At 39.9% G+C, this 515,213-nt stretch overlaps 2 protein-coding genes and 1 pseudogene across 2 annotated transcripts; all 3 read left to right on the forward strand.

The window, feature by feature from the left end:
- Positions 1 to 31,226: 31,226 nt before the first annotated feature.
- Positions 31,227 to 293,757, forward strand: LOC124622174 (MAP7 domain-containing protein 1-like). The gene is made up of 12 exons (XM_047147822.1): positions 31,227 to 31,395; positions 102,735 to 102,917; positions 103,230 to 103,412; positions 104,916 to 105,041; positions 120,341 to 120,457; positions 120,579 to 120,633; positions 137,888 to 138,068; positions 182,859 to 183,068; positions 230,013 to 230,151; positions 254,146 to 254,261; positions 268,489 to 268,653; positions 293,457 to 293,757. Exons 1-12 carry the CDS (start codon positions 31,375 to 31,377, stop codon positions 293,668 to 293,670), a joined length of 1,710 nt encoding a protein of 569 aa, XP_047003778.1. The 5' UTR covers positions 31,227 to 31,374; the 3' UTR covers positions 293,671 to 293,757.
- A 57,232-nt stretch (positions 293,758 to 350,989) lies between these two features.
- Positions 350,990 to 376,253, forward strand: LOC124596064 (programmed cell death protein 4). The gene is made up of 9 exons (XM_047135046.1): positions 350,990 to 351,441; positions 371,578 to 371,735; positions 371,823 to 371,924; positions 372,055 to 372,172; positions 372,284 to 372,443; positions 372,537 to 372,759; positions 374,499 to 374,609; positions 374,691 to 374,830; positions 374,915 to 376,253. Exons 1-9 carry the CDS (start codon positions 351,171 to 351,173, stop codon positions 374,976 to 374,978), a joined length of 1,347 nt encoding a protein of 448 aa, XP_046991002.1. The 5' UTR covers positions 350,990 to 351,170; the 3' UTR covers positions 374,979 to 376,253.
- Positions 376,254 to 503,382: 127,129 nt separating this feature from the next.
- On the forward strand, positions 503,383 to 503,500 carry LOC124555725 (annotated as a pseudogene).
- The last annotated feature ends 11,713 nt before the right edge of the window (positions 503,501 to 515,213 follow it).

Consider the following 515,213-nt stretch of genomic DNA (forward strand, 5'->3'; position numbering starts at 1 on the left):
ACGAAACCTGATTATTTCCCTGTCATCGCTAGTGCACCGTCTGTAGACACTGAAACTAAAGAATTCCACGACAATCCTATATTTTCAACACTTTCTTCAATACTACTTAAAATATCACCTCCGGTTGTAGTGTTCTTCATGGCTACTACATCGAGGAGCTCCTCCCTCACCTGAAGATCTCTTTTAACACCTCTAATAAATATGGCAAGCTGCGCTGTTCCAGTGATATTAACACTTTCGTCCAGAGCTATAGAATAAGCCATAAAATCTTTACAGATATTTGCAAGCTTGCTCTAGACGTCGTCTGCCATGTTCTGTATGCGATGCGTAATGGTCATGTTAGATAATGGCACAATCCGAAACTGTTCAACTTGAGATGGACACAAATGTTCTGCTGCAACTACCAAACATTCTTTTATTAAATCGCCATCAGTGAAGGGGCACAGGATTTTGCTAAGAGCAAAGCAATTTTGTAACTCACTCTGAGAGCTGCCTCAGTTTATTTTTCTTCGTCGGCCAGATCTTCTTCGGATAGCTTTCTTTTAAGTTTAATAACCTCCTGTGCACGATCTGGTCCATCACATTTTCCACTTCCGTAGTCTTTCGCGTGGTACGACATATAATGTCGCTGCAAATTAAATTTCCTAAAAGAATTCAGCGTTTTGTGACATACTAAACATTTTGCAACACCATCTTTTTCTGTAAACAGATACAATTCCTCCCAAATGCGAAAACATGGTTGGGGTTACACAACGGCGGCTTGACATGATTCTTAACCAACGAAGTGACTGTTAGTGCTGATCGTAGTACTTTAAACGTTACACAGTCGTCGCGATTTCAATAGGCAAGCTGCGGCCCTATTCAAACGTACGCGCTCATTTCCCCTCCCACCCCTCCCCCCCTACTTCGCGACCTTGCACCTGCTCGCGAGCACGTGCCTGAGCAGACGCGAGTACTCGCGCTCAAAACCAGCCAGTTGTTAAGCTCTGCTCAAGATGGAGCTGCCATAGGTGTTTTTTTACAATAGGAACACCCATTTCTTATTACATATTCGTGTAGTGCGTAAAGAAATACGAATGTTTTAGTTGAACCACTTTTTTTGCTTTGTGATAGATGGCGCTGTAATAGTCACAAACGTATAAGTACGTGGTATCACGTAACATTCCGCCAGTGCGGACGGTATTTGCATCGTGATACATTACCCGTGTTAAAATGGACCATTTACCAATTGCGGGAAAGATCGATATCGTGTTGATGTATGGCTATTGTGATCAAAATGCCCAACATGCGTGTGCTAGGTATGCTACTCGGTATCCTGGACGACATTTCCAAGTGTCCAGACCGTTCGCCGGATAGTTATGTTATTTAAGGAAACAGGAATTGTTCAGCCACCTGTGAAACGTCAACCACGACCTGCAACAAATGATGATGCTCAAGTAGGTGTTTTAGCTGCTGTTGCGGCTAATCCGCACATCAGTAGCAGACAAAATGCGCGAGAATCGGGAATCTCAAAAACGTCGGTGTTGAGAATGCTACATCAACATCGATTGCAACTGTACCGTATTTCTATGCACCAGGAATTGCATGGCGACGACTTTGAACATCGTGTACGGTTCTGCCACTGGGCACAAGAGAAATTACGGGACGATGACAGGTTTTTTGCAGGCATTCTATTTAGCAACGAAGAGTCATTCACCAACAGCGGTAACGTAAACACAATATGCATTATTGGGCAACGGAAAATCCACGATGGCTGCAAGAAGTGGAACATCAGCGACCTTGGCGGGTTAATGTATGGTGTGGCATTATGGGAGGAAGGATAATTGGCCTCCATTTTATCGATGGCAACCTAAATGGTGCAATGTATGCTGATTTCCTAAATAATGTTCTACACATGTTACTACAAGATGTTTCACTGCATGACAGAATGGCGATGTACTTCCAACATGATGGATGTCCAGCACATAGCTCACGTGCAGTTGAAGCAGTGTTGAATAGCATATTTCATGATAGGTGGATTGGTCATAGAACCACCATACCATGGCCCGCACATTCAACGGATCTGACGTCCCCGGATTTCTTTCTGTGGGGAAAGTTGAAGGATATTTGCTACCGTGATCCACCGACAACACCTGACAACATGCGTCAGCGCATTGTCAATACATGTGCGAACATTACGGAAGGCGAACTACTCGCTGTTGAGAGAAGTGTCGTTACACGTATTGCCAAATGCACTGAGGTTGACGGACATCATTTTGAGCATTTATTGCATTAATGTGGTATTTACAGGTAATCACGCTGTAACAGCATGCGCTCTCAGAAACGATAAGCTCACAAAGGTACATGTATCACATTGGAGCAACCGAAATAAAATGTTCAAACGTACCTACGCTCTGTATTTCAATTTAAAAAACCTACCTGTTACCAACTGTTCGTCCAAAATTGTGAGCCATATGTTTGTGACTATTACAGCGCCATCTATCACAAAGCAAAAAAAGTGGTCCAACTAAAACATTCACATTTCTTTGCGTACTACAGGAATATGTTATAAAAATGTGGGTTCCTATTTTTAAAAAAAGCAGTTGAAATCCCTTTGACCTATGACAGCGCCATCTGGTTTCCTCCTTCAAGCTAGACAAGTTTTATTCTTTATAGTTTTTTTCGTTTGACGCATATTTCGTGAGATATTTGGCCCAGTCACTATGAATGGACCACTATATATATATATATATATATATATATATATATATATATATATATATATATATATATACACAAATTCTATGTCCATTTGTTCAAAATCTTATATCACCAAAAGTCCTTCACTGATTGCGTAGAAGTTTTGATTGGTTGTTGGTCAGTTGATTTGGGGGAGCACAACAAACAGCAAGGTCATTGGTATCATTGGATTAGGGAAGTATGGGGAAGGAAGTTGGCCATCCCCTTTCAAAGCAACCATCCACACATTTGCCTGAAATTATTTAGGAAAAACACGTAAAATCTGAATCAGGATGGCCAGATACTCATTTGAACCGTCATACCGTCGAATCTGAGTCCAGCGTGCTAACCACTGTGCCTGCACTTGTTTTATATGTTTTTAATACAGGGTGATTCAAAAAGAATACCACAACTTTAGGAATTTAAAACTCTGCAACGACAAAAGGCAGAGCTAAGCACTATCTGTCGGCGAATTAAGGGAGCTATAAAGTTTCATTTAGTTGTACATTTGTTCGCTTGAGGCGCTGTTGACTAGGCGTCAGCGTCAGTTGATGCTAAGATGGCGACCGCTCAACAGAAAGCTTTTTGTGTTATTGAGTACGGCAGAAGTGAATCGACGACAGTTGTTCAGCGTGCATTTCGAACGAAGTATGGTGTTAAACCTCCTGATAGGTGGTGTATTAAACGTTGGTATAAACAGTTTACAGAGAATGGGTGTTTGTGCAAAGGGAAAAGTTCTGGACGGCCGAGAACGAGTGATGAAAATGTAGCACGCATCCAGCAAGCATTTGTTCGCAGCCCAGGAAAATCGACTCGCAGAGCTAGCAGAGAGCGGAGTGCCACCACATTGGCACCTATCTGTCCGTAACTACCTGAACGCCAACTACCCGAGGCGATGGATCGGCCGCCAGGCAGCCCGTGACAGAGCACTTCATCACTGGCCTCCAAGAAGCCCTGATCTTACCCGCTGCGATTTTTTCTTATGGGGGTATGTTAACGATATGGTGTTTCAGCCACCTCTCCCAGCCACCATTGAGGATTTGAAACGAGAAATAACAGCAGCTATCCAAACTGTTACGCCTGATATGCTACAGAGAGTGTGGAACGAGTTGGAGTATCGGGTTGATATTGCTCGTGTGTCTGGAGGGGGCCATATTGAACATCTCTGAACTTGTTTTTGAGCGAAAAAAAACCTTTTTAAATACTCTTTGTAATGATGTATAACAGAAGGTTATATTATGTTTCTTTCATTAAATACACGTTTTTAAAGTTGTGGTATTCTTTTTGAATCACCCTGTATATGTAATATATGGATAAATATGTAATATGTATTGAAGCAAACGTAGGCACCTAAAATCGCGAAAAATCCTTGATTGATTTATTTAAATTTCTTACACGATACTCCAATGAACATTTGGATGGAAAGTAATGATATATTTTCAGTATGTCTAACATATAAGTATATATTAAATATGTAAGGGCACGTATTGGTACCAAAAATCCAAAAACATTCGTGACAGAATGATTTGAAATTTTATATGATACTCTAATGAACTGTCAGACAGACAGTGGGATATGTATTTCTTTTATTAAAATGGTGACATTGTTGATGTAAACATACTTGACCACTTTACTTCAAATTTTTACACATTACTCCAATAAACGTTTGGACAAGTGAGGGATATATATTTTTTATATGTATAATTTATAAATGTATACATAAGATACATAATAGTGCACAATTGTTAGCAAAAGTCTCGTAAATTTCTCGACCAGTTTACTTCTAATTGTAAATGATACTTCACTAAACATTAGATGCAGATAGACTATATATTTTTAGGCAACACTGTACAAGTTTATTTTGTTAAGATTGACTGCAAACATGAAAATATGAATTACATTGAAATGATGCTGTATTGTTGTATTGTTGATTGTGTTTACTTAATCTTATGGCTTGACTTTTTTTGGGTTCAGTAACATTTTGTTTTTATCTGTTATTACTTTTGTGTTGTAATTTCATGTACTGACAAGTTTCATGACCTTGGAGAGTTGCTCCTGAATTTGGTCCTACAGAACTTGATGCGTAAATCAATAAAAATAAAAATTCTTGAAGTTATCAATTTAAATATCAGAATTAGTAGAAACTGAAGTGTTGGGCGAACTCTTTGATCAAATACTTAACTTCAGTAAATTGTGTCAAATTGATGATCTGCTTCTGTTGCTGTAGAAAAGCATGTTCAAATCCGTGTATAACACAGACTGGCCAGAGTGAAAAATGTATTCACGTTAGTTTGTGTCACACATGTTTTATAAATACTGGAGTAATTTATTTTCTTCTTGAAGTTATCCAGATAATGAGCAAGCAATAGTACAAATGAGCTAAACTAGCCCAGCGTGTGTCCTTGAAGAATCGTTACGTATTTACAAATCAGACTGACAAACAACAGTGGTTCCACATGGGTCTTATAAATTTAGCTACAGACTCACTGATTGTTACAACTAGAAAATTGATGAAATACAGTAAAATTTGACATATATCCTAACAGAAAATGACATACTATAGAATTGTAAAATAAAATGTAATTAGGCGGTAAGTGAATCCTGTTATAGAGCAATCTCATTCACAATGAAAATACAGTAAATTACCGCAATTTACGTTTTCCCGTTTTTTATGTACATTTTTGTTGTTCCCAACAGAATTCTATTCTCTCACTACAATACCTTCCCAACATTAAGGACTCTGCTTTACATTTCCTGCATTTTAAGTTTACTTTGACGTCATCACGACCTCTGACATCGATTTTCATCCAGCTGTCTGCATAAAATGCATCGTATTCCTGCTCAAAGTCAGACAAGAAACAAAGGAGAAAACACAGACTATAAGCAAAGTTATGATCATGTAATGTAGAGCATTAGCGCGGTAAGCAAGATTTTCACTGTTGGAGTGCAGGTCACGGCCAAACGTATTACAGATTCGCAGTGTTCGGATGGGTGGGAAAGTATGCTGAATCACTGCCTTAGTAATAATCGCGATCTACCTATAATGACTTTAGTAGCAACCTTTTTTCTACTCTTTGTGTTGTATTACAACAGCTGTAATTTGATTTCACCGTCATTTATAGACACAAACACCGTTTTTTAAAGATCGCTGTCTCTATAATAGGCTTTCACAAATTGTTGGTATTTCTGCGTGTAACATGCTAACGCATACTAGGCGCACAGTCTTACATTAGAGCAATCTGATTTAGACATAAACACTCCTCCTCAAGATGCATTATGCACATGATGTCTCTTATCACGTGCGCAATTATAGATGCATGTATTTAAAAGAGCATGCATAAAAATCAGTGGAAAGAATGCATGCATGCATTGGCGTTCTCGCATCCACACATTGCTTCAGTGCGCAGGTAGTCTGCTATGGATTCCCTTCTTGGCTTAGGAGCTTGCGTTTCGCTTATTGTGATGGAAAGGCGACAGAAAAAGAAAACCCAGCAGTGACTGGAGGTAAAGAAATATGTCAATGACAGAGGTACAAGTGACACGAAGTGACAACGTTTTGTTTGCAACTTCCTGAAGGTCACAGCGAGATCTCAGATTTCCTGTTTGGCAAACTGTAGCGATGAGGCTGACAGTAGTAGTGCAATAGCTGGGAGCCGGCGACATCCATGCCAGTATGAACTATTTATTTCGCATTTCAAAAGAAAACATTTCAGTGGTTATTACTGAAACTGAGAAACACACTGATGGTTCTTAGTCGTTATGTGAAGGTTAATTAATTTTCAAAGTGTAATTTATATTAACACAGCTTTAATCATGAAAGATTACAATTATATTAGCATCTAGGACTCGACAAATTGGGGCATTTCATAGATGCCAGAACCCACTAGACTGGAGGTTATATTTTTCAATTTTGTGGTTTTTGCATGATCAGCGTCCTTCATTTCTATTTCTAGTAGTCTGTTGAGGAGTTTTTGTGTTACAAGGTCGCCCTTGCATGGATATTTGTCCACAGTTTTCTAATACTCATATCCAATACATCACACTGAGGGCATCACATACCAAGTTTTTGTTCAAATAATCTGTAGATGTGGCATTACATTCAACTTGTGTTTGTCTGTAATCATTTACAAACTTATGTGTGCTTCCTTTGGAGTCATGAGACATTACTGCCGATATATCGCCTCACAGCCTAGCCTGAACACAGCACACAATGAAACACACATGAGCCCCAGCTGCCTGTTGTTCTCTGTTTTGAAGACTGCCAAATTCAGTGTTTTAACCAGTAGTGTGTTACATGTTTTATTGACTGGAAATTTATACCAATTACCAATATTAAGTCTCACAATATAATATGAATGCCTTTTTAATGTGGTTTCATGTGAGAGTAGAGCTATTTGCTGTCAGAAAGAAATATAAACAATTAATGGTTTCAGATTTTCTTAAATAGCCACAGATTAAATTATTTTAATTTCATATTTTGAACGACATAAAGAGGTTGACCGTAAAAGTAATTTATTCATTTTTGATTGTTGTGTTTCCTATGCAGTCCTTTATTTTTCCTGCATTTTACATTTTCTTGGCTGTAAAGTGTAAAAAGTTCGTTTTACTGTATAAAAGAAGATACTGCATTTTAGTGGATTACATGAAACTATCGAATATAATCTGTCCCTGACGTATTTCCTACTTTCACTAAAAATGTACTTCATGTCAGTAATAGTAGTCTTTCAATAAATAGTCTGGAAGTTCCTTAAAGTAGTTTTTGTATTGTAATTAGCTTTTTTGTTGATAACACAGTAATTACATCATACACAGACAGGAACGTGCTTTGCAATTATGTAGCAAGACTCATATTCCAATTTAATTAGTTTCTTAGATACAGACAACATCGGAATTAGAATATGTGTCACAGACAAAGATCGTAACCGTATTTTAGTAATTTTAAGTAAATTACTAACTTAAGTCAAACATTCCTATCGACTATCGTATTTACTTGAGGCATAAGGAATACATTGTAAAGGCATTTTGTCATAACAGCTCCCAAAGTGTGGAATTCTCTACATTGTCCACATTTATCTATGCTTAGGATTACTGTTGACATACTATTAGCTTTTCAGTTAATCAAATGTGACCGAGAATCTGACGGTAATAAACTTTAAAGGAATGGAAAAGGTTATAACCAAAGGATTGACAAAACTTTATATGTTTAGTCATGGAACAGTTTTACATTGTTATAAGTTACAAGTGCAAATGACAGTATAAATCTTCCGTTTTGTGTGTATTATACAAATTTCCATAATCAGAATACCAGTGGAATAAACATTTCTACAAAAATTTCCTGTTGGACGAAATGTGAATGGAAAGCTTCTAACCTGGCACAAAACTACAGGAGACTGATAATATTTAACACAAAGTTAGTACTTAAGTATGGTCTCCGGTATTGTTTTGTGTATACAAGTTTACAAGCAATAATGCAGTTCATTTAGAAATAGTAAGTAATGGATTTCACAAAATAATATTGCATATGCAGTTTCTTGATTGTTCATTAGATTTCAGGTAGCATATGCCACTGTATTCAGGTGACAAGACATTTCAATGTGGAAACAATTACAAACGTTAAGTATGTAATAAGATATTCATATAATAAGTTTAGATAATATAACACAGGTAATAAATCTTGACATACAAACGATAATGGCAGTTTAATTGCTGTAGCTGAAATTACAAACTATTTTACTACAAAATTAATCAGTGCAATCACTGTAAAGTTAATGCTTTCAGTTAACGCAGTTCTATTCAGCACTAGTTAAGTGATTAGCTTTTTATACACTACTTACAATTCCCTGACTCTACTTATATCTTTCATTTTTCAGTCTTTGGGGTCTGAGCAGGCAGAAGCAAAACTTCTAATTTTTGTTTTAACCACTGCTCGTTTGATACACATTTTATTATACACACACACACACACACACACACACACACACACACACACACACACACACACACACACACACACATACACACACAATTACACACACACACACACACACACACACACACACACACACTTACAAGTGTTTGACTCTCAACCTACATTTTCCCAATATTTACAACACAGACCATAGTAACTACAATCTTTTGATATCCCATATAAGACCCAACTTCAAAATCATTAACATATTTGTATCAGGAATAATCAATGTTCCTGGCTAATAATGTGTCTAAATCATTAGTCTACATATTTATATGGTGTATCTTACATTTACAAAATATAGATCATAAACAACAATTATTCATATATATATGGTATGAATCGCTATATCCTCAACTCCAATCACTAAACTACATATATACATATTTTCACCGGTAGATTTTCACATTACATTCTAATTTTTCTGTACTCGAAAGAGATGCCATTGCACAGTTTATTATTTTTAAATTCAAGAAAACTCTTCCTATCATGTGCAACATTCGAATCTCTCTTTACTTCTACTATTATAATCCTTACTTTTGATCAGACACAGCTGAAGTCCGCTGAAACTTTACTTCTTTGTTTCAGTACTTTGCTTTCATCATAGTCATAAACTCAATCAGTGTAGACAAAAACAAACAAAAATTTTTACCGTTTTCCTCTTGGCGTTTATACCCTCTCCTAGTAAAATGAGAAATGCAGTGACATGTTTTAGTCAAATCTGTATTATGCAAGGAAACATCATCAATAAACATTATGAATCAGCGTATACATGCAGTCCAGACAAGAAATGTTAACCTTAAGGCAATCCAACGACCACAAGTAAATGTAAAATCAAATGACCCTTTTATTCAATGCACATATGCAAATCATGTTGCATTTCTTCAATGCAACATTTCATTTCTTCCTTTACCATAGTCACCATCATAGTGTGACAGAATGAAATGTGTTATCAGTGTAAAGGTCAAAGTAATGTTCAAAGTAAGTACAAAATTCTTCTTTTGTCAAACAATTATGTCTTCGTAGATACAGAGTACGTGGCACAGTGTAAGGAAAATCTCATTACTCCAGGATACTGTTGCTCTTAACCTCACTATTATGAAAGTACTGAAGGTGTATAAAAAAGAAAACAAGCAAACTGTCGCAATTCATATTCCATCTATTGACTGCTGTTTGATGTCAGGTCATCACAGTGTGTAAAGCATAGTAATTGAGTGGCTATGCTGATGTGATAAGATGAGAGACTGGCTCAACACATTGCGCAATAACATATAAAGATTTCTCAAAATTGCAAATATATAATGCATATAAGATTTTCTGTAAATGATTACGTATTGTTTGGACTAGTTACAAAGTCAAGCATACAATTGTTTTAATGGATTTTATTTATGTTATACTTTGTTATGCACTATGATTGGATGAGGTTGTGACTGGAAAGGTTCGAAAACATGTAGTTTATTAACTTCAATGGAGTGTAAATTCAAACATCTGAGTGTATATAAAAATCATTATTGTGTGTAATATGTAAAGCAAAATGTAGATGTTGATAAATTCTTGTATGTAGTGAAGGAGGCAAAAGTTCATTTGTATGTTCATATAGGTAATCGTCATTTCATATATGTATGTAATTCAAGTAACATCTAACCTTAGTGACAAACGTAGCTTTATGCAACCAAAAATGTAAACTAAGCGACGAGAGTAAGTTCTCAGGATCATGTGAATAATAATGAAATTGCTACGGAATTTGTACAACTATATGTGTAATAAATTGAATCACAACCAACAAAACGTCAAATGTAAATTTATATAAGCATGTCAGCAATAGATGTACGAAATACTTGGCCAGACATGTGGATATGTGAGTATGGACGATTTATTATAAATTTTGTCTTGTCGAAAGAGATGTACATCAGGAATTGTTTTAATTATCAACATAAGCAGTATACTTTCAGTTTGCATCCAAAAAGGGATACATAGTTTAGTATAATACGCAGCTTGATAGCATATGTACAAAATGAATGTTAGAATTTTAAAACAAGTATGTGCACGACGAAATTGTAAGCGTATGCAAATGAAGTGGACAATTTGAGGAAGCCCAACTGCAAACTAGCTTAGGATCCAGTGCCACATAAACAATTCTGTGTTCCTCCAAATTGCCCCATAACACACTAAATCTTCCTCCTTGTAATAACTGCTGTATTTTACTCTTATACTTAAATGTCAGGCCCCTAAAATATAAGACTGATAAACTTTGTATTCTTTTGAAAGATAATGAAGAACGATATTAAAATGAGCATTGGCTAAAAGCAGGAATCATAAAACTGTATATTACACCAGGTTTTCATGTAATTGCAAATTATTGTAGACCCAGTGATGGTTACGGGAATTCCTCCATATGTATATGTATATGTAATGCTTTAGACCATAAATAACTGTTCTGGACTTATCAACCTATGTATTAAAAGTGTTTTTGAAGCTCCTGCCATCAGTAAGGCTTTTAACTGTTTCTCTTTATTACTCCTCTGAAAATGATGCAGAGAAATATACTGAATGCTTAGAACAGATTATTGTCCTTTTATGGAAATATACCAAATGCAATATACTACTTATTGGAGACTTAAACACTGATGCTAGAAAAAATACATCTGAAATATTAACTTAGCAGATATGTTAAGACCATATAATCTAAAGATCATATAATCTTTTCTTTATAAATAAAAATCCGACAAGACTTCACTCTTGCCTTGATAACTTCATAACAAATGTACATATAAGTGAATTTGAAATAGGATTGTTTAGTGTTGATCACCTATCAGACCACAAAGGTATCTGGGTGAAATTAATTACTGAAAAAATTAATTGGATATTAACACATATAGGGAGGATCTTAAAGTAGTAGACTGAAATACTGTCTTACTTTTTTCCAACAGTGTTGAGAAAGCCTTCAACAGCTTTGTGAACATTATCTCTAAATATTTTAATATCTGTTGCCCCAAGATCAAAAAACAATATAGTAATAAAGTCAGAAGACCCAGGCACCCAACACGAAAATGAAAAATTAAAAAGTGGTGTTGTGGATGAAACCATGTATAAAACCTCAAAGAACATTGTAGATCACAAATCCGAACTAAATGTGTGGCAGATGAATATCACATTGAAAACTCAGATAACAGATTTAAGGTAGCGTGGAGGATAATGAAAATAGAGTTGGGTACATATATAAATTGCAAGGAAACCACAAGTGATGTCAGTATCATAGCAACTGAATTTAATCAATTTTTTTTCAAGGCTGTAAATCCCACTATCAACCCAACTTCTGGTGAACATATTTCCAATACAACATATTCTCCTAATCTAGACCCCCATTTCTGTCAATCAGTTTCTTCAAAATTGTGCAAGCACTGTGCCAGTTTTCAAGTGCACACAAATACAAATATGTGATGTGGTTAAATCAATAACAATGCTAGGAAATGCAAAATGTGAGCTATTACCAAATTTTTTTATAGTTGATCTGATACCAAGGACTCTTTATACACTAATAAAATGGATGTATGACAAAGACAATTTTCTAGAGTATCTAAAAAGATTAATTGTTGTCTCTGACCAGAGATCGGTAACAAGATATCCACAAATAATTACTGTCCATTTTCACTAGTAATTATTCTCTCCAAAATAATAGAATACTGCAGAGAACAGGATATTTGTAGGCATTCATCTGAAAACAATATTCTGACTCAATCTCAATTTAGGTTAAAATTATCAATAGTGAAAGCAGTCGAGGACATCATTTCTTTAATACAAACATGATTTAAATCAAAGTTATCTGCTGAAGCCATTCTACTCAACATAAGCAAGGCATCTGATTCAGTGAACCACACAATACTACTGGCCAAACCCTTCTGTTATGGAGTCAGAGACTTATAACTCTCCCTCAAAAGTTCCTACCGCAGTGACTGGAAACAAATTGAGGTTTACACTAAAAATTAGTCCCAATACTGAAATGTACTTGAGGTGTTCCTCAGGGATCAATGCTTGAACATTTATAATATTTGTGAATGATCTTCTCAGTAACTTGCCCTATAAATTTATACTTTATGCTGATGATGCAACATTCATTAACTTGAGGAAAGATACAAAAAGTCTAAACTGGGTAGCGAAGAATACTTTAACCTGTCTACTACATGGTTTAAATCCATTGAGCTATCCATCAACTATGAAAAGATGGTGAACATCATTTTCAGTTCTTCAAGCAGTGAAACTGCTTGATTCCAAATTATCTTGGGACAAACACACAGACCATGCATGCAGGAAGCTCTACACGTTACCTTGTTAGTGACCAAACTACAGATACATGTAACAACACATCTGTTACTTAACTCCTACTATGCCTTCTTTCGCTGCCATTTTCAGTATGGTATCCTTTTATGGGGTAATTCTGCAGGGACCAAAAAATTTTCATCTAGCAAAATAAGGCTGTCAGGTCTATTTCTGGAGTTGCAAAGTCTAAAACCTCCTGCAGACCACTTTTGAAAGACTTAAGAGTATTGATAGTCCCATCACTTTTTATATACTGTTGCCTACTAAAGATTAGAGAACACTCAAACATCTAAATCCTAAGGGAAGCTAATATAAAACTATCAGAATGAAACAGATAAATATGCCAAAAGCTAGATCAAAGACACACAGACTAGTTATGAATACCTTGACCTAAAATTATTTAATTCTTTACCTTTGCAGGCTCATCAAGTCTTACTTAATTGCTTTAAAACAAAAACTGAAAATGGTTGAAATAAAAGGCTTTCTGCAATGATTCAGAATTACAGCAGAGTTTTAATTTGACCTGAGATACCAAATTGTTTCTAACTGTAAACTATTTTGTATTTATATTAGTATGTCAATTGTTTATTTGATAGTGCTGAATATTATACTGTGAAATTAAGTAATTGTTCTCTAGTACCTACTATCATTAGAGCGCTATTACAAATGATTGAAGCGATTTCATAAATTCACTGTAGCTCCATTCATTGACATATGGTCACGACACACTACAGATGCGTAGAAAAACACATAAAGTTTTGTTCGGCTGAAGCCGCACTTCAGGTTTCTGCCGCCAGAGCGCTCGAGTGCGCAGTGAGACAAAATGGCGACAGGAGCCGAGAAAGCGTAAGTCGTGCTTGAAATGCACTCACGTCAGTCAGTCATAACAGTGCAACGACACTTCAGGAGGAAGTTCAACAAAGATTCACCAACTGCTAACTCCATTCGGCGATGGTATGCGCAGTTTAAAGCTTCTGGATGCCTCTGTAAGGGGAAATCAACGGGTCGGCCTGCAGTGAGCGAAGAAACGGTTGAACGCGTGTGGGCAAGTTTCACGCATAGCCCGAGGAAGTCGACGAATAAAGCAAGCAGGGAGCTAAACGTACCAAAGCTGACGGTTTGGAAAATCTTACGGAAAAGGCTAAAGCGGAAGCCTTACCGTTTACAATTGCTGCAAGCCCTGACACCCGATGACAAAGTCAAACGCTTTTAATTTCCGGCGCGGTTGCAACAGCTCATGGAAGAGGATGCGTTCAGTGCGAAACTTGTTTTCAGTGATGAAGCAAGATTTTTTCTTAATGGTGAAGTGAACAGACACAATGTGCGAATCTGGGCGGTAGAGAATCCTCACGCATTCGTGCAGAAAATTCGCAATTCACCAAAAGTGTTTTGTGCAATCTCACGGTTTAAAGTTTACGGCCCCTTTTTCTTCTGCGAAAAAAACGTTACAGGACACGTGTATCTGGACATGCTGGAAAATTGGCTCATGCCACAACTGGAGACCGACAGCGCCGACTTCATCTTTCAACAGGATGGTGCTCCACCGCACTTCCATCATGATGTTCGGCATTTCTTAAACAGGAGATTCGAAAAACGATGGATCGGTCGTGGTGGAGATCATGATCAGCAATTCATGTCATGGCCTCCACGCTCTCTCGACTTAACCCCATGCGATTTCTTTCTGTGGGGTTATGTGAAAGATTCAGTGTTTAAACCTCCTCTACCAAGAAACGTGCCAGAACTGCGAGCTTGCATCAATGATGCTTTCGAACTCATTGATGGGGACATGCTGCGCCGAGTGTGGGAGGAACTTGATAATTGGCTTGATGTCTGCCGAATCACTAAAGAGGCACATATCGAACATTTGTGAATTCCTAAAAAAACCTTTTGTGTTTTTGTATGTGTGTGCAAAGCATTGTGAAAATATCTCAAATAATAAAGTTATTGTAGATCTGTGAAATCACTTCAATCATTTGTAATAAACCTGTTTTAGTGTGTGTAGTGTAACTATGTCAACATATTGTATTTGTGACAATGTATGTAAACTTCCTATGACTACACTGACTGCATAAAAAATGCTTAAAGATGGATCGAAATAAATAGGTAAATAAATATATTCCTAGCTTTGTATGAGTGTGTGTGGTGTTGTGTTGTATAAAAATGCCTATAAGGAACAGGGGAAGAGAGGTCTGTGACGGTAAATCCTGGCTTATGTTGAAGAAAATGTCACATGCCTAAGACACTGCACTTGCCATTTACAGAAAGCATAAAAAGTAGGCATCCCCTTGAAGGTAAGTTTTATTTCCGTATAGAGAATATGTAATGGTCAAATACGTCTGAAGGAAATTCCTAATTTGTATAAAAATTTCTTAATAAAGAAATTGGTGCATAAAAGGTAGCAACTTAGTCTGAATTCGTGTATGTTTCATTTGTGTTACATTTCTGACAAGGGAAACTCCCCACCACCCCTCTCCCACTCAGATTTAATGGTAAGAGAGCCCAGTGGATAGCCTGTCAATAACTGAACACAGATAAAGCATGAAAACAGGAAGAAGGTGTACTGTACTGAAAAAAAGTAGCAAAATAGAAACAACAAGTTGAAGATGTGCAACATCACGCGGATTTGAGTAGCCACACCGTGGTGGTTCTGTGGTCACGGTGTTGGATAATGGAGGACGAGATCTGTGTTTCTTTTTTCATAAAAATTATGAACTGTCTGTCCTGTCATTAATGTGTCTGTTCATTGTATTCAAATTCGTGTCTGTGTCATGGTGTAATGTCCATTTGCAACAGCGAGGTGTAACAAAGAAACCTGCAGATGTATGTACATCCTATTTGTTCTACATGAGTACCACATGTTATGACCCTGTGTATTCCATTTTGGAAGTTGTGATTCTTGAATTCCTTTGTTGTAACAAAGTTCACTCACATCTATTTTTGCTTTCATTTCTGTGAGAGGTCTATGTGGCATCTCACCTGCTCTCACTATTCATCACATTTACTTGTGATGGTAATTTATTCTTACCATATGACTCATTTCTGTAACCAATGTATAGTATGAGAATTGCCAAGGCTACAGAGAGAGAATAGAGATGTCAATGACTGGGCAGACAGTTGTGAAAAAAATACAGCAGAGAGCTTTGAACATAGATTTCCAGTGTTGTAGTACAACACCATGACCAAACAACCATGATGCAATGGTTCTCACAATTCGCTCGATGTTGCACATCTTAAGCTTCGACTGTTCACCATTTTTGCTTCTTTTTTCACAGTTCAGTAAAGGTTCATCCTGTTTTGATCGTTGTTCAGTTGTTGATGGACTATTCACTGGGCAGTTTTACCTCTAAATAGGAGGGTAGTGCGATGGGAAGTTTCCTTTGTGACTCAATAAATCTTCCCAAATGAGATTTTCACTCTGGAGTGGAGTGTGCACTGATATGAATCTTCCTCGCAGATTAAAACTATGTGCCGGGCCAAGACTCGAACTTGGGAACTTTGCCTTTCGCAGTCAAGTGCTCTACCGAATCTTCTTTTTTTTTCGTCATCTCGTAATTGGTAGGGGTTGTAATAGTGGAGCTAGGCCGGCGTTAGCACATTTTGTTAGTGCGGGTATGCACTCAAGGGCAAACCTATTGTTCTCCTTTGATTGATAGGTACTTAACCTATTCTTCTGTTAAAAGGAACCTTCATTTTGATTGACAGGCACTTAACCTATTGTTCCTCCACCTCCTCCCACTCTCCCTCCCCATCAGGAAACATCCCCGTCGCTGCTAGAGGTACACTTTCAGGTTGAAGTCATTGGAATAGCTTCTCTCATCACTTTAATTAAATTGATCAATTAATTAACCTCTCACCCTCTGGTAAATCCCGTCTCCACCCACCCTCCCTCCATCCTGGAAATTGGCGGGGAAAAGACTCAGTTGATCGGTAATTTGGAGGGATATCGAATAATATGTGTGGAAAATCGTTTATTTCAACAATTTATAGGATTCAATGCAGTGTATCGAATAAATGGAAATTTGTGGAGAGGAAGGTTCTCGTAACAGGAAATTCAAGCATATATTGTTACACAAGTATCCATGTTAAAAGCTATACTAGCTTTATAAGTCCATGTATGGCATTACTTAGAAACGTGGTTTTTCCAGACACAATGGTGTTCGCCAGTGTGGTTATTATCACACCAGCTGGGCTGTTACACGTCGCCAACAGTGCACCCTCGCAATAAAATTATCGAATGTTATGTAATTTGTTGGTTGCATTTGTCAACTGTGTGTTTAGTAGGTACCCAGATTTTCAAAGTCGTTCAAAAATGTCATGCCTTTTTGGTCTAAGGGACCGAGATTTTGATCTAAATTGCCGAGACCAGTGTACTTGTTTGTGATTTTTATACTCAGCTCTGTAGGTAACTCAGTATTTATTTATGTTAATTTCTGTAACTATTGTTCTATGTTGATATCAGCAAATTATTATTATTTAAAAATAATGAAGTTTTAGAGTTATTTCTGAATGCTGTTGACTACACAGATAAGGTAAGCGAGGTATGTGATGATGTAAGTGAGAGTCATGGGATACCAGTCCATTCAAAGCAGGTTTCCCTTAATGTCATGCAGAGTAATGATCCAAACAGTAAAGATGAGTTTCCTGTAAGCCTAGAGAATAAAGTTGAAAACTTTTTGGAGTTTTTTAGGGCCAGATTGATGATGACATAGATAAATGTGAATTCTGGAATAAGTTAGCTGTGGCTAGTCAAACTTTGTATCCAAATTGGTGGAATGAAGTGAAAAAAGATCTAAGCAGGAATTGAAATTTTGACAGTAATATATTTTGTGTTCCTCCCATAGTAAATAATGTTAGTTGTGCTATGGAATCCATTCATTGTGTTCAATATTTACCCGACGACATGAGTAACCAAAGTAATCTATGATACCTGTAAAGTTGGTAAAATCCTGTAAAGACAGTGTGGATGTAGCATTTGATGAAATCGAAAGTGATCTTTTACATGAAGTTTCTGATAACAGAGATGATGATTCAGCTTTTGGGTGTTCTTACATTAAGATTGATCAGTGAGAAGGGAACTGTTTGACTGATGCATGTAGCCCGATTTGTGGTATATCTAAACACTATAGAGGCAAGCTTATGTGTAGTAATAATTTTGTAGAATTGTCCACTGTAGGTGTAAAGATAAGAGGAGCTACAGCTAAGCAAAGCAAGTATGTAAAATATTGAGTACTGTTAATGTTTTGTGTAGAAGACATGATCTTTGAACATGGATGTATAATGATCCCTAGTCTAGAAGAAAATATACACTAAGTTTGCACATTCATCAGACTGTGTAATTGTGTTTTGTCTCTCAGGAATTTGTGATTTCTAAAGCTCTGTCTTATCTATTGAGTGAGTTAAAATCTATGATAGACTATATAATTATATTTTGTAATAGATTTGTGCTTTATAATTTGATACATATATGCCACTAGACTAAGTGAGTAGATCCTTTTACAATTTTGAAATAGAACAATGTTCATAATTTGTGCTGTAAAAGTTAGAAATAGTATCTTAGTATATCTGTGTGTATCACTTCGTTAGTTCACTTATTTCATTGAAGTTAACACTGTTTATTAATGTTTCATATGTGGACACCTTTTGATTTTTTCTGACGCAAATGCTACATAATCGCTTTTGCAACGTAAATAGGGAGATTATATGCTGTGTGATGTGACAAAGGTATTGAACCACAAATTTAGTACACAAAACAATGTTTTCAGATTTGATGTGAATGTCAGACAGGAAGTTACCTATCTGTAGGAGCGTGTTATGAGAACTCTATGGGAGATGTGGGCGGTTCCACTCCCCACACTGGTGTATGGCTCTATCCTGCTGGCCAAACGACTTACAAGAGAGCATAGGTGCTGGGTAATGTACTCAAGCATCTGTCAACTACATCAGTGTTGTGACTGAGATTTGTAAATTGTTAGACAAAACGGCCAAAGACAGTATTATTCCTCACAAATGTATGTTTTTTTGAAGTAGAGTGATTGACTTCCCAATACATTATATAACTTTAAATCAGTATGTTTTTTTTATCATTTGTAAATGAATCTTCTAGGTCTTTGTATATGTAGGTTAGTTTATATGGACAATTAGCAAATACTATGGAAGACATTTACTGATATAGACAACTTAATAATATGTCTACAAGTCTGCTTTCAAACACTGATTTTGGTCCTCAAGCTACCCACAAAATGTCGTGTGTTGGGTACCCCTGGTCATTGCGACTGTTTGTGTGTACTGAAGGAGAGGGTACAACTATTGATTGAAACTAGATGGTTCTTATAATTATTCTTTACATATGATTGAACTTATTGATATGTGTATGATCTTTATTAGTTTTGCTGGTTTGTACGCATTGTGGTTTCATTAATGGGCCGGTCCACAGATTTAAGCTTAGGCCCTAAAATTTTTTCATTATTTTGTCCTTTCATGAGTCAACATATCCTTAAATACACTGGTTTATGTGGCTGATTGATTATGTACTATATTCCTACTCATGATTGAGTATATTCTCTTGGTCTGCTACCATCTTTGTCAGTTTTTCAGTCAGCTCACTCGTCGTAAACTTAGGCTCCGATTTTTTTTCTCTTCTCTTTTGAAGATTTTAGATGTAATTTTATGGTTGTAAATTTGCAATTTGTAATTCTAGTAACTTACATAGGGTTTGTACTTATTACTATAGTTTAATGTTCCAGTATTAGTTTTGACTTTGTATTATTTGTCTTGACGCTATGTTCCACAAAACTGAAAATTTGTATGCCATGTCCTGATACATGTATAGATTATGACTTGTATATATTTCTTATGTTTCCTGTAATATGTTATGTACCAGATACTTTCATACATCTTTATTCTATCTTTTGGCATCATTTTGTACACTCATTGGCAACCCTTATGTTCTGTCAAAAAATATTGTAAATGCATTGTCTCCCAATTTTCTGAGGGGGATATTGTAAAGGGACACCCTCCTCTAACATTACCTTTTTTCAACAGAAGTTATCAGTACTAAAAATACTATCTACCTTTTAAACAGGTTACTATTATTTCAGGTGTTTAGCTACCTAATTTAATACGATTTTGTATACAATGTATTATATTTCAGACTAAAATTATAAAAAGAAATTACTATATTTTCGTTGTTGCAATCGATGTGTACTAACTCTGTATGTACAGTTAAAATTACTTTTCTTTTAGAAACATGTGAAATTACAAAATATTTGGCACACATAAAATTCCTATTATTAACTGCAAAATCTGACAGTAATTATTAAATTTATTCCTGGATTCATTTATAAAATAATAATAGAAATTAATAGAAATTCATTTGTCAAGAAAGTTTCTAAGCTCTTTGGAATATTGTTAGTACCGCAAAATGGGGTATTAGTGGGCATGCCTCTGACTTCAGCATTATCATGTCAATTGGAATCACGTGAACCTATAATATCAAAATTTCAGCTTCAAGAATCAGCCCCTAACGTGAATAAATGGAGTGAACTACGAGAAAAGAAGATAAGTAAAAAAGTTTATTGTAAATCTAACTCCTCTCAAAGCTTATTAAAATATTTTATTTTGATGTGAGGGAGGGGAAGATTACATTGTCTAATGTGCATACATCCTGAGTGTGTTTATCTGCTCCATTCGCTCAACATCGAGCTTGGAAAGTTTCCCATTTTGTTGCATTTTTCTATCCAAATTATTATGAAAAAAGATGTTTCCTAATGAGGATTGTGACTTAACCTCATCACTGTTAGCCATGTGATATCATTTGCTCTAACATTCTGTCCTTTCATTGCAGTCTAGTTCATCTGTATACTATTTTCGAGTGTGACATTTCCATCCTGTTGCGATGCATTGTCATTCTTATTATCTGGAACATTAGATTCTGATTCAATATTTTCTTGATCACTGCCATTAATGTTAATTTTCTCATTGACACTTGATTCCATTTTTACTGACAATAAAAGGTACAGACCGTAATTTAATTATTGAAATATAACAGAAAGTCAATAGTAGTGGAAAATTTCACTCATGACATATGTTTGTGACAAGATGGCTTCTCATTATTGTCACTGTTATGTATATAAAATTCGTTTATATCGCAATGAAAAATCAGTTCTACCATAAACGTTGTTGCTTCCAAAGTGTTTTAAGCTGGTTAAGGATCATGATAGTGTGACGAAATTGCTATTGCATGCTATGATCAATGGAATATATTTGATCTTATCTTTGGTTGACATACTTCTCTTCATGTTTCATAAAGTTCAATTACTTGTCTCTGGAGAAAATTTTGTTCAGTTTCCATAATTTTATTCTGTTTTTTACTGGTAATGTTCTCCTTTTCTCAATGTACCCTCACTGTCAAATATACGGAATAAAGAATACAATTAGTATTTCAACAGTCACTGTTACAATTGCATTGCATTTTACTTACAATCCAATGATTTAAGGACTTGTTCTCTGTTTGGTCGCCAGTGTATTCTATTCTTCTTTTATTACCAGTGGGTTAATGAATTAGAGTTTTTGAATCAGAAGTGTTTTCTAACTTCTAACTGTGACATCATAAATGGAAGTTAATCAAATGTTTTTACAGCTGCATGCCAAACAGACACCATCAAAGATATCTCAAATAAATTTTCTAGGAAGTGTAATAGTAAATGTCCTTATGTCTTCTCAGTGGTAAACTTTACCTCTTCATTCTGCTGTGAAGGTCGTCCCAAACACAACCACCATATGTTGCTATTTGTTGACCATTTCGACTAATGAGAGAAACTCGTATTCTGATGCAGTGAGATGAACTGTTTGTCAAATAAATAAACAGACACTGTAATTTACTTCATGTTATTTATATTAAACCAAAATCCAATGTTATTAAAAAATCTGTTACAATAGGAAGAGCTATAAAATGTTTGCATCCTCTCTTCATCAAGACACACTACACTCTCCTCTCTTTCTACCAACTCAAAAAAAAATGGCCGTCATATCTCTCTCATCTAACAGCATCTTTGCTGCAGTGCATTGCTTCTTTTTTATCTTATATATACCTCTTTGGAAACATCTAGCAAGTGTCTTTACAAGCCTGCCATTGTTGTGGTTAAGTAGGAGATCTGTTGATCAGTTACATACCACTTGTAGACATGATACTCTGATGCTTTATGACAGGTGAATAATCCATACAATAATTGCCCTGTCTTTACACTACACATTCACTAATTCTAGTTGAAATGTTCCGTAGAACTGGTACTGCTTTATTCAGAACAAAAGATGGCCACATTCTTAATGCACAATACGATGAGTCTTACAAAAAGTTGCATGACGCATTTCTCAGTTGATGCAGGGTCACCACTAAGGAAATATTTCCTGCCAGATGACAGGGACCTTGAGCAATCGCTTAAAAAACCAACTCGAGAGGGGAACATATTAGAAATGTTGGCGACAAACAGACCTGATCTTTTTGAGGGAGTTAATCTAGAAGATGGTATTAGCAACTACAATATCGTTGTGGCTTCTGTGTCAGTGGAAACTGCAGAAAAATAACAACAAAGAAACAGCGTAGAGTTTTCTTGTTTGGGAAAGTAAATAAAAGCGTCATTAATGAATATCTTCATAGTCAGCTCCAAGCATTCACCACAGGACACAGAGATATTGAGAATCTTTGGGGAATTTAAAGGTATTGTCCACCACGTGCTAGAGAAGTATCTGTCTAGCAAAAATATAGGGTAGGAAAGGATCCCACTTGGTTCAACAAACATAAAGTTGCTGAGAAAGCAGAGAATTTTGCACGGTCGTTTTAAACTTTGTCACTGTCCCGCTGACAAGCAGAAATTATGCAATATGAAAGCAACTGTCAAAAGGTCAATGAGAGATTCTGTTAACGAATTTGAAAGCAATATTTTATCTACAGAATGTAAAAATAACACAAAAAAATTTTGCTCGCACATAAAATCTATGAATGCTACAAATAATTCAATACCTTCTCTTGATGACACTAGGGGCAGTGTAATGGATGATGATAAACAGAAGACCGAAATTCTAAACCTAGCCTTCAAAAACTCGTTTATGATAGAGGACTGCAATTATCGAACAAACGCAAGGATGGCTGACATAGTGTTTAGTGTATCTGGGATTGTAAAACAGTTAAGATCCTTAGACATCAGGAAGGCATCTGGTCCAGATGGTATCCCCGTAAGATTTTATGTTGACTTTGCTATAAATATAGCACCATTCTTGTCCATCATCTATCACAGATCATTGGAACAGCAGATATTTCCACGAGCCTGGAAGATGGCCCAGGTCATAGCAATCTATAAAAAGGGTAGAAAATCGGATGCACATAATTACCAGCCAATTTCACTGCATCGATTTGTTTTCGAATGATAGAACATATTTTGTGTTCAGTCTTAATGACCTTTCTAGACTCTGAGAAGCTCATCTGCAGAAACCAGGTGAAACGTTGTTGTGATGCCTCATGTAAGGAGGAGAAGTGCATACCATCACGTTTCCGACTTTGATAAAGGTAGGATTGTAGCCTATCGCGATTGCGGTTTATCGTATCGCGACATTGCTGCTCGAGTTGGTCAAGATCCATTGACTGTTAGCAGAATATGTTAACGGAAGGTTCAGGGGGGTAATACAGAACGCCGTGCTGGATCCCAATGGCCTCGTATCACTAGCAGTCGAGATTACAGGCATCTTATCTGCATGGCTGTAACGGATCGTGCAGCCACGTCTGGATCCCTGAGTCAACAGATGGGGACGTTTGCAAGACAACAACCATCTGCTCGAACGGTTCGACGACGTTTTCAGCAGCATGGACTATCAGCTCGGAGACCACGGCTGCAGTTACCCTTGATGCTGCATTACAGACAGGAGCGCCTGCGATGGTGTACTCAACGACGAACCTGGGTGCACGAATGGCGAAACTTTTTTTTCGGATGAATCCAGATTCTGTTTACAGCATCATGATGGTCGCATCCATGTTTGGCTACATCGCGGTGAACGTAAATTGGAAGTGTGTATTCGTCGTAGCCATACTGGCGTATCACCCGGCGTGATGGTATGGGGTGCCATTGGTTACATGTCTCGGTCACCTCTTGCTCGCATTGACGGCACTTTGAACAGTGGACGTTACATTTCAGATGTGTTACGACCTGTGGCTCTGCCCTTCATTCGATCCCTGTGAAACCCTACATTTCAGCAGGATAATGCACGACCTCATGTTGCAGATCCTGTACTTGCCTTTCTGGATACAGAAAATGTTCGACTGCTGCCTTGGCCAGCACATTCTCCAGATCTCTCACCAATTGAAAACGTCTGGTCAATGGTGGCCGTGCAACTGACTCGTCACAATACGTCAGTCACTACTCTTGATGAACTGTGGTATCATGTTGAAGCTGCATGGGCATCTGTACCTGTACACACCATCCAAGCTCTGTTTGACTCTATGACCAGGCGTATCAAGTTCAAGGCCGTTATTACGGACAGAGGTGGTTGTTCTGGTTACTGAATTCTCAGGATCTATGCACCCAAACTGCATGAAAATGTAATCACATGTCAGATCTAGTATAATATATTTGTCCAATGAATACCCGTTTATCATCTGCATTTCTTCTTGTTGTAGCAATTTTAATGGCCAGTAGTGTATTTCCAGTCTTCGTACCGCTTGTAGATATAAAACTGCTATTTCCTGACATTTCTGCTATTCCCGATTTGAGAGAGCGTTTCGCACTTTTTTATCAGTGTAAGATATAACGATCACACCTCGTTGTTCTGCGAATATGTAGAGGCATTTCTGATGTTTCCAGGAGAAGGGCGTTGGTGGGAGAAGAATGCATAGCTCCGAGGCAGATGCGTAAGCAGTTTATCCAGTAGTGCTTGGTACTTGCTAGCAGCAGTGTGATAGACTGTGTATCCGTAGTATATATGGGAACGTATCAACGTGTGGTAGAGGGTGAGCAGAGTGTTGGGGTGAGCCCCCCACCATACTTTTGTCACAGATTTGATAAGGTTCAATGCTTTTTCACACATACTCACGATGGTTTGAATATGAGGTATCCAACTCAATCTGGAATCGAAAAGAACACCAAGAAACCTCGCCTGGGATTTTAATGGTATTTTATGATTAGAAACTTTTATACTATTCAAGTAGCCTGTCATAGTTTTGTTCATCAAAGGATCAAGTACCAATTTTTCTGCCGAAATCTGTAACCCACAACTACGTAATGTTTGATCCAGTGTGCCCATCGCCTTTGATTGCTCACACACCGCCTGATCCATTCCTCTGGTCGACACATACAAACAAATATCGTCTGCATATTAGAGGATTTTAACTGGACAAGGGATAATCCTTGCCAGCTCGTTAGTATATAGTGCAAAGAGTAGGGGGCTGAGGATAGCCCCTTGTCGAAGACCTGTTGTAAAAGAACGTGGTCCAATTAATTTATTTTGGAACTGAACCCATATGTGTCTTTCAGCAAGGAAATTGCTGATTCCACAAGTCAGCTGTGGTGGGATTCCAGTGGTTTCCAACTTCTGTAGCAACACAGGTATAAGAACATTACCATACACTCCAACTATATCCAGGAATATAGCTGTTACATTCTCTTTTCTTGTTGTTGGGTCATCGATCTCTGATGTTAAGATATTTATATTATCTATTGTTCCCTTGCCTTTTCTAAACCCATACTGACTCGATGACAGGGTCTGATTTGATTCCAACCATCATTCCAAGTGATTTTTTACCAGGCGCTCGAAAGTTTTACTGATACAGGAAGAAAGAGAAATAGGTCTATATCATTTGGCCTGCTCTTCATCCTTATGTGGTTTCAGTATGGCTACCACTAGTAGAGTTGACCATCTTCTATTAGCGTGTCATTCATTCATATTTGGTTAAATGTCTGTAATAATTTTCTGAGTGCTATGTCTGGGAGATTTATTATCATCTGCTAGTGTATATCGTCCTTACTGGGTGTGGAAGTTACGCTCTTTTTAATGCCATTCATCAGTTCTTCTTACGAAAACGGTACCACGAGCGGCTGATTGTAATCCCGTTCTCTGGGGGGCAATATGGCTTCTCGGCTGTGGAAGCTGGTGAGATTAAATTCACAAAATCTTCAAGCCATGCAGCACTTAATGGCTGACGCATAGTGGAGTTTTTTTTTTTTTAAATCTTAATTTCGTCTAAACATCAGCGCTACTAACATTGTTATTTAAAGATTCACAGAAGTTTGGCAGCTATTATTTTTACAGTCTTTTAACAGCCTTCGAACTTTCGCTGCTACTTTCTGATGTGCAATGAAGTTTTCCACATTTTGTTGTTTACAGAAGTTACTGTGCGCAAGTTTGCACTGGGCTATGGATCTAGAGCACTCTGGTGTCCACCAGACTGGGGGCTGTCGCTTCAGAACGATGACTTCCTTATTTCTTGGAGTGGACATTGTTGCAGCGTCTTCAATAATTGAAATTAGCTGTTGGCAGGCCTCTTTTGGAGCTAACAAATTGTTGAAAGATTGAAACTTCACCTGGACTGTTGCAGAATACTTTGGCCAGTCATCATCCTTTATTTTCCACCTGCTGATTAGGTAGATAATTTCTACTGTATTTATAGGTAGGTCTATTGTGATTTCCAGAAGGAAAAGATCTGAGCCAAGAGGGTCTCATGTGACTGTCCATTCCGTTACATGGTTGAGGTCAACAGACCACAATGTCAAATCGACGGCCGACAGTCGTCTGTTTGGGTTTTGTATCATAGTAGGAGAATCGTCATTTAGAAGAATCTAATTGAACTTTTCAAAAAGTGTAACTAACTCTCTGCCATCTACCTCATCTATCACGCAACTCCATAGTGAGTGTTGTGTGTTGAAGTGTGCACAAAGGAGAAATGGCGTTTGAAGCTGGGCTATAATCTGATTCAGAGAAAGATATTGTATTTTACACTTAGGTGGTTTGAAAATGGTGACGATGGTGAATGTGCCGTTAGGAGTGTAAATTACAGCAGCAACTAGCTGGCATACTGTTGTCCTTATAGTGATATCCAATTTTTTAAACGTAATCGTCTCTCTAATCAACATGGCTACTCCACCTCCTTTTCCATCGTCTCTGTCTTTTCTGAGCACAGCGTATCCTTTGAATTGTATTCGTTGGGTTGGCTGAAACCAAGTTTCACAAATGCAAGCTACCGGTATGTGGTTGCTGCTAAGCTCCCAATAAAGACTTTCTCAGTTCGAGATTGCTGACCTTACATTCCACTGGAGTATTTTAAAAGCCATTGTCAGATTTGCAGAAGTCTTCAACAGCATTACGTATAAGAGCCTGTGTCGTTTCCATGTCTGTTTCACTTTTAAGAGAAAGAAAGATCTGCATTATTAAAGCACAAATGCTGTTAATAGTAGTTTCTCGACCAGTATAAGATGTTGCCAGAGGAGTGGGAGTGTATGGATTGTTTTGTATTGAGTTCTGTGTACCCTGAAATTCGTATACATATCAGAATAACCCTGCTTGTATGGACTGCAAGTAAACGGTTTATTTTTGTAAGACCTGGGAGCTGGAACCGACATAACTGCAGGCTTAGGTCCCTGTTGCAGCCTTTTGTTCGTCATGTTCAAACCTTTTGGTTTCTCGCATATTTTAGGCCAGTCACTAGGAGAGAGCTCTCATATTGTAGAAAAACCAGCAGTAGCCTGCGCAAGTGATGGTCGCGCTGACGAGACGGCAGTTGCGTAAGAAGCGCCATAGGCTTCGCTGTGCTTTGCTTCCATGTGCTGCTGATAAATTGGGCAACAATGATCAGAAGCGATGTGATTTCCGTCGCAGTGCAAACACCTGGGCTCTCCAGCATGTGAGCACTGTGAGGTCTTGTGGGCTCCCATGCATTTGGCACAGCAGGTACTACTACGACATTGCAAACTTAAATGGAAATATCTATGGCAATTATGACATTGAAAAACTGACTTTTACATACAGTGCAACAGGGCATCGCATACCGCATAAATATATGTACTGGAGAATTTGTTGAGATTTAAATGTTACAACACATTTCGGTGTGGGAATTACTTTCAACTCTTCATTTTCTTTTGCTTTCTTTGTGAACTTTCGAAGGCCGGTTACTAAAAATTCCGACTACTGCAATGATGTCTTGGTGGGATAATGCAACATCAACATCGGGGATAACTCCCCTTCTCTTTGTTAGGAAATTTGGAATATAAGCCTCCATATTCTTCAGCTGAAAAACATCAAGCAACCGCAACCTGTTTGCAGACTGCCCTGTTTTGGTTTCAATTTTATACCTGTTTCTACCAATAGCTGAGATATTAACTTTTTCATGTCTTAAGTTACTACTTTCTGTAAACAACATTCTTGCAAGAGCCATTGGATGTACCTTTCCTACATTACCATTTTATCCCTCTACACAGACGACGTAGGGACCCATGTCTGTTGATTCATATGTACAGGGCTATTACAAATGATTGAAGCGATTTCATAAATTCACTGTAGCTCCATTCATTGACATATGGTCACGACACACTACAGATACGTAGAAAAACTCATAAAGTTTTGTTCGGCTGAAGCCGCACTTCAGGTTTCTGCCGCCAGAGCGCTCGAGAGCGCAGTGAGACAAAATGGCGACAGGAGCCGAGAAAGCGTATGTCGTGCTTGAAATGCACTCACATCAGTCAGTCATAACAGTGCAACGACACTTCAGGACGAAGTTCAACAAAGATCCACCAACTGCTAACTCCATTCGGCGATGGTATGCGCAGTTTAAAGCTTCTGGATGCCTCTGTAATGGGAAATCAACGGGTCGGCCTGCAGTGAGCGAAGAAACGGTTGAACGCGTGCGGGCAAGTTTCACGCGTAGCCCGCGGAAGTCGACGAATACAGCAAGCAGGGAGCTAAACGTACCACAGCCGACGGTTTGGAAAATCTTACGGAAAAGGCTAATGCAGAAGCCTTACCATTTACAATTTCTACAAGCCCTGACATCCGATGACAAAGGCAAACGCTTTGAATTTTCGGTGCGGTTGCAACAGCTCATGGAAGAGGATGCGTTCAGTGCGAAACTTGTTTTCAGTGATGAAGCAACATTTTTTCTGAATGGTGAAGTGAACAGACACAATGTGCGAATCTGGGCGGTAGAGAATCCTCACGCATTCGTGCAGAAAATTCGCAATTCACCAAAAGTTAACGTGTTTTGTGCAATCTCACGGTTTAAAGTTTACGGCCCCTTTTTCTTCTGCGAAAAAAACGTTACAGTACACGTGTATCTGGACATGCTGGAAAATTGGCTCATGCCACAACTGGAGACCGACAGCGCCGACTTCATCTTTCAACAGGATGGTGCTCCACCGCACTTCCATCATGATGTTCGGCATTTCTTAAACAGGAGATTGGAAAACCGATGGATCGGTCGTGGTGGAGATCATGATCAGCAATTCATGTCATGGCCTCCACGCTCTCCCGACTTAACCCCATGCGATTTCTTTCTGTGGGGTTATGTGAAAGATTCAATGTTTAAACCTCCTCTACCAAGAAACGTGCCAGAACTGCGAGCTCGCATCAACGATGCTTTCGAACTCATTGATGGGGACATTGGGGACATGCTGCGCCGAGTGTGGGAGGAACTTGATTATCGGCTTGATGTCTGCCGAATCACTAAAGAGGCACATATCGAACATTTGTGAATGCCTAAAAAAACTCTTTGAGTTTTTGTATGTGTGTGCAAAGCATTGTGAAAATATCTCAAATAATGAAGTTATTGTAGAGCTGTGAAATCGCTTCAATCATTTGTAATAACCCTGTATTATCTTTACTAACATATTTGCTGTTACTAGGAAACGTGTTATTTCCTGTAGGAGGTACCGTTTTGGTCACTGAATTGTCCAATTTTTACGACTAACAGAGTTTTGGGAGGCAGGCTGCTCATTGCAGTTCCTGTTTCCTATATTTACACTCAAGTTACTGTCTACCCCTTGAACTTCCAAGTGTGTGCAACATTATCAATATCTACCATATCTACGTCACCTGCAACGTTACTACTGTGCTTTTCACTTGCCTTTGCCTTCTTTGGAACATTTACGTCAGGAGCTGCTGCCTGTTGGGGAGACGGTAATCTGTGTCTTGCCTTTTGTCGCTGGGTGTTGTTTGTCCGACACTGCGACAAGACAGCTGAACTTGATGAATGCTGATCCATCTCCATCTGGTCATTCTGAGGACAGTGATCTTGAGAGCACATTTCGATGGTACCCCATTGATGCTTATTTGTAATTAACACTATTGAAGGAGGGTGCATCATGACAGTCTCGTTGTTGTGACCCCTATGCAAAGCGATAGTCGACTCTTGACCATATCGACTGGGATTTCGTCATTAATTTCCATTTTAAAAATAGCCGCTGAGAGAAATCTCCCAGCGACGATGCTTTGACACTTGTTACTAACTACTTGTAGTTAAAATATTCAGTAGATTACACTAAAGAAAAATCTTGGTAACAGTTCCACAAAACACCTGATGAAATCGGTGCCGGCCGCCGCACGAAGCACAAGCGACTGCTCAGCGCGGCTGCCGCAACTGCAAGTAACAATTTGTCGTTACCGGTACCCGCTCGTCGAAAAGTTTTTCACTGCAGACAAGACAGTTGAGAGTCGAACTGATAATAATTAATCACCCTTCCTCAATATTCTTGAGAGCGATCGGAAAAACAGCGTTGTTTATTTCGTTGCTAACCGGATATCCATCCCAGTCTAACATATGTTAGATTGTTTCTGTACTCGGAGATCAGATTTGTACTTCCACATTGTATAGTGATCAATGGTTCTTATGTGTGCAATAGTTATCCGAAAAATTTGGTCAGGTAGTTGACAGAATTGACGAGTTGAGTCACAAATTAAAAAATGTTGTAATCTGCGCAACATCAGCAAATTTCCCGAAAGTGGTGTATGAGGGGTTTTTTAAATCTGTCGTTCTTCCATGCGGGGGGAAAAGAAAAATTTCCGTACATTATCCATTCCTGGGGAGGGCAGACTAAACATCCCTAAGACTCATCAAAATCTATGGTTAATAGGTCTGAAGAATGGTAACTTGTCCGTTCAAAAATTACGTGAAGATCAAGCAAACATCTTTAAATAGAGCTGTCTGCACCAGAGTATCTATGTTTGGGAAAAGGTTTGAGTGGGTATAAATATCTTTGTGTTTTACCACCTGACGGACTGTCAAATAAATTTCAAGGTGCGAAATGACTGTGATATGCCGTGCAGTTTACGGATATAAGGGTCAATCGCGACACAAAAAGACCGGTTTTTAAAATGATGGCATCAGCACAATAAGTCTTAACATGAGCCGAAAGGATAGTGTGGTATGTAAATTTTGTGTTGACGCTGAATTTACCACTGCATTTATGTGTAAAACCTGTAGACAAACATATTTAATATAATAAGAAAAAGCAAGTTAGGCTCTGCCCACTCATTTTTATATAGGTTTGTAATCGAGTAAAATTTTATCTGTCTTTATTTGTTATCTTAACAGCAAAAAATTTGTGTTGTAGTGCCCATATTCATTTATCGTCACGTGCCACAGTAGTATTGAACATTTCGATTTGTACAAAAAGAGATTTCTGGTACACGCAGAACAATAATTTTTTTTTTGTATTTCTTTAAATTTTCGACTGCCCATGTTAATCACATTGTTTGAAGTATCTGCATGATGTTACATTATTACTCCCACATGATATTTTAAGCATGAGTCTATTTTTGTTGCGTAAGTCAAATAACTGTGAAATAATTGCCGACTTCATGTTTCACAAACTGCATAAATAGTATACAATTTCAGTTCTTTTAATGTGGTATACCAGTAAATTTCTGCATGAGATGTATTGTTATAATGGCATGATGAATGAGTGTAATATTTATGTTACATTTTCAATCTGCACTTACATAAATAAAAATATTTTGAATATTTTATGTTTACTTCTTTATGATTTATTTTCTCACTTCCTCTTCCCATATATATTCACTGATTAAATAACTCACTTTCCAAATCCAGTGTTACAATTAAATATTTGTTTTGTGACAGACCCTGGGGGAAGGACTGTACCTGTAACTCAATCTGCTTCTCAGTACATGATGAGTCCCTTCCCATTGTTGTTAGATTGTTATTTATTAATTTTTTTCTGTGGTGTCATCAAACTGATGCAAATGTCAAATTTTTAGTCACATGTACTAAATATATCATGAATATGATATAATTAATTTTTAGATACAGTAATGAAATGTAAGGAGTTACTTTTGCAAACCGCCCTCCCTCCCCCCTCCCCTAAAATTTCGGTTGTGGCTGATTTGTAGCACAGCCCAAGGAGTAGGTTTGGTTGAAACATGTTAAACTGGTGAAGCCAATGTCAGTGCCAAACAGAGGTTGTAGTAACATATTGACCTGAAGTGTAGTTGAAAGCTTATGTCCGTACCATATTTAAATGCATTTTGTCATATTTATCTACTTTCCGCACTTTGTCATATTTATCTACTTTCCATCATAAAACATTAAAATTGCAGTTTATATTTAGCAAATGTATATGACAGTGTAAGAGACACGTCTCCAGTAGCTATTTTGACGCTTTTTTTTGTGTATTTTGTACATAAACTATGAAAAATGCATGGAGAAGGGGGGGGGGGGGGGTTTACTTTCACCTCCTGAGACAATGAAGTAACAAAGCTTCTGTTTTTTTCCAACTAGGAATATTATTTTATTTTGAATAATTTTGCTTCAGATGTTCTTCATTGACTATGAACATATTGCACCAAATTTGGCAATATGTGGATCATGATCTTTGTAATTTAGTTCTGTGTCTGAAGTAACTGTTCTTACTTCTAGTATTAGTCATGGGCATCACCGAAATTTCCTTCTGACCTAAGATTTTGTATAGAAAAATGGTATTAGTGTATAAAAAATACAAAGAAGTGTTTTTTAGATATTTGTTTTACTAAGGTTTCTTGACGGGGCGTATTCTATCCTAACCCAAGACCCAACCCAACTGCCCCTTTTCTGCAATACTAATATTTTAGTGAGATTTATATCTGCAGCATACCTTCACAGTTCAACACCTAATTAAAGGCAAAATAAACTGTCCCGTAATACACCATTTCTACTACTATATGGTCGTGCGGTAGCATTCTCGCTTCCCGCACCCGGGTTCCCGGGTTTGATTCCCACCGGGGTCAGGGATTTTCTCTGCCTTGTGATGACTGGGTGTTGTGTGATGTCCTTAGGTTAGTTAGGTTTAAGTAGTTCTAAGTTCTACGGGACTGATGACCATAGATTTTAAGTCCCATAGTGCTTAGAACCATTTGAACCATTTAATACTATACAGGGGACTGCTTTTGACAGCTGGGCAGAATGTGTGTAAGCTACTACTAATTTCTCCACATATAGTCCTAACATGAATGTGATTTCGCCAGGGAAAGTATTTCTCGTATGATAACACGGAAGTTGTTTTTGCCCGGAGATATTGCCCACTTCCATCTCATAATTGTGTGAAGTGTTGGTAACTGGCCTTTAATTATACAGGGTGTTACAAAAAGGTACAGCCAAACTTGCAGGAAAAAATTCCTCACACACAAAGAAAGAAAATGTTATGTGGACATGTGTCCGGAAATGCTTACTTTCCATGTTAGAGCTCATTTTATTACTTCTCTTCAAACCACATTAATCATGGAATGGAAACACACAGCAACAGAACGTACCAGCGTGACTTCAAACACTTTGTTACAGGAAATGTTCAAAATGTCCTCCGTTAGCGACGATACATGCATCCACCCTCCGTCGCATGGAATCCCTGACACACTGATGCAGCCCTGGAGAATGGCTGCCATCCACAATACGAGCACGAAGAGTCTCTACATTTGGTACCAGGGTTGCGTAGACAAGAGCTTTCAAATGCTCCCATTAATGGAAGTCAAGAGGGTTGAGGTCAGGAGAGTGTGGAGGCCATGGAATTGGTCCGCCTCTACCAATCCATCGGTCACAGAATCTGTTGTTGAGAAGCGTACAAACACTTTGACTGAAATGTGCAGGAGCTCCATTGTGCATGAACCCCATGTTGTGTTGGGGCACATGTTCTAGCAGCACAGGTAGAGTATCCCATATGAAATCATGACAACGTGCTGCATTGAGCGTAGGTGGAAGAACATGGGGCCCAATCAAGACATCTCCAACAATGCCTGCCCAAATGTTCACAGAAAATCTATATTGATGACGTGATTGCACAATTGCGTGCGGATTGTCGTCAGCCCACACATGTTGATTGTGAAAATTTACAATTTGATCACGTTGAATTAAGCCTCATGCGTAAAGAGAACATTTGCACTGAAATGAGGATTGACACATTGTTGGATGAACCATTCACAGAAGTGTACCCGTGGAGGCCAATCAGCTGCTGATAGTGCCTGCACACGCTGTACATGGTATGGAAACAACTGGTTCTCCCATAGCACTCTCCATACAGTGACATGGTCAACGTTACCTTGTACAGCAGCAACTTCTCTGACGCTGACATTAGGGTTATCGTCAACTGCATCAAGAATTGCCTCGTCCATTGCATGTGTCCTCGTCGTTCTAGGTCTTCCCCAGTCGCAAGTCATAGGCTGGAATGTTCCGTGCTCCCTAAGACGCTGATCAATTGCTTCGAACGTCTTCCTGTCGGGACACCTTCGTTCTGGAAATCTGTACCGCGCCACGGCTATTGCCCCGTGCTAATCCATACATCAAATGGGCATCTGCCAACTCTCCATTTGTAAACATTGCACTGACTGCAAAACCACGTTCATGATGAACACTAACCTGTTGATGCTAAGTACTGATGTGCTTGATGCTAGTACTGTAGAGCAATGAGTCGCATGTCAACACAAGCACAGAAGTCACCATTACCTTCCTTCAATTCGGCCAACTGGCGGTGAATTGAGGAAGTACAGTACATACTGATGAAACTAAAATGAGCTCTAACATGGAAATTAAGTGTTTCCGGACACATGTCCACATAACATCTTTTCTTTATTTGTGTGTGAGGAATGTTTCCTGAAAGTTTGGCCGTACCTTTTTGTAACACCCTGTATTAGTGTATGCAAAAACTGAGATTACACGAGTCGTACTGATTCGAGCGCTTTACATATTTCCCATGAAACAGAAGAGGTGTCATCTGTGTAGCTTAACATGTGGGAATTTGGATGAGGAGGGGTTGGGCAAGCAATATCATTAATGTCTACGAAAAAGAGAAAAGGACAAAATTAAATCTTGAGGAGCACACTTTATTACGGTATCAGTAATAATAGCTAGGAGATGCATAATCTTATTATCTATTTTGTATGAGTGTATTGTGTTGTGTTTAGAAATTTAAAATGGGTAGGTTGAGAGGAGAGGAAGTACCTTCCATCTATTATTTTACATAGGTGTTTTATTTACTTGTTTTGGCAGTAGGAATTGTTAGAGTTGGTGTCTGCTCACAAGTAATGAAACCAAGCAAAGTGGTGCAATACTTAAAGCTCTAGAATTGTATCCAGAATTATGACAATTCAAATCCCCACCGAACCATCCTGGTTTAAGTTTTCATTTGTTTCCCTGAAATGAGGTAGCAACTGCTGGGATGGCCCCTGTGTGAAGGACACAGATGATTTCCTTTCCCATCCTTCCTTAATTGGAGCTTGTGCTCTGTCTCTAATGATCCCATTGTTGATGGGACATACTTTCTAATAAGGTAATCAAGCGTGTGGAACAGTGCTAGGAGAAGTTTTGGATCGTATTTTGGTAGACAGTGGTTCAAATCTCCATTCAACCATATATATTTAAATGATGATGGTGGTGATGATTGGTTTGTGGTGCGCTCAACTGTGCGGTTATCAGTGCCCGTATAAATTCCCAACCTTTGCTGAGTCCAATCTTGCCACTTTCATGAATGATGATGAAAATGATGAGGTCAACACAAACACCCAGTCATCTTGAGGCAGGTGAAAATCCTTGACCCTGCCGGGATTCGAATCTGGGACCCCCTGCTTGCGAAGTGAGAACCTGACCACGAGCTGCAGAAATATATATATTTCGGTTGTCAGGGATTGGATTGGATTGTTTCTTTGAATGGACACCACAGATCCTCCCCCCTTTCTTTTCCTTTCCTTTCCTATTTCGGAACTTGTGCCCAATCTCTAATTACCTCATCATCTTTGGAACATTCCTTCCTCCCTTCAATTCAGATTTGTACGGAGTAGGAAATTTTTGTGCTGCATCCTATTTGTACTAATTTTGAGGCAGTTCACCACCGTGGCAGAGGCTGTTAATTTGTTATGATAGCGTGATGCTTAATTGAGAGTAGTTAGTTGGACCATCATTAGTAACAGTTTTATGTTTGGTGTGTTGGGACATACCACATTGTTCATTTGACAACCTGAAGATTGCACATTATCCAAAACTAAATCACAAATATCTTTTTAGTGCCAAGGGGAAAGAGAAGTCGCATATCTCCTAAAACTACACCATTTGGATTGTGCCAAGGGAAAACTGTCTGCCAGCCACTAGCCACAATTGCTATTTTTTTTCCCCCAAAATAGATGGTTTAGTGTAGAGCTGAGCAATTGTGATATTCCAGACATGGGCACGCGCAGGAGCTCGCATTGCCTGCTCATCGCCTCTTCAATTGGCTGTCTGCATTGAATTCTGGTTCTCCTGGGAATTGGAATATGTTACCTGAAAAGTTTACAGTGAAAGCTCAATTTTTAAATTCTGTTGCCACAGGCTGGAAAGCAAGGAAGAGAAACATGAACGTGGCATGTCTGGTGCAACTTAGCCAAAGGCTAGTGCTTGGCCGCTGTATGTCACACTTGTGGCAAGGAAAGTGGCAAAATATCAAGTTAAAATATAGAGGGTTTTGCAGCTAAATCAAAAGGGATGTTTCTGGATAGGACTACGAACGTGACCATCCCTCCAACTCAACATCCCTGGCAATCCAGTGTATTGCAGTGCAGTACTGTATGCTCTGCACTGAATTGGAGATGAGAATTCACCGAGGATGATTGGGTAGGAAGGGGTGTCTGTTATCTGTTCAGAATTGGGGACTGGAACAGGTGTACATAGTAGGTTCCTATGAGGTAGGCTACAACAGCCTGGTCTTAAATCGCAAACTGGGGAGAGTATTTGCAACAAGTGCTAATGCAGATTAGGAGGAAGGACAACAGACTAGACATATACTCAAGCATCACAGCCAAAATAAAATGAGAGTGTAAGATATTTACTAATCAGTAACAAGGTGTCAGTACTGACTGTGTACCTGGTTATGTACAAAAGGAAACAGATCATACCCAACAGTAAAGCCGCAGGAGAGGAGTGATAACTGGATACCTTGACAAGAAAGGGTGCCATGCCTCAAAATTATGGGTGTAGAGGTAAGATAGCAAAATCATTAACACCAGAAGGGTTCATCTAGAGTTACACTTGTACAGCAGAAGAAGAAAGAAAGGGTAGCCACAATAGCACAGGGACCTGTGAGAATTAAAAAGGTGGGTAGCCACTGACGACAATTGCCCAACAGTTACAGCAGAACGGATGGCTGCAGTCTGGCCCTCCCAGCAGCGTAAGAAACTGTACATGGGTTTGCATCAGTTCGTAATGAGTAAGAAAGCTATGTTAGAGAGGGGCTGGCTGCTGCAAATCCTACAACTTCTGAATCACCATGGGTGTTACTGTATGCTCAGGACTATGTGTATCAGCATTATATGGGCACAAGCAGCAGGGATCATATCTAAGTGATCAGAAGACAGTGAATATGTAACAAGTATACATCCACTTGTGCAGTCGTATGTGGAAGAACACTGCAAATGAGGTAGAGTACTTCAACATATCCCCAAGTGTTTTGAGTGGAAAGTTGGATGCTCTTGTCATAACGGGCAAGATCTGTATGAACGTATGCAATTGTCAGAATCACTTCCTCTTAACACTGAGGTACCTGGTTCAGATAGAAACCATTCCTTTCAACAGGGTATAGAGGATTAATAAAATCTTGAAAACAGTTGGGTTTGCTGCCTAGCAGTACAATGGCACTTGCTGGATGCAGTGGCAGCTACTGGTACAAGATGAGATTAGATGACACCTTACATGAAAATATACTATCTGTATCATAGATGAACAATTCAGGTACATTTAATGCCTTACATGAGAAAGTCAGAATATGCTGGTGAGTAGCTATGTGGCAGCATGTGGAACATCTAAATACAAGTGTTATTCAGAAAGTAGGGTCCAGATTATTATAAAACATAAACCATTATATATTTTTTAAATACCCTTTTCCCTGTACATGTTTCTCTATTTCTCCACATAGTTTCCATATTTGAACATTTGTCATGACATTGTACAAGCTTTCATACCCCTAAGTCATAGAGGTCTACCACCTGTGAGGATATCTAGTCTTCAACTGTTTCTTTCACCTCATTATCTGTTGCGAAGGGCTTGTTGCCAAGACACTCCTTTCTTTAGGCAGTGCTTGGTGCCAAGTCTGGACTGTATTGTGGATGGACAATCTGCTCCCATCCAAAAGATCTGATTAGATTTTTGATGTGAATGGCAGAATGGGGTTTTGCTTTGTCTTGCAGCAACAAAACTCCACATGTCAGAATGCCGTGTCTCTTGGTCTGTATTGCTCGTCGAAGTTTAGTCAGGGTAGCGAGGCAGGGGGCTGTTTTTTTGTTGTCTATTGCTGTGTGAACTCGACTAACAAGATTCCATGTCTATCCCACAACATGGTTGCCATAACCCTGCGTGTTGAGATTGTCTCCTTGGCCTTGACTTTGACTGATGGTGCCATGTGACGCCATTCAATTGACAGACGTTTACGTTGTGGGGTCATGTGAGAAACCCACATATTGTCCCCTCTGACAGTGTTCTCTAAAAATTGGTGGCCTGCATCAATCAAAATAATCAAGTGGGCCATTCTTTCCATTTTGTGTTTCTCTATAAGCAGCCTGGGAACCCAGTGTGCGCACAGTTTGCAAAATAGCAACTTTTTGGAGACAATTTTGTGCAAAATTTTTCTACTCTCATTTAGAAATTCCAATGCTAAAGTTGAGACTGAATCACCAGTCTTCACAAAACCGTTCTTCCATGGCTATGACCAAATTTTCTATCACTGATGGTTGGTCTGATTGTGATTCATCATGGACATTTTCTCATCAGTCCTTGAAAGCTCTCTCCCACTTACGCACACTGCTATTATTCATTGCACTGGGGTAATACACCTCACATCACCGTCGATGAATTTCCACTGCTGCAACTTCCCTTGCTATCAAAAACAGACTCTCTGACTGTATGTCACAGTTGGTGGGCTGATCAGTTGTTTTAAAGATTTTGAACTGATACTGTAAACAGTATACTGTGACAGTTCCAAAGCAAATGGTATCACTTGATGAACAACACATATCGGGAGTTGGTGCACATACACTTTTTAATGTTATTGTGGCATTCGATTAGCTATGGTGGTTTGGACCTTTCTTTCTGAATAATTCTCATATAATATTGAACATAATTGGTCATTATACCGGTCACAAGTAGAATGATGTATTAAATTCAAGAAGTAATTAAAACATGAAGTATCACATTGCAGAATGAGGCATAGGTGGTGCAAACAGAAGGGTTGCTGTCAAATCAACATCTACTAGCTCACTTACACTAGTGTGATTTTATAAGAAATCCAAGTATCTTTGATTACAGAGACAAATTGTATATCACCCATTTGACAAACATTATGTGCTTTTAATGCCTTTAAAATTTAATTTCAGTTGTAAGAAATAACCCATGCTAGTTTATGGGGTACTATTGTATTGTTCCAACTCAGCAATCAAAAACATGCTGCACTGACTTTGGACATGTTGGCTCAATTCAGAGCGCTCAGTGTGATTTATCTAGCAATGTCTGAAGAGAAAGCCTTTGACTGTGGTAACATGAACAGTTAGTGATGAACTAATTAGTCACAGTGTGACTAGGACTGAATAGTTCCTGCTTCTATCTCTTGCCAATGACTATATTTCTTACTAATTAGTGCAGTTGATATGATACCAAAGTATTATGCATACTGTGTACAGTAATTTGACACAAGTCAAAAGGAAATAATTGACAGGCACTATAAAAGTATGCGTTGTTGATGTGTCACTGTATTCTCATAGAAGTTGTATAGCTGGGTAATTGCTTCATGATACAGTTTTATGTATTAACTGCGATGGAAAAAATTATTAATATGGGGGCTCTAATGTTTGATGTAGTCTTTGCAAAAGCTATTCAACAATCTGATGAAGTTTGCCTAATCATGTAATGTGTTGATTAAAATGCATCAAAGCTTTAATGTGCCATACAGAAAAACATCTTTTAGGCTATGTTGTATGAGTAGTGTGTGGCATGACATACTGTAAAAGACCACAAGCGATATAAGTGTGAACTGAAATTGATGTGTAGATATCATGTCATAGAACACACATTAATTTGTGAGAATTTTGAGCGAATATGAAATATGCCCATATGATGAAGTAGAGGATTGATTTGAAAAGTATTCCAATGCTTGTTGGAAGCCACTTTTAGTGCCAAAAATACCTGGTAGTGATGAAGATAGGACTGACCACAGTGTCTGGGTCAAACTCAAGTACTCTCCTGTGGGTCCGGGGGTTAGAATAGGTCTGAGGTATTACTGCCTGTCGTAAGAGGCGTCTAAAAGGAGTCTCACACGTTTTGGCCTTTGTGATGGTCCCTTGTAGGGTTTGACCTCCATTTTTCAAAATTTTCCCGAAGAGCGAGCCAATTGGGGAAGGACGTCTTACATGGTGCATTGTGTCCATCATGCGCTGAGGCCTATCGCATCCTTTGTTGATGTGGATCTGCACTTCTGCTCATTCTCCAACTGTTGGGCGAGGTCACGCTTCTGGGTGCGTATTTTTTCATCAACTGTGCAGTATCGTTTTCTATGCTGACGATGATAATGGACTTCTTTGCTTGGTTGCACCTGATATCCAGCACGGTAGCCAGTCTGTTGTGGTGGGGTCGCCATGTACCCTGTTGGTTGTAGCCCCCTGACCACACAGGGATCGCTCTGCTGATGCCTGTGCCATTAACTCCCCATGTATGTCAAGGGGTAGATGCCCATCCCCTGGGGCATCAGGACCTTCAGCAATGGCCATCTTGCCAGGTGGCCTTTGCTGCGGCTGGGTGGCGCCCATGGGGAAGGCCCCTGGTTGGAGTGGGTGGCATCAGGGTGAATGACACGCGATGAAGTGTAGTACATCAACTCTTGCTGGTGGTCAAACACCAGAAGTCTCTAAGCAGTCACGGGCTCAATTCAATGCACAGAAGTATGACCCCAAATCGTTTCCCTCCCTGGCCACACCATGGGAGGAATGTGAGGCTAAGGATGGCAGCGGCTCTTATTCACCCCGGTACCTTGTACGTTCAAGAGCTGATGGGGAATCTTTCATGACGATGGAGCCTCAGTTTTTTGTTGAGCATTTAGAGGACAAGTTTGGGGAGGTGGAGGGCTTGTCCAAAATGAGATCTGGGTCTGTCTTGATTAAAACAGCATCCTCTGCCCAGTCATGGGCGTTACTCGCTTGTGCCAAGCTGGGGGATGTTTCTGTAACCATCACACCCCATAAGAAATTAAATATGGTCCAGGGTATCATTTTTCACAGGAACCTTCTTTTGCAGTCCGACGATGAGTTGCGCGCCAATTTAGAACATCGAGGTGTACATTTCGTTTGGCTTTTCCACTGGGGTCCGAGGGATAATTTAGAACGGCGAGGTGTACATTTCGTTTGGTTTTTCCACTGGGGTCCAAGGGATAATCAGGTTCCACCAGTGCCTTCATCTTGGCCTTTGAGAGTGATGCATTACCCAAGAAGGTCAAGGTGATGGTCTACCACTGTGAAGTGAAACCCTATATTCCTCCAACAATGCGGTGCTTTAAATGTTGGAAGTTCGGTCATATGTCTTCCCGCTGTACTTCCAGTGTCATATGTTGCCCATCCCATCCCAATACTCCATATGCCCCGCCTCCCATCTGCGTCAACTGTGGAGAGCACCATTCGCCTTGCTTGCCAGACTACAGGATTCTTCAGAAAGAAAGGAAAATGACGGAGTACAAGACCCTGGACCAACTGACCTACACTGAAGCTAAGAGGAAATTTGAACGCCTACATCCTGTACTCATCACATCGTCTTACGCTACCTCTGAGTTCTGCGTCTGCTGATGAGGTGGAGATTCTAGTGTCCGCTGAGGACCTAGATCTCGCCGGACCCTCAGACAAAATGGATATAGACTGCTCCGGCAAAAAGTCGTTGGCAGCAGGTGACCCTGAGACGTAAACTGCCTCATTGAATGTTCCATGCCTTCCCAGTCTCACGATGACATCATCCTCCAGTAGAGTTGCAGCGGTTTTTTCCACCGCCTGGCTGAACTGTGGTAACTGTTAAGCCTTACACCTGCTTTCTGCATTGCCCTCCAGGAAACCTGGCCCCCGGCAGTGCGGATCCCTGCCCTCCACGGCTATAAAGGATACTACAGGATCTGTAGCAACTGTAATTGAGTGTCAGGTGGAGTTTGCGTTTATGTCCTAAACTCAGTCTGTAGAGAACCTGTGCCCCTTCAAACCCCTCTTGAAGCTGTGGCTGTCAGAATAAGGACAACACAGGAAATAACTATCTGCAATGTATATCTTCCTCCGGATGGTGTAGCATCCCTTAAAGTATTAACTGCACTGATTGATCAGCTCCCTAAACCTTTCCTACTTTTGGGAGATTTTAACACCCATAACCCCTTGTGGGGTGGCACTGCGCTTACTGGCCGAAACAGAGAAGTTGAAACTTTACCGTCTCAGTTCGAACTCTGCCTCTTAAATACTGGGGGCGCCACACATTTCAGTGTGGCTCGAGGTAGTTACTCGGCCATTGATTTATCAATTAGCAGCCCATGACTTCTCCCATCTATACACTGGAGAGCACATGACCTGTGTGGTAGTGACCACTTCCCCATCTTCCTGTCACTGCCCCGGCGTCTAGCCCATGGACGCCTGCCCAGATGGGCTTTAAACAATGCAGACTGGGAAACTTTCACCTCTGCAGTCACTGTTGAATCTGCCCCACACGAGAACATCGATGTGATAGTTGAGCAGGTGACTACAACAATCTTTTCTGTGGCAGAAAACACGATCCTTCGATCTTTAGGGTGCCCCCAGCGAAAGACAGTCCCTTGGTGGTCGCCGGAATTCACTGAAGCAGTTAAGGAGCATCGGTGGTCTACAGCAGCATAAGCAGTACCCTTCCCTGGAGCACCTCGTAGCCTTTAAACAGCTCTGTGCTCATGTTTGCCAACTTATAAAACGATGGAAGCAGGGGTGTTAGGAGAGATGTGTCTTGACCATTGGGTACCATACGTCACTTTCCCAAGTCTGGGCAAAGATCAAACACTTTTTCGGGTACCAGACCCCAAAAGGTGTTCCCGGTGTTAATGTAAATGGCGTGTTATCTACTGACACAAACGCGATTGCTGAGCACTATACTCGAGCCTCTGCGTCAGAGAATTACCCCCCAGCCTCTTGCACTCTCAAACGTTGGCTGGAAGGGAAAGTCCTCTCATTTACTACATGCCACAGTGAATCCTATAATGCCCCATTTACAGAGTGGGAGCCTCTCAGTACCCTTGCTCATTGCCCCGACACAGCTCCTGGACCAGATCAGATCCACAATCAGATGATTAAGTATCTCTCATCTGACTACAAGCGACATCTCCTCGACATCTTCAACCGGATCTAGTGTGATGGTGTCTTTCCATTGCAGTGGCGGGAGAGCACCATCATTCTGGTGCTCAAACCTGGTAAAAACCCACTTTATGTGGATAGCTGTCGGCCCATCAGCCTCACCAATGTGCTTTGTAAGCTGCTAGAATGTATGGTGTGTCGGAGGTTGGGTTGGGTCCTGGAGTCAAGTGGCCTACTGCCTCCATGTCAGAGCAACTTCCACCAGGGTGCTCTACAACTGATAATCTTGTGTCCCTACAGTCTGCCATCCAAACAGCCTTTTCCAGACGCCAACACCTGGTTGCCGTCTTTTTTGATTTGTGAAAAGCATTTGACATGACACATCATATCCTTGCCACATTATACGAGTGGGGTCTCCGAGCCCCACTCCCAATTTTTATCCAGAATTTCCTGTCGCTACATACTTTCCGTGTCCAAGTTGGTGCCTCCCATAGTTCCCCCCCACATCCAGGAGAATGGGGTCCCGCAGGGATCTGTATTGAGTGTCTCTCTATTTTTAGTAGCCATTAATGGTCTAGCAGCAGTTGTAGGGCTGTCCGTCTCACCTTCTCTGTATGCAGACGACTTCTGCATTTCAAACTGCTCCTCCAGTACTGGTGTTGCTGAGCGGCGCTTACAGGGAACCATCCACAAGGCGCAGTTATGGGCTCAAGCCCACGGTTTCCAGTTTTCGGCCACAAATTCATGTGTTATGCACTTCTGTTGGCGTCGTACCGTTCATCCAGAACCAGAACTTTACCTTAATGATGATCCACTCACTGTGTTGGAGACATATCGATTCTTAGGACTGATTTTCGACACCTGATTAACTTGGCTTCCTCATCTTCATCAGCTTAAGCAGAAGTGCTGGCATCACTTCAAACCCTCCACTGCCTGAGCATCATCAACGGGGGTGAAGATCACTCTACGCTGTTGCAGCTATACAGAGGCCTTGTTCAATCCCACCTTAACTGTGGGAGTCTGGTTTATGGTTCGGCAGCACCCTCAGCATTGTGTTTACTCGGCACAGTGCACCACTGTGGCATTCACCTAGCGACAGGAGCTTTTAGGACGAGTCCAATGACCAGCGTCCTTGTGGAAGCCGGGGTGCCTTCATTGCAGGTTAGGCGTGCACAACTGCTCGCCAGTTACGTTGCACGCGTTCATAGTTCTCCTGCGTGTCCTTTTCCCACCCACGGCGGTTCATATCCTGCATCGGCAGCTCAGGTCAGTGCTTCCAATTGCAGTTCGTGTCCGATCCCTTACCTTCACATACACCTCCGTGGTGTGCACCTAGGCCACAGCTTCGCCTGGACCTTTCAGATGGCCCTAAGGACTCAGTTAACCCCGCAGCTCTCCGCTGCCACTTCCTCTCGATTCTTGATGAATACCTAGACCACGACGAGGTTTACACTGACGACTTGATGGCTGATGCTCACGTCGGCTTCGCGTATGTCCATGGAGGTCATATTGAACAGCATTCCTTGCCCGATGGCTACAATGTTGTCACTTCCGAGCTGGTGGCTATACCTCGTGCTCTTGAGCACATTCGTTCTTGCCCTTGGGAAGCATTTGTTCTGTGTACTGACTCCTTGAGCAGCCTACAAGCTCTCGACCAGTGCTACCCTCATCCTTTGATAGCGACCACCGAGGAGTCCAGATAGCGACCACCGAGGAGTCCGTCTATGCCCTGGTGGTGTTTGTCTGGACGCCAGGTCACGTCAGAATCCCAGGCAATGAACTAGCTGACAGGCTGGCCAAACAGGCTATGTGGAAACCACTTATGGAGATCAGCTTCTCTGCAACTGACCTGCATTTAGTACTATTCCGTAAGGTTTTGCGGCTTTGGGAGACAAAATGGCATAACCTCAGCATGCACAACAAACTGTGTGCCAGTAAGGAGACTATGAATGTGTGGCAGTCATCCATGCAGGCATCTCGCATGGACTCTGTGGTTCTCTGCCGGCTCCGTCATATTGGCCATGCTTGGGTGACACACGGCTACCTCCTGCACCTCAGTGTCGGTGCGGCACCCGGCTGACAGTGGCCCATATCTTTGTGAGCTGTCCTCCTTTGGCTGCACTGCGACGGACTCTTCAGTTACCAGGCTCGTTGCAATTAATTTTAGCTGACAATGCCTCATCAGCTAATTTAGTTTTACGTTTTATACATGACGGTGGTTTTATCGTTCTATATAAGTTTTAGTGCATGACCTTTGTCCCTTTGTGTTCTCCACTCTAATGCTTTTAGGGTAGTAATGTGTTGCAATGTGGCTGGCTTTTCTCTTTTATTCTCTTCGTTGGCCAGCCACGATCATCTGCTCTCTTGTTTTTTACCCCTTCTACCTGTTTCTTGCCTCTCTCTATGGTTTTCATTTCCTGTTTTTGTCCATAGTAGTGTTGGTCATTCTTCTGGTTCTTCCTTTGTCTTGTTATTGTGCTGTATGTCTCCTTTCTTTTCTTCTTTTTGTTGTGTAATCATTTTACTGGGAACAATGGACCGATGACCTTGCAATTTGGTCCCTCCCCCCCCTCCCCCTTTAAAGCCAACCAACCAAATTCCAGTAATGGAAATACATTGCTGCAGTACAACCAGTTAATGAAATATAGGGTATAAAATAGTTCATCTACTGCTGGCACTGCTGCTTGTAAGGATTCACCCCACATATTCATTTAGTTACTAATCATGAGTGGAAAATATGCCACATAAAACAGAAGCTCTCTGAAGTGTACAGGAGGCAAGCAATGAGGTGATGACTGGATATAAGTGACAAGCCATCACGCATCAGCATGTGCAAGTGAAGCGCTCTCATTGAGCCGGCCACAACGTACAGTGCTGGTCTCTGAGCTCTGCTACTATGTAGTACAGCTTTACTCCTCCAGAATTCTAAACCACACTCAGTCAAATTAATGTGATAAATATGAGTGTAAGAGTAGAGTGTAGATAATGACATGATTGTGTTTTGCCAAATCATATTATTGTGTATTGTGTACCATGTACAAACTTCACCAGCCAGGGTTCTGCGGAAACTTCCTCTCCACTTACAAGCAGGCTGTGCACAAATAAACCCGATTAAGCGGCTAGCACACTGAATGCAGTTTCATTGCCATTACAGTTGTAATGCAGAAACAAGAATTGTCATCAAGTTATAATGCGGAGACATCGAGGGTTGTCGTCAGAACCCAGCTGTGAAAGCATAACTATCAAGTACCAAAATAACCCAGTGAGTATATTCCAACATGTGTAATACTGATCTGAAGTCCAAATAAGTTAGGGGAAACTGCAGATGCTGTACAACGTGTACGGTATTATGCTTTTCATTTATAATAACGGAATTATCTGGTAAAAACATGCAGATCGGAGCAAAATGCATGTGAGGGGCATCCAAACAAGAGAAAGATTCAGACTTTCTTATGTAATACTGTGTTTTAGTTCAACAATCTCATGTTCACTTAAGCACAGATAGTTAGTGTTATTTATCCAATGGCAAAAGCTATTCGTTAGTGAGCTGTAAAAGAATGGGCCGCATTGAAATGCTTGTTGCTTCATGAGAGTGTATTTATAGTTGGTATACATGCTAAGGAATAGGCCCTATTGTTGCCAGTAATGAAATACGTAAAAAGATTTACCTATACAAGGTACAACAAAGAAGCAAAGGAATGTAGAATGTTGCACATGCTACAAGAAATCCTGCTGACGACAACACTATGGGGGTGAGCTCTTACATTAGTAGTCATTGCTTCAGTGGCATTATCTCCCAGGCAAGCTCTGCCCACACACATTGTGCCACGTCACGTCAGACTGCTCAGACCATTTAAACATCTATCAAACCTCCCAGCTACATGTACGGCCAATGGAATGTTCACTAGTGAACTCGCCGGTGTAATGGGGATAATTGAAAAGAAGCCTTTCGGGAGGTAACATGCTCACAAAGAAGTATGCCCACTGAAGTTAGGGAACTGTTGCTGAAACCCCCTGTGTGTGGATCAGCACTTACACCAGTTACAGATGTATTCATGGGGCATAGCAACATATACATGACAAACTATAAAGCGAGTGCATAACTAACTTGATGGTGCAGGGTGTTAGGCAACATAATACTCATTCCCGAAAATAGAGAAGCAGCAGGTGTATAAGACAGCACAGCAGCAAACAGCACGGCATGGGTTGGCTGTGTAGGTCATCTCATGATACATGAGGTGGAGGGGGGGAGAAAGGAAGGGGAAGGCTCTCATGATGTCAGGTGCATCAGGACTTTATGTGGAGTCAGCATCACCAATTGAAAATGTGTGCTAGCTTGGAATTTGAACCTGAGTCCTCCTGCTCACTAGACAGTTGCGTTAATCACTGCACCACCCAGACACAGTGTTTATCACAACTGTGCAGACTATCTTGGTACACCCCTTGGCGAACTCCTATGCCCATTTAGCACTACCTTTCCACAGTCCCTATCCACATTCTCCATGCTCGCTATTTTTGAGATTCCCATAGGAGATTGAATGTAATTGTTCATTTCCACTAAAGGTGACGGATTTGTAGCCCATCGAGGCTACAGAGTTATATGAATGCATGGAATCTGTTCGCTCTCTCAGGCGTGTTTTAAAGATGGAGATGACATCATGTGTTGCTTTCCTTTCCTTTCCTTTCCTTTCCTTTCTCCCCCCACCCCTCCCCCCTCAGTTGCGGATTCCGCGTGGTGTCTGTCTTTTGAACATTTCCGTAAGAACAGGGACCATGCATTCATACAATTGAGTCGTCTTGATGGGCTATGAATCCACCACCAAGAATCTCAAAGTAGCGAGCATGAAGGATGTGAATGGGGACTGCAGATAGGTGGCACTAGGTGATAATGTGGGTCAGCCAAGGGGCATACCAAGATAGTCTGCACAGTCGTGATAAACACTGTGTCTGGGTGGAGCAGTGGTTAATGTCAGTAAGCAGGAGATGCCGGTTTCAAGTCCTGGTCTGGCACACACTTTCACTCAGTGCCACTGACTCCACGTAAAGTCCTGATGCAGCCAACATCATGAGGTCCTTTCCTTCCCTTCCCTTCCTCCCTGCTCCACCTTCAGTTTACACTACAATAACTCACTTACAAAACTCAAACACACAATTCCAATATGAAGCATACAAGTAATATACAAAGTCTGAGAGACATTACTATATCAGTCCAGTCACTCACTTTTTTTTGGTTTCTCTCTCTCTCTCTCCCTCTCTCTCTCGCTCCCTCTCTCTCTCTCTCTCTCTCTCTCTCTCTCTCTCTCTCTCTCTCTCTCTCTTTGGGTGGTGTTATCAGTCTTCTGACTTGTTTGATGCAGCCTGCCACAAATTCCTCTCCTGTGCCAAATTCTTCATCTCAGAGTAGCACTTGCAACCTAAGTCCTCAGTGATTTGCTGGATGTATTCCAATCTCTGCCTTCCTCTACAGTTTTTGCCCTCTGCAACTCCCTCTAGTATCACGGAAGTCATTCCCTGATGTCTTAACAGATGTGCTATCATCCTGTCCCTTCTCCTTTTCTACACATTCCTTTCCTTTCCAATTCCGCATGGAACCTCCTCATTCCTTATCTTTTCAGCCTACCTAATTTTCAGCATTTGTCTGTAGCACCACATCTCAAATGCTTCGATTCTCTTCTCTTCTGGTTTTCCGGCAGTTCATGTTTCACTACCATAAAATGCTGTGCTCCAAAAGTACCTTCTCAGAAATTTCTTTGTCAAATTAAGGCATATGTTTGATAGACTTCCCTTGGCCAGGAAAGCCCATTTTGCAGTGCTTGTCTGTATTTGGTGTCGTCCTTGCTCTGTCCCATCATTGGTTATTTTGCTGCCCAGGTAGCAGAATTCCTTAATTTCATCTACTTCGTGACCATGTTCTGATGTTAACTTTCTCGCTGTTTTCATTTCTGCTACTTCTCATTACATATGTCTTCCGTCGATTTAATCTCAGTCCATATTCTTTACTCATTAGATTGTTCATTCCATTCAGCAGATTATATAATTCTACTTCACTTTCACTCAGGATGGCAATGTCATCAGCTAATTGTATCATTGATATCCTCTCACCTTGAAGTTCAATTGCACTCCTGAACCTTTCTATTATTTCCATCATTGATTCTTCAATGTAGAGACTGAACAGTAGGGGCAAAAGACTACATCCCTGCCTTACACCCTTTTTAATATGAACACTTCGTTCTTGGGCGTCCGCTCTTATTATTCCCTCTTGGCTCTTGCACATATTGTATATTACCACTCTCTCCCTAAAGCTTACCCCTATTTTTCTCAGAATTTCGAACATTTTTCACCATTTTATATTGTCAAATGCTTTTTCCAGGTCGACAAATCCTGTGAATGTGTCATGATTTTTCTTTAGTCGTACTTCCATTATCAACTGCAATATCAGAATTGCCTCTCTGGTGCCTTTACCTTTCCTAAAGCTAAACTGATCATCATGTAGTGCATCCTCAATTTTCTTTTCCATTCTTCTGTATATTATTCTTGTCAGCAACTTGGATGCATGAGCTGTTAAGCTGAGGGTGCGATAATTCTCGCACTTGTCAGCTCTTACTGTCTTCGGAATTGTGTGGGTGATATTTTTCCGAAAAGCAAGTGGTATGTCGCCAGATTCATGCATTCTGTACACCAGTGTGAGTAGACTTTTTATTGCCACTTCCCCCAATAATTTTAGAAATTGTGATGGAATGATATCAATCCCTTCTGCCTTATTTGCTCTTAAGTTCTCCAAAGCTCTTTTAAATTCTGATTCTAATATTGGATACCCTACCACTTCCAAACTGCCTCCTGTTTCTTCTTCTATCACATCAGACGTATCTTTCCCTCATGGAAGCTTTCAGTGTATTCTTTCCACCTATCCGCTCTCTCCTCTGCATTTAACGGTGGAATTCCTGTTATACTGTACTATAGAAGGGAGAACCGATAGAGGTACTCAGGGTACCCTCCGCCACACACCGTCAGGTGGCTTGCGGAGTATGGATGTAGATGTAGATGTAGATACTTGTAATGTTACCACTGTTGCTTTTAATGTCACTGAAGTTGTTTTGACTTTCCTGTATGCTGCGTCTGTCCTTCTGACAATCATTTCTTTTTCGATTTCTTCACATTTTTCATGCAGCCATTTCATCAGCTTCCCTGCACCTCCTATTTATTTCCTTCCTCAGCTACTTGTATTTCTGCATTCCTGAGTTTCCCTGAACATTTTTGTACTTCCTCCTTTCATTGATCAACTGAAGTATATGTTCTGTTGCCCAGGGTTTCTTTGCAGTTGCCTTCTTTGTACCTATGTTTTTATTTCCAACTGCTGTGATGGCCCTTTTCAGAGATGTCCATTCCTATTTAACTGTACTGCCCACTGAGCTAATCCTTATGGCTGTATGTGTAGCATTAGAGTACTTCAAGCAAATCTTGTCATTCCATAGTACTTCCGTATCCCACTTCTTTGTGTATTGTCTCTTCCTGACTAATGTCTTAAACTTCAGCTTACTCTTTATTGCTACTGTGTTGTGATCACTCAATATCGTCTCTCAACAGCAAATTTGAAATATCAAGACCAGAGAGTGCCACAACATACTGCAAAACACTCTCTGCAAACATAATTCATTTTGAATACAGTGGCAATTATGATATCACATAACACAACATAGCTGCACCACAGGTCAAAGCTGATGACCCGTACCACAGGTGTTTGCTGACCTGGAAATGGATGAAGATTTGAACAATAGTGCCACTTACCAGTGTTAATGGTGTAAAGGTGAGAAAGACAAGCTGTCTGTGCATTGGCTGGATTCTCTGTCGTAGATGGGGGATATGGACAGCAGCAGAGGCGAGTCCTGGTGAAGAAGATACAACTCTTTATTAGTCACTTTATTAATTCTTACAGTTCAGACATTCTTCTGATTGTGCTCCATTCTCTGGTGCAGTCTGGAGTTCCCTCATAATATTCTGGCATCATAACTGCAGACAATGTATGGCAGACAGTGCACGTGTGGTGCTTGAGAGACAGAGTGTTGCGCAGGCATCTCTGGTACACCAGGTGAGCTGAGATGACAGGATGCGGCTGTGCTGCAGTCAGGGGTGGCAGACAGACAGGCAGAAATCCTTCCTTTGTGGTCCATTGGTGGCAGAGTTCACTGTGAGGAGTCCCGGTTGACATACAGCAGGTGCCAGGTTTGGCCATGCCGTCCCGAACATGACATACTCGGCTGGGCCAGCCTTTAAATACTTGTTCCCAGCGCTGAATTCGTGGGAGGGCTGTGTTTGTAGCCCACTGTGGACTACTTGGAACAGGACAATGACTGGGGTCTGGCGTAATCATCGATAATGTGGAAGTCACTCGAACTGGAGTGGCTTCTCGAAAGCTGGCCCCAGGGCATTGGCACCCGGGCTGATGTCATGGAAGTCTTGCTGCTGCTGAGGGGGTGCTGACAAAGCAGGAGCAATGGCTGGCTGCAGCCAATGTCCATGGTTTGTGGCCTGATTTTGGTGCTTGTGGTCCAATGACGTGGGAGCTGATAGTGCAGGTCAGTGACCAGAACCTGCTGTCTGGCTGCTGCCTTGTTGCAGTTTTGGGCTCTGACTTCTGCTCCAAGTTCTCCTATAGTTTTGTCCCATTACAATCTCCTCCTCTCTGCGAAGAAAATTCACCCTTGACTTTACTGAATTAAAAACACTGGATAATTTACACTTTTACGCTTTGTATTTATTCCTCCATTCACGGTATCACATGGTACATTATTTGTGTGCCTTCACCAGCAACTACCTACACTTTCTCACAACCACTGATCCATGTGTTGTCATTTGCACATTGGTTACATTAGTTCATTTTCAGTCCTGTTAGCATCTATGTCATTCCTCTCATGGGGATAATGGGAATCAGGAAAGCATTCTAACCTCCTTATTTTCTGCATGCTAAATTTGTGTGTCTCACATTTGCCTATTAGTTACATCACATTCAACTGTAACACAAGGTACACAAACAATATGACCCACTATCTGGTGCTAACATTAAAAAAATGACATACTTCTTGACTTTTACACTTCTCTTTCCATTAAGCTACACTGTTACTTTATCACTTTGACCTAGCAAATAATAAAATCTACTCTATGTGGAACAGAAGTGACCTACGCAAACAGAATGATTTGTGCACTGTCCTGCTGCTTAGCAATACTGGCCTGTGTGAACTCTGTGGTTTGTACACTGTCCTTTTGCTCCACATTCTTGTACCTTAGCAGTTCGGACAAGTTTACTTATAACAGTAGGGGGTCCATGGTAATGTGGGCTTGAAGACATTGTGACTTGGGAATCTATCTAAATTCACTTCCTCAAAATACATCAATAAATGTTTGTAACACTCCACGATACTTAAAGTCTAACTTTTCATTTTTACAATAAATCTCCAACACTTCACAATAAACCTCAATATCTCCACAAACAGATACCTCTCATTCTGAGAGAAAACAAGTAATCCAATGGCCTTGTTTCAAGAGCACTCAAGGTCACTGATCCAGCTACAGGCAGTGTAATAGGTGCACCTGTTGTGCACAAATTTAACATTTTCCCAGCCACAGGCACTGTATCAGCCCCACCTGTGCAGCACAATAATCCTCCAACTTCCCAGCCACAGGCGCTGTAACTGCCTCACTTGTGCTGTCCTTAATTCTTCCTGACCACAGGCACTATATCAGCCCCACCTGTGACATACAATAAAAAAATCCCTTTTGTTCCTTTATTTGCACATCTATTCCAAAATCTGATATATTGTCCCTCTATGTCACTTCTTTTGCGTGGGTGGCTATTGCTGGTGGTTTTACTGCTACCATGAACATTGTGTCTTGAAGGGCCAGGAGCAGTTTAACTCACGAAGTCATGGCCAATGGTGTGTCTTACATCTGTGTGGTATCTCAGCACTTTGGCTGTTTTGAGACAATACTGCATGATGTGAAGACAGTGAAACCTAACCAAACAATAGTGTTGTGACTCTTTAATTTAGTTCTAATACATCAACACTGTACCATGGCTTAAACCTTACTCAGCAAAGTAATACCTGCTAATTGTTTTCCTTGTGCATCATGTTCTCCAGATTACATCTCCTAATATTCATGGCTTAGCGATGATCTTGAATCCTACATCAAGTCTACCTCTAATTACTAGTATACATATTTCCTATTGTCTTTTCTCATCCTAAAACATTTACTCTATACAATTCTTTATTTACAGCAAAAATCTTTGTCTCTTGTGGATTAACCTTTAGAAATCACCTAAGTTTACAGGGTATCCAAGCTTTTCCAAGTCTCAACTAGACACACTCTTTACACTGGCTAGTCTAATACCCTTTTTTATAGCAAACCCAACATACTATGGGATGTGACTCAGTGCACGGGATGGAGTGCCTTGGTAAACTGCACTGGAAGCCTATTACTGGAGTTAATGGTTCAGCCCTCGGTCCCTTACCAAAGACTACAGCAATATCTAACTCTGAAAGTATGTAAAAAAGTAAGGGAAGGTCAAACTAGAGGATGTAGGGAATCCCAGAAGTGAAAGTAAAAGGTTTTATGCTGCTACTTATCTTTCTGTTCCATATTCTTGAGATATTTGTCTTCCATCTATCAATTTCCCTTTCCTCTTTGGAAAGCTGCTGCTATGGAACCATGGTGTTGACTGCTGTCTTCCGGGTTGTTAATCTTCATATCCATCTTCAACAGTCCATCGGGCACCAATGTAAAGGTGAGTTGTCTGGAGTCGAAGCCTGAACTGACAGTTAGGTGCAAAGGTGAGTGGATGGTGCAGTGCCGCCTGCTCAAGCTGTGCAGAATGACAGAGGCTCCCCCTTCATGGTCTGATGGTGGCAGAGTTTAGAGTGAGGATTCCCAGCTGACACACAACCAGCACCAGGTGTGGCTTTGCCGAACCAGAACGTGACATACTTGGCTAGGCCAATCTTTAAATGGTGGTTCCCGGCACTGAATTCGCAGAAGGGCTGCATTTGTGAGTCACTGTGAACCACCTGGAACAGGGCAGTAACCAGGATCTGCCACAATCGTTGATGATGGGTAAATCAGTTGAGCTGGAGTGGCTTCTCCTGGGATGGTGTAATGGAAGTCTTGCTGCTGCTTGAGGGGTGTTGTTCAAGCAGGAGCAATGACCAGCTGTGGCCAATGTATGTGGCTTCTGGCCCGATTTCAGCACATATGGTCCAATGACACTGGAGCTGATCTTGCAGGTCAGTGGCTAGCAACTGCTGTCTGTTTGTGGCCTCATTGCAGTTCTGGGCTCTGACTACTGCTCCTGGTTCAGCTAAATTTTGGCCCGTTACAATAGGTTTACAATATAGGGCAGAGAATAGCAATATAAGATATCAACTAGATTATCAACCAGATGTTTATGTTTGAAGAAAAAAAAAAGATCCAAGAGATGTTCACTGTATCAAGCACAAAGTCCGCAAAGCTGTCTAAAATTGATTCCACAGTCCTCCTGAGGACTACAGACATATCAGGTAGCCTATAAATATAACAGTGGAAACTTGTGCAAGAATGCATTAGTTCCACATGGCACAGTGCACATTGGTGACATCTAGCAGCGTGCAATGATAACTATATTTTGATCGCCTGATAGCACGAATATGTGTGCATGAAATGAAGTATGAGGTGTCTTGGAATTGGCTCTCATACATAAAGTAATGAGCACAAGAAAGCATTTAGTGAATCATAGGTTGGGAATCGTGGCATAAAGGAAATATTTTGGCTGTGGAATAAACAATTTTATTTGTCAGAGAACTGAATGTATGCACTATATCACTACTTATAATTGACATCTTACAAAAGTTAATTCGTCACACATGCACAATTTTCTGTAGTTTGATATTCTTTTTCGATGGCCGAGATGCAGAAGAGTAATTTATTTGATTTACATATGCTTTAATCGGCACTGAAAAGTATTTGTTGGTTAATAAAAGGAAATAATTTTTGCAAACATCCCTGCAGCAGCACACTGACTCGTCAGTCTATGGACCAATTTGTTTCTAACTTCACAAGTGCTTTCCAATAAAAAATTACTAAAATGACTCCTGAAAATGTCAGACATTGTAGAAAACAAGAATTTTGCACACTTATTGGGGGAAAAAAAACATTTTGCTTGTTTCATACTTTTTTACAGATATATGAAAGGTGTCTGGGTCATGATAATTTTGTTCAGTTGATATGAAAGCAATTTTACACTCATTGTGCTCAATTCCGCTTATGGCCCAACAAATAGCAGTATTATCTGCATTTCTTTGCGCAGCATCTACTGCATCTGTAACTTCATCAATGGCTACGTTACAGATAGACCTATTATTGACACAAACTGTGAGGTTCGTTATCTGCAGATCTTACTGTGTTATAAGAAATGCTGCAACATCGAATTCACAGTTACTGCTTGGTGATGGCAATAGCAACTTGTTTATCATAACTGTCCTAAAAACACTGCAAAATTTTGATGCATCAGGGTAACCCTCACTATGGCAAATGCATTTTCAATACAATCCTGTGTCAGTCTTTTGGTAAAAAGAAATGTAAAATTAAACCTTTCATTTAATTCTTGTCACAAGGACTTAAGAGCAATGATACTATCAATCCAACCATGAATCCACTGTGAATTTTTTCATTACTAAGAACAAACAACTGCTTTAAATTTTCCTGAATTTCCAACAGTTTGTGTAAATGTTAGAATCACTGCAAAGTGGTTTTCTGTGCTGTTTGGATTTCTACATTTTGATTAATTAAAAGTGTCAAATAGAGTATCATACATTTCAAGGAAATCAGCTGTAACAGCAGTTGAGGGTGGCAAAGAACCAAATCTCACATGTACTTAAATACTACAAGCAATAGAGTGACTTAGGGTCCTCACTGCTAAATACACCCTCATTAGTGAGAAGGGAGAGAGTGTGATGCATAGTTTTGTGAGCTTGGGGGCAAGTCTAGCTAAAACTACTGAGTCTTTCTTATAAAATTCTTCAATGTGAGTCCATCTGCAGACTTTTCCTTTCCACTGAAAGTCATATTTCTTGAGATTATTTCCCAGTGGCTTGAGTAAGTAAGGAGCAGCATAGAAAGAAAAATACTTTTTCTCCATTCACTTCAATAAAAGGATTTCCTGAGTTTTCTCATTTTTACATTATTTGTATATTGATCACAGACTACAGTTTTAGGTATTAAACCACTATTCTGAATTTGAACCGAAATGTTAATCAACATATCTTTTATTATCTCTGTTGATATGACTTCTTGGGACAAATAATAACTAATTATTTGCTTAAAATTTCAGTGCAGACCTTCGATCATCACTACCATAGCTTGGTTACATAACTAGTGCTCAGTTAACTCTGGATCACTACAAATTTCTACACCAGTGTCCTAAAAACTTTCGAATAAGTCATTTTGTACACTATAGGTCAACAGTGACATTTCATCACATACTACTGACACAATTTTTTCCTGTTTTCATATTTTCAGCTTTTAGCTGTAACAAATCAAGCACTAAGCTATTAATACCTGGCTTAACCACTGCATTTTGCAGCCATCTACTCAATGTTCTTGGATAGGTAAACAAAAATATTTCTGTAAAAACCTGTACAATTTTGGTAAACAGAAATGAAGAGCCAAAGCAAAGCTCCTGTCTTGTTCTATATATCTTCTTCCCTTAGGTTTCCTGTTTTTTGTAATTTCCTGTAGATTGATAAACTTGCCTGCTACATCATGAGTAATATTGCTTTTAGCATTGCTTCACTTCATTACTTTGCATTTTAAAATATACAACTCGGCTCTCGGAGAACAAATCACTCCTTTCTGTCTTGATACTCTGTTCTGTAAAATTCTACACTTTAAAATTAATGGGAAACATTTTTCACACTTTTTTTCCACTTTGAAGATGACGCTGAATGTCAGCAACTGATACTTGTTGCTACTCTTCCTCTTCTTGCTTTCTCTTCTTTGGGCTTGGTCTGAAATTACTTTCCTTTCTATCGGGCAAAACTGAAGGAACAGAGCCAGGCCAAATACTGAAACTAGGAGAAAAACTGTTACGTGTAACAGCAGTAATGTACAAATCATTGACAGGTGTTAAATATAGCCATTTTGTTGCTTAAAAACAATTCTTATCTGCGGCTTAGTAAATTCATGTTCCTGAAGTCCTTCATTACAAAATGATCAGAGCATACTACATGACTCCTATTTAAATGCTCTGGCCCTTCTTTTCTAAATATTTTTTCATGATCTGCCCTCCTACTACGAATAAACTACTGTTTACATCTAAAAATAACAAAAGCCAAGCTAGAAATAATAACTTTCTCAGTTATAAGAAGGACAACTAACTTACTGAAAGACACTATCCACAAATTTACATTAATACTTACATTTAAGTATTAATTTACATTAATACTTACATTAATACTTTATTTCTCGGGAATCTTTTGATCACTTTGTTGCCGGTAATTATTGCAACCATATATGGCACAAATAACACCTCTACCAGCCATTTTCAGCTCATGAACAAACAAAAACTATCTTTCAAGTAAGCTCTCCTGCATTTGTTTACATAAGCCAATCTGTTAGTAGTCATTTCCAACCACAAGGGTATGCTGCAATCACTGTCACACACTCTCAGCCAGAGTTTCCACTATTATCTTTGTAGGCTATTTGGACATATCCTGTTCCATGACTAATATTATTCTACAATCACAGAAAGGTGAATAGCGTAGCAATTGTTTAAGTTCAGGCCGTCTATGTAGAATCTCACAGCAGTTCAGATTATAAAAAGCAAATTAAAAGGAGCCAACTCAAGCCATGGAAGGAGTTCCTGAACTTGATAAACGAATCAACAAATTTCACACAAATGCGGTAGACTGTAGGGAGGATCATGGGAAGCCACACACCAAGCAGTGTGGTTAATATATCAGACTCATATTCAGAAGAATGTTAAGTATAGATCCCCACTGGCCATCCAATTAAGCTTACCTGCAGTTTCTATAAATCACTTCAGACAGTTTCTTGCATGATTCATTTAAAATGGTTGCATCTTGAAATGTAGCTGTCTTAGCCAGATGATAAGTAGTATGTGATATAAAGAATTAGTGTAGCACCTGGTACATGTGTGTTCTTTGATCCTAAAGCTTCTTTTCTCATATTTTTGCCGTGAAAATATAATTTTAAGCAGCTAATTGACAATTTTGGTTACTAAGTTGAGGATTTACTTCATTTTGTGATTAGATACTGCAGTTATAAAAATGAACAGTGTCTAATAAAAATAGACCTGTATTGAGAGTACATTGTTTAGGTCATGTATATTCTAAAATTTATAATAATTTGCGACTTTTAATATGAAAACCAAAATTGATTACAGTTTTAAAACTTTGTTAAATTGCTTTATTCATTGGACGAATGTTGAAGCTTGATATTAATGGAATAATTTGTAACATTCCAGATAATGAAAACCAATGTAAGATGTAAGAAGTTTGAACTCTGGGCAGTATTTCTGCAGTTTTGTAACAGTAAATAAAAATTTTTGCTGAAAAATGGTAAACTATGATGATGATACCCCCCCCCCCCCCCCCCCCCCCCCCCTTCTGCCTCAGGGATTGTAATGTATCAGAACGTCCGAGAGGTATGGTTTGGGAGAGACAGATGCCTCATGCCGAAACATGCAGAGAAATGCAGGCAAGTGTGTCATTGACTTTATTACATTGAAGATACACAGTGCGCCTTCTGCTGATCTCGGCGATTGTGCCGTGCACCATGTGTGCATTAGCCCCAATGCAAATGCTGGAATCTGCAGCTTCGGCATCTGGTTGCCCAATCTAGTGGATGTAGCGATCCTTACTCATGCTATGGCTAAGTTGCTGCTGTATATGTTAATTGTGCCCATGGCCTGGATGCGGCTGACTGCTTCCTCAAGCGCAGCTTGTGGACATCGTGTACAGTGCTGAAGGGAAGCAGCTGACCGCCATCATTGCATTGAGCCTTGACAGTTCTGGCTGTCCACCCAGGGCAGCTTATTCAGTGCCCACTACCAGCTCTGTACCCAGGAGGCTCAGAGTTCGCGCCTTGGCCCCACTTCTCCGGATGGCAGCTTACAGTCCGCTGGACAGGGCCTGCTAAAAAGCGGAGGCTAGTAGCCCTCTCGCTCCTCGTGCCACTGTAGCTCCAAGGTACAGCATGCCCCACCACAGCAATGATGTGTCCATACCGCAGAGGTTGGAGGCAGCTTCAGCAGGCCAGCTAACTGCCGATATCCACCACAAGAAGGTCATCATTGTTGCACTGCACTCCGGTTCCAGACCTGGACAAAATGGTGACATGACTGTCTGCTTTGAGCCTCCAGGTTCGCTGATGTATACACCTTTACTTACACCTCTGATGGAGTTCCTCTGGAGGGGGTCAAGTGGAATATTCTCCGATAGTTACAACATCAGCATTCTTCAGCCCGCTTTGCCCCCTTTATACAGATCACTAGGCACTATTGTAACTGTAGCGTATGGGATGTTCACAACACGTCAGTGCCCTGTTCACTTCACACTTGTATACAGTGTCTGCTGGGCCATACCTTCTAGCCTGCGAGCGCTATCATAAACCTGCCTCGCTAACTCGTTTGCAAAATATCAATATCGCCCTCTCCTTCCATCCAATGTGCCAGTTGGTCACTTAACTACTGCCTTCCAGCCACAGATGTGCAAAATTTACAAAATTCCCCAATAAACCCCTGTACTTATTTGTGGCACAGCATACCTCTGCTCTTCCGAGAAGATTCCTACCGAATCTTTAATGTCGTGCTCCCATTCAATTAAATTAACCCTAATAATTTACACATTGAGGACAGTCTCCTGAATTCAGCATACATGACTTACGGTTACATTTTACTACTACCATGTATCCGTTATCATACCCTTATTCACTAATCAGTACCTTAAAACTAATTGCTTCCCCACCCAATGCCAGTCAACCATTCTACTGGTAACTGGTGTGTTGGTACGTCCACAGCCTGTGTCCTCTTGCATCTTACCCAGAAATACAGTACGCAAAAGCCAACTAGAAACAAGCCATAACTGATGGCCGATATGCTCAAAACTAATATTTCGTGTTCCTATTCTTCTTGGTAGTGGGAAGTTGCCATATTTGTTCCATCGAAATTCCCCCTTGCTGGGACTGTATTAATATATCCGAGGATTGCAGAAGCTCTGGGTTGAGTGTATCATTGAAATATGTTAAATCTGCTTTCCCCCCAAGGCTTGAGTACTTTCAATCCTACCGATCTGCCTCCTTTGTAGCAATTCAAGCATACATTTTCCGACATGATTACAGAGTATAACCAATGTGTACCTACCTTCTGGAAGTACGTGCAGGCTGGCAGAAGCTCCTTCCCACAACTCGTCCCATTTAGTTCCCCCAGAAACAACCTTGCTTCAGTGTCCTAATATCAACTCATACTTGGCCACCCGGACAGATCACAAATTACTCTTTCACTCCCTCCATCCTTCCAAAAACAGTATCGGTAGTAATGACATGAGGAACTAAAAATTCCACAAGAAAAAACAACAAATATCCCTATGGCAATAAAAACGCATACTCACTGATATACTATGCAAAAAAAAAAAAAAAAAAAAAAAAAAATTACAATTACACAAATTGGCACATCGTGCACTCCAGGTTCCTTCATTTTACCCTCTGTAACCTCTGTAACTTTCACCTCCTGATTGGCTGCCAATAACTGTGGTATCTCCTCTACCATTCCTTTAAGAGACTTTAGCGACTGACGTGTATAAAGACATTTTGTGGGAAACTGTATCTTCACGTTGACTGGCGAGGCCATTTCCATGACCTGGTATGGTCCCTGGTATTTTGTTAAAAATTTGTTTGTTTGCCCATTTGACACATAAGGACTAGTGACCACTACATAATGCACCATGGGGTACTGCAGCAATTTGCCCACGCATCTGTTTGCTTGTTCCTGGCATTCTAGTGCCTTCATGCTTCCTTTTTGCACATTCCTCCAAACTTCGTAATTCTTCTGGTAAACTTCCTCACCGACTCACTATCCGGTCCTAATATAGGAATCAAAACTTCAAGTGGAGATGGCATTTTCCTGCTGTGCACCACTTTAAATGGTGAGAAGGCCGTTGCAGTATGAACCTTTAAATTATAGGCACACAGTACATATGGTAAATAGGTGTTGCAATCGTCATGTCTGGAATCTACATAATAGCTCAATATCTTTGCAGTTGTCTTATGCACGCATTCCGTTCTCCCATTACTCTGTGGATGTAATGGACTCATCCGTAACTTCTGTATACGCAACGCATGGCACAGCTGCTTCATTAAATCTGGGACAAAGTTCATACTTTGGTCCAAAATTATGATCTCAGGCACCCCAACCTTTCAGTTGTTTACTAACACCTGCACTAAGTACTAGCCTGTTGGTCTGGCATCGGTGCCATTGCCAAAAATTGAGAAAAATGATTGATGACTTTGAGAACATACCTATTTCCTGCAGGTGTTTTTGTTTTGTTGGCTGAATGAGCCAACACCGTGTTACTAGAGGAGGCCGAAATGCACGGGTTTCGCTCACGCAGGCTGGCGTGAGGAGGGAAGCACTATACTGACGTGAGGTCTGGAACATGACAAGGAATTAGGATTCAGAAAGCGGATGTAATTACTTGGATACTTAACTTTAATCCATTAATGATGAACGTCACTCTTGACGATACATGATTCACAATATTATCTGTTCAGAATAGTAACTGAATATGGCACCTTGCTAGGTCGTAGCAAATGACGTAGCTGAAGGCTGTTGTCTCTGCAAATGAGAGCATATGTCGTCAGTGAACCATTGCTAGCAAAGTCGGCTGTACAACTGGGGCAAGTGCTAAGGAGTCTCTCTAGACTAGACCTGCTGTGTGGCGGCGCTCGGTCTGCAATCACTGATAGTGGCGACATGCGGGTTCGACGTATACTATCGGATCGCGGCCGATTTAAAGGCTACCACCTAGCAAGTGTGGTGTCTGACGGTGACACCACATTCCTCCCCCGCAAATCGGCGTATGGTTGTGGTATAAGGCCTCCGTTTGCCATGGGGAGGACCCCATGTTGGCGTATGCGACGAGGTGGGGAGCCTAACAACAGGCGAGGCTGTGCCACCCGCACCCTGCCATTTGGACCGCAGGGAGCTAGGGAATGCCTGAAAACCTACTCCAGGGTGCACGCCAACATGTGGTGTATGGGCCCATAGAGAGACAGGAGGGGCCGAAGGGTCGACCTCCATCGGGCCGGGGCACCCGACGGGCGAAGACGACGTATGGTCTGGAGCGGGCAAGAGTTCCATGTTAGCGGACAACTGGTCACGGGGAGCGATCGGCAGCGCGTGACCCAGGGGGGCGCCCGGCGGCTGCAGCGACGTGTCCACTGCAGGCATCGCCGGCGGGAGAATAGGCAGCGGCGGCGGTGGCGGCGGCGATACGTCGCCATGGGGCAAAATGGAAGGTAGCGTCGGTAACACCTGGGGCTGAGGCGAGCCAGTAGATGGGTCCCCGGGGCGCTGACCGGACGGCACCGTCGCTGGAAGCAGACGGGAAGACCATTATGGCGTAAGACCTGAAATAATGCTCTGAGATTGGCTAAATATTCGTCTTCCGTCTTTCCGGAGATCACAATATCGTCCAGATAGTTGGCTGCAGTAGGGACCGACGCACAAACAGTTTGTAGATATTGCTGAAACAATGCAGGGGCGGATGCACACCCGAATGGCAGTCATTTGAATCGAAACAAACAAAGATGCGTGTTAACCACCAAAACGCGCTGGGATTCTTCATCCGAAGGTTTTGGCAAAATTATTAAGGTTGATGCCCAGAGAGAAGCCTGCACACGTTCAATTACACCTTGTGATTCCAAATCGTGTAATGTTTTTGCGACCTATTCATGCAATGCGTGGGGAACATAGCGCGCTCTGAAAAATTTTGGTTGCGCATTTACTTTCAGTTCCAAATGTGCTTTATAGTTCTTAGTGCAACCAAGGCCCGGTGCAAAAATGTCTGCAAATTCTTCACATAGACGAGAAACACTGTCTGAAGGCACAGTCTGGTTCACTGATAGGACCTGATTTACAATAGACAAGTTAAACAACTTAAATGAATCTAAACCAATCAAGTTCACTGCAGAAGAAGAACGAAGGACGTAAAATGACACAAGTTTTGTTTGTCCTTTTGTATGTTGCAAGAAGGCTGCACTGTCCTAACACAGGGATCTCTTGGCCTGAATAGCTAGTTAACGTAACATTTGCGGCATGCAACGGAGGTGTGTCCAGCTGTTTGTAAGTGTCTTGATTGATCAGTGAAACTGCAGCTTCGGTATTGAGCTGGAATGGTATCACTTTGCCGTTAATGTCCAAGTCTAAAAAATGTTCATTGTCCTGCTGATGACAAGAGCGACTGTCTCGCGCAATGTGAACTGACACTGGTACAAAATCACTTACGACTTGACCTGAGTTCCGGCGATGTCAACACACACTATTTGTGGGATGAACACAGTCACTGTTAGAGAGAGTGGCACTGCGCGGAGTGGAATGAACGACATGAATTTCTATGGACGAAGTTTCGCGAGCCTGAGTATCCTTGGTTCGATTCCGATTCCGGCGCGAAGCAAAGGGCCTGGAATGGTTTTGAGTTTCCGATCTGAGCTTTGTCTGGCAAACACTTTGAACATGTCCTTTTTTATTACAGTAAAAGCAAATAGCTTGGCGTGACGGGCAATACTCACGCAAATGTTTAGTAGTGCACCGCGGGCATGATTTGAGCCCTGCATATGCTTGCCGGCGCAGCACATGTGGCTGAGAGCCTGGCGGGAGCCTCGTGGCCAGGTGCAAGGATTGTTTACCGCTCCGTGAAGCTCGCCTGGCGGGCCAGTTAACCTGACACACGGCTGGCGAAGTTTCAAATGATTCCTGAGCAAAGTCAAGTTGTGTCCTGCCGATCCAATATGTCCATCACTTGTTGAAGGGAGGGATTGACTAGTTTCAAAATCTGTTCCCTTATATGAACATCAGAAACGTTCTGTGCAATGGCATCACATACCATTGTATCTGAATACGGGAGTCCACATTGACACTCAAAAGCACAATCCCTAGTAAGGCCTTGCAAGGTTGCAATCCACTCCCGATTAGTCTGACCTGCCATACGTTTTGTACGAAAGAAGGTATACCGCTTCGCAACTACATTGACTGATTGTTTGAAATAAGCATCTAATGCAGACAAAATTTCTTCGTAGGACAGAGTTGCTACGTCGTGTCGGGGAAATAATTTGACTATCACACGGTATGTTTGCACACTGACGGACGACAAAAGAAAAGGATGCCGCCTGTTACCTTGAATTCTGTAGGCGGCGAGATGGAATCCAAATTGGCGTGACCACTCCGTCCAGCTTTCCAGTGCAGCATCAAAAGGCTGGAAGGTCGGTGCAACAGCGTGTTGTGGCTGCGTTAGCGGTTGAGTGGTGGCTGTCGCATTGTTTTGCATTGCACGTTGACCCTGGACGAGCTGTCCAAGGGCATCCAATAATGCCTGTGTCTGCTGATTCTGTAAGCGATAAAATTCGGACAGTACATCTGGAGATTGTGGTGAAGCCATTACACAATTAAATCAGGGTAGGCTCAACGACAAATGTCAGTATATTTAAGAACACCGTTTTTACTCATCGCCAGTGTTTTGTTGGCTGAATGAGCCAACACTGTGTTACTAGAGGAGGCCGAAATGCATGTGTTTTAGCTCACGCAGGCTGGCGTGAGGAGGGAAGGACTATACTGACGTGAGGTCTGGAACATGACAAGGAATTAGACTTCAGAAAGTGGACGTAATTACTTGGAAACTTAACTTTAATCCATTCATTATGAATGTCGCTCTTGACGGTACATGATTCACAATATTATCTGTTCGGAATAGTAACTGAATATGGCGCCTTGCTAGGTCGTAGCAAATGACATAACTGAAGGCTGTTGTCTCTGCAAATGAGAGCGTATGTTTTCAGTGAACCATCGCTTGCAAAGTCGGCTGTACAACTGGGGCGAGTGCTGGGGAGTCTCTCTAGACTAGACCTGCCGTATGGCGGCGCTCAGTCTGCAATCACTGATAGTGGCGACATGCGGTTTCGACGTATACTAACGGACCACGGCCGATTTAAAGGCTACCACCTAGCAAGTGTGGTGTCTGGCAGTGACACCACAGTTTTATTAAATGGCCCAAGGACATTCAACCCCAACATAGAAAATGGGCTGCAACGCCACTTTCTGATGCATAATGTCGGCCATCTGTGTGCATGGCACACAGTCCTTAACATACTGCTCCATGTCATGCTTCCTGTTCCTCCACTAAAACTACGCTTCTAAACATCTGCCTGTTGCATGTCGCCCACCATGACCTGACAATATATGGTCGTGAGCTTGCTGCAAAACTTCCTTCCAAAAACCCTCTGCTGTCACCACACATGGTCCACACCTCGTCGTGCTACACAACAAACCTTTGTGCGTAACGCAATGTGGTTGTGACTTAAATGCCTGGCACACCTTATCTCTTGCCAGTGCTTGCTGCCACTCTTCAGCACTCTTCCCTATTGTACTTAACACTGCTGCTCTGTGGCTTAATGAATTTGCATTTGTGAGTGATCTCCCTGACTTATGGATTACCTCGTACTTGAATTCAAATAGGTGAAGTGCCTGCCGAGTTAATCTACTAGATCAATCTTTCAAACCAAGCAACCATTTCAATGACATATGATCTGTCATGACCTTAAATTTCCTATGATACAGATAACACTGCAAATGTGTAATAACATCTCTTTCTTCGTTGTTGATTAGTTACACTCCACCTTGATGAACTGCCTTGAAGTATAAGCTACCAGATGTTCCTGACCATTTCCCATCTGTCTCATAACACAACCGATTGCCTCATTTGAAGCATCACACGAAAGGATAAACTCTTTCTCAAAATCCGGGAAAACCATACTGGATGTGAAGCTAATATTTCTTTCAATTTATCAAATGCTTCCTGACATCCCTGTGACTAACGGAATTTCATCCCTCCTTCAGTAGCTTGTTCAAGGCTCTGGCTATTTTCACAAAGTTTTTCACGAGCCATATATAATAATTACAGAGGCCTGTGAATGATTGTACCTGCTTAGTTGTTTGTGGTATCGGATAATTTTGAACTGCATCTGTAAGATGAGGCTTGATCTGTGTTCCATGCTCACTAATCACATGCCCCAGATAATTAACTTGAGGCTGCACAAAATGGCACTTGTCAACACTTAATGTTAAACATACCAATCATAGTCTATTAAAGACATTCTCCAAATGTTTCAGATGTTCCTGTAAATCCTTCGAATAGACAATTGTGTCATTGAGATAGACTAGACAAGTTTTTGGCTTGAATCCTCTCAGTACCCCATCTAACAATCATTGAAAAGTTGCCAGTGTGTTCTTTAGTCCAAGTGGCATGTGTTTGTAGCAAAAATGTGCTGCTGGGATGGTAAACGCTGTTTTCGGGCTTCAGGTGCCACCTCAAGTTGGTGGTTTCCACTCCTGAGGTCCATAGTTGTAAAGAACCGACACTCACCCAGGTTATCTAAAGTTTCTGTAATGTTTGGAACTGGATGAGCATCTGAAATGGTCCGTGCGTTTAGATATTTGTAGTCACAGCAAAATCTATATTTCTGTCCCCCGTCTGCCGACAATTTTAGCACAATGACAATATTTGCATTCCAGGGACTATCTCTCGGTTCTGTGATCCCATCCCATAGTAGTTGTTCAATAAATTCTTCTACCAATGGTTGCAGCTGCTTTGCTACACAGTATGGCTTCGTATAAATTGGTGCAGTATCCCCTGTCGGTATGTGATGTAACAGCGGGGTTACTGGTAATCTTCCAGTCACATAAAATAAATCACTAGACCTGAGCAACAAGTTCTCCATAGCTATTTGATCACTGCATTTCAAATGATCTACTTTCTGTTGTAACACTTTGACAGTTTGCTTATGGCTTTTCTCTAAGCTTGACCTAGTGAAGTCCTCATCTTCCAAGACTTCCAGAGTGGCTATTATTGCACCCTTTGAATGAGTCACCACCCCTCCGCCAAAATTATCCGCACTTAACAAGAATCATCTGTCCCCCATCAATGTCACTCACATGCACTAAATTCGTGTGGATAAAGCAATGCGAGCTATCCACCTCTTCATTGCTTAAGAACAGTTCAACCACATATACTGTTTCTGTTGGCAGATTAGTATCCACTAAAACCCAAACTATCTTTCCTGTATCTGCTGGTACTTTATCCTGCTGATCAGTCTTTAATGAAAACGTATGCAGTTTAATTGGTCTCATTTCCATGATGTGAACCTTGTGCTATTGTCTCAGTTGCACCTATTTCCCCCACTTGAAACAAAGTCCCACTGAATTCCACTGCCATTGCAAAAGATCAGTCCTAGTGTGATGCTTGTTTAGAAAGTGTGGCCCGAGAATCAATGAGTAACCTTCACCTATGCATGGCAGTACCTTCATGCGTTCGCTGAACTAAGTTTTCCCGACTGAGAACATCAGTACTGTTGTATGCCATGATTCCACCCTATTATCGTCAACCTCACATAACCTATACTGTGGTGGCCAGTCTCCTTTCTCCCACAAGGTCCAGACTGATAATGGACACATTTGCACTGGTGTCAACCAAAATCTCTGTTTTCTGCTGCCCATTAAGCCCACTAAGCTCCATTCCATCCGTGCACTAACTTGTGCCATGTTACGCTCTATTGGCACTGCATCCAATGGATGAAGCAATCCCATTTGCTTCGGTTGGCTCCTTCCCTTACATGTGCTTTCCATCCTTCCTACCTTTACACTAAAATACCCAGTGGCCCACTATGCCACAGGCATAGCACTCCAGTTATTTACACTGCTTCCTTACATGTCCCTCCCAACCACATCTATAACACTTGACTTCAGAGGTGAACATGCGATGGTCCACTCTCTGCTTCGTGGCCATATACACATCCTCTACAAGTGTTGCGATACTAAGAGCGTATGGGTTGTTCGCAGCACATCAGTGACCTGTGCTCCACTGTTTACTTCACACTTGTATACAATGTCCACCAGGCTGTGCCTTCTATCCTGGGAGCAGTGTTATAGACCTGCTTCATAAACTTGTTTGCAAGATATCAACATCGTCCTCTCCTGCCATCTGATGTACCAATTGGTCACTTAACTACTGCCCTGCAGCCATAGCTGTGTGAAATTTACAAGAATTCCCTAAATCCAAGCCTGTACATATTCATGGTGCAGCAATTTGTATAGCATTGAAAACTATGTAAAATTAGAGTTAATAATGAATGATTTATTCAACAATATACAAGGTGATTATGATTAAAGTTAAACTTTCAAAATGTTGTAGAAATAACACCACTGGTCAGAGTGATGTCAAATTGCAAAGGAATTTTATCAAAGAAGGGAGAAAACATGGAAGGAGAAAAAAAAAAATAGTTTGAAAAGTGATCAATAGATGGCACTGTATGTGTCAGAATAGGTAAATGAAAACATCTGTCCTGCGCACGACCCATTGAAGTTGGTATAAACACGCTAAGTACACTGCTTTTCCTCCTTTCCCATCTGTGACGTTCTCCGTGACCACCTCAATGCAGGATCGTGCTCTGCTTGTAAAGCTGTATTACAAGAGTGATGACCATGCACATGTCACTTTGCTGAAGTTCTGGACGGTGAAGGGGTTGGAAAAAGGCGTTGGTCCAATGACTGCTGTGGGTCTGGAGAAAATGATTCAGGAATTCGAAAAGACAGGTTCTTTTTGTGTGCAACGTGGTAGAGGTAGGAAACGAATTGTCAGTGGAAGCAGTGGCCACAGCAATGCAGGAGGAGACAAGTGGTAGTGTGCAAACTTGTAGTGCATGGAGAATCACAAGAACATTGGGCATACCCATAAACACAGTGCATAAAATCCTATGAAACATCCTTCCTTGCTATCCATTCAAAATTACCCATGTGCACAAGTTGCTTCCTGTTGACCTGCCAGCAGGAGAGACCGTTACTTCAGAATTTCTTGCTTGCATGGAAGTGGACAATGGTTGGCCGTGGAAGATTTTGTGGGCAGATGAAGCCCACTTCCATCTGACAGGATATGTCAATACACAGAATTGTTGAATATGGGCAACGGAAAATCCATACGCAAATCAACTAGTACCACTTCATCCTGAAAAGGTCACTGTGTGGTGCAGGTTTATGGCATAATTTATCATAGGGCCATATTTTTTTCGAAGAGGCAAGTGCTTCCGGTCCTGTTACCTGTACCGTCACTGGTAAGTACTATGTGTGTCTTTTGCACAACCGTGTCGTTCTAACTCTTCAATAGTATGGATGGGATCATTTTTATGCAAGATGGCACACCTGCGCACATTGCAAATCCAGTTAAGCAACTGCTGACGCGCTATTTCGGAAATGCTAGAATTATCAGCTGCCATTTTCCTACAGCCTGGCTGTTCTAATCAGCTGATGTTAATGTGTGTGACTTCTGGCTGTTGAGCTATATAAAAAGTGTTGTGTCCTGTATTTCGACTGCAAACTTAGCTGCATTGAAGGCACACATTGCAAAACACATTTTGAACGTGACTCCGGAAACACTTCGATCAGTTGTGGAACATGGTGTTTCTTGATTTCAACTTGTTGCAGAAAATGGTGGACAGCATATTGAACACGTTGTGCACTAATCACATGGGAATTAATAATCCAATTTGATTTTGATTGATGCTTTTTATGCAGTTTTTGGCCTCAGGATAATTAAAAATCAATGTGAGGTATGCTTTTTAATGTGGTTTTTGGCCTCAGGACAATTAAAAACAGATTTTTCCCATCTAGTGTGATGTGACTTTGCCATGGAGGATGAGCTTACGTAACTAACAGTTTAACACCTGTACACACACGCACACTGAGTAGTACAGTTTAACATCATACGTACACCTTAGGCACTGTTGTATGATTCATTTGTTGTTTGTTGTCAACCACTAAGAAATTGTGATGCTTAGAGCACCATCTGTTACTACATTTTGTAAGTATTTATTTTTCTTCTGCCATATATTCCCCCCCTCTGACAATATTCCATTGCAATTTGATTTCATTCTGACCTGTGGTGCTATTTCTACAGCAGTTTGAAAGTTTAACTTTAATTATAATTACCCTGTATATTGAAGTCAATGATACCTCCTAATATTGTGTCAGACCTCCTTTTGCCCTGTGTAGTGCAGCAGCTCGACATGGATGCAGTCAACAAGTCCTCTGCTGAAATATTGAGTCATACTGCTTCTATAGCCATCCATAATTGTGAAAGTGTTGCCAGTGCAGGATTTTGTGTATGTACTGACTTCTTGATTGTGTCCCACAAATGTTTGATGAATGGCCAAATCATTTGCTCAAACTGTCCAGAATGTTCTTCAAACAAATTGCAAACAATTGTGGCCCAGTGACTTGACAGATCGTCATGCCTGAAAATTCCATCATTGTTTTGGGAACATGAAGCCCATGAATGGCTGCAGATGGTCTCCAAGTAGCTAAACATAACCATTTTCAGTCAATGATCAGTTCATTCGGACCAGAGGACCCAGTCCATTCCATGTAAACACAGCCTACACCATTATGGAGCCACCCCCAGTTGAGTCCAGGCTTTGTGAAGTCTTCACCACACTCAAACCGTGCCATCAGCTCTTAACAACTGAAATCAGGACTCATCTGACTAGACCACCATTTTCGAATCATCTAGGGTCCGGCTGATGTGGCCGCGATTCCAGATGAGGCACTGCAGGTGATGTTACGCTGCTAGCAAAGGCAGTCATGTTGGTCATCTGCTGTTGTAGCCCATTAACGTCAAATTTCACCACATTGTCCTAATGAATACATTTGTTGTACATCCCATGTTGATAACTCTATGAAAACGCCACTGCTCTTGGTCATTAAGTGAAGGCCGTTGGCCATTGCGTTGACCGTGGTGAGAGGTAATGCCTGAAATTTGGGATTCTCAGCACACTCTTGACACTTTGGATCTTGGAATATTGAATACCTTAATGGTTTCTGAAATGGAAAGTTCCGTGCCTCTAGCTCCAACTACCATTCTGCGTTCAAAGTCTGTTCATTTTTGTCATGTGGCCATAACCACATTGGAAACATTTTCACGTGAATCACCTGAGTACAAGTGACAACTTGCCATTGCAGTGCCCTTTTATACATTGTGTATGCAATACCACCACCATCTGTGTATATGTAGATCGCTATCCCATGACTTTTGTCACCTCGGTGTATAATGTAATGGTGATTGTTGTACTTTATTATAAACAGAATCTGGTGTAGGTGGTGTGGGTCAGAAAACTATTGTTACTTTGGATTGATGGCAGATTATTATCGCCTGTTACTTGGAAACAATCAGCAAACTGATTGATGGACAATGAAACCAAGTATAAGTGAAAGGTGTTGAATATCCATGCCTCACCACAAAAAGTGAAGGTCAGAGGCATAGCCAATTTCGAAAGTAGGATAGCCAACAATCTGTGACAGATTTGATGACAAAGAACTATACTGTTCAGTGCATATTTCAGCATATGTTGTTAAACGGGGCTCTGCAGCTAATGACAAAGTTACGTCATCAGTTATGCTTACAGAGTGCTGATCGGCCACTACGAAGGCAGTTGTGGTGGGCACTCAACGCAAAGAGAGAGCGAGGGAAAATATGGTGCAACATTGCTAGCTTTTTTCCATCATTTCTTGCATTCTGACAGCTGATGACTCACTACACACACATCATTCCACAGTAAACTGCATTTTTAGAAATACAATTACTCACACACACCATTTTGTCAATAATCGTGATGTAGCTTCTTCCCTTAAATGCTGTCAATCTTTAATGTTCTGTCTTTTCAATTTTGATTGAATACATTGAAAGCATTTTCAAGCTTCAAAAATGTATGCCCATAGGGATATCAGAAACAGATTGTTTATTGGGTTACTAAAAGCTGATTTTCGTTGCACAAACTGGTAGAGCATTAAGATTTATGTATATAATCAAACAAAATATGTTTTATGGAGAAAACTGAGTTATATTGACAACAAAGAAGAATACCTGAGCTACTTACTCTGACCAGCCAAAGAAACAGGTACAGCTGCCTAATATCATGTAGGCCCCCGTGAGCACCCAGAAGTGCTCCAGCATGATGTGGCATGGACTTGATTAGTGTCTGAAGTAGTGCTAGAGGGAATTGACTCCATGAATCCAGCAGGGCTGCCCATAAATCCGTAAGAGTATGAGGGGGTGGAGATCTCTTCTGAACAGCACGTTGCAAGGCATCCCAGATGTGCTCAATAATGTTCATGTTTGGAGAGTTTTGTGGCCAGCGGAAGTGTTCAAACTCAGAAGAGAGTTTCTGAAGCCACGTTGTAGCGATTGTTGACATGTGGTGTGTCACATTGTCCTGCTGGAATTGCCCAAGTCTGTTGGAATGCACAATGGACATGAATGGATGCAGATAATCAGACGGGATGCTTATGTACGTGTCACCTGTCAGAGTCATATCTAGATGATCAAGGGTCACGTATCACTCCACCTGTACACGCCCCACACCATTGCAGAGCCTCCACCATCTTGAACAGTCCCCTGCTGACATGCAGGGTCCATGGATTCATGAGGTTGTCTCCATACCCGTACACATCCATCCACTTGATACAATTTAAAATGAAACTCGTCTGACCATGCAACATGTTTCCACTCATCAACAGTCCAATGTCATTGTTGATGGGCCCAGGCAAGTTGTGAAGCTTTGTGTCGTGCAGTCATCAAGAGTACATGAGTGGGCCTTCGACTCAGAAAACCTGTATTGATGATGTTTCGTTGAATAGTTTGCACACTTACACTTGTTGATGGCCCATTTTTGAAATCTGCAGCAATTTGCAGAAGGGTTTCACTTCTCCCATGTTGAATAATTCTCTTCAGTCATCTTTGGTCCCATTCTTGCAGGATCTTTCTCTGGCCTCAGCAATGTTGGAGATTTGATGTTTTACCTGATTCCTGATATTTACGGTACACTTGTGAAATAGTTGTACGGGGAAACCCCCACTTCATCGCTACCTCAGAGATGCTGTGTCCTACCGCTCATGTGCTGACTGTAACACCACACTCAAACTCACTTAAATTTTGATAACCTGCCACTGTAGCAGCTGTAAATGATCTAACAACTGCACCAGACACTTGTTGTCTTATATAAGCGTCGCTGATCACAGCACAGTTTTCTGCCTGTTTACGTATCTGTGTATTTGACCGTGTATGCCTGGTATTTCTTTGGTGCTTCAGTGTATAATTGTTAATACAGCTGCATTCATAGTCATACAGACAGTCATAAGTACCAGTAATATCACTGTCCAATATAGAACATTCACACTGAGCAAGCTTTATAGTGGAAGTTTCCATAATTGTGTCCCAGCCAATTTCTGTGTCATAATCCTCATCCTGCAGTTTTTCTGCATGTATTCTGCAAACTGCCAATACAGTTGTATAGGTGCTGTCTATTGCCACGTGTGTAAGTCACTGAACATGTACAATTTTAAATGTATTGTTCTTTTCCGCAGTATATGCTTTTACCTGAGCCCATATCAGCTCAGTTGTGTTGTAATGACAGTGGTATGGGTGTAATCGGACAATATGATGCCCAAGTTGCATTGCATTGTCGTCTATCTCATAAACTCTGTATGTGGGCTTGTGGACGTCGACAAGAACCAGAAATTCAGCTCTGGTATGTGGCGAACTATGAGGTATTCCATTAGGTGTTGATCGTGCAATACCCTCTGTCATTTTAGAATTCACAGTTGGAGCTTTGTTTGCTTGCACCAATGGATACTTGCATTATCCAAGACAGTAACCAAACATGCAAGGATATATGGCAACAATTGTTCTTTAAACCACTGTTCAAAGACACTGTATGCCATTTCAGAATGGTAATCTTCAGAATAGTCAATATCCGACACCTTAAAAATTAGCTTACGCTGGGGAATAAAGCCAGTTTCTGCTGATCTCACATGAAGCACTATAATTCTGTAACCCTTATGAAGTGGAATCTTTAATCCAGCATATCCACAATACATTTCCTACCACATAGCCATTACATGGATTTGATGAATGAAAGTTTCATTTACATAATAAATGAGACATGCCAACTTGTCTGATCTCCTGCATTGTTCTCAAACACATATTTCCTGGCAGCTACAGTAATGCAAAGTTCCGTTAGTAGTTCCCTCCTGCATTTGTTTTCTGATATTTGAATTCCATGTCTTTCAGTATCCTCAATATGGTCCATTTACTACTGTTCAAATTTTCAACATCTTTTATATGCAAAACTAATTTTTCTTCTGCTGGATATTCATCTTTAGGATACATTCTGAATACTATGCGCTGCAAAACATTATTCATGAAATTGTCTAGGTCACCCACTTCTTTTTGCGGTTGTTTTCCTTGTCTAGTAACTTGAAAACATTAGAGCCGCAGGTTTGGTTAGACTTTCTAACTTTGCTGGATATCCTCTGAATGGTTTTCAAATGAATATCACAAGCTACAGCTGTCTCCTCCTGGCACCTGGTAATGGTACGACATGCTGCTTGTGCCAGCTCAATGTCAACAGAAGACTGCTTTTCAAAGGACTGATGCACATGGAACACCATTCCTCTGGCTTGTTTGTGCAGCAATTGCCATGATTGCTTACAGTCCCTCATAATGAACACTATGAGGACAAAATAATCAGCCAGTGTGGGACGCATTGACTGAAATAAACAATAAGCTTTACAAACACAATGTGATCCTGTAATATTACCCTCCCACACATCACTATTAAAATTCTCTGTCTTTGCACAAATTTTGAAAGCTTCGAGAGGTGTAAGATATACAAAAGAATAACTTTTTACTTATCTTCATTATCTCATTGTTGTTGTCGATGGAAACTTAGGAAACGCGTACTTCCACCACTACTTACATTCTGCGATATTCACATTATTCCAAAGAGTTTACAAAGCAAAAGAGTTTACAAACTTTCTTTACCAAAGGAGAATTTTCGCTAAAATATATCATTATTTTGTAAATCAATCTAAAAATAAATTTAATGATTACGTGCAGTTAATAATATGAATTCTAAGTATGACGCAAATTTTGTAATTTCAGTTATCTTTAAAAGAAGAGTAATTTTAACTGTTAGTACATATCGATTGTAACTCATTAGTTTCTTTTTTATACATTTTAGTCTGAAATATTGTTGCAGAAGAAGCTGAGTAGTACAGTCACCATGGTGTGGTGGTTATGATTCTAGACTGTTGCATGGAGGGCATGAGTTCAAAACTCACCTGAACTGTAAAACTTTAATTTCTATATTTGGTTTGAGTACATTCTAGAAGTATCCACAAATGTCAAGAATCATTGTACTGGAATGCTCTGTAACTGTATATATACCGTATGTGTTCTGGCCGGAGGCAGTTCGCTCCACACTCTTGTATGTGCAAGTAATGAATAAACCTTCGTTAAGTGAAGTTAGTGTTCGTCATTCATCTAATTACACCTTCTTGTACGTGACATTATTCTGGTGGAGGTGCTGGGTATCGGAAATTGTTATAGCATACATTATCGACGACACAGTAGCACCCATCAGGCCACGACAGAGCTGCCGTTTATGTGGTGAGAAACCCATGTTTGAACCATATTCAACAGATGTTAGCAACTGCGTGCCACCACTTGAGACATCCTTCGGGGTTCTCTGGTGATGATAGCCAACATCCAAACAAGTGGCTGAAGGTATATGACTGTATAGCCAAATTTAACAAATGGGATGACACTGTGTGCTTGGCTAACGTATTTTTCTACTTGGAGGGCACTGCCAAGCAGTGGTATGAGAACAACGAGGAGAAGTTCACAAGCTGGGAAGTATTCCAGGTGGAAGTGCACAAGTATTTTGGCAACACACAATGGCAGAAGTGCAAGGCTGAAGATAAATTAAAGTGCAGGGCACAGCATCCAGTAGAAACCACAGTATCCTACATTCAAGACATCTTGGAGCTGTGTAAAATATTGGTTCCTAGAATGGAGGAGGAAGATAAGGCTGCACATCTCATGAAGGGTGTTGTGCCAGTATATCAAGACAATGCATCAAAAAATTACATGCAAGAATTTTGAAAGGCTTCCAAACATCATACCAATGTCTGTGATGGAGGAAGGAACTGATTTCACAAGTGTTCTTCAGCATACAGTGAGAGAGGAAGTTCAGAAGGCACTTGGATTGCATGGTGAGCAAAAAACCGAGATGCTTCAAGATGTCATAAGGGATGAAGTGGAACAGACATTGAACCCAATCTTTCGTCCTTCATTTCCCTTTAAAATGGTGAAAAAGACAAGACCCAGGTGAAGTTACGTTCCTACAATGCTGCATGAGGAACCTGTTTGGGCACCAAGGCAGGCTAATGTCTGGAGCACCCATGATAACCAACCAGTATGTTTCCACTGCAGACGACTGGAATGTGGTGCGCTACTGTTGAGAAAGTCGGTGGATATTTGTTGACGCCTGTGCCAGAAGACAGCAGACCGATCTTAGCTGACGCCAGCTCCGGGATGACGAAGATGAACAAGAAGATGTGGGTGCAGGATGACGTAGGTCACCATTGCTGCAAGCTAGCCACTGGAGAGCTCTCCATTGTCATTTAGAAGCTCCAGCCAATCACCTAGCCGCCACAACCTGGAAAACTAAAGGGTGCGACCTTTTTTGGAGGTGAGGCCGTCGAAGAGAAAAATCCTCCGCCATTGACCACTACAAAAATGATAAGAAACTACGTCGATATGCTCACAGATGGCCGCCCAGCCCGAGCTCTTGTGGACTCTGGAGCATCATATTCAGTCATTTCGGCGAAGTACCGTCGCCAGTTGCAGAAAACCGTATTCATCAATAACAAAACTTCTCTTACCTACAGTAAGATGTGTCATTGGTGTGGGCATAAGTGGCCACACACAGCCCTGAGAATTCACTGTCTTACAAGAATGTAGTCATGACGTCATTCTCAGATGGGACTTCTTGAAAGCTTCTCAGGCAATTATAGATTGTGGTCACTCGAAGATTATGGTAGACAAGATGAGATACTGTGGACAGGAAGATGTACATCCGAGTGTGTGGAGACAATGTGTGCTGGATGAAGTGATCATTCCTGCAGTCAGCACTAGAAAGGTAACTGTCATGTGCCATGCCGTGCATAAACCCATATATCTTGTAGTGGAATGTAAGAGAAGCATACCACTGAAGAATAACTTGGTCATCCCAGCCTCTGTCGTCTTGTTTAAGCTCAGATTCGGTGAATTGTGGATAGTTAACTGTCGCTGAGAACGGCAGATCCTTCCAAGATGCATGTGCATAGCAAACGCTGAGCCATTAATTGTCGAACAGCTGAATGTCATAGAAACCTCCCATGCAGTGTCTGTGAGCGAAATTGGTGCTACCTCTATGAGACAAGATCTTCTAGCTCGACTATCACCAAATCTCACTAAGGAAAAACGGAAGAAGCTACTTGCCATTCTTCAAGAGTTCTCTGAATGCTTCAATCCACAGGTGAAGAGCAAATTAGACAAATTGGCGGTGAAGCACCGGATTAGCACTGGAGAGCATCAACCAATGAGCCAGAGAGCATACCGTGTGTCAGCAATGGAACATTGAATAATTCACGTCGAAGTAGAGAAAATGATGAAGAATGACATCATTCAGCCTTCACAGAGCCCATGGTCGTCACCAGTGGTTCTCGTCAGGAAGAAGGATGGCAGTTGGCGCTTTTGTGTTGATTACAGGATGCTTAATAAGATAACTAAAAAGGATGTTTACCCCCTTCCACGAATTGACGATACACTAGATTGTCTGAAGGGGGGCTAAGTTTTTCTCAACCATGGACATGTACTAGCGATACTGGCAAATCAAAGTAGATGAGGTTGATCGTGAGAAAACTGCATTCATGACCCCTGAGGGCCTGTATAAGTTTAAGGTAAAGCCATTTGGTTTGTGTAATGCACCAGTAACTTTTGGACAGATGATGGCTAATGTTCTAAGTCACCTGAAGTGGATGATGTGTCTTTGTTATTTAGATGACAATATAGTGTTCTCAGAGACATTTGATGAACACATAAAAGGACTGAGGGCCGATCTTACATGTCTCCAACAAGGCGGACTGAAACTTAATCCAAGAAAATGTCTCTTTGGAGCAAAAGAAATCAAAATACTTGAACACCTTGTGTCAAACGAAGGTGTGCGGCCAGACCCAGAAAAGGTGAGATCTACAACGAAATTTCCTATTCCTAAAAGTATTAGAGATGTGAGAAGCTTCCTTGGATTATGTTCTTATTACCATCGTTTTATCAAAGACTTTTGTATCAAAGCCAGGCCACTCCAAGAGTTGTTAAAAGCTGATGCTAAATGTATCTGGGGTGGTGCTCAACAAGATTCTTTCGATGTGCTGCGAAAAGCTCTGACAACTGACCCTGTATTTGGTCTGTATGATGATAGAGCGCCTACAGAACTACACACAAATGCCAGTGAGTATGGGATCAGTGCTTCGGATGGAAAAGAGAAGGTTATAGCCTATGCTTCTAGGACACTTACTACAGAAAAAGAATGTCTTTCTGTGATCTGGGCCATGTGCAAATTACGACAGTATCTCTATGGAAGGCCATTCACAGTTGTTACAGACCATCATTCACTTCTACATCTACATCTACATTTATACTCCGCAAGCCACCCAACGGTGTGTGGTGGAGGGCACTTTACGTGCCACTGTCATTACCTCCCTTTTCTGTTCCAGTCATGTATGGTTCGCGGGAAGCACGACTGTCTGAAAGCCTCCGTGCGTGCTCGAATCTCTCTGATTTTACATTCGTGATCTCCTCGGGAGGTATAAGGAGGGGGAAGCAATATTTTCGATACCTCATCCAGAAATGCACCCTCTCGAAACCTGGCGAGCAAGCTACACTGCGATGCAGAGCGCCTCTCTTGCAGAGTCTGCCACTTCAGTTTGCTAAACATCTCTGTAACGCTATCACGGTTACCAAATAACCCTGTGACGAAACGCGCCACTCTTCTTTGGATCTTCTCTATCTCCTCCGTCAAACCGATATGGTACGGATCCCACACTGATGAGCAATACTCAGGTATAGGTCGAACGAGTGTTTTGTAAGCCACCTCCTTTGTTGATGGACTACATTTTCTAAGGATTCTCCCAATGAATCTCAACCTGGTACCTGCCTTACCAACAATTAATTTTATACGATCATTCCACTTCAAATCGTTCCGCACTCATACTCCCAGATATTTTACAGAAGTAACTGCTACCAGTGTTTGTTCCACTATTATATAATCATACAATAAAGGATCCTTCTTTTTATGTATTCGCAATACATTACATTAGTCTATGTTAAGGGTCAGTTGCCACTCCCTGCACCAAGTGCCTATCCGTTGCAGATCTTCCTGCATTTCGCTACAATTTTCTAATGCTGCAACTTCTCTGTATACTACAGCATCATCCGTGAAAAGCTGCATGGAACTTCCGACACTATCTACTAGGTCATTTATATATATTGTGAAAAGCAATGGTCCCATAACACTCCCCTATGGCACGCCAGAGGTTACCTTAATGTCTGTAGACGTCTCTCCATTGATAACAACATGCTGTGTTCTAGTCTGATATTCCATTGGCTCTTACTTTGTTTATCAGGCGACAGTGCGGAACTGTATTGAACGCCTTCCAGAAGTCAAGGAAAATAGCATCTACCTGGGAGCCTGTATCTAATATTTTCTGGGTCTCATGAACAAATAAATCGAGTTGGGTCTCACACGATCGCTATTTCTGGAATCCATGTTGATTCCTACAGAGTAAATTCGGGTTTCCAAAAACGACATGATACGCGGGCAAAAAACATGTTCTAATATTCTACAACAGATCGACGTCAGAGATGTAGGTCTATAGTTTTACGCATCTGCTCGATGACCCTTCTTGAAGACTGGGACTACCTGTGCTCTTTTCCAATCATTTGGAACCTTACGTTCCTCTAGAGACTTGAGGTACACGGGTGTTAGAAGGGGGGCAAGTTCTTTCGCGTACTCTGTGTAGAATCAAATTGGTGTCCCGTCAGGTCCAGTGGACTTTCCTCTGTCGAGTGATTTCAGTTGCTTTTCTATTCCTTGGACACTTATTTTGGTGTCAGCCATTTTTTCGTTTGCGCGAGGATTTAGAGAAGGAACTGCAGTGCGGTCTTCCTCTGTGAAACAGCTTTGGAAAAAGGTGTTTAGCATTTCAGCTTTACGCGTGTCATCCTCTGTTTCAATGCCATCATCATCCCGGAGTGTCTGAATATGCTGTTTCGAGCCACTTACTAATTTAACGTAAGACCAGAACTTCCTAGGATTTTCTGTCAAGTCGGTACATAGAATTTTACTTTCGAATTCACTGAACGCTTCACGCATAGCCCTCCTTACGCTAACTTTGACATCGTTTAGCTTCTGTTTGTCTGAGAGGTTTTGGCTGTGTTTAAACTTGGAGTGAAGCTCTCTTTGCTTTCGCAGTAGTTTCCTAACTTTGTTGTTGAACCACGGTGGGTTTTTCCCATCCCTCACAGTTTTACTCGACACGTACCTGTCTAAAACTCATTTTACAATTGCCTTAAACTTTTTTCATAAACACTCAACATTCTCTGTGTCGGAACAGAAATTTTCGTTTTGATCTGTTAGGTAGTCTGAAATCTGCCTTCTATTACTCTTGCTAAACAGATAAACTTTTTTTTATATTCCTATTAACTTCCATATTCAGGGATGCTGCAACGGCCTTATGATCACTGATTCCCTGTTCTGCACTTACAGAGTCAAAAAGTTCGGGTCTGTTTGTTATCAGTAGGTCCAAGATGTTATCTCCATGAGTCAGTTCTCTGTTTAATTGCTTGAGGTAATTTTCGGATAGTGCACTCAGTTTAATGTCACTCGATGCTCTGTCCCTACCACCCGTCCTAAGCATCTGAGTGTCCTAGTCTATATCTGGTAAATTGAAATCTCCACCTAAGGCTATAATATGCTGAGAAAATTTATGTGAAATGTATTCCAAGTTTTCTCTCAGTTGTTCTGCCACTAATGCTGCTGAGTCGGGAGGTCAGTAAAAGGAGCCAATTATTAACCTAGCTCGGTTGTTAAGTTTAACTCCCACCCATAATAATTCACAGGAACTATCCACTTCTACTTCACTACAGGATAAACTACTACTAACAGTGACAAACATGCACCCACCGGTTGCATGCACTCTATCCTTTCTAAACACCGTCTGTGCCTTTGTAAAAATTTCGGCTGAATTTATCTCTGGCTTCAGCCAGCTTTCTGTACCTATAACAATTTCAGCTTTGGTGCTTTCTATCAGCACTTGAAGTTCCGGTACTTTACCAATGCAGCTTCGACAGTTTACAATTACAATTCTGATTGCTGCTTGGTCCCCGCATGTCCTGACTTTGCCCCGCACCCTTTGAGGCTGTTGCCCTTTCTGTACTTGCCCGAGGCCATCTAACCTAAAAAACCGCCCAGTTCATGCCACACAACCCCTGCTACCCGTGTAGCCGATTGCTGCGTGTAGTGGACTCCTGACATATCCAGCAGAACCTGAAACCCCACCACCCTATGGTGCAAGTCGAGGAATCTGCAACCCACACGGTCGCAGAGCCATCTCAGCCTCTGATTCAGACCCTCCACTCGGTTCTGTACCAAAGGTCCGCAGTCAGTCCTGTCAACGATGCTGCAGATGGTGAGCTCTGCTTTCATCTCGCTAGTGAGACTGGCAGTCTTCACCAAATCAGATAGCCGCCGGAAGCCAGAGAGGATTTTCTCCGATCCATAGCGACACACATCATTGGTGCCGACATGAGCAACCACCTGCAGATGGGTGCACCCTGTACCCTTCATGGCATCCAGAAGGACCCTTTCCACATCTGGAATGACTCCCCCCATTATGCACACGGAGTGCACATTGGTTTTCTTCCCCTCTCTTGCTGCCATATCCCTAAGGGGACCCATTACGCGCCTGACGTTGGAGCTCCCAACTACCAGTAAGCCCACCCTCTGCAACTGCCCGGATCTTGCAGACTGAGGGGCAACCTCTGTAACAGGACAAGCAGCCATCTCTGGACGAAGATCAGTATCAGCTGGAGACAGAGCCTGAAACTGGTTCGTCAGACAAACTGGAGAGGCCTTCCGTTCAGCCCTCCGGAATGTCTTTTGCCCCCTGCCACACCTCGAGACGACCTCCCACTCTACCACAGGTGAGGGATCAGCCTCAATGTGGGCAGTATCCCGGGTAGCCACAGTCGTAGTCCGGTCGGGGGATGCATGAGACGAGCTGGCCGTCCCCGACAAACCCCCATCCGAACCCCCACAGTGATGCCCATTGGCAACAGCCTCAAGCTGCGTGACCGAAGCCAACACTGCCTGAAGCTGGGAGCGAACGGATGCCAACTCAGCCTGCATCCGAACACAGCAGTTGCAGTCCCTATCCATGCTAAAAACTGTTGTGCAAAGAACGTCTGAATTAATCTACAGAGAGCACAAACAAATCGACACAAAATTTAAATGGTTATTAAAATACAAGATTGCCTAGTAAATGCAGTAATGCTGCTACTTGCGCACTGCTGACACACTGCTTGGCGGCGGAAGGAGACTACGCAATTTTACACTATTCAGGTACTAAAACGCGATGCTACAACTCTCAAATACTATAATACGCCAGAAATTTATGAATTAAACAATGCAAGTACCAAAAACACGCAAAGAAATTAAGAATTAAACTATGTAACAAATGAGTGAGCTAGGAGTATACGACTTTCTACTGGCAGCTGCTTATCCAACGGCGGCAGGGAGCACACTGGCTGTGACCAACCGACACTGGCTGTTCAAAACAAAAACAGAAGACAGACGACTACGCGAATTTACACTATTCAGGTACTAAAAGCGCGATGCTACAACTCTCAAATGCTATACTATGCCCGAAATTTATGAATTAAACAATGAAAGTACCAAAAACACGCAAAGAAATTAAGAATTAAACTATGTAACAAATGAGTGAGCTAGGAGTATACGACTTTCTGCTGGCAGCTGCTTATCCAACAGCGGCAGGGAGCACACCTGTTGGTTGACACGTCTTAAGGATCCAACAGGATGACTCGCCAGGTGGGCACTACGTTTTCAGGCATATGACAGTATCATAGTGTACAAAAGTGGAAGAAAACACCAAGATGCTGACTGTCTCTCAAGAAACACTGTGCAAGACCATCAAGACTTTGATGAAGATAGTGATTGTCTCGCTGCACTCCAGGATCTCTCTGCTGAGCAGGAGGAGGACACCAAGATATCTCAAATTATGCTTGTCTTAAATCGGCCAGAGGATGTGAAAGGACAATTTAAGGTAGTTAGTGGATTACTTTGAAAGGAAAACTTTGATCTGTTTAGAAAGAGGTGGCTACCAGTGATTTCTAAACACATGCACTTAGATATTCTGCAGAAATTCCATGAGACACCTGAGGCTGGACATTTAGGATTGATTAAGATGTACGATAGGATCCACAAGAGATTTTTCTGGCCAGGTTTATTTAAGAGTGTCCATCATAATGTGTTGCGTTGTCGAGAGTGCCAGAGGAAAAAGGCAGTTCCTCAGAAACCACCTGGCTGACTCATACCAATTCCACCAGCCGAAATGCCTTTCCAAAGTGTTGGGATTGACCTCATCAGGCGATTTCCATCTGCTAGTGGCAGTAGATGGATTATTGTTTGCACTTATTATCTGTCATGCTATGCCATTACAAAAGCCATGAGAGTACAGAGGATCTATACAAGAGCAAGGTTCTTAAGGACAATATTATAGAAATGGAAGAGAATGTAGATGAAGATGAAATGGGAGATATGATACTGCGCGAAGAGTTTGACAGAGCACTGAAAGACCTAAGTCGAAACAAGGCCCCGGGAGTAAACAACATTCCATTAGAACTACTGACAGCCTTGGGAGAGGCAGCCCTGACAAAACTCTACCATCTGGTGAGCAAGATGTATGAGACAGGCGAAATACCCTCAGACTGCAAGAAGAATATAATAATGCCAATCCCAAAGAAATCAGGTGTTGACAGATGTGAAAATTACCGAACTATCAGTTTAATAAGCCACTGCTGCAAAATACTAACACGAATTCTTTACAGACGAATGGAAAAACTGGTAGAAGCCAACCTCCAGGAAGATCAGGTTGGATTCTGTAGAAATGTTGGAACATGTGAGGCTGTACTGAGCCTACGACTTATCTTAGAAAATAGATTAAGGAAAGGCAAACCTACATTTCTAGCATTTGTAGACTTAGAGAACGCTTTTGACAATGTTGACTGGACTACTCTCTTTCAAATTCTGAAGATGGCAGGGGTAAAATACACGGAGCGAAAGTCTATTTACAATTTGTACAGAAACCAGATGGCAGTTGTAAGAGTTGAGGGACATGAAAGGGAAGCAGTGGTTGGGCAGGGAGTGAGTCAGGGTTGTAGCCTCTCCCCGATGTTATTCAATCTGTACATTGAGCAAGCAGTAAAGGAAACAAAAGCAAAATTTGGAGTAGGAATTAAAATCCGCAGAGAAGAAATAAAAACTTTGAGGTTCGCCTATGACATTGTAATTCTGTCAGAGACAGCGAAGGACCTGGAAGAGCAGCTGAACGGAATGGACAGTGTCTTGAAAGGAGGATATAAGTTGAACATCAACAAAAGCAAAACGAGAATAATGGAGTGTAGTCGAATTAAATCAGGTGATGCTGCGGGAATTGGATTAGGAAATGAAATGCTTGAAGTAGTAAATGAGTATTGCTATTTGGGAGCAAAATAACTGATGATGGTCGAAGTAGAGAGGATGTAAAATCTAGACTGGCATTGGCAAGGAAAGCATTTCTGGTGAAGAGAAATTTGTTACCATTGAGTATAGATTTAAGTGTCAGGAAGTCAATTCTGAAAGTATTTGTATGGAGTGTAGCCATGTATGGAAGTGAAACATGGACGATAAATAGTTTAGACAAGAAGAGAATAGAAGCTTTTGAAATGTGGTGCTACAGAAGAATGCTGAAGATTAGATGGGTAGATCACATAACTAATGAGGAGGTATTGAATAGAATTGGGGAGAAGAGGAGTTTGTGGCAAAACTTGACTAGAAGAAGGGATCGGTTGGTAGGACATGTTCTGAGGCATCAAGGGATCACCAATTTAGTATTGGAGGGCAGTGTGGAGGGTAAAAATCGTAGAGGGAGACCAAGAGATGAATACACTAAGTGGATTCAGAAGGACGTAGGCTGCAGTAGGTACTGGGAGATGAAGAAGCTTGTGCAGGGTAGAGTAGCATGGAGAGCTGCATCAAACCAGTCTCAGGACTGAAGACCACAACAACAACAACTGTATATTTCTGGTTCCTAGCCTTCCAATGGTAGATGTCAATACTTCTAAAAGTATTGATTAGCTTAGTCAAAATTAATCATTACTTACTGTAGTAAAATTTTCAAGTATTCATCACTTTAAGTTAATATAATGGAAGGAAACATTCCACGTGGGAAAAATTATATATAAAAACAAAGATGAGGTGACTTACCGAACAAAAGCGCTGGCAGGTCGATAGACACACAAACAAACACAAACATACACACAAAATTCAAGCTTTCGCAACAAACTGTTGCCTCATCAGGAAAGAGGGAAGGAGAGGGGAAGACGAAAGGAAGTGGGTTTTAAGGGAGAGGGTAAGGAGTCATTCCAATCCCGGGAGCGGAAAGACTTACCTTAGGGGGAAAAAAGGACAGGTATACACTCGCACACACGCACATATCCATCCACACATACAGACACAAGCAGACATATTTAAAGACAAAGAGTTTGGACAGAGATGTCAGTCGAGGCAGAAGTGTAGAGGCAAAGAAGTTGTTGAAAGACAGGTGAGGTATGAGTGGCGGCAACTTGAAATTAGCGGAGATTGAGGCCTGGCGGATGACGAGAAGAGAGGATATACTGAAGGGCAAGTTCCCATCTCCGGAGTTCGGATAGGTTGGTGTTGGTGGGAAGTATCCAGATAACCCGGACGGTGTAACACTGTGCCAAGATGTGCTGGCTGTGCACCAAGGCATGTTTAGCCACAGGGTGATCCTCATTACCAACAAACACTGTCTGCCTGTGTCCATTCATGGGAATGGACAGTTTGTTGCTGGTCATTCCCACATAGAATGCATCACAGTGTAGGCAGGTCAGTTGGTAAATCACGTGGGTGCTTTCACACGTGGCTCTGCCTCTGATCGTGTACACCGTCCAGGTTACAGGACTGGAGTAGGTGGTGGTGGGAGGGTGCATGGGACAGGTTTTGCATCGGGGGCGGTTACAAGGATAGGAGCCAGAGGGTAGGGAAGGTGGTTTGGGGATTTCATAGGGATGAACTAACAGGTTACGAAGGTTAGGTGGACGGCGGAAAGACACTCTTGGCAGAGTGGGGAGGATTTCATGAAGGATGGATCTCATTTCAGGGCAGGATTTGAGGAAGTCGTATCCCTGCTGGAGAGCCACATTCAGAGTCTGGTCCAGTCCCGGAATTTCTGACTTCCAGCCTTGCATCTCAATCCTTCTTAAAAAACCTTAATCCTACACCCAACATCACCACTGCTGAAGCCCAGGCTATCCGTGATCTGAAGGCTGACCGATCCATCGTCATTCTTCCGGCGGACAAGGGTTCCACGACCGTGGTACTTGATCGTCGGGAGTATGTGGCTGAGGGACTGCGTCAGCTTTCAGACAACACCACATACAAAGTTTGCCAAGGTAACCCCATTCCCGATGTCCAGGTGGAGCTTCAAGGAATCCTCAGAACCTTAGGCCCCCTGCAAAACCTTTCACCTGACCCCATCAACCTCCTGACCCTACCGACACCCCGCACTCCTACCTTCTACCTTCTTCCTAAAATCCACAAACCCAATCATCCCGGCCGCCCCATTGTAGCTGGTTACCAAGCCCCCACAGAACGTGTCTCTGCCTACGTAGATCAACACCTTCAACCCATTACATGCAGTCTCCCATCCTTCATCAAGGACACCAACCACTTCCTTGAACGCCTGGAATCCTTACCCAATCTGTTACCCCCGGAAACCATCCTTGTAACCATTGATGCCACGTCCTTATACACAAATATTCCGCACGTCCAGGGCCTCGCTGCGATGGAGCATTTCCTTTCACGCCGATCACCTGCCACCCTACCTAAAACCTCTTTCCTCATCACCTTAGCCAGCTTCATCCTGACCCACAACTTCTTCACTTTTGAGGGCCAGACATACCAACAATTAAAGGGAACAGCCATGGGCACCAGGATGGCCCCCTCGTACGCCAACCTATTCATGGGTCGCTTAGAGGAAGCCTTCTTGGTTACCCAAGTCTGCCAACCCAAAGTTTGGTACAGAGTTATTGATGACATCTTCATGATCTGGACTCACAGTGAAGAAGAACTCCAGAATTTCCTCTCCAACCTCAACTCCTTTGGTTCCATCAGTTTCACCTGGTCCTACTCCAAATCCCATGCCACTTTCCTTGACGTTGACCTCCACCTGTCCAATGGCCAACTTCACACGTCCGTCCACATCAAACCCACCAACAAGCAACAGTACCTCCATTATGACAGCTGCCACCCATTCCACATCAAACGGTCCCTTCCCTACAGCCTAGGTCTTCGTGGCAAACGAATCTGCTCCAGTCCGGAATCCCTGAATCATTACACCAACAACCTGAAAACAGCTTTCGCATCCCGCAACTACCCTCCCGACCTGGTACAGAAGCAAATAACCAGAGCCACTTCCTCGTCCCCTCAAACCCAGAATCCCCCACAGAAGAACCACAAAAGTGCCCCACTTGTGACAGGATACTTTCCGGGACTGGACCAGACTCTGAATGTGGCTCTCCAGCAGGGATACGACTTCCTCAAATCCTGCCCTGAAATGAGATCCATCCTTCATGAAATCCTCCCCACTCCGCCAAGAGTGTCTTTCCGCCGTCCACCTAGCCTTCGTAACCTGTTAGTTCATCCCTATGAAATCCCCAAACCACCTTCCCTACCCTCTGGCTCCTATCCTTGTAACCGCCCCCGATGCAAAACCTGTCCCATGCACCCTCCCACCACCACCTACTCCAGTCCTGTAACCTGGACGGTGTACACGATCAGAGGCAGAGCCACGTGTGAAAGCACCCACGTGATTTACCAACTGACCTGCCTACACTGTGATGCATTCTATGTGGGAATGACCAGCAACAAACTGTCCATTCCCATGAATGGACACAGGCAGACAGTGTTTGTTGGTAATGAGGATCACTCTGTGGCTAAACATGCCTTGGTGCACAGCCAGCACATCTTGGCACAGTGTTACACCGTCCGGGTTATCTGGATACTTCCCACCAACACCAACCTATCCGAACTCCGGAGATGGGAACTTGCCCTTCAGTATATCCTCTCTTCTCGTCATCCGCCAGGCCTCAATCTCCGCTAATTTCAAGTTGCCGCCACTCATACCTCACCTGTCTTTCAACAACTTCTTTGCCTCTACACTTCTGCCTCGACTGACATCTCTGCCCAAACTCTTTGTCTTTAAATATGTCTGCTTGTGTCTGTATGTGTGGATGGATATGTGCGTGTGTGCGAGTGTATACCTGTCCTTTTTTTCCCCTAAGGTAAGTCTTTCCGCTCCCGGGATTGGAATGACTCCTTACCCTCTCCCTTAAAACCCACTTCCTTTCGTCTTCCCCTCTCCTTCCCTCTTTCCTGATGAGGCAACAGTTTGTTGCGAAAGCTTGAATTTTGTGTGTATGTTTGTGTTTGTTTGTGTGTCTATCGACCTGCCAGCGCTTTTGTTCGGTAAGTCACCTCATCTTTGTTTTTATATATAATCACTTTAAGTTAACATGGTTTTGAGGAAAACTGAACACATTACTGTAATCAGCTTCTTGAAAATTATCTACTGAATAATACATTTTCATGAAATGTTGTCTGAACAATATTTGGACATGTATTACATTTATATGATTAATTAATGTCGTGTGACTAGGGCCTCCCATTGGGTAGACCGTTTGCCGGGTGCAAGTCTTTCGATTTAACGCCACTTCGGTGACTTGCGTGTCGATGGGGATGAAATGATGATGATCGGGACAACACAACACCCAGTCCCTTTGTGGATAAAATCTCCAACCCAGCCAGGAATCGCACCCAGGCCCTTCGGATTGACATTCTGTTGCGCTGACCACTCAGCTACCGGGGGTGGACATTTATATGATGATGTGGATAACTAGGTCCAATTGACATTTGAGAGAGAGAAAAATATAGTTGTTAGTAGGAGTGCATAAGAGCAGATGCAAAGATTCCAGCACCCCTCCATTGAATTATACACACACACACACACACACACACACACACACACACACACACACATTGAGAAATATCTGACTGCATGATTCAGTGCCAGACAAACAGTTGCATAAACATTTTAAAATAAAATATAGATCAGACACCTAAAATTTTTGTAAATTAAAAATATGTTTTTAGAAACTGATACTTGTCAGCGTCCTTCATTACAAAAATGTTTACAAATTCTTTGCAATTCTTTATATTTGTATATACAAACATTTTTTAAACAAATTAATTTTCTAATTTGAAACATTGGACAATATATGACTATCTGTGCTTCACAGTAATCACTCACAGTATTGTCAAGTTTCTGGGGACACGCTCTTTCATTTTGAGTCCAGCCCCCAACTTCCAGTGGTCCAAGTTGTGGAAACTTGCACTCATATTTTGAGTCTTGCTTCCAGATTCCAATGGTCCAGGCTGTGGGTCTATCTCCCACGCACTTCTATCGGTGACCAGGGTTGCAACACCACTCAGTGTCTGTGCACATGGAAAAAATGTGGAAAATACTCTATATTAGCAACACAATAAAATTTACTCTAACCTGAAATAAATTGTATTAATCCCTTTCTAGGTGAAATGTGGATTATAAGCATTTGTAAAATTTTTTATATAATTATGAATCAATTCGTTTCAGGAGATAGAAGCTATTCCCAGGCATTCAATTCTCTTCAAATAAAAATCAGAATGACTTAAATATCTGAATCTTTACTTAGTTGCTTCCAAAAAATTGTGACTTTTCTGTTGTTTCTATCTGTCAGAATACCAAATATTTATTTCATTCCTTGAAACAGGTTAATTATCAGTATATTTTTTCTCCAGGCATCAGTACTTGAAATCATTTAGAAGGATGCACATGCAAGTAATTTTTAACTGCATGACTCAGTTAAGTATTATATTATTCTGAAAATAGAATATGTAGCATTGTGTATCTGATTACTTGTTAAGCACGTAGGCTTTCATTCGACTTTTACTTATAGTGCTATAAATTTCATATTTATTTTACTGAAATGTTGTCTGTGATCCTCTAGATGTCTTACTGCAACAACAGCAAACTGCAAAGACAGCATTCCTAACCATCACCACTTCACATTATACTTCTCCTAATCCACATTATTAATCTCCTTATTACAAATTCCTCATTACACTTTATGATTTCATATTCATCACTATAGTTTGTCTTTTCATATTTCTCATTATCATTACTTCACATTGTTGCTTCATAACAACATTATTATTTCATTTAACAATAAATCCCTGCTCTGTCTTACACAAAAAAATGACTTTTACTAAATGTCATTCCATAGCAACAAAGCAACATTATAACAAACCTCTCTTTCTCATTACAGACAGACAAAAGCTTTTTAACTGCATTAGATCACTCCAGATAAGGATATTATTTTACTTTAAACTATTTACTTTTACCCACTCTTGTCTGAAGGGCTATCTCTTGGCAAATATACTGAAAGTATTAATGGCAAGATTATATAAATTGTTTAGCCATTTTTAATTTAATCAGAAAGGGAGTATTTGTGATACATTTCTATAAAACTAGCATTTTACTATAGCCATCAGATTTTAATTTTACATTTAATTAAACAAGTAACTTTGAACTTATCCTCAAACATTTATACAAGTGAACCTGGTTTGTTGTATCACAAGACCTTTTTTCTACTGCTACTAAATACATCTCTTATTGTATCTTTAACTTTACAAATCACTTTGATGGTAAAGATTTTGTAATTATTTATGAACATTTTGCCATAGCTGAGTCCAGAAATGAATAAGACTTTTTTTTCAGGTAATTTAGCTGACATAGCATATGCTTCCACCCTCTTATTAATATATGGAAAAATGTTATTACAGAAATGAACGTTTTTATATGTCTTGAATTGAAGATAATAGATTATTACATTTTTCCTTACAATTTATGGATGAGGTAGTTAGAGAAAAGAACGATCTAAGAAAGTAAGAAAAGGATCACCTAGTGCAGGCTGTTCCAGCTCGTGGGCTCCGTTGTGAGCCGCGGAGCGCTCCCTGCTCCAGGGAGCCGTGTCGCTCGCTGTGACCGTTCAAGTGGGCTGGCATGTGGCATGGCTGGCTGAGGCAGGCGGCAAGGCAAGCGTTTTGATGTGCTAGCTGTGTCTTACAAGATCGACAACCTCATAATCTTAGCTGCTAAGACGTGGTGACATGCTACACCAGGAAATACAATCTTCAGGAAATAAATAAGAAACAAATGTTTTACAAGAAACTGCATATTAAATTGATTGGGCCTCTGTAGCTTGAAATTTTCTTTTCATTGCATTTCATTGCAAGATCGGAAATATCAGGCGTCAAAGTGTTCGCAGTGTTAATGCGGAGGATGGCCTTCATTGTTGCATCCTGAAGAAGCGATCGTTCCTTACTTTTACTCTTTTCATTGCTCAGAAAAGCTGCTCACATCAAAACGTAGATCCAAACATGCACATGATCTGAGCGGCATTGTTGTGAAGCTTGGGAAATGTTTTTTTCTGTAATGAACGATACCATCGTGACAAATCCAACGTGTTGTAGTACCTCTCTTTCAACAAAGTTGAATTTTGCAAATCAATAATCTCCAATTGAAGTGACAATGACAAGTCATCAGTGGAAATTTTGCAAATCAATAATCTCCAATTGAAGTGACAATGACAAGTCATCAGTGGAAACTGAAAAAGGAGTGCTGAACACCTTAAGTTCCATTTCCAAACTAGTGAGGTCTCAGAATCGTGTTTCAGACGATGTGATGAGCTGCTTTAAGTTTGCTTGGTAATCACCGAAAGTAGTACCTTCAGGTAATTTTAAGGAAGCAAGACGATTGAAGAATGTTAAATGTCCATTACTCATCTGCCTCTCAAATAAACGTAACTTTTCCAGGAACAGTTTGATCTGGTCATGTGTGTCAACGATTAGCTGCCCTTTGCCCTGCAATAACAGATTTAAATTATTCAGATGCATAGTTATGTCAGCTAGGAACGCCAGGTCTGATATCCATTTTATATCTTTCAGACAACACATTTCTTCCCCTTTCATTTTGAGAAAAAGGGATATTTCCTCACTAATGGCAAAGAAAACAGCAAGAACTTTTCCCCGACTCAGCCAACGAACTGTACTGTGGTAAGATATATCCCCGTACTCCGCTTCCACATCTTTCAGGAATCCTTTGACACCGCACAAAATTCACACACTTCGCGACATCTTTCATTACGCCACCTAGCTCTGCTGTTTCAGCACACAGTGCCTCTTGGTGAATAAAACAAAGAAGAGTCAAAATGTCTTTCCCTAATTTGTCCCGGACTTTATTTTTCAAATGAGAAGCAAAACCTTGGTGACACCTGATCATTTGCGGTGCACCATCTGTCGCTACAGAATGGAGCTTATCCCACGGCAAATTCATATTTCCACTGATTCACAAACAGCTTCAAAAATGTCACATCCTGTTATGGTGTAATCGAGTGGTGCCACATCCAAGAGTTCTTCAGTTACTTGCAGCTCTATGTCGACACCACGCAGAAAGACTGCAAGCTGAGCACAGTCCGATATGTCGGTGCTTTCGTCAAGCGCTAGCGAAAATGCAACAAAGCTCTCCACCTTTTTCCTGAGCTGTTTCTCTAAATCTGCTGCCATGTCCGGGATTCGACGAGACATTGTTTGCACCTCCCTTGGAAACAAACATTCTGCAACAGCTGCCATGCACGATTTTACGAGTGGTCCCACCAAAAACGGCTTGCCACTCATCGCAATGATGTGAGCGACCCTGTAACTTGCTCGAATTCCAGATACAGTAGTGTTTTCTCTGCTCTCATTCACCTGAAAATTATAAACGCATTGCAGAACATGAACTATGTTGCATGTTTTGATACCCTCTGTATTACGAAACCGTTTTTAAATTTACGTCTACTGGTATGTCGTTCTTAAGCCTGGCTACCACTTCTCTGTGTGCAACACCTTCTACCTGACTGTAGTGCTCTGCGTGAAGACGTGTGTAATGTCGTTGTATATTGTACCTCTTCACAGAATTAAATACTTTGTGGCATACAAAACACTGCGGTCGACCATCCCTCACAATGAATAGAAAGGTATCCTCCAATAGAGGTACAGAGCTCCCGCGGCTAGTCACAGCTGTCATTGAACACGGATTATTGTGTCAGTTGTGGCTGCATGCGGCCAGGGGGTAGTGGGTTCGCTTTCCCCCTCCACGCAGGCTCCGAGCTGCTGCAGTGAGTGCTCCGGAGCGCTCCGCCTCCCTGGAGCTCTGTTGGAACAGCCTGATCTAGTGGGTAGTGTAAAACTTGTCACATAATGTGTTCACTACAATTCAGTCAGTCCCCTATCTATAAATGGATTAACATTTACTCTGATGCAGTGGTCCTCCATTTAGTTTTATAACTCTGGGTGAAATTCTGCTTGTATTATTCAAGTCAGCTGCAAATACTGCACTCCACTCAACAGAATCCTTGAACACGTCATATCTTACAATGGCAGTTCCCTTGCATACACATTGAAAACTACTTTAAGCAAATTACATTAAAAATTACTTTCTGCGTATTGTCTACTTCATTAACAGTTTAAAAAATTCAGGGCATATCTACTGTTGGTAATTTAACCACAGTTTTGTTTACTTTAGCAACCTTCATCTCTCCAATACGCACACCTGTCATCACAGCATTGTTTATATTAGTGTTTATTAACCCTTTAACTGCTCTGGACGTGTTAATGTGCGCGCCTTGGAACCTATCCCTGTGTGCTCTGAACGTGTTTACATGCACCACCAGTCCTTCTACTGGTACTCTGAACGTGTTTATGCATAGACACGTTCAGAGTACCAGGTAGAAGGATTGGTGGTGTGCGTAACACGTTCAGAGCACACAGGGACAGGTACAAGGGTGTGTGTGTTAACATGTCCAGAGGAGTTAAAGGGTTAACTGCATTTCATTTACCTTATTCCTAATGACACAAGCTTTACATTCAACAGACTCATCAACAATTTCATTTACTATATACATACATGTAATTTTGGTCTTTCCTTCTATTATATTCAGTTACTTACAAATCATTTTCATGACTGTTATTAAGAAAAGTGTACATTCCTTTCCAAACTGGGACTTATTTGCAATGTCATCAACTTTCTCATGAAAATAATTCACTACCTGTTTCAACATCATAGAAGGTGCCAATATTTACACTAATATTTTCTGCCATGACTCCAAGATTCTTAATTCCAACATTATCTCTGTGCTTTGTATGGGAAACCATTTCATTATCCTTATTATTAGAACAAATCTGATGTACTTCTGTTAACTCAGACTGACCAGAATCAACAGCATCAACTTCTATCTCCTTATTTCTTTGATTTCATCTCTGCTAGACCAAATATGTTGACACCAAGCATCTAATTTTGATCCTAAATTTTTTGCTACCTCTTCTTTTTTTCCATAATTTGCCTACTATTATTATAAGTTTTGTCCATTTTTGCAAACAAATTGTCAATTTCTGACCTTCCTTGTATTATTAGCCTCAATGGTAATTTAATGTTCTCAGCCTTATATTGTTCCTGTAACCTGTCATCAAACACACTTTCTTTTACCACTTTGTCACTTATTGTTCCAAGATAGTGAATAACTCTTGTAACACAAACACTTTACTTTAATCTAGTGTGATGGTTGGTTGATGTCACTGCCTTGTCACTCCCATCAAAGTCGTTCACACTTCTATGACAGGTTGCAGCAGTGACATCTGGATTCAAAGCATGTTCTTTATTGGCTTCTGTGTAACAACTACGGCTGCTTCATTGTTGATCTTCTATTGGCTAGAATCATTCTTAATTTTCTGATTGGTTATCTTTTAATTTAGTGGCTTTCCTGTCACATTCTTCTGTGTTATCTGCACATTTTCCAGTTCACTTTGTCTCTTCTGTTAATATTCTGTGCACTGTTATGTTTGCTGTCCTAAAAACTTTCATCATATTGTGTCAAAATAAATTTTATTTACACTGTCCCCCATCACTGTTTTCAATGTCACTGTGCTTATTAACCTGAATGCCACTGTCTGCAAATAGTTAACTGCTATCTCTCTCTTTACTAAGTTTGTAATTTCTTTTCACTGTGCCAGAACAGGAACATGTCGTCACATGATGCCATGATGTGGGGCGGTACTGACCTGGTCAGTGACTTGATTTGCATAATAAAGTTAGTTAACAACATTAAAAAGTTTGTAGAACTATTTTGTGTGTCTACGTGGAGAATTACCAGTTTACAGGTACAAATGCTACATTTGAAATTATGATAAATCAAGCAAATTCTTAATTAGTGACTTAACTGATTAATACAGAGTGTTATTTGGTCCAGAGAAATTGGGGCAACAGAAGTATAGTGTCAAACTTGAGAATTAAATGGGTGTAATAGCATAAAAGGCAACAATAATTTTAGGTTTGTCCGAGCTTCAATACTAATTACCTAAGGGTGTCATCCAGATGTAGTTCAATGTAGGTTGAAGCAGAATATTAGCTTATTGAAAAAAGACAGGGCAGGCTCAAATCAGAATGGGAAAAGGAGAATTCTGCTTCTAGCAAGCAGTCACAGGAGGGGTGTACACCAGCAGCTTCAGGAGAAATTAAGTGCAGGTGACAGAAAACTTAGGTCAGCTATACAGGGAATTTGAGAAGAAAGATAAGGTAATTATATGTGGGGGAGCAGGAAACAGCCTGGCTATGAATCCAGGATATACTATTAGGAGTGACCTGGACAAAATAGGAGCAGAAACTGGGCATGCAAATGTGGGGTTTGTGGAGGTCTTTCAGTGCGTTGATCAGCCTTTGGTAAATACTGCTGTAAGGGATGTTAACACTGAACTGAACAGAATTCTCCAGACTCTAGCAGAGTCTCACATAAGTATTGTTCCAGTTGATGTTTTTGGTATGTGGAGATACACTACACGTGGCCTGCACCTAAATAGGAAAGGGAAAGATAAGTTAGCTTCTGTATTAGCAGATACTGTAAGGGGGGCCACAGTCACACAAGGTATAATCCCTGTGGTTAATGAAACCAGGCAGACAGAGTTTTTTAGGTTAAAGCTAAAGTCCAGAAAGACAACAGTCAAGAAAAATAGAACAAAAGAAGCTTCATATACAGTAAATAGGGATAAAGCTAACGGTAGTATAGACTTTCTTCATCAAAATATCAGGGGAATAAAAAATAAAGTAGATGAGCTGTTAGTGCGTTTAGATCATCTCAAAAATAAAAATGCGATTGATTTACTTTGTCTGTCTGAACACCATGTAACTGTGGGGATGGAAAGTGTTGGTATAAATGGGTATAATTTAGCATCTTACACTTGCAGGTTTAGCATGGATAAAGGAGTTGCCATTTACACAAAACAAGGGTATAAATACAAAACTACAGAAGTAAGCAAATTTTGTGTCGATCAGCACTTTGAAGTTTCTGGATGTGAACTACAGGTAGACAATGTAGTGTTGATATTAGCAGCAGTGTGGACAGGTCTTCATTAGGAGATTGGGAGCTATTCATGAAAAATTTGACTCCCTATTAAGCTGTCTGTCAGACAAAAAGAAGAAATGGTGTGGTGATTTCAATGTAAATTTTCTAAGCAATTCTGATATGAAAAGTGAACTAGAAATGTTATTAATGATGTATAACTTAGACTCAGTAATCAATTTCCTTACAAGTATAGCTCAAGATAGTAGCACTCTAATAGATAATGTATTTTTACACCAAAAGGATGTAAAACTAACATTTATGCTTTCCCTATGATAACTGGGTTATCAGATCATGATACACCATTGATTAACTTTCAAAACCTAACAGGATATGCTGTTCAGAAACCATGTAAAAGTGTAAGGTTGCTTAACCCAGTATCTATAGAGCACTTCAGAGAAAGTTTAAGAAATATTAATTAGAGAGAGGTATATAATGAGCCAAATACTAATGCCGCGCGGGCTAGCTGCGTGGTCTAGAGCACTTTGCAACGGTTCGTGCGGCTCCTCACGTTGGAGATTCGAGTCCTCCCTAGGGCATAGGTGTGTGTGTTGTCCTTAGCGTAAGTTAGTTTAAGTTAGATTAAGTAGTGTATAAGCTTAGGGACCGATGACCTCAGCAGTTTGGTCCAATAAGACCTTACCACAAATTTCAAAATTTACAAATGCTAACGATAAAAGCAACATATTTCGTGATAAATTTATATCCCTTTTTGAACACTGTTTCCCAAAAAAATTACTGAATGTAACACCAAACAGTTTTCAAGGAAACTTTGGATTACTAGCGGTATAAAAGTGTTTTCAGAAAGAAAAAGAAAACTGTATGAGACAGCAAGAATTTGTGAAGATCCAGAAGTAATTTTACACTATAAAAATTATTGTAACATACTGGCAAAAGTTGTCAGAAAATCAAGAAATGCATTTGTTAGAGGTGAAATTAACAACTCGGGCAATAAAATCAAATCGGTATGGAATGTTGTTAGAAGGGAGAGAGGAAAAGTAACCACTGGGGTAGGTAGTATTACTATTAAAGAGAATGAGACCATCTTAACCAACCGTACTCAAGTAGCTAATGTTTTTAACAACTATTTCTTAAGTGTAGGGGAAAAAATTCGTGGGAATAGTTCAAAAGAAAAAGCCAAGCAGTACATGGAAGAGGCAGTTTTGAGAAATCTTAGTCAGATTATTTTTCACCTAACAACCTCTTGTGAAATAAGGAAAATCATTAAATCTTTGAAAAATAAATGTTCTGTTGGAGTGTATGAAATCTCTAACAAGATATTAAAACAGTGTGGAGAAGTTGCAGCTGATGTTCTGAGTCACATATGTAATGCATCACTAACTCAAGATATTTTCCCAGTCTCTGTATAAAAAGGAGACACCACAGATGTCAATAATTACCAGCCAGTATCCTGCTTACAATAGTTTCAAAAATCATTGAGGAAGTAATGGATTCAAGAGTGGTTAGCTATATCAACAGTAATGGGATACTTAGTAAATCACGGCTCGGATTTCCACTGAGACAGCGGATGATACAAGCATCATTATTAATCCAGTAAAAGAAACTCCAATAGAAAATGATACAAATAATTTCTTTGGAAAAGTTATTAATTGGTTTTCTGTGAATGGCCTTGCTCTGAACTTTGAAAAAACACAGTACATCCAATTTTCTGCTGCAAGAAGTACAGTTCCTTCAATAAATATAACACATCAACAGAAGTCAGTAGACAGGGTAGAGCATGCTAAGTTTTTGGGTGTACATATATATGAATATCTTAAAGTGTTTTCAGAAAGAAAAAGAAAACTGTATGAGACAGCAAGAATTAGTAAAGACCCAGAATTAATTGCACACTGTAAAAATTATTGTAACATACTGGGAAAAGTTGTCAGAAAATCAAGAAATGCATATTTTGGATTCCTAAAGTGACTCGGTTCAGCAACTTTTGCAAGCATAATAATTGCCAATTTTGAGGATATAGAAATTAGTAAGCTAACATATGAGGGTGGTTCAAAAGTTCTCGTAATCACCATGAGAGGTCAGCGCTAGCGCAACGAGTTGTTCACATTATATTCATTGGACTGTTACTTCTAAACACGTGCCATGTCAGTGCTCTTGGAAGAGAGCTGTGGCAGTGATGTGGCTCTGTTGTTGTTTCTATGTAGTGATTTGCAAGGATGGAGCAGTGATTAAGTACTTCGTAAAGAAAGGTACGAAAGCAAAGGACATTCATGCCATTTTCCAGAATGCACCGGGGGCTTTGCTCCTTCGTAGTCAACTGTTGCCAAGTGGACAAATGAATTAAAATTTGACCGGGAGGGCTTAGATGATGATCCACACAGTGGTTGGCCAAGATGTTTCACTAATCCAGAAATCATTGCAAAAGTGCACAAAATGGTCATGGAGGATCACCAATTGAAAGTGCATGAAATTGCTCACGCTTGCTAGATGTCATCTGGAAGGGTGTATCATATTTTAACTGAAGAATTAGAAGTGAAAAAATTATCTGCAAGATGGGTGCCACGAAACTTGATGCTGGATCAAAAATGAATGAGAACAATGTTTGGCCCATTTTAGGAGAAACGAACAAGATTTTTTGCACTGGTTTGTGACCACAGATGAAACTTGGTTGCACTACTATACCCCAGAGACAAAACAACAGTCAAAGCAGTGGAAACATGCTGATTCTCCGTCACCAAAGAAAGCAAAGACAATTCCTTCTCCGGGAAAGGTCATGGCATCAGTGTTCTGAGATGCTAAGGCGATTCTGTTTGTAGGTTATCTCCCCATTGGGCAAACAATTACTGGAGAATACTATGCTAACCTCCTGGACAAATTGCAACAAAAAATACGCAAAAAAGGCCAGGTTTAGCAAGGAAGAATGTAATCTGTCATCAAGATAATGCGCACCCACACACGTGTCATCGTCACGGCAAAATTACATGGACCAAGGTATAAATTGTTGCCACACCCATCTTATTCACTTGATGTGGCGCCATCAGACTTCCACCTCTTCCCAAAACTGAAAATTTTTCTTGGTGGATGAAGATTCACTTCAAATGAAAAATTGATAGCCAGAGTTGACAACTATTTTGCAGGCCTGGAGGAAACTCATTTTTGAGATGTGATCAAGGCACTGGAACATCATTGGACCAAGTGCATTAATCTACAAGGAGACTACATTGAAAAATAAAAAAAGTTTCAGTGATGTAAGTACTTTTTTTTTCTACTCTGTTCTGAGAACTTTTCAAACCACCCTTGTACTTTGCATATTTTCACTCTCTGATGTCATACGGAATTATGTTTTGGGATAACTCAGCACTTAGGCAAGAAGGATTACTGCTCAAAAGAAAGTGGTTAGAATAATATGTGTGGCTCGTAGTTGCACATCTTTTAGGCATCTTTTTAAAAGGTTAGGAATTCTTACAACAGCCTTACAGTACAGCTACTGTAATTAAATTTGTTCTCAACAACATGGGCCAGTTTAAAAACAACAGTGACATTCATGATTATATTACCAGAAGAAAGAAAGACTTACACTGTCCTCTGCTTAACCTATCTTTGACACAGAAAGGGGTAAAATATGCTGCTGTAAACTTCTCGATAAATTACCAGAAGAAATGATATGTCTGACAGCAGTAACAGTAATTTCAAAACTAAATTGAGATCATATCTCCTTGACAACTCCTTCTGTACCATATATGCGTTCTTGAATAGCAATAAATAAATCTATAGGTGTAATATATGTATTTCATGCCAGTTAAGGGAATAGGGTAGGTAATAAAAATTTCAACCTTTTTTTTTTTTTTTTTTTTTTTAAAAAAAAAGACCTTGACTCATGACTCATGCATTTCTTATGCACTTGACATGTTCCACATCATAACGGTTACTGTGAGATTGATCAGTGGAACACTAACTAACTAATGATCATGTTCTACAATGCTCCTGGGTATGTTACATGTCCCCACATCTCACCATATGAGGGTACATAATACACCCAGGAACATTGTCGAACATGATCGTTTTGGTGGTCCAGGTGTTGGGGTGTGAGCAGGCATAATGTTGCATGAGTGTTCTGACCTCCAAATCTGACCTGTCAACATTATTGGGACACTGGTACTCCTTCCCTATGTGTGTCATTACAGATGTACGCTTGGACCTCACTTCCCTTTTATGGATGACAATGGGGGAACTGCATCGAATTATGCTGGTGGAGCACTCTTGGAATGAAAGAACATCCAGTGAATGAAGTGACCTGCCCATTCCCTCAACTTAAATCCCATTGAGCATATTTTGTGATATGTAGCAGAGACGTATTTTAGCATGTCCACATGCACTAACGACAATCCAGCAGTTGTCAATTGCACTTGTGGAGGAATGGAACGCCGTACCATATGAACTACATACCACTTTGTGATCAGCATTAGAGAGTATTGCAGAGCATGCATTGCTGGCCATGATGATTCTGATCACGCACCCAATGTAGAACCATGTCACTTTTTGTAAAGTCCAGGGGAACATCATAAATTGCTGTGACTTCAGTGTGATTAGAATCTTTGAATAAAACTGTAATTTCTGTTTGTCTCATTGCTTTTTTTCTTTCCTTCTGTATTATACAGTAGCAGTTCTTTCTCTGTGTGCTCCACATTTCATCAAGTTATATTACGTGGCAGTAACACATCATACAAAAATTACTTTCATTCCTAAGTTTTGCACACCAGTGTATATTTGAATCTGTCAGCTACTGATCCAGTTAACTACATATTTATATTAGAACTGCCTTTTAGTTGTTGTTAAATTTATCCTCTGTGCAGTGTGAAGATGAATGGTCAGAAATTCAGCAAAGATTTGAGAAAGAAGGTCTTGACTTTGAGAACCTTGTGCCTGAGGAAAGGCTGCTCCATGTATGGCGATGGCTTGTTGATGCAGAGAGCAACCTTCGGAGTACCAGACGACAGCTGGACAAGCTCCGTGACTTACGGAGTGAAGAGATGGAGGTAACAGTTTCATTCACCAGTTTGTTTTGATTTCAAAAAACGCTAGTCAAACCATCTGGGTGTAGGTACCATATTTAAATCATACTGTATGAATGTTTGTTATTTTGGTGTAAAGAATGTTGAAAGTAAATTTTAAATTTTTCAAGTTCATTTATTGTATATGGACTATAATTTTTCCATCACTAACTGTTACATAAAGTGTGTCACATTTTGCTTTTATGTGTATACCAAACTTACCTCTTTTGTAGTAGTTTTATGAAAAATAGATTATTGTTTTGGTTTATAAAATTTCACTTTCAAATATTTGAATAGGAGATGGAAAACTACATTGGCCACATTAGAGATCTGGCAGAAAAACGTGCAGATCATCTGGAGAATGAAACAATAACATTGCGCTCAAAACTGGAATCGTCCCAAGAGCAAGCTGCTACTCTAGCTTCACTTTTGGAAAAAAGTGGCTTGCAGTGCATTGCAGATGACAGTTTAGGAGAACAGGTATCTTTAATGTTACTGTGTATAGGTGGATGGATGTGTGTGTGTGTGTGTGTGTGTGTGTGTGCGCGCGCGCGAATGTATACCTGTCCTTTTTTCCCCCTAAGGTAAGTCTTTCCGCTCCCGGGATTGGAATGACTCCATATATATATATATATATATATATAGGGAAACATTCCACGCGGAAAAAATATATTTAAAAACAAAAATGATGTGACTTACCATACGAAAGCGCTGGCAGGTCGATAGAAACACAAACAGACACATACATACACACAAAATTCAAGCTTTCACAACAAACTGTTGCCTCATCAGGAAAGATTCTGTATATGTGTGGATGGATATGGATATGTGTATGTGTATGTGTGCGAGTGTATACCCGTCCTTTTTTCCCCCTAAGGTAAGTCTTTCCGCTCCCGGGATTGGAATGACTCCTTACCCTCTCCCTTAAAACCCACTTCCTTTCGTCTTTCCCTCTCCTTCCCTCTTTCCTGATGAGGCAACAGTTTGTTGTGAAAGCTTGAATTTTGTGTGTATGTATGTGTCTGTTTGTGTTTCTATCGGCCTGCCAGCGCTTTCGTATGGTGAGTCACATCATCATATATATAAGACAATAATTTTAAGACAATAATGTTAAGACAATAATTTTACACACATTCAAGCAGTCATCTATGTCATAGAAACTTTTGCTTAAAAAGTATTCTTAAGCTCAGTTTTAAATTTTGTCATCTGTTATTTCCTTTATGTACACTGGCTGAGCATTGTAAAGTTTTATTCCAAAATAACTACTTTAACTCATGCATGATGTTTTGGCACTACTCTCTGTCTTGCATATTAGTGTGTCTTCCACCTTTAATTTATCACATTTTCAAATCTCATCTGGTGCAGCTCCCAACGATCAGTCTTTCTTGTTCATCTCTTCCAGTAAGTCTCCTGTAACCATGGGTACCAGGTGACTTTTCCAAACTCCCCATTTCATAAACCTCACTATTTCATAAACCTCACCAGTTCTTTTCCTTCACTCCTCTTCCTTTCCCCTTCAACTCTTCTGCAAGAAGAAGGTGCCACTGGCTCCAAATGCTTGCAGATTATTGTACAATACCTTTATATGATTTTTTTCTGCTGCCAATTGGTGAATAGATTTTTCTCCACCCACTTACATACATTGTGTTTTCTTATTCTGATAGAAGGTTCTAGCACATATGTATTTATATACATATAATAGTAGGGACTTGCCCTGGCTTCACATGGATAGCACTAAGTATCTATGAGTGAATGGCTTGTCTGACTAAGCACTAATAAATTATATACACAATCCTTTCTCATAAATTACTTTGCTTATTAGTAAAAAGTGTATTGAAATGCATAAAGTAGTTCTTAAGATGGTCTTTCAAATGTAGATAAAAGTTGCAGTAGGGGACTTTGGTATATAATACTGTATGATATTATAATTTTCTAGTGTTTTTTTTGTTATATTGCAATAAATCATGCAATTCCATGTTTCAGGTTGCTTTCCTAATAGCTGACCGTGCAAAGCTCATGGAAGAAATAGAAGTTTTAAAAAAACTTGGATTTTCTAATGATGTCAATGGAGTTAGTAAGGATGGAGACCTTTTGTCTGAAATAATAAAAGTTTGTATTCACTTCATTTTTTTGTTTCATTATAATTTACATGTGTACCTGTATTCTGCAGGCAACCTGACAATGTGGCAGAAGACACTTCTGATATCTCTATCCCCCCTCCCCTTGACTGTTCCATTCACAAATGGCACATGGGATAAAGTCACTCCCTCTCCCCCTCTCTCTCTCCTTCTCCCTCTCCCCCCTCTCTCCCCCTCCCCCCTCCCCCTCACCCCCTCTCCCCCTCCCCCTCTCTCCCAATCCCCTCTCTCCCTCCCAATCCCCTCTCTCCCTCCCAATCCCCTCTCTCCCTCCCCCTCTCTCCCACTCCCCCTCCCTCCCACTCCCCTTCTCTCCCACTCCCCTTCTCTCCCACTCCCCCTCTCCCCCACTCCCCCTCTCTCCCACTCCCCCTCTCTCCCACTCCCCCTCTCTCCCACACCCCCTCTCTCCCACTCCCCCTCTCTCCCACTCCCCCTCTCTCCCTCTCCCTCCCCCTCCCGCTCTCTCCACTCCCCCTCCCCCTCTCCCCCTCAACCTCTCCACTCCCCTCTCCCCCTCAACCTCTCCACTCCCCTCTCCCCCTCTCTCCTCCCCCTCTCCCCTCCCCCTCCCCCTCTCCCCTTCTCCTCTCCCCTCCCCCTCTCCCCCTCCCTCTCTGCTAACCCTCCCCATCTCCCTCCCTCTCCACCTTGGCCTCGGCCTCCACCTCATGTGAGGCAGCCCTGCTGCTGGGTGCAGGTATTTTTATGAAATACTATTTAGATGACTTGCATCTCAGTGATAGTGAACAACGATGAAGATGACACAACAAAATGGTCCCTGAACAGAGAAAATCCCTGACCTGGCTGGGAATCAAATTCAGGCACCTTTGGTTAGCTATCTGCTGTGGTGACTGCACAGTTACTGAGTGGACAATTTAACACATAAGCTTCTAATAACAGGAATGCACTGTGGTGAAGCATCATCATACTCAAGAGCAAGAAAATTAATGTAACCATTTGATACCCCTTTAAGATGAGTCCAAAGGGCTTGAAATGCACATTGTTACAAAACATAAATGAGAGTGTTAGTGACTGAAGATGGTGTTTAAGTATATTTCAAATATGGATAAAATTAAATTATAAATATGTTTGTCATTTATAGAATTGGATGATCTTCATTGCGTCATTATGTTGTAAAACATGTAACGAAAGAACTGACTCTCACACTGCTGGTGCATCCAGTCTGTGTATCACCTAGTTGAGTAATTGTTAGCTATAAACCTATAATATACCTCTATAAATGGTGGTGTCGGTTTCTGAGGAACTATTTGTACTTGGGCATTAAAAGTGCCTCTTCCAGAAAATTTCATATTTCTTATAAAACCTCTCAGACTTACACTAGGGTTTATACAATCACTCACTATGGCATAATAAACTATAAAATCTTTACCACATTCATCAACTACATCATATCAGTTTCTTTCCAATAACATTTTTCTCTCTCCATTTCTTTCTCTCAGTATGTGTGATGTTTTGATCACATGTTTAAGATTTTCACTACATCCTGGCAGGTAGATTTTTCTCTCTCTGTTTCTTTCTCTCAGTATGTGTGATGTTTTGATCACATGTTTAACATTTGTCACTACATCCTGGCAGCTAGTGAACCAGTCTTGAATATATTGCTAAATGAAGACAATTAGAACCAAACCATAACAATATTATTTTTGTCTTATGCAAAACTATCATTGAAGATATTCAGAGTGTTGGCATCTTTATTGAATTAGTATCCTATGTAATATTTCAGATAGGAGGGCATACTGTTTATTCACTTCCCTGCAACTGGAAAAAAATCAGTATTCAGTTACTTAAGCCTTTATGTGGACGTTGTGGACCTTTTTCTCCTCATTTTGTCTTTTAACCTTCTTTACCATTTTATAAACACAACTTTTACCATTGTCTTTGTCACTTACGATCCTGATCAGACTAAACCAAGGAGAAAAAGTTCCTTTTTGTGTACCATATTAACTAATATAAATTATAGAGAGTACACTGAAGAAATTGGTACACAGTCCATCAAAATAGGGGAAAAAAACACTGGGATGCTTACCAGTTTACTACATTCTTCTGTAACTGTGCTGCCGCAATACATCTGATTATGTATTGATGTCGAAGTGACAAATGGCCTTCTGCCAAATATCTCTCACTGCCACTGAAAAATCTTGCAGCTCGAAGGCAGCAGCTAACTTTCTTACGCTGACATTGTAAGATTAAATGTGCATTATGAATCTATCGAATACGACCCACCTCGATAGCCGCGTGAGTCAGCAGCTTCTTGTATTCAGGGAGGTATGGTGGCTCCAGACTGAATCCATCCAGTGGATTACTGATGAAGGCTGTTGTGCTGCCCAGCCTGGATGTATTTTTTAGGGGATTTTTCCGTATCTTATTAGGTGAATACTGGGTTGATACCTACATCTTGCCTCAGTTACATGATTCACAAACATTGGTTTACCTGGGATAACATTAGATACAAACAGATGGGGTACACAGATTCCATTCTGGATAGGGGGAGGGTATGGGTGAGGAGTGAGGAATGAGATGAAGGGCATCCAGCCACCCTATACTACTAAACATTGCCAAATCAGATTAACATGCCAAACCCTGTGAAGATGTGGGATAAGACCAGGAAAAAGAAAAAGAAGCATCTATCTGAATCTACTTACAGTGGATGTTACATCATACACAGAAGATATGAACAGTTCTTTATTGTTCCAGTTGTCCAAACCGTTAACTGGATATGCAGAAATTATACTTCTCTTAAACTGGATACCCATTGTCTTCATTCCTGCCAATAATTTCCTCTGACTGTATTTAAAGATCATTATAGCCATAAGCGAAGTTGTATGTGAACAGATAGTATTGATCTTATGTTGTAATTTTTATTATTTGAAGGAAGTAGGTTGAATGCAGTGAATGGTAAACACAAATGTACTTCACCTGTAGTTGATTTATGTTGTAAAAAAGATCAGGAACGATAATTAAGTTATAATATCACCACTTTATCATTCGCATTTATTTTTCTTAGCATTCTGGCACTAAAACAAGACTACTGTGAAATGGATAAAGATGACTGAGATTTATCTATATGCACTTTTGACAAAGAAACATATATGGTACAATACATATTTCGTTTAAAGTTAGCATAGAACTGAGTACTTCATGTTTTTATTACTGATAGCAGTCATTTTCACCTTGAGTAAAATAAGTAGAAATGATGCAATAAATCCAAAGAGATTATACAAAAGTAGAAATGCTGGATTCATGTTTGGAAGGAGCAGGAATCATAACTACAACTGATATTTGCCCTGCAGGTATTTATTAATACCTGAGGTGAGAACCAAAATGAATTGTACAATACTGTTGTGGCCTTCATTTTATATGCTGTGTGCTTTTTCTGTAATCTGCTGCTAGTTTCATCACTCTTTAATGCCACCCACCATTTCTTCTTCTTTCTCTCCTCGCACTCCATCTGATCTTTCCTTCGGTGACTTAATTGCAGGCAATTTCTTTGATGTGCATGTCGCAGCTGAGATGTATTCCATTCTTATCTTTTATACTAGTTCTCTTTTCTCTTATGTTATTGGAACTAGGACCTATTTCTTCATTTATCATTTTGCCAGTCCATTTCTTTTCATCATTTTTCTCCACATCCACATTAAAAAAATTCCAAATATTTTCCATTACCTTTTCAGAAGATATTTTACTCATAGGTATCCTACTACCAAAGACCTTATGTTTTCTGTCACAAAGCTATTTTCATGTCTAAAAGATTTTACTTGCCCCAGAGTCTTTTTTTTCCAATGGTATTTTCACCATCATTTCAGCTGATTCATTGGTCTTTTTTACATTTACCCTAATTCCTTACTCTTTTCCCACTTTTAAGATCCTCTGCATCATAAATAACAGTTCTTCTTTTCATTCAGCCAACACAACTTGATCATCTATATTCTTGATTACCATTGTCCCTTCTTCTCCTCCTATTATACATTTTGTTTTTAATGCTTTGTATGCTCAGCATGAAGCTTGAAAACTGTTGGTGACAAACAACTCCCTTCTATAACACCTCTTCAGATACCTGTCTCATCTGTCTCTTCATTGCCAACTGTCACTACCATTTTCTGTTTTGTGTAGAGTTCCTTTATGCATTTTCTGCTTTTTCCAGTCTACACCAACATCCTTTAAGGTCTTCAGGAGGATATTCTAGTACACTTTGGCGGACTCCTTTTTCCAGTCCAGAAAATATATGCATAACCCAGTTAACTTCTTGCACTTTTTGTCCTGTAATCCTCAAACATCCAGTAGTATATCATATTCCCGTTCTAAACCCAAACTGATGCTGTCCAGTGTTTTCTTCAATTTTGCTTTATAGTCTTCTGAGTAAAAGCCTGCACACAACATTTGAAGTGTGACTTGTGAAATTAATAGTCCTGTAATCTTTACATTCTGTGGCATTGTGTTTCTTTGGTGAAAGGGCAAGTATAGTTCTACCTAGATCCTCTGGCCAAATGCCCTTGTGCATCTTCTTTCTTCACCTCAGAGACATGAATAATATGAAACTGAGTACATTCATAATACATTTTCACAAATAAACTGTTAGAATTATAGAGACGTAGCACATGTGTAAGCTGACTAGCATCCTATGAACACCCATTTAGCAATATAATGGGTGCTTATAATTATACTTTCCCCATTTAACATATTATAACATGGAAAATAATTACCTTGCGAGTACCAGACTTGGTAGCATTCATGTCAAGGACATGGGGAAAAGAAATAATGCAGAATCACTTCAATTGAAACACTTCCAATTTGCTGCTATGGTACATCATACCATTACACACTGGTACCATTACCGCTACAAAATGGGCTCAATATGGCACTCATCAGTGTCCAGAAGAGTCTGAAAGTGCAGGATTGCATTCTGCACAGCAGAATGAAGTATGACCGAAGGTATGCTGGCCACCTCTCTAGATATTCTGTGTGTGCTTCAGATCAGCACATATGTGAATACCCCCTGGTAAACCCTGTTCTTCAGATAGCCACACATCCAGAAATCACAGGATGTGAGATCAAGTGATCATGCTGGCCAAGCATTTGGAAATGATTGGCTGATAATTTGATCATTTCCAAATGTGTTTCAGAGAAGTAGGTGAACTTCACGAGTGATGTGCGATGGGGCCCCATCTTGCATGAAAACTGTTGAGTTCAATGTGTCACTCTCCTGTAGGGTGGGTATGACACGCTGGTGAAGCATTGATGGCCAGTCACACTGCACATCTTTGGTCCTGGGGCACCAACCTGTTCAAAGAAAGGTTGGGCCAATGATGAATGTAGCCATGAAGCCTCACCAAACAGTGACACTGTAACAGTTCTGGCACTAAATGTAACTGGGTTTTCTCTTTTGATGCTAGTCAATTGTTGGGATGAGCATTACTGCAAAGGGCATTTGATTCTAAGGCGTTATGTCAGGGTGAAAATACTAAATAAATTAACTTTTCTCTCTTAACAACATGTGGGCAGGGTGGGTTCTTCCTTGGCTTGGGTATGAGGTAGAATGAAACAGCATTTTTACATAACATAACTTTTATTGAAAGTTTCGTACAACTGTATCTTACTGGATGTTCTGGTTCGGAGAATGGCAGCTGTGTCGTTTGCGTAGCCTTCTGCTGCGGCGGCGTCTGATTACGCGTGGCAGTGTGTATCTCGTATTTTCGTCTCGCCCAGCTGACTGGAGATGCGCCTCATGCTGTGGCCCGTTTAATTATTGAGAGCGTAGTCGTGCATCGGATGGTGGTACCTTGGATGTGGCGTCCCAGTGTTTCTCTTCTCTAAGTGGCCGCGTGTGTTGTGCGTCGGCCAGCGGAGCGGCGTGGCGCGGCGGGGGAAGGCCAGTGTCCCGGACTCGAACAACGGACTCCCGCTTGCCAGTCTTCAGCTGTCAGATCTTCATCCCAGCTCACAGGTGACTGCTGATGTGAGGTCGTCTCCTTCCCGTCCTCACGAGTCACCCGGGTACATAAAAATCAGACTTCAAATACCTTTTAACTTCTGTCTTCTGGCGCCGCGGCTGCTGCTTGCTATTCCATTACAGCGGTGGACTTGGTGCGTCTGTGCATGATGCAGTCTCTTCTTGCATGACGGTCTTCAGCATCGAAACTGACTGAAAACTACTGCTACGCTTCTTCACTTCTTCGTCTCTCGTCTGTCGAGCCCACTGCGTCTCGCGTATGTATTCACTTCAGTTTACTGGAGGTGAACGACTTCACGGTCATTGCCTCTTCTGTCACGTTGAGAAGCTTCTCGAAGAATCTTCTTAATGTCGGTCATTGGCTCTTGGAATGTAGGCGAGGGCCTTTGATCACATGTGACGACTGAGAAACACGTGAGCCGGTCATTGCCTCTTCTGTCACGTTGAAAAGCTTCTTGAAGAATCTTCTTAACATCGGTCATTGGCTCTTGGAATGTAGGCGAGGGCCTTTGCTCACATGCGACAACTGAGAAACACGTGAGCCAGTCGGGCGATGCCCTGACGGCTGAATCGACAGCGTCCACTTATGTGGAACTTGCTGACTTGATGGTCATTGTCTCTTCTGCTCTGCTGTTCTGCCTGCTGTTTGCCAGTGTGTAATTGTTCTAAACTAAACTAAGTTTTTCATTTATTTTATAATTTCTACTTCACTTTGATTTCACTAATTTATTTACTTAAGTACCACTCAACATTGCTCCACCCTTCGGAGAAATTCGCCCTCGAATTTACCATTCAACATTCCTCCACTCTTCACACGGCAAAAGCACTAACACAAGCAATGAAAACTCTCGACTTAGAAGATTACACACGCTTCACATTAAGTATGTTGAAAATACTTTAGCACTTTACTAAAGCACTGTACGCTCATGAATCACATAGTTCACACATAATTCGTTGTAATAAGTGTAACAAATCTTGATGGCAATGAATAAACAAAAAATACATTTTTCACGTAGAAAATTACATAGCAACACCTGTTTAATCTATCCTATACCGATGCAAGAATATCTATTCTACAGTATTGTTTATTTTAACATGAGACTGTTTAATAAAGATTGAAGTACAATAAACAAAATTAATACACTAATTCTCAACAGTAACCACTGAAGTACACCAGTTAAGAGTGTGGTATCCAATGAACAGGTATTTGATGAAGTGGTATATTATAATTAGCTTCTTTTGTCGTCTTAAATAAAAGAAAACTGTACAAAGCAGAAACACCAACACAAAGGTTCCAGATATACCCGTTCCTAGCATTATAATTTTAGTTTTGTGTTCACTTTTTAATTTTAAGACATGTTGCAGCATAACAATGGCATCAATTTTGCCTTGCTGTGCGAGTTTATGAACATATCTAATGACTTCAGAAGGGAACTGTCAAGGGAGTAATTCAGGTAGGATAGGTTTTGTGTAGGAAATGTTTGCATGGCGTCTTCTGAAAAAAGCAAACATCATGGTTATTGATCTACCAACCTAGTAGAAACAAAAATAAAGAATAGAAGGAATACATTGTTAACTACAAGATCTACATCAATCTACGTTCAACCTTTTTTTCTTAAAAAATAAACCATTATCATTTATTAATTATCTACATTTTTATACTATCCACAGTCTACTGAGATTCCACTAGGACATTCGCACTCTTGGTCGAAGATTGTATGGTGCCATGTCTGTATGTTGTGCTGGCGTGGCCACTCTGTTTCCTTTTCGGGTACTACCTCCATCCTTCGGAAAAGCAGACACTGTTGTTGAAGGAATTACATCTGGAGCGCCCTTAAAAGGTTTTAAACGACTTGCATGGACAATAGTAGTTTGGGTGGGCAGTTGCAGTTTAACGTTGACTGGTGACGTGATCTCAATAATTTGATAAGGACCTCTGTAGTTTATTACAAATTTCTTCATTTTTCCTTTCGCAATATATGGGGTTGACAGCATCACCCACTGACCGATTTTGTAATTTGGATATTTAGCTTGGGCATTACCTAATCTTTCCTGTCATTCCAAAGCCTTTGTATTAGATTTTTGAACCTTTTTCCATACATCCTTCATCATTCGACTGAAATCTCTTACTGTTTCTCCGACTTTTCCGTTTTTCTGCCTGATTGCATCAAAAGGGGACGGCATTTTTCTCCCATAGACCACTTCATAAGGTGACATGCCAGTTGCTTCATGCGTTTTGGCGTTGTATACTGACACGATTATTGATAAATACGTATCCCAATTAGAATGTTGTTCGTTAATATAATAACTAAGCATCTTGCCAATTGTCCGTTGAACTCTTTCTGTGCGCCCGTTGCACTGAGGGTGTAACGGAGTTGTGCATAATTTACGTGTTTTTAATAAGTGGCATAGCTGTTTCATTAATGCAGACATAAAATTAGATCCCTGATCTGTGATAATAGCTTCAGGTACGCCAAATTTAAGTATCCAGTTGTTAACTAAAGCTTGGGCAACTGTATTTGCTTGCTGATCTGGGAGACTCACCATAGCTAGGTAGTGTGAAAAGTGATCTATAATTGTAAGAACATACTTGTTACCAGCAGGTGTTTTATGATATGGCCCGTAGAGATCCAGTCCACAGATTTGAAATGGACATGAACCTCGGGGAGCCTCTGTAAGGGTATTTTTAAACGAGAAAGTTCAGCTTGTTGTGCGCACGCAATGCAATTATGAACATACTGCGCAACATCCTGCTTTCTGGTTTGCCACCAAAATTGCTCTGCTACGCGTCTTTCGGTTGTAAGCTGTCCACCGTGTCCTGCAAGGATATGATCGTGGGCCTCTGCCATTATTTCTTGTCTAAGGTGTTGGGGAACAATAATTCGCGGTCCAAGTTTTGTTTTACGGCATAATACACCATCTTCCAAGCAAAATTGTTTTTGAGTTGCGTATTTTTTGCATTCTGTATCCTCATCTTGTGCCTTTGTCCAGTCCACAGTATCTTGGCCTGTTGCTTCCAAAAGTGCTGTTTTCCGACTTAGGCAATCTGCATTCGTGTGTTTTTTGCCTCGTTTGTGGATAACTTCGAAATCCATTTTGGAAAGACATAGGGCCCAACGAGTAAGACGACTAGATGGATCCTTTAACCCAAGCAACCATTTTAAAGCTGCGTGGTCTCTAATAACCTTGAGTTTTCAACCATACAAGTAGCATTTAAAGTATTTGATGCCATAAATAACACTTAACAATTCCTTCTCTGTTGTGGAATAATTTCTTTCTGCCGTTGTTAGTTGTCTTGAAGCGTAGGCTATGGGGTGTTCCGCGCCATTAATATTCTGACTGAAAACAACTCCTACTGAATGACCACTTGCGTCACAGGATAAAATAAATTCTTTATTATAATCTGGGTAGGCTAATACTGGACTGTGTGTTAACTTATCTTTAAGGGTTTGAAATGCTGATTCACAATCTTCAGACCAATGAAATTTTGCACCCTTTTTCAATAATTGGGTTAAGGGTCGGGCAATTTCAGCAAAATTTTGAACATATTTTCGGTAATAAGATGCGAGACCATTGAAACTTTGTACTTCTTTAATGCGTTGTGGTGTTGGGAAGTCCTTAACAGCCGTAATTAATCGAGGATCTGTTTTAATTCCTTTTTCACTAATGACATGCCCTAGGTATGTAACCTCTGTCAATGAAAAACTACATTTTTCCATATTTAATGTTAATTTAGCTTTTCTAAGTCTCTGAAAACATTACGCAGGCACACAGCATGTTCATTAATGTCTTTGGAGAATACAATAATATTGTCTAGATATACACAACATTGCTGAGTTTTGAGTCCTTGCAATACTCCATCGAGTAGTCTTTGAAAAGTTGCTGGTGCATTTTTCAAACCGAAAGGCATTCTTTTAAATTGCCAGTGGCCTCCAGGGGTAGAAAATGCTGTTTTATGCGTATCTTCAGGTGCAACTTCCAATTGATGGTATCCGCTGTGTAAATCGATTGTTGAAAAGTATTTACTGTTACCTAAACTGTCAATGATATCTGTAATGTTTGGAAGAGGATAAACATCTGAGATAGTTTGTTTGTTAAGGTGTCTGTAGTCACAACAAAATCTATATCATTTCGTACCATCGGGAGACTTCTTTGGAATAATTATGATATTTGAATTATAAGGCGAATCAGAATATTCTATAATTCCATCTTTTAGATGCTGTTTTACAAATTCATCCAGTACTGGCTGTAAGTGATGCGGAACTCTATAAGGCTTCCTATAAACTGGGGGGCTATTTCCTGTTGGGATCCTATGCTGTGTGATATCTGTTGCTGGCAATGGATCTTCTGCATTAAATAAATCTTGGAACTCAACTAAAACTGCTTCTATCGTGTCTCTGTCATTTCCTTTCAAATGCTCAATCTTCTGGCATAATGCGGTTTTATAGTCGTCTGGTTTCTGACCATTATCAATATCTGACCAAATGAAATCTTCTTCTTCAAAAGTACTGACTGTAGCTACTAATATTCCCTTATGCAACTCTTTGTCCTCCACTCCGAAATTGTCAATATGTACCGGTACTTTTCTTTCTTCCTCAACGTCTTGAACCCGTACAATACTTCTACGTACAAAACAATGTGATACGTCTAATTCCTCAGTTTCCTCCAATAGCTCTATTAGACACACTGTATCTGTAGGTACCTCGGGGTCAATGGTCATCCAGAGAAGTTTTCCTGAGCCAGATGGTATCTGATCCCGCGAATCAACCTCAAGGACGTTGCACGCAGTATAGTTGATTTTGCCTTCCGGTTAGGGAAATCTTGCGGCAGAGGGCCCTTTGCAGCGGTGTCACCTAGCTGAAACACTATTCCGCTAAGTTCTACAGTTTGCTGTCTGAGGTCGATTTTAGCGTGATGTTTATTCAAGAAATCCAACCCTGGGATCACGTCGTACCCGTCAGTTACCTGTGTTACCACTTTTACATCTTCTTGAAATTGTACACCGTGAATATAGAAAATCAATAATGTACATCCTAATGACTTCACTGTACCTCCTTCTATTCCACTCAATCTATACCCTGGAGGGTCATATTTCTTTTCTCCAATGCATTCATTACACTATTGATACATTTGCGCCTGTATCAACCAGTATCCTTGCCTCTTTATCCTGTATGGTAGCAGATAACCAGCATTCCGCCTTCACTTTCACCTTAATAGCATGAAATTTTATTGGGAACGCCTGGTGGCGGCTCCGACATTCCCGTTTGAGTTTAACTGATTTCTATTTCCAAAAACTTTCTTAGACCTGCATTCCTTGAATGTGTGACCTATTCTTTGACAATTAGTGCATTGAGGTTGTCTGCAATTTTTTGCTATATGGCCCTGTTGATCGCACCTATAACATCGTACTCCTGCTGACAATACATTTCGCTTCTCCTTGTATCTGGTGGCAATGTCTATTTCTTCGAAAGCCGTCGCCACAGATACAGCTTCTGCTAAATTTTTAGGAAACTCTGCTCTGACACGACGGGACGTTTCAGGAGGTAACCCACGTAAAAATGTATCCAGAGCTCTATCTTCTGCCTCTTTTAAAATAACTTTATTTGCTTCATCACTTGTTGTCAACTGATAGGTGTTAATATTAACTTTTGTAATCCTATCTACAAAGCTTTCTAACAACTCGTTTTGGCTCTGAGTGATAGTGTTTAACTGTTCCCTATAAAATCTACAGCTGTTTTGTTTTTGAAAACGTTTACGCAATCCTTTCTTCAATTCCTCAAATGTTGCAGCATTCCGTAATTCTTCATGGTATAATACATGTGCTTTAGCCTCTCCTATCAATCTTAACTTTGTCATTTGTAAGTGCTGCTCATTTGACCATGATCCTAACTTTGCAGCTGCTACTAAATCATCACAAAAGGCTGTTATGTCTTCGCCAGGTTTACCTGAAAAAGGAGTTACCAAGGCTGCTGCTGAGGAATCTAGGGTGGGAGGGATTGAACTGGTTTGCCTAACCTCACTCAACTGTTTAAATAATGCACTATTATCATTTTTAAGCTGTGCTATCTGATTACCTATGCTCTGAATAGCTTCATCAGTAGAAACCGCTTGTGATGCTGACTCTTTGTAGGATTTCGTGTCATCATTTTACAAACTGTTAGTTGCACAATCTTACCACACTGAATGAAAAGGATGTTTAAATATTTTCGACAAACTCTTAAAATTATGAGAGAAAATACACTTCTAAATAAAGAAAATATTACGACTGCTATGCAAACCTATATCCTTTCACACATTAAACAATACTAACTGTGGACCTTCAGTGACTGTCATTCACACCTCATATTGAGCCAAGGGTTTTTTCTCTGACACCAAATGTAACAGTTCTGCCACTAAATGTAACTGGGTTTTCTCTTTTGATTCTAGTCAATTGTCGGGATGAGCATTAATGCAAAGGGCATTTGATTCTAAGGCATTATGTCAGGGTGAAAATACTAAATAAATTAACTTTTCTCTCTTAACAACATGTGGGCAGGGTGGGTTCTTCCTTGGCTTGGGTATGAGGTAGAATGAAACAGCATTTTTACATAACATAACTTTTATTGAAAGTTTCGTACAACTGTATCTTACTGGATGTTCTGGTTCGGAGAATGGCAGCTGTGTCGTTTGCGTAGCCTTCTGCTGCGGCGGCGTCTGATTACGCGTGGCAGTGTGTATCTCGTATTTTCGTCTCGCCCAGCTGACTGGAGATGCGCCTCATGCTGTGGCCCGTTTAATTATTGAGAGCGTAGTCGTGCATCGGATGGTGATACCTTGGATGTGGCGTCCCAGTGTTTCTCTTCTCTAAGCGGCCACGTGTGTTGTGCATCGGCCAGCGGAGCGGCGTGGCGCGGCGGGGGAAGGCCAGTGTCCCGGACTCGAATAACGGACTCCCGCTTGCCAGTCTTCAGCTGTCAGATCTTCATCCCAGCTCACAGGTGACTGCTGATGTGAGGTCGTCTCCTTCCCGTCCTCACGAGTCACCCGGGTACATAAAAATCAGACTTCAAATACCTTTTAACTTCTGTCTTCTGGCGCCGCGGCTGCTGCTTGCTATTCCATTACAGCGGCGGACTTGGTGCGTCTGTGCATGATGCAGTCTCTTCTTGCATGACGATCTTCAGCATCGAAACTGACTGAAAACTACTGCTACGCTTCTTCACTTCTTCGTCTCTCGTCTGTCGGGCCCACTGCGTCTTGCGTATTTATTTACTTCAGTTTACTGGAGGTGAACGACTTCACGGTCATTGCCTCTTCTGTCACATTGAGAAGCTTCTCAAAGAATCTTCTTAACGTCGGTCATTGGCTCTTGGAATGTAGGTGAGGGCCTTTGATCACATGTGACGACTGAGAAATACGTGAGCCGGTCATTGCCTCTTCTGTCATGTTGAAAAGCTTCTCGAAGAATCTTCTTAACGTCGGTCATTGGCTCTTGGAATGTAGGCGAGGGCCCTTGCTCACATGCGACAACTGAGAAACACGTGAGCCGGTCGGGCGATGCCCTGACGGCTGAATCGATAGTGTCCGCTTATGTGGAACCTTCTGACTTGATGGTCATTGTCTCTTCTGCTCTGCTGTTCTGCCCGCTGTTTGCCAGTGTGTAATTCTTCTAAACTAAACTAATTTTTTCATTTATTTTCTAATTTCTACTTCACTTTGATTTCACTAATTTATTTACTTAAGTACCACTCAACAACACATTGACTATACAGAGGAACTTCATGCACAGTGACTGGAGGTGAAGATCCCCACACTCAGCAGTTCAGTGTGTTGAGATCACCCATCAGAGAAAAATGAGCTTTAGATGTCCACTGGATGGTCCAGGGCTAGCCCTCATCAACTCCTCGAGCCCTCAAGAAAGTGGAGAGCAAAGTCAACACATCGTTGTGCTTCCTTAGGGCAAGCTGCAGTACAGTTTGGATCTTGAACGGATACCATTTTCAAATGGTTCGAAGTACCTTCCATACAGTGGACCAAGGAAAGTTCAACTGTCTTGACACAGCATACACAGTGCCTGGCAATCGGGAATTGCACGCAGCATTGTCTACCATAGCCACAGAGATTTCAACCACTTGTGGTGCAACCTATAATCGTCCTCTTCCTGGAGGGATGCCCAGTTTTCCAGTTGATTCAAACTTCTTCATCACACTCTGCACAGCAGGTGGAGAAATAGGATCTTCCTGTAATCCTTTCAGCTGGGGATATTCTCAAAGTGCAGCTGCAGCATTACTGTTGTTTTGATAATAGAACTTCACCAATAATGCCCTGATCCATTTATCCAAGCTCATGTTGGCATTTCAACAAGTGCACTGCAACCATTCAGGTGTGTGACACTATGAATCACAATGACTGATGATGGCACCTGGTGGCCAGAGTTGGAACTGGACAGTGGTGCTGTGACACAGGGAAATCAGGCATCCCATACTCTGGACATTAATGCTACCAAGTTTGGTAGTCACATGGTAATTAGTTTCCATGTTATAACATGTTAAATAGGGAAAGTTTAATTATAACCAACCAGTACATATTTAGAGGACCACAGTTAATAAAATTGAGATAGTCTGGATGATTAATTGGCTTAATTTGGGCAGAGGCTCTTACGGAGCTAACAGAGAGTGGAGTGCAATCATTTTGCAGGAAGGCTCATAGAGCATAAGAGCAAGTGAAACAGAGATGAGAGAACTTGTTGACATTGTGGGCTAATAAGAGCAGTGTGTCTTGGCCCTGGGTTCAGTTCACAAGCATGACATCAGTGAATTTGAACCAAGAAAGGATTTTATCATGTGAGTGGCTGGAAAGAATATAATTCCTATGATATTTTTGTCTACCCCTCCTTTTAGATATATAGACTTACACCTCCTCCAAACTGTTCTCGTAGTGGTATCCACCTGTCCTCCACCAATTTCCTTTTCCAATTCTTTCCATCAAATTTGCTGGTGTGCAATCTACAATTATGTCCATTTGGGAGCCCTCCCTGTCACCTATGCCCCTGTGTTGCAATCCTGTTCCCAAGATGTCCATTACTTAGCATCTTGTCCCTTCATCACACTCTATACTCGTGCTGTCCACCTCAGCCACAGTAAAAGACAGAATAGAATGAATCAAGTTTGTTCATGAATGAAATAGCAGATCTGTGCAATTTAATATCCGACCTTCAGTATTTTCCTTCATGAGTACGAACTTACAGCATAAATGATGAATTTTTGTTTTAATATGTATTTCTTGTGATACATTAAAACATATTACTTTTACATCTGCAGGTATCATCAGAGAAAGAAGTGTTGCGCAGGGAAGTAAATGAGATGTGTGATCGTGTGCAGTTGTTGGAGAAAGCTTCAAGACAACTAGAGCTGGACAATGAAAGACTTGCTTTTAAGGTAATTTCATTCATAAAGTGCTTGTACTGCTTTGTTGTCATTCATAACATGACTAATCTTTCCAGTGTTGTTTCTTTTTTGACTAACATCTTACTCTTGTTTTTCTTTGTATAATGTACAGTTATCTGAAGCATTGGCAGAACTTGAAGAAAGAGAAGCTCAATTGAAACATTTAGGTGTGTGAGTAATAGTTGGTGCCCTTTGCACAATTGGCATCAGATAGTACAGACATTTTCTCCTGCATGTTGTGAAAGTAAATGCACTCTTCACAGAGTGAAGGAATCAACTATTAGCACTGCTTATATAGTTTATGATCACGTACCTTGCATGATGGTTGATTTAGTTAGGTTCTGATTTTATGCACATGGCTTTAATAAAATATCTACAAAAAATCAAGCAACAATCATGGAAACAGATAAATTGAGTTGGTATTTTCACTGACTGTGTGTCACTAGGATGAGCTTTATTTGCAGTTATCTTAGTGTAAACTTTGGTTAACTACGTATTCTACCAATGCAGTATGCATCTTGTAAGAATTCACAAGGAATGTGTTGAACAGTGGTTATGAAGAAAGTACTCCTCTTGCCTTTAGGCTGATACACTCACTGATGAATGATTGGACAAAAGGTTCAGTAGGCTTTTTCTTAGAAAAAAGGTTTCTTTAATCTTTTCACCAAATTGAGACAGTGTGGATAAACAATGCCACGTGCTGGCCTGCCCTGCAGAAGTGTAGCACATGGCCTGATTACATTTTCACTGGGACTAAAAAAGTGTAAGGTGAGGTCGCTTGACAGCAAGGTGATTAGCATGCATAACACTTTGGAAATGAGTAACAAAAACAATAATAAAATCTGTAATTGTGGACACAATTATGTACTCAATCTTTCCTGGTCCCTGGGTTAGTTGGATCTGGATAAAAAAAATGGAACAAATAAATAAAAGTGCTCACCAGTAATTTTGTGGGTCAAGCTCTTTAATTTTTTCAAGCAAAGGCAGAACATTCACCCATCTAAGGAGTCAGATAAGTTGCTGTTACTACTATTGGTGCCAGTAACTAAACACTCTTTGTGAGCTTTCACAATGTTATCCATGTCCTGCATCCATTTTTCAGTTTTTTGAACATGCTGCACTCATTTTTACCATGTAATCCAGCATTACATCAGTGACTGCTTCAACCAGAAGTACTTTCACTTCGTACATTTTGAAGGTGTTTTTTTCCTTGCTGTGACATAATTTGTAGTCTGTGTCTAGTCAATTTCAGTGACTCTCAGTTCACAGTGGTATGGAGACATTCTTCAATTGTTTTGTTTACTGAATTTACCATAGCATCTACAACATTTGAATTAAAAGCTGATTTATAGTTTTCAAATGGAATGTTTTTGAATGACAGCCAGTCTGTAATATTCTTTTTACTGGAGCCTGTGTTTAGAATTTTGTATGGTTTGTGGGAGTAGTATGGTGCATTATCACCTATAATAACACAGTTGTCCTCAGGGTGAGGAAGAAATTTGGAAAACCAAGATTCAAAAGACTTGCTGTTCATTTCTTCATGGTAGTCATGGGGCTTTTTCAACTCGAAAGTCCACAAACACTCATCTACAAAACCTGTCTCTCACCCAATATGCTTTAGTGTTAGTCTTTTTCCTTTCCCAGATGGTTCTTTGTTTCCTGTAGACAACCCAGATAGAAAGGCTTCCGTAGCTGATGGCACTGAATCATCTACCTAGATTTTATTAAATATATGGCCTGCATTTAGCCAGGTCTTATCCAAGTAATAATTTTTTTCTAACTTACTGGCATGCTGACTTTATTGTCCATAGAATGACCTATTCTTTGTCGCTCAGCATGCTTTTACATCCATGATTAATGTATCTGAAATTCATCTCTTTCAATAAAGAGTGACATGTGACTCATCTGAAGTCCAGCAGATCAGAAACTTCATTAACAGAAGCAAAGACTTTATCAATGGTAGGCAGCTCATTGCAAAAGAAAAACTGGTGCACTTTCTTTCTTATGGCATTTCTGTCAAAGTCATCAACATTTTGAATTATCAGACAAGCCGCTGACCCCAGTGGAATGTGCAGTTTTAGCAACAATTTCTGATTTTATTGTTGATGGATGGTGGATGTAAATCACGTTCTGTCATGTATGCATTTGGGATCATTTTCTCCTCTGAACTGCTTAATGCTTATCTTTTTACTTGTTACTTAGTTGGAGAATGCAAACATGTCTTGAGTTTCAGTAGAACTTGACATATAGATGTTTAATGTTGGAGGATACACAAAGGATTGTATCAGAAAAAAAGAAGAAAAAGATAAAAATGCATAAACAATACTTGCTCTAAACATAAATAATAATGTTTACATTTCCTTACTTACAATGTGTAAATTCCACTTACACAACTTTGCTGACTTCTTTAACAGCAGAGTGTAAGGTGACAATAGCCCGTACTGAAAGAATCATGCACCCCTGGCAACTGCTGCTAATGTGCTGCAACTAGCATGTTATTCAGATTGTTTACTTCTGTTGTCCCATCTCCACAAATGAACTTTAGATACCTAACACAAAACACTCACATGTACGTGCATATGAGTAAATATTGTAACATTACTGTTGTTAGAAATGGCAAAGGATGAGAACTGTGACAACAAAGGAATATCCAGCAAACATGCATAAATAAAAAGTGGGAGGGAAGGAGGTTGGGAACAGGGAATGGGATGAAAGGGTAGTGAGGACAGAAGAAATATGACCTACTGACAAATGAAAATTATGCAAGCAGCATAAAAATGAATAAATAACTAAGAAATGAAATGACGAGGATAGTTACATAAACATTAACGATTCACTACAGGTCAGCTACATCCTCTACTAGAATTTGGAATATGTTTCTTTTTATTCATAAGTGGAGAACAAAATCAAACAAAGTAAAATCCAGGTTGGAATAATGATAATATTTTGAAAAGCTAAGATCGGTTATCACACTACTGGCCACAGAGGCCAAACTGAAGACAGCCGTTTGGTAGGGTCTGCAGGGCAGGGAGGGGTGGAAAAGGAGAGAAGTAGAGGAGGAGAAATAGACTAGTGGGTACACTGGTTGAGTAGAAACTGTGTACTTCTGGAGAGGGAACAGGAAAGGAGATGGTGTGGAGGAGGACATGACCTAGTGAAGTTTGAGGTTTGAGATTGGGGAGGGAGGGAGGGGGGGGGGGGGAGGTTACAGTAACTTAGAATGTACTGCAGAGAAAGTTCCCAACTGCACTATTCAGAAACTTTGGTGTTGATAGTATGGATTCAGAGGACAAAGGCTGTAAAGCAGTCTCTGAAGGAAGCAAATTGTGTTGGGAAGCATGTTCAGCAACTGGGTGGTACGGTTGTATGTGATGGTTAAGTATGGAGCTGTTGCATCAGCATACTCTGAAAGGAACCTAATTGGTATACAGTCTGAACCAGAATACTCGCTTTTATTAAGTGATTTAAGTTGTTTCACTACTCTGAGGATATCTACTTCTATGTTACTCTTGTTGGCAGCTGTTCTTGATTCGAATTCTGGAATATTTACTTTGTCTTCTTTTGTGAAGGCATTTTGGAAGGCTATGTTTAGTAACTCTGCTTTGACAGCGCTGTCTTCAATAGTATCTCCATTGCTATCATGCAGAGAAGGCATTGATTGAGTCTTGCTCCTAGCATACTTCACATATTACTAATCTCTTTGGATTTTCTGCCAGGTTTCAAGACAAAGTTTTGTTGAGGAAACTATTACAAGCATCTTGCATTGAAGTTCATTTTAAATTTTGAGCTTCTGTAAAAGGTCGCCAGTCTTGGAGATTTTGCATCTATTTAAATGTTGCATGTTTTTTTTGTTGTTTCTGCAACACTGTTCTGACCCATTTTGTGTACCAGGGAGGGTCAGTTTCATTGTTTGTTAATTTATTTGTTATAAATCTCTCAATTGCTGCTGATACTATTTCTTTGAATTCAAGTCCCATCTGGTCTACACTTATGTTGTTAATTTGAAAGAGTGGAGATTGTATCTCATGAAGGCTTCAAGTGAATTTTTATCTTCTTTTTTGAATAGGTATATTTTTGGAGGATTTGGGGCTACAATACTCAATCTTGCTATGACAACCCTGTGTTCACTAATCCCTGAATCCATTTTGATGCTCATTATTAACTCAGGATTATTTGTTGCTAAGAGGTCAAGGGTGTTTTCACAACCGTTTACTAGTCGCGTGGTCTCATGAAGTAACTGCTTGAAGTAATTTTCAGAGAATGCATTTAGCACAATTTCAGATGATGTTTTATGTGTACCTCCAGAATTAAACATGTATTTTTGCCAACATATCAAGGGTAAATTAAAGTCACCACCAACTATAATTGTATGAGTCAGATACATGTTTGAAATCAAACTCAAGGTTTCTTTGAACCTTTCAGCAGTTGTATCATCTGAATTGGAAGGTTTGTAAAAGGATCAAATTATTATTTTATTACTGTCACCAACAATGACCTCTACCTATATTAATTCACAGGGGCTATGCACTTCAATTTCACGCCAAGATAAACTACTTCTAACAGCAACAAACACGTCACCGCCAACTGTGTTTAAACTATCATTTCAGAACACCATTAGGTTCTTCGCAAAAATTTTGGCTGACCTTATCTTTGGCTTTAGCCAGCTTTCAGTGCCGATAATGATTTGAGCATCAGTTCTTTGTATTAGCGCTTGGAGCTCTGGTACTTTTCCAACACAGCTATGACAATTTATAACCGTTATACCAATGGTTCCTGTATCTACGTTATTCCTGCTTTCAGCATGCACCCTTTGTGACTGAAGCCCTTTTTGTGTTTTCTTGAGACCCTCTAATCTAAAATACTGCCCAGTCCACACCAACACAGCCACTGCTAAGTGGACACCTGATCTATTCACCTGTTAACATTAAAGAATTTTTTATCCTCAAATCTTGCCTCACCATCATTCCCCAAATCCCTTAACACAGAAACTAACCTTATATCTGCGGAAAGAACTGCAATCCACCAACTAAAAACTGATCCTGGCCTTATAATAATATCTCCACAACTATAGTTTTGAACCACAGGCATTATTTTTCAGAGGGAATCCACCAGCTGTTGTCAGATTCATTCACCTGCAAACCCAGCCACAATGACCCCAATATGACAAATCCAACAGGATTTCTAGTCTCTCCTCAAATCCTTAGGCCCATCCCAGAATCTCTCCCTCGAGTCTATATTCCTCTTCACCTCTACCACATTCCGCACGTGCACCTTCTACATGCTTCCTAAAATCCATAAACCTAATGACTCTTCACACCCCATTGTGGCCAGTTCCTGCCCCCCTCCCCCCTCCCCCCTTCCTCCCTGAGGGAACCTCTGCTCTTGTGGATAAACACCTTTAGCCTGTTACCCATAACCTACGCTGCTATTTAAAAGACACCAACCATTTCCTCCACTGACTCTCCACGACTCCTGGTTCTTTACAACTTGGCACTCTGCTAGTCACTGTTGATGCCACCTTCCACTATACTAACGTCCCTAATTCCCATAGCCCTGTTGCCACTGAATGCTGCCTTTACCAGTTCCCGGCTTACTCCTTGCCTACAACATTCTTGTAGTCACCATGACCAACTGTACCATTACCCACAAACAAAACCGTGGTACAGGAATGGACACTCGCATGACACCAACCTATGCCAGTCTACTCATGGACCATCTAGAGGAATCCACCCCAGCCACCCAGAATTTCAAACCCCTGACCCCTGACTTGGTTCAGATTCATTGATGACTTCTATGAAATCTTCATGGGCTATCAGCCAAGTGGTGTCGTCTTCTAGTGGCAACATTTCAATGGATTGTGTATCCATCATCTTCAGGTGAAGTGTCGGGATGCTGTATGTTGTGCGCCTTTGTAGCTGCTGGACCACTATCAGATTCCGGCCGCCGACCGATCACGTGCCAGCTGAATTGCACCGGGTGCTTGGTGCCAATGGTGGTGAAGGGGACACGCATGCGGGCGTCGATTCCCTGTGTCTGTTCATATCAGCATCAGTCGCATTCCCCTTCAGACTGGAACATTCTTGCCAAATTTTCCTAATTGCAGGATCCCAAGCTGTACTGCGGTGGTAAGCACTGTCTCGATTAATTAAATTTTCACGCAGACGAATCTCTACCGCTTCTTTTATCACTGAATCCCAAAATCCACTGGCGCTGCATAACTTGTTTGCTTTTTCAAATTCGAAGGTATGCTTTTCATTGATGCTGTGTTCCGCCACCACGGACTGTCAACCTGTCCAAGACGTACGTTTCTTATATGTTCCATACGGCACTGTGTAATGCAACATTGCATCTGCCCTATGTATTGCATTCCACATTCGCATCCAATTCTATAAACACCCAGTGTCATTAGTCCTAGTGGGTCTTTGGTCGATCCAAGAATATCCTTGAGTTTCTTTGCTGTGTGAAACACGGTCTTCGCTTGGTGCTTCTTAAGGATTCTTGCGATCTTCGCCGTTGGTGGTCCTGCATACGGCAGGAACACACAACCTCTTGTGTCATCCTCTTCTGGTCTCTCTCCTCCTCTCTTCTTATTGTTCCTCAAAGCTGTTCCTATTAGTTTTCGCTGTAGTTGTTTCTTCTGAAGGTTTCCTTTAGATGTTGTAATTCACTCGGTAAGCTCTTGTTGTCGCAAAAGGACCTCGTCCTGTGTACGAAGGTGTTAAGTACAGAGCTGTGTTGCGCTGGATGGTGACAGCTCCTATCTTTGAGGTATAGGTCTGTATGTGTTTCCTTCCTACATACCGAATGTCCCAGCATGTCTCCTGCGTTTCTAGTAACCAGGGTGTCCAGTAAGGTTAGGCTTCCATTTTTCTCCATCGCCATGGTAAACTTGATGTTTTCATGTATACCGTTGAGGTGCTGCAAGAACTCAAATAGTTTCTTTACCATGTGGCCATACACAAAAGTGTCATCCACATATCTGTAAAATGCTTTTGGTTTCAGTGGAGCTGTGTCCAATGCTACCTCCTCGAAGTATTCCAAGTATAAGTTAGCCATGCTTGGTGCTAAGAGGGAACCCATAGCAACTCCATATATTTGCTCATTGCGACTAGAAGATGACACCACTTGACTGATAACCCATGAATAGTTCATAGCTGAAATACACCAGAGAAAGCCTGCAATCATTGATGACATGTTTGTGATCTGGATCGATGGTGAGGACACCCTATCCACATTCCTCCTGAACCTCAACACCTTCTCTGTTCGCTTTATCTCGTTCCCCTCAACCCAACATGCTACCTTCCTCATCGTTGACCTCCACCTCAAAGATAACTGTATCAGTACCTCTATCCATATCAAACCTACCAACCATCAGTAATACCTCCACTTCGACTGCTACCACCCATTCCATACCAAGAAATCTCTTCCATAGAGCTTAACCATCCATGGCTGTTGCACCTGTACTGATGAACATTCCCTCTCCAAATATACTAAGGGTCCCACTGAGGTCTTTACAGACAGAGTCGAGCCTCCCACCCTTGTACAGAATTAGATCTCCCATGGCTTGTCTGTCCAATCACATTCCACCTCAGCTAACCGTCACATTTCTATTGATCCATAGGTTAAACTCATTGATCTCATGTCCAGTCCAGTTGTGATTGATGATGTCATTGCGTCAGCATGGGAACACAAATGGGGTTGTCTGGTGCGAAGCTTCATGTTCAACAATGCACACTGAATGGTGTGCACTGAAAGACTTGTGCCTGCACTAGCACTATAAGCTTTTGTCATATCTACCACAGTTTGCCACTAGTCCTGCTTTACAAACCAGGAAAGCCTCTGACCATGACTTTTAATGAGGCATGAGCGGCCAAGACTTTAGTCATCTCCTTCTGGTTTCACCATCCTTCAACCACTTCTATAAGTTTTCATATCAGCAGCACCCAAAGAGTTGGGCAGTGTTTCCAAGATGTTCATTTCTGGGTGCCTGGCCATAACAATCTACCATTTGCCAGAGTCACTTATGTCAGTGGATATCGCCATTTGCAGCCTGTATAGTTGCTAGACTGATCCCCTGTTTCTCTCTGCTCTGCTTATATATTTTCCTTATTGCGCCACATGCCCACACCACCACCATGTGATATTAAATTTCATGGTGGGCGATGGTCATAATGTTTTCGCTCAGCAGTTTGTTTCTGTTAATTGTGTATATAGGAAGTGAAGCTCTTTCCCCTCCAGCCTTTCCTTCTAAAAATTGACATGTTCTACATCCATGAGGATCTCCTCAGCATGGATCTATGGAACGAAAAACTAATCTAAACTAATCTAATCTAATCTCCAATGGTCTAGTGCCTTGTTTTTGTTGTATTGAGTTCTAAATGCTCAAGTTAAGTTGTGTACTCATTATTTATTTAGTTTCTATTAATTTTGTATCATTTTTGGCTTCATTTATCTTCTTGCTCAGAGTTCTATCAGCTATGTACTTTTCCCCATCCTCTTCCTGTGAACAGATGTGTGCCTGTTTTGTTTAGCCCATGATAGCCATCTCTACATTGCTGTTAATCACCCACACTTTCCAACTCACTTACTCACTCATGCATCCACTGACATCATGCAGCTTTTTGTCATTATCTTGTTTTCCCCCTTAGTGTTGCTGCTATTCTTTATACCCTAGACCATGCTTTATTCCAGTTAGGATTCACCTTTGTACCAGAAAAATGAAATGTTGTGATTTAGTACATTTCACTGTTTCCCCAGTTATTCAGCTTGCAGCTGTGATTGAAAGGCATATTTCAAATTTATTGTCTGATAAACTATGTATGTGTCGTTACTTGGTTTGTTCAGAAGCATAATATTCAGCTTAAAGCTGAAGAAACTTGATTTAACTATAAGGTTGGCTTTCCACAATCAAGTTGATTTTCTGTGTACAAGTATGAATGTTGTTAAAATAATTTGATTTTATGTTGCATATGTGTGTTTGCTATCTTTCATCACACTTTCCATTTTTCACTTTCTTAATGGCCTATGTGTCATATACTTTTGCCAGTAGGGAGCAATATTTTATTGATTAAAGTGCATGCCTTTTTCTAGTTCAGGTAATTACTTCAAAAATTTATGATTTAATTACATGCTTTTAGACCTGTAATTTTGAAACAAAATGAAAATAATGATGTAGCTGGTACATTGTGATGGATCAGATAATATAAGGGCTACACTTTTTTTCAGGTACACCCCAGTAATATCACTCAGCTAAATTTGAAATCAGTTCTGGAATAATTAAATGTTAATTATGATATATACCTGTATGACTGACTAATTTATAAGTAAGGTTTCTGTTTTCATTAATAACGGATATTATCCACATGGATAAAATAAATGTTGTTATGATAACTACTACAGTGAATTGACTTCTATGAGTGCAGAGGTTTTCCTCGGAATAGAAATCTGGAATGAGCGCAGTTTAGCCTTGGGATTTATTTTGATTAAAGGAGCTATTGCATCATGATTCTTGTAGTAGATCATGGGCATTACATGATGAATACCTTGCACATTAATCTTGATGACGACGATCACCCAGTATGAAAGAGCTATGATGTTTTGACTTACAGACAGTATTATGGAAGTGGAATCGTGTCTATTAACTAAACCATTCTGTAGTAACCAAGTAATACACAAAACTGACCCAAGTAACACAAATATGGCTTTATCATAAACCTATAAACAATAACAGAAATAAGCATCTCGTGACTCCTTGCATAACAAGACAAAAGATTCACAAAGAAGGTGCATCATAAGTGATACACATAACAACTGATGTCAGTGGTACAAACTAAGGGAACAAAGTGAGTGTGAGTCAGCCCTGCTCTGCTCCAAGTTATATTTTGAATCTTTCTCCGTTCAGTTGGTAGTTGATGGTTGGAGACACAGAATCGTTGTTACAGTCTACGGAAACAAGTTCACAGATGTTGGCCACTGAAGGGATGGTGTACGTGATTTAAGTTAGACCCTTCAACATCAGTTAATGCCTGAAGATGATGTACTGAATTACTGAAACTGGCAGCTACATCAAAAGAATGGTTCTGAGTGTTCCATTTTATTGCATAACTGAATGGCCAAAGTCCCTCAAACCTTAAATCAGAAGGATGGGCATACAAAAATTTTGCTGTCAATCCCTGGCCAAAAAGCTTGTCTCATAGTCAACAGTTTAGTTCACAGAACTCCCTAACGACCCTGATGGAGAAGGTTCTTCATGTTGTAACATGGTGGGAATGACTACTCTGGGAGAGAGATCTTCTGTGGACAACAGCAAAACACTGTTAATAACAGAGAGGAGATACCATAAGGCAAAATAGTTATGATAGGGGTCGAAAGCCCCACCTGGCAGTTTAGCTGACCAACCATGGCCGAGAACCGGGTTGGCAGCAATGGCAGCTGTTCTGTGCAAGCTGGACCATGACCTGCAGTTCAGTATCTAGATGGAAGAAAAGGAATTCACCACGATCAAAGTCAGGACCCACAGGAAGATGGGACAATGCGTTCACATTGGCATGTTTAGACGTAGGTCAAAAGGGGATTTCGTAATTTTAATGAGACAAGAATGGTGCCCAGCAATGTAGGTGGTGTGCTGCCTTGTCAGGCAAGGAAGTGTGAGGGTTAAACAAGGAAACAGAGTTTGTGGTCCGTAATAAGGTGAAACTTGGACCCATACAAAAACATGGATTGTCTGGAGAGCACAGATTATGGCAAGAGCCTCTTTTTCCACCAGAGAGTAATACTGCTGGACCAGAGTGAGAGATTTAGAGGCAACAATAACAGGTCATTCAGAGCTGTCAGCATATCGGTGTTCTAGGACTACACTGAGGCCATACTACGAGGTATCTGTCACCAAAACTATGTGCTGATGCGGAGAGAACATAGCTAAACAAGGGCCCAAGAATTATTTGAATTTTAACATTTGATAAGCATGTTTACAGTCTTGGCCTCAGCAAAAAGATATTCTTTTTTGTAGTAAGGCTTGCAGCTGGTGGGCCAATGTGATTGCTGTTGGCAGGAATTTATCGTTGTAGGCTATATTCCCCTAGGAAGGCCTGAAGTTCCTTTGTGGATAAGGGATGAGGCATAAACATAACAGCAAATATGTGGTCTGGCAGAGGGAAAACCCTATCCCATGAGACCTTGAACCCCAAATAAACTGTAGAAGATTGAAAAAACTGATATTTCACGAGGTAACGCCGTAAGCCTGCAGACTGTAAGACAGAAAACAGAGTGTGCCAATTTTTCAAGTGGTCGGTGGGGCAGCCCATCACAACAGTATCATCCAGATAATTAATCCAGCCGAGGACAGGCATAGTCAGTTGCTCTAAAAATCTTTGTAAAATAGCAGAGGTGCTAGCCACATCAAAAGGAAGATGCAAGTATTGAGAGACCAAAAGGAGTATTCAAAACCAGAACTCACTGAGGCACTTTGTGTCCACAGGAACATGAAGATACACTTCAGAAAAATCAATGTTAGAAAAGTGCTGACCATTTATTATTTTTGCAAACAGTTCCTTGTGGCATGGGAGCAGTTACATATCCACAACCTGCTGTGCGTTGACAGTGGTACTGAAGTTGCCACGAAGGCAAAGTTTCCCCAGCAGGTTCCAAACTACAGTTGGTGGAGTTGACCACTCACTAACCATAACAGGTTCCACAACCCCTAAAGACTGAAGTGTGTCCAATTGTGCTTTCACTTCATTTTTCGGGGTCACAGGAATAGGATGCAAGGCTGAGCTGTGGATTTCAAAGAAATATGACCAGAAAAACTCATAGCACATCCTTACCTTCAAAAAACAAGTCTGAAAACTCTTCATTCAGTGTTTTTAATTGGGAATACAATAGCTGATCAGGCACAAGGTGAACTGCGTCAGTGATTGAAAATCCAAATGCCTGAAATCATCCATCTTGAACAAGTTCTCAACACTGGCTTCAGAAACCACCAAAAATGGAACAAACCACTGCCTTGTAAGAGGCAGAGGTTGTAAATTGTCCCAACAGTGCTATTTTTTGTTTGTAACAACGAATCAGCTTCCGCATGATTGGTGTCAATGATGGTGAGCCTAAACTCACATAGGTTTGAGAATTCAGTAACATCACTGCAGCACCTGTGTCAACGTGCAGCCAGAGCACATGAAGAAAAACACTTAACTCAGTAAACAACTCGGGAGAAGGCACAAGCCTTGGAGTCACACAGTTTATGTCCATGTCCATATCCTGAGCGTTCTTTGGTGAACAACACACGGAGGTGATGTGGCCTTTCTTCTGGCAAGAATTACAAGCAGCCCAGTGCTTAGGGCACACTGAATGTTAGTTCTGTACAAAACAGAAAGGACACAACAGAAACAGAGAACGTTGACACTGGCGCTGTGGCAGTCGTGACTGCTTGGCCTGGCCTATGTTTACTCAGTGCTGGGCCTGTATGTTTGCCATCTTCACTGCTGCTTCGTAGTGCAAAATATTTTTCCTCCTATTGGGCACATCGCATGCTTCTTTTTGGACACCCGCTGTACGACAAACTTAAAAAAATTGTGCTACTTCCAAAACTTCTGCCAATGGGTGTGGGGGTTTCACAGAGTAAAGCCGTCTGGCACACTTCATTGTCCACAGCTAAACAGATAATTGTGTCATGCACAGTAGAGCCTGTATAAGAGTCGTTATGGGCATCAGTAAGAAACTTGCTAAGGCTAGCTAAGCTAGCATAGCTAAGGCTATGAAGTTCAGCTGCCCAGGCCTTGTATAACTGGTGTGGTTTCTTGCAACATCAGTATAATTCAGTTCATGCCATTATGACATGCGTTTGTTTGTGATGGTAGTTCGACAATAAACTCCACATGTGATTAAAAGTAAGAGCTGTAGTTCTTGTAGAGGGGCAAATTGACACAGTAATTGATACACCTAAGGTGGAATCCTTGAGAGGAATAAGGCTTTGCACAAATTCCAGTCTGTCACACCACAAGCCAAAAAATGCTTTCTGAGTCCTTTTTTGTAAGTGTCCCAGTTCTCTACTGAACCATTTTATGGAGGAGAAGTGGGTAGATAGACCAGTGGAATGGTACTGTGTCTGTTAATTGAAGCCAACAATGTGGTCACTGCTGAAATGTCAGGCTCAGTAGCACAGCATCCATAATGACTAAACCTGATAAACCTGCACTTAAAGACTGCACATGCGGAAACCATTCCAAACTCCTCATCAGTTGTGTAGTAACCTAGTAATACGTGGAACTGATCCAAATAACGCAAATATGGCTTTATTCATAAACCTATGAACAATAACAGAAATAAGTCTCATGCGACTCCACATATAACAAGACAAAAGAATTATGCAGGAGGTGCAACATAAGTGATACATAGAACAACTGATGTGGGTGGTACGAACTTAAAGAACATAGTGAACATGAGTCAGCACTGCTCTGTGCATATATAGCCGTGAGTCACCAATAGACATTGTGGCAGAGACCGTGCCTTGTGGACGCTTCCTACAGGTGACCTCGAATGCCTGGTCCATGCTCACAAAGTTGGTGGTTGATTTAAGTATACACATGCAATGACACTACACTCAGTGCACTCACACTCATGTGCAGTAGCAGCAGGCTACAGCACATACCAACTGTGTTAAATGACTAATAGAAGAAAATGGATTGATACATTCAGAAATGAAAATAAAATGTTATTTGTTTCATATTGCCAGGAATATATTTTCAGGAATAATAAAAAATTATCAACAGGTCACAAACATATCATGAGTAAGTACAGTTAACATTTCATAAATGACAGAAGATCAAACAAAATTAAAACCAGATCATATGTCATTTGTTACTGATGCCCATGACACCTCTTAGCAGACACTATTGTGCACTATGCAATTACCTGTTTAGCTGTGGACAGAGAGAAGTCTGGGGAGGAAATTCAGCTTCATGCTTTATTCCATGGAAATTGTCTATGCACTAATGTGATCACATTCTGTGATACAAAGATAGAAGATCTCAAGACAAAATAAATGGCAGCAAATTCTCTACAGAGTGATAATAGAACATTTTAATGGAAATGTAAGACAAAACCTAAAAGCAAATTTTTTTGTGGGACACACTGCATAAGATACCAGAGATGATATGGGTCATTCTTTAGTAGAATGTACCAAAAGCAATAAAGTGTTTCATCCACATCTGAAAGGAAACAAACAACGGAAAGTTGAGGATGGAATAACTAGTAGAAACTGGACTTGGCAAGAAACAAAGAGCACTAAAACTGAAACAATAATAAAATTAAGCAATATTTACCTGGGTTGCACAATGCAACAGCAAGTGTCAGGCTGTAGAATGTATTTCAGATCACTCAGTCTCACTGGCACAGTAATGTTTATTAAATCACATGGTTTCAAATGTCAAGCATCTACTTTCCAGCTTTGCTGTCAACTGAAGTTTAAAACTGGAATCTTTACATGCAAAACCAGGCATTTAATAAATTGAATTGTACAAGTAAAATTATTAATATGTATCAAGTGATCATAAAAGCTAGAAAGAAAAAAACAAACAAAATCACCAGGCAGGCAATGGAAATTTAGGTTATGAGAATTTACCTAAAGTGAGGAGATTCACTAAACCAAATTAAACAGTGATTTCAACATCTTAGGAAATGAAAACTGTGTACACTTAGAGAAAATGAGCTGTTTTCTCCTTAAAATATGATGTCAAGTTGGTGTCGTTTCCTTGTGGGATAGAAAGTTTACAACTACTATGTAAAACCTGTTTGGTTTATGACAGTGAGACATGGAGCGTCTGTGTGATGAACATTGAAAAACGGAGTGTTGCTCAGTGAGCAGTGGAGAGCATAATATGTCTTGATAAGAGGAACAGTAAAACAAATAAATATATCAGGTTACAGATTGGAGTGGAAATCTGATTAACTATAATTGATACAGGCAGTACATATAGCCAGGAAAATGGATGGTAAATAAACTAAGAAAGTACTTTGCTGGATTCCAAGACATAAGAAAAATGCTAACATGGAGATCTAATGGAAAGTGGGTGTATGACATTATAAAACATGTGCAAACAACACAGCTCAAGACTACACTGTTGTTGTTGTGGTCTTCAGTCCTGAGACTAGTTTGATGTAGCTCTCCATGCTACTCTATCCTGTGCAAGCTTCTTCTCTCCCAGTACTTACTGCAACCTACATCCTTCTGAATCTGCTTAATGTATTCATTTCTTGGTCTCCCTATATGATTTTTACCCTCCACGCTGCCCTCCAATGCTAAATTTGTGATCCCTTGATGCCTCAGAACATGCCATACCAACCGGTCTCTTCTTCTTGTCAAGTTGTGCCACAAACTCCTCTTCTCCCCTATTCTATTCAATACCTCCTTATTAGTTACATGATCTACCCATCTAATCTTCAGCATTCTTCTGTAGCACGACATTTCGAAAGCTTCTATTCTCTTCCTGTCCAAACTATTTATTGTCAATGTTTCACTTCCATACATGGCTACACTCGATACAAATACTTTCAGAAACGACTTCCTGACACTATATGGAAGAATAAGGAGGCAGCCCTTACTGAGCAGTTGATGTCAAAAGGGGGGTGCTGTTGCTGCTGCTGATTATGACAGTGATCAATTTATATTTAAAGTTTCTAAGGAAACATTAACCAGAACTAAACTTAAACTGTAGATTGAACCAGCTTTTTTAATTTTATTTTATGGCCAGTTTTAATCTACATTGTCATCATCATAGATAGAAAATTGTGAACAAAGATTGTTTGGAAATCTACTAATTTTAAACATTTACTGTGATTGTATCACATTTCATTTAACTGATTTCTATCATAAAGGAAGAGGAGGATGAAGACAGGAAATAAACATCATCCTATTGCTTGCTATTCTCTTCATGTCATTACCAACTGTTTTGGTAGTTTCAAAGATTTCTGCAGTACTAGTACCTGATATTGGTTGTGACCAACAGAGAGATGATGCATGGCAGTAAGCATCACAGTTGGGCAGTAGAAAAAAAGTGCAGTACTAATAACTATAGTAAGGGCTGTGTCATACTGTTAATATGCCTTTGCCTTTTTAGCAGTTTTATCAGCCAGTTAAAATATTTTTGTGTGATACTTGCTTTTCCATAAACCTTCACTCATGAGCCAAAACATTGTGACCAACTAATTAATAATGTATTGGTTCACTTTTGGAATAAAATAGAGCTTAGATTTGGCGTGGCATGAATTCAGCAAGTCTTGTAGTTTTCCTGTGTATGTGGCACTGTATGTCTATACACAGCCCATACAATTCCCTTAAATTGTGGGCTGGTGATTTGTGTCCCAGATATTTTCCATTAGGTTCAGATGAGGCAAATTTGGTGGCCAAGACTTCAACATAAGCTCACTATTATCCTCCTCAAACCACTGTAGCATGATTATGACCTTGTGATGTGGTCAGTTATCCTGCTGGAATATGCCAGCGACTTCGTGGAGGACATCAAGCATGAAGGGATAAAGGTGGTCTACAATAATGATCATGTAGTTCACAGCTGTCATGGCACTTTCAGTTACCACCACAGGTCCCTTGGAAGACCAGGTGAATATCCCCCACTGACTCATATTTGTGGTGCGGTTAACATTTCAAGCAGCCAGTTGCCTGGTTGACCATTGCCCTGGTGTAACATGAAATGTGATTCATCTGACACATTTCCATTGATCCATGGACCAATTGTGATGATCTCATCCCCACTGCAATAGTAACTATGTTGTTAGGTCAACATTGGATATACAGCAGTCATCTGCTGTGAAGCCCTATGTTGAACAATGGTCAGTGAACAGTGTGCTTCAAAACATTTGTACCTGCAGCAGCTTTTTAATATATTGTCAGATATGCCATGGAATGCCACCTATCTTGCTTTACAGAACTGGTAAGCCTCAAAGTTCCATGTTCCATGATGAAACACGGATGGCCAACACCTTGTCACCTACTTGTAGTTTCACCATCCATCAGCTACTTTCCACAGATGCTCACAACAGTAGCCAAATAGCCTCACTGTTTTGAAGTTGTTCATTTCCAGGCAGTGGGCTGTAACAATCTGCCCTTTGTAAAGTTGCTTGTGTCAGTGTGTTTTCCCATTTTTGGCCCATGTTGTTGCTAGAATGATCCCCCATTTGTGTATATTCCACTTATATTCTTTCCCTACCACATTATGTACCTGCAACACTACCAGGCAGTATAAAATCTTGTGGTGGGTAGTGGTCATAATGTTTTGGATCAACAGAGTATATTCTCATATTTTCACCTTCATAGTTTTCCATTTACATTGCCTTTACTTGTTTAATTAGAAATTTCTTATTTTTTCTCATACACTTGTCAACAAAATGCACTCATTTTCACAAATTTTACAGTAAATGGTGGTGAACAAACAATGCAATCAGCAATTAACCTGTTATGGCCAGCTTTCAAACCTGGGGACTCACCACACCCACCTCCCAGAAGAAGCTTCTCTCTGCAGCCACAAGGAGATTCACCAAAGGGTAGCTTGAAAAAGGGAAGCTCTCCAAGAAATAGCTTCTCCAAAATGTACAGGTGAAAAATAATTGTAGAGGTATTTAGAAGCCTCTTTGTGTACCTTGTAATATTTTTTCTGTCTGTCATCACATGCCTCCCCCTCCCCCCAAAAAATTCATTGGTAATACTTGATAACATAATTGTTAAAAAGAGGTTAATAAATAGCAGAATACTACAGCACTTATTTTGGGTAAGGTCCAAAAGGACACAAATAATTTATGTTTGATTTCAAAAGACAGAACTCACCATATATTATATTTAAACAATACTTAAACACAAACACACAAAAAGTATTATCCACTCAAAAATTACTCTATGGACTATAAGTATTTGTTAAGCAGATGATCATTAATAACTATCCAGAATTAGAAATCACAAGTCTTTTCCATAATTATAGCACTGTAAATATAAATTGAAGTTATGATTTGCAACTTTACCCAACTTTGATGCAAAAAGGAGCAAAGTATGAAGTCACTTTTATATTTGTGCCATAGACTACAGTGGTATCTTAACACATCATTGTCAGACATGTTGGCGCAAGACTCATTCTCAAAGATGACATTTTATCAGTGACAATGACAGTGATGCCATTCTTGTGCCCATTAGAGTTTAAGATATTAATGGTTTCTAGACTATGTAATCCAGTGCACTGACGTGTGTGCCAGCAATCTGGACCACAGCAAAAAGTACAGCACTGGAAAAGCAGGCAGTTTCATACTGTCTCTAGGGCTCCAACATGAAACCTACACAGTTTAAAAAGTTACTCAGCCATTAGGGACATGCAGGAAATATGGTGGTGATTCCATGGTGTGCTCACATTGCATGACGCAGTGCCAGATTTTTGCTGCATATAACCGTATTCTCCCCACTGACTTCACATTTGTAGTGCTTTAGTAGCAGCATGTTGTGTATGAACCCTGCTGTCACAGTCTGTCCAACTCATTTCCAATGTATCAATCATTCTGTCATGTTAAAACTTTCTTACATACTGATTTTGTAACAGAGAAATCAATCAAAATAATATAATTGGATAGATAAAAAATCTACTCACCAAATGGCAGCAGAACACACACATAAAAGAAGGTTATGATTAGGCAAGCTTTTGGAGCCAGTGGCTCTTCTTCAGGCAGAAGAGTTGAAGGGGAAGGAAGTGAGGCTGAGAAAGGATTGGAGAGGGCTAGGAAAAGGTGCAGATTTCGGGTAAGTATCCAGAACTGTGGGTCAGGAGAGACTTACCAGATGGGATGAGAAGGAAAGAATCTACCCCTTTTCCTAGACCTCTCCAGTCCTCTCTCTTCACCCCTCTTCCTTCCCCTTCAACCCTTCTGCCTGAAGGAGGAGCCACAGCCTCCAAAAACATGCCTAATTATAACCTTCTTTTATGAGTATGTTCCGTCGCCGCTTATTGAGTAGATTTTTTATCCATCCAATTATATTATTATGTACTGATTTTGTATCTTCTGACATCAACTAGCAGAAAGATATTTGCTTTTATGTTTATACTTAGCTTGACAGCTTTTCAGTGATCAATTTTAGTTTAATACTAACCTTTGCATTTACACAAAAGAGAACACTGCTAAGGTTATGAGTACACCATGCATCTGCAATGTTAATCACTTATTCATTTGGGATGTTTGTTCAGTGGGTTGCAATTTGCATAAATGTTGTAGTTTCCCCCAGAGAAGCATTCTTCAGTATTCTCATTAGTAACCATGAGTGGATTTTGTATGCTTTCTATGTGTGACAGTGTACACAGAGCAATCTCTTTGATAATGCACAAAAAGAAAACATATTAGTTCTTGATAACCTAACATATAATAGGACAAACAGACTTAAGTTACATGAAAGGCAATGTTGCTTCCACACAGAAAATGATTATTAACATGTAGTTGCAATCCTAAGTGTAGGGCTGCTGAAATCCTTGGGCCCTTTCCAGAACCTCTCCCTTCTCACCCCAACAGCAACTGACACACCCATATTCTACATGCTCCCCAAAATCCTTAAACCTACCAATCCTGGGTGCCCACTGTGGCCAGTTACAGTGCCACCACCAAAAAAATCTCAGCTCTTGTTGATCAACATCTGCAACCAATTGTCCGAAACCTAGCCTCCCACATTAAAGATACCAACCACTTCCTGCACTGGCTTTCCACTGTCTCCACACCCTAACCTCCTGGTTCCCTTCTCGTGACTGTTGATGCAGCCTCCTTATACACCAATTTCTCTTACTCCTGTGGCCTTACCACAATGGAACACTACCTCTTCCAACACCCTGCAGATTTAAAACCCATCATTTCATTCCTCATAGACCTAACAAACTACATCCTAGCCCATAACTACTTCACCCTTGAAGGGATGGCATACAAACAAATTCTTGGCACAGCCTTGGGCACTTGCATGGCATTCTCCTATGCCAACCTTTTCATTCCTAGCTTCCCAAAATCCCAAACCCTTGGTCTGGTTCAGGTTTATTGATGACATCTTTATATTATCTGGACCCGAGGTCAGGATACCTTGCCCTCATTCCTCCACAACCTCAACAACTTCTCTCCCATCTGCTCCACCTGGGCCTTTTCAACCCATTGTGTCACCTACCTATTTGATCTCCTTCTCTCAGTTTGCTCCATCCGCACCTTGGTCCACATGAAACCCATCAACCACCAAAATTTGCTGCAATTTGATAGCTGCCACCCTTTTTACATAAAAAAATCTGTCCCATACAGCCTGGCCATGTGTGGTAGATGCATCTGCAGTGATAAGAACTCCCTCATCCAGTATGCAGAAGGCCTCACAAAGGCCTTTGCAGGCAGGTGATACCCTCCAGACCTTATTCACAAACAGATCTCCCATACCATATCCTCACACACACACACACACACACACACACACACACACACACACACACCTGATCCTCACATCCATCCCAAGAACGAACGACAAAGAAGGGCCCCCCCCCCCCCCCCCCCTTGTCAACCATCACCACCCCAGACTGGAATGACTACTGAACCACATCCTTCGTCTGAGCTATGATTATCTATCATTATGCTGTTAAATGAGGGACATCCTACCTAACATACTTCCAACCCCTCCCAAAGTGGTGCTCCACCACCCATCCAACCGCCATAACGTCCTAGTCCATCCCTACACCATTCCCACCCTCAATCCCCTGCCACAGGGATCATACACCTGTGAAAGATCCAGATGCAAGACCTTTCCGATCCACCCACCCAGCACCACCTACTAGAGTCCCTCCACAGGCTTATCCTGCCCCATCACTGACCGTGCCACCTGTGAAAGCAGCCATGTTATATACCAGCTATGCTGCAACCACTGCACAGCATTGTACATCAGTATGACAACTGACCATCTGTCTACTAGAATGAATTTCCACCGTCATATTGTTGCAAAAATCAAGGTGGACCGCTCAGTGGCACAACATGTAACATGTAGCAGAGCACAATATGCGAGATTTCAATGGCTGCTTCACAACCCGTGCCATCTGGATCCCCCCCCACCAGCACCAGCTTTTTTGAGCTGTGCAGATGGGAGCTATTCTTAAAGCACATCCTTCACTTCCCTAAACTTCCTGGCTTAGACCTAAGGTAGGGGTGTGTGTGTGTGTGTGTGTGTGTGTGTGTGTGTGTGTGTGTGTGTGTGTGTGTGTACATACATCATCCCTCTGCCCCAGTACCCCTGCCCAATTTGTATCCCCACATCAGCTAGTTGTTTGCTGCTATCTCACACCCTAGTCTATGAAATCATGTCCTCAGCCATTTGCCACCTGTCCTCAAAGATGGCTCCCATATCTCCTCGGAGGGGTGGGGGGGGGGGGGGGGGGTGCCAAATTTATATTCTCGAGAAAAAAAAAACCTTGCTTCCCAAAGTGTCCAGCATCCAGTGCACGTTGGTCTATCGATTATTCATATGATTTTGTAACACATCCCTGTTGGTTATTGAACACATTCTAAGTTGATATCTGAATGAATCATAAGTTCATTTTTGAATGCATGCATAGCGTACATGATGTCTCTGTCAGGTGAATCCCTGTCACATTTACAAATAAACTCTCCTGCAGACAAAAGTGGACGGGGCTATGCGAGTTGAGCGGAATAAAACCGACCGGGTGAATGCCAATCGCTGTTTGTTTATGTGGTTGACTGGGTTTGTGAATGATCAGTGTTGTTATAATTAATAGCAAAGTCTATAGATTCAGACTACCAAATGGAAATAAATGACTAACAGGAATAACAGCTGATAAAGATTATGCATTATCCTCTCGGTGTATCAAAGAAAATGAATTTTTGACAGAAAATATTTGGCCAGGTCACTATACTAGTAAGGGTCAGTTGTACAGTCCCCAGCTAGTAGCCCCTTAAGTTCTGTTCTGGGAATAAAACAGAAAATGCATTGTAAGAACACATAATAATGCCTAACCAGAGAACAAATGCGGGATAACTAAACCGGTGACTGCGGCAGGGTTAGTGAAGTTAACTGGAGAATAAGTTTTGACACTGGCATGAATAGGTACAGAAGTAGTGGTGAGAAGATTGTTTGTGAGAATTAGGAAGGAGAAAAAATGGGAATAACACAGAAATTGTGGAAGAATATGACGATTCCAAATTTATATAAAAATTTCATACTACTACTTTTCAATCTCATGGTTGAGAAACTGGAGCGTATGAATGAAATATGAAACTATTTCCTAACATAAAGCTTTTTGCTTGTAGTAGGCCTAGCAGACATTTGATATTGGTACTTCATGAATTATACTCTGTTGTGTTATAAAAACGTTCATTTGTGCCAAAACAGTCTGGTTTATTTGGTGTGTGTGTTTGTGCATGTTATAATTGCTCCAATATTAGAAAGGCCTATTTCGTTTTTGTAGCAAACAGTGACAAAATAGATGTAATCAGATTGAGAAACCACGCCAGTCTTTGGTACTATTTGTATTAACAGCTTTTTCAGTGTTAGACAATGACATTTTGATTTTTCATGTAGCAAAACGAACTTTGGTGAGGTAATAGATTATTTTGCAGAAAGGATAGCACGCCATGCAAAGCTGTAGCAAGGTAGAGAGAAATTAATGCAAGGACCTAAGGATTGAAGAAATTTCTATTGTCTTGCTTGTCTCTTGTCTTTAGTGTTTTTTTGTATCCTGTATTTAATTTTATGTCTCACAAAACAGCAAGTTATTAGCAAACAGCCAATAGACAGTGCAAATTTTCAGAAGAGTTCTTGTTCTCCTGGTAACAAATAATCCCATCCTGTATTAACAGCGAGGTTTTTTTTTTCTTTCTACTTTTCTGTCTTTTTTTTTATTATTATTATTTTAAAAAAGAATGGCAGGATATCAAACCAGCAACTGCAAGCAGGAGAGGCACCACAGGTCATTTTAATTTCCACTGTCCTGAATGTAGTTTCATGGCACCCATTACAAAATATACACATTTGAATTCCACAGAGCAAAATACAGTGACGAGTAATAGAAGAATACTGTGTGAAGAGGTGTGGCACTGCACTTTGGCACACTTAAGACAAAATAACATGTCTTACATTTCCTCGAACATGTGTGTTTCATGTATCAGGCTCTTCAGAAAGATGTGCACTACAAGATTAAAATATTTTTGAAAAGTCGACCCCTTTTTTTTTTTGTGTGTGTGTGTGTGTGTGTGTGTGTGTGTGTGTGTGTGTGTGTGTGTGTCTGTCTGTCTGTCTGTCTGTCCTGTCTGAAATGCTCAAGGAAGGTATGGAGGAGAGGGCGGCACTATCTAGTACTGCCCCAATTCGGACATATCGTAGATCTGGGGCTGATGCACAAAGCAGTCTGAGTTATAGTGGGGACATGGGTAGTCTCTATGTGACCCCTGTTCACGTTTGATGAGTTTGCTATTTCCTCTTTGTTTACAGCTCTCATGTCAAATGACAACAAAATGGATTTCTGTGTCCCGGAACTATCAAGTGAATTATACATTCACAGTCACATACTTACGGAAGGCTAAAATATGTTATTAGTTTCAGATTTTATTTCGCTATTTTTGACAGCCAGGCATTAATTGCCTTGCCAAACAATGAAGGTTTTTTTTTTGTTGGTTTGCTAAATAAATTTGGCTTTTGTTAATTTTTTCTCTTGAGGCAGTCAATACATTTGAAGTGAAGTGTTCACTATTGGCTAGTTTCAACTGTTTGCTGCATTTCAAGTGCACATTTTCATCACCTAGCACATATGGAATTATGCCATAATAAAGAACCAAACATGAGATAATACAGTACTGGTGCTCCAAGAAAATTTACATCTCGAAAACCACACTTGACCATATCAGATCAAGGCCTACTTCCTTGGGAATCTGCACATGGGAATGTGCACTTTTAAGTCGAGTTATGCATTTTTAGTATGATTCACGAGATTTGGATGCTCTTGGAGTATCCTCTGATGTCTTTTTTTCTTTTACGACATAATGTAGGATCTTTTAATGTTTTATGCGTATGAACATATGGGCTTCCTACGTCATTGTAGCTGCGCAAATGTGGTGACACCTGTTGTCTGTCGCTCTCTGTCAACTGCTGAAACGAACCTTTTTGTAACAGGAAAATATTGTGAATGGTGGTTTGAAAACCTTTACTTTCAAAGTAAATTTCCTTTTACACAAGATGAACTACGTGCAAGAATGTACGATGAATTTCGTAAATCATAGAGCATTTGGCTCTCATTTAAAAATCAACTCTTTGAGGATGAGCCATTTAGAAGAATTTGGAGCCCAGAAAATCAGACATTTATGTCATTAAACATTTTATTGGCACATTTGTTGATGTATCTTAAAGTGTAAATCGCGCAAAAAGATCAACATTAAAAGTGAAAGCTTAGCTTCTCTTGCAACTTATTAGTCTTCAATACCAATATTATATGTAAAAGATTTGATTTTCATGTAGCAACACTATGTATATTAATTTAAACCATTAACTTTTCCTATTTGTGTGTGTGTGCTACTTAACAGTGATGTTGCTATTGTCTGACTACATCACGTGTCCTGAGCTGTGAATGTCTGCTGTCACTGGCTGGTGAGATCACATGACGTGAGCTGTGACTGGCTTACAAAACCACATCACAATCTCCATTTCAATGCTTCGGAAAGTAACATGCGGCAATTGGTGGAATATGAATTTATGCTTTCGTAATATGAAAATATTCAGTGTACATGTTGCTGCACCTCGAAGATTTTTCCAAAATGTGATTTTTGCCCCCTGAGTTTTTTTCCTAAAGTGCCAGAAATTCTACGCCGGTGTATGAAACCATAACCACTTGAAGGATTGATACGTTTTACAGTTCTGAGAGAAAGTAGACTGTCACTTAACATGGAAAAAGTGTATTTTCACCCAGGAGAAGGTGTATTTTGAATGGGGAAATCCAGGAAATTTTTTTCCCTGGAATAGCAAAGATTGATTTTCACCATTCATCCCCATCGACATGCAGGTCGCCGAAGTGGCGTCAAATCGAAAGACCTGCACCAGGCGAACGGTCTACCCGACGGGAGGCCCTAGCCACACGACATTTCCATTTATACCATCACACGTTCAGTTGCATACAGGGGCAACAAGACAATTGTTAGACATTGAGTTTGTGTCCAAAGTCCTCTTCAAAAAAGAAAACTCACACACATTCACGCAATCAAGCACTTCTCACACACACATGACCGGTATCTGTAGCCTCTCCAGCAGTCTATCCTTTTCATAATATTATTGATGTTCCAACCTGGACTTTCTATTATTTGTTTATACCTCATGTTGAGCATTGACAACACTTCTGCACAAAACATGTCAGTATGCCACTGTCCCCTATCTAGACTGTTATGATCTCCTGCAGAAATGTGCACTATTGTTGATTATTTGTCCAGTTTTAAAGTCAGTTCAGTCCGAGCTACGTGTTGATTCAGGAAAGCAGCAGTTTAAACATGATAAATCTAAAAAGCAAATGTATATAGTGTACATGCTTATAGTTGGCAAAACTACAAAATTTTCTGTTTGTTCACGATTTCGCTCCCAATATTCTTCACCCTCTAGCCATTCCAAATTCTTCAAAATTAATCTGAATGTGACATCAGTTGCCAGAGCATCAGTTGCAAAGTATCACACAACATAAAAATGTTGACCTCAGCAGCAATAGTTTAACTTTTTTGAATGATGAATTTGGGGAATGAACCTAATCTTATAACTAGATAAATAAGAGAGATCTGGCAACCAGGATGACTCAATATGGAAAAAAGAGAAAAAGACCAATTACACAGCATCACAAAGATCAGAAAAATTGTAAATGAAGCTGTCTTATCAGTAGAACTTCTCAGTACTGAGGCAATGAGTGATGAGACCCATGTATTCATGTATTGGAGGAGTTACAAAAGTATTTTGGTAATTTGTTGAATTGTAATTTAGATAATACTTTGTTAAAATATAGTGGATATGACACTCTTATGGACAATGAACTATGCAGTTCTGGTACTATAGAGGCAGATATCCTGAGCTGATAAGAGAGGAGAAAGCAATATATAAAATGTAAATAACACGTCTGCTAGATAAGATGAATTCAGCGTTGTTGTTGTTGTTGTGGTCTTCAGTCCTGAGACTGGTTTGATGCAGCTCTCCATGCTACTCTATCCTGTGCAAGCTTCTTCATCTCCCAGTACCTACTGCAACCTACATCCTTCTGAATTTGCTTAGTGTATTCATCTCTTGGTCTCCCTCTACGATTTTTACCCTCCACACTGCCCTCCAATACTAAATTGGTGATCCCTTGATGCCTCAACACATGTCCTACCAACCAATCCCTTCTTCTAGTCAAGTTGTGCCACAAACTTCTCTTCTCCCCAATCCTATTCAATACTTCCTCATTAGTTATGTGATCTACCCATCTAATCTTCAGCATTCTTCTGTAGCACCACATTTCAAAAGCTTCCATTCTCTTCTTGTCCAAACTATTTATCGTCCATGTTTCACTTCCATACATGGCTACACTCCATACAAATACTTTCAGAAATGACTTCCTGACACTTAAATCTATACTCGATGTTAACAAATTTCTCTTCTTCAGAAACGCTTTCCTTGCCATCGCCAGTCTAGATTTTATATCCTCTCTACTTCGACCATCATCAGTTATTTTGCTCCCCAAATAGCAAAATTCCTTTACTACTTTAAGTGTCTCATTTCCTAATCTAATTCCCTCAGCATTACCCAACTTAATTCGACTACATTTCATTATCCTCGTTTTGCTTTTGTTGATATTCATCTTATACCCTCCTTTCAAGACACTATCCATTCCATTCAACTGCTCTTCCAAGTCCTTTGCTGTCTCTGACAGAATTACAATGTCATCGGTGAACCTCAAAGTTTTTATTTCTTCTCCATGGATTTTAATACCTACTCCAAATTTTTCTTTTGTTTCCTTCACTGCTTGCTCAATATACAGATTGAATAACATCGGGGAGAGACTACAACCCTGTCTCACTCCCTTCCCAACCACTGCTTCCCTCTCATATCCCTTGACTCTTATAACTGCCATCTGGTTTCTGTACAAATTGTAAATAGCCTTTCACTCCTTGTATTTTACACCTGCCACCTTCAGAATTTGAAAGAGCGTATTCCAGTCAACATTGTCAAAAGCTGTCTCCAAATCTACGAATGCTAGAAACATAGGTTTGCCTTTTCTTAATCTAGCTTCTGAGATAAGTCGTAGGGTCAGTATTGCCTCACGTGTTCCAACATTTCTACAGAATCCAAACTGATCTTCCCCGAGGTCTTCTTCTACTAGTTTTTCCATTCATCTGTAAAGAATTCGTGTTAGTATTTTGCAGCCGTGACTTATTAAACTGATAGTTTGGTAATTTTCACATCTGTCAACACCTGCTTTCTTTGGGACTGGAATTATTATGTTCTTCTTGAAGTCTGAGGGTATTTCACCTGTTTCATACATCTTGCTCATCAGATGGTAGAGTTTTGTCAGGACTGGCTCTCCCAAGGCTGTCAGTAGTTCTAACGGAATGTTGTCTACTCCCGGGGCCTTGTTTCGACTCAGGTCTTTCAGTGCTCTGTCAAACTCTTCATGCAGTATTATGTCTCCCATTTCATCTTCACCTACATCCTCTTCCACTTCCATAATATTGTCCTCAAGTACATCACCCTTGTATAGACCCTCTATACACTCCTTCCACCTTTCTGCTTTCCCTTCTTTGCTTAGAACTGGGTTTCCATCTGAGCTTTTGATATTCATACAAGTGGTTCTCTTTTCTCCAAAGGTCTCTTTCATTTTCCTGTAGGCAGTATCTATCTTACCCCTAGTGATATGCGCCTCTACATCCTTACATTTGTCTTCTATCCATCCCTGCTTAGCCATTTTGCATTTCCTGTTGATCTCATTTTTGAGACGTTTGTATTCCTTTTTGCCTGCTTCATTTACTGCATTTTTATATTTTCTCCTTTCATCAATTAAATTCAGTATTTCTTCTGTCACCCAAGGATTTCTACTATCCCTTGTCTTTTTACCTACTTGATCCTCTGCTGCCTTCACTACTTCATCCCTCAAAGCTACCCATTCTTTTTCTACTGTATTTCTTTCCCCCATTCCTGTCAATTGTTCCCTTATGCTCTCCCTGAAACTCTGTACAACCTCTGGTTTAGTCAGTTTATCCAGGTCCCATCTCCTTAAATTCCCACCTTTTTGTAGTTTCTTCAGTTTTAATCTACAGTTCATAACCAAGAGATTGTGGTCAGAGTCCCTATCTGCCCCTGGAAATGTCTTACAGTTTAAAACCTGGTTCCTAAATCTCTGTCTTACCATTATATAATCTATCCGAAACCTGTCAGTATCTCCAGGCTTCTTCCATGTATACAACCTTCTTTCATGATTCTTGAACCAAGTGTTAGCTATCATTAAGTTGTGCTCTGTGCAAAATTCTGCCAGACGGCTTCCTCTTTCATTTCTTACCCCCAATCCATATTTACCTACTACGTTTCCTTCTCTCCCTTTTCCTACTGCCGAATTCCAGTCACCCATGACTATTAAATGTTCGTCTCCCTTCACAGCCTGAATAATTTCTTTTATTTCATCATACATTTCTTCAATTTCTTCGTCATCTGCAGAGCTAGTTGGCATATAAACCTGTACTACTGTAGTAGGCATGGGTTTCGTATCTATCTTGGCCACAATAGTGCGTTCACTATGCTGTTTGTAGTAGCTTACCCGCATTCCTATTTTCCTATTCATTATTAAACCTACTCCTGCATTACCCCTATTTGATTTTGTGTTTATAGCTCTGTAGTCACCTGACCAGAAGTCTTGTTCCTCCTTCCACCGAACTTCACTAATTCCCACTATATCTAACTTTAACCTATCCATTTCCCTTTTTAAATTTACTAACCTACCTGCCCGATTAAGGAATCTGACATTCCATGCTCCGATCCGTAGAATGCCAGTTTTCTTTCTGCTGATAACAACATCCTCTTGAGTAATCCCCGCCCGGAGATCGGAATGGGGGACTATTTTACCTCCGGAATATTTTACCCAAGAGGACGCCATCATCATTTAACCATACAGTAAAGCTGCATGCCCTCGGGAAAAATTACGGCCGTAGTTTCCCCTTGCTTTCAGCCGTTCGCAGTACCAGCACAGCAAGGCCATTTTGGTTAGTGTTACAAGACCAGATCACTCAATCATCCAGACAGTTGCCCTTGCAACTACCTCTTCAGGAACCACACGTTTGTCTGGCCTCTCAACAGATACCCGTCCGTTGTGGTTGCACCTATGATACGGCTATCTGTACCGCTGAGGCACACAAGCCTCCCCACCAATGGCAAGGTCCATGGTTCATGGGGGAATTCAGCATATAAACAGACAAAGCATTTGGAGAGATTGGGCACCAGTGGCTCTACAGACCTCTGAATAGAATATGAAAGGAAAATACAATACCCAATCACTCGAACCAAGAAGTCATCATTGCATGAAATAGAATGGATGAAAGGAAGAAGTGCACTAACTACTGAAATATACATCTGTTATCCAGAAGATTAAATATCTATGAATTTATCTTTATGGATAAAATACGAAAAGATTTTTAATCTGCACTGGGAGAAAAACAATGTGGGTTAGATCTCAAAGATCAATTACTGATCTCATTTTTGTCACAAGAGTACTTTATGGAAAACACTTGGAGAAAAATTAAAAAATTGTAGCTGTATTTCTGGAAATCAGGAAAGGATATGACCATGTACCATTCAGGCATATATTTGAATATTTAAAGTGTAAGAGTGTTCCTGATAACATTAATAAGATGCTTATGTAATGAATCGGAAAGCAGTGTATAGTTCCAGACTGGAAGTCTGAAAAATGCCTAAAGAAAGTACCGACAGCTGATGCCTTTGTTTTTCTGATGTTGCAGTGATTTGGGGTGGGATAAAAATGGAGGTACAAACCAAACTAGATCTTTGGGATGCCAAATTTATGAAACTAAGCCTTAAAATCAGCAAGACTAAGACAGTAATATGGTGGTGAATAGAAATACCTCAACACTTCATCAAACAACTGGTGATGAGGAGATAGATACCTCCCACCTATTCTTGCATAGGGACTAAATAGCAAAATTTACTTCACTGAATAGGAACCACCTTCCAACAACAGAAATTAAATTCGTCTGTTCTTGCATACAGAAAACAAATAAATAAAGAATAAGAATGTTTGACAACAGCACGTATTAGAAAGAAGCATGCCAGAGACCCTTGAACAGAAGCAAGTGCAATTTCAGGACCTTTTTGCCTTGCTTTCACAGAAATGTCCCATGGGAGAGAGAACAGGAAGCTCTTATGACAGCTTAGAGAAGTAGATCCTTAAGAATCTCATATCCTGAAGAGTTGACTGGCATCAGATAAATTAAGAGCAGCAGTGGATAGGACAAGAAAAATTGGAGGAGGGTTATATACAACCACACCTAGCTTGTTGGGGTTGAAAAATGATGATGATGATGATGATGATGGCGGTGGTTATGCTAGTTTGCAATGTACAGCTTCTGAGCTTTACACTTGACCAGGCCCGGCCTTACTGCGCATGGGGCCATGTGCACAACTTCCGCGCATGGTGTTTCTGCATCCCATGCCCGCCCCTACTCCAACACATCTTATACATCTTCAACACATTCAAAAGAATTCCAAGTTTCACTGTTGACATACTACCAATGTATCAAAAGACTTTTACTGCAGCAGACCTACTGTTGTGACAGGAAAATAATTGATCAGAAAAGGAATCTTAATAGGAGTGGTAATTACTAAAATGCCAATAATAAAAACTAACTTAGTTCTGGGAATCCTTCCAATTTAATGAAATTCAAAATCAAATAAAGTTCATGAATGTTGTTAAGGATATAAAATTGAATGTTTTGTTCACTTGACTGTGCTCTTTATTTACAAGAAATTAAATGAGTTGTAGGTTACAAGCATTAATGGTTTTCTGCTTTACATACTTTACACAAAACATCTTTTCCTTGCATTTTGGTGAGCAAATTCGTCAATAACGTCTTCAGAATTAAATTTTGAAACCACGGCATGTTCCACTGGCCGCATGGCAAGAGAAGAAAACATTCTTGGTAGATGCTGCTTCTGAAATAATTCTTGATAAGCTTTAAACATGAAAAGCTTATTTCAGCAGAGGCAACAGTCACTGGTGCAGTTAGCAAAATTTTGTAGGTGATATAAATGTTGAGAAATGGGTTTCCAATGTTGTTAAAGTATTTCAATATTAACATAAGTGATTTCACATCCTTGAGCAACATTCTCTGAACACTTTAATTTCTGTGAAAATGTTTGATGCAACAAGGTCTTTTGAACAGTCACCATTTGTGTTTACACATATCTCATTCTAAAGGATTTTACAAACCATTTTCAGTTCTTTGTCCTGTATGTATTTTAAACTTCCTGTCCAAAACAAAATGCTGAATGTTTTGGGGGACTGAGCCAGTCGGCCGAACCTTTCTTTCAAACTTTTTAACACTGTGCCAGTGACAGGGTATAAACAATTGATTTTGTATTTCTCCTCCATGTCATCACCTTCATAATCAAATTGGTTTGCCTTGTTTCCAGTTCTATTTTCTCCAAATTTTGGTTCAATCTGTAAACTTTCAGCTACCTCTCTTTGTTGTCTTTACATTAACAAAACCTCTTTCACAGAAATTCTCGATAAACTTCACTAGACGTTTGAGGGATTTAGTCGCTGTTTTCATGTCTATGTTTTCTTCTTGAAATGCCTCACTTGCTGTGTCAGTGGCAAAGAGAAGATCATACTATATGACAACACCTACAGTAAACTCAATGCTTTTTGATTTGTTCACAGCAAGTAAGTGTGCATTGCTCTTTGTTTTCAATTCAGGAGTGCTCTTATTCACCTCAAGAAGGGCTTCTCTGACTTCTCTTGTCTGGTATTTTATAGCTTTGACACTCTCTACCCTGCTTTCTGATCAAGTATCTGAAAGCTGCTTCACTGTTAAAGTTGGTAAGATTTCCCATCTCTGAGTGGATGCACTGAAAACAATATATATTCTTCGAATTACACTATGAAGTGCGAGTGCTTTTGCTGCAGATTTGCCATATCTGATAACCCAACGTTAAGACTGTCACTGGCACATTGCATATTAAATGCTCTGGGATTGCACTTCAGGGTTCTGGCTTGAACACCTCTTCGATAACCTTTCATATTTGTCCCATTATTGTAACTTTGCTCTCTGCAGTCATGAATATTGAGCCCTAGTTGATCTAGTTTCTACAACAGAGTTTCAGTCAAACTTTCTCCTGCTGTTGAAGTGACATTCAAAGCTGAGGAAGTGTTCTTCTACAGCCACTGTGACTTCTGATAAATTTACAAACCTAACAACCAATGTTATTTGTTCATTGTGGCTTGTATCAAGAGTACAATCAAGTATGACAGAATATATATATATATATATATATATATATATATATATATATATATATATATAAAAACAAAGATGAGGTGACTTACCGAACGAAAGCGCTGGCAGGTCGATAGACACACAAACAAACACAAACATACACACAAAATTCAAGCTTTCGCAACAAACTGTTGCCTCATCAGGAAAGAGGGAAGGAGAGGGGAAGACGAAAGGAAGTGGGTTTTAAGGGAGAGGGTAAGGAGTCATTCCAATCCCGGGAGCGGAAAGACTTACCTTAGGGGGAAAAAAGGACAGGTATACACTCGCACTCACGCACATATCCATCCACACATCCCTAAGCGAAAGCTTGAATTTTGTGTGTATGTTTGTGTTATATATATATATATATATATATATATATATATATATATATATATATATATATATATATATATATATATATATATATAATACTATTATGAGTTCATTTTGAATGTTTTTCCCAAGATAATGATCATGAATTTCTTGAGTTTTTACCCACCTGAAATGCTCCTGCAAAATGGGGTCAAATTATGCTATCATTTTGATCAAACCAAGAAAATTAGCATTATATTCTTGATAGAGCATGTTACTAGTCCCCCTTGAGGCCAGATTGTGTTGAGCTAGGTACCTGATGGTGAGTATAATTCTTTTTAGAAGCTGACGCCAATATTTCTTCTCTTTTCCCAGTAGTTCAAGGTCACTTTGATCAATACAATGTTTTTGTTTCAAACGTAGCCCACATTCTATCAATTTTTTTAGTCTGTGTGGTTAAATGATTGTTCATGCTCTTGAAGCTGGTTTCATAAATAAACCACAGAGTTCATCCTTTGACAGCTTGTTTGGAGGAGATCCAAAAAGTTTACAACAAAAACAAAAAAAACTTTGTTGGTAGATTTCGGATACACAAGCCATTTATGATCCCTTTTTTTTCTCCATTTGGTAAAGTTCTACATAAGAATTAGTAGAAGATTTTCTTCTGTCCTCATGTAATGAATATTCAAAATTTACAATTTTAGTAGGGCCTTTCTGTACAATTCCGTTTATTATGGAGGGTGTTAATGTATTAGACCAAGTGCCTGGGCCCAAATTTGTTATTACTTCACAACTGCTGCTACTAGGCCTTACTGAATGTGGAAGCAGGAGGTCAGCATTTTAGCCAGTGCTTCTTGTTCACTTGTCTGTAAAGCACCACATGACAAGAGGGTACTCTTAATGCCATCGTTCCTTAAGCACACACTAGTATTATTTGTAGGTCAAAGAAATTTTTTGAAAGCGCCTCTTTGTGACTTAAAAACTGTTCATGTTGTAGCTTTTCTTGATCTTTTGAGCACCTGAATTGTATTTTCTAAATCTGTCCTTTTTATGAGACATCTCTCTGTTAGCACTTTGAACTTCACAGGACAGACAAAAACACTGCATCTTCACACAACACATGAAACGGCGTGAACTGGAAAAGTATGGTATTTTTAAACTGACGACAATGAACAAATCATTCTGTGGGAAACACCTGCTGATGGAAGAATGTAATGCTTGATTGTTAAGACAACAATGAGTAGAAAGGACACAGAGAGTTGCTGACAAAATATAAACCACATAGCTCATAATTTATGCGTGAGCAATAGTCATGTGTTGGCAATAGATATTACTAGAGCACATCAGTTCCATAGGCCCTGGTTCCCTTGACTTCAGTGCCGCCGTAACCTTCTGAGATGTACTCCAGTAGTCATAGTCGTGTCACGATAGGTATATAATTGAATTACGTAACATTAAAAGCAGTTTCAGAACACCTTACTTTATTTTTTCAACTCATCTTTAGTAACAAAATTACGGGTGACATTTTTCGAATTGTCTTCTAATCTTTTGCGTGGGGCCCCTAGAAGTGCAAACCCCTTAGAAGCATGGGACCCTGTGCAGTTGCACTGTTTGCACATGCCTAAGGCTGGCCCTGCGTGTGACATTATTTTCTTTGAAAGAGCTCTGTGATTGAAATGATAATCACAGAAAACAACAAAGGTCTTAGAATTCCTTTATGATTACCCTAATTGGCATACAAAATGTTGAATGAAAGACCTTCAGTTTAACCTAGAGCCATAGTGTGTGCTACTAGGTGATATGCAGAAAGCAACTTTTTCTGCATGTAGTGGTTAAAATGAAGACTTTCAGCAATCCGTTTTGCTATCTCATCAAATCAAGATCATCTTGATTTCCAGTCTAGGAATATTAACTGCCCCTGCCCTCAGTCTAACGTGCAACACTTCACTGTCTGCCACCCCAACCATACTATTCCTCACTCCTTCCCGCTCCAGCCTCTTCCTTATCCCACCCAGTCACCACTCCCATCATGCACTGGTGCTGCTGCTTGCAGTGTGGTGTCAGTTGCCTGAGACTGCAGTCATGTGTGTGAGCTGTGTGTGTGTGTGTGTGTGTGTGTGTGTGTGTGTGTGTGTGTGTGTGTGTGTGTGTGTGTGTGTCTGTTGTTGACAAAGGCCTTAACGGCCAAAAGCTATAATTGCGAGAGTCTTTTTGTTGTGCCCATCTGCGACTCAGCATCTCCACTATATGGTGAGTTGCAACTTTCCATCTCATAATATTGTTACATTCCATACTTGATTTTCTATTGTTTCAATAAAGGCATCCTATTGTTCCTGCTCATAGGCAAAATTGAAAGAAATATTTTTTGCTTTTATTTGTATGTTTTGTTTAGTTTATATGTTTTAGAAGCATGTAATTTTTCCAGTGCTGTTCCAAATGTGTGGTGGAAAAGGAGGATAGAAAAATTTACAGAAAAAGTAAAAGATATTCAACCACTTAGAGCTACTGATACTGAAATTTCTCCACAAATATGTTATTGTGCTGAAAATGAAAAACACAAACTTCACAGATTTCAGAAGAAGTAATATCTATTTACATGTGAAGTATAAAAATTGAAAATACGGCTCACATTACATCAATGAAACAAAATTATATGTAATCAAATATTTCTTATGCACAGCTTTTATTCAGACACCAATGTAACATTTTCAGAAATCTTCATTATATGATTTTGAATGTCTCCTAGTAAAATGTTATTGGATTTATGTGCTCAAAATGTAATGGAACACTTCCACCAGAAAGACATACCCTGCTATTGATGGCACAAATGGTAAAAAATTATATTACAACAATATGGAAAGGATACATTGTTTCTTAGCACATAGAGGAGGCATTGAGTCAGACAGATGCAGTGAAGAGAACACTAGAAATGTTTTGCAAACATGTGAAAGTTTTGTAGTGAGTGTGATCATTTAAAATGCCTAGGTCCAATATGTGGAAAAGGAACTTTTTATATCACTTCACAATCTTCTATGCTGGTCTGACTGAGCATGTCAGTGCAGTCAACTGTCCCCATATTCAAGCTGTAATCCTTAACACTTTTTTTTTTACTGCGAATAGGCAATCAGAAGACAGAGTTCTAATTTCAATTCTTCATTCTTTGTTCTTTTCTTTTCTTCCAATATGCTTTTATCTGTTCACTATGTTTCTCCTTTCTGTCTTCAACCATTTTGAACCAGTCTTTTTAGCTACCTTGCCTTGGAATCCTTCCATTTTCAATACTTTCCCCAAAAGGCTTTTCTGTTGTTTATATCTTCTGTTTTTATGTTGTTTATTTCTAAATCTGTTTTTACTTTGTTGACCCAGCTAGTTGTGGACCTCTCACCCCACAAATATTTGAAGACCTTATTAGTTAATCTACTTTCATGCAGTTGAAATAACTGTCCAAAAAAATTAGTCTTCTTTTTCTCATTCTGTTTGAAATATTTTCTATATTTTGGTATATTTCACCATTGCTTTGCAGTTTCCAACCTTCTGCTGTGTTTTCTGGTCCTAATATTTTCCTTATAATTCGCCCTTCTAGTACTTCTAATTTATCTAAATAATAGTTTAATCCCAGGCATTAACTTGTGAATAGGCATTCGGGCACCACTACTGTGCTGTAATGCCTTATTTTTGTGTTTTTGGATAGGCCTTTTGTGATCCGATATGCTCTCCCCGTTTTATGCAACCTTTCCTCTATTGCAGATTTTTCCAAGGCATTTTCTTGAATTATCTCCCCAAGATATTTGAATTTTTTTACCCTCTGTATTTGGTCAATACCTATTTTCAGGAATTTTGGGACATCTTCAACATTTGTTACAATTTTGTTTTTTCTGCAGAAATTCTTACGTCAGATTTGCTGGACATTTCTTCTGGGAGATTCATTTGTGTTATAGCAGATCCCACCTTTCCGGAAAGTATAGCAAAACCATTTGCAAATGCAAGACAGTTTATTTCAGTCTCTTTGCTTCCTCTTCCTAACCTCACAGGAGAATTGTTGAGTTCAGTAAGTTTTTCGTTCAAAATTTTCACTGTTTTCTCTAACACACAATTAGAAAGAATTGTCATACACCTGTTTTTATTTTGGAAGGCTGTGAAATTTCCCCCATAAATTTTACTTTACAGACTATATCTGTATGTGTTTCATGGATTAGTTTTGCCAATTTAGACTTTACGCCAAATTCTCAAACTATTTTGTCTGTAGGTTCTCTGTCAACAGGAACAAAAGCCTTTTTGAAATCCACAAACATAACTACAGTGTCCTTTGAGTTAAGTAATCTGTGGAAAATTGCTGACATGAGAATACATATTTGTTCTGAGCATGACCCTTGTGAGACGTGCAAATGGATAAAACATCTGAACTGTCTTCTCAAGCCCAGGGTGGTAAACAGACATTCTAGATAAATATGAACCTGGCCCTGTAACGCAGCTAATATCGGGTGCAGTTAGAAATGCTGCTGTCACATAACTAGAATGCATAAATTAATAAAAGTGAAAGTTTGGGATCTATTCTAGAAAGACAAAAGAGCTATTCCCTTTTCCATTCTACAAATAATTTATCAACTGTGGTTTCAAGGGTCAACTGATACACAACAATCATGTTCAATTACTTCCAACGCTCAATAACAAAATATTTAACTCTTGGACATATTGAATTGGTGATTATTAAATTTGTTATCTCTACATAATGCCAGTTTCCTACTGAGGCCTTGACTGAATTCACTCAGTCTCAACTTTCCTGCGTTCTGTAGAACGTTAATTTTTCCCTAGTCGAGATAATGGCTATTCCACACTCGCTAATGGTTGGAGTGAGGGGCACAATTTCTTTGCCTGCAAAAATTCCTGCAGGAATAATTAACTACTTCTTTGCTATCTGGTGCCATGATACATGAAGCATATCATCCACACTTCGCAGAAGCTCTCAATGAACTTGCTATTTTCCACAAAGATGAGAGGTCCCCTGCGAGGTGAGAGAGATTCTCGAAATTTTAGTTTTCAAAATGCTTTTATATTATGGTGATCTCCCCAGCGTGTCATGTCTGCATCACCCAGTATGGCTTCAGCCAGTCGCAGTCTCGTTAGAGGTGAATTTTATTTTTCTTGCCGGGTCGCCACCTAGCCCATTAAAGCCATCCAGACATTTGCCCTCGGTCCCGGCTGTATTTACGTTACATGTATGTAACAATGTATTGTTCTGGCCTTTATCCCTTTCTGCACTGAAGCTTGCTGTTCTCTTGTTAAGTGGGTTTTTCCAATACCATCAACCACCTGCTCGGTTCACCTCCAAATTGCGTTTCACTTTAACTTACTTATGCATGCCCTGTCTGTATATAGGTAGGTATTGTTTTGTTAGTTTTTGGTACATGAGATTACTGCAATTGTTTTTTGTTGATATAATTTAATTATTATTTTCTGAGGATATCATACTGTATTGTACTGTCGTCATGAATCAAGCTCATGTAAGGTCCATAAAATACGGATGCCTTACACCTTCCTTTTCTAAAATTGCCTTGATATTCATCTAAATGACTGCATAGTTTTGTTTCTATTCTGATTAATTAAATCTTGGAAAATACTTCATATGCTACTGGCAGTAAAGAGATTTCTTTGTAGTTGTTTACATCCTGATTATTACCTTTTTGTGGAGTGGTTGTATGAAGGCAACTTTCCATTCCCCAAGGATTTTTTTCTGTTTTGCAGATTTTATCAAAGAGTGAATTTAGTTCCTTTGCTATATTTGGCTATAGTTCAATTGTAGTAGAATCTTCTCCACTAGCTTTGTTGTTTTTGAGTGTTTCAATCAGTGCTTCAATTTCTTATATTGTTGTTGATAAATATTCTTCCAAATTTTCATTAATATCTGAGAATTCCAATTTATGACTTGGATTGGGACAGTTCAGAAACTGATGAAAATATGTTGCTAGTATTTCACAATTTTCAGTATTGCTTAACCCAGTTTTGCCATTTTCATTTTTCAGACAAACATTCAGAGTTTGATACCCCTTCAATTTGTTCTTAAAAGTTTGATAAAAGTCACGGGTATTATTTTTGTAAACATTTGTGTATTTCCAAAAGTGTTTACTTTTCAAATACTCATTTAGTATTTTCAATTAACCTGGCTGTTTCCTTTCTTTGTTGTGTAAATTGATCATAATCTTCAATTTTCATTGAGAATTTCTATTTTCCCCATTTAATAGTGTTCTCTGCTGTGGCTTCTTTGCATATTTCATTCCACCATTTTTAATTGCTTTGAATATTTCTTGCCAGTTTTATGTTTAGCCACTTTAATTTTGTCTTGATAGTTTTTAATTGATTCTTTTGTTATAGTAAGTCTGTCTGTAGTATATATTATTAATCTTTGTGACATTCTTTGTTCTTTATTAGATAGGAATTTGACTTTAATTTTAGAGAGGTAGTGATCAGAATCAAATTCACCAGTCCATGTTTTCACATTCATAATTTCCATTGTACATTTTTGTGAAAAAGCCCCATGATTTAATTGAAATTCTCCTGTCATTGGGTTGGGAGATATCCACAGTTTAGCTTTTCTTGGGAGTTTTGTAAAGAGTTTCAGTGAGAGTTCTGACACAAACTAATTAGCCTCATACCATTTGTGTTGATTCTTCTGTGAGCTGGGTGTTATCCTACTACGTTTGTAAATTTCTTTCCTCTGCATGCTTGGGCATTGAAATTGCGTAATAGTAATAGGGTGTTCACCTTTGGAATTTTAGGTATTTCAGTTTCTAAAAGATCCCAGAATTCCTTTTTTCTGTGGATTTTTCCTATTGTTTTCATTTCTTGGTACATGGGAATTAACAAGTGTGTATATCTTGTTTTTGCATTTAACTTATAGGAAAGATATTCTCTCTGGGGTGAATTTAAATTCCTTTAAATTTCTTACTATACTCTTATAATAGAGAGAAACATTCCACGTGGGAAAAATATACCTAAAAACAAAGTTGATGTAAAACTTCCTGGCAGATTAAAACTGTGTGCCCGACCGAGACTCGAACTCGGGACCTTTGCCTTTCGCGGGCAAGTGCTCTACCATCTGAGCTACCGAAGCACGGCTCACGCCCGGTACTCACAGCTTTGCTTCTGCCAGTATCCCGTCTCCTACCTTCCAAACTGTACAGAAGCTCTTCTGTGAACCTTGCAGAACTAGCACTCCTGATAGAAAGGATATAGCGGAGACATGGCTTAGCCACAGCCTGGTGGCTGGTAGAGCACTTGCCCGCGAAAGGCAAAGGTCCCGAGTTCGAGTCTCGGTCGGGCACACAGTTTTAATCTGCCAGGAAGTTTCATATCAGTGCACACTCCGCTGCAGAGTGAAAATCTCATTCTGGAAAGTTGATGTAACTTACCAAACGAAAGCGTTGGTGTGTTGATAGACACAGAAACACACACAAACACACGCAAAATTCGAGCTTTCACAACCTAAGGTTGCTTCATCAGGAAAGAGAGAAGGAGAGGGAAAGACGAAAGGATGTGGGTTTTAAGGGAGAGGGTAAGGAGTCATTCCAATCCCGGGAGCGGAAACACTTGCCTTAGGGGGAGAAAAGGACAGGTATACATTCGCACTCACACACATATCCATCCGCACATATACAGACACAAGCAGACATATGTGAAGGTAAAGAGTTTGGGCAGAGATGTCAATCGAGGCAGAAGTACAGAGGCAAAGATGGTGTTGAATGGCAGGTGAGGTATGAGCGGTGGCAACTTGAAATTAGCGGAGGTTGAGGCCTGGTGGGTAACGGGAAGAGAGGATATACTGAAGGCCAAGTTCCCAACTCCGGAGTTCTGATAGGTGGGTGTTTTTCCCACATCAATGATCATTTTTAGCTGCTTCCCACAGGTTTTAACGTCATTATTTCTTCGTCAGACAATTGTTAGCCCCATTTTCGTAATCTACCACCACAAAACCACTCCTTTTAATACATTTACTCGCAGTTTTTTCGAAATTTTCCCAAATTTCTCCACCCTTTAATGTGTTTTGGTGGGAACACAACCACCTAACCTTTGTGCACATCGTTGTTTACCAACCCAAGTTCACCACAGGATCAACATAACTCAGCTTTAACCAACACTTTTTCGACTTTTGTCACACCAGATCTCCAGTTGCTTTCTAGTTCACCCTCATCTCTCCCCATATATTCTTATTTTTATTTTCATTTTCATTTCAGCCTCATATTACACTTTCCACCTTCTAATACCATGTCACCCTCACAACATCCCCACAACGACCCCATTAAGTTTTATTTACATTCCCTCCGCAAACATGCCTTCGCCCTAGCCAGATTACGCTCCCATATTTTATTTACTCAGGCTTGTCTGACATTTGGCATTACCCCCAAAGGCCTCAAACTTAAAGTTCCCATCTCTGGCTTTCCATCAGTCCCTATACCAGTTCCAAACTGAACAATCCATAGCCCTCGCCCACCTAATCCTTCACCTACACATCAACTCAGCCAATGAACACACCCGCCAACTCCAATCCTTAATAAAAGTCCTCAATCTTTCCTCTCCCACATCCACACCAGCTGTTCAGAGCATCCTCCTACAGGTCAACCGCAAATTAGAGCAGCATGCCACCCTCCACCTCAAAAAACTATCCAATTTCCTGGTTTCCCACCTCCAGAAAGGCAACTCACTCACTCTCCACAACCTTTCCAGCAAACCTCAACCTCCTCTCATTGCACTCAGACCCAGTCTCTCCCATCTACTCAATCTCCACTTCCAGCTCCACTTCCCCCAGAACCTCAAAATTCTAATCAACACAATCTGGAACCACAATGCTCTAATTCAGTAGTTAACCTTTCCTCCAAACCTCTCTCCCAATCCGAAACCTCTGTCGTACCCAAAGGCCTCACCTTCAGCCCTACTCCCAGATTCAACCAAACAGCCCTCGTCAAAGATTTACTGTCCTATACTCATACTCTCTGCTGGAAATATCACTTTGCCACAAAGAAAAATAATCCTAATCCTACTCCTAATGATCCAACTCCCCAAGACACTATCCAAATCAGCGGGACCCACCTCCTCTTCCTCAAAATCACCATCTCCAAACCTTCCAGGAATTTCTCACTTCCAGCCTTGCCTCTCAATCCTCCTTGAAAAACCTTAATCCTACTCCCAACATCACCACTGCTGAAGCCCAGGCTATCCGTGATCTGAAGGCTGACCGATCCATCATCATTCTTCCGGCAGACAAGGGTTCCACGACCATGGTACTCGATCGTCTGGAGTACGTGGCTGAGAGGCTGCGTCAGCTTTCAGACAACACCACATACAAAGTTTACCAAGGTAATCCCATTCCTGATGTCCAGGCGGAGCTTCAAGGAATCCTCAGAACCTTAGGCCCCCTACGAAACCTTTTACCTGACTCCATCAACCTCCTGACCCCACCGACACCCCGCACCCTACCTTCTACCTACATCCTAAAATTCACAAACCAAATCATCCCAGCCACCCCATTGTAGCTGGTTACCAGGCCCCCACAGAATGTATCTCTACCTACGTAAATCAACACCTTCAATCCATTATATGCAGTCTCCCATCCTTCATCAAAGACACCAACCACTTTCTCGAATGCCTGGAATCCTTACCCAATCTGTTACCCCCAGAAACCATCCTTGTAACCATTGATGCCACTTTTTTATACACAAATATTCCGCACGTCCAAGGCCTCGCTGCGATGGAGCACTTACTTTCATGCTGATCACCTGCCACCCCACCTAAAACCTCTTTCCTCATTACCTTAGCCAGCTTCATCCTGACTCACAACTTCTTCACTTTCAAAGGCCAGACATACCAACAATTAAAGGGAACAGCCATGGGTACCAGGATGACCCCCTCGTACGCCAACCTATTTATGGGTCGCATAGAGGAAGCGTTGTTGGTTACCCAGGCCTGCCAACCCAAAGTTTGGTACAGATTTATTGATGACATCTTCATGATCTGGACTCACAGTGATGAAGAACTTCAGAATTTCCTCTCCAACCTCAACTCCTTTGGTTCCATCAGATTCACCTAGTCCGACTCCAAATCCTATACCACTTTCCTTGACGTTGACCTCCATCTGTCCAATGGCCAGCTTCACACATCCGTCCACATCAAACCCACCAACAAGCAACAGTACCTCCATTATGACAGCTGCCACCCATTCCATATCAAACGGTCCCATCCCTACAGCCTAGGTCTTCATGGCAAACGAATCTGCTCCAGTCCTGAATCCCTGAACAATTACACCAAAAACCTGAAAACAGCTTTCGCATCCCGCAACTACCCTCCCGACCTGGTACAGAAGCAAATAACCAGAGCCACTTCCTCATCCCCTCAAACCCAGAACCTCCCACAGAAGAACCCCAAAAGTGCCCCACTTGTGACAGGATACTTTCCGGGACTGGATCGGACTCTGAATGTGGCTCTCCAGCAGGGATACGACTTCCTCAAATCCTACCCTGAAATGAGATCCGTCCTTCATGAAATCCTCCCCACTCCACCAAGAGTGTCTTTCCGCCATCCACCTAACCTTCGTAACCTCTTGGTTCATCCCTATGAAATCCCCAAACCACCTTTCCTACCCTCTGGCTCCTACCCTTGTAACTGCCCCTGGTGTAAAACTTGTCCCATGCACCCTCCCACCACCACCTACTCCAGTCCTGTAACCTGGAAGGTGACCTGCCTACACTGTGAAACTTTCTGTATGGGAATGACCAGCAACAAACTATCCATTTGCATGAATGGACACAGGCAGACAGTGTTTGTTGGTAATGAGGATCACCCTGTGGCTAAACATGCCTTGGTGCACGGCCAACACATCTTGGCACAGTGTTACACCGTCCGGGTTATCTGGATACTTCCCACTAACACCAACCTATCAAACTCCGGAGATGGGAACTTGCCCTTCAATATATCCTCTCTTCCCATTACCCACCAGGCCTCAACCTCCGCTAATTTCAAGTTGCCGCCGCTCATACCTCACCTGTCATTCAACAACATCTTTGCCTCTGTACTTCCACCTCGACTGACATCTCTGCCCAAATTCTTTGCCTTCACATGTGTCTGCTTGTGTCTGTATATGTGCAGATGGATATGTGTGTGAGTGCGAGTGTATACCTCCCTTAAAACCCACATCCTTTTGTCTTTCCCTCTCCTTCTCTCTTTCCTGATGAAGCAACCTTAGGTTGTGAAAGCTCGAATTTTGTGTGTGTGTTTGTTTCTGTGTCTATCAACATACCAACGCTTTCGTTTGGTAAGTTAAATCAACTTTGTTTTTACTATACTCTTATGAACACAGAAATCTGCATCCAATAATGGCATCTGATTCATAATTTTGATTGTTGGTTTGCCTTTGCAGATTCTGTAGTTACAAATATCTACTAAATTTTCATCTAGGAACTTCTTTTCTTGAACTACTAAAATCTGAATTCTGCTTTTCCATAAAAATATTTCTAGTTCTTTTTGTTTACCAGTCTTGTTTAGAGAATTTACATTTAAAGTGCCTGTAAAGAATTTCTTTTTGAATTTTATTTAAGAAGGGTTTTGAGGTTGCTCCAATCCAAGATTCTGATTGCATTTGTTGGGACTCCTCAGAACCATTGGTCCCTATGCATTGCATAACACAATGGTAGATTTCTCTCTTGAGTTACACCCTGCGGTAGTGCATTCATTTTGTGGACCTTCCATACTGCAATAGAAATTGTATTACTATAAAGTAAGGAATTGAATTCCAAGATAGAATCAGATTGTTAGTCTAAAATTTGATTTTTTGTTCATGGTTCACTCTACTAGGCTCTTCCATTCTCTCCCCTGTTGGGAATTAAATCAGACTTCTTCTGCCTTCGAGACCGTTGGCCAGGTTTCACCTGCAACCCTAGGCAGGGGCCCTCACAGGTTATTACCATGCAGAGCCAGATGGACCCAGGTTTTTTAACGAGGTTGTTACTGCTCCTCCTCCTACTTCCTTGTCACTTACTAGACGGGGCCCCAGACTTGGGATCAGTAACAGCAGAGTTATTATGGTTTTATTATTATTTTTATTATTACTATTATTATTACTACCATTATTGTCATCATCATCATCATCATCATCATCATCATCATCATCATCATCATGATTCTTTCACCAGTTTTCCTGTCTCAAAAATTTCTGTGGTGTGACACATGGTCCATAATACTTTTTTCTTTTATCACAACATTTCATGGCAAGCATAAACTACATTTCTCTGCATTTCAGTTTGCCTTGTAGTTTTGACATGTTGTGACTGTTTCTATGAATACTGACACATGTGACTGTTCCATGCTTATGAAGCCAGAGGAGCAAGTCTAGGCTAAAATAGCAATTGTTGGCCTGAAGAGTGTGCCCCTGTTCCAAATATGCCTTCACGAGTGTTGTAACCTTGTTTTTATTTTTCTTCAGACTGTGGAAGTCAACTTCTTTTAGAGCACCTGCATATGCAATAAAATCCAAGACACAACCAATTCTACAGACCCGCAATGCAAATATTTTTATTCTAAACCTACTTGGTTTGAGCTGATTATACTGTTTGAAAGATAATCACCTTTAGAACAACAACAGGCTTCAATTGATGCAGCAATTTTAAAATGGATGAAATGCATTTCAGAATGTTGTAAAAACTTTATAAACAATGTTTCGAATTATGAACAATCTGTTTTCTCAGCAATTTCAAAATTAACAGAAAACTGAAAAGTACAGTGTTCAAGAGAATGTCTATAGTTAATTTTCAGCTTTTCCACATGCATCATGCATCAATAAATAACAATGAAGGTATACAGTTCCTCTTTCTTTCCACCTTGACAGTTGTGGTGTATATGGATTGGTGTATAAGTTAGCTCTATTGGTTCATTTATTTTGTCAGCTATTTTGCAACACATACCAAGGAAAGTGCTCTGATGCACACTTGTGTACTGAAAGTGAATTGTGAAATACAAGTGGATTTGAGGGGACATCAAGGCAAAGAAGATTGGTGACCAACACAGCTGAGTGGAGGTGTGGAGCCTCTGTGCTCTGGACAGGCAGTTCACGGGTAATCTTGAGAGAGAGAGAGAGAGAGAGAGAGAGAGAGAGAGAGACAGAACTTTTCGTATTGTGCAGTGGATAAAAATGCTTAACTTGTCATATTCTCATGTGGTTGTTATTAGTATATTCTCTCCCACAACACCCATGGAAATCTCTATAGATTGAAAGCACTTTCTTTCAGCCAAACGTGTTGCTAATATGAGCTATATTCCCAAACATGTCCTTCAACTTTCAATTGCTTTATATTGTAAAGAATTTGCATCTCTTGTAGAAATAGATGGATGTCTGGAACCAGCTGATGTACATGGCTCAGGACTGTTACTTCGAGATTCTGTTGAAGAGTCACTGCTACATTGCAATTGAACAGTATGTTCTCTCTGTTGCTTCTCCTGGAAACCTCCAACATTTCTTCCTTTGTGAAATCACAATATTGTGACATTTTCTTAGCAAAAATTAATCTTAATTTTTAAAAAAGACAGGAACAGCAACAGAAGTCCACTGTAGCAAACATACTCATAGACTTTCAGCTGAGGAAACTGTACCTTGAAACCTACTATTGCTCAGGGTGTGAATATTGCTCAATGTGTTAACAAGTCCACAATATACAGGTGCCTGAACAGCAGCTTGTCTTAGCACATGTAGAGCACATGGTGGCAAAAGGTATCACACTTAAACATGTCTAGAGCATTTCAAGGAAAGAGCTGTAGCATGCTTAAACACCTCTAAAAGATCTAGGAACAAGAGCAGAGCTACTTATTAACATGTATAAAGCAGTCAAAGAGTTAATTTTAGAATGCTGTATTATTTATTCTTTCGTCAAACCTTGACTGATAAGTGGTTGTGTGAATCAGTTACAACTGTGATGCCGTGAGGGGATGTGAATACTACCAGCATCCTTAGTAAGAATGCAGCAGAGCTAGTCTCACTCGTAGCTACTGTTTGCTTTGCCCTTTTAGAGAATGGGAATCAGACGTACATGTTACAGAACTGGCTACTCCTCAGTCTCCTGTCTGGAGGATGACTGTTTCTACAACTTGCCACAAGCAACCTCTGTATATCCTTACTGCTTCTTTTTTGCGTATGTTCAATTCATTCCACAGTGAGAGACTAGCTCCATCAAATTTATGATCTTATATTTGCAATCTCAGTATCACGTTTGTGCCTCAAGATTATGATCGTAGGAGAGCATGGATATATTGTCAGAAGGAAAATTCACTTGAGAAATCAGTACAACGGTAAGGATATGGAATGGTTAGCCAGTATTTACTTTCAAGTGGTGAAATTTTAAGTACTATCAATAGCCACACATAAAAGCAGGAAAAAATGTTTTACATTTTCGAAATGTTGGCTCCTTTCTTAGGGAGGAAAGAGGGATAAGACTGCAGAGTGTTAAAAAGGAATATGCCACATAGATCCACCTGTGGTTACAAAGAGTGGCAAAATAGATGAAGGCAGAGTCGTAGATCAAAGACAGCACATTAGTAAGTATTTTGTCATTTTAAGTCCAGGGAGATAAAAGGATAGAGTGAGAAGTAGAAATTAAGAGGAAGAGTGCAGTAAAGAACTAGATGAAAGGCATGAAAAGAGACAGGGAAAAACCAAAATGTGTTGGAGGGGGAGGGTATAAAACCCAGAAAGAGGAAAAGTAAGGGAGTAAATAATTGAGTAAGTAAATAAGGAAATACTACTAAAGAGTAAAGGAAAAATGGGTGGATGTTTTTGATGCATGTAAAGTCTGGGAGGGTGGCAGGATGCGAGAGTAAGTTGGAGAGCAAGTTGTCATCAAACAGAGTTCAGGGAAATTAGCGTAGCAAACATTCAAGTCTATTGAGTCATGCTATAGTGCGTGTTCAGGAACTTAGTACGGAGTACCCTCAATGTGGGCAGTTCTTCTTTGTCCATTAATGTGCTCAGACAATTTAGTAATAATTGTTACTTTGTGATAAAAGCTGTGCGGTGAACAAATTTAGTTGGTAAACAACGTGTATGGTTGGGGTCCACATGTTGCTCTGTCTTTGGTATTGCAGGATTTACCATTGGCGGGGTTGGAGTAAGTGAGTGGTGCTGAGTGGGTTCATGGTGTATGTTTTACAGCAGCAATGACTGCAGGAATAGGAATCTTGTGTAGCGACAATGATCTGGGAATGCCATATTGCTGAACAAGGAAGTTCAGAAGTCACAATGGAAATGGAAGGCCATTACTGTGACCTCCTTCATCCCATTTTGTACAGTGTTTTGTAGAAATAAATCAAAAGCCAAGATTGCTTAAACACTGTTTATTAGATGACCGGTTTCAACACTCTAAAGGTGCTATCATCGGATCTGAGTGTAGCTTAACATGTATAAATCATTTTGATATAACAATACATGAGGCAGGCGAGCTGATATAAAATCATAGTTGCAGAAATAAAAATTAAAAAACAAGACATTGGATGAAACTTGGAGTGCTTTTCTCATCTTGGCTCTCTCCGGAATGCTTCCATTGGGATAATTGGGCTTTGGTTCAATGTCATAACCATAAACCCATGTTTCATCCCCAGTTATGACCCTTTTGAGCAAATCAAGATCATCATTTACATCATTCAAGAGCTCCTGACAGTTCTTCTGATCAAAATTGTGAAGTTTTGGAACAAACTTTGCTGACACACGTCTCATGCCCAGAACATCCAAAAAAATTGCATGACAGGAGCCGACCAACATGCCAACATTCTCACCAACTTCTCTTATGGTAATTCAATGATTTTCCAAAACAATTTTCTTTACAACTTCGACATTATCATCTGTTGTTGATGTGCTGGGGCATCCAGAGCGAGGTTCGTCATTGTCATCTTCTCGGCCATCTTGGAAGAGCTTGTACCACTTGTAAACATTTTTTTTTTACTTAGAGCAGACTCACTGTATGCCACTGTCGACATTTCAAGATTTTTAGAGCACTTGATTCCATTTTTCACACAAAATTTGATACAAATTCTTCACTCAATTTTCTTATAATAATCGAAAATCACGACCACACTAAAACACGTCTAAATGTTAAAAACAAAGAAAGTATACTGTACACTTGAAACTGTGAACGTATGTTCGGGACATGTGTACTAGAATACCCAGCTGTGATCTCAATATTAGTCACTTATATAAAGCATTTAAGGTCAAATTTCCACAGACAAAAGTTAATGAAATGCAGCATAGACACATGTTTCTGAAATGCTTTCCAAATCTATCATGCCGAAGACCAAGGTCAGATACTTGTAAGACATGTGATTCGTTGCACCTTGAGGAAAAGTGACACTCACCAAAGAACAGGAAAGCTCAGAAAGCACTAGAACTGCACCATAGGAAGACAGAAAGTGCAATGACTAACATGAAGATTGAAGGCACATCTTCAGCTATGCCTGGAAGTAACATAAGAACACTAGCAATCGATCTGCAGCAAGTATCGTATGTTCCAACAAAACGTGAATATGTTATAATTATACCCGCTTTTGTATTACAACTTCTTTGTAAATGCTCATGACAACAATGAGGCAATAATACGTTTGTGGCATGTGGGTGAAGGTTCTTGTGGAGCTAACAACATAGCATCATGTCTGTTCCATGTCCTGAATTTTACTAAACATACTGTTAATGTAAGTAGTAACAAAAGGAAACTTGTGATTTGGAGTGACAACTGCTGTGGACAAAACAAAAACTGTGTACTTATATATATGTACATATTTGTAGTTGCTTGTGGCCTATTTGACTGTATAGTGAATAAGTATCTGGTTTCAAGTCACAGTTTCCTATCTTGTGATAGAAATTTTGCCTTAATACAAAAGTACAAGAAGGTAATGAAGTGTTACGTATGTGATGATTTACAAAGAGTAATTACCTCAGCATGCCCTGCTTTACCATTCAGGACACTCAAAATGGAAGAAAAGGACTTTCTTGACTTCCAGGCTGCTACTGATAAAGTCATCAACACAACACTACACATCAGTTCTGCCGAACAAATTAAAATCATGTCCCCTAGATAGTGTACATCAGAAAAGACATTCAGTGACATTGAACAGTAGGAAAGTGTAAATGTTCTAAAGAAAGGCAAAACTGTTGACAATTTCATTCATACACAACATTCAATATGGATGCGACTATCATGATGCTGTAAACAGAACCTGGATTCATCCAAAAAAATGACGTTTTGCCATTCGTGCACCCAGGTTCGTCGTTGAGTATACCATCACAGGCGTTCCTGTCTGTGATGAAGGTTAACCGCAGCCATGGTCCCCGAGCTGATACTCCATACTGCTGCAAACATTGTTGAACTGTTCATGCAGATGGTTGTTGTCTTGCAAACATCCCCATCTGTTGACTCAGGGATCGAGACATGGCTGCACGATCCGTTACAGCCATGCAGATAAGATGCCTGTCATCTCGACTGCTACTGATACGAGGCTGTTGTGATCCAGCACGGCGTTCCATATTACCCTCCTGAACCCACTGATTCCATATTCTGCTAACAGTCATTGGATCTTGACCAACGCGAGCAGCAATGTTGCGATACGATAAACCTCAATCACGATAGGCTACAATCCGACCTCTATTAAAGTCGGAAACGTGATTATACACATTTATCCTCCTTACACTAGGCATCACAACAACGTTTCACCAGACAACGGCGGTCAACTGCTGTTTGTGTATGAGAAATCGGTTGGAAACTTTCCTCATGTCAGCACGTTGTAGGTGTCGCCACTGGCGCCAACCTTGTGTGAATGCTCTGAAAAGCTAATCATTTGCATATCACAGCATCTTCTTCCTGTCAGTTAAATTTCGCATCTGTAGCACGTCATCTTCATGGTGTAGCAATTGTAATGGCCAATAGTGTAGTACCAGAGTCAGTAGTAAGAATGCAGCAGTGCTAGTCCCACTCCTATCCCTTGTTTGCTTTAGGCTCTTAGAACAGCAGTGTGTTCCCATAAAACTAGAAGGTAACAAAAGTCATTCCCATTTTAAGAATGTTCATGACACCCAACCACAGAACTCTATGATATCAGGAAGACTATATCCACCATGTGTGTGGATGCTGTTGCTCATTCTGTAAATTGCCACCAGCAAACATGCAACAGCTGCAGCTCAGTAGTGCTCTTCTTCTTACCTTGAAGTATAGTGTTCTATCATGATAGACTAATACCCAGTAATTTGTTATTTTCGGCTTGCAGTGTCATGTTTGTGTCCCAAGATTATAAGTATTCAAGCCTCATAGCTACTTGAATCAACACTAAAAGAAATATAGCCGTAAGAATAACTCTTTATACAGTTAAAGTGCCAGCATCTGACAGCCTTCTGTTGTGTATTCCTCCCATAATGCATCTGAATTGTTGTGCAATAATTTCTAGTGATTATGCTCTTCATGGGTATGCTGACGGATATGATTGTCTTCAATACACGGTATTTTGGTGATCTATCTGGCTGCCACCTTCAGGTGCGATCGCTGAGTACGCAATCATGCCGGAACTGAATGAACATCAGAAATGGCGGCTCAGTTATACCCTGGGTCCAGGCCACTACACCTGCACAAGAAGCCAAAGAGCTGCCCCCTGCGAAACGAAGAATTGCAACGCCGCCAGAAACTGATGAAAATCACAAATTATGATGTAGTGGGTTGAAAACCAGGATGTTATTGTTTTATATCAGATGAAATAGGGTTCATATCTTGCTTAAAGGAAAATCTTTATCTATATTAATAATGTTGTCAGATAATCGTATTTCGATGGATTCAAGTAACTCTTTCTGCTATTTCAGAAAGTGGGAAAGAGTATGTGACATTTTTCAAGGGGACATTTTTAAGTGTGCCTGAACAATATTGGATGGAGTTATGCACACAATCCCAGTAATGAGAAGCCAGAGCAATAATTTGTGTCTCGTTAAACAACATGTTATGCCCTTCATTGAACAAAGTTTGGTGATGGCAGGTTTTTGAGGCTGGAGCAAACGTATGTGATGGTGATGTTCCACACATTGGTCATGTACGTTGCGAGTAGCCTGTCTAATATAAGCCTTTCCGCAATGACAGCGAATTTTATAAACTCCAGGCTTTCTCAATCCCAAATCATCTCTAACAGATCCAAACAGGACTCTAGTCTTGGCTAAAGGCGAAAGAATACTTTTAATACTGTATCGTATTTCCTGAGAATTCTAGAATTTTAAGAAATACTTCCAGCAAAGGGTAGAAAAGCGACTGATGTATTAGTATCCGGTGCTGGTTCACTTGATGGTCCAAACTGAAAAGCATGATTAATTTGATGATCGGTATATCCATTGAGCTTGAAGACAGCCTTAAGATGATCCAGTTCCTGTGTCAAATTTTCGGAATCAGAAATGGCATAAGGTCTCTTGACCAATGTATGTAGAACTCCCATGTGGTGATGTCATGGCTGAAGCTCATAGAATGAAGATAGTGGTCTGTATGTTTATGTTTATAGTATACACCATGTCCCAAGAAACCATTTTCTTGTGTACTAGAACAACTAAAAAAGATAATTTGGCACCTTTTTCAATTTCCATAAAAAATTTAATGTGTGAATGGAGACAGTTAAAACGATCTAAAAACCAATAAGAGCTTTTAGTCCATGTGGCCAAATAATGAAAATATCATCCACGTATCTTCAAAAACATGTAGGTTGAAGAGAAGAAGTCCTGAGTGCAATATCTTCAAAATCTTCCATAAAAAGATAGGCAACAATAGGGGAAAGAGTACTCCCCATAGCCACACCCTCAGTTTGTTCAAAAAATACATCATTAAATAAAAAATGTGGCGATGACAACACATGATGACACAGCTCAGTAGTTTTATCCAGAAGTTGACCAGTTAACAACAAGGACTCTTCCAAAGGTACCTGGGTGAAAAGAGAAACCACATCAGTGAAGGGCATATCGTGTCATTTAAAGAGATGCAAATTATTACTCTGGCATCTCATGACTGGGATTGTGAGCTCAAGGAATCCATCGAAATATGATTATCTGATGATATTATTGATAGAGATAAAATTTTTCCTTTAAGCAAGATATGGAACCCTTTTTTATCTGATATAAAACAACAATGGTCTGATTTTCCACCCGCTACATCGTAATTTGCAATTTATAACTTTTGCCAGTTTCTACCACCAGCGGCGCTGCAATTCTTCACTTAGCAGGGGGCACCTCTTCCGCTTCTCATGCAGGTGCACTGGCCTGGACCCGGGGTGTAAAGGAGAAACTGTTTCTGATGTTCATTCAGTTCCGGTGTGATTGTGTACTCGGCAATTGCACTTGAAGATGGCAGTCAGATGAACTGCCAAAATATCATGTAGTGAAGACAATCATATCCAGCAACATACCTGTGCAGAGCATAAACATATAAGATGCCGGGAAAATCTACAGAATCACATTTCTAGTGATTGTTTGTGTGAATCCAAAACTGCAGTAATAGTCAGCTATAAAGCTTGGATGTTTGTGAGATTCACTACTATTGCTTTATTCCTCACATTGATGAAAATACACATTGGTTGATTAAGACTGCTAACACACAACTCCACTGGAATTGCCTAAACTGCATAACTCCATACGATATTGTTCAGGCACACTTAAAAATGCCTCCTTGAAAAGTGTCGCATACTCTTTCCCACCTTCTGAAATACCAGCAAGAGCTTCTTGGTCCAAAGATTGTAACAGGCCGAGATACATATGCTGTAAAAGTTGCTGAGCATGAAAATTTGCTATGATGCAATTGAAACAAAACAGAATTCTGTTACCAAGGAAGGCAGGAATACATTATAAGTTGACTTGCTCAGGTAAACAGAGCTTTCTTCGGCAAAAGTGCTTTGTCGGTATCAAATGTTGATGTACACCAATATTAGAATCTTCAAAACAGTTTAAAGAAATATTGCACATAGCAGAGATGATAGGATAGTAAGAGATGGAGGATAGTGCAAAACAAGTCAGTCGTCCAATAAAACAAGAGGAGGACTGCATGAATTTTTTTGTATCCACATGTGATAGGGCCATGTGGCATTTTTTTTTTCTTTTTTTGTGTGTATTTTGAGAGAAACAATTCAAGAACTGGTACCTATAGGATGAAACTTGGCACAGGCATATTTCCAAGGTGGCTTTTTAAGGAATCTTAAGGAATGACTGTTATGGAATTAAGTTTTCTAACCACTTTGTGCAGGTTGCTGTACCAAATAACATCAAAACAATACAGCTTGTACTATGCGTTTAGTATTGGACAGTGATTCAGATTTACTACCCAGTCCAAGTATTGATATGGAGGACAGGTCAAAGATACTCAGGTTTTATACTATGGCTGCAGCTTGCTCCTGTGTGAGGTGCCACTGTATCTGCAGACATATCACATGGGCTCATCTACTGATGCAAGTGTGCAAGTAAGTACTGCAGCCCAGCCCTTGCCACTGGTTAGTAGCATGTCTGATCTTGCCTTTGTTATGTTTTTTGGTTCACATTGCTCCTTGAACTGCTTGTGTACACTTACAATTACTTTTTATATCCTATGGACTTACTTTTGGCTCACTGTCCACTTTATGAACTCCATCGTCATCGACCTCAGGAACCACCTGTTTGTTCCACCAGTCTCTGTATTACCGCCGATGCAAGTAATCATAAACTGTGTTCTACCTATGCATCGTGGGGCAGGATAGTGATGATGAGGCCTTTCTCACATGCAGCTGTCCGGTGAAGCTTGGATCTTGAGTTTCTATAATGGTGGCAGCAGTAGTTGCATCTACAACAATAAGAACAAGAAAGTAGTGAGAATTCCAGAAGCAGCAACAGCAAAAGCAACGGTTCCACCAGGAACAGCAGTGGGAGTTCCAACACCAACAGTGGAAATTGCTGTTACAACTGCTACAAAACCAATAACAATCCACAACTATTGCTTCATTGCCTCCCCTTCTGCCAGTTGTTTGCTTCAATGATGTAAATGAGAATTGGGATATCTATCTATATCATTTTGTTCTTCACTGCAAGGCAAGTTAAATAACTGACCCAGAATGCCAGAGTGCACTCTTACTGTCTCCTAGTAATAAACTGTGTGAAGTGGTGCAAGAACTTGGCTCACTCTCGGAGTTCAAGCTTTTCTGATTTTTGTGGTTTGCTGAGTGACTATTATGGTCACCAAACCCATGTAGTTACAACTAGGCTTAAATTTAAACAATGTGTTAAGCAACATAAGCTAGTGAACACAGCTTGGGCAGCTGACTTCAAAGGCTAGCACCCAATTGTGATTTTTTTTTTTTCTGTAAACAGTGTGGTGCATTGTATGCTGACTCAACCCGTGATTTTATCTCCTGATAGAGAATTTAGTACAAAGACTCTACAGTCAACTGACCCAACCCTGAGTGATGTGCATGAAATTATCAAAGTTCATGAACTAACAGCGTCAGCACAAGCTATGTTTCATGACTACTTGAATGCCTGCTGCTTCACACACATAGACTTTAAGGCCTGCAGAGTTTTTTATTTGTTTTTTGTTTTGATTTGATCAAATTTTTATGTTGTTAACAAATTGCCATACCTTATATGCTTTTCATCCTAATTAAGGCCATATAAGCATGGTCTTTTCTGCATATACTGTTGACCAAAAGTGATTCTGGTAGCAGGAGTCCAAAGTTTTTGTTAATCATGGCTTTTGCAATCATGTGGGGATATTTCCATAGTAACTTTCATCCTTTAACAAATATTTTTTTATATCTAAAGAAGAAGTGAAGTAAATACTAACAAAGAGATATAGGGGCTGGCCAGTACTTACCTCAGCTCAGTACAGCCGATAGTTACTCACAACCCAGGTTATGAAGCAACAGGGAAAGGAAAACAGGGAGGGTAGCAATGATGGAGGCATGGTTGTCAGAGGGAAGCCAAAGATATTCTACTGTAAGTACTGTGCGAGCTTCAAACCAAAGAGGATGCGTACAGAAGTAAAGAGGTATATAGTATAAAGATAAACACAACTATGTAGGATGAAAAGATGTGTGAATGGCTAAAGAGGAAAGGGAAAGAGGAGAAGACTGAAGAGTAAATGGGAGTGAGGTTGTTTAACGTAGGTTCAGTCCAGGGGGATGGCAGGATGAAAGGATGTGTTGGAGTGCAAATTCCCATCTCCACAGTTCAGAGGGACTGGTGTTGGGTGGGAGAAGCCAAATGGCACATACGGTGTAGCAGGTTTCTAGGTCCCTAGAATTATGCTGGAGGGCATGCTCCGCTACTGGGTATTGGGCATCTCCTAGGCGGACAGTTCGTCTGTGTCCGTTCATGCGCTCAGCCAGTTTAGTTGTTGTCATGCTGATGTAAAAGGCTGTGCAGTGCAGGCATGTCAGCTGATAAATGACATGTGTAGTTTCACATGTGGCCCTGCCTTGAATTGTGTATGTTTTACCAGTAGTGGGTCTGGAGTAGGTGGTTGTGGGGGGATGCATGGGGCAGGTTTTGCAGCGGGGTCGGTTACAGGGGTAGGAACCGCTGGGTAGAGAAGGTAGTCTGGGAATATTGTAGGGTTTAACAAGGATGTAACAGAGGTTAGGGGGGCGACGAAAGGCAACTCTGGGTGGTGTGGAGAGAATTTTGTCAAGGGATGATCTCATTTCAGGGGTTGACTTGAGAAAGTCATATCCCTGGCGGAGTAATTTGTTGATGTATTTGAGGCCAGGATAATATTGGGTGACAAGGGGGATGCTTCTGTGTGGTCTGGGGGTAGGAACATTGTTGTTGGATTTTGGAGGAATGTATTGCTCGGGAGATCTGTTTGTGGACAATGTCTGCAGGATAGTTGCGGGAGAGGAAAGCACTGGTCAGGTTATTGGTGTAATTGTTGAGGGATTCGTCACTGGAGCAGATATGTTTGCCACGAATACCTAGGCTGTAGGGAAGGGAGCGTTTGATGTGGAATGGATGGCAGCTATCAAAGTGAAGGTATTGTTGTTTGTTTGTGGGTTTGATATGGACAGAGGTGTGGATGTGAGCTTCAACAAGATGAAGGTCAACATCCAGGAAGGTGGCTTGGGTTTTGGAGAAGGACCAGGTGAAATTCAGATTCTAAAAGGAGTTGAGGTTATGGAGGAAATTAAGGAGTGTTTCTTCACCATGAGTCCAGACCACAAAGATGTCATCTATAAACCTATACCAGGCCAGGGGAAGCAGCTGTTGGGTCTTCAGGAAAGCCTCCTCCATGCAGCCCATGAAGAGGTTGGCATAGGACGGAGCCATCCTGGTTCCCATGGCCGTTCCCCTGATTTGTTTGTAGGTCTGGCCTTCAAAAGTGAAGTAATTATGGATGAGGATGAAGTTGGTAAGTGTGATAAGGAACGAGGTCTTTGGAAGATCTTTGGGTGGGCGTTGGGAGAGGTAGTGCTCAAGGGCAGAGAGACCATGGGTATGTGGGATGTTTGTGTAAAGGGATGTAGCATCTATGGTGACAAGAAAGGTTTCAGGTGGGAGAGGAGCCTTTCATCCTCTATTTCAACCCCTTAGGAGTGGAATTTTGGACAATCCCTTGGTAAGCAGTGCCTTCAGTATAAGATCCACACCCTCTCCAAACTTCAAGTTTCTATCCTTGGTGATTTGGGCTGGGCGGTGATGAGTCAGTGAATCAGTCTAACCCTGTTGCACTGCTTAGGGATTGAGTTCCTAAAGACAGTGAAACACATATTTTGTCCTTTCTAACCAAGAAGCCAAACACCATTTTTCAAAGATTTAACTTTAAAACTGCTATCATAAAATGTTTCATTCTCTACTTCATCCCCTTATGAGTTGAATTTCCAAAAACAGTGACATGCATACGTATTATTTCTAATACAGAAGTGAAATACAAATTTTCATAGTTTTAGCTTGAAAAATGCCTGCACAGTGAAATATTTCCACAAAAACTTTCATCCCCAAAGGGGTTGAACTGCCAAAAACAGTGAAACATGTATTTTTTAAATTTCTAACTGAGAAGCCAAATTTAAATTTTCATAGAATTAGCATTGTTTTCATAAAAAAATCTCATCCCCTATTTCACCCTCTTAGGGGTTCATTTTTCAAAAACACTGAAACATGAATTTTTTTATTTGTAACTGAGAAGTCAACCACCAATGTTCGTAAATGTAGCTTTAAAAATACTTTATTAGTTCTTTAATAATGACATATTTCCAAAAAAACACTTTCATTCGCAATTTCAACCATATAGGGCTAAATTTCCAAAAATACTGAAACACATGGTTCTTTTTTTCTGACTGAGAAACCAAATACCAATTTTCGTAGATCTAGCTTCAAAATTGTTGTAATAGTGAAATAAAAAAAAAACCTCTTCATCCCCTGTCTCACTCCCATGGTATTGGAATTTCGAGAAATCTATTCTTAAACAATGCTTCCTGTATAAGATACGCACCTTCTCCAAATTTTAAGTTTCTATCCTTAGTGGTTTGGGCTGGGGAATGATGAGTCAGTCAGGACATTGCCTTTTATGTATAGAGAGATACTTTTGGTGTCAACTTTGATAGTAGTGTTAGTCACTGTCATGCTGTACAATAAACTGGTGACTTCCATTAAGCTTCATTCAATTTACTGAGCACACATTTGTCCAGTAATCAAGTGACATGTGATTCAGCAGTTGGTGCAGTAGTTAGCAGTTCACCGTTCTCATTACTGGTAGACACGCATAAACAGAAGTACTCTGTTCACGGTTGACATGTCACAAAGTGAGTGTGGAGACTCATACACTACTTTTCTCACCATTGTTGTTGAAGGATCCCAGAAATGTTCGTTCCATAAAATTGTGTCCCGATTGCCGACTGTTGTATCAACGGCATTTCTGTGATGTCATCTGTTTTGCAGGCAGCAAACCAGGGCATCTTGCAAGGGTCTGCCTCGGCTAGCATGTGACAAAAACAATTGCCATTGGCACTACATATTAACTTGCCAGTGCCCATAGCAGCAGCAGATGGGATGCAGAAGCTCATGCTGCAGCTGGAAATTAATAAAGCAGTGGCAGATTTCCAGCTAGACACATGTGCAACCATGTCTCTGATCACGATGGGCATGCACTGGCACATCAGTTCCTCACATTTGTGGTACCCTCGCCACAGAGTGGGTTCCACCGCACGACCATATATCAGTCCAAGCAAGTATAAAAATTTAGCTCGACGACTAACCCTGCTAATAGTCAACTCCTGGATGATGACAACTAACATTTTTGGCTTTGATGCTTTAGTACAGTTTGGTTTCCAATCTCAAAATCAAGTGAATCTAGTTGCAACTGTGACACCATTCACAGAACTTGATAACTATGTGTGCAATTTAAACAACTGTTTGAACCCACATTATGTTGCGCAACAGATTTCCAATCCCGTTACCCTTAAAGTGATCAGCAGTACATAAGTTTGTAGAGCACAGTGCCTTTTACTGTTTGTGATCAAGTTAAAACAGATCTAGATTGCAAAGCATGGGAATAACATCCCCAATATCATCAACCCAGTACCCAACACCCAAGGTCATACTGAGTGAGATGGTGCAGTGATTAGCACACTGGACTCACATTCAGGAGGACAACGGTTCAAACCTGTGTTCAGCCATCATGATTTAGGTTTTCTGTGATTTCCCAAAATTGTTTCAGGCAAATGCTGGAATGGTTCCTTTGAAAGGACACAGCCGACTTCCTTTCATAATACAATGGGACTGATGACCTCGCTATTTGTTCCCTCCCCCAAATCAACAAACCAGTGATGGTTGTAGCTAAGAAACTAAATAGATCACTTAGGATTTGTGGTGTTTTTGAGTCTACCATTAATGCACAAGCAAATGTTGATCTGTATCCAATATCCAGGTGAGAGGAATTGATGGCAAAATTGGCTGGGGGCCATTAGTTTTCAAAGATAGAACTCGCTGATGCCTACTTACAGTTGCCTGTAGATGATCAGTTGAAACAGTTTTTAGTTATTAATATGCCATTTGGCATGTATCATTATAACAGAGTGCCATGTGGAGTCATAAGTGCTCCTGTGATATTTCACAGATAGCTTGAGCAGCTCATCCAAGGTTCCCCAACTTGTCAATTATTTACAATACCGTGCACACGTCAGAGCTGCAACTGCACAATGTGCAACTGTTGTCTGAGTGTCTCCAAGCCCATGGCATGCATTGTTGTCTTTACAAATGAAGTTTCTTTGAGCCAAGTGTAAAGTGTCTAGGACATACACTAAGTAGAGATGGGCTCCTGCCCACACAGACTCATGGTGCAATTGCTAACTTACTGTCTCCTTGGAACCTCTAAGAATTACAGTCATCCTTTGGCAAAAGAAATTATTATGCAAAATTTATTACCCAACATATTCAAGATTTCCCTTCCACTTCATCACTTTTGTAATAAGAAGACAGTAAATCAGTGTGGGCAGAGCGATGCTAGAAAGCTTTCTTGCATAAATAGTTCCTTAAGCCAACCTCTTGATTAGCAATGTTAGATCTGGTCACACAATTAATATTTGCTGCTGAAGCATCAGATCATGGCATTAGTGCAGTGCTGTTCCACAAATATGCCGGCAGCACAGAACAAGCCATTGTGCTTGGATCTGAACTTGAAATGCAGCATTATTTGCAAATTGAGAAAGAGGCATTAGTTATCATATATGGTGTTAAAAGTTTCATGTATATATCTATGGTACTAAGTCTCAGATGATTACACATCACAAGTCCTTCAGTTTGCTGTTCATTCCCCATTTGAAACTTCCTGATTAGATGGTGCAGGAGCTGCAACAGTGGACATTGTTCCTTGGTAACTATATCTACGAGATCTATTATCGATGCACCAGGCAGCACGCAAGCACATTTTCCCCCTTATTTTGCAGCCCAGCCAGTGTGTTGTCTGCTGTATGGCAGTGCTGGCCATACAACAAGCCAAATACACCAACCCATAATGGTGCACCTACATTTTATTGTGGCAAAGGTGTAACCTGACAGATGGTGTCATTTTGATGTTAGCTGTGGACAATTTTGAATGCCAGATGCTAGTTCCTACCATGCTTCACTCCCACATGCTGAAGCTTGTCCACACTGCACACTGTACCATGCCGTGATTGCCCCAGACCAAAGGTGCATGTTGATTTCACTGGACCATTCCAGAGAGCAATGAGACTGCTAGCTGTTGACATCCTCTCTGACTTTTCACATGTGGGATGAATGGCTATCGGCACCACAGCAGCTACCATCCGTACCCTCTACATCATATACACAATATATGGGACACCTTTCACCCTGGTTTCTGACAGTAACTGTCAGGTCACATCATCTGTTTTTCAAGATTTTTGTCAGCACAATGTTATTAAGCACCTGACCACACCCCATTTTATCTTGCATCCAACTCGGAAGCCGAGCAGATCGTTAAGACCCTCAAAACACAGATGCCTAAGATCATAACAACAGCCAACTCTGGGAAAGCACTCACCAGCTAAATGTTATCATTGGTATAGGGGAAAATAAAGAATGTAACATGGAATGCTTTCAACTGCTTGGTAGATCTCGGCAGAAAATTGACTAAAATGCAGTTTAATAGATGTTATTTTTTAAATCACAGATTAAACAATCGTTTTCATATATCATTGGATGATGAGAGCTAAATTTGTGAAATACTGAAAGACTGTTGTTAGATGGGTCTGATCTTGGAACTGCACAGAATTTCCATTGTGTGTACACCTCAAGAAGCAGAATGGCTAATGTAGCTCTTGAGGAAGGATATTTAATGTTTATTAATAGTCTTCCACCATATAAGTAATTTACCAAATTTATATATACATTCCTGTACAGATTTTTCTATTCCCATATCCTCTGTTGACTACCTCTATTGAAATCTCATTTTATCTTGATGAGAGACAATTTTTGTCCTATAATATAGGATTCTTGGATACACGATTTATGATACTTTTGTATATGAAACTGTCTACAAAATTTTAAACACCATAAAGTTAAAAATATAAAAAAATTAAAATTATTTTTAAAAAGAGGAATGCTACGGGGTCATAGCATTATGACTTACAAGTCTGGGTAAACCATATTTAAAGTCTATATTTCTAAGCAAAACCCTACACACCATTTTTCTTTGGGATAACATTCCCCTGTTTGCATAAATTGCACATTGTTGAACTAAATTAATCTACAGATTGCTTCAACTGTGTAATTATAATTCACTCATTTAAACTTTACTTCAAGAACCAAAGCAGGAATTTCAATGCGCAAACTTCACTATCATCTAACATATTGTTGCTACTGGTTAGCAACATCTCTTGGCATTTTACCTTCTGCCCCCTTCACCTTTCTTCAGAACATGTGCAAAAAATAAGCTCTTTGTTAATTCATTTCAATTATTTTATGCATTCATCAATTCCTGGAGAAGACTCTAGCTTTTCTGAGTCAAGTCATCCAAAAGCTTTGTTTCTCAATGTGACTTTCTTTCTTTCATTTTAGTGACCCACAGAAGCTGCACCCTCATAGATCTGTGAGTCCAGTTAATGGACCAGAAAACCAAAACCAAGAAAAGGCTTCAAGAGAAGAAGGCCAACGGGAAGAAACAGGAACACAAACTGAGAATGAAGTGCTGGACAACAAGGAGTCAGAAATTCAGAAATCTCTTTCATTAGGTGACAAAGATGTTGAAATGAGGTCACAGAGTTTTGGGTATGTAAGAATGACAGTAAAGGAGATTATTGTAGTGCTTGAGCTTTACTCAGTCTGCTCTTCCAGAATCTTTTATTTGGTATTGTATAAAATGATAGTGTTTTGAATATATAGAGAATTCTTGCACTTTAGTGAACATTTTTACTTTTACATCTCTCTCAGTCTACCTATCTGTCCATCTGAAAGAGTCTTTGGCATGTCCCATTAATAATAGGTTTACAAGAGCAATTTCACTCAGTGAGGTAAAAGTTCGTGAATAATCTGTGAGAGAAGTAGCTAGCCGAATGATATTGAGAAAATTGAGATGTAGAGTCAGGAAAGTAGCTATGCAATATTTTATTCTGAGACACAATTTTTAATGCCACCTAAGTTTTAATGCATTTGAAAGGTCAAAATAGGTTACTAGACAACTTTGACCACAGTCTTGTTTTCATGCTAAAGATAAGTTCTTTGAATGTGATATATGGGCATCTTTAAGTTATTCTCTGCAACAAATTGTCAGCCGATATTGGATCTGACAATTATAATCAAATGAAATACCTCTTCAGCTCCAAAAACTAATGATAGTCATGACATGTACACATAAACTTTGCATAAGAATAACAGAATCACACACTTGAATGTCTACTGCACCCTCTGTGCAGTAAAAATAGTGTTCAAATGAGCACCATTGTGTAGTCGGTGACCACCTTACATCATCATATTTTTTATGTACTTTTTACCTGATAAAAGTAGGCAGCATTCACATAGAAGGTAAGTGTAGGTTCCTCACTCTGTTATTAGAAGAGTGGGGATGCATACCATGTGGTTCAGTTTAACTGTGCACCTATTAAACACTTAGAACTATGGAAAAAGTTCCTCTAATCAGCATCTTTGTAAAGGAACCTCTACCAGTAAGAACATTTCCTTTGAAAGGCAGAAAGGTATGAGAGACTGAGTTCAGGTAAAGCAAAAAACTTGCAGATTGTTTTAATAGAGTGCTCACTCAAGTGTAGAATTTTTTAAAATGCTGCTGGAAATGAAGAACTGCCAAAAGAATAATCAATTTCTAATAAACCTCTCCATCCAAACTGGCCTTAGAAGGCCAAATATTACTGACAGAGTGTCGTATTATCCTCAGCCCAAAGGCAACATCGGGTACAGATATGGAGGGGCATGGGGTCAGCACACCACTCTCATGACTGTTGTCAGTTTTCATGAGTTGGAGCTGCTGTTTCTCAATCAAGTACCGTATTTACTCGAATCTAAGCCGCACCTGAAAAATGAGACTCAAAATCAATAATTTTTCCCGAATCCAAGCCGCACCTGAAATTTGAGACTCGAAATTCAAGGGGAGAGAAAAGTTTTAGACCACACCTCCAAATCGAAACAAAGTTGGTCCATTGTAACATGAGACACAATTTAGGTCGATTAGATGAAGATACAGCTACAGTAGTTTGGTTCGAGTCGTAAGCTTAACAGTTAAGCTTTACCAAGTAGCCATTGCTGTGTGTCAAGTGCTCCGTCCTTATTTGTACGGGTACCCTTCCTTTTTCATGTGCTTTGTTTGGTTTGAATCGATTGCTTATTTTGCTTTGATCTGATAAGTGTCATTCTCTTTGTTGTAGGTGTTTACATCACTCTAAGCTGAAACTGCATTATTTTAATGTGTCGTGCATTGTTTGTCGCATTCTGATAATGAGTGCTTACGACCTGTCGCCGCTCGCAGCATGGCTTGCTTTTGTGTGCGCTACCAAGGCTTACAATAAAAAGAAGAGAGAGGAATTGTCTCATAAGCGAAACAATGGCAAGACTGCTATTTGTTGTTACTTACACTGCTGCTTTCTTTGATAATGATCAACAAAAACCAACTAATTGACTGCATACGATAGATGATGTTCTGAACGAGAGTTTAGCGAAAATTTTTCTTCGTTTGAATCTCTTTGCAGACGCCTCTTTAGTACATTGCATTCAGCACACAAATTAGAGTCATCTTAGATTTAAAAGTCTAGTCAGTTGCCGTGCTTCATTTCTGATTGTATCACTATTCAGCATAAGAATAATACGAATATAAACATGACATGATATGTATATTCTTCCGCGTTTGCTGTTGTCTCACTCTAGTTTCGAAGTTAATTAGGCAGACAGGATTTACATGTGAGAGCAGCAAACACGAAAGAATACATGGCATAATGTTTACATTCTTCTACCTTTTCTTTTAATTTATTTACTGACGCAGAGGTTTTGGCGCCAGTATTTATCTTTGTGCCTGCAAAGCATGCCTGTGTAGCGCTACATATATTCGATGGCAGAAGTTAGTTGTGGCAGCACCTACCAACATTTTTCAGAACTTCCGCTTACTTTACACTCAATTCTAAGCCGCAGGCAGATTTTTGGATTACAAAAACCGGGAAAAAAGTGCGGCTTAGATTCGAGTAAATACGGTAGTTCCTCAATTGACATCACAAGGGCAGAGTACAACCTGTTCATTGACAGTGCACAACTCAGATGGTCAGACATCCAAGTCCTAGCCACACTTGATGGTGCTTAACTTTGGTGATCTGAAGGGAACCAATTTATCCACTGAGGCAAGGCTATTGGCAATATTTAATAATAATAATAATAATAATAATAATAATAATAATTATTATTATTATTATTATTATTATTATTATTGAACATCAAATAATAAATACAGTCCCTAATATAATTCATTTTCAGGATGTCATACAGATTATTCTGCTGAAGGCATCTGGTAAGATATTAAAATTTAGAATTTACACACTAAAGGTTTTCCAAAGTAAATATGCAGGTTCCATGGCTCAAATGGCTCTGAACACTATGGGACTCAACTGCTGAGGTCATTAGTCCCCTAGAACTTAGAACTAGTTAAACCTAACTAACCGAAGGACATCACAAACGTCCATGCCCGAGGCAGGATTCGAACCTGTGACCATAGCGGTCTTGCGGTTCCAGACTGCAGCGCCTTTAACCCCACGGCCACTTCGGCCGGCTGCAGGTTCCATGTTTAGTGATGTATTTTACATTTCTTAATATACAAGGACTTCCTTATTATGGCAGATTTGTTGGAAGTTACTTCATGAAACTAAAATACCAGAAAAAATGAAACTTTCTATTTATTTGACGTGAACACAAGGAACTCTTCTAGACAAAAAATGTATTTTCTGTTAGAATTTGTTTAAAGTGGTAGTAAGAAGGAGCATGTGATTTCAAGAAGAGTCATTGGCCATCTTCAGACCAGCTTGAAGTGCACTTTTTTCGTATATTAGTGCTCTGTTTTTGTTTAAGTGCAGGTCACAATGCAAGTTTGGTTTTGTTGTTTTTGCAAGTGTGTGTGCTTGCGGGCATGTACATGGGTGCATGTGCTCATGCGCATGCAAGCACACTGAATTCAGTAAATAAGCAACTACGTGGCTCGCTGGATTTTTCACCAGAAGTAATTCTGACTGCTTTTTTTTCTGGAGTATTAGTAATGTACTTGAATTTTTTCATGTTGTTGCATCCCATATTTCTACTGCATAGAATGGCATGAATGGTATGCAGTTTTTAGCACAATGTGTGCTTATCAACTTTGTGCACTTACGTTTTGTCTCTTATCAGAGCTATTTTAATTACAGAGATATCCATATAAACTTGTTTTTTCAAATGGAATTATGCTGTAGGGGCTATTCCTAAATTAACATATGATTGTATTTTAAAAAAGGAAAAAAGAGATAATTTTTAAAAATATACGAGCTGTTCTTACGTGTTGATATTACTTCTCCACATGGCCACACCTAAATTCAAACACATCTTGTACTGTGAAACCAACTTCTTTATCCCTTAATCAAAGAATAATACCACCTTGTGCCTCAGCCAGGAAGCTCCTTGAGTTCAGTGTCAGTTGAGAAGTGCTGAGTAGTCAGCTAGGCCTTCCTTCGGTGGAAGCGATGAAGGTTGCTTGGTGCCAAGACTTTAGGAGGGATATAGAAAAATCATCCAGCCCAAAAGCCTGAGTTGTACTTTCTGGGGTCATACATTGTGGTTAGTAGTAGTAGTTGTTGTTGTAGTAGTAGCAGTAGTAGCAGCAGCAGCAGCAGCAGCATCATCAGCAGCAGCATTATTCATCCATAGATCTCTTTTTACAGGGATATAGGACATGTCAAAGTATTTACAAGTTTAGACCTATTTAAAATAAGCCAATTTGTATACACATACATTTACAGACTTCTAGTTAGAGACAATCATTAGATTTACTCCTGATATACAATACTTTTTTATGAATAACTTATTGAATAATGTAATGAAGGAAAGTTATTCATTTGGTAATCATCATGTGCCACGTGTTATAGATTGACCTTCAGAGTTTCACAAGAGTCTCACAATAAACACACCTTACTCTCATTAAATCAGTTGTCAAAATTTCTTTGCAAATACAAGCACCTATAATCATCATTTTGTGTTTTGAAAGCATCTGCTTGAATTTTTTGTGCTTATTGGGGGAATGAGTGTGCATATACAACTTTTCCTTAGATTCAGCATTCAAGTACATGTCTTTTCCAGACTCATGCTTATGTTCAGAAATTCCTGCCATCTTCATGGTAGCACTGGAGGAATGTCAAAGCCAAACTCATTCTTCCGATCTTGTGAGCATCGGCTACAGATTTTAGTATCCATTGTGCACAAAACTTATGGTAATCAAACATCTCTGTGCCTGTGTTCAAGAGAGTTGTCCTTGAAATCTGAGACACATCTTCAGAAGGTTCAGAAATTGTGACCCGATTTCTTCTATGCACAATTTTGTCAACACATTGCACAAATTCATCGGTTTCATCTGAATGTCTTCCTAAACCACTTTCATCATGCACATCTGTGCAACCAGTCTTAAATTTTCTGCCTCACTCTCTCACAACACGATTACTCATAACCTCATAACCTCATCCCCATATACATGACGCAATTAACAACAAATCTTGGTGGCGTTGCCTCCTGCTTCTGATCAAAACACCAGAGAGCTGACTGATGCAATGTGACCTTCAAAGTCTCTTTTTTCCAACTGTGCAAGCACTGTGAAAATGCAAGAATTTGTTTATTTTTAATAGTCAGTTGGAGGTTAATTTATGGATAGCCTTCATAATTTCTCTTGTAAGTGTTATGTAACGCAGAGAGATTAAATCAACCTCATTTTACTCTCCAAATTCTGATAAACAGGTTTATGGATATTAGTAATGTAGGAAAGGATAGATTGCTGTTTACCACAAAAATAACACAGTAAGTTGCTGCCAGACATAGTTAAAAGACACGTACACATAAGCTTTCATCCTTAGTCTTTGTCAGAAAAAAAGAAACACACATAATTCATTCACACAAGCATGCACACCACACGCGGACATGAGCACCAATTCCTGCAGCTCAGGTCAGAATAGGAGTTGGCCGTCCTGTACACGAGGTGTGCTTGCCTGTGTGGTAAGCTTGTGCTAAGTGTCTTTTAATTGTGCCTGTCTGCAATGTTGCATGTTATCTTTACAGTAAGTAGCAATCTATTTTTTTGTACATTGTTGATATTCCTGCCTGGAGTTTCCATTGTTTGTTCCTGGATATTATGGTGGATTTGTTTTGAATAACAAACAGATTGTTATCTTCTGTGGAAGCTTGTGTTTGTGTTTGGCTGATGAGACACTCCACCTTTACATGACTAAGAGAGTCTACTTACAAATTCAGAATAGTTGAGAAATAATTAGTTTAAAAAAATAATAATCACTCTTGGGTGACCATCTTACCAACTGGAAGGTAAAGGACAGGTTGTCAAAGGATGATTCACCAGTTAACACTTCTGCTTTCACAGTTTATAAAATATTCTGGGCTATTATGTTGTGGTCAAATGGATTTCAACCCGACGTTTCGTCCCCATCTACAGGGGACATTTTCAAGGGGGATCATAGCTTTGTTGTCCGCCCCTGGTAGCTGAATGATCAGCGTGATGGATTGTCAGTCTTCTAGGGGCCCAGGTTCGATTCTCAGCTGGGTCGGGGAATTTTCTCTGCCCAGGGACTGGGTGTTGTGCTGCCCTCATCATCATCCTATCATCCTCATCGACTGCAGGTCTGCCCGACGGGGAGCCCTAGCCTTATGATTTTTTAAAAAAAAAAAAAAAAAAAAAAAGCTTTGTTGAATGTCTGTGCCACACCCTGGCTCGCTACTGCCTACAGCAAAATTCAGCTTCTGTGAGCATCCGCATAGTTGCATGACATCACATGTTTTGAATACGCGAGTACAATTGACTGTTGTCGAGTGCCATCATCTGCTGTTACTATCATCCTATGGTGGAAACTGGTACACATCTTCTGCAGCACTAGCATCCAATCATAGCAATGCTCAAGCACCAGTGAAATAGAAAGTTTTCCTACCACTTGTTAAGGGTGTGACAGACTGCATAGCAAAAATCTTGAAAAAGCGGAATCTTGCGGTAATCTACACACCCACACGGGAGATACAAGATTACCTGAAATTGGCCAAGGATGCTCGCCAACTGCTAGAAAAAGCTGGAATTTATAGGATTCCATGTTGTTGTGGGGAGGCATATGTGGATACTACAAAAATAAGTGTCAAAAAACGACTCAAAGAGCACAAAGGCAATTGCAGAAGACGTGAGATTGACAGATCAGCTGTTGCAGAATGTCCTTTACAGCCAGAAGACCACCACATTCATTTTGATAGCACTCAAATACTGGCGGCCACAAGCGGATACCATGAAAGGCTCTACACAGAGGCCTTAGAGATTTTGAAACACCCCAGGAATTTCAATAGGAAGGAGGAATGTGTGAAATTGAATGAAATTTGGATCCAGTGTTGCAGAATGTGTGTACCAGTCTTCCACCATGCGATGATAATAACAGCGGATGATGGCCAATTGCACCCACATATTCAAAACATGTATCACACCACTGCATGGATGCTGTAGTCAGTAGTGAGCCAGGGTGTGAATTGGACATTCAACAAAGCTACAATCCTCCTTGAAAATGTTCTCCACAGATGCGGGCAAAATGTCAGATTTTAAAGTGAAACCCATTTGACTATGTCATAATAGCCCAGAATATTTTATTAATTGTGACAATTTTGGCTGTGAAAGTTTACATTTTACACTTCTGCTTTGTTTCTGTCACGTGGAATAGCTTTGTAAAACAAGAAATTGAGGTATAAATGTTTTTAAATAATACCTTTGTATGAAGATGCAAATTATGTCATTGACAGTAACAGATATTGTCACAAAAGAAAGTGGTCACTGGCACTTCCAAAAACTTCCATTTATGTCGTCAGGTGTTGGAAATGGCTACCATCTATTACTGCAATAAATATATGCAGTTAATGGCACAAGGATTTCTGGATAGTTTAAAGATAACCTTCAAATTCATTACTCTCACTGAAAATCAGCCAAATGTGCAGTACAACTGATAATGCCTTTATGTCCTTCTCAGTGACCACAAAAGAAGTGAGTGAGTGCTTAGCTAGCCACAAGCAAGTAGTGGTCTGAGCACCCATCATGCTGGTACCACATCCCCCTTCATATTTTAAATGATACTTCCTCTAACACAGCTTGTAGATTTCTGTAAGGAGCTGTGCATATCTACTACCCATTAAGGTTTCTTCAATGAAGTCAAGGCCAGGTACATGGTCTCCAAAAATACCACACCTAATGTTCACATCCCACTGCCTCAAACATTCAACCTGCCTCAGTCAGCGCAGATTTTCAGTAGCTCTGTATAGCATATTTTTTACATGCAGTTTTCCATGGTTTGTAAAGGTTGCTTTATCAGTAGGAATGGGATTCTTTGCAGAAAGAACCTATTCTCCTGATGTCATATGAGAACCAAAAAACTAAGTACAATGAGTCTTCTGTAACACGTGATGATAATCAGTTGTTGAAGTGGCATGTAATGTGGATGGAAGCTGTCTGCATGCAAAATGCAAACAATGCTGGACTGACTTATTCAAGTTGCAGCTACAATTTCTCAGGTGCTAACACGCACATTATGAGCAACAGCTGGCTAACGCCTATTACATTCATACTACTCACAGCAAGTATGCCCCTTAACCTCTGCATTGCATTCCAATGCCCTTCCAGTAACAATTTTTTTACACATTCCCTGAATTGCCATTCTGTTTCTTGGACACTGTCCATCAGGACACCTTTGTGCATTTCATTCAGATATTCTGGTTTTGCTCTATTTGTATTTTTCAAACGAAGAAAAAAATCTAATTTCTGTTAGTTTGCGAAAACACTCCCCCACCCCCAACCCCCTCCCCAACCCCCCCCCCCCCCCCCACCCTCCCCCCTCGTAGTTGCCAGCAATCAGTACATGTGAACCGGAGAGACAGAGTAGAAAGCCAATGCCTCTGCACACCTTTTACACCAGTATCGTGGCTGTGCAACACTTTCCCTTCCTCCTCTAATGTAACATATTTCTTTATGTGGGTATGAAACCAGGAGATTCTATGTAAGACAACAATGCTTTTATGTCCAAAACAGACAATCCAAAGTTCTAAATATTCTTTGAGAATATGTATCATGTTTTGGAATGTGGAATGCAGTTGAATTCTTCTCTTTGAGATCTAAATAGTAACACCATAAACTACTGTAGTTCTGTTAAAAGTTAAGCTAATACTAATACCTCCATAGTTAACAAAACTATGACAAGATACTGTATATTATTTAGTGAGGACTTTCAAAAAATTTATCTGGATAACAATATAATTACAATATCTTAAATGGTTCTGGAAGTATTTAAAGAGAACAGCTTAGCTAAATCACCCTGCTTACAGGGTCCATTGAAGCACAAATCAGCTGTTCATTGCAATTTCTTTATTTTCACCGCCAATCAAAAAACTGCTGCACTTGACTGTGCATCCTATAGAAACTCTTTGCAAAATTAAAATTCTTTGGTGAACCCTCTTTCTCACCTTTGCAGGCAATGTTCTTGTCAACTGAGGGTTTTCTGACAAAGACACTGTGGTTAGGGAAATTTTTTCTATGATTTTGAGTGTGCAAAAGGGCCCCAATCTTCTGACTTTATGGGATGGCATCATCACCATGCAGTAATTGCGTATGTTTACATCATTCATTCACAAATTGGATTCAATCAGGTCTGCCGTGCAAGAGTGTCTTCAGGAATGTTGAAAGACTTATTTACAAGCAAAGATACTTATTACAAGCTATACCTGCAATGCATAGTAACAATCCATTATGACTTGTTCTAATGACACAGTTAGCTAGTTAATTATCTGTATGTTTGCTGGATCATATTCTAACCACCCAATATCCCACAGAAATAGTCAGTTTTGAAGTTATAGTATCAGTGAAAAATATGTCAACATGCTGATATTTTCCATTATTTCTTAAGACTTTTACACTCTCACTCTCTCTCTCTCTCTCTCTCTCTCTCTCTCTCTCTCTCTCTCTCTCTCTCTATGCTTTTGTCTGAAATTTTATGATTTTGTTAAATTATTTACCTCACCAGGTACATGGTCAAAGATTTTTTTAGCTGAATATTTCACCCCTTTCTCTACCACATTAAAACTGAGTTATGGATAGTGTAACTCATTTCCCCTTGTAGTACTATTTTTAAGATTATTACTGTTGTTTTTAAGCTGTAATGTTTTTTGCCCTGTTGTTTTTAAGCTGTAATGTTTTGTTGGCAACAAACTTAGTAAAGGTACTTTGAAGCTGTTGTCAGTATGCCCAACTGTTTAAGGAGCTGTGTACAACAGAATCTCAGAACGGACCCTTATATTACCCTTATTACACATTTTTGTGCAACACACACCTTTTCCTCTTTTTCATTGTGTTAAACAGGAATAAGATGCCGTAAGTCATTTGTGAATAAATATAGGAAAAGTAAGACAATTTTGTGACATCTTCATCTCCAAATTCTGGCATTATCCATAGCACAAAGGTTACAGGTTTAATAATAAGAGTAAAGTATGACTTCCAACTCAGGTTCTTATCAGTATGAACACCTAATATTTGGAATATTCTGTTCGTACATTATTTCTAATGATGTGGTCAGATCTTCTGCACTACTGAATTAAATGTGTTGCATCAGATACAGTCCATTCGCAGATAACCAGTTATTAATTTTCATGAAAAGTTTCTCTCTCTTTCTCTCTCTCTCTCTCTCTCTCTCTCTCTCTCTCTCTCTCTCTCTCTTTTCACGTGTGAGTGCCTGAATGCATACATGTATATGCACATGCATGTGCTGTTTCTGTCTCAAAACTGTGGGATAATTTGTAATGTTAGGTCATTGAGATGAATAAGACATATTGTGAAGAACCATTCACTCCATGCTTTTAAAGGTGGTGTGAAAGACTTGCATATATAGTTTGATCACAAGATCCTGAACGAATTATCAGGGGCTGTGGGGAGTGGATGAAAGAAGCTTTACCCACCTACTCCCAGCACACTCGATGCCTAAGCAGAGACCCAGTGCAAGGAGAACAAGCTGTGCTTTTGTCATACATTGTTAGCACTGTACGTGTGCTTACTGGTTTGGCACAAGGTGGCAGTCAGTTCATAACAGCTATGTTCCACATAGACATTAGATGGCCATTGTTTACAGCAGCAACACAAAACAATATTGGAGTGAAGTCAGCCAACTTCTGCCAATCCAGATCTACAGAGCTCTGCTTCAGGAGTTTGTAAACAAATAGCAGTTACACCAAGACCTGTTATCTAGTTGTCAGATTTAAACATTATCGTGTCAATATATTGTGTTAATATACATTTTTGTTCTATAATGACATGTGCTGGTAATAATAGTACATTTAGTCATGAACAAATCGAGAAGCCCAGTGCATGGGCTACACTAACAAATTGTGCATAATGGGATTTCCATACTTGAGAGTGAACTATGAGTTCAGTAAAAAATAATACGATGAAAGAAACAGCCCTGGGAAAAACTGTCATTTGGCATGGATTGTAACGGTAAACAAATGTGCAGTGTGTAAAACTCTTCCTATTTTGATGACATGAAATAACAAATGGTGAGTAGCCATAATATTCAAAACCACATTCTCACTATATGGTACACAAGCCATCACCCAACTCACTGATCTGTGCTCACCATGCATTTGATGCTTGTATTGTACCACAATACAAACAGGCTGACGAATCATTACAAAATGACAGTGGCAGGACATCAGTACGAATAAAATAATACTAAGAAAATGCATTTTACTTGCCAGAAGCATATCTTTCATGTAATTAATGGAGGTATTCTCATAAATTTACATAAGAAGAACTGGGGCACCTGTTATTCCAGCTAACATATCGGAATCTGCTCTTCAATCACATGCATCAGTTTCTTTGTCTGCACCACTAATTTGCTAATCAGTATCTTCAGTAAGGCATTGCAGCTCACCATTACTCTCAAATCAAATTGTCTGAATGGTTTCAAAATCATTTTATGGACATAAAGTGCTTGCTTGGCATCCCCTCTCCACAGTCACCTGATCTCAGTGCTATTGGACATATACGGGGTTCTATAGACTGAGATGTGTAATCTTGGACCCAACTCCAACCAGTTTCCAGTAATTGAGAATGGCAGTTGAGCAGGCATAAATTGGGGTTGATCCCCAACACTTCTGGTGTTTTAAGGACTCCATGCTACCATACGTTACCACTTTCATTGTTATGAAGGAGGCATTAAATATTAAATGGAAGGTGTCTAATTTAGATGCTCATGAATATATTCTCTTCTGTGGACATATTTTACATATATCACTTAACTGAAAGAACAGTGTGATGTGACATATTTTCTAACCTCAAAAGATTAACTATGCACAATCAGTCTTCATCCATTAAGTAAATGAAGTACTGTGCCGCATAATTAAATTATACAATATGGTCATGAGGATACCAGCAGTTAATGGACATAAAGCCAAAATCAGTGAGCTGTCTGTGACTATGAAATTCAAACTGAAGAAAAATTTAACAATCTGTGAAGCATATATTGTGGTGAAATAACCAAATAGAGAGACAAAATTGAATGCATAGTATTTAAGAGAGAGGTTTTCAAAGGTACCCTTGTGATGGCTTTGTAGAGGAACTGTTTTCTATCTGTGAAACTTTACAGAGGGCATTTAACTTTGAATGAGCTGCATTCTCAGCATCATCCCCCATGAGGCAGCCATTTCCTTAATATTCAGATTTCAGGAAAGTATGCAGATGTTCTGTTTTAACAAGATGCATTCAACAGACACTGAACTGTGGAAGAATCTTATGTAACCATTGGCAGTGGTTGAATAGATGTGGGGGAAAAAAGGAGTCATTGAGTTCCCCTCCCCTAATGTTTGCTTAGCCTGGAGAATAAAACATTATGTTTCCTTTCTAATTTTTTGTATGTTGAAAAATGCACTCATACGTATTATGGATTCCGCACCTCAGTCAGTAAAAATTGAACTTGTTTAGGATCGTTTTGCTGTCTGTCTGTTAAGACCTCTTTTTCTCAGGGTTGAGTAAAGGTATTAAGTTGAAATTTATGTAAAATACTAAGGTCAGTGGTCCTCTGAAATGTTAAAAACTTAACCTTTTTAAGTCAATACAGTCAAAGGATACGGCCATTTATGTCACATATCTTGAAACTCGCAAACTCGCTCATCAAAATCTATAGGGTACTTCCCGTTGATCTAGAGTCATGAAATTTCACAGAAATAGAGTTCCACAGTACAAGCCAAAGAAAATATCTGAAAATTGTTGATTTGTAATTATTTATATAAATGTAAATGTTTGTTTTTTTTTCAAAATTGTGCATCTCCAAAAGTTCTTGACTGATTGCTTTGAAATTCTGACACAACATAGTATTGTAATTTGGGAATGTGTTGAGGTGTGTGTGTGTGTGTGTGTGTGTGTGTGTGTGTGTGTGTGTGTGTGTGTGTGTGTGTGTGTGTGTAACTTTTTGAGATTGTTGTGTAACAATGTTTCCATATTATTAAATATATAAGAAAATTATATATTACATACAAAAAAAAGGTGTATAAAAACTCTTGAGTATTTCAATGCAACATTGTGTCAAAATTTCAAAGCCTTGGCTCAAAAACTTTCGGAGACTTTTGATTAGGAACATTTACAATTCCCTTATTAGTACAAACATGGATGTTCATTGTATGAATGCAGAGTCTCGCAGCAATAACATTGAATAAAATGTTCTTGGGTTTCCAAGCGCATCAATTGCTTAAAACTACACGAGCTTTCGGCCAAGCACTCCTTGGCCATTGTCAAGTGTTATGACTGCCAGTGGGCTGTTGGTGCACCCTTATATATGCTAGCTGCCGGCTGTGATGTCACTGGTGCCCGTGACATTGCCATATATGGGCATGTTTTGAGTCGGCATTCGATGTGCCCTCTTCAACCACGCGATTGCTGGATCCCACGCAGCGCTGAGCTGCAAGCCACTTTCTCTATTCAGGGTGTTTGCGGCAATTTTTATTTCAATAGCTTCCTTTATTAAACTATCCCAGAAGCCATTAGTGCGAGCCATGACAGAGGTATTGTCAAATGTTCATTTCTTCAAAATCTCAAGCCTCTGAAAGTTCCTCGGAGATTGCATTCTAGCGATTACAAATTTTTGTAAACCTACTGGAAAGCCGTCTGGTATATATGTAATATATATATTATAAAAGAGGAAACATTATAAAAATGTAAATGTTGATTTGTTCAAAATTGTTAATCTCTGGAAGTTTTTGACCAATTGCTTTGAAATTTTGACACAATGTTGAATTCTAATTAGGGCATATTTTTAGGTACCTAAGTCTTTAATATGTGATATGTAACCTTTTGAAATTTTTTATAAGTTTTCCTTTAAAAAATTAGAAAATAAAAACACACACATGTACCAATGGAACATTGTGTCAAAATGTTAAAGCAATTGGTAAAAACTGTTTGGAAATTTGAAATTAGCAATATCTACATTTTCTATATAAGTACTAATGTAGATGTTCATTTCTTCAATATCTCAAATCTTCAAAAGTTCTTCATTGACTGCTTTGAAATTTTGACGCAGTGTTGCAGTCAAATACTCAAGTGTTTTTATATATCCAATGGAATTCCATCTGGTATATAGGTAATAAAAGAGGAAACATTATAAAAATGTAAATGTTGGTCCGTTCAAAATTGTTAATCGACTGATTGCTTTGAAATTTTTATGCAACTTCCATTGGTATATGGGTGAGCTTTATTTACTTATTTCTTAAATATATGTAATACATAAATTTATTTAAATTTAATAATAGGGAAACATTATGAAGTTTACAATAGCAAAACATTGTTAGCAAACAGGAAAGTTGTATTTATGCTTATTGGTTTACGATTAGGATACTGTTACAGAATTGCTGTAACAATAATCCAAGGTGCAGTGTCAGAGAGGGAGGGGGGTGGGAAGAGGAGATGAATAGAGGGGTGGAAGGGAATGGACATAGAAAACAGGAAGGAGTAGATAGACAGAAAGAGGAGGCAGGAGGAGATGGACATAGAAGGGGTGATGGTGGTGTTGGACAGAGAGAGGGAGAAGAAGGAGGAAATGGATGAAGAGAGGGGGAGCGGGAGATGGAAAGAGACAGGGAAGAGATTGGATATCAGGATGTATATCCAGTCCCCATAGATACTACAATATTATGAGAAGGAAAGTTGACACTCACCAGATAGCAGAGATGCTGAGTCACAGATAGGCACAACAAAAACACTCTAACAATTACAGCTTTCGGACATTAAGACCTTCGTCAACGATAGATGCACATATTCAGACCAGCACACACTCACGCAAACACAACTCACACACGCAACTGCAGTCTAAGGCAACTGAAACCACACTGCCTCTACTCAATCATGAGGCAAAGGGGTCTTAACAGATGGACAACAAATGGAATAAAAAACTATGAGATACTGACTGTACCCAGACAGGCTTTGCTATGGCTCAGTCTGCTTAAATTGAAAAGAAAGAAAAGAGAAAGCAAATGTTTCTATTATCTATTGGAAATCCAAGCTGGAATGGAACAATATTATGAGAAGGAAAGTTGCCACTCACTGTACACCAGAGATGCTGCACTGACACACACACACACACACACACACACACACACGACTGCAGTCTCAGGCAACTGAAACCACACTGCCCATCAGTCTTGTGACTGGTTTAATGTGGCCGACTCTTCATCTCAGAGTTGCACTTGAAACCTATGTCCTCAATTATTTGCAGGATGTATTCCAGTACCTGTCTTCCTCCAAAGTTTTTACCCCCTACAACTCATTCTAGTACCGTGGAAGTTATTCTCTGGTGTCTTAACAGATATCCTACCATCCTATCTCTTCTTCTTGTAAGTATTTTCCATATATTACTCTCCTCACTGATTCCCTAGAGAACCTCCTCATTCCTTTACCTTATCGGTCCACCTAATTATCAACATTCGTCTGTAGACCCAGATCTCAAAAGCTTTGATTCTCTTGTTTTTCTGTTTTCCCACATTCCATGTTTCACTAACATACAATTCTATGCTCCAAACATATGTTCTCAGAAATTTCTTCCTCAGATCAAGGCCTATGTTTGATACTGGTAGATTTCTCTACACCAGGAATGCCCTTTTTGCCAGTGCTGATCTGCTTTTTATGTCCCCCTTGCTCCATACATTCTGGGTTATTTTGCTGCCTCAGTAGCAAAATTCCTGAACTACATCTACTTTGTGATCACCCATAGTGATGTTAAATTTCTCACTGTTCTCATTTCTGCTACTTCTCATTATTTTCACTATTTCTTTGATTTATTCTCAGTCCATATTCTGTACTCATTAAACTGTTCATCCTATTCAGCATGTATTGTAATTCTTCTTCACTTTCACTGAGGATAGCAATGTCATCACTGAATCTTATCACTGATATCCTTTCACCTTGAATTTTAATTCCACTCTTGACCTTTATTTTTTCATCATTGCTTCTTCGATGTATAGATTGAACAGTAGGGGCAAGAGGCTACGTCCATGTCTGACAGCACTTTTTAATCCAAGCACTTTGTCTTGATCTTCCACTCTTACCGTTCCCTCTTGGCTCTTGTGCATATTTGCATTAACCATCTTTCCATATTGCTTGTCCCTATTTTTCTCAGAAATCCAAACATCTTTTACCATTTGACATGGTCAAGTGCTTTCTCCAGGTCGATAAATCCTATGAACATACCTTGATTTTTCTTTATTTTTGCTTCTATTATCAACAGCAACGTCAGGGTTGCCCCTCTGGTGCCTTTACCTTTACTAAAGCCAAACTGATTTTCATCTAACACATCCTCAATTTTCTTTTCCATTCTCCTATATATTATACTTGTCAGCAATCTGAATACATGAGCTCTTGAGCTGATTGTGCAATAATTATTGCACCTGTTGGCTCTTACAATCTTTGGGATTGTGTTGGTGATTTTTTTTACAAAAGTCAAGTAGTATGTTGCCAGACTCATACATTCTGTACTACATGAACAATCATTTTGTTCAACTGAACTGCCTACTGAGCTATTCATTATCGCAGTAACTATAACTTCAGAGAACTTCAAGCATATCTCTTCATTCCTTAGTACTTCCATATCCCACTTCATTGCACAATGATCCTTCGTAACTAGTCTCTGAAACTTCAGCCTATTCTTCATCACTACTAAATTGTGATCTGTGTCTATGTCTGCTGCCGGCTACACCTTACAAACCAGTATCTGATTTTGGACACTCTGCCTGACAATGATGTAACAGAAATCTTCCCATGTCTCCCGGCCTTTTCCAACCATACCACCTCCTTTTGTGGTTCTTGAGCAGAGTATTCAATATTACTAGCTGAAGTTTATTGCAGAACTCAATTAGTCTTTCTCCTCTTTCATTCTTAGTACCAACTCTATTTTCTCCTGTAACCCTTTTTTCTACTCATTTCTTTACAATTGCATTCCAATCCCCCATGACTATTGATTTTCTTCTCCCTTTACATACTGAATGACTAAATACAGTATTACTAAATACAAACCAAAGTGTTTTGTAGGAACGGAAGAAACATAGAATGAAGGAGTGGGATGTGTGGAGTAATATTAATTTCAAAAGTACTTAGCTGGAGGGATAGTGTGAGCAAAAAATTTGAGATTTTTATGTGCAAACCATTAATAAAGTTTAGTAACTGAGTTTGTTCTGCAATGGGCTGGAAAAAGAGTTTTATATACCCAAGATTGTCTGGACTTGATTTTGCCTTTCTTTCATACTCTCATACATATGTTTCCTAGTGTCTGTATTTTCTAAGTGCAGGGAATTTTAGGGGATAGGTAACTACCTATTTCTTACATTTCATATTAAGGTAAGAAGTCAAAAATAGTAGCATCTTTGTAGTAATGTCTTTGATTACATACTTCCACTGATGCCTCTCCCTTCATTCATTCACACATGGTGTCCCATAAATCCCACAGTGAAGAAGAGCCTTCAGGGAAGTGGACTGACAAGGGAATGCTTCAATGAAACATGAAGAACACACCAAAATAAATGCTGCTTCAATGCAACATGAAGAACACACCAAAATAAATGCAATGTCAATCACTTTAGCTGCTAAGGCTCACTGCAAGTATTTTTTACAAAATTGTAAAATTACTCATTTTTATTGCTCGAAGAACCACTTGTACAGCAGTTTGCACAGCCCATCCTGCATAGCATATGATTTGTTGAATAAGCAGACACAGCTGTGACAAGAGGATGTAGCAATCCAAAGTACACACACATGAATTTCAAGAACTTAAAAAATACCAAAAATGTCTCAAATCATTCATTGTTGGAATAGCATGCAGTTCCTGTGCAGGGGTTGACTGAAAAGTAATGCCTCCACCTTTGTAACTCTTCAATAGTTGGCAGCATTGGTATGCGTATTCATTCTCATAACGTGAGAGGAATTCCTGGCAAATTTCAAGTTTGTGCGCTTTCATTTCAGGAGTCAGCATTCAGGAACCCATCGTGCACAGATCTTCCGATAGCCAAGCAAAGCAATAATGTGACCTAAATATTCTTGTGAAATGCCAATTGTGCTTGCAGTTTCTCTCTGAGTGATATGATGATCATCCTGAATCAATATGTCAACTTTTTGCTTGTGAAATTCGGTACTTATTGTCTCAGGACGTCCAACTCTGTGCTTGTCATGCAGGTCAGATGTTCCCACTTCAACATCTTTAAACTTACTTGCCCAATGATGCATGGTACTCACATCAACACAATCACCGTAAACTGCTTTCATTCTTTGATGAATGTCCTTTGGGGTGACACCTTCTGCTGTCAAGAATTCAATGACTGCACATTGCTTAAATCATATTGACCGACCGTCTGCGCAGGGTTCCATACTTTACACTGTAATAACACAACCATTCAATGTTAAGGCTTCCGACCAACTGGAGCTGTAGAGAAGAGGCTACAGAACAAGCCAATACCTCCCACATACCAATGCTGCCTGCAGATGTAATTGTTACACGTGTGACTAGCAGAGGAAATAAAATCAAGGCAGTATATGACGTTACATTACAAATTACTTTCATCAGTTGGGATAATATTTGTTGACATTAAATATTTTGTAACAGTTACTGTTCTACAGTCCTTATGATAATTTTTGAATAATGTATATTTTACTAACAATGAAATGGTTCCTTGTTTATTCCTTGCAGTCATTGCAAAAAATTTGTAGTTTCTATTGGATGATGAAAATAAACATTTTTGCTATGCCAGGCACATCTTAGAAAAGAAAAATTAATGCATTTAGACACTTCACAGTAATTACTAGTTTTATTTAGACGAACTGAAACAGAATAAGAAATGGTTGTGGCCATTATTCTGCGTGTTGTTCTGCATACCAGGCATATTTGATTAGATTCGTGAAATGTGGTGATGCATTACTTATAATGCAGAAATGTCTGAAGTTTAACAATATTATTTCATTGATAAGCCTGGAATGACAATGAACTAGTGACAGTTTTACTGTGCAACAACTTTCTGAAAAATGCTGTACATTGTTCAAAATTTGTTTTATCAAGAGGCTGAATAACACACTTAATCATGGGTGGAATTCAAATAATATTAACAGTCTTTTCATCATTCTTCTAAGGACAGGCATTGTTATGACCAGGCCAAGAGTCCAGCAAAAGCAATGAATTGTTTTCTGTGGATGTATTTCATGTAAATCTTTCTTCCATTTATGACAATACTATGAAAAGAATAGTTGCTACTCACCATATAACAGAGATACTGAGTCACAGACAGGAACAACAAAAAGACTGTCAGAAGGTAAGCTTTCGGCCAACAAGGCCTTCATCAGAAGCAGACTACATACACACACACTCAGTCACACAAGTGCAAAACAAACACACACACACACACACACACACACACACACACACACTGAATGTAACTAAAACACACATGACCACAGTCTCTGCCTGCTGCTTGTCTGTTTTATCTCTTTCTGATGAAGGCCTCGTTGGCCAAAAGAGTACTTTCTGACAGTCATTTTGTTGTGCCTATCTGTGACTCATCATCTCTGCTATATGGTGAGGAGCAGCTATTCTTTTCATTATATTGTCATATTGCAGCTTGGATTTCCTTCCATTTATATAATTCATATACAGATTTTACAAAACTAAACTGGCATTGCACACTGCTCAAGTTTAAGCATTTCCCCCTCCTTCATGTAACCAAAAAATTTACCCTCTTTCCTTAGTCATTGAAAGCTGTTATCACATATGATTTCTTTGGGCTTGACAGGTACTCTGTTTTTGTTCTGGACTATACCAGCATAGCAATCATTGTTCAGACCACAATACATTGGAATCGTCATAGTTATTTTTGTTCCTTATAATGTTTCCACTGTTTCTAATGAAATATCATCATTTGAATGAATGCATGAAATTAACTAATAAATAACACATATGTAAGTCTTCAGGAGAAATAGGTGATTTTGACTGCATAGCACATTCTTCATATTTCTTCTTTGCAAGGTTCAAAACATTAATTGTATTCCACATCATTGGGAAACTCAGGAAACTGCACAAAGACAGATGCTGTTAGCATTGGCATTAGAAATCATAAAGAAAGTTATTTCAGTTTTACCTCCATTGTTAGCACTTGGTAATAATGCAAAGGCAGCTGCTAATTATTATGGTTATTAAATAAGTTGTAAGTTGAAGCAAACAGTATCTGTGAATACTCGTGTCAGAGAAACTACCATTGGAAACTCAAATTTGCTTTAGAAATTATGATTGCTTTGTGCCGTGTTATCTGTTTACTGATGTGCCATCAACCAAGGATAGGTGCCTGCCATGTTGTGCATCCACTGTCTGCTACAGCTGTGCCAGGGGTGTATATTGCTCCAGCCATATGGTGAGCTATGATTTTTTACAATTTTCAATGTTAAAAAAAATACTTGCAGTGTGCAGTAGCAGCTAAAATTTTGACGTTGTCTTTTATCAGTATATTCTTCCCGTATAAAAAATTTCAGGATATGTTTCAACATGGCTTGGGCTGTTCCCTTGTGAGTCAAATTATGTATTAACTAACAGAAGCAGCCGCTGCAGGTCACTTCTGTAGAGTATACTTTCAACAATTTATAACTAGCACTAATCCACTTTTACTGACAAATCACTTACAGATTCCCTTTATATAGGGTGCCCCAGGAGGAATGGTTATTATTCACGGATATAACAAGGACAATCATTCAGAGCAAAGAAGTCCACTAAACATGGGCTCTAAAATGCATGCCTTAAGAACTGTGAGCACTTCTTCATCTTTGATACTATTAAAGAAATCTCTTATAGTGAAGGCTTTTTGCTTTCCACATTTTGGGAGGAGGTAGTATGGACCAGAAAAAATTGTGAGGCAGACATGGGCTCAAAAATCTGTATCTTAAGCGCTATTACCCCCCCCCCCCCCCCCCCCCCCCGCCCCCCTTCCCCAGGGGGCTCGCCACTCTTTGGCACCGAAACAGAGGACGACCGAAGAAAGGCAGAAATACTGAATTCAGTGTTCCGAAACTGTTTCACTGCGGAAAATCGTAACACGGTCCCTGACTTCAGCCGTCGCACGGACGCCAAAATGGAAAATATTGAAATAAACGATATCGGAATTGAAAAACAACTGCTATCACTTAGTAGCGGAAAAGCATCCGGACCAGACGAGATACCCTTAAGATTCTACAGTGATTATGCTAAAGAACTTGCCCCCTTTCTATCAGCAATTTATCGTAGATCGCTGGAAGAACGTAAAGTACCTAGCGACTGGAAGAAAGCGCAGGTCGTTCCCATTTTCAAGAAGGGTCATAAATCAGATGCGAATAATTATAGGCCTATTTCGCTTACGTCAATCTGTTGTAGAATAATGGAACACGTTTTGTGTTCTCGTATTATGACGTTCTTAGATAATACAAATCTCCTTCATCATAACCAACATGGATTCCGCAAACAGAGATCATGTGAAACTCAGCTCGCCCTATTTGCCCAAGAAATTCACAGTGCCGTAGACACTGGCGAGCAGATTGATGCCGTATTCCTGGACTTCAGGAAGGCATTTGATACGGTTCCGCACTTACGTTTAGTGAAAAAAATACGAGCTTACGGAATATCGGACCAGGTTTGTGATTGGATTCAGGATTTCCTAGAAGAAAGAACACAACATGTCATTCTTAACGGTTCAAAATCTGCAGATGTAGAGGTAATTTCGGGAGTACCGCAGGGAAGCGTGATAGGACCTTTATTGTTTACAATATACATAAATGACTTAGTTGACAACATCGGTAGCTCCGTGAGGCTATTTGCAGATGACACGGTTGTCTACAAGAAAGTAGCAACATCAGAAGACTCGTACGTACTCCAGGAGGACCTGCAGAGGATTAATGCATGGTGCGACAGCTGGCAGCTTTCCCTAAACGTAGATAAATGTAATATAATGCGCATACATAGGGGCAGAAATCCATTCCAGTACGATTATGCCATAGGTGGTAAATCATTGGAAGCGGTAACGACCGTAAAATACTTAGGAGTTACTATCCGGAGCGATCTGAAGTGGAATGATCACATAAAACAAATAGTGGGAAAAGCAGGCGCCAGGTTGAGATTCATAGGAAGAATTCTAAGAAAATGTGACTCATCGACGAAAGAAGTAGCTTACAAAACGCTTGTTCGTCCGATTCTTGAGTATTGCTCATCAGTATGGGACCCTTACCAGGTTGGATTAATAGAAGAGATAGACATGATCCAGCGAAAAGCAGCGCGATTTGTCATGGGGACATTTAGTCAGCGCGAGAGCGTTACGGAGATGCTGAACAAGCTCCAGTGGCGGACACTTCAAGAAAGGCGTTACGCAATACGGAGAGGTTTATTATCGAAATTACGAGAGAGCACATTCCGGGAAGAGATGGGCAACATATTACTACCGCCCACATATATCTCGCGTAATGATCACAACGAAAAGATCCGAGAAATTAGAGCAAATACGGAGACTTACAAGCAGTCGTTCTTCCCACGCACAATTCGTGAATGGAACAGGGAAGGGGGGATCAGATAGTGGTACAATAAGTACCCTCCGCCACACACCGTAAGGTGGCTCGCGGAGTATAGATGTAGATGTAGATGGTGGGTTTGTTCTTGGCTACCATGGGGCCCCAGCCTTTGCAGTGTGTTTTCCCTTCCATGCTGCATGTCTATCCTCTTGGTATTCTTTTTCCCTTTCCTTGGGGAACATGTCTAGGAAGTTCTTGGGAATATTCTGCAATGTCTGTCACTGACGTAAGAACAGTCTCACCTTTGTTTTTTGCTTCCTTTCCCTTTCTTCATTTCCCTTTCTTCATTTCCCTTCTCCTCTTGTTCCTCTGCTTTGACATTTGAGGTTCCTCTCTTTCTTCTTCCTCCCTGTGTGCTCCTGAAGGTTGGCCCATGCATCTGACACGTAACAGGTGCCTGGTTAATGCACAATTCCCAGTCCTGGGTCGACAGGTAGGGTTCGCACATACCCCTGGTACAGGCCAGGTCCAGGGAGGGTTGACTTCCTGAGCTGCAACCTTCCAAATTGCCAGTTGGTCCCTCTGACAGATGTTTGGGAGGTGTGAACAATCACCTAAGGTGGGTGCACTCCCTTGTGAAGGGAGTTACCAGTTGGAAGAAGTGCACCATCGGAGATGCTGGCAATCATAGGGGATTTTCTCGCAATGGGTCAATCATCTTCCCAATCAACGTCTACAAAACATAAATGTGATGAGGCTAATGAATTGAAGACCCTTCCTGCTGCACCATGGTTCCTCGTGGTCTCACATACTGAAGACTGTCTGTCCTTCGCCACATTACATCCGTTTATTATTCAGAAAGGTGTTGATGCAATTGCTGGTCCTGCGAAATCCTGCTCTTGTTTACAGAATGGCATTTTGCTTTTTGAGACTGCTTCTATTTCTCAAGCACAACAACTGCTTGCTGCCTTGCTTCTCCATGGCTACCCTGTTCGTGTTGAGGCCCATTGAACTTTGAATTCCTCCCATGGTGTTATTTACATCAGGCTGCTCGACGGTCTAACCAAGGCCAAAATCCAATCTTACCTGTCTGATCAGGGTGTCGTTGCCATCCATCGTGTAATTAAAAAGGTAGATTCCTCCTTAGTGCCCACCTGCACTCTTCTCCTCTCCTTTGATAGAGTGGTGCTGCCATCCAAGATCAAAGCAGGCTATGAAATAATCACAGTCCAGCCGTACATTCCGAACCTGATGCGCTGCTACCAGTGTCATCATTTCAACCACACTTGAACATCTTGTTGGCACCCAGCTAAATGTGTAACATGTGGTAGGGATGCGTGTGAGGGCGATTGTCTGCCTCCTTCTCCCTGCTGTATGAACTGCAATGGCAGCCATGCCACCTCCTCTCCGGACTGTCCCTTGTATCTTGATGAGCAAGCTGTCCAAGAGATTCAGGTAAAGGAAAAAGTGCCGTACCCAGTAGCTCACAAGTTACTGGCTAGCCGAAAACCCTGTCCCCTATAGTTCTGTTCTTGTTACCCCTCCTTCCATGAAGGAAATGCGACCTCAAATTCAGCTCTGAGGTTGTGAATTCGCCCTGTGTCAAGGTAGCATCACCATCCCCTGTCCCACTGTGCAACAAACCACTGAACTCTTGCTTCAAGGGGCAAAGCCACTAGCTACAAAACCAGTAGGCAGGAAAGGATAGATGGAATATCCCCATGAAGACTTCCTCCGTCCGTCCAGCCAAACAACACCTGAGTCTTCCTTTAACATTAAAGGCTCAAACAAGTCCACCAAAGGCTAACATTCTTCTCCTTCACCAACTCGAAGATCCTGTTTGACAGTATCACCACGTGGTACCTTAGCCCGGTCAGCCTCTATATCACCTGTGTGCACCGCCAACCATTTTTCAGCGTTGAACTCCACGGACTAGCCATACAAGCAAGCTGATGCTTCTATGGACCCCATGGAGCAGGATCCTCCTGCTTCTGTGCCCTGTAGTAGTGACTCTACACCAGCTGTCACTCGGCGGGCACCGGGTTGACACCCCTACATCTCTTCCTCATCGTGACTGTCCTCCAATGGAATGTTCACAGCCTTCAGTACCACAAAGAGGATTTGCAGCTGCTTTTAGCATCACAGCATCCCCTAGTACTCTGCCTTCAGGAAATGAAATTGCACTCTCACGACCGCTTTGAGCTTTCACATTTCTTACCGATTCGTTTTGACCTTCCCCCTGATGTCAGCATTCCACATCATTGGGACATCATGCTGTTCATATGGGATGACATTCATAGTCAACCCATCTCCTGTCTTCAAGCTGTTGCAGTTCGCCTTTTCCTTCCCTGCCTGACTTTTTCCCTCTGTACCATTTATGTACCTCCGTCATTCGATGTCACCAGAGCTGACTTACTTCAGCTTATTGGGCAGCTACCTCCCCTATTTTTACTACTCGGTGACTTCAATGCGCATCATCCCCTTTGGGGTTCTCCCAGGACTGTCAGAGAGGTGTCCTCTTGGCTGACCTTCTTAAACAACTTAAGCTCTTGTGCCCTAACACTGGAGCACCCACATTCCTTTCCTACTTCTTGCACACCTGTTCCTATTTGGACCTATCCTTTTGCACTGACCAACTTGCCCATCATCTCGAGTGGTCCATTCTTTCTGACACCTACTCGAGTGACCATTTCCCGTGTGCTCTCCATTTGCTGACGCCTACCCCATCTATGTGCACACCCAAATGGCAGCTTACTACGGCTGACTGGCAGCTTTATTCCTCCCTGGTGACCTTTGAAGAACAAGATTTCCCCAGTTGTGATGACCAGGTGGACTGTCTCACCAACGTTATCCTTACTGCTGCAGAATGTTCCATTCCTCGCACTTCCTCTTTACCACATCATGTCCCAGTCCCTTGGTGGACTGAGGCATGCTGCAATGCCATTTGCACACAGAGATGTGTTCTCCATGTTTTTAATCATCATCAAACTGCATTCATTATAAACAAATGTGTGCAAAGTCTCATCGCATTCTTTGGGATAGCAAAAAAGGTAGCTGTATTTCAGTCACTAAGTCTTTTAACTGTTCCACCCCTTCGTCTGTTGTGTGGGCCAACCTCCAACAGTTTGCTGTAACCAAGATACATTCCCCCATTTCTGGCCTCAAAGTAGTAGACGATGATATCGTGGACCCTATTGCTATCTCCAACACCTTGGGCCACCATTTTGCGGAAATTTTGAACCCTTCCCACTATCACCCTGCCTTCCTCCATCGAAAATGAGTGGAGGAGGCATGGGCGATACCCTTCACTTCTCTGAATCAAGAGTGCTGCAATGCCGCCTTTACTATAAGGGATCTCGATCATGTTCTCAGTTCATCCCGATCCTCCGCTCCAGGGCTGGACGCAATCCACATTCAGATGTTGCAGTATCTTTCTCTTGTTGGCAAACACTTTCTGCTTAACATGTACAAACGCATCTGGGCAGAGGGCACATTTCCCAGACACTGGCATGAAGCCCATACCTTAGCCCGATAAGGACAAAAATCTTCCTTCTAGCTACCGCCCCATCTCTCATACCAGCTGCGTTTGCAAGGTGATGGAATGTATGATTCAGGCCCGGCTGATTTGGTGGCTCGAGTCTTGAAATTTACAGTGTGGATTTTGAGCACGGCGTTCTGCAGTTAACCATCTCATAACTTTGCCCACCCATGCCATGAATGGTTTTCTGTGGAAATCACAGACTGTGGCAGTGTTTTTCGATTTGGAGAAAGCCTACGACACCTGCTGGAGAACTGGTATCCTCCAAACTCCTTACACGTGGGGCTTCCGTGGCCACCTGCCCTGTTTCCTTCAGGTATTTTTACAAGATCGAGTTTTCAAGGTGCATGTGGGTTCTGTCTTGTCGGACACCTTTATCCAGGAAAACGGTGTGCCTCAGGGTTCCATCCTGAGCGTCATACTCTTTGCTATCGCCACTAACCCTATCATGGCGCATCTCCCACTGGGCGTCTCAGTCTCCCTTTTTGTTGACGATTTTGCCATTTGTTGCAGCTCTCCATGGACCTGTCTCACCGAGTGGCATCTTCAGCGGTGTCTTGATCATCTTTACTCCTGGAGCATCGACAATGGCTTTCACTTTTCCACTGACAAAACTGTCTATAAGAATTTCTGACAGTGCAAGGGGTTTCTCCCACCATCTTTACAACTTGGGTCTGTTGCCCTTCCGTTCACCGAAACTACGAAATTCCTGGGGCTCATGCTCGATAGGAAACACATTTGGTCCTCTCTTGTGTCTTACCTGGCAGGCTGCTGTACGAGGTCCCTCAGTGTCCTACATGTCCTCAATGGTACTTCTTCGGGTGCTGATTGAACCACCCTCCTCCTTTTGATCTGGTCCCTTGTCTGTTCAAAATTCGACTATGGGTGCTTTGTTTATGTGTCTGCGCATCCATCCCTCTTATGTTGTCTCAACACTATCCACTATCATGGCATCTGTTTGGCCACTGGTGCCTTTTTGCACTAACCGGGTTGAGAGTCTGTATGCTGAAGATGCTGAACTACCACTGTCCTACTATCATGACTTTGTCCTAAGCAGGTATGCATATCATTTGTCTGCTGCGCATGGCTATCCATCCTATGCCTCCTTCTTTGATGATTCCGTTGATCGCTAGTATGGGGCACATTCCTCTTCTCTCTTACCTCCTGGAGTCCACTTTTGGCACTTGCTTCAGCAGCTTAACTTCACATTACATGCAGCTTTTCCATAGATGTGAACCCTTCACCACCTTGGCTTCGTGAAGTAGCCCATGTTAACCTTGGTTTTCATTAACTTCCTAAGGACGCTACTCCAGCCTCGCTCTATCGCCTTCAGCTTCATGACCTTGGCATGAAATTTCGTGATAGTATCTTTGTGTACACTGATGGCTCTTGAACTGACCATGGTGTCTGGTGTGCCTTTATCATTGGCACCCACGTGTTTATATATCGGCTTCCAGCACACTGCTTAGTATTTACAGCCGAGCTCTTCGCCCTGTATCAAGCCACGGAGTACATCAGGTGACACCGGCTTTCTAATTGTGTCCTCTGCTTAGACTCTCTCAGCACTCTTCAAAGTCTATGTGCGCTGTGCACAGTCCATCCCTTAGTGCAATGGGTGCAGGAAAACTGTCACTTACGCGCTCTTGGTGGAGCCACTGTGAAGTTTATGTGGGTTCCTGGTCAGTCTGTCAGTCAACAAGGCTGCTGAAGCTGCTGCCAAGGCTGCAGTCCTTGTACCTCAGCCCACTAGTTCCTATATTCCCTCCAATGATCTCTGTGTTGCTATCTGTTAGGAGGTGGTGTCCCTTTGACATCACCATTGGTCCTCCCTTCAAGGGAATAAGCTCAGGATTATTAAGCCTCTCGCAGCAGCTTGCATGACCTCCACTTGGCCCTCCCGCCAAGAGGAAGTCATTTTAACTCAGTTGCCTATTGGGCACTGCCTTTTTAGCCATCATCATTTGCTAAATGGTGCTCCTACACCACTTTGTACACACAGCACCCAAGCTTTAACTGTCTGCCACTTCCTGATGGAATGTCCATTTTTTAACTGTTTACATTCCCACTTGGGTTTGCCGTCTGAGTTATCGGCCATTTTAGCAAATGACACATGGGCTTTCAACTGTGTTTTACTTTTTGTCTGTCAAAGCAATATGGCAAAGGCCATTTAATTTTTCATTTTGGACTTCCATTTCTGTATGGTGTGTTTAGTAGCCCTTTCTCCATGTCCCTGTTTTTAGCTACCTTCTCTTATGTCAGTTGGGATTGACATTTAGTCATTTTCTAACTCCTCTCTGTTTTCGTGTTCTATGGTTTTGATGTGGGTACATATGACCCCAGCCATTTTTGCGCCATAGAACAAAACAAAAAACAGAACAAAGAAAATTAAGAGCTATTATCATTAGTTCTCTAGCAGAGACATGTTTCACAGTAGCAAAGATGAGCAAGTGCTCATAACTCTTAAAACGTGAACCTTAGAGTCCATGTTTACTGGAGTTTTTTCCTTGTTTTGGTCTATACTACTATCCCTCACAATATGGAAAACAAAAAGGTTGCAGTAGAAGAGATTTGTTTTACAGTAGCGAAGATGAAGAAGTGTTCATAGCTCTTAAGGTCTGTGTTTTAGAGCCCATGTTCACTAGACTTTTTTGCTTCAAATTATCATTCCTGTTATATCCCTGAATATTGACCATTCATCCTGGGACACCATGTGCATATTTCTGTATATTTGGGCAAAACAAAACTACTTTGAAAAACACCATTGCTTCTCCTATTCTGCTGCACAGCTGCTCTTTGCATCTAATACTTCAGATAAAGCATTTATGGAACTTTACAAAGATCACTATCATCTGTCTGGCAAAATAATACAAATATTAGACTTACATGGGATTTACATTTTGAGCCCAAGTATTCTGACACATTGAGGAAGGAATGGTAAACGAGGTATTCTTTTACTTTGTTTTTATAGTTTTGAGGATTTTCAATTTCCTGCCTTATGTCCTCTGGCAACCTGTTAGACTTCTGTACCAGAATGCAAAACTCCATTTGAAACTCAGGAGAGAAATGCATAGTCTAAATGGAAATAATTTTGGGTTCTATAATTGTGGTCGTGAAACACTTTGTTCATTCTAAGTTCACACTTATTATCAATCATATGTACCATTAGCGAGTGTATGTATTGGCATGTAAGTGTAAAAATCTCTTGTGCACATCTGTAGAACACATATTTCTTTTCTTCTAAGCTACAGTGCCTCGAAAGATTAAGGCTTAGGACAGAACTTAGTGAAAATATGCTAGCAGCACTGTCTGCAGATAACACATTGAGAGAGATTTCTGGGTGCAAAGGAGGCAGAACTGAGCTTTTTGGGCACCTTCATCTAAGCTTCCTCTTGTTCTTGTAACAGGTGCAAAGGAGGCAGAACTGACCTTTTTGGGCACCTTCATCTAAGCCTCCTCTTGTTCTTGTAACAGGTGGATCCCTCTCAGCCCAAGGTTTAAGTGATCTGGCCCTTCGTTCCTGACTTCCCCAACCTGTCCCTCTTTCCTCTGTGAAGAAAGACATAGCAATTCCAAAATCAAGGAATGGAAAGTACTGGATGGAATACTAACAGTATTGTTAAAAGTATGGATTGCTACTCACCACATGGAGGAGGCATTGAGTCACAGACAACCACAATGAAAATACTCCTAAACATTTAAGCTTTCAAACAAAGAAAAAGGTCCTTCCTCAGAAACAGAACACACACACACGGCAGCTGTCCACACACACACACACACACACACACACACACACACACACACACACACATAGTATCTGTCTTTGGTTGCAGCAGCCAGAGACAGTGTTCACGTGTGTGTTAGTTGTGCTTATTTTGAGTGTATATGTTTTCTATTTCGAAGGAGAGATGTTTTAGTCCAAAAGCTTCAAGCAGTCTTGTTGTTGTTGTGGTCTTCAGTCCTGAGACTGGTTTGCTGCAGCTCTCCATGCTACTCTATCCTGTGCAAGCTTCTTCATCTCCCAGTAACTACTGCAACCTACATCCTTCTGAATCTGCTTAGTGTTTTCATCTCTTGGTCTCCCTCTACAATTTTTCCCCTCCACGGTGCCCTCCAATACTAAATTGGTGATCCCTTGATGCCTTAGAACATGTCCTATCAATCGATGCCTTCTTCTAGTCAAGTTGTGCCACAAACTCCTCTTCTCCCCAATTCTATTCAGCACCTCCTCATTAGTTATGTGATCTACCCATCTAATCTTCAGCATTCTTCTGTAGCGCCACATTTCAAAAGCTTCTATTCTCTTCTTGTCCAAACTATTTATTGTCCATGTTTCACTTCCATACATGGCTACACTCCATACAAATACTTTCAGAAACGACTTCCTGACGCTTAAATCTATACTTAATGTTAACAAATTTCTCTTCTTTAGAAACGCCTTCCTTGCCAATGCCAGTCTAGATTTTACATCCTCTTTACTTTGACCATCATCAGTTATTTTACTCCCCAAATAGCAAAACTCCTTTACTACTTTAAGTGTCTCATTTCCTAATCTAATTCCCTCAGCATCACCCGACTTAATTCGACTACATTCCATTATCCTTGTTTTGCTTTTGTTGATGTTCACCTTATATCCTCCTTTCAAGACACTGTTCATTCCGTTCAATTGCTCTTCCAAGTCCTTTGCTGTCTCTGACAGAATTACAATGTCATCGGTGAACCTCAAAGTTTTTATTTCTTCTCCATGGATTTTAATACCTACTCCGAATTTTTCTTTTGTTTCCTTCACTGCTTGCTCAATATACAGATTGAATAACATCAGGGAGAAGCAGTCTCAACGATTCCAAAAGTTAAGGATAGTTTTTTCTAGTTTTAAATGTTTCTCTCAGCAATATTTGGAATTTTGCCTTGTTACAGTTTTGTTGATGAATTAGCTTTCTGACACAGTTATCTGCCTTCTGGCATTCGTGTCAGTATCATTTCTTGCGGATGTTAGAGGCATCACTGCAGAAGTTTCTGTCAGTGAATTTCTAGATTTCTGTTGGTGTTATGACACCTATCACGAGAAGTAATAATGGCAAACTTGCTGTTGCCTCTAGTGTGAGAACTAACTACATATTGTCATTTCTGATTAATGTGTACCATGTAGTACAATGAGGAGCTCTCCAAAAAACATAACTTGCTGTCACCCTCACTTTCAGTGTGCCACAGATATCTAGGTTTTTAATAATAACAATATAATATATAAAATGTTATAATAGATAATATTAAATATTGCCTAATTCCTGTAAAATATTTGAACGTAAGACTAATGATAATGTCTTTACATTTTGGCATAGAATATCCCTTTAATATAATTTCCAAGAAATTGAAACTCAGAGAAATACAACATTTGAAAGCGTTAATCCATGAATTTGAAAAGCGCATTTCATGCACTTGAATTAAGAACCATAATAGCATCAATATCTTACAACTTTGATGTTGTAATAGCCACAATATAAAGTCAAAGTGTTCACTCACTGTGATAAGCATTTCACTTTTCATTAAATTATGGACACAGGCCTGCCGACCCTTTCTGTTATGCCTTACACAACTTCCTATGGCTTGCCTGTTCTAACTGTGTCTCCCTGAACTATGGCAGATTTATTGCTGGCTGCTGGTGTGGTCAGACAGTAATCTGCACCTTTTTCTGACTGGAATTTTCTTTTCAGGCAGTTAAATGGTAAACAGTCCACATGGGAAGGCCATCGGGCAAGCAGTGGAAAAGTATATTTTGTGTGGAAAGGGTTAGATGCAAACCTGTAACCCTTTCCACAGACAGTTGTGACATTATCAGTTGACTTATATATAGAGTGCCAGCAAATATTTTGCAATGTATGTACTGATAATGACTGTGTATTCTGTTTAAAGGAAACATCTTGTGCATTGTTCATATGGATATAGAACACAGTCGGGACATTTTTCCCCATAATATCTCCTCTTCATATTCTCCCTAATACATACAGTTTAGTTGTGACCTGGTGTTGTGCAATAGATTGCATTTTCCCACCATAACTATATTTCTACACACACATTAGATTAAATAATAGCGACACTGATGTTACAAATATTATTATTACTCTCCACCAGTGTCATCACTATTAGCAACTGCTATGTAGGGAAGATGAATCCACAACTTCTTTCTGAAATAAAGGCTCAGTTTATGGCATCTGAATCTCTGAAGAGTACTGATTCATGTTCTGATGGACCATAGGCCATATGTCATGCACCTGCACTGAATCAGAAGGAAAAACAAACAAACAAACAGATGTGTCCTCAAAGAAGAAGGTATTTCAGAAAACACACATAGGTATCCGTGTGTACATGAACGTGGCATATGGGCTGTGGTCCATCAAAACATGGAACAGTACAATTGAGGGGTTCAGATGATTTTTTATTTTGGGAAGAATTTGGAGGAGCATCTTTTGTCCTTGGTGTCACCTCAGTATTCCTTTGAGAGAAAGGAGATCTCACGTATTATTTGTTTTTATTTTTGGAATGCAAACCTGTGAGATTCTGAACATAGCTGCTTTCTTCATTATTTCTATCACTTGGGTATGTACCAAGAATACACAAGTGCTTCACAAATACTGTGCTGAAAGCTCTCTACAACAAGCAAGGTACTACTGACAGTACTCTGTTTACTGCTTGCACTGGCATTAGAGCCTTTGAACCCAGACACTTCTTCAGCAATAGGAGTTTAAATAATCTCAGGGTAAAGATAAATATTTAGGCACAGTTTTTTTCTTTTTATGGATGTGTTAGTGAACCACACTAGTAGTGTTATTGGAAGAGGATCCTTAAACAATATTGGAGAGAGGGGCTGCAGATAAATTTACTCTTTCTCACTACCTCAACATTGACTGGAAAAATGAGATATTACATTTCATTTGTGTCAGTTCTGAACAGGACTTAACATTGTCTGTGAGTTCTACCAACCAGTTTTTGTGCTGTTAAGTCTACAAATGTATTTATCTTACATTGTGTGATGTATTTTTTAGTCTTTTGTTCATTTGATATCACTTTATTTAATATCATAGACAACAAGTCCACTTCAGCATTGAATTTATTTAATTTTATGGTACCAATAAGATGTTCATACAAAAATAGGCTCATTGAGATGGATTCAGTATACACAAAATTACAAATTTTTTAAATAAGCATATCCTCAAATAGTGTGAATTTTCCCAGTGTAGCAGTCACTGAAAGAACTCCCCTCCCCATATTGATCAAAGGGTTTTCTCTCCAACCATCTTCCCATGTTGCTTTTCTTTATTTCATGCATTATGCTTTCTTCAGATACAGGAACATCTGCAGAAAATAATCTGACTTTCTGTTACAGCTGTTTACTGCTGCTTCCTCTTACATGACAGCCATTGGTGGTCAAATGTTCAGCATCATCACATCCACTGTACATGATTTCAAAAGTATCAATAAAATAGTTACTTTTGCTTTTACAATATGCATGGAGATGGCCAGAGATACAATATGCCTTTATAATTTATGTAATTATTGCCCAATTGCTAATTGAGATTCTTGCACATGCACCTGCACCTGCCTGAGGGCTGCCATTTATAGGTAATTACAAGAAATGAGGCAAATACTACAGCAACATGTTGAAAGATTACAGTTTCTGCTGTAAATAAGAGATAAAAGTCAAAATCTGAAAAAATACTGACTTTCTTCATTGTGCAAGGGTCTTCGACTACCATGCATCTTGAGTGGAGCAGACGTCACTGACTCTTGACAGAATCTTTTTTTATTTTGTATCACACTACTCTACTAAAGGAATAGCACCATTCCTCAAATACAGAATAACAATTTATTAATTCTTCATAAACATAGATGAATATGTACAAGCAGGACTGACCAGTCTCATTCTCACGCCTGAAACAATTGTATATCCTGTTGACATTTTTGTCAGCTCTGTACTGCCCTTAGCTCAAAAGGAATATCTCAGACAAGAATACAAGAACCACAGACTACAAAAACAAAATAATACTAAAAACAAAATAAAAATAATTATCTCCTTAACCAGAAAAACTCTAATTCTCAGCTCATTCTGGTTGTAGATTTTATTTTTTATTTATTTATTTATTTATTTATTCATCTGTGGAACAATAAATATTGTATGGATGTCGTCAGTTTACAACACATGAGCACACATTTACATTTACAATGAAACAGGTTTATCATATTTGTGTAGTTTTTATAACTAGTCATACACACATTTATAATTACATAATATTTTGCTGATAATGTCATATGTTGCTAATAATCTACATCCATGTTAAATATTCTTTTACAGTATAACAACTTTTACTTACTAAAAAGGTTTTAAGCTTTTGTCTGAAAGTGAGGGGCTCATTTATTTCTTTAATTTCTTGTGGGACGCCTATATTCACATTTTCTGGGTCAGACAGGTGTTTTATAAGGGAATTGTTTGAAACTTGTGATATCTCAACTCGTTGAACTCTGTTTTCCAAGTATGATTTGAACCACTTCTTTGTCACACCTCTTATTCCTATTTGCCCTAATTTATGAAGTAAGATTTTGTGGTCAACTGTATCAAAGGTCTTGGACAAGTCTAAAAAGATACCACTTACATTTTCACCTTTGTCCAGTGCTTCTAAAATTACTTTAGTGAACTGTGCTATAGCAGATTGTGTGCCTTTTCTGGGCCTAAAACCAAATTGGTCATTGGAAAGAAGATTATATTTATTCAGGTAATTTAGCAGTCTCTTTTTGACTAGTATTTCTATTATTTTATAAATGATAGACAGTATAGAGATCGGCCTGTAGTTCTCTACATTTTCCACATCTCCGTTTTTAAGGATAGGTATAACTTCTGCTTGTTTTAGGTACTCCGGAAAGTATCCAGATTCGAAAGATTCATTAATTATGTCTGTTAATGTTCCCTTTATGGAGTCTATACAATCTTTAATTAAGCAGACTGGGATTTCATCAAGTCCTACTGAAGTTTTATTTTTTAGTTGGTGTACTACTAGTGCCACTTCCCTTTCTGTAGTTGGCAAGAGCACCATTGAGTTTGTTGGCTGGTTCTGAGTAGGTAAATCATACGTATCTGGAAATTTCTGCTGTAATTTTTTTGCAATACTACTGAAATATGAGTTTACAAAATCAGCTAATTTTTTAGGGTTACCTACTGGTACATCTTTGCTTTTAATATGTGAATTGAGGTCCTTTTTAGCAGAGTTAGATGTTTCCTGTTTGGCGATTTTCCAGGCTACTTTGCTCCTGTTTTCAGCTTCAAGTAATATTTTGTTGTTTGAAAGTTTTTTTGCGGCTAGCAACACCTTTCTGTATATTTTCCTGTACTTTTTGTAGAATTGCAGAACTTCTGGGTTAGATTGATTATTTTTTATGGAGTTGAGATATCTAAGAGTTTCTGAGGATTTTTTGATACCTGTAGTCACCCATTGATTTCTCTTTTAGTTTTAATTTGATAAAGAGTTTTGGGAAACATCTCTTCAAATCTGAGTTTAAAAATTGACATGAACTTGATAAATTTCTGATTTGCATTGGTTTCTGCATAGACTTCCCTCCAATCTTCATATTCTAGCTGGGATTTAAACTGATACAGGGCTGATTTGGAAAACATTCTTTTGTATGTACAAAGTTTAGGAGGAGTTTCTACATGAATGTTAGTTTTTAAGATCTGGCAGAGGTGGTCTGATAGGCCCAGGTTTTGGACAACAATATGACATTTTTTACTATCAATATCTGTAGCTACATGATCTGTAGATGAGGAGGATTCTTTCGTTATTCTAGTTGGACAATTAACCAGGGAGGATATTCCATAACAGCTTAGAATATTCACATATATGTTGCTAGCCTTATCAGGCTTCATCATTTTAATGTTTAAGTCACCACAGATAATTACATTTGCTTTTGGTCCAGAAACCTTGTCTAAGCTTTGATTCAGTTTTGAGAAGAATATATCAATGTCTCCACTGGGAGAGCGGTACACACAAAATATGACTAATTTTTTTGCTATGCCAGGTCCTATTATTTCAACAGCGGAAAGTTTGAAATGTTTGTCCTCACCTAGATCTAAAAGATCATATCTAACTTTAAATGACATACCTTTTTTTACATAGATACATGAACCTCCACCATTCATTGAAATTCTGCTATAGTAACATGCAAGGTCAAATGAGGCTAATGCAATGTGTTCAATTTCCTTCCCTTTGCACCAGTGTTCAGTGATACACAAAATTTGGCTATCAAAATTTTCCAATTCTCCTTCTAGCTGTTGTGCTTTGTTCTTTATGGCTTGAATGTTTTGGTGAAACACTGTTAGGCATTTGTTTTCACTTATCTTGGTGGCGCCTTTCCCTTTAGACCTGATGCTAAAAAATCCTTTAGATGAGCTGGTGGCATGGTTATTCTTCTGTTGATGACAGTGGAGGTGAGTCTGTTGCCAGTTAGACTTGGAAGTTGGTGTATCTGAAGGTATCTGCCTTATGTTAGTCTTGTAACTGAGGCCGGGTACCAAAAATCCTTGTTGTAGATTCCTCTGCTTGCAAGCATTTATCTCTTTCCCTGTTATGTGCTGTTGTTCACTGCTTTGCCCCAGCAAAAATCCTGGCTTCTCAAGGGTGGCTGCCTCCTTCTGGTGTGATGACTGCTCCTATTACCACTGCTGCTGCTGTGTCCTGTTACAGTGAATGCCAGTGATTCTGGTTGCTTGGTTATTGATGTTGGAACTACTGCTTCTGATGTTGCTGTGACTGCTAATGATTCTGGTTGGTTGGTTTTTGATGCTGTAACTATTGCTTCTGTTGTTAGTTCTGCTGCTGCTAATGTTGGTTCAGTAGTAGGTTCTTCTGTTGCTACTGTTTTTTGGATGGTCCATTTGCGTGCTGCTCCTGTTTTTGCTGGTGTTTCTGCTATTGGAGATTTATACCATCCCAGTTCAGTGGCTGTCACTTTGTAATTGCATTTAATTGCTTCCCTTATTAAGTTTCCTAACCTGGCCTTTCCATTTCTGTTAAGGTGAAGCCCATGTTTCGTAAAACATTCTCTGTCAAGTGTGCTTGAGTCAATTAATTTCACATTGCTGAATAGCCTACAACTACTTTTAAGTTTCGCATTAATTTTGTGAATTTCCTTATTCACACATGACCATTCAGGTAAATCATGCCTGTGGGTAAAGTTCACCAGTAAAATGTTTGTATTTGACAGTACTAGCAAAAGACTCAAGAGCTGTTTATACGTTTTCATAGCATTGTTTTCATAAATGTCTTTAGCTCCTGCGCAGATTACAACACTGTCCTGCTTGTCATAGTTATATTTTACAATGTTTTTCGTCACTTCTTTGAAACCAGCACCTGGTTTAACCATGCCTGTGACTGTCGTCGATTTACTATTTACTTGCAGTTCTTGAGAAATTCCTTTGACGTGACTGTCTCCAAAGGCGTCGACTTTTGATTCTTTCTTCTTTGTCACACACGTCGGTTTTTGTTTATTTGTATTTTCACTTTGTTGCAAAACGTCGTATTTGTTTTTATTGCAAAATGTGACAGATTTTACGGAGTTTGTTATTCTTTTAGTGGACAAGGGATTACCTTTTAGCGACACTTTTATCCACTCTGACGTTGTTTCACTGTCTTGCATCACTTCACTAGCGTTTTGCATATCCTTATTGCAGGCATCACTACTATTCGACAGAACACTGTACCTGTTTTTATCTGTAATTATAATTTCATTTGCTGCCTTTGATGCCTGTCTATCGCTTCCTTTCCGCTTCTCATAACTCACCAGGTTCCCGTTTTGTGGCTTTATTGTTTTATCATTTAGAATATGGCGCAACTTCTTCAGCTCACAGTTTTCATTAGTTATATGCGAAATCTCACGTCTTAGAACATCTACAACTTTTTGTAAACTTGAAATGGGTTCGTTTAGTTTTTCGATTTCGCTTTAACAGTTTTCACAGGATTCCTTTTGAAGCTATACAATATGCATATAAAATCAACATACGTAAGGAAGACTTTGTACCCTCACACATGCAATCCCTTGTGAATGAACTAGCAGGAAAGGGAGTAAAAAAGAAAAGCAGACAAACATACATGAGAGAGAAATATTTTTACAATATTGTAAAACAATAACTCAAGTTATGAACACCCTGGACTCATCATTTAAGTTTTCAGTTTGTCTCTGAAGACAGTAAGTCGACCTTTTATTTATTTATTTCACATTTTTACGCCTTTCAGGAGTAACAAACTGCTGCAGTCGTAGTCCGAAACATTTGTACCTTTACAACCTTAGTTGATCAGTCAATGTATCACTTTAAATACTTCAGTTACATAGTAAATACATTAAACAAATATTAGAACACAAGGATCTCAGTTTGGATTTGCATGCAAAGACTTGCATAATGCTTTTTGTGGTGACATTATGAAGTGTAGTTGCCATTATAAAATTCACTATTATCGCGCCCAAAACCAAATAAAATGTCTTATACAATAGGAAATGAAATGTCATAAATGATTTATGTTGCGTGAATGTTAATTTGTCATAACCCATTCCTGATAAAACTTCTCTAAGTCAGAAATAATATTTATTGACTTGTAACATGGTTATATGTGGAGGAACTGAGGAAAGGTTTAATTACTACTCAATCCTAATGCTATCATAGTTAATACTAGTGTAGACGTTTTACCTCTCTTTCATTATAATGTACATCCTAAAGCATGCATGACAACCTCATAATTGAGAACAGACTCCTTATCTAGGGTCTGCTACTTAACTAACTCTACACATGCAGCAATATCAAATACCTTTATTAATATTGGAACCCTTATAGGGAAGAAAAAAAATTTTTTTTTGTTTTTCTTCATGGGTTTGCTGTCCAATTTAATACCTCATTTTTAGAGTAGTTCAGTTCTAACATTCTCAACATCTTCACTCATAATGTAATCACCTTTCTCTTGCTGCCTCTCAGGGAGGGCACATAAAACAACATACATCATTTTATTAATACCATAGTAGTGTCATCATATATTAGCCTTACCTCTACCCCACTGTTATAAACAATGGGTTACCATCATTATATCAACCCTGCTATTTCCAAATTATTTAATTTGTTGAAAACTGCCTGATAAGCTTGTTACACCCGACAATTTTGAAAAAAAGAGGATGGTCGGTTAATCTCTGTTTGGTCATAAATCCTGGGTATTATACATGCTCTTTTCTTTGCTGGTTGTTTGATTGTTGGGTCAGTTAATATTACTGCCATTGCATGTGGTATCCTGGTTATCATGAATGGCCCTTCCTACAGTGGGTAAAACTTGCTCGTTGTCCTTCCACACTTGTCACTTCTCTTGCGACTTCTGACCAAGACTACACCTCCCACTCTGTATAATATAGGGGTGCCTTTTTCTCATATCCTTTTCAGCTTCTTTAGTCATCCCTACTTTAATATTCTTTGTTGACATTGACTGGAGGACAGAGTTTTCTTCTGGCCACATATCATTCCAGGAAATCTTCCCCTTCTACTTCTTGTCCTATTAACTCTGTTGATGAAACCTTAGTGACCAAGTGTGGCAATTCATTCAACACTAATCCCAATTCAATTACTAATTTTGTACACTTTAGACACACAGTAAGCTCAGAAAAAATGCCCCAGTTCACGCGTAATCCTTTCTGACAGATTACTTTGTGGATGGTAGTGCAAGATCAAAATATTGTTTACATTCTGCCTGACCAAAAACTCTTTGAGGTTCTTGGATGTACACTGGCTCCCATTGTCCACTAACAGTTTCTTAGTTTTTACCAACTTGTTTAAAATAGTGACCTCACAATTTACTTACTATGCTATTGTTTGTAGCTTTTCTTAGAGGGTACAACTTTGACCAACATTCTAAAATGACCAGGCTGTATCTCATTCCTCCCCAGCCTTTATGCATTGGGACAGAGAAATCCAGTGCCACTAACTCCCTAATTTCTTGTGGAACAAAGGGATACAGCAATGTATGTACTTCTGAAGTATTTATTTTTACTTTTTGGCATATCTCACAGGAGTATAGTATTTTCTTCACCTGCCGATTCATGTTTTTGAAGTATCAATACTTTTTCATGTCCATGGTACTTTTCTGTAGTCCAAAGTATGCATAACCTAAGTGTACGTACCAAGTAAGTAATTCAGTGCTATCTTTGGTGGTGCATAGTAACCATTTATCTGTTTTGTTGTTCTTATGAAACAAAATTCCTTCACGTATCTTCTAATTTTCATCCTGATCTGAGTTGCTTTGTTGTACGCCTTTAATGTGTCTATTTAAACTACTATTTTGCTGCTGTAGAGTTGTTAACATATGACTGAGTGTTTGAATATCTTTTTCATATTTATCAATTTTCAGGAAATATGTAGCAAATGTTCCTCTGCCCTTTACATCCTGGTTTGATTGTAAGTCAACAGATGGTCTTGATAAGGCACCTAGTACAAAGTTGTCTTTTACTTTCTTGTGCCTAATGGAAAATTTAAATTCCTTCAAAAACAGAGACCATCTAGTGAGTTTACTGTGTAAAAGTCTGCAGTTTATTAGGAAGATTATTGCATTATGGTCTTTATGAATTACTGTTTCATTGCCTGTCAATGAGTATTTAAACTTGTGAAAACCCACGCTACAGGTAATGTCTTTTTTCATTGATAGTATAATTACTTATTTTCCTGTGCTCTACTGTGTACTGCATGTGTTCGTGAAATATGCAGCATCCCAGACCATAGTTGGATGCATCTGCTGATAGTTGGAATGGTAATGTGAAGTGTGAGCGAAGTAGTATAGGTGAATTTATTAAGTTTTCCTTATAGTGTTAAACTATGTACAATGTTCATCCCAACTCCAGGATGTGTTTGCTATTAATAATTTTAATAAGTGTGGTGCATTCAGTACTGCATGTGGAAAAATTTTTCTATTAAATTCTACCATTCCTAAATTAGACTTTAGTTGCCTTCTGTTTGAAGGTTCTGGACAGAATTCAGTAGCATCTAGTCTATGTGGACCCAGTTTTATTCCTTTCATACTCACTGTGTGTTCCAAAAACTTCATCTCATTCCTAACAAATTGTGATTTTCATAGTTTAATTGTAATTCCTTGTGATATCAGTCTATTTAGAAATTCGTGTAGCATTTGTAAGTGTTTGTTCCATTTAGTTGATACAACTACAATGCCATCAATGTAAATTAAAATCTTATCTCTTAAGTCATTGGCTTTGCCCAGGGTTTTGTAAACACGAAAACTGGAACGTTTAGTCCAAAAGGTAAAACCTGATATTGGTATGATCGTCCTTAAAATAGAAAAACTGTTTACTTTCTAGTCTTTACGAAGTTGTATTTGCAAATATCCATCACTGATATCCATTGTGCTGATGTATCTTGCCCCTGTAAATGTGGTTAACATTTCTTCTATTGTAGGTGGTTTCTCTCTTTCAGGTTCAATTATTTTATTAGCACATCTTGCATCTAATACTTGTCTCACAACTCTATCGGTTCTTTGACTACAACTAAGGGGTTGTTACAGCAACTTTCAGAAGATTCAATGATTAATCATCCTGTCACTTTCCTTTTGTACTTGCATTTTCATAGGAACATGTATGGAATATGGTCTTGTATAGAATGTATTGTGTGGCTTAATCTTTAGAGTAGAAACAAAGTGTTTTATAAGTCGTGGGCTCAATGAAAAACATGTATGTGACTACTTAATAAAGATGCCATCTTCTTTTTCTTGTTTGTTTTGAGATTTTCTGATCTACTCATCTTGTTAACTGTATCCTCTTGATTTACCAGTAGGTTGTTATCATGTACTTTTTTGTCATCATCAGTGACTAGGTTAGCTCCTGCTACTGATGTAAGATTCACCTCTCGAATAGTCACTGGATCATATTTTAATGTGACTGTGTTTCTGTCTTGTCCATAAGGAAATCATACTGAGCTCATTTGAAAAATCTAATGTAACCGTGTGCAAGCTAAAGTTTTGGTTGAAAATGTTACTTAACAGGTTGTGTTCTTTTTTCTAAGAGGTCGTCTGTTAATGTATTTTCAGTGTAATATCTTATTAAACTAGCAATATTATTGTTAAATATTGTACCTTGGTGTTCTGTATCATTGTTACCATATCCTTGCCTATATCCTGTTCTGTTATCATCTTGACAACTGGACCTTCTGTACAGAATACTCACATTATTTTCTCTTGTCCCCCATTGTCCTCTATTGTAACACCCATTTGTCATGTTGTGTTAGTGAGCGTTGTTGCTGTTGTTATTTGATTGCCACCTCTCTGATTGTCTCTCAATTGTGTCTCTCTGTTCTAAATATTCTAGTAAATTATTAACATTACTCAAATCTTTGTCCAAAAGTTTGTCTCTTACTCTCCGTGGGAGGAGGCTGAAAACTACATTTAACAAAATTTTCTCTCATTTACGATCATCTAAGTACTTAGCCTTATTAATGTGCGCTCAGCAAAATTCCTGTATACTTTCCAAGAGTTATTATTCTATGGTTTTAAACACAACAGTTCACAGCCATAACTTTTTCATTCCCGATGTCTCCAGTACTTTGATTTGAAGGCAATTTCAAATCTTGGTAAGTTCTAAAGTTTTCCAATAGTAGCGTTCCCCATTGCGGACCAACATCCATCATATGGCTTATGACAAATCTTATTTGATTATAATCTGTCCATGTTTCTGGTTTTTTGGTAACATACCTTTAAATGATTTCAAAAATAAAATGGGGTGTATCTTTCCTGATGGCGTGAATTTCAGAAACTTGTGATTTATTCCTTTACTTAATAAAGTACTGAAATCATCACAACTGTTACTTACTAACTTACCTGTCATTATCAGATCTACAACCTCTCTTGTTAGTTCTTGTCCTTTATAATTAATCTGTAGTACATTGTTAGTAGTAACTAAGAATTGGTCATTATTATTAACTGTTGACAGTCTATCACCTATGACTGTGGTTATGGAAGGTATGGATTTATTCTAAAAAAAAAAAGGTTCCATAGGTTTACTGTTTGTGTCCTTAAGTCTAGCTTTTGTAATGTTGGTTCGGATTCCTTAATGATAGATGATACCGTATTACATTAATATTCTTGTTTGTAGTCTTCTGTAAGATGTCTTTAGTGTGCAGTAAATCTCCCTCTAAAATTTGAATTCTTTGTATTAAACTACCTAGGTAAGATTTTAGTTTATGTACATGTTCCAGTTTGCCCTCTACTTTGTCCTCCACGATACCCAGCTGTTCTCCAGTTCAGCAACTTCATTGAATCCTAAGTCTAATCATTTTTCCAACCTGCCCATTCTGCCATTAAGTTGAGAAGCATAGTTTCTTATCGATGCTATCTACTCTGTTCTCAATTTTTGTGAATTATTGTCTATTTCTGTAAATCTGTTATTCATTAAGGCAAATTGCTCTAATAATAACTGCATAAACCCTTCCATGGTGAGATTGTTCTCTATTAAAGCTGTGTCAAGCTATTTGTTTATAGCTATATGTCTAGAATCCAGAAATGAGTATATATGTTGGTTGCGACTACACTTCACCTAATGTTCAGACTATAGTTCTTACATTCCTGTTTAAAAATTTCTATGTCGTATTTTATACAAACACCTTTCCAGTCAAAACAATTACTGCAAAAAAATCACTGCACTTTACACTCGTCAGACACATTTTTGTCTTGTTGAATTTGTCGGCTGCTGTTGCTGCTGCCATTGCAAAGTGTGGAAATTGTTGTCAGTTGTTAAACTCTTCATTGTATCACAACAAATTGCTCATGTACTGTCCAAAATATTTGGTAGTGTCGAAATATTTATATTTGGACACTGTATTTGTGACCCATCTATATAATTCTCATTTCCTTCGTATGAATGTTTGATGTTTATTTGCTTAGCAGCTCATTATTTAACACATAGCTAAGCTGTATTTCTTCAGTTTTCAGTTGATAAAGCCTTGTTACAACATTAAAACTGGTCAGCATATATATATATATATATATATATATATATATATATATATATATATATATATATATATTATTTTTTTTTTTTTTTTTTTTTTTTTTTTTTTTAAGTATGGTAGTATCACTTTTGTGACGTTCAAATCACAAAGCAACAAATTTGCGTTTTAAAGTTGTGCAACTTTGGGTAGTATAGTTCCACTGCGCTACTTATAATTATACAGCATGAATTTTCTTCTTTTTTATAATAATTAGTCCGTATTTGTTCTTGATATTCTTCGCTGTCTTATTAGCACTAATTGACTGATTGAATCTTCTGGCTGCATTGTATTCACGTTGTTAAAAGGACAGGAATTCCAATACAACATTATTTTTGACAGTTTTTGTAGCATAGACTTTGTTCGTGTGGCAGTATTCTTCACTAAAATTCGCCACGTGCTAGGGTCTTTGACTATCTTGCGTTTTCAGTGGAGCAAACATTGGCTGACTCCTGACAAAATCATTCTAAAAACGAAATAAAGGTAATTGTCTCCTTGACAAAAAATACTCTAATTCTCAGCTCAGTCTGCTTGTTTATTTATTTGAAGCTACACAACATGAATATAAAATCAACATATGTAAGAGAGAGTTTTTATCCTTACAACTGTTTCTTTGAACTATTCTCTAATTATGTTGATAATCATTTCTGTCATACAAATTAGAATAGCAGCATATTGTTTAATTATTCCTGCTGTGTGGTATAGTCATTCAATTGGTTCAGTATTAATTAGTTCTCAGAAGGTACAGGATACGTTTTATGAATAGCCTTATACATTTCTGGAACTAGAAATGGTTGTCATGTCTGCTAATACTTCAAGTTGATTTGAAATACCTAGTTACACGATAGTTCAAATTGCATGTTAAACTGTTTGGGTGGGTCAGATCTGAGAGAGGTGGAAGGTAACCTCCAATAAAACTATGGATGAAGAAGCATTGTGGTGTGCAAGCTGCCTGAAGTCAATGACTTTTTACTATTTCTTATTATTGGTGTTTGTATGTGTGGATGGATATGTGCGTGTGTACTAGTGTATACCTGTCCTTTTTTCCCCCTAAGGTAAGTCTTTCCGCTCCCGGGATTGGAATGACTCCTTACCCTCTCCCTTAAAACCCACTTCCTTTCCCTTCCCCTCTCCTTCCCATTTCCCGATGAGGCAACAGTTTGTTGCGAAAGCTTGAATTTTGTGTGGATGTTTGTGTTTGTTTGTGTATCTATCGACCTGCCAGCGCTTTTGTTCGGTAAGTCACCTCATCTTTGTTTTTATATATAATATTCAGACACTGTAGTGTATATCTCTGGTAACATTTCAGAACATTGTGACAATTGCATTTTTGCATGTATTTCACGGGAAATCAATCATTTTTCTTTGTTCTATAAAATTCATCTGCCTTACAGCTATGGTTTTTATATAAAGATGTAGTGGTTAATAAAAAAAATGGGAGAAGAGAGACCGTGAAAAAGGGAAAGAATGAAAAGCAAATCGGACTTTGTATTACAGAAAAGCTATCGGACTTCGTTATTCGAAAAAGCTATTGTTGGGGGTGGTCCTTGTGGCGTTTTTGAGCAAAAGTTAAACCAATTTTCACTACAAAAGTTATTGAAAAGAAACAGAGAATAACAGAATGTAACGGACAGAAGGAAGTGGCGTAGACGAGAGATCATCCTTTACCAGATTAACTTATCTTCTTTAGGGCGGCGTCCACGTCTTCAAAAATCTCCTTCATTTCAGCGTGAAAAAATCTGCTCCGAAATCTTGTAATAGTCCAGGGATCACTAATTTATACCAATTAAAATCATCTTGATACTGTATGCAATTTAATTCACTTTGCTACTTCCATCCACCGAATTTCTTAATAATTTCCACAATGTCTACACATTACAATCAGATCAAGATTAACCATTAAGTTTTTACGTCAGCATCCGATCACGCCTGCCTTAAGCTACGGCTACCAAGAGACAATTGAAGCGGAATAAAAAAAACAAAAAAAGTTAACAATTTTGGTAGTTTCTCTGCCGTCGAGCGCTCATACCGCTGCGACGAGATATTTTTTATCTGAGGGAACGAGTGTAGCGCGGCGAAATTCAAAGCCCCGCTACAAAGATTAAATGAAATAGAGTAGCTCAAAAACTCATTGTTCAATGCAATGCAAATATGATAGGAAATGCTAGTTTTTCAAGAAAATTCTTTCTACATCAGGCAAAGACACTTGAAAAAATAAATAGAAATTCAACCAGAATGCATGTGAAGAGAGAGGAAGACAACAGGAGAAAAGAAGAGTGCCTGGGCCAGATCTTTGATACTTGTGTCCCTTGAACCCAGTCGTAGGTTCTACCTAAACCATATCCTGTCATCTACATGCTTCCAGAGAAGCTCAAGACCATTCTCTTTATGTTTTAGTTGCTAGCTTAGAGTGCACACTAAACATGAGCTTGTGGTTCTGGTGTAATGTATTTTGCTGTTGCATGGTATGTATACATCTGAGTCATGTGTAGCAGTGTTTCTAGGAGATACAAACAGTGGGAAGAGAAACACTTGTAAATATGATAAAAACTACAAATGATTCAGAATAATACGGAGTGTATATTCATCCAACTACCTGCCTTGTCACATTTTTCCCATACTCTGTGGATCACACTCGTCACCTATAATCTGTAACTGAGTTGTTCTTTATTCTTGAATTCTCATTGCATTAGAAGCATATGTCTTATTCATACAATTGTGTTCTTTGCAAGTCAGTTTTTTATTCTTTATTTTCACTTTCATATTTTTATTTTTTGCTGTGAAAATGCAGTAGTATAACCCTATGGGTTCTTCAGTTTCTGGTAGTATACTAAACAGCTGAAATGATTTCAGAGCCGATTCCACTCCTCCAAGTTTAATGATGAGCGAGTTCAGCTGTGGCTCACCCAAGAAATTAGCAGGTCTATTGGATTCGCAAATGGCTACCTCAAGAGGAGAATTAATGAGGCTCGAAGAAATAAAGAAATTGCAGGTTTGATATTTTATCTTGGTAAATGATGTGTTACTATGTTTCATTTTTTATGAAGTTGCTCGTAAAATGAGTTGTTTGTTGAAAATTTGTCCACCAAATAATCATGGAAGAAGGCACATATTATTCATGTTACATACAATTATGAAATGAAGATTTTCTTCTAAATAATGTATGTAGACATAACATCATGCTATAAGGTATCAGTGGATCTAAACAAGCAAAAATATTTCAATTTACAAACCATACCCTTCTTTCTCTCCAAGACTAGTAAAAATAGAATCTGAAAATTACTGAACTTATTTGCCTGAGAAATAGTAAACATTGTCTTCCAGTGTAATCACTCATTTATAGGTTCACACTATAATTTTAAAAATATTCATTTCACCTTCTAGCTCATGATGCTTGTTATTGGTTTTACAGCCACTGTTGGTTGTTACAGTGTATTGATTTTTCCACACAAAGTAGGCTCCAGTTTATAGGAAAATATGTTGTAATTATTGAATTAATAGTATTTAAAATTTCCCTCATTGCCACCTGTTGTTTCCCCATTACAAGTGACTCTATGGTTGGGACATCAGCAACTGGGGTAGTACCTTTTGTATAAAGAACTCTGAAAACAGCTATATCTAGAACCAGTTTTATTTCTTGTTGTTTAGATATACACCTGATGATGTGGCTGTAAGCCACAAAACCAGTAGTGTGTTAATAAAATTGGTTCAACATACTGTTGCTTGCGGAGTTCTTGCTATAAAGTATTATCCCTATATTGCCAACACAAACTGGTAAAAAAAAATTTGCACCACTTCCATACCTTTGAGTGTGTGTGGGCTGAAATTCAAGGCAAGTAGGGAATGATAGAATAAGCCTTATGAATTGAATGATTTACTTGGGGGTGGGGGGTGGGAACAATTGTGGACTTAGCTCATAGTTGTCTGCACCAGGATTGAGTTTTTGTGCGTTACTATCCCTGTCATTCTAGTAAAACCAGCCAATACTCTTAAAGAGAAGTAGGAGACCTTTACTAGTTCTTTATTAGGCACAATTTCGTCAGGGCTTGATGACCCAAAGACAGGGTTGTAGCCTCTCCCCGATGTTATTCAATCTGTATATTGAGCAAGCAGTAAAGGAAACAAAAGAAAAATTCGGAGTAGGTATTAAAATCCATGGAGAAGAAATAAAAACTTTGAGGTTCGCCAATGACATTGTAATTCTGTCAGAGACAGCAAAGGACTTGGAAGAGCAGTTGAACGGAATGGATGGTGTCTTGAAGGGAGGATATAAGATGAACATCAACAAAAGCAAAACGAGGATAATGGAATGTAGTCGAATTAAGTCAGGTAATGCTGAGGGAGTTAGATTAGGGAATGAGACACTTAAAGTCGTAAAGGAGTTTTGCTATTTGGGGAGCAAAATAACTGATGATGGTCGAAGTAGAGAGGATATAAAATGTAGACTGGCAATGGCAAGGAAAGCGTTTCTGAAGAAGAGAAATTTGTTAACATCGAGTATAGATTTAAGTGTCAGGAAGTCATTTCTGAAAGTATTTGTATGGAGTGTAGCCATGTATGGAAGTGAAACATGGACGGTAAATACTTTGGACAAGAAGAGAATAGAAGCTTTCGAAATGTGGTGCTACAGAAGAATGCTGAAGATTAGATGGGTAGATCACATAACTAATGAGGAGGTACTGAGTAGGATTGGGGAGAAGAGGAGTTTGTGGCACAACTTGACCAGAAGAAGGGATCGGTTGGTAGGACATGTTCTGAGGCATCAAGGGATCACCAATTTAGTATTGGAGGGCAGCGTGGAGGGTAAAAATCGTAGGGGGAGACCAAGAGATGAATACACTAAGCAGATTCAGAAGGATGTAGGTTGCAGTAGGTACTGGGAGATGAAGAAGCTTGCACATGATAGAGTAGCATGGAGAGCTGCATCAAACCAGTCTCAGGACTGAAGACCACAACAACATGGATGAACATAGACAGCAATTAAGAGACATTTTTCAAAGATTGTGGGCAGCATGTTTGTCTTTGAGCCTTGAGAAGTGTAATTTTTTTAGGCATGTAATCGGCAAGGAAGGATTCATGACAGACCCAAGACTGGTGCACATCTTTTCAATTCTTAAGTCGTGTAAAGAGTTGCATTCATTTCTAGGACTCGCAAATTTTGTGGGAAATTTGAGAAGGACTTCATAGATATAACAGGTAGACAGTCGTTTTTCTCTCGCCCTATCTGCAAGTGGAATAGGAAAGGAATCAACTAGTAGTGGTACAGGGTACTCTACGCCATGCACCATATGGTGTCTTTTTGGAGTATGTAGAAGTAGATAATGTGACCACTGACACAGTTGTTAAGGAAAGTGGTAAAATTTGACTGGTCAGAGAAGTGTTAAATTGCTTTTGAGTTGTTGAGGAGGGCACTAACATCAAGCCCTGTTTTAGTAGTCCCAGACTTTGAGAAATAATTTGTGTTATCAAGTGACACGTACAATTAGGCCTGTATTGAGCCAAGAGATCAGTGGTAAGAAACATCCAATAGCATGCACTTTAGGTCTACTCAACAAAGCAGAAAAGAGCTATTCCGGAAAAAACAATTGCTTAGTCTGAAATACAGATATATATACTTCCAGAATTACATATATGGGAAAAAATTTAAAGTAGTTACAGATCATGCAGCCCTCAAATGTTTTTTAAGCTTGAAGGACCCACCAGTAGGTTAACAAGGTGGGCATTACATTGCATTCTGTTTGATTATGAAGTGGTACATAGTCCAGGTGAGAAACATATGAATGCAGATGGGTTGCACAGGAAAGTGACTATAATGCAAACATGGAGACTTGGCCTTGCAGAATAGCAAGCAGCACAAAATGCTGTCACTAACTGCAAGCTATACGAGGTGTGATCAAAAAGTGATGGGAATTTTTTAATTTCATGGGTTGTATACATTCAGTTTTCAGTTTTTTTTATCTTGGTGATATGCATGTTCTGGGTCTATGTTTGCATTTTCATCTGTTTTGGATATTTAATTTATTGTTGGCAGTCAAAAAGGTTATTCATGTTTTCAAATGCTTGGCGAATTTTTACTCTTGAAAAAGATAGATCAAAGAATTTGCATTAAATTTCGCTTTTAAAATGGAATAAAGTACAGCAGTGCATTCAAAATGTTGACTGTGGCTTTTGATGAATCTAGTATAAGCAAGAGAGAGTGTACAAATAGTATGTGTGGTATAAATGTTTCAAAGAGGCTTGAGAATACATTGAAGATGACAATCACCCTGAATGCCCTAGCACATCAATTAGTGACAGCACTGTTGAAGAAGCAGAGAAAATGATTCTGAAAAATTGCCAAAACACCAGCAGAGAGATTGTTGTTGATCCTTGGGCTCATGCAGAGCAATGTTTTTGGATGTTTTGGGTTTGAAATGTGTAGCAGCAAAGTTTGTTGAATTTTGACAAAAAACAAATCCACGTAGACTTTGCTGAGGAATTGTTGAATGAAGTCGACAATGCCCTAGAACTTCTAAAGAAATTTATAACAGGTGATGAAGCATGAGTATGTGGATATGGTGTAAAAGGAAGGCCCAGTTGTCGAAACTGAAACTGCCTGAAAAGCAAAGATCGAAAAAAATTTGACAAGTTTGATCACATGTTAAGGTTCTTCTCACTGTTTTCTTTGATTACAATGGGATAGTGCATCATGGGTTCCTGCTTTATGGTCATTCAGTCAATGAGGAATATTACCTGTAAGTTATGTGCCATTTGCATGGAGTAGTCTGAAGAAAACAAGCAGAATTGTGGCAAAACTACACACAGAAATTGCATCACAGTAATGCTCCTGGTCACACCTTAATGCTTGTTCATGATTTTTTTGGTGAAAAACAAAACCATTTTGTTGCTTCAACCATTGTGTTCACCAGGTGTGCCCCCCTATGACTTCCTTCTATTCCTGAGGCTGAAGAGAATTGTGAAAGGATGTCGTCTTGCCACCATTGATGAGATAAAAACAAAATAACTAAAGGAGCTGAGTGCTATTATGATAAGCAAGTTGCAGGTGTACTCCCAAGATTGGAAAAAGTGCTGGCACAAGTATATTATATCTGAGGAAGATTACGTTAAAGAGGCAAAGTTGATGTAAATGAATAAAAAAAAGATTCTTTAAGAAAAACAAAAATTCTCATTACTTTTTGATCACACCTTATTTAGGACACAGCCACAGTTCAGCATGAGTGATGGTCTGTTGTGTAAGATAACAGGGTTGCGGGTCACACATGGTAGTGCTGGCCGAACTCAAAGGGAAAGTATTAAAGGAAGCTCACAATCGTGTATTATACAGACATTGAGGTTGTAGGGCAATCTAAGGATAGCGGAGAGGTATTTGTGTAGAAGAAGAAAGGTAGATGGAGACCAATGTGTGAGGAATTGAGTGCAATGTGTGCAGAGAGCAGGTAAAAGTTGTAAACAAGTGTTATTGCAGAGATTACCATAGGCTATGAAACCATTCGTAGTGATTGGAATGAACATGTTGTGTCCACTTAACTGGACTCCTGCAGGGAACAGTTTTGTATTGACAATAATATTGCATCATTTTTCTATATATGTGGTAATAATCAAAATCCCTAATCAGCAGGCAGCATAGTACTGAGATGATGTTGAGTCACTATATGGACTTGCACCATACTGACTGGGACATGTATCTTTCATTTGCAGTAGCAGCTTACAGTTCAAAGGTTCACACCAGTAAAGAGCTATCTGCATACGAAGTGATATATCTGATGAAAATGCTTCTACCATTTGATATAATTAAAACAAAGAGCGGTAGAGACAAAGAATCAATGCATAATTTCATGAGAACATTGAGAGATGTGTGGAGATAAGTGCAGAGGGCAAATGAAAAGGCTTTGGAGTAACAGAAAGCAGCAGTGGGACATGGGTGAAGGTTATCTCATTATAGGGTAGGGCAGTGGGTAACGTTGTGTAACTCATACACACTGAAGGGTAAGATGAAAAAGTTTGTCATAAGATACCAAGAACCATATTAGGTGACAGAGACCATGTCTCCAGTTACTGTGAAGCTACAGTTTGCCTACTAAAACAACAATAGTACATGTTGGATGCCTACAACCACTCCTTGGTAAGCAGATAAAGAAGAAGAAACAATGGAGTGTATGCAGGGATATTGAACATCCAATGCAGGAGTTATCGTATGCATGGAGGTCAAGAAAATGGTGAAGAATATTCAGTGTGTTTTCAGTTCTAATAATGTGATCATGGGAGTAGAGAATTTAAGGTTTTGTAAAGAGTTATGAGGAGCAATGTTTTGGTGTTATGTAGCAAGTAAGTTTTGTGTTTAGTAATATTGAAGTGTTTAGGTTAGGATTCACATTTTTCATTTGTGTGTGTCTAGTATAAATCAACGACAATGGGCATTTTGTTAAGGGGGAGGGAGGGTGACTGTAGTCCCTGTCATCTGGTTGCTGTGTACCAGGGTTAATAATGAAGGGGATGGCAGTACTTGTCTCTTTACCTGGGGGGGGGGGGGGGGGTTAGGTGTGGTCACTTCAGGGTCATAGCCTGGAGGGCAGAATACTATTTACTGGACAGTAAGGTGTAGTAATTAACAACCTTAACAACCATCAGTGGGCACTTAGGCTAATTTTTACTGCATGACAACTGAGAAACAAAGTAAGAAGGCTGGAGGATGTGTTTTCTGGACAAAGGCGAGAAGCAAAGAGCAATGGAGTACACAGAGAAGTGTTGGCAGAATTCAGTAAACTATATGGGTCTTATGAACAATTGAGGGAGTAAGTACAGGAACTGATAGATGGAGTGCCACGAACTATATGACAAATCTAGAAATGATGGTTAGATGTTATGGCAAGAATACTGAAGGTTGTTTTTGAGAACTGTGAATGAGCAAGACATCAGGGGACTGTACGGCACCACATAAAAAGTGAAGGAAGTAGCAGGAAGTAGTAAGTCAATTATTGAATGGCTTGCCATGCAGATAGTAAGTTTAGAGCACGAAGTACTTAATAATACATACATGTTACAGAAATTGATGGGAGAGTTGAATGATGGAAATTGATGGAGTATGCAAATGCATCACACAATAGTTTGAATTGGGATTCAGGAACCATGCGAACCGAAATGGATTTGTTAGGCACAAGAGTTTCCATAGCATCCACATTGCAATCACTATTAGATAGCATTTGGAATGCTTGGGCGGTAATGACAGCTGTGAAACTTCATGTTTGCAAGAGGGAAATGATTATGGTCTGTCCAACTAGGGTAACCCTTACCAATAAAAGTACATGTGAGGTAGAACTGTTCCTAGGGAAAGCAGATGGTCAAGGGGGTCGAAAGGGTGTTTTGTATCACAAACATTATTTCCAGCTGGCAGGGTTGCACTGGATTTACTTGTTATGTAACTCTGTAGTAGTAGTGATGAACTGATAGGAGTAGGGTAGATTCACAGGGGTGAAAATGTTGGAGTTAGTGATAGTGGAATGTTGATCAATGAAAAATGTGTGATGCAATGAGACTAACTTGCCATCTAACAGCCACAGTTTCAGGAACTTTCAAACTAAACATAACACAGCCTCAACTGTACTGGCCAGACAAGCCACTAGGGATGTTCCCAGTATAGAACTTGCCCTACATCAATAACACCTTGAAACCAGACCTAATCATAGCCACACAACAAGAAGGGCATGTTTTGGTAGGACAGATGTTACTACACATTCAGCAATATTGAAGGAGGGACAAAATCAGATGATAGTGTTTTTTGGTTTCACGTTGCTGCTGTCTAGTGCTGCCACAGGAGCTCTTGGGCAGAAAGCTGCCCTCCTCCCTGACCTCCTGATGGTACTGGATAACCAGTCAAGCTTAGTGCTCAGAGAATAATAGTAGGAGAAAATAAGTGTTGAATGAGTGACTCTGTATTATGTGTGAAAATAAGAAGTGTGTTTCCTAGTATACAAGAAATTATTAGATTCATATCATAAACTGGTAAAAGATCATCATGGATACTGTAATAAGAAAGGAGAAGTTAGCAGTATTATGTTAATTTATAAGTGACAAATTAGAAATAAAAGTTAATTGGAAATGCAAGTAGTATGAGGAATATGTTCTCTAGTGTGTAAGTTGCTGAGAAACATGAAGAATCAGGGTATAAGCACACTAGAGAAATATGGGAGATGTTAAATGTCACATGGAGGGATTCCAAGAGGACAAGACTAGCATAGTGAAGCGATAACAGCAGTGATTAGTGGATAACAGCAGTGATTGCCTGCTGAGTTGATGTATCAGCCAGTGTGGAGGAATTGCCTGGAGGTCGTGGCTAGTGAGAGATAGACATTTGTACTTGGTGTTATGCATACTCAGGAGAGCTAATGAACCATTCAATAGTTTGATGGAATTATAACTTTGTAGTTATGGAAGAGGAACTTAGGATCTAAGTATTCTAAAGAAATTGCAGCATCTTAATCTTGGTGTTTAAGTCACCTAGCACTACAAAGTAGAAGTTATTTGTAAGTATTGGATGTTGTTAGCCATATTTGTTATGCCTGTTACTACCTGATCCTGTGTAGAGAGGTGGGGACCAGGTCTTCGGAAAGAAGGGGATACTGTAGTGGCCCCAACAGTTTTTCGATGATTCTTCTTTTTCAGAAGAGCCAGAAAAATTCTGTCTGGGCCTGGTGACTTGAGTGGCGGATATGTTCCCACTACCCAATGGATTTTCTTGAAGTCAACACTTTCTCTGGCAGATTCCTGATTCTCCCATTGGTTATCTATAAACCAATACCTACAGGGACTGAATCTTGGCCTGTGTTATTTACCAGGGTGCAATGAGGGAAGTGAGTCTTGAGTACATCTAGCATCTCATGTCCTATCCTTATATTGCCACTATCCTCCTTCCTTAGTGTACCTCGCAGATCTGTAGATTTTCTTGTGAGGATTTTGTGAAGTCTGGCCCTATGAGCTGTACCTTCCACCTCCTCACAGAATACCTCCCAGGATGGTGGTTTTGCTAACTTAATATCAAGATTGTATTTAGCAAGTTGCTTCCAGTATTTTTCCTATTGTCCTTTCCTTCTTGCAAGGTTTAACAGTCTTCTTACCTACTTCCTATGCAGTTCCATATTATTGGTCCATTGAGGTACATTCCTGCTTGTATGCTTCTTGGTGGTAGGACAGTTTTCTAAGCATGAGGTCATCATGGCAGAAGTCAACTGATCTTCCATTTCCCAAAAATCTAGATTTATTATCAGAATTTTAACTTTAGATAAATGTGAGTTTAGTTCTTTCCTATGTGATTCCCAGTCTATTTTTCTAGGATTTCTGTAGGCTATGGTCTGTTTAAAACCCGTATCAACCAAGAACTTAATATACATGTGATTAGATAAGGTTGGCTCCATCGTCACACGTCATTGTTTCACATAACTACCCATTAGGGTGGACACAAACATTATGTCAATTACTTCTCCTCGTCTTCTATTGCTGCAGATAGGTTCTCTACCACCATTGAGGCCTCTAAATTACTGTAGTAGGTATTCCAATAGTTATGTTATGTTATGTTATGTGGTTTATTCATCTCATTACATACAATTTTCAAATCATTTGATTTGATGTACAGGAGACATGTCAAGGTTTACAAAAGAAACTTTTTTCACTTTTTTAAGAGAACTACAAAAGTTTACATTTTATTTTACATTTCTAAGTTACAGCTACACATGTACATAAAATAATAAATGTATTACAATCCCTGTGTTCAGATTGTGAAGCTGTCCTCAATGAATTCATCGACAGAATAATAACACTTTTCCACCAGGAGAGTAAAGAGCAATCTTTTCAGTGAACCAATCTCCATTTTAAATATATTACTGCCTTTTATTTTATTGAAAATTTTTAACCCCATATACTCTGGCGTTTGGGCATAAAGTTTTAAACGATGTGTTGGAAGTTTGAAGTTATCTCTGTGCCGAGTGCTGTAGTTGTGGTCAAAACGGAAATTGTCTAGTGTATGTTGATTTCTATATAGGAACACCACCATCTCATATATGTAAAGTGAGGGGATAGATAGTACTTTTAAATTTTTTAACAGTGGTCGACAGGATTCCCGTTTTTTTGCAACACACATGTTTCTAATTACTTTCTTTTGTAATACTAGGAGCCTAGTGACATTTGCTGAATTTCCCCAGAAGATTATGCCATAACGAATAACTGACTCAAAGTAGCAGTGATAAACTATCTTTCTGGTATCTATGTTTGTGGCACCTGACAAAATACACATTGCAAATGCTAAGTTGTTCAGTTGATTTGCTAAGTAATCTATGTGTACCTTCCAATTTAAATTTTTGTCAAGATTTAGGCCTAAGAACTTCACGTGGTTTGCTTCTGTGATATCCTGATCATTGCAAGTTATATTTATTTCACTCCTTTCTACTGATTTAGCTTCAAATTGCATCATTTTGGTTTTAGTTACATTTAGTTTTAGTCCATTTTGATAGAACCAAGATTCAAGTTTTTCTAAAGTGTTTTTGGCTTTTTCTGGAATATTTTCAGATACCTCATTTTCAATTAGAACTGATGTATCATCAGCAAATAAGACTGAATGAACATCAATAGCAAGTGGTAGGTCATTTATGTAAAAAAGAAACAGATAGGGACCCAATATCGAACCTTGTGGGACTCCTTGGGGGAACTGTTTTCCAGTCTGATGAATAATTGGTTCCATTTGAAGTTAAAATTACTCTTTGTTTCCTACTTGACAGGTAAGAGCTAAACCATTTTAAAGCAGTGTCTCTGATTCCATACATCTGTAATTTGTGGAGGAGTAATGCATGGTTCACTGAATCAAAAGCTTTAGTCAGATCACAGAATATACCTGTGACCTTTCTACCTTTATCTAACGTGGAGCATATTTTTTGGATAAACTCATTTATAGCATTCGCAGTGCTTTTACCCTGTTGGAATCCGAACAGGTTTTTAAAAATTATATCATTTACAGTAAGAAAGTTATTAATTTGTTTTGCTGCAATCTTTTCAAACACTTTAGAGAAGACCGGCAAGAGAGAGATAGGGCGGTAATTCCCCATATCTTCTGTCGATCCTTTCTTGAATAGAGGTTTGATCTCACCATTCACTTCTGCAGTTAGTGTCACTGCTTTCTCATGCCAGCTTGTGGGCTTTGGTGTCATGAACAAGCTACAGTTGCTCATTCAGCTGCAAGGATGTGTCTGCCTGTTTCCTCATTTCTTGGGAAGGAGGAGATTTGTTCTCAAAAGGAATGTAAACTGATGCCAGTACAAATTCTCTCATCCTTCCTTACATGCTGTTCATCCTCATGTTCACCAAGTCCCTAGAATCCACCTTTGGCTTGAATGAAATTCCATACTTAACATAAATGCTTGTTCTGGGCCTCAAGAATTTCTGATTCTGCACTCATACTTTCTCTAGCAGTGTCTTCAGACATAGTTTCTCTACCAGAGTTTTCAGAGGAACATCCTTAAGAAGTTTTGGGGCTTGGACTGAGATCTTCTTGGTCTTAAAGAGCACTACTGTTGTCTTGACTAGTGGCTTCACCTCTTCCCTTGGAGATATATATCACCATAATATTCCGGGATTGAAGAATAAAGTAGATGAGCTCCTGGTTTGTTTAGATGACATTGAATCTGATAATGTAATAGATATACTATGCCTGTCTGAGCATCACATTGTGTCTGATATGGAAAAGGTAAATATCAGTGGTTATAAACTAGCTGCACATATGAGTAGAGAGAATAAGGTGGGAGGAGGAGTTGCCATATATGTCAAAAGTTATCACTGTGTAGAAAGCTTAGATACAAAAAAGTTTTGTCTATAGCAACATATAGAAGCATGTGCCTGTCAGCTTAAACTGAAGGAGGGCTCTTTTATAATTGTAACAGTATATAGGTCCCCTTCAGGAAACTTTCATTTATTCCTGGAAAACTTGGGTGCCTTGTTGTGCTGTCTGTCAGATAGGGGAAAGCAAATTATTATTTGTTGGGATTTCAATGTTGATTCACTGCAAGAGTGTAATAGGAAGAATGATCTGGAAGTCTTGCTCGGTTCTTTCAATTTGACATCTGTCATTAATTTTCCTACTCAGGTAGTGAAGGACAGCAGCACATTGATAGATAACACTTTTATAGACCAAGATAGGTTCAAAAACATCAATTCTTGTCCTGTTGAGAATGGGCTTTCTGATCATGATGCTCAGCTAGTTACAGTGACATAGCTCCGTTCAGTAATGCTCAATTAATGACTCAACAATTAGAAATTTCAGAGAAAATCTTCAGCAGTTAGACTGGGATGAGGTGTACAAGGAACCCGATGCTAATTCAAAATATAACTTATTTCATGATACACTTGTAAGAGAATTTGAAAACTGTTTCCCCAAGAAAGTAGTTAAATCTAATTATAAGAAACCATGCAAAAAACTTTGGCTTACTAAAGGAATAAAAATATCTTGTAGCCACTAAAGGGAACTGTATCCAACAACAAGAAAGAGTAATGACCCAGAAACAGCCAAATATTATAAAAACTACTGTGCTACATTAAGAAAGGTTATTAAAAAGTCCAGAAGCATGTGCATCATGTCTGAGATTAATACCTCTGATAACAAAATCAAAATAATTTGGAGTATTATTACAAGGGAGGCAGGGCAACCAAGAGTACAGGATGACAGCATCACCATCAAAGCGAATGGAAACGTGATAAAAACAAGCCAGAAGTCGAAAACATTTTGAATAATCATTTTTTAAATGTTGTAGAGAAAATAGGATCTAAATGTTCATTAGAAGAAGCAAGGCAGTTAATGGAAGAGGCCTTACCCACACCATCTGATACAATTGAAGTTCCACCCACCTCTCCTTCTGAAATTAGGAAGATAATAAACTCTCTGAAGAATAAAAGCTCACATGGAATTGATGGCATTTCCAGCAGGATAATAAAAGCTTGTTCCCAAGAAATAAGTGGGATTCTTAGCCACATATGTAATAGCTCTCTGAAACAGGGTATTTTCCCAGATAGACTGAAGTATGCCATTGTTAAACCACTGCATAAAAAAGGGGATACGTCTGATATCAACAACTACCACCCAACCTCTCTTCTGACTGCCTTATCCAAAATTCTTGAAAAAGTAATGTATTGTAGAGCAGCTTCACACCTTTGCAAAAATAAATTTTTAACAAAATGCTAGTTTGGTTTCCAGAAGGGTTTTTCAATGGAAAAGGCTATATATACTTTCACTAATGAAATATTAAATGCTTTGAGTAACCAGAAGTCACCTGTTGGGATTTTTCGTGATCTATCAAAGGCTTTTGATTGTGTAAATCATGGAATACTTCTAGATAAGCTCAAGTGCTGTGTTATGAATGGGACAGTGCTCAAATGGTTTAAATCATACCTAAGTGGGAGAATGCAGAAAGTTGAAATAAACAGTTCACATAATATTCAAAAAACTGGTAATTTCTCAAACTGGGGAACAATCAAGAACGGGGCGCTGCAAGGTTCTGTCTTGGGTCCTCTGCTGTTCTTAATATATTTAATGACTTGCCATTCTATATTCACGAAGAGGCAAAGCTGGCACTTATTGCCGATGATAGAAGTATAGCTACCACACCCAACAGACAAGAATTAACTGGTGAAATTGTAAACGATGTTTTTCAGAAAATCATTAAGTGGTTCTCTGCAAATGGGCTCTCATTAAACTTTGACAAAACACAGTATATACAGTTCCACACAGTAAATGGAATGACACCATCAATAAATATAGACTTCGATCAGAAATTGGTAGCTAAGGTAGAATATTCAAAATTTGTAGGTATATGGATTGATGAGGGGTTGAACTGGAAAAAACACACTGAGGATCTGCTGAAACGTTAGAGTTCAGCTACTTATGCTATTAGGGTCATTGCAAATTTTGGCAATAAACATCTGAGTAAATTAGCTTACCACGCCTATTTTCATTCTCTGCTTTCGTATGGCATCATATTCTGGGGTAACTCATCATTGAGTAAAAGAGTGTTCATTGCACAGAAGTGTGTAATCAGAATAATTGCTGGAGCTCATCCAAGATCATCCTGCAGACACTTATTTAAAAAGCTAGAAATCTTCACTGTAGCCTCACAATATATATATTCACTTATGAAATTTGTTATTAACAATCCGAACGAATTCAGAAGTAATGACAGTGTACATGGTTACAACACAAGGAGAAAGGATGATCTTCACTACTCAAGGTTAAATCTAACTTTGGCCCGGACGGGGTAAATCATGCTGCCACAAAAATCTTTGGTCGCTCACCTAATACCATCAAAAGTCTGACAGATAGCCATATAGCATTTAAAAGGAAATTAAAAGAATTTCTTAATGGCAACTCCTTCTACTCATTAGATGAATTTTTGGATGTAGTAAGTGGGTAATTTCCCAACCCCCACAAAAAAATTGAGTGTCATGTAATATTTTGTGTAATGTAATATCTTATATAGACACCTTTTATTAACCTGACACATTCCACATCATTACGAAGTGTCGTATTCATTATCTGTGGAAAAAGTACTAATCTAATCTAATCTAATCTAATCTAATCTAAAAACCACTGTTCCCATTCCCTCACAGAGAAAGCACCTTTGTCCAAACAGACTTTCCTAAATGAGATTTTCACTCTGCAGCGGAGTGTGCGCTGATATGAAACTTCCGGGCAGATTAAAACTGTGTGCCCGACCGAGACTCGAACTTGGGACCTTTGCCTTTCGCGGGCAAGTGCTCTACCAGCTGAGCTACCGAAGCACGACTCACGCCCGGTCCTCACAGCTTTACTTCTGCCAATATCTCGTCTCCCACCTTCCAAACTTTACAGAAGCTCTCCTGCGAACCTTGCAGAACTAGCACTCCTGAAAGAAAGGATACTGCGGAGACATGGCTTAGCCACAGCCTGGGGGATGTTTCCAGAATGAGATTTTCACTCTGTAGCGGAGTGTGCGCTGATATGAAACTTCCTGGCAGATTAAAACTGTGTGCCCGACCGAGACTCGAACTTGGGACCTTTGCCTTTCGCGGGCAAGTGCTCTACCAGCTGAGCTACCAAAGCACGACTCACGCCCGGTCCTCACAGCTTTACTTCTGCCAATATCTCGTCTCCTACCTTCCAAACTTTACAGAAGCTCTCCTGCGAAGCTTGCAGAACTAGCACTCCTAAAAGAAAGGATACTGCGGAGACATGGCTTAGCCACAGCCTGGGGGATGTTTCCAGAATGAGATTTTCACTCTGCAGCAGTGTGTGCGCTGATATGAAACTTCCTAGGAAGGACTTTTGATAGAGTACATCATGACGTGCTCATATCAAAAATTCTGAAGAGCGGTACCACTGGAAAACTCATGCAATTGCTAGAAACATATTTAAAGATTAGACAGCAGTACTCAGAGATTATATTCCCTGATGAAGAAAAACAGGAGAGGAGAAGGTCAAGCATAAGAAATAAACATTTTGGTGTTCCTCAGGTCTTCATTTTAGGTCCAGTCCTATCCATATGCCATGTAAATGATTTCCCAAGTTCTCCTAACAATAAGCAATTGATCATTATGTATGCAGATGATACATCTGGTGTCTGATATGCAGACAGTGAACCCAGCCCAGTTGGAGAGATGCATAACTTTATTGAAAAGGCAAGAGCTCACTTAGAAAGAGACAACCTAAAAATAGGGAAACTAATAATATTCATTTTAAACCAATTCGTCGAAACAGACAAAATGCTGTGGTTGATGAAATTCTACCAAAAATCTGTACAGATTGTAAATTCTTGGGTTTATGCATAGATGATCGACTTTCATGGAAGCAGCAAGCTGATTACATCTGTAAAAGAATAACATCCAGTCAACATGTATTAACAAGATTCTCACCATATCTTTATTCTGAAACCATCGGGGCTGTATATTATGGATTAGTGTACCCTTTCTTGTCTTTGTACCCTTTCTTGTCTTATGGAATAGTACTGTGGGATGGGACATGCCAAACTAATATGAAAATGGTTTTCATACTGCAGAAGCAAGCCTTCAGGATCATAGCAAAAGTAAAACCAGGAACTTTTTGCAAATTCCTGTTCATTACACACAATATTCTTACAGTTTATGCCATTTACACACTAGAAACTATAATGCTAATGAAAGAAGACACTAAGATCACAAAAAGAAACACGGATATTCACAACTATGAAACAAGGCATAAAAAAGACTTTCATAAGGTTAACAGAACATTAACTTTAACAGTGAAAAGCCCCTATGTCATAGAAGCTGTTTTTAATAACTTGTTACCAAATGTAGTTAAGATATTAATGTGGGATACTTTTAAAAAATGAGTCAAGCAGTGGCTTATTCAAAAATTCCCATACACCCTGAATGTATCATGAATTATAATGTAAAAAGAAATGATGTAAACTAAAAAAAATGTGATTGTAAAAACTTTATACTTAGTTGATAACACAAATGCATGTAAAATCATGTGTTATGAGCAGTAAATTGAAATTGAAATTCTAATTCTACACTGTACAGTGTTTGCTGTTTTCATATTGAATATGTGACAGACATGTCATTTGGTGCACTATTAATTAAGTCTCAGTATTTGTACACAAAATCAGATTAAAGCTAATTTAATTAACTTATTTGTTCTCACTAAGAAAATAAATTAAGAGATGTTAAACACCTAGAGATCACAGTGGAGTAATTTATGATGCTGTTACAGTGATTAAATATAAACATGTAACACACACAATGGGGATTTTTTATGAGCATTTTGTTTGTTCCATGGCAGTGGCAATCATCACTAGGTCTCAACAGCATTGGAGATGATTGCACACTTTCTATTAGAAACAATTCAAAAGTAGTATATCAGTGTGATTCATGAATCAGTAGACAGGTGTACCATATCCAATAAATATTCCTTCGTTGAAAGAATGTACCAGTAAATTGTTACATCAGCAGTAAATATAAAAAAAACATAGCAGCCTCCTGATGGTTCACTATGATATTAGTGTCCTTAAAACATTATGAGAGGTGACAGAAGTTATATAAAACAGGTTATGCTCAATTGCTTCACACAATGAGAAAATAATGTAAGTGTTGTTGTGCTCCGTGATATAGTAAACTGTATCTGCTTCTTTTTTGTGTGCAGCATTGGTGATGAAGCTTGCTAACAATGTACAAAAGTTGTTTTATCAGAATATTCTGTAGAAGCGGTGTGTTTCACAGTAGCGAAGATGAACAAGTCCTCATAGCTCTTAAGTTATGCACTTTGAGACCATTTTCTTCTTGTTTTGGTCCATGCTACCACCTATTAAAATATGGAAAGCAAAGTGCTTGCAGTAGAAGAGATTTGTTTCACAGTATCAAAGATGAAGAAATGCTTTAAGTTCCATGTTTTATGAACAGGGTTCAAATGCATTGTAAGTGTAATCAATTCTCGTTCTTCCTGAAGCAGGATGTTTCTCATTTCAGGGCAAACTGATGTGATGTGAAAACAATGTTACAGTCTACCATGGAATTTGGTATAAATTTTAATTAATTTCTAAGGCCTAGGAAAGTAAAATTACCTAGTTTTCTACACTGACAGAAAATGGGTTTGTGACATTATCATATTGTGCTTGCACTTATACATATAGCCAGACATCCCAGAAACAACCAACTGTATTCTTTGGGATATGGGGTTTTTGGATATTTCAGACTACATAGTGTACTTCCAAGACCACCCAAGAGACTAGAGATGCAATTCTGTAGTAGTTATGGACAACCAGCATTGCTAGATTATTGAGTGTAACAAGTTGATGCAGAAGAGTTTAGCCATCTCAAACTTAGCCAGCTTTCTAATTGTGTAATGAGGTGAAAATGTGCGGAAAGTTCTGTAGCACAAAAAAAGATAGAACTGTCCATGTGTTTTGATCTTTGTAGGTTGTGAATGTTTGAAAAGTTGCTTGAGGTGAGATGGCTTGTGTGCCTCAACAATACAGATAGCCATACCATAAGTGCAACCATAATGAATGGATATCAATGGAGAGGTCACACAAGCATGTGGTTCCTGAAGAGGGGCAACAGCCTTTTCAGTAGTTGCAGACAAAACAGTTTTGGTGATTGAATGATCTGCCCTTGTAAAATTAGCCAACAGCTTTTATGTGGTGGTATGGCAAACAGTTGAAAGCAAAGGGATATGGTTAAATGATGCTGGCACCCTCTTTAGTAAAATAATCTGGAGGTAAAATGGTACTCGTTCTGATCTCTGGATGGTTACTACTCAGGAGGGAGTCGTCATCAGGAAATCAGAACTGGCATTCTACGGGTGAGAGATTGAAATGTTAGATAACTTTATGAGATAGATAGGCTAGAGTAACACAAGTTTATATGCCACCTAGCTCAGCAGTTGATGAAGATATTGAAGGAAAGTACAATGCAATAAAAGAAATATTTCATATAGTTTAGGGAGGAGAAAATTCAGTTGTGATGGGGGACTAGACTTTAATGATAGTAGAAGGAAGAAAGGTAAAAATGGCAGGACAATGTGGACTGTGAGGGAGGGAGAATAAAAGAGGAAGCTGTCTGGAGAATTTAGCATAGAGCATAATTTAATCATTGCTAATACGTAGTTAGAAAACATGGAAGGAGGTTATATACCTGGATACACACAAAGGTTTCAATCAGATTACATTATAATAAGACAGAGATTTTGAAACCAGATTTTAAATTACGTAACATTTCCAGCTGCAGCTGTGGATTCAGACCATAATTTATTGGTAATGAGCTGCAGATTTAAGTTGGAAAAATTGCAGAAAGAGAGGAAATTAAGGAGATGGAACCTAAAGTAGATTGACAGAAAATGCAGAATGGCAAAGGGGAAGTGCTAGGCTGTAGAAGTGTGTATAACTATGGGAAAGATAGATGCTGCCTACAGGAGAATTAAAGAAACTTTTGGAGAAAAGAGAAGCTGTTGTATGAATGTCAAGGGCTCAGATTGGAAGCCAGTACTAAGCAAAAAAGGCAAACTTGGAAGGTGAAAGGAATATATAGATGGTCTGTACAAGGAAGACTAAATTGAAGGCACTGTTATAGAAATGAAAGAGGAAGTAGATGAAAATGAGATAGCAGATATGATACTATGAGAAGAATTCAGTGAGAAGTCTGGATTAGATGATAGTACTTCAGAAATACTGAGATCCCTGGTAGAGCCAGCCTTGACAAAAGTATTCTGCCTGGTGTGTGAGATGTATGAGGCAGGCAAAATACCCTCAGACTGCAAGAAGACTGTAATAATGTCAAGTCCTATGAAGGCAGGTGCTGACAGATGTGAATATTACAGAAATATCAGTTTAATAAGTCATGCTTGCAAAATACTGACTTCAGTTATTTACAGAAGAATGTAAAAATGGGTGGGCTTCTGAGAAATGTAGGGACATGTGTGGTAATACTGACTCCGCAATTTATCTTAGAAGATAGGTCAAAGAAGGAAAACAATCTGTGTTGCATTTGTAGATTTTTTTGACAGTATTGACTTGAATACACTCTTTGAAATTCTGGTGGTAGCAAGGATAAAATACAGGTAGTGAAAGGTTATTTAAAATTTACACAGGTTCCAGGCTGTAGTTATAAGAGTAGAAACACATGAAAGAGAACCAGTAACTGAGAAGGGAGTGCAACACAGTGGTAATCTGTCCCTTATGTTGTTCAGTCTGTACATTGAGCAAGAAGTAAAGGAAACCAAGGAAAAATTTGGAGACAGAATTAAAATGGATAGTGACCTGAAAAGACCAAGAAATGAACATCAGTAAAGGTAAAACAAGGCTAATAGAATGTAGCCAAATTAAAAGAGGTAATAGAGAAGGAATTAGATTAGGAATTGAGACACTAAAAGTAATAGATAGGTTTTGCTGTTTGAGCACCAATAACTAATGATGGTCAAAGTGCATAGGGTATAATATGTAGACTGGCAGGAAAAGCATTTTTGAAAAAAGAGTAATTTGTTAACATCAAATGTAAACCTATAAGTATAAACCTGGATGCTAATATTTAGAAAAGGATAGATTGCTACTCACCATATAGTGGAGATGTTAAGTCGCAGATAGGCACAGTGAAAGACTGTCAAACAAGTAAGCTGTTGGCCAAAAGGCCTTCTTCCAAATTAGGCAACATACATACGCAGACCTACGCAAATGCTACTCACACACACGATGACTGTCAACGAGAGACAGTGGTCACGTGTGTGTGAGTTGCATTTTCATCAGTGCATATATGTGTGTGTGTGTGTGTGTGTGTGTGTGTGTGTGTGTCCGTGTGTGTGTGTTTTTGTCTAATTTGGAAGAAGGCCTCTTGGCTGAATGCTTACTTTTTTTTTTTTTGCCTATCTGCGACTTCTCCCTCCGCTATATGGGATATTGGCATTATTCCGTCGTGGATTTTCCATTGTGTAAATCTGGGTGTTAGAAACTCTTTTCTGAAGGTATATGTCCAGAGTGTAGCCCTAGTGTGGAAGTGAAACTTGGACAAGAAGCAATTCTGACAAGAAAAGAGTAGGAGCTCATGGAATGTGGTGCTACAGAAGAATGTTGAAGATTCGATGGCTGTATTGAGTAACTAATAAGGAGATTCTGACTTGAATTGGGGAGAAAAGAAATTTATCGGTTGTGGGCTACATACTGTGACGTGAAGGAACCATCAGTTTGGTAATGGAGGGAAGTAGGGGAGGTAAGAATTGAAGAGGAAGACCAAGGGAGAAATACAGTAAATAGGTTCAAATGGATGTAGGTTGTAGTAGTTATTCTGAGAAGTGGAGGGTTGCATAAGATATGCACCCCCAAAAACATATGTTTTTCATATTAGGTGCGTTGTGCTGCCACCTACCGCCAGGTACTCCATATCAGTGACGTCAGTAGTCATTAGACATCGTGAGAGAGCAGAATGGGGTACTCTGTGGGACTTACGGACTTCGAACATGGTCAGGTAATTGGTTGTCACTTGTGTCATATGTCTGTATGCAAGATTTCCACACTCCTAAACATCCCTAGGTACACTGTTTCTGATGTGATAGTGAAGTGGAAACGTGAAGGGAGATGTACAGCACGAAAGCATATAGGGCGACCTTGTCTGTTGACTGACAGAGACCACTGACAGTTGAAGAGGGTCATAATGTGTAATAGACAGACAGCTCTCCAGACCATCACACAGGAATTCCAATCTGCATCAGGATCCGCTGCAACTACTATGACAGTTAGGCAGGAGGTGAGAAAACTGGGATTTCATGGTCGAGCGCCTGCTCATAAGCCACACATCATGCCAGTGAATACCAAACGATGCCTCGCTTGGTGTAAGGAATGTAAACATTGGACAATTGAACAGTGTAAAAACGATGTGTGGAGTGATGAATCACGGTACACAATGTGGTGATTCGATGGCAGGTTGTGGGTATGGTGAATGCCCGGTGAACATCATCTGCCAGCATGTGTTGTGCCAACAGTAAAATTTGGAGGCGGTGGTGTTATGGTGTGCTTGTGTTTTTCATGGAGGGGGCTTGCATCCCTTATTGTTTTGTGTGGCACTATCGCAGCACAGGTGTACGTTGATGTGTTAATCACCTTCTTGCTTCCCACTGTTGAAGAGCAATTCGGGAATGGCGATTGCGTCTTTCAACACTATCGCGAACCTGTTCACAATGCATTGCCTGTGGTGGAATGGTTACATGACAATAACATCCCTCTAATGGACTGGCATGCACGGAGTACTGACCTGAATCCTATAGAATAAATTTGGGATGTTTTGTAATGCCGACTTCATGTCAGGCCTTACCGACCAACATCAATACCTCTCGTCAGTGCAGCACTCCCTGAAGAATGGGCTGCTATTCTCAAAGAAACCTTCCAGCACCTGATTGAAAGTATGCCTGCAGGAGTGGAAGCTGTCATCAAGACTAAGTGTGCGCCAACACCGTATTGAATTCCAGCATTACTGATGGAGGGCACCACGAACTTGTAAGTCGTTTCTGCCAGGTGTCCAGATGCTTCCGATCACATAGTGTATTAACATAGAGAAGTGTATCAAAACAGTCTTCAGACTGAAAACCATGATAACAACATTTCACATGTTAACATAAAAGACCTTATGTATGTTCTGCTTAATTTTCAAGGGATTGATCAGAGATGGAAAATATAATGCTTATTGACTGGCCTGCTTAGATTCCTTACCTTAAACTGATTAAAGATTTATACGTTATTTAGGAATAGCAACTACTTACGATATGTCAAAGACCTATATTGATTGTGGCTCTCATAAAGAATGAACTTCTTGTCTATATATATCCACTTTCATCAAACACTTTGAGACCATCCGAACTAGAATTATTTGATCATGAAGCAAATCATTACATTGATATTTCAAGGAATGCTGGTCTCACACACACACACACACACACACACACACACACACACACACACACACACACGATATTTGCAATTGTCTATAATTATGTATAATATAATACTGTGACTTGTACCCATGGTCTAGGGGTAGCATCTTTGATTCATAATCAAAACGTCTTCAGTCCCGGTTTCGATCCCTGCCACTGCCCAAATTTTGATAAATAATCAGCATTGGCGGCCGAAGACTTCCAGCATAAGAAGTCAGCCTCATTCTGCCAACGGCCTTGTCAAAGAGGGTGGAGGAGCGGATAGAGGTTCAGGGCACTCTCTTGTCCTAGGGGTGGGAAATTGCCCCTAAAGGCAGAAGAATCAGCAATGATCAACGACATGAGGATGCAGAAGGCAATGGAAACCACTGCATTAAAGACACGTAACGTGTATCCACAGGGCATGTGGCCTGTAATTGAAGAAGTGTCATGATGATCTCTCCATTGGCAAAAGATTCTGGAATAGTCCCCCATTCGGATCTCTGGGAGGGGACTGCCAAGGGGGATGTTACTATGAGAAAAAGATTGAATAATCTACGAAAGGATAACGTTCTATGAGTCGGGGGGTGGAATGTCAGAAGCTTGAACATGGTAGGGAAACTAGAAAATCTGAAAAGGGAAATGCAAAGGCTCAATCTAGATATAGTAGGGGTCAGTGAAGTGAAGTGGAAGGGAGACAAGGATTTCTGGTCAGATGAGTATTGGGTAATATCAACAGCAGCAGAAAATGGTATAACAGGTGTAGGATTCGTTATGAATAGGAAGGTAGGGCAGAGGGTGTGTTACTGTGAACAGTTCAGTGACCGGGTTGTTCTAATCAGAATCGACAGCAGACCAACACCGACAAAGATAGTTCAGGTATACATGCCGAAGTCGCAAGCTGAAGATGAACAGATAGAGAAAGTGTATGAGGATATTGAAAGGGTAATGCAGTATGTAAAGGGGGACAAAAATCTAATAGTCACGGGCGGCTGGAATGCAGGTGTAGGGGAAGGAGTAGAAGAAAAGGTTACAGGAGAATATGGGCTTGGGACAAGGAATGAAAGAGGAGAAAGACTAATGGGGTTCTGTAACAAGTTTCAGCTAGTAATAGCGAATACCCTGTTCAAGAATCACAAGAGGAGGAGGTATACTTGGAAAAGGCCGGGAGATACGGGAAGATTTCAATTAGATTACATCATGGTCAGACAGAGATTCCGAAATCAGATACTGGATTGTGAGGCGTACCTAGGAGCAGATATAGACTCAGATCACAATATAGTAGTGATGAAGAGTAGGCTGAAGTTCAAGACATTAGTCAGGAAGAATCAATACGCAAAGAAGTGGGATACGGAAGTACTAAGGAATGACGAGATACATTTGAAGTTCTCTAACGCTATAGATACAGCAATAAGGAATAGCGCAGTAGGCAGTACAGTTGAAGAGGAATGGACATCACTAAAAAGGGCCATCACAGAAGTTGGGATGGAAAACATAGGTACAAAGAAGGTGGCTGCGAAGAAACCATGGGTAACATAAGAAATACTTCAGTTGATTGATGAAAAGAGGAAGTACAAACATGTTCTGGGAAAATCAGGAATACAGAAATACAAGTCGCTGCGGACTGAAATAAATAGGAAGTGCAGGGAAGCTAAGACAAAATGGCTGCAGGAAAAATGTGAAGACATCGAAAAAGATATGATTGTCGGAAGGACAGACTCAGCATACAGGAAAGTCAAAACAACCTTTGGTGACATTAAAAGCAAATTCTCCTTGTGTTTGGTGAGAACACAAGTTGATCGCTTCCTGTCATGTGTGCCTGCATTGCAGTTGCTTTCATACCCCATTATCTCCTGTGGTGTAATATATATGTGACAAAACAAGCTATATGCTGAATCAGAAACTGATTTTTGTGAGCAATGATCTTAACGATTGAGATATCCATATGTATCTCACAGTACACCTCACATTTTCACACCATCAGTACATCTCAGATATTTTCCAGACCCCACAAAGTTTCATCTGAGTACCTTATTGGACCAGCACCTTTGGAGAAAGTATATGGTGGAGGATGGCTTAGTTGTATCTTAATGGGTATTTTGAGGATGAAATTTTCACTTTTCAATATAATGTAAGTTGTAATGAAACTTCCAAGCTCAGTCAGTGTATGCCTTATCCTTTCTTCCAGAGGTGATAATCTAGAAACATATACAGTGGAATGTCTGTGTAATGTGAAAAGTTGGAGAGAGGCACTTGTGGATTGAAACTTTGAGCAGGGCTGTTTTTTGTGCAGGAATAGGTGAGTCAGTAAAACATTGCTTACCAAAGGAAAAGATATGAGTTGGAGTTCCATGTCTAGCAGACACTTTTAATCTCTCAAGAAGTCTGTAATGGAGTAGATTTTCTGCATATCAAAGATTCACACATGTTTTAAGGCATCATCATCAAGTTGAACAACTCTGTGGAATATTGCATTTTGATAGCTATTTTGTACACATACTGTTCGTTATTTACTCTCTTGATTGTTGATGTGTATTTATTCTCATTTTATTTCAGGCAGAGTGTGAAAATTTGAGGGCTCAGTTGGCTACTGTTACAGAAAAGTACAATGCTTTAGCATTGCGTCATATACAGTACAAAGCTAAGCGTAAAGCTCAAATAGATGAATTAAGGTAACATGATATAAAATTCTATATGTCAATAGTAAAAGTATTCTAACAACTTCTCATTACAGTTTCATCAGTGAAATATTCATTTTTAAACTTTGTACTTGTGATGCACTGTGTTATTTATGTGTCTATTTCCATCATGATAGAATGTTGTTACTGAACTTCAAGTAATTAATATTTTCACTATGCACTACCTAAATGTAATTGTTTATTTATTTATTTATTTCCATCGTAGAGACAGTTGGGTTGAATTCATTAAATGGAAAACCATATGAGTTCTGACATGATTGTTGATTTGGATGTGGTTTCTGCATTGATCACTGATATCATTGCTGTTCATTTAATTCAGTTCACATGTATCCCTTGTGGCAGAGTGAGCCATTATTTTCTTCATTTCTTCCATTCCCTCGATGGAGTTATTCCCACATTCTGTGTGGGAGTATCTCTGGTAATCTAAGAGACTAGTAGGAGCTTCATGTAAATGTGGTTATCCTGACAGAAGCATTGATCAAGGAATATTTATTTTAACCATTATATAAATTATGTGTGCATTTGACTGCAGTAAATGTTAATATGTTTTGGTATCTCTGAGCAGAACATATAGGTCCTTGATATCTTTCTTTAATCTGATAACTTATGGAGGACATCTAAGATTCTTTAAACTTTATCTGATTATTATTTTTTTTTTTTTTACCAATACAACTGACTGATAAAAACTACGGTTAAATAGTTAAAAGAAATCCCCATTTTCATTAGTATTAGAACTACTGTTGGTTTATGTGTACAAAGACCTTATTAAATTTACTGTGGATACTTTTCATCTTTTATAAGCGAGTGTCACTATGTGGCACTATCCACTGGTCTGAATTAATCTCTGTGGATAGAACATCATGATCAGGGACATTATTTTCTAGTTCTAATTACTAAGTCCTCCCTGTTTAATCTTATAACAATGTAATCAAAGACATACCTGTACATCAGGTGCTATTCTTGCCGGTGTTAAATTGACATTTGTATAATCATAGCAGGCTAATATAACCTATACCAGTGGAACATAACCTAAGATGCTTTACATTATAGTTTTAAGAGATTTTATTCACATCTCATATTATTAAAATGTGTTTTCCTTTATCAGGAGTTCATCCAGCTGACATTGCCATTATTCTGATGAGATAATACGCCAAGACAGTGATAAAAATGTAGTGGTAGCATGGTATCCAAAATCATAATATTCAGTCTTGAACATTATTATGGTACCATTATGTACATAGCTGTGAATATGTACATAGGAGATCCATTACAGCTTAGCTGTAAAGATACTACAGTATGTAGTTGGATAGAAAACTTAACACCACAAATTATTTTGTAAATATAATGTAATTAGCTAGATAAAAAGTCTACTCACCAAATGGTGGCAGAACACACACATACAAGGCTATAATTCTACAAGCTTCAAAGCCAATGACTCCTCCTTCCAACAGAAGGATTGAAGGGGAAGGAAGAGGAGTGAAGGAAAAATACTGGAGAGTTGTAGGAGAAGGGGTAGATTTTGAAAAAGTCTCCACTGACCTGCAGTTCTGGGTGACTTTTCTGAAATCTATACCTCTCAATTGCTGTTCCTTCACCCCTCTTCCTTCTTCTTCAACTCTTCGGTTGGAAGAATGGCCACTGGATCCAAAAGTTTGCATAATTACAACCTTCTTTTGTATGGATGTTCTGCTGCAGCTTGGTGAGTAGATTTTTTATCCATCCAATTAAATTATACTGTCAAAAATTATTTTGTAAGTAACTTAATGTGGTGGACAAACTAAAACAATGCATACTGATGTACACTGTACATAGCTATTTTTCAACATATGCACTACATCTCTCAATACATATTTCACATAAATAAATGAATTTAATCTGGACACAACTGTCATGACCTTGACAGCATACTGGATCATGTGCTTGAGGCACTGTTCGTACAAGGTCAAGACTGCATAATCATCAGTGGAACATTTTCCAGATGAATTGTGCAGCCTTGGATTGAATGGATGCCTACCATTGGGCAGTGCATTGTTTTAAAGCAGTTATACATTTGCTGCTTCAGACACTTGTTATAAAGAACTATGAACCATATCAGATTTCAGTGTGCACTTAGGCATTGGAAATCATCCCATTTGGATGAAATTTCACTAAGAGAACACTTTACATGTACATATACATAATCTTACACTGATACTACTTAGTAAAATCATCTTGAGGTTCTAGAAATATAAGGTAATCAAAACTCTATGAACTGTTGACAGCATTCTCCCTTTATTTTGACAAGTGATGACTTCCTGACTGCCATATTGCTGCTGGCACTATTGTTATACAGCTTTTTATGACATCATTGGTACCTAGACCACTACCATACATAGATCAGTGTATTTGATCTGCACCTTCTTCAACCTCCTTATGACTGGGTACCATTTCATACTCATCTGAGTGTCAACTTCTTCGCAACCTCTAAACCACAGAGCTGCAGAAATTCAACCTTCTTGTTCCTCAGTAATGTTCATCTCACTTTTCATTTCTGAAATTCCATTAGATGTCTACAAGCTCATTTTCTCAACACGGGTGGTTCAGTTCTTTTAACTGGTATTTGTCATCTAATATAATATTGCTACTTTTTGTTCCTCAGTGTCTAATGTTTTGACAACACAAGAAGCGGTGCGAAACTTGATTGCATTCACAATTCACACCTCACTCTCATCGGTTGACGTACATGATGTGTGTAGCCTATCCTCTTCTCTGAGTAATTAGCTACATCGATCTCCCAAAAGCTTCATCTCTGAAGACTATTGCTGGTTATAGGAATTTATTTGACTATTTCTCTACTCTTGAAATAACTGGGTACTCGCAGAATAGTTTCAGTTCGATCACGATATATTTTCAACTTTCACAGGAAACAACTTTACCATTTCTCATACAAACATTTAAACTTCTGCAAGTCAACTTAGTCATCAAACATTACACTCAATTAAACACTTTCATAATTGCATTGGCTTGAAAACCAAATATTTCGTGAACATCACATGTATTGTGTCTCGTACAGGGCTAAGACATGAAGTAAGTTAAAAGTCTATAGTCAATTGTTCATTTTTCTTTTTTACAGTAATCACATTCACTAACACAGCAAAGAACAGCATATAATTACTCTGTGTTCTTTCAGACAGCGTCTGTGGCACTAGCAGCAAACACTTGTCATCGTCAGTGGATCGCCACTCTTACAGACTGCTCATAACAAACTTCCAACCTGCACATAGAAACGGGTGGCACAGTAGATACGCTTCCACTCCCCCATTTATATATAAAATATCTTGTGTTTGAGATGGTAGAAGGATGAGTGGTTCTATAATTTACACGGAAATTTGTGAAGCACTACATATCCCTCCCCTCAGCTCGAACATGCAATATTTTTGTACGTAATCACCATGTACATTAATATCACGCAGGATAACACTTCATTTTTCAACAATACATTTTTTTCTATTAATAACTATCAATACTTTTGTTCTTATTACCTAGTCATTCCTTGTTTCCATTTTCTACAATTATAAAATGTGAACCTTTCAATCCATGTTGGAGTTAGCTCTTTCAATATTTAAAATCGAGAAGACCCGAATTGTTCTGTTTTCTGCTCTTTTTCCAATCATAAATTCCAGGTGTGTATGACCCATGAGTAATCTACTGTTTGTTCCTACTTTCCGTACTGCCTATTCTAAGTATGTACTTATTTTTTGCTTATTGTAGTTTCGTGGAACTCTGGGTAAAATAAAAGTGTTCTCTCTCTTTAGGCACTTGTAAACATAAAACGTAGTAAGACTGATGATGCATAGAATTCAAACTGACCAGTCTAATTCCTATAAAACCTGTGACTTCTGTCACGATACTGTCCTTTTCCCCTTTACAAACAGTACCTATACCTCACATATGGGTTGACCCTCTGAGTGCACTCTCTCTTCCCGTTTTGGTAGGTACACACCTCTTAATTCCTATTCTCCTATGGTACAGGTCAATCCCCTTCTTGGTGCCCCTGTCCACACAGTATAGGTCAGCCTTTCTTAGTTCTGCCTATCTGCCTTTTATATTCAATATATGCTGAATGTGCCCCCCTTATCCTTCCTCAGTGGACCTCATGGTTCATTGCCCTAGTATACATCTTTATGTACACTATCATTAAATATTCTCTGGTAAAGTTACACATCTATTTTACACCTCAACTCCACTTTCTACTACTCCACCTAATACCCTTGAGTCCTCTTCCATCCACTTTCTAATACTCCATCTAATACCCTAGAGTCCTCTTCCACGCCTCACTTCTATCACATAAGCAGACACTATGTCTGCACATACTGTTCGACTTATAGTAGATGCTATGTCTACCTGTATTAACCAACACATAGTAGATACTATGTCTACACATAATGATCAAGTCCCACTACTCTATAACTCACCAGAGTATTTACTATCCTGGCTTTTCTCAAATGGTTATTACGATTAACACCAATTTGACTTATCACTGTTTTATAATTATTACACCAGCTCTCCTGCTCCTATCTCTCTAGGCGCATGAGTTGATTTCTACCCTTCTTTCTTTATAGTTATAATAGAGGGAAACATTCCACGTAGGAAAAATATATCTAAAAACAAAGATGATGTGACTTACCAAATGAAAGTGCTGGCAGGTCGACAGACACACAAACAAACACAAACATACACACACAATTCAAGCTTTCGCAACAAACTGTTGCCTCATCAGGAAAGAGGGAAGGAGAGGGAAAGACGAAAGGATGTGGGTTTTAAGGGAGAGGGTAAGGAGTCATTCCAATCCGAGGCAACAGTTTGTTGCGAAAGCTTGAATTGTGTGTGTATGTTTGTGTTTGTTTGTGTGTCCGTCGACCTGCCAGAACTTTCATTTGGTAAGTCACATCATCTTTGTATATATATATATATATATATATATATATATAATAGAGGGAAACATTCCACGTGGGAAAAATATGTCTAAAAAGAAAGATGATGAAACTTACCAAACAAAAGCGCTGGCAGGTCGATAGACACACAAACAAACACAAACATACACACAAAATTCTAGCTTTCGCAACCAATGGTTGCCTCGTCAGGAAAGAGGGAAGGAGAATGAAAGACAAAAGGATATGGGTTTTAAGGGAGAGGGTAAGGAGTCATTCCAATCCCGGGAGCGGAAAGACTTACCTTAGGGGGAAAAAAGGACAGGTATACACTCGCACACACACACATATCCATCCACACATGTGTATGTGTGGATGGATATGTGTGTGTGTGCGAGTGTATACCTGTCCTTTTTTCCCCCTAAGGTAAGTCTTTCCGCTCCCGGGATTGGAATGACTCCTTACCCTCTCCCTTAAAACCCATATCATTTTGTCTTTCATTCTCCTTCCCTCTTTCCTGACGAGGCAACCATTGGTTGCGAAAGCTAGAATTTTGTGTGTATGTTTGTGTTTGTTTGTGTGTCTATCGACCTGCCAGCGCTTTTGTTTGGTAAGTTTCATCATCTTTCTTTTTAGACATATATATATATATATATATACATATATATATATAATGTGTGCATCTACCCAGATGTACATATATCTTTATTCCCCTACATTCCTTGGCGGTTCTGACATCACTTCAGGTTTCTAATTTGTAATTTTCATGTTTGTGTCTAAGTGCATCTTTGTGTGTATGTTGATGTGTGTTTGTGCAGCCTGATTCTTTGGCCTACTTATATGAAATAAATTGTAGGTTATTGGAAACCATGGAAAATAAGAAGGACCTCTGTGATAGAAGTAGTTGAATATGGAAAGAGGGAAAGATAGATAGGTACCCAAATGAGGTGTTTGTTTGTGTGTCTGTCGACCTGCCAGCACTTTCATTTGGTAAGTCACATCATCTTTGTTTATGTGTGCATCTACCCAGATGTACATATATCTTTATTCCCCTACATTCCTTGGCGGTTCTGACATCACTTCAGGTTTCTAATTTGTAATTTTCATGTTTGTGTCTAAGGGCATCTTTGTGTGTATGTTGATGTGTGTTTGTGCAGCCTGATTCTTTGGCCTACTTATATGAAATAAGTTGTAGGTTATTGGAAACCATGGAAAATAAGAAGGACCTCTGTGATAGAAGTAGTTGAATATGGAAAGAGGGAAAGATAGATAGGTACTCAAATGAGAAGTAAGAAAGGAAAAAGTAGAAATGGTTGCTAAGATAGAAGAAGTGAAAGAAGATAGCCCAAAGACAGGAACCCCTTTCCACCCCCCTTGCCCAGGATCCCTACCTCGCCGGTACTTGAGTGAGAAGCTGGAGGAGGTATGGTGTTAATCATCTCCTACAGATTGGACATTCTCACCTTCACCCTTGAGGCCCCCGAAGAAACTCTTTGCAACACCTACGGGCAGCAAATGGTGGAGAATCAGTCACACTTGTTTGTGAGGGTCGTTTGGAAAGTGTGGTGTATGTTCTGTGTTAGCAGAGATTTGTCTATTGGTGGAAATCATGTTTTAATCTACAGTACCAACCCTTTCCAAAACTAATACAAACGTTTACCTCACATTTCATAAAAGGTATAAAATATTCAACACAAAATAGAAAATTATACACTATGATCAATTAGTTGTTTAGTTATTCAGTTTATACTGTATTTCATACACACATAAAATACTTTGTTCAGTTTATATCATCTCGATATCACTCTGTTTGAATAGTACCATGATATTGTTTTTCCACTAATACTATATTCTACTCATTTCATTTCATGTTTAGAGAATCTGTGATTTTCTTAAGTCTATTTTTTTTTTTTTTTTTTTTTTTTTTTTTTTTTTTTTTTTTTTTTTTGTCATATCCGGTTTTCTATACACTAAACTTATAGGATAGTTTAAGAATTCATTAATAGATAACAGAATAGTTTAAGATTTGAAGAGAATTTGGTGTATGAAAACTAATTTTGAAGAAACACCGAAAACAACTGGGGTGCAGCGGTCGTCACTCCGCCTGTCAAATCAGAATGTTAACGTCCCTGGGGGATAGATGTGACTCTGCCCAGATCCCATGGATCTGATCTGAATCTCATTCACTTGAGCAAGTGCAAACCAGGACTTGTTGTTAAATTTTTTGTGAAGGTCTCCCCACAACAAAAAAATCACCACTTTACTTGGTAACACAACATTAGTTAAAGTTATTCTATTTTCTACTCTATGCTGGATAAATTTGAATTCTTTCGACAAGTTGTCTATAACCTTGCTAGTATTATTAAGTTTGGAAGAAGTAATAGTTGAAACATTTCCAGAGGTCATTCTCGCAGCAACTCCTCGATCTATGATTTCTTCAAATGGTTCCTCCAAGCTACATACACTTTTAATATCAAAGGTGGATATATTCTCTTGGAAATTCCATCCTACACTATTTCCTCGTATACTGGCAACTCATGTACTGACACCTGTAATTTGTGATTGAATAATCGACATTAATTCCTTAGACGAATCTACACTCTCTTTTGAAGTACGTAAACCTTGTCTGACATTTTTGTGTTCATTATTGAACACGTCTTTTAAATATTCTAAGTTTTCAATAGGTTTTATTCTACATGATTACATTTGGCATCAAATTCAGTTTCCAAATCAACCATTCCTTTGCATCGATTGCGTCAAATTCAGTTTCCAAAGCAACCATGCCTTTGGATTGATTACTAGATTCTTGGCTTTTAACATCTATTTTGATGGGAACAAACCTATGTTTGTCATTTGAATATTTAAAGTTTCATTCTGTCTCTGATTAAAGTCAGTGATTTATGTGACTACTTAAAGAACTAGTTAGTTCACTCTTTAAATCTAACTTCAGATTTTCAACTTTCTTATTTAAAGTGTCAAATTCAGTCTTTAATAAGCCTATATATGTTGCTTGATTGTTCGAGGTTTCACTCTTGTTAGTTAAAACTTCACTCTGAGCATCTAATTTAATATTTAATTGGGTATTCACTGAATCTAATTTAAGACTTAGTTCCTGTCTTAAAGCTGCTGAATCTGCACACTGGGCTTTATTTAAATTCACTACTTCAGACCAGTCTGGCATCTCCTTACTCACTTTAACAGCCATGGCTGGTTCTGAAGTTTCTCCTAGTCGCTGTTCTTGATCCATAACTTTACAGGCGTTAGACCTTGTGAGCATTAAAAAAATTGTACTCTACTTATGATGACTACTATAATACAGTCTTACAACAGTTCCTTCAACTTTATACTCAAACAATTATTGTTTTACACTCACCTGGTGTAGAATCCTAGGCTGCATCAGTTAGCAGATGTGTATTCAACGCAGGAGAACAGCACTGTCGCCAGCGGTGTCAAATGTTGGTTTCAGTGTTGGTGAGCAGATGTGGAGTCAGCACCGGTGAGCAGCAACTGGTGTCTGCGTCGTCGGATGTAAGGCTGGTTACTACGTCGACATCAGTCGCGATGTGTGTGAAAGCTGTGTACTCTCCACACCAAATCTTCTTAGTTGAATTCCTCTTGGCGTAACTCTTCTTAGTCTAAAATATCGAGGTCTCCTCTCCGTTCTTTTGACGTTATTACTTTCTTAAGTCTTTTACTGTGTTGCATTCACAACTTTCTTCCATTTGGTTTCTTGGACTCAATCCAATTACTCGAAACAGTTCTCTTATCTTGTTATGCCTGGTTGCTGTGGCAACTCAAAATATCTTCTTCCCGTTTCCGTCTTAAAATTTCCATTTTCTTTGAATCCTGTCACTTAGGTTGCCACATTTTAATAGTTTTGTCGACACGAGAAGCGGTGCAAAACTGGATTGCATTCACAATTCACACCTCACTCTCATCAGTTGACTTACGCGGTGTGCGTAGCCGATCCTCTTCTCTGGGTAATTAGCTAAGTCGATCTCCCAAAAGCTTCTTCTCCTAAGACTATCACTGGTTATAGGAATTTATTTGACTATTTCTCTACTGTTGAAATAATTGGGCACTCACAGAATACTTTCAGTTTAATCACTATATATTTTCAACTTTCACAGGAAACAACTTTACCATTTCTCATACAAACATTTAACCCTTTTAGTGCCAAATACGATCTGATCGTGATCCAGATTTTCGGCGAAAAATGCCAGTAACGATCTGATCGTGATGCCTTTCTCATTCGCTAGGAAATACTAACAACTTTGCCTTCAAGCGCAGAAAAAATGAATGAGAAAGGCATCACGATCAGATCGTTACTGGCATTTTTCGCCGAAAATCTGGATCACGATCAGATCGTATTTGGCACTAAAAGGGTTAAACTTCCGCAAGTCAACATAGTCATCAAACATCAGACTCGATTACACACATTCATAATTGCATGGGATTGACAACCAAATAATTCGTGATCATCACATGCGTCTTGTCTCGTACAGTGCTAAGACATGAAGTAAGTTAAAAGTCTATAGTCAATTGTTCCTTTTCCTTTTTTACAATAATCACATTCACTAACACAGCAAATAACAGCATATAATTTGCGTTCTTTCAGAAAGCATCTGTGGTGCTAGCAGCGAACACTTGTCGTCAGTGGACCGCCACTCTTACAGTCTTCTCATAAAAAACTTCCAAACTGCACATGGACAGGTGGCACAGTAGATATGCTTCCACTCTCCCACTTATATTTAAAATATCATGCGTTTGATACAGTTGAAGGATGAGTGGTTCTAGAACTTGTGCAGAAATTCTTGAAGCACTACAAGTGATGTGCATCTAATGCTTCACTTCTGAAATTTCAAGATAGATCTACAAGTTGTTGTAAACACTTTCTCTTGACATGCATGGCTCAGTTCGTGGGGCAGGTATTTGACATGTGAGACAGTCCTTGTTTGATGCAAGAGTGTCATCAGGACTGTGTCATTCCATGCTCACTGGTGATGGGTAAGAGCAAGTAGATGAAGCTTGTAAATTCCTAACCTCCTAATTCATTGAAAACCAAAATGGATCTTATGAAGATCATGCATGTTCCTGAACTTTGTTGTGGTGGTCGTCTTACATATTGTAATTTTGAATTACCTCAGCAAAGATGGAAAGGAATGCATCCACACCATGAAGGCCTTCTTTGATTCATACAATCAGTGGTATGTAGAGGATTCATCACCAGGATGTCATCGCCAGCTGCTTTGTAATGCCGTATGGAGGAAATCATCCTCTACCTTTGTTGTCGTCTGTCAGATTGTTAGATGCCCTGCATTTTCCAAAGCGAGTTACGTGTGTACAATATTGTTCATTCATCCAAAAGCAATATTGAATCTCTATGTATAGATTCACATTTGAATCCTACAGGCATTCTGAATCACATAATCATTTCATTCGAAAGCTGGCAGCATAGTCGTCTTATCAGTAGTGGAGAACTTGAATAATCAACAAAGCTGAGAAAGTACACAATGAAGCCTGTGGCCCTTCTGGAGGTGAATTAACTCATCCAATCTTTTCAGTATATCTGGATCATTTCAGAATGAATTCCATGTGGACTGCATGTTTTTGTTCACAAAATTGAAATGACAATTCACCACCTCCCAATTATTGATAACGCTATCACATACATCATCTTTGTTTGTTACCTCACTCTGCTATTGCCAGGGTCTGAGCTGGTCTCATGTCATTTGACATCTAACATTGGATCTACTTTCTTCTGATCCCAATTTTTGGCTGCGATAACAAGACAATAACAAATTCTCATTTGTTCCTTTTTGCTTCACCTTTGTATATCATTGAGTTATATGTCGATGGTATTATGTAAGTATATGTTTCAGTTTTAGACATATGTGCCTTAAAGCCAGTTAGTCACAGTCACAACAGCTGGGAAGAAACAATTAAATTTTCATATTTTATGTAAATTAAAAGGAAACCACAACTGCTGTGTCTAGTATGCAGAATTTTAGTACAGTAACCAAAATCAGTTCTGGCTCTTCTTTTTGCTGCAGGAACTAAGTGTGAATTCATAAACTTTTCCAGCAGATATGGGTTATTCTAAATATTGTTGTGCAAATAGACAGATGAGAACCTTATTCGTTTTATTGTTTCTCTTTTTAAATGAGCCTTATGTAAAATGTGACCATATGTAAATACACACATCAAAAAAAGTTTTGCATCAGCTCGGTTCCAGGAGTTCTGAAACCTGTACAGAAAATTGGAATAGAGATCAACATAAACAGCATTTCCGTCCTTTTTATTGCTCAAGAAAACCACCATACAGCTAGACCTTCCAAGGTGGTGGTCCAGATTGCTGTACACACCAGTACCTCTAATTCCCAGTAGCACGTTCTCTTCCATTGATGCATACCTAATTCGTCATGGCTTACTATCCACAAGTTCATCAAGGCACTATTGGTCCAGATCGTCCCACTCCTCAACGGCCGTTCGGCATGGATCCCTCAGAGTGATTGGTGGGTCACGTCATCCATAAACAGTCCCTTTCAGTCTATCCCAGGCATGTTCAATAGGTTTCATGTCTGGAGAACATGCTGGCCACTCTAGTCGAGTGATATCATTATCCTGAAGGAAGTCATTCACAAGATATGCACAATGGGGGCATGAATTTTTGTCCATGAATGTTAATGCCTCACCAATATGCTGCCGATATGGTTGCACTATCAGTCAGAGGATGGCTTTCATGTATTGTACAGTCATCAAAGCACCTTCCATTACATTACCACCAGCAGTGTACGACGTCGGCACATAATGCCATCCTGAAACAGCAGGAAACCTCCAGCTTGCTGCACTCGCTACACAGTGTGTCTAAGGCGTTCAGCCTGGCTGGGTTGCCTCCAAACACGTCTCCAACGATTGTCTGGTTGAAGGCATATGCGACACTCATCAGTGAAGAGAACGTGATGCCAATACTGAGCGGTCCATTCGGCGTCTTGTTGGGCTCATCTGTACTGTTTTGCATGGTGCACAAAAAGCATTATTCAACATGGTGGCATTGCTGTCAGGGTTCCTCTGAGCCATAATCTGTAGGTAGCGGTCATCCACTGCAGTAGTAGCCCTTGGGTGGCCTGAGCAAGGCATGTCATTAACAGTTCCAGTCTCTCTGTATCTCCTACATGTCCAGGCAACATTGCTTTGGCTCACTCTAAGACGCCTGGACACTTCCCTTGTTGAGAGCCCTTCCTGTCACAAAGTAACAATGTGGACATGATCGATCTGTGGTATTGATCATTTAGGCATGGCTGAACTACAGATAACATGAGCCATGTACCTCCTTCCTGGTAGAAGGACAGAATAATGATTCATTTTCACACATGAAATTTATCTGCTCCTTTTGTGGGAGGACCATTTCCATATGTGATTTATCTGTAGGGATCAAGAAAGAAAATTTGATTCTCGTATTACCTTACTTCACATTGGCCTTAATCTCTCTCTGACTGCTAGCTTCACACCATCAAAAGCAATGAAATGTTCCTTTCCAACAATTAGAAATTTATGGTAAACATATTTGCTTTGGTGCTAATTTGTTACTGAGAGACTCACCACTACCTTCACTTCACTACTAAGATCACAATATTTTCTGTACCATTTTAGTCACATGACAGGGCTACTTAGAATGCCCCTCTCATTCTGCCATGTTGTGTTTTGTGTGGAATGTAATCCTGACTGTCCTATCAAGTCCTGGACTAGTCCCATTTACTCTGACCCTCACCTCTCCTATACCAGTTGAAGAGGTCTTTGGTTTCAAAACCTAGTGTTTCTGTCGTTTTTGATTCATGTGTATCAATCCATTGGCATTTGGTAAAGAGAAGTTTTTTTCTTTCATTTTGAGCAAGGTATGCAAGATAAGAGTCCTAGAGCATCCCCTGGTGCTGGGTGGAGTAGCTATGAGCCAGGATGGGGGAAGTGGGTGGTGGGCGTGAGCTGGGAGCCCTTGTGGCTCCAGAGAAATGCAGCGGCAAATGTAACAAGTTCTTTTATTGACACATCTGCACTGCCTGATGCACTAGGTCAATGGCCATCTGGCCATTGAATTCTGATGTGGATGACAGCTGGCATGCAAGGGAAGCAACACGCTGCTCCCTGGGCAAGAATTGGCCACGCTGCTGGAGACGATGTTGTGTGGCCAGCTGTGCCATGGTACTGAGTCCAGGAAGGGACTTAGGGCACAGAGCTGTTGCCCTGCTGTGGCCTGGAACCAGTGACCTCTGCTTGCAGGTCCATGTCTCATCCTCATCCAGGACAGCCCCACCATCCTGGTCGGGCTGTGAGCGTCAGAATAATTTTATTACAAAAAGACCAGTACCTATACTCACCAGTCGCACACTTGTGCATATGCACCACTACCACTCGCATATCTTAAAATACTACTGTCACTGTCATTGTGGAAATCTGCCTTGCCACCTGCTGCACTATTCAGTGCAATTCCATTGAGTTCACTGTTTCAGCAAGCTAACAAGCCTAGCGACACCACACTGGTCTTGTTGAATTATTACAGTAACAGTATCCCATGCGTGCCTGTTGTCAAACACAACTGCAATACACTACATAGGCTATCGCTAATGAACCCATAAATGGCCATTATGCTAAAGTCCAGTCCAATTGAACTAGATGCTACCAACAGCGTGTTAAAGTATATTGCAAAACAATTAAATATATTTTCTATAATTTAATCTAATTATTGTTTAAGAGTTGGAGTTTTTCCTGAAATATTTGCAAGTAATGCTTTCATACAGTTATGTATAATTTGAGGAGTAAAGGCAACAACTCATTAAATAGTGGAGACATTGATTCATCAATAGGCACATTAAGAAGACTGAAGCTTTGTTACTTTTCTCATGAATCCTTCTTTAGAAGTAGAAAACACACACACACACACACACACACACACACACACACACACACCTCTTTACAGCTATGTTTTCCAGGCTAACTACATTGTGTTGACACTACAGTTCAACAGAGGTGACAGGTTGTGTCAGGTGGAGTGGGAAAAGGGAGAGAGGAGGTGGGGAATGGAAGGGGTTAGGCAATGGTGGCTGATGGCTGGGAGGGAGACGCAGCATGTGCATAGAAATGTGCCACTGAAGAGCTCATTGCGGCCACAAGTAGGAGTAGATGTCCAAAGTGCACAATGACTCGGCGAAGTGGATTTGAAGGGGGAATAACATATAGTGTAAAGTTAAACTTTACAGCTTTGATGGTTTGGTAATTATATTCATGTTTTGCAGGAGTAGATTTGACGCAGAACTGAGTTCCCTCCAGTGTCAAGTGGAGAATTTGCAATCACAGTTATCAGTCCAGAAGAAAATGTTGTCCACAGAAGAGAGTTTGAGATCAAGAGTTGAAACTGATTACAGGCAAATACAGGAGGAGAAACGAGCATTAATGGTGAAGTAAGTTGATTTAATTATCTCTGTTACACATTTTTAGTTGATTTCATTCAGCTTGTGATGACACTCATGTTGCTGCCTATGAAGAGTTCAGCACCAGGTTTGTTTATTGTACAAATCAAGAAACTACCTGTCTTTAGTGTTACAACTGCCTAAGGAGTGAATTTTACTAATGTGCTTATGAAGAAACAAATTAAAATGCTATCCAACAACTATCAAGAAGGAAAGTTGGAATGAAGTTCCTCTAAGAATGAGATTGACATCTGCTACCTTTTTATGTGGCTGCTGAATTGTTTCTGTAGCTCATGACATAATATTTGAGTTATTTATCATTGTCCAAGACATCGAGCAATAAAATTATCAAGTAAAACTGTAATTTCAATATTAAAACTAATAAAGGATCAAAAACATTTAAAAATATTAAATAATACTTTCATATGTCATGTGACAATGAAAATGGTGTCTACCAAGATTTTCAAGTGTTCAGATTCCAGAATAGTCCAGAATAGCCCTGTTATTTGCTGTAACCAAGTCTTCTAAGGTGCATGATTTGTCGATCTTTCAGCAAATTAACAAGTAGAGTGGATCTTGTAGTTCGTCAAATCTCATCACAACATTCATCAGTACTACTGTAACCTCATTTCTTCATATTTTATTGATACTGGGATATTCCTGTTCTTAGACATTTAGGACTTTCCAAGTTGTTTAAGGGAGTTTGAAACCCGCAGAAAATTCCTCATTTGGGTTGTTCCATGGGTCTATTGGAGACAAGTTCTAGCACAGTTCTATTTGACATTTATTAGATTATAATGGGATTGCTTCGATTTGTTGCAAAAAGTTCTTTCTTGATTTGAATCTCCATCTACATCTATATTCTGCACACCACTGTGAGGTGCATGACAAGACGGACATCCCATTGTACCAATTATTAGAGTTTCTTCCCATTTCATTCAGAAATAGAGTACAGGAAGAATGATTGTTTGAATGCCTCTGTGCATGCAGTAATTATTCTAATCGTACCTTCACAATCCCTATGTGAGCGATTCATAGGGGGTTGTAGTATAACCCTAGTCATCATTTAAAACTGGTTTTTGAAACTTTGTTAACAAACTTTCTTGGAATAGTTTACGTCTGTCTTCAGAGTCTTCCAGTTCTGTCCCTTCAGTATCTGTTTGGCACTCTCTCATGGATCAAACAAACCTGTGACCATTCATGCTGCCCTTCTATGTATACATTCAATATCCCCTGTTAGTCCTATCTGGTATGGGTCCCAAACACTTGAGCAATATTTTAGAACCAGTCACATAAACCAGTCACACCAATATTTTAGAACCTGTCACAGTCATTTAGAACCAGTCACTGATGATGCGGTGGTGTACAGGGAGGGGTCAAAGATCAGTGACTGCAGGATGATACAAGATGACTTAGACAAAATTTCTAGTTGGTGTGATGAATGGCAGCTGGTTCCAAATGTAGAATAATGTAAGTTAATATGGATGAGTAGGAAAAACAGACACATTATGTTCAGATACAGCATTAGCAGTGTCCTCCTTGACACAGTCACATCATTTAAATATCTGGGTACAATGTTGCGAAGCGATATGAAATGGAATGATCATCTGAGGATTGTGGTGGGGAAGGCAAATGGTCAACTTTGCTCTATCGGGAGAATTTTAGGAAAGTATGGTTCATCTATAAAGTAGACCATGTAGGACACTAGTGTGAACTATTCTTGAGTACTGATCGAGTGTGCGGGATCTACACCAGGTCATATTGAAAGAAGACATCGAAGCAGTCCGGAGGTGAGCTGCTAGATTTGTTACTGGTAGATTCAATCAACATGTAAGTGTTACAGATATGCTTTGGGAACTTAAGTGGGAATCCCTGGAGGGAGACACACATTCATTTCAAAGAACACTACTGAGAATGTTTAGAGAACTGGCATTTGAAGCTGACTGCAGAATGGTCCTACTGCCACCAAGATACATTTGACCTAGGGAACACATAGATAAGGTAGAGAAATTAGTGCTCATTTGGAGGTATATTGATAGTCATTTTTCCCTCGATCTGTCTGCAAGTGATACAGGAAAGGAAATGACTAGTAGTGGTACAGTGTGCCCTCTGCCATGCACTGTGTGATGACCTGCAGGCTGTGTATATATCTGTAGATATAGATATCCCTATAAATTGTTACATCCAGGTATTTGTAAGAGTTGGCCAATTCCAGCAGTGAGTCATTGTATTATAGTCATAGGAAACTATGTTTTTTTCATTTTATGAAGTGCACAGTTTAATATTTGTGAACATTTAAAGCAAGTTTGCAGCCTATGCACCACCTTGAAATCTTTTCAAGAGCTGACTGAACATTTATCCAACTTATTTCAGATACTACTTCACCATAGATAACAGCATTATCTGCAAAAAGTGTGAGGTTACTATTGATTTTGTCTGCAAGGTCATTGATATATAACATGCACAGCAAAGGTCCCAACAAACTTCCCTGGGGCACACCCAAAGTTGCTCCTACATCTGACAATGACTCTTCATCGAAGATAATATGCTGTGTCCTCCCTACCGAAAACTCCTCAATCAAGTTACAAATTTCACTTGATACTCCATATGATCATACGTTTGGCAATAAGCATAGATTTGCTACTGAATCAAATACTTTTCAGAAGTACAGGAATACTGCATCTCCTTGACTGTCTTGATCCAAAGCTTTCAGTATATCATGTGAGAAAAGTGTGAGTTGAGTTTCACATGATTGATGTTTTTGGATTTCTTGCTGGTTCACATTGAGGAGGTTATTATGTACAGTGATTGATGAATGTATCCAAGCATAGAGTGTCTGGAATCTTTCATGAGGGTATTTTTGATCCATCATAGCAACTACAAAAATAATAGATATAACACAGTGGGTAGTAACTGACAGTAACGAACATAATAGAAATTCCCTCATTTGCACTATTGTTTCTTGTGCTGTGGCTGCAAAGACAGATTGCCAACTTATATCTTACCATTGAGCTCTCAAAATTAGTCAGGGAAAAATGCTAAAACTTGTCTGGATATCTGAGAAATATCAGGGAATTTTTCTTGAGGAAACTTGTGACAACCCTGGTTTCGGAAAATAAGTTACAAATGGTGTGTAGTACCGTACTGTACAGATACATGTATAAAAATTTCCGAAAATTTGTTTTTGAGTGTTCCAGAGAATGAGAAGATGCATAAAATATTGTTGCACACAGTTTCACTAACTTAATTAAAAATGTGTTGCACTACGAAGTTAACATTAACTTACCTCTGAGATATTCTCTTCCACTGCTACAACAAAGGCTAGTGTCAACAAAATTGAACTCCTAGTGAGAATTGTTGTTTTACCCAACTGCACTTTAGTTATTTGGTAGCTTAGTTGTTACAGAGGTAGGCTGTCGAATTTTATAAGATGATGTCCATAAATCGCTGGTTCGAACCTAACCCAAAACAACATTTTAACTTATTTGTAAAACTGCTCAACAGTCCTCTCATAAGAAAACCAGATCACAATTACAAACCTTCGCCACATTGATTAGAAACAGAATATTATTGTGTTTTCCTTGACATTCAAAACAATATTTTCTTGTTAATGTGACCACATACCTTTTACTTTATTAGAAATGATGTTTTTATCTTCATACTGTTCAGCTAGGATCCTTATTGTTTAAACTTTTTCGTTTCATCATCTTACATAAATAAGTCTGCTTCAGACACTAATGTTAATTAACACTCACAAACATCACAGCCCTTATGTTCATGTCACTTGCATTTTATACAGGCTTTATATCTCCCCGTGTAACCTCATCATCTTACACCTCATTGTACTGCGGTCGTATGGTGATATCTTCACTGTTAGCAATGCTATCCAGAAAATGAATTGTATGTTCGCAAAGGAAATCCATTTATACTCTGTTGTCCATTTCTCAAAATAATACTAATGTGAAGCTACACACAATTGCTACAGCTATATACTACTGCTAAAATCAGTTCTTGATAATGCTATTTTCGTATTTCATGTAAAATTTTTAAAAATATCTGACTTTTCAAAATTCAAGCATTTGTACAGTAACATTTAGCTGACAAAAATCACATAAATATTGAAATAGCTAATTGTATTGCACATTTGTTTCTTCAAAGAAAACAGAGCTATACACTTACATAATATTGTTGAGACTTTCAAGTCAAAATCTTTCATAATTGTTATTTGATAATGGTGAATATTTAATTTGCCAATAGCAACAACTGAAAAAAAAATTAAAAATTTGTATCCTTCTCATAAGAAAAATAATGCATCTATACTTACACAAATATAGCAGAATTGGGAAATTTTTGTGCAAAACCATTGCAAAATTTATACTATTACTCAAAAATTAATTAGAAATCAAAATTATTTCAGTTTCACAGACACAGTGAGCAATCCAACAATTATTACGATTGGTAAAGAACTTGTATTGAAATAACTACAGAAGATTGGTGTATGAAAAGCATTTCACTCTAACTAATTAAACAGCATCACCTATCTCAAGAATGGCATAAGAAAATGACTATTAATTAGAAGTAAAACAAAAATTAAATTTCATACAAAATAGTGTCCACCTCCATAGGTGAGTGGTCAGCAAGGCTGACTACAGTGGGGGAGACTCAGGCTTGGTTTCTGGTCAAGGCAAAGACTTTACGTAGCTTGGCAGTGGTTATTATGTGATCCACATCATCATCAACATATAAGCCACCAAAGTCGCATAAAAAAAAAATAATAAAAAAATTAAAAAAAAGTGCAGTAGGTGGCCAAAAAAAACCAGATGGCATCTCTCAGCCAAAAATTTCATATGATCATTAAATGAAACAACAAGTTTACTGTTACCAGTCACCATTTTATTTATTTCCATGACGCGTTTCAAAGGTTTAAACCTCCATCATCGGGTGGATTTACATTAGGACATTTGTGTGTGTGTTGAGTTACGATTTTTGGAGGAACTTGTGGCACTGGCTAGTGGAGAAACAATACACTATTTCAGAACATGGTTTTGGATTTCTTCTGACAAAAAATTAAACTGATATCTAATGTATTTTACCAATGTGGAGGTAATATATTGAGGGTAATGGTGAAATATTGGAAGTGACTACGAATATTATGATCTAATATTAAATACGTCTACATATTTTTGGACGTTTGTCAAATGTTGCTGCACACGTGTGTGCGTGTGTGTGTGTGTGTGTGTGTGTGTGTGTGTGTGTGTGTGTCAGGGAAGGTTCGTATAGCAGAAGACAAGACATAATCGCAAAGTGCAAAGAACATACATTGTAACAACATTATTACAGAATAATTGTTTAAAGCATTTTGAGGTGTTTGTTTTGAGGTGTCGAATATATGTGTGTTTACTTCAGGTGGCTTATAAATCCAGTTTTGACAAGTTAAAACGGTTTAACATTCGTACTCATTCATACAATCAGGTGAAATGTTAAAATGGCTTAAACGTCATACTTGTAAAAAAACATCAGGTGAGATGTTACAGACTTAAAGTACAATAATCATATTGGCTACAGCAGTAAAATCATACATAGATGACACTATTTGATTGGGATTAATAGACAGATGTAAGAGGCTGGAGGCAGAAGGAGAGGAAGAGAGAGAGAAAGTGTGTGTGTGTGTGTGTGTGTGTGTGTGTGTGTGTGTGTGTGTGTGTGAGAGAGAGAGAGAGAGAGAGAGAGAGAGAGAGAGAGAGGGTGGAAAGAGTGATTATATAAGAGCAAACATTTACATGGCAAGGGGTCTTAAGATTACATGTTACATACCGAGTGATCAAGAAGTCAGTATAAATTTGAAAACTGAATAAATCACGGAATAATGTAGATAGACGGGAAAAACCCACCATGGTTCAACAACAAAGTTAGGGTATTACTGCAAAAGCAAAGAGAGCTTCACTGCAAGTTTAAATGCAGCCAAAACCTCTCAGACAAACAGAAGCTAAACGATGCCAAAGTTAGCATAAGGAGGGCTATGCGTGAAGTGTTCAGTGAATTCGAAAGTAAAATTCTATGTACCGACTTAACAGAAAATCCTAGGAAGTTCTGTTCTTACGTTAAATCAGTAAGTGGCTCGAAACAGCATATCCAGACACTCCAGGATGATGATGGCATTGAAACAGAGGTTGACATGCGTAAAGCCGAAATACTAAACACCTTTTTCCAAAGCTGTTTCACAGAAGAAGATCGCACTGCAGTTCCTTCTCTAAATCCTCGCACAAACGAAAAATGGCTGACATCGAAATAAGTGTCCAAGGAATAGAAAAGCAATTGGAATCACTCAACAGAGGAAAGTCCACTGGACCTGATGGGATACCAATTCAACTCTACACAGAGTACGCGAAAGAACTTGCCTCCCTTCTAACAGCTGTGTTCCGTAAGTCTCTAATGGAACAGAAGGTTCCAAGTGATTGGAGAAGAGCACAGGTAGTTCCAGTTTTCAAGAAGGGTCGTCGAGCAGATGCGCAAAACTATAGACCTATATCTCTGACATCGATCTGTTGTAGAATTTTGTAACATTTTTTTTGCTCATGTATCATGTCATTTCTGGAAACCCAGAATCTACTCTGTAGGAATCAACATTGATTCTGGAAACAGCGATCCTGTGAGACCCAACTCGCTTTATTTGTTCATGAGACCCAGAAAATATTAGACACAGCAAAATGCAGGAAAATTTGCAGCGGATAGGCACTTGGTGCAGGGAGTGGCAACTGACCCTTAACATAGACAAATGTAATGTATTGCGAATACAAAGAAAGAAGGATCGTTTATTGTATGATTATATGATAGCGGAACAAACACTGGTAGCAGTTACTTCTGTAAAATATCTGGGAGTATGTGTGCAGAACGATTTGAAGTGGAATGATCATATAAAATTAATTGTTGGTAAGGCGGGTACCAGGTTGAGATTCGTTGGGAGAGTCCTTAGAAAATGTAGTCCATCAACAAAGGAGGTGGCTTACAAAACACTCGTTTGACCTGTACTTGAGTATTGCTCATCAGTGTGGGGTCTGTACCAGGTTGGGTTGACAGAGGAGATAGAGAAGATCCAAAGAAGAGCGGCACATTTCGTCACTGGGCAATTTGGTCAGCGTGATAGCGTCACGGAGATGTTTAGCAAACTCAAGTGGCAGACTCTGCAAGAGAGGGGCTCTGCATCGCAGTGTAGCTTGCTGTCCAAGTTTCGAGAGGGTGTGTTTCTGGATGAAGTGTTGAATATATTGCTTCCCCCTACTTATACCTCCCGAGGAGATCATGAATGTAAAATTAGAGAGATTTGAGTGCGCATGGAGTCTTTCCGGCAGTCATTCTTCCTGCGAACCATAGGAGACTGGAACAGGAAAGGGAGATAATGACAGTGCCCTCTGCCACACACCGTGGGGTGGCTTGCGGAGTATAAATGTAGATGTAGATAGAGAGGTACAAATTGACACACATGCTTGGAATGACATGGGGTTTTATTAGAACCAAAAAATACAAAAGTTCAAAAAATGTCCGCCAGATAGCGCTTCATCTGATCAGAATAGCAATAATTAGGATAACAAAGTAAGGCGAAGCAAAGATGATGTTCTTTACAGGAAATGCTCAATATGTCCACCATCATTCCTCAACAATAGCTGTAGTCGAGGAATAATGTTGTGAACAGCACTGTAAAGCATGTCCGGAGTTATGGTGAGGCATTGGCATTGGATGACACTTGCGACTTCAGGTAACCCCAAAGCCAATAATCGCACGGACTGAGGTCTGGGGACCTGGGAGGCCAAGCATGATGAAAGTGGCGGCTGAGCACACGATCATCACCAAACAACGCGCGCAAGAGATCTTTCATGCGTTAGCAATATGGGGTGGAGCGCCATCCTGCATGAACATCGTATGTTCCAGCAGGTATTTATTAGCCAGGCTGGGGATGATGCGATTCTGTAACATATCGGTGTACGTCTCATGTCATTCCAAGCATGTGTGTCAATTTTTACCTCTCTATCTACATTATTTCGTGGTTTATTAATTTCAAATTTATACTGATTTTTTGATCACCCGGTATATTAGCTGCCTAAAGGTTGGGGTAATATGTTGGTTAATGTTATAAAATATGCAGATAGATATACAGCATGTGCCAGTAGTTGATGTTCATACAGTTTCAAGCTGAGAAGAGGTACAAGCTGTTGGTGTGATGAATTATCTGTAAATGAGGTCAATCTCTTGTACTCTTGGCGGCTGTCAATATTTATGTTAAATATTAAGGTGTGTGCATATATGTGTGTGTGTGTGTGTGTGTGTGTGTGTGTGTGTGTGTGTGTGTGTGTGTTTTTTTTTAAGAATGTAGGCAGTTGCTGAAAACAGAGATGATACTATTGTAAATATTGTCATTTTTGTCATTTAAGATGGATTCCGGTTGTTTCGTTTGGTGTTTATATGTTTGGTGTGTTTCGAGGACGTCTAGTTTTGTGCCTTCTGGCTGGATGTGTAGGATGCTAATACTTGTGTTCTTAACATAGTGTTTTGTTTCATGCAGGTGGGTAGCTATTGCTGATGTGTGGTACTTTTTGTTTTTTAGTGCTGCCATGTGTTCCTGGAATCTAATTTCAAATGATCTGCCTGTCTGGCCTATTTAGAAGCAGTCACAGTCGAAACATTCAATTTTGTACACACCTGTGTGATGAAGTGGGTTTCGTGTGCCGATGTTGTGGGGTAACTTCTGTCCAATATTGTTGTCTGTTGTAAAGGATATGCTTATGCCTTTTTGTTTGAAGACATTGGCAGTCTGGTATGAAATGTCACCTAGAAAAGGGATTGTATGGAAGATTTTATTTTCTTTTTGTTTTTTGTGTTGTGATTGCTTTGCCATTATTGAGTGTTTTAGGGTGTCTACTATGGAGCTGTTATAACCATTTTCAATAGCTGTTTGTTTTATTATTTCAATTTCTTGATCACATTTGTCTTCAGAGAGTGGTAGTTGGATAACTCTATTAATCATGTACCAGAATGCTGCCATTTTGTGTGCTGCGGGCTGACTAGAGGAGTTGTGGCTTGTGGTATGTGTTGTGGTAGGCTTCCGATAAATTTCAAACTGGTTCAACTCACTGATGTTATCTTGAGTGCCTTTGATTAAATTGATGGTATCATCTACATATCTGTAGTAGTAGATGATATTTTTGAGGATGTGGTGATTGGAAGTCAGGATTTTGTCTTCTAGGTTACTTATAAATATTTCTGCTCGCAATCTGGAAAGATTTGAGCCCATTGCCAGACCATCTGTTTGTTTGTAGATTTTTTTGTTAAATTTAAAATAGTTGTGTGAAAGTGTGAATTCAAGCTGGTCCATTAGTTCAGTAATGTGAGTTGAAGGGATTTTTTTGTGTTTATGTAAGTTGGCATTGATTATCTGTAGTGTGGCAACAATTGGCACAGAGGAATAAAAGTTTTGTATGTCAAATGAGGCAAGTGTGGCTCCATCAGGTACTTGTCTGTTTTTGACATATTGTGTGAATTCTGTTGTGTTTTTAAGTGTTCTCTCGTTACTGAATGTGTATGCTTCTTTGAGAATTCTGAAGAGCATTTTATTGAGTTTGAATGTTGGGCTGTTCCTACAGTTCACTATAGGCCTGATGGGGGGTCCCATTTTTGTGGATCTTTGGTTGTAACCTAAGGCAAGGAGTGTGGGCTCATTGTTACAATGTTTCTTGCTTCTTGGATGGTGAGTAAAAATTAATGTTGTTTGAAATGTGTTTAATCTCCTTTTGTATTCTGGCTGTTGGATCTTTATGTATTTCTGTTATGTTGCTGGTTTGGAAGAAGTCTAAAGTTTTTTCTATGTATGTTGCTCTGTCCATTACAACAGTTGTGTTGCCCTTGTCAGCTTTTACAATTATTGCATTATTCATGTTTAATTTAGTCTTAATGGTACGTGTAAGGGCTACTTCTCATTTCTTGTATGCTGGGAATGGTTTTACAATTTCCTTTTCAATGATTTCATTAATTTTGTGGCAGGTTGCTATTCTGTCATTTTGCTTCTTAAAGGCTATGGTCGAGATCTGTGTGACACAAGTGATGAGCTTTTCTTGGTTGTTTTGGTTCAGTGGAGCTTGAACGTTATGTTTTAAGCCTTTGCAAAGTAGTGCCTCTTCTTCTGCAGCGAGTATTATGTTCGTATTGTTGAGTAAAGGTGTGTAGAATGTGTTTCTTTCAATTGTTTTGGTTCAGTTTGGGAGTTAATTGTTGCTTTATAAGATTGGCTAGTTTTTTCTTCTTTGTAGCTTTCGTTTTCTGTATGATGAACTCAGTGTACTCTTTTTTGGTTATGGAATCATATTCTAATCTATGAAGCAACTTTCCCAACTGTAATTCTGCATTATGAAGCTGTGTGTTGAACATTTGTTTTTTAATATAAAGTTCTTTCAGTTCATTTTTCATCCAGAGTTTTTGTACGTTTTCTAGTGTTTTCTTTGTAGTTGTCATGTTTGTTTTGATGTCAATCTTGACCTAATTTGGAATGACGTTATTCTTGAGACGATTCCTATTCAAGTGTATGTGTTTTGTCGACATTATGTCAATAACAATCATGGTAAATCCTAACCTAAAATGTTCGCATTCAATGTTAATCTGCCCAGTCAGGCAATCAAGGCAATTTTCGAGTACAAAAACTGTGCAGAAAAGGTTGCAATGACAACACAACACATACACTAATATACAGACACCAAACGAAACAACCGCAATCCATCTTAAATGACAATATTTACAATAGTATCATTTCTGTTTTCAGCAACTGCCTACATTCTTAAAAATGCACACACACACACACACACACACACACACACACACACACACATACATACACACACGTGCACACACCTTAATATTTACTATAAATATTTATAGCCGCCAAGAGTACAAGAGATTGACCTCATTTCCAGATAATTCATCACACCAAAAGCTTGTACCCCTTGTCAGCTTGAAACTGTATGTACATCAACTACTGCCACAAATTGTATATCTATCTGCATATTTTATAGCATTAACCAATGTAATACCCCAACCTTTAGGCAGGTAATATATGTAACATGTAATCTTAAGACCCCTTGCCATGTAAATGTTTGCTCTTATATAATCACTCTTTCCACCCTATCTCTCTCTCTCTCTCTCTCTCTCTCTCTCTCTCTCTCTCTCTCACACACACACACACACACACACACACACACACACACACACACACTTTCTCTCTCTCTTCCTCTCCTTCTGCCTCCAGCCTCTTTCATCTGTCTATTAATCCCAATCAAATAGTGTCATCTATGTATGATTTTACTGCTGTAGCCAATATGATTATTGTACTTCAAGTCTGTAACATCTCACCTGATTGTTTTTTGCAAGTATGACGTTTAAGCCATTTTAACATTTCACCTGATTGTATAAATGAGTACGAATGTTAAACCGTTTTAACTTGTCAAAACTGGATTTATATGCCACCTGAAGTACACACACATATATTCGACACCTCAAAACAAACACCTCAAAATGCTTTAAACAAATATTCTGTAATAATGTTGTTACAGTGTATGTTCTTTGCACTTTGCGATTATCTCTCGTCTTCTGCTATACGAACCTTGCACCCAGCAGATTCCAGATGCCATGTTTGTTTACAAATGTGACGTGTTACAACAGCGAAAGGAACCTGTGACCACTGGAGGTACTCTAGTTTACTTATTTTATGTTTACCATTAGATATCAGTTTAATTTTTTGTCAGAAGAAATCCAAAACCATGTTCTGAAATAGTGTCTTGTTTCTCCACTAGGCAGTGCCACATGTTCCTCCAAAAATCGTAACTCAACACACACACAAATGTCATACTAAATCCACCCGATGATGGAGGTTTAAACCTTTGAAACACGTCGTGGAAATAAATAAAACGGTGACTGGTAACAGTAAACTTGTTTCATTTAATGTCAATGACAGTCACGATAAAGCGTAACCTAAAATGTTCGCATTTAAAGTCATATGATCATTTCATTTCGTACAAAATGTTCCTATTGAGTATAAGATTTTTTTGAAGAGTCTCACAGCATTTCAATATTCCATAAAGATGTGGTTCAGAAGAGTAACGTGTCAAAAAATTTGCAGTACTTATACACAATTTGGAAAAGAGATAGAGTTTTAGTATTGCATTAGGTACTACAATGTCCCATACTTTTTCTGCTTCAAAAACAGTTTTTGACATATTTTTTCAGTTTTAATGGCACCACATGATCTTTTTAAGCAAGTTTCTTTTAAATAATCAAGACATGTTACATCAAACTCTCCCATGGTACAAAATACTAGTCAGTTGCATTATAATGTTGCAGATATTTCCTTCAGTTAATATTTTTACTATTTCCATTAGCCCAAGACATGTTTTCTCACATAAGCATCAGACGTAATCAGTACACTTTTCCTATAGCTGTCAGAAGTGCAGTAAACATATTGTAAACTTTCATCATCTTCCCTGACACACACACACACACACACACACACACACACATGTGCATCGACATTTGACAAACATCCAAAAATATGTAGACGTATTTAATATTAGATCATAATATTCGTAGTCACTTCCAATATTTCACCATTACCCTCAATATATTACCTTCACATTGGTAAAATACTTGGAACATAATGTATCAGTCTTCAATTTGTAATCACTCAGTACATGTTCAACACTTAGTTTCCTCCTCAAAATATTATCATCATTAATTCAGATTTATCACATCATTTACTTGTTTCTCTCACTTACAACAATTTTCAAAGTATGTGGTCTGAAAAACAATGTCCTCTCTACAGACAAACTCCGTTTCAAAAAACGTTATATGGATCGAGTAAAAAAGCTGTTAACTACATAAAATTGCAGCGTAATGTTCTCCAATCACAACAAAATGTTTATTGATGCTTCAGTTTTTTCATAATCCTTCTAATGTTGACCACACTTCCACAATGTGACAATAATAAACTAACAGGTCAACTCGATTTTTCATTAAATATTTGTATACAGACACAAATTCCTATAAATATAGCACAACAGTTCCACACATTCATCAAAAATCATGTACAAACATTTTTGCTTAATTATACAGGACAGAAATCCAAAAATACATCTGGTATCATCGTTTTTCCAAAACATATTTTCTAGCCAGAAATAGTAAAAGTATAATTTCTTTCCAATCCTGTGTAGTATGTTTAAATAGCGACAAAATTCACCCGCAAAACTTCCTTAAAATGCAGATGAGATAGAGAGACATGGAGAAATGAAGATAATTTGCTTATGCAAAAAATTTTCTCATCGAAAGCAATAAAATATATGTTTTCTTTCAAAACATAAGAAAATTCTCTCATCACCCAAGTGCAAATACAAATAAGTTTTCTATTACAGAAGTATAAAGTACTTTAAATGTTACCTCATTTCCAAACTTTTTCAAATGTAGCTAATGATACGCAAATCTCATTTTAAAAATATAGAAAAATTTCAGTTCTCTGACAAAACAATAGATTTTTTTTCCATTAACACACTGTAACCATACACTCACAAGTTTTCTTGAAATCATCACAACATATTACATTTCCTAGCATTAATTATTCTACAGATTCTCTAGCATTAATCAGTTTGATCTAACTCATCCACACTGAGCATGACAAAGGCAGAAGCATAGATCAACATTACTCTTGGCAGAACATAATCTGAAATATTAAATAGTTATTGACTATTTAAACTGAAGCAGTAAACAATTCATAAGATCCATCATATCAAGGTAAAAAGATGGCAATTGCTAAAATATGGAAAAGTCTTTGAGATCTCTGAAGGGGCAAATTTCAGTACATCAGTATTGTTTTTCACAGGCGTATCACTTTGTCTGGGGGTTTCCTCACTCTTTTCAGAAATATATTCTGTGCTGCATTTTCCATTTTTTTCTACAGCAATACATAACGTTGCTTATATGTCTCACAGTAAGTTTCTTTCTTAAATCTGCTGATAAGTCAAAACTGTCCACCGTTTCTTTCAAAAATTGCAGATATTTTTTTCCTCGATGCAATTAAAAATTTTTCATTGGAAAGAAACTGTTTTACGTGAATCAACATCATCTGCTATAAAAACAAAGTGTTCTTTTGAATGAACCATAAGGGAGGACCAGCAATAGGTTTGCTGCTTCACCTCAACATCTGGGTCCACAGTCTCGTGGAACTGCATCATCGATGATCGAAGGTGCTGACCACTTGGGTGGGGAACCCAGGATGCTGGTGATGAACGACCCATCTCAGTAATGAATGCCGCACGGACGAAAACTGGCAGAACGGCATGAGTAGGTGCAGGACACAATGTAGCTGACAACCACAGATTATCTTGGCTCGACTCTGACCCCTACCAGCATAAACCTGTGGGAAGTGCCTTATGGCATCATGCATGGAAGAGTCCACAACGTATTCTTAATTTGAAACCTGGATGTGGGGAGTAGCCGTTCTGCCTCAGTGTTAGATTGGGGGTGGAAAGGAGGAACTGTCACATGTTGGATGCTTGATGGGTGCAGAAATTGTGGAAGATGTGAGACACAAACTGTGAATCATTATGCATCACAAGTGTATAAAGCAATTGTAACATTACGAGTCAAGACAGCTGTAACGGAACTTGAATAGCGTAAAGTTATTGTTAAAAACGCACGCCGCGCGATTTGTTACGATTTGGTCGGTCATAATAGTAGTAACATGCTTTTGAATACAATTAAAATATAAAGGCGATACCTGTTTAGCGTTATTGGAAATAATATGTAATAAATTAATGATTAAGGTAGACGATCCTATAAGAAGAGGTAAAATTGGGCATATTAAGGTGTTTTGCTTTATATCGACTAAGCCGATGATACGGCGTCTTTTTTTTCCGTTTACTCTTAGAAGAAAAAAAAAGAAAACAAGTAACGAAGTGCTAATTGTGCATTGTGAAAAATATAGGGGCGAATTTTAAATAGCTACAGTGTATAATCAGACTAACAAATGGACATTCAGTTACGCGAAATAGCGGACAGTGAAGTGTGGTCATTAAATTGAGTACACCTACAGGGCGGTCAATTCCGGGATAAGTCTATTCGCATCTCACGAGGGACGCGGTATTGAGACCGTTTTTTTTTTTTTTATTATATCACGGAGAGCGGGCTTCAATTTATAAAAAGGAGAAAAGCTGTATCATTATCATTGACTGTTGGTGTTATGCAACCAAAACTGTTCATCAAAGGGTTTCGGTGAATGAGTGGTGAATGCAAAATGAAACTGTGAACGAAGTTATGTTAAATAAAGCAGGAGAGACAAGACAGTTTGGTCGTATCTGTTATTATTCCATAAACCGTAACATGTACTCTCGTTGTACGAAGCCTTTATAGACGATCGTATGACAATTTGCTTTGAAGGGATCTCGTTACGAGTTAAGTTTTGGGGACCTGGTCAACAGGGGATAGTTCGTAGATCTTAACTACTGCAGCTATCCTGGAATCAGGTGCTACCATGACCGTTGTGTGTTGTCTATGGCTTAAGGTCATCATATCTCATGCTCTAAGATCGACGCGCCTTTCCTCTTGGTATAACGGTGTCTCACGGTAACCACGACAACGCCGACGGCGAAGGAAGATACGGTAGAAGTGGCGCCCAACGTGGGGCTCGATCGATGAGGATTGCTGCATCGAGTCGAGTGTCATCCGGATTCACGAACCCTAGAGTTGGAAAATATTGTAGCAGCCAGTGAGTGTGTCCAATGAAAGAGGTATTCTTCAATAATCGCTAAAACTGAGCGATACTACCAGGTATGATTAAAATAACTGTATAATTATAAAAAAAAAAAGGAAGTTGAGACTTGTGATTTCGGAAGATAAATATATATAAATACATAGTGAAAATAAGTGTATGTCTTGGTAGTGAATAATCATATCAAAACGAACGAAAATAATACATGATAATGTGCAGTTGAGTAGAGTAATGAGTAGAGAGAGAGAGGAAAGTGAAGAGGAAAGGGATGATGCATCCCATGAGCTCAATGTGGGACAGGAGACATGTACAGATAATAATACAGTTATTGATTTAGAGCTGTTAGGAGATTCAAATACAATGATAAGTAAGGTAAGCAGCGTGGGAGAACATAAAGATCTTGAGGTTTCGGATGTAGATCAGCAAGTTGATCCTCAAAATGGAAATATTAATCAAAAAATGTTTGATATGCTGGTATCAATAAATACTCAAATGGGTGTAATGAATGGAACACTTGGTTCACTAGAAAAAGATAATAAGCAATTAAAAGAGGACAATCAAAAGTTAAATGAAAAATTTGAGGCCAAATTTGGTTCATTAGAAGTTAAAATGGATTCTTTGGAAAGCAAACTGAACACCTTTGATTATAAACTGGAAAATACTAAGAAAGAATTAAAGGCGGACTGGGAGACTCAATTAAATGCGAAATTTGGAGAACTAGATGTAGAGTTTTCTAACACCTTAGAAAAGCAATATAATAATTTAATGGGAAAACTTCATGACGTAGAAAAGAAATATGAGGTAGTTTCGAAGAGTTATGATGGCCTGTCCAATAGGATGGTTAAGTGTGAAAGCAGCTGTTTCAATGCTAGCGCACAGATAGAAGAGCTTTCGAAACAAATAGTCGAGTTTGAGTCTGATGCTCGTAAGGGGATTGACAAGTATTTAGTAGATCAAACTAAAAGACTTGACGAAGATCTATCTGAATGGATAGAAATAAAAGGAAATGAAATTGTAGACAAGGTTAGGACTACTATTGGATCCCAGCCAAATGAAAATATCAATGAGCACCTGAGTAGAAATGATGAATTAATTAAGCTCTTCACTAGCGAATTTCAGAAAATAAAAGACAAAATAGTTGATGAGTTACCTAAATGGCAAAAGGAAACCAATCATAAATTGGCGGAGTTAGAACGAAAGTCATCACAAAATTTGTTGACAGAGGACGAACGTTCGGAGAATAGGTCGAAAAACAACCGAACATGTGATAATACGAAGTACAATTGTGGTGAAAATTTGCATTGGGAAGTTGATGATTCGGTTGGTAAAGATGATGATTCTTTTGGTCAGCGAGGATATTTGTCTTCTTTAAAGGTGGAGAACAGCATTTTTAAAAGTAGACAATTCCCAACATTCTCCACTGAAAAGAATAACCTGCATCCGAAAATCTTTATCAATAATTTCAAAAGAATATTTCCGCGTAGCTGGTCAGAACATGACCGACTTCAATTTATAGTATCCAAAATTACCGGAGAAGCCGCATTATGGGCTGCCGAAGTAAGTGAAAGTTGCCATACTTGCGCTGAGTTTGAACAACTTTTTTTGGCTAAATACTGGTCGTCGAGTAAACAAGAGAAATTAAGAAAAGAGGTTTACCAACCTGAGTATTTTAACAGTAAATGGAGTACTTTAAGGCAATATTTTGAAAAGTACATAAATAAGACACGTTATTGGAGTGATCCAATTTCTCACAAGGAAGTGATCAGAATTTTGAAGGGAAGGTTGCCCATAAATATACGTGAAAAGTTAATAAATGTTCCTGACCACGATGTAGAACAGTTCTTGTCGGTGATTGACTCTATAGATATGATTATGGAAGACGCAAGACAAATGAGTAGTAATCAAATGTCGACTCACACTCATAGTAATACGAATAATTATACTAATAATAATTTAACGTATGATAATAATAATACCGAAAACCAGGTCAAACCCGCATCACAGGAGCGTGGACAATCTTCATCCTATGGTTGCAATAAAAACAATGATTATAATAAATATAGAAGAGATACTTACTGTGCTAGAGGTAAACCTCGATATGGTGACGCGAATGTGCATAGTAGTGATACTAATAAGGGTAACAGGTACCCAAGTGATGAACCCAATTGCATTCGACCTTGGGAAGATAATTCGAAGCATAATGTTCATCGGCAGGATGGAACAAATGCCTCGAGTCCACATCCAGCACAAGGAGTTATACCAATGGGTGAAGGAGCCTCCAATGTGCGACGGGGTGAATACCATAACTCGGATCATACTGTACGGATTGTGGAAGTTCATGAACCCCCACCGATGACTCAACGAGATAGGTTAAACTAATACCAGTCACCAAATGCCTTCCTAGGATGACTGGAAAGGAGAAGGAAGGCAGGCATCAATTTGAACTGAGAGTATTAAGGTACAATAATGATCAGGAAATAAGGAATGAATTAATTGAAGAAAAACCTGAAGTTTCTAATAAATGTGGACAAATTTTACAGGCAATAATTCCAACAAGTATAAATAATGTTGATGATGAAATATTAATTGATACTGGAGCAACTATTAGTGTCATGACGTTGGACTGTTTAAAACAGATAAGCCGAGAGGTAAAAATGCCCACTTTTCCTATCACAGGATGTACCGTGTCTGGCGCGTTCAGCGCAAAAATGCAAAAAGTTGTGAAACAGGTACGTGTTGACGTTACAACACAGGGGGCTCAAATAGAAAGTACATTCCTGGTTGTTCCTAAAATGACAGTACCATGTATCTGGGTATTGGATTTTTTATGTGAGACCGGTGCAATCATTAATTTAGAGAAAGGTGAATGTATATTTAATTCAAATGGTAATGTTTTGACAACTACCCTGAGAAAGGGCCGAGTAATTCCAAATTAATTGTGTATGAATCTAATGGTAAAATATGTCAGTATTGATGATGAAAATGTGTATGATATATGCCTTATTGAATGTTCTGAAGAAATGATCGATAAAATGTCATTGCAGGAGAAGGTGTTAGAATCAGAATATTTATCTGTTATCCAAAGGGATGAACTGTACTACTTGTTGGAAGCATATCAGTCAATTTTTAGTAAACGTCCAGGTATAATAAAAGACTTTGAATACCATATAAAGACGTATGCACATAAACCCTTTTGTCGTACTTCCTATTCTATCCCATGGACAAAGAAAGAAGTGGTCAGAAAGGAAATCAATAAAATGTTAGAATGGGGTATTATTGAGCCCTCAGATTCTGAATATTGTAACCCTCTTGTGGCGGTAATTAAACCCAATGGTGACATCAGATTGGTGTTGGATGCCAGAGAGATCAATAAGATCCTTATACCTGTACAAACGCGACCGGAGAACCTAGAAGAGTTAGTACAAAAGTTTTATGGTGCCCGCTTCTTAACTTCTTTGGATATGCGTAGTTCATATTGGCAAACTAGAATATTGAAAGAATCTAGAAAATATACTGCATTCGTTTTTCTGGGCCGAAGTTACCAGTTTACTGTCATGCCATTTGGGTTGAAAATAAGCGGTAGTGTTTTCATATCGGCATTAGATACCGTACTGGGCAGAGACCTTTTGAATGAAGTTACTTTATATGTGGATGATTTGCTAATTGCTTCTGAAACTTGGGAGGAACATTTGGACTTATTAAGAAGAGTTTTTGCGAAATTTTTGGAATATGGAGTTACTGTAAATTTGAGCAAATCCAAGTTTGCTCATAACCAATTGAAATTTCTTGGACATATAATCACTCCTGATGGGATAAAACCAAATCCTAAAAAGATGGATGCGATTAACAGATGTGCTTATCCAAAGAATAGAACGGAATTAAAGTCATTTATCGGCTTAGTTTCATTTTTTCGACGATTTTTACCCAATCAGTTAGGAAGCCAAGACTATTTGTTATGGCTGTTAAGAAAAAATGTCATGTGGGAGTGGAATTCCGAATGCACGCAAGCTTTTGATAACATCCGCAATGCTTTGACTAATGCTCCACTGTTACATCATCCGAGACTTGATCAAGATTTTTATATTGCTGCGGGTGCTTCTGAAACAGGATTGGGTGCCACTCTTTTCCAGATGGACAATCCAGAAGATATCAGTACCATCAAGATAATTGGGTTTGCCAGCAGAACACTCTCTAGCTGTGAACGTGCATATTGTACTACTGAATTGGAAGTACTGGCCGTGGTCTGGTCACTTAGAAAGTTTCGCTATTTTGTATATGGAAAGAAGATCATTGTATTCTGCGACCACAAAGCTTTATCTTTTATTTTAACAGGAAGGATGTTCCATTCATGTTTAACCCGGTGGGCCTTGCTACTGCAAGAATATGATATTACGCTCAAATACATCAGAGGGAAAGACAACATCATAGCCGATGCTCTTTCAAGATTACCGAAAAGAAAGAATGCTGACGAGTGTGAAGAACGGACTATTGACTTTAAAGTCATGAATTTATCAAGGCAATATTGTGAGAGGCAGATTTCACAGCTATCTCGAAGTCTTCCACAACTGCAAGAAGATGATAAGTTGTGGAAAGCCATTAGGCGTGCTGTTGAAAGCAAAACGCTAAGTCACTCTCAAGAACAGTATCAATTAAAATCCGGAATATTGTATCGGAGGAAGGATGAAGAAGATGTTTGGAAAGTTTGTGTTCCAAATAAATATTTAGAATCACTAGTATGGTACACTCACTTGAATTGGGGTCATTTTGGTGCCGCTAAATGTACAGCCAAAATAGCACAATACTGCTATCATCCAAATTTGGGACGTATAGCTACAAATATTATTAAGAAGTGCAAAATATGTCAGAAGGCAAAACCCATAAACTATTGTCGGAAGATAGAATTACATCCTATCATCCCACAACAACCTTTAATGTTGGTGTCATGTGACGTCTGTGGGCCATGTCCCATGACACGTGGACGGTTCAAATATGTATTGGCTTTCTATGATCTCTTTTCAAAATATGTGAAATTATATCCTTTGAAAAATGTCCACGTTCGACCCATGTTACGCAAATTTATCAACAACTATATAACTGAGCTTGGCAAACCTATAATGACCTTGACAGACAACGCTGCTTATTATACAAGCAAAGTATGGAGAGACACTATGAAAGAACAAGGAATCCAGCACATTTACATCTCAAGATTTTACCCTTGTGGAAATCCGGTTGAAAGAATCTTCCGAGAGTTGAACCGATTTTTACAGACGTACATACCCAAACAACATTATAAATGGATCGATTGGATTTATGAATTTGAGAAAGTGTATAATGACTTACCACACTTATCGACAGGTTATTCACCTAACCAAATAGTATTTGGTGAAAGTATTGTGCCAGAATGGATGAAGAAATTACCTGCAATAGAACAAAAGATTACCAAGAAAGAAGATATGGTGACGAAGGTCTACGAAAACCTGAAGCATCAAGCACAATTGAGAAAACCCCGTTTTGATAAAAATGTGAAGAAAGTAGTCACATATGATGTAGGGGAAGAAATTTTATTGAGAAATCACCCAAAAGCATCAACCAGGAAAAGACTGAATAAGAAATGGCAATATTTATATACAGGTCCATATAAAATAATGAAAATACCTCATGAAGGGAGCTACCTCCTGGCAGATTGTGATACTGATGTGATTAAAGGCTTGTTCCCTCACATAGACCTGAAGAAGTATTATCAATAATGAGCAAAATATAGATTCAAGAAACACTGAATGATACCAAGACTACACTCAGTGGACTAAATAAAAGCACCAATGGATAAATACGTACTTATACTAACTTACAAAGAAAATTAAAGAATGTACCGATGATTTCCATGAGATACCTTCTTGGTATCAGCAACAATGACGACGCTGAAATACGATTTATCCTCTCACTGAACGACGAGGATGGATGATTTAAAAGTGGAATTAAGAGGAAAAGGAAAGGACCAAATCCTCTCTGGTTAAACAAGTGGCCTGATAAGGGTTTTGGCCTAGGATGCCAATCGTCGAACCCGGCTGTGATCCCTGCCTTGCACAGTCGGTTGAAGAACTGAGGGCTTCATCCAAGAAAAAAAATGTGGTGTGAATATGAAGTGATTAGTGCGAAGTGTTTCTAAGACAACCTATAAACAAATGTGGAATTTAGTTAAGGGCATTTTGTCTAGGCCCATTAACTCAACTTAAATATTGTAGAATGTATGTACTGACTTGTTGAGTGAATCTGAGAGTGAGTGTATTCGCCGAAACAAATACCCTCTCCTGTCACAGTGCACAAAAAAAAAAAATAAGCCTGTTCTGTCTGGAACCCTCTTCAAGACATCACAGTCTGGGGGGCCGTGTAACATTACGAGTCAAGACAGCTGTAACGGAACTTGAATAGCGTAAAGTTATTGTTAAAAACGCACGCCGCGCGATTTGTTACGATTTGGTCGGTCATAATAGTAGTAACATGCTTTTGAATACAATTAAAATATAACGGCGATACCTGTTTAGCGTTATTGGAAATAATATGTAATAAATTAATGATTAAGGTAGCCGATCCTATAAGAAGAGGTAAAATTGGGCATATTAAGATGTTTTGCTTTATATCGACTAAGCCGATGATACGGCGTCTTTTTTTTCCGTTTACTCTTAGAAGAAAAAAAAAGAAAACAAGTAACGAAGTGCTAATTGTGCGTTGTGAAAAATATAGGGGCGAATTTTAAATAGCTACAGTGTATAATCAGACTAACAAATGGACATTCAGTTACGCGAAATAGCGGACAGTGAAGTGTGGTCATTAAATTGAGTACACCTACAGGGCGGTCAATTCCGGGATAAGTCTATTCGCATCTCACGAGGGACGCGGTATTGAGACCGTTTTTTTTTTTTATTATATCACGGAGAGCGGGCTTCAATTTATAAAAAGGAGAAAAGCTGTATCATTATCATTGACTGTTGGTGTTATGCAACCAAAACTGTTCATCAAAGGGTTTCGGTGAATGAGTGGTGAATGCGAAATGAAACTGTGAACGAAGTTATGTTAAATAAAGCAGAAGAGACAAGACAGTTTGGTCGTATCTGTTATTATTCCATAAACCGTAACATGTACTCTCGTTGTACGAAGCCTTTATAGACGATCGTATGACAATTTGCTTTGAAGGGATCTCGTTACGAGTTAAGTTTTGGGGACCTGGTCAACAGGGGATAGTTCGTAGATCTTAACTACTGCAGCTATTCTGGAATCAGGTGCTACCGTGACCGTTGTGTGTTGTCTATGGCTTAAGGTCATCATATCTCATGCTCTAAGACCGACGCGCCTTTCCTCTTGGTATAACGGTGTCTCACGGTAACCACGACAACGCCGACGGCGAAGGAAGATACGGTAGACAATCCTTCAAAAGATAAAATTTTTGAGAGTGCTGGACCTCAGGCAGAAATGGATTATTGTGCTGTACTGCACATTGATACACCAGCTTGTTAGGAGCCAACCGAATGATGGTATCATGGACCATAGAATCAGCATAGGAATTGTGATGCAGCATAGGAATTGTGATGAGCATTGGTAGCAAACTGATGTTTGTGACTGAAGCTGTGTAATTCAGCTGCCCAAGCCCAGTAGGGCTGATGGGGCTGTTTCTGACGACAATAGAACTCAATATGCACAGGAATGACATGAGCACTTATGATGATAATTGAACAACAACTTGTAAATTCAAGGGGAAATCCAAGATAGGAGCAAAGACACATGTTGGCATCAGTGACGCCAAAAGCAAGGAACTGTTACTGAAGCTGCTTCTCGTAAATGTTCCAGTCTTCTGCTGCATCATCATAAGGGGGCAAGGATAGTGGATACACCAATGGCATGGAAGGCTGCATAGTCAATGCGGCCAACAAGTTCATAATAACACGAGTCTGCTGCTGCTTGAGGAGAGATTGGAGCACTGCCCCCATGGACACGAGAACTGACAGAACAACCAAATAGACTGAACACACGGAAGTGACCGCCACACTAGTTGCCATTTGTTTCATAATGCTAGACATAACCAATAGTGTGGTCACTAAGAACAAAAGTTTACTGAGCTACATTCAGGTAAACATAAAACATAGAAACAGTACAATAAGCAGTAGAATCCAATCTGAGGAGTGCCAGCTACACTGCCTTTATATAGAGGAGTACTCTAGTAGGCAGTGCAGCAGATGTCTTGCCATGCGCACTAGTCTTGTGACCCACTACAGGCAGCGTCTGGTAGCTGACCCCCACAACTCCCATTGGCAGACTTTTTAAGTGTAGCATGATGGTGGTCTGATGCCTCTGTGTGTATCCAGATGTTGCGTAAAGGATTATAGCAGTTCTCATCTGCTGTGTTGTGGACACCATGAAAGAAGTTGAACCATCATGTCAACTGACTTTTCATCCTGAAAAATCTTCAGTCACATAGAGTGTAGTGTCCTAGTACACTGTGTTACCCTTCAGTCTTTGCTGTGTAAAAAATACTGGGGGTATTTGCATGTAAAGGCCTTCAGGTATCATTTGTGTGAATAATATACCCAAAAGTTTTATCAGAGAGGATTTTTGAAATGATTTCTCATCCTTATATGGCCCACCCACTCACTTTTTTCTAGTTTTTGGCTTTATTTTATTTTCTTCACTTCTAATATGATACCTACCTCTTGGTTGCTGTCTACACAGCATATTTTTATCAACTTGGTGTTTTAAAAATATGTTATTCCTCTCATATCGATATGATTGTATTGCATTTTATTTTTATTCATCTTCTTGTTTACAAAAGCAGCCTATGTACAAGACATGCAGTCTAACTTCATGTATTCCATTTGTTTCAGAGACAGAAATCTATGATTTATAAATATAAAAACAGCAGTTACTGCCAGTCTACCATTGTTTCAGTCCCTATAAAATTATTTTTGCATTATTTTATAAATAATATAATATATTTATTTTTTATTTGTAGTGCTATGCATCTGGAAACTGCAATGCGAGAAAAAGAACGAGAGATTACTGCCCTGGGTAAGAAGATACTGCTTTTGGAAAATGCAAACTCTGACCTTCTGGCAAAAGTTTTACAACTGAAGTATTCCACTGTACGCCAAATTCCAAAAAACCAATCGGCAATGCCAAAGAGCAATAGTGTTGAAGGTGTATTGATGGACTTGGGTAGTGTGTGATGCATCCTATTTGTCACATTATTTCATGGTACTTAAGCATTTTAGGAAAGAGTTCTCATCACAGATCAATTCTGTTCAAAAGAAGTAAGTAACATCTTTAACACATTCTAGTATTTTTAACATTTACCTCAAAAATGTATACCTCCACACATTTTAAAACTTTTATGTATATTTTTCAAGATATGTGTTAAATCTTTTGTCGAAATAATATATATTTTAATAGCTCTGAAAACCAAAGACTTGCTTTACCTATGTTGTCTTTGTTATCATGTGTTAATCACCCTGAGCCATCTAAAAATCATTTGTGTTTTACTCAAAGATAGCTTCTTGTACTGGTTATGAGTATAATACATATTGTTTGTTTATGTTTTATATTATTTGTAAGTATTCAGTGAATGTGAGCATATGTTTCCGCATTCTGCAATGTCTAGAAACAGGTGCACATAGCTATATGCACTGTAGCATAAGCCATTCGTTAATATGTCACTTTCTTGTAATAATGTTACATTTTATTTTGGTTCCTGAATAACTTTACAAAACCATAAAGGAAAGGGGATCTCAAACTTTATGAACCCTTTGGGTATCTCGTGCCAAACATAAAAGTAGTAAATTTATAATGTATTAAAAAAATGTGGTAATCACTCTTTGTAATCAATTCGGTGGCTGTGCATGACAGAGATACATGATCATTTTGAACATTATCAATACATAAAACAAATTTTCAATTACATGCTGATTAGGAATCAATAATCAATTTTAAAGTGAAAGTAAAAGTAAAGTTAACATCCTAACTAGACAGGAAATTTATAAATTGGTGGAGTCTTAAGTAAGTCTACAGTCAAAAGGTTTTTGTTTGTGCTGACTGTAACTTTTCATTGCCACATTATCAGTAAAATGCTTGTACATCAGTAACAGTTTGCAGAGCTTTGAGATGAATAGTTTGTGGTAAATAACAGTGCAATTCACATTATATTTTTAAAGTGTCTTTAGCCATTTATTGTGCTGACAGTTTTACTTCAAAATAATTTTGTATGTAATTTAAAGATGTGTGCATATACTGTAAAAAGGGTTTATTTGTTAAGTTATGATAGTTTCATCCCATGGAACAACATACTTGTGAAATTTTCTTCCATAATTTATGTCTTCCTTAGAATATTTTATCTTGGTGAATTATATTTGATATGTTTAGAAATGTTTGTCATTTACTAGTGTTGGAATTTTATTGATACATGTCTAAACACTTTTTGTAACTGGTACTAAGTCTGTTAGCCGTATAAAATATATTCAACAAGTAATGTAATGACCCGTCTCGTGCCAAACTTTATGTACAATCTCTAATTGAGTCCAAACTAAGGTTAGGTGTAGTGATGGGTGATAGTATAGCTGGAAGACAACGTCTTTAACAGTGAATAGATCTCATTGAACATTCTTTGAACATGATGACCACAATCATTGCTCATCATCTTTTGTTTGTGGTTAATGTTAGTCTGCCAATCCTGTACCTGTATCATTTTTGTTATGTCTTTTGTTGGTGAAGGTAACTGTTTTGTTCACCTTTAGTAGTGACATTTGTTCGCACATACTGGTATTTATTTGCACTGCAATAAGTGTAATGAAAATCTTTCTATTCATATCCCTGAGACTACCTGAATAAAACAGTGTGATGGAACTTCCACTAACTTCATGCTTCATTAAATGCTGAAACAACACTGACATTATTTCAGAAAGTTTGCCCATTTTCAACTTTCTGCCTGTGCACTTGTAATGAGGAAATGGAATAAACTGCACCCAGCGGATGCTTCATTCCTGAATTACCTTTTCAAGTAATGGTCCATAAGATGCTCCTCAAATTGAGAAAGTACATTTCTGAGTTACGCTCTTTGAAACAGGACACCAGCTTTCATTTTAATACATGTAGAACATCATGATTTGTGAGATGCATCATGAATTTTTTGTGATAAATAATGATACAGCTGAAAAATTAGTCAAACTATCACACTTAATGATGTATAACAGTAAATAAGAAGTAAATATTTTCTTTCCAGTACATGTTAGAACTGTCAGGCTATGGGAATAGCAATATCTATTAAGACCAAACATTTGTTCCATGTATAACATCCATTCTATTATATCATCCATTGCAACAATAAAAAACTGTGTCAAATGACTTTCAATATAATTCCAGTGCTTGCTTAAAGTCATTTGCAAAAATGTGGAAAACCTGTTAGGATGAAGTCAGAACTAAGGTTATTATGTACAGGTTCAATGTTTTACCAGTACTCTGCTTTACATTATACCTGCATACTTTCAAAGACTTCATTCAAGTCTGTACAGTGAATTCAAATTTTTTTGTAAATATGCAGCTGTATTTCATTTAAAGACAGAGCACAAATGAGTTGAAATGGTGTGCCATGCAAAAATCTTTCTGGGGTGAAAGTATGAAAAGATTTTGATGACCTATTCCTCTCATAATGTTAAGAAACCTCTTAATTTAAATACACTATCATTATTTAGACAGCATCCCATAAATTATCCAATTATTATGAAATTGAAGTTGAAGGAAAATAACAAAACATTGCAGTACAGTTTCTGAAATAAAGAAATTAAGGTATTCAAACAATGGAAAATCCAGGTTGGAATAATGATAATATTATGAAAATGGTAGACTGCTACTCACCGTATAGAGGAAATAGTGAGTCACAGAGAAGCACATCAAAAAGACTGCTAAACATGTGAGCTTTTTAGTCAAAAGGCCTTCTTGTAAATCGCACTTGCGCGCATGCACACACACACACACACACACACACACACACACACACACAAGCCAGAGGATAAGCTAACACATCCATTGCTTTTAAAAAATCATTTAGTGAGCATTTAAGGTATTTTTTTTACCTATGATGAGCTTAAATTGTTAATACATCATGTAGCAACTCATTCGTAGAAAAATTTGTTAATGATAAAACAAAACTCTGTTTGTTGCACAGCTGTTTGTTTGCATTGCAAATCAGATCCTGATCTGTAAAGTTATCTTCAGGCATTTACTATCGTCAATTACAGCTTTTTAACAGGAAACAACTAAACAAATATTCAAAACAATGGATAATATTATATAACAGTGATATTCATATAGCATTTACAATAAAAAAATCCTTAAGAGGAAATATATCATACCTGACTGCAATTATTAACACTGGAGTAATACAGATGGGTATGAGCACTCAAAATATTTTAGGATGATAAGCTGGAAACCCAGCTGAAACTAGAATGCTATCTATTAATAAAAATTGTAACAGCTACTCTCGTGTTGTTAGTGCTAGTGCCGTAAATTTCCATATCGACACATGCAATTTATTACAAAGTATTAATTTTTCATTTACTCTACAGTTTTTGATCTCACAAGACATGAAGTTTACAATGATAAAGACATAAAATATGCATCACAGAAGAAACTTGAACAAAGGTTAAAATTATATAAAACTAAAGTACACTTGATAAAAATCCAACTATATTTACTTTACATACTACTTACAGCAGCAGTGGACACAGAATAAAAATTTGTAACTCTCAGGTTGTAACAATAACTAAATACTATACACACATAAAATAGTTCTGTATTAAGTATGGTATTTGATTGTGTGCACATGGACACAAAATTATAGAAACTGCAGAAATTTGGCAGCACTTTTTATGTAGCACACCTGTCAAATAATATATTAAGTCAGGGAGATGGAAGTGACGCTTATGTCACATTTGCTATGCTGTTCTCATTAAAAGTAGATGATCATGCGTAATTCTGACTCTGCCTGTTTTGGTCCTTTTAAACTCTTCTGTCTCTATTGTTTACTAATGTTCAGCCTCTCATACTACTTACAGCAGCAGTGGACACAGAATAAAAATTTGTAACTCTCAGGTTGTAACAATAACTAAATACTATACACACATAAAATAGTTCTGTATTAAGTATGGTATTTGATTGTGTGCACATGGACACAAAATTATAGAAACTGCAGAAATTTGGCAGCACTTTTTATGTAGCACACCTGTCAAATAATATATTAAGTCAGGGAGATGGAAGTGACGCTTATGTCAAATTTGCTATACTGTTCTCATTAAAAGTAGATGATCATGCGTAATTCTGACTCTGCCTGTTTTGGTCCTTTTAAACTCTTCTGTCTCTATTGTTTACTAATGTTCAGCCTCTCATACATTGTTCCCCTTATTGTTGCGTAATTACCATCATTTGAATTATATTTTTCTTTGTTAAACTGTCTTTAGTTGTATATAATTTTGTTTACACCTGACCAAATGGGGTGGTATTTTGGTAAGACAGTGGGCTCAGATTTAGGAGAATAATGATTCAAATCCCTATTCAGATTTCCAGATTTAAGTTTCCCCTAAATTATTTTGGCAAAATCCTAAATAACAGTTTGTGATCTGTCTATCATGACCTCATCATTGATTGGACATTAAATCCATATATTCATCCTGTTCACATGTGCCACACTTGATACACATATCTCAGTAATAGTGTGCATTGCAGAGGCTTTCCTTCATAAAGTATTACCAATAAGAGTAGTCACAAGTAAATTTTGGGGAGGGGGGGGGGGTGCAGTAAAATAAAACTGAAAAACTGAACAACCACCACAACAGGACCATGGAATGGTTGCATTCATAAATGATCAGCACAAGCATTAATACATGTATTCCACTTGGACACAAGACTATCAGTTCCTCCAATTGAAACCAACATCCACACTTGTCTTTTTTCAGATAGCCAAAAATGTGAAAAAAACCTGGGCTATATGGAGGATGTTGAAGTGTTTCCCAACGAAATCACCTTCATCTGATTGACAATGTTGTGGCAGGCATTATCTTGCAATAGGGTCATTCCGTCTGATAGCCTTCCTGGGTGTGTTGCAGTTTCTGAAAACTGGCTTCATAGTGGTGTGCATAGATTGTGGTTCCATGTTTGAGGAACTCAATGAGCAGTGGCAGCATTCTGTAGCACAATAACACCTGCCCCCTTACTGACACTTGGACGAAGGGCACACTTCAGTGATTGGGATAGAAAACACTGCAACATCCCCTATACAGGCCAGATCTTTCTCCAACAATGGAAATTCAGGATGGAATGTAACAATATTATAAAAAGAAAAATTGCTACTCACCATATAGTGGAGATGCTGAGCCGCAGATAGGCACAACAAAAAGACTGTCACAAATAAAGCCAGTAAGGCCTTCATAAAAAATAAAACACACACACACACACACACACACACACACACACACACACACACACACACACACTCTTTGCTTTCGCTCACTCACTGTCACACAAACACATCTCACACACACACATGACTGCAGTCTCGGTCAACGAAAGCCACACTAATATGCTTCAATGGCTTCAGTTGCATGAGACTGCAGTCGTATGTGTGAGTCACATTTGCATGCGTGCATATGTGTGTGTGTGTGTGTGTGTGTGTGATCTATTTTTGATGAAGGCCTTACTGGCTGAAAGCTTTATTTGTGACAGTTATTTTGTTGTGCGTATCTGCGACTCAGCATCTCTGCTATATGGTGAGTAGCAACTTTCAAGGTCTTTCTACATGTGATTTTCATAACTTTGGTGACTTGAAGAAAGACATGCTTGGATGTTGGTTTCACTTGGACAAGGAAGTGTGAAGTGGGTGCAGTTCTGGATCCATTAGTTGTTGACCCTGTTCTATAAAACAGGAACTGATCAATTTGTCTCCCAGTGGGATGGATGTCTTAATGTATGTGGTGATTAGTTTTGAATGAAACCATTCCATGGTTCTGCTGTGATGACTGTTCAGTTTTCATTTGACTGGCTCTTATACTTTTATGGTAGTACATTGTGATTTCTGCTTCAGTGTATTTCGTGTGTGTAATGAGGCATGTGTGCTTTTCACACAGGTCACTGCTGTGTTGACAGTTCCTCACACACAGACAACACATAGACAACATACACCTACAAATTCATGCAAATGCAGCTCCCACGTACATAACCACTGTCTCTGGCTGCCGAGACCATGGCCTCAGCAGCCAGGGACACTGATCATGTGTGTGTGAGCTGTATTTGCGTGAACATATGTGTGTCTATTTGCATATTTCAGAAGAAGGGTTTCTGGCTGAAAGATTACATGCTTAGTAGTCTTTTTGTTGTGTTGACTCAACATCTCTGCTATGTGGTGAGTGACAATCTATCCTTTGCATAATATTTTCATTACTCCATCCTGGATTTTCCATTGTTCAATAAAACCGGAGAAAATAATTGATGGAAATAGATCCCAAAAAATTGAACCTTGAAGGATGCCTTGTGCAATTGTTCTCCAGTTGAGGAGAGAATTTGCTGTATTTGAAGAGAGAATTAATCTTTCTCTTCAGTTACATGTGTACAAAGTTAAGAGTCTTGGAGGGAGGGGGGGGGGGGGGGAGCTGTAAAGCACTGTTCCTAATCCTATACTTCTAATGTAACTAGGTAGATAAAAAAATCTACGCACCAAGTGGTGGCAGGAGAACATGCAAAGGTTTAACTTACACAAGCTTTTGGAGCCATTGGCTGCTTTTTCTGGCACATGAGTTGAAGGGAAAGGAATAGGGGTGAAGGAAAAGAACTGGAGACTCTTAGCAAAAGGGATACACTTCAGAAAAGTCATGCAGAACCCCAGGTCAGGGGAGACTTAGTGTATGGGATGAGAAGGAAAGACAGACTGTTGGGAAAGATATAGAAAACTAAAATGGAGTGAAGAAAGGAATAGTTACCATGAAGAAATGCTGAGATAGAAAGAATTAATGTACCGGGTGATCAAAAGGTCAATATAACTTTGAAAACTGAATAAATCACGGAATAATGTAGATAGAGAGGTACAAATTGACACACATGCTTGGAATGACATGGGGTTTTATTAGAACCAAAAAAAATACAAAAGTTCAAAAAATGTCCAACAGGTGATGCTTCATCTGATCAGAATAGCAATAATTAGCATAACAAAGTAAGACAAAGCAAAGATGATGTTCTTTACAGGAAATGCTCAATATGTCCACCATCATTCCTCAACAATAGCTGTAGTCGAGGAATAATGTTGTGAACAGCTCTGTAAAGCATGTCCGGAGTTATGGTGAGGCATTGGCGTCGGATGTTGTCTTTCAGCATCCCTAGAGATGTCGGTCGATCACGATACACTTGCGACTTCAGGTAACCCCAAAACCAATAATCGCACGGACTGAGGTCTGGGGACCTGGGAGGCCAAGCATGATAAAAGCGGCAGCTGAGCACACGATCATCACCAAATGACGCACGCAAGAGATCTTTCAGGTGTCTAGCAATACTTTTTTTTTTTCCCCCTAATAAAACCCCATGTCATTCCAAGCATGTGTGTCAATTTTTACCTCTGTATCTACATTATTCCGTGGTTTATTAAGTTTTCAAATTTATACTGACGTTTTGATCACCCGGTAGATTAACGGAAGGTGAGTGACGAGAACCAAGGACATGCTGTAATGCTAGTTTCCCCTTGGGAGTTCTGAGAAACTGTTGTCTGGTGGAAGAATCCAGATGGCATGTGAGGTGAAACAGGCACTGACGTCAGACTGTCCTGTTGTAGAGCATGTTCTGCAACAGGATAGTGTGTGTTGCTGGTATACACCCTCTGTCTGTGCCCTTTCATCCTGACTGATATCTGGGTAGCTATGTAAAAGGCTGAACAGTGTTTGCATAACAGCTGTACTGATATAGTTTGGGAATTATGGATGTGTGGATAAGTGTTTTGGAGGTCACAGAAGATCCCTGTATTGTTATTGTTCTTGAATATGTGCTAATCTTATCAACAAAATTATTTATGTGGTGTGCAGTATTGTTTTTATTGCTGAAAACCAAATAGATTATTTGAAAATCATATTTTACAATAATATTATGATTTCTATAGCAGCATCTTTAACAGAAAATTTAACAGACCTGTCAGAAGATGTCTACCTCTGTAGCTGAGCGCTCAGTGCTGCTGACTCTGTGATGAGGACCTGGGTTCAGTTCCATGTACTGCTAGGGAGTTTTCATTGTTGGGAGGGCTGGAATATATTGCACTCTGCTTTGTGATGTGGATTGAAGACCAAGTTGTAGTGGCTCCAAGCTATGAAAACTGACAGCCTGGAGAGCAGTGTGCTGACCCCCACACCCCTCCATACCACATATAATAATGCCCTTGGCAGAGGATGACATGGCAGTCAGTTGGTACCAATTGGTCAGACAGGACTCGCAGACAGAACTGATGTTTTACGGTAGAAGAGAGGTTGGGCAATAACTTCCCTTAGCTTTTCTTGACCATTTCTTAAAATGGTTCAGATGGCTCTAAGCACTATGGGACTTAACATCTGAGGTCATCAGTCCCCTAGACCTAGAACTACTTAAACGTAACTAACCTAAGGACATCACACACATCCATGCCCGAGTGAGTATTTGAACTTGTGACTGTAGCAGCAGCGCGGTTTTGGACTGAAGTGCCTAGAACTGCTTCGCCACAGCAGCCGGCATTTCTTAATTTGTGATTTTTTTGTTTATTGTTATACTTCTGGAAACAACCTTGTACAAAAGACTACTTAATTATTGTAGACAGTGCACTTCTTATTATTTTATGGGCTAATTTGATTGCTGTGGTGGATATCACAGACCAGCTAGATTTTTAATAATAATGCTTTCCAAGTTCATTGTTGAACTTTTACTACATTTGTATAAAAGAATCATGAAAGCACTCTAAAATCATTACAGGATTCATAATCATATCACCTACATGTGATTTTAGAAATATCATCACTAGAGACTTTAACATTAATCTCAGATTTAACAATGAGGCACATTGCCTTTATTTTATTTTGGTAGCATAGAATTTAGTAATTGTTTTCTGCTTTTACAACATTTTTAAGTATAATTTTATGGCATTAACATATTCAATAAAACAATATCGCTTATGTGACTTTGTTTTATAGTTTCTTTTGTTCCTTTACTGTGAAAATTACTTTCATTCTCCATGCAATGCAACTAGCACTCATTATCTTTATATTTAAGTTCTCTTCTGTAAAGTTATTTTTTTCTGTTTTTAAAGGGACTGTAGGAAGCTGTGGCAAGCATAGAAGTTCCACCCCCTCCCTTGTAGACAAAAAATAAAATATGAGCTGAGGTCTTTGCTTCTTTTAGATTTCCAATATCTAAATTAGCAAAGTTTGAATTAACATGTACTTATAATGTTAATAGTGACACTGTAGCTGCTGCTCTTACAAAGTGTTTGTTTGACCACAGAGTTGTCGTATACTGTCACAGGTACATGATATACCTGAAATCTTTTGACTTTCACAAGTTGAGGTCTTAAGGACCAAGGAACATTGAAAGAGAGTATAGTTGTGAGTGAGCAAGTTGGACCTTACTATCTCTATTCCTTCGTCACTCTGATCATCTATGGCAGAATTTTCTCCACTGATTTCACACTAATCATTCCAAAACCAGGAAATATAAAATACATTGTTTTAATATTTTCCCTTTCCACTGTTGTCTATTATAACAATCTATTGCTAGCCGGAGGTGGTTTTCGTAACTCGAAGCTGACTTGCTAATAATTAGCAGTAGAGTACTCATAGTCAGACTTGCATGGAATATTAAGTAACACTGAACAACAAAGATATTTAGCCATACTAAAATTCTGAGTATTTTCATCCTATTTCTTTCTGTCGTGCTCATTGTATTTTGCTTCATTTGATAATCAGATATATGTTAATCCAGGGTGCAGTTATCGAACCAAAAAAATCGTCAGCTGCCTTACAAAGCATTTTATATCCCCTCCTTCCCATCCTCTGCCTTCTTGTAATATCTTAAATAACATTGTGATATTTTTTGAAAATCATTTTTACTGCTTAATAACAAACTAAATTTAAACCTGTTCTGCGATATTTTCAAAACAAACTTTCATAATTGTAATGTTTGCTCTGAGTGCATTAATACTTGGAGGTAATTGCTAAACAAGATTGGATATATTGGGTACAAAATATATCTTACATAAAAATGGTAAAAATAAATCTTTTAGAAAGAGTAAATTTATAATATAGTGTGTAAATTATGATGAAATGTTTGATTTTGTAGGGCCCACTTGGCATTCTGTACAGTGTATAGTATTTGGCTCTATAAGTAAATTTGAATTCCATCTATACATTTTGTATCTCCTACATCTAATGTGCGCTGTTCCAAAAAATTTGGTATGTACAATTCATGCAGAGTAAAATTTTTCTGAGATTGTGTATTTTCTATACTGATATTTTATTTAGTTAAAAACGTCACCATGAAAAGTTGCTCTGACCCCATGAATTGTATAAACTAATATGTGTAAAGAAGTCTAGTTTTTTTTGTTCCCGTCTTACTGTGCAAGCACAGAAGTGGTGTACACATATATTGATGTAAATACTTTTGGGGGTGGGAAGGGAGAGGGAGGGTGCTCATTACTGCATAACCATGTCCATAGTAGACTGGTATGAGAAAAGGAAGCCAATTGGTGGTTCTTATAGATTTCTCTCATATGTGTGACAAAGATTTATATTAATGTTAATGATACTTTTCAAAAAGAGGATTAGTTTTGTATAAAGTAAAAATATTTTCAATGCTGCCATTGTTTTATGTACAAATGTTATTACTTCATTCTTAAATCTTCAACTTCCAAATGTAAAATGCCAAATGTATGTTCATCATATATTATCATAGTTTGGTACTGCTGAATATTTTTGCCAACTGGTATATTTTTCTTGTTTACGAATAGCATGGAGGGACATGTTGAGCTGGGCATGCATGCTCACACACACACACACACACACACACACACACACACATACACCACACACACACACACACACACACACACACAATTTGTAGATGGACACACTTGTACACAACAACAAAATGTATGCCCAACAGGTTGTATAGCAGAGGATACCTGTTATAGTACCAGTACTAATTGTATTGTTGAAATCTGGAAAAAAATATTGTTGTGATTTAATTTATTGATTTAATTAACTATTACTAAATGAGGTATATGGTCCTTGCCGCTTGTCTGTAGGTTTATAGGATATGCCAAATTCTCTTAGGGTTTTACTGTTTAGGACTGAGCCATTAATTACTGAATTGTTACTTTTTCATTTTATTGTGAAAATAATAGTGTATTTTTATTATCTCTTAAAGAACTGTGATGTTTTTATTCTCAGAACTGCAAGAGATATTTTGTGAGTACACTGCTTTTGGTATGAATTCACAACTAAAGCTGTGAATGGAGGTTGAGTATTTCATATTTTTATAAAGTGCCAAATCATGTTATTGTTAGCAGTTCTGTGCAATGTACATGAAGAAATTTTACAATGTATATAAAATTACTGAAGAGGGTTATTTTAAAATGCAAATTCCAATTAATTAATGCTTATCCATCTTGATGTACAAAACTTTCCTCTGAGCTATGCCCCTGAAGTTGTGTGAAATAAAATTTTTAACTTATACTGTTTCTTTCATTTATTTAATATCATTACACTAACAAACATAACTAACTCATTCAGGCATCAGTGTACTTTTGGTATATTATTCACCTACCAAATAATTGGGGTGATGCATAACCATGTAAATAGTTTAGCTATAGTATCATTCTGTTCTTGTCATATAATTGTCACATTGTAGTTGCTAATCACATTTAGAGCTTGTAAAGTAAATACAATCTCTGTGGTAGAGTTCTGCTGAAAATTTGTCAGGGTGTATACGATCTGGGACAACCGGGAGATCCGGGAAAAACCCGGGATTTTTTTCATCTGGGAGAAACCGGGAAAACCCCGGGAATTTTTTAGAATTCTGGGAAGTTTTCATTGTTTTTGTTCTCAGTTAAATTTTTGTGATTTTGACTGGCAAGAACAGAGTCTCTAACAAAGGATATTACTGTATACCGCTATTTCAGAATTATACGCAACAATAAAACATGAACGAGAGAAAAAACGAAAATAAAACTTAAATTGCAAAGGAAATGCGCCATATACAGCAACAAAACACAGTGCTCATACAAGCGTCTGCCAACAGCAAAATGTGTCAAAGGCTTTAGGAAGACAATGCAATGTTCCGTAACAACAAATTGCCTTCAATGAACGTGACATCACATCTGTGGTACATTAGATTCGTTTTAGCAGTTACGAGCGGGTTCATGCCCATGCGCAGTTGAGTAGTACCTTCGCCCGCTTCTGGCTACAGACATGTGGCTGTTGGCTGTGTAAGCAATCGCAGCAAGCAGCTAGATGCTACCGGGGAATATTTTACTGGAGCGCCCAAGCTGCCAGATTCTTACATGTGCATCAGGCCCGTTCTGGAGGGGGGGGAGAGGGCAAAATTCATACTATTGGGGGAAAAAACCGTGTTTTACAAAGCGACTAGCATCCAGAGCATGTTAGTCTATCGATTATTCATATGACTTTAAAACGCATCCCTGTCGATTTTTGAATACATTCTAAGTTGATTTCTGAATGAATCGTAAGTTGATTTGTGAATGCGTGCATAGTGTACATGATGTCTCTGTCAGGGGAATCCTCGCTGCATGTAGAAACAAACTTTCCTACATACAAAAGGGGCTATACGAGCTGAGTGGAGTAAGGCCGAACGGATGAATGACAACCACTGTCTGCTTGTGTGGTTGATTGGGTTTGCGAATGATGAACATTGTTATAATTACTAGCTAAATCCATAGATTCAGACTACAGGAGTGGAAATAAATGAATAACAGGTAAGAAAGATCACGTATTACCTTCTCAATGTATCTAAGAAAATGAAATTTTGACAGAAAATTTTTGGCTAGATTGCTATACTAGTAAGGGCCAGTTGTATAGTCCCCGGCTAGCAGCCGCTTTTAATTCTAGTCTGGAAGAAGTGTGGAAAACGCGTTGTACGAACATGCAGCAACGTCTAACCCGAGAATAATCGCGGGATAACTAAACCGGTGATTCTGGCAGAGTTAGTGGAGTTAACCTGCGAATAAGCTATGACATTGGCAGGAATAGTTACAGAATTAGTGATAACGAGACTGTTTGTTAGAACGAGGAAGGAGAAGAAACGGGGACATCACATAAATTATGGAACAACATGACGATTCCAAGTTTGTATAAAAATTTCGTACTACTACTTTTCGATCTCATTCTTGAGAAACTGGAGCGTATGAATGAAGTGTGAAACTATTTCCTAACCTAAGGCTTTTTTCTTGTAGCAGGCCTAATAGGCATTTGATATTGGTACTTTGTGAATTATATTCTGTCGTTACAAAAAAAGACCGTTTGTGCCAAAACAGTCTCGTTTATTTGGTGTGTATTGCAATTGTTGCAGTATGAGAAAGGCCTATTTTGTTTTATATAGCAGAGAGTGACAAAATAGATGTAATCAGATCGGGAAACCACACCAGCCTTGGGTCCTGTTTGCGTTAACAGCTTTTTCAGTATTAGACAACGACATTTCGACTTTTCATGTAGCAAAACATTTGACGAACTTTGATGAGGTGATAGATTCTTTCGCAGAAACGGAAGCACGCCATGTAAAGTTGTTGTTAGCTGATAGGGAATAAAGAGTGCAAATTTTCTGAAGAGTTAAAAAAAACGGGGGGGGGGGGGGGGGGGGGGGGGGGGGACAGGATGTCAAACGGGCCAATTGTAAGCAGGAGAGGCACCACAGGACATTTTATTTTCCACTGTCCTGAATATGGTTTGATGGCATCCATTACAAAATATACACATTTCAATTCAACAGAGCGAAGTACAGTGACGTGCGATAGAAGAATGCTGTGTGAGGAGGCGAGGCACTTCCCTTTGGCACACTTATGACCAAATAACATGTCTTACATTTCCGTGAACACACATGTTTTATGCATCAGGCTCTTCAGAAAGATGTGGGCTACAAAATGGACATATGTTTGAAAAGTCGATTTTTTTAAATTTTTGATGTCCTATCTCAAACGCTCGAGGGAGTGGCTGGGTATTGTACCGGTTCAGAAATATCGTAGATCCGGGGCTGATGCGCAGAGCAATCTGAGTTACAGTGGGGTAGTGGGTAGTCTCCATGTGACCCGTGTTTACATTTAGTGATTTTGCTCTTTCCTCTTCGTTTACTGCTCTCATGTCAAATGAAAACAAAACAGATTTCCTGATTGCCACCTTTCTGACAGTCAAGCATTAATTGCCTTGCAGAACAATGAAGTTACTTTTGTCGGTTTGCTAAAGACATTTTCTTTTTAATTCCACACACTGTTCGCTGCATTTCAAGTGCAACTTTTCAGCTTCTAGCACATATGTCATTATGCCATAATAAAGAATCAAACATGAGATAACGCAGTACTGGTACTCCAAGAAAATTTACATCGCTAAAACCACATTGAAAAGCTTAATATCAGGTCGTGGCCTACTTAACTGGGAATATGGACATACAAATGTGCACTTTAAATGTGTACATTCCGATGCTCTTGGAGTATCCTCTGATGTCTTGTTTCTTCTATGACATAATGTACGATCTTTTAATGTTTTACACTTACAAACATACGGGCTCCCTGCGACATCATAGCTGTGCAAGCCCGGTGACGCCTGTCATCTGGCGCTCTCTGGCAAATGCGGAAATGAACCTATTTCTAACAGGTCACGGGAAAATATTCCGAATGGTGGTTTGAAAAGTGTTACCATCAAAGTACCATTCTGGCAGCTACAACGGAGCTATGTGCGATAATGTACGATGAATTTCTTAAATCACAGAGCATTTGACTCTCATTTAAAAATCAACTCATTGATGACGAGCCATTTATATGAATTTCAAGTCTAGAAGATCAGACATTTAAGTCGTTATTAAAAATTTTACGTTCACATTTGTGTGATATATCTTAAATTGTAATACATGCATAAAAGACCAACGTTGTATGTGAAAACTTAGCTTCTCTTGCAGCGTATTAATCTTACAGACCGATATTATATGTGAAAGCTTTGCGTTTCGTGTAGCAACACTATGTATATTAATTTAAACCATTAATTTTTTCTGTTTGTGCATTCGCACTACTTAACAGTGTGTCCTAAGCTCTGAATACCCGCTGTCATCAGCTGGCGAGATCACGTGACATGAGCTATGACTGGCTTACAAAAGTGCATCGCAATCTCGATTTCAATCCTTCAGAAAGTAACATGCGGTGTTTGGTGGAATTCGAATTTATACTTTCGTAATATGAAAATATGCAGTGTGTATGTTGCTGCACATCAAAGATCTTTCCAAAACAGGTTTTTTTCCCCTGTGTTTAGTTTTATAAAGTGCCGGGAAATTCTACTCCTGTGTATAAAACCATAATCATTCAAAGGACTTATACAGTTCCGAGAGAAAATATACTGCCAGTTAACAGGGAAAAAGTATGTTTTCACTTGGGAGAAAGTGTATTTTTAACCGGGAAGTCCAGGAGAAATCCGGGAATTTTTTTTCCTTGTCCACGTGTACACCCTGTTTGTGCTATTACCAGTTGTCCAGCTACATTTGTGTCAGTTCAAGAGAGGGTTGCATATGGAGTTTGGTAACCATATTTGTGTCTGGAGATAAGACATTTTATTGAGCGGTTGTTATGGAAACAATATATTTACTTTATAACACACAGATATCTGTACACTAAATGTGGTAGTTCGTTTGAAACACCCATAACATTTTCTGCATGAAACACAATGAAATCTCATTCTAAAACTAATGTAGTTGTTGATTCTTTTCTTGTTTGGAGGCAGATTACACCTCATAAAATGCATGTAGCTGCTTATCTGAAATAGGAATGCCATAACAGATGTCAAGAAAGGCCTCAGAGACTTCTAAAAAATCTGCTAGCAAGTCCTTGTTTGACTTCAATTATGCAATCACAGGGACTACAATTAAAGAGGAAAGATAACATGTGAGAATTCAGTACCTTAAAAGGGTTGTCTTTCACATGTGTATTCAACATACAATAGAAAATAAAACCTGGAATGAGTAGCTCCACAACCTTACTACTTAGTGAAAGGTTGGTAGCCTCTTATGTAAAAATAGATATCAACCTAGTGAATTAACAGAACTTTTACAATATGATATTTTAATCATCATATCTTACTGCCCTCTATATTTTTTCTGATTTATATCATCATTCTGTTCAAAGGCTGGTTTCATGCAGCTCTTTGCAGTAGTCTGTCCTTTGCTAGTCTTTTCGTCTCCGTATATGTCTCTTCTCCCTCTCCCCCTCTCTCTCTTTCTCTCGCTCTCTTTTTCCCTTTCTCCCCTCCATTACCAAATTTACTACTCCTTGATGACTCTGGATGTGTCCCATCACCCTGTCTCTTCTCTTAGTCAGTTTTTGCCATAAAGCTTGGTTCTCTGCTATTCAATGCAGTATATCTTCATCAGTTGTACAGTCCAACTATGTAATCTTCAGTACTCATCTGTAATGCTACATTTTGAAAGCTTCTATTCTATCATATTTTTGCTTATCATCTATTTTTCACTTCCATAAGAGGCTCCACTCAAGACAAATACTTTCAAATAATATTTTGGCAGCCTCCATTTTATATGCTCTTTGCTTTGGCTATCATCAGTTTTTTTGCTATCCACCTAGTAAAACTCATCTTCATATAGTGTCTCCTTTTCCTAACCTAATTCCCTCTGCACCAGCTGAATAATTAAACTGCTTAGTATTTAATTTTGTTTGTATTTGTCTTGAATCTCTTTTGAAGAGACTATCTGCAATGTTCAATTTATCTTTTGAGTACTTTTCTGTCTTTGGCAAAGTTACAATGTCGTCAGAAAATTTTAAAGGTTTACTTTTTTCTTTTTTAAATAGAATAAGGAAGAGTTTACAGGGAGAGATTTATAAACCCGACAGGTCGAATATAGGCCTACAGATTTACTCATTGTTAAACATATTTCTGCAGCACTTTGACTCTTGTTTCTCCTTAAAACAAACAAAAGTAAAATTAAATAAAAGCAGGAACCTTGATACTGGGACTGAAGTACCTTGTGACAGGAAGAGAGAGAGAGAGAGAGAGAGAGAGAGAGAGAGAGAGAGAGAGAACTCTACCCAGTTCAGTGGACAAGCTGTAGTCAATAGGTGCATTCCAACACCATCACTATCTTGATATTTTCCAGTCCATCATTAAAAAAGTGAAACACGTGCACTATTTACAAAAAAAAAAAAATAAATAAATAAATAAATAAATAAAATAAAATAAATTTCAAAAATGAAATAAAAATGATTGGGAACAAGTAACAAATGAAATATTGTTGTGAATGGCATTGAGTTCCCAGAAAGGAACAATGGAGAAAATAATGACATGTGACCAGAGTCAATGATTGCTTGTATTTGTATTTCTTTATTTGTCCTGTAAATTGTGATTTAATATATAGTTTGTACAAACAACATAGGATAAGCCAGGCTACATGTAGTACATACAAGTGTAGACATACTGTGATTTAGAAAACAACATTTAGTATATTGTGAATACTAGTAAAATAATTTTAAAACAATAAGATGATTGAAATAATAGTATGGTTGATACTATGTGATTAATTACACCATATTTTCTTGGTGCTTTGAAAACTCTAAATAAAAGCAGTGGTCAAGAAAGTACTCTTTCAGTTTCACTTTAAACTTATGTAAATCTTGTATCTGTTCCAGATTGGCTGGCATGGAGTTATATGACATTCACTCCTGCCCTACAAATGTTTGTGCTTATTGTATTATTGACATGCAGGTAATCCTTCTGCCTAGTATCATGAGAGTGGAAATCACAATCATGCTTTAAGATATTTTCTTCTTTTAGTATGCTTATCTATGATTATGATTAAAGGGAAGACAGAGATTTAGGAACCAGGTTTTAAATTGTTAGACATTTCCAGGGGCAGATGTGGACTCTGACCACAATATATTGGTTATGACCTGTAGATTAAAACTGAAGAAACTGCAAAAAGGTGGGAAATTAAGGAGATGGGACCTTGATAAACTGAAAGAACCAGAGGTTGTACAGAGTTTCAGGGAGAGCATAAGGGAACAATTGACAGGAATGGGGGAAAGAAATACAGTGGATGAAGAATGGGTAGCTTTGAGGGATGAAGTAGTGAAGGCAGCAGAGGATCAAGTAGGTAAAAAGACGAGGGCTAGTAGAAATCCTTGGGTAACAGAAGATATATTGAATTTAATTGATGAAAGGAGAAAATATAAAAATGCAGTAAATGAAGCAAGCAAAAAGGAATACAAACGCCTCAGAAATGAGATCGACAGGAAGTGCAAAATGGCTAAGCAACAGGAGAATTAAAGAGCCCTTTGGAGACAAGAGAACCACTTGCATGAACGTCAAGAGCTCAGATGGAAACCCAGTTCTAAGCAAAGAAGGGAAAGCAGAAAGGTGGAAGGAGTATATAGGAGGTCTATACAAGGGCGATGTACTTGAGGACGATATTATGGAAATGGAAGAGGATGTAGATGAAGATGTAATGGGAGATACGATACTGCAAGAAGAGTTTGACAGAGCACTGAAAGACCTGAGTTGAAACAAGGCCCCAGGAGTAGACAACATTCCATTGGAACTACTGACGGCCTTGGGAGAGCCAGTCCTGACAAAACTCTACCATCTGGTGAGCAAGATGTATGAAACAGGTGAAATACCCTCAGACTTCAAGAAGAATGTAATAATTCCAATCCAAAAGAAAGCAGGTGTTGACAGATATGAAAATTACCGAACTATCAGTTTAATCAGTCACAGCTGCAAAATACTAACACGAATTCTTTACAGGCGAATGGAAAAACTGGTAGAAGCTGATCTCGGGGAAGATCAGTTTGGATTCCGTAGAAATACTGGAACACGTGAGGCAATACTGAGCTTACAACTTATCTTAGAAGAAAGATTAAGGAAAGGCAAACCTACGTTTCTAGCATTTGTAGACTTAGAGGAAGCTTTTGACAATGTTGACTGGAATACTCTCTTTCAAATCCTGAAGGTGGCAGGGGTAAAATACAGGGAGCGAAAGGCTATTTACAATTTGTACAGGAACCAGATGGCAGTTATAAGAATCGAGGGGCATGAAAGGGAGCAGTGGTTGGGAAGGGAGTGAGACAGGGCTGTAGCCTATCCCTGATGTTATTCAATCTGTATATTGAGCAAGCAGTGAAGGAAACAAAAGAAAAATTTGGAGTAAGTATTAAAATCCATGGAGAAGAAATAAAAACTTTGAGGTTCGCCGATGACATTGTAATTCTGTCAGAGACAGCAAAGGACTTGGAAGAGCAGTTGAACGGAATGGATAGTGTCTTGAAAGGAGGATAGAAGATGAACATCAACAAAAGCAAAACGAGGATAATGGAATGTAGTCGAATTAAGTCAGGTAATGCTGAGGGAGTTAGATTAGGGAATGAGACACTTAAAGTCGTAAAGGAGTTTTGCTATTTGGGGAGCAAAATAACTGATGATGGTTGAAGTAGAGAGGATATAAAATGTAGACTGGCAATGGCAAGGAAAGCGTTTCTGAAGAAGAGAATTTGTTAACATCAAGTATAGATTTAAGTGTCAGAAAAGTCATTCCTGAAAGTATTGGTATGGGGTGTAGCCATGTATGGAAGTGAAACATGGACAATAAATAGTTTGGGCAAGAAGAGAATAGAAGCTTTTGAAATGTGGTGCTACTGAAGAATGCTGAAGATTAGATGGGTAGATCACATAACTAATGAGGAAGTATTGAATAGGATTGGGGAGAAGAGAAGATTGTGGTACAACTTGACTAGAAGAAGGGATCGGTTGGTAGGACATGTTCTGAGGCATCAAGGGATCACCAATTTACTATTGGAGGGCTGTGTGGAGAGTAAAAATCGTAGAGGGAGACCAAGAGATGAATACACTAAGCAGATTCAGAAGGATGTAGGTTGCGGTGGGTACTGGGAGATGAGGAGGCTTGTACAGGATAGAGTAGCATGGAGAGCTGCATCAAACCAGTCGCAGGACTGAAGACCACAACAACAACGACAGTATGCTTACTTTTATGAATAGTAGTACCTTTAAGGTATACAAATGAGGAAGGGATAGTTTATTGAGACTTTTTAAATATTGGTCTATAAAAGTCCGTATTTAACATTTGTTATTATTCTAACAATATTTTTTTTTAGCCTAAATGCTTTTCTGCTAAATATGAAGTTCTCCAGAAATAAAGTTCCATAAATCAGTAGTGAATGGATACTGCCATGTGGCACATTGTTACCACTGATGCGTACTTGTATTTTGTGAGAGAATTCTTGCAGCATATGTAAGTGCATTTAACTTTTTATTTATATTACTCAGGTGTATCTCTCATTTCAGATTATTCTGGATATTTATATTTAAAAATTTTGTCACATTCAACGATGAGACAATTTTTCAGTCAATATTAAAAACCAGTGTTGCCAGGTGGAGTGTCTGTGAAGCATGGACATTGACTGTTACTATTTTCTCATAATTTATTATTAGCTTATTTGTTCTGAACGATTGTCTTAAATTTTGTATTACATCAACAGCTGTTTTTGTAGGTTGTCTTTACCATATGACTTAATTAGGATATTTGTGTCATCTGCAAAAGTACCATTGTCCCTTCAGTTGATTTTTCTGATAGTCCATTAACATAAAGAATGAAAAGAGTGGGTCCAAGGACCAACTGTTGCTGGACTCCATATCAGATTTTTTTTGTACATTACTATAAAAATTAGAAAGTTTGTGCATTTTTATAACTTTGTATTTTATTTAAATGATCTGTTCATGATCATGTAGGTAAGAGTGGGCCTATCTGTTTGGTAGGCCTCATATTCCATAATTACTTAGCCTTTGCAACAAGATGTCATGATCAGTTACATAGAAAGCTTTACTAAGGTCAAAGAATATGCCAGAAACGTGTTGTTTATTCGTGGAGGTATGTTCCGTCTATGTGACTAATTGAAGGCAGTTTGTTTATTGCCACATGCATTTTGCTTCTCTTGTTTGTAAAACATCTTCAGTGGCCTGTGATACATGTTTCTTTTTATACATATAATAAACGTATTACATGGTAGTTACAATCTGTTGCTATTTACATTTTATCATGTTTTGCTCTTGTTGTTTCTAGGTAAGCAACATATTGTAACTACCACATAATACATTTATTATGTTTATAAAAAGAAACTTGTATTACAGGCCACTGAAGAGACATCACAAATAAAAGAAATGAGACATGTATGGCAATAAACAAACTGCCTTCAATTAATTGTATAGACGGAACATACCTCCACAAATTTTAAAGCAACTAAGGAAGGACAGAAAACAGAAAAAATGATGCTTTTGCTTATTATGTAACACATTTAGAATTTCATTGAGGCAGGTAAAATAGCTGATTGTGTTCTGCCAGTTCTGAAACCATGTTGTGAATCACCTGTTATCATTTCTTTGTTTAGGAAGGCCTTTAATCTAGAATTTTGCCGTAGCCTGACAGTACTGATACAGGCCTAAGTTTGCAGTGTCATATTGTTTCCTTTCTTGTACAGTGGTGTTACTTTTGCCATTTTCAAAATTATTGGGAATATACTGTTCATGAATTATGAGTTGAAAATATCTGTCAATGTGCCCATGACAAATAATTCACTTGCCTTGATGAAAATATATTCTATTTCACCAGCACCTGCTGAGTAGTTGTTGGGTAATCTTTTTGTAATCATAAATAATTTCTCAGAATTCTTGTATAAATATTTGAATCTGAATATAGTCTATTTCTGTCAGATTCTGAGTTGTAAAGTTTGTTTGCCAGATGTTGTGCTACATTTGAAAAGTAACTGTTAAATTAATTAGTCACTACAGTCGGGTCAGTTAGTCACTACAGTCGGGTCAGTTATTTTATTGTTATTTTCATGAAGTCCTCTGTAGCTGTACCTGTTTCTTTTTGATGATATTCCAGATTGCTTTAATCTTGTACCTGGATTTTTCTATTTGTTTGTCATTTTCCATCTTTCTTGTTTTCGATGTAACTTGTCTAAGTGTTTGTTTATATTGCTCAAAGTAATTAATAGAAACTGGATTTGTGAGGGTGTTGAAATTCTCTAACAGCTCTTTCATATTATTATAAAATTCTTTTTTATCACCATCTTATGACCTATGTACACAAATGATTACTGTATTTTGATATGGCCTTCCTACTATTGACAGTTCTATGTGTCTTTCTCTTGATAATCAATCAAGTGTGGCTGTATTACTGAATTATACATTTTCTCATACATATATGCAGCTGCCACCATGCCTGAATATTTTTTATACAAAATATGCCTGCTAATTTGAACTGATATAGGTGTAAATAAAATCTCAGTTTTCAAGCCTCGTCAATTCGAATAAAATTCTCAAATTTTCAATGGCCATCTCTGCCACCGTCATCAGGAGTAAAACCACTGACTGCTGGGGCTGTCACGTGTGTCAGTTCTAACATATCTCTATTGAATCAGTACTGAGTAAAACGTGAAACAGAAATATCACTCAAATTGTTTGACAGGATTTCTGTTTCATTCAGATTGTTGGAAAAAGATTGAACATTGTGGTGGAGCAATTTAATGTTTGAACAAGGGATTACATTGTATCTTGCTTGACCGCTCACCTCTTTTTTAGATGTGGCGTTATTAGCTGTAAAAAAATCCTTGTTTTGAGCGGTGAGTGATGTCTTCTTGCTACCTGGTTCCCTGGAACCTGGGTCCTGCCATTCTTGTGGTGTGGTGTTTCCAATGATAATCCAATTGCTGAGAAGCATTTGTTTAATTTTTGGCACTTGTATCTCACTGGCTTTCAAACTGGGTTTATTGTGTTGAAACACTGATGTCTTCAGATAGACTTGGTGGTTCAAAGATAATTGCACCTGTTTTGAACAACTCCTAATTTTAATTATTGTAGAAAGCATATCACATATTTGCTCCTTCCCCTGTCTGTTCAAATGAAAACTATGACGTGTCAATTTATCATGTCACAGTCTTTCCATTTCAAAGTTTATGGATATTCTTCTTTGGTTTCACAACTTAAAACAGGTCCTTGTTTGGACTAAATGATGATTTAACTATGCCGATTTTCTTGTTTTTATATTCTTTGTCAAAAGTTTTAGGAATTGGGTGTAAAATAACATTTGTCTTATTACAAATTTGGAGAACACTTGGTAAGACATTATCAGTTTTTTCAAGAATGTTGTATTAGTCTTCAGTGTTGTACTGGTTGACCCAGCCATTAATACAACAATGACATTTGCAGTTAAGTCTTCTGCTAATTTAACAATTCCACTAAAAACTACACAGAAAGGAGCTTTTGGCTTGCAAACCTTAGAATGTCATACTTTGATTCAAGTTTTTTCCCACAGTGTGTCTACAGTACCTGCCTCGACTGTCACTTACTGTCAAAACTTTTGGTTAATGCACTGTTTTCCTTGACTCGTAATTTTGTTTCATATCTTTAGGTCCTTTATCTTCCAGAACACTACTGATACCATTAACCGCAATTTAGTTTTCACTGGTTGGCATATAAATTCTGTCTTTAGTTACACTTAGATGTTGCACTGCCTTTTTGCTAGCTGACATCAGAACAGTTCCTTTACTTGGAATTACAGTACTTGTTCTGATGCATTTTTCTGGCTGCCGTTAGCACTGGACACACATCATAACATGAATTTGCCTTCATTTATGATTTTAAATTACCTGTGTCCAATGCACTTTTTACTGTGCAGCACTTTCCACTGGTCATACATTTAGTTAGTGATTGCACTAACTCACTGATTTTCACTAGCAGAGCATCTCTATCCTCTTGTAACACTTTAAATATTTCATCTTTCTGAGTCCATTAGAAGTTTTTGATTGCTACATGGCACCAGAAAACAATTCTTCGTTTTTGTTTGCATATATGTACCTTTAGAATTATTTACTGTAATAGCACATAAGCAGCACAGATTGTCTTTGTTGCCACCTTTTTTTTATTACAAAAACAAACTTGATATTCCTGTAACCCCATCTGAATTAGTCGAATGGGAATGTTACTGCAATATACAAATTCTTCATCTTGGCTGAAGTATTGCAGAAAATCTCCTTCTCTCGTATGGTATACTGAAATTTTTGCTTCTGGTTTAAGGCTGTTGTTTTGCCTTTTTTTGTTTATTACAAACATTTCACTTAATAAACTGGAATTTATATCAGTTTTTGTAAGCTACAAATTCATTATGATTGTGCCCTACACTACCAGTAGACATCAGTTACAGAAACACAACCCATCAGGAGTTTACAAATATTCATCAGATCACCAAGCAAACCACTTTTAATTTCAGATGCCGTTCACTCCTTCCATTCTTTTCAAATGTTTTGGAGAAAATAGCCTATGACGGAATGATCGAATACCAGCTTACTAATCTGAGAAGAAACAGTTAAGTGCCTCTTTGTTTGACTTTTGCAGTGACTACTTCATAATAACTGAGGTTGTTGGGAGATGCAGTTGGGAATAGTTTTTGTATTAATCCGAATACTGGGAACCCTGCAGTTGAAAGAAAGTATTATAGCTTTACAGTACCTTGAACATTATGAACTGCACAATGAGCTTGGAACTGTGTCAGGTATTCATGTTGTTAAATTGCCAGAACATAGATATGCTGGGCTATGGCACTTGCTGGGCATGTCAGTCCATCAGTTGGGCGGGTGACACCGCTCATGCATCCAGAAGTTATTGTACTGTCATCAGCAAGGCAGCAGTTTGTTCATTCTGAAACTGAAAAGCTTGTGTTAGATCCATTACATTGGCCATCTGCAGCTTAGGTGTGGGGGCAGGGGGCGGAGGGGCAGGGTAGCCATTGTTTACACAAATACATAATAGCAAAAAGAAGCAAAGCCTCTGAAGAGAGAAGTTTAATTAGTTCTGCAGCTCCCCTCCTGGAATACATGCAAGAACATAACAATAAATTTGCAAGTAGAAACCCCTGCAACCTGAAACACAAGAGAAGCAAGCAAATTTCTTCACTGAAATGTTCTCGTCGTCCCTGTTGTATTCTCTTTAGCTGCTTCTATGTCATGTCAGTGTCTCTGTAGAGCTGTACCATGGGAAGCAAAGAGAGGATGTTGGTTGGTGACTGGTATCCTCATTCTACAACACAGATTGCACGCAATTAGTAAATATACAAAGAGCTACTCAACTTGAAGTTCCATATGCTGAGGAAACAAGCTCTCTTCTGTATAGTCCACATAGCTTCAATGCTGTTGAAGAAGTCCACTATGTTCACTATAAGCTTGCTATGTGCTGTCTGTCTCTCTACTAAATGCTAAGTCTGGGCTCCGTCTTGGTAACATGCTGGAAGTCCACGGTGTACAGGCTTGAACTAACTGGTGTAACAAGTTTGAACTAACTGATAAACTAGCCCTCTGGTCTGTGGTGTTGATCCTAAATACTGGCTGCTGAGAGGGCATTGGCGCCATGTTTCCAGTGAGTCTTGTTGTTGGCCTCTATCGATAGTCTCGTAAACTCTATGTGCCATGGTGTGCTGGTGCCAGTGTTTGCCAGCACACCATGTGGGTCAATCGGTGACGTTAAGGAATCCTTACGTGCTGAAGGGGAAAACAAAGAAGTTTGTGCCATGGTATAATGACCCTTACCAGGTGATAGAGATGATGTTTGCCAGGTAATGTTAAAGTGCAGCGCCCCACCCGCCCTTCGATAGTCCACTTACACCAAATTCAGCCATTTAAGGGGGATATGGACTATTTGTGTCCTGTGACACCAGTTTCTGAAGAACAGGGAAGGGAAATGGTGGACAAAGAGCAGAAAACGGAAAATCCAAAGTGAAGGAAGCAGGATAATATGGTGAATCATAAGTATATGCTGAGACCTAGAGCAAGGATGCAGGACTGATGTTAGGATTTTCTTTTCACTTAGCAGCTAAGATAATGGGAACCATAGCCATCAGTATGGTAGATTCCTTAATTTATATATCTGACCTACCTTCCTCGGTTTTGCCCCCTGGAACTTTTCTCATTTCTTAACAATACCATTGATGAGGACCTGCTTACTTGTCTGGATAACAGTCGTGTTACCATGGAACATCTCTTAGAGCATGTGAAAAGCTACAGAAGTAAGCAGCAGCAGCAGTTGCTAGTCATTGTTCATCAACACCAGCTGCATGTGTATTTCTTGTGGTGATCGGAGTAATGTATCTCTTTTTTAAGAGAAGAGCTGCCCAAATTCCACCCCTCCCAACCTTCAGCCTACAGGTTCAAACCGATCAGGATGGCACACCCCCTGACAAAGCAGAGTAATGAGTGAACAGTGAAGAAGGCAAAGATTAAGTGGACTCAGAGGACCGTAAGGAACAATTGTGTATAAGAGGGAGAACTGTAGTGTAATTAATAGTGACAAGCCACAGTTTCAAAAGAAGTGAACTGTGTAAATATGGTACAAGTCCAATATCAGTAGAGGGTTCAAACCCACGTAAACAGAGTCAGGTGTAAATAGATGTAGAGGCAGAATGTGGGGATAAATTCTTTCCATAAAAGGGGAGAGTGTAGAACGTCAAAAGATGAGAGTGATTAAGTCAGTCAAAGGTAGGAGTTTTGCAGTAAGAAAGGTAGTTAAAATGTGAAGAATATTGGGAGATAGAAGGCGTATGTGTGTAACATTCGGTTGCACAGTTCAGTGCTACAACACTGTGGCATAATTGGGTTTGTGGAGCACCAAGTTCAGCAACACCAAGGAGAATGCTACGTCAATGGCCACCTCAATGCACAGAAGAAGACATGACAAGAAGCAGCTCATGACATGCCAGGGTGTCGACATCAAGTGTGGTAATTGTGTCAGTTATGCCAGCCAAACAACATCAGAATATTCCACTGACCTACTGGAGAAGAAGAATAGCAGACTTCAGAATCCTGGGACGGTGCCACCAAGAAATGCAATTACAAGAGCAGGAGACAGGGACCCTGGCCCGCCGATGCCAGGCAGCCACTGCTGGGGATGTCCGCTGAGACAGTGCAATGACCTGCTCTGCTGTCACACCCCTCAGCGTTCAGCACAACAGAGGCCCATGGCACCTGGTTCCGGCTGCTACAGTAAGTCAATGCAAGGCCAGAGTGCCACTGTTGAGATAACAGATTTGAGTTATGCCAGTGCAGCTTCAGACACAGCAGTGAGCACACATTTGAATATCTGCTGATCACCTCCATTGCCACCAAGAATATTATGAGTGGAAGCAAACATTGCTCAGAAGGCCCAACCAATATATTGCAGTTGATCAATAAATGCTATTATTCTGTAATAAGGAGCCATCTATGGACACACCCTCACCATCCTTTTCTACACGCCCAGCAGAGAACCCATGTTCGAATCTGGTGACGGGCAGAGGAGTCCTGTGCCTCTTAACATGCCCTGTTTACACTGGTATTAGATGTAGCCATTTATGCACCTAAGTATTGGGACTTTTGGTTGTTGTAAACTACAAGTTGTTTCCTGTCACCGACATCGGAGCTTATCAAATACTTACTTATATTTGTGTCCACTTGAATGTAGACACAGTGTTTGCACAGTTCTGAAGAAATTGATTGCCAAAAATGGAGTCTAGATTAGGAGCATATGTTGAATTGGAAATATGCTGGTCAGAAGTTAGGGTGGTAGTGGGGTTTGTTGCCTTGACAAAAAATTGATTAAATTCATCTGCCGTGATACTGACAGCACTTGTGGTTTCTTTACAATTTACATCTGTATGCAACCATGCTTTTATAATCCTCCATTGAGTTTTCAATGAAATCTTCGTTTGCTCTACATTTGGTTATTCTAATATGTGGTGTATAATGTGTTTAGAGAGTGTTATAAGTGGCTTTGTACACATGACTGCTTTTTGCTTTTTAATAGCAAATAATTACCAAGATCCTGGGTTATTCTAATATGTGATCTATGATTTGCTCAGAGGTTGTTATAAGTGGCTTTGTCCACGTGACTGATTTTTACTTTTTCATAGCAAATAATTATCAAGGTCCTTAGTTTCTGTAAGTCAGGCATAAAGTGCCACATGTCTGGGTCTTCTGAATTTATTACTATATTATTTTTCATCTCTGAGCGACAGATATTAAAACTTTGAGAGATAATGTTCATGAATCTGTTAAAGCTTTCTCTGCATTGTTGGAAGAGAGTAAGACTGCATTCCAGTCTACTAGTTTTGGTCCCTTCCTATAGGTGTTAAAACTCTTATCAGTTAATAATCTATCATCCTGGTACTGAATTTGTTCTTGGTCTACATTTAACTTCTCAGTTGTTAATTTCACCCACATACCTTTATGGTCTGATTGCTGATCAACATTAAACAGTCCTAGTTCAAATTTACTTTTATGTACATTTGTTATGAAATTATCAAGGCATGACTGCACCTTTGTAGGACTTTCATTTTTAAAGAAAAGATTATATGATCTTAACATATTTGTTAAGTTAATATTTTTAGCTGTATTTTTTCTAACATCAGTGTTTAAAGTCTCCAAAAATTAGTGTATTGTATTTGGTATATTTCTGCACATAGACAATAAGCTTTTTTAAGCATGCAGTAAATTTCTCTGCATCACTTTTGGGAGAGTGATATACAGAAACAGTTACAGGCCTTATTGTTGGAGAAGCATAATGGCTACCTCAAAACCACTTTTAATACATGAGTTGTTAATGTCCAAAACAGTATATTTCAGATCTAAATATGGAGGAACCCCCATAACCTTCACTGTGTCTACAGTAACTCGTAATTTCAATCTGGAGACTAAGTCACTGGCTATAGTGGCTTTTACTGTGGTGATTTGATTAAATAAAAACATGTACTTCATATTACTGTTTTTTGCTTTCAAATATTCCACCAATTTTTCTACATCTTTCCATTCCAGTATTTTTCCTAAGTCACCCAAGAAAGCACCAAGTATTTTTGACGATTTTGTCCACAGTCTGAAATAGTCAGTCATTGTTTTATAAAATTTTATGACTTCTTCTTGAAAGATGCCTCTTGTTTTTTGGGAATTACTCCATTTTCTTGACTTTACTTAAAGCTGATTTAAGTTGAGAGGGTAAAAACTGAATTTTCCACTTTTCTATTGCTTTGTTCTCAGTTGCTGCAATACTATTTAAATCTTGTATAACCGACTTTTTTCTACCTTCAGCTTTCAATATTTGGAAATGAAAAGTCCTACATTAGCTATGAACTAAAGATAGAATTCAGTGAGAGGATTCCTGAAAAAAAAATAAGAAGAATTTTGTGTGCTTTTTCTTCTGGAGGGAGGAGGGAGATTAAAGCATCAAATTACTTTATAGAACATTCAATAGATGGTGACAATGACCACGTTGTTTTGGAATGTGAAAGCCATGTTTCATATTCTACATTAACAATTTCACAGAAATCTTCTAGCTCTTTTGTCTTGATGGCGTAACTAAATAACATTTGAATTCTTTGATCAGTGTCACATGATAATTAGTGAGCTACTATTTCAGTTTATCATATAATATATGACAACAGTGCATCCAATTCCTTCAATATCTAACCCAACTTCTAGTGTCAATTTTATTATATATAGCTTCTAGTAACATCTCTCTCTCTCTCTCTCTCTCTCTCTCTCTCTCTCTCTCTCTGTTCCTCCAAATCTGGTGTCAGCATCCTTGCCCCCAAATTCTATGCATTCCTTTATGTCAATTTTTAAATCATTTAAAACCTGTACACAAAAATTGACCATCATATCTGGTGCCTTCCATCCTGAACTTCCAAATTTAAATAATTTTATATTTATGCTTGTTTTATTATAATACTGAATCATGAGTGGAATGGTTTTTTTTTAGTGAAATGAGCAACTTTGCAGTTCATTACAAATTAGATGAACTGAATGAGGTGTAAAGATTTGCTTAATCAAATGTATTTTTGTTCTAGCTGAGGAATACTGAGTGGCAATTTTATTTGAGTCATTAAGTATTTTTGGTGTCAACTTATTATGGCAGTCTTTAGAAGCAGAAGATTGATGCTTTTTGACTATGTGGTATGCAGAACACAATTCTGCTGCAGTAATCTATTCCTTCTTCTAAACTATCATGTTTTATTAAATAATTTGTGAGAGTGCTACTTGTACTTTAGGATGATATGCTGGATTTATGTTTCTCCTTTCCAATGTGATCCTTTGTATCTGAAATTTCTCTGTGATCAGTATGTATTACAAAGTTAGCAGAAAGCTTGATATTCAGTTCTGCCTTTTTAAAAAGGATATTTCTCACTACTTTTGTTGGAAAATTTGTACTTGATCTATAGAGAGGAGTGGGAAAGGGAAGGGAGGGTATGGGAAGGGGCACGACTTTGACCAAGGGACACTTTGATATGTGGCCTTGAAGAAGGACAGCTGCCTCAGGACTTTGAACCACAACGTTGAAGGACAACTGTGTAAAGATGATGACCCATGAGTTTGACCTTAGGTACTGACCCTTGATTCAGCTTGTACTCTCTTTGCTCCACTACCTCCATGGGGCTCTCAAACACAAACCCTGGGAACCAGTGCAATAGCGACATGTTACAGAGCTGCAGAATATGCATGCCGTTTCTTGTACAAATCCACCCATGTGTACATAGTGGGCAAAGTACTAAACAAAGTGTGTAAGCTTGTCACTTGTCACTTGTAAAACTCCACCAGCTCACTGGCATAGCAGCACCAGCTACTCATTGTGAAGTAGCGGACAACATGGAGAGAACCAATCAACCTCATTAGAAAGCTGTCTTACTATATGGGCACATTCCAGCAGCCCCATGGTTGAAGTTCAGTAAGAGTTTCCTCCATACCATGTCAGTCTTGCAAACAACAGCAGCTACAGCAAGAAATTAATTGTGGATTACTCAATTTTAGAATAACTCTGCCTAGCCTCTCCCTTCAGAAACTCTCTCACCTGGACGTGAACATAACTGGATTACTTGAAGCACACTCAACTGCCTTCATTCTGCAGTTACAAGTTCCAGGAGTAGCTTCCAGAAATGGCTACCATTCAATGAATACCATTCACTATGACTGTTAGGGACCACAGACCATGCAGCACCTACTGGACTGTCAACTATGCCCTGCATCTTACACAGAGAAAGATTTTTTGCTTGTGACACTGGTGCAATCAAAGTTGTAAGGTTGTGGTCAAGAGTAATGTAGCTTGGTAATTCTTTCTTTAATTCATTTTTAATGGCAGTTACCATGTATTGTAGCTATTTGTCTTCAGACTGGAATAAAAAAAACTAAACTGGCTAAGGATAAAGTCACAAAAAGTGTGAAACCTGGAAAAAAAAACACTTTCCAGAATCAGACAAAAGTTTGACAACTAAACAAAACAATAATTTTTCATTGTCATAAATTAGCCATAACAGAGATTCTAGTGGTCAGTATTTCACTATAAATTGTTAGCAAAGCTCACCTAAAAATTATTTGTTGCTACACGTTCAGGCCTGAAAAGGAAATCTCTATACATATGTAGACACTATCTATCATTTGAGAAACAAACACTGTACATTTCACACTAAACTAAACACAAGTATCTGATAACACTGCAGCCAATGAAATACCCAATTGTGACACGTAAAAACCCTGCAGATGAGCTGGAGGCCTGCACCAGTGACCACAGGGAGACTGCATTGTGGCTTTCATTGTAGCTGAAGGGGTGAGTCAGGAGGTGTGAGATGATGAGGTCCTCCACCCTAATATCTTACAGAAGTTCCATCTCCACCAGTTGTTGCAGATCCTTGTCTGTGGTATCATCTTGCAGGACCCATGCTTGCTTCAAGTGATGAATGGAAACAGTGGTTGCTTCCTGTGAAACAAAATGTTGAAAGTGTATCCACGTCAGTGCTGCTCTATATGTGGCCCAGTGTATGACTGCTGAAGTGACTGTCAAATTGTGTTGTTTCTTAAAATAACAAATTTGCACTGCTTTAGATACTTATTTACGTGGGAAACCTGTAACTGCAAAGTGGGGGGGATCTGAGCCAGATGTTTTTCCAACGTCTGTATGAAATCAGGTAGAAGTGTTGCGTCCAGGACTTCTGCCAGTTCAACCAATTCCACTGGTAGTGTGAGCCCTTGTCCATACATAATCTCTGATGAAGCTTTCTAATCTTCTTTCAAAGTGTATCTTGCGCCCAATAAGACCAAATGTGGTTAATCTACCCAATCTACTCCCTAGCACCTCAAGGTTGCCTTCAATGTTTCGTGCTTTAGGGATGGTAAGCAGTTGTGTGGAAGCATTTCATGCTGCATAATCTACACAGTCTTGTGAATAAAGCTAATTCAAACTGATGGCCTTGGTCAGTAGTAATAATTGTCAGGCACCTGAATAGGCTAAGCCACATATCAATAAAAGCTTTAGCAGTGGACTCTGCAGTGATATCTGCCAAAAGTATTGCCTCTACCTTCTGGAGACTCTATCTGACAGTATCTATCTGTATCCCCCTGAAGTAGGAAGGGGGCCAGGCAGTCAAGATATCACATTGTCATAATACTGGGTGTGCATGTCTTCTGATCTTACTTCTTTCAAAAAGTGGACAATCCAGGATGGAATGTAACAATAATATGAAAAGGAAAGTTGCTACTCACCATATAGTGGACATGCTGAGTCACAGATAGGCACAACAAAAAGACTGTCACAAGAAATAGACGACAGACACACACGCACACTCACACAGATGTTACTCTCACACACATAACGGTGATCTCTGGCAGCTGTAGCCACACTGCAAGCAGCAGCAGCGGCGGTGGCAGTGCATGGTGGGAGTGACAACTGGGTGGGGTAAGGAGGAGGCTGGGGCAGGGGGGGGGGGGGGGGGGGGGAGGGATGTAGGGTAGGGGTGGAGGACAATGAAGTGCTGCTGGAGAGCATACAGGGACGAGGTGAAGAGAGGGTAGGGCAGCTAGGTGCAGTCAGGAGGCTGCCAAAGAGTGCAGTTATGTGTGTGAGAGTTGCATTTGCGTGAGTGTGTGTGTGTGTGTGTGTGTGTGTGTGCCTGTCATCAATTTTTGACAAAGGCCTTGTTGGCCGAAAGCTTATTTGTGACAGTCTTTTTGTTGTGCCTATCTGTGACTCAACATCTCTGCTATATGGTGAGTAGCAACTTTCCTTTTCATGTGTATCTTACTTCTTCATCAGTTGACACAAGCTTGAGTCCATTACGTAAAATCCTTTTTAACATTTGTCTATGCAAAATGGTCGGTCACGAGTTTGATAGATAGGCAAGTTCTGGGGTGTGCTAATCCATGTAAGTGCCTGAAAATAGTTCTTCTATAACCATTAGGTGTCAGTGGCCTTGCAACAGTGGTTACACCAGCACCCATCAGATTACCGAAGTTCAGTGCTGTAATCAGCCACCACGTTGTTGGCACCCTTGATGTGGACTACACCTACAGAAAATTGGCTAATTAAGTCTAAATGCCAGAAGTGGTGAGGGGAGCATTTCTTGCTTGGGTCCTTGGTCCATTCCATCAGAGCTGATTGTCCACAAAGGTTGTAAAGGTTGTTAATTCATGACCTTCAGTATCCACTCTGAATTTTCACAGAGTGCCAGCAATTCGTGGTGAAATGCCGAACATATTCAGTGAGAAGCAGTAAGCTTTCTTGAGAAAAATGTAGGGGTATTGTTGTCCATCAATTTGCTGATACAAAGCAACACTGGTTGCTAAATCACTTGCGTCCACTGAGATGAATAGATGTGCACCTTCAGCAGGATGACCTAATGTAGCCATTTGTTCTAAACTGCCCTTAATACTGTCAAAAGCCTGTGGCAGTTCAGAGTCCACTTGAGAGCACATTTACCCTGATCGTATTTTGCCAATTAGTGCATATGTCAAGGGAACTTGTAACTGTGCTGCTAGTGGTAGATATTGTCTATAACAATTAATGATACTAAGAAGCCTTCATAGCTCCCTGAAGGTCGTTGGCTTTGTAATAGCTGATCTCCTCAAACTTCTCAGCAGTGGGACCAACCCCTTACTTGTCAACAGTATGCCCTAAAACTGTCACTTTGCTCTTTCTGTGTTGGCACTCTCCTTCATTTATAACTACACCATGATCACAAAGAGACCTCATAATTAAATCTATATGTCTATCATGTTCTACAGCAGAATTTGAAAAAAAAATGAGTATATCATCAACATAATGAAAACAAAAAGAGAACAGCTTCAAAATAAATCCAATAAACCTCTGTCAAGTCCACAAGGCATTCATACAAACTCAAAAAACCCAAAAGGAGTAGCAACGGCTAGTTTCACTCTTGGAGCCAAGAGAATTTCTACAAGAGTATTTCTGAACCATTTTGCTCTGGTGAGTGTGTAAGAGAAATCTTGCAACTTAGGAATAGAGTACCTGTCAGGTATAGCACTCAAATTAAGTGCATGATAATCACCTTAAGGCATTGCAGCTTTGACACACCTTGTATGTCGAACGCCTTGCAGCTGAGAACATGGTTGTCTTATTATTAGACCTCACATCACTAACTTGTATTTACAGAACATGTTTATCTGGAGTACCTCTAGTTGTTGCTACTGTCTGGGGAGACTGTTGGTCTTGCTGTTGAAGCTCTGAAATTCTTTGACATAGTACAAATAACTCCACTTGGTGATGGTGCAACTTGTTCGTTAATTTCATGTTTACTTGAGCTAACATGGATTTATGTTGCCCTACCTCTAACACTTTGGTGTTTCTGGTAGCGATGTCACTTCTTGAAGCACTGAACCTAACTAAAATGTCGTCTCTACTAGTGGCGGTGGTAGTTTTAGCAAATCCTCCACATTGTATGGTCAAGAAAAATGCCTGAAATTTATTGGACTTTGTACATCCTGTCATAATTGCAATGGATTTCTATGTCCCAGCACTTCTTCATAAAACATCTGGCTGATTTGTTGCTCTGGTGTTTTGGCCACAACAACAATAGTCCAATAGTCTTAAATTTGTTTGAGGTTGGTAGAGAAGCAATTAAGTCACTTGTGAGGTGTAAATGTTCATCTGCGTTGTTGAGAACAGTAATAAACTTGAGCTTAGCACCCATGTAGAATTAGTTGTTCGATTGTAGCCATGTGTGAGGTTGATCCGGATGGAATGCTGGAAGTTTACACACCACACCCACTTTAATTGTCCAATCAATCAGCACTTCTTGAACTTGTAAGCCTCTACTCATTACATGTGGCATGAGTTCTGAGCATAAACCCGGCACAGATGAGCACCTGGTGAATGTAATATGTGGATGTACTGTGAAATCTGGCATGGTAGCAAGGCTGAGGCACATGGCATTCACATCCAGAGGCTGCATAATGGTTTTCTCAACCGGCATGGTTGAGAGGTTATGTACTGGTGCAGATGCAAAATTCTCCAACACAGTACGCAGTTCCTGTGCACAATTTCCAGTAAGTGTGACAGGCATGAACAACAGGCTGTAGACCAGCACAGTAGAGAAATCATAGACGATACCTGGTTCCCACAGGTGAGTGGCAATTGGCAGGAATGGAAGATTATGTACTGATGTGGCAGTGCCTGTCACTGTGGAGTCTTACCGTCCTGTGCCATCCATTGTGGATGACATCTGTTGTCATACTTTGTCATGGATGGAACAGCTCAATTACTTCTGGTGAAGCAAGTTTGCCACAGTTGTCCTTTGTTCATTGAAGTAACATGTTGTTTTCATGTTGAAATAATGAACAATCTGCTATTTTTTGGGTCACCACTGTAGTTAACAGGTCACTGAGGATCAGTAATAAGCAGTTGACACTCAAAATTTAGCACATCAACAACTTTATTGCTAGTCACCACACAACATGACTCACTCACCATAATCTCATTAATCCTGCTAGAATAAACCAAAGAGCTCTTCTCATTCTTCACCTTGTGTGGAAGAACCTGCATTTTCCCTTTTTATCAGGCCCTTAGGGATCAATATCTTTTGCTATGGAATGTTTGCTTTTGCATGCTGCCACATGTTGTAATGTGAGCTGTAACAATTTATAATTTCGATACAGCCTGTTCAAGTCAGCATCTCTAACAGTAGGCCATTGTCTGTGCTGCTTGTTGGTAAACAGATTGATGGTCAAAACTTGGAGTACTGTAGTGGTTACTTCACACTTCCTAATAAGAGCCATGTGGTCAGTTTCATACACAGCCAAAGTAAGTGATGGGCAAAATGTTTTATTTCTGTAATAAGATGGAGATGGGAATACTTGTTGTTCATAAAGGGGATGCTGAATAAACTTTTAGGACTTGTGATAGTGCTATTCCAGCTAAAAGTAATAATGTGAGTGAAAATTTTGGTTCACCTGAGCATTTACATTCATGTGTAGTATGTTGTAAATACAGCACTGAATATTTGTAGTATGATTACAATGTTTTCATTTTTGTGTAAACGTAGTTCTGTGCATGTTTTATCTAATTAGAATGGCTAAATTTACAGGAGGATACATGAGTGTTGAACTCTATCTGTGATTTTGTATTCTAAACCAGATACGTTATTTCACGTTCTCTGTTTGTGTAAAATGTAACTGAGGTTTACCCAGGCTACAAATGCCTATACAAATAGAAGTAACCATCTGAAAACCACACTGAGGCTGACGTATTGAATTGAGATACTGCTCATCATCTGACAGTCTTGATGGGAAGAGACACAAATCAGGGGGTTACATTTAACTATTTGTTTAGCTAGCATACCTTTGCTATATGAATGGACTTAATAAAATTCAACTGTGATGGATAGTTTCGGTCTCTTGACTAATGACTGTTATGTTGACCATATAATGGTTGGAAAATCACAGTGAATGGAATCTGGTAGTACTTAAATTAATAAAAAGAAATTTTGTTAGACACTACATTCACATCCAGTATCGCGTACTCAATATCACTATATTTACGTATGGTATCGTGTATCCAATATCTCTCTCAAAAATGATTGAGCAATAAATAAGTAAATAATGTCTGCTTGTGTCTGTGTATGTGCGGATGGATATGTGTGTGTGTGTGAGTGTATACCTGTCCTTTTTTCCCCCTAAGGTAAGTCTTTCCGCTCCCGGGATTGGAATGACTCCTTACCCTCTCCCTTAAAACCCACATCCTTTCGTCTTTCCCCTCTCCTTCCCTCTTTCCTGATGAAGCAACCTTCGGTTGCGAAAGCTTGAATTTTGTGTGTATGTTTGTGTGTCTATCGACATGTCAGCGCTTTCGTTTGGTAAGTCACATCATCTTTGTTTTTAGATAAATAAATAAAATGTTATATGGAAGTCAAGAAATATGTTTAAAAAAAATGTAATGTAAATCTGTGCTCCTAAATATTGGGCTTGCAGCTGCTGTGAGCCCCATGTGACCTTAAACTGATCCTGGCATATGTTACAGCCATAGTTATATTACAGCTGTAGCATTTAGTTAAGTATTTGATTCAATTGCAATTAACATTTGGCTGCTACAGCTTTTCCATCATGTTGACTTGCCATATATATTACAAACATCTCTTATAAAAATGCACTTACATTCTTTGTGATTACATAAAGTAACTTATGAAGTCTTCATAGCCCCCGAGGATGTCTCCAGCATTAGTATACCAAAGTCGAGTGAGTTGTTGCAGTGGTTAGCTGACTCGATTCGCATTCCAGAGGACAAAGGCTCAAATTTGCATCTGGCTATCCAGGTCTAGGTTTTCCATGATTTCCATAAATTGCTCCAGGCAAACACTAGGATGGTGCCTCTGAAAGTGCACAACCAATTTCCTTCCCATTCCGAGCTTGTGCTTCATCTCTAATTACCCTGATGTCAAAGGGATGTTGAAAACAATCTTCCTTTCTTCCTTCCTAGTGTGCCAAACATTAGGCACAGAAACAATCCTTAGACTGTGAACTAATGGCCCACAACAAAATCACCAAGAAAATAACTCTCACATTGAGGTGGCACTTTACTTCCTTCACTCTGCATACTGGTTAATTAAATACCAGAGTTGATAATGAACAACCTTGCTTTACAGCTTCACTGGTCTTGCTGTGCTGATGATTCTGGTTTGCTTTATATGTGGAGCATGGATTAAACTTCTGTTCCTATGGTTGGTATCGCACTGCTTTGACTTGAATTTGTATTTGTTCCTGTTGATTACAATTAGTACAAAGGGTGTACTAATAATATAGGTAAAGTCAAGTGATATAAAGTTGTAAGAGCATTTTATATATCCATAAATACTTGTTTTCTATGAATGACTGACTGCGGATAATATTGCAACCTGCATTTTATTGGTATGAGTTCAAGTGAATGCTTACAATAGCAGAATGAATGGAAGTACATATTTTTATTTCAGTGCCACAAATAACCAATGAAATTTACGTTTTGTCATTATGATTTAACCTAGGACATAAATATACATTTTATCACTATAATTTATGTTCTAAGCACACAATTTTGACTTCATGACATAACTAAAGATTTTCTTTCCTCTATTTTTACTCAAAAGGATGCCTTATTACTCTAGGAATTCATTCATTTTATAGTAAGTTTGTCCTCTGAGGAATGGTTTTAGTTTTCTTTTGAATACCTGCATGTTATCAATTTCCTTTTTGTGCTGATGGGACATTTGTTTGTACACTTTTATTTCTGACTCAGTTGCTCCCCTAGAGAATTTTGTCAAGAGTTGCAGAGCCTTGGTGTAAATTTTTCCCTTGTCTTGTGTTATGCTTGTGAATGTTACAGTTTTTCTGGAATAATTCCTTGTTGCTGACCACAAACATTATCAGTGACTATACATATATTGATTTGTAACAGTAAACATCGAGATTCTTAAAGAGACCTCTGCAGGATGTTCTGCTACAAACCCCACATATATATTTATTTATTTATTGATCATCCATTTCACCATGTACAATGATATTGGACTTGTCTATGTTAACACAAAAAAACTTAAATAATAGTATCTGTATACAACTCATGCAGATAATTAAGTACATATCAACCTCACTGCTCATTTTTGTAGTTTGAAGACTTTCTCAATCCCTGTAGCATTTTGCCAGAAGATAATACCATAGGAGAGTACAGAATGATAACATGCAAAATATAACAAAAGCAATATTTTCCCATTAACAAGGTGAGAAATAGCTCTCAGGGCAAAACATGCTGTGCTAAGTTTTTTGACCAGCTGATCAATTTGCTCTGTCCATCGTAGCTGGCTGTCTATCTGTGTGCTTAGGAATTTTGTATGTGTGATTTCATTAATGTTTTGGTTGTTGATCTTCATTTCAGGAACTTGGAGTTTTTTATTTACTGTCTGAAACTGTATAATGGTAGCTTTTGAAAAATTTAGGGTTAGGCTATTTAATTTGAACCATTTGTGTACTTGGTTAGTGACTGTCAGGGGTGTATCCTGCACTGTGGATTTGGGACCCTTAATCAGAATACTCTTATCATCCGCAGACTATTTTTGCTCTGTCGTTAATTTTAACTGGTAGATCATTAGGATCAAGCCCTGTGGGACTCCATATTTTACATTTCCCCAGTCTGAGTTTACTATTACACTTGTCTCCATTAAGATAACTCTTTGCCTCCTGTTATGTAGATAAAGAGTCTAGCCACATCAAACATCTGTCTTTGATGCCATAGTGTGGAAGCTTTTTTAGCAATGTGTTATGATCTACACAGTTGAAAGCTTTAGCAAGGTCACAAAAGATTCCATTGGATACCTTTTGAATTTCAATTCACCTAGAGTTTCATCTGTTTCACTAAATATAGCTCTCTTCCTTGATGCCATAGTGTGGAAGCTTTTTTAGCAATGTGTTATGATCTACACAGTTGAAAGGTTTAGCAAGGTCATAAAAGATACCATTGGATACCTTTTGAATTTCAATTCACCTAGAGTTTCATCTGTTTCACTAAATATAGCTCTCTTCCTTGATGCCATAGTGTGGAAGCTTTTTTAGCAATGTGTTATGATCTACACAGTTGAAAGGTTTAGCAAGGTCATAAAAGATACCATTGGATACCTTTTGAATTTCAATTCACCTAGAGATTCATGTGTTGGACTAAATATAGCTCTCTCTGTTGAGAATCCCTTATGAAGATGTCAGTAAGCCATCTTGAGACATATGGCCATGAATCTTATCATAAACTACTCTCTCAAACACTTTTGAGAACAATGACAACAAAGAGATGGGCCAGTAATTGGATAGTACATTCCTTGCCCTGCTTTTGTGGATGTGCATCACTATTGCATGTTTCGGTCAGTTTGGCAATGTTCCAGTTTTCATTGACTGGTTACATAAATAGCATAATATGTGACTCATTAAGTCTGCATGTGAGTTTAAAATCCTATTTGATGTTCCATCATATCCGAAACTATTAAGTCATTTTATGATTTTTCAATTTCTTTAGGAGTTGTGCTTTTGAAATGAAGTGCTGTATTCAGTGAGAGTTGCATGTGATTTACTAGCTCTATGACATTTGTGGGAGACTGTTTACTATTGTTCCCTGTTCTTTCAGCTACAGTTATAAAAAAGGTATTAAAATCAAAGGCTGCAACTTTTTGGTTATTCTCGTCTGAGCCACCACTAGAGGACTGAGTAGTCCCTGCTAGTTCAGATTTTATGTTCCTATTTGTTTCAATTTTTATGATGTTCCATATGGTTTTTACTTTATTGTCTGACTTGCTGATTTTTTCTGCATAATGCATTTGTTTGGCCTCCCTGATTATACATGTTAGAATTTTACAGTATTTTTTGTAATGTAGTTTCACTGTTAGGTTTGTACTAGCCCTGTGTTCTATATACAGATATCTCTTTTTAGCAAATGATATTTTGATGCCAGCTGTTATCCGCTCTTTCCTTCACAACAGACTGATTTCATTTCAAACTGTCTTTGGGGGAAGCAGGCTTTAAAAATGTTTGAGAAACAAGTCCAGGATTGAATTTAATTTCTCACTCATTGTAAAATGAAAAACGTTTTATTCCAGTGCACATGATCAAAAGCCTTCTTCAGATCTATGGATACAACCTGTTTCCTTGTATTTCCTAATCTGCTTTAAATTTTGTGTCCCATTCTTTAGTAAAGTACTTTTGTGATTATATTTTACGCTAGTGATTCTAGACTGATCATGAGGCAATTTTCACAACACAAGCACATCCACTCCCATGTTTTTCAGAGGCATAATGATTACATTCTTCTCAAAATCTCATGAAACTTTCTTAATTACATAAATTTCATTCATGAGCATTTAAGTTAGTTCTTGCTGCATCCTTTGGCCTGATACCCATAAGAGGATTTTATCACTAGTTCAAAATCTGCAGAAAGCTTTCTAAAATTAATAAATAAGGATTGAATCTCCTATTACCTTGCACCATGTCCTCACTTTCAATTTGGTTATTTTCTTTTGGGTAGCTTTGTAGTTTTTGCAAACATTGTTCCCATCTTCTCACCTTATTTCTTGCTTTCACTAGCCAATAACCTTCTTCATATTTCATCATTGAGCAACAGAAAGTGACTGTTTATTAGTTTTAGGTGCAATATATATGTTACCAGTAACTTGTTTCAATTTTGTATCTGCATCTTGACTTTATTTCGTTTATCCTGTCTTCTTTTACACTTCATTTATGAGTGACCGATATTACAACTGTTAATTTTCAAGTTTTCCTTTTCCATTGTTTCTTTATTGCTGTACTTCCTGTACATATGTTATCCATATCTGCCTCTTTCCTGCCATTTTCAACAACAGTATTTAAGTTGCCAAATCTATGTTTCATGTATCATTACCAATTTTTGAGCAACTTACAGGCTTAAAATATGGCTGCAATTGGTTAGGGTTTTGGGAGATAGCATGATAGATAAGTTTTTTTCCAGCACAATGGCTACAACAGAAATATAATTTAGATACTTTTTATAGCCTAAGGACTTGATTGATTGATTTTTTTATTTGATCCCATTTGACTATGTTATGTACAGAGTGTGTACTTTTAATATAGGACAGGTCAACTTAATCTAATATCTTAAAATATTTAGCCTACATTTACAATATAAAACAACATTCTATGGGTTATTTATGTACATCATGCTACAAAATTTTCAGCTGATTATAATACACACATGCAAGAAATAACAGCAATTGTCATTCTTTACACATATACTCCTCTACACTATGAAATTCTTTTTCCACTATGTAATCGTTTAGAAGTTTCTTGAATGTCTTTTCACTCAAACTGTCCTGTAGACTCTTGAGAAAATAGTTTATCAGTTGTACACCTGAGTATCGAGGACTTTTTGCAGCAGCTCAACCTCTGTACAGTTCTCAGTTGGCCTTCATTTCTTTTGTCATATGAATGAACATCTCCATTTTTCCTAGTAAGAGATCACCTTTGATTAATGAAATTACTGTTTTGTATATGCACATGGACAGAAAAGTCAATAATTTTAGATTACGGAAGGGTGTTATGCATGACTCTGTTTGTTTCTCATTTGCAATAAAGAAAAGCTTTTTGTGTTACTGATGTAGTTTCCCCAAACAGTAATTCCATCCTTAAGTATGGTTCAAATAGAGCATGGTACACTATACGTAGGAGTTATTTATTATCATAATGTGCAATCTGTTTCAGAATAAATATTACAGTGCTTAATTTGCAACAGGCATTGTCTATATGTTGCCTCCATTGGAGCTGATTGTCAACTGTATTTCCCAAAAAATTTATAGATGCAACTGCTTGCAGTCTTGTTTCATGTACAAATATATTTATGTGATCTTCCTTTTCTCTATTTGTAAACACCATGAACATTATCTTTTTTAGGTATATAATTAAGTCATTCTATACATGCCACTTACCATGTTATTTGTCGATATAAATGCACTTCTCTGTAGTTTTTTCAGGTTTTCTTCTATATTCCCTAATGTGACATCATCTGCATATAGTATATTTGATCCTTCTCACTGACCTCAGTATCGTTTACTAATAGGTTGAACAGAAGCAGGTCAAGTACAGATCCTTGAAGTAACGACACTGAATACCCCTGATTTCAAATCTGCATCCAGCTTCTGTTGTCACATAATGCTTTCTGTTACTGACATAAGGTCTTGCCCATTGTAGTGCATGTTCACTTCTGCCATAGCTTTCAAGTTTTCCAATTAGTGCTGTACAATTGGCTGTGTCAAAAGTTGTAGACAAATCCAGAAATGTAGCAGATACAGAGCTTCTTTTGTTTAATGCATCTATAATAGATTCTTTTCGGCTTGAAATAGTGGTTACTGTAACATCCCTTTTTGGGAACCTTGTTGTACTGGAATCGGAACCCTATGTTTCTCTAGGAAAGTGGTCATTGTACTACACATGAGCATTCCTAATATTTTTGAAAAACCAGAAATTAAAAATACTGTGTGTAATTATTCAGATTGAAATGCAGCAGGGCATAACAATTAATAGCAAGTGCTCATCTTCGTTTCTCAGTGATTGCTAATGCTTCAGTGCCTGTAAAAGAATTTCATCAAAATTTGCTACAATTTCCTGATTTCTTGACAGTGCAGCTAATGATTTGATAGTGCCAAGAGAAATTTCAAGAAATTCAGGTTGAAACAATGTTCTTCTTTCAGAATTACACATTTATTGCATAATACAGATACAAAACTGCCTCACAAAAACTATTGAAAAACTGAGACTTGTTGGCCAATTCATCACTGTTTGTATATTTTTTTAACAGTCACTGGTTATATTACCCATCAATTCAAATGGAAAATTTATGGATTACAATCAAAATATTGCTGTTATTTAGACTGCCATTACAGAATTAGATGCTAACTTGCTCCTCCCATGCTGTGACAAGTTTTACTTTGTCCTGAGTTTTTAGTATTGCAGTTGGTAAAATATGTTTGATAGCAATGCTTTTTATAAAGTTGTTTATATCAAAAAGAGTATTAGAAAATGTTCCTTACCTGTGTATGTATTCTTGTATGTAAATACTAATGAAAAGCTAGATTCACTTCTTGTGAAAGGTATTCTTGAATTACAAAATGACAGTTGTGTAAGTTTTATGTTCAACTATCAATTAGTAACAGGTGAATCACAACTGTGTTTATGAAATTAATAACATTACAATAAATTGAGCTTTAGCACGATCAGATAAATGAAATAAGAATGTTACAAAATTTATATAAGGTTGTAAATGTGGCAGCCTGACACATGAGGTCAGCACTTCATGTCGTACTTGTCCTAATGATCAAATATTGGTATGGTTCAGGGTCATACTTGTCACTTTTCTTATACTTGTATAATGGTACCACTTTCCTTATTTTTAATTTTTCTGGAAATACACCTTCTCTGAAACACCCAAAAGAGATTCAATTATTTCGTCATTCACATACTTTGTTAGGTAATTTTGCATTTCATCATCTTCTGCAGACTTCTTGGATTTTAATTTCTGAATTGCTTTTGTGAGTTCCATTTTTTTTCTAGTTCCATGAATATTGAGTGGGATGGTTGCCCAAGTGTTCTAGGATGCTTTCGTCCCTGACGATTTCTTTGCCCTCTTACGTTTTGCACAGAATTGTCGTGAGTATATTATCAAATTTTGTTCTGTCTGTAATTATATTGTTCCCAATTGTCATTGACTTAATCAAATCCTTATTATTTACATTCTTTTGTCTACATCATTCAGTGCTGATTATGTCCCACACTGTTCTAATTTTATGATTTGTATTTGCGGTGGCTCCTGTTTATTGAACTGGCATGTGCTTCTTTTATTGATTGTTGGTAGCTCTTAGCCCTTGTAACAATTCTCTTGACTGATAATCAAGCCTTCTGTCAATTTTGATTCAAAATGGAATTGAACACAATTTTTTGAATGTCATATCCAACAAAAACGTCTTCTTTCAGTTTCAATTCTGATAGGCGAGTGAACTTCTCAAAGCAATACCTATAATATTTTCATTGTAAAAGTAAATATAAAGCCTTGTTTTTATTCTTCTTCTTCTTTTTTTGTCATTTTCTGAGATGTCAACACACACGTAACACTGGTCAACACTCATTTTCTTGCCAAGGATATTTGAGTGGCTTTAGGATGGGTTAGTGGTGCTGAGGACGAATATAGCAACCATTTATGCAGTTTGGCTCTAGTTTTTGAGATAATGCATGATTTATTCAAAAAATTTGAAAAAATTGCTAATACTGAACTCGAGCGCTACAAACTACAATGAAAAAAGAAAATAATCTTTATAAATAGCTTCTATGAAAACCTGATAGGCACTTGTCCACGTATAAAACATAATTGAAAAGTTTCTCTATAAGTATATCGTTTTCCGTCCATGACGAACCGCTACCTGCACGCTTTCCTTTTGTAGGTCTCTTCAGAACAGTCACGTTGCAGATTCCAGCAATAATCTGCCATCATATGCCTGTCCCATCTTCCTTTATATCTTTCCTCTATTCCTTTCATATCTTGATGGAACCGCTCTCCTTGTTCCTCACTGAAATCACCTAGATTACGAGGAAATCGATCCAAGTGGCTGTGAAGGAAGTGCAATTTTATGCTCATGTTAGCTCCTAAGTTTTGAAAGTTAGTGAGCATGTTTTTGACCAGTTCCTTGTAATTGGGAGCTTTATGATTGCCCAAAAAACATTTTACAACAGCGACAAAACTGTTCCAGGCCGATGCTTCAGTGACAGTCATGACACTTGTAAAATTGGTATTGTTGATGAGCCTGCGAATTTGAGGACCATCAAATATTCCTGCCTTAAGTTTTTCACTACTGAGTCCAGGGAACGTATTGCAGATGTATGTGTAGCAATTACCATTTCTGTCTAAAGCTTTGGTGAATTGCTTCATTAGTCCTAACTTAATATGTAATGGTGGAAGAACAATCTTGTCCCTACTAACCAGAGGTTCATTAATGATGTTTGCTTCACCAACAGCCATATGTTCCCTTGGAGGCCATGTTTTCTGCTTCCAATGTTCGTGCTTTGCCCTACTATCCCATATGCAGATAAAACATGGGTGCTTTGTGCATCCACTTTGTTGTCCAAGCAAGAAGTTCACCATTTTCAAATCAACACAAATCAACCATTGGTGCTGCATATACTGAATTTTCTGCAGAACCATCTTGATGTTAGCATATGCTTCACAAAGTTTTGTTGGGTGGGCAATTGGAATAGATGCGTAACGATTGCCATTGTGTAGGAGAACACATTTTAAACTTCTAGTGGAACTGTCTATGAAGAGACGCCAGTCCTCTGGTCTATATTCCGGCAGCCCCAATTCAAGTAAAAGTCCAGGTATATTGCTGCAATACACTATAACCTCTTCTTGGTTGAAGTATGGAAGAAGGTTTTCTTCTCTCGTCCGGTAAGCTGTTATTTTAACACTTGGATGAAGACAGTTCTTTTCCTTAAGCCTGGATGCTAAGAGTTCTGATGCTTGCTTTGAAAGATTGAGTTCTCGTATCAAGTCACTGAGCTCCTTCTGGTCGAACTGCTGGGGTTGTCTCTCACGTCCTTCGTATTCCGAACCACTACTTGCACATTCCTCTCCGTGCACATCGTCATCTGATGATGTTAGCGTGGGTAATGTTGTGAAGGTTGGTACAGGAACATTGTTGCTGTGCACCACCGGTCTTCTTGCTGACTCCAAATCGGGATATTCCCACTTTCGTTTTTTGAACCTATTAAAACCTTTCACATTAACAATGCAAAAATAGCAATCATCTGTATGGTTCTTCTGCTCTCGCCATACCATAGGCACTCCGAAGTTTAAGCTTTTCCTTTTTCGTTTTGTCCACTGCCGTAAGCACTCCACACAGCATTTACAAACTTTATGGGGTGCCCACGCCTTGTCATGATCTCCAAGTTTAATTCCGAAATATGGCAGATACGCTTCCTTCACAAAAGGAGTGATATTCTTCCTGTTCTTTTGAAGAACGTATTCACCACAAATGTAGCAGAACTTATCTGGATGGTTCACGCAAAGACGGCGTGAAGAACTCATGTTTTCCTAAAACAAAATTGCACAAATACTACATATTATGCAGAACTTTCTTGTATTTGCATGTCAATCACATCCAACAAACATCATTAATTGTTTTGTGTGAAATGAATACTCACCTCTTATTTGCTACGTCACGATGAAAAGGTTCTATCTCCTTGAAGCTGCACTGCACATGTGTGTGACTTTCGACCATCGCCATTTTTCTTGTTTACACTGAACGCTACCTATCGGCTGTTGCGGGGATTACCTCGGCCAACAAATGAATGTCGAGTACCGCCGAATTCAAATCTGCACAACCCTCAATATCTTCAACACACGCACCGCACAACAGGACTGAACACATGCTGACAGTGTAATGTTTGCATGATGTAATCCTCAACCACACAGATGCACTCCCTGAGCACAATTGTTTAATAAAGATAGTACAATATCACTAATTAAAAAACAGGTAGCAAATACATTACACCATATATGGACCCTGCAGTCGATATTATCCACATGAAACTCTCATTTCCACAAATAACCCATATCTCAAAAACCAGAGCCAATTTGGAAAAAGTACAAATATACTCGGAATGAGTATCATAACAATATCCCATTTTCGTTCAAACTTCCCTGGCAACGAAAAAAAAATTTTATTTTGTAGAGCTGTGTAATATATGCAGCACCTATGGCAATATATGTGGCACCTACGATCATCATGTTTAATACTGACATATGAGAAGCATAATTTCTTTCTAAATCCACAATGTTTCTGTAATGCAATGGGTGCATTTCGTTGGACGGTGTGTAGTCTGCCACAAAACTGGTTGATCAGCACATAAACTGATGTGCGTAAATTCACTACCTCACGACAAATGTAAGAAAAAATTTAGGTGGCCTATAGCATTAAAAATACTGAATGTTATTTATATAAATAGCTTTTTTTGTTGTATTGGACTTCAGAATGCTAAAATATCCTAGATAAGCAACTCTTATTAAAAAAACAGTTCTTTTTCATTGGCCTGTGCAATTATCCATGGCCGCACGGGGCAACTGCGTGGTCTGAAGCATCTTGTCGTGGTCCGCATGGCTTCCCCCATCGGAGGTTCGAATCCTCCCTCAGGCATGGGTGTCTGTGTTGTCCTTAGCGTAAATTAGTTTAAGTTGTATTAAGTAGTGCATAAGCTTAGGGACAGATGACCTCAACAGTTTGGTCCCATAAGACCTTACCACAAATTTTGAAAATTATCTATCAAAAGTGCTTGGGCACCTGCCACTGCAAAAAGGATCAGACCATTTTTTGATGCTGAACAGTTGGTTCATGATGTTGCATATGTGTGCTTACTCTGTAGGGTATATATAAAAGGTAATGTCCTGACTGACTGACTCATCATTGCCCAGCCCAAATTACTAAGGACATAAATTTGAAATTTGGAGAAGGTGTTAATCTTTATTGCATGCATGGTTTGAAGAGATTTTCAAAACTCCACCCTTAAGAAGGTTAAAAATGTGATGAAAGGTTGTTTTTAAAATCGTCGGTTTAAGGCAGTTTTGAAGTTAAACCAACAAATAGTGATATGTAGTTTCTCGGTCAGAAATAAAGAAATATGTGTTTCAGAGTTTTTGGAAATTTAATCTCTATAGTGGTGAAATAGTGGGTGACAGTTTTTATTTTTTATTATTTATTTAAATAAATGAATATTAAAGAACTGCTAAATTATTTTTAATGCTACATCTATCAAAATTAGAATTTAACCTCTTGGTGAGAAACAAGAAAACATGCAGAGTGTTCTGTGCCCCAGTTGGGGTTGCTGAGGTATTGAGGTACAACGAAGATGTCTGCCTTAGTTGATGGAGATGGAGAAGCCATGTCAACCAGACATCAAAGGCCGGTCCCAAAAAATGATGAGAGTCCACCACATTGAGGAACCAGCCATCAAGGTACAGATCCAGGTGGAGATGGACTGTACGGTGATAACAGAAATGCATAACGCTGGTCTTGACAGACAAAAAATGGAAGTTATGAGTGAGTGCCCAAGACTGCACTTGGTGTATTGCTCCTTGCAGTCTGCATTCAGCAGCACCCAAAACAAAAATAAATGCAGAAATCACCAGCATATACAGAGGGGGACACCACAGGTCCCACTGCTGCCAACAGACCACTGGTAGCCACTAATAAGAGGAGGACACCCAAAACACGATCCTGCAAAATCCTATTCTCCTGCAGGTGGGAGTTGCTACAGGAGGCACCAACTTGTACCTGAAAAGCATGACATGAAAGAAAGTTCTGGATAAAAATTAAGAGTCCTGATCGTGTGAGGTGACAAAGATGTGATGGCACCATGTGGTATCATAAGCTTTATGCAGATCAAAGAAGACGGCAACATGGTATTGACACCAGACAAAAGCCTGTCAAATAGCAGACTCCAGGTGGATTAAATTATCTATAGTAGAGTGGCCTTGGTGATAACCACCTTGGATCAAGAGAACACAATACAGCCTTCAACTATCCTTATGTTTAAGCAATTTGCACAGGGCATTTGCTAAACTGATCGGATGATAGTTGTCCACCAGAAGAGACAGTTTACCCAATTCCCAAACTGGAACTCACCATTGGGAAGGGAATTGCCCCTCACTCCAGAGACCATTAAAAAAGCAATACATGTCCAGGATCCATGTTGGTGCAGAGAGCAAGGGCACTGGCAAATTCTTTCTTGCTAAATGGGGTGGCAAATCAAAGATAAAGGAATTTGTTCCCGACAATGTTTGAGAAGGAACACTGGTTGATATGGACCAAAGCTAGGGCTTGAGCAAAATGCCCAGCAGTAGAGTCCAGGACGTGAGGATAACACCATCCAGGGAAATTTCTGGGACACATTTAGGACAGTGGCCAAAACTGCACCTGATCTTTACCCATACCTGTGAAGAGACAGTATGTGACGCTATGGCTGCACTTATCATTTGCAACAAATTGATTTCTGGTGTTTAAGAAGATAACAGGCCTGGGCATGAACCTGTTTAAAGGCCAGGAATTGGGCGAGAGATGGATGCCATTCAAAGCATTTGAGGGTATGACAGTGGTCTTTAATAGCAACTGTAATTTGGGGGATATACCAAGGGAAGGAATTGCTGAAGCAGCAGCAAAAAGGATGGTGCCAGTCAAACTCCATATGGACTCATCAGTTCCATCATGTGGTGGACCGTTTGGGATGGCAAATAATGAAAATGCATCCCAGTCTGCATTAGCAAAGGCCCACCTAGTGATAATGAAGAAAAGATAAGACAGTCGGAAAATGGTCGCTGTTGCACAAGTCTTGATGGGAAAAGGAGTAGGGAGGAGAGGGACCACGTTGGAGATGCTAGGCACAGAGTTCTTCCATAAATGCCTCACACTATGGAAATAGAACCTAGGAATGGAGGTCAAATCCTCAAGGGGGACCAGAAAAAGCTGGAAAAAAAGGGAGAATGGAAACACATAGACATAAGACATAAGAACGAACAGAAATTGTGGAACCGAAGGGTTAGTAATTTCGTTATAAAGAGAAACACAGAGGGAGAAGGAGGGTGGGTATGAGAGGGAGGAGTTAAGATGGGAAGGAGCGGATATGGGGAAGGGAATGCAGCCTGGGGGAGAAAAAAAGGCTGCAATAGCTCGGGGCCCTGTGAGCACCTTGGAGAATTGTTATTTGGTTTCTAAGGCAGAAATATAAGAAATACATGTTTTAGCATTTTTGTAAATTCAGCTCCTAAGGGGGTGTGTTATAGAAGGTGAAATTTTTTAAAAATAAATCATTATTAAAAACTGCTAAGGCTATTTTAAAGCTACATCTATGAAACTTCTTATTTGGCTTCTCAGTTATAAATAAAAAATACGTTTTCAGTGTTTTTTGGAAATTCAACCCCCTAACGGGGTGAAATATGGGATGAAAAGTTTTATGAAACTATATCATTATAAAAGCATAATCGTGTTTTAGTCAGAAGTACATTCGGAAAAGATCATGATTCCATGGCCTTAAATTAGCGTGAAAAGTTTAGAAGATGTTGCAGTTTGTGAACTAAATCAAAGAAAGCTATTTAACAGTCACCACAATAAATCAGCTTTGCCAGAATTGTATAGAAAAAGAATTTTAAAGTAGACCTAATTCAGGGTGATCCAGAAAGAACTCTCTTTTTTAATTGTTTACAAATGCAGGTGTGTTAGTGAGTCATTGGTGTTTTATGCAGTATGTAGCATTCACATCTTAAAGATCACATCACTCAGATGAGCACCATCTTCATCAGAGTACTCAGGTCCGCAGCTTGTGGTCTAATGGCTAGTGTTGCTGCCTCTGCATCACGGGGTCCCAGTTTCGATTCTCGTCTGGGTTAGGGACTTTCTCTGTCCTGGGACTGGGTATTTATGTTGTCCTCATCATGATCATCATCATTCGTGACAGTGGCTCGATTAGATTGCGTGAAAATTTGGACTGTGTAAAAATTGGGACTTTGTACGGGCGCTGATGACAGCGCAGTTGAGCGCCCCACAAACCAAACATCATCACCATCATCAGAGCACTCATGTAGAAGAACTGTGAAGCTGCTATGCAGAGTGTTCTCCTGCACAGCAACCGGTGTACAGATGTTGGCCTCTTGTGTCTGGAGATTTGCAAGGAGAATATCAAATACTCTGGATTTAAGATACCCCTGAGGAAGAAATCGGGAGCCATCGGATGTTGTGAACGTGACAGTCAAGAAACATCACCAAATCAGGAGGTGAGACGTCGAAGAAACCGTTCACACAGTTCGCCCATTGTGCAGTTACACCGACTTGTTGATACCACGAGATTGGACAGTGATATTGTTGTAGCGCAGGGTCGACAAAATTCGAAACGTGGACACATATCGCTTAGACGTCACAGAACACGTTGCACCATTGTTGTCCCGAAAAAAATATGGACCGACGATTGTAGCAGGTTCACAACAGGCTAAGAAGTGCCTGTTCGTGGACTTGCTATGGGTTCTCAGTGCCCCAAAAACGGCAGTTTTGCTTGTTAGCTGTCCCTGACAATAATAAGTTTGCCTCATCAGTTATGAAGCTTTCAACAATTCCTGGATTAGCCACCCTCATTTACAGAGACGTGATGCAAAACCAAACTCGTCCGATCTTGTTGGTGGGCCTTAAACGTTGCGCCATTTGCATCTTTTAGGGGCGTGTATGCAAATCTACGTGTAAAATGCACTGTACACAGCTATGGCTCATGTTTAGTGTCTGCGGTCTGCAGCGGAACGATCGTCGAGGACTTGTTTGAATTAATGCCCCTACACAATCGATGTTTTCCGTGTCCTCACATTTCGGGGACATTCAGCAGACTTGCTATCACGCACTGACCCATCTGCGCCATGAGCTATCCAACGCCGTATGGTATGGCCACCCGGGACACGCAATGGTTTAGTCTGCGGAAAGACCGTTAGGTCGTAAACTGCTGATTTCGCTTTAATGTAAAGCTCTAATACACGGACAGGATCTTGCGCACTACACTCCCCATTGTAACTGAATTTCCCACTGCACTGCAATGCTCCTAGCGGTCTAAGGCGCTGCAGTCATAGACTGTGCGGCTGGTCCCGGCGGAGTTTCGATGCCTCCTTCGGGCGTGGGTGTGTGTGTGTTTGTCCTTAGGATAATTTAGGTTAAGTAGTGTGTAAGCTTAGGGACTAATGACCTCAGCAGTTAAGTCCCATAAGATTTCACACACATTTGAACATTTTGCTCCTAGCGTGTCACAGACTACTTGCGGTTACAACAGCCAACTGAAAAGGGGTGTTCTTTCTGTTTCACCTTGTATATGTTTATAAAATTATTTTTGAAGTAATTTCAAGGCAAACCAATCGTTACTGATGACAGAATAGGTACGACATTAAACAAAATTACGATATTGCGATTCCATTTCCAATAATATCCGTTTGAGAATTCAGTACTGGGTGTAATGCGGGCGCTAATAACTATGTAACCACTTATCCGATTTGTCTCTTTCTTTTTTAACTCGCTATATCAAATGAAATTAAACGCATTGGAACACTGCAATTAGGCCTATGCAAAGACTGCCAGGTTAAAGGTCACTAACTCTTTTATAGTCTTGCATATGATCAAAGAGCATAACAACATACACATGGAAATAAAGAAAAACAACAAAAATCTGTGCAGACTATCGAAGTCTACGCTTAGGCAGCGGGCACTAAGTCAATAGTGATATATTACATATACATATTACACGCAAACAAAATAGACACTCGCCGGCCCCTTGTGGCCGTGCGGTTAAAGGCGCTTCAGTCTGGAACCGCGTGACCGCTACGGTCGGAGGTTCGAATCCTGCCTCGGGCATGGATGTGTGTGATGTCCTTAGTCCTGCCTCGGGCATGGATGTGTGTGATGTCCTTAGGTTAGTTAGGTTTAATTAGTTCTAAGGTCTAGGCGACTGATGACCTCAGAAGTTAAGTCGCATAGCGCTCAGAGCCATTTGAACCAAAGTTGACACTCGGCGCGATGGCTGATGGGAGAGACTGCAAAGGCGTCTACCATTTACAGCCGCTCCCTTCAGCCAGTGCGCCAAGTGTCAATTTGTTTGTGTGATTAACGTTATAGGTATTAACAGCACTGTTGTCCAAGGCAAACGATATGTCTTACATCATGTGTCTATATTTCTTCTGCTCTGTGTCAGTTCCCCACTATAATTACCCAGGAGGAGTTCACCTGGCCTTACAATTAACCCGTAGAGCGATAGCGTGCGAGGCAGAGTGAAATGTACGCTACAGTATCCCCGCGTCTAATAGAATGATTCCAATATCCTATGCGAATGCTAGGCCAGCCCGCTATCTCCGCCTCAGAGACACAAACAGTTGAAACAAACGTTAAACATGTTACAAACGGGTCGAGTACGAATACGTATTTATTAGCAATGTGGTAACCAGATGGGTTGGAGATACCGTAAAGAATTAAACAGAAATTTGTGGCACAACCTGACTAGAAGAAAGGATCAATTGATAGGACACATTCTGAGACATCAAGGGATCATCATTCTAGCGTTGGAGGGAAGTGTGGTAGGTAAAAATAGTAGAAAAAGACCAAGAGTAAATACAGTAAACAGATTCAGAGGGTTGTTAATTGCTGTAGTTATTGGGATATGAAGAGACTTGCACAGGATACAGTAGCATGGAGAGCTGCAACAAACCTGTCTTCGAAATGAAGACCACAACAACATGGTGACCAGAAACTGCATCTAGCACAGAAAAAAAAAAAAATTATTTTCCGTTGTGTCGTATGGTCTACCTGTTCGGCATCTGTATCAGAGGATGGATGTTTGAGACAGACGAAATCGATTATATGATAACATAATTGTATCTGTGACAGAAAATAAAATTCATTTTAACGTCTGTAACAAATTTTCAAATGCGTGTGAATTCCTAAGGGCCGGGCAGTGTAGCCGTGCGGTTCTAGGCGCTTCAGTCTGGAACCGCGCGACTGCTTCGGTCGTAGGTTCGAGTCCTGCCTCGGGCATGGATGTGTGTGATGTCCTTAAGTTAGTTAGGTTTAAGTAGTTCGAAGTTCTAGGGGACTGATGACCTCAGATGTTAAGTCCCATAGTGCTCAGAGCCATTTGAACCATTTCCTGAGGGATCAAACTGCTGAGCTCATCGGTCCCTAGATTTGCACACTACTTGACTAACTTATGCTAAGAAAAACACACACACCCATGCCCGAAGGGAGGACTCGAACGTCCGGCGGGAGTGGCCGCGCAATCCGTGACATGGTGTCGCAAACCCCACGGCAACTGAAGCAAACACGCCAACACGGTCATACAGAAATATACGGTAACTGCCAAATTCAAGGGGGGGGGGGGGGGGGGGGGTCTGTAGTCCTTGTGGCAGACATGATAACTCCAAGAAATAGATTTATCGGAACAGGAACACTCGTATCCACATGATTTTAGAACTGATATTAGACTACTGGTCACACAATACAGCCTACTATTTGCAGCTGATATTCTTCAGTGATGTTTATGGAATTCATATTTGACTGATGTATCCGGGTTAACTATGTTATTACTCTAATTAATCCACACTTAGGTATTTATTTACGAGATAAATAATACGGTTACATGGTAACTCTCTCTCTCTCTCTTCGTTTATTTATTTCGATTTATGATCTGTATTGGGATGAATTACAAGGACTTGGAGAGAGTCATGTTCACATTATCATAGAGATACAATAAGGAAATCTGCATCAACAAAAATGTTGCAAAGTGGTGAGTAAGCTTAAAAGTTGAAGTAAAATAAATAAAGTAAATTAAGGAGAATAAAGTAAATTAAGGAGAATATCTTACGGTTCGAGTAAATATGACATAAATTACTGGCAGTGGTTAGCACACTGGACTCGCATTCGGGAGGACGACGGTTCAATCCTGCGTCCGGCCATCCTGACTTAGGTTTTCCGTGATTTCCCCAAATCGTTCCAGGCAAATGCCGGGATGGTTCCTTCCCCGTCCTTCCCTAATCTGATGAGACCGATGACCTCGCTGTTTTGTCTCTTCCCCCCCAACAACCCAACCCTCTCTCACTCTCTCTCTCTCTCTCTCTCTCTCTCTCTCTCTCTGTGTGTGTGTGTGTGTGTGTGTGTGTGACACACACACACCGTCATGCGGAATCCAGAGCGTACCGTGGACTTAACCTAGGGGTTAACACACATGGTTTCGCAGTGGGTGACAAAATAGCTATGAGATTTGACGACGTATGGTTCTACGAGCACTTGCTACTTGCCACTATCCATTACATCATCTGGATTTCTTCAGACTGATGCTGAATGATTACGCCTGTCTGTGGTGGGTCGGTAAGAAAATGCGGTTCGCGAAAAAAATTAATGTAAGAAGGGGACGTGCAGCTTCCCACCGGTGCCATTCGCTGGGACATGTTGACCACTGAACTTGGCCCCACAAACAAATTAAAAAAAAAATGCTACCAATGTTTAAAGGAGAGCTTATCAGCAAGTGCTGAAATTGGAAATAGCCTCCGAAATATTTGCAACGGAAAGCCCCTTTACTTTACAGTCAGCTTGTTGAGATATTGCTGAAATGAAAACAGCTCTCACTCATGGATAGGGAATGAGAAATAATAAACATTATAAATTAGGTAATTAATGCAAGTAAAACTAAACAAGAGAAAGATATATGTACAATTTTTAAAACAGTGTACGCCTAACCCATGCACGGCAAATACTGGACTGTTGTCAGTAGCTTGACATGTTTACCACATACCAAAATATTTTTCTCAAATCGGAACTCACTTAGCAACTTTTCTAATTCATCTTTCTCTGTTACATCAACTGTACGTTATCAGCGAAATAAACATTTTAGTAGCAAGTTTTCCTGGGCATCTCAAGTTAGCGTGATTCTTTGTCACACACTAATTTAAAATGAAAACGTTTTGAAGTTAAAACTATGGTATCATTACAGCCATTCATAACAATTTTGTTGAAGTCTGCCTAATAATACAGACTATTATAGACAGCACTGAAAGCTGAAAAACCTATATACTGAACAGGTCCGTCTAAAGTTTTACGAATATTCTGTTCTAAAGGTGCATGGATATTTTTGCGCACGACTATTTTAGATTTTCCTCTATTTGCAGCAATGTGTATGAAGTTCTAAAATTTTCTGGATTCCACATCACAGGGCTGAAAATTCCATCCTTTATGTCTTTGTTTTGTGTGTCTAAGGAACTGAAGCTCCAAACACAACACGGAACTGAAACTGTAGTAAATAAGAATTATTCCGAATAACTTTTCGTAGATGCGTATTTAGTTTTATAGAACAAAGCTTCAGGCTCCGAATAGTATTCTGATGGGGCACTTTAAAACATTGCTTAGAAAAAAACACATTAAATGCTGAACTCGTTTAAAGTTGCTTCATTTATTTGGTTCAAGAATTGGGGTGCATTCCCCTTTCCAGGGAGTGATATACATATCTCCACGAACAGATGCAGCAATTGCCAAAACGGCAGATGTGTTTAGCTCAAGTCTTGAAAGTCCGTTGTTTCTGTTAAGTATACTATCCCTCATTGAGAGTGAATGCAATATCCTCTTTAACAGCACGACATGTCCACCGCAGTAGAAAACGTAAGAGCTTTACTAAGAGCCATATTTCTACTGTGTTGACTATGTACATAGGTTTCCGCGTTATTTCCGCTTTGTATCTAAATTACTCTTTCTTAAGCTCAATTTGGCAGTTTCAAGGTTATCACGTTGTTTGTAAGCAAAAATAAGATATTCCCTACTGCGCATGCGCCAACGTCACGTGTGCACACGGACTTGAGGAAGTAAACGGGAACTGAATGTTGTTGTGCTGTGATCGTTCTGGTTGGTGGATGTTTAGACTTGTATTCTGTTTGAAGTGACCGTGAAAGGATTGCTAGTTTTCATATTTGGTGCACTGGAATTGGCAAGATAACAGTATAATCGATCTTGTTTGCCTTTGAGAGTGGTTTTCTTTAAAATGATGGAGCAGGATATGATTAACGGCCAGGACAATGATATTGACGAGGCAGCAGAAGATGGCGTCGTGAATGGCGATATTGCTGGAAAAGCCGGTCCAGGTGATTCTAAGGCTATTGACTCAGTTTCTGTGGATAACAGAATTAAGCGCAAAGCTAGAAGGCTGATCAAGCAGCTAAGCAAGGAAGTTGTAACAAATGGTACGTCGGTTGCTCTTCGGAAAAATAGCCGTCGACCAAGAAATGGTTTTGGCAGAGGACTGCCGAAGAAAGGTAAGATTTATCAGTAAGTCGCCCTTTAAGTACCGACAGTACTTTCAGAATTTTAAAATATAGCTCTTGTTAGGAGGTGATAGAGAACAACTATTTTAATGTAGGCAAAGTTAAGAGTTTATGCGTTTTAGTCTTTAGTTTTGTTCAGTAGCTGAAGGCGCGCGAAGTAATTGAAATTGGAATATATATATTCTTAAGCAGGTACACCAGTTATTCTGTTTTTGTAACAGATCGGCTTTGATTGAAATATTTCGGACACACATTTTTGTTAGATTAATTTTGCAAATTGCGTGTGAGAGACTTCGAGCAGAAGAAATATTTTACTCCAAAATTGTACAAGTATAATAATAAGCATATTTGTGAATGTTAGATATGAGAGGAATGTTTCCCTTAACAAAACAAAGTTTATCAAATGAGAGATCTGCAACGGAGAGTTATTTTTATAGCGGTATAATTAGGTAAAAAAAACAGTTCCTACGATGTTTGACGTGAACAGTTTCAGTAATTTACAATTGTGCTCAGTGTTCTGTGGTGGAGAAGAGCAGTTAGTCCGGCTACGGTTCTTCATTGGTTTGTTGTGGATTTTGTGGAATGCAAACGGAACTCACAAACATTCAAATAGGCCTAAGCCAATTAACTTCAATGTGAAGTGGCCAGAAGGGAACAGATTTAATCATGCTGAAAATAATTGTGCAAAGCAATCACTAGGCAGGCCGAATGTCGCATTAAACAAAAGTTAAAAAGAGCTGAAACAAAAGTTAAAGAGGTTGCTCAGTCGTTCTGCCAGAATATCCTATCCATCCATTCAAAATTAAACGGTGTTTTCTGTGTGTTGTAATTGTCATTGATGTTTCAGTTCTTCTCCAGGTTGGTACTCTTCAAAGTTGTTGTTTTTTCTGTTGCTTGTTTTGTGCCAGACTTTGAGGGGAATGTTCAGTATAGGCTATCATATGCAACATGGAAACGTAATGAAACTAGACGTGCTTTTCCCTCACAAAAGTGTGATATGCAGGGATCGTGACCATTAAAATACAATCTTAGTATTTGTTATTGTTGTGGTGCACCATCATTAAGAGGGTTTCTCGTTATTTCACTGTAACAGATGATTGATTAGACAATGTGTGCACACTGGTGGCATGATGCTAATCTATTTTGACAGTTTTTACTACGTGTACTGTATACTTTTAACGAAAAACTTTTTTATTGTTTAAACTGGCAGACATAGTGTGTTGGTTATTCTATGAAAATAAACCTAAAGAGTAATTTTTTACCTCGCGTTATAAATTTTCTAATATTTTCACTTTTGAGGAAGGTATCCTATGATATAGAATACAAACCTAACAGTAGTTTCAATTTGTAAGTTGCAGCCTGGCAATGTCATATGTTAGATTGTTCCTGCAGGACCAGATACTGTCAGCTGCTTCTGTTATAAGTGGAGTTTAAAATAATGTGCAAGTTCATACAACATATGTTTCTTAATGCTCAGTCACAATAAATGTCACTCATATTCCACCCTGTGAGCATTGGATATCGTGTAGGAATCAGCAAGACTGTAATTGTTGGGGTACCCCACTGCCTTCCTACAACTGGTAGAAGCGTGTGCATATTGTTTGGGTGAACTATTATTAATGCCTGCACAGTTAAGTTATTGACTGAAGTGAAATAAAGTAGATATGGAGAATGTGCTGCAGGCACAGTTTTTACAGCTGTTGAATAGCACCAAGGGTGTTGTCAAGCTATGTATCCACATCTGAAGTATGTGTTCCAATCCTTTCATTTGCAAGTCCCTGTACACAGCTCAGGGCAGTGGGGCACAGTGCGATGAACCAGAACAATGCCACTACCTGTTTTCTCTCGGCCAGTTATTGGTTCTGAAAATTTCTTCCCCATGGATTCAGCTGTATACTGTCTAGTAAAAGTGTGAGTGCGTTTGTGGCCACGAGTACAGAAACAGGTTAGTCAGTGATTAGTGAATTCACTTCATTAATCTTAGTATATAGTAAGAAGTGGCTCAGTGGAAAAGTACCAGACTATAGATCCAAAGGTCTCTGTTTGGTCCCTGGCCAGTCTTAGGATTTTTGTCTATTACTTGTAGTTTCTTGCATATTGGTAATTTTTATTGATGTGGAAAATACCAAGATGCTCTGTGGTGTAGAATCCCCTCTAAATAGCTGGGTAAGTCTGTCCATAGGCCAGAAGAAGACAATGACATACCACCTGCAACTGGACCATACCTAGTAAAGCACTGTGATCCTCAAAATAATCTTTGGATTGATGAATGCTTCACTTCTTCAGTTAGTAGTAACTGTGACCTGTGTGCAGTTGATAACAGATATAGTTAAAAGTCAGTTTTGTGTGTCACATATATCGGAAGCAAAACCACATTATGCTATCCTGCTTGTCTTTGATGTTTACTCATATTTTTAGTGGTGGTAGAATATTTGTTATAAGGAGTGTGATCTTAAATTAGGATAGTAGGTGGGCAAAATTGGGCATGTTTATAAGGCTCTCCAATAATTAGATGTTATTATTGGCATTCTCTACCTGTTTGACAAATGAATAAAGTCTGGTCATAATGAAATTTTAGTAACATTTATATTTTAGCTACTGTTTTGTTTTCTGAGCGCAAATTGCTTCCAATTACACGTAAAGATGTTGCCATCTGTCTGTGGGTGGTGGTTCTTTTCTGCAGTCTTTGACACAGTAAGCATATGCCAACAATACGCCATTTCACCCATGAATAAGTGCCATGAAAACATTTAGAGAAGCCACAATTTCCATAAAGCGACTAGTTCTGAATCTTTCTGTTGGGAGTATGCAGCAATCTGTTCATGATACTATTTTTAAGGTGCCATTTTTATTAACATCCACGACAAGAAAAGCACTAATTTAAACCTGTCACCCTCTTGTTGGGAACTTAAGGGGCTATTGCTTCCGCACATTTGGAGACTTGTGCATATTAAGTTACATACTAGGCACTAGAAATGAATGTGTGTGCTGTTAATGTGTCCGATTAAACGTCAAAAATTAGTTATTAGTTTTACTATGGTTAAAAGCAAAAGCAGCTACTATAGTACATTTGTCCGAGCACGCGAGAAAACTGGAGCCGGTATCTTGTGCGACGTGGCCAGCCGCATTGCGGCACTGGCGTCGGACGGAGAGCTGGAAACTTCTGGGTCACCTCTGGGCACCCCACCCACTGTGTGAACGACCGGGCACCGTGTGGTCGCGGACTCGCGTGTGCGGCCCCGGCTGCGTAATATAGTCGTTAAGTCAAGAAAGTGTAGCGTATAACATGAGTATTGTGGAAATTGCTTCCTAATAATAAATGAACTAATAATAAGTAACCATTAATTGAATGCTTTCGCAAGATTCCCACCCAAAAGATTTAAACCAACCCTTGTAATTTTCACACATTCGACTCTATTTCTATTGTACTTAAAACGCAAAAGCCAGCTTCCCAGGACACCCAAAGTTTAGTAGTTTTTGACAGGATGGCATTAGTCCTAGGAATATTTATCAGGTATAGAAATGTATCTCTTAATACTCGCACGTTAAGTAGTTAAAGCTGGAGAGTAGAAACGGTTTGTTAAGAAATTTAATGCCTGGAGTATTCTTGAATTTGAATTTTTTTCCACAAAATGAGTATTTATTATTCTGAAAACATGAGAGCTTTTAAAATGTTTTCTTATAACTACAGTTGCCTCTGGACGATCAGTGTTATTGTTAGTATGTGTTAATAGTGTATTACGTTACCGAAGGCCTCACGAATCTGCTCAAATAAGTAGTTCAGTTACTTAGGTTTCGAAATTTTTGACGATCAAGATGCTGGTGTTTCCATCTTTGTTGTATGAAGACTAAGAAGGTGATACGAAAGATTTTTAGGTAGAGAGAGAAATTCGCATTCGAAAACGGCATTATTATATCTTATCACTGCACATTACCGTAGGGCACTTGCTATTACGTTCTCCCAGCAACAATTGATAAATGCCATTTTTCTGCTCACCTTGACATTTCATAAAGCAGTCAGTCATGAGGAGTTCGAAGAGTCCAGTAAATTAACCAGTTTGCAGTATTGACTTTTTCACTCACATTCCAAACATGACTGCAAATTTCAGGCTCTAATTATTTACGGAAGTATGGGAAATTCGTGGAAGCCGACCGCGAGAAATAACAGTTCGGTTTCCGGAGCAATGTAGGGACGTCCAAGATAATAGTAACACTGCGACTTAGAAGACAGGTTAACGAGAGGCAAATCTACCTTGTGTAACATTTGTAGATTTAGAGATAACTGGATTGTAGCTCACATCCGATGTTATTCAATCTATTCTTTGAGGAAGCACTGAAAGAAACCAAAGAAAAAATTGTAGAAGCATTTAAAATTTCGTGGCCAAAAATGAAAACTTCGAGTTACGCTGATGACACGGTACTGTCGGTCAGTGAAAGATTTGGGTGGGCAGTTGAACAGAATGGTATTGTTTTAGAAGGAGGCTAATAGATGAACAACAAGAGTAATGAAATGCAGTTGAATTAAATTAGGGACCGCTGTTTGACCAGCAAAATAACTGATGGTGGCCGAAACTTATGTGTTAGCAAGGCTTTTCCGTAGTTTTCCTGGAATGTAGCCTTGCACTGCAGTGAAGCGTGAACATTAGCTAAGAATGTGGAGCTCCATATAAGATTTACAAGAAAATCAGTTTTTAATTCGACAAGTTTTCCTTTATTTAGTTTCTGGGTGACTTATCGAATGCATTCCGTATTACTGTTGTCGGAAACTAGTCGTACCGATCTGAATTGTTGTTGGATTTATAAAATGACTAACTGATAATCTTGTAATTAGAATTTACTTAGGTGACGCGTCTGTCCCCTTCTAACAAATCGTCCAACCAGTTCATTGTTGAACAGTGGAGACCTAGTAAATGTTGTGCTGATTTCAAAGGTGGTGTTCAGATAACACGCACATCGAAAAAAGTTTTGCATCACCAAGGTTCCCAGAAGTCCTGAAGATAGTCGTTGACTGTGGATATTGTATCATAGGCACAGTCCGTTTGACTGTTCAGAGATGTCACTAAACCCGCCCAAAGATGTAAACAGCCATGCATGATCAGCGCCGACAACCGATTAGTCAGTCATTCCACCAGGAAGGAGGGACACGGCTCGTGTTGTCGATCGTTAAGTATGCCTAAACGATCAGTACCGCGGTTCGATCGCGTCCGCATTGTTACTTTGTGCCAAGAAGGGCTCTCAACAAGGGAAGTGTCCAGGTGTCTCGGAGTGAACAGAAGCAATTTTGTTCGGACATGGAGGAGATACATAGAGACAGGAACTGTCGATGACATGCCTCGCTCAGATCGCCCAAGGGCTACTACTGCAGTGGATGACCGCTACGTACGGATCATGGCTCGGAGGAACACTGACAGCAACGCCACCCTGTTGAGTAATGCTTTTCGTGCAGGCACAGGAAGTCGTGTTAAGACTCAAACTGTGAGCAATAGGCTGCATGATGCGCAGCTTCACTCCCGACGCCCATGGCGAGGTCCATCTTTGCAACCACTACACCATGCAGTGTGGCACAGATGGGCCCAACGACATGGTGAATGGACTGCTCAGAATTGGCAACATGTCCTCTTCACCGAGGAGTGTCGCAAATCCTTCAACCAGACAATCGTCGGAGACGTGTTTGGAGGCAACCCGGTCAGGCTGAACGCCTTAGACACACTGTCCAGCGAGTGCAGCAAGGTGGAGGTTCCCTGCTGTTTTGTGGTGGCATTATGTGGGGCCGACGGACGCCGCTAGTGGTCATGGGAGGCGCCGTAACGGCTGTACGATACGTAAATGCCATCCTCCGACCGATAGTGCAACCATATCGGCAGTATGTTGGCAGACACTCGTCTTCATGGACGTTAGTTCGCGCCCCCATCGTGCACATCTTGTGAATGACTTCCTTCAGGATAACGACATCGCTCGACTTGAGTGGCCAGCATATTCTCCAGACATGAACCCAATCGAACATGTCTGGGATAGATTGAAAAGGGCTGTTTATGGACGACGTGACCCATCAACCACTCTGAGGCATCTACGCCGAATCGCCGTTGAGGAGTGGGACAGCCTGGACCAATAGTGCCTTGATGTACTTGGGGATAGTATGCCACGAATACAGGCATGCATCAATGCAAGAGGACGTGCTACTGCGTATTAGAGGCATCGGTGGGTACATCAATCTGTACCACCACCTGTGAAGGTCTCGCTGAATGGTGGTACAACATACAATGTGTGGTTTTCTTGAGCAATAAAAAGGGCGGAAATGATGTTTATGTTGATCACTATTCAATTTTCTGTACAGGTCTCGGAACCGAGGTGATGCAAAACTTTTTTTTAATGTTTGTACATATTTTCCACTAGTCATGCGGCTGCTATTTCGTGTCCAAATCTTCGTTGTTGTCCAGTCTTATGTGCGTAATTAAGGCACATTTCCTTGCCGAGTCCGTATTTTGTGGTACACTTTAGGGCATGAGTTATCTGCGCACCACTTTGTGGAACCTGGTGTCAACGTAAGTTGCCCTCTGATTCAATGCCTATTCAAGAACGACGCACGTATGGCACATATGCCATTGATCCCTATAACCTCGGAAGTTAGGATGAATGAAACATTAACTCCCGAAACATCTGGCGTACTCATCAATCTTTATCAGCTATCGGCAGCAGCTGTTAAGGCTTTGGGTGTAGAAGGTAGTAAACAAGCATTGGTCACTAGATCCAACAAAAAATCAGATTACCACAGAATTACTAATGAATCACCTTCAAAAGCATCGCTAGAATACCTTATTAACGTATGCTCCAAAAATCCCTGCTATAAATATCCCATTCCCTAAGCAACAGCTACCTGTTACATGCCTGTACAACGAGCAGGCTTTTTCTGTTTTTTGGGCATTGTACACTTTCATTCAGATATTATCAATATGCTAGCATGTTGCTTATATCTGAATAATAAAATACTCTTACCAATAGCCTAGATGGAAGGGTAAGTGAACCAGAGACGTACAAGTTACAGATCGTTATATCTGCAATCAAGCATGGGGCCAGAAGTGTGTGATATTGTGTCAATCACTCTGTACATTCCTGTGCTTCCTTGTAAATTCTCCTTTGTGCGACCCCTTCATCTCGAGATTCCAGTAACATAAAATAAGGCATTCTTGGCCACAAAAACAGTGGAGGCGTTTATGTCCATAAAGGTCATTGAACTCAGCTCGCAGGTAAGAGGATGCCTATCTTATTCCCTACGAATGGTCCCCTTTCCATGTACAGGTCATGAACAGATTTTTTGCCGTTTTTAGAGTTCCTTTCTCAACAGTCGCGTCCTTTATTTCATTATTGTACATCAGCAGACTAGACAACTTCCTGAGTTAACGTCAGTTTTACGTAGTGTCCAACAGCACTAATCGAGAAAATTTAGGCGGAAATTTGGCGTCCTAGCATGCAGTACATGTTGGGTACAAAATACAAAGTTTGTAAGGATCTTTTCTGTTGTTAAACGGAACTTTACCGTGTGTCAGTTTCATGAATATCACATGCCAAGTCGTATCGTTGGTTCTGATGACAGACAAATAAAACGTTAGGGTTTATAGCTGGTACGATAAGCGTGATCCTCCCTTATCCGAAATCACATGATCGTGTAAAACTATGCCCTAAGACGTTCGGACGAACCTTCGGAGAAAAGATTCCATTCTTCTGGGATATAAGGATGGAATTAATTTCTAAATAAATGCTGCATCAGAGATCGTGTATAAGCCCGTAGCTTGATGAAGAGCCTTTAGACGAAACACTGCAAATCCAAAGTCGCCTTCATACACAAATGTCATGTAAGACCTGACAGAAGCGTCGAGAGATTACGAAACCTAGCGTATGTTGAAAAGATTCATCCTTACCCATCAGCAACCGTATAATCAACCACCATAAAATCAAATGCATTAATAATTGACAAGTTACAATTGTGTATTTCTAGTGCGTCATTGTTGCACCACGAATTGTGCAATTAGACGATCAAGGCCACATCACATACTAGTAATCATAAGCTGAGTACCTAATTTCCTAAGTTATGGGTGCCGCCCTTATTACTGGTAGACCTCCGGGCTCTTGGTTCTTCAGAGCGTTTCACGTTAGCTACGCAATACGCGTGAACGAGAGGAGAAAACTGAAGCACTGTGTTCAAGGTGGAAAAATCGCTACGCTTAGTTGTTTGAAAAATCGTAGTAGTAGACTAAGTCTACGGACAAATGTTGGAAAAATACAGTAGGAACTGCGACAGGAAATGATTTATGGCCGATGATTGAGATATTTAAAAATTTTCAGCACGCTATATAGCTATATATAGTTCAAACGCTAGAAAAACCGAAGTATTGTCAGTTGGTAGCAACCTGTGCACTGCTTTCATCTTCAGTTCTATGGTTTATGGGAGAACGATGATAATACAGAATGCAGAGCGTTTCATTGCGGTCACTGCTTCTATCTTTGCATAGCATAGCCACATGTACATTAGTGCGAGGAACTAAATACAATGTTGGCAGTAGTGTATTTTTAATTGTTTCAGCGCGTCAGATAACCGTTACGGAAGCCTGGCAACACAGCCAGTGAGCGCGCTTAACACTTTCACTTCTCAGCGGGCATATCCGCATCGATTTTGCCCGGCAACTACGCCGCTCCTTTCATGCTGAAATAAATAATTTTGAATTTATTAGAAACTACCTGAGTTTGAAAACATGTTTCTTTTCTTGTGATTTAAGTACGGTAGTCCTACTTCACTCCGGCTTGTTTCTAATTTAGGATTTCTGTGTCCATGATGATGATGATGATGATGATGATGATGATGATGATGATGATGATGATGATGATAAGGCTCTTCTCAGGCATTGTTTTACGCTGTTAATACACACAAATGTTGGTGCACTTACCTCCATAGAATTGTTCACGCAGCAAAAACTTAGGTCAGTGACACCAGAAGGTAACACTAAAAATACTACGCGTTAAGAAAATCTGCTGCTATATCAGATGTAGAGCCTGCGACTGTAGGACGGAAATAAAGTTTTCTGACTACACTGGCATTGTAAAAACTAAAGTTTACAATAAATTAATTACAGAACAGTAAGCGCCCTCCCCCTTTTGATGGACTAGCTTCAAAAACGCAAGTCGCACACAGCCGAGGAAAGTGACACAAGTCGAAAAACGGCGTCTGGTTCATATTGTTGAAAAATATGTACGAAGTGTCCCAAAGCCCACGAAGAATATAAGGGAATTTACTGTCAACAGTACTTAATTGAAATGTAAGGGAAGCTTACACTATGTCAGTATGAGTTTTATAGAATTAATTCTGCAAGTTGAGTTTTCTCAAATATTGCATTTTTGAGTTGCAACTGCTCTTGCCGGGATGTGAAGCGTGAATGATATGTAGAGACGGCATGAAATCATTCCTCTACCATTCACATGAAGCTATCTTACCCACTTTTCAGTTTTCAATGCCTCACAACTTAAGAAAAAACTGAGACCACCAAAATTGATGTTAATTATAAATTTCACAAACCTCTGTATTCAGAGGAGACTGAAGGAATGTAATGAGAATACATTTGATGTATATACTATTCTGAAAGATGATTCTACAGGGTGGTTAAAATTCAACTTTCTCTACTTGAGCCAGTATAGACGCAAAATTATTTACCGTGTGGCTACCCAACTTTATAGTAATGATGTCATGGTCAAATTATGTGCTGCTGGATTAGTGTCATGACACGCCGGTAGACGCATTAAAGGAATACGGAGAGGTCCTGTTTCCGCTGAAGAACATGAGTCGGAAGTTCGAATTAATTGGCGAATTGGGTATTGCTCGTGGGCGAGGCAGACGGCCAATTGCGCCACAAATTGGTGAAGTTACCTTTGCCATTGTTGAGACTGCTAGTGCAGTGTGCGATCTTCAAACAGTGCACGAGTTGACACGACAGCAGAACATTCCATGGTCCACCGTTCAAACAGTGCTGCGAACAATTGTGAAAAGGTATCCAAACAAACTTCTTTGCCCACAAACGCTGCCACTTGATGTTTGTAACCTGGAACATAAAACTGGTACAAAATTTACCAGCGTTACCCTCTCTTGTGGAAATTAAAATGGTTCTGTCAATGGTTTATTCGTTATTGCTCTTCCGCGTGTAACTTCAATGTTTCCACAAATCTTCATTGCCCTAAATCTTTTTCCACTGGAATCCTCGTAAGTAACAAAAGTTTAATTTCTCCTCCGAATGCGAAAATATTTTGTTGACACCGACCTACATAGGGTGGAAGGATCACCACGATAAAATAAGGGAAATCTGAGCTCGTACGGAAAGATAATAGGTGTTCATTCTTTCCGCTCGCTAACCGAGATTGGAATAATAGAGAATTGTGAAGTTGGTTCGATGAACCCTCTGCCAGGCACTTAAATGTGATTTGCAGAGTATCCATGTAGATGTAGATAACTGCCCTGTGGATTTAACACTGCATTAGCATTTTTTCGTTTTTTCAAGAAATGCACGTCCATATGGACCTACTTTTCATAGTTTAATTCAACTAGAATGATCTTCGTAATTAACAGGCGTGTTGCAGATTGTATGTATTCTTCACTGTGTAACTGGTATTTGACGAGACTGGCAGAAAATGGGCAAAAAATTTGCTTGATTTTATCCTGCAAAAGCAGCAAGTAATCATAGTACAGTTTATTAAATAGATGTCTTAAGTGTATGCAGTTTTCAAAAGATTATATATACACAGTCTTTACTAATTTAGTCACCCTACATAGGGTTGGATGTATCGCACTCGATTTGTATTGAAATATGTGTAATGTTTATAGTATAATTCAAGGTTGTGCCCCGTTGGCAGTTCGCAGAGTTGCTAGTATGTAATACATTGGTTCTAGCAGCTTACAAGCGATAAATTACTCAATATTAACAATGTTTTGAAATCGAGTGTACCTGCAGTCTTTCCCTCCTATAAGCGATCGAACAGTGCCGTTGTCAACAAACAAAAGTGCTCAGGAACGACATGGTACGCCACTCAGAATAACAATCAATAACTGAACTAACGCGTAACGAATAATTCGTTAACTATCAAAGAGGACCCGTCAAGAGCTAAAAAAGGCCATTTTTTACAATCCAGTTTGTTGTGGATTTATCTGATAAAAAATGTTTTATTGCCATTACAGAATTTGTCTACTAAATTGACGTAGATGTTTTGCTTTACAAATCTATAGCTCGACGTTTTGCGTTTTTAACCTTGTGATGCACATGTCCACTGCAGTGGACAAATGTTAATACCGCTTGTTTAGCGTTTTCAATCAGTCCTGAGACTACAAATGCCACGCCGTCTACTCCGCTGCACCGAGCGAGGTGGCGCAGTGGTTAGCACACTGGACTCGCATTTGGGAGGATGACGGTTCAATCCTGCGTTCGGCAATCCTGATTTAGCTTTTCCGTGATTTCCCTAGATCACTTCAGGCAAATGTTGGGATGGTTTCTTTGAAAGGGCACGGCCGATTTCCTTCCTTCCCTAATCCGAACTTGTGCTCCGTCTCTGATGACCTCGTTGTCGACGGGACGTTAAACACTAATCTCCTCCTCCTCCTCCTCCTCCTCCTCCTCCTCCTCTACTCCGCTGGACACACCCTACTGGTCTGTGCCCTGGGTGCATTTGCAGCCTCAAGACTGACTGGAAACGGCAAAGAAACGACCATTAACAGCTGTCTTTGCAATGAGCGTGTCCACCAATTGGGTTTTTTGCAGTAATTTTCGGAACTTTCAGTGCTTTTAGGCTGAAGTTGATTTGTAATTAGTTTCAGTGTAAAGAAATTCTAGTTCATTAAATTATCGTCAGGTAGTGGCTCCGTACCAAAGTGTCAGAATATTGGAAACTAATGGGTACGTTCACGCACACGAAGGAATCCTCACTGAAATTAAGCAATAGCTTAGGTAGGCAGACACCATGGATGACGTTTACAGGGTAATAACAGGAGCAATGAAAAAACAATTGTTATAGTATGTGCTAAATAAATTTCATGGCTGTGGAATGCCTATGTGCCTGATATGCAAGATAGGCAAGCTTTTGGGCGAAGGGGCTCCATATGGCTTGCTCTTCGCCCTTGATAGTGTGATGCAGCACGCAGGAACATAAAAATACTAACAGATCAACATCATTGCCAGGAGAATCGACAGTTTGAAGATTACTTGCAACGAGTGAAATAGTGGCTGGGTACAGAATGAGCAAAGAATGGAGGTAACTAACTTGCAACGAGAATCTGGCAGAAGAAATGCCAACTAATTTAGCACGTGTTCACTTTAAAAAACTGCCGTTGTAATTCCGCTGTGTTTATATTGCAGCGCCCCTGTTCTGGAGGCGTGCTTGTGCACGGATCCTGTAAGCATGGGGGGAGTTAGCCGCCAAGGCGCCTTATTGCGTTGGCAGAGCATTACGTGGCACTCCCCGCCGGCTGTGACTTTCCCTTCTCCCTCCGTTAGCGTCGACGCAGCCGTCTTACGTAACACACGCCGCATAGGCACTGTTTATCTGAGTCGCCTGTTGTTAAGTTTGTAAATAGCTGAGCTCAGCCTGTTTCGTATCTTAGTGCGAAGTAAATTATTTCGGAACTGCTAGTGGTAAAAGTGGGAGCTCTAAATTAGTTATATAATTATGTAATATTTCATCAACGACGGGTATTAGACCTACCTCAGGCCAGACTTATGTGAAACTTATTCGTTATGGCAATTAGACGTTTTTGCCTGATGCATTCCTCTCACAGAGAGGAGCATATTTTCTCTGATCGCCTTTGCTGTACTCATATCGTCGACAATTTTGGAGACTCCATGACAAAGAAGAATGATGTTTTGATGCTCGTTTCACTCGCACCAGTTTAAGCTGACTTCTTAGGTTCCTGCCTAACCACACATTGGGGAATCGCCACGTATTCGGAAATAATCAGCCATATATTTAACATATGTTTGTGATCAGACCTAAATGTAAATGACAGCGAATATTGCAGAGTATACTTGTATTACATTCATAAGGAAGTCTGAGAATGTTTAAAATGCAAAGACTAAGAAAAAATTAGCATACAGAGGCAGACGTTGTTGGACACCGTAACGTAATCCACGACTTGATCCACTATGCTACGGCGAAGCTTTGTCTTTTGTGTCAGCTATCATAATATCTTTCGAAGGCTTATATCGTTGATGCGTCATTAACTGATACTTAAATATAGTGTGGCGTGTCCGTAGTAAATCGTCAATGCACCTTTGCGTTGTGGCAGATCTTGGGGCCTTTCGAACTGCGTGCTGCCACATGTCAATATTACGTCTCCATAGCTGTCAAAATACGTGTACAGCAAAGACGATCAGCGGAAATATATACCTTTGTGAGAGTGCGTCTGGCTCCAGCGTCTAATCATCATTGAAAGATTTTATCCCATTAATCTGTTAAAGATGTAAAACGTCGTCTTCCCCCCTTGGGGTAATCAGCCTCCTCCTTCACCAACTCGTTTCCCCCTTCTCTCTCTCTCTCTCTCTCTCTCTCTCTCTCTCTCTCTAAATTATGTCTACCAACTGCAAGATTAGTTGGAAGTAAAGTAGGTTTTCCTTCAGCCCAATACCTTATTCATCCAAGAAGGTAAGGGTTTTATAACTAACATCAGTCGGCCGGTAGCGGTTCTGGGCGCTTCAGTCTGGAACCGCGCGACCACTACGGTCGCAGGTTCGAATCCTGCCTCGGGCATGGATGTGTGTCATGTCCTTAGGTTAGTTAGGTTTAAGTAGTTCTAAGTTCTAGGGGACCGATGACCTCAGATGTTAAGTCCTATAGTGCTCAGAGCCATTTTTTGAACTAACATCAAATTCGAACAAACATGAGTTTTCACTGGCAGTGTATTATATTACCTTGGGTACGATGAGCTCCCGAAAGAGCTTTGACTAATCAAGGATCAAACCGTGAACATTAGGATTTGCAGACACCTCCTGAATCATCAAACCAATTGCTTGTTACGATTGGTAACAAAAGGCCTCTTATTAGCCTTTCACTAATCTGCAAAATGTTCCTCGTGTGTTCATACCTGAAGACAGCACTAAAACACAACACAGATTGTGTAATTATTTCATTCCTTTGTTTCTTTAAAACAGAGGAGAATATCAGTGAGGACAGTAGAAAACCGTGGCTACTTGGATTCCAGAATCGTGCCAGTTCCGAAAATAGGTGACAGCGACGCAAAACAGGTTGGAAGGGTGTGGGGTCGTCCCCGCGCTAACTGCGCAGCAAGTTGCTCACGTTCTTGCTGCCCAGCTCCCGCTGAAGGTCAGCATTGGCGCGGCGCTGCTACGCAAACCATTGGTTTGTTATATCAACAATTTGTTCAACTTCTCACTGTATACGAAAGACTACAGAATTTACTCATTCTGGTTACAAATAAAAAGTTTTACAAGTAAAAATTTGGATTCTCTTACGGTGAGATAGGTTTATAGCGGTATGGGTTGAAATTCCATAACGTCGCTTTCAACTTGCACACAGAAGTGTGCACTAATAGTTTATTAGTACAACCAATGTAGTGAGGCTACGCAGTAGAAGTGTGCACTAATAGTTTATTAGTACAACCAATGTAGTGAGGCTACGCAGTGGGCAAACATTTCTTTAGACGAGTTCTTGGTCTACTTTGTTTTAGTGTTAAGTTTTTTTTTGGAACAGCTTCATTGGACAGTTTCGCCAAATATTTTCTCAGCTTCCTTTATAGTCTCAAAGGTCTGCATATTTTGTGGATTCGAAGTACTAGGCCTCTTGCAGAAAATGGAAGTCTGAATTATTTCAAAAATATCGTTTTTAATGGGTAGAGCGAAAAACCCTAGCACGATTGGTTCTGTAAAATGTAAGTCATTCAAGAAGAATGTCGGCATTTACATAAAGAAATAATTTCTCAGCACAGTGAATACAAATCGAGGTTTTTTTGTGATTTAAGGCTTGTAATGACTGGAGAAAGGGTGCACTCATCACATACCTCGCCCGAATGTAGAGCCGAAATGAGTAGTGCATGTTGCGTGTCGACGCAGATTTATTGCTCAAAGCTCCCGTCTCCAAGCGCAGACATGAGGGCCTCGGCGGGCCGCACGTAGCCCGTCAGCCGGCCACAAGCCCACTAGGCCAAGGATTTTTGTTGGGACACGTGTGGCTGCCCCCAGATGAATAGTAAAACAAGCAGCAAGGCAGACGCTCGCACATTTAACTAGCTGGTGTGCGGACCCCAGCGTCTGACATCCTGTGGAGTTTGTTATTCGTATTCGTTAAAAACACTGCATCGTAACCAGCCGAAGAAATCAATACGGAAGACTGGCAGCAGCGCAGGAGTCACACGAGTCTACAAGCCCGGCTGCGACTGTACCGCGCCTGACCTTGAGGCGACCCAGCCGGCTTGGCCTTTTATTTTAGCTCGCCTAGAGACAGCGTTACCTGTTTCCTTGGCCGCTTGAATGACGCAATAAAAACATGTTTACCAGCACGGCGGTGTGACAGCGGATAACGGTACACCTTACGGTCGTTTAACACATCGAAATTAACCACATTTTTACGTATTCGAAAACTCCGCATTCATTCCCAATACATTGTGTTATAAATATGGAAGTAGTAGTGTTACTGCACTGGAACAACCTATGAGCTTTTAACATTTATGGCCGCAAGTGATAAGCAAGTCGCACATTGTACGTCAGGCCCCTGAAAAATTGTATGGCGCTCGGAAGTCTATTCTTCTCCTATTTAACCGTGCGCTGAAGTAGTAAAAAGACTTTCCCGTACAACCACTGTCAGGACATATATTTGTATTACACGGTTAACTGTTCCTGGAGACAGAAGTCATTCCGGAGGAAAGCAGATTTTAATGAGATAATATCTCGATCGTTGTCAATATAAAAAATAAATTTGTAATGAGCGCAGGTGGCTCCTGTATATAAGAAGGGTAAAAGAACGGACCCTCAAAATTACAGATCATTATCTTTAACATCGGTTTGGTACAGGCTTCATGAACATATTCGCAGTTCGAATATAATAAATTTCCTACAGACGGTAAGGCTTTTGTCCACAAATCAGCACTAACTTAGAAAGCATAGCTCTTGCGTAACTGTTTTCCCTTTTTCTCACATGATATCCTGCTGCGAACCACGGATGAAAGGCAACAGGCAGATCCCATATTCCTAGATTTCCGGAAACGTTTGACACAGCGCCCTGCTGCAGACTGTTAATGATAGTCGATCATACAGAATTGATTCCCAGATATGTGAGTGGCTGAAAAACTTCTTAACTAATAGAACCCAGTACGTTGTATTCATCAGACAAGGGTAACGTAAGGAGTGCCCCAGGGAAATATGATAGGACCGCTGCCATTTTCTATACAGTGTGTCCCAGGGGAAATGGTAATTATTCAGGATTATGACAGGATCCATCTTTCGAAGTTAAAAGACTAGTAAACATGGACTCTAAAACTTTGAGAGCTATGAGCACTATGGTGCGACCCATTCCTGATACTGCTTGAGCATTTGGGATCCCCACCAGGTCGATTAAAGGAAGATATCAAGCAGTTTGGGGGCAGGCTGCTAGATTTGTTTTCGAAAACTTAGATCATCACACGAGGATTACGGAAGTGCTTCATGAACTCACAGGTATCCTTGGAGGGAAGACAATATTTGGTCACACACTATTGAGAAAATTGAGAGAGCCGGCGTTTGAAGCTGACTGCAGTCTGATTCTATTGCCTCCAACGTAAATTTGACCTAAGGAATACTAACATAAGAAAAATTAGGACTCTTACAGAGGGATGTACGTAGCCGTTTCTCTCTAGCTCGATTTGCAAGTGGGACAGGAAAGGAAATGACTTGCAATGTACAAGGTACTTCGTAACAGCTGTTTTTCTTCGTGTCGGCAGTAAAATTTTTGTAGTAACGTGGTGTTGCGTGTCGTGTGCAGTCAACATACTGTAATCCTCCAGTCGCAACGCTGAACAATAGATAATAACGCAGAGAATGCCTTTTATTAGAAATTCTTCAGTTATTCGCGCATCTGTTCTGATGTTCACTAAACTTCTCATTTGTTCAGTATTAAGTTTCGAGGGCAGTAAAGATACTGCGATCCTTGCAAATATGTTGCTGAGATAACAGACGATATCTAGATTAAGCATTGGGTTCCACACTTTTCTTAAACTTCTGTAGAGTAAATTCTCAGACACTCGTAATAATGATCGCTCCCTTTGATGCCAATAATAGTGAAATATTCAGTTTAGAGGAATTCCTATGCAAAAGCAGTAAGAGCACAGTTGTGATGTAGTCGGAAGAAAGAAAGAAAGAAAGAAGACACGGTGAAAAGATGAGAGAATATGCAAGGAAAAGGAAGAACAAATGAGAAGGAAGTGAAATTGTCAGTTGGTCCTCTAGAATAGAAAGAAAGATAAATGAAATTAATAATGTTGCAAGCGATCGAGGTCAAATCACTCAACAATTTCGAGTAAAATACGAAGCAATCCGGCTTTTAGTTTGGTTAGTTGTCGTCGGAGATTATTGCAATCCATTATGGACACTATCTCGGAATCGGAATGGAACACCACTGACGTCATGGGAAACAACTACAGTAGCGCGTAACATGTTTAGTTTTCGGTTTTACTGGTGTTCATGGAGAATGGCAGATACGAAAGCTGTCGAAATATATTTGGGACGGAGGGAATAAAATCCACTGGGATAAAAACTCAAACTGAGTATTATTGTATACGGTATTTTTCTACAAACGGTAAGTACTACCTTATTTTCTCCATAATGGAGAATCAGAAACAAAATGGGAAGTTAAGTACTAGGTTAACATACTTTCAAAACAGGTTTTATTTCCAAGGTTCATTCCTTGTCTAGATGAGTAAAGATCGGATTATTTATGGTCATTTTCGTTCACCATAGTAATCTTAGAGGTATTTTTGAAACCAATTTATTTAATCAGTTCGGATTTTAGTTTTTGTTGTTGTTCTTGGAGGATAATTACCACCTGCATGTCGTGCCTGAAGACTTCTTCCCTAAATAACTGTCCTGGGTTCGCATAAAGCACGGTAGTGATTTTTAATACAGTATATGATAAAGTTTTTCTGATTTGCTGCTCCCCTTCTAATGGATATCTTAAATAGTGCCACATATCTGAACTTGTTCTTGATGGCATATACGGAACCTAATGAATGAATAAAAGTATCAAGTGCGCTCGCTATGTTATCGGCTGTCCATACTTAGCAATTTTAATTCGTCACATTTACATAACATTTTAGATTAGAAATCGATGCCTTCTAATTACTTATCAGTAATTTTTCGACAAGTAATTTATTGGATATGTGCAGTTCAGGCCTTTTTTGTGCCTTTTCGATACCTTGAACCCAGGCAGCGTTAGTTCATTAGTGTGTGTGTGTGTGTGTGTCCCTTTTCGGAGACAAGGACGGCCTTATTCACCATGGTCACTGCTAAAATAAATTCTGCTGTCTAGGCTTGAGTGGTAAAGTAAATACATAAACAGTAAAAAGAATTCGTTCATATGCGCGGAATCCTGAAGGTTACAGATAACAGAGGTATATTCGTATCTTTGAGGCAGATCGGAGGTAGTGACGTCTCCCAAACATACATCTGCAATTTTCAATTCGCCCACGTAATCTGAAAAGCAATATTTTGATTACAACCACAAACCAGATTTTTGTATTCCTCTAAAAGGAGCACATTTACTGATAAGCACCTTTATTGCTTTGTAGATTGAAGGTACCATCAGTTTTTCAGCCAGTGTTTAGTTTTGTAAATGAAATAATGCTATTTGTTATCTTTAGGCGTATTTGGTTTTCGTTCTGGCTTTCTTTCAACAGCGTGTAGCAAGCATGGAAAGCTGTGAGGGCAGCGCTTAGCGACAAAGGTCGTTCGCCCAGGTGCAGTGGGGTTGATGACTCGTTGCGACAGCTCAGCTACTGAAGTAGATACAACGGGCGTTGTGGCGAGCCCAGTCCCTTAGCGCACGACGGATCTCTACTACATCCTCAGAATAGACGCTGCCATACGGGGCTAAGACAACAGCTCTGAATCTGCTGGGCTAAAGTGTGCTTGGCATACTACCGCGAGTTCTTAAATGCCAGTCTCGTTAATCATAGTGGCCAAATAGTGGTACGATCCTCGATTCCAGGATTCAACCCTTACCTCCTTTCGAGAAAAGCAGCCAATATTTGTCTGCATAATTTATTATTTTGGTTCTAAGCGGGTTATTTCAGAAACAAATTATTTCGAACAGTTTTAACACCAAGGTTAAACTGGCGTTGGAAAAAAAAACCGGTGTAACTGAAAACCGATTGGTTCAACAGTAACTGTTAACCCTAGTAAAGACAATTTTCTTCCAACCGAACTCATTTCTGGTGTTTTTTTTTTTTTTTTTTAAAGTGTGAAGCCAGTAGCCAGTTACTGTGTCATTAGGCATTTTACACTCATTCATTGTTGTGCCTTATTAACATCAGTTACTACACATAGGCTATTACTGGTTTATTGCACAGCTGTGAATTTGAAAACTTTAAACTGTATATTTTTTCTATAGTTTTCAGTGCATTCTCTTTTTATACAACATTTGAGAGCTATATTACGCCAATAATGCTCACACTCCTCTTGTCATTATGTGTGTACCTGAAGTAGTAGTAGTATCCTTCTGCAATAGGGAGGACTAGGTATGTGTTTTTTGTCATACATTCTGTACCATTCAGAGTAAAAAAATCATGCCAAGAAGAAAAAAAATGATAGCACACTTTTTAACATATAATTTTAATTATTTTAAGCGTTTCCACCTGAAACCGGTTTCTTTTTATTTTTCGCTTCGACAAATGTCACCTAAAGTCTGCTTTGCATTAGAGTGTAATACTGAAAAGTCAAACCAAGCCAATTGTGTTTGATATTGAGGTCTGTATCTCAAGAACTGATGAGTGAGCTTTTCAGCAAATTTATTGGAGGAGGTGCAAGTGGATGTTTTGAAAGCTGTCATAGCTACTCCTATATCAGAAAAAAATTCTGGATTCATACATGAAAAGGTCTCTTACGCACAATCTTTTCTTTACAGGTGGTGCTGGAGGTAAAGGAGTTTGGGGTAAACTGGGATCAGAACTGGAGGAAGCTGATGTTGACATGAATGATCCAAATTATGATGATGATTCTTTGGACAGCGGAGATGTTGCACTTGAGACAATCATTCCACAGTTATCAGAAGAGGAAATTAGGGTGATTATCTAGACAGTGCTATTTTTGATACTGATACGACTGTGATTTGAATCATGAGGGTATTTGTAATATTGTTCTGTATTCTAGAAAGCTGCTGAACCTATTATTCTGGAATATTTTGAGCATGGTGACACAGCTGAAGCAGCATTAGCTTTTGATGAACTGAACTGTGCCAACAAGAGGTTTATGGTTGGTATATTGATTAAGTAAACCTAGCAGTAATTCATTTAATATACGTTCTTAGCTTAGTGTTAACAAACGGAAACATAAAAGAAACCTCTTGAAAATGATGAAGTGCAATCTCAACATTTATTTCTAGATTCCTATGCTGGCTATAGAAATTGCAATGGATCACAAACCATCTCACCGTGAAATGACATCGGTCCTGATATCAGACTTCTATGGCCGCGTCGTTTCACAGAAAGACATTGCCTTAGGTTTGTATATATTTTCTTAATATTAATTGAATGAACCCATTTGACAGAAAATTTAAATTTTATGTTGAGTAGTGTTGCAAAATATTAAATTATTTTCGTCCTTTTTTATAGCATTTGATCTCCTGTTGAAAAATCTTCCTGATCTTATTTTGGATACACCTGATGCAGCCACAGTTCTGGGCAATTTTATTGCAAGAGCAGTGGCTGATGACTGTCTTCCTCCCAAATTTGTCATGAGCTACAAGGACAAGGTGGAATGTGAACATGCAAGGTATGTATTGCGAGGGAATTATGTTTACTACATCTTTAACAATATATGACAAAAGAATAGAAGCATACATTAATCATATATGATTTTTGCCAGGAAAGCTCTCAGTCGAGCTGATACTTTGCTTTCCATAAAGCATGGTATGGTCAGGCTTGATAATGTGTGGGGTGTTGGTGGTGGATTGAGGCCTGTAAAATACTTGACACGCCAGATGACACTACTACTGCAGGAATACTTATCATCAGAAGATCTTCAGGAAGCGACCAGATGCTTACTGGAGCTTGAGGTGCCTCATTTTCACCATGAATTAGTTTACGAGGTATGTATATTTTTTATTTACAAAATGAATATTTTGTGCCAATATTTATTTTGGTTGATTTCTTTCTTTGAAAGAAACATGTACATGCACTTGCATCTCTTTGCATCCAGGTTGTGATGTAGCTACATCCCTTTGCCATCAACGTAAATTCTTTCCCCGAACAATAATTTTATCTTGGAACTCTTCCATGTGGTCTGTGTTTGCATAGAAAAAAACAATATCAGAAATTGAGTCCGCCTAGATGCAAAACACGTTGTTATTCGTATATTCCTCTATTTTCCCAAACTAGTTGCGGTGACAAATATCACCATCATCAGAGGTTTTTTTTTTTTAATCTAAAACATGTAGAAAATAGCATAGTTATACAAACAGTGGCACATTATTACATTTTTACTATTTGTTTTTTGAAATATAGTTTTCATGGATACTTTCATATTACCCTATTAATTGTATGTTACAGCATGTTTTTGAGAGTTATTTTCTGTGATTCCACCCCCCATCCCATGCGAACATGTCATCTGTAACTGTGTGAGTGGCCGTTAGTATACAAAATACAAAAAGGTGAACTTCGTATGTCAGCAATATACACTTGGGGTTGCGGTAGTGTTGTAGAATCCAGTTATTTGGTGTGTACTGAGCTGTTACATAACTATTCGTGTACTCACTTTCATTGGATGGTATGTAGCTGATTCTATACACATAAAAACAAAACTCCGTACATTGTTTATGATCGAGACTATTACGCTATCTTGCTGTTCGCATGTTTTGCGAGAGGTGCATCGCTTGTGGCAAGAAAGGCTATGAAAACTGTAGCCACGAATTAAGACTACTTCTGTTCCTTATTTATGTCTCTGTGTGTGATGGGGAGATGGTTCTTTTGCATGTGTGTGCTTTCTGTTCTGTGTCCTTGGTCAGTTCTCTCAGAGTGGTAAAGAATGTGTTGTTGCAAAGTGTTGTTTTCCTTTATTACATTTTTCCCTTCGACTATAGCCTTTTGTATGTAGTAATTTTCTTCTATTCTTAGTTGTTGGTATAGACTGTTGCTGTTTTTCAGAATGTGTAGGTCGTTTTCAATATTAGTGGGATTATGGTTTTTGTTCATTAAATGTTCTGCAAAAGTTGACTGTGTGTGCTGTCACTCTTTATAGCTCTCATGTGCTCTGTGTTCCTTGTTCAGAAATCAGGCCAAATAAATAAGACAAACAAGCATAATAAAAAAAAACCGCACAGAAAATGTCGCAAACAGCGACAATAACTCTCAAAAACATGCTGTAACATACAATAAATAAGGTAGTATGAAAGTATCCATAGAAAACTATATTTCAAAAAATGAATAGTAAAAATATAATAATGTGCCACCGAGAATGACATGGCAGTCGGATGGTCCCAGTAGGCCACTCGTGTCCTGACACTGAGTGCCACTCTGTTTGTATAACCATGCTATTTTCTGCATGTTTCAGAATTAGAAAAAAAAAACACTGATGATTGTGATATTTGTTGCTGAAACTAGTTTGGAAAACAAAGAAATAAACGAATAAGAACATGTTTTGTATCTAGGCGGACTCAATTTGATATTGTTGTCTTTCCCCAAACACTGATAGTCTGTGATAATGAAAAACAAATTCTCATTGTGGTTTCAGTGAAGGTATTCAGTTTAAAAGCAAAGTTTTAATTGCTGCGTTTAAGTCGGCATTTGTATGACTTTCTTTCTTATTTTACAGTTTTGCTTTTTTTTCCAGGCTGTTGTAATGACAATAGAAGCTATTAATGGCCACACAGAAGAACTTATGTGTAAATTATTGAAGTCTCTGTACAGTGCAATTATAATAACACCAGATATGATGGACAGGGTACGTGGTTTATGGTGGTTTCTTTTTGTTATTGCAGTAAATCAGTAAATAGCTGCAAGTCAATGTGCTGTTTACTTGCAGGGTTTCCTCAGAGTGTATGAAGATATGCCAGATATTTGCCTTGATGTTCCTCTAGCTTATACAGTTTTGGAAAGATTTGTTGAAAGATGTCAGAAAGCTGGAATCCTTGGCGAAGAGGTTATTAAGAAGCTGCCCTCGAGGTATGCCAGTCTGTTACAATTATTTTTTGTTTCAGTTCTGGTACATACTTCTGTAATTTATGTTTAAATATATGTTTTTTGCAGGGGCCGCAAGCGTTTTGTGTCTGAGGGTGATGGTGGTCGTGTGAAGAGCTATGATTTTGTTTGAAAGAAGAAGGGACACACACACACACACACATACAACTGACATCAGTATGAAAGTTGAAAGATAGATTGAAGTTGAAAGATAGTTTGCCATATCATTCTTACGTGTCCAGTTGGCAGAGGCAAGAGTACCCATGGCTTCCCACTGTGCAGTGTATATGTTTTATGTCAGTTATGTGCAGCATTGTGCACAGAGTTACAAAAGATCCTCAATGAGGATTTCCCTTCTTCATTATTTTCAATTTAGTTTTTTTATGATTTTGATTACTTTCTATTTTCCACACTCATTCTACCAGCTACTCTTGTACAAAAACAGAGTTAAAGAAGTATTTAAAATGTAATTTGTGCGTTTGAGTTATTTTGTTAGTACTATCACTTAGGTAACTGCATTTGTATTTTCTTTTATCATCTTTTCTATTTAGAGTGTTGATGTAGCACATCGAATAACATCTTAAGAGTGCACAAGGCGCATTTTGTCACCATTCCAAATGGATATCAATGTAACTGGGGAGCATATGTTGAAATAAATAACAGATAAGGTGATTAAATGAAATTTTATTCATATCAATACACATGATTTAACAGTATTGTGATTGGCTTCATTCTTGGTTAATTCGTGATAGTATGAGACAAGTAGAAACTTTCCCCTTTTAAAACTGCATTGGATTAGTTCCACTTGCTAATGAAATTAAAAAACTTTTTGACCTTAAGAAAATAAAGCTACTCATATTTATGAATTATGAAACTGTCATGATGCGAAGTATCTTCCTTGAGGAACAGGGATTGTGGAGAATAAAACTGAATCATAGCTGCACCTGTCCTACTACTAGTCCTTATCTCTCTACGATCCAGTCATATATGATGAAATAAAGAACAAACTGAGGGTGCCGAAAATATGGCAAAGAGGTCATTGGAGACTAAAAGGAGCAACATTGTTGTGTTGTGTGTAGTAAACAAATGTGTTCTCTGTTAAGATAAGATTTTCAACTAATATTCGGATTGACCGACAGTCCTTCTGCCTATGTCGTACAAGTTTATGTAGCATTTATATGTCTAGTATATTGGTATGCCATATCCCTATATTCTCAAGGAAGCTACTAGAGATTGCCAACTGATGCATTTACAGAATATTATTTTTAACATGTGAAACAGAAATTAGAGAAGTTGATTTATTACTCTGAACTGTTTTGTTTGTTGTCATAATTGTAATGCAAGCTTTGTTCATATCTGTCAATTTGTAATGTTGTGACTCAATGACTGATTACATCATCATCATAATATTTGTCTTCTTCTTCTTCTTTTTCTTCTTCTGTCTTTAAATCATGATCTACTTATAGTGTCTCAGGCCCATCACTATCATCTGCACCACAAATAACTTCAATTGTGTGAAGAAAACAGGTAAAAATAATTCTGCCAATAGTGAGATGTGATTTTTGTTTTAAGATAGTGTAAATAATCTTCCATTTTAAACATAATATGTATAGCATATAATGTCAATTTTGAGAAGATTGCTTATGGTAATATGATAGTCATAGAAATTTTCATTCTGTTCTTAAAGACCAAAAAATGTAATGCTATTTCACCTTTAAAAAAAATGAACATGTCACTCACCTTATTCTGTTATTTGTATATAATGTGCAGAGTGTAAGCAGGAAATATTTCCTTTGTTCTGTGTTAGGTTGCATACACTAAATGTCGAATAACTGCTTCATTTTGTAGCAATGGGTAATGAAACTGTTTATTTTTTCCTTTTTTGGGGGGGGGGGGGGGGCAGGTGTGTGTGTGTGTGTGTGTGTGTGTGTGTGTGTGTGTCAGGAAGGGGGGGGGGAGGGGGAGGTTATGTACATAGTGCAAATATTTGACTTTACTATGGTTAGGCACAAAAAATACAAAATTTAAAAAAAAGTACAAAATAATACAAATTTACTGGTTGTCAGTATTCCTGTACAAGGACTATAATTTTCAGAATTGCTAAAGGTTATGGTAATGATTAATGATGTGTAAATTTTCTGAAACAATGTGTTACTTCGTTAGTTTATAATGTGAAACTTCCAATGTTGTTTTTTCATGTTTGAAATATAAACTTTAGATATAGAGTAACAGTGACATAGTATTTAAAATTTAATTTTTTTCATCTGACTACAGTTTTTTTTTTTAATTGCTTAATTATTTGTGATGTAATGTGTCGTGTCAGCTAGACTGAAAGTAAAACATTTCATTTCACTGGTGAGTGACACTGTTTCAACTATTTTTATCTTCCAACAGACAATCTTCTGCATCATTGTAACCTTGTTAAGCCACAGATAGCTTAGTGGTCATTGTGAGGATGTATTATTTATCCAGAAGACCAATTTTTTTCCTGTTCCATCATTTTGAAATACTTGGCCCAAAAAGTCAAAATAAGATGGCATTACTTGCAGTACACAATGTTCCTACAGGTGTTATTGACAGCATGTGCAGTATAGTTTACCGTCACAATTTTTGTCATGTATGCAGCATTGGGGAAGGTTGTAATGCAGCTGATTTGAGTGGTGTTCCCATAGTTGAGAGAGACCAGATCCAAAACTGGTGGAAGAAATGTAGTGTTTCAGTACACTTATTCAGAGGTCAGAGACTAATCATATATTTTGGCTGGCTGTAGGAAAGATCATGGTGAGGAACTGTTGATATAAATGTCACTGTATTTGTGTAATTTGATGAATCATTCACTGAAGCAATCTTTTAAGGATTAAGCTGCATTGTGCATCATCTTTACAGGCTTTAGTGGGAGAATTGTTGCCAGAGGTTGTTATTACTGAGTTTTGCTCAAAAGCTGTTGCATTTCAGACTGTTGGCGAAATTCCCACTGTGGCATGAGGAAGGATCATTTAAAAGTTGATGCTCAGATTGGTCAAGAATGGGGAAATATAGTGGCATTTACATTGAAAAACATAGCATTTATGTTAAACAGCGTAGAGAGGCATGGAAGATGTCAAGCTATATTGCTATTAGGTATTTGAACACTGCTGCTCCCTAACACTAATCGTGTGTATTTAACTTTGACAAAACGACTTCGATATTGGCATTTCAGTGAGTTGAATTGTTAAGGTGAGCTGCCAGCTGCTTACAATAACTCTTCCTTGGTTTTTTGGGTTCGCTCTGTTACATGTTCTGTAGGGACATGCAGAGCCTTTTCAGGTGTGGATGGCTGATGGGGGGGAGGGGGAATTATGAGAGAATTTTGCCTTTTTCACACCCCAGTAAAAATATTTTTGTGTAAATAAAGCAAAGATTTCATAAATAATTTAACCATTATACACAACTAATCGCTCAACGAAAGATCCAAAGTAGCACAGGTCACTTCAATATCCAAGAAAGGAAATAAGAATAATCCTCTGGATTACAGACCCTTATTAAATTACATTGATGTGCAGTATGATATTGGAACATTGTGAATTACCTCTAAGAAAACAATCTGTTGACACACAGCCAACTTGCTTTCAGAAAATGTCATTTGTGGGAAACACAACGATAGTCTGATTAAAATTACGTGACACTTGAAATTGGTTTCCTCCAATCAAACCACTCAGTCACACCCAAGCCCTTCGCCATTGCTGAACAGCCACAGAAATTGGTCCATTCGCTTCTAAGTCCTTGTCTGACTTTCTTTCTTGATGTGTTTGGATCTCAAATCCTAGGTCTGGTCTCTTTACACTGGGGTGACAAGTCGTGGGATACCTCCTAATATTGTGTCTGACCACCTTTTGCGCGGCATACTGCAGCAACGCAACGTGGCGTAGACTCAACAAGTTGTTGGAAGTCTCCTGCAGAAATATTGAGCCATGCTGCCGTTGTAGCTGTCCAGAATTGTGAAAGTGTTGCCAGTGTGGGATTTTGTGCACGAACTGACCTTTCAGTTATGCCCCATAAATGTTCAGTGGGATTCATGTCTGATGATGTGGATGCCAAATCAGTCGCTTGAATTGTCAAGAATGTTCTTCAAACCAATCGCGAACAATTGAAATCCAGTGATGTGGCACATTGTCAGCCGTAACAATTCTGTCGTCGTTTGGGAACATGATGTACATGAAAGGCTGCAAATGGTCTCCAAGTAGCCAAACATAATTATTTCCAGTCAATGATTGGTTCAGTTGGACCAGAGGGACCATTCCATTCCATGTAAACACAGCCCATATCAGCCACTTCCACTTGTTTGTAACTTAAGCCCATGGCATCAAAGTCTCTAACCCTACTATCAGCCCTTACCAGCTGAAATTGGGCCTCATCTGATCAGGCAACAATTTTCCAATCATCTAGGGTCCAAATGATATGGTCATGAGCCCAGGAGAGGGACTGCAGGTGATGCGATGTGATACGATGTGCTGTGCTGTTAGCAAAGGCCATAGCCCATTAACCCCAAATTTCATTGGATTGTCCTTATGGATATAGCTGTTGTATGTCTCGCATTGATTTCTGCAGTTATTTCATGCAGTGTTGCTTGTCTGTTAGCAGTGACAACTCCACACAAATGCCGTTGCTCTCGATTGTTAAGTGGAGGCCATTGGCCACCGAGTTATCTTTGATGAGAGATAATGCCTGAAATGTGGTATTCTCAGTGCACTCTTGACACTGTAGGTCTCGGAATACTGAATTCCGTAATGAGGTCCGAAATGGAATGTCCTATACATCTAGCTCCAACTACCATTGCGCATTCAGAGTTTTTTTAACTTCCATAACACAGCCATAACCATATCGTAAACCTTTTCACGTGGATCACCTGCGAACATGTAACAGCTTCGCCAATACACTGCTCTTCTATCCTTGTGTATGCGGTACCACCGTCATCTGTATATGTAATGGGTGTTGTTGACCGGTGGGGAGGGGGTCAAATTAATTCCACATTCCAAGCTTTCCAAAAGGCTTTTGATGCCATTCCTCACATGCAGCTTCTAATCAAATGTATTGTCTCTGTTGTGTGATCAAATTTGTGATTTCCTATTAGAAAGGACACAGTTTGTATTAATTGATAGATAGTCATCAAGGAAGACAGAAGTGATATATGGCATGCCCCAAAGAAGTGTTATAGGCCCTCTCCTATTTCTAATCAATATAAGTGATGGAAGGAGACAATTTGAGCAGCCATCTTAGATTGATTGCAGGTTATGCTTTTATTTACCATCTAATAAAATAATATGATGATCAATACTAATTGTAAAGTGATTAAACAAGATATCAGTGTGGTGAAAAGTTGCAGTTGGCCCTAAATAATGGAAAATGTGATCACAAATAAGCAGCATGAGTTTGAAAAGGAATCTGTTGAATTTTATTACACAATAAATCTCACAAATCTGAAGCCTTTAGATTTAACTAAATACCTAGGAATTAAAATGTGAACAACTTAAATAGAAATGGTCACATGGACAATGTAGTGTGGAAGACAAACCAAAAACTGTATTTTGTGGCAGAACAATTAGAAGATGCAGCAGATCTACTAAAGAGACTGCCTGCACGATGCTTGTCAGTCATCTGCTAGAGAATTGCTATGCATTATGGGATGCTTACCAGTTAGGATGGACATAGGAAACTGAAAGACAAAGGGTACCTCATTTTATATTATCGCCAAATAGGGTAGATTGTGTTGCAGACGCGATATACGATTTGGGATGGCAATCATTAAAACAAAGGTGTTTTTTGTTGCAGTGAGATCTTTTCACAAAGTTTCTATCTTCATCTTTCTCCTCAGAATACAAAAATATTTGGTTGACATCCTCTTAACTAGGGAGAATTGATCTTTGTAATAAGAGAAATTAGACCTCGCACAGAAGGGTTTAAGTGTTCAATTTCCCACACACCGTTAGTGGAATGGTCGGGAAATGACTGAAAGTAGTTCGAAGAACTTGCTTCTGGTACTTAAGTATGGATTGCAGAGTAATCATGTGGATGGAGAATTTTTGAAGCTTGTTTCTTGATTACCATGTTTTTTTCCATTAGTAAAAAAGTTAAAACTACAGTTTATGGGTTCACATGTTGTCTTTAAAGAAACTATTTGATTAAAAAATTCTAACAGTCCTACATCCCAGTTAGTCAGTGAATCTGATATCTTTCCTCTATCGGTCATAGTATGCTATAGCCAAATTATATAATGCACCCCATTTAATTAAGATAATTAGTAGTGAAAAATGTGAAAGCACATACTTTCTTAGTGTACTTCAGGTAGTATGTTGCAGCGTTCAGAATGTGTCTAACATTTCAAACTTATTGTTGAAGCTGAAAAGAGAGATTTATTAAACTACAGTCTCTACACAGAGAGAGAGAGAGAAATTGGCATTAAGTCGCAGACACCTGGCATCATATAATAGCCCATCTTAATTAGCCTATATAGAAATCACATGGACTCAAATTCGGGATGTGAGGCAAAGAACAAAGAGGAAAGAACCAAACTGCGGAAAGTGACTGTAGTGTGGAAAGTGTGACTCATTATTTCATTAAATTCTAACAGCTGTTATAATTAACACAAAATTGCAGTGAAAGTGATATACGATGTTATTTCATTCTATGATGTTGGCAATTATGTTTAAATGATGAAATTACAGTTTTATATTTATAAGGAAATTTGTTACTTTGTGGTCTAAAGGTGATCTCATCATCTTATAGATGATAGTGGCGATTAAATGTGTAATTATAATTCCTATATCCACACCACAGTGACTAAAACTGCTGCTCTTGCAGTCACTAGAATTATTGTCCTTCCCACCACCTGTGAAGACTGATGACAATGTTTGGGAAGTATAATTTTTCATTTTTTAGTCAGTGCTAAACTCAGTAATATGAACACATGGCAAGTTGGGTAGTAGCAGGCAACACTGCAACTTGTTCTGTCAATCTCAGTTATTTTATTAGGGTTGTAATTACTGTATCACATTGTTTGGTAGCTAAAGAGAGAGTAGACTATGGTCATGTTTGTATTACAATGTTTGTTGTGATACTGACATGACTAGCTCTTGGGCTGTTTGGTTGTCAGCGATGATGACAATGAGATTTCATGACATAGCCTCATGTCGATACATGGTGGCATTATTTGTTTTCCTATAGTCGATGGCTAGGAGAGCGGCTGGTATCTCTATATGGTAATGGGACTGGACGTGGTAAAATGGAGTGTGAACTTGTCCAGAGTATGGCGAAGGGCTTCATCCCCCACGTTGACAATCATCTGATGGTGTTGTAGTCATCAAAGATTCATCTTCTTTCTCTGCTGTAGTATACTTGTCCAGTGGGTACACAGTGAAAACATTTTGCCATTTTGCTCACAGTACTCCTAACATCTATTCTTTTGTAAGCCATTCTACTTGGAGGAGGAGTTGGTTATATTTATATTGGTCTCATGCTGGGTTGTCACATGATGGTTGCAGCAAGATTTCAAGTGAGCAGAATTATTCTTCATTTTGTGTTTGACTTTTGGTGGAGATTGGTGACAAAGAGCGACACACATCTCCTTCAGCATTCTTTATTACCTTCTGACATCTGAGGGCATCATTCATGGCTGCCACAGTTTTGACTGCCATAAAATGCTTTATCTCTCTTCTTACTACCAGGTGTACGAGAGTGGTGAGCTTACGGTGGTCTTCCACAAATGGCATGGGTACCACATTTGAGAATCTCTTTCATTGACTATTTTTCTGTTGCATTTCTTCAATGCACTGGCACCACTTCATGAATTCTTCTGTTGCTGTGACATCCTTCACCAGAAGAGCATGTACATGCCTTCTGCAACTCTTTGAAGTCAGAGATTTTCCGATTCACATTGTTACACAGCCAAAATATTCAGTATGTCAGACTGACAGTTGAACATGATACTGCCACCTGCTCTTCAATTGTTGTTCTGCCAGCCGGACTGGTTGATGTCACCAAATGTTGACCTCAGTTTGACTTGGAATTTGTTCCAACTATTGAGGTTCTCTTTGACCTGGAATTTGTCCCAGCTATGAAGCTTTTCTTTGCTGTTCTTAAATCACTGCTAGGTTGTGCCATCCAAGTAAAAGTCTACATTTGCCAAACAGATCATGTCATCCCAGCTGTCGTATCTGGGGACTAAGTCAAATCCTTTCAGACATTCAGAGTCTCCAGAAAGTAATGGTAGATGCCTGAAGTGCAACTGACTTGCTGCTGTTTTGGAATTCATCTGTCTCCTGAATATATGGATTTTAGGAATGCTATACTGCTTCTGTTCGTGTGGGTGACTACTTTTACATTTTCTAATTGCAGTCGTGGTGATGTGGAGGTTTTTAAGTACCTGGCATCACCACTAATGAATGTCATGTTGAAGCCACAGTTACATCCAAACCTGAAGACACAGTCTTCAGTGAAGTACAACTCTTAGACCTGAAAGCGGTTGTTACTGACACCAATGTGAAGCCAGAACAGAACTGATCTGGATGGAGTGTGCAGCTATGTATGCAAAAATATTGCCCCAAATGCTGTGATTTAAACAAATATTGAATGTCCCAGAATATGTGATGGCCTTACAATAAGTGATGTAATTCTTTTTCAACATGATCTCCATTCAGTGTGACAAACATCTGCATACATACACTGCAAGCCTGTAAAGTGTATGTCGTAGTGTACTGTGTACCACTACTAGTCATATCCCTGTAGACAGAGGAAGGAAGAATTGACTGTCTATGCCTCCATATGAGCCCTGATTTCTTTATTATCTTCGTAGTTCTTAACACGAAATGTATGTTGGTGGCAGTAGCATCATTCTGCAGTCAGGTTCAAAAGCCAATCTCAAAATTTTCTCAATAGTGTTTCTTGAAAAGAGCATTGTCTTCACTCCAAGAATTCTCATTCGAGTTCCCAAAGTTGTTCGAACCTGTCACTATCAAATCAAGCCTCTGAATATCCGATGTCTTCCTTAAACCCGACCTGGTTGCGGATCCCAAACACTCTATCAGTATTCAAGAATAGGTCGCTTTAGTGTCCTAAATGTGTTCTTCTTTACAGATGAACTGTGCGTTTCTAAAATTCTTCCAATAAACTGAAGTCGCCTTCACTACCTCAATCCTCATATACTTGTTCCATTTCATATCGCATTGCAATGTTACACAGGATCTTCAAATGACGTGACAGTTTCAAGCAGGACACTACTAATGCTGTGTCTGTGCATTGTGAGTTGGTGTTCCTACATATCTGCATTAATTTAAATTTTTCTGCATTTACGGCTAACTGCCTTTCATCACTAAGTCATTATGTATCCTCCTAGAGTCAGTCAACTTCAACACCTTCATCAGCAAACAATGGCAGATTGCTGCCCAATCTGTCCACCAGCTCATTTATGAATATTAGAAAATTATAGCAGTTATATCACACTTTCCTCGAAGATACCCTTGCTCCGAGTCGCACTTGCCGAGGACAACATAACAACATAATGGATTCTGTTGTTTAAGAGGTCTTTGAGCCACTGACATACCTGAGAACCTATTCCGTATGTCGAACCATCGTTAACTGTCAACAGTGGGGTTCAGTATCAAGTGCTTTTTGGAAATGCAGAAATATGGAATCTGCCTGTTGCCTTTCGTCCATAGTTCACAGTATACCATGTGAGTAAAAAGCAAGCAGTTTCACGTGATGCAATGCTTTCTAAGACTGTGCTGATTCGTGGGCTTAAGCTTTTCAATCTTGACGAAGTTATGCAGTAGAACCTTTCTAATCTGTTCCCTATGGGACTGCGAGCTTGGTGGGAATGTGAAAAGACTGGATTTTCTGAGGAAAATGTCTGTTGACCCGTAACATGACAATACAGTACAGTAAAACTTTAATTTCCAGCTGGACATACGATCTGAAGTATTGTTCTGTGTTAAAACAGTACCACAACGTAAAGTCAACACACACAAAATCGTGTACAAAAGTGCCGTGTAAAGTAGTGTCTGTAACTTAGGGTGAGATATTGCTGCTGTGGGTGAAAGTTTTAACAGCCCTACATACCTTATTACAGTACTGCAGTGATACATGACTGATTTGCAATTGGTAAAAAATGTTCTGTTCTTAACCAAGATGAAACAAATCCATAATGAGTTTTTTGCTTAGCAACCAACAACCTCGATGGTCCTCATTACCTATCCATAGAGTGTCTTTTGAGGTGGATGCAAAGCTGTGATCAATGTATTGAAAGGTTATAGCACGTTCATTTTTACCATCTGTATGTGATACTCGAGCCATTAGGTTCATTGTCTTCATCGCCGCCATAATCGTTCTCGTTCTCATTGGTTCTTTGACTTGTGGGCTGATTTGATTGACAGTTAATTCTTCTTTCGTTGTGCAGGCAACATCAGCGGTACTGATCCATTCGCGGAACGTCACTGGGTTTAATGTCCAGTTGTAAAGTTTGTAAATGCCCAAAAGCACTGGACTGTCTACATTTTGACTTTCATCACTTCCTGTATGGTCTGTTTCATCTTGATTCCCTTCACTCCTTTCTTTTTATGTTTCATCTTTAATTTACTTTTGTCATCCATAAGGGACACTGTACGATGTTCAAGTGATGGTATGTTTGTACGATTCTCCTGTGTGAATGATTTCTTGAATGCATAATTTCAAACTTTTGCTTTCATTTTCCTGTCATCAAGTGCCACACCAGACTGGTCAACGAGTCACTGAATGGAAGTCTTAACCCTGTACCCCTACTGTTCAGCATTGTAGCCAATGTGTTGCTGCATGAATGAACTCCCCACCAACTGCATAGTGCTTCTCATAGAGTAAATCCTTAATTATACCAAATAAATGAAAGTCAGAAGGTGTGAGATCTGAGCAGTGGGGTGGATGAGGGATAATAGATCATTGAAGTTCTCTGAGCTGCTCCTAGGTGCACAGATTTGTGTAAGGCCTTGCAATGTCATGCAGAAGAAGTTCATTTGCATTTTCTGTGGCAATGATCATGCTGAAGTCACTTCTTCAATTTCCTGAAGGTGGCACAATAGACTTAGTTGATAGTTGCACCATGAAGGAGGGAATCGAACAGAATAATCCCTTCATTCCCAGAAGACAGTCACTATGACTTTACCTTCTGACGGTGTGGCTTTGAACTTCTGCTTTGGAAGATAGGTGGTGTGGCCTCAGACCATTTTGTTTCCAGGTTAAAGTAATGAACCAATGTTTCATTGACTGTGATGATGATTGAAAAAAAATTGTCACAATCAGTATCATAACACGCAAGTAATTCTGCGCAAATGGTTCTTTGTTGCACTTCATGGTCTACTGTTAGGCAGTAAGGAACCCAGCAGTCGCGCACCTTGCAGTACCCAAACATTGAGGTGTTTGATTATGATATGCCTCAAATGAGTGTGTCCACATGTTCTAGGAGATAAAAGTATTTGTCTCTGGAAGGAAGAGCTCTACATTGCTACAGCTATTTACTTCTTTATTTGGAGTCGAAGCCCCCATGATCAAGTGCTCACTCTTGCTCCAGTCACTGTCATGCTGTAATATGCATGTGTGGTGGGGACATCTTACAGCTGCAGTACTGCAATTTGGGCAACAGGGAACCACAACATTATTTTTACATTTGTTTTACCAACACCGCTCAGTACAAAATAAACACTCGAGGCCACAACAGGTCAGCTAGCAGCTTATGGAAACCAGCCAGGACTGGAACATCAATGATGCAGCATGGCACAGGATGCCAGCCCACCACAGTGGTGACACGAATTACCTCATACCATCGTCCAGTATTGCACTGCTTGCATTGCCCATGCGACTGGAGAGATGCTTTGTCGTAACAAAACCTGGCTGCAAAACTATAAATTTTGTTGCGTGCTACGGCGATGTGTTTGACTGCTGCTGACATTAGAGAGACACTCCATGTCAGTTGACATTCGATGTGCCACAGTCGCCTTCGTTTATGTCAGTTGACATTCCATGTGTCACAATCACCTTCGTTTATATCTATCTGCCTCATCTGCTAGCTGCTGTAAACCATTGATAGACCTTAGGCTTCTGGTGCCTTAGCTAGAGCCATTCAGACAGGGTCAACTTCAGGGTGACCCATCTGATCTCTAAGTGTCTACCAGAGGTCCTGGGTTTTGGACCTGCATGCTTGCACATTGCACGTCTGACCATCCCTGGGAGGAGCTAACTGTTTTATGCCAACGTCTGAGGCATGCCAGATGCTCAACATAGGTGTAGCATCGGCAAGGCCACTGCTGCTGCTATTCTGCCAACAGTTCACCATTGCCTTGGCGTCCTTTACTGGCCATGAGACGAGCGTATTGCTGCCGTCTTGCTGAGCCTGCACCTGGTGTCAAGGGGTCAGTTGTGCCACTGATTCACCGCAAACACAAACAATTCATTGAATAAAAGATGTTTTGCCTCTCGGAATATTTCTGATTCCGCAACTACTAGGTTGCTGGTGTCGTCCAACCTATTGTCTTGTGTCCTGAGATAAGAGATAGTCATCTTGACGAATAGTAGTGTCAGTACCTCGGACAATATTAGAGCATGTTTACGCTACAGCCCCTCAGCTGGCATCCCATTGCTTGCACATTGTGCCTCACTGCTTCCCAGAAGTCTAGTTACATCTATGCTACAGCTTTGCTGCAGCACATCACTGGTCCCAGTTCACCAGGATTATTTATCCTCCAGCTGTTCACATGATTTGTGGAGCGCATTATTTGTAGTAGTGTGAAGCACAGACAAGTTCCCTGCAGCATCTGGCAACAGTAGTAGTGATTCATTTACCACATAAATGTGACTATTGGCAAGGAGAAAGAAACGAAAGTGTGAAGTGTATCCTGTGAATACAGAACATCCACATTACAAATACTTACACCAGTTGGTCAACAACTCAAAAAATATACAGAGTGCTTATTCAGGCTTGCAACAAACTTTCCAATATATAATAATAATAATATAAAACTATTATTGAATCAGAAATGGCTAAACAGATGGAGATTTGGACTAACATTGACAATACAATTTCTGTGGAGGAGTGACTCGTAGTAAAAATGATAAGTGAAACACTGATACTAACTGCAAAAAAATATTACACCTAATTATTAATGACAGGTCCTATTTATCATTTTTCTATAAGATGATTTTGTATTAGGGGGATTTTAAGAACTATTACCCCCCCCTCCCCCCATGAACCATGGACCTTGCCGTTGATACCTCAGAAGAGATACAGATGGCCGTACTGTAGGTGCAACCACAACGGATGGCTATCTGTTGAGAGGCCAGACAAACATGTGGTTGTTGAAGAGGGACAGCAGCCTTTTCAGTAGTTGCAGGGGCAACAGTCTGCATGATTGACTGAGTTGGCCTTGTAACACTAACCAAAACGGCCTTGCTGTGCTGGTACTACAAATGGCTGAAAGCAAGCGGAAACTACAGCCGTAATTTTTGCCGAGGGCATGCAGCTTTACTGTATGGTTAAATGGCGATGGCGTCCTCTTGGGTAAAATATTCCGGAGGTAAAATAGTTCCCCATTCGGATCTCCGGGTGGGGACTACTCAAGAGGACGTCGTTATCAGGAGGAAGAAAACTGGTGTTCTACGGATTGGAGCGTGGAATGTTAGATCCCTTAGTCGGGCAGGTAGGTTAGGAAATTTAAAAAGGGAAATGGGTGGGTTAAATTTATAGTGGGAATTAGTGAAGTTTTGTAGCAGGAGGAACAAGACTTTTGGTCTGGTGAATACAGGGTTATAAATATAAAATCATACAGGGGTAATGCAGGAGTAGGTTTAATAATGAATAAAAAAATAGGAGTGCGGGTAAGCTACTACAAACAGCATAGTGAACACATCATTGTGGCCAAGATAGACACAAAGCCCATGCCTACTACAGTAGTAAAAGTTTATATGCCAACTTGCTTTGCGGATGATGATGATGAAATGTATGATGAGATAAAGGAAATTATTCAGGTAGTGAAGGGAGATGAAAATTTAATAGTGATGGATGACTGGAATTCGAGAGTAGGAAAAGTGAGTGAAGGAAACATAGTAGGTGAATGTGGATTGGGGGTAAGAAATGAAAGACGAAGCCATCTGGTGGAATTTGGCACAGAGCATAACTTAATCATAGCTAACACTTGGTTCAAGAATCATAAAAGAAAGTTGTACACCTGGAAGAATCCTCGAGATACTAGAAGGTATCAGATAGATTATATAATGGTAAGACAGAGATTTAGGAACCAGGTTTTAAATTGTAAGACATTTACAGGGGCAGATGTGGACTCTGACCACAATCTATTGGTTATGAACTGTAGATTAAAACTGAAGAAACTGCAAAAAGGTGGGAATTTAAGGAGATGGGACCTGGATAAACTGACTAAACCAGCGATTGTACAGAGTTTCAGGGAGAGCATAAGGGACCAATTGTCACGAATGGGGGAAAGAAATACAGTAGAAGAAGAATGGGTAGTTCTGAGGGATGAAGTAGTGAAGGCAGCGGAGGATCAAGAAGATAAAAAGACGAGGGCTAGAAGAAATCCTTGGGTAACGGAAGAAATATTGAATTTAATTGGTGAAAGGAGAAAATACAAAAATGCAGTGAATGAAGCATGCAAAAGGAATACATACGTCTCAAAAATGAGATCGACAGGAAGTGCAAAATGGCTAAGCAGGGATGGCTAGAGGACAAATGTAAGGATGTAGAGGCGCATATTACTAGGGGTAAGATAGATACAGCCTACAGGAAAATGAGAGACCTTTGGAGAAAAGAGAACCACTTGTATGAATATCAAGAGCTCAGATGGAAACACTGTTCTAACAAAGAAGGAAAAGCAGAAAGATGGAAGGAGTATATAGAGGGTCTATACAAGGGCGACGTACTTGATTACAATATTATGGAAATGGAAGAGGATGAAGATGAAATGGGTGATAAGATACTGTGTGAAGAGTTTGGCAAAGCACTGAAAGACCTGAGTCGAAACAAGGCCCTGGGAGTAGACAACATTCCATTAGAACTACTGACGGCCTTGGGAGAGCCAGTCCTGACAAAACTCTACCATCTGGTGAGCAAGATGTATGAGACAGGCGAAATACCCTCAGACTTCAAGAGGAATACAATAATTCCAATCCCAAAGAAAGCAGGTGTTGAAAGATGTGAAAATTACCGAACTATCAGTTTAATAAGTCACAGCTGCAAAATACTAACATGAATTCTTTACAGGCGGAAAAACTGGTAGAAGCCAACCTAGGAGAAGATCAGTTTGGATTCTGTAGAAATATTGGAATATGTGAGGCAATACTAACCATACGACTTATCTTAGAAGAAAGATTAAGGAAAGACAAACCTACATTTCTAGCATTTGTAGACTTAGAGAAAGCTTTTGACAATGTTGATTGGAATACTCTCTTTCAAATTCTGAAGGTGGCTGGGGTAAAATCCAGGGAGTGAAAGGCTATTTCCAATTTGTCAGAAACCAGATGGCAGTTATAAGAGTCAAGGGGTATGAGAGGGAAGCAGTGGTTGGGAAGGGAGTGAGGCAGGGTTGTAGCCTCTCCCCGATGTTATTCAATCTGTATATTGAGCAAGCAGTAAAGGAAACAAAAGAAAAATTCGGAGTGGGTATTAAAATCCATGGAGAAGAAATAAAAACTTTGAAGTTCGCCGATGACACTGTTATTCTGTCAGAGACAGCAAAGGACTTGGAAGAGCAGTTGAACGGAATGGACAGTTTGTTGAAAGGAGGATATAAGATGAACATCAACAAAAGCAAAACGAGGATAATGGAATGTACTGGAATTAAATCGGATGATGCTGAGGGAATTAGATTAGGAAATGAGACTCTTAAAGTGGTAAAGGAGTTTTGCTATTTAGGGAGTAAAATAACTGATGATGGTCGATGTAGACTGGCAATGGCAAGGACAGCATTTCTGAAGAAGAGAAATTTTTTAACATTGAGTACCGATTTAAGTGTCGGGAAGTCATTTCTGAAAGTATTTGTATGGAGTGTAGCCATGTATGGAAGTGAAACATGGACGATAAATAGTTTGGACAAGAAGAGAATAGAAGCTTTTCAAATGTGGTGCTACAGAAGATGCCCCCTTCATGTCACAACTGACCAAGGACGTCAGTTCGAATCTACATTTTTCCTCGAGCTATGCAAAATGTGCGGTTTCCAACGCCACCACACGACTACCCATCACCCTGCCAGTAATGGTATGGTCGAACGATGGCACAGAACACTCAAAGCAGCATTGATGTGTCATCAAGAGAGATGGACGGAAGCATTACCATCAGTGTTGTTAGGCCTGCGGACAGTTCACAAACTCGATATTGGTTGCCGAGATGGTTTACGGCGAGCCGCTACGGATTCCTGCAGATTATTTAGTACCAACCTCACTACCTGGATCAGAGGGCCTCACACACTGTGTAACATCCACGTGATAAATTTTTGGCTACAGTGCGACGAGAGGAAATTATGCCTCTAACAGCTATAAACATTATGTATTCGACGTATGAAAAAACAGTGAAAACTTATAAATATTAATTATTTATATAATATTCTATGATGTAATTAGACATATCGCTGTGTCTCACACAAATACAATGATAATTGTAAATTCTTTTTATGATCTGCGTTTGTCTTCCTTTGTTTTTACCTTTTGCTGGTTGGCTTTTGTAAGTTGCGGACCCATATCAAACTGAGGTCTGTTAAGAAATTGTGATTATTTGTTAATTATTACTTGAAAATAGAGTTCATTATTATTATAAATATGAGTGAATAATTATTTGTAACTTTCATTCCTCTCTCAGTAAGCATTATCTGTGTTAGTTATTTCTTTCCGCTGCAAGGAGCGCAGCCATTGGTGATAGCAATTTGTATCGCGTTTTTGTCCGTGTTTTCCTTAGAAACAAATCAAAGGTTTGCTTGATGAGGTCTAAATACTGCACAATATGAAAGTATAGTTTATTGCGTTTAATAAACATTTTAAATATTTACTTCTTTGCTCTAACAATAGAAAGTCTATCAATTGTCTGCCGCCATCTTAACAATTATCACAGCGGCAAATTCAAATTACGCAACTCTGCAGACATAAATGCTGAACGTAATACAAATGTGTAAAAATAAATGTGCACCGGTGGTCCCGAACTCATTTTAATGAAAATAATTCGAATCAGATTGGTTCTTTAAAAACAGTGCTCATAACACGATCGTTATAACAAACTTTTCTAGCTGATGTATGGAGCCGAAATTAATGACGCACGAGTTGCGAAGAATATTGTTTCAGGTAACATACGTCAGTGTTGTGCGCGGCTGATATTTTGTGGTTTTAATGATCATTTTGCTGAAGATAACTGTTTCCATCATAATCCATAGTTGTATAGAATCTGTTGTATGAACTGTGATTTAGTGACACTTACACAACTTACAGACAACACTTTAACACGACGTCAACTTGGAGTTCTTTAGCAACTTGATCAAATCTTTAGCCGGGAGAAAAATTATTTAGTAATTACTCAATGTAATAAAATAAGATTATCATTTCCATTTACAAATTAGTTAAATACCAAACCACTGAATAACACAGCGAACGCCACAACTGGGTGCAGCAGCTAAAACATCACTGCACAAATTACGTTGCCCGCCACCTTCTCGCCATGGCAACCGTAAGGTGTTTGTACACAAGACTTACATGATTACGTGAGAGCAATGTTGCGAACAGACTCAGTCAAATCGCCTTTACAACCACCATATACAGGCCCATTTCAGGTGCTGAGTAGAAATAAGCATACCGTGGACATAATGTACGATGGTGTTCCTACAAAGGTATCGACTGAACGTGTCAAGCCAGCATTGGTTTTACCCTCTCCGACCTCTGACACCACGCCACATGATGGACGCAGAGCATACCGAAACACCGCTCAGTACATCGTCCGAGACAGGTGAATCACCACCACAAACAACGACGTCACCGCCCCCGAGACACTCGACGCACACCAGAGCTGGACGTCGAATAAAATTCAAGTACCAAGATATCCCAGGGGCTCCGCACTTTAAGGTGGGTGGGGGGCAGTGTGGCAGTGATATTTTTCATGCCTGGTGCAAAGTGATACCAAAAGTGCGCGAGAGTTTTTTCTGGTCATGTGTTGTTTTTTACCTTTGCCATAAGACTATAGATTGGTTGGTTTGTGGGAGTAAAGGGACCAGACTGCTACGGTCATCGGTCCCAAGACTATAGAGTCTCCTAGTTTTTATTGCCTCTGTTTTTTTTTTAGTATCTTCTCATTGTGAGTTTTTGCGAATAAATATATTTTCGATAACACATTACCGGACGGCTATTCAATTATTTGTTGTAAGCAAGTCGCCTACAGAAGCCTGGAGACACTGGAAGGTCTCAGATTATATAATGGTACGACAGATATTCAGGAATATGGTTTTAAATTGTAAGACTTTTCCAGGGGCAGATGTGGACTTTGACAACAATCTATTGATTATGAACTGTAGAATAAAACTGAAGAAACTGCAAAAAGGTGGGAATTTGAGGAGATGGGACATGGATAAACTGAAAGAACCAGAGGTTGTACAGAGTTTCAGGAAAAATATTAGCGAACGATTGACAAGAATGGGGGAGAGAAATACAGTAGAAGAAGAATGGGTAGCTTTGAGAGATGAAATAGTGAAGGCAGTAGGCGATCAAGTAGGTATAAAGGCGAGGGCTAATAGAAATCCTTGGGTAACAGAAGAGATATTGAATTTAATTGATGAAAGGAGAAAATACAAAAATCAGTGAATGAAGCAGGCGAAAAGGAGTACAAACGTCTCTAAAATGAATCGACAGGAAGTGCAAAATGGTTAAGCAGTGATGGCTAAGAGGACAAATGTAAGGATGCAGAGGCATATCTCACTAGCGGTAAGATAGATACTGCCTACAGGAAAATTAAAGAGACCTTTGGAGAAAGGAGAACCACTTGCATGAATGTCAAGAACTCAGATGGAAACCCAGTTCTAAGCAAAGAAGGGAAAGCAGAAAGGTGAAAGGAGTATATAGAGGGTCTATACAGGGGCGATGTACTTGATTACAATATTATGGAAATGGAAGAGTATTTAGATGAAGTGGGAGATAAGATAATGCGTGAAGAGTTTGGCAGAGCACTGAAAGACCTGAGTCGATACAAGGCCCCGGGAGTAGACAACATTCCATTACAATTACTGACGGCCTTGGGAGAGCCAGTCCTGACAAAACTCTACCATCTGGTGAGCAAGATGTATGAGACAGGTGAAATACCCCCCGACTTCAAGAAGAATATAATAATTACAATCCCAAAGAAAGCAGGTGTTGACAGATGTGAAAATTACCGAACTATCAGTTTAATAAGTCACAGCTGCAAAATACTAACATGAATTCTTTACAGGCGGAAAAACTGGTAGAAGCCAACCTAGGAGAAGATCAGTTTGGATTCTGTAGAAATATTGGAATATGTGAGGCAATACTAACCATACGACTTATCTTAGAAGAAAGATTAAGGAAAGACAAACCTACATTTCTAGCATTTGTAGACTTAGAGAAAGCTTTTGACAATGTTGATTGGAATACTCTCTTTCAAATTCTGAAGGTGGCTGGGGTAAAATCCAGGGAGTGAAAGGCTATTTCCAATTTGTCAGAAACCAGATGGCAGTTATAAGAGTCAAGGGGTATGAGAGGGAAGCAGTGGTTGGGAAGGGAGTGAGGCAGGGTTGTAGCCTCTCCCCGATGTTATTCAATCTGTATATTGAGCAAGCAGTAAAGGAAACAAAAGAAAAATTCGGAGTGGGTATTAAAATCCATGGAGAAGAAATAAAAACTTTGAAGTTCGCCGATGACACTGTTATTCTGTCAGAGACAGCAAAGGACTTGGAAGAGCAGTTGAACGGAATGGACAGTTTGTTGAAAGGAGGATATAAGATGAACATCAACAAAAGCAAAACGAGGATAATGGAATGTACTGGAATTAAATCGGATGATGCTGAGGGAATTAGATTAGGAAATGAGACTCTTAAAGTGGTAAAGGAGTTTTGCTATTTAGGGAGTAAAATAACTGATGATGGTCGATGTAGACTGGCAATGGCAAGGACAGCATTTCTGAAGAAGAGAAATTTTTTAACATTGAGTACCGATTTAAGTGTCGGGAAGTCATTTCTGAAAGTATTTGTATGGAGTGTAGCCATGTATGGAAGTGAAACATGGACGATAAATAGTTTGGACAAGAAGAGAATAGAAGCTTTTCAAATGTGGTGCTACAGAAGATGCCCCCTTCATGTCACAACTGACCAAGGACGTCAGTTCGAATCTACATTTTTCCTCGAGCTATGCAAAATGTGCGGTTTCCAACGCCACCACACGACTACCCATCACCCTGCCAGTAATGGTATGGTCGAACGATGGCACAGAACACTCAAAGCAGCATTGATGTGTCATCAAGAGAGATGGACGGAAGCATTACCATCAGTGTTGTTAGGCCTGCGGACAGTTCACAAACTCGATATTGGTTGCCGAGATGGTTTACGGCGAGCCGCTACGGATTCCTGCAGATTATTTAGTACCAACCTCACTACCTGGATCAGAGGGCCTCACACACTGTGTAACATCCACGTGATAAATTTTTGGCTACAGTGCGACGAGAGGAAATTATGCCTCTAACAGCTATAAACATTATGTATTCGACGTATGAAAAAACAGTGAAAACTTATAAATATTAATTATTTATATAATATTCTATGATGTAATTAGACATATCGCTGTGTCTCACACAAATACAATGATAATTGTAAATTCTTTTTATGATCTGCGTTTGTCTTCCTTTGTTTTTACCTTTTGCTGGTTGGCTTTTGTAAGTTGCGGACCCATATCAAACTGAGGTCTGTTAAGAAATTGTGATTATTTGTTAATTATTACTTGAAAATAGAGTTCATTATTATTATAAATATGAGTGAATAATTATTTGTAACTTTCATTCCTCTCTCAGTAAGCATTATCTGTGTTAGTTATTTCTTTCCGCTGCAAGGAGCGCAGCCATTGGTGATAGCAATTTGTATCGCGTTTTTGTCCGTGTTTTCCTTAGAAACAAATCAAAGGTTTGCTTGATGAGGTCTAAATACTGCACAATATGAAAGTATAGTTTATTGCGTTTAATAAACATTTTAAATATTTACTTCTTTGCTCTAACAATAGAAAGTCTATCAATTGTCTGCCGCCATCTTAACAATTATCACAGCGGCAAATTCAAATTACGCAACTCTGCAGACATAAATGCTGAACGTAATACAAATGTGTAAAAATAAATGTGCACCGGTGGTCCCGAACTCATTTTAATGAAAATAATTCGGATCAGATTGGTTCTTTAAAAACAGTGCTCATAACACGATCGTTATAACAAACTTTTCTAGCTGATGTATGGAGCCGAAATTAATGACGCACGAGTTGCGAAGAATATTGTTTCAGGTAACATACGTCAGTGTTGTGCGCGGCTGATATTTTGTGGTTTTAATGATCATTTTGCTGAAGATAACTGTTTCCATCATAATCCATAGTTGTATAGAATCTGTTGTATGAACTGTGATTTAGTGACACTTACACAACTTACAGACAACACTTTAACACGACGTCAACTTGGAGTTCTTTAGCAACTTGATCAAATCTTTAGCCGGGAGAAAAATTATTTAGTAATTACTCAATGTAATAAAATAAGATTATCATTTCCATTTACAAATTAGTTAAATACCAAACCACTGAATAACACAGCGAACGCCACAACTGGGTGCAGCAGCTAAAACATCACTGCACAAATATACGTTGCCCGCCACCTTCTCGCCATGGCAACCGTAAGGTGTTTGTACACAAGACTTACATGATTACGTGAGAGCAATGTTGCGAACAGACTCAGTCAAATCGCCTTTACAACCACCATATACAGGCCCATTTCAGGTGCTGAGTAGAAATAAGCATACCGTGGACATAATGTACGATGGTGTTCCTACAAAGGTATCGACTGAACGTGTCAAGCCAGCATTGGTTTTACCCTCTCCGACCTCTGACACCACGCCACATGATGGACGCAGAGCATACCGAAACACCGCTCAGTACATCGTCCGAGACAGGTGAATCACCACCACAAACAACGACGTCACCGCCCCCGAGACACTCGACGCACACCAGAGCTGGACGTCGAATAAAATTCAAGTACCAAGATATCCCAGGGGCTCCGCACTTTAAGGTGGGTGGGGGGCAGTGTGGCAGTGATATTTTTCATGCCTGGTGCAAAGTGATACCAAAAGTGCGCGAGAGTTTTTTCTGGTCATGTGTTGTTTTTTACCTTTGCCATAAGACTATAGATTGGTTGGTTTGTGGGAGTAAAGGGACCAGACTGCTACGGTCATCGGTCCCAAGACTATAGAGTCTCCTAGTTTTTATTGCCTCTGTTTTTTTTTTAGTATCTTCTCATTGTGAGTTTTTGCGAATAAATATATTTTCGATAACACATTACCGGACGGCTATTCAATTATTTGTTGTAAGCAAGTCGCCTACAGAAGCCTGGAGACACTGGAAGGTCTCAGATTATATAATGGTACGACAGATATTCAGGAATATGGTTTTAAATTGTAAGACTTTTCCAGGGGCAGATGTGGACTTTGACAACAATCTATTGATTATGAACTGTAGAATAAAACTGAAGAAACTGCAAAAAGGTGGGAATTTGAGGAGATGGGACATGGATAAACTGAAAGAACCAGAGGTTGTACAGAGTTTCAGGAAAAATATTAGCGAACGATTGACAAGAATGGGGGAGAGAAATACAGTAGAAGAAGAATGGGTAGCTTTGAGAGATGAAATAGTGAAGGCAGTAGGCGATCAAGTAGGTATAAAGGCGAGGGCTAATAGAAATCCTTGGGTAACAGAAGAGATATTGAATTTAATTGATGAAAGGAGAAAATACAAAAATCAGTGAATGAAGCAGGCGAAAAGGAGTACAAACGTCTCTAAAATGAATCGACAGGAAGTGCAAAATGGTTAAGCAGTGATGGCTAAGAGGACAAATGTAAGGATGCAGAGGCATATCTCACTAGCGGTAAGATAGATACTGCCTACAGGAAAATTAAAGAGACCTTTGGAGAAAGGAGAACCACTTGCATGAATGTCAAGAACTCAGATGGAAACCCAGTTCTAAGCAAAGAAGGGAAAGCAGAAAGGTGAAAGGAGTATATAGAGGGTCTATACAGGGGCGATGTACTTGATTACAATATTATGGAAATGGAAGAGTATTTAGATGAAGTGGGAGATAAGATAATGCGTGAAGAGTTTGGCAGAGCACTGAAAGACCTGAGTCGATACAAGGCCCCGGGAGTAGACAACATTCCATTACAATTACTGACGGCCTTGGGAGAGCCAGTCCTGACAAAACTCTACCATCTGGTGAGCAAGATGTATGAGACAGGTGAAATACCCCCCGACTTCAAGAAGAATATAATAATTACAATCCCAAAGAAAGCAGGTGTTGACAGATGTGAAAATTACCGAACTATCAGTTTAATAAGTCACAGCTGCAAAATACTAACGCGAATTCTTTACTGACGAATGGAAAAACTGGTAGAAGCCAACATCGGGGAAGATCAGTTTGGATTTCTGTAGAAATACTGGAACATGTGAGGCAATACTGACTCTACAACTTATCTTAGAAGATAAGTAAGGAAAGACAAACCTACGTTTCTAGCATTTGAAGACTTAGAGATAGCTTTTGACAATGTTGACTGGAATACTCTCTCTCAAATTCTAAAGGTGGCAGGGGTAAAATACAGGGAGCGAAAGGCTATTTACAATTTGTACAGAAACCAGATGGCAGTTATAAGAGTCGAGGGACATGAAAGGGAAGAAGTGGTTGGGAAGGGAGTGAGACAGGGTTGTAGCCTCTCCCCGATGTTATTCAATCTGTATATATAGGAAGCAGTGAAGGAAACAAAAGAAAAATTCGGAGTAGGTACTAAAGTCCATGGAGAAGAAATAAAAACTTTGAGGTTCGCCGATGACATTGTAATTGTGTCAGAGACAGCAAAGGACTTGGAAGAGCAATTGAACGGAATGAACAGTGTCTTGAAAGGAGGATATAAGATGAACATCAACAAAAGCAAAACGAGGATAATGGAATGTAGTAGAATTAAGTCGGGTGATGCTGAGTGAATTAGATTAGGAAATAAGACACTTAAAGTAGTAAAGGAGTTTTGCTATTTGGGGAGCAAAATAACTGATGATGGTCGAAGTAGAGAGGATATAAAATGTAGACTGGCAATGGCAAGGAAAGCGTTTCTGAAGAAGAGAAATTTGTTAACACTGAGTACAGATTTAAGTGCCAAGAAGTCTTTTCTGAAAGTATCTGTAGAGTGTAGCCACGTATGGAAGCGAAACATGGATGATTAATAGTTTAAACAAGAATAGAATACAAGATTTCGAAATGAGGTGCTACAGAATAATGCTGAAGATAAGTAGGATAGATCACATAACTAATGAGGCGGTATTGAATAGAATTGGAGAGAAGAGAATCTTGTGGCACAACTTGACTAGTAGAAGGGGTCGGTTGGTAGGACATGTTCTGAGGCTTCAAGAGATCACCAATTTAGTATTGGAGGGCAGTGTGGAGGGTAAAAATCGTAAAGGGAGACCAAGAGATGAATACACTCAACAGATTCAGAAGGATGTAGGTTGCAGTACGTAGTGGGAGATGAAGAAGCTTGCACAGGATAGAGTAGCATGGAGAGCTGCATCAAACCAGTCTCAGGACTGAAGACAACAACAACAACAACGAAACAACAACAACATTTTTCCAGTTATTCCAGAATTCTTCAATGTTAACATGGGAAAGTCTTCGAGAAACGTGTAAATAAAAGTTGAACAAGTGTCCTAGATACACTTCAAACAAAGCTGCTCACACAAATCTGTGAACTGGTTGTATTTTGAGGCTACATTGTTCCTACGAGATGATTTTGAACCTTGATCAACTGGCGGGAATTTGAATCTGGTGCAATATATTGATGATGTTGAACTAATCAGTAACTATAATTCCGATGCTGGTGAAACTTTCTGCCAACAAACTGCATCTTCAGCAGCACGATGTAGATTCGAACTGACGACGTCCTTGGTCAGTTGTGACATGAAGGGGGCATCAAAAATGGGCAACCCACGTACACAGAAACGTCTTCGCAGTAGTTTCGGCTGAAATATCGACCATTGGAGTTGCTTCTGCCCATCTTGTGCACCTATCTATGGCCGTAAACAAATATCTGTAACCCTCTGACTATGGGAGAGGTCCAACCAGGTCCACGTGAACGTGTGCGAATCTAGCAGAGGTACCTTGAAAATCTCCAGTGTCAGTACGCACATATCGTCCTATTTTACTTTGTTGACAAGGAATGCAGGAACGTACCCAAAGGCGCGCGTCTCTTTTCATAGAAGGCCACACATAGCGGTCTGTCAGCAGCTTGATTGTAGCGTTGGCATCTGGGTGCGATAGTTTGTGGACACTGTCGAATGCCGTCTTGCGCAATATTTCTGAAATGAATGGTCTTGGTCTGCCTTGAGAAAAGTTGCACCACAGCTTCAGCTTGGAGTTAGGCACCAGAATTTGCTCAAACTTCAGACCTGTAGAAGGTTCGTTTAACAGCTGTCGTAGCTCTGCATCCTTGGTTTGTTCCAATGCAAGTTTATCATAGTCTATAATTTCTGAAATCCCGCAAATACGTGAAAAATAGTCAGCCACTAAATTTTCTGCGCCTCTTAAATGGCGTATATCTGTCGTGAACTGTCTTATGAACTCAATATAACGGAACTGTCTTGGTGAGCACTTATCACTGGTGTTTTTAAAAGCCGATGTTATGGGTTTGTGGTCTGTAAACAGTCACTGGTTTAGCCTCTATTTGTGGGCGGAAGTATCGAATTGCTTCGTAGATCGCGTCATATGCGCTCCACTTCTGTTGTGCAATCTGTAACTTTTTAGAGAAAAACCGTAGTGGTTGCCATTGCCCTTCTACACTCTGGTGCAGCGCCGCCCCTATTGCTGATTGGCTCGCGTCTACAACAATAGCTACTTGTGCGTAGTGAACTGGGTGAGCGACCAACACTGCTTTGCTGAGGCTTGCTTGAAGATCATTAAATGCTTTGTCCATTTCTTGTGTCCACTTAATTATTCGTCGACCTTTGGCGTCGCGTCCCTTGAGTGCATCAGTGAGTGGTGCTTGCACCGTAGCCGTTGCTGGCAGATGACGTCTATAAAAATTTATTACTCCCCTGTATCGTCGTACCTCTTTGTAGTTTGTCGGTTTCGGAAGGGCCTGTATCGCCGCGATCTTCTCTTCTGATGACACAGTATGGCCGAGGAAAGTGACTTTGTTCTTGTGCATGACACCTTTATTTCCGTTTAAAACGACTCCGTAGTCAGATAGACGCTTGCGAAGTTGACACAGATGCTGTTCATGTGTTTGACTATCCGTAGAGAAAACCAAGATGTCATCAAGATAAGCAAAGAAAAATGTTAATCCCTTTATCACTTCGTCGATAAAATGCTGCCGAGTCTGTGCTGCGTTCTTAAGGCCAAAAGGCATAAATAAAAACTCGAATAATCGAAATGGTGTAGTCACTGCTGTCTTCTGAAAATCTCTTGAAGCCACCGGTATCTGGTTGTATGCTTTCTTGCAAACGAGGACGCTAAAAATTTTCGCGCCAGCAAAAGCACATGTGAAGTCCTGTATATTAGGTACTGGGTATCAATCTGGAATGGTTCTTGAGTTAAATGCTCGGTAATCCCCACACGGTCTCCATGATCCATCTTTCTTACGTACTAAGTGTAGGGGTGAAGACCACGGACTGTCTGACCGGCGAATTATTCCCGACTGTAACATTTCCTCGAATATCGCCTTTGTTTCTGTCAATCTCTCTGGTGCGATTCTACGTGCTCGTCGTGAAACTGGTTGTCCTGGCGTGGTACGAATATAGTGAACCGTACTACGTTTAACTTCTTTTGTCTGTCTGTCATATCATCTCCGATTCTTCTCGTCGTCATGTAGCTTTTCGGCTACAGAGTTGCCAATCGCCTGTAGCTTCTCACAAGTTGTATGCCCTTTAGTGCTTGATATTGCACTGTTGTCTGTCAGATTTAACAAACGTTTTCCTTGTAAGTCGACCGCCAACTCGAAATGTGCCAGAAAATCAGCGCCCAAAATAGGTTCTGATATACCAGCTATCACAAAAGACCAGGTAAACTGTTTGGAAAAACCCACATCAATCTTGCTCACTTTACATCCGTACGTGTTAATCACCGAGTTATTCACTGCCTTCAAACGTGGTTGTATGTCTTTTGCGTTATGTGGCGCATGGCTGACAGGAAGCGAACTAATGTCTGATCCGGTATCCACCAAAAACCTTGTACCCGTAAGTACGTCTGATACATACAATCTTTTCCAAGCAAGAGGCATATGTATTGACGATTGCTGTCGCTGATATTGAGTAGTCTGAGTAGGCGTACGGTGATGTACATCTTGTAGCATCTCTCCCAAAACGTTTATGGTACCAACACACCTTACGCTCGTCCTCTTGTTGACTTCGTGTTTCACGCCCAGCCCGGTCTCTCTTGCGCTTAAAGATAACTTGTGGTCGCTGTAGCGTGCGTAGCTGCGTTCGCAAATCCTCTATTGCAGTTTTTAAATCTCTAATTTCGTTTGAACTTTTTGTTTGTCGCGTTGCGACCTCGGCACAGTTCACTGTTATATCGTCAGTTTGGTCTTGCTGGTAATGGTAGTTATCGTACGTGGCATCTGTCGACGTCATTGCGACTGTTGCAGTAGGCTCGTGCGTCTCGTAGATTCTGTCTGCAGCGAGCAGCAGTTTGTGAACTGGTCTTTCGTCATATACAGCTAGGGTAGTTCTTACTTACGTTGGTAGCTGTTGTTGCCATACGTGGAGTAACAGTCTATCAGAGACTGTCGAACTATCTACCAGGCTGCGTAAATGACGCCAGTATTCTATCTCCCCGTTTCTCTTGGTACAGTACTTGTTTACTCTGATGTCGACTGACTTCACACACCGAGAAATTAATTCTTCTTTCAGTCTACAGTATGCTCCTTCTGTAGGCGGGTTCACTATAATGTCAGATATCAAAGCCGAGGTCTGATGGTCCAAATTACTTATCGCCAAGGTTAACTTCTCGTGATCACTGACTATCCTTTGTTGTAGAAATATATTTTCCATTACCGCGAACCATGTGTGTGGCTCAGAAGGCATGAATGAGGGCGCTTGTAATTGCAACCGTTGAGTTGGTGAAGCGTTGAAACCGGCGGGTAGTTCCATTGCTGTTACCTGCTGTGGTTGTGCTGCAGTAGTCCCAGTTTCCGATGATGTTGCCTTGCTGGTGTGTGCCATGGTTGTTGAACCAACGTCATTCCTTTGGTCCGGTATATGCTTGAGGTTCATATCTTTTGAAATATGCAACTGTAAAGTGTCTATCTCATTCTGAAGCCTATGATTTTCTTCCGTTATCGAACCGTATCGTTTGCCGTCGTCGTTCATCGCTTTTGCAGTTAATGTTCGACGTAGCTAACGAAAGGTTTAAAGTTCCTTAATTGTAGGTCACTAATTATGTAGGCGACTTGCCTCCAACAAATAATTGCATAGTCGTCCGGTAATGTGTTAACGAAAAAATATTTATTCGCAAAAACTCACAATGAGAAGAAACTAAAAAAAAAAAAAAAAAAAACAGAGAAGTAACAAAAGCTAAGAGACTCTATAGTCTTACGGCAGAGATAAAAAACAACACATGACCAGAAAAAAACTCTCGCGAAACTTTGATATCACTTTGCACCAGACATGAAAAATATCACTGCCACACTTCTTCTATGTATACAACCTTCTTTCATGATTCTTGAACCAAGTGGTAGCTATGATTAAGTTATGCTCTGTGCAATATTCTACCAGGCGGCTTCCTCTTTCATTCCTTAGTCCCATTCCATATTCACCTACTACGTTTCCTTCTCTTCCTTTTGCTACTATCGAGTTCCAGTCACCCATAACTATTAAAATATTTTTAACTGGAAAAATATATTTGTTGAAATATTAAATAAAAACTAGTTCTGTTAAGCAAAGTATTTACATAATTGGGCACTTGAAAGTAACAGAATGGTATTTAATTTTCATTTCAAGTTCCTGGGAATTCGAATGTAAACTTCTTGTTGTTATTGTTGTTGTTGTTGTTGTGGTGGTCTTCAGTCCTGAGACTGGTTTGATGCAGTTCTCCATGCTATTCTATCCTGTGCAAGCTTCTTCATCTCCCAGTACTTACTGCAACCTACATCCTTCTGAATCTGCTTAGTGTATTCATCTCTTGGTCTCCCTCTACGATTTTGACCCTCCACGCTGCCCTCCAATGCTAAATTGATGATCCCTTGATGCCTCAAAACATGTCCTACCAATCGGTCCCTTCTTTTTGTCAAGTTGTGCCACAAACTCCTCTTCTCACCAATTCTATTCAATACCTCCTCATTAGTTATGTGATCTACCCATCTAGTCTTCAGCATTCTTCTGTAGCACCGCATTTCGAAAACTTCTATTCTCTTCTTGTCCAAACTATTTATCGTCCAAATACTTTCAGAAATGACTTTTCTGACACTTAAATCTATACTCGATATTAACAAATTTCTCTTCTTCAGAAACGCTTTCCTTGCCATTGCCAGTCTACATTTTATATCCTCTCTCCTTCAACCATCATCAGTTATTTTGCTCCCCAAATAGCAAAACTCCTATACCACTTTAAGTGCCTCATTTCCTAATCTAATTCCCTCAGCATCATCCGATTTAATTCCAGTACATTCCATTATCCTCGTTTTGCTTTTGTTGATGCTCATCTTATATCCTCCTTTCAAGACACTGTCCATTCCGTTCAACTGCTCTTCCAAGTCCTTTTCTGTCTGTAATGACACATTCCGACGCAGAGACATACACTACCTTAAAAGCTGCGCCAAAGATTAAATTGAGAGGCATGTAGATTATAATCTTTGTAATGTTCACATTGGATTCTCTTTTGTTTCATACTCCAAGGAGCTAAGGGACACTTTCGATTGTTGCCTCGTGGAGGATGGACCGATGGACGTAATTTTTGGTGTGTGCGGAAAGGCAGCCATATTGTTAGTAATTACGGTTTGTGCGACGAGCAGAGCAAGTTTTATTGTCTTGTGAATAAAAAAATAGTGAGAAGTATCGAAGTGTTACGAAAATCATTTAAAGCAACGTTGCATTGTATTCCTTGGTTTCCATCGTCTTCGGGAAGTGAACCGATGCCGACTTAGGAAGATACACACGGTCAACATAGAGAAGAACATCGATGGCGACTAATGAATTAATATTGTGGCAGAAGGACTAATTCTACGTCTAAGGTGAGAACTCTGATTAAATCAACAATGACGTAGAATTCAGAATGTAATTAATCGGAATGGTAAATTATATTACAGGCATATTTCACGCAGCACTGTATTTGTCCGCATTCAAGCCGGTCAACACAATCCGTAAAAAAGCCTTTCAAAAATTCTAAAGTTACAGTTCCATATCCATAATTTTTCCTCATTTAAAAAAAAAACCAATAAATTCAAATGTTTTTTATTTATTTCGCCACACTGGCGACCGCTGACAGGGACAGTGCTGGTGGAACAAAGAGTAAGTACTTGATTGTTGTGCTACAAATGTACTTGTACTAATTACTGTTTCTCTGTTACATGACGCACATGGAAAATGACTTATAAGGTGAAACAATGTTAACTGTATAAACGGATGGCACAATAACCGGAAGGAACAAGGACAAGGATTTACAAAACTAACGTAATCGTGAGTGACGCAGCTCAGACGGAATTAAGGTAGGAAAGCGCAAACGCATGCAGCGGCTGCACCTTGGCTTAGCTCCACTTAAGCAGAACCTTTTCCTTTCCATATTAAAATCCTGGTAGTGTTTGTGGCAACACACAATTACACTTTGATAATTACTTTTTTATGTTCAACAATCGCAGAATTAGAAGACGTAGTGCGCCATCTTGTAAATTTCCGATGCGCAACAAATAACAATCGCGAGATATTTTTATTAATTCAACTGCGAGAGAATTTAAAGATTTAGATTCAGTAAAGTACAGTTAAAAATAATATCTCCACAATGGAATCGGATAATTTTAATTTGACAAATGTTCATGGACACGTCACCGATTCTGACAATAGTGACGTAAATGATGACGCAATTAGTCTTTCAGCACAACATAATGTAGAAGTAAATACAATTCAATTGCACTCCACAGGGATTAACAATAACGAACCACTTGAAAATGAAACCTTGTGCACAGTCGATGAAGCATCGATTACCAGGTCAGATGAAAATATTTCGCGTGAAATCAGTGAACCTAGCCCGGTTTAGATTCAATCAGACCGTGGCAGAGAAACAATGGCCTCAAATAATGGCATAAATACAAACACACAAGCTTCGTCAGTTACACTTGAGGCATTATATAGTCTGATGTCAAACGTGAGCGAGCAATTATCTGATTTAAAGATCAGTCACAACACAGCGAACACAAAACTGGCGAATCTAGAAATCAGCCACAACACAACGAACACAAAACTGGCGAATCTAGAAATCAGCCACAACACGACAAACACAAAATTGTCAAACATGGAAATTGGGTTCCAGCAGCAGTTTTCAAGTGTAAACACGCAATTTGAAAACATGCACAGACATTTCGATCAACGCTTAAATAAACTCACCACTGAAATCGATCAAAAGATCGAAGACAAAGTCACCAAAACCCTCAATAGTGTATACAATGTATTGGCAAATTACTTAGAAAAGAAATTGTCAGATCTTACAAACAAACAGGAACAGGAACTGTCGGAAATAGTAGAAACACACAATCAAACACAAACCGTACAAAAAGAAATACACGAAAACGTACAGGCTATTCAATTAAATTTAACAAGAGTACAGTCCGCATGTGAAGAAATACCTGACCAAGTTAATAAAGTTAACGAAGAAGTCGGTTTTCTTAAACAGGAGACTCGACGTGTCAACGCGGACATTATCAAAATAAATGAAACTGTAGAAAACGGTAATGTAAATCAATCAAGAACTGACCGGAAAACAAAACTTTTTGAAAAATTAGGTAATGAAATCAAAGTAGCCGAGGACAGAATACGCAAGGAAATTGCTGGTAGACAATGTTTCAAATGACTTGCCTACGTCAAGCAACAGGCAGCGCGACACTTATTCGCCCGTGCCAGATTAAGATGTCAATAACGCAGAACATCACGCGCCCAGTCCGGCGTATGTGCACGCAACGGCGCAGGCAAATAATGGCTATTCACCAAACGCGGTGCTGTGACAGGCAGTAGGCGTGTCGCCTTGCATCTCGACGATTCTAGTTGATGAGAGCCTGTTGAAACATAGACAGTTTCCAGTTTTCTCCACAGAATCCAGAAAAACTCATCCAGTCGTATTCGTAAGAGCATTTAAAAATGTCTTACCAAGAAACTGGACTGAGGCACAGAAGATTAGATATGTAGTAGGCTTCACACAAGGCGACGCACTTTTGTGGGCCACAGACATGGCTGAACAGTGCGTCACATACGAACAATTTGAACGGGCTTTCTTGGAGAAATATTGGTCTGCTGGGATCCAAGAAAGACTGCGACGTGAGGTTTTCAACCCACAACCGTTCAACCTCAAAAACGGCGGGTTGAGAAAGTATTTCGAAAAGTATTTGAATAAGACGCGCTATTGGAACAATCCAATACCGCACGTAGATGTTTTCAAAATTTTGAAAAACAGACTACCCGTGAACTTACGCGAAAAATTGGTAACCATACCGGAGAACGACCTTGAATACTTTCTTTCCGTGCTTGACTCAATTGATCTAATATATGAAGAAGAGCCGAGCACAAGTAATCGGAATGAACACTCCGTAACCAATCAAAACAACGGTAACGGGAATCATTTTAATGGCAATGGACAAAACCATCACAGTTGGCATCCGTATGCGACAAGGCCAAATAGTGGAACCTGGAATTACGGAAATCGGAGGAATTCGGCGCCACAGAGACGTGAAGACCGAAGATATAGTACAGATTACGGTCCACGCCGGTATGGAAATGATAGAAATCACGTGAATGATTGGTCAGGCCCGCGTGATGAAAGGCGGCACACAAATGATAATTACAATAGTTACAGTAATAGGAATGACAGACCAAGGAGGAATAGCGACGGCCGGTCGCAAGAAAATGTTGCACGCAGCGGTCCGGAAACTAATTGCCGACAGAATAACCACTCAGTACACTTTGTAGAGGTAACGGACAGTAATGAAGCAACGCCGTTGTCTCCCCCGGTAAACAACAATCGGTCGTAATGAGCCCACACAGGCCGACCGGTTTCACAACAGGGGGCACAAACAAGCACACATTACATCTTAAACAATTATTTTTAAGATATGATCAGAATGCGACCGTAGAAGATGATCTATGTGAAGAAGAGATGAAAGCACCGGACAAGGTAAGTGACCTCGTGCAGGCTGTAATAACAGCAAAGATAGGAACTATAATTACCAACGTAATTTTAGATACAGGCGCATCTACGAATATTATTTCTAACAGTTTATTTAAAGAAGTTTCGAAAGCATTAAAAGTACCAGTGTTGCCAACGGAAAATTGTAAAATCTTGACAGCTGTAGGTAACAAGTGAAAAAGTATTAAGTGGCAGACGCAAATACCTGTTACCATTAGCGATGTCACGATAAACTGTACATTCTTAATCGTTGACAAGTTAATCGTCAATTGTATTTTAGGTACGGAAGTTTTCCGGCAGTATAAAGTAAACATCGACATAGGCAGTGGACTTTGCTATTTCCGAGTGGGCAGTCGTAGTGTGAAGGTCAATCTTGTAAAGTCAACAATAGATCGTAATGGCCAATTACAGAAACAAGCTGAAGTAAAATTAGTTTACCCACAAGTTTTATTGATAGATATTCCTTTCCCCGAACAATTAGACACGGAAATAATTAACGAACAGGCCGCCCAAGAGAAAAATGAACTAGCAGATCTTATTTATGAATACCGAGACATTTTTAGAAAACAGCCGACAATAATCAAAAAGTATGAATACAAAATGGAAGTCTACCCACATAAAACGTACTGCCATAAATCATATGCCATCTTATTTATGAATACCGAGACATTTTTAGAAAACAGCCGACAATAATCAAAAAGTATGAATACAAAATGGAAGTCTACCCACATAAAACGTACTGCCATAAATCATATGCGATACCATGGTCAAAGAAGGAAGCGGTTCGCAAAGAAATAGATAGAATGGTTCTGTGGAAGGTGATAGAACCTTCGCATTCACCGTACAGCAGTCCCATCCTAGCTGTTAGCAAACCTGACGGATCAGTCAGATTAGTACTTGATGCGCGGGAAATTAATAAGATCATCGTACCAATACGCACTAGGCCAGAGAACTTAGATGAGCAATTGCTTAAATTTCATGGAGTGAAGTATTTAACATCCGTTGACATGAAGGCTTCGTATTGGCAAATAGCCCTACATAGTGATAGCAGAAAATATACTGCGTTCATTCATGCTGGCAGAAGCTATCAATTCCAAGTACTGCCATTTGGACTCAACGTGAGTGCTGGGGTGTTTATAGAGGCTTTAGACAGAGTATTGGGTCCAGAACTGATTAGCAAAGTGACGTTGTATGTAGACGATCTCTTGATAGCCACGGAGACCTGGCAAGAGCATGTAGAATTGGTACACAAAGTGTTCCAAAAGTTCCGAGAATATGATGTCACAGCAAATTTTAAGAAGTCCGAATTCGGAAGGGATCGAATAAAATTTTTAGGCCACATTATTTCACCAGGCGGAATTTTACCAGATCCAAAAAAGCTTGATGCCATAAAATATTTCCCCTCACCACAAACACGTAAACAAATGAAAGCTTTTCTGGGGCTCACGTCATTTTTTCGAAAATTCGTGCCCAAACAGTTACTGAATAGTGATTCCCTACTCAACCTTTTAAGGAAAAACCACACATGGTTGTGGACAGAAAAATGTGAGATAGATTTCGTAAAAATCAAACAGGCACTCATAAACGCACCCATTTTGAAGCATCCTAACATGAACTACAACTTTTGTTTGAGCACGGACGCATCATGTCAGGAATTAGGCTCTTGTCTGTTCCAATTAGTAAATGATAATGGAGAACAGAAAGTAAACATAATTAGTTTTGCCAGTAGAACGTTAACGGAATGTGAAAGAGCCTATTCGGCAACTGAACTTGAAGCGTTAGCTGTAGTGTGGGCTTTCCGCAAGTTCCAATACTATCTCTGGGGAAGGCATACACGAGTGTTTTGTGACCATCAAGCATTATCGTTTTTACTCACTTGCAAATTGTTGCACAAACGGATTGCACGTTGGTGTTTATTCCTCCAGGAATTTGATTTCGAGATAGTTTATATCAAGGGTGAACAGAATGTAATTGCTGACGCATTATCGCGTTTGCCACAAGGCTTGAGCAAGTTCAATGAATTGATCGAACAGACTTCCGATTTTAGAGTTTTTCTGGTGCATGATGGCACATTTCAACCATATTACAGAAAGATGTGTAAAGACATGAGCAAACTACAAAAGGAAGACAATAGATGGAGACAAGTTATGCAAAAACTGCAGGCAGATGACATTAGTACACTGAAACAATATTACACAATGTCAAACGATGTTCTTTTCTACAGGCGCCATCCACAATCCAACACCTGGTGTGTCTGCATCCCGGAAGAATACATAGACAATTTGATAAGACACACACATAGAGTATGGGGACACTATGGGGTATCAAAATGTACAGCGAAAATATCAACGTATTATTACTTCTCGAACCTCAGATGCAGGATTGAACAAATAATAAAAAAGTGTGCAATATGTCAGAAGGTTAAACATCTTAATAGATCTTGTTTGGACGTATTACACCCTATCGTTCCAACTAGACCAAGAGAACTAGTTTCCGTGGACGCAGCAGGACCATATCCACGAGCTAGGGGAGGAGTTAGATATGTGATCGCATTTTATGATGTCTTCACAAAGTACTTAAAATGTATGCTATAAAAGCAGTACTGTCAGGATCAATAATCAAACGCATGATAGAAGACTACACACCACTAGTGGGAAAACCGAAAATTATATTAACTGATAATGCAACAAACTTCACTAGTAATAAATGGAAAACATTTCTCGAATCTGAAAACATAAAACATATATTGGTATCCTAATTTCACCCAGAATCGAGCCCGGTTGAGAGAAATTTTAAAGAATTTAATCGCTTTATAAGAACTTATATACCAAATAAACAAAGTGGGTGGAATACATAGCCCCATTTCAGCATATTGTAAATAATTTAATTCGTACTTCAACAGGCTTTACACCTACAGAGTTAATGTTTCAAGGCACAGAACTTGACGAATGGGCTAAACCTTTACCTAAATTAGCCACAAAGGAAATAATACTAGACGAAAAGGTACGTCAAGCATTACTACAGATAGAAGAACAACCAGAAATAAGGAAAAAACAGTTCAACAAAAAGATAAGAAAGGTTACAGAATTTAACATTCGACAGGAAGTACTATTACGTACCCACCCAAAATCCTCTTAAATTAAGGCATTAAACAAAAAGTGGCAGTTGTTGTATGATGGCCCTTTCATTATAATAGACAAACCCCACCCAGGATGTTATCTGTTAGGTAACACACGAACGGGCAAGATGAAAGGGTTATAACCCCACAAGGATATCAAGGAATTTTTTCGTTAAAGGTTATATGTTATTTTAGCAAAATTGAAATTATACAACCTTGGATCACATAGTAAAATTGCTGTCATTAACCTAAGAAACTTGCGAACACGAAAAAAAAGACTGTAAATCCTGTGTTCGTAGTTTAAGAAGTACATTGAAAAAGACAGTCAGTTAGTGAAAAACATGCATTAAACTAGAAAACATAACTGAAATTTCAGTTAAACATCGAAACTAGTAATCAACTGGGGGCATATGCCAGCTAAACAACGCATAGTTAACCACACCTAATGAAACATGTGTTACTGTGAGTCTTAACACTATAAAATAAACCATACGGTACTTTTGTAGTCTAACTCAGTTATTTAAGAGAGAGGAACAAAGACAAATTAGCGCGAAGGTCAGAGCTTGTTCGCTTGAGACGAGCAACAAACTACGCGTCGAAGTTGCAATCCAACGCTCAGCTCATGAGCACGCGATAGCTGCATGTCAAGACGAGGTCATTGGCCGCGCTGTAGGCAGCGAGCCGGGGAGAAATCTTCCCCCTTCCCTGTCCGATCAGCTGAGTGTATACAAAGCGCGAAGGCGCATGCGCGGTCGAGTCCAGGCGGCACGTGACTCTATTACACGATGGTGGCTATCACGAATAATGTGCACCAACAATGCAGAGTTTTCCCCGCGCCTACAGTCCAGTCGTGGTACATAAGGGCGCATGCGCGGAACGTTTAAAAGTTTTGAGACCACTCTTACTATGAGACACAGTAATGAAAGCCATTCAAAAACAAGAAAGAAAATGGTACACAAGTCTTGTAAATAGTAGTTTAGAAAATTTAATTATAAGCTGGTACTACGTAATAAAAGTGAACATACAAGTAAATACTGGTCATGGACGGTATTGTAATATTATATTATACTGAGTAAAAATCTTAGCTTGTACGGAAGGAGAAAGAAAATAGAAATAAATAAATAAAGCAGATATATAACCGGAAGAAAGGCTATGTGCACGAGAACAACACACAATTACATATAGGGAAAAAGCAGCAAAGAGGAAAGCAAAGAGATAACGCATACATTTACATTACACAGTAGCTAGCGATTTTCAGAATGAACAACAAGGTAAACGTGTGAATTTTTGTGGCTAAGGAAAAGAATGACACAAGTTTTAAAACAGGAAAGTGAGTAATGAACTGAATCGCTCTCAAAACAAATACCTAGGATTTATAGAGAGAGAAACACATTAGCGTTAGGAATACCCTAAAGCACTCAGCAAACAAAGGGTACATGTACGAAAGCGAAAGTTAAAGTGTAAAGGAGGAAAATATGGAATGATTGTGCATTAATGGACCGTAAGGCAGTTATGTATGTAAGAAGAAATATTTAGTTGTAAGTATTATTAGTATGAGGGGACGATGCTCAGCACACCCTGAATTATTTTGGAATATTGAGGGAATGGTGCAGGGTACCTACCGAAAAAGGGCCCCACCAGCAAAGTGTATATTATAGTGGTAGATATTTTTTGTGTGTATAAACGTATGTATGAATGTGTGAAAGGCGAAAGAAGCTCTGTACATGTACAGAACCTAAACACCATAGAAGTGTATAAGGAAAATTAAACTCTAAGACAACCTCGTATAAACATATATACCTAACGTCAAGAAATAACTTAATTAAAACCGTAAGACCCTACGAGTTTACGAGAAAATACGAAAAACCTGATACCCAGTGCAACATTAGCGGTTCTTCACTCATGTATGCAGAAGGAAGGTATGAATTACTTTACACACTTGAAATATGAAATAATAAATCATGTCCAAATTATATCTTTCATACACATGACGATTTACGGTAACAAAGAATGAAAATGATATCGCCGCTATACGAGAAACAGGTAAGTAGTGTGATGGACGACCTGTAAGCAAAGGAATCGTCTATAAAATAAACTATGAAAAAAAAGTCATACAGAATTTCATGCTGCACTGAAGCTATGAAAGTCGGATTATTCGTGTACATAGATTTTCATGACAACCGATGTATTAAAATGTCTGTATTTTTTCTCCCATGATAACACAAGACGCCTATAAGCGCATTTTAATTGAAGATGATACACGCACACAAGGGCGTGCCGCTATTATGAAACACTGTACATAGTAATAGTAGTTACACCCTGAACTTCATAATTTTATGTTTATATGTCCATGTTAATGTAGGAAGTTTTATTAGGGTTAATGATTTACAAGCACACCAAAAACACTGTACATATTAGGGTTATGCTGCATATAAATGATTATTTCGTGCATTTTCAGATTTTATACGTAAAAACCGTAGCATACACGTAGTCGTTGCCACTACCCTAAGTAGAAGGTAGAAAATTCCCTTCCCAAGCTTCAGTGGAGCGGCTACAGGTGAATTCTCTGCATGCTAACGCATGTCGTTGCGTATGAAGAATACGTAACGGAGGTAAACCTTAACTTATACTCGAGTTCAAGAAGGAAAACAAAGGACTTGTTCCTTCTAACAGATTAATGGAAAAATGTGTGTGTGTGTCAGTAAAATCCAAGACGAAGAAGCCACTACGAGTGGTCAAAAATTTTTCAATTTTCGTCGATATTTTTTTCCTGTAATTAATGTAACCAATGTATTGTATGTGTTATATGTTATTTCATTGTATGTGATGTATTTTGTATTTCATGCCAAGTCCCGTGACTTACAAATTTGTGAATACTTACGTACATTGACCAGAAGTATTGAGGGAAATGAATCTCGGTACAATAGGTAAAAGGAGTTAATGCGAAAAAAAAAGTGTAGTGAAAAAGAAAGTTTCGATCGCAATACTCCCGGTTAAAGTGGTGTGTGTAAAAATTAAAATTGTGCAAAGTAGTGCTACGTTGCAAGTGTCAGCGAGCCTAAACAAGTGACATCGAAAATTGAAGCTTGTATCGTCAAACGAACCATGGCGTCACAATAAGAAAAGACAATGCCAAACAAGTTTGACATGGTACGCTTCTTAACTGGAGCTGCATCGATGGGATCGTCCTCCGCCTCGCACATAGTGTGGTGTGTTCTTCGGGGCACATATTCCAACGCACCTCGTCGAATCCAGTCTAAGTACTGGAAGGAACTACAAAAAGCACACGCACCCGCACGTTGGCGTATATTCAGTGCACTGGCGCGTGCATTCAACCAACGTCGCCCGCTTACGGACGACCAAACAATCAGGCGCGAGTATCACCCGCCCATATTCAACACTGGGGCTAGCGAACAAAGCTCGTCGCCCCAGAATAAATACAGAAGGCAATACAAGGACTTAATTTTCACCTCTGATGAGGAAGGAAACATTTGTAAATAACGTTGTATTCATTGTATATTTTATTGTACAAACTTTACCACATGATGTCGTTTTCTCAGTATTAACCAAAACTTTGTATATTAGGATTAAGGTTTGTAAATATTAGCATAAGTATACCAAGAAACTGACACACACTTAGTAATACCAAAGAATTCACAGTGCCATGAAAATGAGACAAAAAAAATGAAGTTTGTAAATAAAAGACCCCCAAACCTATCAATTGCAAGGGTGACTACTGTATCCTGTCAACCAAATAAAATTTTCTAGTGACAGTATACAGTAGGGGGCAGTTGTAATGACACATTCCGACGCAGAGACATACACTACCTTAAAAGCTGCGCCAAAGATTAAATTGAGAGGCATGTAGATTATAATCTTTGTAATGTTCACATTGGATTCTCTTTTGTTTCATACTCCAAGGAGCTAAGGGACACTTTCGATTGTTGCCTCGTGGAGGATGGACCGATGGACGTAATTTTTGGTGTGTGCGGAAAGGCAGCCATATTGTTAGTAATTACGGTTTGTGCGACGAGCAGAGCAAGTTTTATTGTCTTGTGAATAAAAAAATAGTTCCTTGGTTTCCACTGTCTTCGTGAAGTGAACCGATGCCGACTTAGGAAGATACACACGGTCAACAAAGAGAAGAACATCGATGGCGACTAATGAATTAATATTGTGGCAGTAGGACTAATTCTACGTCTAAGGTGAGAACTCTGATTAAATCAACAGTGACGTAGAATTCAGAATGTAATTAATCGGAATGGTAAATTATATTACAGGCATATTTCACGCAGCACTGTATTTGTCCGCATTCAAGCCGGTCAATACAATCCGTAAAAAAGCCTTTCAAAAATTCTAAAGTTACAGTCCCATATCCATAATTTTTCCTCATTTTAAAAAAAAAAACCAATAAATTCAAATATTTTTTATTTATTTCGCCACATGTCTCTGACAGAATTACAATGTCATCGGCGAACTTCAAAGTTTTTATTTCTTCTCCATGGATTTTAATACCTTTTCCGAATTTTTCTTTTGTTTCCTTCACTGCTTGCTCAATATACAGATTGAATAACATCAGAGAGAGGCTACAACCCTGTCTCACTCCCTTCCCAACCTCTGCTTCCCTTTCATGTCCCTCAACTCTTATAACTGCCATCTGGTTTCTGTACAAATTTTAAATAGCCTTTCGCTCCCTGTATTTTACCCCTGCAACCTTCAGAATTTGAAAGAGAGTATTCCAGTTAACATTATCAAAAGCTTTCTCTAAGTCTACAAATGCTAGAAACGTAGATTTGCGTTTTCTTAATCTTTCTTCTAAGGTAAGTCGTAAGGTCAGTATTGCCTCACGTGTTCCAATATTTCTACAGAATCCAAACTGATCTTCTCCTAGGTTGGCTTCTACCAGTTTTTCCGTCTGTAAAGAATTCGTGTTAGTATTTTGCAGCTGTGACTTATTAAACTGATAGTTCGGTAATTTTCACATCTGTCAACACCCGCTTTCTTTGGGATTGGAATTATCGTATTCCTCTTGAAGTCTGAGGGTATTTCGCCTGTCTCATACATCTTGCTCACCAGATGGTAGAGTTTTGTCAGGACTGGCTCTCCCAAGTCCGTCAGTAGTTCTAATGGAATGTTGTCTGCTCCCAAGGCCTTGTTTCGACTCAGGTCTTTCAGTACTCTGCCAAACTCTTCACGCAGTATCTTATCTCCCATTTCATCTTCATCCTCTTCCATTTCCATAATATTGTAATCAAGTACATCGCCCTTGTATAGACCCTCTATATACTCCTTCGACCTTTCTGCTTTCCCTTCTTTGCTTAGAACTGAGTTCCCATCTGAGCTCTTGATATTCATGCAAGTGGTTCTCTTTTCTCCAAATGTCTCTTTAATTTTCCTGTAGACAGTATCTATCTTCCCCCTAGTGAGATAAGCCTCTACATCCTTACATTCGTCCTCTAGCCATCCCTGCTTAGCCATTTTGCACTTCCTGTCGATCTCATTTTTGAGACCTTTGTATTCCTTTTTACCTGCTTCATTTACTGCATTTTTATATTTTCTCCTTTCATCAATTAAATTCAATATTTCTTCTGTTACCCACGGATTTCTATTAGCCCTCGTCTTTTTACCTACTTGATCGTCTGCTGCCTTCACTACTTCATTCCTCAGAGCTATCCATTCTTCTTCTACTGTATTTCTTTCCCCCATTCCATATAAACCTAGCAGGTGAATTTAGAGCAGGAATAACAAATGTTCATGTGACTGACAAACGGATTTTACCACTGTTGTGGCGAGCATTACAACCATTGCATGTGGCACCACTGTTGGCAGAATAATTCAAAGGAATGGCTGATTTGTTGTACAAAGACATGGTTGCTTTAGAAATGTCTGTTCCATCTATAGGAAGCATGTCCGAATTCTAAAGCCTAAATGATCTGGTTCCAGTTTTTTTTTTAAATAATGAAACCTAGTTTTCAATAATTGTGGTGGTTGTGTGAAGCATACTGTAAATTCATTTTACTTAGATCAGAGCGTATGGAAGTAAAGTGATGGAGGTGCTTTTACAGTGTCTATACGCCACGGGAAAAACCCGATAATTTTTTCATTCGGGAATAAGCCGGAAATTTTTAGAATTCCGGGAATTTTTCAGTGTTCTAGTTTTCAGTTAACTCTTTGTAATTTTGACTGGTAAGAATTGATACTCTTAACGTTCATCAGCAGCAAAATGTGTCAAAGACTGTTCACGACTTCAAAACGGCAAACCAATGATGAATTCAGGGGGTGCCTGGGGAGGGGGGGGGGGGGGAATGCCCCCCCAGAAATTGGAAATCTCCTCCTCCCCAGAAATTCATATCTATTGTTGTTGTGAAACACAAATATTAACACCTGGTCTGTTAACTTGTACCATTGTGACAAAATTTAAACTACGCCAGCTGCTGTTGCTAACAAATTTTAGAGTCAACTATGGAGAAGTCGTGATGACATGCAATTATTACAAGCAAAATGAATGTGTAACACAATAGATGACGGATTGGTTCGGTTTGGAACACTTTGCGTCGATTATTCTGTTTTTATTATTATTGCCAATACCAGCAAATTAGCCGTTGCTGTATAATAAGTGTGCGGTAAAGCTAAGCGTTGCAAGGTGTGTTGGCAACGCCGATTGTGGAATAAGTCAGCCTTTCCTCTCATGTCATCCCTCACCGCATCTCCAATCGGCCTAACGTGTAAGCTAATCCCTTAGCTACGCAGCCCACCCTCACTGCGAACTTTATTCTTATCCTCCACTCGTATCTATACTTTATTTGCCCTAAGAATAAACCTGATGTCGCAAAAAACGTCCCTGGGTATTGCTACGGAATTGGAAGTAGCATCTGACATTATAAAAGATTGTTTGAATTTTTTATTGCATTACTGGAATATTTCCAAGATATAATAGCCATGCAGATTTGTCCTAATCGATGAGTCCAAAGCCAAACCAAATATTTGTGTGCACTTGACAATGATTTTCGCAGTGTCCATGGGGATATACACAATTTTTGCCTAAAGAAGCGGTACATTCCACCATGAGTGGGACGTTTGGCAACGCTGCTCTACGAGTACAATCTAAGCTTTCATTGTTGTATAAAAACTCAATGCATTGTTGAAACTGTTGTAAGGTTGTAACAGTCAGTCGACAGCTTACTATGGAAGTGTGATGTGATTATGTAGTGTACTATGTGCAGTCTTCGTCAGTTTATAAGATAAAAGGAAGTGTTAGTGCCGAAATACAATGTCGAAACAACAAACTTCTAATAAGACTGTACCGCAAAAGACAAGATGATGATGAGGATTAGTGTTTTAGGGCGCACAACAGCGAGGTTATCAGCGCCTGGCAAAAGACAAAGACGAGTGTGAGTCTACTGAAAGAAGTGCTAGTGATTGTGACGATGAACTGCGTAGGTCTACAAAGTCTTCAGTTTCCCTTCCACAGTTTTCAAACGATAAATGTGCCATTTCTGGCCCATCCGTAAATTGCAAATCTAAACAAAGTATTGAACGCGAGAGTAAGTATCAGCAAAAACGGGAGTGCAAGTACAATTAGTTGTACTTCGATCACGAGCGGGGTGGGGCTTTCTGCAAATTGTGTGAAATGCATTTAAAAAACGATATCGAAGCTCTACAGAAAACAGGAGTGTTCATTTCTGTACCTTTCACTAAATTTAGAAAAGCTACCGGAATCACGGGAAAACTAGAAAAGCACGCCAACTCAGAAAAACATACAAGAGCCGTTGCACTTGAAAATTGTGGATTACAGGGATTAAACGTTTCAATTCATACACAGATATTTAAACAAAATGAAAAAGCTTTAAACTGCCATGCATTGTCTTCGTTAATTCGAAGTCTGTATTTCCTTAGTAAGGAATAAATAACCCACACAACAAAATATGAAGCTCTATTTCGTAAGGTAGTACTGAAAAGCGACATTAATCTTGAAAAGAGGTTAAAATTTCAGAGCGGAAGGTCCACATATCTTAGTAAGTATACTGCGTCAGAATTGACTTGTTTGGGAGAGTCTTTAGACCTTCAAGATGAAACACTTCTCCATGACAAATATTTTTCGTTAATGGCAGACGAATCTACAAATGTTTCCAACCAAAGTAAACTGTCTTTAGTAGTTCGATATGTTGCACCGTCTCTATCGTTTGAAGTGAAGGAAAGGTTTTTACGTCTCATTGAGTTGAAAAGCACTTCAGCTGAATCCATATTTACAGCAATTGATACTGAACTAAAGAAAACTTTCTTAAGACAGATTATCATCTTGTTCTTTCGACAGTGCTGCTAATTTTAGTGGTTCTACCTCAGGAGTCCACTCTCGGTTGTCAGAGAGGAAGGGCCATAAGCTGCCATACATTCACTGTTGAGCACGTGTTTTGTCAATTGCTGCTACCAACTCTAGGAATAAACACCCCATTATAAAACGCACATTACATGTTGTTAAAGACATTTACCAACTTTTTCATGGTTCTTCCAAACGAGAAAATGTTTTGCATGAAATTCAGTGTGCTTTAAAGCAACCTGTTTTAAAATTACCCGAAGCTGTTGACGTCCGATGGTTAAGTACCTATCGCACAGTTCATGCTATTTTCCTAACCTACGAGTCCATTATAATGGCATGTGAACATAATTATACACAAGGACGGCGCGGATTTAACAAGTTTAGCTGGAGGAATCTTGTTAGAAATGATGAATTCCAATTTCATTGTAGGTTTAGTGATTTTAGACGATACGTTAAATGCAGTCTCAAACTTACGTAAAGTTTTGCAGAGACAATTATGTGAAGTTTTGCATAGACAATCACTTAAAATTTCGCAGATCTCTCTACTTGTTTCTCGAACTCTGGAACATTTAAGACACATCCACTGTCCTGTGTGACTGCGATGGACATAGTGCAGGAAATGAAACTCCTAATAAAATTTAAAAAACTGCAGGAGGACGCAGAAGTTAAAGGTGTGCTATTCACGAACGTAGAGGAGCAGATTCAAGCTATGAAAAGCGCAAGGAAATTTGTTAAAAGTATGATTGAATAGTTTGAGCAACGGTTTGATGAGAAAGCAATAAAAGTGATAGAACTAAGTGCATATTTTGAAAGTTTCAAAAAATTTCTAGAGTTTTGTGGTAATGATTGTAAAGAACTGTGCTTCATTTTGGGACTTACAAACGCCGACGCTGTTATTGCAGACTTGCATTCTTTTAGGTACGTTGTTAGTAGTAAATTAGACGATACGTCTTCTAATGTTGCTTCTGAGAGCTGACATCGGCTACAAAGCACTACGGACACTCGCTGAATGTGTACTGTGCATTCCCGTTTCGACTTGCAGTATGGAAAGGTCATTTAGTACAATGAACAGGGTAATGACAAAATTAAGGAATAGGATGGGCCAGGAAACGCTCCAAGCTTGTGTGAAGAGTTCAACTGAAGGGGACGACGAGCCAACAAAGTTTTATCGATGACGTCATAAAGAGATAAGCTGTAAAAAAGCCCGGGGGGGGGGGGGGGGGGGGGGGGAGTGGCTGTATTCATCACTGCGACAAACTACTTATGACGAGCGTGACGCCACAATTGTTTGCATTATGTTCGTTCGAGGACTTTCCAGGGGGCTCACGCGCATGCATAGTTGAGTCGCTTATGAGCGGTACTTTCTCCCACTTCTGGCTACTTAAAGTGTGGCTGTTAGTGATTTTGCTGTTTCCTTTTCGTTTCAAGCTCTCACGTCAAATGAAAACAAAACGGATTTCTGTGGCTGGGAGCTATCAAGTGAATTAAAATACATTCACATAATTACGGAAGGCTGAAATTGTTATTAGTTTGTTTTCTGATTTTATTTTAGTCCCACGTTTTGGCTGTGACGCATTAAGCGCCTTGCAGAACAATGAAGTTTTTTTGTCGGTTTGCTAAATAAATTTGGCTTTTATTAAGCTTTTCCGCAGAGGCAGTCAATGTGTTTGAAACAGTGTTTAGTTCCACACTATTGGCTAATTTCAACTTCTCGCTGCATTTTAGGTGCACGTTTTCATCTTCTAACTCGTACGGCATTATGCCATAATAAAGAATCAAAAGTGAGTTAATACAGTACTCGTACTCCAAGAAAATTTACATCCAGAAACCCACATTGAAAAGTTTAATATCAGGTCGACGCCTATTTCACTGGGAATCTGGACGCACGAATGTGCACTTTAAACCGAATTATGCATTTTAGTGTGGTTTACCAAATTCCGATACTCTTGGAGTAGCCTCTGATGTCCTGCTTCTTTATGACGTAATGTAAATTCTTAGGAACATATGGGCTTCAGACGTCATCGTAGTTGCGCACGCGCAATGATGCCTATTTTCTGACTCCCTCCGGCAGCTGCTGAAACGAACCTATTTCTAACAAGTCGCGGGCAAATATTACGGATGATGGTTTGAGAAGCGTTAGTTTCAAAGTAAATTTCCTTTTACGCAAGATGAATTAAGTTACATGTGAGAATGTTGGATGAATTTCTTAAGTCACAGAGCGCTCGACTCTCATTTAAAACAAGTTTTGAGGACCAAACGCTTAAAAGAATTTCGAGCCCAGAAGACCAGACATTTATTCATTATTTAAAATCTTACTGGCACATCCGTGTGATGTATCGTCAAGTACAACACGCGCAAAAAAATGACCAATATTATATGTATACTCTACGTACACTGTGTATATTAATTTAGACCATAAACTTTTCCTATTCGTGTTCGCGCTACTTAACAGTGATGTTGCTATTGACTGACTACATCACATGGCCTAAGCTCTGAATATCGGCTGGCGAGATCACTTGACATGAGCTGTGATTGGCCTACAACGGGCCATCACACCTCGATTTCAATGCTTCTGTAACTAACGTCCTGTGTTTGGTGGAATTCGATTTTATAGTTTCGTAATACGAAAACATGCAGCGGTGGTTTTTTTTCTTTGCCAAATTTTGTTTTCTAAGGCGCCGGAAAGTTCTAAGCCGGTGTATAAAACCTTAACCACTAATTGGATTGACAGTCCCGAGGGAAAGTATGCTGCCCCTTAGCACGAAAACAGTGTCTTTTCACTGGGGAAAAGTGTGTTTTTAACCGGTACAAATCCGGGTTTTTTTTCTTGTCTGCGTATACACTCTGTTTTAGGATGTCTGTTTTGTATTCTAATAATAATTTAAATAAAAAACTTATTGATATACATTTGTAAAATGGACTACAAACTATAAAATTATTTTTCCTACCAGATTAAAAGTTCACAAGCACAAGTTAGGAATCGATATGGCGCTAGGAGAAATTATTTTCTACTAAGGCCACCTTGAAAAAAAAAATTATATTAAAAATATTTAAATGACTATTTCCTGTTTTTTAGTCGTATGTGTCAAATCTTAAATATATTTCAAACATTTTGATGAGATTATAACAGAGATATATAGTAAATTTAATGATTATTTCAATTTCTCTTCACCTCTGTTAACCAATACGTTGCTTCTTCTGACAACTATCGCACAAACGAGACCACAAAAGTAAAAATTAGGGAGAATGGAATTCACATACAGACTTCAGCAATAGTCTTACCACAATAGATTCACTAATGGAATGTACACAAACTACTCCCCCCCCCCCCCCACCCACCCACCCACCCACACACACACACACACACACACACACACACACTTCCTGTCGATATCATTTTTGAGACGTTTGTTTTCCTTTTTGCCTGCTTCATTTACTGCATTTTTATATTTTCTCCTTTCGTCAATTAAATTCAATATTTCTTCTGTCACCCAAGAATTTCTACTAGCCCTCGTCTTTTTACCTACTTGATCCTCCCTTTTGCCTTCACTACTTCATCCCTCAAAGCTACCCATTCTTCTTCTACTGTTTTTCTTTCCCCCACTATTCTCAATTGTTCCATTATGCTCTCACTGAAACTCTGTACAACCTCTGGTTCTTTTGTATTTATAACCCTGTATTCACCTGACCAAAAGTCTTGTTCCTCCTGCCACCGAACTTCACTAATTCCCACTATATCAAACTTTAACCTATCCATTTCCCTATTCAAATTTTCTGACCTACCTGCCCGATTAAGGGATCTGACATTCCACACTCCTATCCGTAGAACGCCAGTTTTCTTTTTCCTGATAATGACGTCCTCTTGAGTAGTCCCCGCCAGGAGATCCGAATGGGGGCAGAGTGTTGTAAATTTTGATGTCTGCATAATTTACTCCCTTTTGTACAAGGGTATAGTTTGATTGGTTACTATGAAAGTCCTATTTTGACCTTGTGTTGTGACAATGATATTCATTATTGATTCTGAGGAGAGAGTGGTTTTTATTAATGAAACATGCAAGGGAGTATATGCACTGAGATATCATTGTAAATACCTGTAGTTTCCTAAACAGATTCCTGCATGAGTGCTTTGGTTGCACGCCACTCATGATGCATAGAGCTCTCTTCTGAGCAATAACAACTTCTTTTTGCCAAAGGCTGGTTGCCCCAAAAGATGATGAGACAAAAGTGCATGGAAATAACTGAAATAAGCGGCTCTTATGGCATCCTTATGTGTGGTTGTTGCAATTATGTGTAAGACAAATGTTGCAGAATGTAGTCTTTTTTTCCTAGATCTAGGATATGGTTGGACCAATTTAGGTTGCAAACTATGTACATGCCCAGGAACTTAGTTGAGTAGACTTGCTTTATCTGTTGTCCATTACATTCTGTATTAATATCCCCTGGTTCTTTATGTGCCATATGAAACTGTACATAATGAGTTTTTTTGTTGTTTCTTTAGAGTCCATTACAGTTTAACCATTTCAGAATGTCATCAAATGCATTGCTCGCAGAGGTTTCCTGGTTATTCCCTGTTGCTTTATCAACTAGAAGAGAAATATCATCAGTGAATATGGTGAACTTGCTCACTGACGTAGTGGGAGGTCATTTATAAATATAAGAAACAGTGATGGTCCCAATACCGAGCCTTGAGGCACACCAGTGTTGACTAAGCCTCACATGGATAAAGCTGGGACTCCGTTAACGTCAGTAATTATTACCCTTTGTTTCCAATCTGTAAGGTTTGGTTCCATCTTTCCACTTAAACCGTTGTAGTCTGCTTTATTTAGCAGAATTTCCTGGTTGACACAGTCAAAGCCTTGGCTAGGTCACATAGGATTCCAACTGGTGCCAATTTTCTGTTAAGAGATTCAAGAATTTGGTCAGTGAAAGAGAAAATAGCATCATCAATCGATAAGCCTTGCCGGAAACCAAACTGACATTGGCTGTTCAGGTGATTAACAATTCCCCTGAATGTCAGTATCTCATGACCTTTGAAAAACTTGTTAGCAGGGATATTGGGTGGTAGTTTGCTACATCAGTTTTTTCACCTTCCTTGAAAAGCGGTTTCTCACAAGCGTATTTTAATCTAAGTGAAACAATAACTTGTGTTAGGGATTCATTAAAAATGAGACACAAGACTGCATTTGTATAGCCATTACAGGGCTTAAGTATCTTAGTTGAAATATTATCAACCAACAGGAGTTTTTTTGATTTCATCTCTCTGATTTTCTTATTGATCTCACTAATTATTATGAGGGTTACCTGCATCTGGCAAACTCTTGCACTGTTAGTTTTATGCAGAAGGGCTATCGCTTCACTCATTGAGCCTTCACTGCAATTTTTTTCAGTAGTAGTTAAAAAAATTTATTGAAGATGTTAGCAACTTCCTCAATATATTTTGCTATATTTCCATCCTGAATTAATTCTATGCCGGTCATTTACTCCACTTTTAACCACTCTCCCTTTTTATAACTTGCCAGATGGTTTTTCTTTTGTTATTTGAGTTATCAATTTCAGATGTTATGTACATAGTTTTGAATTTTTTATTACCCTTTTTAAAATATTACATTTTATAGTCCTCCTTTTCGATGGGATCATTAATTAGCCTTAGGAACTGATATGAATTTCTTTTTGTTCTACAGGAAATTCTGAGCCCTTTAGTAATCCAGAGTTTCCATTTTGTGGCCTGAGCATTGTTTCTCAAGATTGTTTTAGGAAATACAGCTTCAAACAATGACACAAACTCATTAGAGAATAGATAATTTTTTCATTAACATTGCTGTCCATAATTACAGGGGTCTGCTGTAAGAGAAGTTTGAAGATTTCTAAGTTATCAGTATTGACTGGCCTGACAGTTTTAAAGGAGTGTTTCGGTTTATCACACAGTTTGATGTCATTTACTGTAAGCAGCTGACCATCACGACCTGACAGACCATTGAGAATTTGACTTCCAATAATACTGCTGCTTCTGTATCGGTCCAGGAGTATATTGTCAATTACACTCTTAAAAGTACTAGTTAACATACTCTAGTGGGAAAGTTAACTACTGAAATTAGGTTAAATAATTCCATCAGGTGCTCTAGTTCTCTACTGCTGTTGTTTGTTGTTAAGAAGTTAATATTAAAATCACCCATGATAATTAAATCCTCGTGTTTTGAATATATTTGGTTCAAAAGTTGTTCCATACGGTTTAGAAAGATACACATTTTCCCTGCAGGAGCCCTGTAAACTGCCAAAATTATACCTGACTTATTATTTGTAGTAATTTCCGTTCCACAGGCTTCAAAGTGAGAATCTACACCTTAAGTACTTATCTCTAGGGATTTATATTTTACATTAGTTTTAACATAGATTGCAATCCCTCATTTCTCCTTTATAGTTCTACAGTAGCTGGCTGCTAATGAGTATCCATCAATTTGAGGCACTTCGGTTCCACTTGTCACATGGTGTTCTATAACTTGTGCATGGTTTACAGTTCCAGCGTCATTAATGTCAAGATTTAGAAGCTCCAGTTTGCTTCTGAGACCATTGATGTTTTGGTGGAACACACAGTTTACTGTTACTGGTATTTCTTGGTTCGTTGCTGAACTTCAATAGCTTACCATCTCCCCATAAACTCGGACTGTTTGGCAAAATATTACACCTTGGATTATCACCAATCTTGAGATTTAGACTAAAAAAGCTTTAGAAAAAGATTGCTGATCTTCGTCTAACGATATTGAGTGCGCGTCATTACCTCTTGAAAATTATTTACAATTTCACTCAGAACTTTATTCGCTACAAGTAGTTTTTCCAGGCCATTTAGATGCAGTCCATGAGTCGTGTGAAATCGGCGGTTAATATTGTTTATATTCACTATGATAACTAAATCCATGACCATTTCCATTGTTCAATGTCGTGTCCAATATTCTTGCTTCATCTGCTAGATTAATATGCAGTAACCTCGCCAATCCTGTGCGGTAACTTAGAGGAAAGCAACATTAACAAGATTCTACAAGCTTTCCTTCGACATGTCACCAGTGACATTGGTCTCCCTGAAATTGTATTTCATTTTGTCCCATGCAAATTATGTTGGATTTAGATAGCAGTTGTAGGGCGATAAACGAACTGTTTTGTGGCCTCTATTCTCAGCAATTTTATCCACGTCCTACACTTTCACGGCCGGTTTGTTTTCCTTTTCAGACAACAGTTCAGTGTTCTTCACTGAGTCGTTGCAGTTTATTAGCCTTTCTCGCAGTCACTCCTGAACTCGAATTTATTAGGTATTGTGTCGAACTTATTGCTTATGGCACATTATCCATACAATCACAGAACTGGGTGAAATATAGGAACCACCATATCTGAACACACGCCTACCCCACCGCCGACATCCGGCAGTTTCGTCAACTTCAAGAAATTCGCAAGTTAGTGAAAACAGTTTCTTCCACGAAACTTCGAGACAAAGTAAAATTGTGTGCCAGACCGGGTTCCCAGGTTCGAGTCCCGGTCTGGGACACTGTTTTTAATTTGTTAGGAACTTTCAAATCAGTGCACATTGCGCTGTTCTAGTTTCTTGCATCTTGCCAAGTTCTTGCCGGATTTGCCATTTTGTGAAAGTTTTTCTCAAAGTTACGGAAGTTGTGTGTGTTCAGTACCGATGTGAAAATGTCAGTGCCGAAAATGAGAATAGCTTAAAGACAGATGGGCCGAAATAAATGTACCATAGGAATCCTTAAATAAACATAATTTACCACACGCATTTCTGTTAATTGTGTAAGTTCTATTTTGAATTATATTACAGAGAAAGTGGAAACCTATTGTACTGACACAATAGCAGTAACCAAAACTAACTACACTGCCAGAAAAAAATAGTTCACTTGGAAAGACGACGTCGATTTTTATAAAAAAAAAAAAATGGTTCAAATGGCTCTGAGCACCATGGGACTTAACTTCTGAGGTCATCAGTCCCCTAGAACTTAGAACTACTTAAACCTAACTAATCTAAGGACATCACACACATCCATGCCCGAGGCAGGATTCGAACCTGCGACCGTAGCGGTCGCGCAGTTCCAGACTGAAGCGCCTAGAACCGCTCGGCCACCAGCAGCCGGCGCGATTTTTATCCAAAGAGGCATAAGTCACCTGGGGGATGGTATTGATAATGATTTCAATGTCGTCTGCCAAGAGATAGCATCATGGCAGAGCTACTAGAGCGCCATGTGTGTCTACCCTTTAATATGGAATGTTCACCACTAGTAACTCTTCCCATTCATATCACAGCATCGACATGTAAGGCTCAACTTGTGCTGCCGGAAGATCACTTGGAAGGTGGAATGGCGTGCTGTCGTCTTCAGCGATGAAAGCAGATTCTACCTGTATGCAAGACATGGTAGGTCCTGTGTACAATGTAGACCTGGTGAGGGCTGTCTTGTAGAGTGCTTTGATCTGAGACAAGCTACAGCCGTCTTTCACGTTTGTTATTTCTAGAGAGTACGCGTAGAATTTTGTTAGACCCGCTATTTCGCCATTCTTGCATCAGAAAAGTGATGTGTTGTTACATTAGGATAATGCTTGCCCACACACTGTCTCTGAAAGTCAATGTGCTCTGCAAGACATACATCATCTTCCCTGATGAACTCAATCTCCAGACTTGTCTCCAGTTGAGCGCATGTGGGATATAGTGGGAGGAGAAGTGACTCCCACAGAACTATGTGGAACGGTAGGGCAGGCGTGGAATATCATATCCCAGGACAGTGTTCACTATTTTTATGATCGACGATGCCAGAATCAGCATTTGCATTACTGGTTGTGAAGGCTGCACCATGGTGTTTCAGCATGGTTCAATATCTGGTACCTCTGAGCCGCTTGTATTATTGGTCTGTAAATGTAATGATTTCATATACTCCATATCTACTATTGCAACAATAAATCTTGAGTGAATCACAAACCTCTAAAAGGATGTACTAATTGTTTTCCAGCAGTGTATATTAATCTTTCCTATGTATCGTGGTCCTCGGGGACTCAATGCATTGCTGTGATTCTTAGTCAAATATTCTAAAAGTTTCACATATTAGTCACCAGTGATACATATCTACATGCACATACATACTCCGCAATCCACCAAACGGTGCGTGGCGGAGGGTACCTCGTACCACAACTAGCATCTCCTCTCCCTGTTCCACTCCCAAACATAACGAGGGAAAAATGACTGCCTATATGCCTCTGTACGAGCTCTAATCTCTCTTATCTTATCTTTGTGGTCTTTCCGCGAAATATAAGTTGGTGGCAGTAAAATTGTGCTGCAGTCAGCCTCAAATGCTGGTTCTCTAAATTTCCTCAGTAGAGACTCACGAAATGAACGCCTCCTCTCCTCTAGAGACTCCCACTCGAGTTCCTGAAGCATTTCCGTAACACTCGCGAGATGATCAAACCTACCAGTAACAAATCTAGCAGCCCGTCTCTGAATTGCTTCTATGTCCTCCCTCAATCCGACCTCATAGGGATCCCAAACGCTCGAGCAGTACTCAAGAATAGATCGTATTAGTGTTTTATAAGCGGTCTCCTTTACAGATGAACCACATCTTCCCAAAATTCTACCAACGAACCGAAGACGACTGTCTGCCATCCCCACAACTGCCATTACATGCTTGTCCCACTTCATATCGCTCTGCAATGTTACGCCCAAATATTTAATCGACGTGACCGTGTCAAGCGCTACACTACTAATGGAGTATTCAAATATTACAGGATTCTTTTTCCTATTCATCTGCATTAATTTACATTTATCTATATTTAGAGTTAGCTGCCATTCTTTACACCAATCACAAATCCTGTCCAAGTCATCTTATATCCTCCTACAGTCACTCAACGACGACATATGCAAATTCTTGTGGTCTAACACTTTCAGTTTCCAATGCAGATCCGTCCAACCCAACATGGCCCCAAAATAAAAGAAAGTGGGCCAACAAAATTGCTACCTCACCACAGTGCATGGCTGTTCAACTGCAGGTATGGAATCTCTATAGCAGCAACAGCTGATGTCAGCACTCTTGACACCTCATTTGTATGGCATCTGGAGTCATAGCTTCTCGTACCAAATTTGTAGGAGACCACCAGATGTGACCTCCTGGAAGTGTGTAGGCTAGTCAAGTGGAGATTTGGTGGTGTGGTTCTGGTGTGCACTGATGCGCTATTGTGACGTCATTCAGTTAACAGTCATTTATTTCTGTGTTTTATGATCACTCTGATTTTTCCTATTGAGCCGGTGCTGTGTGGAAGGCACAGGGAAATGCTTCAGTGCCTGGTGAGAAATCAAGGCATTGTCTGATATTAGTGCCACAGCTCTGTCGTATGAGGGTGTGGCAGTCAGCACGTTGCTGCAGCCTAGTGTGGCTATGGATGTATGTCAAAGCCTCAGCACTCTCCTTGAGTGCAGCTGTGTTTCAGCACAGCCGCAGAAATCTGCATGCTCCTGTTGTCAGTTGCCAAGATGGTATGTAGGTAGAAAACCCAACAGCGACATGAAGGACGGTCCGAGAGGTGAACCCAGCATACAGCTGGTAAGGCAGCACTTGTACTGCCCAGGGGTGGCTGCACAGGCACCCTGCTGGCAAGCTGAACAGCTGGCAGGTGGACAGAATAGCTCATCACTCACAGATCAGCCCGGCCCCAATCTTTAATTAGTTACAGGTGTGACTGCGAGGAATGCAGCTTGCAGAGTTGAAGTTCTCTCAACAGCCAGGTGGCTGCAGACTAATAACAGTAGACTTGAAGCTGACAGTGACTGGTGTTGTGTTCACTAGTAGAGCTGGCGTTCTATTGATATCAGTGATGCAGGTGCAGCGACCGGACTGACAATAAGTGGAAGGAAGGTGGTGATTTTATAGCAGTAAATGATTTGATGCCGCTATATGGGTGAACAAAAGTTTTCTCTCGCTTATCATTACGTAAAATTTCTGAAAAATTCACTACAATACATTTAGAAAGGGAAATTAAGGAAAGGGACGTCGGATTACTACGCAGGAGACACTGTAGGGAAGCAGCCTACTCACGCTGTAGTAAATTCACATCAGTTTCCATTGTGTGCCAGCCAGTCTGCTGTAACTAGCTCTGACGTCATAAATGTTGCGCAATACTGTAAAAATCAAGCAAATGACCTAAAACTTTTCTAGCATGTCAGGAATAATACTAAATTAATGTGTGTTAAATATCAGTTTGATAACTTCAGTCATTTTCGAAATTTGGACATTTTTCTGAAAAAATCATTGGCGCAACAGAAAAGAGCTAGAGACTTCAAAATTTATATTTAGATTCATCTTTCATAATGATTTAATAAAAATAGTACTTTGGATTTCACAAATCAAGATTTTAGTGGAAATTCATGATTTTGTGGTTTTCGTCTCAAAACTGAAGGAAGCAAGATAGATTAAGTAGGCTAATAAATAAGGCTAGGATGTTTAGATTTAAATAGGTTGGAGGTCCGCTATGACTATGAAGATGTGTAAAGTTTCCTTTTAGTACCTATAAAATTATAGCGATAGCGGATCTCAAAAGGGCCAGTTCAGAGCTCATCTACTGCGTACAGTGTAATTTAATTAATTCTCTCGCCCAGAATATTTAACTTAGCCACGTCAAAATTTTATTATCAATACTTACCTGCGTGCTGAATGCACGTTTAAATTAAGAGCTTCTTCGGCCATCAGCAAAAGAAGCTATAAATTATTATGTAACTTGAAGTGGTGCGTTACTAGCCCAGCGGCTAGTCGAGAGAACCGAAAAGATCAGGCGTTCCCTTCGCCGTCCGCACCGCGGGTTTATATATAAGGACGCTGCGCGAGGAAGGAAGGCCCCAGTTCTCTCTAGACGCTGAATGACACGCCATCTGTGTCGGGAGCCGCGTCGCATCAGTGTCACTGCTACAAACAGCCTCGGGTGCCGTATTAAGTTACTAGAGATACGCGGAACCATGAAAACATTTTATGTGAAGTGTTAATTCTGGAATGATTTTCATTATCTAGCTTCAGTTTGCGTATTGTCGTATTTTCACGTGCCGTCGCGGGACAGACATTCTACCAAATATTTAGCGTGGCGTTTGATGAAATATTTTCATCAAATTATGGCGAGCATTTTTTTTAACATTTAATTCGGACATTTATAATTGCATCAGCGCATTAGACTCTGAACTGCTCTGTTAGTTAGGTTGTAGGGATACTTGTGTTTTTTATCAGTGAATTTCAGAATATACTCAACTACACTCCTGGAAATTGAAATAAGAACACCGTGAATTCATTGTCCCAGGAAGGGGAAACTTTATTGACACATTCCTGGGGTCAGATACATCACATGATCACACTGACAGAACCACAGGCACATAGACACAGGCAACAGAGCATGCACAATGTCGGCACTAGTACAGTGTATATCCACCTTTCGCAGCAATGCAGGCTGCTATTCTCCCATGGAGACGATCGAAGAGATGCTGGATGTAGTCCTATGGAACGGCTTGCCATGCCATTTCCACCTGGCGCCTCAATTGGACCAGCGTTCGTGCTGGACGTGCAGACCGCGTGAGACGACGCTTCATCCAGTCCCAAACATGCTCAATGGGGGACAGATCCGGAGATCTTGCTGGCCAGGGTAGTTGACTTACACCTTCTAGAGCACGTTGGGTGGCACGGGATACATGCGGACGTGCATTGTCCTGTTGGAACAGCAAGTTCCCTTGCCGGTCTAGGAATGGTAGAACGATGGGTTCGATGACGGTTTGGATGTGCCGTGCACTATTCAGTGTCCCCTCGACGATCACCAGTGGTGTACGGCCAGTGTAGGAGATCGCTCCCCACACCATGATGCCGGGTATTGGCCCTGTGTGCCTCGGTCGTATGCAGTCCTGATTGTGGCGCTCACCTGCACGGCGCCAAACACGCATACGACCATCATTGGCACCAAGGCAGAAGCGACTATCATCGCTGAAGACGACACGTCTCCATTCGTCCCTCCATTCACGCCTGTCGCGACACCACTGGAGGCGGGCTGCACAATGTTGGGGCGTGAGCGGAAGACGGCCTAACGGTGTGCGGGACCGTAGCCCAGCTTCATGGAGACGGTTGCGAATGGTCCTCGCCGATACCCCAGGAGCAACAGTGTCCCTAATTTGCTGGGAAGTGGCGGTGCGGTCCCCTACGGCACTGCGTAGGATCCTACGGTCTTGGCGTGCATCCGTGCGTCTCTGCGGTCCGGTCCCAGGTCGACGGGCACGTGCACCTTCCGCCGACCACTGGCGACACCATCGATGTACTGTGGAGACCTCACGCCCCACGTGTTGAGCAATTCGGCGGTACGTCCACCCGGCCTCCCGCATGCCCACTATACGCCCTCGCTCAAAGTCCGTCAACTGCACATACGGTTCACGTCCACGCTGTCGCGGCATGCTACCAGTGTTAAAGACTGCGATGGAGCTCCGTATGCCGCGGCAAACTGGCTGACACTGACGGCGGCGGTGCACAAATGCTGCGCAGCTAGCGCCATTCGACGGCCAACACCGCGGTTCCTGGTGTGTCCGCTGTGCCGTGCGTGTGATCATTGCTTGTACAGCCCTCTCGCAGTGTCCGGAGCAAGTATGGTGGGTCTGACACACCGGTGTCAATGTGTTCTTTTTTTCATTTCCAGGAGTGTATTTTGGAAAACCGTTTTTGATTAGAAATCCCGGACAATCTCCTAATTCCTCAGAGCTATAAGCTGCAGCTATAATGGTATCTCAAATGAAGTGGGCACTAGGATGTCTAATTACTGGTTCCAGGTTTTATTAAATCACTTTCTGGGTGCCAAGAAAGTAAATAGAGAGCCAGTGTTGAGAACGGTGAAAGACAGCATTAACAACATTCTAAAAGCCAGAAACTGATTCTACATGCAAGCGTTTATCCAGCAATTAATTAGTTTATTTTCTACAAACTTATCCGCCGCCCCACATATGGTGCATCGGCCGGGAAATCAACTAAGCGAAAGTGATTTTAACTATTCGGATTCGCGAGTGGAATGCGACGCGCAGCTGAATAATGGAACAGTGAAAGTGTTACGTGTGCATGTGAACGACGCAATTGGATTAACAACACATCTGGATTGACGGAGCTGGCACTGAGTCTAGCGGTGCTGCCGGCATCGCGAGAAGCCAGTCTCGCCGCACCGCAGTCGTCCGCTGGAGCAGCCGGCGCAGAGCCTGCAATTGCGGGCCACGCAAACACACAACAGCCGTCGGAGAGCCGTCTGCAGTTCAACGTGCCACGTCGCATCAGGAATCCTGGTACGCCGCGCTGGCAACGCCATACGTCGTGCAGAAGGAACTAAGTTAAGTGAAAAGCTGTTAAAAATTTTACTAACCTGCACTAAAAGACTGTCGGCGATGGAACCGCCAAAAGAAACTGAGTTTAAACTTAAATTAGAACCTATGTCTGTTGAGGGAACTGTAAATTCAGACAACGGTTCAAGTGTAAATATGCATGAAAGTAGTAATGTTAAGGTGAAACATGAAGTATTGTCTCCTGACAGTAGTGTGCGAAGGGGCAATGATTCAATAATAGAAACCCCTGTAGTAAAGCAGAAGGTAGAAATTGTAAATTTATTGGATGATAGTTTCTCTGATGAATTAAAAATGAAACAGTCATCAGAGATGGTAGAGTTTAAGAAGGAGCAGTTAGATATGACTAATCAATCAGAAGTTTCATTTGGTTTTGATGATTCTGGTATTGGAGCTAGTTTTTCGTCACCTGAGTGTGATAAAAAGCCAGCTAGTGAGCAACCCAAAGATGCTGGGGCTGTTGATTTAAATGTTATATTACAAGCAATAGCTGCCAGTAATGCTAGAATGACAGCTGATTTAAAATCTGATATAATTGAAGTAAATAACAGGATTGTGGCCAGCCAAACAAATTTTAATATGCGGTTTGAGGCGATGGACGATAAATTAGAATCCAATAATGCTGAATTAAAGTCTGAAATAAGTGAACAGGTCAAAAGCAGTAATGCTGAAATGTCAGCCAGTAACGCTAGAATGAATGCTGAATTAAAATCTAATATAATTGAGATAAATAACAGGATTGTGGCCAGTCAAACTAATTTTAATAAACGATTGGAGGTAATGGACGATACCTTCAAGGCTGGTTGCAATAAGTTGAAAGAGGATCTAGACAGTTTGAATTGTAAAATTGATTGCAATCATGAGGATATTAAGAAAAAGGTTGCTCAACAGTTTTCTGAAATGTATAAAACAGTTAAATCCGAAGTTGCTGAGGTTCGCAAAGACTTCCAAATGGAAGATGCGAAGCTCGAGCACAAGTTAACAGAAAAGATCGAAGCGGAATCTGAACTGTGCTCAGATAGATTTAAAGATGTTAATATTAAAGTAAACATATGTCAAGCAGAAGTAGAAGCAATCAAAACTGACACTACTCATATTGTGCAAAGAGTAGATAATGTTGAAATGAAAGTAGAAAATATCAGTACTAACATTGCTAACATTGAAAGTAAAGTAGCTTCAGTAACTTCTGGTAATGGTAGTATACAACAAGTTGTAGCTGCAAACGCCGCTTTTATCGGGTGTCGGCAGTTCTTGCGGTTCGATCCAGATAAAAATATCCATCCGCTAGATTTCTGGAACGATTTTGAAGATGTGATTCCACCAACTTGGTCTGAGCGAGAGAAAATCTCATTTATTAAAAGCCATTTAGCAGGTGACGCCATGCGTTGGTCAGCTGATGTTATGTTAAAGTGTAAAACATTAGCAGAATTTAAAACAGCTTTTATTAATGAGTATTGGTCTAGCAATAAGCAAAATGAAGTGTTGAGAGAATTTTGGAGTGGAAAACGCTTCAATGCAGGCAAGGAATCAATTAAAGAGTTTGCTAGGTCATGGATCTCACGTTTGTCACATTTGGCGGAAAAGCTAAAACCAGAAATGATTATACTAGGTCTTGAAGCCAAACTGCCATGGTATTGGCAAACGAGAATTATATCAGCCCCTAGAGACAATCTGGATCGTTTCATTGAATATTTGGAACGTGTAGAACGTGTTGCTGCCAATGAGGAGCAAGCACGTAATAACCGTAATGCCAATAATAATAATAGTAACTTTAGCAACGAGCAAAATGGCAATGTAAACATCAGAACAGTAGGTGTTCGCCATCCTAAGAGAGGTAGGAATTGGGGAAATAATTATCAGAACCAACAATGGCGTCCAAGGGATAATAATTTTGTTCCAAACAGAAATATGCATGTAAACAACAGTATGGAAAGCAATGCTGTGCCAGTCAACTATAATGAAACTAAAGGAAACAGTAGTATGCCGAGGCAGGAAAACTAGTTCCCGTCTATGAGGACACTGGCGCTCACCAGGCGGTTACTTTTCCTATGCCAGTAGTTAAGGGAATTGGTAAGACAGATCAGAATACTCAAACTGAACATGTGGATGAAGAGTCGGTAGCACCTAAGGATACAACAGAAATATTAGATCACTCACAGTATTTGATAGATACCGTGTTAGAGACGCTTTCTAAGTGGGAAGAGAAAGAGAAGGCGCAGCAGTGTAACGATAGGGACGAGCTACAAAATAGTGAATTGACAGGTGAAGTAGCAGAAGAAATTCATGCTTATACACTCCTGGAAATTGAAATAAGAACACCGTGAATTCATTGTCCCAGGAAGGGGAAACTTTATTGACACATTCCTGGGGTCAGATACATCACATGATCACACTGACAGAACCACAGGCACATAGACACAGGCAACAGAGCATGCACAATGTCGGCACTAGTACAGTGTATATCCACCTTTCGCAGCAATGCGGGCTGCTATTCTCCCATGGAGACGATCGAAGAGATGCTGGATGTAGTCCTATGGAACGGCTTGCCATGCCATTTCCACCTGGCGCCTCAATTGGACCAGCGTTCGTGCTGGACGTGCAGACCGCGTGAGACGACGCTTCATCCAGTCCCAAACATGCTCAATGGGGGACAGATCCGGAGATCTTGCTGGCCAGGGTAGTTGACTTACACCTTCTAGAGCACGTTGGGTGGCACGGGATACATGCGGACGTGCATTGTCCTGTTGGAACAGCAAGTTCCCTTGCCGGTCTAGGAATGGTAGAACGATGGGTTCGATGACGGTTTGGATGCACCGTGCACTATTCAGTGTCCCCTCGACGATCACCAGTGGTGTATGGCCAGTGTAGGAGATCGCTCCCCACACCATGATGCTGGGTGTTGGCCCTGTGTGCCTCAGTCGTATGCAGTCCTGATTGTGGCGCTCACCTGCACGGCGCCAAACACGCATACGACCATCATTGGCACCAAGGCAGAAGCGACTCTCATCGCTGAAGACGACACGTCTACATTCGTCCCTCCATTCACGCCTGTCGCGACACCACTGGAGGCGGGCTGCACGATGTTGGGGCGTGAGCGGAAGACAGCCTAACGGTGTGCGGGACCGTAGCCCAGCTTCATGGAGACGGTTGCGAATGGTCCTCGCCGATACCCCAGGAGCAACAGTGTCCCTAATTTGCTGGGAAGTGGCGGTGCGGTCCCCTACGGCACTGCATAGGATCCTACGGTCTTGGCGTGCATCCGTGCGTCGCTGCAGTCCAGTCCCAGGTCGACAGGCACGTGCACCTTCCGCCGACCACTGGCGACAACATCGATGTACTGTGGAGACCTCACGCCCCACGTGTTGAGCAATTCGGCGGTACGTCCACCCGGCCTCCCGCATGCCCACTATACGCCCTCGCTCAAAGTCCGTCAACTGCACATACGGTTCACGTCCACGCTGTCGCGGCATGCTACCAGTGTTAAAGACTGCGATGGAGCTCCGTATGCCACGGCAAACTGGCTGACACTGACGGCGGCGGTGCATAAATGCTGCGCAGCTAGCGCCATTCAACGGCCAACACCGCGGTTCCTGGTGTGTCCGCTGTGCCGTGCGTGTGATCATTGCTTGTACAGCCCTCTCGCAGTGTCCGGAGCAAGTATGGTGGGTCTGACACATCGGTGTCAATGTGTTCTTTTTTCCATTTCCAGGAGTGTATTTACGATGAAGATGATGTGCTCTTATCTAAAGTGCCTGTGCAGGATGTTGATAATGTACTAATAGATTTAGGACAGGAGATAAGTGAGAATGTAGAGGGTAGGCTGTTGAGGGTCGATGAACCCAGTAGCTGTGACCAGTTGTCACTTGAGAAGGAAACCGACGATAATGGTGAAAGTTGTTTAGCTGTAACTAGTGTTATGCCCGGTCTGGAGACGCAGAATCGCTCAGACTACAGTAATTTGGGTTATGTTCAGCAAACTAAATGTAATGAAGTCATGCGGTGTTTCGATTTAAAATTAATAGACCGACTGGAAAAGGCAGCGGAAAATGTAATTCAGGAAACCCCTACACACTGTGACCTAAATGTAATGAAGACAGATGTCGATCACTTTAGTTGGAGACAAATCCAAAAGGAACTACTAGATGAATTTGAGAAACCACCTGTACAACCTAGAATAAGCCACCCTATAATAATAGTGAATATGTTGGGTATCAATGTACGTTGTCTCTTAGACAGTGGAAGTGAGGTGAGTGCAATATCGCAGTCCTTCTTTGATGCATTACCTGGTAAAGACAAGCTTACAGTAATGAGGGTATCAGGACTAAGAATAATAGGTGCTACTGGCAAGGTGTCAAAAACGGTAAAGCAAGAAGCTTTACTACCCTTTAACATTAATGGTAATTTAATTGATCATCCATGTTTAATTGTAAACAATCTCAGTATTGAGATTTAATTGGCATAGATTTCTTGTCAAAATATCAGAGTGTTGTTGACTTTGAAAGAAGCCAGTTAAAAATGGTCTTGCCAATAACCGGAGTAATTACAGTCCCTTTTAGTGATAAACATGTAGTAACTGATGATGGAACTTGGGAGCTGCCTATACGAGTTCTGAAAAATAGGAGGTATTGGGACGAGGATGTTAATCTTGGTACAAGTAAGCTAAACACAGAAGAAGAAGAAGAAGAAGCAATTATTTTAGACAAGATAGAAGCTAAGTTGCAGGAAATCGATAAAATTTCCGCCAATCAGAAGGAAGAACTGAGACAGGTTCTAAAAAGGCATCATAAGGTATTTTCAGATCGACGTGGCGTGGTCAAAGGTTATGAATGAATGCTGTAGGGAGGAGGTTGTTCTGTAACCTCTACACAGTGTGGCAGCTGTGCAGTCCCAGCTGTGTGAGATCTTCTTTCCATTTCAGGTCTCACTCATTCTTCATCTTTCCTATCCACAAAAATTTCGACCTCTTCTTTCCAGACATGAAAATTTTCTGTCATGGCTATCAAGCCATGAGTTATGTAACCATTCTATCTACCGATTAGTGACGAAAAATACCTAATGTGACAAACCTAATGGTGTCAAACAATAGAGAAGTATGACGTAATTAAGATACAAATGTATTTGAGTAACAATTATGTATAGTACCCTGGTAATGTAGTAACTACAAAGTGTTGTTTTATTGGAAATGGTCCACCAACAGTAATTTAAAAAAGATATATGAATTCATGTACAAGCAGGATCTGAAGTGGTAGTGAAACCTAGTGTATGCATTAGAGCTAAATAAGAAATAGTAAGAAGAGATTGCTTAGTGTTAGGAAAAATATGCAGATAAGTTGTAAGATTAAACTCACCTGGTGTAGCAAGGAAAGGCAGTGTAATAGAATTGAGCAGTGTTTGTGGTTGAGACGTGAAGGACACGTCCCTGAAGTATTTATAAGGTTGGAGCTGGCCATTATTTTAGTGTAGTGTGTGACAGGATACACCTACACGTATTGAGGTTATGAGTTGGAGGCGTGAATGCGACCATAGGTACCCTTATGTTAGATGAGACAGAGCAGCTCATGGTGTCCTATAGGTTTAAGGGATTTAGCATTACGCTCGTCCATAATTACTTGATGCACTTTAGTGGTAGGTCTGAGAGAGACTACCTGAGGTTTCAGCGTCCGATCGAGTGGAAATGGATTGCCACGTGATCAAACTAATCAGCTGCAACACACTATGAATATGAGATAAATATGCTTTCCTATGCTTTAAATTTAAATGGAGTGAGTATTACTTAAGTTCATACACTAGCAAAGTAAGTAAGTACATAATGGCAGACGTAAAACATTATTCTAGCTCCGCATAAATACACTTCAAAGCAAGTAAGTACGTAATTGCAGATGTGGAACTGACAACGGCAGAGGACCAATAAGTGGATTTAGTAGTCAACTAAACGTAGTGTGTTTTGAACACTCAAAACTGTACTATTACCAAAAGTTACTCACATGTACATGGAAGCTGAGAAAACAACCACTAATCATACTCATACTATCTCTAAGAATAAAGTAACCAAAGATGAGTCAGTTAAGTAAATAAGATGCAGATTTGTCAGGAATGTACCGAGCATTGGTTCAGTGTTCCGGACCAGAAATAATAAATTCATATTAAATATGATTCATGATTGTATGCCTTGAGCATAGATTTTCTCTAGTACATGAGTAAAGGCGTTTTGAGCCATTTGTTTAACGATTTTATGACAGTTAAGTAACCGCGAGAGTAATATTGAAAAAGCTCTGTTAACTTTGTTCCAGCAAAATATTGGAAGAGAAAATGTATATATCCCCATTTCATTGTGACCCACCCTTAGATATTAAGTAAACAGAGTCTGAGGCACTCTTTTTGTTTGTTCTACAGGACAAACCAGATAATGGCAGCCTGGTAGCTGCGTGAAAGCGTGGAGTGACTTGGACACAACTCACAGTGACCCCTCCCCTTTCCCCCATGTAATTTAGAGAGAAGTGAAGGACGCACACCATAGCAACTTCCCCTTCTCTACCCCTGTGAATGGAAGTGTAGGACGCCAGCCAAAGCGGCTACAACCACGTGTGTAAAAATTATTTGTGAACTTTTCTTTCAGGTTTAGAAAAAACTGCTAAGAGATAATCATCTGTTTATGTGTCATGTTATTTTCTTTGAATTTGTGTATGTAAAAATGTATTTAATGTATTTAATGGATCTAAGATTTTCATAATTTTTCAATTTGTATGTGTTTGTCTAAGGCAATATGTATGCCAAAATATTTCATTGACTTTGCTTAAAATTTTGAGTAATGACATTGTTTAAAAGGCAGTGAACATGCCCACAATTTAAATAATTAATGTAGGTAATCAGTTTTCTTTAATGTTTCTACAGGTTTATATTTCAATTTGAATTTTCATAGGAAATTAAGCTGTACTCTTGCTTCCCTTTTTGTAATTAAATTTTTTTTCATTCATTAACATTCATAAACAAAAAAAAATTAAGTAGAGGGTGATGTAGGGAAGCAGCCTACTCACGCTGTAGTAAATTCACATCAGTTTCCATTGTGTGCCAGCCAGTCTGCTGTAACTAGCTCTGACGTCATAAATGTTGCGCAATACTGTAAAAATCAAGCAAATGACCTAAAACTTTTCTAGCATGTCAGGAATAATACTAAATTAATGTGTGTTAAATATCAGTTTGATAACTTCAGTCATTTTCGAAATTTGGACATTTTTCTGAAAAAATCATTGGCGCAACAGAAAAGAGCTAGAGACTTCAAAATTTATATTTAGATTCATCTTTCATAATGATTTAATAAAAATAGTACTTTGGATTTCACAAATCAAGATTTTAGTGGAAATTCATGATTTTGTGGTTTTCGTCTCAAAACTGAAGGAAGCAAGATAGATTAAGTAGGCTAATAAATAAGGCTAGGATGTTTAGATTTAAATAGGTTGGAGGTCCGCTATGACTATGAAGATGTGTAAAGTTTCCTTTTAGTACCTATAAAATTATAGCGATAGCGGATCTCAAAAGGGCCAGTTCAGAGCTCATCTACTGCGTACAGTGTAATTTAATTAATTCTCTCGCCCAGAATATTTAACTTAGCCACGTCAAAATTTTATTATCAATACTTACCTGCGTGCTGAATGCACGTTTAAATTAAGAGCTTCTTCGGCCATCAGCAAAAGAAGCTATAAATTATTATGTAACTTGAAGTGGTGCGTTACTAGCCCAGCGGCTAGTCGAGAAAGCCGAAAAGATCAGGCGTTCCCTTCGCCGTCCGCACCGCGGGTTTATATATAAGGACGCTGCGCGAGGAAGGAAGGCCCCAGTTCTCTCTAGACGCTGAAAGACACGCCATCTGTGTCGGGAGCCGCGTCGCATCAGTGTCACTGCTACAAACAGCCTCGGGTGCCGTATTAAGTTACTAGAGATACGCGGAACCATGAAAACATTTTATGTGAAGTGTTAATTCTGGAATGATTTTCATTATCTAGCTTCAGTTTGCGTATTGTCGTATTTTCACGTGCCGTCGCGGGACAGACATTCTACCAAATATTTAGCGTGGCGTTTGATGAAATATTTTCATCAAATTATGGCGAGCATTTTTTTTAACATTTAATTCGGACATTTATAATTGCATCAGCGCATTAGACTCTGAACTGCTCTGTTAGTTAGGTTGTAGGGATACTTGTGTTTTTTATCAGTGAATTTCAGAATATACTCAACTATTTTGGAAAACCGTTTTTGATTAGAAATCCCGGACAATCTCCTAATTCCTCAGAGCTATAAGCTGCAGCTATAATGGTATCTCAAATGAAGTGGGCACTAGGATCTCTAATTACTGGTTCCAGGTTTTATTAAATCACTTTCTGGGTGCCAAGAAAGTAAATAGAGAGCCAGTGTTGAGAACGGCGAAAGACAGCATTAACAACATTCTAAAAGCCAGAAACTGATTCTACATGCAAGCATTTATCCAGCAATTAATTAGTTTATTTTCTACAAACTTATCCGCCGCCCCACAACACTACCAAGCATAACTAAGCAAGCGGTTGCGTAGCGGTCCTACCTTAGCCGCGATGAAACAAAGAGCGTATTTCCAAAATTTTCCGTATATTCCGGTTTCATTTTTGATTCCTTTTCGAATTGGTTACTTTATCCACAAGACTTTTTGGTTCTGGTTATTTTGCTCCCAGTCGTGATGTTGCGCATGAGAATTTAAAGAGAATTAGTACATGCAAAAAATTTCATACAATGTCATAAATAATTTTGAATAACTTACTTTATACTCAACTGGTTTCATGGGTTTCTCAATGTCATGTCACCAGGTCGCCAGTTGTGCAAATATAATATATAATAAATATTATTATTGTTAATCGAATCAACCACAATACCATCAAATTCGATTTTTATAGATCTTGAAGTGAATTAATTGTCTTTAAGTCTTAATTTACAAATCTTGTAAATTGTAAGTCAGTAGCAGCTTGAACTTACGTCGATTTTGCTTTCTTTTTGCAGTTTAGACTTACGGAATTTAGTTATATGCTTCTTCTTCCGCCATAAGTACTTCTCATTTTTGATCGTGAATAGAATACTGATTTTTGTCGGACTTCCTCTTCAGATGCAGGCAGCTACAGTGACATGGCGTTAGCATAATGCGCGGAAGTAAAGAAAGCTTTCGTGGTTTTGTACTATAAAGAACTCTCACACTTCATAGGCCTACTTCATAAAAATTATTACTCGGACAACACAATGTACACTACACACTTCTCACAAAAATACGTCTTCCCCCTATGAGAACTAAAGACAGAGTCTATGTAGTAATTGACAAAAAAAATGTGTTTTAGCTTTTGTCGTAGCTTGTTGGGGCTTTTCCTTGTGTACCTATACACAGTGCAACCCAATCTTGCATCAATTATTTATTTTATTTTATTGTAAAGGATGGTATGGAACTACACACTTCAAAAAAAGTTTTTCATCACACCGGTTTCCAGAACTCCTGAAGATAGACGTTGACTGTGGATTCTGTATCACAGACACAGTCCGTTCGACTGTTCAGAGATGTCACTAAACCCGCCCAAAGATGTAAACAACCATGCATTAGCAGCACCTATTAGATGGAGGGGGTCCGACAGCCGATCAGTTACAGTGATTCCACCAGGAAGGAGGTCACGGCTCGTTTTGTCTGTAGTCCAGCCATTCTTAGACGGTCAGTACCACGGTTCAATCGCGTCCGCATTGTTACTTTGTGCCAGGAAGACGTCTCAACAAGGGAAGTGTCCAGGCGTCTCGGAGTGAACGGAAGAGTTCTTAAATAGTTCAGGTTTGTTGGTCATTTTTGTTTTCATTCTGTTTATATAGAATTTAGTTTTTTTGATATAGGCAGCTAATTAGGATTTTCGGTTGGTATCAGTATCCCAGTGGAATGCGATGACCCTGGGTGGTGGCACGTGCCCTGCGAAGTACGAGACAGCGTGATTGTAGAAACGAGAATGTCAGGCTGAGAAGGCAGCCACAGCGAATAAGCTGTGTCAGATCCTTGGCAAGGGCTCAATAGCATCAGGCCTGAAGACGTGCACAAAGCGGCAGTAGACTTGTGTGCAGACCAGCCACAGAATCAGGCGTAAATGCAGAGACCAGCCAGCAGCTGGTATTGGGACAGGTGCAGGAGGCACCGAAGCGTGGACTGCAAACGAAGGACCTCTTTGAGGGACCCAGGAGTTGGTTGATGTTAGCCCCAGCAGGAACGTGTCAGTTCATGCCGTTGCAGCAGTAGCACTATGTACGGCTCATAGACCAGAGGCTAGTGGAGGGACCAGATAGTTTTGATGAGACTGGGATGACCCACACTGGGTCGCCACCTGGTTCGGAGAGATCTACATCTACATGACTACTGTGCAATTCACACAAAAGTGCTTTAGTGAGTGTTTATCAAATGACTTGCGCACTGTTTCTCTACCAATCCGCACTTGAACAGTGCGTGGGAAAAACGAGAATTCAAATATTTCCAAGCAAGCACTGATTATTTTATTACGATGATCATTTCTCCTTACGTAAGTGGGCATCAACGAAATATTTTCTCATTCGGGGAAGAAAGTTGGAGATTGAAATTTCGTGAAAAGATCTTGTCACTACAAAGAATGCCTTTGTTTTAATGACTGCCACCTCAACTCGCATATCACATACAGGGTGGCGCACGAAATGTGTTACCATTTTGTTTTTGAATATAAACTTTATTGTCAATACAATCTGAAAGGAACATATACTACAATGAAGACCCGTCCATGGAGATTTGTTCTAACTCAGCACATGCTCAATATGCCCACCATTTCGTTTCCTAACTTCCTTCAAACGAACACTGAAGTTAGTGATTACCCTACGGCACATGTCTCCCGTAATTTCACTGCAAGCTTGAAGAATAAGTCTTCTGAGCTCCATTAAATCACGCGGACGTTTCGAGAAAATTTTTTCCTTTAGGTACCACCAAAGAAAAAAGTTACATGGATTGAGGTCTGGTCTATTGGGGGGACAATTTTGTCCGTCATTGAAGCGACTTGGAAACCTGAGTGAAATGATCCATATGTCGAAATACTCGTGTAAAAATTCCAACACAGTGTTTGCTGTTGTGGCCTTGCTCCATCTTGCATGAACCACTGCGTGTTGAAGGGCAAGGCAGTAGCAAGAAGCTGTGGAATGAAGCTGTTGCGAAGCATGCTCCAATAACGCTCGCTGTTCACAGTTTCTTCAAAGAAAAAGGGTCCAATAAGTCCGTGACTGGAAATTGCTGCCCACGCTGTAATCCTCGGAGCATAATGTTGTCGTTCATGAAGCACTTGTGGGTTTTTAGTAGCCCAAAAGCGTACATTTTGTCTGTTAACCTCACCGTCTAAATGAAAACGCGCCCCGTCTGAAAACCAAACGTTGTTGAGTTTTTCTTCCCTATCCTCCGCCCACTGAGCAAACAGTAGTCTCTGCTGCTTGCGTTCTTCAGTGATCTTCTGTGCACAGGTCATCTTGTATGGGTGCATATGGAGGACACTTTTAAGACTGCGTTGAACGGAGCGTCTGGATATTCACAGTTGCACTGCTGACTTTCTACACGATTTCCCAGGACTTCTCTGTGCAGCAATTCGTACCGCTTCAATATTCTCCGGCGAACAAACAGGCTTAGGCCGAGGTCGCTTCGCTTCCGATACTGTTCCTTCCTGTACAAATTTATCGTACAACCTGTGGATGGCCCTCTTGCAAGGGACCCATCGTGTGTTAAACTGTTGTCGAAAACGCCTCTGAGTCACAACAAGGCTTTTCGTTTCATGAAAAAGTAACACAATTGCCGATCGTTGCTGTGTCGTCAGTCTTCCATTGTCAGCCATTGCTGCTTACTAGTCTCCTAGTGTCAGTATCGTGAATTACACGTCATTTCGTAACTCATTTGTTTTTCCAAGCTCTGCTGGTACTGCTGTAGAGATCCCAGCGGGATATCTAATGTGCGTCGCAAATTGTGAAAGAAACAATTGCTAACACATTTCGTGCGCCACCCTGTACGTAACACTCGCTCCCATATTTCGCAATAACACAAAAAGAGCTGCCCTTCTTGGAACATTTTCGATGTACTCCGGAAATCCCATCTAGTAAGTATCCTATAATGCACAACAATACTCTAGCAGAGGACAGCCAAGCATAGTGTAGGCAATGTTTCTACTGGATTTTAGGACTGTAGTAGGACATGGAGCGTGCCTTTGCAGTTTTGTCTTTTTGATGAAGGGTATAAGTCTCAGCTTAGTATGTGAGGTCTGATAAGAAATGAAAGATATGATATGGCCCAAAGTAATGCTTTAGTAATTTTTCTGATCATCCCACTTTCCACTCAGACAAAAAAATCGATACTAGGTTCACGGGCTATGTCTCACTGGTTAGTGTTTGAAATTATAGTGCTCTCGGTCCCTCTCTTGTGCGTCCAGGACCCGTACGCGAGACAGCTGTCTTGCCTCTTCGTCTCTGGTGTGTGTGTAAATTCCTAAGGGACCAAACTGCTTAGGTCATAGGTCCCTAGACTTACACACTACTTAAACTAACCTATGATAAGGACGACACACACACCCATGCCCGAGGGAGGACTCGAACCTCCGGCGGGAGGGGCCGCGCAGTCCGTGACATGACGCCTTACACCGCGCGCCCACTCCGCACTGCTCGGCTCTGGTGATGAAGTGTTTAGCGTAATCATTTTGTAGGATCATACACATGTCAGAAGTGCACTTATTTCTCAAAATTGGTTGGCTGTCCTTTAGCTACTTAATCTGGGACGGTGCTACAACAGATTCACGTGGGAGTTCGCATAACGTACACCGTATTAAACGGAATTAAGTACGCGGGACATGTGATAGATACGCCCGCACTCCACGTGTGTGAGAGGAGAGGTAAATTTTATTCACCCTCTTGTATGTGCAGTGGACAACTGAGGATCAGGCCCCACTCGAGACTCGTTTTTCATTCACAAAACCTGCGCAAATGAAACGCATTTCCATTTGTCCCAGAAAGGAGTTTACTCAAGTAAGGGGAAATCATCTAGCGCTCAACCAGCGTAGGAGGTTCTTACTTATGCGACTGGACCACATGATGATAAGTGGGTAAATTTTCTTGGTTGAAAAGGAGAGAAATCAGTATCACTATAAAATTTATTATTCATAAACTGAAACAAGAAAAAAATGGACGAAGAGGGGCTAGCAAATTAATTTTTGGAAAATGCAGTCCTTTTCTTACACAAGACTACATGAACTATGTACACGTGCACACGACACACCGAATTCAGTAACATGGCGGACATAAAGGCAGGGAAAAGGTTCGCAGAAATGGGAACTTGAGAGAGCCTTGTCCTCTGTACGTGCGTTACTGCTAAGACAATAGTTCAGGAGATCTGCAAGAATATGCTAAACACCGTCTATGAAAGGGCAGCTAAGAAGAAAGGGGTAGAAGGAGAAAAGGGACAGCCGCGCCCTCTGACTTAAGCATAACATACATGTTAAGAAATAACATCACACGCTTTCTTGGTCCTGAAAATGTACTGCATTGTGAACAAGCAGGAAGAGGGGAAAGAGATTAAGCGACTTATAGACACTGAAACTGGTCAGGTAGTGTAATCGGTTTATGCAACGATGTTGTTGTTGTTGTTGTGGTCTTCAGTCCTGAGACTGGTTTGATGCAGCTCTCCATGCTACTCTATCCTGTGCAAGGTTCTTCATCTCCAAGTACCTACTGCAACCTACATCCTTCTGAATCTGCTTAGTGTATTCATCTCTTGGTCTCGCTCTACGATTTTTACCCTTCACGCTGCCTTCCATTACTAAATTGGTGATCCCTTCATGCCTCAGAATATGCCCTACCAACCGATCCCTTCTTCTAGTCAAGTTGTGCAACAAACTTCTCTTCTCCCCAATCCTATTCAATACCTCCTCATTAGTTACGTGACCTACCCACCTTATCTTCAGCATTCTTCTGTAGCACCACATTTCGAAAGCTTCTATTCTCTTCTTGTCCAAACTGGTTATCGTCCATGTTTCACTTCCATACACAGCTACACTCCATACAAATACTTTCAGAAACGACTTCCTGACACTTAAATCTATACTCGATGTTGAAACGGCTATAATGATGCATTCTAAAAAACTGGAAGAGAAAATAATTAAAAGCAAGCGATAAATCGAAAGCAAATCAGGAGCTATAGCTGAGCTCTCAGATTAACACTGATACCTGCCATTAGCACTGAGCGTGCAGCATGGCTCAACGAACGATCTCTTATTGGAATTCTCATCCAAATTACACATGAAAAATTAACACCACAGGAATCGTTGCAAAAACGGGGAGCTGATTCCTCACTCAAACCGCATTGCGAAAGGTCTAAATTAGTGGTGCTCTCAGCAGACGATATTCACTCACCGACGAATGGAACAACAGTGTCTCAAAATGGCCACTTCTCTGTTCCCCTAAAGCGTAAGATTGTTGTCCCTCTCGCGCCGCATGGAGAGGCCGCTGAGAACCTATCAGTGACGACACACGCGCCTTGTGGTCCAGGAAAAGAATGTTTGCCAGATCTTCTAGCCCAAAATGGCATGTGATTTGCTGGTTCTGTTTGAGTAGCCAACCTAACGGCAGTAAAGTCAGCAAAAGGAAGGAAAACCGGGTTGGTAATGCTACATAGAAGAGCAGGAAAAAGATCCTCTCTGGCTGAAGGAAGAAGTTTGAAGCTAACCTCCCATTACCACTGCTGAGACAACGGTGTTAAAAGGCATCCACGATGGAGCTTCACTTCATGTCCACCAGCAGACCAACAAAATAAAGAATTGACTCAAAATCTTTCGAGCAGAGACTAACAGAGTTCCCAAAGTATAGAAAATAGGGTTAACGTTATAATATTACGTAAACCAATAAAAATGTGCGAAAGAAGGGATTACAATGTCCTTCTTAGATATTATCTGTAGTGTTGGCTCAAGAGCCAACACCGTGTCGCTACAGGAGGCCGAAATGCACGCGTCTAAATACACGCAGACCGGCGTGAGGTCTGGAACAGGACAATGTCTTGAGAATTGCAATAAAGTACAAAAATCTTGTAATACTTAACTTTAATCCATAATCGGTGTACATCGCTCTTGTACAGATATAATCTCCATTTCACTATACACTGGTAATTGCGCCTTGCTAGGTCGTAGCCAATGACTTAGCTGAAGGCTATGCTAACTATCGTCTCGGCAAATGAGAGCGTATTGGTCAGTGTAGCTTCGCTAGCAAAGTCGGCTGTACAACTGGGGCGAGTGCCAGTACGTCTCTCTAGACCTGCCGTGTGGTGGCGCTCGGTCTGCTATCACTGACAGTGGCGACACGCGGGTCCGACGTATACTAATGGACCGCGGCCGATTTAAAGGCTACCACCTAGCAAGTGTGGTGTCTGGCGGTGACACCACATTACCGATGCCACACCAGGCTTTCTACCTCCAAAGGATGTCAGTACCAATCCGCAGCCGGCTCATAGACACACTCTCGCTGCACGCGCGAGTAGCGCCACCTACGAGCCAGCTCAATATCCACACCTGGACCTACCTTCCGACTGGCGACGAGACTTTACTCACGGATGTTACGGACTTTGTCCTGCACTTGTCTATATTACTTCATTTTTCTGTCCCTCTAATTCATTTTTTTCCATTGACCGTGTACACAGTTCGTTGTGATTTTCGTGTGTATTCATCAAACTTAGTGGTCTGCAGGAACTGTCAGTTACACAGATTGTTCAGTTTCAGGCATAGTAGAGGCAGAATTTAGTGGAAATGATAACCAGGCTGCTCAAGGCGCAAGTTAACTCGCCGCAACACCCCACAGCCAGCAGCACCTATTTCCGTACCACCATTCCGTGCTTCTCAGTCAACAAACGAGAAATGGTTCGGATACCGAGCACGGTTCGATGCACACATAATGGCGCATAACGTTGAAGGTAGGGACGTGCAACCATATTTTCTCGCAACAGTCAGTGTACAGGCATACCTGCAAACCTTTCCCCACCCCCCAGCCTGAAAGTTTTCCTCGTGAAGAATTAATTGCTGTGCTAGACAAATACTTTGATGAAAGGATTAATGTGGCAGTTACTTGTTACAAATTCTTTCGTTTGCGAAGACAACCGAGTCAGCCTCATAACGAGCGGGTAGCTGGGGTTACACATTACTGGAAATTTAAGTGTGAGAGTGGATGCTATTGCACTGATGCTATGGTCAGGGAAGCCATTACTCAAAATGTGTCAGATCTTTGCATACGCCAACAGATCTTTAAGAATCCTGGACCTAGTTTGCAACAGGTTTTGGAAGCAGTGGTCGTCAGGATTTGTATGACTTTGCAACGCTTGACTTTGATTCCGCTCCTACGTATTTGTGCCATACAGAGTCTGTCAGGACAGCGACGCAGATAGATTCGATGCCCTAACCAGCAGATTAGCCGTGTTACATCTCGCCCTCATTGTTTCACGGCGCGCAAACAGCAGGCGTGCCCCCTGTCGTCGCGCTAAGTGTTATCACAGTACACTGTGTGATCAAAACTATCCGGACACCTGGCTGAAAATGACTTACAAGTTCGTAGCGCCCACCATCGGTAATGCTGGAATTCAATATGCTGTTGGCCCACCCTTAACCTTGACGACAGCTTCCACTCTCGCAGGCATCCGTTCAATTAGGTGCTGGAAGGTTTCTTGGTTAATGGCAGCCCATTCTTCACGGAGTGCTGCACTGAGGAGAGGTATCGATGTCAATCGGTGAGGCCTGGCAAGACGTCGGCGTTCCAAAACATCCAAAAGGTGTTCGTTAGGATTCAGGTGAGGACTCTCTGCAGGCCAATCTATTACAGGGATGTTATTGTCCTGTAACCACTCCGCCACAGGCCGTGCATTATGAACAGGTGCTCTATCGTGTTGAAAGATGCTATCGCCATCACTCAATTTCTCTTCAACAGTGAGAAGCAAGAAGATGCTAAAATCATCAATGTAGGCCCATGATGTGATAGTGCACGCAGAACAACAAGGGGTGCCAGCATCCTCCATAGAAAACACGACCGTACTATAACACCACCACCTCCGAATTTTATTGTTGGCACTACACACGCTGGCAGAAGACGTTCACCGGGCATTCGCCATACCCAAACCCTGCCATCGGATCGCCACATTGTGTACCGTGATTCGTCACTCCACACAACGTTTTTCCACTGTTCGGTGGTCCAATGTTTACGCTCATTACACCAAGCGAGGCGTCGTTTAGCATTTACCGGCGTGATGTGTGGCTTATGAGCAGCCATTCGACTTTGAAATCCAGGTTTTCTCACCACCCGTCAAACTGTCATAGTACTCGCAGTGGATCCTGTGTGATGGTCTGGATAGATGTTTGCCTATTGCACATTACGACCCTCTTCAACTGTCGGCGGTCTCTGTCAGTCAACAGACGAGGTCGGGCTGGACGCCTTTGCGCTGTACGTATCCCTTCACTTTTCCACTTCACTACCACATAGGAAACAGTGGACCTAGGAATATTTAGACGTGTGGAAATCTTGCGTACAGACGTATGACACAAGTGACCCCCAATCACCTGACCACGTTCGAAGTCCTTGAGTTCCGTGGAACGCACCATTCTGTTCTGTGACGATGTCTAATGACTACTGAGGTCGGTGATACACGGCAGTAGGTGGCAGCACAATGCACCTAATATGAAAAATGTGTGTTTTTGGGGGCACCCGGACACTTTTGATAACGTAGTGTAGCAAGCACGGTCACGTTCGCGGCTGCTGTTTGCAAAAACGCAAATCCATCATGCACTTCGTGTGTTGTCCAGAGTCTCAATCAATGAATGTCAATGCAATTTTTTCAGTGCCAAGTAGTGACTCTAGTGTAACACAGCGCAAATCAAGTGCAGCAGCAAAGATGTCATACTATTCCTCTATTCAGGCGCAGGCAACCAAAAAAAATTTCACTGTGCAGGCTGCCAATCGCAAAATTAGCAGTCAGTTAGACAATGGTGTGTCAAAGACTTTGTTGAAAAGAAGCACTTTCGAACTGTTAGGTAAGCCTAAGCTACATGTCACAGGCAACTCTTTCTGGATATGATGAAAAAGGCACTCTTGTGTTAGGTATTTACAGCCTACATGCCAGTTTTAAAACGTTACCAAGACAGTTTCACTCATGGTTTTGTGCTCGAGTGACGGCACATGGATTCTTTTGACTTGTTTGGTTTGCTCATTCAAGATAATGTTCTCCCTGTGAATTCTTTTGTGCCTACAGACAGATAGCTAAACTGTGTGACGAACTTTTTCGGGATGGCCTAGGCAAAATTAGTAATTTTGAGGCTCACATTACCATGAAGGACATTGTGCAAGCACAGATTTGCCGAGTACGGCCCATACCTTACGGTATCAGGGATCATGTGGCACAAGAACACTTATCTTGGCTGAAAAATGGTGTTACTTCCACTGTAGCAGCCAGTCAATGGGTATCACCGTCAGTGATAAAAAAGAAACCTCCACGCAGGTTACGCTGATATGCGGATTTCAAGGCAACAGTAAATCCACAGACAGTGATACACGTTTTTCCTTTTTTACGGCCTGAGGAACTCTTGGACAAACTTTGTGCAGGTCGCTTCTTTTCCATGACTGATCATCGCGATGCTTATTTGCAGCTTTCCTTGGATGGACAGTTGCAACAGTTTTTTGTGGTCGACACTCACATGGAGTTATTTAAGTTTTTAAGGTTGCTGTTCGGCAGTGAATCCACACCTGCAATTTTTCAACTCTGTCACAGTTGACTGCAAGTCTTCCTTCCTCCAGACTGAGATTGAATATTTAAGACATGTGATCAACAGTCAAGGTATCCACACTTTGCAATCACACTTAACCGCCATAAGGGACCTCCCAACTCCTAGGAACATCAGTGATCGCCAAACTGTGTTGGGTTCATTCCGAACACTTGACTCATAACATATGCATTGCTTCGTCTTTGCCAAAGGAATGCCCCATTTCACTGAACTAGAGCTTCGTCATGTCGCATTTCAGAAACTGAAAGATGCTTCACTGAGCGACCGTTATTTGGTACATTTTAATCTTACTCAGCTGGTCATGCTAGCAGTTGTCACATTCTTTTGTGGGATTGCCGCTGTTGTCTCACGCAGAGTTGAATCACTGGACAGGCCAATTGCCTTCGCAACCAGACTCCTCAACAAAGCACATTGTCACTATTCGCAGATTAAGAAGGTTCAAATGAATGGTTCAAATGGCTCTGTGCACTGTGGGACTTAACATCTGGGGTCATCAGTCCCCTAGAACTTAGAACTACTTAAACCTAACTAACCTAAGGACATCACACACATCCATGCCCGAGGCAGGATTCGAACCTGCGACCGTAGCGGTCGCTCGGTTCCAGACTGTAGCACCTAGAACCGCTCCCGCACGCTAATACTTAGACGGCAGAAAATTTTGTTTGGTGAAAGATCATAAGCTTTTCACCTCATTTTAGAGCAATTCCAAATTAGTCTCTCCATGCACAGCGCAAAGGTTTCAGCGTTCGTCTCTGCTTCTCTCAAATTATCTGTACGAAATTCTGTATAGGCCAATGGCTAGGCATTCGAATGCAGACACTCTCTCTCCCCTCCCAGTTGGCGCTGATTTGGCGTTTTACGCTGCTGGAGATTCATGTTTTCACGTGAATGTTCAGGACAATGAAACACTTGATGGTTTCCGGTCAACCACCGTTGGACTGCTCAGGCAACGGCTGCTGATTATAGAGTCGAGATTTTCTTGCAGTACCTTCGCACTGGTTGGCCACATTCAATTAAACAAATTAGTGATCCGGCTGTACATCGTTATTCGGCACAACTTATCTGTCCACCAGGATGTTATCCTATTACAACAGACAATGATCAATCCCGAGTGGTTGCGCCACGTTTGCTACAGAAGGAAATTCTTCACCTTCTTCATCAAGGACATTGAGGCACTGTGCATACTAAGCAACTCGCCCAACGCCATTGCACGTGAGGCGGCGTTGACACTCAAACTGAACAACTGACTCCACTACGTCTGACATCTGTGGCGCAGCAGACTGCTCCGATGCAGAAATTGTTTGATTAGCGCACGCTCCTTGCCAGAGTCTGCATATTGACTTTGCGGGTCAGTACTGGAATTCTCGTTGGCTTATTGTGGTAGACATCATTAGCAAGTTTCTGTTGTGATGCCCATGCAATCCACTACAAAAGCTAGTACCATTGGCACCCTGATGTCGATATTTTACATCGACTGTCCACCATAAGTGTAGTTTCTGGACAATGAACCCTAGTTAGAATTTCAATAGCTTTGTGAGATTGCGAGGTTCCGGGGTGGAGAAGAGTTTGTACCTCTTTAATTCAGACGAATTTTGCATGAGAACTGGACATGCACTCGACCCCCTACTGACATACCACCTAACTGATTATGTGCGTGAGATTGCGAGGTTCCGGGGTGGAGAAGAGTTTGTACCTCTTTAATTCAGACGAATTTTGCATGAGAACTGGACATGCACTCGACCCCCTACTGACATACCACCTAACTGATTATGTGCGCAACGGTAACGAAAGAAAATGATGGTGGACCCTGCTGGTTGGTAAAATACGAAGTGCACACTCTCAATTTAATAAAAATCGTAATGTGCTCAGAAAAAAGAGAACATTATCATGCCGGACGGAGTGGCCATGCGGTTCTAGGCGCTACAGTCTAGAACCGAGCGACCGCTACGGTCGCAGGTTCGAATCCTGCCTCGGGCATGGATGTGTGTGATGTCCTTAGGTTAGCTAGGTTTAATTAGTTCTAAGTTCTAGGCGACTGATGACCTCAGAAGTTAAGTCGCATAGTACTCAGAGCCATTTAGCCAGAACTGTATCATAATAAACAACAGGAAATGGGATTCTGCATATATCTACGAAATGATATGCGGATTAAATATTACAATGAGATTTATTATACATCAGAACATAAATGTACATGATTATCGACACAAACAGTGGGTTAAAGGATCTACATCTACATCTACATACATACTCCGCAATCCACCATCGGTGCGTGGCGGAGGGTACCTCGTACGACAACTAGCATCTTCTCTCCCTGTTCCACTCCCAAACAGAACGAGGGAAAAATGACTGCCTCTGCACGAGCCCTAATCTCTCTTATCTTATCTTTGTGGTCTTTCTGCGAAATGTAAGTTGGCGGCAGTAAAATTGTACTGCAGTAAGCCTCAAATGCTGGTTCTCTAAATTTCCTCAGTAGCGATTCACGAAAAGAACGCCTCCTTTCCTCTAGGGACTCCCACCCGAGTTCCTGAAGCATTTCCGTAATATTCGCGTGATGATTAAACCTACCAGTAACAAATCTAGCAGCCCGCCTCTGAATTGCGTCTATGTCCTCCCTCAATCCCACCTCATAGGGATCCCAAACGCTCGAGCAGTACTCAAGAATAGGTCGTATTAGTGTTTTATAAGCGGTCTCCTTCACACATGAACAACATCTTCCCAAAATTCTACCAACGAACCGAAGACGATTATCCGCCGTCCCCACAACTGCCATTACATGCTTGTCCCACTTCATATCGCTCTGCAATGTTACGCCCAAATATTTAATTGACGTGACTGTGTCAAGCGCTACACTACTAATGGAGAATTCAAACATTACGGGATTCTTTTTCCTATTCATGTGCATTAATTTACATTTATCTATATTTAGAGTCAGAGTTATAGGATAGGGTGTACTGAAATATTATGAGAATAAGAGTTGACTCGAGAACTAGGGGCTCCTACTCTCTGTGATGCAGTAGATTGACGATAATGACTGGAGGTCCTAATGAATCAAATATTAAACTCTCGACTATATAGCAGTATTGCAATTAGTAGTTAGAGCTCAAATGGGATCACATGGAGAAACAAGCAAGGTGGACTTGTGGCAAAGCGAGCGCGCATGCTGCTGAGGGATTCAGTATAAAATTGATAGGTCCTACAATGCCGGAGCCGCAAAATACTGTACCAGTACTGAAATCTGCAGCACGTCGTCGGTAGGCAGCGTCCTGATGATGTAAGCGCCGACTTCTGCCGTGCAGCGACTCTGTGTCAACCCCTGGCCTCGAAGGCTGTCCGAGAATTCGAAGTTCTTTTGAAAAAGAGCGATCAAGTCGCAAGACCGTCCGACACCGACGAAGATCAGATCCCGAATCCCACTCTGTGATACGATGCAAGCTGTGGTGTCACACTTGCTAAATCGGCCGCGGTCCGTTAGTATACGTCGGACCTGCGTGTCGCCACTATCAGTGAATTGCAGACCGAGAGCCGCCACACGGCAGGTCTAGTCTAGAGAGACTCCCTAGCACTCGCCCCAGTTGTACAGCCGACTTTGCTAGCGATGGTTCACTGTCTACAAACGCTCTCGTTTACAGAGATGACAGTTTAGCATAGTCTTCAGCTACGTCATTTGCTACGACCTAGCAAGGCGCCATATTCAGTTACTATAATTACTTCAAGATTGTATTCTGAACAGATAATATTGTGAATCGTGTACCGTCAAGAGCGACGTTCATCATTAATGGATTAAAGTTAAGTATCAAACTAATTTCGTCCGCTTTCTGAATTCTCATTCTTTGTCATGTTCCAGACCTCACGCCAGCCTGCTTGAGCTAAAACGCGTGCACTTCGGCCTCCACTCGTATCACGGCGTTGGCTCTTCTGCTAACACAAAACAAGCAGCGAAGCCAGCATTGCTCAACTCCCTACTCTCCTCGAAAACTGCGAATCAGCATTCGGTTGTGATTCCAAAATTCCCCCACACTGTCTCAGAACATCATTCGCGCCAATAGTGACCGTTCCCTCCAATTTCGAGCAGGGCTTTATGACGTCAACTAGCCTCAGTTTAAGTTGACCAATCATGCCTCTGCTATTCAGCTGAGGGCACTGAACTTGCCGTTTGTCCGGCTACGAAAACAACCTGCCTAGACCACCGGCCATCCGGTGCCAGACAGTCGCACTCAGCAGGGCACAGTCTACAAGTTTTCTCCGAATCAAGAGGACAATGCAGTCAGTCGGTGCCAGGAATCTTCGTTCCGGACGCGCCGGAACGGTAAACACATAAACTGTGGCGACACTCAGACGTCTCGCAGGTCGTTTCGCCCTGCATACAATAGGCGAAACTTGACCGACGTCAGTCGTTCCGCCAGACGCTTAAGCCTATTGTACGAACCCCACAGAATTCAGGGAAGTGCAGCCCCCAACCGGAAACGCCGTGTGCCGCGTCCTCCGATGACTGCTTCGCACAAGCCACCCAGGGCAGTAGAAAAACATGTTTATGAATCAAGTGAAAAGTATTTTTTTGAGCTTTCAGTACAAATACTATCATTACAATAACCTTATTTGGTCTGTTACTACCGTTCAATGACATAGAACATTAATAAAATTGGTGAAAATGAGAGGAGACATGCAAAAGAGGGCATGGACCCTCTCAACATCAACGGCATTAAGCGCATGACGACAGCACTATTCCACCCTCAATCTCATAATGAAGCAGAACACTCCATCCCAGAAGTCAAGTAACAAATGAACAAGTTACGTACTTCCCATACATGGTAGCAAGGATTACTGCTCTCCCTCTCATCATACCATTCCCAGCCACACAGCGACAAGTCACCAGCGGAGTTTTTGCGTGGACGTCAACATAAGAGTGCTTCAGTTGCTGCATCCTCAGCAGCGGTCGGCCCATCCTCCGCCGTTTAATGTTAATAATGTCATCTTTTCCATAATTTATTGCAGACACCGGTACTGGAAATTGGGCCTTATAAAGAAAGACTTGCGTCATTCTTTATGGGCCGTACAAGGCCCCACTTGCTGCAGAAGCGCCCTCGGAATCACTTGCGATTGTGTGGGCTGTATGACTCTGTCACAGGTTTTTGATTTGCGGATCCAGTGCCCAGGAGGACCCCACAGCCGCAGCCACCTCCGGCGCCTTTAAGAGCAACACCACTGGCGCCGGACGGAGAGCGCCGTCGCTGTCACAGTCATCAAAGCACCAGCAGCTCTAACCGCAAGAGGCAGGCCGCCTTCGTCCTGTCAGTTTTCAGAGGACCGCCGGGGACCCACCAGTCGCCGTTGCGCATTTGCCAATGGAATATGTTCCATCCTTTGGTGAGGGTGGGTATCCTATGGCTGGTTTTTCAGTCTTTGTTCCCTGTCATTCACAACGTGAATGTCACGGTGCCGTTTTCGCTCCCTCCTCCTCAGTGGCACCTGCGCCCAGACTTCTCCCACCCCCTCTCTGCAATCGTTTCCGGCAGTACCAGTACCCAACGAGACGATGAGTTTTGGGCGAAAGGAATGTGATTTCATAGACTATCGACACCACGCCAGGCATTCTACATCCAGAGGTTGACAGCAATATATGTGACTGCTCTGTCAATCCACAGCCAGCTCGTAGACGCATATGCGGATGGTGCCACCATCAAACCGGCTTAAGAAGTCGCCTCATTGACGCCACCCAGTCTAATAGTGGTGTTCACATGGACCCTTCACAGTCTTACTTGATTGCCTCTCTGTTATAGTGACTGTTTATGATGAACGTGCCTGTATAAAGGACTAGTGTGAAATATCTTTGGACTTGCAGAACAAAGTTAAGTAAACGAAGTTATATAACATAAGCGTGCATCTAATAATTTTGCCCGCTATCTTAGCACCCGCCTATTCTTCGGCATTCACCCCTGGATCTACCCAGCACATTCTGAGCACTGTCCAATTGAAATGAAAATGTGTGTCCGTTGTCGTTCTGGCCTTGTGGCTGTGAAATCTGTAGGTCTTACTTCGCTAGTTACGTATGAATGTCAAAAAGGACAGTATTATATCCCACTCGCTGTTCAACATCAACACACATCGAGAGCGTATTTGTCAAAGTCCTAATAAATGTTCTGTGAAGCCATTAGTCTTTGGATGGTAGGCAGTTTTCATCTAGGCAGTTTTCATCCTGTGGGTGAAGTCAGAATGTGAAGTTAACTTTAATACAGGTACAGAAAGGAAAACTTTCCCAGAATCTGGGGTCCTCTGTGTATTAAACTGGTGTTTTCTACACTGAACATTGCAATTTCGGAGTGTCAGCAGTGGTCACAGCTTCGTTAATAGCATAGTGGGCAAAGAAATCAGAGCAGACTATTATCCATGGATTGCCTTTTGTCGACTTTAGGAACCTCCAACAGAGATAGACGCAAATGCGGTGGAATGGCGCTGCTGCAGGAGGAGTTGTTGTCAGATGCCCTGGAGGTAAATGAGGCATGTGCTTCTGTCACTGGCATTTCTTACAGTGGATCAAGAAGTGTTTAACGGATCGGTAAAGACCTGGCCAACCTTGTGTCTGATTCTGTCTAGAATCTTTACAAATCCCTGGTAAACAGTTATAGGAGTGTGATGGAAATACTCCAGTATAGCTGGCGTAGATGAGCTGGGATGCTAGACAACCATTTTGCCCCATTGGTTCATGGTTTCCTTTATACAAAGCTCCATTTATTAGTCGGAATTCTCCTTTGATCGGTTCCTCCTTCAAGGCTTCTATGATTTTCAGCAATGCTTGATCTTCCTCCTGTTCAGCAGCAATGTCATTTAATTCAGCAATGACTGAAATTTTGTCCAAGCTGCTGTGTTCCACCAATGGATTCCTTGAAAGGCTGTCAGCGGCCTGGTGTTTGTGTCCACTTTGATACACAATTGTGACGTTGTGCTCCTGAAGCCAGAGTGTCCATTTTGCCAGTCAACCTGACAGATTATTCAGCCTAGTCAACCAGCATAGTGAACGGTGGTCCACCACAGTGATGTACAGGTTGCCAATAAACATACTCAGGGACACGTTGATGGTCCAAACAACTGCAAGGCACACTTTTTCGGTTGTAGAGTAGTTAATCTCTGGCTTGGAGAGTAGTCTCGAAGAACCTATCCCAAACCTGTTGGTGTCGATGTGAAGTTCTGTCCCAACATTCCCGTCATACAGTAGAGATGATATTCATGTTTCTTTAACAACAAGGAAAAATCTTTCTGGCACCTCACTCCAGGGAAACTTGGCGTCTCCCTGTAGTAGTTATTGCGAGGGATATGCCTTGGTATGTAAGTCCTTTTAAGAATCACCAGGAGTACGAGCACGTTTCAAGATAACTTTTCACATCGCAATGTGCCAAGGGGAATTAAATTCGTTGACTTGTCTTATTTTCTCTTGGTCAAGACGGACTCAATAGCCATTAACTAAGGAATTCCAAGATTTCCATTTCGTGGGTGACGACAAGGCACTTTTTTGGATCATGGTGGAGGCGTCTAATCTGAAAATACATAAACACGGTTGTCAGGTTCTTCAAACATCTGAAAAATAGCAGTGTCTTGCAGACAGTGAAGGCACATCGCCCTTTTAACGTACCGAACCAGATTTTTCATTATACATTTGAAGGTGATAGAATGCTACATAGGCAGAACTGCATAATTTTGAAACATAGAGGCTCCCAGGTACTATGTAGGCAGTCTTTTCTGGGTCGACCTCACCCAATTGGATATATCAGTCGGTTGTGTGCATGCCCATTGTTGAAAAATACTTTACTTCTTTCAAGCAGTCTATGGTGTCATCAGTATATGGCAATAGGTAGACATCCTTTTTCGTGATATCATTCAGTCGCCAAGGACTCTGAAGGTTGAATGACGTCGTTGAAAAAGTTTAATTAATTTCACCTTCCTATCACTCTAACTGGAAGAATGCATCTTTGTAAACAAAACCTAAACTTGAGTGAGTTAGAACTGTATCAGTTGGATGTCAGTAACCAGTTACTTGAGAGCTTGGGAACCATGCTGTTAATCAGACAGGGTAGGCTGTGTGCCAGCATCCATCTTACATTTGTAACATACAACGAGAGCCTCAGAGCCTGACATTTTAGTGTCTTGTCGATTTGCTGTCCTCATTACTACACTCTGTAATTATTTAGCAGTAATCTTAATAAATAAGACAGTCTGGGAAATAGCAGACAGGCCACAAAAAGGTTAAATTATAATGAACCATCAATTTTAATTAAGAGGTGCATTGTCCTCTCTGAATTTGCATCTCACATTAGAAAGCGATTGATAGTTACAATCGTACATATGTAATGACAGTTCACAGACAGAGTGTGTCATTGATGATGTCAGCGATGAGATATGGGATTCCCCCAACTTCCACCACCACCACCACCACCACCACCATCACCACCACCACAACTTCCACCACCCTATCCCCACACTCAAGCCCATACCCACCCTCACCCCCACCTTACCCTACCCCACCCACACCCCCATTTGACAAAGGCCAATCGCCCTATGTACAAAATGGCGAAAAATCAAATTTTGGCAGAAAATACGAAATTTTGGCGGGAAAAAGTAGCCAAGTTGCGTTTAGTGTATTTCACGTGGGAATACGACTGCTGTGCTACGTCTACGTCTACGTCTACGTGATTACTCTGCTATTCAAAATAAAATGCCTAGCAGAGGGTTCAATGAACCACCTTCATGCTGTCTCTCTCTACCGTTCCACTCTCGAACGACTTGCAGGAAAAACAAGCACTTAAATTTTTCTGTGCGAGCCCTGATTTCTCTTATTTTATCGTGATGATCATTTATCCCTATGTAAGTGGGTGCCAACAGAATGTTTTCGCAATCGGAGCAGAAAACTGGTGATTGAAATTTCATGAGAAATCCCGTCGCAACGAAAAAGGCCTTTGTTTTAATGATTGCCACTCCAGAATAGGGCGGACAAGCGTAGTGTAAGCAGTCTCTTTGGTAGACCTGTTGCACCTTCTAAATGTTCTGCCAATGAATCGCAGTCTTTCGTTTGCTCTACCCACAATATTATCTATGTTATCGTTCCAATTTAGGTTATTTGTAATTGAAATCCCTAAGTATTTAGTTGAATTTACAGCCCTCAGGTCTGTGTGACTTGTCGCGTAATCGAAATTTAGCTGATTTCTTTTAGTACTCATGTGAATAACTTCACACTTTTCTTTATTCAGGGTCAATTGCCACTTTTCACACCATGCAGATATCTTATCTAAAGCACTTTGCAAATCGTTTTGATCATCTGATGACTTTACAAGACGGTAAATGACAGCATCATCTGCAAACAATCTAAGACGGCTACTCAGATTGTCTCCTATCTCGTTAATATAGATCAGGAACAATAGAGGGCCTATAACACTTCCTAGGGGAACGCCGGATATTACTTGTTTTACTCGATGACTTTCCGTCCATTACCACGAATTGTGACCTTTCTGACAGGAAATCACGAATCCAGTCGCACAACTGAGGCAGTACTCCGTAGGCACGCAGTTTGGCTAGAAGACGCTTGTGAGGAACGGTGTCGAAAGCCTTCTGGAAATCTAAAAATATGGAACCAATTTGACATCCCCTGTCGATAGCACTCATTACTTCATGAGTATAAAGAGCTAGTTGTGTTTCACAAGAACGATATTTTCTGAATACGTGCTGACTACATGTCAATAAATCGTTTTCTTTGAGGTACTTCATAATGTTCGAATACATTATATGTTCTAAAACCCTACTGCAAATCGACCTTAGTGATATAGGCCGGAAATTCAGCGGATTACTCCTACTTCCCTTTTTGGGTATTGGTGTGACTTGAGCAATTTTCCAGTCTTTAGGTACGGATCTTTCTGTGAGCGAGTGGTTGTATGTAATTGCTAAATATGGAGCTATTTTATCAACATACTCTGTGAGAAACCTGACTGGTATACAATCTGGGCCGGAGGCCTTGCCTTTATTAAGTAATTTAAGCTACTTTGTTACACCGAGTATATCTACTTCTATGTTTCTCATCTTGGCCGTTGTTCTTTATTGGAATTCAGGAATATTTACTTCGTCTTCTTTGGTGAAGGAGTTTCGGGAAACAGTGTTTAATAACTCTGCTTTAGTGGCACTGTCATCAGTGACTTCACCGTTGTTATCGCACAGTGAAGGTTCAAATGGTTCAAATGGCTCTGAGCACTGTGGGACTTAACTTCTGAGGTCATCAGTCCTCTAGAACTTAGAACTACTTAAACCTAACTAACCTAAGGGCATCACACACATCCATGTTCAAATGGCTCTGAGCACTATGGGACGCAACTGCTGAGGTCATTAGTCCCCTAGAACTTAGAACTAGTTAAACCTAACTAACCTAAGTACATCACAAACATCCGTGCCCGAGGCAGGATTCGAACCTGCGACCGTAGCGGTCTTGCGGTTCCAGACTGCAGCGCCTTTAACCGCACGGCTACTTCGGCCGGCACACATCCATGTCCGAGGCAGGATTCGAACCTGCGACCGTAGTGGTCGCGCGGTTCCAGACTGTAGCGCCTAAAACGGCTCGGCCATTCTGGCCGGGAAAGTGAAGGTATTGATTGTTTCTTGCCACTGGTGTGCTTTATGTATGACCAGAATCTCTTTGGGTTTTCTGCCAGATTTCGAGACAGAATTTCGTTGTGGAAATTATTAAAAGCATCTCGCATTGAAGTAAGCGCTATATTTCGAACTTCTGTACAACTTTGCCAATCTTTGGGATTTTGCGTTCTTTTAAATTTGGCATGCTTTTTTTCGTTGCTTCTGCAACAACGACCTGACCCGTTTTGTGTACCATGGGGTATCAGTACCATCACTTATTAATTTATGTGGTATATATCTCTCAATTGCTGTTGATACTATCTCTTTGTAAAATATTCCACAACTTTTCTACACTTACATGATCAGATCGGAAGGAGTGAAGACTGTCTCTTAGAAAGGCGTTAAGAACATTTTTATCATCTTTTTTAAAATAGATATGCTTTGCGTTTCTTTTTGATGGTTGTAGGTGTTACGGTATTCAGCCTAGCAGCAACTGCCTTGTCGTCGCTAATCCTTGTATCCGTCACAACACTCCCTATTTGTCCAGGATTATTTGTTGCTAAAAGGTTAAGTATGCTTTCGCAACCATTTACGCTTCGAGTGGGCTCATGAGCTAATTGTTCAAAATAAGTTTCTGAGGAAGCATTCAGTAGAATTTCAGGTGATGTTTTATGCCTGCCGTCGGCTTTAAACGTATTATTTTTCCAGCATATCGAGGGTAGATTGAAGTCACCACCGACTATAATTGTATGAGCGGTGTACTTATTTGAAATGAGACTCAAGTTTTCTTCGAACTGTTCAGCAACTATATGTCTTCTGAGTCGGGGGGGAGTCGGTAAAACTATCCAATTAATAGTTTAGTCCGATCGTCAGGTATAACCTCTACCCATACTATTTCACATGAACTATCTACTTCAATTTCACTGCAAAGCAAACTACCTCTGACAGCAATAAGTACTCCATCACCAACTGTATTTAATCTATCCTTTCTGAACATTGTTAGATCGTTTGAAAAATTTCGGCTGAACTTATTTCCGGCTTTAGCCAGCTCTCTGTACCTATAACTATTTGAGCTTCAGTGCTTTCTATTAGGGCTTGTAACCCTGGTTCTTTCCTAACACAGCTACGAAAATTTACAACTACAATACCAATCGTTTCTACAACTACCTTACTGTGTTTTACCTGCCCACTTTTAGACGGACGCCCCTTCTATGACTCCCTGAGATCCTCTAACCTAAAAAACCGCCCAGTCCCTTCCACACAGCCCCCGCTACCCGTGTAACCGCCTCCTGTGTGTAGTGGACTCCTGACCTATTAAGCGACTTGCGATGGCGCAAATCAAGGAATCTGCAGGCTACACGGTCACAGAACCGCCTGAGCCTCTGATTCAGACCATCGACTCGGCTCTGCACCAAAGGATCACAGTCGGTTCTATCGACGATGCTGCAGATGGTGAGCTCCGCCTTAATCTCGGAAGCAAGACAGTCTTTACCATTACCGCTAGCCGCCCGGAACCAAACAGAATCTGCTCCGATCCAAAGCGACACACGTCATTGGTACGGACATGAGCCACCACCTGCAGTTGGCTGCACCCTGTACTCTTCATGGCATCCGGAACCACCCTTTCCACATCCGGAATGACTCCCCCCCGGAATGCACACAGAGTGCACACTGGCTTACTTCCCCTCCTTGGCAGCCATGTTCCTAAGGGCCCCATTACGCGCCTAACATTGGAGCTCCCAACTACCAGCAAACCCACCCTCTGTGAATGCCCAGACCTTGAGGGCCGAGAAGCTTCCTCTGGAACGGGGTGGACGACTGCATCCGGCTCAGAGACATCGTCAGCCACAGATAACGCCCGAAACCTGTTCGTCAAACGAACCAGGGAGGCCCTACGATCGGCCCCTCGGAAAGTTTTTCGCTGCTTGCCAGACTTTGGAATGATCTCCCACTCGACCACGGGTGAGGGGTCAACCTCAGTGCAGGCAGTACCCGGGGAGGTCACAGCAGTCGACCGATCGGAGGACACATGGGACGTGCTCGACGTCCCTCGCATCCCCGCGTCCGATCCCCCACAGTGACGTCCCTTGGCAGCAGCCTCAAGCTGTGTGACGGAAGTCAACGCAGCCTGAAGCTGTGAGCGAAGGGTCGCCAGGTCAGCTCGCATCTGTTCACAACAATCACAGTTCCTATCCATTACTGCAGTCGCTCCTGTTTGAAGCTCGTAAAAATATGTAACAAGCGAACGGTGTACTCGCCTTAGTAGTAGCAGGAACTAGCGGAGCGTTCTCGCTTACGGTCTAACCAACTCTGAGCTATTCTAACCAAACAGACAAACGCCTGCACGATATGAGAGTCGATAAAACAGTCGATAGCAACGGCGGTACTGTACACTACACTGTTACTGAAATAAAAGGTTGTGCTTAGTAAGCACTCGAACACGCAAGAAAGTACAAAAATAAACTAGTAACTACACAGATAACTGAAAATAGTCGCTCCTGTTTGAAGCTCGTAAAAATATGTAACAAGCGAACGGTGTACTCGCCTTATTAGTAGCAGGAACTAGCGGTGCGCTCTCGCTGACGGTCTAACTGACACTGACACACACTGTTAAGTATAAATTGTCGGAAAATTCCAGATGATGCATTATCATGCTGTCTGACTTGGAATAATGGCCCTGATGTTATGACGTCACAATCCAAGAGTGACTATGACGTCAAAATTCAACACGGCTGACCTGGAATACACGATTGAGACTGGGGCATACTGGCACTGCTTTATTACATTATAATCCAGCTCAAATCTGTCGGGCTATTTACAACATCGTGGAATTCTGGCGTACTGACCCAAGCTTGAGATACTGGCTTGGCTCTACTATGAAGTCAGAATTCGAGATAGTTGACCTGGAATACAAGATGGTGATAGAACATGGCAACCAGGGTATACTGGGGCAGGCTCTATGTTGTCGGAATCAGAGTTCTAGAGCACTGGCACTATGACGTCAGAGACAAAGGATATTTGTGCAGATCTGGGCCTATCTACTGACGTACTTCACATGTTTTCCAAATACAAAGAGGGTGAGGCCTTCTGGACGCGAAACCTCTCGACTTAAAAGTCCAGATTGCACACCGTTTAGTAGCAACACTTGATTCTTTATTTAAACAAATACCTTTTCCGGGAGAGCTAGCCTTATCCATTCGAGAAGTCTGTCATTGTTCACCAGTGACGCTATCAGAAAGTTGGACACAGCTGACAACCGACAGGGCCACTGCGTCGCCTAAGATGTAAGAGTGCAGCAGCCAGTAATCAGCCCACCATCTGTCAGCGACAAATCCGGACACAGACGGACACCACACACATACTACCATTTTGATAACCTAGCGCTACGGTGGGCTCTTGTGCGGTGCCTCTAAAGCCAAAAAATAGTATGTTAAGGTGCTACACCTGTAAAATACACCACAAAAATCAATTGTGTGTGGAATGGACGATGGCTATTTACCAACATTAACATAACCAACATCACAGAGTCATCAAACACACGAACTTATATGTTCCAGGCATGTAGAAACAGCATTTGATAATGAAACATGTATATATTTATTTACAACTCGAATCGTCGCCATAAATAACAAGGCAAATACATATGATGGGAAATTCTAACATTTTCTAAGAGATTGTGGTCAATACCATACTTGTACATGACATTTCAAGACGAAAAACTGAACCACAATCACCATCGGCGTGTTGTGCCATTTAGTGAGTGTAATATGCGGTCAACAGCCTCCACCACACTCTCTCAGCATGAAGCGAAAGACTACTACACCCGCCGGCCAGTGTGGCCACGCGGTTAAAGGCGCTTCAGTTTGGAACCGTGCGACCGCTACGGTCGCAGGTTGGAATCCTACCTCGGGCATGGATGTGTGTGATGTCCTTAGGTTAGTTAGGTTTAAGTTGTTCTAAGTTCTAGGGGACTGATGACCTCAGATGTTAAGTCCCATAGTGCTCAGAGCCATTTGAACCATTTGAACTACTACACCCACGCTTCAGTGCATAGTGCAGGAGGCTTGTGGCTGGCGACTAGTGTTGCCCCCTTATGCAAGCCGATCTCGTCCGCAGCTCGTGGTCTCGCGGTCGCGTTCTCGCTTCTCGCGCACGGGGTCCCGGGTTCGATTCCCGGCGGGGACAGGGATTTTCACCTGTCTTGAAATGACTGGGTGTTGTGTAGTCCTCCTCATTTCATCATCATTCCTGAAAGTGGCGAGTATGGACTGAACAAACGTTGGGAATTTGTACTGCACAATTGAGCGCCCCACAAACCAAACATCATCACCATCATCAAGCCGATCTCCTGTCATGTGATGGTATTTTACATCTAAGAGACTGCTGTTCAATTTTAAACCGACGGCACGTCAAGTGGTACTTTTTTACGAGGCGAAACGTAACCATCAAAGACGCTATAAATATAGATGATGAAAAAATGACATCTTACGAGAGCAATGTCCCGTATCTTTCTTATCCTCGACATTTCGACACGAAAAACTGGCCCAGTATCACACAGTAGACCACAGCTCTCTGCCTGCCGACCCTGTCCGGAGAGTAATGCCGAATAGATGCACAGTCCATCCGTGTGACGGCGGAGCGTGGTGCTCCCAGCAGACTGGAGCTCTGAATCAATCACGTGGAGGACAGCAAGCTGCCATCTGTCACCTACTCGGCCGCAGCCGGTCGCCGTTATGAGATTGTTCTCGTAAGCGACTGACATGGAGTGGTACTTCTATTAGCAATGTGGGATATACACACAATAGTGATCATACCGACGTATTCTTTCCTATTCCCTTTACAGTACAAGGCAGTACACACACTTCACATCAGTTAGAAAGACATCAAGAAACTTCGACAACTGAATTATCATGCTAAGATGTACCTGTGAAGAGGACAAAGAATTGTGATACACGGGTCTTCAGTGATCTGTTTGGAATCATGGTGCGTGTGCTGGAAAAGAAATTCCACAAGACTATATTTATGGTGACTCAGTTCAGGTGTGTGTGGACTTTTATTTCACAAAACATTAATGCCAAATTTTACAGAACCTATTGAGAAAAAGGCGGTAAGTTCAATATAATAGCCCTCGCCGCTGAAATTTTAAAAATCAGAGTGAAGAACTGATCGTACTAGCGTCCTCTATGCTATTCCCTTTGTAGCACACATCAGTAACCCATCTCACCCCAGCTCGGAAGAGATCGATACAATTTTCGAGGTGTGAGAGCAGGCGCTTTTTTCGCGAGACATTATTGAGAACGATCAGATATTAAATCGACACAATCAACAGCTGCACACAAGTAATGCTACCTAACATTTGCCACGATTACGAATTGATCAATAATATCGACGCAGTTTATGTAAGAACACAACGCAACACATACCTCCTTCCATCATCCTGCACGTATCCAAACCAGATCACCAAACTTTGTGCTTAAATCGTGGAAAATTCTACCGAAAGAAGTGAATTTCGTATCAGGCCGCTACACTTTCTGGACTATACACAAATGTTATGTTCCCAACAGGATGTCTACGATTTCATTCGATGTACTCTAAAAATGATCGTACCAGCATCTTTCCTTATCCAACAAGAATATATAGGAGCAAGACAACATCATAGCATTTAACACCACGCTCACCACACACCAGAAACAGCACTAACTTTATACTCCAACGTATACTTGATACCATAATCGAAGTGCAATTAACATATGGCCGTCATAGCTAATCTCTCTTTAGTGTTCCATATTCGATAGTACAAGTTGCCCAGATTCACTACTCTCGGATGCTTAAAGTTACCCGACACAGTGACACATTCGTTCTCGCATTGCTCCATACACAGGTGGAATGCAAAAGGGGTCTACTAGCACTGATATATTTTCCACAATGTGTTGTATACAGGCTTGCAGAGTACATATAATCGTCTTTCTAAGGTTTGAGGTTTAGTAGAAGTGGCATGAAATTCTTTAACACCACACACAACTCTCACCTCTCAATTCTGGTGAATGTGGAGTGTGTTTGTACAGAAAAATGTGCTACCATAGTTGATATAGATGTAAGGGTCGCTTTGGCTCAGTTGATATCATAGCATATTAGCATTTATAGTAGTAGATTCAAACTGTGGGCCCCATGACGAATTCAGATTGCAACAGGTTCCCAACTAGCCGAAGGATTCTCAGCCAGATGTACCACAGCGACCTCACTCTCTTTTGATATAAGATGGCATAACTTTTTAACTAACACCGAGTTTCGCTATAGATACGCCTTGGTGTGTTCGAAACTTGATATCGACGGAAGAAAAACGTTGAATTCCAACTCTCCTCCCTATAAACAGAACGTGACTAATGTCTGGAATGCCACTGCACGTTTAAGCGATTCTTTACACATTTTATAAGTGTTTTATATTGTACGTAGGACATCTAAGATTTGTAGCAGATTTCTATCCAGTGTACAGATTTGCTGCCCACGAAGAATGAAGTCTCTGCTATGTATTTCTAGTATGTTATTCACATCTGACATTCCAATACAGCAAACCACTGGCAATGCTAGGTCTGCGATATCACCGTGCAGGTACTAGGTTTAGAAGTCTTTGATAATGTCAGAATCCAAGATGGCAGAACTGGGGATATGTGCACAGTCCAAAATAGTTGATCCAGTTTCCGTGGCGCTGAGATTGTCTACCCCCACCACTCATCTTCAGTATAGGCTTACTAACCATCAAGTGTACCCACCAATTGTGCTCTATACTCCATAGTGAAACGTTGATCATCATCATCCTCATGAAGCGTTATCAGAGATCTACGGCGTCCATGTGGAAGAAACTGATTTGCACAATTGATTGTTGGTATTAAACCATTCATCTCTCTCAATGATTATTATTTCAGATTGATTCCGTATTTCTTGTTTTCGGAAGGTTTTTGACCTGTACCACACAAGCGACTTGTAATGAAATTGTCTGCTTATGGTACATCGTCTCAGTTATGTGACTGGATTTGTGATTTCCTGTCGGAGAGGTCACAGTTCGTAGTAACTGACGGAAAGTTATCGAGTAAAAAAGAAGTGATTTCTGGCGTTCCCCAAGGTAGGGTTATAGGCCCTTTGCCGTTCCTTATCTACATAAACGATTTGGGAGACAATCTGAGCAGCCGTATTAGTTTGTTTGCAGATGACGCTGTCGTTTATCGACTAATAAAGTCATAGAAGATCAAAGCAAATTACAAAACTATTTAGAAAAGATATCGGAATGTGCGAAAATTGGCAGTTGACACTAAATAACGAAAAGTATGAGGACATCCACCTGAGTGCTAAAAGGAATCCGTTAAACTTCCTTTACACGATAAATCAGTCAAATCTAAAGGCCATAAATTTGACTAAATACCTAGGAATTACAATTACGAACAACTTAAATTGGAAGGAACACATAGAAAATGTTCTGGGATAGGCTAATCAAAGACTGCGTTTTATTGGCAAGACATTTAGAAAATGTAACAGATCTACTAAGGAGACTGCCTACTCTTTTAGAGTACTGCTGCGCGGTGTGGGACCCTTGTCAGATAGGATTGACGCAGTACATCAAAAGTTCAGAGAAGGGCAGCACGTTTTGTATTATCGCGAAATATGGGAGAGAGTGTCACTGAAATGATACAGGATTTGGGCTGGACATAATTAAAACAAAGACGTTTTTCGTTACCACGGCTTATTCTCACGAAATTCCAATCACCAACTTTTTCCTCCGAATGCGAAAATATTTTGTTGACGCCGACATACATCAGTAGTAACGATCACCACGATAAAATAAGGGAAATCAGAGCTCGTACGGAAAGATATAGGTGTTCGTTCTTTCCGCGCGCTAAACGAGATTGGAATAATAGAGAATTGTGAAGGTGGTTCGATGAAGCATCTGCCAGGAACTTACATGTGACTAGTAGAGTATACATGTAGAAGCAAATGTAGATTCGTTATGTGTATGTAATTTTATGTGTGTGTTTCCCACAGATTTCTTTTATTTATCCCTCAGTTCAACAGCTCCATTATATAGATGCTGCGGTGCCTGATACGTTTGGAGCTGCAGCAGCAGCAGATATCAAGCCAGCGAACAGGCATGATCCATGTAACGCACTGGAGTGGAAATCAAGTACATTCGAGCAGCAGAAATGAAGTCAGCATGGAGAACTCTCTCTGGATTTTAAGCTGCCACTATATCCATCACCAATGCCACAAAATCAGCATGCAGGCTATCTTCCTGATCCAGCGCCTGGAATAACGGAACAGGACCTGGACTTGTCTCCATTCTTCGACTTTCCACTATATCCAACGTCTGTACCACTCGAAGAGCCTCAGCTAACTCGTTACAGAGTGTTGTTGTTCAACGATACTTATCAACTGACTGTCAGTGGATCGAAGCGTATTAATGTTGGTTTAGCATCTGTCATAATCAAAATTATAGTGGAAATTGAGAACGTACAGTGAGGTACAAGGGTGCAGTTCATTGAGATATGGAGTGAGATCAACTATGTAGCAAGCTGATATAGATCGTGGGTTGCATGACAAATGAGAACAATCCATTTCCTTGAGACATCAGTATCTTTGTCAGCAGCAGTGTATCCATCGTCGACCTGTTTTGGGGGTGATACAAAATGGTTCAAATGGCTCTGAGCACTATGGACTTAACATTTATGGTTATCAGTCCCCTATAACTTAGAACTACTTAAACATAACTAACCTAAGGACAGCACGCAACACCCAGTCATCACGAGGCAGAGAAGGGGGTGATACAATGAAGTTAACAGCTCAAGAACGGACGCTATGTATATGTTACAGGGTGTTTAAAAAATGACCGGTATATTTGAAACGGCAATACAAACTAAACGAGCAGCGATAGAAATACACCATTTGTTGCAATATGCTTGGGACAACAGTACATTTTCAGGCAGACAAACTTTCGAAATTACAGTAGTTACAATTGTCAACAACAGATGGCGCTGCGGTCTGGGAAACTCTATAGTACGATATTTTCCACATATCCACCATGTGTAGCAATAATATGGCGTAGTCTCTGAATGAAATTACCCGAAACCTTTGACAACGTGTCTGGCGGAATGGCTTCACATGCAGATGAGATGTACTGCTTCAGCTGTTCAATTGTTTCTGGATTCTGGCGGTACACCTGGTCTTTCAAGTGTCCCCACAGAAAGAAGTCACAGGGGTTCATGTCTGGCGAATAGGGAGGCCAATCCACGCCGCCTCCTGTAAGTTTCGGATAGCCCAAAGCAATCACACGATCATCGAAATATTCATTCAGGAAATTAAAGACGTCGGCCGTGCGATGTGGCCGGGCACCATCTTGCATAAACCACGAGGTGTTCGCAGTGTCGTCTAAGGCAGTTTGTACCGCCACAAATTCACGAAGAATGTCCAGATAGCGAGATGCAGCAATCGTTTCGGATCTGAAAAATGGGCCAATGATTCCTTTGGAAGAAATGGCGGCCCAGACCAGTACTTTTTGAGGATGCAGGGACGATGGGACTGCAACATGGGGCTTTTCGGTTCCCCATATGCGCCAGTTCTGTTTATTGACGAAGCCGTCCAGGTAAAAATAAGCTTCGTCAGTAAACCAAATGCTGCCCACATGCATATCGCCGTCATCAATCCTGTGCACTATATCGTTAGCGAATGTCTCTCATGCAGCAATGGTAGCGGTGCTGAGGGGTTGCCGCGTTTGAATTTTGTATGGATAGAGGTGTAAACTCTGGCGCATGAGACGATACGTGGACGTTGGCGTCATTTGGACCGCAGCTGCAACACGGCGAACGGAAACTCGAGGCCGCTGTTGGATCACCTGCTGCACTAGCTGCGCGTTGCCCTCTGTGGTTGCCGTACGCGGTCGCCCTACCTTTCCAGCACGTTCATCCGTCACGTTCCCAGTCCGTTGAAATTTTTCAAACAGATCCTTTATTGTATCGCTTTTCGGTCCTTTGGTTACATTAAACCTCCGTTGAAAACTTCGTCTTGTTGCAACAACACTGTGTTCTAGGCGGTGGAATTCCAACACCAGAAAAATCCTCTGTTCTAAGGAATGAACCATGTTGTCTACAGCACACTTGCACGTTGTGAACAGCACACGCTTACAGCAGAAAGACGACGTACAGAATGGCGCACCCACAGACTGCGTTGTCTTCTATATCTTTCACATCGCTTGCAGCGCCATCTGTTGTTGAAAATTGTAACTACTGTAATTTCGAAAGTTTGTCCGCCTTAAAATGTACTGTTGTCCCAAGCATATTGCAACAAATGGTGTATTTCTATCGCTGCTCGTTTGGTTTTTATTGCCGTTTCAAATATACCGGTCATTTTTGAAACACCCTGTAAATGCGTTCAAGCGTTACGAACCTGCGTGATCACTACAGTGCAATGAAGATTGCCATGGAGATACTCAGTCTATGATAAAGCATGTTAAACCACTCTTCGATGATTCTGTCAATTATATAGACTAACTGGAGCAAGAAGTTCACGAGCAGGATGAGGAGTGAAATATGCGTGTGGGTGTGTGTATGTGTGCTATACTTAGGACCTCTAGTATTACTCCTATAGAGAGAACATCCATACAAAAGGAGTTTACAGAAGGCATTCCTAAGTTTATTTGTGCTCCAGCCGGATTGCAAGAAACACGTGCTGAATTTAAAACATTTAAAAAACAGGTATTTGTGAAGTACTGCGGCGTGATGATTCGGGCTGATGTAGAAAAAAGTGAATGACAATATTTCGTTAACGACAGTGATTTAGTTCCCACAGTTCCCAAAGTACCAAATTTATATTAACAATGTACGGAACTTGCATCAAAAATATATACAATAATAAATAATATTTTTCTTTTACAAGTTGTAGTAAGTTTTTTTCCATCATACACATATATCGTGGGACTTAGCAGTTCGGATGTTGGGGAGAGAGCTTGAGTAGTTCAGACATTTGCAGTGTCAGAGAGACTTTGCAGTTCAGTTGTTGCAAATTCAGGTGGACTTAGCACATTTACAACCTTCACATTCATACAGTGTTCAGATGATGAAACACATGAGAGATAGCAACCATCACAGACTTCTGAACGTTCATATGAGCTGCACACCTTTCTGTAATTAATACATCTTTGCATATGGTATCCACGAAAAACTGCATTTTGAAATTTATTCCCTATATGACTTCTATGACTTCATCCAGTACAGGTGACAAAATTTTGGGCAAGTCTCTGATATGGCTATGGAAGCGAGTACGATCATGGGCTGCCTGTTCCCATGGACCAATACGTGCAGCACGATAGGCAAAGTCCCAAGCAATTAATGTGTAAACTGTCTCACATTCTTCGTCTGCAAACGATACTTTCTGCTATTTCTTATTAGAAAAAGCGAAATGTGAATTCATCCAATAGAGATGGCAAAATTTTGGAAAGGTCTTCGCTACATCTATGGAAGCGAGTACAATCATGAGCTGCCTGTTAATATGTAAACTGCCTCACGTTCTCCTTCTTCTGTTTCTCCTTATTAGACAAAGCGAAATGTGTGTTCATGGTTTAAGGCTTCTTACATTATACTTTAAATCCAAGCTCCTGTGGTAGATAGTTGATCCTGTATATAACCATCTGATGTACTCTTTTTACCATATGATTCGATGAATTGCAGTTATGTATGATGGAAATTATATGGGTGGGGAGCTAGCTTTCACAAGCGTAGCCCTACCCCGGGTCACATAATCCTGCATCACGTCCGTGTATAGTGTTAAACTATACCATCTGTCTAATGCGCTGCACCACCCTATCCAAAACCACCCTTGGGTACAGCGCTAAACTAATGCGCTGTGCCATCCGTGTGAAACCATGTTTGGGTACAGTGCTGTACTCTACTGCCCTGATAATCCAGGTAATGCACTGTATTACTGCGCCCGACATGGCGTTCTTGTGCAGCACTATACTTTACTGTACGGCTGTTGTGCTGTACTACTCCTACGTAAGGGTGACGCTTGCAAGGGGCAGCCGCCATCCCGACTGCCAAACCCTTTCTGTGGTTCACCTGTTAGATACACACAATAAGCTATTTTCCTGTATTAAAAATATGGTTTGAATGTGCTAACAAAATATCTGTTAATTTTATGTAATTAAAGCTTAAAAATCATTAAATATCAAGATTTAGCCATGCGACTGAAAAGCTCTGTTATTGGCTGAAGCTGCGGTGACGTCACAGGCTTGGAGTAAAGCGAAGCTATACTTGTATTATAGGCAGTGTTAGGCGAAGTTAAGAGGTATTTACGTTCTTTTTCTGCAAACACTTTGTCTGTTTAGTGATGGAAAACCCAATTACAGCTTTTAAGTGACGATAAAAAGGAATTTTGTGAACGCTGATAGTGGAAACCATGCGTAAGTTGATGCGCTTGTGCTCCATCGATTCAGAGCGGCAATATTTGCACCGATCGATATTTTCGTCCCTGTTCTCTGTAGCATCATTAAACTCGCTCAAACGTAAGGAATTGTAGAACTTTTGCAAATGTGTCCGTATGTTATAACTAGAGTGTCGACTATCACTCAGGAACTAACATCATAAAATTATTCTTCGCAAATCCTTGTTGATTTTATTTATTGAACAGTCAGTAGGTGTCGGTGACACAACGGATTGCGCATCTGACTCTGGATAAAGTGCTCACGTATTCAAATCTAGTTAGGGTCACATATTTTTTAAAAGTTTTACAAGGAATATGAAAGTAGCATAATCAAGAACTGATTATAGCAGATTTTTCGATGATGGGGTGTACTATATTTAGCTTCACATTCACCATAGTCTGAGAAATGGACCACAGAGGATAAATGCATTTACTTTGCTAACAAATAATTCGTGTTTTTGGAAAAAAATGCTAGTAGTGAAGATATCACCATACGCTAATAGTACAACGACATGCAGGACCATGATGTCTTCTACACAGAGAGATATAAAGCGTTTACAAACTGCAGGTAACACAAACGTAAGGCCTGTGATGTTTGTGAGTGTAAAGTAACGTCAGTATCTGAAGCAGACTTAATGCATCTTTATGCAAGATGATGAAACTTCAAAAGTTTAAACATTAAGGACTCCTGCCCGACAGTACGAAAATAAAGACATTTGTCTCTAATCAAGGAAAAAAATGTATCGTCACATTAACTAAAAAATATTTTTTTGAACGCGACGTGTGTGAACAGCGATTGCAAATGAAAGCGCATGTAAATAGCAAGGAAAACGCAATAATATTCGGTTTTGATCGATTTGGTGAAGTTTTGTAATTGTGATTTGGTTTTTATATGAGACGACTGTCGGGTCGTTTCACACGTAAGTTAAATTATTCTTTCGGGTTAGTTTCTACCTAGCGAACTAGGGACATCACTTTATAAAATTCGATGACGTACCGCTCTAACAATTGACTATCAAATAATATACGTGAAATAGACCAAAACAACATTTTCACTAAGAATTTAATTTCGTTGGATGATGCTATCTTTCCTCGTAACAGTGGAAAGCTTATTTCGGAGGTAAATTAATGTTAACGTCACATTACAAAACATTTTTAATCAAGTTAAGGGACTTGTGCGTCGACATGGTGGCAATTTTTCAGTACAGTGGAACCACATTTTACACATCTCATTCTTTGGAACACTCAAAAACAACTTTTCAGGAGTTTTTATAAGTTTATTTGTACAGTATGGTACTACACACCATTTGTAACCCATTTTCCGAAACGTAGATTCCAAAACAAGGCATCAATGTGAATAAGCATTACTACAATAGGACCAGTGAGCTAGCCAATGACGTCAAAGGCACTCGAATGGATGGTTTTTGAGGGATTTCAAATTATTTGAATTTTATTTCCGTTTTGATAAAAGAATATTGATATTCAAGAGGGAAAAAAACATGTTAGGAGCGTACAATGACTAATTAATCATTTAAGACAGTCTCTAGAAAACAGTCAAATATCCTACTGCGGTTATCTATGATTGCGATTCACCATATCACATGGTATAGAGCATACAACAGATGGGTATACGTATAGGATCAACCATCTACCACAGGAGATGTTGCAATCTTTGTTTTTGAAATATATGTAAGAAGCTTTAACGATGAATACGCATTTTGTGTCGCCTAACAAACAGAAACAGAAAGCGCAGTTTGCAGAAGAAGGAGAATGTGAATAGTTTACACATTAATTGCTTGGGTTGGTTGGTTGGTTGGTTTGGGGGATTAAAGGGACCAGACTGCTACGGTCATCGGTCCCTAATTGCTTGGGATTTTGCCTGTCGTGCTGCACGTATTGGTCCATGGGAACAGGTAGCGCATCTTCGTTCTCGCTTCCATAGATGTGTCGAAGACCTGTCCAAAATTTTGCCACCTGGGTTGAATGAATGTCATAAAAGTCATGTATGGAATAAACTTCCTGATGAAGATTTTGCATGGATACTATACACTGAGGTGACAAAAGTCATGGAATACCTCCTAATATCCTGTTGGACATCCTTTTGCTCATGGTAATGCAGCAGATCGACGCGACATACTGGTAGACTCAAAAAGTCGTTGGAAATTGTGAGTCATGCTGATTCCACAGCCGTCCATAATTGCGAAAGTGTTGCCGTTTGAGGATGTTCTGCACGAAATGACCTCACGATTATGTCAAGTAATCTGGGTGGCCAAATCATCTACTAAAATTTTCCAGAATGTTCTTCAAACCAGTCACAAACAGTTGTGGCCCAGTGGCATGGCGTATCGTCATGTATAAAAATTCCATCCTTGTTTGGGAACATGAAATTGATGAATGGTTGCACATGGTCTCCAAGTAGCCCAACATAACAATATCCAGTCAGTGACTGGTTCAGTTTGACCAGAGGACCCAGTTCATTTCTTGTAAACACAGTGCACCAGCTTGCAGAATACCTTGTTGACCACTTGGATCCATGGCTTCATGGGACCTGCATCTGCTGTCTTGCTCCTATATATTCTTGATGGATAACAAGACTGCATACAACCCATTACAGAGAATATTTTATATTACTGCTAGTCGATCCCTGTAACTACTCCTCCTGCATATGGAGCAATGGGGAAACGAATACGTGTCTCTGACAAATAACTTTAAGCGTTCAAATACGGTGAGTCTGTGTGACTTGTACTCAGCAATATGGATCGCTATAGGTGGTGGCCATATCTTAACTGCTCATTGATTATGTTGTCAAGTACTTATTGGAATATAAATTTAGTATTCCTGACATCTAGTTGGTGTATATACATGGTGTACTCTGGTCTGGAGTCTGACATTCGTGAAAATTTTTCATGTTCAAATGCACTGTTTTCTGGCGTCTGTTTTTCGTGTTGGAATGCCACGGATAAGAAGGTAACAAACTATTAATCTTATAAGGCGTCGCTGTTTGATCACATACATTTACGATCGCTGACGATCATATGACATGGGGTGACGTGAACGTATCATAATATCAGAACTGTAATGCGGGACGTGAATTTCGTAAATAGTTGGCCTTATACTCTTGTCGAAGCCTATAATGGTTTCTGTCTGATAGAATCGATGTTGAATTTGATGTCCAAAGTAGTAGCTTCACTCTCTTACAGTTTGCGGCCGATGTGCTTGGAGTTCTGTAATCACATCGTCACCCCCAACATTGAGTAACGATACTTTAGTAAGGTCCTTGCGTGAGATGCGACGCATTCACTGAATGATATTCTCGTTGCTGATGCACTCGTATATTTTGACTGTCCTTGGGTGCTTAACCCACTAACACTATCAGCGCTTGAGAACTGAACATTGTAGTTACTTGTGCTGAAATCTGATCCTGTCCTATTCTATACTAAAGCAAACACACGCATACACGCATTAGTAATGACAAGTTCTGTAAAGGAAGACGCTAGTACGATCAGTTTTAGAGTGCATGACAAACAGGTATCAAACGAAATCATAGACATCGACACGAAATTCAGTTCTTTCAATAGAACTTTCTTAGATTTAAGCACAAAGTTGGGTGGCCTGGTTTGGATGTGCGCTGGATGAGCGAAGGAGGTTTGTGTTGCGCTGTGTTCTTGCTTCCTGTGTCGATGTTTTTGGTCAGTTTGTAATCGTGGCAAATATGAGGTATCATTACTTGTGTGCAGCTACTGACTGTGTCGATTTAAAATCTGATGTCCCTCCCTGCCCGGAGATGTCACTTACTGACGGTGGGCTGGCTACCAGCTGCTGAACTCTTTACGTCTTAGGCGACACACAGACCCCTTCTGTTGACGGCTCTACCCAACCTTCTGAGAGCGTTATTGATGCACCTGAAGACTTTTCGAATGCGGAATGGGAGCTCTCTCTGAAAAAGTATTTGTTTGAATAAAGATTCAAGTGTTCCTACTAAAGGGTGTGGAGATTCGAACTTAACTTAGGGGAGTAAGTTGAGGGGGGTCGTGTCCGGAATGTCTGACTTCTGGTGTTTGATTAGATAGAGACGCATGTGGATAGACCCAAACTTTGAGGGAATATTAGCTAGGAAAACATGACAAGCAGGTATCTAGACGGTACTGGACCTCCACAAATGCGGGGTGGTGGACAACCATGACTCATTAGTAACATCATCGGTGACACACTGTTCGTGAGCTGTCCTTACGTACCTGCTACAGTCGTACTCGGGACTTATTGTTATTGATGAGACCACACGAAAGGTATCTGTATCTGTAGCTGTACCTGTGCAAGTCCCTTCTCTTGTGCACCATTAATGATTCTTTCGTAAATCATGTGAATCATTACCTTTAGCACCAATCAAGTACTCACTACAGAAAGAAACTATGAGTGCTATAGTCATGTATAGTACTCAATAATACTATCACAGGCATAATGAAATTTAGAAAATGTGTAAAATTTTAAAATAGTGTGTAGTGAAGTTTACATTATCACATGGGACTTTGAACACAGATTCAAAAAGAAACTCACTTGTCCGTCTGAGTGTTCTTAATATTTCGAACTCTCGACCAGCCTACCACGTGCGAAATTAAGTACTGATGACAAAACATCAGAAATTATCGCAGTTACATGCCATGGAATCACTTACTCATCATGCTGAGACAGGATTTTGACTTGACAACGCGGACTTACCGCCGCTCTAAACATCGTCACAATTAGAAACTGTACATGCACACAATGTCGATAGCCACTTATTACACGACACGTTACTTTCAAGTAATTAGTTGTTGTTGTTGTTGTGGTCTTCAGTCCTGAGACTGGTTTGATGCAGCTCTCCATGCTACTCTATCCTGTGCAAGCTTCTTCATCTCCCAGTACCTACTGCAACCTACATCCTTCTGAATCTGCTTAGAGGATTCATCTCTTGGTCTCCCTCTACGATTTTTACCCTCCACGCTGCCCTCCAATGCTAAATTTGTGATCCCTTGATCCCTCAGAACATGGCCTACCAACCAGTCCCTTCTTCTTGTCAAGCTACGCCACAAACTCCTCTTCTCCCCAATTCTATTCAATACCTCCTCATTAGTTATGTGATATACCTATCTAATCTTCAGCATTCTTCTGTAGCACCACATTTCGAAAGCTTCTATTCTCTTCTTGTCCAAACTGGTTATCGTCCATGTTTCACTTCCATACATGGCTACACTCCATACAAATACTTTCAGAAACGACTTCCTGACACTTAAATCTATACTCGATGTTAACAAATTACTCTTCTTCAGAAACGATTTCCTTGCCATTGCCAGTCTGCATTTTATATCCTCTCTACTTCGACCATCATCAGTTATTTTACTCCCTAAATAGCAAAACTCCTTTACTACTTTAAGTGTCTCATTTCCTAATCTAATCCCCTCAGCATCACCCGATTTAATTTGACTACATTCCATTATCCTCGTTTTGCTTTTGTTGATGTTCATCTTATATCCTCCTTTCAAGACACTGTCCATTCCGTTCAACTGCTCTTCCAAGTCCTTTGCTGTGTCTGACAGAATTACAATGTCATCAGCGAACCTCAAAGTTTTTATTTCTTCTCCATGGATTTTAATACCTACTCCGAATTTTTCTTTTGTTTCCTTTACTGCTTGCTCAATATACAGATTGAATAACATCGGGGAGAGGCTACAACCCTGTCTCACTCCTTTCCCATCCACTGCTTCCCTTTCATGCCCCTCGACTCTTATAACTGCCATCTGGTTTCTGTACAAATTGTGAATAGCCTTTCGCTCCCTGTATTTTACCCCTGCCACCTTCAGAATTTGAAAGAGAGTATTCCAGTTAACGTTGTCAAAAGCTTTCTCTAAGTCTACAAATGCTAGAATGCTAGAAACGTAGGTTTGCCTTTTCTTAATCTTTCTTCTAAGATAAGTCGTAAGGTTAGTATTGCCTCACGTGTTCCAACATTTCTACGGAATCCAAACTGATCTTCCCCGAGGTTCGCTTCTACCAGTTTTTCCATTCGTCTGTAAAGAATTTGCGTTAGTATTTTGCAGCTGTGACTTATTAAACTGACAGTTCGGTAATTTTCACATCTGTCAACACCTGATTTCTTTGGGATTGGAATTATTATATTCTTCTTGAAGTCTGTGGGTATTTCACCTGTCTCATACATCTTGCTCACCAGATGGTAGAGTTTTGTCATGACTGGCTCTCCCAAGGCCATCAGTAGTTCTAATGGAATGTTGTCTGCTCCCGGGGCCTTGTTTCGACTCAGGTCTTTCAGTGCTCTGTCAAACTCTTCACGCAGTATCTTATCTCCCATTTCATCTTCATCTACATCCTCTTCCATTTCCATAATATTGTCCTCAAGTACATCGCCCTTGTATAAACCCTCTATATACTCCTTCCACCTTTCTGCCTTCCCTTCTTTGCTTAGATCTGGGTTGCCATCTGAGCTCTTGATATTCATACAAGTGGTTCACTTCTCTCCAAAGCTCTCTTTAATTTTCCTGTGGGCAGTATCTATCTTACCCCTAGTGAGGTAAGCCTCTACATCCTTACATTTGTCCTGTAGCCATCCCTGCTTAGCCATTTTGCACTTCCTGTCGATCTCATTTTTGAGACGTTTGTATTCCTTTTTGCCTGCTTCATTTACTGCATTTTTATATTTTCTCCTTTCATCAATTAAATTCAATATTTCTTCTGTTACCCAAGGATTTCTATTAGCCCTCGTCTTTTTACCTACTTGATCCTCTGCTGCCTTCACTACTTCATCCGTCAGAGCTACCCATTCTTCTTCTACTGTATTTCTTTCCCCCATTCCTGTCAATTGTTCCCTTATGCTCTCCCTGAAACTCTGTACAACCTCTGGTTCTTTCAGTTTATCCAGGTCCCATCTCCTTAAATTCCCGCCTTTTTGCAGTTTCTTCAGTTTCAATCTGCAGTTCATAACCAATAGATTGTGGTCAGAATCCACATCTGCCACTGGAAATGTCTTACAATTTAAAACCTGGTTCCTAAATCTCTGTCTTACCATTATGTAATCTATCTGATACCTTTTATTATCTCCAGGATTCTTCCATGTATACAACCTTCTTTCATGATTCTTGAACCAAGTGTTAGCTATGATTAAGTTATGCTCTGTGCAAAATTCTACAAGGTGGCTTCCTCTTTCATTTCTTCCCCCCAATCCATATTCACCTACTATGTTTCCTTCTCTCCCTTTTCCTACTGACGAATTCCAGTCACCCATGACTATTAAATTTTCGTCTCCTTTCACTACCTGAATAATTTCTTTTATCTCGTCATACATTTCATCAATTTCTTCATCATCTGTAGAGCTAGTTGGCATATAAACTTGTACTACTGTAGTAGGCATGGGCTTTGTGTCTATCTTGGCCACAATAATGCGTTCACTTTGCTGTTTGTAGTAGCTAACCCGCACTCCTATTTTTTTAATTATTATTAAACCTACTCCTGCATTACCCCTATTTGATTTTGTATTTATAACCCTGTAATCACCTGACCAAAAGTCTTGTTCCTCCTGCCACCGAACTTCACTAATGCCCACTATATCTAACTTTAACCTATCCATTTCCCTTTTTAAATTTTCTAACCTACCTGCCCGCGTAAGGGATCTGACATTCCACGCTCCGATCCGTAGAATGCCAGTTTTCTTTCTCCTGATAATGATGTCCTCTTGAGTAGTCCCCGCCCGGAGATCCGAATGGGGGACTATTTTACCTCCGGAACATTTTACCCAAGAGGACGCCATCATCATTTAATCATACAGTAAAGCTGCATGTCCTCGGGAAAAATTACGATAGTAGTTTCCCCTTGCTTTCAGCCGTTCGCAGGACCAGCACAATTAGTATAGTATTAGTATAATTAGTATAGAATAATAATCTATTCCTACTCAGATGCAGTTACGGGCACTCGGAGCAGTGTCCAAAATGTCTTAGTGGTCCGAAACTATTAAAATAACCCGGAAATAAACATTTTCAGCGGGATCTTTATATACAAGAGTCGTTTCGTAAGTCTGATAATAAAGCAAGAAAAAATGTTTGTTCCGTAAACGGCTCCCATGTCATAGTCTCCTTTGACGGAATATACAATTGGTATAGCGATCCTACAGTTTTTTCATCCCACTGGATAGTTAGATTCTGTCAAATTCTGGAAAATACTCGTTGACTGCAACTATCACTTTCTCATTTGACGAAAATTTCTTCCCAGCAAGCCAAAGTTTCAAGTTCAGGAACAGGAACAATTCAGTTTGGGTAATCCTTTGGCTAAGAAACCAGTTAAAAGTCCAGATTGTGCACTTTCACCATTGTTATCGCTGATGTGTGGGGCGGTGCATTGTTCTGGTGATAAGAGCATTGTTTTGTGTGCCAACCTTGTTCTTTTTTAAGTCAACGCAAGTATCAAACGATAATATGGTCGCCATATAATGTATGAGGATTATTCCCTGGGCATTCAAAAAACAGTAGCAGTCATCTAACCAGCTGACAAAATGGTCTTTGCCTTCTTCAGTGCACTTTCACCAGCCTTTGTCCATTGTTTTGACTGACGTTTTGATTCTGGTCTGTAATGATGGACCCACGTTTCATCAATAATCACAAATAGACGCAAAAAGTCTTGCAGACTGCGAATAAAAATCGCCAGACATTGGGTAGAAATGTGCCGGATGCGCTTTTGGTCGACTGTGAGCCATTGCGGCACCAACCTCTCACACAGTTTCTATTTAGTTAGTTCTTTGTGCAGGATATTACGCACTCGCTCAGTTGAGATGCCTACAGTCTCAGCAATCTCACGACTTTACATTCGGCGGTCTTGCATTACCATATAATGAATTTTGTCAATCGTTTCATTTGTGATGAACTCAATTGGACAGCCGCAGCACACCTCGAGTTCAATGCCATGTTTACATTAATTGATTCAAAAGCAAATGGTCTTCAGTGATGGTGCAGAGTCCGTGTAAACTTTATCCAGTTCTGTTTTGACCTGTGCGATAGTCCAGTCCTTCAAATGAAAACGTTTAATAACAGCACAAAACTCAGTTTTCTCCATTTTTTCAATCTCTTTCGACACACTTTCCAATTCAGACTGCTGTCAACAATGGACTGTACGCTATACATTGTTAATATTCTTTATACGATCCTTGGAATAATCAAGCTTACCAACCAAGAAGACGCAAGAATAATGTTACATTCTTTCACGGAAATTTACCAGACTTATCAAATCACACTCAGTTCTCCAAATGAATGAAAGCATACTAAAGCTAACAGAGAAAACAACTTTATTTGGTGTCTGTCCTCTAGTCCCTTAGTACGTTTATTATTAAAATAGTTACTAATCTGAAGGGCTAAGAAACTACATGTATTATGTTACAACGTTTGCAATGTATAGAGTCATCACATAACAGACTAGTACAGGGATTCCTTTTGATTTCACGTACTTTACAGGTCATTGAAGATCTACCTTTGCAAAGGTTGTTCCAGAATAATGTAGTTACTCACTGATTCGTCGAGCAAATGACACATCCATATAGCTTCCAGCTACTTTAACTGTCGAGCCTTGCTGCTGCTAGCAACGCAGCTCCTTCTACCTGTAACAACTGGGCAAATGACTGCCCAGCGTCATTTCATGTGGTCCTTTTTACTTGAATTTAATTATAAATAGATAGATTAATCACATCACGATATGACTGGCGTGATCTCGTCTCATTAAATTTAGAAGACGCCTTTTACGCTGCTGTCATTGCCAGAAATTATTATTGTGACTTTCAGTGAAATAAAAAGAAAGGCAGAGGGGGAGACATTTATCAGGTACTACATAATGCAGTTGCTACATTACATCCCACCTTTATCGAATTAAAGATGATAATAGCTTACATCAATATTTAACTGATGTTGAATAATTTTGAAAATGAAGCACATACTTAAAAACCTTTTGAATATTTTCTGCAGTTTCATTGAAATGGATTATCTGGACATTTCAACAACACTACACAAATTATTTTTCTCAATTCCTTAAGAAACGTTATATGAATAACTTTTCTTGAAAACATCAATTTGTTCTTCAGTGCCTTGTTTGCTTAAACCGTAAACAAAATTATTTGCACTCTTCTGCAATAGGTTGTTGTTTTGAAATTACATATTAATAAAAATCAAATAATGAAATGAACAACTCGTGGAGCATATCGACTACTCTTGAAAAATGTCATATACACATTAATAAAACCCATTGAATCAAATGACAATGAACAATGCTTTTTTGCCACTTTTGAAAAATTACAAACAAAAATTGAGAATTTGATGTTTTTAAACAAAATAATAACCTTAACTCTTCAGTAGTATGTATAATGTAAAGAAAATAATTGTTTTTACACGTTTTCCTAAAACCAAAGTTAAGGAACAGTTGTGAAACCTTTTGGTCACAATAAGACATTGGGAAGCAACGGGAAAAAAATCAGTATGTGGACCTTAATACTTCATATTTAAAAAGGAACACATCTTGAATCACATCTTTTCATCAGCAGAAGTTACTGACTTATACCAACATTTTAAATAAAGCCCTCTGAAGTTGTCTACAAACAGTTAGTGGCAGAGAATTAGCATCATAGTTCATAAGCTCCTCTATTTGTAACTCTTTTATAATTCCATATCACAATAGGTGTTCACTTATACACTGTTACAACAGAGTATATTTCATACTCCTTGTTTAAACTTCAAACATTTTGTGTTTTCTAATATTTACACTTCTTTAGCGACAATCAGCCGTTATTAAAATTACATCCCAGGACCTTATAATTATCAATGAGTCTTTTCACTCTTATGGTTCTTGACCTAACAAACTATATTACCACCCAAGGAAGTAATGTTGCATCTCCACAGTTCATGACTAACTTAAATATCTTACCAACTAAGGGATGAATTTTTAAATCTCTACAGTCATTCACAGTTATGTCTTATCTCTTAAGGCAGGAATTTTTCCATCTTCACACTCCGTATTCCAGGGACTAATACTAGTGAAAAATTAAGCATTGTTTACCTATGAATTTTACGACCTACAATTATAACCACTTTTCCCACATACTTTGTTTTACATTGACTGTCATTATATGTGTATTTACTTAGATCATTGATACAGTTAGCAAACCAACATTCATCCTACTCCATATTCGAATTTTCCTTCCAGCTTTTATCATCCATCTCGTGAGTGTTTTAGCACATGGCCAACAAATGAATGCAACAGTTCTGGCACAGTTCTGTGACCTTCTCAAAGATTAAAATAACCTCCTCTGACTGTGATATTCTTATTTATGTATCCTCATTTTACCCTCTTAGTACCATACATTTATTTTCAATCTGCATAGTATTTTAGTTGTTACCAAAATCATCATTTCAGCTTCACTTGTGGTTTATAACATTGTTATGTTGGTCATTATGTTCAGATCTTTATAATTCAATCTTTCTTAAGTGAACTTAACTCTCTTGCTCTGCTGTCTGTTACAATACATTTACTTAAAATCAAAGCATTTTATCTCTCCATGTGAAATCACTCTGTTATTTTCCTCATCAATTACAAATTTTGTCTCACATCAATCTTATGTCCCTATAAAATTTATCTTCATAACCGATTCAGAAAAAAATTCTTACTTATTTGATTGCCTATACAGAGTTTGGTAGTTGGAAAACAGTAGGACTATTAAGTGGGATTATATGTAGAAGAGTGGGAGATTCATTTAGAGAGAAATAAACCTACGAACAGTTGGAGACATACGGTCGTCGTAGCCGGCCGGAGTGGCCGAGAGGGTCTAGGCGCTACAGTCTGGAACCGCAAGACCACTACGGTCGCAGGTTCGAATCCTGCCTCGGGCATGGATGTGTGTGATGTCCTTAGGTTAGTTAGGTTTAAGTAGTTCTAAGTTCTAGGTGACTGATGACCTCAGAAGTTAAGTCACATAGTGCTCAGAGCCATTTGAACGGTCATCGTACTGTCTATCAGTCATGCATCGACTGGTTCCATATGCACCTTCCTCCTATGAACAGTATTACAGGATTGTCACTACAAAAAGCAACAACTCTATTTTTACGGGACAAATAGAAGAAAGGGGGATGAATTATCATGTATGGAGAAATAAACCATTCAATAGTTGAGGATGTATGGCAGCCGTAACATGTATCACTCACAGGTCAACTGATCCTTTATGTACTTCTTACAACTCAGAACGTGTTTCTTTACCACCGGAATGTTCCTATGCTAGTGTCAAACGTCTTTTCTGATAAGCATTTTGTCGGGAACAGGATTCCACCATGAAAGCACCATGATATACTATGAGAAAATCAATAGACAAAACTTCTACTGCATCTACACTGTCCTTAATTTCTTCAGTGATATCTTCTCGTTCAGATTCGCTTGGTATATCTACTTTACTCTTACTCCTCTGAATATTAAAGATGCTTATCAGGAATGGTATGTTGTCATCCTGGAACCGTGCAGTAAAGTAAATATGTGAATTCTCCCTTCCAAATTTAAACTGATTTTTAAACTGAACCATTTTTTTCCTTTCCTTACATACAGAAATAAAATGAAATGAAATGATTGTATGGCATTGACAACTGGGAGACTCCATTTGGGGAAGTTCAGCCATCCAGTTGCAAATCTTTTCAGTGGACACCACACTGGGCGACTTGAGTGTCGATGATGCTGAAATGATAATAATGACAACACAACACCCAATCCCTGCACAGAGAAAATCTTTGATCCATCCGGAAATTAAACCCAGGTGTGCTGCCTGGTAGTCAGATGCAGTGACCATTTGACGAAGGGGGCGGACCTTTCATACACAACTTCATCTTTTTGCCTTCAAAACACAAAGAGCATTTCAATTCATTCAAGAAATATACGCCTACTAGCAGTTTCACACTTATTCTTAATTGGTCTAAAATGTTTCACAGTTGCTCCTAAAATTTTAAACTTTAGCTGGCACAACTATAAAATTTTCATTATCTTTGGACAAAGCTGACACCTCTGAACCGCTGTTCACTAAAACACCAGGGTGACACCTCATAGTTGGGTAGTAATGTCAGGCTTTGTATAGTTTATAACATTTCTGTTACTATCCTCTCGTTCCAAAATGTAGTTATCAATTTTTAAGCAGACTATGAAAAGATGGAATAAGTGGCTTTTGGAGATGTATTAACAGTTATCGTTCCCCAACGGATCACTCGCCTGACAAGTGTTTTATCATTTAGTAATGAATTAATTCAACAAAATAGGGACGCAGAGAAGCTATAGACCAATGATAGTCAGTTGATTTCGGCAATGAAATTATATATTCAGAAATTAACACACAAATACACGGTAACCGTGTCACAACGTCTTCCTCAATGTAGCACCCATAAATATTAGCCTATTGCCGAGCAATTGACTTGCTGTAGGACAAGTTAGAACTAAAAAATAGTTCCATAAATAGTAATACTAACAAAATGAAATCCAGTCCACAGAGAGAGTGTGGAAAGTAAGCCATGATAATGAAGGAAGCCAGCTGTGAGTAACTACTACTTGTGGATTTGCAATGCCTGGCTCTCTTGATGCAGACGTCATGGCAGCACACTGGAACCACTGTAGTTGTGGCACAGTTCATAACACAAATTACGATGAACAGATTGTGAGTGGCCAAACACAACGTTGCTCCCAAAGTGATGGAAGGCAACTCTTCCAACAAAATGGCGGTAACTGCCATATTCGTGCAGCCATTGTGACAGGAGATGGAAACTAAATGTTAGTGCAGCCTCGTCCCAACGGCGGTATGGTCTCTTTGCTTCTCAGGTTGGGATACCTCCTTGCACTCCAGTTCTCTAGGTGAGAGGAACTGGTATGCGTCCACCACTGCGTAACTTCAAGTTAAATTTGAAATAATAGCCAAAGAACTTTACTAGACTTCGCCAACTTGGCTGTTTTCTATATTAATTAAAGTAGAAATGTAAAAACTATCACACATCCTCCAACCGAGGGTCATCTATGTCGACAAGACATCAGCGGTTTGTCCTGACCTGCAATAATTAAATTAATAGTATTTGGAGTATAGTATTTTAATAGTATAGGAGGACATAGTGGCATTATTTAAACACATGCTTACTTCAACATACTTGTTATTTCATGACAAATATTTTGAACAAGTGAGTGGCGTCGCCATGGGAAGCCCTCTGCCTCCTGTGGTGGCCAAATGACTTTGAAGAGAAAGCAGTACAGTCAGCCACTCTCAAACATTCTTGTTTTCTGTGATATGTGGATTATACATTTGTGGCGTAGGCACGTGGACTTTATACTCTACCTACGTTCCTTCAGCATTTAAATTCGCTCCATCCGAATATAAACTTCACAATGGAAGTGGGAATAGAAGGTAGTTGACATTTTGGTACGAAGGAAAGCAGATGGAACCTTGGCACACAGCGTCTACCACAAGCCAACGCATACACAATTATAACTGTAGGCCACAAGCTGCCTTCATCTTGCACAGTGCATTAGTGTATTACGTAGGTTAGCTCATAGAGCGCGTGTGGTGTTGAGAGGTGGCATGAGCCCCCTCTCATATTTCTATCTTACGATTTTCCTCTCTAATTGCATGCAGTGAAAAGTCGCTATTCCTTCACACGCGGACTTTCCACGCAGCGTCTCTCGTCACCCGGGTGGCCCAGTGACAGGCGGGCTCTGCTGATCTGGAAAGGGTTAACAGACGGGTGTGAGGAAGTCGAGTGAATGCTTTGCAGACGCCGACATTGTCAAAAGACACGCCCGGAGGGGTCTGAAGTAGCGGCTGGGCTAGAGGTTCCGTTACTTCGCAGAAACTTAGCGAAAACACTTTCTGGCGGGCTACCAGCGAGGCGTGGGAATGACTTGTGTACCCAGGCAGTTGTGGCGGAAAAATTCCCGCGCTTTCTGCAAAATAGTAACTGTGATTGGCTTGCTCAGCGCATAGCTCCGTGACGTAGCAAAATCAGCGCAGAAATTGGCGCCAAGAATCTCCATTGGTGGAATGGTAGTGCTCTGGCAATAGAGTGGAATTTTTTCCACCGGTTTTCGAGTTGCTGATTGGAACGTTTAACCACAGCCACTGTCGTGGGGGCGGGAATGTTGTGTGTTCAGCCTGTACGGGTGCTCTAGGTAGTCGGCTCTCGCCTTTCGGTCGAGGACGTCGAAGCAACCAGCCATCGCCTCCGGTACGCCAAATCGTGTTCTTGCAGTTAAGAAGACAGATTGGTAATGTATGTCCGCAGCACCGGCAGACAGGGATTTTCCTAGGTGATAATCAGAGCTCAGCAGAGCACGCCTATTCGTCTTTTTCTAACTTTGTTCTGTCTTGGGTAGCAGCAATTAATGTTGGGTTGGCTATGTGTTTTCTCTTATGATTTGAGTTGCAAGGAATTGGCTCCACATACCACTTCGTCATAATCCTCACAATCTAGTTTAGGGACAACTTCACATTCACAGCGTTTGTTTGAGTATCCAATTTGAGCCAATTTGATGTATTGTAAATGTTTCATGTGTTTTTGTTTATTATTTTGTGTTTAGTCTTAATAAATCATATTGTTATTTTGGACAGAACTTTCATTCTGTTAATCGGTAGAGCAACCGTATCATTCCTCACTATGTTAATGAAACCTTCGTTTATTTAACTTATTTATCAAATTAAATTATTGCAGGTGCCAAACTCTCTTCTACTCCACTGGCAGGGTTGATTAGAGTCAGTTTGCGTATTTTTTTTTAATCCTTGTGCAACAGCAAAAGTCGGAGTTAGAATAGGGGGGGCTTAGAGCATCATTTACATATGTAGATTCTAGAAGAATTTAGTGTTAAATGCACTGCTAGCCCCGGCACCTCGCATAAAATGGCGACCCTTAACCTCGGATCTTTCCTGTGAATCGCTGATAAGCAAGTATTATTAGTAGTAGGGACACTCAGAATTTTTATTGATTAATTTTTTATTGATTAATACCCAAGTTTTTTTCTGGTAGTTCCGCGTTTAGTTTTAAGTAGCGGCGTATGATTACAGTTTTTGTTTTCAGTGTATATATTCTTTTGTTCATTGTTTTTGTGTTCCTTTGATGGTGTGTCCGTATCACATCACACTTTGTCGGGTTTGTGTGCGGTTTCTGTACCACAACAAATCGTGCGTATAATTACAGCGTTGGAGAGGCGTTGTTGAAATTTTATGTCTATGTGTAAAAATATATGGAGTAGATTAATTTTATTGTGCATTTTAGATAAATTTGTTTTTCATGAAAGATAACGAGAAGTAAGGCACGACTATTATCGAGCGAAGCTAAAAGAAAAGAGGATAGCATAATGGATAAGGGGCAGTTTACTGACGGGAATAGGTTCGGAGATGAGATGGGCACATTTTTAGCAGGACAGGACGCCAGGGTCTTTGATGAGGAAGGTGATTTGGACGCGATCTCAGAGCAGCGTTGCGGCCGTGATTATGATAGTAAAGTAGAGGATGAAACAGAGACAGGCACACAGGTCGAGACGGTAGCAGAAGTTTATAATCAAACGAACGAGAGCAGACAGGGGCTAGCTCGGCCACGTCAGAGCTCTAGCGCCCAGGTGTCCAGAGTTATATCTCCCACGTTTGAAGAGGATCAAAAAGATGACGTAAACCCAATACTGACCTTCCTACGATCAATGAAAGAAGAAGCTGACGAACAACGTAAGAAGGAGAAGGAAGAAGATGAGAAACAATGTAAGAGGGAGAAGGAAGAAGAGGAGAAACAACGTAAGAAAGAGAAGGAAGAAGCTGACGAACAGCGTAAGAAGGAGAAGGAAGAAGATGACAAACAACGTAAGAGGGAGAAGGAAGAAGAGGAGAAACAACGTAAGAAAGAGAAGGAAGAAGCTGACGAACAGCGTAAGAAGGAGAAGGAAGAAGATGAGAAACAACGTAAGAGGGAGAAGGAAGAAGCTGACGAACAGCGTAAGAAGGACACTGAGGCAATAATTTCGCATATAGGGGAAATTCGTGGGGAATTACTAACAATAAAGAAAGAATGTGGAGAAGCAAAACAAATGTCAATGGTAGCACAAAAAGTAGCAGGCCTCGCCAAAACGGCAGCAACAGGGGCAATGAAAATCGCAAAAGTAACTTCTCAACTCGCAGGGCGCTTGCGACGTGCGACACAAGCACACTCAAAGTCCCTAGCGGTCTTAAAGACTCAAGGTAATATTGTGGTTACGAACATCACGAAACGAATGAAAGAAGTGGAGAGTCGGATATCAAAACTAGAGCGAATCGGGCACACGAGCACTGCGCGTTCGGATACCAATGATGGAGTACACAGAATTGTGTCTCCGGGGAAAAGCCCGCCGTGCTCTAGCCCAGTGACAGAGTGCGGAACTAACAATGCACACGCAGAAACAGAGAGTAATAGCTCCAATAATTGCAGCCCACTTAGAAGAGTGAATGCTGAATGCCACGTCCACTGTGATACAGAGGTAGCAAATCACTGTTATCAGCAAGATAGATCAGGACACTCAGCAGACGTGCAAGTATCGGAAACGAGTGACAACAGAAGTGCGAGGATCGGACAGGATTTTGATCACAATCACTTCCTGTCGATACTAAAATTCCAGAAGTTCAAAGATAATGAAGGGGCGATGCATCCGAAGAGCTGGGTAACGCAGTTTACTAATTCATTACCGTCATCACGGCCAACCCACGCAAAATTAGAATTCATGTGTGGACACATCGAAGGCCAAGCCGCGGAAAAGATGCGGGGTGTGGCAGTGACGTGTCGGACTTATCAGGAATTTGTTGGTGCATTCCTGCGGACCTACTGGTCAAAGGAAACGCAAGACAGGATCAAAGATGAAATAATATTTTGTCCTGAACTGGAAGTGTCCGGGCATAGGAACGCAACCAAATTTTTTGATGATTTACTCAAGAAGAATCAGTTTTTAGATAGTCCATATAGCAACGGAGAAATCATTAAATTTTGCTTTTCCAAATTGCCTGTTAGGTATCAATAGACACTTGTCGGGAAGTGTGGATCTGACATAGAAGCATTGAAGAGTCTATTGCGCGAACTCGAAGTAGTCTTCGATAAACAAGACGCAAAGGACAGGAAGAAGGCGCAAAATAACAAATACCACGGGCCAGCAAGGGAAGACGACAAGAGATCGCAAAATCGCACTCGTCAGTTAGGAAACCAGGGTTACGGAAATCAAGGTTACGCTATTCAAGGTTATGGAAACAGAGACACGGAAACCAGAACGTCAGGGAACAGGGTCAATCTAGACAAGGAATCTGGGACAGGAGGAATAACGAACGGCAAAGCGACCGTAATTGGAGAGAGCGAAATCAAGGACAACAGGAGAACCAGGAGATTGAAATTAGACCTGCAAATCCTAATGCACGTCAGAGGAGGGGGAGTCTAACAAGGGATTGGCGCTAGTCCATAGGATTCCACCACATCTCTCACACAAAGAAGTTCGTGGAATAATAGTAGTTTAAGTGGTGTACATAGTAGAATAGGCAAATATATGAACCTTTCTTCGGGGAACAATAATTGTTGCATTAATAGATTAAGATTGTTAAATTATTAACACGCTGCATTGTCTCACATAAGAATTTACTGCTGCTATCTTTTTTTTTGTTTCTGTTCGCGACTTCCAATGTCGATGGAGTTGGAGACACTACCTTTCCATGAGCAATGTTTTAGTCTTTCCTGTCTGGTGTCCATGTTGAGGGATAATGATGAGTGAGGAGATGTCGCACAAACGGGCGCATACAAGAACGTGCTCTTAGAAGCGTTCTGAGAAGTCGTGATACGCTCCATAGCGGCCACAACCAGTTCGTGAGACGTTCATACCAATGCTTGCAGGCACGCGTCAGTGCACTGCAAGATTGTGGTATATTGCGTGATTTCGATGATGAATATGGGGAGTATAGTTTTTACAGTGATGCGAAAGCATCGTTGTCTTGCAAGTCGGGGTGAACCTGTGAGCGTTTGACTCCAATAGTGCCCTAGACGGTAGAAAGGCGGGCATAAAGCTTACCATGCCAATGTGCTGGTTGGGGATTTAGCGTGCTGCTCGTGACTGTCACAGATGAATAACCAAGGAATTATACTTGGAGATTCGTGACATACTCTGTAGCTGGCGTGTGTTGGGCGACTGAATCCGCAACAGGAACCAGTCCTGGCTTGGTCATATTACATTGCCTCTGGAAAGGTGTGCTTTGATCGCGAAAACCGCATCACATAGAGAAGGAAGTTGCAACTATAAATTTATTGTCTTGTATAGCCATGGCTAACCCAGTCTCTGGAGTTTCAGTGAGGCGTAGTGAGAACTCGGAGGCCATGTCGTACGGCGCGCACATCACTGTCGTCAATAGCGGCGAGCAGCGAGACATCTCAGCGTAACAGGAATTATGTAAGAGTGTTGTATAAGGTAAAAAAAAAAAAAAAATGAAAAATAAAAAATAATAATAATAATAGAGAGAGTACCATATACTAGGATAAATTAAACTTTAGGATTTTACAATAACTACATCCTTAATATTGTGGCGGTTTTCTACCACAAGTGTTTGGCGCCCCTGTTGAGATGCTGTTTTTCAGGTCACCAAACCACAGACCCGAGATGGAGGGACGACGGGCGAGCGAAAGTAGCATAGTTGCATGTTCTTTATAGCACAGCAAAACTTAGACCTGCATAACAACATAATTTAATTAAAAGACATAGAATGTAGATCGTTGGCAAATGGTAGTTAATTCTTGAGCATGTCTACTGTCGATCTATATAATTAATAGTAATATTAGTGCGGGCCCGCACATTTAGCTGTTCATCCAGTGTAGCGTCACACACCATGTACACTAGTGAGACCGGTCTCTACACAAATATCAAGATAAATTATTTCCATGTCTAAATTTGATACACCAAGATTTTGTTATAATGATAGCCATAGATAAATAACTATAAAAGTAAAATAAGAGTGTCTGAAATGACAGACCATCAATGTGTCATTATGTAAATTTATTATAACATAGAAGGTCATGGGAAAAAGTTAGGCATAAGATTTTTGTCAGAACTGTGCAGATGACGGGTATCGTGGCAATGCAGAGGCCAGCCAGCGCAAAAACAAGAGGTCTTCGGCTACCTGCAAGAAGGCGAGCATCCGGTCCTGCAAGCTGACAGTCACCGGGCCGTATACCTGAGGGATTAGGCGGGATCCTCGCCGGGCCACAAGCGAAAGTGAGGCTGGCCGTTGACACTGACAAGCGACCCACACACGACAGCCTGCTAGCTCTCCGGACGCGGCAGCCGTTTGGAGGGATTCCCTGCGGCAGACCACGTTGTCGTGAGTACACGAAGAAGATCACATATCGTGTCAGAACCTGCGCCTCATGTGCCTCAGGACAGAAAGGGACGCTATATACTCACCTGTTTGGGTTTTTACAACTCACTAGCATTGGCCGATCTGCATACACAAAGCAGTATCGTGCCACACTAACAAATGTATGGTCTCATTTCTAACTTCTCCTCTCTATTAGAGAGCAGTTTTAGCAATCGTCGCTCCTAGTTCGATACTGTATGGATGACCTCACACACTTGTGGAGTCACTCCACGTGCCATCATCCCTCGTCGAACTGCAATATTGGGAAACGTAAAGTACTGTCCAGCGAGAGAAGAGACCTAGACTAGTGATGTATCCCAACAAGTAGACCTCAGAGACAATTAATCAACGTGAGGAGAGCCTATCACTGTGCCTTCCTACCGTACTGCCGTGATCATATGCGTAGGTCTTGGTGCAATCTCAACAGAGTACTGCAGATGCTCCGGCACACCCTATTGCCGTTGCAACAATGTAGCAACAACACCCGGCGTTTAGCCCTGTGTGATGTCAGTACTGTGGAATTTGTGAAGTGCTTCGAATATTTCTAACAATGTGATTTAGTGCCTCATTCTCAGCACAGTCGTGAACTTTGTGCAATGTGCATGCACAACTTGATGCCCCATGAACCTTGTTTTTTTCTTAAATTTCTTTCTCTAGTGTTGTTTTTGTAATGTATGTTATACCTTGTATGTGTTTGTGTTTTACACTGTAATTCTTATTACAAATTACTGTATTGTTCTCCACACCATGTTTTTTTTGTATTTTGTATTTATTGTTGTGTGTATGCAAACAGTGTGCCTGAAGTCCCCATAAACTGAAGCAGATACCACCACTGTCATTGTGAATGGACCATCAGTTCAGGGAACGTTTTGTTAAGGTTATTCTTGCTGCAGGGAGACAGAATGAATCGGAGGTTGTAATTAAATTCTGAAAGCTCACAAAGAGATTGTTAACTTAAATAGTATCATGTGTGAGTGAGTTCAGGTTAGTTTAATGATTAAAATTGTTGTAACCTCTTGGGCATTTAATTGCGGAGCACTCCAACTCTGATTGTAAAGAATACATTGCTCCATATTTGGCTCACATGCCCAGGCCATATTTAGAGAGTGAATGTCTGTGTGAATCGGTGTTTGGAAGGGGCTCCCTGGGTGTGGATGTGTGATGTGAGTGTTAGTGTTCCATATTAAGAAGGTGAAGTTGGCTACATCATAAATAATCGTCCCTCTATGAGCTGCATTTTTCAGTTGCAGTGATTTTCTTTATAGATTGCGGCATGTCCAGCCAGTTTGCGAGATTGTTCTTGGGCGATTGACTCAATACCTTGCTCCTAAGTGAGCCAACTGCTCACCAATTACAATCTAAAATGGCGTAGGGGCTATGAGAGGTGGCATGAGCCCCCTCTCATATTTCTATCTTACGATTTTCCTCTCTAATTGCATGCAGTGAAAAGTCGCTATTCCTTCACACGCGGACTTCCCACGCAGCGTCTCTCGTCACCCGGGTGGCCCGGTGACAGGCGGGCTCTGCTGATCTGGAAAGGGTTAAGCCGACAGGTGTGAGGAAGTCGAGTGAATGCTTTGCAGACGCCGACATTGTCAAAAGACACGCCCGGAGGGGTCTGAAGTAGCGGCTGGGCTAGAGGTTCCGTTACTTCGCAGAAACTTAGCGAAAACACTTTCTGGCGGGCTACCAGCGAGGCGTGGGAATGACTTGTGTACCCAGGCAGTTGTGGCGGGAAAATTCCCGCGCTTTCTGCAAAATAGTAACTGTGATTGGCTTGCTCAGCGCATAGCTCCGTGACGTAGCAAAATCAGCGCAGAAATTGGCGCCAAGAATCTCCGTTGGTGGAATGGTAGTGCTCCAGCAATAGAGTGGAATTTTTTCAGCCGGTTTTCGAGTTGCTGATTGGAACGTTTAACCACGGCCACTGTCGTGGGGGCGGGAATGTTGTGTGTTCGGCCTGTACGGGTGTTCTAGGTAGTCCGCTCTCGCCTTTCGGTCGAGGACGTCGAAGCAACCAGCCATCGCCTCCGGTACGCCAAATCATGTTCTTGCAGTTAAGAAGACAGAGTGGTAATGTATGTCCGCAGCACCGGCAGACAGGGATTTTCCTAGGTGATAATCAGAGCTCAGCGGAGCGCGCCTGTTCGTCTTTTTCTGACTTTGTTCTGTCTTGGGTAGCAGCAATTAATGTTGGGTTGGCTATGTGTTTTCTCTTAAGATTTGAGTTGCAAGGAATTGTCTCCACATACCACTTCGTCATAATCCTCACAATCTAGTTTAGGGACAACTTCACATTCACAGCGTTTGTTTGAGTATCCAATTTGAGCCAATTTGATGTATTGTAAATGTTTCATGTGTTTTTGTTTATTATTTTGTGTTTAGTCTTAATAAATCATATTGTTATTTTGGACAGAACTTTCATTCTGTTAATCGGTAGAGCAACCTTATCATTCCTCACTATGTTAATGAAACCTTCGTTTATTTAACTTATTTATCAAATTAAATTATTGCAGGTGCCAAACTCTCTTCTACTCCACTGGCAGGGTTGATTATTGTCAGTTTGCGTATTTTTTTTAATCCTTGTGCAACAGCAAAAGTCGGAGTTAGAATAGGGGGGGCTTAGAGCATCATTTACATATGTAGATTCTAGAAGAATTTAGTGTTAAATACACTGCTAGCCCCGGCACCTCGCAGTGTCCGATCCTGAAAGTTTGTCCAGTGAGATACAACATTTGAAGACAGTGTTCCGACAAAACGGTTATTCTGAGAGACAGATACGTAACGCGTAATGCGTACTTTTGTGCCATGTCGTCAAGGATCGGAAGAGTCCTCGAAAGTTACGACATTGTGTGTTTTTCGACCATCTGCAAAGCTGAGGAACCTGTTGGTTTCGGTTAAGAATGATCTTCGGCTAAGGAAACGTAGTGTGTACAAGATTCCTTGTCAGTGTGGGTTGGGCCAGACATATCGCACAATAGAAGAAAGCTGCGATGAACATCAGCGCCATAAACGCCTACGTCAACCGGAGCAGTCGGCAACTGCAGAACACTATCTGAATACAGGACATCGAATAATTTATGAAAAGACGGAAGTTTTATCCCCGGCATAATCTTTCTGGGACTGCGTCATTACGGAAGCAATATATATCCGTACAGCAGATAATCTCATCAACAGGGGCGCCCGCGCATTCTTCGCGCACTTGTTCTATATACAGAGGCTTTGACGTGCGGATACCGTCTGTCGTACCTAGCCATCAGCAAATTTCAACCACCTAAAGGTGTAGGATAGTTGCTCTGAGAAAATATTGTGGAATTTGCACAATGTCGTCCGGCGAAAAACCCGTGAAGACTATTTACAATCAGCTGAGATGTGTGAGTTTAGTAACAAATTCTTGGAATCAGGAACCCGAATCTGTCATCAAACGTAAAGAATTAACTATATTTCTCCCTCCTCCTCTGGGAGAAGGTGGTCAGGAAAGGGGCGGGGAGGGGGCGGAACTGGTCTGCGGACAGTGACAGTGCCGGCCGAAGTGGCCGAGCGGTTCTAGGCGCTACAGTCTGGAACCGCGCGACCGCTACGATCGCAGGTTCGAATCCTGCCTCGGGCATGGATGTGTGTGATGTCCTTAGGTTAGTTAGGTTTAAGTAGTTCTAAGTTCTAGGGGACTGATGACCTCCGAAGTTAAGTCCCATAGTGCTCAGAGCCATTTGAACCATTTTTTTTTGACAGTGACAGTGGTCCCGCCATGTGCAATATCTGTACTCATACGAATCATTTCATTACAGAAAGGTCCTGAATTATTTATGTCCTATTTAAGTCCGAACAGTTCCTTCATTCCTTGCTATTGGCGGACAACGATGAAACTTAGCCAGCGATGAAACTCAGCCAACCTATCATAAAGCGATAGATTGCACATATTTTGTTCCTGATGCCACACGTGTTGTGTGTTCAAATCACAAAGATTAACATCATCAGTTACTCTTACAGAAACACATTTATCCATATTAACATCACCCTCTTCAAAAATAAAAACCCTAATATTCTCACTAACTTCATGTTAACCAATTACAATGTCATTGACACCACTCACCTTTTTACGCTCACATTGCAATTGTTCTTTGGTGTCAGGAGACCTCGTTGCTGGAGTTTCTTAAACCGACTGAGGCTTCCCTAGAATTAACGTTAAGTACTTCTGCTGTTATTGGGTCCTTACATAATTCGGAAATGTCATAAATACTATCCAAAATCTGGTTTCCCATCATATTAAGTACCTTATTTATTTCTATGCCATTGCTAAGTTTCAATTCCTGATCACAAGTGAGTTTCCCTTCATGCACTTTGAGTGGAATAGACTGAGAGACTGGATTGCCACCCCCCTCCCCTTCCGTCGCCTCTAACAGCTAATGGATCAGCTGCACTATATCGAGCAACTGCAACGCCACCCCCAGTTCCCACTTCCGGATCAAATAACACTTCAGCTTCATTCACAGTCTGTGTACAAATTTGTGGGACCTCAGATATCTGTCTTGCCTCTAGTCGATCCTCTATTGAGACATTCCTTGGTTTAACTCAGCTAGTATGCAGTCAACTAGCTGCAAAATGCATGGGCCCAGGTTTGCTGACACCAGTGCTCAGTGTGTGGCATATGACACATTTGCATGAGTTACACCATAACACCTGGCATCAGCAACACATGAAGATGGTCAGCATCCTTGCTGAGGTAGCCAGCTCTGCAGCGGATGACTGTATCCCGACGGCCATTGATGTATACGGTGGAAAAGTGTTGAGTGTGGTGGTGGAAGATGGCTGCCACGAACAGGATGTGATCTGCTGCACACTGTGTAAAGTCCACCTGCTGCTGCAGTGAATCTGGAAGGTCTACTGTCTTGTGTCGCTAAGATAGCAGCGCACCTCTTACGTCAATGCACCAGTTCTAGTCATCTTCTCGGCAACACCAAAAAACCCATTGGCGAGAAATCCTCTTGCTGGCAACTGCGCATTGCCATTGCGGTGGCAGGTTTTACGAAGTGAGCCTGATCATACTACAATAATTCAACAGCTCTGTGTCTATAACACTATGCAACAAAATATTTTTTTCCCTAATACTGGGTTGAAAATACTTTCTTTATAGTAATTCATATGCGCCGAATATAGAACTACACTCAGATTTTCTCTTGTAGCTCAGGGAAAAAAGTTATGTACTTGAAAAGGTTATCAAGGATAAAGCTATTAAGTACGTTGGATTGCTAATGTGAGAAATTTTAAGGAAATTAATGTGCGTACTTTGGGATGAAAACACTAAATATTATCATTAAGAAGTGAATTATAAATGTTTATTTGCCTCTGACATGAGTCAGGGACCCTTAGCTACACTAAGAGTGACAATGGCTTGGTTTGAAAGGGTGTAGAGTTTCTTGCTTTCCGCCAGTGAACATCTTCTGTTGCTCTCTGCAAAAAACAACTGTAATCCCACATCATGTCCAGATTGTTGTAGCGGCCTTGATGTCTTGCTTCCATGGTGGACATCTTCTAGTGGAACCTTCCACTGTGCTCATCACTCACGGGTCTCATACTTGACGGAAAGAAGGTGAGATGCGGATGCAAGAAATGTATCTTTTGTGACATTCGGCAACCGAAGTCCTGGAAGGCTGTTAGTAAGTTTTCCGCAATTTCTGCATAGCTGTCTGCTCTGTGGTTCCAAATAAAGTTGTGCACTACAAGCAGAAATGCGTCCCAAGCTGCTAGTTGTCGTTCCTTGAGTTCCAATCTGAGTTGTGGATCTCGAATCAACTTTCGTATTTCTGGTCCAACTAAGACTCCTGCCTTCAATTTTGCTTTAGTTTTCATCTTTCCAAATTTGCCTTTTAGGTATTGAAAACGACGATTTGTTTTATCCATCGCTACAACAAACTGTTTGGTAAGACCAGTTTGATATGGAGTGGAGGTACGTTAATCTTATTACGATCCACAAGAGGTACATGTTGAACGTTATGCTGTCCGGCTACAGGCAAATTTCTGGGTGGCCAATTTTACACTATGAAGTGATTCTTGTCATCGCGACTATTCCACAAGCAAAGAAAGCACATGCGCGTTGTATACCCAGTCCGCATTTCTAACAGAAGGGCTATAACCTTCAAATCACCGAAGATATTCCACTTGTGCTCAGAATACTAGATTAGCATCAAGAGGGTGGTCATTGTTTCGTAGATTTTCTTCATTCTCATGGAATGAGCAATAGGAATTGATAGTTTCTGGTTGCCATTGTGCAGTAATGCAGCTCTGAGATTTCTTGAGCTAGAGTCAATAAAATGTCATCACTCTTCTGCTACGTATTTGTTACCTAATTCCTTTATGAGTCCTGCCTGTCACGTCATGACAAAAGCAAACACCGCATTCAACGGTATAGTATGCTGCGAATTTCACGTGGCGATCTCTAAAATGCGTAACTGTAGTACCTCTCTCGAGAAAGTTCCACTCCTTCAGTCTGGAACACAACAGTTTAGAGATTTCTTTTTATAGGGGCAAATCGCAAACCACGTAGTACAATTCGGCTTGGCTGATTAAATGTGGCTTTCTAATATCATTGTCTGGATCATTCGTGTATTCCATGCCCCTAGCGTCACTCTCAGTAGCTTCAGTATCAATTTATTCGTTGTTCATTGCATCGGATGAAGGAGGAATTGCTACTGTGTAATCTGTACCATGTGCCACAGGCCTTAGAGCAGACTGAAAATCCGGATACATGATTTATGACTTGTTCTTCCTCTTGTGTGACAACGGCCTTGCCACAGTGGTAACACCGGTTCCCGTCAGATCATCGAAGTTAAGCACTGTCGGGCTGGGCTAGCGCTTGGATGGGTGTCCATCCGGTCTGCCGAGCGCTGTTGGCAAGCGGGGTGCACTCAGCTCATGTGAGGCACACTGAGGAGCTACTTGATTGAGAAGTAGCGGATCCGGTCTCGGAAACACATACGACCGGGATAGCGATGTGGTGACCACATGCCCCTCCATATCCACATCCAGTGACATCTATGGGCTGAGATGACACAGCGGAGTTTAGTTTTTAGTTTTCCTCTTTTTGTACCCGGATATGTTGGTCAAGCAGATGTAGTAATACGAGTGGTGATCTTTCTGCTCCAGCCAAACCTTGGGAACCGGCCGCTGTGGCCGAGCGGTTCTAGGCGCTACGGTCGCAGGTTCGAATCCTGCCTCGGGCATGGATGTGTGTGATGTCCTTAGGCTAGTTAGGTTTAAGTAGTTCTAAGTTCTAGGGGACTGATGACCACTGATGTTAAGTCCCATAGTGCTCAGAGCCATTTGAACCATTTTGAACCCTTTCTTGCTTCGGTTTTTTTCAATCAATATTTGCGTTGCCTGTGGCGTGGGGCTATCTGGCAAATCCCTCGGTACGGCCCTATTACCATCGAAAATAAAACACAGTGTGCGATTATTAACGCAGTCTAATCGCATCGAACGAGTGAAATCGTTCCTTTGAAAAGTCGACGGCCAATTTCCTCAACCCTAGGATGCATATACTGGGCCTCCGAGGCCCTTGTATGTCTTCATTTTTAAAAAAATTCTGTAATTTTTTTGTTTGATTTCAAACTGCTTTCCAGTACTCTTTCACTAACACTGTGACATTCCTCCTATCATGTCTGAACGAGATACCTTTTTAAGTTTATTGTATAATTTAATACGTTTACCCATGTGTTTACAGTCACTGGTTGAGGGAAATGCTTCTTCCCTTCTTGCTGCCGGCCGCGGTGGTCTAGCGGTTCTAGGCGCTCAGTCCGGAACCGCGGGACTGCTCCGGTCGCAGGTTCGAATCCTGCCTCGGGCATGGATGTGTGTGATGTCCTTAGGTTAGTTAGGTTTAAGTAGTTCTAAGTTCTAGGGGACTGATGACCACAGATGCTAACTCCCATAGTGCTCAGAGCCAATTTTTTTTAACCAAACCTTGGAAACAGCAAAAGGCATTCGATTTCGTTTACCGTTTAATCACTGGCTTCGGCTGGAGTAACAGGCGGTGCAACAGAGATGAGGAGCCTAGGATTTTGTTTGATTTCCGAGTTCACATCCGAAGTAATGTTTCTAAGCTAGACGTAGCTTTCTGGTCATGATAATTGCGCTGGTCGGACGTCGTATACTTGCCACAAATTTAGTAAAAGCAGTCCGAACAATTCACATAGCTGCGCCCACTCATCTTACGTTTACTGAATTGAATCACCATATACAGAATTGCCGAATCGTCTTATACGAAATCAGTTAAATGCATGCTTCTGAAACTGTTGGTAAATGAAACACAGAACCACACTACCATGAACTATTCTCTAGTCATCTCCGAATCAGACTGATGGACGAGCAACAGAAATTGCATGGGAACTAATTTTATAAAACTTGTTGAAATCTACTTGCATGCTGTAGGTCGGAGATAAGTTAGAACTTGTCGCGGATTAGTTAAGACTTGTACAAGTCTGCCTGTTTCTTTTATTACTGCACACTTATCTTTCCACAGACACATAAAGCAGAGTAACCTTGAGAAAACACACACAATCGTACATCAAACATGGCTCCTTGATGCAGCTACATATTAACCCATGTACAGGTTTTCAATACTGTATAACTTTAAATCCAGACATCTTACGACATTTCTGTTTGCAAAATCGGAATCAACGCACTCTATTACATAACACTCGCGTTATTTTCGACCAGTAGCAAATTCATTGTTGTGTAGTGTAATGGAAATGACAATACCCTGCACTCACCAACCATCAGCGGCCGCTGCAATACTACTCCACATATTGTCATAGATTTGCCTTTAAAATGGTAGCAGCACTACACTACACAGCCACAGCATCTTCAGCGATACTTCTAAATTCGTTGTTCTATTAAGCAACATAGGGGAACAAGCCCACATCGCCGGCCGCGGTGGTCTAGCGGTTCTAGGCGCTCAGTCCGGAGCCGCGCGACCGCTACGGTCGCAGGTTCGAATCCCGCCTCGGGCGTGGATGTGTGTCACGTCCTTAGGTTCGTTAGGTTTAAGTAGTTCTAAGTTCTAGGGGACTGATGACCACAGATGTTAGGTCCCATAGTGCTCAGAGCCATTTGAACCATTTGAAGCCCACATCATCAGAGACGACATAAAAGCACCTCCGGTTCGATGCCATGAAGGCAAAGTTGTTCCACAGACTCGCCAAGACAACAGTACAACAGCTGCTACAAGTAATTTGCCAGGAAAGACTGGGCAACAGGACGCCATCTCAGTTTTGGAGGCATAACTATAAATCAATCAACTCGATTCTCACGCCACATCAAGCTGCAGACACTGTAGCTGATCAGACTACCGATTCAGATGCAGTTGGCAATGATCTCGCATGAAATTGACGAGATAGGACACAAATTAATCCTGGCTAATAGAGTTTTTGCTATGTTACGAAAATGACTATTCGCAGATGTGACAGACAACGACGACCACTGCCAGTATTTCCTGGTGCGACACTCTGCCCACAACCATGAGCAGCTGATGTGAACCAAGGGAAAACATACACTCACAAGAATGATGTCACAAGCCCCGACCACAGCCATGCCCACCGTTCATTCCTCACACAGGTGGGCCTACGTGACAATGGCTTTGTTGTTTCCGCGTTCGCTTTGGTGCCAGGGCGTGCAGTTGCTCCATGGTGTGCAACCATCCAATGCAAGACACTATCCACAGTAGATACTCTGGATTGCTGCACTCGCTTAAGTCAGTTAACAACTAAAATGCAAGGGCCAAAATAGTTTTGCTGCATTCCTGAGTGACAGTAGTAGACTGTACATGTTAGACAACTCAAAAAATAAATACTTCTTGATTGACATTGGCTCGGAACTCAGCACCAGTCCCAGAGAGAAATCACCAATGGAGTTTATGAAGCTTGTTGTCCAACTACATGCCGCAGATGAGTCTCATATCAAACTTTTCGGAACTGTTGTGGGCACCATGGACCTCTGTCTGCATGAGAAAGTTCTATGATAGTTCCTGGTCACAGATGTTGGGAAATCAATTTTGGGCATTGATTTTCTCCGTTTAATTCATCTCTCCCCGTATTTAACACAAGGCGAGAGGGCAGTAGAGTGTTTGCACCCAGTACCAACGGCAGTCTCCACCACGTCTACAGATAGTTCCAGAGGAGACTATTTACCAATCTCCAAGCATGACACCCATCTCCAACCGCTTAATAACCACCAGGCTTCAGAATTGGAAATAGAAAAGGTAGTGACAAGTTTTGAAGAAGTTAAAAAGGCAGGCTACACAATTAGAATCTCGAATTGCACACAAAAATTCTTTCGCTGGGAAATGAACTGGATGCCGTGCTTGCTTACCTTCAACATTTAACACCGGAACAACATCACTATCTCTTAAATATCCTATGTGACCAAGACATTCTCTGCCTCGTGATGACTGGTTGTTGTGTGCTGTCCTCAGGTTAGTTAGGTTTAAATAGTTCTAAGTTCTAGGGGACTGATGACCATAGATGGGACCGATGACCTTAGCAGTCTGGACCCTTTAACCCCCACCCCCCACCATAGATGCTACGTCCCATAGTGCTCAGAGCCATTTGAATCATTTTGTGACCAAGACAGCACCCACCTTAATACTGGTGGATAAACGCACATACGGTTGGGACATACCACAGCACACGACTCATCAAAAATACAGCTTGTCTAACATTGCGCATGCATCTAGCACCGTGTTATCCAGACAACTAGTGTGATATTTAAACAGAGAGGCTTTAGACGCAACACTGCTTACAAAATTAATACTACACCAGGTCCAGCAGCCCATCACAAAGTGCACAGACCGGCACCATACAGGCCATGAGTACTTAAAACTGCTATCAACAAATTACCAAAAGTTAGCCTAGTCAGGCAGTCAGATAGCCCATAGGCCTAACCCACACACATAGATCCAAAAAAAAAACCAGATTATATGGTGATTATCGGGCTCTCAATACTCGCACAGTACTTGATACTTACCTGATTCCGAACATCCAAGACTTTACTCACACCTTGGCAAGTATTTTTCTACTTCAGTGCTCTAGACTGTACAAAAGCTTAGCTACAGATTCCCATGGCTACTGAGGACATTTCTAAAACAGTGATAATAACACCATTTCCCTTCATTGATAACATCCTCTTCAGATTTACGTTCTGTTATGCATATCTGGGCTATATTTTAGTTTTTTAGGCGTCTCCATAAGATAATAAGAAATAGCTCACATTCATTTTTGAGTCCCTTCAACATTACAGTGTAGCGATAAATGAGAACAAATTCCAAGATACAGTTTGAAACGAGACTCGTCCGACCAGGCAACATGTTTCCCGTCATCGACAGCCCAATGTCGGTGTTCACGGGTCCAGGCGAGGCGTAAAGTTTTGTGTTATGCAGTCATCAAGGGTACACGAGTGGGTCTCCGGCTCCGAAAGCCCATATCAATGATGTTTCGTTGGATGGTTCGCACGCTGACACTTTTAGATGGCCCAGCACTGAAATCTGCAGCAGTTTGCGGAAGGGTTTGCACTTTTGTCACGTTGAACGATTCTCTTCAGTCGTCGTTGGTCCCGTTCTTGTAGGATCTTTCTCCGGCCGCAGCGATGTCAGAGGTTTGATGTTTTGCCTCATTCCTGATATTCGTGGTACACTCGTGAAATGTTCGTACGGGAAAGTTACCATTTCATCGCTACCTTGGAGATGCTGTCCCATCGTTCGTGCGCCGACTATAACACCACGTTCAAACTTACTTAAATCTCGAAAACCTACGATTGTAGCAGCAGTAACCGACCTAACAACTGCGCCAGAAACTTATTGTCTTATATAGACGTTGCCGACCGCAGCGCTCTATTCTGCCTGTTTAAATATCTCTGCATTTGAGTAACCATGCCTATACCAATGTATTTGGCGCTTCAGTGTATTTATGAATAAAGAGATAAACTATTGACATGGATGAACAATTTCTTCACTCCTTAAAGAAAATAATAAATATGGTATATTTTTATGTATAACGACCAAGCACGTACAAAAATCTTTATTGTTCTGCTACTGGTTTCGACAGTAAATCCTCGCCTTGCAGACTTCATTCTTTTTAAATAGTGTACCGCACGCTTCTAACGTTACAATATATTACATTTGTATTTAGTGCTGTGACAATAAGTGGGTCTGGAGTATGGCACATCATCTAACCGAAGGCCCAATAAATACAATGAATAGAAGTTCATAGTATTTCAGATTACTGATTCAAGATGTCAACAAGTGACACTATACTAAAGATACACAATCAGCTATCTATGAATTGGAGATTATACATTTTAATTCTTTTTTATTTGACACAAATTATCAGTCATCGTAAAGGAGAATGGTCTAGCAGAGTTATATTCATTTTTAAAACCATTTCTCAGTTTATCTGTGACTAAATTTCACACTATTCTAGTTCATTATCTTAAATTCGGGAGGACGACGGTTCAATCCCGCGTCCGGCCATCCTGATTTAGGTTTTCCGTGATTTCCCTAAATCACTCCAGGCAAATGCCGGGATGGTTCCTCTGAAAGGGCACGGCCGACTTCCTTCCACATCCTTCCCTAAACCGATGAGACCGATGACCACGCAGTCTGGTCTCCTTGCCCAAACAACCAACCAACCATTATCTTAAACGTCATATTGCAAGATATCTGTAAAATAATGTAATATGTTTATAAATATTCAGTCAAATGCGAGTAATCATTACCCACGGGTATAATATAGGAACTGTATGTATTTAGTATAAACTACTTGTTTCTTAAGATGAGAATTGTACTTATACTTATTTTAAAAAATTCGCAAGTATGATGTTTGCAGATTTTTAAAGTATTTTTTAGTTTGCGTGAAAATACAAGCAAATGGAGTTGAGAGCAATTAATATGGAGACCGAATCCCTATGGATTTTTGAGTGAACTGTTGCACTGCAGATATGTATAGTTAATCTGGTGTTTTCGAATATTCTCCTCGATAAGTTACATACAGTCATATTCTGGATGTTTGAGATCTTAAAGTAGCGTTCATCAGTTAGATGTTTATGCAGCGTGTTTGGGGAGGGAAGGTCAATATTTTAAATAGTGATAGTATATGTAATTCTGAACAAAAAGTGTTATATGAACATAGGTTCGCAAATGCTTCGTTTGGGAGGTATGGGCATTGAAATGGACTTTAATTCTGCAAAATTGATGTGCACAACGTGAACGAATACGCAATACAACTGGAGCGTAACGTGATTGTCTTGCAAACAGTTCACGGGTACTTGCCATGTTTACGCTATGTAACCTGCCACGTATTATGGCCATGTGACGTACGTAGTACTATCACCCGTTGTTTGCGCAGTTGCGCCGTGTAAGCCGCATTCTGTAGTGTACCGGCGACGGATCGGTTAAAAAAAATGGTTCAAATGGCTCTGAGCACTATGGGACTTAACATCTATGGTCATCAGTCCCCTAGAACTTAGAACTACTTAAACCTAACTAACTTAAGGACGTCACACAACACCCAGCCATCACGAGGCAGAGAAAATCCCTGACCCCGCCGGGAATCGAACCCGAGAACCCGGGCGTGGGAAGCGAGAAAGCTACCGCGCGACCACGAACTGCGGACACGGAGCGGTTAGCTGTGTAGTGCATGGTGTTAACTGTGTTCGTACAAGCGCTGCTAACAATGCCACAAGTCTACAGTAATGAGGAATACGCTGATGTGGTGTATGTTTATGGTTTCTGCGACGGTAGCGCTACCGCTGCAAGAGAAGAATACCAAAGGCGCTTTCCGATTTGACGATTACCTGGTCGCAGGGTGTTCACCAAAGTGTTTATCACTTTGCGTGCAACAGGCTCTCTTCCAAGTAGACATTTTTCGTCCGAGCGTGTGCGTCAACAAACTTTGCAAGAACAGGAAGGAAGTATCGCAAGTGTGAGCGAAGACCCAGTAACAGCATACGAAGAATGTCCCTGCGTATGAATGTCCCACAGACACGTGTATGGGAAACATTACATGCGGAAAACCTTTATCCATTTCACATACAGCGTGTCCAAAATCTCCACGTTGGCGACAATGCCCAACGGTTTCAATTCTGTCACTGATTAACTGAGACTAATCATTTGTTTCCATACATACTATTCACTGACGAAGCCCAGTTTTCACGACATGGAGTAAACAACACACGCAATAATCATCGATGGTCATCGGAAAATACACAGGCTTCAGTGGATAGCAATTTCCAAGTTCGTTTTGCCATAAATGTTTGGTGCGGCATGATCGGTAACCTTTTGATAGGTCCATTTATTATCAATCAGCGATTGACGGGAGACAGATACCTGCATTTTTTTGGAAGATTCATTTGTGGAACTATTGGAAGACGTTCCTTTAGCCACGTGAACTGGAAGGTACTTTCAACAAGACGGTGCCCCTCCACATGTTACCTTAAGTGTGAGGGACCCTCTTAACCGCACCCACCCTAATCGCTGGACTGGAGGTGGCGGTGCTATTAACTGGCCTCCATGATCACCTGAATTAACACCTTTAGATTTCTATTTGTTAAAAGAAAAGAAAAAAAATTCCTTGAGGTCTATGTTTATGTGCTGCTCCATGATTCTGCTGTCAATATCTTTATTCTTTGCTTTTGTGTAACTTTTGTGTTTTTTTCAGTAAACGTGTTTTTTTTCGTTTCCAGGGTATAATTATAAAGTTAATAAAATGTTTTCTTGCCTTTAAAATAATATTTTTCATCAAGTTATTGGTCCAGGACACGTGTAAAGGTAAACAACATAGTTTAATTAAAACTGTAGTGTTGGCAGAAGAGCCAACACTGTGTTTCTAGAGGAGGCCGAAATGCACGCGTTTAATTACACGCTGACTGGCGTGAGGTCTGGAACAGGACAATATCTTGAGAATTGCAAATAAAGTACTTAGATGATGTAATACTTAACTTTAATCCACAATTGTAGAACATCTCTCTTGATGATACATGCTTCACATAATAAATATCAATTGAATACGGCGCCTTGCTAGGTCGTAGCAAATGACGTAGCTGAAGGCTATGCTAACTATCGTCTCGGCAAATGAGAGCGTAGTTGTCAGTGAACCATTGCTATGAACGTCGGCTGTACAACTGGGGCGAGTGCTAGGACATCTCTCTAGACCTGCCGTGTGGTGGCGCTCGGTCTGCTATCACTGACAGTGGCGACACGCGGGTCCGACGTATACTAATGGACCGCGGCCGATTTAAAGGCTACCACCTAGCAAGTGTGGTGTCTGGCGGTGACACCACAAAAACAATATTTGAAATGAGCGTATGTCTGTAAAGAAACATGATTGCTAGCGGCGATTATAAGGTCAGCATTGATAAGCTTGAAGGACCTGACGACTGGGCCAAATGGAAATGGCATATTTCTATGGTGCTGCGTTCATATGGACTAGAAGATGTTATTAACGGTACGCATGAACGTGTAGAGTTGCCGCAAGATGCGATAAGTGCACAAAAAGAAGCGTATGTGGAATGGCACAAGGACGACGCAAAGGCAGCAAGTCTTATAGCAAGTGCACTAAGTAAACCTGTTGCAGAACTCGTCTTAACGTGCAAGAATGCTAAAGAAATCTGGGACAAATTACGCGCCCGATTTGAACGTAGCAGTACTCAGCGTTTGAATATGTTGATTGAAATATTTTTCCGTGTTAAACGTGATGGAACGGAAGATATTAGTGCACATGTGGCCAAACTGCAAAAGATATTTGTGTACCTGAACGATGAATTAGCAAAACATGAAGAAAATACGCTATCTGAAAGAATCTTAAATGGTAGAATTTTGTCTACACTGGGAAAAGACTATGACAATTTTAAGGATCTCTGGGATACGATACCGACAGAAAAGCAAAGCTTGAATTTATTAATTGAAAAACTCTGTACTACTGAACTGCGTGAACAAGACATTAATGGAAGCGCAGCTTTCGTCGTTTCTGAAACAAGAAAACGGCAAACAAGTAATCAGCAAGTAAAGATGACGAAGTCACATTTACAACAGAAGTTTCCGTGTAATATATGCAAACAATTAGGTCACTGGGCAGCAGAGTGTCCACAGAACACTCGTGACAGCAATAAAAGAAAAGAGAAGAAGCGAGAAAGTTAACACGCTGCATTTACTTCATACGCTATGGGTGTGTGAACCAGTAATCACAGTGACCCAAATAAATGGTAGTGCGACAGTGGCGCTACAAATCATATCACTCCCAACGAACAGTATTTTGTTTCGTATAGTGAATTTGATGCTCCTCAAGTAATTTCATTGGGAAAACAAGATGTCAAAATGTGTGCGTACGGTCAAGGAACCGTTTACATCCAAATTCGACGAAACAATAAATGGTACAATGCTAGAATGGACAATGTTTTGTACGTCCCTGATGCAAGTGCTAATCTGTCTCTGTGAGAGCCATTGCCTGCAGAGGCTACAGTTCTAATTTTAGTTATAATAATGTCTGTGTTCGAAAAAAGGTCAATGACAATATTGTTATGACAGGTTATGTGAAAAAAGGACTTTATGTGTTGAACATGTGTGTTGTTAGAAATGCAAAAATGAATTGTATGAACTTGATGACTTCACCCGAAACATTGCAAGTGCACCATGAAAGGTTTGGTCATCAAAATAAACAACATGTGAAGAATATTTTAAAAGGAATGAACATTAATGTGGAAGATGCCAAGAGTGAATTTTGTGACGGCTGTGCGGTTGGAAAGATGCATAGGCTGCCATTCAAAACACGAACAATACGCTCTACCAGTACTGGTGAATTAATCCACGCGGAAGTCAATGGACCAATGAGCACGAAATTTTTTGGAGGTAAGCATTATTATGTATGTTTCAAAGACGATTTTAGTAAATTTCGTCGAATTTTCTTTTTAAGGCACAAAAGTGAAGTGTATAATGTGCTTAAGCAGTTTTTAAATGAAGCACGAACTAATGGACATGTTGTCAAACAATTTAGATGTGATGGTGGCAAAGAATTTAACAATAAGAATGTCAGTGAACTGCTTGCAGACAGGGGAATAGAGCTTCTGATTCCTCCTCCTTACATTCCTGAACAAAATGGTGTGGCTGAACGGGAAAATAGGACCATTGTTGAAGCTGCCCGGTCAATGCTAAATCCGAGTAAATTACCTAAAGGGTTGTGGGCAGAGGCATGTAACACAGCAGTCTACCTAATAAATCGTACTGGAAAATCTTCAGTTGAAAATAAAACCCCTTATGAACTATGGTTTACTCGACCAGTAGGACGACTTGATAATCTCAGAATTTTTGGCACAGGCTGCTATGTTCACATTAACAAACAATTCCGTTCCAAGTTTGATGATAAGGCAGTTTTTGGACGACTTGTTGGGTAAGTTAATGACAAGGATGGGTTTAGAGTTTGGATTCCATCTAAAAGAAAAGTGGTGTTGAGTCACGATGTGAAATTTAAGCCAGAAATTGTTTGTGATTTACATGGTGATCATGTTGAATTTAATGATCCGAATTCATCTAAAGATGACCAATGTAAATCACCTAGGCTGTACACTTCTGTAGGAAGTCAAACTCAAGAAAAAAAATGGCACTCTCGATTCTAGAGAAAGTCAAGAGTCGAGTGAATCTGACGAAAATAAAGAATTAACAGAATTTCTAAAAGCAGAAGCTGCTGAATCTTCTAACGAAGAGAAACAGAAGATTAAAAGACAACGAAGAAAACCAACGTGGATGGAAAGTGGTGAATTTTGTGTGGCAACAAAAGTTGATGCACTTGAATACAAAGATCCAAACTGTTTTTCAGAAATATTGCAGTCAAACGAGAAGGAAGAGTGGATGCAAGCTATCAGTGAAGAACTTCAATCACTAAAAAAAACAATACCTGGGTGCTGGTTGACCGTCCGAAGAATGCCAAAGTATTGCAAAAAATCCAGAATATCATCGACGTTCTAAACATATAGAGGTCCGACATTTCTATGTTCGTGAAAGATATCTGAATGGTGAGATTTTCTTGGAACACATTGATGGACACAACCAGCTGGCAGATATTTTGACGAAACCCCTTGAAAGAGTTCGATTTAATTTTCTATGTTCAGAAATTGGCATGCAAGAGACAAATCAATAATTTCATGATTTTTTTTCTTTTGGAGGAAGTGTTAAAAGAAAAGAAAAAAAAATTCCTTGAGGTCTATGTTTATATGCTGCTCCATGACTCTGCTGTCAATATCTTTATTCTTTGCTTTTGTGTAACTTTTGTGTTTTTTTCAGTAAATGTGTTTTTTTTCGTTTCCAGGGTGTAATTATAAAGTTAATAAAATGTTTTCTTTCCCTTAAAATAATATTTTTCATCACTGTTAATGGGATTGGATGAAATTAGAGTTGCACAAAGTAAAGTTAAATACGAGTACACGAGATGAACTGCTTCGTCGCATCATGGAGGCTGCTGAACTGATTAGGAACCAAGCACGGGCAACTGAACTAGCAACACAACATGTTATCGCTTTAGTGCAAAAGTGCATTGACGTTCATGGTGGGATATTCCAACCTGTACTGTG

This window comes from Schistocerca americana, chromosome 1 (genome assembly GCF_021461395.2).
Source record: "Schistocerca americana isolate TAMUIC-IGC-003095 chromosome 1, iqSchAmer2.1, whole genome shotgun sequence".
Classification (NCBI taxonomy): domain Eukaryota; kingdom Metazoa; phylum Arthropoda; class Insecta; order Orthoptera; family Acrididae; genus Schistocerca; species Schistocerca americana.

Excerpts from the sequence above, each read along its gene's own strand:
- LOC124622174 (XM_047147822.1), top strand. The coding sequence starts at position 31,375 with ATGAGCCGAAAGGATAGTGTG. Across the intron at positions 138,069-182,858 it reads AGCTTCTCCAAAATGTACAG|TGACCCACAGAAGCTGCACC; the intron begins GTGAAAAATAAT and ends CTTTCATTTTAG. Across the intron at positions 230,152-254,145 it reads AAGAAATAAAGAAATTGCAG|GCAGAGTGTGAAAATTTGAG; the intron begins GTTTGATATTTT and ends ATTTTATTTCAG.
- LOC124596064 (XM_047135046.1), top strand. The coding sequence starts at position 351,171 with ATGATGGAGCAGGATATGATTAACGGCCAGGACAATGATATTGACGAG. Across the intron at positions 371,736-371,822 it reads TATCAGAAGAGGAAATTAGG|AAAGCTGCTGAACCTATTAT; the intron begins GTGATTATCTAG and ends TCTGTATTCTAG. Across the intron at positions 372,173-372,283 it reads ACAGAAAGACATTGCCTTAG|CATTTGATCTCCTGTTGAAA; the intron begins GTTTGTATATAT and ends CCTTTTTTATAG.